This window comes from Theobroma cacao, chromosome 3 (assembly GCF_053813885.1).
Source record: "Theobroma cacao isolate CCN51 chromosome 3, ASM5381388v1, whole genome shotgun sequence".
NCBI lineage: Eukaryota > Viridiplantae > Streptophyta > Magnoliopsida > Malvales > Malvaceae > Theobroma > Theobroma cacao.
Window position 1 is genome coordinate 44,002,684 of NC_142641.1, and position 552,375 is coordinate 44,555,058.

The 552,375-nt window shown below is 35.1% G+C and overlaps 81 protein-coding genes, 1 long non-coding RNA gene, 2 other non-coding genes and 8 pseudogenes across 126 annotated transcripts in view; 39 read left to right on the forward strand and 53 right to left on the reverse strand.

Moving 5' to 3' along the window:
• The first annotated feature begins 3,526 nt into the window (after nt 1-3,526).
• Nucleotides 3,527-9,413, forward strand: KNAT7 (homeobox knotted-like protein). Its single transcript, XM_007040027.3, has 5 exons — nt 3,527-4,438; nt 4,628-4,748; nt 8,203-8,393; nt 8,615-8,746; nt 9,021-9,413. The coding sequence occupies exons 1-5, from the start codon at nt 4,124-4,126 to the stop codon at nt 9,159-9,161; spliced, it is 900 nt and encodes a 299-aa protein (XP_007040089.3). The 5' UTR covers nt 3,527-4,123; the 3' UTR covers nt 9,162-9,413.
• Nucleotides 9,414-11,643: 2,230 nt separating this feature from the next.
• On the forward strand, nt 11,644-18,039 carry LOC18606428 (phospholipase D gamma 1-like). Its single transcript, XM_007040029.3, has 10 exons — nt 11,644-13,293; nt 14,144-14,257; nt 14,493-14,687; nt 15,118-15,366; nt 15,491-15,559; nt 15,654-15,801; nt 16,124-16,272; nt 16,485-16,661; nt 16,759-16,956; nt 17,497-18,039. Exons 1-10 carry the CDS (start codon nt 12,328-12,330, stop codon nt 17,788-17,790), a joined length of 2,559 nt encoding a protein of 852 aa, XP_007040091.3. The 5' UTR covers nt 11,644-12,327; the 3' UTR covers nt 17,791-18,039.
• A 2,648-nt stretch (nt 18,040-20,687) lies between these two features.
• On the forward strand, nt 20,688-22,467 carry NRS/ER (nucleotide-rhamnose synthase/epimerase-reductase). Its single transcript, XM_018118451.2, has 2 exons — nt 20,688-21,220; nt 21,704-22,467. Exons 1-2 carry the CDS (start codon nt 20,771-20,773, stop codon nt 22,154-22,156), a joined length of 903 nt encoding a protein of 300 aa, XP_017973940.2. The 5' UTR covers nt 20,688-20,770; the 3' UTR covers nt 22,157-22,467.
• A 1,888-nt stretch (nt 22,468-24,355) lies between these two features.
• Nucleotides 24,356-25,587, reverse strand: LOC18606430 (bifunctional dTDP-4-dehydrorhamnose 3,5-epimerase/dTDP-4-dehydrorhamnose reductase pseudogene; annotated as a pseudogene).
• A 4,910-nt stretch (nt 25,588-30,497) lies between these two features.
• Nucleotides 30,498-33,259, reverse strand: LOC18606432 (eukaryotic translation initiation factor 2 subunit alpha homolog). The gene is made up of 7 exons (XM_007040033.3): nt 32,763-33,259; nt 32,029-32,085; nt 31,863-31,949; nt 31,641-31,787; nt 31,450-31,554; nt 31,065-31,163; nt 30,498-30,880 (listed from the first exon to the last, which is right to left on the reverse strand). The coding sequence occupies exons 1-7, from the start codon at nt 33,132-33,134 to the stop codon at nt 30,725-30,727; spliced, it is 1,023 nt and encodes a 340-aa protein (XP_007040095.3). The 5' UTR covers nt 33,135-33,259; the 3' UTR covers nt 30,498-30,724.
• Nucleotides 33,260-34,993: 1,734 nt separating this feature from the next.
• Nucleotides 34,994-37,785, reverse strand: LOC18606433 (subtilisin-like protease SBT4.3). The gene is made up of 7 exons (XM_018117221.2): nt 37,645-37,785; nt 37,450-37,549; nt 36,786-37,299; nt 36,374-36,696; nt 36,152-36,263; nt 35,847-36,060; nt 34,994-35,749 (listed from the first exon to the last, which is right to left on the reverse strand). The coding sequence occupies exons 1-7, from the start codon at nt 37,781-37,783 to the stop codon at nt 35,115-35,117; spliced, it is 2,037 nt and encodes a 678-aa protein (XP_017972710.2). The 5' UTR covers nt 37,784-37,785; the 3' UTR covers nt 34,994-35,114.
• A 2,512-nt stretch (nt 37,786-40,297) lies between these two features.
• Nucleotides 40,298-44,183, reverse strand: LOC18606434 (cucumisin-like). The gene is made up of 10 exons (XM_007040035.3): nt 44,056-44,183; nt 43,862-43,950; nt 43,488-43,582; nt 43,188-43,328; nt 43,003-43,102; nt 42,253-42,766; nt 41,846-42,168; nt 41,606-41,717; nt 41,289-41,502; nt 40,298-41,194 (listed from the first exon to the last, which is right to left on the reverse strand). Exons 1-10 carry the CDS (start codon nt 44,146-44,148, stop codon nt 40,554-40,556), a joined length of 2,322 nt encoding a protein of 773 aa, XP_007040097.3. The 5' UTR covers nt 44,149-44,183; the 3' UTR covers nt 40,298-40,553.
• A 3,556-nt stretch (nt 44,184-47,739) lies between these two features.
• Nucleotides 47,740-49,276, reverse strand: LOC18606436 (transcription factor TCP19 pseudogene; annotated as a pseudogene).
• A 3,611-nt stretch (nt 49,277-52,887) lies between these two features.
• On the reverse strand, nt 52,888-57,548 carry HMGS (hydroxymethylglutaryl-CoA synthase / HMG-CoA synthase / 3-hydroxy-3-methylglutaryl coenzyme A synthase). Its single transcript, XM_007040039.3, has 12 exons — nt 57,317-57,548; nt 56,282-56,388; nt 55,991-56,123; nt 55,583-55,726; nt 55,029-55,187; nt 54,729-54,802; nt 54,565-54,640; nt 54,407-54,462; nt 54,232-54,319; nt 53,924-54,064; nt 53,686-53,835; nt 52,888-53,359 (listed from the first exon to the last, which is right to left on the reverse strand). The coding sequence occupies exons 1-12, from the start codon at nt 57,377-57,379 to the stop codon at nt 53,153-53,155; spliced, it is 1,398 nt and encodes a 465-aa protein (XP_007040101.2). The 5' UTR covers nt 57,380-57,548; the 3' UTR covers nt 52,888-53,152.
• Nucleotides 57,549-66,064: 8,516 nt separating this feature from the next.
• On the reverse strand, nt 66,065-69,910 carry LOC18606439 (uncharacterized). 2 transcript variants are annotated; one of them, XM_018117753.2, is made up of 2 exons: nt 66,535-69,910; nt 66,294-66,457 (listed from the first exon to the last, which is right to left on the reverse strand). In XM_018117753.2, the coding sequence occupies exons 1-2, from the start codon at nt 68,147-68,149 to the stop codon at nt 66,438-66,440; spliced, it is 1,635 nt and encodes a 544-aa protein (XP_017973242.2). In that variant the 5' UTR covers nt 68,150-69,910; the 3' UTR covers nt 66,294-66,437. The 2 variants fall into 2 exon arrangements, with proteins under 2 accessions (XP_017973241.2, XP_017973242.2); XM_018117752.2 differs by having other exon boundaries at nt 66,065-69,910.
• On the reverse strand, nt 69,866-69,946 carry TRNAL-AAG (transfer RNA leucine (anticodon AAG)). The gene has a single exon. It is a non-coding gene; the product is annotated as a tRNA-Leu (tRNA).
• A 316-nt stretch (nt 69,947-70,262) lies between these two features.
• Nucleotides 70,263-72,829, forward strand: LOC18606440 (uncharacterized). Of its 2 annotated transcripts, XR_016025242.1 has the most exons (4): nt 70,263-70,403; nt 72,024-72,140; nt 72,262-72,391; nt 72,484-72,829. It is a non-coding gene; the product is annotated as an uncharacterized LOC18606440 (long non-coding RNA). The 2 variants fall into 2 exon arrangements; XR_016025241.1 differs by having other exon boundaries at nt 72,024-72,391.
• Nucleotides 72,830-72,900: 71 nt separating this feature from the next.
• Nucleotides 72,901-76,866, reverse strand: LOC18606441 (Glucose-methanol-choline (GMC) oxidoreductase family protein). Its single transcript, XM_007040044.3, has 7 exons — nt 76,525-76,866; nt 76,353-76,449; nt 75,058-75,397; nt 74,540-74,841; nt 74,061-74,452; nt 73,323-73,888; nt 72,901-73,114 (listed from the first exon to the last, which is right to left on the reverse strand). The coding sequence occupies exons 2-7, from the start codon at nt 76,432-76,434 to the stop codon at nt 73,072-73,074; spliced, it is 1,725 nt and encodes a 574-aa protein (XP_007040106.1). The 5' UTR covers nt 76,435-76,449; nt 76,525-76,866; the 3' UTR covers nt 72,901-73,071.
• A 1,510-nt stretch (nt 76,867-78,376) lies between these two features.
• On the reverse strand, nt 78,377-85,860 carry LOC18606442 (SPX domain-containing membrane protein At4g22990). The gene is made up of 11 exons (XM_007040046.3): nt 85,363-85,860; nt 83,830-83,892; nt 83,223-83,343; nt 82,196-82,507; nt 81,900-82,004; nt 81,334-81,788; nt 80,680-80,981; nt 80,283-80,464; nt 79,388-79,578; nt 79,133-79,266; nt 78,377-78,840 (listed from the first exon to the last, which is right to left on the reverse strand). The coding sequence occupies exons 2-11, from the start codon at nt 83,880-83,882 to the stop codon at nt 78,602-78,604; spliced, it is 2,094 nt and encodes a 697-aa protein (XP_007040108.1). The 5' UTR covers nt 83,883-83,892; nt 85,363-85,860; the 3' UTR covers nt 78,377-78,601.
• Nucleotides 85,861-93,353: 7,493 nt separating this feature from the next.
• On the reverse strand, nt 93,354-108,749 carry NRPD1A (nuclear RNA polymerase D1A). 2 transcript variants are annotated; one of them, XM_088805072.1, is made up of 19 exons: nt 108,432-108,749; nt 106,431-106,559; nt 105,798-105,918; nt 105,574-105,698; nt 105,164-105,217; nt 104,865-105,089; nt 103,931-104,086; nt 103,748-103,843; nt 101,707-103,659; nt 100,607-100,776; nt 100,444-100,510; nt 100,240-100,358; nt 98,862-99,007; nt 97,918-98,177; nt 97,639-97,812; nt 97,403-97,540; nt 96,330-96,595; nt 94,834-94,945; nt 93,354-94,245 (listed from the first exon to the last, which is right to left on the reverse strand). In XM_088805072.1, exons 2-19 carry the CDS (start codon nt 106,524-106,526, stop codon nt 94,075-94,077), a joined length of 4,449 nt encoding a protein of 1,482 aa, XP_088661198.1. In that variant the 5' UTR covers nt 106,527-106,559; nt 108,432-108,749; the 3' UTR covers nt 93,354-94,074. The 2 variants fall into 2 exon arrangements, with proteins under 2 accessions (XP_088661198.1, XP_007040111.3); XM_007040049.3 differs by having other exon boundaries at nt 98,862-99,013.
• Nucleotides 108,750-113,142: 4,393 nt separating this feature from the next.
• Nucleotides 113,143-116,946, forward strand: PEPKR1 (phosphoenolpyruvate carboxylase-related kinase 1). The gene is made up of 5 exons (XM_007040051.3): nt 113,143-113,301; nt 113,801-114,706; nt 114,807-115,103; nt 115,664-116,080; nt 116,269-116,946. Exons 2-5 carry the CDS (start codon nt 114,118-114,120, stop codon nt 116,532-116,534), a joined length of 1,569 nt encoding a protein of 522 aa, XP_007040113.2. The 5' UTR covers nt 113,143-113,301; nt 113,801-114,117; the 3' UTR covers nt 116,535-116,946.
• A 597-nt stretch (nt 116,947-117,543) lies between these two features.
• On the reverse strand, nt 117,544-122,494 carry LOC18606445 (Pleckstrin homology (PH) domain superfamily protein). Of its 3 annotated transcripts, XM_018118465.2 has the most exons (10): nt 122,287-122,494; nt 121,367-121,518; nt 121,030-121,117; nt 120,240-120,504; nt 119,949-120,104; nt 119,673-119,726; nt 119,335-119,432; nt 119,105-119,230; nt 118,854-118,943; nt 117,544-117,953 (listed from the first exon to the last, which is right to left on the reverse strand). In XM_018118465.2, the coding sequence occupies exons 1-10, from the start codon at nt 122,344-122,346 to the stop codon at nt 117,837-117,839; spliced, it is 1,206 nt and encodes a 401-aa protein (XP_017973954.1). In that variant the 5' UTR covers nt 122,347-122,494; the 3' UTR covers nt 117,544-117,836. The 3 variants fall into 3 exon arrangements, with proteins under 3 accessions (XP_017973954.1, XP_007040114.3, XP_088661116.1); XM_007040052.3 differs by having other exon boundaries at nt 119,949-120,504; nt 122,287-122,493; XM_088804990.1 differs by having other exon boundaries at nt 119,949-120,504; nt 121,367-121,579; nt 122,287-122,471.
• A 749-nt stretch (nt 122,495-123,243) lies between these two features.
• On the reverse strand, nt 123,244-126,581 carry LOC18606446 (UDP-N-acetylglucosamine (UAA) transporter family). The gene is made up of 7 exons (XM_018118475.2): nt 125,987-126,581; nt 125,498-125,526; nt 125,175-125,376; nt 124,715-124,957; nt 124,506-124,607; nt 123,715-123,822; nt 123,244-123,603 (listed from the first exon to the last, which is right to left on the reverse strand). The coding sequence occupies exons 1-7, from the start codon at nt 126,110-126,112 to the stop codon at nt 123,355-123,357; spliced, it is 1,059 nt and encodes a 352-aa protein (XP_017973964.2). The 5' UTR covers nt 126,113-126,581; the 3' UTR covers nt 123,244-123,354.
• Nucleotides 126,582-130,379: 3,798 nt separating this feature from the next.
• LOC18606447 (GAR2-like protein) lies at nt 130,380-134,084 on the reverse strand. The gene is made up of 3 exons (XM_018116717.2): nt 132,924-134,084; nt 131,319-131,436; nt 130,380-131,217 (listed from the first exon to the last, which is right to left on the reverse strand). Exons 1-3 carry the CDS (start codon nt 133,692-133,694, stop codon nt 130,646-130,648), a joined length of 1,461 nt encoding a protein of 486 aa, XP_017972206.2. The 5' UTR covers nt 133,695-134,084; the 3' UTR covers nt 130,380-130,645.
• A 5,893-nt stretch (nt 134,085-139,977) lies between these two features.
• LOC18606449 (dehydration-responsive element-binding protein 1E-like) lies at nt 139,978-141,139 on the reverse strand. Its single transcript, XM_007040059.3, has one exon. It carries the CDS (start codon nt 140,852-140,854, stop codon nt 140,129-140,131), a length of 726 nt encoding a protein of 241 aa, XP_007040121.2. The 5' UTR covers nt 140,855-141,139; the 3' UTR covers nt 139,978-140,128.
• A 7,129-nt stretch (nt 141,140-148,268) lies between these two features.
• Nucleotides 148,269-149,616, reverse strand: LOC18606450 (Integrase-type DNA-binding superfamily protein). Its single transcript, XM_007040060.3, has one exon. The coding sequence runs from the start codon at nt 149,377-149,379 to the stop codon at nt 148,684-148,686; it is 696 nt and encodes a 231-aa protein (XP_007040122.3). The 5' UTR covers nt 149,380-149,616; the 3' UTR covers nt 148,269-148,683.
• A 3,016-nt stretch (nt 149,617-152,632) lies between these two features.
• On the forward strand, nt 152,633-155,268 carry LOC18606451 (sugar carrier protein C-like). Its single transcript, XM_018116916.2, has 4 exons — nt 152,633-152,885; nt 152,984-153,309; nt 153,891-154,520; nt 154,646-155,268. Exons 1-4 carry the CDS (start codon nt 152,753-152,755, stop codon nt 155,108-155,110), a joined length of 1,554 nt encoding a protein of 517 aa, XP_017972405.1. The 5' UTR covers nt 152,633-152,752; the 3' UTR covers nt 155,111-155,268.
• Nucleotides 155,269-159,478: 4,210 nt separating this feature from the next.
• On the forward strand, nt 159,479-162,988 carry LOC18606452 (sugar carrier protein C-like). Its single transcript, XM_088804692.1, has 4 exons — nt 159,479-159,681; nt 159,822-160,147; nt 161,269-161,898; nt 162,003-162,988. Exons 1-4 carry the CDS (start codon nt 159,549-159,551, stop codon nt 162,462-162,464), a joined length of 1,551 nt encoding a protein of 516 aa, XP_088660818.1. The 5' UTR covers nt 159,479-159,548; the 3' UTR covers nt 162,465-162,988.
• Nucleotides 162,989-165,739: 2,751 nt separating this feature from the next.
• Nucleotides 165,740-168,146, forward strand: LOC18606454 (MATE efflux family protein). The gene has a single exon (XM_007040064.3). It carries the CDS (start codon nt 166,224-166,226, stop codon nt 167,757-167,759), a length of 1,536 nt encoding a protein of 511 aa, XP_007040126.2. The 5' UTR covers nt 165,740-166,223; the 3' UTR covers nt 167,760-168,146.
• A 7,100-nt stretch (nt 168,147-175,246) lies between these two features.
• On the forward strand, nt 175,247-178,857 carry LOC18606456 (rRNA biogenesis RRP36-like protein). The gene is made up of 9 exons (XM_018118493.2): nt 175,247-175,523; nt 175,614-175,744; nt 175,832-175,898; nt 176,842-176,894; nt 177,581-177,635; nt 177,728-177,802; nt 177,934-178,051; nt 178,323-178,369; nt 178,459-178,857. The coding sequence occupies exons 1-9, from the start codon at nt 175,401-175,403 to the stop codon at nt 178,567-178,569; spliced, it is 780 nt and encodes a 259-aa protein (XP_017973982.1). The 5' UTR covers nt 175,247-175,400; the 3' UTR covers nt 178,570-178,857.
• Nucleotides 178,858-180,374: 1,517 nt separating this feature from the next.
• On the forward strand, nt 180,375-185,284 carry LOC18606457 (putative transcriptional regulator SLK2). Its single transcript, XM_007040067.3, has 9 exons — nt 180,375-181,334; nt 181,554-181,685; nt 181,970-182,018; nt 182,167-182,381; nt 182,463-182,531; nt 182,693-182,787; nt 183,651-183,744; nt 183,835-183,904; nt 184,284-185,284. Exons 1-9 carry the CDS (start codon nt 180,444-180,446, stop codon nt 185,096-185,098), a joined length of 2,430 nt encoding a protein of 809 aa, XP_007040129.3. The 5' UTR covers nt 180,375-180,443; the 3' UTR covers nt 185,099-185,284.
• A 903-nt stretch (nt 185,285-186,187) lies between these two features.
• Nucleotides 186,188-189,442, reverse strand: LOC18606458 (F-box protein PP2-A12-like). Of its 2 annotated transcripts, XM_088804377.1 has the most exons (4): nt 188,751-189,442; nt 188,013-188,131; nt 187,859-187,913; nt 186,188-186,784 (listed from the first exon to the last, which is right to left on the reverse strand). In XM_088804377.1, the coding sequence occupies exons 1-4, from the start codon at nt 189,072-189,074 to the stop codon at nt 186,743-186,745; spliced, it is 540 nt and encodes a 179-aa protein (XP_088660503.1). In that variant the 5' UTR covers nt 189,075-189,442; the 3' UTR covers nt 186,188-186,742. The 2 variants fall into 2 exon arrangements, with proteins under 2 accessions (XP_088660503.1, XP_017973812.2); XM_018118323.2 differs by lacking the exon at nt 187,859-187,913 and having other exon boundaries at nt 188,751-189,431.
• Nucleotides 189,443-196,804: 7,362 nt separating this feature from the next.
• On the reverse strand, nt 196,805-200,246 carry LOC18606459 (GRAS family transcription factor). The gene has a single exon (XM_018116643.2). It carries the CDS (start codon nt 199,193-199,195, stop codon nt 197,180-197,182), a length of 2,016 nt encoding a protein of 671 aa, XP_017972132.2. The 5' UTR covers nt 199,196-200,246; the 3' UTR covers nt 196,805-197,179.
• A 1,369-nt stretch (nt 200,247-201,615) lies between these two features.
• On the reverse strand, nt 201,616-206,131 carry SAY1 (Ubiquitin-like superfamily protein). The gene is made up of 11 exons (XM_007040071.3): nt 205,908-206,131; nt 204,842-204,903; nt 204,236-204,752; nt 204,044-204,127; nt 203,850-203,965; nt 203,521-203,731; nt 203,166-203,363; nt 202,907-203,071; nt 202,263-202,406; nt 202,123-202,179; nt 201,616-201,989 (listed from the first exon to the last, which is right to left on the reverse strand). Exons 1-11 carry the CDS (start codon nt 205,989-205,991, stop codon nt 201,882-201,884), a joined length of 1,746 nt encoding a protein of 581 aa, XP_007040133.2. The 5' UTR covers nt 205,992-206,131; the 3' UTR covers nt 201,616-201,881.
• Nucleotides 206,132-214,850: 8,719 nt separating this feature from the next.
• CYP87A2 (cytochrome P450, family 87, subfamily A, polypeptide 2) lies at nt 214,851-217,522 on the forward strand. Of its 2 annotated transcripts, XM_088804193.1 has the most exons (10): nt 214,851-214,982; nt 215,067-215,304; nt 215,422-215,743; nt 215,843-215,992; nt 216,224-216,475; nt 216,570-216,659; nt 216,748-216,826; nt 216,929-217,035; nt 217,152-217,279; nt 217,384-217,522. In XM_088804193.1, the coding sequence occupies exons 2-10, from the start codon at nt 215,111-215,113 to the stop codon at nt 217,505-217,507; spliced, it is 1,446 nt and encodes a 481-aa protein (XP_088660319.1). In that variant the 5' UTR covers nt 214,851-214,982; nt 215,067-215,110; the 3' UTR covers nt 217,508-217,522. The 2 variants fall into 2 exon arrangements, with proteins under 2 accessions (XP_088660319.1, XP_017972363.2); XM_018116874.2 differs by having other exon boundaries at nt 214,915-215,304.
• Nucleotides 217,523-217,583: 61 nt separating this feature from the next.
• HAP2 (hapless 2) lies at nt 217,584-225,316 on the reverse strand. Its single transcript, XM_018116873.2, has 18 exons — nt 225,120-225,316; nt 224,873-225,016; nt 224,631-224,719; nt 224,469-224,508; nt 224,020-224,077; nt 223,857-223,917; nt 223,266-223,344; nt 222,744-222,878; nt 221,822-222,016; nt 221,318-221,398; nt 221,131-221,231; nt 220,104-220,221; nt 219,700-219,732; nt 219,527-219,620; nt 219,322-219,410; nt 218,686-218,801; nt 218,480-218,580; nt 217,584-218,401 (listed from the first exon to the last, which is right to left on the reverse strand). The coding sequence occupies exons 1-18, from the start codon at nt 225,300-225,302 to the stop codon at nt 217,983-217,985; spliced, it is 2,136 nt and encodes a 711-aa protein (XP_017972362.1). The 5' UTR covers nt 225,303-225,316; the 3' UTR covers nt 217,584-217,982.
• Nucleotides 225,317-226,639: 1,323 nt separating this feature from the next.
• Nucleotides 226,640-233,176, forward strand: LOC18606463 (PAS domain-containing protein tyrosine kinase family protein). 5 transcript variants are annotated; one of them, XM_018116805.2, is made up of 15 exons: nt 226,645-227,052; nt 228,853-229,240; nt 229,351-229,452; nt 229,547-229,651; nt 230,027-230,573; nt 230,954-230,994; nt 231,088-231,156; nt 231,243-231,343; nt 231,640-231,718; nt 231,807-231,905; nt 231,995-232,063; nt 232,225-232,274; nt 232,364-232,445; nt 232,553-232,647; nt 232,733-233,176. In XM_018116805.2, the coding sequence occupies exons 1-15, from the start codon at nt 226,763-226,765 to the stop codon at nt 232,833-232,835; spliced, it is 2,220 nt and encodes a 739-aa protein (XP_017972294.2). In that variant the 5' UTR covers nt 226,645-226,762; the 3' UTR covers nt 232,836-233,176. The 5 variants fall into 5 exon arrangements, 4 of the variants coding, with proteins under 4 accessions (XP_088661103.1, XP_017972294.2, XP_017972296.2 ...); XM_018116807.2 differs by having other exon boundaries at nt 226,911-227,052; nt 228,823-229,240; XM_018116806.2 differs by having other exon boundaries at nt 226,925-227,052; nt 228,815-229,240.
• Nucleotides 233,177-235,904: 2,728 nt separating this feature from the next.
• IQD22 (IQ-domain 22) lies at nt 235,905-240,419 on the forward strand. Its single transcript, XM_007040077.3, has 4 exons — nt 235,905-236,630; nt 238,418-238,618; nt 239,238-239,315; nt 239,441-240,419. The coding sequence occupies exons 1-4, from the start codon at nt 236,115-236,117 to the stop codon at nt 240,170-240,172; spliced, it is 1,527 nt and encodes a 508-aa protein (XP_007040139.3). The 5' UTR covers nt 235,905-236,114; the 3' UTR covers nt 240,173-240,419.
• A 1,102-nt stretch (nt 240,420-241,521) lies between these two features.
• LOC18606465 (RHOMBOID-like protein 2) lies at nt 241,522-245,287 on the reverse strand. The gene is made up of 5 exons (XM_007040078.3): nt 244,709-245,287; nt 243,108-243,271; nt 242,583-242,746; nt 242,026-242,276; nt 241,522-241,827 (listed from the first exon to the last, which is right to left on the reverse strand). Exons 1-5 carry the CDS (start codon nt 245,005-245,007, stop codon nt 241,716-241,718), a joined length of 990 nt encoding a protein of 329 aa, XP_007040140.3. The 5' UTR covers nt 245,008-245,287; the 3' UTR covers nt 241,522-241,715.
• A 3,814-nt stretch (nt 245,288-249,101) lies between these two features.
• Nucleotides 249,102-251,857, reverse strand: RFC2 (replication factor C 2). Of its 2 annotated transcripts, XM_018116771.2 has the most exons (8): nt 251,596-251,857; nt 251,021-251,127; nt 250,822-250,923; nt 250,387-250,582; nt 249,840-249,968; nt 249,564-249,758; nt 249,356-249,470; nt 249,102-249,274 (listed from the first exon to the last, which is right to left on the reverse strand). In XM_018116771.2, the coding sequence occupies exons 1-7, from the start codon at nt 251,752-251,754 to the stop codon at nt 249,360-249,362; spliced, it is 999 nt and encodes a 332-aa protein (XP_017972260.1). In that variant the 5' UTR covers nt 251,755-251,857; the 3' UTR covers nt 249,102-249,274; nt 249,356-249,359. The 2 variants fall into 2 exon arrangements, with proteins under 2 accessions (XP_017972260.1, XP_007040143.1); XM_007040081.3 differs by having other exon boundaries at nt 249,102-249,470.
• A 3,618-nt stretch (nt 251,858-255,475) lies between these two features.
• LOC18606467 (Zinc finger, C3HC4 type (RING finger) family protein) lies at nt 255,476-259,255 on the forward strand. Of its 4 annotated transcripts, none has more exons than XM_088804701.1 (5): nt 255,476-256,277; nt 256,878-256,997; nt 257,095-257,227; nt 258,248-258,415; nt 258,610-259,255. In XM_088804701.1, the coding sequence occupies exons 1-5, from the start codon at nt 255,721-255,723 to the stop codon at nt 258,775-258,777; spliced, it is 1,146 nt and encodes a 381-aa protein (XP_088660827.1). In that variant the 5' UTR covers nt 255,476-255,720; the 3' UTR covers nt 258,778-259,255. The 4 variants fall into 4 exon arrangements, with proteins under 4 accessions (XP_088660827.1, XP_088660826.1, XP_007040145.1 ...); XM_088804700.1 differs by having other exon boundaries at nt 255,478-256,277; nt 256,875-256,997; XM_007040083.3 differs by having other exon boundaries at nt 255,478-256,277; nt 258,251-258,415.
• Nucleotides 259,256-259,724: 469 nt separating this feature from the next.
• On the forward strand, nt 259,725-272,971 carry LOC18606468 (DNA topoisomerase 4 subunit B (DUF810)). Of its 2 annotated transcripts, none has more exons than XR_016025487.1 (26): nt 259,725-260,216; nt 260,404-260,468; nt 260,927-261,194; nt 261,409-261,475; nt 261,620-261,770; nt 262,281-262,448; nt 262,907-263,005; nt 263,137-263,346; nt 263,470-263,571; nt 263,849-264,079; nt 264,350-264,430; nt 264,978-265,061; nt 265,141-265,323; nt 265,414-265,572; nt 266,520-266,612; nt 267,246-267,317; nt 267,641-267,758; nt 268,199-268,371; nt 269,317-269,401; nt 269,898-270,035; nt 270,500-270,606; nt 270,792-270,869; nt 270,955-271,050; nt 271,410-271,455; nt 271,579-271,674; nt 271,757-271,800. XR_016025487.1 is itself a non-coding variant. In XM_007040084.3 (26 exons), the coding sequence occupies exons 1-26, from the start codon at nt 260,039-260,041 to the stop codon at nt 272,668-272,670; spliced, it is 3,456 nt and encodes a 1,151-aa protein (XP_007040146.3). In that variant the 5' UTR covers nt 259,733-260,038; the 3' UTR covers nt 272,671-272,971. The 2 variants fall into 2 exon arrangements, 1 of the variants encoding a protein (XP_007040146.3); XM_007040084.3 differs by lacking the exon at nt 271,410-271,455 and adding an exon at nt 272,501-272,971 and having other exon boundaries at nt 259,733-260,216; nt 271,757-271,940.
• A 4,626-nt stretch (nt 272,972-277,597) lies between these two features.
• LOC18606470 (uncharacterized) lies at nt 277,598-278,710 on the reverse strand. Its single transcript, XM_088804246.1, has 2 exons — nt 278,191-278,710; nt 277,598-278,071 (listed from the first exon to the last, which is right to left on the reverse strand). The coding sequence occupies exons 1-2, from the start codon at nt 278,381-278,383 to the stop codon at nt 277,713-277,715; spliced, it is 552 nt and encodes a 183-aa protein (XP_088660372.1). The 5' UTR covers nt 278,384-278,710; the 3' UTR covers nt 277,598-277,712.
• Nucleotides 278,711-286,453: 7,743 nt separating this feature from the next.
• AT-HSFB2B (winged-helix DNA-binding transcription factor family protein) lies at nt 286,454-288,716 on the reverse strand. Its single transcript, XM_018117636.2, has 3 exons — nt 288,463-288,716; nt 287,705-288,045; nt 286,454-287,600 (listed from the first exon to the last, which is right to left on the reverse strand). The coding sequence occupies exons 2-3, from the start codon at nt 287,960-287,962 to the stop codon at nt 286,914-286,916; spliced, it is 945 nt and encodes a 314-aa protein (XP_017973125.2). The 5' UTR covers nt 287,963-288,045; nt 288,463-288,716; the 3' UTR covers nt 286,454-286,913.
• A 1,632-nt stretch (nt 288,717-290,348) lies between these two features.
• On the reverse strand, nt 290,349-292,241 carry LOC18606472 (protein phosphatase inhibitor 2-like). Its single transcript, XM_007040091.3, has 4 exons — nt 292,000-292,241; nt 291,042-291,154; nt 290,776-290,943; nt 290,349-290,600 (listed from the first exon to the last, which is right to left on the reverse strand). Exons 1-4 carry the CDS (start codon nt 292,011-292,013, stop codon nt 290,371-290,373), a joined length of 525 nt encoding a protein of 174 aa, XP_007040153.3. The 5' UTR covers nt 292,014-292,241; the 3' UTR covers nt 290,349-290,370.
• Nucleotides 292,242-292,950: 709 nt separating this feature from the next.
• EMB1586 (P-loop containing nucleoside triphosphate hydrolases superfamily protein) lies at nt 292,951-295,617 on the forward strand. The gene is made up of 2 exons (XM_018117635.2): nt 292,951-293,107; nt 293,607-295,617. Exon 2 carries the CDS (start codon nt 293,719-293,721, stop codon nt 295,399-295,401), a length of 1,683 nt encoding a protein of 560 aa, XP_017973124.2. The 5' UTR covers nt 292,951-293,107; nt 293,607-293,718; the 3' UTR covers nt 295,402-295,617.
• Nucleotides 295,618-295,818: 201 nt separating this feature from the next.
• Nucleotides 295,819-297,675, reverse strand: LOC18606474 (CASP-like protein 4A4). 2 transcript variants are annotated; one of them, XM_018117637.2, is made up of 3 exons: nt 296,968-297,675; nt 296,316-296,370; nt 295,819-296,215 (listed from the first exon to the last, which is right to left on the reverse strand). In XM_018117637.2, the coding sequence occupies exons 1-3, from the start codon at nt 297,279-297,281 to the stop codon at nt 296,030-296,032; spliced, it is 555 nt and encodes a 184-aa protein (XP_017973126.2). In that variant the 5' UTR covers nt 297,282-297,675; the 3' UTR covers nt 295,819-296,029. The 2 variants fall into 2 exon arrangements, with proteins under 2 accessions (XP_017973126.2, XP_007040155.3); XM_007040093.3 differs by having other exon boundaries at nt 296,316-296,451; nt 296,968-297,630.
• A 130-nt stretch (nt 297,676-297,805) lies between these two features.
• Nucleotides 297,806-301,133, reverse strand: LOC18606475 (bifunctional UDP-glucose 4-epimerase and UDP-xylose 4-epimerase 1). 2 transcript variants are annotated; one of them, XM_007040095.3, is made up of 9 exons: nt 300,640-301,133; nt 300,417-300,466; nt 300,032-300,167; nt 299,453-299,554; nt 299,082-299,309; nt 298,781-298,862; nt 298,600-298,682; nt 298,399-298,490; nt 297,806-298,093 (listed from the first exon to the last, which is right to left on the reverse strand). In XM_007040095.3, the coding sequence occupies exons 1-9, from the start codon at nt 300,832-300,834 to the stop codon at nt 298,039-298,041; spliced, it is 1,023 nt and encodes a 340-aa protein (XP_007040157.1). In that variant the 5' UTR covers nt 300,835-301,133; the 3' UTR covers nt 297,806-298,038. The 2 variants fall into 2 exon arrangements, with proteins under 2 accessions (XP_007040157.1, XP_007040156.1); XM_007040094.3 differs by having other exon boundaries at nt 297,806-298,071; nt 300,640-301,114.
• Nucleotides 301,134-301,951: 818 nt separating this feature from the next.
• LOC18606476 (transcription factor MYB3R-2-like) lies at nt 301,952-305,839 on the reverse strand. 3 transcript variants are annotated; one of them, XM_007040096.3, is made up of 8 exons: nt 305,656-305,839; nt 304,922-305,068; nt 304,734-304,788; nt 304,348-304,405; nt 303,977-304,071; nt 303,785-303,888; nt 303,283-303,411; nt 301,952-303,094 (listed from the first exon to the last, which is right to left on the reverse strand). In XM_007040096.3, the coding sequence occupies exons 2-8, from the start codon at nt 305,047-305,049 to the stop codon at nt 302,173-302,175; spliced, it is 1,491 nt and encodes a 496-aa protein (XP_007040158.1). In that variant the 5' UTR covers nt 305,050-305,068; nt 305,656-305,839; the 3' UTR covers nt 301,952-302,172. The 3 variants fall into 3 exon arrangements, with proteins under 3 accessions (XP_007040158.1, XP_017972418.1, XP_017972419.1); XM_018116929.2 differs by having other exon boundaries at nt 304,734-304,791; XM_018116930.2 differs by having other exon boundaries at nt 304,734-304,791; nt 304,922-305,128.
• A 935-nt stretch (nt 305,840-306,774) lies between these two features.
• LOC18606477 (thaumatin-like protein pseudogene) lies at nt 306,775-307,731 on the forward strand (annotated as a pseudogene).
• Nucleotides 307,732-307,935: 204 nt separating this feature from the next.
• On the reverse strand, nt 307,936-309,079 carry LOC18606478 (uncharacterized; annotated as a pseudogene).
• Nucleotides 309,080-312,742: 3,663 nt separating this feature from the next.
• On the forward strand, nt 312,743-313,817 carry LOC18606479 (thaumatin-like protein pseudogene; annotated as a pseudogene).
• Nucleotides 313,818-317,367: 3,550 nt separating this feature from the next.
• Nucleotides 317,368-319,137, forward strand: LOC18507184 (thaumatin-like protein). Its single transcript, XM_088804914.1, has 2 exons — nt 317,368-317,848; nt 318,923-319,137. Exons 1-2 carry the CDS (start codon nt 317,368-317,370, stop codon nt 319,135-319,137), a joined length of 696 nt encoding a protein of 231 aa, XP_088661040.1.
• A 3,142-nt stretch (nt 319,138-322,279) lies between these two features.
• LOC108661451 (thaumatin-like protein) lies at nt 322,280-323,183 on the forward strand. The gene is given in 2 exon segments (XM_018118608.2): nt 322,280-322,385; nt 322,388-323,183. Coding segments are annotated over 2 exon segments (609 nt in total). The 5' UTR covers nt 322,280-322,360; the 3' UTR covers nt 322,972-323,183.
• Nucleotides 323,184-325,911: 2,728 nt separating this feature from the next.
• LOC18606480 (thaumatin-like protein pseudogene) lies at nt 325,912-326,821 on the forward strand (annotated as a pseudogene).
• A 1,281-nt stretch (nt 326,822-328,102) lies between these two features.
• On the forward strand, nt 328,103-329,037 carry LOC18606481 (thaumatin-like protein pseudogene; annotated as a pseudogene). Its single transcript, XR_016025205.1, has one exon. The product of XR_016025205.1 is annotated as a thaumatin-like protein pseudogene (transcript).
• Nucleotides 329,038-331,689: 2,652 nt separating this feature from the next.
• On the forward strand, nt 331,690-332,634 carry LOC18606482 (protein P21-like). Its single transcript, XM_007040103.3, has one exon. The coding sequence runs from the start codon at nt 331,730-331,732 to the stop codon at nt 332,450-332,452; it is 723 nt and encodes a 240-aa protein (XP_007040165.3). The 5' UTR covers nt 331,690-331,729; the 3' UTR covers nt 332,453-332,634.
• Nucleotides 332,635-334,620: 1,986 nt separating this feature from the next.
• Nucleotides 334,621-336,580, forward strand: LOC18606483 (Calcium-dependent lipid-binding (CaLB domain) family protein). The gene is made up of 5 exons (XM_007040104.3): nt 334,621-334,883; nt 335,272-335,337; nt 335,552-335,678; nt 335,950-336,067; nt 336,344-336,580. The coding sequence occupies exons 1-5, from the start codon at nt 334,817-334,819 to the stop codon at nt 336,410-336,412; spliced, it is 447 nt and encodes a 148-aa protein (XP_007040166.2). The 5' UTR covers nt 334,621-334,816; the 3' UTR covers nt 336,413-336,580.
• A 357-nt stretch (nt 336,581-336,937) lies between these two features.
• On the reverse strand, nt 336,938-344,163 carry LOC18606484 (uncharacterized). 2 transcript variants are annotated; one of them, XM_007040105.3, is made up of 10 exons: nt 343,952-344,163; nt 343,012-343,155; nt 342,835-342,936; nt 342,300-342,428; nt 341,745-341,846; nt 341,226-341,354; nt 340,570-340,665; nt 340,156-340,302; nt 339,503-339,566; nt 336,938-339,372 (listed from the first exon to the last, which is right to left on the reverse strand). In XM_007040105.3, exons 1-10 carry the CDS (start codon nt 344,033-344,035, stop codon nt 337,283-337,285), a joined length of 3,087 nt encoding a protein of 1,028 aa, XP_007040167.3. In that variant the 5' UTR covers nt 344,036-344,163; the 3' UTR covers nt 336,938-337,282. The 2 variants fall into 2 exon arrangements, with proteins under 2 accessions (XP_007040167.3, XP_088660620.1); XM_088804494.1 differs by lacking the exons at nt 342,300-342,428; nt 342,835-342,936; nt 343,012-343,155; nt 343,952-344,163 and adding an exon at nt 341,927-342,263.
• Nucleotides 344,164-344,895: 732 nt separating this feature from the next.
• Nucleotides 344,896-348,708, forward strand: LOC18606485 (transcription initiation factor IIE subunit beta-like). The gene is made up of 5 exons (XM_007040106.3): nt 344,896-344,998; nt 345,608-345,918; nt 346,936-347,067; nt 347,207-347,323; nt 348,040-348,708. Exons 2-5 carry the CDS (start codon nt 345,655-345,657, stop codon nt 348,379-348,381), a joined length of 855 nt encoding a protein of 284 aa, XP_007040168.3. The 5' UTR covers nt 344,896-344,998; nt 345,608-345,654; the 3' UTR covers nt 348,382-348,708.
• Nucleotides 348,709-353,932: 5,224 nt separating this feature from the next.
• Nucleotides 353,933-359,514, reverse strand: LOC18606487 (DEA(D/H)-box RNA helicase family protein). 2 transcript variants are annotated; one of them, XM_007040108.3, is made up of 10 exons: nt 358,302-359,498; nt 358,072-358,178; nt 357,444-357,499; nt 357,135-357,359; nt 356,808-357,014; nt 356,630-356,716; nt 356,309-356,404; nt 356,022-356,237; nt 354,438-354,620; nt 353,933-354,268 (listed from the first exon to the last, which is right to left on the reverse strand). In XM_007040108.3, exons 1-10 carry the CDS (start codon nt 359,405-359,407, stop codon nt 354,038-354,040), a joined length of 2,514 nt encoding a protein of 837 aa, XP_007040170.3. In that variant the 5' UTR covers nt 359,408-359,498; the 3' UTR covers nt 353,933-354,037. The 2 variants fall into 2 exon arrangements, 1 of the variants encoding a protein (XP_007040170.3); XR_016025530.1 differs by lacking the exon at nt 353,933-354,268 and adding an exon at nt 354,927-355,189 and having other exon boundaries at nt 354,484-354,620; nt 358,302-359,514.
• A 247-nt stretch (nt 359,515-359,761) lies between these two features.
• TET10 (tetraspanin10) lies at nt 359,762-363,588 on the reverse strand. Its single transcript, XM_007040112.3, has 12 exons — nt 362,936-363,588; nt 362,413-362,525; nt 362,287-362,341; nt 362,134-362,189; nt 361,502-361,549; nt 361,129-361,177; nt 360,967-361,050; nt 360,825-360,892; nt 360,567-360,692; nt 360,396-360,471; nt 360,157-360,255; nt 359,762-360,073 (listed from the first exon to the last, which is right to left on the reverse strand). Exons 1-11 carry the CDS (start codon nt 362,987-362,989, stop codon nt 360,190-360,192), a joined length of 795 nt encoding a protein of 264 aa, XP_007040174.2. The 5' UTR covers nt 362,990-363,588; the 3' UTR covers nt 359,762-360,073; nt 360,157-360,189.
• Nucleotides 363,589-364,083: 495 nt separating this feature from the next.
• LOC18606489 (Nucleic acid-binding, OB-fold-like protein) lies at nt 364,084-369,647 on the reverse strand. Of its 2 annotated transcripts, XM_007040113.3 has the most exons (14): nt 369,275-369,647; nt 368,400-369,138; nt 368,079-368,172; nt 367,898-368,000; nt 367,707-367,796; nt 367,322-367,621; nt 367,136-367,243; nt 366,825-366,896; nt 366,471-366,557; nt 366,146-366,217; nt 365,953-366,042; nt 365,733-365,840; nt 365,043-365,111; nt 364,084-364,529 (listed from the first exon to the last, which is right to left on the reverse strand). In XM_007040113.3, the coding sequence occupies exons 1-14, from the start codon at nt 369,509-369,511 to the stop codon at nt 364,455-364,457; spliced, it is 2,244 nt and encodes a 747-aa protein (XP_007040175.3). In that variant the 5' UTR covers nt 369,512-369,647; the 3' UTR covers nt 364,084-364,454. The 2 variants fall into 2 exon arrangements, with proteins under 2 accessions (XP_007040175.3, XP_017973776.2); XM_018118287.2 differs by lacking the exon at nt 365,043-365,111.
• A 575-nt stretch (nt 369,648-370,222) lies between these two features.
• On the reverse strand, nt 370,223-372,225 carry LOC18606490 (LIM domain-containing protein WLIM2b-like). The gene is made up of 5 exons (XM_007040116.3): nt 371,766-372,225; nt 371,472-371,568; nt 371,333-371,361; nt 371,138-371,227; nt 370,223-370,899 (listed from the first exon to the last, which is right to left on the reverse strand). The coding sequence occupies exons 1-5, from the start codon at nt 371,898-371,900 to the stop codon at nt 370,591-370,593; spliced, it is 660 nt and encodes a 219-aa protein (XP_007040178.3). The 5' UTR covers nt 371,901-372,225; the 3' UTR covers nt 370,223-370,590.
• Nucleotides 372,226-372,808: 583 nt separating this feature from the next.
• LOC18606491 (remorin 1.4-like) lies at nt 372,809-375,542 on the reverse strand. The gene is made up of 5 exons (XM_088804968.1): nt 375,159-375,542; nt 374,003-374,044; nt 373,827-373,914; nt 373,378-373,459; nt 372,809-373,241 (listed from the first exon to the last, which is right to left on the reverse strand). The coding sequence occupies exons 1-5, from the start codon at nt 375,286-375,288 to the stop codon at nt 373,041-373,043; spliced, it is 543 nt and encodes a 180-aa protein (XP_088661094.1). The 5' UTR covers nt 375,289-375,542; the 3' UTR covers nt 372,809-373,040.
• Nucleotides 375,543-383,895: 8,353 nt separating this feature from the next.
• Nucleotides 383,896-384,669, reverse strand: LOC18606493 (nuclear transcription factor Y subunit C-4-like). Its single transcript, XM_007040119.3, has one exon. It carries the CDS (start codon nt 384,499-384,501, stop codon nt 384,133-384,135), a length of 369 nt encoding a protein of 122 aa, XP_007040181.3. The 5' UTR covers nt 384,502-384,669; the 3' UTR covers nt 383,896-384,132.
• A 2,170-nt stretch (nt 384,670-386,839) lies between these two features.
• LOC18606494 (F-box protein At2g26160-like) lies at nt 386,840-387,997 on the forward strand. The gene has a single exon (XM_088804636.1). The coding sequence runs from the start codon at nt 386,840-386,842 to the stop codon at nt 387,995-387,997; it is 1,158 nt and encodes a 385-aa protein (XP_088660762.1).
• Nucleotides 387,998-396,250: 8,253 nt separating this feature from the next.
• LOC18606495 (uncharacterized) lies at nt 396,251-401,504 on the forward strand. The gene is made up of 9 exons (XM_018118335.2): nt 396,251-396,645; nt 396,948-397,148; nt 397,234-397,356; nt 397,504-397,541; nt 397,643-397,751; nt 397,932-400,172; nt 400,392-400,547; nt 400,913-401,004; nt 401,132-401,504. The coding sequence occupies exons 1-9, from the start codon at nt 396,568-396,570 to the stop codon at nt 401,367-401,369; spliced, it is 3,276 nt and encodes a 1,091-aa protein (XP_017973824.2). The 5' UTR covers nt 396,251-396,567; the 3' UTR covers nt 401,370-401,504.
• Nucleotides 401,505-402,716: 1,212 nt separating this feature from the next.
• Nucleotides 402,717-403,894, reverse strand: LOC18606496 (protein LURP-one-related 11-like). The gene is made up of 3 exons (XM_007040122.3): nt 403,569-403,894; nt 403,225-403,461; nt 402,717-403,119 (listed from the first exon to the last, which is right to left on the reverse strand). The coding sequence occupies exons 1-3, from the start codon at nt 403,827-403,829 to the stop codon at nt 402,985-402,987; spliced, it is 633 nt and encodes a 210-aa protein (XP_007040184.2). The 5' UTR covers nt 403,830-403,894; the 3' UTR covers nt 402,717-402,984.
• Nucleotides 403,895-407,312: 3,418 nt separating this feature from the next.
• LOC18606497 (LURP-one-like protein (DUF567)) lies at nt 407,313-408,318 on the reverse strand. Its single transcript, XM_007040123.3, has 3 exons — nt 408,026-408,318; nt 407,708-407,926; nt 407,313-407,591 (listed from the first exon to the last, which is right to left on the reverse strand). The coding sequence occupies exons 1-3, from the start codon at nt 408,257-408,259 to the stop codon at nt 407,457-407,459; spliced, it is 588 nt and encodes a 195-aa protein (XP_007040185.3). The 5' UTR covers nt 408,260-408,318; the 3' UTR covers nt 407,313-407,456.
• Nucleotides 408,319-411,407: 3,089 nt separating this feature from the next.
• LOC18606498 (heavy metal-associated isoprenylated plant protein 39-like) lies at nt 411,408-412,210 on the reverse strand. Its single transcript, XM_018117272.2, has 3 exons — nt 412,088-412,210; nt 411,928-412,006; nt 411,408-411,824 (listed from the first exon to the last, which is right to left on the reverse strand). The coding sequence occupies exons 1-3, from the start codon at nt 412,094-412,096 to the stop codon at nt 411,643-411,645; spliced, it is 270 nt and encodes an 89-aa protein (XP_017972761.2). The 5' UTR covers nt 412,097-412,210; the 3' UTR covers nt 411,408-411,642.
• Nucleotides 412,211-413,319: 1,109 nt separating this feature from the next.
• Nucleotides 413,320-416,845, forward strand: LOC18606499 (uncharacterized). 2 transcript variants are annotated; one of them, XM_088804245.1, is made up of 6 exons: nt 413,320-413,895; nt 414,126-414,619; nt 415,024-415,216; nt 415,294-415,358; nt 415,443-415,653; nt 415,925-416,845. In XM_088804245.1, the coding sequence occupies exons 1-6, from the start codon at nt 413,746-413,748 to the stop codon at nt 416,288-416,290; spliced, it is 1,479 nt and encodes a 492-aa protein (XP_088660371.1). In that variant the 5' UTR covers nt 413,320-413,745; the 3' UTR covers nt 416,291-416,845. The 2 variants fall into 2 exon arrangements, with proteins under 2 accessions (XP_088660371.1, XP_007040187.3); XM_007040125.3 differs by having other exon boundaries at nt 413,323-413,895; nt 414,054-414,619.
• A 5,202-nt stretch (nt 416,846-422,047) lies between these two features.
• Nucleotides 422,048-426,950, forward strand: LOC18606500 (putative LRR receptor-like serine/threonine-protein kinase At1g63430). Its single transcript, XM_007040128.3, has 13 exons — nt 422,048-422,588; nt 422,804-422,942; nt 423,060-423,131; nt 423,238-423,381; nt 423,473-423,622; nt 424,185-424,301; nt 424,386-424,450; nt 424,752-425,003; nt 425,096-425,301; nt 425,434-425,566; nt 425,661-425,818; nt 426,107-426,322; nt 426,439-426,950. Exons 1-13 carry the CDS (start codon nt 422,504-422,506, stop codon nt 426,682-426,684), a joined length of 1,983 nt encoding a protein of 660 aa, XP_007040190.3. The 5' UTR covers nt 422,048-422,503; the 3' UTR covers nt 426,685-426,950.
• A 758-nt stretch (nt 426,951-427,708) lies between these two features.
• LOC18606501 (RNA-binding NOB1-like protein) lies at nt 427,709-430,383 on the reverse strand. The gene is made up of 5 exons (XM_007040129.3): nt 430,013-430,383; nt 428,735-429,788; nt 428,383-428,551; nt 428,088-428,207; nt 427,709-427,941 (listed from the first exon to the last, which is right to left on the reverse strand). Exons 1-5 carry the CDS (start codon nt 430,350-430,352, stop codon nt 427,789-427,791), a joined length of 1,836 nt encoding a protein of 611 aa, XP_007040191.3. The 5' UTR covers nt 430,353-430,383; the 3' UTR covers nt 427,709-427,788.
• A 1,751-nt stretch (nt 430,384-432,134) lies between these two features.
• LOC18606502 (actin-depolymerizing factor 1) lies at nt 432,135-433,608 on the reverse strand. The gene is made up of 3 exons (XM_007040132.3): nt 433,467-433,608; nt 432,704-432,969; nt 432,135-432,621 (listed from the first exon to the last, which is right to left on the reverse strand). The coding sequence occupies exons 1-3, from the start codon at nt 433,467-433,469 to the stop codon at nt 432,471-432,473; spliced, it is 420 nt and encodes a 139-aa protein (XP_007040194.1). The 5' UTR covers nt 433,470-433,608; the 3' UTR covers nt 432,135-432,470.
• A 1,672-nt stretch (nt 433,609-435,280) lies between these two features.
• Nucleotides 435,281-438,209, forward strand: LOC18606503 (tubulin beta-9 chain). The gene is made up of 3 exons (XM_007040133.3): nt 435,281-435,771; nt 435,845-436,114; nt 437,316-438,209. Exons 1-3 carry the CDS (start codon nt 435,378-435,380, stop codon nt 437,987-437,989), a joined length of 1,338 nt encoding a protein of 445 aa, XP_007040195.1. The 5' UTR covers nt 435,281-435,377; the 3' UTR covers nt 437,990-438,209.
• Nucleotides 438,210-438,826: 617 nt separating this feature from the next.
• Nucleotides 438,827-442,006, reverse strand: SR (serine racemase). 3 transcript variants are annotated; one of them, XM_007040135.3, is made up of 8 exons: nt 441,031-442,006; nt 440,755-440,804; nt 440,460-440,651; nt 440,253-440,339; nt 439,918-440,148; nt 439,737-439,810; nt 439,426-439,612; nt 438,827-439,173 (listed from the first exon to the last, which is right to left on the reverse strand). In XM_007040135.3, the coding sequence occupies exons 3-8, from the start codon at nt 440,621-440,623 to the stop codon at nt 438,927-438,929; spliced, it is 990 nt and encodes a 329-aa protein (XP_007040197.3). In that variant the 5' UTR covers nt 440,624-440,651; nt 440,755-440,804; nt 441,031-442,006; the 3' UTR covers nt 438,827-438,926. The 3 variants fall into 3 exon arrangements, with proteins under 3 accessions (XP_007040197.3, XP_088660587.1, XP_088660588.1); XM_088804461.1 differs by having other exon boundaries at nt 441,018-442,006; XM_088804462.1 differs by lacking the exon at nt 441,031-442,006 and having other exon boundaries at nt 440,755-440,999.
• A 411-nt stretch (nt 442,007-442,417) lies between these two features.
• LOC18606505 (putative CoA ligase CCL9) lies at nt 442,418-445,080 on the reverse strand. The gene is made up of 4 exons (XM_018117688.2): nt 444,771-445,080; nt 443,281-444,325; nt 443,020-443,123; nt 442,418-442,897 (listed from the first exon to the last, which is right to left on the reverse strand). Exons 1-4 carry the CDS (start codon nt 444,969-444,971, stop codon nt 442,679-442,681), a joined length of 1,569 nt encoding a protein of 522 aa, XP_017973177.2. The 5' UTR covers nt 444,972-445,080; the 3' UTR covers nt 442,418-442,678.
• Nucleotides 445,081-451,958: 6,878 nt separating this feature from the next.
• Nucleotides 451,959-458,928, forward strand: HMA5 (heavy metal atpase 5). Of its 2 annotated transcripts, XM_018118468.2 has the most exons (7): nt 451,959-451,974; nt 452,962-453,286; nt 454,787-456,187; nt 456,313-456,567; nt 457,385-457,507; nt 457,671-458,150; nt 458,233-458,928. In XM_018118468.2, exons 2-7 carry the CDS (start codon nt 452,996-452,998, stop codon nt 458,647-458,649), a joined length of 2,967 nt encoding a protein of 988 aa, XP_017973957.2. In that variant the 5' UTR covers nt 451,959-451,974; nt 452,962-452,995; the 3' UTR covers nt 458,650-458,928. The 2 variants fall into 2 exon arrangements, with proteins under 2 accessions (XP_017973957.2, XP_007040200.3); XM_007040138.3 differs by lacking the exon at nt 451,959-451,974 and having other exon boundaries at nt 452,449-453,286.
• A 737-nt stretch (nt 458,929-459,665) lies between these two features.
• LOC18606507 (C2 calcium/lipid-binding plant phosphoribosyltransferase family protein) lies at nt 459,666-464,418 on the reverse strand. Its single transcript, XM_018118511.2, has 2 exons — nt 464,207-464,418; nt 459,666-462,934 (listed from the first exon to the last, which is right to left on the reverse strand). The coding sequence occupies exon 2, from the start codon at nt 462,862-462,864 to the stop codon at nt 459,841-459,843; it is 3,024 nt and encodes a 1,007-aa protein (XP_017974000.2). The 5' UTR covers nt 462,865-462,934; nt 464,207-464,418; the 3' UTR covers nt 459,666-459,840.
• Nucleotides 464,419-467,020: 2,602 nt separating this feature from the next.
• Nucleotides 467,021-470,428, forward strand: LOC18606508 (glutathione S-transferase T1-like). The gene is made up of 7 exons (XM_007040140.3): nt 467,021-467,272; nt 467,399-467,472; nt 467,644-467,704; nt 467,803-467,856; nt 468,340-468,419; nt 468,884-469,089; nt 469,967-470,428. Exons 1-7 carry the CDS (start codon nt 467,208-467,210, stop codon nt 470,180-470,182), a joined length of 756 nt encoding a protein of 251 aa, XP_007040202.2. The 5' UTR covers nt 467,021-467,207; the 3' UTR covers nt 470,183-470,428.
• A 959-nt stretch (nt 470,429-471,387) lies between these two features.
• Nucleotides 471,388-473,183, forward strand: LOC18606509 (Exostosin family protein). Its single transcript, XM_007040141.3, has one exon. It carries the CDS (start codon nt 471,463-471,465, stop codon nt 473,092-473,094), a length of 1,632 nt encoding a protein of 543 aa, XP_007040203.3. The 5' UTR covers nt 471,388-471,462; the 3' UTR covers nt 473,095-473,183.
• Nucleotides 473,184-474,278: 1,095 nt separating this feature from the next.
• LOC18606510 (putative phospholipid hydroperoxide glutathione peroxidase) lies at nt 474,279-476,412 on the forward strand. The gene is made up of 6 exons (XM_007040142.3): nt 474,279-474,620; nt 474,787-474,863; nt 475,076-475,137; nt 475,358-475,476; nt 475,946-476,113; nt 476,202-476,412. The coding sequence occupies exons 1-6, from the start codon at nt 474,366-474,368 to the stop codon at nt 476,226-476,228; spliced, it is 708 nt and encodes a 235-aa protein (XP_007040204.3). The 5' UTR covers nt 474,279-474,365; the 3' UTR covers nt 476,229-476,412.
• A 152-nt stretch (nt 476,413-476,564) lies between these two features.
• On the forward strand, nt 476,565-478,984 carry LOC18606511 (putative glutathione peroxidase 8). The gene is made up of 6 exons (XM_007040143.3): nt 476,565-476,815; nt 477,356-477,432; nt 477,611-477,672; nt 477,908-478,026; nt 478,347-478,514; nt 478,629-478,984. The coding sequence occupies exons 1-6, from the start codon at nt 476,762-476,764 to the stop codon at nt 478,665-478,667; spliced, it is 519 nt and encodes a 172-aa protein (XP_007040205.2). The 5' UTR covers nt 476,565-476,761; the 3' UTR covers nt 478,668-478,984.
• A 169-nt stretch (nt 478,985-479,153) lies between these two features.
• LOC18606512 (AT hook motif DNA-binding family protein) lies at nt 479,154-483,951 on the reverse strand. The gene is made up of 5 exons (XM_007040144.3): nt 482,778-483,951; nt 482,325-482,392; nt 481,310-481,441; nt 480,235-480,393; nt 479,154-479,756 (listed from the first exon to the last, which is right to left on the reverse strand). Exons 1-5 carry the CDS (start codon nt 483,214-483,216, stop codon nt 479,529-479,531), a joined length of 1,026 nt encoding a protein of 341 aa, XP_007040206.3. The 5' UTR covers nt 483,217-483,951; the 3' UTR covers nt 479,154-479,528.
• Nucleotides 483,952-484,925: 974 nt separating this feature from the next.
• LOC18606513 (Polynucleotidyl transferase, ribonuclease H-like superfamily protein) lies at nt 484,926-489,212 on the reverse strand. 7 transcript variants are annotated; one of them, XM_007040147.3, is made up of 7 exons: nt 488,973-489,212; nt 488,621-488,777; nt 488,328-488,385; nt 487,413-487,481; nt 487,239-487,334; nt 486,864-487,001; nt 484,926-485,247 (listed from the first exon to the last, which is right to left on the reverse strand). In XM_007040147.3, exons 2-7 carry the CDS (start codon nt 488,767-488,769, stop codon nt 485,197-485,199), a joined length of 561 nt encoding a protein of 186 aa, XP_007040209.1. In that variant the 5' UTR covers nt 488,770-488,777; nt 488,973-489,212; the 3' UTR covers nt 484,926-485,196. The 7 variants fall into 7 exon arrangements, with proteins under 7 accessions (XP_007040209.1, XP_007040210.1, XP_007040211.1 ...); XM_007040148.3 differs by having other exon boundaries at nt 488,981-489,209; XM_007040149.3 differs by having other exon boundaries at nt 486,864-486,953; nt 488,981-489,148.
• A 1,334-nt stretch (nt 489,213-490,546) lies between these two features.
• Nucleotides 490,547-504,580, reverse strand: LOC18606515 (transcription factor jumonji (jmjC) domain-containing protein). 2 transcript variants are annotated; one of them, XM_007040155.3, is made up of 34 exons: nt 504,429-504,580; nt 502,928-504,283; nt 502,279-502,336; nt 501,813-501,935; nt 501,350-501,407; nt 501,099-501,235; nt 500,729-500,887; nt 500,534-500,620; nt 499,810-499,995; nt 498,943-499,095; nt 498,652-498,837; nt 498,508-498,573; nt 498,264-498,359; nt 497,809-497,895; nt 497,575-497,691; nt 497,284-497,491; nt 497,134-497,198; nt 496,971-497,029; nt 496,712-496,843; nt 496,455-496,614; nt 496,040-496,375; nt 495,597-495,779; nt 495,400-495,461; nt 494,881-494,959; nt 494,209-494,358; nt 493,983-494,116; nt 493,664-493,772; nt 493,512-493,585; nt 492,822-492,966; nt 492,508-492,669; nt 491,772-491,867; nt 491,592-491,687; nt 491,313-491,515; nt 490,547-490,986 (listed from the first exon to the last, which is right to left on the reverse strand). In XM_007040155.3, the coding sequence occupies exons 2-34, from the start codon at nt 504,250-504,252 to the stop codon at nt 490,725-490,727; spliced, it is 5,553 nt and encodes a 1,850-aa protein (XP_007040217.3). In that variant the 5' UTR covers nt 504,253-504,283; nt 504,429-504,580; the 3' UTR covers nt 490,547-490,724. The 2 variants fall into 2 exon arrangements, with proteins under 2 accessions (XP_007040217.3, XP_088660610.1); XM_088804484.1 differs by having other exon boundaries at nt 491,313-491,539.
• Nucleotides 504,581-508,876: 4,296 nt separating this feature from the next.
• BSK7 (kinase with tetratricopeptide repeat domain-containing protein) lies at nt 508,877-515,374 on the forward strand. The gene is made up of 12 exons (XM_007040158.3): nt 508,877-509,113; nt 509,204-509,289; nt 509,575-509,903; nt 509,993-510,213; nt 510,611-510,746; nt 511,004-511,137; nt 511,219-511,324; nt 511,929-512,014; nt 512,598-512,786; nt 513,174-513,326; nt 514,105-514,218; nt 514,585-515,374. Exons 3-12 carry the CDS (start codon nt 509,822-509,824, stop codon nt 514,828-514,830), a joined length of 1,467 nt encoding a protein of 488 aa, XP_007040220.3. The 5' UTR covers nt 508,877-509,113; nt 509,204-509,289; nt 509,575-509,821; the 3' UTR covers nt 514,831-515,374.
• A 372-nt stretch (nt 515,375-515,746) lies between these two features.
• On the reverse strand, nt 515,747-518,107 carry LOC18606517 (tubulin beta-7 chain). Its single transcript, XM_007040162.3, has 3 exons — nt 517,574-518,107; nt 517,096-517,365; nt 515,747-516,646 (listed from the first exon to the last, which is right to left on the reverse strand). Exons 1-3 carry the CDS (start codon nt 517,965-517,967, stop codon nt 515,976-515,978), a joined length of 1,335 nt encoding a protein of 444 aa, XP_007040224.1. The 5' UTR covers nt 517,968-518,107; the 3' UTR covers nt 515,747-515,975.
• A 1,927-nt stretch (nt 518,108-520,034) lies between these two features.
• GSH1 (glutamate-cysteine ligase) lies at nt 520,035-526,451 on the reverse strand. 2 transcript variants are annotated; one of them, XM_007040164.3, is made up of 16 exons: nt 526,159-526,446; nt 525,211-525,555; nt 523,990-524,140; nt 523,676-523,783; nt 523,220-523,312; nt 522,942-523,025; nt 522,794-522,862; nt 522,645-522,715; nt 522,494-522,562; nt 522,230-522,323; nt 521,967-522,056; nt 521,794-521,874; nt 521,197-521,289; nt 520,812-520,892; nt 520,633-520,702; nt 520,035-520,398 (listed from the first exon to the last, which is right to left on the reverse strand). In XM_007040164.3, exons 2-16 carry the CDS (start codon nt 525,543-525,545, stop codon nt 520,310-520,312), a joined length of 1,578 nt encoding a protein of 525 aa, XP_007040226.3. In that variant the 5' UTR covers nt 525,546-525,555; nt 526,159-526,446; the 3' UTR covers nt 520,035-520,309. The 2 variants fall into 2 exon arrangements, 1 of the variants encoding a protein (XP_007040226.3); XR_016025321.1 differs by lacking the exon at nt 520,035-520,398 and having other exon boundaries at nt 520,648-520,702; nt 520,812-520,895; nt 526,159-526,451.
• Nucleotides 526,452-528,752: 2,301 nt separating this feature from the next.
• Nucleotides 528,753-530,765, reverse strand: LOC18606519 (5-amino-6-(5-phospho-D-ribitylamino)uracil phosphatase, chloroplastic pseudogene; annotated as a pseudogene). Its single transcript, XR_016025026.1, has 2 exons — nt 530,607-530,765; nt 528,753-530,269 (listed from the first exon to the last, which is right to left on the reverse strand). The product of XR_016025026.1 is annotated as a 5-amino-6-(5-phospho-D-ribitylamino)uracil phosphatase, chloroplastic pseudogene (transcript).
• Nucleotides 530,766-531,114: 349 nt separating this feature from the next.
• MS1 (RING/FYVE/PHD zinc finger superfamily protein) lies at nt 531,115-533,672 on the reverse strand. Its single transcript, XM_007040166.3, has 3 exons — nt 533,366-533,672; nt 532,591-532,876; nt 531,115-532,501 (listed from the first exon to the last, which is right to left on the reverse strand). Exons 1-3 carry the CDS (start codon nt 533,670-533,672, stop codon nt 531,115-531,117), a joined length of 1,980 nt encoding a protein of 659 aa, XP_007040228.3.
• A 772-nt stretch (nt 533,673-534,444) lies between these two features.
• LOC18606521 (RNase P Rpr2/Rpp21 subunit domain protein) lies at nt 534,445-536,648 on the forward strand. The gene is made up of 2 exons (XM_007040167.3): nt 534,445-534,857; nt 535,815-536,648. The coding sequence occupies exons 1-2, from the start codon at nt 534,577-534,579 to the stop codon at nt 536,401-536,403; spliced, it is 870 nt and encodes a 289-aa protein (XP_007040229.2). The 5' UTR covers nt 534,445-534,576; the 3' UTR covers nt 536,404-536,648.
• A 941-nt stretch (nt 536,649-537,589) lies between these two features.
• Nucleotides 537,590-542,544, forward strand: LOC18606522 (ASI1-immunoprecipitated protein 3). Its single transcript, XM_018118208.2, has 8 exons — nt 537,590-538,229; nt 538,954-539,016; nt 539,112-539,873; nt 540,025-540,159; nt 540,252-540,335; nt 540,805-540,864; nt 540,967-541,053; nt 541,963-542,544. Exons 1-8 carry the CDS (start codon nt 537,882-537,884, stop codon nt 542,203-542,205), a joined length of 1,782 nt encoding a protein of 593 aa, XP_017973697.2. The 5' UTR covers nt 537,590-537,881; the 3' UTR covers nt 542,206-542,544.
• Nucleotides 542,545-544,089: 1,545 nt separating this feature from the next.
• Nucleotides 544,090-548,323, forward strand: LOC108661066 (uncharacterized). 6 transcript variants are annotated; one of them, XM_018116675.2, is made up of 3 exons: nt 544,090-544,249; nt 545,451-547,359; nt 547,885-548,323. In XM_018116675.2, the coding sequence occupies exons 2-3, from the start codon at nt 545,467-545,469 to the stop codon at nt 548,206-548,208; spliced, it is 2,217 nt and encodes a 738-aa protein (XP_017972164.2). In that variant the 5' UTR covers nt 544,090-544,249; nt 545,451-545,466; the 3' UTR covers nt 548,209-548,323. The 6 variants fall into 6 exon arrangements, with proteins under 6 accessions (XP_017972164.2, XP_017972166.2, XP_017972167.2 ...); XM_018116677.2 differs by having other exon boundaries at nt 544,116-544,254; XM_018116678.2 differs by lacking the exon at nt 544,090-544,249 and adding an exon at nt 544,418-544,528.
• A 1,241-nt stretch (nt 548,324-549,564) lies between these two features.
• TRNAD-GUC (transfer RNA aspartic acid (anticodon GUC)) lies at nt 549,565-549,636 on the reverse strand. The gene has a single exon. It is a non-coding gene; the product is annotated as a tRNA-Asp (tRNA).
• Nucleotides 549,637-549,885: 249 nt separating this feature from the next.
• LOC18606523 (Mitochondrial substrate carrier family protein) overlaps nt 549,886-552,375 on the reverse strand; it is a 4,866-nt gene continuing 2,376 nt past the window's right edge. The window contains 7 exon segments of the mRNA XM_018118427.2: nt 549,886-550,316; nt 550,318-550,510; nt 550,782-550,867; nt 551,300-551,383; nt 551,516-551,593; nt 551,878-551,977; nt 552,172-552,296. Of these exon segments, the coding sequence (XP_017973916.2) occupies nt 550,230-550,316; nt 550,318-550,510; nt 550,782-550,867; nt 551,300-551,383; nt 551,516-551,593; nt 551,878-551,977; nt 552,172-552,296 (753 nt within the window). The 3' untranslated portion in view covers nt 549,886-550,229.

The window sequence follows — 552,375 nt, forward strand, 5'->3', positions numbered from 1 at the left end:
AGGTGAAAATAACATTTTGTTTGATTTGAACTAAGTATGTGAGTGTTCGTGTCATTATTCATATTATTTTCTCTCTTAGTTTTTTTTTATAAAGAAAATGGTCAAAGAAAGTTATTTCTTATTAAAGAAGATGAAAATATTGGAAAAGGAAACAAGTACCAAACAAGTGCTTATTTGGTCTGATTTTTTTTTAATTGATCCACATCTTAAAAGTAAAAGTTATACCAAATAAGAATTTGAAAAAGCTCTTAAAAAAATAATTTTTTTAAAAAATAAAATTTTGAAAAAAATAGTTTAAAAAAAAACTCTAGAGGGGAGATTTCTCTCTTTCTTCTTTAAAAAAAAAAACACGCTTCTTTTTTAAGAGAATTTTTCTTTTTGTTTCAAAAATATCCTCATCTATTAAAAGTAATGTTAACATTATTTGTTTTCATTTTTATATGATTTATTATTAATTATAAATTTTATGTTATATAAAAATACTTTTTATACTTTTTATAAATAAAAAAATAAAATTAACTTTTTCCATTATGAACAAAGGAATTTATGATTAATAGAAAATTATTTATTAAATATCCTTTATGGTAATTTTAAGCCAAATTAGAACTTATATAAATTATTTAGTCAAATAACTTATTTATAAAAAATAACTTATAAAACTAAATTTACCAAATAGATTTAACTTAATTTTAAATTTATTATTTTTCATAAGAGCTTCATAATAAGTTTTAAACAAAAAAAAATTAGACCAAACAGGCTCCAAATCTCTTTGTTTTTTTTTTTCCTTCATGAAATGTGGATTGGGTTATTTTTCTTAATGAGTAATAAAGTATTTTTCCATTAGTTTTTAAAGGGGAGTAATTAAATAAAAGATAGTATGTAACTTTTAAATAAAATGATTTTCACAAAAAAAATCCTTTTCAAATATCAATATTATATTTTTTAACTTAATTAGGAGAAAAATACTCTCTTTGTCTCATTTTATTTATCATTTACTGACTTTTTTGATCAAATGAATTTAATTTTGGTTATTATTTTTTAAAAATATTATATAAAATTAAAATCTAAAAAATATATTAAAATTTTTGAATTTTTAAAAGTTTTATGATTTTATTAAAAAAAAATTAAAATTGAGCTTGTTTGATAAAAAAAGTCAATAAAAATAAGCAAAATGAAATGAAAGGATAAATAAGTATGCAATCTTCTGATTATACAAACTAGATATAAAAACAAAATATATATAAATATATATGTTTATATGTTAATTGTCCATATACCAATAATATAGCATAAAACTTAAATAAGCTCTTAAAATATAAAAAAAAATCAAATAAACTCTTATTCTTTTATTACATTCAATCAAATTTTTATATTTTTATTTTGAGTAAAATAAGCCTTTATAACTAATGATTGACTAATTATCATTAATCAAAATATCACTTATCGTTTTTTATCCATATGGTACTAACATGATGTTGATGTAGAGAATGAAAAATGTCATATGATTATATTATCATATCAAATTAGTATGCCACATCATTGTTACTTATTTTATTTGAAAGTTCAAATTATTATTAATTATAATATATCAGTATGTCATATCATTTTTAATTATGATATTTTAACATGTCAAATCAATACTATATAATAGAAAATGACAAACGATATTTTGACAAAATTAATAATTAATTATGAGAATTTATTTTGCTCAAAATAAAAGTATAAAGACTTAATTAGTTAAAAATAAAAATATAACGACTTAATTGAACGTAATGAAAGTATAAAAATTTATTTGAACTTTTTAAAATAGTTTAGGGATTTTTTTGGATATTATACCTAATAATATCAAGTTAATTTTTGATCATATATATATATATGTGTGTGTGTATATAATGCTATTATATATTTCTACTTAAATTCAACAAGATTTTAAAAAAATAAATTTAAAAAAAATTATTGTTAGTGTATAGAATAATTTTGAATATAAATATGAAATAAAAGATTAGACTTGAAGTATTTCTCATGTGATCAACGGTTATTATTATCCCATCAGAGGTCATTGTCCAACCCGTTCTGGTGGTCTGTCAACTTGTATTCTAATAATAAAGGAGCATGTTACATGATTGTATAATTGTACATTTAATATACAAACAAAAATAAAAACTTTAGAAAAATGATAATAGGGAAAGATAATCAAAGAGGCCTAAAAAACTGAAAAGCATGTACCAGCCAAAAGGGGGCGGAACGCTGACAGCTGACAGCTCAACCATAAGCCGACTTTCTTAAATAACAAAATATTGGAGTTAATTAAAAAGTTGGTATTAAAGGAAAAAACCCTTTATTTTTATTTGCTCTTCTCTTCTTCACTTTTCTCCTTTTAGTGGATGGTTTTATATGATTAATCTGTCCTTTTCAAATTATGTCTTAATTATATGCATTTCCTTCCTTTAAAAAAAAAAAATTCTTTTACAAGGGTATTTTTCAATACTAAGAATGCAGTTTTATTAAAATTAAAAAGTTTTAATATTATATCAAATAATAAGATTAAAGTTAAGATATTTAAAAAATAACAAATACTTTTTAAAATAAATAAATACAATTTGAATCATACTTTTTAAGGTTTTTTTATTTATGAATTTTTTTATAAAAAATAAATGGTGGCAGTAGTTATTGTTTGAAGTTAAAGAAATGAAGTAAATATTTCACAACATACTTTATTGGGATGTTGAACTAATGAAATGAAATTAGCTGTAAATATATATATTTTCTTTTTTTTTCTGTAAAAAAAAATTAAAAGTGAAATTACAGTTGCTGGGATGTAGACTTGTTACCCTAAAACTATACGTGTAACAGTGATGACAGAAAATAGGAAATGAAGAGGACCTTTTTGCTAAAAGTCAGCAGACCTTTATACAGCGACCACCAAAATTGTCCTTACTTGGTAATGAAGTGTGCTCCATACTTTAATTAATTTTAACTTTTTCTTTAATTATATACAATCAAGGTTAAATAAGAAAAAAAAAATACCCACCAAAGTTATAGGGAAAAAGTTTTCAAGTTAGTATTTAAAAATTAAATTAGTTCTCAAATTTGAAGATATAAAGGAGATCATTAAGTATATGATAGTGTCACGGTCTATATTTTTAAACTAAAAGATATTTTTATTAAGTGGAAGAAAATAATTTTATTATAAGTTTAAAGCTCATCATATTTTTTATTAATTTTAGATCTGTGACATTAATATGTGATAAAAGTTGAGGGTAGATTTTGTAATTCATGTAAAATTCAGATAATACGTACAAAAGAAGAGAATTAACACAGGGAATCAAATTTCTATTCTGAAAATTCAAGGTTGATTAAATATTACTTAATGCACCAGACCCCAATCAAACCCACTTGCTTATTTGCTTAAGGCACCATATATATCTTAAAATAAAAGTAAAAAAATAAAAAGAAATCCAAAAATAGTTTTGAATTATATAAAAAAAGGGAGAAAAAACAAAAAGCAATCAAATTGTCAGGCCATGGAAGCAGCTTTATCTATGGTTTTTCCCTTTGCTTTATCTGACCTATCTTCCAAACACTCTTTCATAGTAATGATTCCATAGCTTAGCTCTCCCTCTCCTTCCCCCCCTTCCCCTCCTATCTTTTTCTCAAAGACTTGAAAACAAAAGAAAACTTTGGAAAGTCCCTTCCCTCCCCCCCTTTCATGCTTTTGCTTCTTCAACTTTCTCTGTGTATGTAAAAACCCTGCAGACATAGCAGAGGGTGGTGCAGAAAGTCTTGTGTCTCAGATCCCGATAATACTGCATCTCTCCTCACACCATTAACGAGAAACAAACTGTATTCGTGTTTCTCTCTCTTTCCCCCCATTGAAAACACTCCAGCGTATAATAATATAACCTCACCTTAGTTCACTCTCAGGCACAAGGGTCTTTCTTTGTGGTCCTTTACTGCTTCTTCATTTCTTTATACACAGTATATCGAAACCTTTCTTTTTTTCTTTACAAAATAGTGAGATACCCTTTCTTTTTACCCTTCACACCTTATTACACTTTCCCTTTAGCGCTTTATCTATATACAACACAAACACACTTGCTCTACTCTTTAGTGGTTTCGAGAAATGCAAGAACCCGGGTTAGGCATGATGAGTAGTGGTGGGAGTGGTGCAATTGGAGGCTTAAGCAGCGGTGAAGTGTCTGTTTCCGGTGACCAGAATCGTCAGCTCAGGGCTGAGATAGCTGCTCATCCGCTTTATGAGCAGCTTTTAGCAGCTCATGTTTCTTGTCTCCGGGTTGCTACACCGATTGATCAGTTGCCTCTAATCGATGCGCAGTTGGCACAGTCTCATAATCTTCTTAGGTCTTATGCTTCACAGCATCACCAACATGGCCACTCCCTTTCCCCCCATGAGAGACAGGAGCTTGATAACTTCTTGGTCAGTTTTCAATTTATTTTTTCAAAGATTAATTTTCCCTTCCTAGACCCTAGTCTTTTGAAGACTTTTCTTCGTTTTGGTTTTGTGGTTTGAGATTTTCTTGTTCTGTCTGTTGTTTTTTTGGAGGGTTTAACATGGGAAAGTGTTTTTGTTGTTTATGGTGTTTTTCTTTTTACTTGTTTGCTGCAGGCACAATATTTGATAGTGCTGTGTACTTTCAAAGAACAGCTTCAACAACATGTCAGAGTCCATGCCGTTGAAGCTGTCATGGCTTGCCGTGAAATCGAAAATAACTTACAAGCTCTCACTGGTTTGTCCCCTCTCTTTCTCTCTCTCTCCCTCTCCCGTTATTATTGTCAAATAATTCATCAAATAATCATCATTAGTTGGTTAATTAATGATGAAAAATCAAAGAAGAAATTAATTAAATTAAAACTTGCTCTTTTTTCAACTATTTGTTTTGTTTGCTAGGAATGAATAAATACTATATGTAAAATATTGATAAAACCATCCTTATTCTAATGACAAGTGCATATATAGAATTATATAGTAAATAATAATATCACCATCATTAGCTGGTTTTGGATAGAATCATACCTTTCTTTATTTGGTTGTTTGAGTAATGTTTTCTTTCTTTCTCTTCTTGTTTTGGTGTCTTGATTCAATCGGTTGGTAGATAGGCAGGAGGGATAAGGATTGATATTTGGGTTTCTTGCAAGCAGAAGAGTCCGTATCAAGAAGTGGGTGCTGTAGGACCTACCAATTAAAAATCCTAGCATATATATAGGTTATGGTTAGGGTGGCTAAGGGGGTAGTTAGTTGGGTGGAAGAGGGCACCCTCACCGCCCCCTACCTCCAACTTTACCACCATAGCCAACAATTTATAATAAGGTTGCATTGGGATATTTGGATTCTAAGGTTGCTTTTATTCCCATCATAATTTGATTTTCATCGATTTAAGTTTTTCTTAATACAAATGCATGAATCTTGTTGAATGATTGCCCCCACACATGATTGTGTTAGGTATTGGAGGTTTAGATTCGTGGATGGAACCAATCATAAGAATTCATTATCAAATGATTTAATAAGATAACAATTTTCACGCACTTTTTACATTTTATCTCTTTTTTCTTTTGAATTATGAAGCTAATCAAAGTCTAGCGTCTAGACATGAAGCTAGCTAGCTTATATGCTTGTGTGGTTAAAATTGACAAGAAAGAGGGAGAATAATGAAAGCAACATTATCCAGTGCGTTATGTGGCTAATTACGCTTGATTCAATGGGAATAAAATTGGGTCTTTCATTTGCTTACTATATTCTATCAGAGACGTACAAAAAGTGGACAGTTCTATATGGCTGCTTTTAGGGTTTGGGCAACTTTAAATACATCATTAAGACGGTTTTTGGCATCTAATAGCCATGGCTTGCATTGTTTTAGACCTTTCTGACACAATTGGCGTCTAAAGCGCTAAGCAGTTTGTTTTCCTGCGTTCTGTGCCTGCATGCTTCTGCTTGGAAGCTGTACAATTTTAATGAAACGTGATAACATCTCATCTTAGATATGATCAGCTGGTCTACGGGGAAAGGCTGTGAAACCTGAGACAGTCGTTTCTAAATTATCAGTTCTTGACGCCAGGCTACCCTAGTCTAAGCTATCACTGTCTATATCAGAATATTGGAGTCTTAGCTACTCCATACAGACAACCTAATACTGAGGAAATTTAAACACCATGCAACTCAGATATGATGTTGTGTATATTCAGCGTTTAAAACAAAAAAGTCCCAATAAAATAAAGTACTGTTTTCCATACACTAATCTTTTAAGTATATTAATTATTGTTGTAAGTGAAGGTAAGCAGCATTCTAATAATAAAATGCAAACATTAATGTTTTGATAGTCAAATTAGGCGTATAAGATTGCAAAGAGGATTGCAAGTTTCAAATTTGAGCAAGGTGAATGAGTTGAGAGGGACGGAGGATTGAGAAAAGGGGTGGCTTGGAAAGCTAATGGTCCAAAATAAAAGATTTAAATAACTACTTTTTGCACTTGTAGATGCTTGGTGGAGATGTTTTCTGGGTTTTCTTTTCTTGAAAGAGATACTAAATAATGTTCATTTTCTTTCTGGAATCTGCTTTTGTTTGGTAGTCTGCGGCTGTGTCATGAATGTTTTAATTATGCATACATAATTAATTTGAACCACCTGCCATGCCGGTCAAAGTACACAAAAATATAACATGGTTGTCCCTTCAATGTGGTTAGGCTATAATTTTCCGAACTAAGCTCCAGCTAGAAATGCATTAATCTGACTTGTTAGTTGTAACCACTTCACATACCAAGCCTAATTAGATATATTAAAAATGTTGGCATTATTTAAAGTATAACAAAATTAAACAAAAAGGAAAACATGAAAATTGTTTGTGCTCCTTCAAATTCCAGGCCAAAAGTGAAAATTTCAGATAACTATCATAAAATATTTTTGATTCCATAAATGCGATGGTTGCATAACATTTGTGGAATGTGGTTAAAAGAGCAAAGGCTCTCAGTCATGGTGGTCCTGAGTGTTTGGATCATGACATGTTGTATGAACTCAATAAAGTGTAAATTTTATCATATGTCAAGGTCATCTGCTTATAGAGAGAGGGACATCATCTTATGGGATCTATGTACCTTGTTATGCTTAGTAGGAACAGACTAATCTTTTCCTGCCTCGTTAAGAATTGTGGGACAAATTGTCCCCTCAAAATTTATGCATGCTTATCCTTAGTTTAATGCATACCAACATTTATAAGAGACTGAAAGTTAACAAGATGCAAAGTAGTTCCTTCTTTTTTAACCTTTATATAAAAGAGGTAGTGACTTTGAATTTATATCCTACAATTTAGTTATAAGAAATAAAAAAAAAAAAGAATCTTATTAGCAAAATACAAATTGGCTTAGTTGCTGTCCAACTCCAAACCAAAAGACTTGCCTGAGAGAAATTTTGGGTTAGGTTAAATGTATTCATAAGGAAATATAATCAGTTTAATAAAGCAAAAAATAATTATAAGTAGTAAATTCACTTAAGGTTTAGTTAGTGGTTATTGAATGGTGGAAAAAAACTTGTCATAACTTTAGATAAATACTCATTTATGAAAACATTAAAGTTTGTTAGAATTACCTTGAATCTTATTATACCCATGATATATATCAAAGTATTGGTTTTGGTTTGAAATTTGTATTTTTTGTCTACTAGTTTTCTTTTATTAAAATTTCATTAAATTTTATCTAAAGAACTTTCACTTATGTTTTACTCTCAGAAATTTAGAGTAATATTTGTGTGTGGAATAAATGAATTCTAGAAAATAGTTTAGAATCTACTTCTATTTTCACAAAATTAAAGCATTAACAAACTGTGAAGGTATCAAATTCTGTGGCATATAAATTGTAGTGCTCTAATACAGGCCCAACAAAAGTGGCTTTTAATTTGAATTTGCATTGGGCCTCCATGATAGGATAGCTTAGCCCAACAAATACCGAGGGATCAGCTTAGTCCAACAATGATTTCAACTTCTAAGTGCAAAACATGTTTCGGAACACAACATAACCTTTGTCTGTTAACCTAGCGTTGATAGTTGAAACACAAAACCTGACACTGAATTCTCAAACTAGTTAATAAATAAATCTTAATTTAAGCAAAAACCATTACACCCTTTGGTCTAAGAAACTATGATGATTGCTTAGTGAGTTTTTCTTGACTGTATTTCCTTTCCATTTTTTTTTTCAGGAGTAAGCTTGGGTGAAGGCACAGGTGCAACAATGTCAGATGACGAGGACGAGCTGCAGATGGACTTCTCTTTGGATCAATCTGGCGCGGATGGGCATGACTTAATGGGTTTTGGTCCCCTACTTCCTACAGAATCTGAAAGGTCTTTGATGGAGAGGGTTCGTCAGGAGCTGAAGATTGAACTAAAACAGGTGATTGTTTTAAATCATTGTTGCAACAGACTTCATATTGTAGATTTTTTCTATTAGTTTCATTTGAAAATATTAAACAAGTCTCTGCAATACAAAGTTTTCCATGAGAAGTTTTCCTCCTTTTGAGATCAAGATCCTAAGCAGAGTTACTGATTTAAGTATTTATAGGTTTGATCATCACGGCAAATAAAAGGTAACACGATTCTGTTATGTCCGTACAGGGTTTCAAATCAAGAATTGAAGATGTGAGGGAGGAAATTTTGCGAAAAAGAAGGGCTGGAAAATTACCAGGTGACACAACTACGGTGCTGAAGAACTGGTGGCAGCAACACTCAAAGTGGCCATACCCAACTGTAAGCAACTAACTTCACCTTTCAATATTATTGAAAATTTTTGTATGATTGCCACCAACACGAGTTACTTAACTTATTTGGGGGTTCATTTTTGCCAATACCATGCCTTTATTCATTTCATTTAAAGGGAGGACAGCTCCGGGATGATACAACAACATGACTGATCACTAGAGCTGTTTCCACAGAATGCATATCCAGTCAGAATTTTCTGAGTTGCAAATTAGCCATACCACTTCAAATAATCGGTAACGATAATTTCATATGATAATTACAGGAAGATGACAAGGCCAAACTTGTGGAGGAGACAGGGCTGCAGCTAAAGCAAATCAACAACTGGTTCATCAACCAAAGGAAGCGCAACTGGCATAGCAACTCTCAATCTGTGACCTCCTTAAAGTCCAAGCGGAAAAGGTAGACAATGAAATTCCATGAGGAATGGAGAAGAAAGGAAGTTTCAACATGTTGATGAATGATGATGTCGGTATAGCTATTGTGTGACCTCTTGGGGTAAATAGCTCTGGGCTAACATTTTGTGAAGGTACTGAAAGAATCTGGGAAGTTAGATGCTTTCCAAAACTAGGTACAGGTTGTAATAGATTGATTTTATATGGCTTACATGTAAGTGTGTAGATTCAAGTTTCTAACAAAGTAAACATACTTCCTGTCAGATCTCCTCTTCCTTTGAGATGTCTCTAATTTCATATATTCATATTGAAAGTTTACTAGTTGAGATGCGAGTCATTGCTACAATTCCAAACTAGAAACAGAGACAATGCATGAACAACGCCCAAAACTGAGTTTCCTTTCGAAAATGAGAATGATTTGCATTAGTTTAATTGTCAGTGATACGTTTATGCTAAGTTAACTCATAAATTCGATAAGAAATCTAAGTTGGAAGGTCCAATATTCATATCAGAAAGATCACTCTCAGAGTTTCATCCATCAAAATTTTTAGTGTGAAGCCTACCAACTCAAAATCAGTAACTCGACTTTGGGCGAGCTTAGAAATAATTTCGGAAAAAGGAAGGTGGAGAGTCAAGAGTGATACAGGGTGACGAAGAGATGGATTTGTTCAGGTTTGCATGGGAAAATGCATGAGAGAGGAGGGAACTCACTTGCCAATTTGGATTGGTCAACGTTGGACACAGCCAAGCCTTGCTCTCACTCGCCCATGTCCAAATTGGGCCATAACAGGCTGATCTCATAGTCTCCTCTTCCTCCAACTTGTCTCTTTCTTGAAGCTAAAACAATAAAGATCTAATAACAAAATATGATTTTGGTTTTTTTATTTAAATATTCATCTCTTTGTAATCAAAATATCAATTATGATTTAAAAAAAATAAAAAGAACCAAACAAGTATTAAGGTTTTTTTTTTTTTAATAATGAGGGGAAGGAGGACTCGAAGCATGTATTTTATATAGAGATTATGTATCAATTAATAAGTTAAATGTTTGAGTATAGAACAAATAAATATTAAGGTTGTGAGAGATTTGATAAAAGTTCAGGACAGACAATTTGGATTTCAAAATGAGTGATTGAAATCGAGATTTTTCTCAAGAATTCAGTAACGTATGTAAGGAGAAAATTCAATGCTTCAGTTTTCAATTTATGGCGGCAGGGAAAAATCAAAACAGAACAATAAGGAAAGAAAAAGAGGGGGCAACCGGGGAAGATAGGATAAAAAATCAAGCCCCTCCCCCAAATTTTCCTTCTCTGGCAGGGTTTAAACTGAAACTCGATATACGAAACTCCAACTCGGATTTAATAAGAAGCATTAAGTGGTGTTGAAAGGAGACCTTTCTTTTGAACTAGAATGGAGTTTTCATTGGTATCTCAATCGATGTCGTTAGCTCTGATTAATGCTTCCTAGGGTTGGCCCATGCTTTTTGCACTAAGACCCCGAGCTTCTAAATGGGGCTTACGTCGTCGCTGCACAGTGTAGCCACTGCTTTGGGCTCAACATCATTGACCCGTAAATTGATTGTGATCGACCCCCTTTGGAAAAATGCACTCCAAGCCAGGCAGTAGACAGGATATAGGCAGATCACATGAACCTTCTGTTTGAAACACTTTCCGTTGGATTCTTCCGACTTCTGCCATGAAATGGAAAATTGCTTTTTGGAGACAGAATTGAGAATTTCGTTTGATTGTGAACCTTGAACTCGATCATTACGTGTTAACTAATTAGGATGATAACGTTCTAGAAATTTATAATTGAATCTTAAATGCTATACAACTTTTAGTATTTGGAGGGCTTTGATTTCGCTCTCCAATTGAATGGGACAGAAGAGAAATCTCTGTCAATCTAAAACTATCTGCAAATGGATGAGGTTAGGCAGATGTCTTCTCTATCTTGTGTTATGTACATTGAACACAGTCATTATGAGATAAGTTAAAATGATTATGAGATTTAATTAAAATAACCAATAGTTTTGAAGACCAAGAGATCAAATCTTAATGGTGTATAAGAGAAAATGGGACTGTCAATTTATCAACTTATTGTTAAAACATTTTGACATGTTCTTATGCTTTGATTCTTCAGTCATGACTTTGGTTCTGTCGCTGACCAACGCGGTTCTACTTCATTGTAATAAATGCATTAATAATTAGGTGGCGGCCTCGGGTCATCTTTTCCATTTATAGACAATCCGTACAATTAATAAGTAAAGGCTGCTGACGACTCACATGAAAAGTGAAAAGTTTAGATGGGCTTTCCTTGACCTCTTTAGGAGAAACAGGGGGAGTTGACAATGCTGTCGCCCCTTGTCTTGGCTGCTGATGTTCAAGGTAGATGAAAGGCCGGCTTTCCCTTGACGAAGTAAACCATCCTTGCAATGGGAACCAAAAAACTACTAGTTTAATAATGGCAGTATATACCAAAGACCAGACACGAAAGGAAATTTCTGAGCAGGACCCCAGACCTAATATTTGTCTCGTCGAGTTTCTTCTTTGGCTTTGTCCTGTACCCTGCTTCACAAGCATTGGAATCTCCATCTTTGTAGTCTCAAAACGTTTTTTGCCTGCTGAATGTACCATTTCAAGAAATATAATGGGTCCCCTTTTGACTATTTTTTTATTGGGTTGTTGTGAATTTTCTTCTTCTTCATCTTTTTCTTTCAACTCATTCAACTATGCCGTTCAATTTCTGGATTGTTTATTATATGTTCGTGTTTATCAATTCCATTAACTACTATTTCACAGCATATCTTTTTCTTTCTGTCCTCGCACTTTCTTTTACAGATTCAACTCTTGTTTTTCTCTTTCATATGCATACCCTCATACCTCCCTGAAGACCCAGTTTTTCTCTCTTACCTACATTTGTTCAATCCAGAAAACCTTCCCCCGGGTACAATCTGTTTCTATTTTAACAGATAGCCTGGATTTATTCGAGTGCCAGTTTTGTTTCTGGTAACAGCCTCTACTTATTTCAGTGTCTAAAAGAATTGGATATTGATCAGATTCTGATCTTGGATTATATTCTTCATTGTTCCACGGGAAATTTTCAAGCTCCAATTTTTCCCTTGACAGTGATTCAGTTTAGTGCCACAACCAAAATAATCCAGTCTTGTTTTATTTTCTAATGGCTAGTACACTTTTTCATGAAACGTTGTCCTTCGGAAGCTCAAGCCATGGTCAGGGCCAACAAGTTCTGCCATTTAAGACAACGGATGGGTCCTTGAAGGTTTTGCTGTTACATGGCAATTTAGATATTTGGGTCAAGGAGGCTAAAAACCTTCCTAACATGGATATATTCCACAAGAAGTTAGGTGACGTGTTCGGGAAGTTCAATTTGAAAGTTAGTAGCAAAATTGAAGGCCATATGCCTCATAAGATTACCAGTGATCCTTATGTTACAGTTTCTGCTGCTGGTGCTGTAATTGGGAGGACTTTTGTTATTAGTAATACCGAGAACCCGGTTTGGATGCAGCATTTTAACGTTCCTGTTGCACATTATGCTCCAGAAGTCCATTTTGTTGTCAAAGACAGTGATGTAGTGGGGTCACAGATCATGGGAGCTGTGGGCATCCCCGTTGAGAAGTTATGCTCAGGCACAAAAGTTGAGGGAACTTTCCCTATCCTCAATGCAAGTGGGAAGCCTTGTAAGCCTGGAGCTGTATTGACTTTATCAATTCAGTACACCCCAACTGAGAAAGTGGCGCTTTACCATAGGGGATTAGGTTCAGGTCCTGACCATCATGGGGTCCCTGGTACATACTTTCCTCTTAGGAAAGGTGGGAAAGTTACTCTGTATCAAGATGCTCATGTCCATGATGGTTTCCTTCCCAATTTGAAGGTTGATGGTAATGTTCAATATGAGCATGGGAACTGCTGGCAGGACATCTGTAATGCTATAAGTCAGGCCCGCCGTCTGATATACATTGCAGGATGGTCTGTTTATCACAATGTCAGACTTGTACGTGAAACTGATAAGGCTACGAATTCCACATTAGGGGATCTTCTCAAAACTAAGTCACAGGAAGGTGTGAGGGTGCTGCTCCTTGTGTGGGATGATCCTACTTCTAGGAGCATTTTAGGATACAAAACGGTGAGCAACTGAACAAACTTCTTTTCTTTTATTTTATGTTGTTTTCTTGTTCCAATTTCCATAGGGTACATAATAATTCAAACTTAAAACTTCCTGCCATTTTCTATTTCCTGGTTCTGTGTTTTTAACTCATTAATGTGGATGGGGTTTTCCTTTCTTCCTGCCCTGCTCAACCTCCCCCCCTCCCCTGAGAAATACCTTTCTCTTTCATATCCTCACTGTAAGATATCTTATATGCATAAGTGATGTTTAAAGACTAAAAGTTTCATAAAGGAGTGAGAAAATGTTGGAGAGCCAACAACAATGTGGTTGCGGGTTTGATCTTTGCCCTTTCTCCATAATGGGACAAAAATAGTATGCACCACTTGTATGTCTTGGGAGCCCGATAGTGTAGTATGGTATGGTCTGATGAGTTTTCAAGTACAGCTGATAAATCTTGAACCATGTACTGTCATGTAGTTGCACAGGAATCAAGATACTAACTGTTACGCAGTCATCATCATGGAACAGAGCATTATTCAACATCAAAATATATGCTTTGTTAGAAATTGTCTTAACTTTATCTGTAATAGCATTCTCTTCTTCCGGGTATGGCCGTATGCAGTAGGAAGGTGTGATATGATTGATGTGGCTGAGCATAACCTGCTTGATCTACCTTGATAAGGCTTGGTAGGCTAGACTACCAGTTTTTCTATCTTATTCCTTTTAGAATCTTTTCTTTGAGTAATTAAATGGAGTGTTAATACTATATGTCATTTAAGTATCATTTCAATAGTTTTTTCCTACTTAAAGTAGCAATTAGTTCCGTTTCTGCTTGAACTAGACACTGACCGGCTTCTACCCTATGCAGGAAGGAATCATGCACACAAATGATGAAGAGACTCGCCGTTTTTTCAAGCACTCTTCAGTGCAAGTGTTACTTTGCCCTCGATCTGCTGGAAGAGGAAGCTGGGTAAAGAAGCAGGTTGGTTTTAACCAGTTACTAGAAATATGTCTATGGTTCACATGCTGTTGGTTCTAGAGGATTAGTAAAAACACCTCGTCGAATAATGTCATTAGTATTTTGATCAAAGAAAAATTTGCACCTGTCATTGACATTTTCATGAGGGAAACTGTTATTTAGGTACTATATATATACACACACACATTTGCAATGCTCTGAATCAGGACTTTGTTCTCAATTGAACTTTGCTTACCAGGAAACAGGAACAATCTATACTCATCATCAGAAAACTGTGATTGTTGATGCTGATGCCGGTAACAACAAAAGAAAGGTCACAGCATTCGTTGGAGGTCTTGATTTATGCAATGGTCGATATGATACTCCAAACCATCCACTTTTCAGAACTCTACAAACAGTGCACAAAGATGACTATCGCAACCCTAACTTCACGGTACCCATTTATGCACTTTTCTTCACTTCTTCCAGTTGTTTGATTTTCTTTTGGGATTTTTCTAGGTCACTGTAGAAAATATTTGATAGGAAAGCATTTGTGTCCCATATGATTTCTCTGACAGTAACCAAAAAGCACTGCTTGATGCAACATCAGTTGCACAGTGACTATGTAATCCATAAATGAACAAATTCAACAACATAATACCAATCCTTTATGAATCATTTACTAGTTTGATATGAAGTGGAGTTCTTTAAAAGGAAATTACCAGTTCTGGTGATGAGAAATCATCTTCCCCACGAGGTAAATTTTCCACTAACACATAGAGATGGAGACCTAGAATAAACCAATTTTATACTCTGTTGTTATTATCTTGAGAGTTTTACTTTTTGTTGTGTCTTTAATATTGCTAGTGTTTCGTCCTATTTAGGAAAATGATGCTGGTTGTCCAAGACAACCATGGCATGATTTGCATTGTCGAATCGATGGTCCAGCTGCTTATGACATTCTCACCAATTTTGAGGAGCGTTGGTTGAAGGCTTCCAAACCCCACGGGCTTCAAAAATTGAAGACTTCAGTTGATGATGCTTTACTGAAGATTGAAAGGATTCCTGAAATTGCTGGGATAACGGAAATTCCATACTTGAGGGAAGATGATCCAGAAACTTGGCATGTTCAGGTACTTTGGATGCTAGTGAGCTCCTGGTGTTGAGTTTTCGTTACTACTTTTCTTGTTTCCTATTTTTGTTGTATCCTAATATGTTCTTTTTTTCCCTTTTCCACTGATTTCCCTACGATGAAAGGTTTTCCGTTCAATAGATTCCAATTCTGTGAAAGGTTTTCCAGATGACCCGAAAGATGCTACAAGAATGGTGAGAGAAACATATGGATTTTAGCTGTTCTTATTAACTATTCTAGAATGATTAAATGAAGTCTAACCAACTTGTATGCTTATACTTTGTCTAGAACTTGGTGTGTGGGAAGAATGTTCTCATAGACATGAGCATACACACTGCATATGTCAATGCAATCCGTGCTGCTCAACGCTTCATCTACATCGAGAATCAGTACTTTCTTGGATCATCATTTAATTGGGATTCCCACAAAGATTTAGGTAAGGAACTTAACCTTTAAAATAAGGAGTAAAGGAATGAAGATAAAATAGTTGTCTTTCGACTGAATGATCAAACTTGAAGTTTTGATATTTCTCTCCTCGATGAGATGTTCATGAGAGAATGGAGACAGTATTCCAAATTATTCATCTTGTCGCATTTTTGCTCATGATCTCTTTCTAGAGGAAGCATTGAAAATTGAAAACTTGCATCACCTAACAGATGGACTGAGATCCTGCATTTCTCCTGTTCACAATGAATTTTTTTGTACAGGGACAGACTTGAATGTATACATATGGTTTTAAGCATGCTTTTTGCTTGCAGGTGCGAACAATTTAATACCAATGGAAATTGCTCTTAAAATTGCCAACAAAATCAGATCAAATGAGAGGTTTTCTGCATATATTCTCATCCCGATGTGGCCAGAAGGGGTTACAACAAGCACTCCTATCCAAAGGATTCTCTTTTGGCAGGTAGGCTCCATATTCCAATAACAATTAGAAAAAAGAACTTCTAATGTCAAGCATGAATTGTTTTCATGGCTAGATGTCATTGGGTGTAGTAATATTGATTTCAAATCTGCAGAATGCTTCCATGCTGATTGTGTGTTGCATTTAAAACTTTTTTTAAGAGTTTCTGCTGAATGTAAAACTTCTTCACTCAGTATAGTAGTTGATTTCTGCAGCATAAAACAATGCAAATGATGTATGACATAGTTTACAAGGCATTGGTAGAAGTTGGACTTGAGAATAAATATGAGCCTCAAGATTTCTTAAATTTCTTTTGCCTTGGCAACCGAGAGGCCATAAATGGAGGAGACTCTTTGGATCCCAGAAGTTCCTTTGCATCAAATTCTCCCCAGGTACATCTCTTTCCTACCTAGATAGACCTTTAAGATTTCTCTTTAATATTTAACCCAGCTCATCCATAAGAAAATCTACCATATGTTGGTAACACAGGCGCTTGCTCAGAAGAACCGGCGCTTTATGATTTACATCCATTCTAAAGGTATGATAGTGGATGATGAGTATGTCATAATAGGATCTGCTAATATCAACCAGCGCTCGATGGAAGGCACTAGAGACACCGAAATAGCAATGGGTGCTTATCAGCCTCACCATGCCGGCTCTACCAAACCATACAACTCACACGGGCAGGTAAGCTTGAGAAGATACACTTAATTTAAGTGCATTTATTCTTGTTGCAAGATTGACAGTCTATGCCAAATATATCTTAACATTTCTATACAAGTTTCACAATCACACATGCACCCATTTTGCAATTAGGTTTTTTAAGCTTGTAAGTCACAGTACCATAGATTGAAATTTCAATGGCAGCCTTGTCCATTTGAACGAAATACACGTGTGCACATGCTCACAAACACCCACAAAGGCTTCAGATTTAAACTTGAAAGCACTCATTTGTTGAGGTCACGTTTTCCCATGGAAGTTCACATGAGTAAACATCAGATCTTGTGTCCTGTATTACTTTTAATCTTTGGCTTAGTTTCCTGCTACTTTTTATGTCTGTGAGGCCTAGGCCCTGATCATGCACAAACCCCATGGCTCTTAGAGTATAGTCTTCCTTCACATACCAGCTTTTAATTAACTCTAGGTTCTCAAATGCTGCTCATAACTATGCTCCATGTTTGCTAATTTAGGCCAAAACTTAATAGCTTTCACTTAAAATGAGCGCAGGTTTACGGATATAGGATGTCACTATGGGCAGAGCATATCGGAGCTCTTGAGCAAAGTTTTAAGCAACCAGAGAGTCTGGAATGTGTAAGACGTGTCAGGTCTTTGGGTGAGCAGAACTGGAGACAATACGTAGCTGATGAGGTGACGGAAATGAAGGGCCACCTTCTGAAGTATCCGGTGGAAGTTGATCGGATGGGCAAAGTGAAGGCTCTTCCTGGCTGTGAAACATTCCCGGATGTGGGTGGAAAAATTTTGGGTTCATTTACAGCCATTCAAGAAAATCTCACAATCTAAAGCAACTCATAAACAAAGACTGTTTTTGTCTACCACACTGTTTGCCCAGTATATAGTTAGGGATTTTTTTGTGCATAGGAATATAATTTGATGTTGTCTGTAGATTAAGGCGTTGGATGGTCAGTTGTAATGTCTTTGGAGACAAGTTGTTTTAAGGTCTCCTTTGTTCCTTGTAAGACAATTACTTGCCAGTATGTTCCCAAAAGGATGTTAAGGTGACTTATGTCGTTATGCATTGGCCTTGATTAATCCTCCCTTGTTTCCATATTGGCGTTTCTAAATTATAGTTTGAAGGGCTTCTCCTTGAAAAGTCAAACACAAGGAGAGGATCCGTTGCCTAAGCCCAAGGAGATGAAACCAATTTGTGGCTATTAGATATCATCAAGGTAAGTTGCTTTTAGACATAAATCAGGAATGATGGGAATGGGTTAGAAAAAATAAATTTTGCCTTAAAAACAAGATTCAGAAAAGTAATCAAAATTTGAATAAAAGTAGTGTATTTTAAAATGTACTAGTATTGACTTAAAGAAATAACAACAAAACAGTGTCTAATTTAAGCTAAGGTTAGGATTGGCCAAAACCATCAAAAAACGATTGATGCTTTTGAATAGAACAATTAATAACCTACAAATTTTAAGGTCAGGCGGCCAAGGTTAGCATCCTTTGGAAAGCGGGTCCCAACTGAACCTGTGCGTTTCCCTTTCATGAATAAAGTGCGTGATCTCCCTCGAACCGCCCATTCTTTTGGACAATGAGACTCCTTCTCTCCTAGTCCAATCCAAGTCAAGAAAGACAAGGTGGTATTCCAGTACCATGCACCTGCAACTAAGCTCATACACCCCCCAAAGATCCTAAGCATGGACTATCCACACTAATACAGAGAATATTATTTTAATTAATAAAAAATTTTTAATGTGCTGATTGTGCATAATCTTTATACATTATCAAATCATTCAATTTTGACACTTCATTAATAAAGTATTATTTTTTTAAAAAATAATATTAAAATTTGGCGTTGTTTTAAAATTTTATTAATTTTTTATTTTTCTAAAATTAAAATTTGATGATCTAATTACGTATAAAAATTATACACCATAAATATATTAATATTAATATTTAATCCTTTAATTAATCATCCTCCAAAATTGACTACTAGTTGAAATGATGAATAATTCACATATTTTTATGTATTGTTTATTGCATGATCTTGTTGTGAACACCTTAAATTGAATATTAAACTATGAGGAAGAAACAAAGCTATTTCTCTAATTTTCAAATCCCCAAAGATGCTTAGCATTCATAAGAACTATAAGGTAGTGTTTGGTATGAAGGAAATGAGAGCACATTTTTTGTAATGTGTCCAATTAAATTACATTACAGTATTTGTTTTGCAACAGACAACTGTAATGTAAGATTACAATGCAATCACATTACAACCCAAATATGTAATGTGATTATAGTATAAAATCAATGCAATCACATTACATTGCACTCTACAATATTGTTAAAAATACTTTTACCCTTCAACTTTATTACCTTGTTAAAAATATTTTGTAACGGTATAATTAAAATAAAAAATATTAAAATAAAATATATAATATAAAAAATAAAATAAAATATAAGAAATTAAAATTTATATAATATAGATAAAAGAAATTAAAATAAAATATATAATATACAAAATTATATTAAAAAATAAAAAATAAAAGATTATAATAACAAATAAAAATAACATATATGACATTAAAAATATATTTAAGAAATTATATTATGTAAAAATTAATAATAAAAAATACAAGTATATTAAACTTATATTTTAATAAATAGGGGTAATTTTAAAAATTAACATTATATTCCCAGCAAAGTTATTGTAAACCAAACGCTACAATGTTATTTTTTTTACATTTTAATCATTATTTTGCTTGTATATCAAACACTGTAATATTATTTTTCCTGCAATCACATTGCTTGCAATTACATTACCTGTAATCACATTACATTGTAAAATACTAAACACCACTTAAGTGCAAACAAATTAAGGTTTAGCTCTGCTTTTGTTATTTGAAGGACATAAACTTTTTTCCAAAAGAATTTTTTTTTTTTTTAAAAAGGAGAAGATGAAGAACATATGCTAGTTAAAAAGCTTTCAGGAAAAATGGCATATATTTTCCCACCAATTGAAAATAAATTTAAAATAAATTAATTAAATATATTTTTTCTTTCTCACAACGATAATCAGTTTGCTCTTTATTCCAAACCCTTAATTCAGAGCATATCTATATCAAATTATAAGTAGCTGTCAAATCTTTTTCCTGACAATAACATTAGGGCTACTTTATTGCAATTGTAAGGATATTCTATCATGCAAAATAGTATTTTTTTTATTTTAAAATATATACTTATTGCAGTTTATAAATTAAAGACAAAATAACTTAAATTTAGTTTTAAAATATAAAAAATTATTATTGTGTTCGTTTTCAAAAACATTTAACGTCAATGACTACATTGATATAAAAGAACTATAAGTAATATTAAGAATTACAAAAAAATCTCATTTATATTATTAATTAATACTTATTTTTTAATAAAATTTCATTATCAATTTATTGTTAATCATGAAAAGGATTAAAGGAGGTTTTTTACGATGCAAATGAAAAGGAAATTTTATTTTTCCTTTGAAAGAAAAACAAATTTGAAAGCGAATTTCAAGCCCATGAATTAATCATGAGCCTAACCTCTCACAACCATCTCCTTTTCCCCACCGACCCGTCGGTCTCCAAAACCCAAATCTGAACAAATACTAAATTGCAATAAAAATAATATTAAATAAAAAAATCAAAGAAAAAAAATAAAAAAATAATGACCTCATTATTTGTATATATATCTACGAGGCACTCACTCTCTCAAATCCAACCCTCCGTTCTGCATTTTGCATTTCTCTTTCAAAAACCCCAAAATTTAAGATAAACAACAAATAAAAATGGGGTTTCCGGCAAATGGCTCATCTGAGAAACCATTGAAGTTTCTGATCTATGGTCGAACCGGTTGGATCGGCGGTTTATTAGGCAAACTATGCGAATCCAAGGGAATCGACTACCAGTACGGCTCAGGCCGGCTCGAGAACCGGCTGTCGCTCGAGTCCGACATAGCCTCCGTGAAACCAACCCACGTCTTCAATGCCGCTGGAGTCACCGGGCGTCCAAACGTCGACTGGTGCGAATCCCATAAGGTCGAGACCATCAGAACCAATGTGGTTGGGACTCTTACCCTTGCTGACGTGTGCAGGGACAAAGGCCTTGTCTTGATTAATTATGCTACGGGTTGCATCTTTGAGTATGATGCAGGTCATCCGATCGAATCGGGTGTCGGGTTTAAGGAAGAGGATACTCCAAATTTCACGGGTTCCTTCTATTCTAAGACTAAGGCTATGGTAAGCAAGCAACAAGAAAAAAGTTTCAATTTTTACATTTAAATTTGTGCATTATATCATTAGATCTGGTTGTTTGTTTGTTTGATCTGTCTTGGGTTTTTAATGTTGGAGAAATTTTCCTCGTATTTGCTAATGTTAAGGTTGATCAGATCTTGTGATGTTAAGCAAATGTTGTTCGGTTGTTTATGTTAGATAGATTTTTAAATTGGGTTGTTCTAAAATATTTATTGAAATTTTTTTTTTTCTGCAAAAATGTTTTCATTTTTCGTAGTTTTTTTTAAGAATAATTTTTAATGCATCTGTTGGCATTGATGACACTTGGGTTTAGCTGGAAAGTATAGGATTCATTAAGGATTATTAATTGGAAATGTAGTAAATGAAGTGGTCCTGAATCTGCTTTGCCTTTTTCCTATTGTAGTTTAGTTCATGTAGATCTGAACTCTGCTGTTGTTCTAATTATGGATCTTTGCTGATAATTGAAAGGTGGAGGAGCTGCTCAAGAATTATGAGAATGTTTGTACGTTGCGTGTTAGGATGCCTATTTCATCGGATCTAGCCAATCCTCGAAATTTCATCACCAAAATTACTAGATATGATAAGGTGGTCAACATACCTAACTCAATGACTATCCTGGACGAACTTCTTCCCATTTCCATTGAGATGGCTAAGAGGAACCTTACTGGAATCTGGAACTTTACAAACCCAGGAGTGGTCAGTCACAATGAGATTTTAGAAATGTACCGTGACTACATTGACTCCAACTTCTCATGGAAGAACTTTACTCTTGAAGAGCAGGCTAAGGTAATCATTGCCCCAAGGAGCAATAACGAACTCGATACCAACAAATTGAAGAATGAATTCCCAGAACTCCTGTCCATTAAGGAGTCTCTTGTTAAGTATGTATTTGAGCCAAATAAGAAGACTCTTGGAGCTTGACCCTAGTTAAGTTGAAGCAGATTTCCCTGAGGTCTTGTCTGTTAGGGAGTGCCTCATAAACTTTGTCTTCAAGGTGAATCAAGGGACTAGTGGAGCTTGAAAATTTTAGGTTTTGAATTCTTTGATTTTCCTTTTTCTATTTATTGAATTTGGTTCATGTGGGTCGATGTGATTTCTCTGCAATAGGCACCTCTTCCCAGATGACACGAAGAATTGCTGGTATTTGTATTTGAATCTTGTATTCATATCCACGTTTGAATAAATCAGTTGAAAATGATTTATCTAGTTATAAATTACACTTTTTGAGTTTATTGGTGTTGCCTCTTGCCTGCCTTGATCAAACTTTGGCTCATGCTAACTTGCTAGTTTATTTTATTTTCTCATTTGCTAAAATACAACACTTCAATAGTAGAAAATTTTCTCTTAGAGATACTTTTTGACTTTTATGTTGATATTATTGAAATGGGCCTTGAAGGATACAAATTTTAGTATAAACTACAGCCACTTAGAGAATATTTGAATTGTAGAGTATTGATTATAGAATGCTGCTACCATTTTCTCATAAATATCTTGATTATAGAATATTTGAATTGTATTATGAGCTATTGCAGTGCTGCAATATGTAGTGAGCTTAAAAGGGTTTGCATTGTTTTATATTTCAGGATCTCGAATCAGTAGTTACCATCTCAGGATCAAGACCTGGATGGTCATATGAATCTGAACTATATAAGCAAGTGACTTAATTGGTTAGGACAGTCTTATGCAATCAAGGCCACAAGGCCACAAGGGCCAACAACTCCCCGGGGAAAGAAAATCTACTTGGGATTGCGTTGTGGGTATGACCCCTGCAATTTCAATTTGTCGAGAGCTGAAGAGGCAAAGAAAGATTGAGGTGTCGGTTGGCAGGTGTAAGTTTAAGGATGAAGGGTCTTGTTTAAACAAGGAAACGGGAAATGTGGTCTGAGCCGAAGATAACTTTTTAGTGCCTTGTGGCTAGAATTACCTTGGTCTTGGTGAGTAGAGCAACAACCGCGTGCTGGAGCCCGGAAGTATCAACTCAGGCAGTGGTGTGAAGCTGGAGGAATTTGGGTTTGGCCTGGGCTGCTCGGTGGACCTAGTAATGGATTCGAGCATAAGCAGAGTTAAGGCTCTTTGATTTGGATCAAATCAAACTCTTCTAACCTTTTAAATCAATCCGAACAATTTTATTTATGTTTATTTTTTAAAAATTTATATTTAATGTACTGATAATTTAGAATTTTTATATACTACGAAATCATCATAAAATGTCACTTTATTTTAGATGATTATTTCCCTCTCACTCTCTCACCTATCTCCTCTTCTTGTTCCTCTATTTTTTACTCTTTTGGACCCAATCTCTTATACCAAAAGTTTAATGTTTCCACAAGGATTTGTTTTAACAAAAGTTGCAAGTTTGCAGTCGTTATATTGTAATTAAAGACAAACCTTTAGGGCCATATCTGTGTTTTAGGGAGAGCTAAGGTGGATGAAATGTTTTATGCAATGCTGTGTTAATTTTCAACGCCATATCTGTGAATAGAAATTATACACAATATAAACTCATTTTTTAAATAAATTTTTACATAATCTTTTAATATTTTAAAATAAAATAAAAAACTAGTTTTTGACAATATTATATTTGAAGATTATTATTATTATTATTATTATTATTATTGTACAAATACAAACTTCAAAGCCCAATTAAAAAAAAATACTCTTTTTTCTTTTTTATCAATATTTTTAAAAATATTTTATAATTTATGAAAATAAACTACAAATTTACTTGGGATAAAAGAAATATATATAGATCATATAATACATCAAACATGAAAGATAAACCTTTTAAGCTCTTAAAATCTTTCTTAAAAACACATATCATCAATAAATGATGTTTATTTTTCAGAAAAGGCAAAAAACTGTTAGAAAGAAGATGTAAAACAACATCAACAATTGGAGACTCGAAAAATAGTGGGCATATTCTTCACTCATTGACTTGATTACATTACATAATGACTAAAACCTCTTTATATAGAGCTTTAGATACATCCAAACACACAAACATAACAATCCTTTATTCTCAAACTAAACGCAATTAAAGATCTTAAATACCATTTTTAAACATAGACTAAAAGATTAAAAATAATAGGAAATAGATTAATAATTTTACAAAGTTACCTGTCAAGCCAAATTAATCTTCTTCTTATTTGGCTCAAAAACATACTTTATAGCAGACTCTTTAATGGGTAATATTTTAGGAAACTCTTGCTTCAGCTTTGTTGAATCAAGTTCATTGTTGCATCTTGGAGCAGCAAGAACTTTCGCTTGCTCCTCAAGAGTGAAATTCTTCCATGTAAAATTGGAATCGATATAATCCCGATATATCTCTAAAATTTCATTGTGAGAGAGCACGTCAGGGTTGGTAAAATTCCAAACTCCGGTGAAGTTTCTCTTCGCCATCTCAATAGAAATTGGAAGGAGTTCATCTAAAACTGTCATTGAGTTCAGAATATTAATTACTCGTTCGAAATTTATGATTTTCTTGATAAAGTTACGATGATGGGATAAATCAGACAAAAGATGTATTTTAACACGTAAAATGCAGACATTCTCGTAATTCTTGATCAAGTCTTCCACCTTCCAATTAACAAAGAAAACCGAACATTAGAATATTGTTACAACATAGTAAACTGCATGAATGCATGTTTTAATGAATAAAATGCACCCACGCATGCCGTATATCTTACTAGTTACAGTAAGTTTTAATAAACCTATTTCCATTTGCTTTCACCACCACCTCACAATATAATCTAACCCTGGTCTTGAGCTAGCGTTAGAAATATATAGGCTCATACCAATGATTTAAAATTAAGGATCCAATCAGCCCAACATTTTGGTTTAAGTTTTTTTGGGCAAAACTGACGGAGGGCCAATGTAGTTTGTTTTTACCATGCCTTTGGTCTTTTAAAAAAAAGGAGCCGTTATAATTGGAAGCGTCGTTTTCGGTGAAGCCGATCCCCGACCCAAGAGGATGATCAGAATCATAATCAAAGATGCAGCCACTGGAGTAGAATATCAGCTATGTTCAAGGCCCCGATCGCATTGCTTCGGATGGTCTCGATCTTATTGAACTCGCACCAGTCTACGTTTGGCCGTCCCGTGGCGCCAGCTGCGTTGAACACGTGGCTCGGCTGGACAGCTACTATATCCGCTCGCAGCGATTCACGGTCCTCGAGCCGACCGGAGCCGTAGGCAAAGGGGATGCCCTGGGCTTCGCAGATTCGGCCTAATAAGCCGCCGATACAACCCGTACGGCCGTATATGAGGAATCTGAGCCCAAGGGGCTTGGCATTGCCATCGGCTCGAAACTCCATTTTTGCTATTTCGTGTGTTTTTGGAAGAGTAACTGCCTTTCAAACGTGCTGAAATGAGTCGAGGTTGACAAGCAAAAATGGCAACTACCAAGCGGCCTTTATACAAGCTTGTTCGAGGGAAAATGGACAAACAATATTTGGGCTGGCTTTTAATTTCCTGCAAAAGGACCAGCAATGAGTATTTTACATAAGTTTTTGATGAAAAATCATTACAGAGAGTAAAACAAACAGCCATACATGAGGTATAAGTACAAATGTCCTCAGGCAACAGACCCTTTCCCAACAGTCAATTAAAACGATTAAATGCAATAAAAAATTTTCTTTAATTGATTTAATCGATTATATATAAAAATTTAATTGAATTGACCCAAATTTACACTTAGTCGTTTAATCCATTTTAATTGATTAAATTATTTTTAATAGATTTAATCAAATTTTTTTAACTTTTAATTTTTTAAAAAATCTATTTAATAGTTCATTTTAAAAATTATTGGTATTATATCTTTATGGCTAATATAACTTTATTTTGGGAATATTTTTTGAACATTTACTAATAACTAGTAAAAAATAATAATACTCTCTTTGCTTCAAACTAAATATTCATATTCGGATATATAAAAATTAAGAAAAATAATTTGGCATTAGAGTTTATATTTTATGAAAAAAAATTATAACATTGGTAAACTAGTATAATTTTTTATGTCAAAAAGTTAAAAAAATATTAAAAGTAAATGTGAAAATATGGAAAAAGTTTGAAAGAAGTTATTAATATAATTTAAATTCAAACTTTTGTATATCTATATAATATCATAACTTAAAGTCAAATTAGTAACCCTAAACCCTAATATCACAACTTAAAGTCATATTTGGATCTATATTTTTTCTTTCTTTAGTAGGTACGTTAAATAAGTGTTTATCGATATTATCTAACAATTAAACGTTGACCTAAGTTAGGTAATTGTTCAGTAATGATTGAGGTATTAATACGTTAAATAAGTGTTTATTGATATTATCTAACAATAAAACGCTGACTTAAGTTAGGTAATTAACAATTATTAAGTTAGGTCATTATTAAAGTGGTGTTTGGTATCAGGAATGTGCAGTTGTTAAGGGTTCATGTTTCTAATCCAAAACACATGTTTCATAGAATGCTTATGTTCATATACTTATGACTTATCTCATTTCTTATTTATGTGGGATTCGTAACATTGTACCTCACTCAATTGTGCAACGCTTTGTACTAGTTTTTTTTCCATAGAGGAGAGAGATTTTTACACTAGTCTAGATTTACCTCGACATTTGTATTTCTCATGGGAGGCTTACATTAGTAAAGATCCGAGTTTAATCTAATAACACTTATTACGGACTCAGATTTTCAATTCAAAAAACATGTTTGATAAGTGGTGAAATCTTTATATTTATATATCCAAGGCTCACTCCATCTCTTTTTTATATAAAATCTGTAACATTCTACCCCACTCAATTTTACAATACTCTCGTATTGGCTTTTTAACTGTAAAAGAGAGAGACTCTTACATTACTCTAGGTCTACTTCGACTCTTGTATCTTTCATGAAAGGTCCACATCAATGAAAATCCAGATCTATTCTGATACTACTTGTCATAGACTCATGTTTCCAGCTCAAAAAACATGTTTGATAAGTGGTAGAGGGCCTATATTTATATACTCAAAACCCATCTCATCTCTTATTGATATGTAATTTATGAAACGCTCTCATTACATTAGCTCTTTATTCATAGAGGAGAGGGACTCTTACATTAGTTTGGACCTATTTTGACTCTTATATCTCTCATGGGAGTCCCACATCATTGAAGATTTAAATCTATTATAATACCACTTGTAATGGATCCACATTTCTAACCTAAAATACATACCTAATAAGTGGAGGAAGACCTATGTTTATAAACCTAAGATCAACTCTATCTATTACTGATGTGATATCTGTGACATACTCACAATTCTTGTAATGCGTTTGATTAAATTATATTGTACTATTTGTTTTGAAACAAACCAATGTAATATAAGATTGCAATACAATTACATTATGAACTAATGCAATAAAAAGAAGGTTGTGAAGAATGCTAATACTATTTTCTTATAAATATCTTGATTGTAGAATATTTGAATTGTGTTATGAGCTATTGCAGCGCCACTCGATGTAGTGAGCTTAACAAGGTTTGCGTTATATTATATTTCAGGATTTCTAATCTGTGATTACCATCTCAGGATCGAGACCCGGATGGTCATATGAATCTTGAATCTTAATTATATAAGCAAGTGACTAAATTGGTTAGGAGAAAGTCTCATGCAATCAAAGCCACAAGGGCCAACAACTTCCTGGGGAAAGAAAATCTACTTGGGGATTGCGTTTTGGGTATGACCCTTGCAATTTCAATTTGTCGAGAGCTGAAGAAACAAAGAAAGATTGAGGTGTCCGTTGGCAGGTAGAAGTTTAAGGAAGGGTCTTGTTCTAACATGGAAACTGGAAATATGGTCTGAGCCGAAGAGATCTTTTTAGGGCCCTGTGGCTAGAATTACCGTGGTGCGTAAAGCAGCAAACGTGTGCTGCAGCGCAGAAGTACCAGTGGTGTCAAGCTGGAGGAATTTTGGGTTTGGACTGGGCTGCTTGGTGGACATAATAATGGATTCGAGACTCCTTGATTTGGACCAAATCATTTATTTATGTTTGTTCTTTACATTTTTTTTTTTGAATTTACATTTAATATATTGACGATGTAAACTTTTATACTACAAAATCATCCTAAAAGTGCCATAAGAACTTAAAAATAAATATTATTAATTTTCTTCAAATTTAATTGCATAAAAAAATAAAATTAAGTTTATTTCTCTGTCACTCACACATCCTATCTCCTTTTCTTCTTACTTTATTTTTTACTCTTTTGGACCCAATCTCTTGTACGACAAGTTAATGTTTCCACTAGGATTTGTTTTGGACCCAATCCCTAGTTATATGGTAACTAGAGCCAAACCCTAAGGACCATATCTGTGTTTTAGGGAAGGCTAAGATGGATGGAATGTTTTATGCAATGCTGTGTTTTCAACACGTCATATCTGTGTATGGAAATTATACACGATATAAACTCATTTTTTTAATAAATTTTTACATAACCTTTTAATATTTTAAAATAAAATGAAAAAATTAGTTTTCAACAATATAATATTTGGAGATTATTATTATTATTTTTACAAATATAAACTTCAAAACCCAATAAAAAAATACTTTTTTTTCTTTTTTTTATTATTTTTAAAAATATTTTATAATTTACGAAAATAAATTACAAACTTACTTAGGATAAAAGAAATATATAGATCACATAATACATCAAACATGAAAGATAAACATTTCAAGCTCTCAAAATCTTTCCTAAAACAGATATCATCAATAAATGATGTTAATTTTTTAGAAAAGGCAAAGAACTGTGAGAAAGAAGATGTAAAACAACATCAACAATTGGAGACTTAAAAAGTAGTGGGCATATTCTTCACTGAACGACTTGATTACATTACATAATGACTAAAACCTCTTTATATAGAGCTTTAGATACATCCAAACACACAAACATAACAATCCTTTATTCTCAAACTAAACGCAATTAAAGATCTTAAACACCATCGTTAAACATAGACTAAAAAATTAAAAATATTAGGAAATAGATTAATAATTTTACAAAGTTACCTGTCAAGCCAAATTAATCTTCTTCTTATTTGGCTCGAAAACATACTTTATAGCAGACTCTTTAATGGGTAATATTTTAGGAAACTCCTGCTTCAGTTTTGTTGAATCAAGTTCATTGTTGCATCTAGGAGCAGCAAGGACATTCGCTTGTTCCTCAGGAGTGAAATTCTTCCATGTAAAATTGGGATCGATATAATTCCGACACATCTCTAAAACTTCATTGTGAGAGAGCACTCTGGGGTTGGTAAAATTTCACCATCTCAATGGAAATTGGAAAGCGTTCATCCAAGACCATCATCGAGTTCGGACTGTTAACTACTTTTTCATAACTTGTGATTTTTTTGATAAAATTATGATGATGGGATAAATCAGACGACAGAGGCATTCTAGCACGTAAAATGCAAACATTCTCGTAATTCTTGATCAAATATTCCACCTTCAATTCACAATAAAAAAATGAATATTAGAATATTGTTATAACTTTGAAAAACTGCATGAATGATGTTTTAATGAATGATATGCATCCATGCATGTTGTATCCCTTGCTAGTTAAGTCTATAATTATAATTTTATATATAAATAATGACGATGATCTTATAAATATCATCTTAACAAATGTCAATAAAGTATTTTTAATATTTTCCTAAAAATAATGATGATCCTTCTAAATTCAAGGTTAATGAGACTCAATAAAATTATTTTTAGTAAGTCATTTTTGCTGCCTAAAAGTAATTGTCAAGATCAAAAGCATTAATCTTTTTTATTGTAAAAAAAGAAACTTGAAGTTTGGTTTTACGGTTTTTGGGCACAACTACAAAGGAGGGCCAATGTAGTTTGTTTTTACCATGCCTTTGGTCTTTTAAAAAAAGGAACCGCTATAATTGGAAGCATCGTTTTCGGTGAAGCCGATCCCCGACCCAAGAGGATGGTCAGAATCATAGTCAAACATGCAGCCTGTGGAGTAGAAAATCAAATGCAAGCCCTGTTCCCAGCACAGGTCAGCTATGTTCAAGGCCCCGATCACATTGCTTCGGATGGTCTCGATCTTCTTGAAGTCGCACCAGTCAAACATTCATGTAGTTTTCTTTCCAACAAAATTGCTTGCAAATGGTTTGTACAAGTCACCTATAATATTGGATTCTCCCATCACAGCATTAATAGCATGAATTGAATGCAATCTCATAGAAATCATAGAACCAACCCAAGAAACACAGACAGGGAGGGAAAGAACTCAACAAGACCACCTTCGAGATTTTTGAATACTTGACTCAATAGGTCATCCATCTGTATACCGCATTAAACTTGGCTAAAGATATTGTAAATTTGCAAAACAACTCAACAAGACAACACTTTCAAGAGGTTTTGAACTGCCCGGAAAATAGTGGACCAAAAAAGGAGAAAAAAAAATAAGTTCTGGTAAAAAAATCAGCAACCATCATGTTCATGTAAGCAGCAACCTCATTCCATTATTCCATGACTTGCGTTCTCAACATCAACTTCTCCCATGCCTGTGTCTTCCTCTTCTTCACTATCTTCATCACCACTGACCTCTTCATTATCATTACGCAACTTAGCCATGTGCTCAGCAAGCAATTTATCATCTCGTTCACTCACCTAAATCAGTGCCAATGAGAAATTTCAGGAGAAAGATTAACCTTTTCAAATTAAGCAACCAATTGATATAACAAGAATAAAAATCCATGCTGAGAATCTCCATTGCAAGGACATTAAGACTGAACAAAAGGCCAACTGGACAATTAAAACAGAGAACAATTGAATCTGAAATAAGGACACTCACTGCTCTAGGATGCTCTTTGACTGCAAGTTTACCCTTGTGATGCTCTATTGCTTCAGTGCAAGCTGCAATTGCTTTATTGAGAATAGCTATACCTTGCTCCTGAACAAGGCAACAAAGAATAAAATAATTTAGAAGACAAATTGTTAAACAGACATGCAATGACAATACCAACAGATGATGTCAACAAGTCAGTGCAAATGATGACTAGGATAAGGCAAAGAATCTTTAGATGTGGATCAGCATAATTAACAGAAGAAAATTTCATAAAGGATTAGTATGCTCATGCAAATGCTTTCAGCACAAAAAGCTGTGAATGAGAACTTCAAAGGCATGTTAGAGGGAACAAATTCATTGCAGATGGATTAAAAAGAGACATTAAGCTAACCTTGTCAAGAGTTTGAGTGGTAAGAACATAAAGTGGAGGAGCAACAAGCTTGATTTTAACAGGACAATCATCATTCCCGGCAGCCACAGCTTCGCGCATGGCCTCCTGCAAATTTCAAAATCGACCATCTGAGAACCCACAATCAAACCACAGAGAGAGAGAGAGAGAGAGAGAGTTTGTGCAAATAAGACCTTAATGTGAAGAACACCATCAAACTGGAAACATTTCATTTCAATATCAGCTCGAATCTTCAGAGGTTGTGGTGTCATTCTTCTCCTAATATTTTTTATCAAAGCATCTTTGACTTCCTCAGTCACAGCAGGGACCACCTCAGTCACCTAAAGGGAAAAATAGTTAGATACCTAAACCAGATGAAGAAATAAGTTGCATGCATCTCACAAATTGAAATTTACCTCCTGTCCATCTGGGCCAGGTTTTTTTACTTCACAGGTGAGGGTGTTCAAGACAGAATCAGGATCAGTCACAATAATTTTGAAAGCCTGCAAACGAAAAAATTAAGACCATTTTAACAATATGTGGAAATAAAATGACACTTCAAAAAAGCGCATAACTTCCTACCTCAAAAGCATGACCATATTTCCGGTATAAAGGCCAGCCAATTTTAATGTACAAATCCTGCCACAAATGCATAGTATAAGTCCGATGCACTCTGATGATTAAAAAACCGCTTCTAACACTATCTATCCCTATATAATTTGATTAAGCATACAAAATTCTCATTTCTCCCCATTGCATTCTATCTCACAAGCATAGTAATCTTATCATAATCCCTGAACTCCTCACTGTTTGTATTTAAAAAGTAACAGATATTCAACAAAAAGCATAAGCCAACCTATCAAATTCTCCATATTTTCCATGCAACTTAGCAAAATCTAACCTGAAAGTCACCCACAAATAACCATATTGTATACTAAAATTACATCAAGGAAATAATTCAGTTCGCTTTTTTTTTTTAATTGGATTAATGTTATAAAAACACACACATTCTCCTCATAAACACTAATTCCTGAACAATTAGAAAGTATCCCCTTATTCTCACTTAACTAAACACCCCCCGAACCACATTTCCCAACCAAAAACCCATAAAACAGTGATCAAAATCCCCTCAATCAACCCAAATGAAAAGGCCAACTTTACTTCCAAATCACTACCACTAAACTCTAAATATTACTCATATCCAAATGAAGAAAACTAAAAGTCCCTTGAACCAAATATAGCAATAAAAAATTTCCCTCATTTTTAAAAATAAAAATAATAGTAACAATAGAGAAATAAAAAATAACCAGAATTACCTCCAAATCGATATCCAAGGTCTCGGCGACATGTCGCATAATAGAGTGAACAAGCTTACTCTTATTATACCTTTCCTCACAAGCCTGGATATCTTCTTCGCTAACCCTCCTCTTACTCAAATCGATGTAACCCTTTTCCTTATCGACACGGAGGACCATCACGGGCTCCGTCCGGCCTACCTTAATTAAACTGCTGACGCTACGAATGCGACGGCGGGAGAGCTCGGAGAACAAGATCATGCCTTCGATGTTGTTGTATTCTAGGAGCGAAACATACGCACCCATGTCGGCGATGTTCTTCACTTGTATCATCACCGCCATGTCCACCTCTGGGTACTTCGCTTCGTACATACGACATTCAAGGTTCGGCATCTTCGTCTAATCTTTTTTTTTTTTTGCTTTATTCTTAGGCTTTGATTTTTCCTTCGATTTTGATTTTGTGGATTTTGCATTTGAGGGTTAGGGTTTTAAGAAGAGTTTTTAGGACCGGTTAGAGACTGAAGAGATTCCATTTTTCATTTTTATATCAAAAAACGACGTCGGATGAAGGTCTCATGAAAAAGTAAATTTTTTTTGAACTTAAAAACTATTATAACACTCTTATAAAAAAAAAATTTCAAAATTAAACTATTTTTTTATAAATAAGTTATTTGACAAAATAACTTATGTAAACTTTAATTTTGATTAAATTATTATAAAAAGTATTTAATAAATTAAGAAAAAAATTGAATTAAACAAAAAAAAGATGAATGTGAATAAAAATATAATTTCTCTTATAATATTATAAATTGTTGAAAGATAAAAAAATCAATATAAAAAATATTTATTGTTATTTTTTAAAAAACATTCTTGTTACCAAAGGAATTAAAGTTTATTTCAATTTTCTTGTGATGCAGCATATTGTTATATTTAAAAGAAAAAGTTCAATAATGTTGAATTACCTACAAATATTGATTTTTCAATAGTCATCTAATTTATCTCTTGACTTATTTGACTACTTATTTCAATCATAATCAACAAATATTATATACACCAGAAAGAAGTTAAGAACAAATTAACATCACATAATTATCATATCAAACAATAAAGAGAATTTTCAAAACCAAAAAAAGAATGATAGAAAATAAAATAAAAAACAAAAGTAAAAATAATACTTAAATACAGTTTTGAATTTTAAATTTTATTTTTTCTTAATTTTTATAAGAATAAAAAAAAACCTTAGAAGGATGATTTGCAGAAAGAGAGATCGATAGGGAGAGAAGGAGGAGCTATTTTTTAAGAAATGATATTTTTGAAAAAAAATAACTCTATTAATAAGTTAGTGTGTTTTTTTAAAAAAACTCTTATTTGGAGTTTTATTTAAGTTTTTTTTTTTAATTTTGTTCTTTTAAAAAAAAGTTACTTAGTTTTGTTTTAAGAGCTTTTTACAAAATACTGTTTGCCCTAACTTTTGTTTGTAAAAAATAGATAAGTTAAGAATAAGTTAGGCCAAACAGGCACTAAAAAGTTTATAAGACTAGTAAGAGACTGAAGAGATTCCATCATAAACTAAAAATACGTTAGGTCAAATAGGTACTAAGAAGTCCATGAGACTGGTAAGAGACTGAAGAGATTCCATTGTTCCTTATTAGGTTAAGCTAAGAATAAATTAAGCTAAACAAGCACTAAGAAGTCTACGAGACTGGTAAGAAACTGAAGAAATTCTATTTTTCCTTATTAGGTCAAAAGACGTCGGGTCATGCTCCATAAAAATATTGCCCACCAAGGGGCTCGAACTCACGTCCACAAAGTTAAGAGCCGACTGAGCTAGACGGGCTTGACATTCGTGGCTCGAAATATACCTTGAAGACCAAATAATGCAGTCTGTCAAAAGTGGAATTTCTAATGAAGCTTAACCATCATAAATAAACCTGGCAGTAAAAATATGAAGTAGGTAATACAAATATCAGTTATTATTAAATCAAATGTTTGTATGCAAACATTTTAAGGATAAATCAAAGAGAGAATAATGCAATCTGTCAAAGGGAAATTTTACTGTTAAATCAAAAATTTGAAACAAACATTTTAATAATTAGCTAAAGAGAGAATAATCTTATCTGACAAGGAGAAATTCTATTCTAGTCCAGTAATATTACTTCAACGAGTTATGGCCACAATAAATATTCACAATATTTTCTTGCCTAGTTCAAGAATCTTGTGTTGCTAATTGGATAAAGAAAACTGTGATTGTTAATTGTAACCATTCATAGTGAATTTGTAGCTCTTTTATTACAAACTTTTATTTAGGGCAAAAACTACCAAATTGACATGCCCTTCTTCACAAATGCACTTAAACCTCTCAAATATGTTTTCTTAGTTACGTCCAAGGATTCCATTCTTGTGATACATGGAAGGACGTCGGAATGTTGGTTTCCGCTGGGACTTGGAGTCGTAAGGAGAATAGGGAGTGGGGAGAACATTGTAGACCACAACTGGACTTCTCGCCATATATTTGTAATCCGAAGATACCCATACTATGGAACCAGATGTAATCGGTTGCTGTGAAATCTTCGGACCGGTGACCCTCACGGTGAAAGACTTCTTCTCTCCCACAGTTGAGAATGACAGAAATTGGGGCTCTACGCTAATGGTGAAGCCGCTTTGGGTGGTCATCCAGACAGTGTAGTTTGAGTTTGGTGGGCCAACATTGGTTACTGTCCTGGTAAAGACACCATAAATTGGCTGGCCATCGAGCACAGCTAATGAGAACGAAGGATAGTTGAGATCCCAAGCTGGTCCAGGCGTGGTGCTGGTGCATACACTGCTGTTGTCACCTGTGATAAGTCTTATGGTTGTGGTGTTGTAACCTTGCTTGCAGAGGAAGTTAATGTAATCTGTCTCATTTGCATCATAGACAAGTCCGGGACTTAGTGCCCGTGTTGGGTTGATCTGGCCGGAACCGTAAGCAAATTCTAGATCCTCATGCTTCTTTGGGTCTACAAGAGTGGCTGTAAATGATAACGTAGGCAGAGTATGCGTTACTTTGCACTTACATAAGGACCATCACCGAGAAAATAGACTTGATATGTCTTTAGTTTTAATTACCTGTGGTCATGAGGGCTGATTTGATGGCAGCAGGGGACCAGTCAGGGTGGGCAGCCTTGACATAGGCAGCAGCACCACTAGCATGAGGACAAGACATGGATGTACCAGAGATTATGTTATAGTCTACGCTCCGGGGGTCTTCCCAGTCAACGGAAGGTGGTGCAACAGGAGACCAAGCAGCGATGATGTCCACACCAGGGGCTGTGAGATCAGGCTGCACAGTAACCAGTCAAGATTTCACCAGTTGTCCTGAAAAAGAAAAAGAGAAATTAACAGGTAAAAGAATGTTGAAAACTAAAAAGCACCTTGAGAATGTCTGGAGTGATAGGGTTGGGTCCCCTGGAAGAGAATGATACAACATAAGGTGCCATGTAGTCTGTCCATGTCTCTCCAAGCAGAATAGTTGCGGTCGGATTCCTGAATGGTAATTTTGTTTTCGTTAAAACTATAAGCATAATATCCTGCTTTACATGCAAGTATTGTAAAGGATTAAATTAAAAAAAGAATAGGTAAGAAGATTTGTTTACTCTGTTGTTTTAATGTAGTCCAAAACTTTTTCACCATCTGATGCGCTTATCTGTGTTGCTGGCAATGGATAATTGAAAGCAAAATCGGTTATTTCATCATCGGCCATTATGGTGCCCACGCCGCCTGCTTGAAGAACGCCAGTACCGTCCCAAAGAGTTTCACAAAAGACAATCTTGCCTTCCACTTTGTATGAATTCATGAAACCCGTGATACAATATCTTGAAATATCTGGGCTGGCGCCCGCAGAGTAGTTGGCGGCGTGTCCTCCCCAAATCAAGGGAAACGATTTTCCATGAAGTTCAAAGCTGTTAATGGAAAGTCCCTTCAAGGATGAAGTACAAAATTAAAGTTAGCCTTGATTAGTAGGAGGAAAAGGAGCAAAGCACTTAAAGTGGCTGCAATTCTACTCACAGTGAAAACTTGTCCATTGCCAAGTACTGCTTTGGCAACAAATTTTCTGTCGATGGTGCTCGCAGCAACAGTTAACGTCCAAGGCGCATAATTGGAAACTGAATACGGCCATGGTCCAGAATTACCGGCAGAATTTGATGTCAATATACCATTTTTCATGGCATGGAAAGCACCAATGGCAATAGGGTCTTCATCGTAAGCCAGTGGCCAGTCAGCACCAAGAGACACTGATATTACATCAACACCATCTGCTATGGCATCGTCAAATGCTGCAAGGATATCTGCAGTTGCACAACCAAAGGACCAGCAAACCTTGTACATGGCAATCCTTGCACCAGGAACTCCACCTCTTGCAGTTCCATTAGCTAGCCCATAGTAGCTTGCTCCAGGCACCTTGTCACCTGCTGCAGTTGAGGAAGTATGGGTCCCATGTCCCTCAGAGTCTCTTGGAGACTTGAAGTCAGTTTCATCGTACCAGTTCTCACTATTGTAGTAACGGCCTCCAATGATCTTGCTGAGTTACCAAATTCATTTCATTAGTTGCCCGAATTGAAAAACTAATGCTCTTTATATGTTACAATTTTTATAATATCCATGGACTATATATAACTTTTTTAATCTCTTGATGATAGAACGGATTAACAAGGGGAGAAAGAGAGCTCACTTGTTGCAGGTGAAGTTGGCCCCTTGACATACTCCTTTCCATTTGGAGGGTGGAGCAGCAAGTTCTTGGCTATTGAAGCTCTCATGTTCAGGCCAAATTCCTAAACACAAAAAAATAATTTACAAGGTTCAATTTACTGACTTGACTTGATCTTTGTTAAAACCATAGCAGTTTGTGTGTGATTCATTAATTTGCCTGTATCAAGAAGCCCAATGACAACATCTCCTTCAGGCTTTGCTCCAACGGCGTCTTGGGTAAAACCAATGAAGTCCCATGACCTTGTTGTATGAAGCTTTAGTATGTGATTTGGGATCACTCTAACTACTCCGTCCATCTCTGCATGGCATTTATTGATTGTTTTTTTAGTACAGACCATGGAAATGAAATTTTATTCTTAGTTATTCACTTTACTTATTTGATGATCTCATCACCTGAGAACCTTCGAACTTCTTCATCTGTTAATTTAGCTGCAAATCCATTGAAGCTCCCGTAGCTATAAATAAGCGATTTCTTGGCTGATGAAGCGCTGCAGTTGAAGAAAATCAAACGTTATATATAGTACTATATTTTTTAAAAAAATTGTTTACCCTGTTTTATTATTTCTGACGCTATGGTTATTGAGCATTGGTGGTCTGTTCTCTAGTCATACATTGCATTAATTTTCCTGTCATTTTCAAGGTTTTATAGTATTTGATGTATCCTCATCAGAATAAGCATTTACTAATTAGAATTTTTTTTTAGGTGGAAAATGACAATGTGTTAAGATATATCTACTCGGATAATGCTTTAAACGTAAATTCTACTCCTTTTAATAGCTTTAGGAGTCATTGTGGAATAGGAGTAAGAACCTCCCGAGAACACCCTTCAGCATGGAATGATGGGTAGTTGCAGCTGAGAATTCTCCCTTGGGGCGGTCTCCCATGTACACAATGTGAACCTATACACATAAAAACAAAAATAGAAAAGGGGGAAAAGGCCCTTTTTTAGTGAAAACTTATGCAAAACCATTTCCAATGCACAAGAACACACTGGCTAACTTAAAGCAAACAATGTCACCTTCCTCTCATTGGCATCGGCTGCTGCATGACAATTTATCAAACAAAACGCTGCAAACAGCATCGAGTACAGACGCGAAATCATCAACCCTTTCTTCGCCATTGATGTTAAAAGAAAAACCCTCAAGCTAGTTAACTTGATGTAAAAAGTTTCAAAGAAGCAAGGTATTTATAGGATAGATTTTGATGATTGTTATGTTGGTATATGGCTTCTTCTGTGCTTTACTGGCACCAGGCTAGCCTTCTTCTGCTTCTGACTTTTGCTGTTGTCTCCAAGTTTCTTTACATTTTACAAGAAAAAAATTTTATAACTTGACTGAAAAGTGATAATGAATTTGCAAACAATTAACTGGAAATTCAAATGTTGTTTTGGTCGTCGATGTCTCCAAAAACATAGACGTTGCTGTCTCTCATAAGGTTACAAGAAGGTCCATCTAATTCTAGTTTATCTATATTAAGTTGTCTTCTCATCTGCTTCCTTTTCATGTTGGTCATTCCGTAGATATTCTTTGTTGGTTCCGTGAATATCAAGAAAACTACTGTATGCTTCAATCTGGCTCTTGGAAGCTGATAATCTTAGGATCAAAAATGGCGATTCATTCAAAAGCTTGACCGTCAAAAGGATCTATGATAGGTAACAAAGCAACAGATGTACTAAAGTTGTCATATTTTTTGCCTATTACAAAGCTTATTAGATAGTTTTAAATTCTGATGTATTAAGCAAGTACATTGATATTAATAAGTGTTCTTAACTGCATTAGTTTCAGAGCTTACTCGCGGAAAAAAAATTTATTACAAAAGTTTATATAGAAAATTTAGTCATGTGAAACTCATTGAGGGATATTCAATATTTCTACATCGTGTTTATACTTCCAAAGATTGAAATATTTGGACACTTTAATTTGGCTGGCCATTGGTTTTGATATATTTTAATCGTTAGTAAAGAAAAATGCTAAAAAGAAATGAGTCCTTACTAATTCATTTCTGATGACATACACACACAAAAAAAATTCAGGTTTAATTTAGCAATTAATTGTTCTATTTCTATCTTGGCCTCTTCTAAATGAACATAATTTGTTTTAGAATGAAGAAAGAAAGAAGTATGCATGATACATGCAATATCCATTTGAGCCACCCTCTTTGGTGTTCTTCCTAAGCAGGATGCATGGTCTGCCTGCTCCTCCCCAACTTTCCTTCTAATTGTTCGAAGCTAAGTTCATGAGTACAAGTTAAAAAAAAAAAAAGGGCTTGGTATGTGGCATCTCATGTCTGTATTAGCACACAATCACATAACTAGGAAATGCTTAGGGTGGTAATCCAAGATTGATCGGTAAATCGTTTGCAACAAAATAAAAGTGTTCAAGTACAATATAAATAAATTTAATTATTTTTTTTAATTTATAAATATGTTGATTCACAATTTTCAAATATGATATATCTTATACTAATTTTACTGATAATATTTAAGATAATAGTCGAACGAAATTACTGACTAAGCTTTCCTTGTTTTGAAATCGTTGGGACCTCCTCAACTTTCATTCTCACAAAGAAAGAATATATCATGAACCATCTTAAAATCTGCAATTCGCTTAAACTGCCTTAATGCATTAGGGCAGGGAGAAGGTCTGGCGAGGAAAATGGCACGGCAAAAATGGAGGAAAATTCACTAATTTAATGACTGTTAATGTCCGCCGCCATTGAGAATGGAAGAAAAAGATATCTAGCAACATGTTCTTACTAATTAGATTGATCAGAGGTTCTGTCTTTTCCTTTTTGGGATGACTTTGCGACGAATTATAATGGAGACAGTTCAAATTTTATTGCAAACAAAATCAACTTAGAGTAGTAGTTAATACAACCCTAAGCAAGCAAAAGCTTTCTCACTTCTTGAGAATGAGAGAGGCGGAAAAAAGGAGCAAATCCCGACAGCAATACTAGTTCTTTCTCGCTGTCTTATTTCAATCGTTTATAAACGGTCAATACTCAATGCCAAAGTCAAATGCGCAAAGGCAACCTTGGATGCCAGTTGCCGGTAATGAGAAATGGTTATCAGTTACGTCGAAGGACTCCATACTTTTCATACATGGATGGACCTTGGAATGTTGGTTTCTCCTGAAACTTTGAGTTCTGTGGAGGGAAGTAAGTATAACCAGGTAGAACATTGTACACCACAACTGGGCTCCTCACTTCATATTGGTGATCCCCATCTGTCCATATGATCGCACCCGACATGATCTTCTGCTGTGAAATCGTTCCACCGGTGACGGTCACGGTGTACGATTTCTTCTCTCCCACTGTTGAGAATGACAGAACTTGTGGCTCCACACTAATGGAGAAATTGGAAGGAGAGTACATCCGGACGGTGTAGGTTGAGTTTGCTGAGCCGACATTAGTAACTGTCCGGGTGAAGACACCGCTAATTGGCTCGCCATCTTCCACAGCTAGAGAGAATGAAGGGTAGTTAAGATCCCAAGCTCTTCCAATCACAGTGCTGGTACATACACTGCTGTTGTCACCGGTAATGAGTCTTATAGTTGTGGTGTTGTAACCTTGCTTGCAGAGGAAGTTAATGTAATCTGTCTCATTTGCATCATAGACGAGTCCAGGTTCAATTGCATGTGCTGGGTTGATCTGGCCTGACCCATAAGCGAATTCAAGGTCTTCATGCTTGGTCGAATCCATGACAGTTGCTACATAGGCAAGATGTGAATAGTTTTCCATCATTTGTGTCACTTACAAGCAAAGAGACAACACCAAAAAAATACAGATTTAAGATTTGCTTACCTGTGGTCATAAGGGCAGATTTGACGGCAGCAGGGGACCAATCAGGGTGGGCAGCCTTAACATAGGCAGCAGCACCACTAGCATGAGGGCAAGACATGGATGTACCAGAGATTATGTTATAGTTGACACTCCTGGGATCTTCGTAGGCAACGGAAGGTGGTGCAACAGGGGACCAAGCAGCGATAATGTCCACTCCAGGGGCAGTGAGATCAGGCTGTAAGTTATGCATTCAAGATTAGAAGAGTTCTAATTAAGCAAAAAATAACAGGTAACAAGCATGTTGTAAATTTAAAAAACGCCACATAGCCCGTAAGTACCTTGAGAATGTCTGGATTCATGGGGTTGGGTCCTCTGGAAGAGAATGATACAACATAAGGAGCCATTACATCTGACCATGTCTCTCCAAACAGAATAGTTGCTACTGGATACCTGAAAGGGTATCCAGAAATCACATAAATTGACCCTTATATCCGTTACAACAGTGAACAAAGATCTCCTACCACACAATAAATCACATAAATTGACCCATTAAAAAATTATTGTGGAGATATGCTTACTCTGCTGATCTGATGTAATCCAGAATTTGTTCACCATCTTTTGTGCTTATCACAGTTGCTGGCAATGGGAAACTGAAAGCAAAATCTTTTAATCTATCAGAAGCCATAATGGTGCCCACTCCGCTTGCTTCGAGAATGCCAGTACCGTCCCAGAGAAGTTCACAAAAAACAATATTGCCGTACACTCTATATGAATTCAAGTAACCATTGATACAATACTTTGAAAGATCTGGGTTGGAGCCAGCAGAGTAGTTGGCGGCATCTCCTCCCCAAATCAATGGATATGACTTCCCATGGAGATCAAAGCTGTTAATGGAAGGTCCCTTGAAGGATAAAATAAACAATGTCAGCATAGATTGATCTCAAGCAAAGCTACAGGGTACTTAATGAAGCTATAAAGTACTCACAGCGTAACTCATTCCATTGCCAAGCTCCACTCTGGTGACAAATTTTCTGTCAATGGTGCTTGCAGCAACAGTCAATGTCCAAGGCGCGAAGTTGACAACTGAATATGGCCATGGCCCGGAATTGCCAGCGGAATTTGAGGTCAATATGCCATTTTTCATGGCATGGAAAGCACCAATAGCAATAGGGTCTTCATCGTAAGCCAGTGCAAAGATAAAACCAAGGGACACGGATATGATATCAACACCATCAGCTATGGCGTCGTCAAATGCTGCAAGGATATCCGCAGTTGCACAACCAAAGGACCAGCAAACCTTGTACATGGCAATCCTTGCACCAGGAACTCCACCTCTTGCAATTCCATTAGCTAACCCGTAGTAGCTTGCATCGGCCACTCTGTTGCCAGCTGCAGTCGAGGAAGTATGGGTTCCATGTCCCTCAGAATCTCTAGGAGACTTGAAGTCAGTGTCAGAGTACCATTCCTCACTATTGTAGTATCGGGCTCCAACGATCTTACTGTGATGCCAAATTCTTAATGTTAGTTGCTTTGATTGAAGAGAATTATAGAAAGATCAACGCAATCAAGGATTCATTTGTATCAGTGACTGCTGCAGTTTTCAAAGTTGGCTATAAATTAAGTTTAAAATTTCTGGCAATATGTTTTTGTTTGTCTAATTTTTCTGTAATTTCTGTTCAAATTCATGGCAATTCAACGCATTACTACAAGTATTATGGGGAGAAAGAGAGCTCACTTGTTGCAGGTGAAATTTGCACCTTGGCAAATTCCTTTCCATTTAGAGGGTGGAGCGCCAAGTTCTTGGTTTGTGAAGCTTTCATGTTCCGGCCATATTCCTATAACCCAAGAACCCCAAAGAAATCAGCTTGATATGTGACAAAGCCATAGCAGTCTACATATAGATTCAATTTAGTTATTTACCTGTGTCAAGAAGCCCAATGACAACATCTCCTTCAATCCTGGCTCCTAGACTGCTTTGGCTGAAACCAAGGAAGTCCCATGACCTTGTAGTGTGAAGTTGTAGTATATGATTTGGAATCACTCTAACTACTCCATCCATCTCTGCATCCCATTCAAATTTTTATTTAGTAAACGGACCGTGACGATCATGAAATTTTGATTCTAATTTTATCAAATTTTACTTGTTTGTACCCCCACCCTCCATGGATGGGTAGCCAATCAAAAAGAGAAAAAAAAAATTTACTTGTTTGATCATCTCACCTGAGAACGTTTTAACTTCTTCTTCAGTTAGTTTTGCTGCAAATGCATTGAAGTTCCCATAACTATAGACTAATGATTCTTTGGCTGATGAAGAGCTGTGATTGAAGAAATCGAAATGTTAACCAAAAAGAAATGCTTTCCTGTTTCTTAGTGTTTGACACTGATATCATGCTTAATGAGCATTGTTTTTTCGTGTAGCTGATCAGTAGACTGCTCGTTATATTAGACAGTGAACTTATACTACTGACACTATTTCCTTGACATATCTATTTTTGCTCAGCATTTCTTTGACATATTCCTTTATATGTGTAATTAATTAACCAGGAAATTGAAGACTGTTGACTATTTTAATAGCTTCAAAAATCAGCAAAAACCTTCCAAGGACGCTGGTCAGCATGGAATAATGCACTCTTTTAGCAGAAAGGTCTCCCTTTAGCCTGTCTCCCATGTACACAACGTGAATCTATATACACATGAAAAACAGAATACGCATTGAGTGAAAACCTACCCCAAAAAAGAGCAGTTAGAATACACAAAAACAAAATGGCTTAGAAGCAAAAACTTTTACTTTTCTCTCGCTGGCATTGGCTGCATGGGAATTCAACAGGAATGCTGCAAACAGCAGCGAGCAAAGGAGCGGAATCAGCCCTTTCTTCGCCATCGATACTAAACTTCAGTGTAAAAACACTAGCTTAATTAACCTGATGAGACAGGTTTAATCATCTCCCAAAGGTATTTATAGGGGCTAGTTGTGATTAATTGATTTGTCTGCACAGGACTTCTTGTTTGTGAGCTTAACTGGCAGCAGGCCAAAGTCTGTTGCTTCTGATGAGCTTAACCGGCAGCAGGCCAAAGTCTGTTGCTTCTGATTTTATCAAGATTGTCGCCTATGTACATTATTATAGTAACAAAATTACATCCATTGTAATGCACAGAAACTCATGTACTAGTAAAATATGGGTAGTCAAGTTTTGTTTTAGTCGTCAATGTCTCCAAAGAATTTAGATTAGTTTGAGCTTTATCTTAAAAAAAAAGAGGGTTACTGTTCCTAATAATATTACAAAAATGTTCATCCGATTATTTTTGACTTGATCGTTAAGTTTAAAAGAAAAACATCAATCGTCCTCGTTTTCAGTTTGGTATCTCCGAATGTGTTCTTTGTGGACTCCGGGGGTGTCGAGCAATAAGGTAGTAAAAGATTTTCTAGAGGAAGTGTTGAGACTATAAACGATGTGTTATGTGGAATCCTTGCCTCTTCGAGGATGGATAATCAAAGGCTCTCAATTTCTATTGAATGGATATTTATTTGAGAAATTCTGTCCTACATTACCACCTAATAAAACAAACCCTTTGATAAAAACAATAGTAGCTATTCTCCTCTTTTATTCAAGGATAAAATGATTAAAGAAATATAATTTTCATTTTCTTCTTCTCAAAATTCTACCCTTTGATACAGAATAGAGAATTCGCCTTTCTAATTTTTTTTCTTCATTATTGTTTTACCCTTTACTATCTTTCTTATCGCAATTTAACTTTTTCTTTCTCCCTTATCTCAAGCCATTACTAGCGAAAAAATCCAAGGTTGAGCGCACCAACAAGCACTAGGAAATGCGAAAGAAATGCGCATCTGTGCGGCTTCCACTCAAAACCTTGCAAGCCTATCCACCTCCTCTTGGTCCCATGCTTTAGGCCTATTTGGCCCACTTCAAAATACTACTAAAATTCCCTCCCTATGATAGACAACACTTGACCCATTTTTTCTTTTGATAAGACCCACATGACTTTAATCCTGTTATAAGTCCTTTTTCATGGTTTGTACATTGCTCCTTTATCTACATGTTACAATTCAAGCTCATATTTTTGAAATTAAAAAAAAAAACCCATAATGATATTCATAAAAAAAACAAGTTTTATTTTTTTCTTTAATTTTTTTGTCTCCCTTGGGATTACGACATTTAAAAATAGTATTTTTTTTCGTTTCCTCGAATGACTTAATTTTGGTCTCCTGTTGGATTATGACATTTTAAAATTAGTAATACAAAATAATAGTGGCTCAACAGTTCAAGTGAGCCAGACAGCCCAACCATTTTGGGGTCCATCGCGATGTAGATCGGCCCCATAAATGCCAACTGTGGGCCCACTTTGGGTCCCAAATGTGTCCTAACTAAGAAAAAAAATTTTAAAATATATATATATAGATATAGATAAAAGGTGTGAAGTATTTTCTCCCTATAAGTTGAATCTCGTAGGGAATGGACCCGACATGTTCAAGGGCTGAAGGCCCGCTGTTTTAATGGTACGTATGTAAGTTTGATGGCTTTCATTGCAACTCGAAGCCGTTGATTTCAACATTTAATTTGCCAGTAGTTAAAACTTAAAAGCAATTGAAACATCGTTTTATTTGAATTGCGAAGGTTATGAAGAGGAAAGGGAAAGGGAAAGGATAATCTAATGTTTATGTTACATATATTCAGCATTCAGCAAAAGGTGAATCATATATCATCCATTATTTCTTAAATAAATGTAAACTGGCTCCAAAAAGAAAAAGTGTAAAAGCTTTCTTAAAAGGCCCAGAGCACAAAGAAACATAAAACTTTCTATTATGTAGTGAAGTCTATATATTTTGATGAACTCAGGCTCTAGCTTACAATTGTCAAATGGAAGCGCAACCATTTTGTCTTTGATGAAACTGGCCAACTAGGCTTTCATTTTGGTCAAGGTGAGCCCACCAAAAGCCGAAAGAGCCAACAACTGACGGCCAGGATTTATGGGCACATTGTTGATCTCCTGTTTTTTTATTTTTATGGAGGTGGACCGCTATGTCCCCAGATAACAAAAAGGGGGCTACATTGGACCAATGCTAACCGTCCATGATAGAGACGATGGGTCCATCCGAAAAGCAGCTACGTGAAACAGGGTGAGCCTCCTGCCTGGCCCACCCTTTTGGTGGCCCTTTTTATTTTTATGATCAAAACCAAACCCACCCCCAAAGGAAGTGAAGGGAAATTGAACCACCCAATTTTTGGAGTGCAATTTGGACCCCACAAATATCAAGGAAGGGAGGCGGAGAAGAAAGAACCCCCCGGCCCCATGGTCCTTGGAGCATGCGCATCAATTCCACAGCTAACACGTAGGCCCACCCAACTCTTTGCACGCGTGTCATTCTGAGAGCCCTACTCTCCTTTTCAGCGCGTGATTTTGCTTTCCTTCTGAACCTCTAATGAAGAAAAAGGCGTGAATATTGAGAAGAATTTTAATAGTAATTTTATACTATAATTTTCTAATTATTTAATCAATATAAAATAATTATGTAAGAATCAAAATATATAAGTCTAGATTTTATAATAATAACTATTAATAAATTACATAATTTAGATGTAATTTACTAATTATATATGTAATTTACTAAAAGATATATATATTCTCAGATTGAGAGGTGATGGTGAAGGGCGTGCAGAGATCTGCGTGGTTATCGGGTGTGGGACCTTGAGATATGAAGGCGGACCCACCACCAGTAGCAGAACAACTCCGCCTACAAACCGGACGGAGATTGGCCCGAGTCCCGACCCTTACTTGCACGTGTAAAGCTTGAGTCACGTGTGTGTGGTCAACAATTTAGTAGTAAAGTAAATACAAGTACATTTCAATTTGACTACAACACTAGTAATGTGCAGTAGTACTAGCAAATAATCCAATAACTCGAACCATGACAGAGTTCTGATGCTCGGAATCAAAAATGCACCGTTTGGTTCTATATTCTTAATCTTAGGAAAATATCCAAACACCCTACTTGTTCAGTAAGAATTCCCATGCTCAAAATACAAAGGAAATTGTAATACTACATCCAAAAGTAGATCAAAGTTTCTGCTGTTCAGAGCATTTGCATAAGTAACTTTGAAAGTGAAGGACAAATCTTTCCACCCAAATCATGGAACATTTGAGGCTTTGAATTTCGATAAGACGAAAGCTTATCTAAGTATTTTTGGTGCATGTTTGAAAGCAGATGCCAGACGGTGGTTGAGCTTGAAATTTGCCATTTGCTTTTCTCATCGTTATAATTAGTTAGTAGTAACAGCTTTTGTGTTTGACAATGGATATGAGATATTTTTAGTGTCCAACATTTAAAATTGTGAACAAGCATAGTTAGTGTTAAGAAATTTGATATGGTTATCAATGTCCATATATCATTTTTAGATAAGATTTTTGTTGGGACAAAGCCGAGATCAAACATGGGGAGCGTGAACAAATGCTGTTCATGAGCAACTGTATGCTTTGCATTTTGCAACTTTGCAAGATGAACAAATTCTGGTAAAACACTAACTATCAATATGAAACACAGATGACAAATAAGCACAAACTCTAAAGCTATACTCTTTTCTTTCTTTTGTTTTTTCATTATTCTTATTTCAATGGATTAATTTTAACGTTTCAACTCCAAAATTTTACTGCTTAGAAGCTTGCATCTGCTGATGATGATTCCCTGACCGCCCCATGAATTGCAACTCTTGTTTATCATAGATCTCCAATGAAAAATCCCTAAGCAGCTGAGGCTTACCCCCAGTGCTCCCGCTACCACTACCACCCGAACTGACGCTTGGCGCCATGGTTGACTTCTTTGACACCGTCGCCCCCACTGCTGTACTGCTTGTATTCACAGCCAAAGTTGACAAACCGTTGCCCACAACTGCTTGAACTTGATTTGTCGTCGCAACGAATGAAGATATGGGCCTTGCAGCCACGTTAAAAACCGGTGTCAAAGAGGGTGATAGAGTCCATATCTGTGGCGACGGCTGCTGATTAGTAAGCCCATTACCAGCAGCCGTTGCAGCGGGCTGCGGGATCATCCAAAACGCATTTGCTGGTACCATCATTCCAGTATTTCCAACAGCCCATACTGGCACCACCCCCTGCGGAGTAACTGGTGCCAGCCCTGAGGCTTGCGTGACTAACTGTTGCTGATTTTGCGAAACTGCAAATGGAATTCCGTCGCTTATATCGCAAAACTCGCTGTTCGCCGGGCGCTTTCGTTTCTTTGTGGCACCGTCATCTATTTGGTTATTATTATTACTGTTGTTGTTGTTGGAAGTGTTCGCACTGGACGTAGTGGGAATCTTGAGGGTACCGCCGACGGATACAGCGATGGCAGGGACGGTGCCGGTACCGGTAGCTTCGATGATGGCTTGTTCAGCATGTTCGAGGAGCCACCTGACGGTTTCTCCATCTGATTTATGGCCTAGTTCACGAGTCAGCTGGAAGATCCTGGCGGCGCAAGTGGCGGGTATTCGGATTCTTCGACCGCGGCCTTCGACTTTCGTGTGACGGTCCTTGGTGGAGGAGCGTTTAGCGGTGGTTACAGGCATGGGCATAGCAGGGATTTGCATTGGCATCTGCTGAATCTGCATGGCAACTGGGACCACCCCAACAGGCGGCGAAGGATGGGTCTTACGGTCCGGGTCGGTTTCTGTCGGCTCTTCTTTTAATGGCATCACCGGAAACGCTGAGTTTTCACAATTTTTATCGTTGTTTTTGTTGTTCGCAGCGGTGGCTGTGGCGGTGTTAGGTTCTCCAGCACTCGTGCTAAGATCAGACGTGCCTCCGTCGTCGTCAGGATCCATTTCCCGGAACTGGGTTGTGCTACTTTTTTGCCAGGGAATCAAGGGAAAATTTTCTTCGTTTTCGTTTCTATCTGGAAATGGAGAAGATGTCAGAACCCGGAGGATTATAAAGCGATAGACATGGAAATGTCACAAGGGGAGAAATTTCAACAAAAATGAGTAGTAGCAATAGGGTAATTAAAAAAAGGGGAAACTGACAAAACAAAACCATTAGAATCACTTGTTGTTTGCCCCCCCTCATCTGGGTTTCAGGGAAGAAACCAACGGTAGTGATTGCAATCATGGGGTGGAGTGGTAGTGAAGTGACACGTGTTGGGTCCCTCTTGGGGACCTTGGTGATCATCAGCTGTCCCTATCAGGGTGGGACAGGTGGTCTCCACTCTTGACCAATAGAATGGCTGAGTGGCGTCAGAAAGGTCTGAAAAGGCTTTGTCTTTGTGGATTGTTAAATTGATTTCATTGGTTGACGCCACCTATCTAAGGTGGTCCATGCACTACTAGAAAAGATAAAAATCCCCGCCCCTTCCCCTCCCCCCCGCCCAACCAGGCACCACAAAGAATAAATAAATAAATAAAATATATTGTTTTTTAACTTTTGATAATAATTATATGTAAATTTATTCATGTTTAAAATATACATTATGTTCCAAATATGTAAATAATATTAATATCTAAACGTAAAATATTTAAAATACTACTCTTTTGTCTCTACTATTTTTTTTCTCTTAAATCGACCAATGGTGTTTTTTACACCAATCAACCATTCCACGATTATATTTGACCATGAAATATCATATCTGACAATCAAGATTTAGCATTTGGAGGTAAAGGCAATGTCTATAAAACAATCATACTAAATTCAATGTTTGACAAAAATATAAAGTAATTTAAATATAAAAAGTTTAAATAAAAATTACAGAAATAATTCAAATTACAGAAATATAAAAAGTAATTTAAAGACAATGTCTATAAAATAATCATACTAAATGAACAATGTTTGATAAAAAAATAAAGTAACTTAGATAGAAAAAGTTCACATGAAAATTACAAAAATAATACGAACTATGTGTTAAGTACAAAATAAAGATATTTTTTAACCATTATTGCATGTTAAGATTGGATATCTTTAATTAAGTTCGACAGTCTTTTATAATTGAAGACATCTATTATTAAATTAATATCAAAACCTTGAATGTTTTCCTTTTTAATAAGAATAATCAATAAATTTTTTTAAAAAATATGACATTCTATTACAAGTCTTGTTATTAACAAGCTTAATAGCAAAAATTCACGTTTTGATGTTGTCGCCTTTTATCAATAAAAAATAAAACTTTTGCTATTTTCATATTTTTTAACACTTAACATAGCTAAGAAAGTGTAAATATATTTTTCAAAACCTAATTATAAACAATGTCACATTTGAATAGATCCAATTTATAACTTATATGCATTTTATTATACTCAGTAAAGTCATTAGGATAATATTTATTTACAAAGTCATAAATACTTTCAACATTAAATGATTCGAAACAAAATTATAAAATTTCAAAAAAATAAAAATAAATTATAAAAATTTTAAAATTATCGGAGTGCAAGGGCCCCATTAGCCCCCTTCCCCTCTGCCTTTGTCAATGCTCCCTTAAGGAGCACGATGGGAAGCACTGATTGCGCTCTTCCTTGAGGAACACCATATCAGCACTCCTTAGATCTGGCGTTTCTCTGTCAAATTCGACTATGAAATTGTCGATCGGGAGAGAATTATTTTAATAAAATAAAAAAAATTTAAAAATAAAAAATTATAATTTATAAAGTGATGATTTTTAAAATTAATGAAACATAAAATTATTTTAATTATAGTATCACATCATCAAATTAATAGAAATATTGATGATTGACTAATTGTCTAGCATTTTTTGAGATGAACTATTAATTTGGAATACTAATAAATTCGTATGTAATTATAACTAAAAATTAAAAAGTCAATATATTTTACTCAAAAAATAAGATTAACTTCAACATTTTATCATTGAATTTGAACATATTTCGTTTGGGTGAAGTTTTGCAAGGTAAATGCTTTTTCTTTCTTTCTTTTTTAAAAATTTTAAGATAGGATATTGTAAGTAATAATTCGTTAAGCTAGGATATTGGTTTGAACTTTAAATCCAAGAGATGATCTAAATCTTTACGTTACTTTCGTTTATTTGAGGGAAAAAAGTTGCAAACCTAAACTCGTTAATGTGAATTTGAGCAAATGATACATTTATTTATTATTTAATTAAATGACCGAACATAAATACTAACATTTTAATTAGAGGATTTGTGTCATTTTTTTTTCTTTCCTACTTTTCGAAAATTGTTCTCATTTTAACTGGCTTAATGTGACTAAACCAAGGAAAAGAAACATGTTGCAAGATCGTTCGGTTGCATTAAAATGGAGTGGCCGTTAAGATTGGGAAAAGAGGCAATGATAGGGGGATAAGGGCTAGGGGAATATCATGGGCCATGGTCCGTATTGGTAGCGCAGTAGCACGGCTGGGGCTTGGTTGGGATTGGGATGGACCATTTGTATAGGGTAGAACCCAAGATCCCATGTGCCTTTTGCTTCCACGTATCACCGCAAATATTTGTCCAAATTTATTGCGCATTGCCCTGCTTACCTTCCAGAAACTCTTTTGTCGGAGATTTTTAGTTGTTATTGATACGTGCAACACACTTGTTTTTTTTTTTTTAAGTAATACTTATATAATATAATTTTAATATTTTAAAAACAGAAAGTTAATTATTAATAAATAAAAAATAATTATAAGTGAAAGACAATTATATATAAAAAGAAAAAAAGTTATAAAATACAAATAATTGTTTATAATTAATCTAGAATGTATCAGTACTACAAATTACCATTAGTTTTAAGGATATGCAAACCGATTTGATAAATTGATTTAGCATATTTTGAACTTGATGACCCTTCACAACTTCAAAATCGATAAATCATAATTATGAAGGCAAAAATCAAAACATACAAATGCAATATTTATTAAAATAAATGAAAGATTAAAAAAAAAAAAAAGAAAGACCATATCATTGTGTAAATGGCCTGAAAAATATCTCACTTCCTCTTAATTGTCACATTAAAAAAAATATATAAGCATTAATATCATTCCTAAACGTATTAAATAAAAACTCTTGCTTGCTAAACCTTTTAAGGCAACATTATATTAAAACAAAAGATGCCGATATGTATAGTTGTACGAGATTTGGTTACTCATGAACTCTAACCTTACATTTATTTAATGAAATTTAAGAGTTATATAAATGGTAATTTAAAATTTTAATCAAAATTAATATATATTTTCATCAATCAAAAAGCTTTTTCAACATCTGTAATTATATATATATATTATTAAATTAACATAAGCAAGGATTAGTAATCCAATTAAATGCTACTACTAGCGGTTTTTCCTAATTTCGAAACTTTAAAGAGATTAGAATTTTAACTTGTAAGTTGACATTCCAAGTAGTGGTTTGCCATTCACCCCCGATTAATAGTATTGAGATGCTCTGTATTAGCCTCTTGAATGGTGCAACTCGAATCCTCTTATTAAAGAAAGGAGTACAACATGTATTTATAGGTTTGGATGGCTTCCGTAGCATTCCTGCTTGGTTCATCGTTAGGGAAAAGATTAGGTTACCCAGGAAAGGATAGCCTTTAGTTTTGTTCAATGCATCAACAAACTTCAAACGATACCCTACAAGTTGGATGGCAGCGTGCAGGAGCAGCAATGAAATTTGCAGAAACAAAAATATATTGTATAATTAATCATCAATAAATTGCCAACTACTTTTGTTTTTAACACAAGTAACTGGCTCTGGAATAAACTTATTACAAAGAAGGGGAGAAAAAAGAAATTAAGCTTAAAATACGAAAAAAGGATTTGCTGCTGAATGAACTATTTTGTTTTAAACATACACATGGGACCCAGTTCTTGGCACTGGCAACACACCTAAGACGACAGCCACCTTCCTGGCATTAGGGATGATAAATCTGTTCCTTCAGTGACCATTGGAAAGAGAACCATTCTCACAGGCAGTAAAGTCCCCATCCTTCTTTGCATAGAATCTCCGGTACATGGAATCAACTTCCGTGAGGTAGTATGTTCCGGGAGACAAAAGGCTACAGTCCTTGCTTGTCACAAAGTCCTTGGCTCCATACCTGTGCTCCATGAGCTTCATAGTCTCAACAAACTTCTCAGGTGGAAACTGCAAGGAAACACCCTTATTACCATCTTTTCAATGACATTTAATAAAAGAATAAAGAAAATTATCCTCACTTGTGTTTATGCTACTCAACAAAAAGGAAAAAGAAATCAATGTGCTCAAGTTGAATTACACATGGGTTGGGTGCGCTATCAACTGATCATGGTGAATCACATCAATCAAAATCCAATATTCAGAGGCATTCAGGCAGTAGAATGACCATTGAGTTTTGCATTGTTGTATGCCTATTGTTATATAGATTTCTAGAAGTATATGATATCTAACAAACTGTACTTTTGTCCTGCCTAGAATGAAAGTGCAAGAATTACCTCATGCCTTGACTTCAATTTTCCAGCAACATTCATCACTGTTGCAATGTTCGATAGGCTAAAGGGATGTTGACCTTCATTGAGTCGCAATGAAAACATTGTTGCTGTCAGACCACTCCCATACGAGAATAATATCACCCGCTTTCCAGCCTGCACGTTATTAAATCCATCAGATGTAAGTGCAAGCAGTGCAGAACAGCAGGCTTTCATAATTCAAAAAATGATAAAAAAAAATTACCAATTCACTATGTTTGTTGTGAATAAGGGATACAAATGCAGCATAAAGAGACGCGGTGTACATGTTGCCAACTTGCTTTGGTATCAAAGTGGTTGGTTGGACCTTGGCATCATAGAGGGGCTTTGAAACTTGTTGGGATGCCTGCAAATGCATGAAAATAAGTGGCATCAGCAAGTAGCATGAAACAAATAAATGAATTTCTACCAGCTATCCCTCAAGCAATTCAGCAATATCAAATCTCAGGACTGTCTCCAGTTGTTCCAAAATTTTTCAGACATGGTAAATAAGATACTAAGTTCAAAATAGACCTTCTCAAGATCCCTGCTTTGGTAGCTTTCATCACCAGTCAAAGTTGAGAATGGTCCCAACTTTTCTTTAGCAATGTCATCAACAGAACTACAAAATAATATAAACCAAGTAAATAATCAAAAGAGATGAATCAATCAGTAGAATCTCTGAGGTCATCATAGAAAAAACAAAAACCTGGCATTCCTCAGGAAGTCGTTGAACAACAAACGAGAAAAGCTTTTCTGCACAAGCTGCAGTAGTTCAAAGGGAAAATGTTTAGATAAATTTCAAAATTCCAATAATGAATTGAACGAAATTTTATTGATTTATCAATAACTGCTAACGTTAGCTACCTTGTTATATGGAGAATGGAATACAAAATACTCAGCATCAGAAAGGGAAAATTGTTTGCCCACTAGTTTCTCATACCTGGCATTAGCAGAGCATAAATGGTCACTAAATTCTATAATTGTAAAGAAAAAAGGGAAATGCTTTAAGTACTTCTATAAAGACTTACTTGTGACAGAAATATTTATAGCAAGAATCAAGAGCCATGAGATAGCATGTCTGAGAAAGTTTCCCATCAACAACCTATAGATGCATGTCAATAGATAAAATCATTAACCAAACAGGAATTCAAAATGAAGAAAATAGCATTATAGGTAATTGATATGTCAATTAAATGATTGCTACAAACAGTCATTTATGAAATCTATTCTTAGAACGTCATTATACTTTATTCCATGGACAACCAGGACGTAAATAATATTTTTTCCATAAATGTAGCAAAACTTCAGAGGCAATGGAGATGCGGTACCGGATATTCACTAGCAAGGTTGGGCTTATAAAAGTCATAGACATGAGACATATGACTCCCCCTTAATTTGCTTTCAAAAGCAATAGGAGCATCAGGCCCTACTAGCATAGCAATTGCAGCCGCTCCTCCAGTAGGCCGGGCAGGTCCTTCTGCATAGACCTGAAGAACAAAAGCACTCAGTAAGAAAACCATACAACACTAGAGCTTATATAAACCTCAGAATATGTCTCTATCGTTTTGTTTTTAGTTAAATGCATGACTATGGCCAACCCAGAGATATAGTGAACACAAATGACTTGAAATCTAAACATGTTACTGATATAAATGTACAATCACAGGAGAAAAATCATGTATGTTTTGCTCCCTGAAGTATGCGAGGATCATATGAACAAAGAAGTATGAAATTGCAGCCCCTTTAGTCCAAAACTAAAACCATGTTCAGAGTGATATTTCAAAAATATATAATTTTATTCAAGACAGGAGTGGGAAAAGGAAAGTGAAAGTTAGCAGCCACTGATCATTATTATAAAGTACAGTTTAGGAAATGATCATACCGCACTGTCAGTACAAACAACAAGACCATATCGTCCATCCCATGAACTACTTTCCACCCAATTGACACAGTTGAGTAAAGCTGCAGTCCCTCCATAGCATGCATTAGTTGAGTCGACCCCTTCAATGTCAGTGTTTCCACATTTCTGTTTGATTTACATGACAAAAGAGCATTGTTTGAAAATTGCACCAGAGTTTACATCAATGCAATTAAGGAAATCAGAATTTTCAAGATATTCAATCTTGATATCAACCGGGGGTTTCCCGAAGAAAAAGAAGCAGATCACAACTAGCTGATAGTGAAAATCACAAATAAATTCTAGCAGTTATTGCAACTGCTACTTTGAGCAACAGGTTCAAGTTTTCAAATAAATTCTAGGTAAGAAGATCGTGATCACTGGGAAGAGTACCTCAAAGATTTGCATCAGGAAGGTCTTAATGGATTTGCTCTTATCTATCACAGTCTCACTGCCAACTTCAAGACGGCCAATTTGTTTAGGGTCAATCTTATACTTTTCAAGGAGTGAAGTAACAACTGTCAAACTGCAAATCAAAGGTACCGAGTTAGGAAAGAGGAAATAAAGTGTTCATTTCATCCATACTATGCATAATTTTTCCTTGTATATACACATTGTAAAACATTACCAAGTTATAGTAAATAGAATATGAGAAGAGTGACTATAAAATGCAGGATTCACAACCTCATTGAGATAACATCTTCCACCTCCGTACAGAAGGCCATGCAATCTTGACCAAGTCCAATGGTGTATTTTCCTTTGCTTGCGCCATCATGAGCCTCCAATGCTTCCTGTTTCATAAGACAACGAAAGGGATATTTTTAAAATGCGATGCTAATGTAATTGGCTCGGCTGGATTCATAAGATCCATATTACATAAAATTATTAAATTCCAACAAGAAATTAATACACTGGAACATGATTAGTGATTTTCTTTTTAAAGGAACAACCACAAATAGATTGTTCATGTTATTAAAATATTAATTCGGAAAATAAAAGGTTTTCAACAAAGAAAAAAACAAAGATTATTATTCCCAAAAATATTTTTAAATAAATAATATGAATAAATCAAAAGATTAATAAATAACATATGGCCATCATTCTACAATCATTACAAAAAGTACCACCAAAACACCTAAAACAAGTTTCCGAAATCGAATAATCATGCAAATATAATTTTTGCGAAGAAAAAAAGAAGATGAAAAAAGAAAAGAAAGGAGAGTCAAGTGAAATCCAAGAAAATCCTAATTAACACTTATTTGTGACCCAGGTAAATGCAAAGCTAGTAAATATTCACATCAAACAGTGAGGTAGCAGACATGACACTTTAACTGTATGTAGATTTCGCCAAAATATCAAGATTTAGATGACCCCATCGACTCATGTTGTTCAAAGAACCACACCCAAGAAAATTATCATTAAAAGAAAAACTCTGAAATAAACTTTGAAAAAAGAAAATTAAAAATCATAAAAAAAAAAGCAAGAGGGAAACAAAGAGAAAATTGGAAGCAATTAGAGTTTCTCTTCATCAGTCAATCTTGCTTCAGCATAAGCGAAAATATACAAACATTTCAGAAGCTCAATTTAATCTCCATAAATAACCAAAGAATCCACCTTTTTCCCATCATTGCTCTCTTGTCTCAACCACCCAACCAAAACCCAGAAACCCAAAAAACCAAAAAATCAAAAGAAAATGGAAAAAAGAAGAGATTATGTCACCTGTCGAACACAGGTAGGAGGGAAGTAGATATCCATAGCAAGGATTCCCACATTCTTTGCCATTTCTCGCTCCAACTATCAAACAAAGATCAGCTACAACAACAACAGCAAAAAAAGACAACCCTTTTTTATCGAAACAAAACAGAAGCTTTTCTTTTTTTCCTCTCTTCTTCTTTCTCTCTTTCTGAAGAGTAAATATTCGATCCCTGAAACTCGCAAGAGAAACGTTGGTGAGAGTCACATGTGGGTGTTCGTCAGTATTTATAGGCAAATGCAGACTTTGTGAGTTCGTGTACCATTGCATAGTTGGAAACCTTTGGTTTCCCTTTTGCCCTCTCTTTTTCAGTTATTTACAATATTTGCCGCATGCTAGGGCGGGGAATGGTATCTGTTTTCTACTTTCTACTTTTATTTTTTGTTTTGCCAGCATTCGGTGGTCCTTTTTGTCTCCTGCCTTTTTCTCTTTAAATCTCTTAAGAAAAAAGAGTTTTTTTTTTTTAAAAGGTTAAATTTATTTATTGATGTTTATTCTTATTATTCTTTGAAGCTTATACTTATTGACTTGCCTAAACGTGTAAGTTTAAATCTAAGTGTCCTTTTCACTGTTTTATTTTCTATTAAACAAATTTTATCATAATCTCATTTCTTATGGAAAAAGTTGAAATTCAAAAGTCCTCACTTGAATTTAGACATTTTCTTTGTTTTTTTATTTTAAAAAAAAATGGGATATGAATCTAAATCCTTAAATTAAGATACATACACTTCTATTGCACCAAATGTTTTAAGTAGTGTCTCTAGACATGTTAAAGACTGAACAGAAAACCTAGATTTTTCTTGTCAAAAGTTGTGTTCATTTAACATTTTTGGGCCAAAATTTTAAAATTTTACATAATGTTTTGTTGAGATTTTATTTTAATAAATATTTTGAACAGTAAAGGTCAATTTTTTTTTTAAAAAAAAGTTCAAGGCAATACTTACATTTCATATGATGGAACTTTAAAATTCGATAAAAAAACATATCTAAATATAAATAAATTATTTATATAAATAGTAAGACATTTACGATCTTGAGTTATATCTTAGATCATAATCATAACTAAGATACTAACGATCTTAAGTTATATCTTAGATCATAATTATAATCATCGTATCTTAAGTTACATCTTAAATTATAACCGGTTCTGACATAAGATTTTTTAAACTCTTTTAATAGTAGGTTAAATGACCTAAAATATATTTATAATATTTCTCAACATATAATTAGGGATAGATAATTCCTATTAGAAAGTTTTACCTTATTGTCAAAGAAAAAAGGGGAACTTAATACTTTGGTAAAATGAATCTAATTATGAGATTTATAGCATATATGATCAAAGATTTAGATGGTAAGTAATCCCTCAAATCATTGCACAGATAACTTTTCATTTCCCCTTCCAAATAAATTAAATAAGTAGCAACATATTACCATTTAAGTGAATATTTCAGAGTCAGACATTACAAAGACAAACAAATTCTGCAAATATCTATTATGATGGTGAGATCCTGCGACATGGACATACACCCAACTCCTTAATGCTTTACCCATTGGATTCTCCGCGAACTTCCTGTTTTTCCCCACATTTCTGATTTCTCCAATCTGCTCCATCGAATCAATGCTCCTTCCATTGATGTAATGTAAATGCGTGACACACATGACTTATAAAATTAAAAAAAAAAAGAATATTTTTTATCATTAATATTTATATTGATTAATCATATGATGAGTTTCTACATCATCTTGTCAAGTTTGATATGCTACAAAATTGTTTTCTTAAGATAAGGAGCCGTTTTTGCTTCAATAACCTACACATATAGACACAGCAACGATTGCATAATTGTGCAACTTGAAGTTATAAAATCTGATGGGTAACAGTTATGACATTCAAATAGTTTGGAATTATCATTTACAATAAACATTAATGCGATTGAGAAATTGCTGTTCATTATAAGCAGACATATCTTTTTTATCTTTTACAACTATTTTCCAAACTATATCATATTTTATTTTTGATCAACATGAGTTTAATTTAAAGGGCAACTTCCAGTCACTTGAAAGGGAGCTGATGTAAACTCAATTGCAATTGTAATGAAAGTTATAATACGAATTCAAATCAAATTTATTTTTAATAAGTCCTAAAAGCAAAAACCCATTCAAATTGTTGTTTATAAATATATATATAATTAATTAATTTGTAAAATTAAAAACCAATCCAAACTGGTTGAATTAGCATACCAATTACCTAACTGAAGAGAAAAGAATACGTTTCTGTGGGCATCCAAAATTGACTGCATTTAATATTAATATAATTTAAAAAACAAGAAGCAAGATAATTAGTCAAAACTCGAAAGGAATGAGTATGAAACCCAAACTCAGTTGGTAATTGCTGACAGTTATCTGCATTCTAGTTAGGACCTAGGAGCAAACCCATGCTTGTCCACTGTTGTTGTGGTCATGATGGAATTTGGCTGAAATCAATTTTTTTTCCTTTTTTATCTATTTTATATGTAATAAAGTGGGACCAAGCCGGGTGGTTGGAGCTTCGGGTCCAGCATGTCAGCATGTGAATGTGCTTCACACTGCACGTGGACTGCTCGCTGCTGGATTGCCGTTTCATGATGGTAGAGTGGATACGGCATGTTCTTTGGTTTTTTCCTTTCTTTTTTTTTTGTCCTTTCTTCTTTTTCATTTTAATATTTTTTTAATTAATAAGATGATTGTACACTGTGAATCTCTATATTTACTTAAAGTAACAGTTTTATCTTATCCGTTTTATCGTGTGACGGCAACATTTATTATATATTTACAGCTATAATTTTTCATTTTGTCTTTTGGCATGCCAGAATTTATGGGATTTGCATCGTAGACCGGGGTTCCTACGTAACCATTGAAGTTAGAACATCCAATTCAATATTTGCAAATATCTCAATGTAACTTTCTCTATGTTTTCATAGATCTATAAATCTCATAGAAAGTAACCATTTCAAGATTCTAAATTTTTCTTTTTAGTACATAGGAATAAGTGTAATGAGGAGAAAATAAGTGTAAATATTTTTCTTTTTAATACATAGATAATGCCCTTAGCAAACAAATTAATTCTTTGTTATTTTGGATTTGGGGAGCTTGATGCTTTCGCCATGGATACCATTTTTCAACCATGTGTAGGTAAATGGGAACCTTATATTCCACAAACGATAAATTTTTCCGGCTATATAAGCATACCAATGTTGATATCGGGTATATTTGACTGCCATTGAAGCAATATTCTGTCCAACTTGGCAGGAGAAAATAAAAATTATACTTTAAACGAAAGAAAGAAAGGAAGACTCTTTCCTTTTAGTAACTTGCAATGACAAATTAAACAGAAGTGATGACTTTGACGAAAAAACAAGGCGGCTGACTTGGTTGGTAAAATACGGAGAGTCTAAAAGTCCAAACTTGCAAGCATAAAACAAATATCATACAAATTAAGTCTAGCAAATGTGTGGAAAATATCAAACTATATGATGCTTCAAATGAGTTCTTCTCTTTTTTCTTTTTTTTTTTTTGTTGCTTGGGGGGTTTAATTTTATGGGTTATTCTTGTTTTTGTTACTTTCCTCTTGAATCTTTCTTATTCTTTGTTGAAATATTATTGATGGTACTTAGTACTTTAACCTTGAATACTTGACCGGCCTAATTTTTATTGTTCCCATGGGTTTCCTGTTTACTAGATTTTTCGAGTCTTTTGACAATTTATGGGTTTATTGATAATAGATAAATGACCAAACAGTCCAAATAGAACTCTTGAAAATTTAATGTGCTCAACCAAGTGAGCCTAATCTTAGGTAGATTAGCAGTAGCAAACAATTTTTTTATTTGTTTTATGTATTGTGATTTTTTAATGGGAAGAAAATGATGCCGGTCCTGGACTTTTTGGCCTTTCAAACAAACATAATGCACCGATCATGAACTTGGAAAGAAGGATTTTTAATGATGGAAATGTAGGTGACTTTGACTTGAGATTAGTGTGTGAATATGTGATTTTATATAATGCCTCAAAGGTAAACGATGGAGACAGCAGACTTTGATGCGCCCTTTCTTCTTTTGTGGCTCAGAATTAATTAGTGCAGCGTTCGCTCCCCGTATAATAGAAACGACTGTAGCTTCACTTTAAAGGTATGAAAATATCATGAAATTTCAAAGGTAGCGAAAAGTTATTCTTTTTATTTCTTTGAAAAAAATTAAAAAAAAATCTTACAAGTCATGGTCCAAGGCTAGTTGCAAACAAGGCTACAAGTTTTAATCGTTTGCCACATGCTAAACTTATCACAAGTAAGAGACAGCAAGCGGAGCAGGAAACTGGCTTATCCATAAAAGTCAACAATTATAAGTGAAGACAAAGGCTGGTGCCAAATTCATTGATTAGTGGCTATCTACCTCCAATAACGGGCAATCCAATGTACATTAATAAATGTTGATGATAATAACATTATTTTCACTTCCCCCCTCCTTTAATCTCTATGAATGAAGCACTACTAATTCCTATTAACACTAAATTTAGCAAATAAATGAATAATTATCATAGGCATTTTAACTTAGTTAACAGCCTCTTAATTACATTTTTTTTTCAAGTATCACTCCTTTTTCAATTAATAAATTATTATTATTATTATATACTATTAAAATAAAAATACATAATAGAATCAGGACAAAAGAAACGCTAAACGTACCAAAGATTTTTCAAATCCAACACATAAAATTTAGTACTGGACAAAAGACTTTGGTGCGATTTTCCATGCCAGATCCTCTTAATTAATCTAATATTATTTTGGGTGAAGGGAGGATCTTATATTCAACAGCTGTTTCTTTTTTTTGTTGTTTAATATATAAATCCTCAACTAACCTCATCACCCTTCACGTGATCATTTTTTGAAAATTGTATTTAGTCAGTTAAGCAGCCAATGATTTCCCAGACATGCCATGAACGATTGATAACAAATTAGGATTACTCCATAAACCAAGATGTCGAATATAATTAATTATTTATGTCGAATATAGTTTCGATTATTAATAAAATATCAATCTTTAATAAACGAGTATGGAAAATTGTCAAAAACATATGGACCCAATAATTAATTGCTTTTGTACGTATTAATTATTTTATCCTATAAGAAGCATAGTCAAAGTCAAAACTTTCATAAAAATAATTTAATATTTTAAAATATTTTAAAATTATTTAAAAAATTTTAAATAAAATTTTATTTTTTATTTCATTTAATTAAATTTTTATTATTAATTAAAATATTATTTATTATTTTATATCGTATGATACTGATATAATATATTAAGAAGTGATGTAATAAATTGATATAGTACAATGACGTTGACTATATGATATTTTTCACATTACACATAAGAACCACATGAATATAAATATGTTAAGTAATATTTTAATTAATGATAATTAATTAATTATAAGTTATAAAAATTTATTTAGTCTAAAATAATAATATAAAAATTTAATTAAACTTTAAAAAAAATTATTTAATTTTTTTGAATAAATCAAAAGATTTTTCAGGATATTATGCTTATAAAAAATTTGACTTCTTGACCAATTGTTTTCTTTTTTCTTTTTAACATATTAAACCATTTGTTTTAGTAAACTAGTATGTAGGCAAACATTTTAATAAAACACTAGAGTGTAGCCCATGCTATGCGTTTGGCATAATTTTTTTATATCTGAATAAGATATGAACTTGTTTATCAAATTTGAACTTATTTGATTTTTCATAGTGCTATCATATATAGGCAATACTATTACTAACAGGTCTATATAATGCATTGTTAGGATTTTTTTTGTTATTTCTTGCATTGTAATAAAAAAATTTATGAAAAAGATAAAATTATAAATATAATCAATAAAAAATTAAATATTAAAAAAATAATAACAAAAAGTAAAAAAGAGAGAAAAGTTACAAAAAATTGAATCTCAATTTTGTCTAAATTAAAAATTAAATTAATAAAACTGCACATTATTTTTTCTATTTTTTTCCTCCCACGTCTGCCTCTCAACCCAGACTTACCTTTCTCTGATATACGTACAGATCTCCCTCTCTTTCTTTTACCCTTTTCTTTACCCATTCGTTTTTTATCAAATTTGATTTTTTCACCCAATTTTTTTTCCTTATTCTACTTTTTCTTTTCACTTTATCCCTATTCTTTTCTAACCTCTACACCTCAACAACCAAACCCCTCTGACCCCAACCCATCACATGCCAGCCCCCAATCTAACCCCCAACTCCCTCCTGAAGACTCGTTGACCAATGCAATCTTGAATTCTTGCAAATATATACCCATGGAAGAATGCTTTCCCAATTGTACAACGCATCCAATAATTGTATGTATAATTAGTTATACCAAAAAAAGGATTTTCTTCCCAAAGAAATAAGCAAATCAATTACTTGTTTTTTCCATAGTTGAAATGTAATTGAAAGATTATTAGTACGTTTTAGACACCGCAAGCATTGAAATTTATAAAATCAGACAAAACTAATTGTACAAATAAGCTGACCATTCGTGGATTGGAAAATTTAATTCCTTTTTGGCTATGCCTGCCTTATCTAATATTTGACTTTTTCACTTCCTAGGTTATACGGTTGCACTGGCAGTTTTGACACTTCTTATGGTCTTTTCAAAACCAAACCTTTTGAGTAGAAACAAAATGGAAAATTTGGGTAATTTTAGTGAAAAATGAATTAAGTACATGAATTGTATGCAATCTTATCAAAGCTATGTAATGTTTGGTATGAGATGCGCATGTTAGGGTTGATCATGCATTAAATATAAATAGAATTGCAACAGAAGAAAATGAACAACCAAACGCACCTTACCTTATTAAAACTCTCTCTTGTCGAATTGAGCACTAAAACAAGAACAAAGATATAACTATATGATCATGTCATATTACTTAAATAACAAAGGACGCTGGATCTTTTGTTAAATCACCATAATAGCCTCGAAAGACTCAACCACCTCAGTTTGGTTGTTGCAAATCAAAATTATCTAAGAATTTCTTATGCAACCTCTAACAGTGATCCACACTAATGAATCTGAACATTCTTTCCCAATGATTGAGAGTGTTATACCGTAGCAATGTGTTTGCAAATATAAGTTTCATAAACTCAAATTCTCACATAAACAGCCTTAGGGCTGAACACACAAGCACAAAGTGAGAGAAAACATTTTTCTCTTCACAAAGGATGCGGTTAAGGTAAGAGTGTTTGTAAGTGTGTAGGTGTCTACAACAAGATACTTATACTTTGGATTAATTTAAACTCTAATTAAGTTAATTACATAATTTTTATATAATTACTAATTAACCCAATAACTTAATTACATAATTTTTATATAATTACTAATTAACCCAATAACTTAATTAAATTATTTAATTAAGTCCTTAAAAAGTTTTTAACTTTTAATTTGATTAAGTTTGACTTAATCCCTTCTTCCATTTTATTTTTAGTATTCATTTTGAATATGTGACCCATTATACTTCCAATATGTTAACAATGAACTTAAGATATAATCTTTAAGTTAAACTTAGGATTAGATAAATTCAAACTATTTTGAATTTATCATTAATCAAATCAACTATTTAAATTTCATAAACCAAGAGTAAGATCTAGCAATCTATCATGATCACTCAAATGTTAGAAAATCCAAAATGATTTGACTCAATCTCTCAATAATACATCAACCAATAACAATTTAAGAATTATGCTTTGATGCATGAAAATCTTATAATTGTAACACTTTACAATTCTTTTGCAAGGTATATTAATTTTTTAGACTTCATCTAATAAGCTTATATACAATAACTTATTGATGAAAGAAAACCTTAGATCACTCGTTATAAGTAATCTTGTTGCATGGTTAAGGACATAAATATTGAGCAATCCGATTGACTGTAGGGCTTATATCTAATAATATATTTTTTATAATATCTCTAAATAAATTAAATTACAGTAAATTAACAAAAAGCATGATGGACGTAGTTGGTATGAAATGGGCTTCCATGATGTCACCAGCCTTGTGAATGCAAGGGCGAGTTCAGATACAATTGGTCATAAGATCCAATGCCCACTAGAAATGCTTGACCTTGGATAGGCATTAAAATTCTTAACCTGCTGATGGGCCGTTACGTTTCGGTAGCCTCAGAAATGGAAATCTGTCGCTAGCCCACTTGGTGCTGTGCTTCGGCCATTAATCAATTCGTCCGAATTGTTTTGCTAGATGTTAGTACTTACAAGTTGTTCTGATTTTTTTTCTGTGCTTTTGTCCACCTACTAGTGGCTCTCGTTCGATTGTGAACTTAAACATTATATCTATAATTTATGTGAAACTAAACCACCTTATAAATTGTAATCCTGGCATTAAAGAGCAATGACTAACGAGAAAGTTCACAACATTCGAGAAATGGGATATTTGTAGTTTAGACTGGGTCATGGAATTAATTGGGGTAGAGAATTTAAAAATATCTAAGATTGACAGGGATTATTTCCTGTCAATTTCGTCAGATTCATTAACTGATTGATAACTGACATACTGATGTCTGCTTGCCTTCTCTACTTTTCTTTTCTATTTTGTTTTTGTTTCTTTCTTTGGAGGCGTGCAGCTGAACAGTCTGAACAAAGCACTGTAGCTGTTGAAGTACACAAGTTCAAGAGAGTAAACAGAAACGGGGAAAGATATGACTGCACAGTATTCTTTAGTGTCAGCTGTAAACGTTAGAACTGATAGTTGTAGTAGATACTAATTGATATTCATATTCTGAAAGAATGAAAGAATAAATTTGGCCTAAATTTCAATTGTTTTTTGATTAAGAGCCTTGTATCTCCATTTTTCTTTCTCCAAAAAATCAGCATCCAGGAACCGGGAAACAAATGCCCAAAGCCTATATATGTCTTCAAAATTTGTAAGGAATCCAAGTGCAGCTGTGACTACAGATATTCCAGAATGAAATTTATCTCTCTTCTTGCTTGAGACTGGTTCTTCAGCTTCACTTGTTCTTGTCTCCAATTGCTTCTCCTTCTCTTCTTCATGCTTATCCGAGAACCAAATGTGCTGCAAAAATCCAATGCTTAAAGAAATATTGTTTCTATCAGCCAGCTTTTGTACCAATACAGGATCAATCTTCTCACCTTTCCAATCGAATACATTAAATGCCACGGCGGGTCCTCGATCAAACATTATTTTGGGTCCATAAATTTTGACCGCAGGAATTCCATTTTCTGAATGTGGATGTTGAAGGCTCATCAGTGCATTCACCAACCAGTTGATCAGGTTCCTTGTCCTGCTGCTGATTAGTATCAGGCCTAATGAATCTGCATGATCCAAGCTTCTACATTCGATTTTCGGGTTTTTACTCTGACGTGTATTGTTGATTATTGAGCTAGCTGATTCAAAGGATGTTTCGATTACTTCTTCAATTTCTGAAAATGATACAGTCTTTTGTTTTCTATTGATTCCTTCAGTTTTGTGCAAGTCCAGAGTAGTTTCATCTCTCCGCTGTTGAATAGATATCGGGCCTGAGAATGAACCTTGAGCAGGAAATTCTTTCGACTTCTTTCTGGTTTCAATGCTAGAAATGGCTGAACTTTCAGGGATTCGAGTTGGCTCTGACCCTGGGACAAGATTCACTATTCCTATACTTGTAGCAGTTGTTGAATCCTTCAAAACTGAAGCACTGGATTTCCTGATAAACAAGCAACAGAATCCCGATGGATTTTCTCCAAAAACCTTAAAAAATGAGCAAATCAGAAAGTCAGGATTAAAAAGAGATAGCCCCAAGGTCTCCATGTCCTTAGCTCCCAATGCAGATGCATCAAGCAAAACATGCCACCCATTCTCCTGAGCCAGGCTCATCCACAGATATGAATATCTTGACCCTGTAACCCTTGATTGAAGTGGGAAGACAAAAAGCCCTTTCTTCTTGTGCTTGCTTTTATTGGCTATCTTCTTTCTCAATTTCTCTGATTGGATGCTTAGATTAGGCCATGAGAAATTAGCCGACATGACATTTGCTCCTCTCTTCTTGGAGCTTTCAATCATCACTTCCACAGCCTCACTCTGGTAGTCATAAACCGTGAGAAGATTTTGATAAGACTGAAATGGATAAGACTCTGCCAGAAGCTTGGAAGCAGAGGATTGATTGGCACTGAGAACCATGGTATAATCAGCTTCTGAGATATTCATGAAAGCCATGATCCTTTTTCTGATATTGGATTCAAATTCCGACTCTTCACCACCATATAGTATCTGAGAATTCAAGTTTACTGACTTGTAGGAGACATCAAAAAATGGAGCTTCTAAAGTTACTGAACGCACTGGCGGCGGCGGCGGCGGCGGCGGAGAAGATGACGAGGACGCAGCAGGAGATCCTGGACATTGACTTTCAAGCTGAGAATAAGAGAAAAGGCCATGGCCAATGTAGTCAAGACAGACATGCTTGGAGAGGGAAAGATGGTAGTATTCTTGAGCTCGAATTTTATCGGCCTGATCCGTTTGGGAATATTGAGGGTACACTTTGATGAAATACGAAAATGATTCCTCAGACGAAGGAAGAGACTCATGATTGGTGAATTGGAAATTTGGGCAGAGAGAAGAAGCTGTGCAAACCTCAAACTCATACCGTGATGCAGCAGCACTGCGTGGAATCTGTGAAGTTGCAGCACGAGACTCAGGGAGGCCAGGAAAGGGATTTAGACAGCAACCATAGCAGGCTTGTGAGGCCTCTCTTAAGCAAGGTGAATGCATTCTTTCCTATATGTTCATGTTTTAATATTCAAGTTTGTCATTGAGATCACCTGGCTATTAAGCTCCTATTATATTTCATAGAGCACAAATGTATAAAGTCTTGTGTTATTATGAGCTTTGAACAGGATTGTCCAAATGGGAATCTCATCAGCAAGTCGGCATACTCAATTGACCCCGTCTTCCATGAATTACAATGTTGACCAAAAATGTGAACAAAAGACATCTAACATGTGTTGCTAATTAATACACAATTCTTTTGGTTAAAACCATATTATTGTAAAGCTCAATATGAAGTACCCTTCATAGATAAATAAACATCCAAGATAATTGAATAAGAGAAGTGAATTATGAAGACTAAACAGACAAATTTTGTAAAAATCTTGTAAGCTTCACCCTTACATGTAATTGATCGATAGTAAAACTCACGGAATGACTGGTTTTCGTGGAAATTTCTTTCTATAAACAAATGAATGACCAAAAACAAGTCAAGAAAAGTTAAAAGGAAGGAAAGTCATAAAGTCATATCATCCATAAAATTGTGTAATTGATGACAAAATCCTGAGCAAGCCAAACTTCTCCATCACACTTTCCAAATCAGAACGTCATTTGCTCCTTTTGGAATCACAATGACCTTGTAACGGGCTAAGGTTGGCGCTAAGTACATCAAGTTTCTTAGTCATGCAGATGCGAGTGAGGAAACCTACAAGCAGAAAAGGGCAAGGGAAAATTTGGAAGTGGCCGGCTTCTTCATGCGTCGTCGTCATTAGTTCTATATATAACTGCTTATTTCTCTTTACTTTGTCGATCTATCGTAACTCACACTCTTACTTTTGCCTGAGTGACATGTTTTTTCCTCCAAAGTGTTGCCCAAAGGCATGATTGACAAGTCAAGTTCTACTGCAGAAGTTTGGCCCCAGCAGGTTCGGGATCACAGGCAATTTTCAATCTTTGAACCAAAGAAAGACTCTTCACCTAAGTCATTTGTTTTTGTTTTTTGTATCTATATTTTGGGAGTATACGCGAAACATCTCTGAGGTTTCCAAGAGAATTCGACGATTTAGATTTTGGATTGGGTGTTCAAAATATAGTGAAAAATGCTGCGGCAGGATTGTCATGTAAAGACAGGACCTTAAGCACAAAATAATAACTATGTGAAGATTATAATGGATAATGGAAAGCTAATCATGATCTGCCCCACAAGATTAACTACATAATTAGCATGTGTGATTACTTTACACATTTGTAAGGAATGAATACTGCACTTTCAAATTTATCAGCAATTACGCGTTTGAAGAAAAGGTACAGTTTAGAAATTTATATCCGGACTCCCTTTCTTCATCTTCTTCGTATTTTCCTCTTTAATCTTCTTGAAGGTTGGAAAGTAGAGCAACACATTAAAGATTGAAAGGGACGAAATTAATATATATATATATATATATATTGCGTATTGGTTTGGGTGATTGCATAATTTATCTCTCCTGACAAGTCATGAAAGGGACTGAACCGGCAGGGGCAGATTCCTGCTATTGCAGTTTCTGGAATCACTTCTTTTGACAATTAGAACAATGAAGACTTATTCACATCCCTCAATATTTCCTGTTCATGCGGTATCCTAGAAACATCCTAGAGTTTTCAAGTCAAAACCAGGACAGAGAGTTGTAAAAGCATTAAAAATATGTTCTGTATGCAGGACAGGACAGTAAGTTGTAAAAGTTATGTTGAGAGTGGGATTTGAACCCACGCCCTTTCGGACCAGAACCTTAATCTGGCGCCTTAGACCAACTCGGCCATCTCAACTTGTTTGCAAAGCATCTTGCTTTTTATTTGTGCGAACTGGGATGTTCTCTTTTCTTTTTGGGTGAGGGGAATGTTAAATGCAGTAGTGCGGCTAAGCCTTTGGAATTCTCCCATAAATTTCCACCATCATAAGGAAAGATTCAGCGCCAGATTCAAATAATGTGCCTAGAATTCACAAATTCATACTCCATTTTTCAAACTAGAAATTAAACTCTTTGGTACAGTTACGTCGTTGGTGCAGGCCCCGATATAATAAATGTGAAGCCGTTCCCAAGTCTCTTCTAACAAGATCTAATCCCTGTCCCCAAGGCCATGTCCTTGCTCCCATGCAATTGCAAATAGCACTGTCAGGTGATGGTCTCTCCCAAGTCCTACCTTACCAGAATCAAGGATGATATGAGCCATAATGCTGTTTTATTAGTTATGCACATCAGTTTCTCTTGCCATCCAAAAACAGGTAATGCCCAATCACTGCATATAATTATGTTTTCTGTACCCTATGCGTTCAAGAGGATTCTTTCATTTATATTATACAAACGATTCTTCCTTTGAGCAAAGCATGCCCTTAACCCCTTTCCAGTACTCTTTTTAGATCTAGAGTTGAGGTAACGAAGAAATTGGCATAGTTTACTTCTTTTCTTTCTACTTTTGTAAAAAGAAAATCTTCTGAATGTTTAGAACAATTACTTCCTAGCTAGTTTCTCCGCGTGGCATCTAGATAGGGACCAGAGAATACTACCCCTAAAGGTTCTGGCCTCTAGGCCAAGCCTGCACATCCTTTGCAACTCAATGAATGTGGTGGAGGTCGAATTTACCCTGTGACGGTTTGACCAGTATGTTATTGTATTCGTTTGCTAGAAATGCTTAATTTTTTTCCTCGTTCATCCTCGTAATTTGGTCTTAATTAGTTACACATGCATAAATTAGAAGTTCAGAAAGTAAAGCTATCCATCTATGCTGGCTAAAATGGTGAAGGATGACTTTTCATACATCTGCAACAATACTATAAGCACAAAAAGAATCAGCTCTCATTTATCCCGTACGTAGTCATGCATTATCATGTTCGGCTATATTTGATACAGTACTAGTTTCTTTACTTGACGACCCATTAGGACAAGTAGCTTCGATTTTCTTAAAATGTCAATAACCTTACAAAACTTGTCAGATCAATGTCTGATTGTTTTCAGTAAAGCTATCTCGTTTTGGGTCAGCTTGGTTGCTAATTCTTATCAGTCTAAATCAGTGGAGTGCAAAATGTAAGACAATTAGAAAATCATTACCATACCAAATTCTATGAAGAATTGAAGATAATCATACTAGTCTCCCCCCTAGAGATGTTTTAGTACTCCTTTGAAGCACATGTTGAAAATCACACAAAAACAGTGGTCACATCCCTGAATGGAGTTTGCAAAGCATGACGTGAGCTTTTGGCTCGAAGAACATATGAACTGATATGGAGATTTATTTCCATATTACTGAAAAAAAGAAGATTATAATGTGTCATGCTGAAGAATATAATGCAAATTTACACTCCTTCAGACAAGGGATTCTAGCTACCCAGAACAAAACCATAATAAAAAATGAAAACGTGAAGGCGATGAACACAAAATATCTGATCATACCTTTTGAATGAGCCATAAACCTAGGGCTTTGGGAGATTTATTAAGTCGAATCAGTTACAGGGCAACTCTCCTTTGGCAAGTTATTGTTGAATAGAAGAATTAGATCTTGATTTATTTTCGATGAACATAACCTGCCAAAAGAGAGAAGCCCTACAACTAGATCACTTAGTGATCATTTTCATTGTCTTGTGGCACAAAAAAGTTTAAACTGCATGCCTCGCTCTGGTTTTGGCTGAACGGTGCAGCAGGAGATTTATAGGCTCTTCGTTAAGAGCTCAACCAATGGGATTTGTTGTTTAAGACATGGCATATGCCTAGGATATCCTTTGGTGCCTGCTTTCTACGCATCTCATGCAGGGCGCCTTTTATTTGAAATGCCTCTTACAGATGTTTGACAGATTCTATACTTAGCATGATTTAGACCTATGAATGTTTTCGATATTTCTTTCTCTCAGCTGTGTCCATGTCCATGTATATATGGGGGTGAAAGGGAGGGAGAGAAAAAGAAGAGTACTCAAGAGTAGATGCCTGCTTTTCCCTATAGTAGGTGGCACCAAAGGCTCAGCCTAGAGGTATATCCTTTGTAATATTCTTTTCTGGTTTAATTTGCTTTAAGATTTTTTGTGGAAATCCAAAATATATAACGATTGGTAGACCATGTAATCTTTTTTGTCCAATGAGAATATTTCGCAGGAGAAAGTCAAATTATCTGCAATTTTCCTTTGTCTTCCACATGCCTGATTTTGTGAAGCAACTCCAATCTTTCTCATTTTTCGTCTCTCTCTCTCTCTCTCTCTCTTTCTCCCTCTATATATTTCACAAGGTAAAAAATATATAACATATATTTATCTAAAAAATCTTGGGTTCCCAAGTCAAAATCATCGTCTCTTTACTAGGATTATTTCTCTGAAACAGGCCAACAGCTGGTAGCGACTAAATATTCTCTGCAATCTTGGACAGGAAGAATATCATTCGAATTCCTATTTATTTATTGTTTTAGGGGTGACAGGTGAGAGGTGTTGTTGCCTACTAAGACTATAAAATCGCAGGTAAAACCAGAGAATTAGTCAAAGCGTGACAGACGGAGCAGCGAAACAGTTAAAAATTCAGAATGGATGTGATGAGCAACGTGCCTGCTTGAACAAAGGCGCGTGGGGTCTGGACCTGGGATTAATATTTCATGAGCTTAATTTTCTCTTTTGGAAACTTTGAAGCTATAGTACGTAGTATTAAGTTTCTTATTGCATTTTCTTTTTCCATATCTGTTCTCTTTCTCTTCTACATCTTGGTATGGTATCAGTAGACCAAATTATGAGGTGGGAAACAAAAACATAACAATAATATTTCTCGTAGTCAACCATTTATAAATGCAAATATTGACCAATCGTTGCATATAACCCCCACATTTTGGAACACTTCACGCTGGCGTAATAAGAAGTCATCAGGAACATCATTTCTTAATCAAAAGAAGGAAAAATCAAGCCATCATCCATCACGTGGTTCTTAATTAGCTAGTCTCTCACTCAATATCTTGACACCCATGTACCTGCACCACATTAAATTCAAATGTCAACCGACATTATCCATGCCATAACTAATTCTGGCATGCAATTGAACAAGTAGTGCTGATCCAATTCAGAGAGTTTTAAATGCCTTAAAAGTTTGAAATGCATGAAGTATCTCATATCTTATATATATATATATATATAAATTGGATGTTAGGAAGATGGAGAAGTGGATAGCTAGTGAATTACCTTCCAAGCATCATGACAGTGGCCTGAGGATTAGTACCAGGCGAGTAGTTAAACGTGGATCCGTCGATAACCCTTAGAGCATCCACACCGAGAACCTTATAGTCAAGATCAACAACCCTACCAACTTGGCAGCCTCCATGATAGTGCCATATAGTCATCACGGTGTCCTTGCAATATACTTCCAGTGGCATCGAGGGATTGTAGTGTTTAGGCAACAAATTCAATGGGGCACTTGCTGTCATATTAAGAAGTATTGGCCAAGACATATAGTCAAATCTGAACTTAGAGAAAGGCTTTGATTCAACAATTTTCTGTATTGTTTGAATTCCTTGGACACATCTTTGCAGATCTTGAGGATCCTTGAAGTAATTGAAGGTAACGGATGGATTATCGTTTAGATTACGGGTTCGAAGCTCCAAATGCCCTGTTGAAATTGGACCCATAATTTTTTCTAGGATAAATCCACCTCTAAAAGCTGGCTTGTCTTGATTACTCGAGTATTCAACAGCTTTGGCTATGGCTTCTGGGGACCTTGGTTTCGGTGGCACCGTTGATAGCTGACCAATCTGCATCGTCAACAAAATAAATGCACCACCAAATTTCAATAAAAAGACAGAAAAATGCAAGTTACTCCTCTGGCAGGCCCAGGCTAGATTAGAGGCTTGGAGTAGTTTCGTTTGGGCAAGCGTTTATGCTTTAGGGGCCCAATAAAGCAAGGCATAAAAGGAAGTATTATACCTTAGGGGAGAACATCCTGTAATCTCGTGAAGAAGCAGCACCACCAGCAAAGTTTTCTCCACTAGCGGCTTCAATGTAGGATCCAAAATGGGTAATGCCAACGACTTGGATAAGTGAAACCTCAACTGGTAGAGGAGAAGGGACAAAAACGGCGTTCATGGGGTTATCAGACATGCCCTGGCCAACCAGGGGTTGGTCTAGCACCACAGTGATGTTGTGGGCCTTGAGGTGGGCTGTTGGCCCCACTCCGCTCAGCATTAAAAGCTGTGGGCTTCCCAGTGCTCCTGCAGATACAATGATCTCGTTTTTGGACCCTTTCTTCAGATAGGCTTTGTGCTTGGCCCCTGATGCATCTCTGAATATCACTCCATGGGCCTTTGGCCTTCTATTCCCTGTTATTGAAATGGGTGGTTGTTATTTACATATGAGTTACTACCTGCTAAAGTTCAGAATTTGAGCTAAGTTATTAGTTAATGCACCTTTGATTGCAAACAAGATTTTGTGAACGGAAGCATGCAAAAGGACAGTGAGCCCACTGGGGGTAGCATACTCCAACAAATCAGCAGCTGTGTGTCGATTCCCTTGCTGATCAAATATGGTTCCACCAACTTTGGTCCCAAAAATATGGTCATAAGTGAACCCATTGAAAGGCAGCACCCCAGCTTCTATTAGACCATCCCTCACGGCTGACTGCCATTGTCCCATCGGTGGCTCAAATGCCACTAATTTCTCGACCCACTGGTACGATTCATTCACTAACCGTCCATCCCAACCCGCTTGCCTAGTAGTAATTAACAATAACAACAAAAGAAGTCATTTTCAATCAAATTTAAATCCCTGAATTTTCACATGCCAAATTTGTCACGGGACGGTACATAGTCTTGGGTCAGTTGGACTTGGCCCGTAATTAATATATGCATGATTTTATTGACTTCAGCCATTGTCAACGAAAAAAACCTATAGGAAAGTTTCAGCAGTTTCTCTATGATTGGTATACCTGACGTATTCAGTGCCAGCGCGTGTATAAAACCCTGCATTCAGACAACTTCCGCCTCCCAAGACGCGAGCGCGAGCATTAATCACGCCGTCTTCGGAGATGAACCGTTGCGAAGGGGACGACGGGGAAACGTCGGAGAGGGCAGCACCGAAGCTGGCCATGTTGGAGATGTTGGGATTACCATAGGGGGAGCCACCTCGTTCAAGGAGCAAGACGGATGCATTTTGAGATAACGTGGCAGCCAAAGGGCATCCGGCCGTGCCACCACCGACAATAATGTAGTCGTAATATGATAAGGATGGAGCTGACGTTGCATTGTGCATGAAGGAGTAGTTCGGAGCTGTTGGGATAGCGACACACTGATAGATAAGTCTCACGTTTATGCATAAAAATCATAGTATTTGTAAAAATACTATACTTCTTAGTGTTAACCCATTGTAAAAAAACCCATGTTTCTTTCACTTAAAAGAGCATTAATTTAAGAAGAAAATGGGATGAGAAAAAGACATGTGAAAATAGATGTGTCTAATATTAATTTTATAAAATTATGGACCAACTGGGCAGGCGTTGTAATTGTATAGAAGATTGAGCAGATTACTAGTAGTAACAATCATTGAGTGGATTCCAGCGAAGAAGATTACGTATTTAGTCTTGAAATTAAAGCCCAACCGTGGAGGCGGCATTAATTTGGCCTAAGTTTCAGTAACAATAAATGAAAGGGGTCCATGATGCAAGCCTAAGACAAATACCTCTATGTTTGTTGTCAGAATAATATATACTTATAATTTGGTTATTAGTATGTCTAGTTCTAGCTGCTAGGAATAGCCTATGGAGCTTCATTAATGGCACAATCAGGAAGTGTTTGCTCGAATATGATTTGAGGATTTGGCGGCCAAAACTGAGCTTTGCATCTATTCTCTACACTGGAAAAAGTTGACTGCTAATTAATTGGATCCATCTGGTCCATTACTGGTTAAAAAAGCATTAGATTAGGCATGTAATCGTGATTAATTAGCATTACTATTAGCTTGTATTAGAATACATAGCCTTCTTAATTATGATTAGGACTTGTTTTTACTCTGAAGTCGAAGAACAATAGCTGCAAACCAGAAAGGAGATCAAACACAGAGTCTAGGCCAATCTGATTTCATGTAAAAGGGCCTCAAACCCATATACGAAATTTCTTCACTTCCTACAATTCGTTGCTCAAGAAACAGTACTACTATATTACTCAAATACGTATTGGTAATAGTTTGAAAAGAAGGTAAAAGAAATAAGAAAATTGAAGTAAGTACCTTTTTCAGAGGCAGAAAAGCCATGGAAGAAGAGAATTCCGGCCAAGGCAGCGCCCACAAGTTTCCACCACCCAAGACTCATCGTCCCAAATGAGAGCTGAAAGACAAAAGACTTTGTTGAAAATGATGAGGTTGCTCTACGTATACCAATGAAAAACAACCTGTGTCTTGCCTCTTATATATAAAAACTTTAAGGCCAGCAACAATCTCTACGGGGAGATAGGTTGTGGGAACAAAGATTCTTGCTTGGTTTTATCGGTCACACAAGCCAAACAAACATAGTTGAACATCCAATCTTGTAGGGAACAGCTTCACAAAAGTTCAAGAAATGCACAGAATGTGATTCCCAGGACCTGATCCAGGAAGCAAAATTTGTAGGACAGATAAAGTGAACTAGTTCTACTTGTTTTTGGTCCGGAAAAAGAGAGAGCTATATTAAGAAATGAAACTCGGGATACCCATTCAAGTGGGCTGATATATATTAATGTAATAATACTTCCATCTACCAGAATTCCTTGGCTTGCTATATACATGCACTATGGAAGTGGCACAGACAGAGAAGTGGGGAGAGGTGGCAGTTGGGTGTGGTTTAATGCACCGAATGGCTAACAGCTGCAAATATGAAATACCCAATGTTTTAGGCGAAGAAAAGTAGTTACTTAAGTAACAAACAATAATGGCACGCATTTTTTTACTTGTATATCTTGTTTTCATTTTGTTTCTGATATATAGTTGAGATTCCAAAAAAGAATATTTAACTAAAAGCCTCTTCAGGTAAGATGTAATAATGGTTGAGATAACACCTCTCTCTCTCTCTCTCTCTCTCTCTCTATATATATATATATATATATTGGTTTTTGTTATTAAATTGATGGTAGATGAGATTTGGATCCAAAATTCATAATCTGAATAATGCCTTTGGTATTTTGCTTGATACCTCGGCGTCGTCGCTTCTTTAAAGACCATTGAATTTGTAGTCTAACTAACAACAACTACAATTTGATCATTTACATGTACCTAATTAAATCCAAGCTAGTACTTTAATAGCTAATAACTATATTGTACAGTGAACACTTATGTATATGCTAATTTCTTATTAATTCATTTTTTGGCTTTATTTGGGGGTACAAAAAGGAATTTTATGACTTGGGTTTAAGATTTTCCTTTTTCTTTCAAATTTTATCTTACTTCTCACCGCTTGAATTAAGTCCAAATAATATTTTCTTTTAAAATAAAAGAAATCAGCAGCTGGGCACACGTAATTGATTGCTGCAGCTCTTATCCATGTGAAGTCTGTAAAGTTCAAATTTCTTCGTAAATACTATAAAAAAATGAAAATAAATTTGATTTATGGATATATCAAGAGAAAAAGAGATGATCTAGAAGGATTCTACAGTGAATGCTAAATTTGTTGGCCATTAAATAGAGGAGTATCTGATATGACCACGTATTGAAAAGCACTTGGCAAATAAATATCATTCAAAGGCTTCCACTCAAGGGTTTTTGTGAAGATGAAAATAATTGCTTAATAATGATGTGATAGAGGAAAGGTAATAATTAAATCCAACAAACTGCGTAGGCACTAAATGCCCACCAAGCCAAATTTCAAAGTTAGTCTTCTGTTTTGCCGGGCCCCAAACAAAACCCTCCACAATTTCAGGATTAATTAAGTAGCTTATTTTGGCAGCTGTCATTTTAAGCTTTTGGTTGGTGCAATCCATAGTCCATACATACAGCTAGTATTGATTGTTGCTCGACTCGCAAATGCCAATTTCAAAACATTTTAATTAGTGTGGCACATTTTTAAGCTGCAGATGGCTAAGAGGCTTCGTTCATATAAACAAGCAAGATCTTTAGAACAAATCCAATTCATCCTCTGGCCTCTTTTTTTCTTTCTTCAATTTTGATGAAGAGATCGTCAATTTCATAAGCCAACTCATTCCAGATTTTACATAATCTGGTTGATCTGATCTGATGGCAGGAAAATTATATTCCAACGAGATGAAATATGAGGGAAGTAATAATGATCGGAGTAACAACTTAGCAGCTTTAATTTTGAGCCCTCAATAGGAGGGAGCTAGAATTTTGTTAACTTACAATTATAGAGGATAATCAATGCCTAAGTTTCTTCCAATACACAGCTTTGACATGAAAAATACATATAATAAAAAATTAATTGAACAGGAAAAAAGAAAAGTAAGGATTGAATTGGGAAGGGAATAATGAATTTTTTTTTTTTTTTGAATCGATCAATACAAAGAGTTGTAGGTGAAGCATGTCGCAACAATAGAGGAGAGGCATATTATTAGGGAAGGAAGTAGAGTGATATTCAAAAGCTTACTCTCACCCAAGTACCCAGCCAGTGTTATGGTAGCATCTGCGATCACTCGAGCAATGGTCCCAGCTTCTGTTGAAAGCAGGCCTCCGTTGTAGGTTCCGCGGGAAAGCCTAGATGACATTACCCGAGAAAGCAGTGACAAGTTGACACCTGGAAGGCAAGAACAATTGAAGAAGAAAACCCAGATCAATAAAGAGATTCAGCGTCACTCTGTTATGGTGCTATGGTGAAAAGGAAACCAAGGCTTTCCTTCTCAGAATGAAAGAAAGGTGAAAACTAAACAAGATGCACAATCGTTCATAGAAGGTGGAAAGGAAACCAAGTCTATCCGTCACTCACTTCCATGAGTAGAAGTGCAGGCACACCCAACCTTTGTGCACCATACCTATCTCAGAATATTAACTATTATTCCCATGAGAAAACCAAGTTAAAAGGTCTCTACCTTCAAGTACTTCGGCAAATACAAACGTGATGAGCCCTGAGCAGACATACTGTGGCACAGTGTATGGTAATATAACATGGAAGCTTAGCAGTATGCCTACGCAAACCATAATTTCAGATGCCAACAAAATTTGCCTGCAATGAAACATTGAAAATGGATGCCTCAGACAAATAATTCCAGAGCTCAAGATCAACAAATACTAAGTTATGCAAAATAAATTAAAAGTTGAAAGTGTGCAGGCTCTTAAGAGATGACCTGTCTTCAAACATGTTGCTAATGTAGCTCCCAACAACAATGTTTACTGGAAGAACTGTTAAGCCAAGACAAGCAAGAAAGATGGCAACTGTGCCTGTTGACCAGCTGAAGTAGTATGTGGTGATGACACTAGATTCTGAAAGTAAAATTTCCATAGCATACTTGAGCATGAAATATATCAACAACTGAACCTGATGATATTAGAAGAATTTTTGTCAGCAAACACTTGGATATTAATAGTACGTAAGCTTCACACGGTTGTTTTATAAAAATTTATTCTTAAAATTGCTCAACATCTAAGCTCATTTTCGTGGCCTAAATAAATACACAAATCAAACAAGTAGATAATCAGCAATGATGCTTGTTAACCAACGACAGTCCAATGGTTGCATATCCTTTAACAAGATATATATAAACATAAATATCTTGCACATATTAATGTATTCAATATAATCAATATAGATTATCAGTTTAAAAGATGCAACTGACAGATACCCTTCTGCATTTTTCTTACTTCAAATAAATTTATAAATTTGGTTCTGAAATAATGTACCATGTCACTGGAAAATTGTCAGCATTGGCTCAATATAAGTTATGAAAGTTGTTCTTCTGCCTTAACATGATATAATTGATTTGTGTGTCAGAAACATCCATGGAGATGAAATTCATTTTAAATTCTCAAGACAAACTGGCAGTGAAGTTAAGTAGACAAGTATTTTTTTTTTTAAACCCCAAAATTGTCACTTCCAGACATCTCTTTCTCTTTCCTAACTCAAGATACTAAAATTCTGTTTTATCCATGACCAGTAATTTCATGTTTCAGATGACTTCAGATGCACAATTGACCAATCTATTAACTTTCGAAGCTCAAGCCATCTTTGGATTAATCATATACCTTTACTGAGGGTGTAAGTAGTCTATAAGCTGATGCAATTGATGTAGCTGGTTGACGAGATTCTTCAGAAGCTTCTTCACTTCCATCACCTTCTTGGTCTTCATCATCTTCTTGCTTGTCTTCAGAAGTAATGAGCAATGGTTGTTTCAGACCTTTCTCAAGTGCATCGTTTTCTGCTGGTTCTGTCATGCAAATCAATTATTCAAATGCATTGCTTAAGATGTTAATTTATGATATAAAATAATCACCATGGGCAGAAGTAAAAAAGATAGGGGTTCAAATAAATTTTTGAGTATATAAAAATAAACATACTGCAAAAAACCCTGATCATTGACAAAGACATAATTGCATGCATAAAATTATCGAGCCAAAAGATCATTGATAGAAGTCAACTCACCAGAATTAGATGCATGAGGTGAAGGCCTCTCTTCAACATCATGAGACGGTTCTTTAAATGAGATCCACAACCATATTAGATATACAAGCCAAGCTGCAGCCATGACCCATCCAGGCAAAGTGTCTTGATTGAAAGTAAGCTTGTAAATCTTGAAATTGGTCTGAAGTATGCCGGCAAGAGCGGGACCACAAGCCATTCCCAAAGCACTGGCACTAACAAAACCAGCCGATGCCTGCATGCGGATCTTTAATGGAACACAATCACTGATATACCGACGGTTAACAGCTCTTGCAGAACCCAATCTGCAATAAAAAAATTGTCCAGCTACATGATGAAATAGAAAAGATACTATATTTCTCCTAGATTCATCAACTGATAACATTTGTTGGTTAAAATTCATTTTGGGACCTCAACTCATATTAATCTCTAATCGTACTCTTTACATATATCTGAATAAGCTTCAAGTTCGATGTTCAAATATTAAATAGCATCCAAGAAGAAAAAGGTGTGTTGATTAAGAGTTTCACTATATTGCAGTCTACATTGATAAAATGAGCTTCAAATTGATGCCTAAACAATGATTTTGCTACATCAGTCACTACAGGGCTATCAGTTCTAATGTGAGGGAAAGAAGATAAGAGGAAGATTACTTACCCACAAAAAAGACGGCCCAATAGAAGAACCACTAATGAGTTCATGTCATAGGCCAGCGCATACATGGTATTTCCCACAAAAAGGACAATGCTGCTAAATACGAGAGGTCTGAAGTAGGATCTATTAGACCATGCACTAAAATACACTGAAGAAAACACCTGTGCAACAGCCATTGCCCCAATAACAACACCACAAACTGTTGCAGCAGCTCCAAGGCTCATGGAATAGTCATCTGCTGTGGGGACGATAATATATGTATTGACCATATAAAGGAATGTGTTTGCTAAGTTTAAGAGGAGTGACATAAAATGGTATCTCTCTTCATCAATGTGTTCCTCAGTAGGAGCAGGTAGCTCTTCTTGCATAATGAGAGCATGTTGTGCCAGAAAGTTCAGGAAGTTAGTTGAGTAAGATAACCTATCCACAGCTGCTTTTATCAAATCAACTACAGGATCCTGCAGATGACCCCAGTAAATAACATAGCATAGCCATAGCCTTATTATCATAACACATATTGGAGAAGAAGTAGGATGAATAATTAGTACAATAATATATATGAAAAAAACCTGGAGAGGAAGAGCAGGTGGATCATAAATTGATAAGTAGCTTCCTTGACGGTCCTGAAGTTCATGAAGATTGCGAGATACTGCCCCAACAACAGCCCCTAAACCCTGCAAATTACATAACAGAGGGTAAGCTTCCTGGGTAGCAACCAACATTACTTTTGCATACCCTATCATACATGTTTACAATCTCGTCCAAAATGAGCAAGAGCTCAATAGCAAAACCCTGTCTACAAGCCTTATTAAAGATAGAAATGGCTAAGAGGAAAAGCAAAGCCTGTCCGACTCTGACACATTACCACATGCTTGAACACCTGCTGCAGCTGAGAGTAAGGATGATTAGCACGAGTTTTGACATAGTAATCGGTGAATCTATAGCCAAAGCGTTTATCAAACTTTTTCAATATCTTTCGCAAACCAATAGCATTCATTTCCACAAAATAAAGAAGCTTCAAAAGATCTTGTCCCACTGCTCTATATGCCTCTCTTAGTTCAGCTATTTGGGAAAATTCTGGCTGCTCCTCAAGAGCATCATGCTGTTCTCTAAGTTTTGTCAACCTGCTTGCAAGTAGTCCTTGTTGCTCCAACAGAAAAAGGACAATCTTCTCAATCTGAAATATGTTACCCGACAAAAGTATGTGAGACACATCACATTTGGGAAAACCATTTTTCATGATGCTATCTCATGGTAGTAAGCCATGCAAGAAGTTCCCACTATACTGGCATGTTGACTGAGAGAGTGCAAAAGGTGCAAATATAAACAAGTTTGCAAATACACAAAATGCACTCAACCAACAGGTTCATTGACATGGTAAAATGTTCTAATATTCTCTGAGACAATCAAAACTTTATGACCAATTGATATAATTTCTCTCAACACACAGTATTGTGCTTCCTGGGGGTCACGACTCATCTCATTTCTCATAAAAAGCATTTTAAAACACTTTTTAGCAGTTAACAGAAGCACTAAAATTTGATTCAACAAACTAGCAGCAAAAGACAGAGATAGTATGAATATTAAATTACAGAAATCTCCCCATGAACAAATTTACATTCTTTTCTTACTCCAATACTGTCAAAACCGACACTTTTCCCCTTAACGTGCCATGAATGGTGAAAAGCAATGCATATGGAAAGGAGCAACACTAAATAAAAATCTGAATCTATGAAAAATAAGGGGAAAGAAAATAGATTTCCAAAGTACAATATTATCATATAAGTATGTTTATAACAGTCTTTCCATAATAACCCTATAATTCACACTTTTGGTCTCAGGATTCAATGAAAAACAGAAGCAAATACTTTTAGGTGCATTTTCCACAATACCTGATTATCCAGCATTCTTGAGAAGTCCTTGAGAACATGTCGGCGATCTAGGGTACCCACTTCAATTTGATGAGCATACTGTTTCACTCTCTTTTTCATTAATTTGTAGTTTATGTAATATCTGTAAAAGATCAAATTAAAATATTTGCACAGTGACAACATTCAACTTTTGCCAACATATAAAACAACCTCTCTCACACATCTCTATTGTCTGATTTGCATCAGGGAGAAAAACTGTATGAGATTAATCTTGAATGAAGAAACAAATTGTTATATCATATATATAGAAACATGTATATTCTTAATGATCAAATAAGATTGCTAATGGCAAACAAGTACCACATAGTATCAGATAGGGTAACAATTAGTTTTAATATATATATATATTAAAATGCATCTAGCAGCTGTTTGCACAATCAAAATGCATATGGTGTAAATAGGGCAAACCTATCTATTTCTTTTTATTTATTTTTTGAGAAAAAAAATAAAACAGGGTAGAACTATCAAAACACACAATGCATAGAAAACAATGCCCTGAAACATTCAAGGAATTTCCAAGATGCCAATTTAAGCAATATATACAAGAATAATAATATATGAAAGATACCCTTGCCATTCTTGAATCTGTCTTTCCTTCAACTTCTTCCCAAAAGCAACCATCTCTCACTACCTATAAATGTAGAATAATATTAGAGCATAACAAAAAGCCGAAAGAAAAATTATACCACATTTGCATTCTTTGATAAATAAAACAGAAAACATGCAAAAAAGTGTAAGAGTTATCACGGAACTAGCAGCCTGTCTGGAAATGGCTTTGAAAATTTTTCCCCTAAAGGCAGACTTAACACTAAAACTTCAAAATCTTTCAAGCATTTTCATAGTGCGTAATTAATTTTTTTCAATGTGGACATGCCAAGTTGAGTGAAATATGTATCAACCATGAAACAAACATCAACTAAATTTACTAAAATCCATAAATTATAATCATCCTCTGAAGTTAGATAGTTCAAGGGTTCAAACTGCTGGATTTTCATTCTCAGCAAGCGGTATGAAATTGAAAAATCAAATAAAGAGTACAAATAACGCATCTTCTCTACTAAATTTAAGTAGACCCATCTACTTCTGATATTGAGAGGTTAGCTAGACTATACACCAGGACAATTATTCACAATGTACAGTCTACTCAAGTACGGTAACATGGACATGACCAGCACAACTGCTGCAGATATTGCACTCATTAAAAGTCCATTCAAACTAAAGTAAGTTCACAGCAAAAAGAATGCATTAATCCAAGGGCCTTAGCATACCTGTAAAAAAAAAACAAATAAAGAAAGAAATATGCTTTTTTTTTTTTTTTGCATTTCAAATCCCACATTGCATCCATTGCCCCAAAAGAAAAATGAAAATCATACATAATATGGACCACAACTTTTCAACACAATTCAAAGCAATATAGATCACTGGTATAGTATTAAATCAAATCTAAATACGTCATTGCCTTGTCAGATTAGACGAAGACCAGGGGCAGTTTAGCTGCCGATTCATGAAAATCAGTTATTCCATTTAACTCAAACTTTTCAAAGTTACTGTATCAAAATATATCTTCGCTTCTACGGTTGATCCCTGAACTATCACTGTATCACACGCACTGAAAAGCCACCCAAAATTGACCTAGTCAAAGAATTTTTGAGGTAGTTATGGATGAAAAAACAAATGCTAAGTCTAAAATTCAACGCAACTTTCTGATTACTGAGTTAAAAACGAGCTTTCTTTATTGAAAGTGTGACAGTCTATCTGCAATAATTAACTAAGTAACACTTCTAATGATGCATACTTATGAGGATTCAAAAGAAATAAAAAAAAAAAATCAAAAGCAACGCTCTTTCATAAAACGGTGAATTATGCAGCTGGCAAATTCTAGAGATTTCTAACGAAGCTCTGCTTGTCTGTTTGGTCACCAAGAAAACTAGACAAAAACAAAATTGGAAACTCGAAAATCGAAAATCACTAGCTAACAAAATGAGAAAACAGAACTGAACGAAGCCTAATCAATTATACTTCATTTATCTTGTCTTCGTTGCTTCTCAGCAACCAAACAGAGTAAAAAACCGAAGAAATGATAAGAAAGAAATGCATTCACCTGATGAAACAACCGAAAAAAAATGCTCTCTCTTATCGTTGACACGAACTTAGATGACCATCAACGAACCATAGGAAAAAAAAATAGAACAAGCGAGATTTCGCGTAGCAAGGCAATCTTGCTTTCAATGCTCTGAAGAATATGATGAAAATATACCTTTGAATGGATCGAGAACGAGGAGGGGGAAAAAGAAAAACAGAGGGGATTTTCCTTTTGGTTTATTATTATTACAGAGAAAAGCGGATCTGTCACTTATCGGCTAACGCAATCTTTTAAACGTCTGAGCTGGAATGTTGGTGAATGATTTTGGGCAATTAAAGGAAGAACGAAAATCGAAACGTGGCAGGAAGTGATTTTTTTTTTTTTTTTAAAGTTTGTTTTGATTATTGTTGGTTGAAAAATCTTAGCTTGGAATCATTATTCATCCAATTACGAGAGAGAGAGAGAGAGACTGCTTTATATGGATTCAGTTTAGTGTTTCTTTTTTTTTTTTTCTCTCTCGTAGAGCCAGAAGAAAGAGGTCTCGCGGCTCAAATACCAGCAACTGTTTTGGTTGTTTTCTAATATTTTTTATATAGAAAAAGAAACACTAATCTTATTTTTTAATAATAAATTATTAAATAAAATGAATATAATATTAAAATTTTAATAATTAATTAATTACTATTAATTATTAAATACCACGTAATGTTGAAAGTGATCCACTAACATGTTATAAATTATTTATTATTTTATATTATATAATATTAAAATTGCTTGCTAATATGTCACAGGAGATAATAATAATAATAATAATAATAATAATAATAATAATAGTAAGATTATGTAATATTTTTATTAATTATATTAATATAAAAATAATAAATAATATTTTTAATTAATAATTAATTAATTTTTAATTATAAAAATATATTTCATTTAAAATAAAATCTAAAAAATTAATTAAAATATAATAAAAATAATTTTAAATAATTTAAACAACTTTTACAAGATTATGTTATATTTCTTTCTTTTTATTACTGAAACAACTTCTTAACTTCCAGTTTCTCTTAAGTTCCCAAAATTTTAGTTACTTGTAAATTTGTAATATTTTCATTCTTTCTTATCCATGTAGCAGCAATAACTTGGCATTTTTCATAAAATAATTTAAATTAAAGTTTTTAAATGGAAAACTTTTTTTCTAAATAATGAGCAATGAAAAAAATAATCCCCTCTATATTTTTTTTCTCCTCCCTGTTGCATGTATATGAAAAAGGTTCTTTAATTCTTAATTAAAAGAATAAACAATGTAAGGAAAATTAGTTGCGTAAAATCTATTTGTTCGAGTCAATTGACCACTGCATAAATCAAATTGGTCTGTATACTTATTTGGAAAAAATCTACCTTAATCACAGGGCAGGTACATAATATGATACGACATGTACCATAACATGCAGTTTTCTGACTTTTTTTGTTAAATCATTGAAATTTCGATAGCGTGACTTATATCTCCTAGTATTTTATTCCAAAAATTACGCGAGGAGTTGAAATTAATGAACTATCTTGCTCAAAGTTTTTCAAAGTCTGTAATGGTAATTTGAGGAATAAAAAGTGTCATACATTTTTCACATTTAATATATTCAAACCAAATATAATTAAGCTTGTAAGAATTAAATTTGGCTCAGTCATGCTCATCTTCATTAGTATTACTCCCTAACCTATGGAAATTATTAAATCAAGATAATCATGATCCATAAAATGAAAGGAATTATTGCCAATATTTGTCAAGATAAAGATGACAATACTGATGGACTTACTTGACGTGTTTAAAATGTTAACTCGTACGGCGTGCGTCAGAAGTTTCAATGTTTCGCAACTAAAATATTTTTTATATTTGTATTTTATTTATTTAAGGGCGGATAAAGGTTTGTAACTTTCAAATTTTACCCGAAATATATTCTAAAAATAGAAGGACAAAAAAACGCGCGCAATTATTGCTTAGGAACTTATTCTTCTTAATAATCATTTGGTTTATAAACGAGGAAAAACTTCTCGAAGCGGCGAAAGAACAAGAGAGTTGTTGTTGATCGTTTTTCTCTCATCAAATTGGTAATAATTGATTATAATTTTTTTTACGCTATATATACAAATTTGATTTAGTCTCAATAATGTAATAAACAAATTAATGGGATTGTATATTAGTTCTAACCAATTACATAAACAATATGTTTATTTGTTATATTATTAGAAAATTTTTATGTTAAATTCAAAATTATATATAAAAATGAATATATCTTTTCATTCTTTCAATATATATAAAAAAAAAACTACAATTCAGAAATATCTCATGCATATAATATAATAATCTCTCAACTCTACAAATTTTTTTAAAATTATGTATTGTTTGGTTATCTTTTGTTTTTGAAAGCAAAAGGTAACAGACGTGTTTAGATATAAGAGTAAATATACTTTTTAATTATATTTAAAACTAAAAAATTAGTCTCTGTGATGATAAAATGTAAAAGTTTTTATGTGGACAAATTATATATATTTTTAAATTATATGAAACAATTATATTTGAATATTGTAGTCACCTGTCACATTGTAATCAGAGATGATTATTAATGTATGCCCATATTTATACTAATACGAGGATAAAGTTTTTCTACGTATATTACTTATTGTTATCATAAAAAAATAAAAAATGGATGAAAATTTTACTTATTTGATCCCTTCTCTTTAGATTTTTATACAATTTTAATGGGGTCAATATAAGAAAATTACAAAAACAAAAGTACTCCTTGTATCTAAACGTAATATTTTCCAAAATTGACCCTACTCAACTCAACATAGCATGCCCTTGTTTAGTCTAATTTTATTTTAGTTTATTTAGTTATTTCCTTTGTTTATTAATTTCTCCTATAAATGAAATACAAGATAAATATATATAAGTTATTTAATTATAATTAAATTGTTTACTGATAATTATAAAATCATAAAACTATATATAATTTCAAACTTAGAAATAATAAAATGTTCAAAAAATGCATGACAGCTTTAGTCATTCTACTATAGTGTCTCTATCTCATTAAGTAATGTGCCGCAGTTTTAAGTAACTTTGTTTTATCAAACTTTTCAAATTTTAACCTTTTTTATTTTATATTTACTATCAATGAAAATTTAAAATACTTTTTAAAAATGGGTTGATTCATGTTTCTATATTTCAAAAATTAAGTTACTGAATATATTACATCGAAATAAAAATATTATTAAAAAACATAAAATAGTACACATAACATGCAAGTAGAGGCAAAGTAAAACGATAGAATCACATTATCACGTCACCTAGGCCATTATTACCCCTTTTTCTTCCTTTTTTTTTTTTTTTCTTTTTCCTTTCAATGCATGCAAGGCATGCAGGGATGCTTTTTTGGACGGATTCCATTCAAATTTTTAAGAAAAAACAAAATCCATTTAGAGGGGCATTTGCATTTCCATAACACTGAAAAAAAAAACAACAATAAAACATCAAAGTAACTAACTATTTATGGAAGAATCCAAAATGATTGGAAAATGTATTATTTTGAAAACAAGAATGATCAATCTTTGATCCTATATATAAAATTAAGCAAATACATATATATATATTATAATTTTAAGGCATGAAAATATTTGAATTCGATTTATCATTTTAAAAAAGTATAATTCAAAAATATTATTTTACCTTTGGTTCCCTCGTGTCCAAATTTAATTGAATTAATTTATTAATCTACACAATTCTCTTCTTGTCTGCTCATATGGAAGGCAAAAAGATGACTTTAAGTTACCGACTTTTTCCTTCCGTACTAATAGTAAAATCCACTCAGTTGTCTTCTTGGACCTCTTGGTAACTAAGTCATCAAACATGGAAATGATTAATAATAAAATCCACTAATAGACAACCACTCCAAAATTACAATAACATAACTTCTTCATGTGATACTATTTACTATATGTTTTTTTTTTTAAGTACTATTTACTATATTCTTAACTTTTACTCCCCTCTATATATATATATATATATTTAAGGGGGTAATTGGTAAATATACATATATATATATATATATATATATATTTGAATGGTTTAAGGGGAAAAGTGCAAATATATTTAAAAAGAGACTGATAAAATTATAGCTATGCTACCTCATATGGAGATTTAAGTAATTTAGCCACATAAAAACGTCAATCTGCCTTAGTTTTTTTTACTACTATATAACTGTCAATTTAATATACACGTATCATGTGTGACCATGACTGTATATATTGTTATGATTTGACATGGCACCATACGTACGAAATGTTGTCGACATTAACTAATTAGAGCAAGGCCCAAAACGTACGAAAACAGTATCAAAATTGAATAGGAAAGGAATATCGGAAAAGAATGTGATGCAGATGTAAAACATGACAACAATATTTATTTGCCCCTCGACCAACAAAAAAAATATTTAATAGCCCAAAAGTATAAAAAAACAATAGCCACTGTTTTTGTTTTTGCATGCTAAAAGTCTTTGGATTCACCCCTTTTTGCCACGTGACAATTTGCCTTTACAGCCAGGTAATTTGCTAATGATGATTGCTAATTGCCTGTCACTGCGAAAGAGATCAATTAACGTCGACTATTAGAATGGTTTTTTTTTTTTTTTTACTTTATTGATCTAGCTATGTTTGTAGCATCCAATTGAAAATGGTACAAGGTAGTTTTACTCAAAAAGTAAACAAATTTCAATGTAGGCAGTCACTATAATCTTCTTAGAAATTTTTGATTATATATTTTTGTTTGCTCATCATTTTGACTAAAACTAAAAAAAGAAACTATATCTATGAAATAAGTTTTAGATATATAAATATGAATTTTTTTTACCTAATAAATATATATATTTTTAATTCAAAAAATGAATCTTAACATTACACTCTCTCAATAATAATAATAATAAATCCCAAGACATAATTGAAAACACCATAATAAGATTGAATGATTAATTATTTTGAAGCAAATCTAATGTCGTCAAACTGAATAGAAACATAAACAATTTTAGAACAGTCGCAAAAGATTGGAATTGTTTATTAATTTAACAAATTTGGAATATGGTGCGTCCTTATCACGATCAAAGCATCAATTCCCTTAAAAACATTTTATTATTCTTAATTAAAATGGTTTAAAGAGTTAATACTGCCGAATGTTCTTCTCATAGTCTCATTGGACTCCATGTTTCTCCTTAATTACAAAATGGTCTGGTTTTGTAACGTGCCGTCTAAAGCAATATTACTAAACAGAGCATTTTTATTCTTTAATTTGATACTGTTTTTATAATTAGTAAAATAATAGATTTAAATGTAATTCAAAGAGCTGCATGGACCCATTACGTCCTAACTTGATCATAAATTAATGATTTTTTTCCTATTATAAACTATTAAGTGCTATGTAAATGGTGTGTTAGCTTGCCTAATTTGATCTGATTTTGGTTTAAAATTAAGATATGAAATATCAACACAGAAATGCTGCAAATACCCCTTTCGCGTGCTTCACGGGGGGATCAACAAAATCTCCCTTTCGCCGAATGATCAGTGTGGCCACGAAATGGAAGTATGGTGCATAAAATATTTATATTAATCTTGTTTAGTCCTATTAATAAGAAGACTTTAAAAACTCCACGAGTACATTATTAAATTAAACAGCACGATTAATTACTAATAAATAGCTCTGGTAAGACAATCTGCAATTTGGGTTAGATTGGCCCACAACTGAATCTATTGTGTGCAAATTTTATGACAGACATATGGGCCCAGAAAATGACGGAACATTAAAGTTGAAGTTAGGTTCAGGTATGGCCTGCTGGCTACTGGGGCCTCCAAGCCCCTTAGAAACAAGGTTGCTTATACTGGCTTCTTCTCCTGCATTGCTATGAATTACTTATAAATATTGCTACTTCCACTTCTTTTTTTTTAATATGGAAATGTTATTTCTTCCAATTATTCTGGTAGGTATTAGTAGATACCATTGAAATGGAGAAGGAAAAAAGAAAAAAAATTCACAACCTTACCTGTCAAACAAAAGCAAGAGAGATTAAAAAAAAATAATAATAAATGATTATTAAAATATACATTTGTGTGAACCCCAACAGATGTCACTTTCGAAATTAAACCACTTGTTGTGACCCTTAATTAAGCTCGTTTTGCTAATCATGTTCTTATTGTGGAAAGCTGCATAATAGAAAATGAGTGATCAAAGCTCAACGTCCAGTATAGAGTTCGACTCAAAAAAATAAAAAAGAACAGCGTGAGATTTAAGTTACATTTATTTAATTAAAAATTATTTTCTTTATTTTTGGTTTGGCATAATAATAATGAAAAATTAAGTTAAGTAAAAAATGGGAGAGTGAACTGGAAAACAAGTTGTTTAAGAATGTATTATGCTAATTATCGAATAAAAAATTGGTATGAAATTTAATGTAAAAGGTTTCATGTGAAATAATCTTCCCTGTGTAGTCTACATCATATGATTACGGGACTCAATAATTAATACTTAAGCTGGGTGCCCCTGTACGAGAACATGCTAATGTCTGTCCCTTGAGCGGCTTATACGGTAAGCTGACCTTTATTTTAGTAGCGCTATTTATAGAAAAAGAAGAAGACACGGAACGAAGATCGAAACACAGTTGGAAACAGCGACAGAACTGAAAACATTTTTATTGAGACTCGAGGCCGCAGCCACCAGATAAAAAGTCACGTGTTCTGGGTCTAATTAGGTGGCCTCATATGACTTCAAATTAGTTGGTGTCTTACTCATTCTAGGAGTTTTGCTGGTTCTTCTTGATTTTCAATTAATTCAACGATGCAATCATCACATTCAATCTCGATGGCTAGATCAACTCCATTCCGCTCACATTTTGCTCGTTCATTACTAAATATTAAGTACTGCCAAATTGCCAATAAAATATTACCAGTGCAACCACGAAATATAATACTGATCTTGATCGTCCACGTGTAACCACTTTTGCACGAGATCCACTGGCTTGTCATCGCAGCAAATCAAACAGTCGGACGAACATGAAGACAAAACTTTCAAAACAATGACAGCCTTAATACTAATTAATGGCCACATTTTATTGGTATGTCATGTTGTATTTTGGGGTTTCCAAGCTGACAAAACTACAGAACCCAGATCTATCCACCGACCCAATAATGATACCCTTCATTGTGTATTGTTTTTTTTTTTTTTCCCTCACCAGTCGTAGTCGTATTATCTTAGCCACAGATCAGAAAGCCACAAGATAATGTAAGAACCTTTTTTTTAGAATTATATATGCGTGTGGTTGTGAAGTCATATTTGTGTTGACTGTGGAGTGGGGCTTGGCTGCTGCATTCAGCATTTTTGGACCGGACTCCATTATGTGCAAGATGTCCATCTTTACATTATGCGGTAAAGAGTGAAATTGGGGTGGTAGATTCAGTGAAAAGGAGTCGCGAGAGGTTCATTTGTTCCCTGGACAGTTTGACCGACAACATGCGTTGATAGGGACCTACTTTGACATTCTCGGCAGTACACGTCTTGCGGGACCTGGTGACTGGACCCCACTACTGAACAAAGAGAAGTGGCAATTGGGTGGACGTGGCTGGACCCTTTCCACCAAAAGAAGATGGTGATGATGATGATAAGTTCATGCCCATGAGTCGGGGACATGTGGATCCACATTTTGCCATGGGGTTTCAATTTCTTGAAGCAACCATACATTATTGAAAGAATATTAAATTTTCAAAAAGCTCCCTAGTGCTTTTAGGCGTTGCTGCTTACTAGTTAATAGTTATTACCCCAAAAATGAAATTATTTTTGAGCCACAGCATGATGTCAATCTGGGCCAAAGTTGAAAAAGTCTTTGTAGCTGACCATTCTGGGCTTACCATATGATAAACAGAACCATCACATGATTTCATACAACTCAGAGTAAGCCATTCAAGCTCGAAATAGAAAAACTAAAATGACATTAGATAAATGACACATATGGGACTCTGATTATGTGAATCCTTATTGCCAGTCGTCTCCGATATGCTAGAAGTCAGAATGGAATAAATAGCTATAACGATCACACCATCTAGGCTGAAGAAAATAATGAGATTAGCCGAACATTTAGCTTACAATCACATGTATTTATGGAATACAAATCAAATGGGGTTGCCCTTTGCGAGCTTTTCGTTGCTGCTTCCACTAGATCTTTTCTGCCTAATGTTATTGAAGGCAAACAAGTTCCAGTAGAAGTAGCAAAAAGAAGCTGAGGAAAGCAGCGACCCTATTCTAATAGGGAGAAAATATACACTATAACCAAAAAGGTTTAAGAGAATGAGTTACTATCCTACCTTAACCCTCTTCTTGTGCACAATATTCTCTGTAGAAATGTACAGCTTTAGGAAGGTATGAAAGCTCCAAAAACTTATCATAACCCGCTGAGATGCTATGCTATTTTTGTTAGGAAAGTTAGCTATCAACCTTGACTGGAATTGCCTAGAGCCTAGGATCCAGATTTAATCCTTCAACAAAAAACTGGTTTTGGGTCATATACGGACTTGAGTCAGAATCACTGCAGATCAAACTGTCCTGTCTAGAAAGGTGTATGCTATTCTCTAATCCTAATGGCAATCATTCTATGGCCCTGGATCTTGCTATATGTACATGCACAAGGGCTTTGTAGAGTTGATTTACAAACTACCAGATTGTAGCCATTTTGATTTGTAGGATTTTGCCCTATGGGGGGCAATGATCTCAAGAGCACCAAGAACACACTTGTGATATGAGAAATCTACAATTGTCCCATCTGTTCTTACCAATGAGAAGCAGCGTGCATTTGCATGTTCGGGGTGATATCCTACCTGCAAAGGATAGGGAAACAATGCATCAAATAACCTTTGTATAAAACTTTCATGAGAACATTTTCATAAGCCATTTAATTAGTAATAATTTGGCTAAACTTCAGAAATTTATAGTAGAGTTGTATCTTTCTAGTACAAATAACTCAATAATGAACAGTCGAGTTAGGATTTAAAACAAGGAATTTACTGAAGAATAGCTGCATGCTAAATTTTTATTGCAAATAGGTATAAAAATGTTAGGATGAAGGTTTGCCGAGCCGAAAGAGAATGCCTTCCAGTACCTGGGGTTCTTATATCCCTAGCTAAAAGAACCGTTAATAATTTTTAGAATTATGATGGAGTGAAGGGAAATGGAAGAAAAGAAAAAGAAATGAGCAAAATTTGTGTCCTTGAATAGCTTCTAAAACATAAGATGACCTCTCTCACTAAGCAAGCATATATATATATATAATGTTAAACACAGCGTAAGGCAAACTATAAAAAATAATTGCTGTTAAAATTATAACATTAGGAGTCCTCTTGAAAATAAGATTAAATACCATCTCATTTTTTTTTTCTTTCTTTTTCTACTTTTCCAGTATCATGTACCTTTATTTCCTGAGCTCCAGAACCGATTTTCTCATCTCTTCGAGGATGAAAGTACAATGCCATCATCAAAGTATTCCAGTCAGCTTCACTTAACCGGTGATCAATAGGATACCTACATTCAGCACAAGTATGAGCTCAGAGAACCTAAATCACTTTAACATTCAGAACAGGAGACATGTCTACAATAATGAATACATCATTTTATCAGATTAATGATGAGAAGCAAAGCACTAATAATTTGAAATCAGGAAATAACATAAGCTATTCTTAGGCATACATGGCAGAGCAACGTGCCTAAAGTCCATAGTTTATATTATATATGGCAAACAGTCTGATGAATATTCTATAAAATCTGCATGAAAATACATCTGATCAAGTCTGCCTCTAAAAAGCTGAATTCATTACCAAACAATATGAACAAACTAACCCAAGTCCATAAGATTTTACCAATTAGTAACCAAATTGCAGACATCAATACACTCAATTATAGATAAGGGATGTCATTTCCTCTAACCACCCAATACAGCAAAACCCTACAGGACTCGATAAGATTAGATGTATCCATGAGCTGGGCGGGGCATTAACAGGCCGAAATTTTAAGAGACAAGTCTAGGCCCAACCCAGCCTGCCCCTTACATAAATTTTATTATTAGAATATTAAAAATTATTATAATTTTAAAATTTTAAATATATTTTAGGATTAACTAACATATTATTTATTAATATAATAATACTCTCAGCCAGGGTCAAGTCTAAAAATCTATGCCCAAGCCTGGACCAATTAGGGCCAGGCGTACGGGTTGGGTGGGCAGCTTGGCCCTTGGACAACTCAGAATAAGATTAAGGGCAGGCTACTTTCTGAACTTCAGGAGGTCACTTAATCACAGCACTAAAATAAAAAACAGCTAAAGGCTTTTGAAGAGATGGGCTTGTAATAAACTTAAGTTTAAAGATCAAAGAAGGGTCAGCTTGTTTTGTCTGCCATTGTATCCTAAATGGCAAATTTAAGAATATAAAACCAATGCCAATTCCAAAGGCTCTTGAATAAGAGGAGAGATAGAGAGAGCTGTCAATATCAGAAGCAAAGGCTATTCTCCCTTCTTGGCCCTTGCTGTTCCTTGCTTTCCCTCTTTCAATCTAATTGCATTAGCTGGTAGAAAGAAAATGAAAAGGTTGGATCTATTTGTTATGCTTCTCTCTCCTCAATGATAGACAAATGCCATAACAAAGTTTTATGGTGTAGAAACAAAAAAAAACCAGAACAAGGAATCAGTTTAGTCTTATGTTGATAAGAATTTGAATATAAAAGAGTTGACACATAGCATTAAATTTGTGCATGATATTAGGAATTTAGGGCATAGATATATCAAAACCTATTTTAATATAACATCTCTGAAATGAATTACTACCACAAACAGAGCAGGGAAACATTCAATGGAGGAAAGCCTTAATCACCATACACAGAGATGGTAAACAACAATTCGAGGAAAGCTTACTTGTGCAAAATATTCCTTAAAGCACGCGAAAGCCTCTGAATGTCATCCAATGTTAGAAGTTCTCTCCAGATTGATCTTCTTTTTGTTTCAATCTTCTTGAGTTCTTCGGAGGCAGAATCACCAAGTGCATCTATTAGCAGAGAACCATATTTCTCAGACTTAAAGTTAAGAGCTTTAGGTACTTCAAACTCTACATCCTGCTTCTGAGAACTAATAGAACTTCCTAGCAGCTTATACACATCAACTGGTTCTGCAAGCCTTTGATCCTGGAAAATAATAACGGGATAGATATAATAAACTGTTAACAGCCAAAAATGTCAGCCACAAAGGGAAAATGCTTCTTCCTTACTTTCTTTTTTTTCTCTTTTAAGCAAGAAATCAAAGAACCAGTAAACTACTAAGCAAGTTGGATCTAGACCTTAAGTATATAATAACTGTGAATAAAATGTAAAATTTGATTAACATGATGCACAACCAAACTGACATGCAATTCCATCTCAACTGAGCTCACAGAAATAGTATAACTCATTTTTATACTGTAAACAGATTGTGGACAAGTAAGATCTTGATTATAAGCATCAAAATACACTCCACAGACATGGTCCGGGGCGCTTGAGATACTCACAAAATTTAACTGTCTGACTCAAAATCCTTACAAGTGTTTCTGTGAATGTGAAGAAACATTTTCTATTGAGACGCATACTCTTCTATCTACATTTCACTCAAGTTTCTTTATTGCAGATGTGCTCACTCTCAAAGATTAATTAGCATTCTGAAGAGACAACCTATTGCCACATCCTATTCAGCATAAAGTAATAAGCCTAAGTGTTTACACTACAAAAATGCATCATTCGTAGAAGAACTTTGACGGTATTTTAGGTCTGACTCCATTTTTTCGCCTCTCTTCTTTTGAACCCAAGAAAGGGGGGTTTCAGAAACTCTGTATATTCAAAACCTTAAATTTCCACTCATTAAAATGCACCTATAGTACAAACCTAATCCACAAGGCTACAACTTCACCATAACAACAATTGCAAAACCAGTTTTATCAGCAGGACCTACATGATATATACCTTCACAGAATATATTATATCAAACTGTCCACCAGTCCCAATGTGAGGAATCCTTCCCCATGCTAATGCATCAATTGTCCCCTGAAGATCATCCGAAGCTCCTGTCTTAGCAGCTTTGACAAAGGAAGCACTAGGATTCTGCCACAAATTGTGGAAAGCTAAGTTGACTGTAGATATGACATTACATAATATTTTATATTATAAGCATCAAATTATAAAGAAAGACAGGAACTAACTGAAAAGCATGCTTGCATAAAAGGCGATGAGACATATGCATGTTCTCGTTGTTGTCTCAAGCCTTTTGAATTTAAGCCAACAAACTCCCCCGTCGCTGATAGACAGTTGGCAACAACAAGCAAATGTTCATTTAGTATAGTCTTGCCGGTATCTGATATTGCACTCTTCAAATTCTGCATTCAGAATGGCAAGAGGCAAGATAAATATATATATAGTTACCCCTATAAAATCTGTAAGTAGGAAAAAAGGGGGAATAAATTACAACAATGATAGCACACATTAAGAAAAAATTTCCATCCAGCATCTATTCCATATGCCAAGCACAACTGATTAATGTTATCTGGATGACTGCGCGTCCAATCGATCATATCCATTATCTGGAGGCAATCATTCATAAGCACACCCCAGAGCTTTGTTATACCAAAATCGCCTGATACAAATACCCTCAAGTAAAGTTCACCACAAGAACTTCTATGTGGTTTTGAGACTTTGAGCCGATCTTTCCATAAAATATCCACCTTCTTGATCTCCGGGAATCCTAACCAAAATGTCATCACAGGGGCAAAGGAAAATGAATATCTTGTAATCAACTTTACTTGAAACATGAATAACCATTAAACCTTTTTAGTTGTCAATTTTGATTCCTGAGTAACAGCAAGGTTTGACAAGAAAATATAAAATTTAGAGGGAAAAAGTGCCATCAATGAAAAAGTTATTGTTTTCTTTGGTATTAGAAGCATGGCACTTCTTTTAGGCTATTTTGATCTTTGTTTGTGGCTTTACAATTTGTCATCCACATTTGTATAGACCCTATTAAAGATTCAGTTTTTCCTACCAGAAATTTGGTAATAGTATGACACAAGTTTAAATATCAGAACTTCAAGAATAAACAGGGATAAACAAACTAGAGCGTCTATGGCAATGGATAAATGGGAAAATACCCACTGAGGGAAGGCAAAAGATCCAATAATTTCAAAAGCAATCAGTAATTAAAATAATCTAATGGCAAAACTCACACAGCAAATCTAGATACCAGCTACAATTATATATGGTCAATATTGATGGCTAGATTGTTCGAAAACTGCAATGCTAAAACCCAACTACCTTCAAATGCTCTCTTAAGAGAATTTTAACCAATAACAAAGGTTTAAGCCATTTTGCCAAACATCAGCCCTCAAATGAACGAAACTCCTAAAGAAAACAGACAATTAGAAGTACAAACCTTTTATTACTGCTTCAAGTAGGTAAGGTATCACCATGTCTCGAATCACATCCAATTCCATATGAGAACTTTTGGAGTATTCAACAATCGTAACAGTGATACAAAATGTATCATCTTCATTTGGCATGTCAATATGAGAACAAGCCCTGCCACTAAACCAAACAAGTCAAGAAGCAGAATAAAGCTCTGAGAAATAAATCAATAATGTTAGCAGACAGGTTGCAGTAAACATCGACTCAACTGCCTAGAGAGATTTATGGTGCAATCGAGTATAGCAATCTATTCTACCCTTCAGAGTTGAGAAATGTTTGAACAACTACCGTCTGGCAAGATATATATTGATATGTTGAAGCCCTCAAATGAAATACCTATATTAAATTACGCTGATTATAATTTTGCTCATGCATCCAACTATTCAACTTTGAGAAAGGGTAAGGATTGAGGTGCACCACAAAAATATCAAAGCATGAATTTAGGTTATGCCAGGAAAACAGAAAATTGATGTTATCTTTCTGCTTTGGAAGTTAGTCAAAAAGTACAATAAAAAGATCATTATCTTAATATTGACCTAGAAAAAGCATATGTTTGGTTACTTCAAAATTTCTTACAAAGGATATTAAACAAAAATATAAGATGATTAAGGATATATGAAAGATCAGTCATAAGCATGGGAACTGTTTATGGAATTACTACTAACATCCAATTGCAAGAGATCTTGCTCTATTCCTATATATTCTTGACCTACTTAGGCCTATAAGGAAGTAAAATGCAGCAACGGTAAGCATTTGGTAAAATTCCGATTGAGAGATGGTGAAAAAGTATTGCAATAGATAAAATGCCCACGAAGGGCACAACATTTATGACATTACTTCTGAAAGTCATTTCCAACAATTTTATGTAAATCATAATTTTAACAAATTTGCTAGATTATGTATTTCATATTTTTATTACTTCATTTATTTTATAACTACGATTTGCAATTTGTATTTTAGTATTCTTTTTGGCATATTTTTCTTTAATTAAATTTAATTCCCAACAATCAGTTTCGTTGTTTCTTCGTCAACCCTATGCAACTTCCCCTGCATACACATTCTCACTTTTAAGGAAAATTTCCACTCATGGCCAAGTTGTTTCTTTGATGGAACAGATATAGATCATCATTGACCTAGTGTTTTAAAAGATTAAGTACATTTCGATCTTTACTAGATAAATGATAATTAGTGCTTTGAACTAAACATTCAGCAAATAACACTTTAGATAAGTACTGCTAGGAAGAAAGTGAAGGTCAGTGGAGGTTATGCAGATTTCACATATTAAAAGTGTCGGTGTATAATTCTTTATTACAACAACTAGACATGCTAAAAAAGGACAAACTTACTTGCTTGTAATTTGCATGTCAGGCAAACTGATTTTCCACATTGTTTTCGCAGTGGTGCAGTGCATGTGAAGAGAATCAATAATAGACTGCACTTTAAGCTGCCTCCTTTTCATAGTATCCTGGAAAGTACAACATTTTATGGTGGAAACTGGAAAGTGGGAGTTTTATCAATATGGAAAATATGCCATTAACAAATTGCATTACCTTGCACACATGAAAGTGGCAAACCCAAGGAGAGAAGTGGTTTTCCCTATACATCTGTGGAGAGAAGCTAGTACCACAAAACACATTAATAAATCTCAAATAAAAAAGCATTACAATTAATTCGAAAAATAACGCATAAAACAAGAAAGGAATATAAACTCACATTATTGAGACAGTAGTTACAATATCTGAAAAGGTCAATCTCTCCAGATGATTCTTGACCTCTAAGGCTGCATACTCCGAACCATGCCTCTTCCTTCCAAGTTTATTAGATAAAAATAATGTCATGGTTTGGTCAGCATTGCTTCTTTTAGAACCACATTCAAGGACCCTCTGATCAATTCAATCAGATTAATTTGTTAGTATTCTTCCATTTATATGTCAACCAATTACAATTGAAATTCACACCACACACACATAAAATGGAACACTACATCACCCTCCCATCTTACCCTCAAAAGAAGAAGAAGAAGAACTGTCAATCAAGCATCAACTATGTAAAGTAATTTTTGGTAGACTGAATTGTGGTGGTGCATGAAACATACTTGGTCTCAATAGTGTCAAGTTGTTCCATGGTCCTTTGCAACTTTATTTAGGTAGGTTTCAACATAGTAATTTATAGTCTTAGTTTTTGCTTAGATGAACAAGTCACCCATTTCGACATCAGGTTGGAGGGGAAAGAAAATTTCGTTTAAGAAAATCTTAGGGTGAAAAAAAAAAAAAAACTATTGCTTACAGGTATTAAGAGAAGCCATTCCCCCTGAGTGGTTCTAAACCACTCAACAAGATGCCGATTTTTTTTATTACTAGTATGAGAGCCAATTACATATAAAGTTCAGATGGTAACCTCCTAACCCGTTTAGTGGTAAATATTAAGGTTTGAATGCAGTTGATCAGTTGAATGGTTTAATAAACAATCATACCCTAGCACCAAGGCACAAAATAAAAGCTTGTATAACAAATAATATTTACTACTTATAAAGTACAATACTAGCGTGTGCTAGAATTATGGTCCAGAGTAAAATACAGCAAAGTCCTTTCTAGTATTTAATTTCCACATTGACAAGTGCACAAAAACTTGAAAAGATAAACTGCATTCAGACCTTAATGCAAAATTTATAAACTATGTTCAGCCCTAAAGTCAAAATTGCAAAAGTTCATCATGCATCAGTTACAAGCTCCTTTCAAAAAGAAGTATAATAAGTTTTCTAGTTCTTTACAATACCGTTCAGAAGGGTGGGAAGAAAGAGAGAGAGAGAGCACCTTCAGATTCAGCAACGGTGAAGTTTCAAGTAGACTAACTGGTTGATCCAAAGCACTATATGCAGCCTCAGAAATGGCACAAGCAGATAATGAACCAACAGGTTGGCCACCTATTCCTTCAGGAATAGTACTGCTCTCACTGATTAATTCGTGAGCACAACTAGTTGGACTAGATGCATCCTTATCAATATCATAGCAGAACTGAACGACCAGATCTCCACATGAATTCCTCACAGTTCCATCATATGCCGTGTATAGATCACGCATGAAGAACATAAGCCTTCGAGACAGCGTCCCAGGCAGGTCAGCATTGTCACTGAAAGAACTGTCTCGACTAGTAACTGAATGAACAAAAGATTCTAATGGATTCAGACCTGTCATAAAAGAACTTTCAACGACAGCATAGGGGATATAATTCTTAGCAGATTCAGCAGTATCATCAACCTTCTGCGTTAAGCCATGAGACTTTTGATTATTCCATGCAGCACATGAGAGCTGATGAGGAAATCTGAATGATAAGGGAACAAGTGAATGTTGCAATCCAAGACACAAGCTATGCTGTACTAACTTCAGCAAGTTACCCTTGCTCCCTGCTTTGAACATGGTCAGTAGTGAATTATCTTTGTTTGCATATTTGTAGAGTAAATTCTGAATATCTCGAAAAACTTGCTTAAAAGAATCAACAGAAGCTTGGCTTAGTGCCGCTGATCTTTGCTTCTCATAGCACATCTGTTCAACATCCAAAGCCATAAAACTATCAACTTCTTCATCATGTCCAACAAGGAAATCATGATTAGAGTCAACCATTAACTGTTTAAAGTTACATGTCTGCTCTATTTCTTGCAGACCACAAAAGATTTCATCCATCATGTTCTTTTGTGAATTTGAGTCAGAAGATAGGTATAGGTCCAAGAGTGAAACACTCAAACCCCTCATTGACAACCACTCACAAAGAACTTCCTGAGCAGCATACAAAAAGTCAAGGACTTTTCCTTGATAATGTTTAATAAGACTTTGAAAAAGGTTGCCATCAGCATCTCGTAGCCAAGTAGACCCTTCAGATGAAGATATAAGCTCCCCATTACGGATAACAACATCATTTGGAGTAAAATCATAATCAAACTCCAGAGGGAAGAGCATGCTGAGTAACTGCTTTCCAGTCCAAACAGAACTCCTCAGTAAAGGAGCTTTGACAATTGCTGGAAACGGTGAATGATTGGGACAGAACATTTCCAGTTGTTGCATTTGGAATAGGTTCAAGAGAACCCCATCCTCCTTGACCAAATAAGCAGCAGTTAAACTATCATGACTGAGTGACAGCAGATTTCGACCACTTTGGCCATTAATTAGCTGCCTGTTCAAAGAAACAAGTTCAATAAGCTCAACTCTTGCTTTGATGGACTGAGGAACATAGCCATGAAGGCAATCACCATCAAAATCTCCACGAAAAGGGGAACAAATAAGTGGGTTTATAGAAACAACTGAACTGACAGGCAGGACTTTAACAGAAAGAGCAATGAGAGAGTGCTGATGTATAGAAGGAGGTCTGTTTATAAGAATAATATCCCCATTGTTGAGGGGCCTAAAGATAGTGTCCCCCACTTGGAGCTTTTCGTTATGGCGAATTCTAACTAATCTACCTTCTCTCCGAACGTGAATCTCACCCTTCTCAAGAAGACGCAAATCACAACAAGCTTTCAATCTTTCCTCGTTCCAGTTGTTCAGTTGCTCAGCAATTTGCAACCTCTCCGCAACATGACATGGTATACCAATTTCAGACAGTTTAAGATTTGGATTCCCAGTGAGAACCATGCGGAAGCAGTGGTCATTTCGCTTCCCAAGAATAACATCTTTCATATATCTTAAACCAGACATGTTGGAAGCAGAATCTTTATTCCTTTTCTGGGCAAGGACAAGTGCAGATTCTTCATTTGATGGCTTCTCCAGGTGCAGCTGCACATTGAATGTAACCACATAAATAGAGCATAAGATCCCGTGAAAATTGACCCAAATAAAAATGAAAGGAGGCAGTGTAACTTGCCTTAGAAATTTTTAGGCATTCCAATACATGGGAACTCAATTCATTAGCTATCCCTCTGAAATCAGCCAGTTTCTTGTAAACCCTGGTTCTTTGATCCTAGCCATAACCAGAAAGATCAGTACAACTGAAAAGAAAACAAATATAACGCATATAATCAAATCAACCATCCAAATCAACACTTACAAAAATCAGTCGCTGCCCATTAGAAGATGCATGCATGATTTCTGTCACTCGATGACTATTTGGTGTCACGGGAAAACAATTGAGGAAAATAGAGTCCATACTTAAAACAAACTTTTTAATGAACTCTGGATCAACATCCTTCAATAAGTAACGAACCTGAAAACCATTAAGCATTATGTAATCATCAATTTGGTGAAGAAAAGGATGGTCTACTTTTGAAAAGGGGAAGGGGCAGGCAACAGCAGGGCTAGATTTTGTTCCATATTTTCAAAATATATTTAGGAAGTGATAATGCTTTCCAAAACCACAGATCCTATTCAAGTAATATTATAACAAGGAGGATATATTCACACATGTATCTAAGAGCATTTTTCCTTGTCAATTAAGCTCATTCAGAGCCTTATCTATTATAATATCACAAAGGTTCTTTTGGAAAGGAAAATCCCACCAAAATTTAAGAGAGTCTCAAATCACTAATAGTTTTTAGTTAAAATGATATTTTGGTATGACAAGTTTCCACAAGTACTTGGTATTTGCGAACCAGCATGCTTGCATTTAACAGAAACAACCGACTCCATCTCCTCCACCTCCCTTAAACTACCACCAGATATTACAATCAACAACATGTTTTTTCTTACTAGTAAAATATATAACAAACAAAGCATATAAAAGTTCTATATTTTCTTTTTCTTTTTTTTTACTTTTTTTGGAGGAAATAAAAGATCAATGTTGGTAAATATTAATAGAAACACCAAAAATTAGACAATGAAACAAGCGCCATAAAATCACTAGAAGATAGGTATAAACAAATATATTTACTTACTGTGTCAATGTGTAGTTGATTGCAATTCCAAAAATAAATCATACAAGGTTATATTTTGGAGACAATGAATAAATATAATACAAACAAGTGAATTAAAACCGAACATGCTACCTGGGAATGTGATAGGACTCTTCTATTTGGTCTGATTAAACTTTCTTCTTGTTGTTCATCTTTTGGGATAAAATCCCAGTAATCCGAAGGTAATGCTTGCTTTCCTCTCTTTCGGACCTTCATTGAAGATTTTTCACTTACCTCCACTATAATTGCACTTTTTCTAAAAAGATCTTTTGAGGATATCTTGAAATTCATTGGTGGATACCAATCTATTGAATTCCCCTGTTTGCCAGAAATCATTAGGACCAAAGGGAGAAGAAAAAGGATGTAGAATACAAGAAGCCAGTCAAACTTACAACACAATATTTACACCCCTTTCGTTGATTTACTTTGGATACTGAATTAGCTCCCTGGTACATGCATGACAAAGAAACACGTCACCATTGTGTACAGTAGGACATTTATTTTGCTCAAACAGAAAGCAGACCAGCATGTAGGCACACTATCAGAAATCAGACCTTAGAGGGTAGTCTCACTTCTAAAATCAGAACAGATCAAAACAGGAAACTGTCATAATTTGGAGATAGCCTTTGCCAAGAGGCATACCGGCTTCATTTTGGATCTTAAATTCTTCAAACATTAACTTAAGTTCTATTTTATCTTTTTCCCTTTCTTCTGGACAACGAAAAGAAATAGTAATAATATGTTATAATGGGAAGAAATGGAAGAAGTGATAATCTTCAGTTTAAGGAGGGAGGTACCTGACCTTTATCCTTAGATCTTTCCGGACCGATTTACATCCTGGGCAAATCTTATTTAATATCTGTACAACTTCTGATAGAAAATATGGATGGAGTATTGCATATGGAAAGTTGATAACCCCAAAATGACCTATAAAGATGAATGGAAACTAATCAGTGAGTTTTTCATAGCTATACTAAGGAACAAAAACTAAGCAGATGCAGAATTTCATTTAAATTGGCCATCCACCTTCACAATGTTTCATATCTGCGGCGCCACAGGTGGTGCAATGATTAGAAAAATTTGGGAACCCCAACTTAGGATCAGACACCTCGCTGGGTGCAGCAATTTCCATGACAGACATCTTCTCCTGTTACAGTACCAGGACAGAAACGTAACTGCTCAAATTGCTACACAAATGGAAATACTGGTAATGATTAAAGTAAGGGCTACATGATTGTTTTGTTGCCATGTCCCAAACAGTTTGCAGCATAAAATTCAGAAAAATGGTATACAATAACTGGAAGCAATAATTACTCTTAAAAACAGCAAAAGAAAGAATCAGTGACTAGCACGTAGAAAACAATGGAAGGTGGTGGGAAAAATAAATTAACAATGAGTAGCCTCATAGAAAGAATTTCCTAAACTAAAATGGTAGCAACAAACAAAATTAAAGGATCTAGATAGAGATAGGGAGAGTCATACCCAATAAGAACAAAAATACAATTAAATTATTATTACATTAATCAGCCTTGACTTCTTTGTAGTTTTTCATAAATCAGGTCTGGACTGAGTGATCCTAATCACTAAACTCATTGATGTATTATCTAATTACAACATGCAGGTAAACAAATAGTTAAGACATTATTAAAGTATACTTACATTATCTCTGTCGTTCGAGACATTAAATCTTATTCCAGTCACAAAGGCAGCTGGCAGTTGTTCCGCTTCATACAAGTCATTTTCCATGGAGGTCATTGACTTTTGACTTCTGGTGAACAATCAAACAACCTATATGGAATGCCCCAAGCATTAAATTAAAGACAAATATAAAATTATAAAGATACAGCTAAGACGATTAAACGTTGTAGCATAACAACTAGATTTTGAGAAAATGGTAACTATTTCAAAGAAACGATAAAGGTATTACAACAAAGACCAAAATGCCTTGATGTAAACAGTGAAGAGCTAAGTGCACAGCAGCACCCATAGTGAAATAAATAACTACAAACCAATTATGGAAGTCTGAAAGCACACTGAAAGAGAGAAGGTATTTCAGAGAGAGAAACGGATTGTCAAAATCTGTTATATACATCTCAAACCAGTTGCCCATCAGAAAATGATAATGAAGAAAAATCTACAAAAACCTGTGAGAATAGGGAGATACAGAAAGTTCAGATAGATATCAACTAAATATTGAGTGTCAATTTGGTTCAGAATTAAATATTCTTGTACTTCTCCCAAAAGAACCTTAATTATGTATCAGTACATTGGTTCCTAATGTAAAGAACTTTAGTGATAAAGACAGCAGTTATATAGTTTTCTTTTCCACCTTTTCAGGCAAGGAATTCAATCTAGAAGAATGGAAGCCCATCCTTTAGTAGGCATGTTTCAATGGAAATATAGCATTCATTTACTGTAAAAAAAATTACAGAAACTGGTTCTCCTATTATGCCAATCAAAAGTAACATAATCAAGTCAAAACTGGGGAAAGAAAAATTAAGATCATAGAATATTAAATTCATTCCTGAAAACATAAAAGATAGAAATTATGTCCAGAGCAATAACCAGAAAAAAAGAAAAAGAATAAATACTTCTGAAATCAGCAAAAATAAACAAAATTAGCTTTATTAAACTAACTCATGATGCCAGTCTTCAACAATTATAGAAATCTGTGTAGGGAAAAACTTTACTAAAACACAATAGTAACACGAGATAAGCAACCAACTTTTCCAAGTAAGACAAGAACACGCGCCAAGCTGCCAAGTATGCATATAAAAGCTAAATTTCCTATTCTAGTCTTGTTTACTTAACCAATATGGCCAACAAACACAACGTATTAAACTGATATTTTGGAATAAACATAGAACCAAGTTTCAAACTGCCATTACAGCCGTTATAACCCGGAAACATTTAAATAAGTCCACTTAATTATCGATCAAATTTCAACACAAGCATCTTACTCACAAATCAATTGATCATAGAAAAACACATGATCTACTCCCATCATCGCTTTAAAACCCCAATGCAATAAATGAGAACATAAAAGATAACAAACCATTAAAAATCAAACAGATAAATAATCCCAAGGTCTTAATTAGGTCAATCAACATCAATTGCCAGCAGAATGAGAACAGCACCATTGACAAGAGGTAATACATGAAGTTGTGAAAAACAGATAAAAAAGAAGCAAGACATGTATCACCATTGTCACTCCTGAATCAGTCATTCCAAAGAAAAACAGATTCCCCTGCTTTAATTAGCTCAGAAATTTATCTAACTGCGACTAATATAATGATCAAGTTCATCAATCATCAGTAAACATGATAGTTGTACGCACATTGTTCAAAGCTTCATGTTTTAAAACTTAATACTTTATAATAACCAACAAAAGGAAAAAGCTTTAACCGAAACCACCATGCACAACAAGAAAACCTCCTAATTAACTAAAAAACACCAGAAACCATGGTGTCCAGTGGCAAACAAACAAGATCACTAGTACAATCAGCCAAAAGAACAAAAACCCACATTGAAGAAAGACACAGAAAAGCAAAAGAACAAAACATTGATCACCAATCCAAACAAATAAACATGCAGCATTCAAACCACCCAGAATCCAAAAATACAATGAGAAAACATAAAACAGATAGAAAGTTTACTCACTTTTCTTGATAAAACGGCAATGTACTTTTTTTACTGAAAGAACGCTCTCTCAGTCTCTCTATGACTAAATGAAAAGGCAGAGAGAGACAGAGAGGGACAGAGGGACAGAGTAAAAGTGAGGATGGATTAAAAGTGCAGGATAATTGAGACTCTCACAGTGAAACCTGGCTGAAGAGAATAGAGGGCAAAAGTGCAAATAAAAGAAGAACCAGGCGCAAAACAACATGGAAATCGGGCTTTTTGTAAAAAGAGAAAAAAGGAAAAAAAGAGATAAAGACGCCGCCGGTTTGTAGTCTCAACTCAACTACCCCAAGGACAAAAATCACACCCAGTTCAAGAAGTAGAAGACCAAGGGCAATGCCGAGGGGTTTAAAAACAAATACAATTTTCTTTTCCTTCCTGTCGGACAAAACATTAAAACTACCCCCACACTCCTCTTTATTTACGACACTGGTATTGGCCTTTTTTATATTTTGATCTGGGACAGTTTATTCCCTTCTGTATTATTTGGCAAAACAGTTAAATAAGTCCCTAAATTATATTAAAAAATTTAAATATATTTTTATATTTTTATTATATTTAATTAAATTTTTATATTTTTACTTTGAATCAAATAAATTCTTATGATTAAATAAAATATTATTTATCATACTATATCACATTGCACGAATAATGTGATATGATAAATTGATTATGTGATATTTTTTACTTTTCACATTAATATTATATTAGTGTTATATAAAATGATAAGTAGTATTTTGATTAATAGTAATTAATTAATTATTAATTATAAAAGTTTATTTAATTAAAAATAAAAATATAAAAATTTGATTGAATATAATTAAAAAAAAGAACTTGTTTTAATTTATTTAAATAGTTTCAAAGCTTTTTTTAACACTATGCCGTATTATTTTCTAAGTTTTCACTTTTCACGGTGCAATAATTAAGTAAAAAAAAATTATGTACATAAATTGTGTTATTATCATTATCTTATTATACATATACATATATATATATATATATATGGAAATGTTATAATTTCGTTCAACTGTTGCTTTATTTTGTTGAAATCATGAAAATTCAAATGACCAATAACATTAATATTTTACAGAAAAATGAAATATCTGAGCTTCATCAATCTTTTTCGAGAAAATTGGGTATTAATTAAAGTCGTTGCCTTTACTTAATAAAGTATTAAAATTTTTTTAAAAATTTTTAAAATTTTTTTTTCTCTTTAACAAGGCAAAGTCTTAAATTCTAATACCCATTTTTTAATATAGAAATAAATTATTAAGTAATCGTAGAAAAATAGAGATTCGAAGGAATTTGTTGGTAGTATATAATCTAAATGTAATTATCTTACTTAAGAACAAGAATATTACTACGTGTGAATTGGATGAAATCAGGAAAGTAAAATAAATTTTACAGCTGCCATAATCCAAGTGTCAGATTTTTGGGGAGTGAAAATAAATGGGGAATTTGGGGGGGCCGGGGGGTGGGCTCCCTAGGGGACGTAGTGGGGTCTTTCAAAGGAGGAAAAGATAGCTTCACGTGGCAGAAAACGTTAAAAATAACACTACCTGGAAAGATGGGCAACGTGGCAGACATGCGGTGGAGAAAAGGGAAAAGGCACGGAAAATTTTGTATCGCTGAAAGGACGCACTTTTTTCTTTACCACTATGCAAACTTTTTGTTAGAGGTTTCCATATTTTGCTTATCGGAAATCTCTTTCAATAATTGCTGTACCTTTTTATTTTGTCATATCAGTATCAAAAAAGGTTTTTTATGGATCATTCTATTTTATGTGTTTAAAAATTTTAATTTAATATTAAATTAATTTAAATTAATAAATATTATCACATCATTTATTAAGAAAATTATTTCAAATTTTGTATTTACTTTGCTTGTAAATCAAAATTTTACTTGGTTTTAACTTTAATATTAACAAAAAATATAGAATGAAGATGCATTTTGCAATTATTCAATCTATCATTTACCTTCCAATAGTTGAGATGGTTTTTTACTTTGTAGTATAAATCTAACTCTATTAAGACTATAAATTTATATTTATTTATCTCAATAAATTTTTGTTGTATTCTATATCAGTTTCATATATTAATTTTGATAAATGTAATAATTTACATATATATGTATGTACGTGTATTTTTTTGTTTTTAATGTTGAAGCACATGCGAGCATTTCTTTTATTAGAAAATGAAAAAAGCTTAACAAGCATGACGATTTAATGTAATTTTACAATATTTTTAATTCTATATCTATTTTTTTTTTATCAAAAACTAAAGTAAATTTTATATTTTGTTCATAGTACTGAGATTAATATGTAACTTTGTTACATTCTTTTATTTTTGCCTTAAATATCAAAAGAGCACAAATTTGAGAACGGTGGCTCTATGTAGGAGATTAGAGGCAAAGGGAAAGGGGCTAATAGATCCGTCCCCAAAAGGTTTTAATTTTTTTAAAATTTTATATCTATTTAAAAAAAAAGAATTTTATTCCTTTAAATATTATTTTTTTTAATATAATCATTTTATAAATATTTACTTTCATCCCAAACATGAAATCTTAACTTCATCATCGTAAGAGATATTTGTGTCTTAAAAAAAAAAAAGACAAATGAAGAAGATGCGCCGATTTGTAACCAAATGGTTAAAAAGTTAAAAAATTGAAAAGGTCTTTTTTTTTAAAAAAAGAGTTTTTTTGGTCTCATCCTTATTGATAATAAAAGCTTATTAGATGTCTAGTCAATGTTCATTGTCTTTGAACTTTAACTTTGGGAATGAAAAAAGAGACTATGGCTAATTGCTCAACAACAATCACTGAACACCTAACTTCTACAATATTCTAAAAATAATTGTCAAAGTGCATTGGGGGAGCCTTGTCATTGTCTTAATTTTAATAACCAACAGTACAAGCACAATAGTAATAACAGGAGGAACAGGAGCCCATATTAAGAGTTGGTTAGAGGTCATGGGAATGGGGAATTAGACCAAGTAATTTGTTAAAATGGGCCAAATTCAGAAAGTCATTACCTGTACTTACGCCCAATAGAATCGAACCAAAGCTTCAAATTTCCGCTGGGGGTGAAAACAAACTCTGCAAAAAGCTGCTCAAAAAGGCCAGATTTCATTTTAACTAACAGTAAAGTGGTTTGGCTTGCCCACCCCGCCCCCCCGAGACGACAAAGACGAGGAAAAACAAAAGGAAAGGTGTCATAAAACTTGCCGAGCAGAGTGAGGAAATTTTGGGCAGCGGGTTTAGCACATTGAAAGATACATTTCGGCTTTCAGGCCAAGAAGCAGGGAACTGCAAGAAATATGTTGGAGTTGTGGGCTTGTTAGGTGGACAAAGACCTTTGCCAGTCATGTGTTTGGCCAATCCTTTTTCGTTTTTTTCTCCTGTGAACTGAACATGCAGAGTACATCTCGTGGATTAAACGTAGTAGACATGAAAAAGACTTTGTCCTCGGATATTGTTTCTTTTACCTTTGCCACCTTCTGTTGGAACATTATTTGAACAACCACTCTTGTCCAAAATAAATCCCACAAGAACAGAAAAACTCACCCCCCCCTCCCCTCTACCTCTAACTAAAAACATGCCCCGACAGAGTATTGTTTTAGCCTCTAATTCTTAGTACTAAAATAGCCCCACTACTTTTGAGGATATTGCTTTGTTTTTTCCTTTTTTATGAAGAGATTTATACTTTTGTAAGTTTAAAAATAATTACTTATAATTTTACACATCAGGATCTCAATTGTTAACAAAATACATGATAATTGTTGGATCTGAATCATCTATAAACGTGTTTACACGTTTAAGCATCATAATTATTTAAATAATATATTTGATACTAACATCATGATTAAAATTACACAATGATTTTATTTTTTTTTTAAAAGTTATTTAACACGGTGTGTCTTTCTTTATAAAAAATAGTTATTAAATTATAAAAAAATAAAATAAAATAAAGAGAAAAAATCTAAGCAATTGTGTCAGTGGGTTGGCTGGTTGCAATAGCACATAAGTATAACATTTTTAAAAGGCCAAAAAAAATACACGGAATTCCCGTACTTGTATTTGTATACAGCTACTCAGAGCACGAATCACAGCTGGGAAATTTTGCCTCCTTTTTCTCCTACCAAAGCTTGAAATCCTTTCTTTCCTTGTAGGGGGACCTCAACTTAATAAAGAACTTCTGACTCTCTCGACTTCTCTTTCTGCACATTGCACAGTTTTTGTACTCCTCAAGGACCATTTATATCAACCCACGTGGCAGAGCAGTCATTGGGACCCACATCATCAGCTCCACAGATTATCTGCGCCATCGGTTTTCTGGGTCCCGCGATCTAATGAGGACTGTCATATACCGTTATACGTCCTATTCTACTAAAATAATACACAAATACCAAAAGGAAGGATCTAAAATAACATAGAGGAGTTTCCTTGGATTAAAAAAAATAGGGTAATGCTGTCTCCACTTGCTGGTTGGTGTGAGAGTTAATCATCATTGCACATGTTCGTGTGGAGGGTAATTTGGTAAATGAAACCATCAAGTTTGCTGGGACCCACATCCCAACTAGATGTAATGGGACACGTGGCAAACTCAAGTGGTGATTGTGCACCTTTATATCCTGCACATTATTGGGCAATGTTTAATATCCATACAAAACAAAGCATAAAAAAGATAAATAATAATGCCATGAACATTGAAACAGGTTCCTTAGGTTGCCGGTCACATTGGAAGATGTTCTTTTGAACCAGAGAGAAACCAAGGACTGAGTTTTGGACCCTGGAAAAAACTGAAGACTTTCCCACAAAACATATGTACTCGTTCAACGCATTTGCTAAGCTGGTCAGTCTCTTCTCTCTTTCTGGGATTGAAAAATGTGTGTTCTTTTTATGCATTTTAGTTTTGTTTAGTTGAAAAACTTTCAACTTTATGTCTTTTTCTTATGTAAATTTTGCTGGGATTTCGTGTTTTTGGTAGTTCGTGATTCTGTTTTGCTATGGGGTTGTACGGTTGTTTTGTAAAGTATGTGGTTTTCTTTAGTTTTGTTATGTTATGAATAATTATGGGTTCTGTTGGGGTCTTTAACGTTTTTGGGTTTTAGAGTTATGGTTGAGGTTTGCTTTGGGAGGTTTACTTTTCTATGCTAAGTTTAAATTTAGTTATGGATCTGCAAAGAGCATTTGAAGAGTGGTTTGTGATTGAATTCTCTGTATTTGGCAACTAAGTAAGAGGAATATTAATAAACTATAGAAAAAAGTTGATAAGAAATAAAAAAGGAAAACCAGAACCTTGGGGTTTAAGCAGGTTGTCTGAGATTTAGCAATTCATGCTTTTGCTGTAGGTGATCATTGTGGAAGATCAAAGCCTTCTGCGACTCTGCTGTGGGAATTGTTCAGTTTATGAAGGGGGTCAACAAGGCTATCTCTGATAAGAGTTTAACTGTATATCATGAGAAGCTCATGTTAGAAGTTGATTCTTTGTATGGGTTTGGTAAATGTGTTGTTTCACATAATTGATCTCATGTCTAACCTAAGAATCCAGCCAACTCATGGATTAGATTGCGAAGCTGAGAAGAAAAGATGGTAGTTCTATATCATTTGATGTTGCTAGTGAGGTCTTGATGGGTGTTTTTCTATAATTATAGTTGCCCTCATTGGCATGGAAATTGTCACTAGCAATAACATTAGCCTTCCTTCAATCCAATTCTGCAACTGTTACAAGGTTGCGAGCCTTGCTAAGACAATTATGGACACAACTCAAATATCAAATTTGCGAGATCAGTATGTTCTTGGAGGGCAATTAGGATGGGGGCAATTTGGTGTGATTAGGGCATGCTCAGACAAGTTAACTGGTGAGGTTTTGGCTTGCAAGTCCATTGCTAAAGATAGGTTGGTCACACCAGATGATTTCTGCAGCATCAAGCTTGAGATTGAAATAATGACTAGGTTATCTGGGCACCCAAATGTTGTGGATCTCAAGGCAGTTTATGAAGATGAGGACTTTGTGCACTTGGTGATGGAGTTATGTGCAGGAGGGGAACTTTTCCACCGGCTTGAGAAATATGGGAGTTTTTCTGAGTTTGAGGCTCGTGTTCTTTTTAAGCATTTGATGGAAGTGGTCAAGTACTGTCATGATAATGGCATTGTTCATAGAGATCTCAAACCAGAAAATATTCTCTTAGCAACTAAATCCTCGTCATCTCCAATTAAACTGGCAGATTTTGGTCTTGCAACCTATATAAAACAGGGTGAGGTCTCTATTGTTCCTTTTATTTCATTTAGTGCATCTCGAAGACAACATTTGGTCTGCGTATTTTTAATGAAAGAATTTTGGTTTCATGTCAACAGGGCAAAGTTTGCATGGTACTGTTGGTAGCCCATTTTATATAGCGCCAGAGGTTTTGGCAGGGGGTTATAATCAAGCTGCTGATGTATGGAGTGCAGGAGTTATTTTGTATATTCTTCTAAGTGGGATGCCTCCTTTTGGGGGGAAGACTAAATCAAAGATATTTGATGCTGTTAGGGCTGCCGAACTAAGATTCCCTACTGATCCTTGGGATCACATCTCTGTATCTGCGAGGGATTTAATCACTAGAATGCTTTGTGTAGACCCTTCTAAGAGGCTCACTGCAGCAAAGGTTCTAGGTAAGTTGATGTATAAATTTTTGTCTGTGCTGAGTGCACATAATTGCATTGCAAGTTAATAAGAGGCTATGAAACTAGTAATATGATTTTTCAGGTAAACCAGTTGGTGGTATGCTTGTTTCCTGAAATTAAAAAGGTACAAAATTATCTTAATAATTGAAAAGCTATTTAACAAATTAGTTCATAGTACTGCCATGTTTTAATCAAGAAAAAGAATGCTGTTCACACTTTAGACCATTAGGCTATCTCTTGAAAGTTGAAAGCACTTCAGATGCATGGTTCAGAAGCTACTTTTGTCATCAAATATTCAATTTGGAGGTTCATCAAACAAATATGACAATATGGTTTGATCAATAAAGAAATTAAGGATGTTGTTAGGATTTAGTTAATGCAACGCGAGAGTCCACGGAGCTTTTTCCTCTTGTCACAGTCCTAAGAAGCAGGAAAGTTGCATGCTATACTTTTCAAATTTTAGCATGGTTTCAAAACTAGGCTTTTAGCCCTTCAGAAAGAGTTTGTTCCAATTTATAGCTTCTAATAGAAGCCACTGCGTTTCACAGCTCACCCCTGGGTGGAGGATTGCAGAGAAGTAGCTGAAGAAGCATTGAAACACGACAACCTTGATTGCAGAGAGCTCGAAGTAGGAGGAGGTTCTTTCGCCATGCCAGTCGTAGGCAGAAATCAGGATTATAGCTTTAGTGATGGATCACCTGTATCTGCCAATGGCCAACTGGGAACACCTGCATTCACCTGCAAATCATCCTTTTCTTCTTTCTTAGTTGAAAATGCAAGTCCTTGCTCTGAATCTGTGGGTTTTTCATTTAGCAGCTGCTGTCAATCAAGTGCAGCAGAATTTTCATCCACAATTCCATCAATGCCAAGCTTTACATTCTTCAGTCCAACTGCTGCTGTTGAACCACTAAAAATTTCTTTGGAAGCTAAAGCTGAGACATCAAAGATGGGAAAAGAATATGGAGGTATTTGTTTTCATTTTATTCTTGGCTAGAGGCTGCTATTTTCCTTTTTTTTCTTGAAAACTGAACAAGGAAAAATGGCTTATGGAACTTGATACTGGTGGCTACTTCTCATAATTAATTGGAGAATGCCAAAAATGGATTAATGGGGAATTGTAACATTATGCTGACTTCTTTCTTTCACTCTGCAGAATCAAACTTAGTAAAGCTATTTATGTTGCCGGATACTTCAGTTGCAGTGAAACACAAGACAGGAGAAGTGGAACAAAAGACAGAAATTCGCCGGGGAGGATCCAATGGATCTCGCCTTGCAGGCATTCATAGCAAAAGGAATCACACTATTGGTCTTGGTGAGTTTGATCACTTTGACCTTGTGGTGACTGAGTCAGTAATCCGTTGGGCATCCTGCACTCATATTCCTACCGCGCCATCACTTAGATTATCCCTCGTATGCTAGAAGTGTTCATACAAGGTTTGAGCAAAAGGGGAACAACTATATACACTGATATTGACTGGAACAGAAATAGAAAACGTGACACAGCTGGGAACATAGATGCAGATGTGAGATATGTATATCAAATCTGAGGAGCTGAGCTCTGGCAAAAAGGGATCTGTTGGCTTAATTTCATGTTGGTGTTTGAGTGATGATGCTTTTCTGAATTTGAAGATTGAAATTGGCATTATGTTCAGAGTCAGGCGATGTAATAGGGTACAACTTCTTATTCATCCTCTAACAAGCCGCCCTGTAACTTGGGAGAAACATTTTTGATCCCTTATTGTTTGTAAATTGTAATTTCCGATGAAAATACTTGGAAAAATGCTGCTTTCCACTATCAATACATTTTGAGATAACAATTTTCACTTAGAAATTTTTAGCATCTTTTCTGGTAAAAAGAAAAACATAGATATGATTGCATTTCCCGGCAGTCGAACCCGGGTCTATTGCTTGGAAGGCAATTATCCTAACCGTTGGACTACAAACACCGAGTGCCATATCTTTTACCTAGGTTTCAGCTTCTGACTTGGTACTTAGAAGGAAACATGAGAACCCACGGCCCGCGGCTTGCATTATTAAATCGAAAAAGGTTTATTCACTCATGAATTCCAATCTGAGGCCAATAGCAGAGATTCTTCATCGTTGGGTCATGGAAAGAAATGGTTTAATAAAATAACGTGCAGCTGATGGTGATTGCAATCTGTTCAACCCTTAGGAAGACCAAGGGCAACCCAAACCAACAGGAAATGAAACTAAAATACAAATTTACTAGTTTTCTTGGCTCCCTTCTTAACTCTTAAGCACTAGCATTTACATCACTGTACGAACAAGTTAGACAGAGGCAGTAGGCATGATGAACACATGTAGAGGAAAATTCTGCAGACAAGTGACTTCCAAAAAATAATCTTGGAACAAAATTCGTTTCAGTAGTGAGCCATCAGCACCTGGCTTGAAAAGGGCATCCAAAAGATTTAATAGGAATCACAGAAACAGTTCCTCAGAATTTTTCAGCAGAAGATAATAACTGTAATCTCTGTTTATGGTACAACTCCTGTGGGCATACAATAATCTCATCAAGTCTGATTATGAAAATAGGCCCCCTTGCTTTTGGAGCCGCCAGAGCAAGTTGGGCTAGTCCCTAAAATTGCCGACCCTGGCATAATGTGAAGGAATAATATCCAGGAAAATTGCACTCATTCAGGATTACATTATATTTGCTAGGGCTCAAGATGAAGGAATAAAATGATGTCACCTATAGATACTTTACGATGCAGGCGCATATTCTTGAATTGCTGTAGCCAGTTTGTTTCGGTCCTCCTCTGATTTTGTTCTAATTAAGAAGGTACGTGCCACAACTTTATCATTATTGCCACCATCATCCTACAAAATTCAAGAGAAGTCACTGTTTATAAAAATTAACAACATAAAACATAATACAAACATGGTCAAATGCTGCAAGAAAAATTTTGAAGCTAATCCTGGTATGTCAGACAGGTTTATGCCAAAAAGACTGTCATACCTGGATAAGTATATCTTTTTTTCAAAGATTCTAACTACCAATATATTTTTCATCAATTCCACATCCAAATTCCAAATCAGTAAGGGTTTACTACACGATTGCAGCCTGCCAAGCTCTTTATACACATTTATTACTAATCTCAACCTTCTGAGCCACTTACAAGGGTCATTCCCACATATGATCCCACCAAATTGGGTCCTGCAGTATAAATTGGAAATGGTGTTGTTCTCTAGCAATTTTCTAAAAGTGGTTGTTCTCAAGATTTGAACTTGTATCTCACGCTTGTGAGCTGAGGAGTAAGCATTGCACCACGCAATTGGTCCTAATGTTACTTTCAACAGTTTATGGTAGAAATACATGTCAATTTCCTATATCAAACCCTTTCCTCTGGAGGCCCTAAATAAAAAGTATATGTAAATGTTGAGTTCTAATATTATACTTGTATTTCAAATGAATGACTTCATATATGATAATCCACAAGAACTGAGGATAAAGTGGATAATGACATCTTTGACTTGTTCAAAAACCAAAGCACCACTGTTGTAGTTCAATAGACAAATCTAAAGCAACAACCTCAACTTGTGAGTGCTCTAATAGGAGATAACATAAGAAATTCCATCTGCTGCTTTGGCCAGAAGCTAAGCTATTGCTAAGTAATATTTGTGATCAGAAAATAAAAATAACGTGATAGAGTTTGATACTTGATCAGAACAGCATAAAATACCAATAATACCCAAATATTTGGCTTCCAAATATATTACCGAAGTATGAAATATTGCAACAAGGGAATTCTTTTGTGCACTTGTCTTGATCCCTGGATATAGCAAAGCATTAAGTAACACCTTTCCCACCTGCAAGCAGAAGATGGTTATAGAAGTTAAAGCTAGTTAAAAAAAAGGGACTTTTTGTGAGGGCAGTTGTAAAAGTGAACTATCTCATATCTGCTAACTAAACAACAGCTGATGCATGAATCATATTTCTAGAACCAATACATGCACATGAGGAAACATACGTCATTCCGAACGACAATTGTTGGTTTGGAATCTGCTGAACCCTTGCTAATACCCTCTTTGCACTTAATGGAAAGCTGCCCTGTGCCTTTATCTTTCCATGAATCTTTCTCTGCTGGATCAGTTGACTGGTATAACAAAAGGGAGGGAAAGAGGTTACACAAGAGAAGGTCAGATCAAACACCATGTCACAAGTCAAGAGTCGGCAGATCTATAATTTCTGAGGATATACCTTGACATAAAGCTTGCATTTGACTTCATGAACAACGACAATACCCTTCTCCTCTGACTTCTTCACCGATGGGCTGCTAGGCTGAGGTAACTCATTTTCTGACAATCCAAAATGACACATTACTATGCAAGTAATGAGAAAAATGAAAAGAAAACTAAAAAGTTGAGAGAGAAAAGAGAGAGAGAGTTAACCTATCTACTTAAAACCAACAAACAGAAATAACCTAGAGATGAAAAGCAAAAAGTTGCAGGATAAGGTTGACTTTAATGAAGTAATGGTTTAAAACAAAAAGAATATATAGTAAATAAGGATTAAAGGGTAAAGTTTCATTTTCCCACCATCATCTGCGTCATCTGATGCATTGTTGTTCACAGCAACTGAGCTTTGACTTCCTGGAAAGACCAACATAGGATGCAGAATTGGAATCAATCTGACAAAACTAACATGAATAGCATCCAAATTCTTGACTTCAATCGAGGTTGCCACTTAAAACCTTTGTCCTTTTTAAAAGGCATGGGCAAATTGTCTTAATATTTTCAAGCAAATAATGTCCAATGACACAATTAAAATCCTTAGTAAGAATATTTGTCATAGAAAGTCAATTCAACACCTACCAAACAAGACAGGAGTCTGACTATTGGAGAATACTCCAGAGCTCCTTGGAGCTGTAAAGCTCGTGGTCATGCCAGATGAGGTAAAGATAGTTGCTGGACTGGCTGAAGTAGAACTTGTGGCTGTACTGCCAAATGTAAAGCTTGAATTCGAACCACCTGCCGTCAAGCTCGTAGTCATACCAGCTGGAGTGAAGCTTGTAGTTGAACTAGCTGAGGTGAAGCTTGCACTTGTATACACGGGAGAAAATATTTTATTCATATCAGCTGGTGTAGGACTTGTAGTCGTAGTACCTGGAGCAAAGCTCACGGTCGTAGTGCCTGGAGAAAAGCTCATGGTTGTAGTGCCTAGAGAAAAGCTCGGGGTTGTAGTGCCTAGACTAAAGCCTGTAGTTGTGCTGCTTGGAGTGAATCCAGTTTTTACTTGAAAAAATTTATTCTCAGTATTCTTAGTTTCAGGCACCACTTTACTTCCACTTTTTTGAGATTCAGGAACAGACAAGCTGTCACTATTTACAGCATATGCTTTGAGCCAGTCGACAACATCACTGAACTTCTCCTGCAAAAGAGGAATCGGGAATACCATTCAAGTCAGCAAACAAAAACAATTACATCTTGCATTTAAGTGCTCTAGTGAATTTAAACATTATTACAAGTCCTAGTTACTCAAACGAGGGTTATTTGCAATATATGCCAAGTTAACCCATCTATTCATGGTTAAATGATGGGTAGGAGAATTTCAAAATATGCATATATAGTCCGTTAATAAACGTCCTAGAAGAATGATATATTTTTAAATACCTCTGATTCTTTTTCATATAAAAGGTACAAGGCATGAGCAAGTATTGCCCAATAGCAAACTACTGATATATATGCCACGCATGAGAACTAGCATTAATTTGACTCTTATCGAGAAATAACATGAAGAAACTGCTTTAAATTCTTCTGCAAGGGGTTAACAAAATCAATGAATTACTGAAAGCATGTTATATAAGATAAAGAAAAGTAGCATGAAGCCACAAAATAAAATCAAATAAAACATTTTAATTTTCCTCAAGTGAATGGAAAAATCATCAGAAATTACCATAATGTTTGAAGCATGTGTTAGGTAGTCCTGAACACCATCTTCCCAAAGCTCATCAGGGTGATTCTTCAGTTGTGATTGCACCCAACTGTTAAAATAGAATATTGTTATGGAGAAATAAGTACAAATTTATAAGGTCCAAGAACAACAGAAGCAAGAAATTTAACTTTTCTAAGGACTGGTAAGATATTAATACAGAAAGCTCAAAAGAATATTAAGTACATCAGACATGCTCTATAAGTAGCACAAGAACACCATCACTTAGTCATTACCAAACATGAAAAGCGGAAGTAAGTTGTTCAAACATCACACAATAAAATAGATAGAGAGATAGGACCTTGCAAATTGGGTGTTGAGAGCTTTCACATGTTGCCGGGACAACTCAGCTCGCTGTGGGTCTAGTGGTGGTGTTGCAGTTGACTGCTGTTGAGATGGTTCTGCCCTTTGAGCATCAAAAAGAGATCCTGCCATTATTCTTTTATTCCGAAACTGCACCATTTTTGATAAATAAACACTAAGCCTCGACAACGTCACTGATGCATCAAACCATCTAATGATAACAACTAACTATTTAGTATTTGCACAAAATAGCCATAACCACTCCCCCCACTCCCCCATCTTTCAAACAATGCATGCTTTGACAAGTAAACTTCTAGTTAAATCATTCTTATTTTCAGCCACTGCATTGAAATTGGCTTTTCCCTTTTTATTCCATTATTCTATACCTGAGACTAATTTGCTCCAGTCGATTGTTTGGTTGATTTTCTCTGCTTTGCTAAACATTATTTCTAAAATACCCGCTAACTAGCATAATCAAAATCCCAGCTTAAACAATACATAGACAATGACGGCTAAGTTCAACTGCTTCAGCTTCTATCAACTTCAAGTTCATTCTTGAAAATTGAATAAACCCACATCCAAATAAAAAGAAAAAAAGAGAAAGAGAACTTTCAATCAACCTAAAATACCAGCCAGCTAAGAAAAACTAAAAATCATGCAGAAGATTCAAATTTTAACATTTTTTGCCTTTAGTTTATAGCTCATTTACTTCCTGATATATAATGAAACTTTACAATTCAATTTAATACACAAAATCCAATAAAAGAAATGCCCGCTTTCTTCATTTTAGCATTGAGAATAATAAAATAAAACCAAGAACATCAAATTAGGGTTATACTATCAATTCAAGGTAGGAACAATGAAGCAAAATTTTTTAAAAAACTTAAATAGAAATATGTAAAATTTAAGAAAACTCACAGCAGAATCGTTGGTATCGGCGACCGAGCCCGATAAAGCAAACCGTTTCGCTCCTTTCATGGCGGTTCAATGAAGATTTAAAAAAAAAAAAGGAAAAACAGGGGAGCGGGGGTTTAGGGTTCAAAAAAAAAGTTTATGGCTTTTTTTTCAGGCTACTGAAGAGAGATGGGGCCTTCTTTTTTTTATTTTTTATTTTTTGGAGTGAAGATGGGGACTTTTTTTTATTTGGGACTAATTATGATAAAATTTTAAAACCGGAATGGGTAGATTGTGGGCGTCCGATCAGGTGGGGAACCAGACATTTAATTGGGACTGTCGGATTGGTTTCCGAGGTCTCGTGGGCCACGTGCTTGTTTAATTGTCTCACAGCGCCCACCACCATGGGCTTGGCCCTTTAATAATGTGAGATACACGTGGTCACCATTTGCATACATATAAACAAGACGACACGTCATCTCCCTTTTATACGGTGAAAGCAACTGCCGCTGAACACTTGTATCAAAATCTCGACCCTCCATTGTATGTTAGGGACATCAGTTCTATACGTACTTTAGAATATGACCTCAGGCAGTGTTATTCCATTTTTATATCTATAATGTTTAGACTACTTGCAGTCCAATTTTTAACGGATTATTATTTTTTAATCTAAAGAAGAAAATGTATACACTTTTACCATTAAAGTAAATACACTTGCTTACGTTTTACCATTGAGGTAAATACGGTACATACACTTGTTGCTGAACAAAACATACGGACTAATTTAACTTTAAATAAAATTCAAGGAAAATAATCAACATTTTTGTTGTTGATCCATAACGCTATTTTAGTGAAAAATAGGCCGTTTATCAATTCAATTGGTTATAGCATCAAAGAGAGTAGAGGCTACAGCCTACAGCACTAGCTATTTACCCGTACTTTCTTTTATTTGTTACTGCTCATCACCCATAACGCAGTGGGTTCAGTAAGGAAACCAAAAATATTAAATGAATATGAAAACATTTGACATAGACAGGAAAAGGGGGCAATCTTGATCTAGGGGCTAGAGCCTTGAATAATTTCACATTATTTTCAGACTAGGGGCTTTGTCTCTTCATCTTCTTCAAATTCTACACTTTCAGCTTCTTGGGAAGAGGTTTTTGGATGCATGGCATTTACATTTGAGATTGGGATCCTAGGTACTGGTTTACTATCCGGCAACATCTTCAATATGATTCCCATGGCTATGAGCAACAGCCCCGACCCGTGCTGTTCAGTTAATGGTTTTGTAAATATCATGTATGACAGCAACAAAGTGACAGCCTTTCTAGCAGTTGTTATCTGCAAGCCGGTGCCAAAGAAGAAAACTAATAGTTAGATGAAATCATGATACAGTTGAGAATGGATCTTTTAGAAAACCAAATATCCCGGAGAAATTATAAGTATATTTACCATGGCAGTGGTAGCAGCACCGAAAATAGCAATGAGGGATAAAACAGACACTTGACCGATGAATGTGGCCATGGCTTCAAACACCAACACCCCATACACATAAGGATGCTGCAATTCATTGACATTACCCAAAAAGCGATATCAATAACAAGAAGAAATTACGGTATTAATCAAAATGTTGAAAATGAATGTACAAAGAAAAGAGGAATAACAATCTAGGTGCTCTTCACTGTTAGAAATTATTTTTGATTAAGATCACACCAACGGAGCAAGAGACGAGATGCAAGTAGGAAATATCAGTGGGCTTTACATGCCTTTGTGCGTGTGTGATTGGTTTGGGGTTATGCGCCAGGTCCACCAAAACAAAACTGATGAACCTCTGTTGGTCCCAGGAGTATGTCATTTTGTAATTGAGAATATCTTATAACATAAGAGTTAATCATTTTCCCAGAAAATCTACTAAATGTCAGCTACTCCCCATGTCCAATCTAAAGAATGACAGCAACTCTGCATAAGTCTGACTTGGAGAATTGTATTCAACACTAACTAGAATGGTCAACTACCAAATCATTGATTTCTCCCAGGAAAATTAATTTTGATAGAACTAGTGGGCACGTTGTACATGACTTCACCGCAGTACTTTCTTGTTTAAGTCACAAAGAAAACGTTATTTTATGCACCCATGGCCCCTGGCAGGGGAGGAGGGTGTGGAAGAAAGAATTAAATCAATAAAATAAAGAAAGGGGCAGTGACCCAGGGGGAGGGGGTGCAGGGAGGGCATTGCTCTTTACCTGAGAACAAGAATTCCAGGCAGTAACGAGCTCTCCTGTTAGAATCATTGGCACAAGTAAGAAAGGAATCCCGACTACTGTTGAGCAGAACAACATCTCCATCTGTAGTAGAAAATTAACAAATATAAATAGACATAAAAGTGTCAGTACTTTATTTCTGATTGTTCTCGTTTCAAGCAGAAATGAGAAAAAAAACTTTTATGGCTAACCTGTGTTGTTTCCGGATTCATGGCGAAAATTGCTTCTTGGAAATTACCCAAAAAGGCGTCCATGATTAAAGCACCTGAAATCATTATAATACCAATGATGCTAAAATTGGGAGATGTCTGGGCATCTGCTAAGGTGAAAAGGATGAGACCAACAACAAGAAGCAGAGCAGAGATGTATTCATGAAATGGGTATTTCCTTCTCAGGCCAGGGATGAAGGCACCCATAATCATAACTGGCAGTACCTAAAGTCTCAGAACAATAGAAGTTTCGTATGTTAGAATTAAAAAAGAGAAAAAGAATCTTGAATTACATTGCCGAATGCTACAATTGCTTGAGAAAGGAGATATAGGCATTCTTTGAACTCTGATAAACTGATTAGGTGCAAGAAAATTTTACCCTTATTTAGCTAAAGAAAGGATGGCAACAAGCAATTTTTACACGAATTCTTTGACTCGTTACCTTTGTAGATTTGAACATAATTTGAGCAGGGTAGTTCAGGTAAGCCAATGAACCCTTGGTTAAACCATGAGAACCCATGAGAACAGCAGATAGTTTCACATATGTTTGCCATGGATTGACCATTTGCTTTATGGTAAAGCCTTGAAGCCGTATCAATATCAGGTAAACAAATCCTTGTACAAAAGTAAAATACCATCCATAGCTGAAAACATTTGCAAGATTTAAGTCAAGAAAAATCCAAGTATACTGGGAAAGCCAGGCATATTTAAAAGATATACATAAAAACAATTAAAAAAAAGAGGAGAAATTTATGATGAATTTACCTGAACTGAAGCCTATTATACACATATTCCTACAACCAAGCAAAAGAACACATCAATTATCAGGTTGAAATGGGAATTTAAAATCCAATAAAACAGTGCAAGTAGCATTCATTGAATCATTTCACCATAGAAATCAACTGGTCAAAGCCATGAAATGGCAAATGCAGAGAACCTACTCGAGACCAACGTTTCAACTAATTTTTGCCAACTTTTAACAACCAAACAAGACAAAAATATAATACTAATAGAATTTCCTAACTCTCTTCCTACCATAATTTCTTAGCAACCAAACACAGAGAAACCCAGAAAAAGAAAAAGAAAAAAGATCCGGCATGCATAACTGGGAATTCGTCACATGCAGAGTCAAGAAACCATTGCAAATTAAATGACCAGTGCAAAACAGCAAGGTAGTGAAAATTTTCAAAAGGAACTGCTCATTAGACACCCCAAAAAGGGTCAAATAAAAGTTAAAAACTTAAAAGAACAAACCTCACAAACGCCATTAACAAGGTAACCAAAGAAGAATCCGGATGAACAAATAAGAAACCGTTGCCATTTCGGTCTATCTGTAAGAGAAATCCCAAACAAGGACCTTGCTTGATCCTCGCTTTTCATCTCCTTTCAACAAGTTCTGATCGTTTAATTTACTGAGCACCAAATCTCAGCCCAAATAAATAAATTCAACCCCTGAACAAAGAACCAGAACAGAGCCCAGAAAACAGATGAAAAGAGGACATTCAAATAACGTTTTCTTGTTTATTTTATTACCCTGAACGCTAAAAAAGGTTGGATTTTTATTATTACAAGAAGAAGGAAAGTATCAAAAGAAGATTTTAAAAAGACTTATCCTCGCCTCTACTCTCTCCCTCACTAAAAATAATATTAGCATCAAATTTAGGGGAGAGAGAGACTCTTGTGAAGTGCGAGGCTTTTGTGATTCTTTCTCCCTCTGGGAAAACTGTGGCAACTGACTTAGAAGACTTTAAAAGAGGCTAGCTAAGGAGTAAGGAGGATACATTGAGGGGAGAGGAATAAAATATTTGGGTAGGAAGAGCGAGACGGAGCGAGTCAAGTTCAAGCTCCCTGGTCGCAGCACGGGGAAGTTTCTCTTCAAACTCTCGGAAAATTGTTTTTTTTCTCGAGAAAATGGGAATCAAAGATACTTATCATGTATACGAGACTTTTGACTTTTTGAGGAGCTTCTCCTTTATCCAAATCACATGTACTCTTGAATCTTATCAACAACAATTAGGAAATTAATCCATTTATTTTTTTTAATTTTTATTATCTTATTATTATCAACTTCATATAAATCTAAAAGCATCTTTCTTATTTAGAAGCATTTGAAATTTATATGGAGTTGACAATAATAGAATAATAAAAGTATTTTATTAATTTAATTTTATACTTTATTAAATACTATTTAGGTATTTTATTTTTAATTAAGATGGTGTCCGTAGCTACGTTAGGAAAAATATCACATAAAATATTGATTATGTTATAGTAAATTTCAATTTTGTACCTTTAAAGAGTTCGTAGGGAAAGCAATATTGTATTAGTTAATTATATGAATATTCGGTTTTTACTGATAGAGAAAAAAATAAATTGGTATTAATTTAAAATAATTATTTGTTTTGGTTTCAATTTTCGAAACCTTGCACCTACATATATGATTATAAAGCAGTAAAATATTAAAAAATGAGATAATATATAACATGTATTATTGATAGATTAAGATAAACAGTTGTACAATATAAGGTAACCGTATAATATAAATATCATATAAATATAAGATGGTTATTAATTTCTAATAATATATCTTTTATATATAAAATGAATGGTTAAAGGTTGTCAAATTTAGTTGATTTATTTGTTTAATGATGCTATGTGTTATGTATATTAAGAAATGAACAAACCTTCTTAACTTTTTTATTTTACTCAATGAATTGGATGAATATTTATTGAAATTAAAATATTTACATATAAAATAAATGTTTAAATACTATGAATTCAGGTTCGTGCAGAATAAGAGGGTATAAATAGAAAATAATATTAAATTACAATTGATAAATATTAAATGAATCTATATTCTAAATATTAAAAATTAAAAATTATTATTTTCAAGTATTTTTTTTACTAAAATAAAAAAAAACCTTCAAATTTAAAAAAACAACGCAACTTTGACATAAGGTGTAAAAAAAACCCTTTAAATGTCAAAAACAATGTAGTTTTGACATAAGTGTAAAAAAAGTTAATTTAATTAAGAATAACAAATGTCAATCAATTGACCCAATCAATTATCTTACTTTATATAATAAATTGGATGGATATTTATTTAAATATAAAAGAGATATATATATATACTATAGATTCAAATTAATGTAAAATAAGAAAATATTAATAAAAATAATATTAAATTATAATTGATAAATATTAAATAAATCTATTTTTTAAGCATTAAAAGTTAGAAATTATTGTTTTTAAGTTGTAAACAAAAAACAAAAAAAACCCTTCAAATGTCAAATATAAATTATTTTTGACATAAGGTGTAAAAAAATTAATTCAATAGAAAATAAAAAGTCAAAAAAATAAAATAAAAATTCTAATTGAATGACACTAGTCATTCAATTGAAAACTCAATTGAAACAAATTAAAAGAAATTGAAACATCTTACTTTTATATATATTATAGATATCTAAAAAATTGTTCTTCTTCATTTGTTTTATATAATTAAACATATTTTTTTTCTTCACAAGTTGTCGGTTGTAAAAAAAATTATTATTTAACTTTTAAATTCGTTGAGTTATGTTTGGGAATTAGGATCATGCTTAGTTCACTAATACTTTACAAGAATAAACTAACATATTTTATTTCTCTCAAATTTCCTTTTTTTATTGATAAATTTGATATGTATGTCATAGGTTGATTTGATTTTGAATTTCAAATTTTTTTTATTTTGTTTAATAAATTATTAAAAATGATATATTTGTAATGAACAAATTTTATGAGCGTTTATTTTTTATAAATAATGAAAAAAAGAAAAAACAATTTAATTATAATAAAAAGACATGAATGTAACAATTATAAATATTTAATTTTTAACAAAAACGGAAATAATCGGACTATCAGATTCCTCCACGCATTCATTTCTCCGACTAAATATACAAAGACCTATGAACGGTGCTACGCTGGTGAGGTGAATTTATCGCAAGCAGAAAAGAACGCGAGATATCAGAAACTGTGCTAAGCTCAGCTCATGAATTGGCTGCTTAGTAGGGCCAGCATTGGTGTCCATTTCCTTTTCTAGCCACGTGTCGTGGCGGCTAAAGTTAGGGCCAGCATCTGGCAGTGGGATCCACAAATTCTATTTCCATTATCCACCTCTGAATTTTTATTCACACCAAGCGAAGTAGCTGTGGCCTGTGGACAATGGAACAAAGAATGGGGACTTGGAGATAGCAATTCCATATTCTCAAAAAGAAAAAAAAAAAAAAAATTGAGGAACTCCTAGAACGTCTTCGCAGGGTTTCTAGTAATTGTGACGTGAATTGCCCGTTATTACTATTACCAAGAACGAAGAAGCATATGCGTATACGTGCTGACAGGGACGGGGAGTCAGCAAATTTCTTTCCCAATATCCAAGACTGGCCCCTCAAAATTAGCATAATTGTTGTAATACCTAAGTTTTACACATTTTTAATGCTTTGAACCCCACACAAAACTCTTACAATTTACCTACAAGCTACAAAATTCAACTACTACATACTATTTATGTTCATTTCAAGCAATTAATTAGTAGTATTAGACTTCAAATGTCACATTATTTCCTCTTGCTAAAAGATAATCAAAACAAGATTCAAAATCTTGGTGCGAGGGTCCAAAATTTCATTATAACCGTCTATAATCAAATTACTTCTTTGTGTAATTAAAATTTCCGAAAAATTTATATGTTAATCAAAAGAAAATAAAACCCCAAAGAAATAGAGTTTTACTATGGCTACCACTAGATTTTGAAGTAGGGTAAACTTAATACGTACATTGTTTTCTCGCCGGCCACCGCTTGGTGGGTGGTGCGTAATGAGCGGAAGCAGTGTGATAAATGCCTGTGTAACCGGGTAAAAAAGTAGTAAATTTTTACTAGCCACTAACAGAAAGTAACAAAGAACAGTGACAGTATTGTTCAGTAACAAAAAAGAGTTGTAAGCTAAAATCTCAAGTGTCAAAATGGGTTGCCAGCGAACCAAGTCAAAAGGCCCAAATGCTTTTGGAGGTGGGTTGATGTGGGTAAACATTATTTAGGCTTTTCGAAGCCTTTTTGCTAAACTCTTCCAGCCCAATTAACACTTGTTTTGTTTCTGGGCTCCTTACTTGGACCATTTATCATGCAAACACAATTCACATACGTGCCATCAAAATATGGAAGGGAGAGAAAGGGAGATGTTTACATCTCAACACTCGCACAATCCACTAAATCAAGGAATGATTGGAAATGCACCTTGTGCAGAAGAGAATTCAACCTGAACCAGAAAATGGATTGTTCTTAGGAGTCTCAGCTCTGTCTGCTTGCTTGTGACAGTAGTGGGCTTGATAGGGTCGATTCAAGGGCTTATTAGTGCAAAATATGGATAACTGATCACTCTAATCACTTCAAGACTGTAGAGGAGAACTACACATATTATGTCTGCTGGAAAATTAAGGTTTATTGCTTGGTTTTCCAAAAAAAAAAAAAGGTTGAATCTACCGATTGCAGAAAGCTATATTAAGTTTTTGTTAGAGAAAACAAAGTATGAGAAATAATTGCCTGCACAGTGCAGAGTGCAGAAGAAACTGCATTTTTCTCCTTTTTAGTCATTGGCTAATGTATAAATATTTATATCTCGCATGTCAATGCTAAAGCAAGCGTCCCCTTTATGCTCGAAAAAGAAGTACGGCTATAGAGAAGAAGAGAAGAACCAGTTCGTGTTCCCAAAAATTTCAGAATATTTTTTCACAATCTTTTCTCCTGAGAAAAGAGAAAAAGGGAGAATAATAATAATAATAGAAAAAATCAATGCACCTCTAGTTGCCTTCTTCCAGGTGGCTTTAGTCATTCAAGTCAATTCCTGTCCTTGCAGTGACGAAAACCACCTTGAATGAGTGAACAAAATGTCAAAAGAGATCAGTCAATAACTCATCCACCAGCAAACTGAAAATCTCAAGCTCTACCTCTGATCCCACCTTTTCCTTTTCCACATAAAAGTTTCTCCAATTTTCATTTCTCTCCATTTCTTTCACATAGGCTTTTCTACCATCCTGCACCTCCCATCCGAGAAGCAATTCTTGAGGATTCCCATTAACCCAATCTTCAGCCACCTTGAGTAAGTCTAGCACAAACTCTTCAAGCCCCATCTTAGCATGCTTTTCGGCAATGTTATCTTCAACCATTCTCTCCCTAAAGAAATCTAACAATAGATTATCAGCCTTAAACTTTGAACTGTCTGATGGGATTTTCGCTTTCAATAGCATAAGTAGTTTCCCATTTCCTTCTTTATCTTTTTCTTGCTTAACTTCATCAGATATGTTGCCATTGTTGTCGACAGACACTGAGCAGGGTTCCTTGGGGGATTCAAGTGATTCATCTTCAAGCTCTGAAAATGCAATTCGTTTCTCCAAGTCCACAGGCGCCAGCTGAGCCAGGTTCTCAAACCCTATAATCCTTTGCATGAGCTTTTGTTTGGTTCCTGTTGTTCACCGCAAATTCTTGTTAGTCGAAGGTATGCCTAAGAAAGAGAGGGAGAGAGAGAGGGAGAGAGTGAGATCAGGGATAGTGGGAGAGAGGGACCTTCCACACGTGCGAGTTGGTCTTTGAAAGGAGAGCCATTGTCTTCTTCATCATCAAATGGGCAATCTAGTACAGAGACTGGACTAAATTGTTCTTTTCCGTCCTCGTTTCGCCAATCCTGTTCTTGTGCCAATTCGTTGAATCATCAATTAACTCATCAAAGTATGTCGATGGAGGGTTAGTTATAATTGTCAGGAGAAGAAAAAATAATTTTTTTTGAAAAAAGGAGAAGACAAATATCGTATTATGAAATTTGTATTTGGAATTGTTCACAAAAGTAAATAAAGTATATACATAAATTAAACTGATCATAACTTAATTTTCATTAACTAATAATATTACAATATAATGTTAATTAAATATTATAATATAATTACTAACAATATTATAATATAAATTTAATTAAATAATTTATAAATTTTCATTTGATTACTAATTTTTCTTCAAAACGAGGAGCCACGACGAGAGTGAAAACCCATGAATAAAACAATTACTAGTATAAAATATGTTTACTACTAAGTAGTACATAAATAAACCTTAAAAAAAAACTAGTAGATTAATTACTCTGTTTTCCTTACCTTTTAGAAATTACTATATCTTTCTTTGACCAACAATTAAAAGAACAAAAACCCAAGTCATACTAAGGATGATAAAACGTTTTATCTAATCACAAAATCTTTGATCCAATCAAATAGTGGCTCGTGTCAAAGCTTATTGGCATGTTCAAGAAATCTTCTACTTCAAGAGGGAGACACGAATCAAAGGCCTTGGACAAAGAGGCTAGTAACATTTATTAAAAGATAAGTTGATTAGGCCAAAGTCAACTCACTACTTGACAACAACTTGACATCTGCCCTACTGCCCATTAAATTAATTTTTCAAATCTTAGTAAAATCAATTAAAAAAATACATAGCAGAATGAAGGCTATAAGCGGCAAACATTTAACATATCCCCCTAACCCAACAGAAAAAGGAACAATATTATTAATATTGGTAGCTATATTTATACTCTTAAATGAAAATAATATTCAAATGTCAATCCACCATATGGAATCCCATTTGTACTTGTTTATAATTTTGTAATGAGCTGCCAAATTTGCTTCTCTAACCGACAAGGAGGAAAACCGACCTAATTCCAAAACTACCCATACTAATCTCACTTAAAGGCACCAACTAACATCTTTATTTCCAATATAAATTTTGTAAGGATAAAAGAAAAAGGAATGATATGGTACATCAGGCGTACTATGAAACTAGATTCTCTTTCGAGTTTCTCCGCCGTTGATCCCGCAAGAAGCCCGCTTGTAGCGGGATCGTAGGCCTCGAAGAGCTCGACGGGAATCTAATTCCATCTCTCCGAGATGTACCCAATCCTTTCCCGAGAAATACCCCACGCGTGAGAATTCCGTGCGATCCCACGGCCAGCTGTTCTCTTCCCCGAGCCCACCCCCAAGAAATTGGAAAGTCTTCCTCACCAAATTTATTCCCCAAAAAAGCAACAAAAAAAAAGGTAATAATAAGACAACAGCCAATCAGGGAACGCCACCAACAGACAGGGAAAATATTAATGCTAATACGCGAAACATTGAATTAATCTCTCTTTACCTTCGTGTAGTTGATGGAATCCTCACCTACTGTTACGCCTGTTACATTGCTGACCCTTTTAATCTCAGGTAAATTTGTTTTACCATCAACAACGTCGTTCTCGCTCAAACTCTCGGAGTTACGGTTCGAAGACAGTAAAATGTCCGCAGTGAATTCACTTTCGGGCCAGCTGTTTCTGTTACTGCTTGTGCTTGTAGAGACCCTACTGGTAGTGATAATGCTAGAAAAGGTGTCGGTGGTGTTCACGTTGGCAATATTATTCTGATCAGCCGGTTGATTTTTCTCTTCAAGAAATTCACGAAATAATCTCCAGCGTCTGATCTCACCATCTTCCTTTTCAGCTTTTCTCCAAAACCTTCTTTTGAAGAGCTTCCTTGAAAAACTCCTTGGTAAAAGTCCTTTCCTCGAACTGTTGCTTTGTAACGACGGTGAAGATGACTTGAAGGAAGCAAAAGGCAGTAGCTTGACGGCGTTAAGAACGGCCTCCGAAGCTCTTTGAAGAGTTGAAATATTGGTGGAAGCTGGCTTCGAACAACTTCTTTTGAGATGTCGTTTCGCAATGCTTGAGCAATCTTTCGTTTTCTTCAAGTCCGCCTCGAGAAGAAACCTGATGGTGGTGCAACACTGGCGACGTGGAAACGATTTGAAACCACTAGAAGAGCACGAACTCAGATCGTCTCTGAGGTAGTCTTTGAGCATCAATGGTTTTTTCTCGATCAAAAGCGTTTTCCTAAGCTTGAAATGATCAGTGGGAATATTGATCATAGCCATATTTATGAAAAGGAAAGATAATGACTGGGATTAAAAAAAAATTCAGGGTCTTAAACAAAAAGGGTTTGTTAGTTGTTATACAGCTGTAAGCAATGGTGTATGATGATGAAAACTTGAAGGAGAGAAGGGAGCATTTAAAATAGACTCTGAATGATCAGTACATAAAGGCTTTAGCAGAAAGACTAGCAGCTTTTAGTACAACAAAGAAACACCGAAGAGGAAGAAATGCAGAGAGAGAGAATGTAAAAATGGACAGAGGGATTAATAGGGGAAGAAAGTGAGGTATAAGTTCTTAAGGTGGTGAAGATCTCTAGGGTGAAGACTTAAAAAGGTGAGAGAGAGAGAGAGAGAGAGAGAGAGAGAGGGAGAGAGTTTGGAGAGAAGCTTGAATGCTTGTTCAATTCTTCTTCTTCTTGTTTCAGTTTTTGAATCTTAAGTTTTAATTATTTAATGGGTTTTTTGAATTGGTGAATTGAATGCATGTAAAACTCTGTTTATTGTTTTATATTACAGTGAACGCCTGAAGGGAAGTGTTGGGGTTTTTTGGACTGGTGTGAGACCAGTAGTTGACCTTTGACAAATCTGAAAATGATGTGCTATCTTCCATGCATGCAGCGAGACTACAGGAGGGGAGGAGGAGCTGCCCCTTTCTTCACGCGCTTAGCCACGTGTGCCTGTCTTTAACTTCTTTCCAAACAAATCTTACAATATTATTAAGCATGCAATTTGATTCTCTGTTCTTTAATTACAACAGAGCTACTGTCAAGATTTAGTTTTGAAAAAGAAAAAAACAATTGTTAATTTTTGAAAATTTTTGAAACCTAGATCTCTTTGCTCAATCACGGCTCTATAGAACCTGTTCTAACTGTGGTTCAAGTGCAACTCTTTGTTTTGCTTATTGGAAAGAAAAAATTATTGTAGAGAGGAATATTTTTGTATATAAATCATAATTACCTCTAATTAAAGGATCAACCGCTCTATCCACCTTCCCCGGGCCTTTATAGCTAGGCACCTTTAATGATAAAAGTTCCCATGCCATCATATTGGTGTATGAACTTAAAAATAAGGCTGGGGGCATTTCAGTAGTACTACATGATAGTCAATTGCTGTAATTTTGGGTCTATTGACGAAAACTTCCTCTGTTCCTTGGGAGTAGCCCAAGATTCAATGCGACTTATAAAGATGCTAATCCTGATTTATGAGCCATTATGTTGCAATTAGGCTATATTATTAACTACTAATTGGTTGATTCCAAGCATGATTAGCAGGCACAATTATTTCCCTTTTTGTTTTTCTATCTGTGTCAGATATGGGTTCCTTCCCTAGTAGGGGAATTTCATTCCCTAAACTTTCAGTCTTTTCCACAGAGTGTGATGAAATTCCAATAATGTTGGAAATAATTGGAAAATAAGGAGGAAAAATGTTCGATTAAAACTGTTTTAGCGCACGCGTGGTCAGTGATGAATGATTATGATTCTCCAACCTGCAAACTAAAGAGGAAACAACATAAGTAGGCTACAAATTTTGAAGTCCCTGTGCTTCGAGTCCAAAATGAAAGCAGAAAAAATTAAAATGGTTCAGTGAACAAGACGACTGATCGCATGATGGGTGGTGTCATGGGAGTTTGGGACCACAGGGGTACGTGCCCAACTGTAAACGACCAACATTTTGAAATCTGCATGAGCTTCCAATCTGCTTATTTTCATAAATTGAGTCAATATCATGTCTGACTTGCTTGTACGTACTTTAAAATTGTTTTGCCTTGGCGAAGGCCTATTTTTTTTCTAGTCTATATATGTTGGACTTTTAATTTTATTGAATCCACGATATTTTTGAAGTTGAAAGAATTTGATTTCTAATTCTTGAATTTTGAAAGCATCATGGGCCAAGATTGGCAATCGGGGTACCAGGCGACTGGCAAATCACATAGAAAAGAAAAGTGATAGAGATATCTAAGATGGACCACCCTCAAGATCATATACCCGACGACCTAAAAGGATGGATCAAAGCAGCACATGTGCGGCCCTGATGCAAACTTAATTGCTCCCCTTTTTTGATCGATACAGACTAATGCCACACCTGAGCTGCAAAAAGAGCAGGGTCCCAGAGTACAAATCTTAAAGATGCTGTGGTTTTTATTAGATAACAGTGGAAAACATTGCAATCCTTTTAACCGAAAGGACTACCCTGAATTAGTATTAGCTCTCGACAGTGGGTCATTGTAGTAACTAGCCCTAGTACTGAATGAGCAAAGGCATTGATTTCTCACTTCCACGTCACAAAACCAGTTAACCGAATAAATGTTGATTTGTGTATCCCCCTTAATTTTTTGTTTCAAATATTGGTCTCGAGTGTGGACTTAATTTTACAGATTCGACCACTAATAAAGAGAATCCAACGTGCAACCACCATTTTTCATTTGCAGTGACATTGACTCAACTGAGATTGTTGGTATAAACACGCTTCATCTTTCTTTTTGGAAAGGTATCAGCACGCTTCATTTGATATATGATATTGTTTTGTAGTCAACGGATGCTGATTTTTGTGTGAATTTTTTAAAAGACTTTAGGATTCTATAAGATCCATGTTTATATATTTAAAGATTCATATCATCTCTTATTGATATGAGTTTTATGATATATATTCTATTAAATTGAATAACATTTCATTTTACGAGCTCTTATCTATAGGGGAGATTTAGGTTTGTTTTGATATTGTTTATCACTGGTTTAGATCTTGATCTTTATTTATGAAAAGGGATCTAAAACCCTTAGACTCGTTTTTAATTCAAAAAACATGTTTACATAGAGTTAGTTAAGTTTTGTTGAGGCCCAAAAAACGAAAAGGAATAAAGTTCAAATTTTGCTTTTCAAAAGAAAAAATAAAACTTTTTAAAATTAATATGTTGACTACAAATAAAAAAAATTTATAATAGATAATAATTTTATATAATATGTAAATCAAATGGAATAAGGAAAAAAACTTATCATAATAGTTTAAGAAAAATTGTGTTCGATGGTATTTCTTGAATTCCAATTCATCAATTGTTGATTATATATGAAAAGGTTAATAATGACTTTCTTAATATAAACAACTAAATTATCAGTAAGAAACTCATTATTTATTTTATTTTGATGTATTGTTTTTATAATTTTCATTACTAGAAAGATTCTCTCTATATTTGCTATAAAAACTAGAAAAGTCAAAACAAAGCAAATTAATCTATCAATTAGGATTAATAAAAAAATATACATTGATAAAATTTTAAACAACAGCTAATATGACAACATTATAATTTATATTTAAAAATTATATAATAATTTTTTAAATTTTAAAAATTAAAATAATAAAAAATAAAATTCACATAATAAAAAAAATGACAAATAGAAGATAGAACCTACATAAAAAAAAAAAGAAGAAAGATATAATTGATGGTTTGTAGAAATTTTTAAAAAAATCTATTAAAATTATAAACATATAAATAAATAGAAAAAAATAAATATATATATATAATAAATAAATAATTATTTATATTAATTACTAAATAAAAATCATTTTAAAAAATATTATATATATATATAGAGAGAATTTTAAAATTTTTAAAAGGGTCATGACCCCATATTCATGCTATGTTCGGTCCCTACATGCTTATAAATGAAGAAAGGCTCATCACTGACCATACTGATGTAAGATTCGCCACTACATATCATGATTAGTGGAAGGTAAGGGAATAGTTTAAACTGAAACTGCTTTTCGGTCATTTCCATACCCCTTCCACTGTGGTCAGCACTTCATTTACGCGCACTCTCCTAAAGGCCATGGTTAATGCGCTATGCATCTACATCGTCTTACGCGCGTATTTACGCAAACGAAGATGACACGTGCATGTACAAAACGTAAAAATGCGGCAGCCCTTGCTTTCGCAGCTTGCTAGCCATAGCAGCCAGTGGGGTCATTCACAACTTGCTAGCTTCCCGTTGTACTAAAAGTTTTTGAATAAATAGTTTATTCGGTCACTTAAGTTTTTTTTTTAAAAACATTTTTATCATCATATACGTGACTTATCCAAAATATTTGACTTATACATATCATTCCACTGTTTCATATCATTAAAACTAAAGAAATTTATGAAGCTGGTGGAATTCATCAAATATGGTTTCTTTTTTTTCTTTTGAAGATCATCAAATGTGAATTTTCTTTTTTGAAGAAAATGAAATAAGAATTATAAACAACTAAACTGCTAATGGTTAACGTATACACTAGTACTGCAAAGAAAACTGTTGAGTCTCTAATCAAGGGTGTTATTTATTGAATATTAAAATCAGTTCCAGAGTTTGTATTGCATAGAAAACTGTTAAGTCTCTAATTAAGGATGTTGTTTACTGAATATTAAAATCAGTTTTAGAGCCACTCAATAAAATTAAAAGAATTTTTTTAATTACAAGAAAAAAGATTCGAATCATGTTCTTAATAAAAATTATGCACTAATCAATAAATTAAATATTCAAATGTTAATAAAATTAAACGATTATAAACAAATTTCGTTTCTTTCTCACTTAATCTTAGTCATTTGCATTAAGCCTGTATTCATTCTCAAAAACTTTAAGTTACTAAATTATTATCAGTTCTCAAAGAGTGTTAATGAAATCGGTTTTCATGAGAGTTAATAGCAGTAAACAAGAAGATATTTTCATTTCTTTCTCACTTGAAGTTCACTCCCCTGCTAATAAATTGACACTGAATTTTCAAGGGATCATCAATAACATTAGAGCATTTGCCATCAGCATCACCATGAACAAGAACGCCGGGAATATTTTCGTTTGGTTGCTTATTTTGGTGGTCTATGAAGCCTCCTTGTGTGCGGCAAAATGCAAGAAACCCGAAGAGCTTCCATTGCATGAAATCTACATAACCAATTCCATGCCCCATGAGGCACCCGTTAGATGCTTTCGGTATGATTTAACAGACAATTACCTTGGAAACAAGTGGCTGAAACCTCGTGAAGAAACCAAGTTCCAATTCAGATACGAATTATTGCCTGAAACGACGTACTACTGCACAACAACTAATGGGTCATTTGCAGCGTACAGGCAGAGCTACGACTGTGCCCAAAACAAGGTCAATCTTTGTGAATGGCGAGTTCATGAAACCTATGCTGAGCTGTACTCACTAATTCAACAGCGATGGGTTCATTTTGACTACGAACCGGTAAAGAATCCAACATGTTACAAGGATCTCTGTCTACGTTTTCCACGAGGATATCCTTCCCATAAAGCTCCCTGTCACAAAGAAAGCTCTAAGGCTAGCGTGCCTGAGCAGAACGCCCTGTATGATCTTAGCCCGAAATAACGGTTTTGATTCAACTTTGATTGTTACTCCATTTCCATATTAAAACACATCCTTTGCCTCTAACAGGGCATTTTAGCTTACACAGTTACAATTATTAGCTTTCCATTGGTTGACTTTATGCTGTCAAGTACGGCACTACGGCATTTTTCTCCCAGAGTAGGTCAATCTGTTAGTGCCTTTTTAATAAACACACAATTTGTGAACGTAACAGTAGTTTAAAAGTTGTATTTTGGTTTCAGTATTTGATAGTACTAGGCCGAAGTTTACAGTACTCTATTACTGTTAAAACCTTTTGCTCTGGAAGCTAAATTAATATTCTAACTTCATAAAGAGTTTTCAAAAAAGCCATTTTCCACTTAATTTTTTATACCCAAACCCGATAAGATTAGTAACATTTACTTATAATTGAACTCATTCTTATAGATTGATGATAGATTTGGAATATACAATTCTTAGCTAATTGACCTAGAACGTGAAGATAGACATAAAAAGGGCGGTGTCGTTTCAAATCTTGAAATGTTTGTGTCCAACATCTCTTGCAATTGAATGGTTAGGACTTTTGTTTTTGGCCATTGAATGGTCAAGACTTAAGAATCAGAAAGTGGAAGTAATAGGAGTGATGCCATTTACAGTCTCACGCGCTTTCACTTTCTATTGTAATGCCAGTGTCGGATGAAAAGGTCTATCCCTAGGCTACCTACCGAGAAGTTACAAGCAAGAAAGGCCCACAAAGAAGAGGAAGCCAGTTCCACGGTGTTTTCCTTAGATTCTGATGGGAAAGAAAGGCGTTGGAATTTGATGATTTCAACCTATATATGCTTGTATTCTTTGAATTCAGTGAATTAAATATTAATTTGTATTCACAAAAAGTAGAAAAAAATGGAAACCTCTACAATTTGTGCTCGTCTCAAGTAAAAACAGAGGAGAAAATACATTGAAACAAAAAAACTTCAGGAAGTCGTATATATCACAGGCGCTTGACTTCAAATTCAACATTCTTTCTACAATACTCCTCTGTATTTAGAACCTTATCAAACATCACACGCTACGAAAACATTGCGCTATGTACACTGAATCCCAAGAAATCAAATGGAGTAACTCCACAAAGACACATCAATATCACTATCAGAATCATCCCAATTCCTAGGTGGAGAAAGTAGAAGGCCTTCAGCCATGCTGACGAGCAACTTTGGCATGTCGAACATAGCTTCTTCGTCTAGGAAGTGAACTTTCTCTGACACTATTTTACTGTTCCCTAAGTTACCCGTGCTGCTGGAAACGTCACCATCAGAAGCCTTGACGCTTTCCTGCTTCGCATCGCTGCTCGAAAGTACATCCAATTCTTGAGGCCTAAATGCTTCAGCTGCCTCAGCTGCTGCTCTCCTGATATCGACTGCATCATTTGAAGCTGGCACAGGCAACCTCCAAGCAGAGTCAGCGAAATTAAGGCAGGCAGCCTTGCCTCTGAATGCTAATGCAGCTACATCATGTGCCCGTGCAGCCATTTCTGGGGTGGGATAAGTACCAAGCCAAATGCGAGTCTTTTTATTAGGCTCCCGCAATTCACATACCCACTTGTCTTTGTTCCTTCTTCGAACCCCTCTAAAAATCGGATGACGTGTCTCCTTGAATATTCTCCGCCCTGCACGTTTCTTAGGCCTGCTCGTTGCAAGTACAAGTACTTCTTCATCAGAGTGAACAGCCCGGCGAACAGTGCCCGCTTCAGACGATGACGACGGCTCCACTCTATCAGCTGGCATAGAGTAAGACCTGCAGGAGAAAAGATCAGAGAATTGGCTTGAAATATCCATTGGAAATGAGTAGCCAAAGTTTCCCAACTGTGCTTCTGGAATTCTTGGTTTTACTTTAGTTGCAACTTTGGGGAGGGTACGGTCAAGTTCTGTGAAGAGAATTGCGGCTGGCCGACTTTGGTAACTTGTTGGTTAAGGATTTTAAGCAGCAAAGAGAGCAGAGAAGTTCTTTTAACTGTTTTGAGATTCTGGGTTCGGTTGGAAGTTGAATCTTTTTGGAAGTAGTTTGCATAGACTTAAGAGAAAAGCTGTCGACTTGGAATGGATCTTGGAATTTTAAGAAGCAAAGGGAGTGTGGGAAGGATATATATAGGTTTTTTAGGAGGCAAGGAGTGGGGCAGAGGTGACTGCGATTTGCACACGGACGCGCATATGATAGAGTGCCAGCTGGAAGGTCCAATGTTCCCACATATGGTAAAGCCAGTATATCACAGACACAGAAGAAAAAGTCTAATCCAAAACCCAGGTTCCATCCTCCAGGTGTCCTGGTTTTGGCTCATGTACCTTTTGTTTCCAGCTAAGCTTACATTTTACGAACTCAGTAAGCAAGGTGTTTCTCACGTGTTTGATGGGAAGTGAAAATTGACACGTTTATTTTTGCTTTTCTAGCTTGTTAGTGAGAGGAAAGTATGAGAGAGAAATTAGTCTTAAAAAGAAAATGATGTTGGTTAAGGAATATGGTTTTCTCTTGTTATCTGGAAGAAAGGGTTTCTCAGCTCTGTCATCAATGCTTCCCTCTGTCAACTGCAAATTACTCTTATGCTCCTAACTTTGATTTTCTATATATCCAAATACTAGTACAATATTTAAGCTTTTAGAAGAAATATTTCTTGAACACTTATTGAGATTCTAAGTTTTTACAATATTTTATACATATTAATTTAGGAAGAAATGAATTCACAGTTTTAGAAAAAATTAATTAGTCTTCATTTCGTTTCTGCCTAGATAATTTCCCTTGTTTACTTTAAAAAGAAAATTTAAAGTATTCAATTGCCATTCATATTATGGTTGTTGACAAAACTAGTAAAAAAATTAACCTCATTTTAGTAACGTCATTGCAAAATGCTTTTTCTTATTTTAAAGGAGTAGTTTATTTGAATTAAGCCATAATTTTCTTTAATCTGCCTTCTCTTCCACGTTGATCACGTGACTTTCCGGTAGAATCATGGGCTTCATACCTTACCTTACCTACGAATGTCACGCATTGGGCTTTCCAGCCCCAATTCCCTAAACAATATGTGTCCACCAAGATGGTTCAGTGAGTGAGCTGAGCGCCACTCTCTCTTCCTCACCTGAGGATCAGATCCATGATTGCTTCTATTTTGTATACGTAGTTGGGACCCATTTTGGGTTTAATATCTGTGGAAAGGAATTTTAGACCCACAATTAATTAGCATCGAAAAATATTTGTGTCGTTAAAAAAGAGTGTATTATCTTAACATTTTCGTAAGAGAAATTAAAGAGAAAAAAAAGGAGTCACGTCAAAGTCGTTGGATGTCCACAAACCATAATCTGTAAAGGGTGAAATGATAGCCAACCAAGAGATGCACTGATGTTATTCCTTGTTGTTATTATGTTAAACAGGGCCCGGTAGTCCACATCAAGAGATGCAAAAAAAGTTTGATCAACAAATATCTGTCCGACACAGCCAACCACCGAAACGCTGGAAGGAAAGGGAGGACGAGGTCGAAGGGATGATCCCAATCTTGTGACGTAGTTGATGAGATGATAATCTTCAGAGATAATTTGAGCATTTAAAATAAAATTAAGTCGTGGTTAACAGCTAATTAAAACCTTTTAGAACAAATGTTTCTTACTGCCTGGGTTTTGATAAGAAGGGTTCGTGGGCCTTGCAGAGAGGTGGCAAATTTAAGCATAACTCAGGAACATGACTGGAACCCAACCCTGAAAATTATTGAGGCCATTCATAATGGGATTACAGTTTTCATGGCATGAATTTGACACAAGTACAATAACATGAATATGACTAGCGATTTGAAAGCATGGATTGCATTCAATGTTCGGTCCTGTCTCTCATTTAAATATATAAAAGGGAAAGTTAGGCTCGGCCTGTCTTATAAAATATTTTAGAATTGGGCTCCCAATGCGCAAAAGTTATCCTCAGCTTTCCATGCCCAAGCCCAAAGTCGAGGAAACAACTTACATCTCGTAAACCAATTTTGCTTGTTTTATTTGAGGAAGTTGGACTCCCATTTAGGCACTGTATTGGTTATTCTTACTGCTATATATAGTAATTAATTGATTGCAGATTTAGTTTATACATAAATACATACATACATACAAATACCACCTTCTAACTACTTGCAAGATATATGGATCATGCTTTTTCCAAGTATAATATTGAAATATCAATAAAAACGATGGTGAAAAGGTTCATGTTTTGCAATTCAGCGGAAAACTGAGATCCATGAACATTTAAAAAAAAAAAAAAATCAAGTACATGGAAACAATGTTCACATTAAAACGAAAGATGGGTTGATTTTTGAAGAAATGTACTCGCTGGTTTATGCTTAGCAAATTGGTTTCGTTCTTCAGCTCAGCATCCCCTGATCAGGTACTTCAAATACGTACGTAGTAGAAAGAAATCATGGTAATTGAAAGGACTCATTTGTCTGCTCTTTTCTTTTATCTAAATATAATTTTCGCAGGCAATTATATCCATTAATGTTCGCAGATGAGCGTAGGCAAAATTAGTCAATTGTCGTGGAAAATGGTCGAGTCCTTTGCGACAAAGAATCGCATGCAAGAGTCTGCGTGAACGCTAGCTTCAAAATTTTGTAGGACAAACTTTGGACAAGATCATGCTCATGGATTTTTCTAAGAGAATAAATTATGTTAAAGAATAAATGACTATATATTCATGTAAGATAAATGCTATATATAGATAGACATAGCTAGACTTTCCATAAAAAAAAGAACAGACATAGCTAGACTTAGAGCTTGACCTTGATGGTCCATCCACCATTGAAAGTGGACAGCCTGCTGCAAAGGTTGATGTTCGAGCCTCATTTTCCTGTAAAAGTCTTCAACAGGGTCTTAACCCCTTTTTAAACAATTGCCAACTATAATGTACGATTCAGGCATGCATTCATGATGCATATTAAGTTCCAAGGGTTTGCACAGAGATCATGCAGTGTTCAATAAAGATAGAAATTCATATTTTAATATCCTTGTCCCAGACAACACAGTGTACTGTAGGAATCAATCAATTAAAGTTAAGAATCAACTCAAAGAAATGATCACAGATAATTAATGCCAAAATATATATATATATATATATATATATATATTTTTACACACACATAATAAAAGATAAGAAAAAGAAAGAAAAATCATAATAACTAACAAACCAAAAGGACATAATGATTGGGATCATCTGGGAGACACATCTTTTCTGGGCCACTAAACGTGAGTTTTAGGCCATCCTATATGCATTGCAAGGGGGGGCCGTGAGAGCTAGAGAGAGGTATTTCTTTACATAAAGAAAAAATAAAGAGGGATTTCTTTATATAAAGAGAAAAGACTAACATGAAAGAGAAACAACATTGTGTCAGCCACATTGGATGCTTGTTCCCTCTTCATGGATCCATGTTTTGAGTACTAAACTTATCCAAGTTAAATGCACCTTTGTATACACTAACTAGTTGTACATATTTATGTTAATCAATTATTCGACTATTTTAAAGATAATATTTTTTATTCTATCATGTTTTATTTTTTTAATTATCTCATTCTACATTCAGAATTATACTGTCGATGAACTTTATATAAAGATGATTGGCTTATATAATTAAAAATTAAGAAGCAAGATGTGAAAGCAAAACGATGATAGTTGAGATTATAGTTAAAATTAGTATTATTTTCATAATGCAGGTAGTGGAGTTACCACCTTGAAACTTGCTTAAAATGGAATATTGCTTTTGTGATAATAAAGTGCAATTATTTCTCCATCACAAAAAGAAAAGAGTTTGATTTATTTAATTTTCAGGTAAAAAGGAAGTCAAGAAATGCAGCTTTCTAAACCTTAAAAACTGTGCTAATTAAAGGGTTTAAAGCATCTTTGTTACCATTGAAGTAATTTCTAAGATATAATTAATTCTTATAATGTTTGTAACCCTGCTTAATTAAAACAGTACAGATTAATTCAACAAACAGGCTTCGAAAGGGGAGAAAAACAGAAAAGAAGGAAAATACCTTCAGAAATTCTACCTTAATTTTGATAAACCTTTCCAGCAATAATACCTGGAATTCTGATAGTACTGCTAGGAGAAACTCATGAAACAGAAGGGAATAGAGGTTATGACAAAATAGAGAGGTCGGCAGTTGCTCCGTATACCTTTATCAGCTGTATGCAATGCTTATTACACAATGAACATCATTCATTTTTGTTTTCATTGGGCTTCTGTTTTTCCCATTGGCCTGTGAAAGGTTTATTTCAGACGTCAGTTTCATTCGTGATGATTCTAATATTGCACTCACAAAAAATATGTGAAGATCAAAATCTTGTTGAACAGAGAGGGATAGAGATAGAGAGAAAGACCCGTTACCAACCGGGGGATCTGAAAGTGAAGGGAGAGGAAAAAGCAAACAAAGGTGGCTATGTCGGCCATTTATAGTCAAACTCTTTTCGTTCATTCAAAGGACAAGAAAAAAAAAATTCGGCTACGAAATTTTTGGCCGTAGACGATACCCCACAAATGTACTCCTTTTTCCTTTTGATTTTATTACTAGATTTAATGGTACCAACAATAAACTAGCGCTAGTTTTCAATATTGAAGGCAGTTCCTGTGTTGAGTTGTGGGTTGAAATTCTTGGCCGACTTGATACCACGCTTTGGGCATTTCCTCCTTCGGAATTATTCATTGACAAGTCCCGAAACAGATAAGAAATCATATCTGATAGGAGCAAAGGACGAGCAGTTTTCTTGCAAAGAGTTGAGTATAGAGATAATACCCAAATGGGGTTGTAACTGGTAAGCACTAAAACATAATAAAATTGCTTGGTAGCTTCACAAATTGCATTTTGACATTGTTGTGAGTGCTCTCACATACCACTAAAGGCCCCACTAGATATATCATTAGATGTTTGTCTCCTCAAAGAGGAGAAAAAGTCATGTAGGTCCTAATAGATGTATGAAGTTAGAGTATGTGGTACAACAGGAAGTGATTTTGAAATAGTTTTTATTTTTTTAAATAAAAATTAAATAAAATTAAAACGCGTGCACATACATATACATTTTGTATAAAAATGACAACAGGACGATTTAATTATGATCACCGTCATTATACATATTTTCCCTTGTATTAATTATTTTTTCAGAAGTTTCATCACAGCTTCTTTCCTTATATTTTAAATATATTTTACTAAATTATTTAAATAATTTTTTACAAAAATACCAAATCACATAATTGTTAACCGAAATACATATAGAATTATAAAGATAAACATTTTGTTTAAGATAATCAAGTTGGACGATCTAAACCCACCATCATCTCACCGTTGGCCCTAATCACCTTGCTTATGTTATTTTATTTTTTAAAAAAATCAACCCAATTAGGGTGAAGTGAAACCAGACCATTTGATTGGACTCATTTTGCCATTTTTTACACACTATCTTTTGATAAGTGAGCCTCGCTTCTATATGTTCAATTAATAATGCCTTGTCTCTTTAATCCTTTATGTTTTCCGTGTGATCATACTAGAATTAATGTACCAAATCTTATTAGAACTTTTGCAATAATGTTTTTACACAATTAAGGAAGTAGTATTAATTAGATGAGCGGCCTCTTGGGAAATTCTCATTTTGCATCCCCATTCCATAACTTATGAGCACCATGCCCATTGGCCTTCACTGCACTAAGGCCTTGTTTAACTTTTGACTTTAATTAGGAAATTAAAATGGTTATGAATAGGTAATGGTCTCTATGAAAAAAATTTACTCTAATTTCTATTTTAATTAAGGAAAATGTTTTTTTTTATGCATTCATACATATAAGGTTGGACAAGAAACAAATTAACTCGCTATAAAGTTATAGTGAGACTTGAGATCTTTGGACCTTCGTCTTAGGGTTTTTGCCTTTCTGCTTAGACAAATGATGATCCTGTTCTAAACACAATTATTAAAAGCTTAGCACATTATGGATCAAGTAATTCTATAGAAAATTCAAGGAACAAACTTTATGAATCAAAGGGAGAATTGGGATCCCTAACCCATCGAAAATTCCAAATTGAAAAACTTTGATGAAACATCTAGTGGTAAGAGGCTTGGCTTCCTTTATTGTTTTTAGCTTCTCTCCAACTTTTTATATCTTATTCAAATTTTAAAATCAGAAATACATATAAACATAAGTCACTCGAATCCGTTTTAGTGGTTGAAATAGGTGACTGAAAGTTTTAATAAAGGTCTTCAATCAGAATCATAGTGTTCCCTCTTATATTAAAAAATTATTAATATGTACGAAAATAAATTATAATATACTCGAAGTTTGTGACTTTACAATCGACACCGTTCTCTCAAAACCCCTGGCTTGGGTTCAAGTCAAACAACTCGGCAGACACAATCCATTGCCATCTTTAATCTCAATTATGGTTTATATGGTTATTATGAAGGACATATCTAGAGAACTGTTCATGGTTCATAGTAAGGGCCCCCCGACAAATAAACAGTGCAACTGTTTAATCAAGGAGACATCTTAGCTCTATTCTGATTACTCAAATCCAATGCTTCACTTTCAATCTTTCATCAAATGGATATTGACATTTACACAGGACAATATAGGACCCGCCCGTCTTAACGTTTTGACTCATAATTTCTCGAATTCCAAAAAGCCACAAAATTTCTGCATCGTTACCTAGTGACTAACATGATTAAAGAAACATCATCTGCTTCTTGTCAACTTTGCTTAAAATGAGAGGGAAATGTTTGATTTTTTAGCATGGAAGCATGGGTTTCCATAAGTTATAGCTAGCATGCGTATAATCAAGTAGTATTTATCAAGTATTTAAGTATATGAAACCTTCCCCGCCCCTCCCCCCCCTTTTTAATTAGGCTGGTGGGTATACAGAAATGATAATCTTTTTTTCTTTCTCTTAATAGAAAGGGGTTTGATCTAGTGCGTTTTTTTCTTTCTGAAAGTTAAGAGACTGATTAATAGAAAGGGATTTGATCTAGTGTTAGTTTAAAAATTTCATGTATATGTTAAATAGAGAGTTCCACTCTCATATTTAATTGAGGAAATGATCACCAAAAATGGGCTTCTAACGCATAATCAAGAATTGACGTTAATTTCCTGGATAAAGTAGTTTAAAACAGTTGTCTGAAAGAAGGAAGAAGAAGGAAAGAAAAGAAAAACAATATATAAAAGAAAAAAGGGCAGAGGAACAAACAGGAAGCTGAGAGAACATCTCAAAGAAGTAGTGTTACAAACAAGCCAATATTACATCATTTCTATCTATATACCACAGCAGCACTCGTAAGCAAAGCAATATTGGAACCCTAATCAGAGGCTTAAATCCAAAAATTTAATTACGTGTTGGAAATCTCTGTATCATATTCATGAAAATCCTGGTTTTTGTTTTCCCATATATTGTCTTTATTTAACATTATGTGAAAATTCTTTCCAAGGCAGACAATAATGCACAGAAAGATGCATTAAATGCCGCCTAGGCCTACTTCTTTTTCTTTCCTTTTCTGTTTCTTTCTTCATTTTCAAACTCGCTTCCTTCTTTTCTAGCCCACATTTAGTGACAATGATCGCAAGACCAAAAATAGGATCTCCTAGCAGCATTATTAGAAAAATCGATATGAATTAATAGCTCCACAAGCTTTCTCCATCGGAGTTCTCCGGCGAGTCATCGGATGGCGTCGAGCTTATTCTCGGCGGTGACACAAGAAGTCCCTCCGCCATGTCCACCAGCAAATTTGGCAGGTTCAGAAGGGCATCCTCGTCCACGTATTCTTGTGTCGTCATTTCTTCATTTTTGGCCTGATGACCTGCTCCTAGATTAATCTCACTTGTTGTTTCAGCCTTTTTTAGTAAAGCAGCTGCTGCAGCTGCTTTACGTATATCCGCGGACGATGTGGAAGCAGGAAGCGGATACGAAGCAACAGAGCCAGGGAAGTTAACAACAGCCTCGCCGCCTTTTAGGGCTAGGGCAGCCACATCATAGGCAGCCGCAGCCATTTCTGGCGTTGGGTACGTACCGAGCCATATACGCGTAGTTTTGCGTGGTTCACGGATTTCGGACACCCATTTGCCGCTCCGGCACCGGATTCCACGATACATTGGGTGTTTCCCGGAGGAGCTTGAGGCCATATTGGATTTGGGAGCAGTGGGAGGCAATTTGTCACACGTGGGAGATGGGCTATCGCACGTGTGAGTATTTGTTGGGAGGGGGTGTGGGACTTGGATGTTTGGGTCTTGTAAGGATGATGATGGTACGGGCGAGTGAGAGTAAGGTTGGTCTAATTGAGGCACGTTGGTGGGATTATTAGGGTCAGCCATATATAACCCAAGGCAGGGGAAGGATAAAGACTTTTATAGAAAGAAAGGTTAATCTATGGTATTGGTGGTGGGTATTTAATGGAATGCCGAATTGTTTAAGTGTATAGTGTCTCTGTTAGTACTCTAAAAAAGGCGAAAACGTGGGGATTTCGGGGGTCAGATCGTGGCTCCCAGTTGTGTTTCAATGACCTTTCTAGGGTTTTGGTCTTTCAGAGTATGAAGTGGAAAACGATAGTTTGAAGGGGGCGGATGCTGTTGTTTTTTCCTTTGATGAAAACTTTGGGGGTTTAATATCCACACGCCTTGGTACTCAGCAACAGAGCTATTACTTAGCTGTTCTCTATACATTCGGATAGTGCCCCATCAACTCTTCAAAAATCTCCCTCCCTTGGCTGCTGCACACGCTCACAGTACACACGCAAAAATTTTTTAGTGGATTTTTAGCCTTGCCTAGCTAAGCTTAATTTGTTTCTATGCGTATGAGTTTTACATATCAGATATTGAGAAAAAGAGTAGTGGGACGCAGTAGGGCACACTCCATTGGTTATATTACTAGGTTGAAGCTCAAAAGTTCTTGGATTAATGTAGAGTTTATGAATTGATGAGTGATTGATATAATTGGTTGCTCATATACACGCATGTTGTGCAAAGCTAGCTAGCTATAGCTGTGCGGCAAAGCCATGTTTGAACTACCTTGTCAATTAAATCTTATGTCCAGTGTGGTACTTAAGGTAATTAATTCTATTGATAATCAGAAAAATTTTAGTAATTATTTACAATTTAAATGCTCAAACAACAATGCAGTCATAGGTTTTAAATAGATAGTATGACAAATAAGAAGTCCTGATCCAAGTTTTACCTATCTTTCTAGGGTCATGTTGAAATAGTTTTTTAATTAATTACTTACTTCAGTTGTCAAAGACTTGGAGGATAGAAAGAAAATATTTTGACAGGGTTCTTGACGCGCCAACAAAACCAATAGTTCCTCTAATCAAATTAATTAATCAATTGACTAGACTGGTGACAAGTAAATTTTCCTGCTTCTATTGATTAATCTGTTTACCTAATATTTGGAACATCTGATCATCTGCAGAATTTCCAGCTCGATCTCATGATGAATTAGGTTAAATATGGCCAAAATCAAGTTACATTAATTCCTAAGACCAGGTATAAAAAAACAAAGTTGTTCGATAAGTGCCTAAGAATTCTGCGGCATATAATTGTCAAATTGAAGCGTGTGATGACAAAAATCTATTTCTGTATCAGACGAAATGAATGCCCACCACTACATGGTCCCATTTCATGTTTGAATCTTACCCCAAAAAGCGATAGATGGAAATTCCAAACAAAAATTAAACCCATATATTTGTCTGGTCAGGTGGCTCCTATATGTGAATTCCCTCGGATGAGATTTGGCCAGCAAGGTCTGGTCTGGTTCCATGCATGTCTAGGAGAAAGCGAGCCCACAATGTGTCTTTGTTCTCGCACAAGGTTTTGCTGTTTAATTTTGAGTTCCACTTTTTTTTTTTACTGTTCATTTTCATGGAATCCTTGCTATATCCTTTTCATGTACTATATATCTACACATAATTATTGGAAGATATATATTAGATATAGGATCTTTTCACTTTTTCAAAAAAATAACTTTGGATTTGAGGTTTTTATGAACCATTCGGATGAACCTATGAAACCCCTTTTTGTTGTTTGACCTCAAAAAACATATGTACTTAATAAATTGGGACAAAAAAATGTGAAAGACAAGATTGCAGTGCAGGCGTAAAGGATGTGCTTACTGAAACTATTGTTTGTAAGAAAACGACGAATTTTTTTCTTTTCGAAAAAAAAATTAAAACGAAAAGAGAGAAAATATAAGGTACAGTTTTCTAATGTTAAAAAAAAAAAAAAAATCTTTCTTGCAGAGAAAAAGGACTTTGAGGTTGTTCCTGATGTCGCCTGACCACTAATCACAGTGCTTGAGTGACAGCAACTTGTCTGAACTTCAGAACAACGAGCCCTCTTTCCATCAGCCAATAAACGAACACTTTTATGATATGTAGTAATTCCAGGCTAGTTTTTCCAATCATCATACGAATTCCATACCCTTTAAAGGATAACATAAGCATAAGCAGGAGTCATTACGCATTATATATAATGTAACCCACCATATTAATTAAGCAAATTATCTCCTCTACATAAGACAGAAATTGCCAAAGAACAAACAGGATCCTACAAATTAAATTCTTAACTCCATTCTTTGCACTCTGTTGTAACTGACATTTTTGATACTCTTCTTTTGGTCCAGAAAATTTTTTTTAAAAGGTAGAAATAAAAAATTTTAAAAAATGTATTTTGATGTAAAAGTGAATAATATTTGGAAGTACATAAAATATGTAATTTTTATAACTTTATATATGAGTTTATTTTTTAGTAGCTTTTGAAAAGAAAAAAGAAAAAAATTAAGTAGCACAAGTCTTTAATGAAATGCACCCTAAATTATTTTTTGGTTACTTGTCAAAATCTAGCTGAAGCAATATTAAGGTCAAGTTTCTCCTCCCCCCAACAATCTTTCTTGATCAGTTATCAGTAGACACAGCTGATTTCTACTGAAACATGAAAAACATCGGTTCAATAAACCAACTCAAAAGTCAAACTTCTGTTGACAAAATAAATCATAAGATCAAAAAAGTAGGGCACATCAATGTACGAAAATCTGAAGCCCATGCTGTGTTCCAATCTGCTCAAAATTTATTCACATGCAGCTTCAAAATATCAACCCCCTTACAGAAAAGGTGACTGTGACGGATAGACTTAGTCAAGGGTTGAATCTATAAGAATTTGTAAAATACAAGAATTTTCTTTTTGTCAATTTCACCTTCATTCAACCATAATAGGAGACTTGAAACTGAAGTGTGAGCCTTGGCCTTGACATTGTCGGTCGTTAGTCCCCTGGAATTATATATCATTTTCTAAGTAAGTACTTAACCCACTCTCTTTGAATGTTAAAAATAGATGCTTTTATTACAACAACAGTGTCCTATATATCCCATTTTACGTATCATATAATATCCACACTTAATCAAATGCTAATCTCAGAATTTCATTTTTTAAAATTTTTTAAAAAAAAATTAAAGCAACAATCTGCCCATCGTTTGGCTAAAAAAGTGTGAATAAATAAACTGTTGAGATATTTTCAACGATTCTTTGGAAGAGATTTGTTATCCAAATCCGGAGTGAGTATAGGACGTCCTTTCGCACACATATTGAAGCCGCTTCTCATCCTCACTTCTTTATTATCTCTTCTTCATTTCATTCTTTCTGCGTTTCTCTGGAGTTGCCTCCTTTTGCTAACCGACTCTTTAGTTCATTTGCGACGATGGCTGGTGGAGGGATGCCTTCAGCCGGTTCCGTGAAAAATTATCCTGGAAATTTCACTTCCAAGGTCTTATCTACTTGCATTATCGCCGCTACAGGTGGTTTGATCTTTGGTTATGATCTTGGTATTTCAGGTAAATGTTATTCCTTTAAAACGATCTTTTGTCAGGGTTTTTATTTATCCTTTTCCATCTTCAAACCATTTATGTTTATGTTATTGCTTGGATTGTAGGTGGAGTTACATCCATGGACCCTTTTTTGGAAAAATTCTTTCCGGAAGTTTACAAGAAGGAAATATCGACTAAACCTTCGGATGATCAATACTGCAAGTTTGACAGCCAAGTACTAACGCTGTTTACATCTTCACTGTATTTGGCTGCTCTTTTTTCGGCCACGGTAGCAGCCAAGATAACCCGAGCGTGTGGAAGGAAGATGACGATGATGTTCGGAGGTTTACTTTTCGCCGGCGGTGCCGTTCTCAATGGCTTTGCTGAAAACATTGCCATGCTTATTGTTGGTCGGATGTTGCTCGGGTTCGGCATTGGATTTGCTAATCAGGCACCTACCATAGCCAATTTTTTTTCTTCTTTATTCCATTTCTTTACATCTTGATTTCTTTAGATATATTCATGTTGTTGTTCATTCATTCTTTTTTTTTTCTAATTTAATTACCATCACATGATATTATAACAATGCATGTCATATAGAACTAAAGTTAATTATTTGTTCACTTTTAGAGGCTTAAATTATTATTTTGGAAAGATTTTCATTACATTAAATTTAAGTTTTTAACTTGGTCAATACTAAAAGATCTTTCTCGATTAATAAAGTCATAGAATGCATTATTCTTGTACTAGTAAGAATATCCTTACTCATTTTTTTTAAATAATGATATCAATATCAGATTTTGGCAAAAGGGTTTTCTTTTTAATCAAGGTTTTGTACGCATATATTTGAGACTTTTTTTGTTTGCTCAAACAAAATCCATTTTGAGATTAGAAATTAATTTTGTTTGATTAGATTGGTATGATGAATCAATGTGAAGATATTTAACGATAGTCAAGATCACAACATAACTTTCATGCAGATATTGTAATGCAAACATTCAATAACGATGGTTTTGATTTTATTTTATGCAGTCCGTCCCGATATATTTGTCTGAAATTGCCCCCTTTAAATATCGAGGCGCGATGAACATCATGTTCCAAATGTCAATTACCATAGGTATATTTGTCGCCAACTTGTTGAACTACTTCTCTGCTAAGATTAAAGCTGGCTGGGGTTGGCGCTTGAGCTTGGGTGGAGCTGTTGTCCCTGGTTTGATCATTTTTTTCAGTTCCTTTTTCCTCTCTGACACACCAAACTCTTTGCTTGAACGCGACAAATTTGACGAGGCTAGAGTTCTGCTAAAAGAAATCCGTGGTGTTGACAATGTTGATGAGGAGTTCAATGATTTGTGCGCAGCTAGTGAGGCGTCCAAGTTGGTGAAAAGCCCTTGGAGAGATATTTCCAAAAGGAAGTACAGGCCTCAACTCAGCTTTGCTGTCTTAATTCCTTTCTGTCAGCAATTCACTGGCATGAATGTGTTTGTGTTCTACGCTCCTGTTCTGTTCAAGAGCATGGGATTTGGTAACAACGCGTCCCTCATGTCCTCAGTGATCACTAGCATTATTAATGCTTTGGCAACAGTTGTTTCGATCATCTGTGTTGATAAGTTTGGAAGGAGGACGCTTTTCCTCGAGGGTGGTCTTCAAATGTTATTATGTCAGGTAAATGAATGATTCTTTTTCATCTTCTGATCCTTTTTCTTCTGGATTAATTTTCACTGATCCCTCAAAAATACAAAGATACGACTCCTTATCCTTTCCAAATCTCCTTTTATATGTATGTGTAGATTGTTATGACCGGTTTAATTGCTTACAAGTTTGGTACGAGTGGAAACCCTGGTGAACTGCCCATGTGGTTCTCAATTTTGGTGGTAGCATTCATGTGCATTTACATTGCCGCCTATGCCTGGTCATGGGGTCCTCTAGGTTGGCTAGTGCCTAGTGAAATATTCCCACTTGAAGTCCGTTCCGCTGCTCAATGTATCACTGTCTCCGTCAACATGTTTTGCACCTTCGTCTTAGCGCAAATCTTCACCGCCATGCTTTGCCAATTGAAATTCGGCTTCTTCATCTTCTTTGCCTGTTGTGTCGTGGCGATGAGCATCTTCATCTATATGTTCCTGCCTGAGACAAAGGGAGTCCCCATTGAAGAAATGACCATTGTCTGGAAAAAGCACCCTTATTGGAGAAAGTTTCTCCCTACCGATGAAGATCAAGATTGTGAGATGGCAAAGAAGGGACGATCTCTCTAAAGCTTGGTTGTGGAGTACACTGGATGCTTTTCTTTGCCTTCTTTTTTAACTTTATTAGTTTCGTTCTTGGTTTTGCGTAAATTTTTTTAATTTTGCGATTTTCTCTAGTCATTGTTTTTGTTAGAACAAAACTTAAGTAAGTTTCTTTATGTCAAATTTGTGAGATATTTTCATCTAACATAATTAAATAAAAATTAAATTTAAAAATAAAAACGAATAAATTATTAAAATTGTATAAGATGATAAAAAATATGTATAAAAATTTTAATGAATCATTATTTTATATGTAAGGTTTATATTTGATACATATTATAACTCTATATGTACTCTATTACTTAACTGAGTTAAAATTTTCAGTGTTCGTTAACAATATTCCTGACAAAGTTCATTGGAGGTGGTTGTGAGATCTTTCAGCAAGTTGGCAGAGTGATTGATGCTCTTATCATGAAGAAGAGGGAAGAAATTTGGCTTTGTTAGGTTTGAATATCTGTCTGAAGTGAGAAGAGCAAATGAGAGATTGAAGGTTAATCGTAGATTGGGAGTAAATTTAGTCAGGAATGGTGGGAGAGATTTTTTTTTTTTAATTTTTAAGAGGAAGCAAGTTTGAACAAAATAGGGAGCTTTAAAACCATTAAAAAGGTTACTTTCAGCCACATCAGAAGAGAAATGAACTCAATAGCAGACGGTCTGGCCAAAGCTGGAGTCTTGAGGGATGCTAATTTCAGTGCCCACTTTGTTCTTCACCAAAGGGATGGAAATTTCGAACCTCCTGAGGATCTTTTATAAACGGTTATGAGGTTGACTGTCATGTAGAGCAGACCTTTTGATGGGTTGTTTGTGGGGTTATTGTGCTGGTTTATTTCTCCTTTCTGTTCTGTTGGCACATCAAGTACGTTTGATGTTTGCCAGTCCTCACCAGGAGGACCCTCTTTTAGCTTAAGCCCTAAGTGGCTCTGCAGTACAAAGTCTCTTTTATGAGACAATGCTCAATATAACTTTGCCTTTCAAAAAAAAAACAAAATAGGGAGCTAAAGAATACAAGATTTGAAAGGAGAAGTGATCAGATTAAAAACCAAGGAGAGAAGAAGGCATCATCACAGACTAGAAAAATGTCATATGTTCAGGCTTTAAAGGTGAAAAAGGAAAGCAAAGCAGACTGAAATCGACGTTGAACAACATTTGAACAAAGACAAAGCAGTAGAGAGGTTACCTCTTTTTTTTGTTAAGCCAAGCATTTCATTGATAAGAAAAAAAATGGTAAATAAGGATGCAATACTGTGTTGCTCCTTACAGCCTGTTACAAGACTCCAGTCATACAAATCGCCTAGTTTGCAGAGCACACTCTATTACACATGATCAGCTATTAGCTTACAAATCACCTAGCATACAAAGCACATGCTGGTGGAATCTGAAACAGATCGCCTGTTGCCAGCATTGCAGCTCACCTAATTACATAAAAAACACAATGCTATCTGGTACTCAAAACACAAAGAAAGTAGAACAGATTTTATTTTCTGATCTCCCCTGCAATTTTTTTTTTGAAAGTCAATATTTCATTTCTTTAAAAGAGAAGATGCAGAGAGTACAAGTTATAGCCGGAAGTGCCAGGCCAAAGAAAGATCAGCCTGGACTCCTAGCACATATCAGTGGCTGACAAAAAAATGTCAGTGAACCGTACCCTGTTCCTATATACATTCAAACGCAGTGGACCATCCCATAATCTTTACATTACAGTTGCATTGAAAATTGACAGCCATTGCATGCATCAGAACCCAGAACGAAGAAGAAACAGAACCTGCAGGGTTGTTTCCTTTTCTTGCTTAGCCTTGCGACATTCTGTACTTGTACCCAATCAATCCTTGCCATCCATCATTCGAATGGTGTACATGTCATCCATATTTCATCCAAATCTGGTCGGTTTCCAACGTAACGGTATTCCATTTAATCCCCCTGCAATCTGTCATCAAGCAGAAAATAAATCACAGCATCCACAACAATTCACTCAGTAGAATCCATGCAACAAATAAATCCTCCCGGTATACCCCTTGCTTTGCTAGAGTGTCTGCGCATGTGTTGGCCTGTCGGTAAACATTCCAGAAAAGAATAGATCCGATGCTATAGCCACTACTAACTACCAAGTCGAACCCAAGGAGCTTTTGGAGATGATTTTTATGGATGGCTACTCCGACTTACAGGCAAGGAAATTAGCACCCAAAAAAATCCCTAATCACATTCAATGATGATAAGATGCTTAAGGAATTGAAAGAAAAAGCTTGGCGGTGGCTAAACAACTAGTTCATTAAGGTGGAACTTGGAAGGGTGGTCCAAGAGCTTTACAAGAAATCAATGCTACAGCATACTTGAGGTTCAGGTGGTTCTTGTACATTCTTGGAGCTTCAAAACTTGCAACAGCATAATTAATTTATAGGGGACTTGATTTTTTTTTTCGTCTGAAGAAAGATTTCATTAAAGGAGTAGCCAAAGGTTGGCCTCCAACAAAGTCTAGAAAAGCCTACTCGCAAATTTTAGGTCTATGCACAACACATCATGAGCATAATCCTCAAAATTGCATGGGTGAACAGTACTGAGCAAAATTACACAACCCATCCCAGTAATCAGTACACCATTACGGTCCTCTCTCAGCGCAGGGGACTTGATTCTTGTTGAGCCAAGTACACTGAATTCTAAGAACCTCTATCATGGTCATGGAGTTATAATTATTGTCATGGAGAGGAACCAACGGGTTGAGGAGGTATTGGAACTAAAGGTTGCAGATATAATCCATATTATTAATTGATAGCAATGCTTGAATCGTGAGTGGGGAGAGAGAGAATTTGGAAAATTCTTCAAGTATTTCACTCAACTGTACAAGTAATTACAAGGCCCTATTTATACTCTGTTATAGGGCTTAGTGAGAGAAAGTAATATGAATTAACTAGAGATAGAATGTCCTAAGAAATTAAAAAAAAAATCTGTTATTGGGCGGTAAGAATACCACTAATTACTATTTACAGCTGTTACTAATCTATTGACTTATCAAGTCAAGTGATAAACACGTGACTCTAAACCATAAGCATTCCACGCCTTTGCCACGTGATCTCCGTGTTCAAGCTGTAGAGCTCTTACGCTCATGCTGATGTTTCTCTAACTTGTGCTGAATGTTTTATTGGATTCCATGCCGATGTTCATGCTGCTTCCGTTTCGATGAGGGGAATGGTCAGTCTTTTGATTAGAAGAGATTTCCAATGTAATCTATGGTGTTCTTAGATCTGTTATTTTCTAGTTTGCATAGTTAGCGGAGAGAGAGAGAGAGGAGAGAGAAGTTGATTGAAACAGTGGTTTTAAAAAAAGAAAAGAGAAAGATATTCTTTGGAGTTTCTCAAACAAAAATTCTATTTAGCTTAACTTCTACCCTTAAGAAGACACTTAATCTACTTTGTATATTGTTTTTCATATATTAATAAAACACTAGCTTAGTGAAAAAAAAAACATATTGCCACCTAATTAATAAGAAATTTTAAAAATTTGAAAGTCCTGTAAACTTAAATTACAACAATTTTCTATCATTGCCTCTACTTTTAGACCTTTTCCCTACCCTCACACTCTATTTGAAATTAATCTGCAATTTGATGCGTCAACACCACATGTATCCACTGCCAATTTCACAAATTATTGGTTAGAAAATATATATAGATGACCTTTGGGCAAAGAGGGTTTGAACTTTTTCTTACTATTATCCCTTTTGCTCAAACTATGGGATTGGAAGAAGTTTATTGTGTTTGCAAATTTTTTTAAAGGAAAATATATATGAAAACTTGACTCAGCTTATGATTGGATGTAATATCAAAATTAGACTCCAAACCAAACTCTAATTCTTTTTTTTTTTTGAAAAGTGGAGTTTATTAGCCTTTAACCGGTATACCATTGATAGTCTCGAACTGGACTCTCATTGGTATGAAAAGAAAACCGGCTTGGCAAGAAAAGCCAAAACAAAATGTCCATTACTGCTTGCATAAACCAGCAGTATGCTCTCATCAATCAGTAACTTCACAAATAGACTCGATTTTGCTTAAGATCAAAAACAAACAGCAGGAAACAAAGAGCTATAAAACAAAGACATGATTTCAAAAAATCAATCTCAACCAAACTCTAATTCTAATTCGCAAGTTTCAAAAATTTATTTTTCTTTTAGTATCACAAATATCTACCCATCCCTTGTGATTATATAAAACTGTTTGGATATTTTACGTGTTTTTAAAGAGAGAATCTAAACAGTATCCGAATTTCCTATTAATTATTGGACTAAGCCTTGCGTATAGGGCAAAGGCTCTACTTCTCCTCTCTCTCTCTCTCTCACTCCTTTGTTACTTAAATTCTCTCTTCCGTTTACCTACGTTTGCTTTTCCTGATCTCCTTTGCTAAGCTACTGCTTTTGACGATGGCTGGAGGAGTTATCGCTCCAGCGGGTTCCGGGAAACAGTATCCTGGCAGTTTTACTTCCAAGGTCTTTTTCACGTGCGTTATCGCTGCTTCGGGTGGTTTGATCTTTGGTTATGATCTTGGTATTTCAGGTAAATGTTATTCGACTAAACTTTAACTATCGATTTCTCAAGTTTTTTATTTTCTTCTTCTCTTTTAAGACCTTTTTCTTCCTCTATTGCTTTTGGAATTCTAATTAACGAGAGGGTTTCCTTGGATTGGTTCTCTGTAGGTGGAGTTACATCCATGAATCCTTTCTTGGAAAAGTTTTTTCCGGATGTTTACAATAAGGAAATATCCATTAAACCTTCGGATGATCAATACTGCAAGTTTGACAGTCAAAAACTAACGTTCTTTACATCCTCGCTGTATTTGGCTGCTCTTTTATCGTCTTTAGTCGCATCGACGGTAACGCGATTGTTTGGGAGGAAGATGACGATGATGACTGGAGGTTTACTTTTCACCATTGGTGCCCTTCTCAATGGCTTTGCTCAAAACATTGAAATGCTTTATATTGGTCGGATTCTACTTGGTTTTGGTGTTGGAGCTGCTAATCAGGTACCTACCATAATTTTCTTAATTACTTCAAATTAATTTTCTTGAGGATATATTCATGGTGTTCTCTTTATTTTGTTTTATTTTTTAAAACTATCATCATATGATATTAGAACAATGCATATTTAATAATTAAGTCATACATCAAGTCGACAAATTTATATAATTTGTTTAATTTTTAATACTTAAATTTTTTTTTGAGATTTACGTAAAACATAATTGAAATATATTAGAATGTACAAACTGGAATCTTTCTAAGATAATGATATCAATATACAAATTTCTCAGTCAGCTGTGCCCTGATGCTAAGGGATGTCTTTTCCCTTTTTATACAATGAAATTTCTCTCTTTCAAAAAAAAAAAATCAATATACCAATTTGGCGGGTACGAAATACTTTATCCACGCCATGGAAATTGCTCTCTTTATTATGTGACACATTGAGGCAATAAGCTGCAAAATCAAGGTGTGGTCCAACACACCCTTAGGGAGACAAAGGAGGAGGCTGATCCGTTTGCAAAGAAAGGAGTTCAAAGGCCACGTGACATGTTGTTGGTGGTTGACCAAGGTGTGGCTACCGAGGGTGAGGAAGGGTAGGGTGGGAATGAGAATCCTTCTTGCTTTCTGATCTGTACAGGATGCAGTTTATATAGTTGTTATGTGGCTGAGATTCTGATGCAAGTGAATGTGTGTGTCTCGGCCTGTGAGCTTGATTGTTTCTGGGTTGTTATTCTTTTTCTTGGTAATCTTTCTGCATTTCCCAGCATAGGGAGAATGGTGCTCCCTCTGTGTTGGTCTGGAACGGGTCTATTTTTTGAAAGACCCCTTATTGCTAAACTGCAACTTTGTAAGGTTCCTTGAGCATTACTATATTTCCAGCTTTTCAAAATAAATATATATACAATTTTCGGAAAATAATTTTCTTTTTTTTTTTTAACTAGGGTTTTGTTTGCTTATAGTTGACATTAGAAAATAAATTTGTTGGATATATTAGTATAAAAGAAAATTTTTTATAATTTAATAAATCAATGCTAAACATTTAATCACGGCCAAGTTGCCTATATAAATTTTATGCATATATTGTAATACAAACGGATAATTTTTTATATTATTTTATTTTTTGCAGTCGGTTCCAATCTATTTGTCCGAGATGGCTCCCTTTAGATATCGAGGTGCTCTGAACATTATGTTCCAAATAACGATTACATTCGGCATATTTGTTGCCAACTTGTTGAACTACTTCTTCGCTAAGATTGAAGGCGGGTGGGGTTGGCGCTTGAGCTTGGGAGGAGCTGTTGTCCCTGGCTTGATCATTTTTCTTGGTTCTTTCTGCCTCTCTGACACACCAAACTCTTTGATTGAACGTGGCGAATTGGATGAGGCTAGAGTTCTGCTCAAGAAAATCCGTGGCATTGACAATGTGGATGAGGAGCTCAATGACTTGGTTGAAGCTAGTGAGGCATCCAGGTTGGTTAAACACCCTTGGAGAGATATTTTCAGACGGAAGTACAGGCCGCAGCTCACCTTTTCTATATTCATCCCTTCCTTTCAACAATTAACTGGCGTGAATGTGTTTGTGTTCTATGCTCCTGTTCTGTTCAAGAGCATGGGATTTGGGGACAACGCATCCCTCATGTCCTCAATGATCACTGGCCTTTGCATCTGTATAGCAGCCGTTATTTCGAGTTTTACTGCTGATAAGTTTGGAAGGAGGACACTTTTCCTTCAGGGTGGGATTCAAATGTTTATTTGTCAGGTATGAATTTTCTTATTTGTTAATTTTCTTTCCTGTACAAAGAATATACAAAACTGTACTGTATTTACTTGTTTCATCATTGGTTTATTTATTTGTATGTGAAGGCTGTTATGACCGTTGCAATTGCTGCCAAATTTGGTACGAGTGGAAACCCTGGTGATCTGCCCATGTGGTATTCAATTCTCGTGGTGTTAGCTATGTGCATTTACATTGCTGGCTTTGGCTGGTCATGGGGTCCCCTGGGCTGGCTGGTGCCCAGTGAAATCTTCCCGCTTGAAATCCGTTCCGCTGCTCAAAGTATCAACGTCTCCGTCAACATGATCTTCACCTTCGCCGTAGCGCAAGCCTTCACCGCCATGCTTTGCCATTTGAAATTCGGCCTCTTCATCTTCTTTGCCTGTTGTGTTGTGGTGATGAGCGTCTTCATCTACAAGCTCTTTCCTGAGACCAAGGGAGTCCCCATTGAAGAAATGACCATTATTTGGAAAAACCACCCTTACTGGAGAAAGTTTGTCAATGATGAAGATCCAAACTATGAGATGGCAAAGAGGGGAGGATCTGTGTAAAGTTTGGTCGGGTAGGTTTGCTCTTTTCCTTTTTGTTTTGCTTTGTTTATATGCTATAATGTTGTGGTGTGATGTTTGACTCATAAACAAAAGTTCAGGCTTTCGTGTTCGATAATTTAACCAAAAAAAAAAACAAAACAAAGAGGCAAAGAGCAACATTACAGCATATATAGTATAACTCTTTTCTCAGACCCTACTTCAACTCAGTTTTGCACCTTGCGGCAGCCCGATCAGTGACAAGAACCAGTAGCCATTCCCCTGAATGAAATTCTAGTGTTCAAGTAACAACCAGAAAGAAAAAGTATCTTACTATTCAGCAGATAACCTCAACAAAAAGTGAGTCATCGTAGAGGCCGTCCATAGAACACAGAGCACACCAAGTGGTGTTACGTACTTGAATATTTAGTTTAAGCGTTTGACTTTTAGACTATAGTGTAGTTTATTAAAATTACTGAGCTTTTCCTTTAGTCGTTGTTTGTTGGTTTGGATTTGATATCAATGACATGAGCAGGAATTTGAGTTGATATTCATGGTGAATTCCTGTTTGTTTAGTACTCCATAGTTATCTCTTTTGAAACTATGGGCAAATTGAGGCTCAGCTTCGTAATGGTTTGGGCTGGTTAGGGGTCCATAGTTCATACACTCTAAAACCCAACTTAAATTTGGGTTAGTCTATGGGCCAACATAATCTCTCTAACTAACTAGAGTGACCCATTGGTCATACTCTTGGCCTATTTTTCATTCCATTTCCTGTTACAAATAAATCCCTACCCAATCAACCCTCTTTATATAAATCCACAAACAGAAAAATCAAGTCCAACTATTAATGAAGTGACCCAATTTAAGCAACTTTCTTCTAGCCGGTACTTAAAAATCAATCTTAATAATAATTAATCCAGCCAAATTGACTTGACTTAATCACCTAACTTATGCCTTAACAAAGACAAACAGACTCTAATGCTGCCGGTCGTTACACGTTAATACCTTTCCTCTATCATCGCAGCAAAATTTTCATCATATTGCTGACTGCTACAAAGTTTTTTGGTGCTTGGCATAAGATACAATAAATGTCAAATTTTAACATTCTAATGATCAAATGCCACATCAGTTAGATACTACTACCAGTCTTATGATCTTTCTTTGCACATTCACACCCTGTTGCTATAGTGGGAATTAAATGTACTTGTCCTAAAATTTTTTGAATGAATTTGAGCTATGTTGAATATCTCAATTTCTCAAGTATTTGAATCAAGTAAAACTGACACGTTGCGTTCATTGTATTTTTCAAATCATTGAACCTTCTTTCTCAAACATAAAAATGGAATAGTTTTCCTCTTGTCAAGCCATGAATCCTCCGGTGCGTAATCTAGGGTATATATGTATGCCAAGGAAAATTTATTGTTAAAAACTATTCCAAATGCATGCGCAAGTATAAAACAAGCATACATTTTCAAGAAAATACGAAGCGCAGGTTTCACATTTTCTAGCTACATACTCGCATTTAACATGAGAAAAGAATACTCCTACAAGTAAGTCGGGTGGAGTTAAGGTACATGATGACGGTCACCACTCTTCAAATTTTTTATTTTTAATTTTTTTTATTATAATATATATAAAATTTGAAATATATAAATTCATGATTTTATATATTTATTCTTTTAACCACTCTTCATGTAAAATCTTAAATCTACCGATACTTGCAACTTGCCACTGTTTCAACTATATCAGTCTAAAAGTGAGCTTTAGTATTAGAACTCAACAATATTTCATAATAATGGGGTTTAGGTTAAGCTTGTTATTGAAACCAAAAGTACTATTGTAAACTCCATCGAGATTCATTGTGTCGGTAAGATGCCTATTCTTTGACAACTTATTATCTTAGTGCTAGTGGATGGTTAGTTAATTGAAAGGACTCAAATTGCTTATTAAGAAACAACATTGTGAATTTCAAAAAAAAAAAAAAAACAACATTGTGACATCATTATGCACGTGACATCCTTATGCGATCTAAGGAAGAGGGTGGAGCCAACACAAAAGACAAGCACTGAAACAGGATATAACCATAGAAAAATAATTAATTGACTTTTCCAGGCCTCGATTTGAAGAAAATTTGTACATAAGGTAGGACCTTTCAAACAGGGATTAAACTGGTGACTTCTCGAGCATGAATGCCCTCTGTCACATAGAACAAAAATTGCTGCACTGTTTGATTTGCAGTTTGGTTGTACTTTAGTCTCTGTGACTCCTTTCTTAAATCCCAACTTTCAATTTTTGCTGTCTCCATGGACGATTAAAGAGGAAGATGCTGCCCCCCAAAGACGAAGACAACGATGACGATCAAGACAAAGAAGAGACGTGTACGAAGGTTGCCCATCGGCAAACCTCGCGCGCGTGCCACCGTCCAAGTGCTATGGGTGCTACGGTGCATCTGATTGCTGGGACCAGCCATGGGGCTTTTTGGTTTAAAAGTCTCGTGCCATTGCGACATTGCATCGTCGACATCCAGCCGGCCCCCTGCTTCAAGACAAAATCTGAGGGCTAAAGTGGTTAACCCTACCCTCATGTTGATATCCTTTTAAATTAAATTCATTGCTTTTGTGTGTCGATTTATATATATATTTTTAAAAGGTTAAAAATAACATAAAGTGTGTAGATTTATATTTTATGTGATTTAATTCAAAATCAAGCACCATATATACTTTTATATTATTCTTACGTACCATAATAATTTTTTTATTATCATTGCGTATTACATAGATAATGTAAATATTCAATGTGAATATTATTTTATTCATTTTTATATAAATTTACATTTTTTTATGAAAATAAATATTACCCTTTAAATTTAACATCTTTATCTCAACATTGTTTTACTTTTACCAATTGATTGAGTTCTATTACATGAGATAAATGTTTAATCCAACTATAAAACTTGATTGAATTTTAGAACTATGGTAAAAGGAACTTTTTTCTAAATTAAAAGAAAAGGATTTACTCATTTTTAAAGCAACCAATCCACAACTAGAATAAAATTGAGAAAGTTTAGATTGCTGCCTAAGCAACAAAACAGTAGAGGTTGAACAACAAATAAGTCAAGGCAACCGTCCAAATATTTATTTTGTCCCCTCAACCAAAAACGTTCTCGGGAACCTTTAAAAGAGAGAGCATAACCAATCAATTAAGAGTTGAGGGTTAAACGCTTTGTCCCCTTAATTAAAGAAATTAAAGGGTTAAATATATGTTTATGTACCCACAATTAAAGAAAGGAATTAAAGGCTTAAAGTTCAAAAGCTCTCCTAATAAATACTTGACACCTGTGAAGCCGTTTGAGCAGCGAAGCAGCAAGTTTTTGTTAAGAGATTGATTTGTCTTTTGCAGGCCCCAAAGGCATCTAATCGGTCATAAAAGGACGCTAGAAGTGTTTCTAAATGGAACTTCAGTTGGAATCTGGAAGCTCAATCTGTCAACTCTTTTCCCTCTTCTCTCTTTAAAAGGCCGTCCTGAGTGGTCTATTTCGCTTTGTGCCCCAACAGAATAAAACCCCCCTTAAAGCCCCACAAACTCTTTAAATCTTAGCAGCCACTCCCCCATTCAGCTATCTCTCATTCAAACTACACCCAAACGCCTCCCTGGTTACCCTATCTGTCTCTTTTTTCTTTCCGTTCAGAAAAGTCCAGAAACTTGTGCTGCTTCCCCTCCTCTTGCAAACAGAGTTTGGACCACAAAAATCTTACTTCAATCAAAGTACAGGAAACAGACATGTTAACTCCTTTGAACCCCAAGAACCCAACAGCACAAAAAGGAGACCACGATTCAGAAAAGACCTGCCTGTCTCTTGTAGTTAAAGAAGCAAAATGCATAGCCAGTATAGCTTTTCCCATGGTGCTAACAGGGATTTTGCTCTATTCCCGCTCCATGATTTCCATGTTATTTCTTGGTCGTCTAGGGGAGCTCGCTTTAGCAGGTGGTTCGCTTGCTATTGGGTTTGCTAACATTACTGGGTACTCAGTTCTCTCTGGCCTTGCCATGGGAATGGAACCCATCTGTGGGCAAGCTTTTGGTGCCAAAAGATACAAACTTCTTGGCCTCACCATGCAAAGAATGATACTTCTGCTTCTCTTGACTTCAATCTTCATAGCTTCTTTGTGGTTCAACATGAAAAATATCCTTCTCTTTTGCGGCCAGGATGAAAATATTGCCAATGAAGCTCAATCCTACATTCTTTATTCTCTTCCAGACCTTCTAGCACAATCCATTTTGCATCCTTTGCGTACATATTTGAGGACTCAGTCCATAACTCTGCCCCTGACATACTGTTCTGCTTTGGCTATTCTTCTCCACATTCCCGTTAACTACCTTCTTGTTTCTGTGCTCAATCTTGGAATCAAAGGCGTTGCTTTAGGCTCCATTTGGACGAACTTCAATCTCGTAGGTTCGTTGATCGTTTACGTTAAAATCTCCGGGGTGTACAAGAAAACATGGGGTGGAATTTCCTCAGAGTGCTTAAAAGGCTGGAAATATTTATTGAATTTATCCATTCCAAGCTGCATTTCGGTTTGCCTGGAATGGTGGTGGTACGAAATCATGATTTTGCTATGTGGGTTGTTGTTAAATCCACAAGCAACCGTCGCTTCAATGGGCATTTTGATTCAAACCACATCTTTGATATACATTTTCCCATCTTCCTTGAGTTTCGGTGTGTCAACTAGAGTTGGAAATGAACTTGGAGCTAACAATCCAAACAAAGCAAAACTGGCTGCAATCGTTGGCCTCTCCTCGAGCTCCGTCATAGGACTTTCAGCATTGGCTTTCGCTATACTGGTAAGAAAAAAATGGGCTACCATGTTCACCGAAGACCCAGAAATCATTGCCTTAACATCAATGGTTTTGCCTATACTTGGGCTCTGTGAGCTTGGAAACTGCCCACAAACAACAGGCTGTGGAGTTTTACGAGGAACTGCTAGACCGAAATCGGGAGCAAACATCAACCTGGGGTGTTTCTACCTGGTAGGCATGCCAATTGCAGTGTGGTTGAGTTTCTTAGCCGGGTTTGACTTCAAAGGTCTTTGGCTTGGTCTTCTAGCCGCCCAAGCCTCGTGTGTGGTTACCATGTTGTTCGTTGTGGCTTGTACCGATTGGGACCTTCAAGCCCGGAGGGCACAGGAACTGACAAGAGCCGTCACTGTGGATGATGATGACCAAACGAATCGTGATGGAGCTTTGAAAGTTGATTCTGATTCAAAAGAATCTTCAGGATTATTATACGACGCACACCCAAACAACTTACCCGTCTGATTTGGAGCACATGGGGTTGATATTTCTAACCAATATTTTTTTCCTTGTGAATTTGATCAGAACATTACTATAATTTTATTTAGGTCCAATTCATGTAAAGTATAAAGGGGGAATGGAATTGAAATTTAGGGAGAAAAATCGGCACAGACTTTGTTTTATGCATTGTTTTCTTGTTTCAGAATAGTAAAGAAAAACAGAACATAGATTTTGTCGGTAAAACTTAGGAAGTACAGAGTTTCTCGTTCGAGGCAATGTTTGTTGTGCCGTTTTGTCTGGGAGCGCTTCGCGTTGCGCGTAACAATCCCCTCTAATCTGCTAATCGACATTGTAATTGGGCGCGTACAACTCCACGATGGAAAAATGGCACGTGTGTAATTTTGTTTTTAACATTCTTGTCGCTTGTCGGTTGGTTGGATTCTAACGTGCCCGACTGGTCACCATTTGCAACTTGCCGACTCCGTGAATGACTTCTCCCCTTCAAACGCGCTAAACAGGGGTTATTTGAACCAAGTCACTTCATCTCATAAATTGATTTACTAAATAGTAGATAATGAAAGGTTAGAAGCTTAGAGTTAAACGTGGTTGCCTCTGATTGGCGAAATAATTAAATTAATCTAATTATATTCTAAACTAAAATCAACTTAGTATCATGCTAATCGATCGGATCGTCAAATTTTCTTCTTCCGACCTTTTCCTAGACTTCAAGCCAGAACTTGGTTTTCTCAATATTTTACGGATAAGCTCTGTAAAGATTGGGCAGTTTCCATTTTGTCAACTAGAGTTCGAACCTGAATGCATGGACATAAGTAGAGTCCACTCATTTGCCTCCTAATTGGATTTGTCGATAAAAAGAAAAGTAAAGTCTGGTTATGTTCTAGCACTTTGACCGTAGCTAATGCAGATTGTCATCTAAAGCTATTGCATCCAAAACATTTTTTCTTGTCGACCGAGTTTAAATTTACCAGGTCAAAATAGCTAATATCAGCTAGCTAAGACGTTTAATTTAAGAACCTTCTTTAGAATGTGAACTTAGTACTTTTGATCTTTAATTAGACAAAAGAAAATGTCGGTTTATTTTCCAAAGGTACATACCATGTGTAACGAGATTACTAGATGATGTTTGACATTTTTACATATATTGTCTTGCCTGACCAAGAAACATTTTTCCCCTCTTTTCACTGGTCCAGATCGGGGACCGCTCCGACCAATCCTATGTTATCTTCTTTGTCTCTATCCTCTCTCAGGAAAAAAAGAAATTGAAGTAACTAACTTGAATTATGGGATATTGTAACGGTTGCAAACCTGCATTTGGCTTCTAGAGCAGTCTCATCCCCAAAAACTAACATTACATAATGCTTCTAGGCATGGCATGGGTTGGGTCAACCCTTTCAACTTCTAGCACAACTTGCATATAGTTTACTTTATTCAATCAAACTCTTCAACTTGTAATATTTTTAAAACTCCCTTTTTTATTTTTTTCTTTTTCTTTTCAATAAAATCCAACGCCTCCTGAATACCGGCAATCTAAATAGAAAACTCCCATTTTACAAAATACTTGGTCTATTTTTTGGATACTTTTGACCCAACATCAAACGCGAAACATTAAGAAAACTAAGCATTTTGATTATATTTAAAAAAGCTCTTATATCATTAATTATATGTCAAATGGCAATTGTTTCCGGTTCAAATGATCAAGATACTTGATTATGAGAAAGAATTTGCATAAATATTTCATATATTATTCAGTAATGGGGATTATTCTGCACGCTAAGTGCTAACCCATCCATCGATTTGGTGTCATCCACCATGTCTTAAAAATGCATATCGTAGATTTATAACCTTAATTTTTTCAAGTAGTCCTCAAAGGGAAGCCGATTCACAACCACCTCCATCTCACTTAATTGGCTAGCTTTTCCATTCAATTTTTTGCAAAGTCAATTCAATTTTTTTAATTAAAAGTTAAATTAGTTTGGGGATCATGATTCCTTCCAAAAGCAAAATATATTATAGTTTTTATAAATTGATCAGCTGCCTTTTGACATTTGTAAAAACACCCAAATCTGCTCCGTTACCTTATTCCTAAATAGAAGTATAAAAGTAAGAACTACATGTATATGCAAGGTTGACTGGGTTTGTCATGTTAATTAATTTGTTTCATTTTCAGCATAATTTTTTATAATATAATTAGCCGTCTAAGACTCTAAACTCAAATAGCCATTTTCATGTCGGGGCAATTACTTTAATATTTTATTTATAAAAGGATTTCTGATCAAATATAAAAATTAAAAGTAAAACATTTTTTAATCGAAATTGGAAATTATCTTTTTGACCAACTTTATCTAAATTGTTGTCTCTCTAGATACAAGACATGTAGATAATGTATACTAAGCGAACGAGTTAGTGGTCATATAAAAAACGTTAGTATTTATTCTAATTTAGAAAATTATAATTTTAGTGACTAAAATAATAAAAAAGGGTATACTATTAATTATTCTTTTTTGAAATGAAATAAAGTATTAAAAAATGGAAAAGTGAAAAAAATTTTGCAACCGAAAAAAAGCCTGCCAGTCGGCCGCAGAGCAATGGCTGCCCCAGTAGTTGTTGAAGACTTATCTTAATGAAAAGACAAGATGGTGCCGGCTCACCAACCTTTTCTCTGTCTTGCATTAAGCCCTAATTAAAAGATTAATCATTGTATTGATAATAAGAATTATCTAATTAAAATATAAGGGAAAACTCCAAAATCTTTCTATCAATGTGAATCGTATGGGATTAGCTAATTAGAAAAATGTCATAACATGTTGTTTTTCGAAGCTTAATTTCTAATTTGTAACAATTCATTGAAAATGCCATTAAAGAAACTTTTTTGCTTCCTAATTCTACAATTTAGAGCTTGACTAAAGATATTTAATACTTATTGGAAAATATAAGTTGAGAACAGAGTCCCATCAAAATTAGAACCATGATGATCATTAAGGAAAAAAGGATTCTTCACCAAAGACAAACTTTTAAAAGAATATATATATTGAGTTGATGTCACTAATCACATTGCTTCTTCTATATACATAACATGTTAAGATGCATAAAAAGAACTTAATTAATTAAATAAATTATTCCATGTTATAGCTAGGTTGAGATTCTATCAAAATCATTGCCACGATGAATAAATAAACAAAAATGATAGTTCACCAAAAGATAATGTTAAACAACAAATTAGGATACTTTGTTTCACCTCATGATTTAGAGAAATAGGTATTGAGAGTATGATCCTAATTGTGTTAATTAATAAAAGAAAACGACACTTTAAAATGATAATGTTAAAAGGAAAGTTGAAATGTATAATCAAATGAAAAAAAAAATTTCTATTAGTGTACATATATAAACGTTTTGTTTAAAAAGATCAAAAGGTCGGTTGGCGGTCGGTTAAGCATAATCTTTCCACTAATCCTTAGATTAGCTTGACATGTTTGTCTTTTATAGAATAATAATCTAAGTTATGATGCTTCAAACCCCCCCACAATATTTTTCTTGCACAAATATAAAATTTAAAGATAAGGATAATGCAAAATTTGGTTGGTCATGCATGCATGAAGATAGCCCTTCGATGTCAGGCATGAATCATGGACAACGCTTCGGCCGTCCCATGCACATATTTTACAAATTAAGTATACGACTATCTCCAAAGTTAAACTAATTAATCAACAACGATAATCTAGTCATATTAGAATATTATCTTTTTATGTTAATAATTTTATTATTATTTTAATTAATTTGATCAGACATTTTCTGCAAAAGACAATTAAAACTTATTGATTGAAACAACAAAGAGCCAAAGAAATTGGTAGTGGTCTCAAACGTAAATTATTTTAATTAATTTGATCTGACCTTTCGCTTATTAATTAAAATCATTTCATTTTTTTATTCTACTTTTTATCGTAATGCATCAAAATGAGCACAAAATCTTCAGGGCCAAAATAAAGAACCTTCAAATGACCCTAGAATATAATAATAATGCTATAGAATAGAGTCCTTGGCCTCCCTTAATCCATTTATTTATTAATTGATATTTATAGCATGTACAAAGAATTTTAATTAATCCTTTTACTAATTTAGATTGATTTAACTGTTGTCACTCATTTTTAATAAGTTCAACGTTTAATATTCAAATTTCTACAATCTCTCTTAACTTTTTCCATTTACCAGAAAAAAACTATTTTTTTATACGAGTTTGTTTCATGGATTGATTCCTTATACATTAGTAAACCTCGGGTTACCCTCATTTTCCTCTATATGCCTTTGCATTTACATAATTAATTTAGTAAATTACATTTCTCATATTTCAATTAAAGGGTATTTAAGAATTAAAAAACCATAATATTTTAAAAAAAACTTTTGAACTATTTAAAAAAAATTAAATAAAATTTTTTTTTAATTATGTTAAATCAAATTTTTATATTTTTATTTTAAATTTAATAAGTCTTTATAATTAATGATTGACTAATTATCATTAGTTAAAATAATATTTATAATTTTTTATATTTATATAGTGCTAACATAACATTGATATGAGAAATAAAATATTATATAGTCATGTAATCATGTCATATCAATATTTCATATCACATGACATAAAAAATATAAGTAGCATTTTGACTAATGATAATAATAAATCGTTAAATATAAAAATTTATTTAATTCAAAATAAAATTATAAAAACTTGATTGAATATTAAAATGTGAAAATCTAATATATTCTAACTTACCCTACCAAATTTCTAGTAATCCATTTAGCAATTCTAAATCGATAACGTATATAAATTTACCCTAACATTTTTGTTAATGCAAAGAATTAATGTAGGTATAATTTTATGTGGCGAAATTAATATAAAGTGTAGACTAGCGGTGCACGTAGAAAATTGGGTTGACAATGAACAAGAATAAATTCGCTGCATGTGCATGTGCGTGGCTAAACGGGGGCTGGATACCAGCAATTCAAAGATTCGAATCTAATGCCAAAAATTTTTCTACCTTACAAATTCAACTCCTTTGAATCGAGCACTTTCATGAATTAAATTAAAAGGTCTCATGAAAAATTACTTAATCATATAATATTTCTTTTATTTGTTTAATTAATATAAGAGAGGTATCGCATTCTTTTCCATCTAAATTATTTTCAATATAAAGGTATGAATTATTAATCATGCATGTAGAATTATGAGAGATTTTAGAAGCGTAAGCATTGAATTACATGAAAAGATTGCAAACTTCTAATATTTGAATCAAATTAAAACATACTAAAAGTCATGCATGCATTATTCTACCCTTGTTTGAACCTGTACTGGGAGAAAAAAGTGTGGGACGCATGCACAAGCTTGGCTGGAAAGTACGATTGTTGTTTGACTTTCATATATAGTATGTAGTGGCTTTGTTATGTCATTTTTCTGTAGTACATTAGAGTAATGTTGAAGAATGAAAATGGAGTTATATGTTGATTCTTATTGAAAGAATTAAGAATAGTAATCATTAATTAAACAACATTAATGAGTGTTCATCAAGATAATAATGTTGATCTCTTTATTGCTTCTGTCGTTGCCCATGGCTATTGGTATTATTTCCTAATTGAGCGGGCAACAATATGTAAATCTTTTTGTACTGGACCTCTTTTTTGCAGAGGGTTGTATCTGTCCAGCATCCAGTAAATCTGGTTAATGTTGATTTTCTGGGAATAGACGGACAGTTTGTATTTGAGTTTTGTGGTCCCTTTTTTGAGTCTGCCACTGCCTTGCTCACTTCTTTTGAAAATTTTATAATATATATTTTGTCTTTCAAAAAAACAAAAAGATTATAATGTTGATAATTACATAGAAAGTGATATATTCTTTCCTCCTAATTTATATCTAATCAACCTTTCAAGGATCATGCCCAAACGTGAAATATGGCAGACATTAAAATGTGTATTCATGCACTCTATCCGATTAGACTTATAAGATTCCCATGTGAAGTACCCAAAAAATAAAAAAAATAAAAAACATGTTGAAATTGAATTAGAACAATAAAAATTTCTTCATATCTTCCTATTTCCTGGCCTTGACAATGAAAGTATGTCTAATAAGTTCCAAAACATGCTTGACTTGCGGGGATTCTGATGTGCCTTTTTATGTTTTTAATAACGATGTCACTATAGCTTATGTGATATTAAATATATAAAATTGAGGGGTAAAAATAATGATAAAAGCAGTTTTAATGGCATTAATTTGGAGTATTAGCTGTCACAAATTATGAGGTTTGGATTAGAAAAAGGGATTTTATTCCGGTGATATTTCTTCAAGACTTGAATGAAAACTCCTTTCAATATTACGTCGTAATTGGAAATATAGTTGTAATTTGCAGGGGATCAATGATCATATTATATTATGCCAAGGAGATCGATGTCGGGCCTATAAGCTCATATCATAATGTTCCGAGTCCAGGTTTAAGACTAAAACCCATTTGTTAAAATGTTAGATGGGCCTCAGTTTGGAACCTGCAGCCATGGCTGCGGATATGGAGACAAAGAAGCATGAATTACGAGTGGCTAACCAACTCAAAGCACCCTCGCGGTGGTCGCCATGTACATTTACATTGCTGGCTTTGGCTGCTCAAAGAATCAACGTCTCCGTCAACATGATCTTCACTGTCGCCGTATCACAAGTCTTCAATGCTTTGCCATTTGAATTTCAGCTCCTCATGTTCGGATGAGTGTCTCAGAGAAGTAGATTGAAATGGACTGTATTAAAAAGATCAAAATCATCTTTATTAAATGTTTGTGTTACAATATTATGCATGAAATTTATGTACGCATTAGGTATTTAACATTGATTTATTAAATTATAAAAAATAAAATTATGAATTGGAAATCCAAAATTTGAAAAAAAAGGGCTAAAAGAAATCAAATGAATATTTATCTCCCTTAGTAGTCTAAACCATCGATCATCTACACAAAAAGGAAAGGAAAAACTCTGAAGCCCTTTCCTCGATTAAGAAACCCAAATCAATTGAAACCTTAATGCAAAACCCATTATCGATCTAGGAATGTCTCTCTCTCTGTTTTAGATCGTTCAGGTGAGGCACGACTTTTGAGTTCCAATTTCCATGACACTCAACTCAACTCGTGAAGCAGAAACAAAAAAAGAGAAGAATTTTGTTGCTTTCGTGTCCTCACTTGATTCCGGGATTTCGCAAATTTGGGATTTTTGCCTGCGTTTCAGACGAACAAAGAGAATTTTTTTTCGTTTGATTTGCTTTGCTTGTGTTTTTTGCACGCTTGCCACGTGGTTATTATTGCCCCATTGTCTTACCACGTGGGCAATGAAATCCTAATTGTGGGCCTTAGTGGACCAACATGGTATGGTATGGGCCGGATCTAGGCATGCCCATGAAAAGCTTAACCGGTGGGCCTTGTTTAGGCCGGTGTGGTACCGGTAAGTGGTTTTCCCCTCAGCCTAGAGCGAGTTTGCTCTGCCCTGTGGCTAAACCCTTTGTTAGATCAATTTCTTTCAGTTCCGTCTCATAAAATCTTGTTTCCTTTGTTTCGCCCCTACTTAGCTCCCTACGTCACTCATGCATCTATTGGATTAGCCTTCTTTCACTCAGTTTTAGAAAAATGAAGAAACCCATTAACTCAATTGCCACTTCAAGCAAAACCTACTTTGAGGAACGCGGAGAAGAAGAAGAGATTGAATCTTCGGAAGAAGAGGAATCTGATGATTACATTGATTCTGATGAAGTGGGTATTTCTTATGGAGCTATTCTTTTTTCTTTTGCCGATTCTCAATTGAATATTGATCGTGTTTTTCGTTTTCTGGGAGGGTTGTAGGAGGTAGAGATAGAGCAGGAATTAGCAGAAGTTACATTTGAAGAGCTGCAAAAAGCACGTGCCGATGGTACTGAGTCAGTTTCTCGAAAACACCATTCAGAGAACAAGCATCGCCGCGCTAACAAGAATAGGTATATCTTTTTCTATTGTGACAGAAGTTTTGAATTTTTTTTGTTTTAGTTTTTTATATATATTTTTGTTTTGATTTGAGTTTATAGGCCAGTGGAGCTTAGTAGCAAGAAACCAATGAGGTCATTTAGACAGGCTATTCAAGCACCCAAAAAGGTAACTCGTGTTTCTTTGAAATTTGGTTTTGTTTTTAATGGTTTAACGTATTGGTTGCTGAACATACAGTAGTGCTTGTTTTTGGATGGGGTTGGGGGATGCGTGGAACAGGTTTTATGGACTGCTTCTGAGTTGAACGGGGTAGCCATATGGGACTGTAGGGTGGTTTTTTGTAAAGGAAGAATATTTGGATGGTTTTTGCAGTGTCTAGGTTGATCAGATGATTTGTACAGGGTTATAGGTCGACATCTACACTTTTGTTTTCTTAAAGGGTTACTTTGTAACCCATTTTAATGAAATGCTTATGGTTTATCAAAAAAAAGTGTTTTTTTTTTTGGAAAAGTGAAGTAGTGTAATTGTTGTTTTGCTTGCTCAAAATTAATGTTCATTTGGTATCCTACTTTTGCTTTAATGGAATTATGTGCCTGTTGGTGAGCTGTAGAAGACTTTAATTGTTTCTTGGCTGTCTAATCTTGTAATTATCTTTCAAATTTTAAGTATGTTAATAGTAAACTATTGAAGTTGCTCCTCTGATTTATGGGCATGGATTTTTTTGAATTTCGAGTTTTTATCTTTTTTCTTGACGTTGTTTATGGTGGCTTGTAAGTAGTAAACATGATCCCACCCTGAAGTTCTATTTCATACCCATAAATAATAATTGTTTTTATTTTATTTTTCCTTTTTGGAGAAAATTTTATGCAAATTTGGTGCCATTTAGTAAATATCACATGTGTATAGCTTATATCATTTTAGTTACTATGTCCTCACTAAATGTTCTTTGGCCAATTTATGTGTGCAAGATCACAGTTATTGTGGCATTGAATCTGATGGAAAATCACAATAATTGAAATCTTTCTTTTTGAAAGAGCACCACTTGCTAGTTTTGTTTCAATTACTAATGTAATGAAAAATAAATTAAATCTGTGTGCTTGTTTATGTTCAGGTGGTACGTGACCCTCGTTTTGAATCTTTATGTGGTAAACTTGATGCTGAGGGGTGTGTCTCCTCTTCTCTCTAAATCATTTAATTAGTTGCTTTTTTGTCATGTGTTCCTTTAGTGTGTAGTTCTCTACAATTGGTATTTTTGCAACTTTTATTTTCCTACATAATTTAGTTGAAGTCTAATGTATCCATGAACAAACAAGTTGGATGGCAAGTTTTCATGTATTGGTAGTTCTGACTGTTTTGTTTAAAGACAACGTTCTGATTGGTTAGTTGAGCTTCATTTATTGGTGCAAATGTTTTCAACCTCATTGATCAGAAAGGGAAAAAAGAAAGGTAGATGCTATTGAAATTTGATTTATTGAAGAATGCAAGAAAATCTTGAGAAAGCCAGCAAGAGGAATCTGGTTATCTTTTACAAGTCAATGGACCTCTGCTTTGATAAATTTCTTTATGTTAGTTATCGACATACCATAATTTCATCGTGAGTAGCCTAGTTTACCATGACACACTCTGTCTCATCTGAGGCCACGTATTTTCTTCGTACTTCTAAAATGATGGGCCTGCATGTTATTTGTCAACCTCTTGATGGAGATAGCATTCCATGGGTCAGGTCTTGTCAAAGTTGAGGGTCTTGACTTCTTTCTTTTGGGGATTATGTCTGTTTCAGGTTATTGCTTTAGTAATCGCTGTACGAGATTTCTATAACTTGTTGGTGGCAATTACTCTTTGTTTTGCAGGTTCAGAAAGAGATATAATTTTCTGTTTGAGAACAACCTACCGGCTGAAAGAGAGGTACTATTCTCTAATCATTGAATATTGATGTTTTCTCTTTTTTGGGTTTGTACTTTGTCATTTTTCAACAATGTATTTCGTGGTCATGGCAGGAGGCGCAGAAACGACTTAAAAAGGCCAAAGACCCAAAAGTCATTGGTGAACTGAAGAACAGTATTTCTTGGATCGTAAGTGTGTTTTCTATTAAAAAGAAAATAGTATACTCTCCATCTTGTTTTAATCCATGGTCTGCTATTGGGCTCTCTGGATATATTGAAGCACCTTCCTATCAACTTTTTGACATCTGATCACATATCAGGACAAGCAAATAAAGTTTGAGTCAGCAAAGCATACTGATGCAAAGATTCTGGCTGAGCACAAGAAGAAAGAAAGAGAAGCAGCAAAGCTCGGGAAGCGCCCCTTCTATCTTAAGAAATGTAATGTCATTAATCTCTCTGTCTCACTTGCTCTAGCTTTCTTCTTTTTTGTGTCATCATGTTTAATGCCTCTGGAATCTGACAAGGACCTTAACAAGCAACTGGAGAAGTATTTTTGCCTACAAAGACAGAAACTTGCTCATGTTGAGATCCTTTGACTTTTGAGTGGACACTAAAACTGTTATTATGTCGATTTTGTATTTAAGTGTAGCTGCCAATGTTCATGTTGGCTCATTTTAATGGATGCTAACTTGGTTCATTTCTTTTGCAGCTGAAATTCGGAAGCAAAGGCTTATTGAGAAGTATAAAAAACTCAAGGTGTGTATTTGACTTCTCATGTAATTCAAAAAATTTCCTTATGACATTGAATAACTCTCAATTAATGACTAAATTGATGATATTATCAGGCATCCGGCAAACTTGAATCGTTCATTGAGAAAAGGCGAAGGAAGAATGCTGCTAAGGATCACAGATTCATGCCCTATCGTCGGCCCAATAATAGTGAGCAACAAGGTTAACGATCCCACAAGGTTTTGGTGGCTTGAGAGCTGTATATACATGTTCTTCCATCTCGCATGTTAAGGCATGCATGCCCTCTGTGTGTGTTGCTTCAAATGAGATCTAAGTTTTAAGCGGCACTGAGTTAAGATAGGCAACGTTTTCGTTCTCACTATTAGAGATTTGTTTTAGGCAACGGATATGATTGAATTATTAGCTATTTGTATCTGGTCATGTATTCTTAGACAAAAACAGCAGTTTGGGGCAAGGTTTTTTTTTTCTTTAGCAATTTTCCAACATTTTATCAATTTTGTAGTTTCTTTCTGATTATGAGATAGTAAAAATACTATAATATCAGTATAGACCACACTTTTCCTTTATTGGTCTTTCCTTTTATATCCGTTGGAGGCTTTTGGAGTAACTAAAAATAGTTTACACAAAAGAAAACATGAAAGAAGACTGGTCAAACTGTCGAAGCAAAGTTCGAGGGCAGTCCTGAGATAGCAATTAACTAAAAAAGTTAGAATGGGATATGTAAAGGCAGACTGAGACAAGGAAAAGTCGAAGTTACACCATGCAAGCACAACAGTAGTACGTGGCTGTTCCTCGTTTGACATATGTCCCAAGATTCTCACTGCCCATCCAGTCATCTCCTTTAAGCAAACCGACGTCAACCGGTTGTTCTCCCTCTCAGTCGGTGCATCTTCAGCTTTCTTCCCGCTCACTGCATAAAACCAACTCTCACCTCTGCATATTCTGAAAACGTTTCAAAAGTTTTAGCTTACCCCCACCCTCCACCTCTCCCCTCCCTCCCCCAACAAATAAAAAAAAAATCATCCCTGAAAAAATAGGTTAGGACTTTACTTTTTTGGGTTTCTTATGTCTGGCATTGGTTTGAATCGTTTGTTGAAAAAGAACCCACATTTCCTTTGCTTTGTGTAGACAAAAATGATGAAACAGTTGCAGCAAAGTAAGGTTTTCTAATTTTTTATTTTGCCTCGAATATAGCAACTTTCGAAGCAGAGAAAGAAAAGATGTTCATATTTTCTTGTTTATAAGAATAGAGGGGTATTTACTTATAAGGATGAAAGATGATTTATTTAGTTGGGGCTATAACAGTAGTAACATTTGTTTTTTGCCTGAATTTCGATGAAGAGAACTGTTTCAGCTTTATTGTGAGTCACATTTTCTCTTCGTTCTTCTTTTGGGGTAAATAAAGGAAAAAAAATTTTAGACTAATTTAATGCTCTGTTGATCCTTTGCTAGCTGAGACTACTTAACATAAGTTTATGTTTTAAGCCTGTTTTACATGCACCTTGCTTTTTTCCTTTGACCATTTTTTTGTGTTGGCGTTGTCAGTGAATGCTTGTTATGATGTTATAAGATGCTTACAGAAATTGTTGAGTTAAATGTCGGGCATGAGTATTTTTTCTTATATATAGCCAAAGCATGTGAATATTTTCTTAGTGTTTCAGTTATATTTTCAATGTTCAAATTCTATCTCTGCAGCTGTTCCATTCCAACGTCATCATGGGCAAATTTTGAAATAAAAGCAATTTGATGCTTGTCTTTCAAAGGAAAAAAAAGAAGAAGAAGAAAGAAAGAAAGCAAAATAGACGCAAAATCTTGCAAATAAATCCAAAACTACAGGGAATCTCATTTTGGTTGGTTTTTCTTTTCTGTTTCAATCTCTTGTTTATACATTTTGCATACGTGTATGTTGCATGCATTACTCTTTCTTTCATAGGATGCTAGGAGCCTAGGAATAACCGTGTACTTATATGGTTGCTGGTTTGGCTTTTGTTTGAAGGTTCTGATGGCATCAAGAATCAAGGGTGAATTCTACTGAGCCTTTATTCCTTGTCTTTGTCTCAAAGGCCAATAGTTGATAGGCATGGCTCTAGATGCCTTCTTGGATTCCAACAACTCTAGGGCAATGCCCTGGGTGTCTAGAGGCTTGGTGCAGTCCTCAGGTTCTAGTAACTTGTTGCAGAAGGATGAACAGTGCCAGAATGTGGTGGCATCTCTCTTAGGTAGAGCCTCCAGAAACTTGCCTAGTACTAATGCTGGAATCTCAGATTTCAATCTGGATAAGTGCTGCACTGTGGTAAATAGTGCAACTAATTTGACTTGTGCCTTTCGGGAAAGTGAGGGCATCTCGTCTGTTTCAGAACATCCTCAATTGCAGAGAACTTCCCCTACTAATATTGATTCTCATGTCGATATCCCCAAATTGCCTGTGCTGTCATCACATGACTTGAGCAGTTCACGAACCTCAGTTGTGGATGCGTTGTCTAGAGGGCAACATATGTCTTATATGAATGGCTCACAAGTAGGTAAAAGGAAACAGCAGCCGGGAATTCTTAATGCTAATTCCAGTAATGCATCACAAAAGCCTGAAGACTCATTTCCTCATGACATAAAACAGGAACTTCATAATTCATGCCTTAAGAAGCCTAGACTAGATCTCAATCAAGATGTAATACTGCAAGAGCATATTATGAAACAGCCACTGGAGAGTCGGGATTCTGTGCAATTGCAAGGCCAAATGGGAGTGCTGAAGGCATTTCTTCAGCAGAATAAGTCGCTGAATGAACACAAAGAGAAAAACTTGCAATCAATTTCCCAGTTTAAGGGAGTTGACTTGAAACAGCAGGGACAGCAACAGATGAGGCACCATTTACAACAGCCAGGCATATGTCAAGGACCATTTGTGAATCCTTTTGATGTTGTTTGTTCTCGTCGGTTGATGCAGTATGTATATCATTTGAGGCATCGACCACCAGTGAGTTAGCTATAATATTTTGTTTTTCTTCAATTTATTTATTTATACCCCTGTTTTATATGTTTTGCATTGTCGCTATTAATGTTGGCTATACGGATGCGTGCCCTATTTTTGGCTTAATATTTAGACTCTACTTGGTTTTTTAACATATTTTAATTCAGTTTTAAGGTGTCTTAAATTTTCCTTTTTCTTTTTCTTTTGTTTTTTAATCCTTTGTAGGAAAATGGTATTGAGTATTGGAGGAAGTTTGTGGAGGAATATTATGCTCCTAATGCTAAAAAGAGGTGGTGTTTGTCTTTGTATGATAATGTTAGACACCATTCCTCTGGTGTTTTTCCTCAGGCAGCAATGGTTAGTTTTCTTACTGCCATCACATTTAATTTAATACCAGTAAAAGATAAATCGTTGTTCATTTCTTAATTTTTATTCTATTCAGTTCATGAATCAATTCTAATGTAAGTGTTGGCTTTAGATGGCTTCAATCATGAATATGTGTCTTCATGTTCATGCATGCTTTGATTTTTTTAGTAAGCCATGACATTAGATGGTTGCATTTGAATGTATTCAACCCTTAACGTCTCTCTTTCTTTTTGTATCGCTTTCATCTATTCACAAGTTGGTGCTGTTTTCCCTAGGCTCAATGGCACTGCAACCTATGTGGTTCAATATCAGGAAGGGGTTTTGGTAAGCAAAACATCTGCTCATATATGGTATTAGCTCGATATTTTGGCGCAAGCATGTTCTTGCATGTGTTGACTTGCTGGCTTCAGTTTCTGATTATCTGAAGTTGTTGGTGGCAAGTAATTGGTTCCTACCCTTTTCTGCTTGGCAGAGGCGACTTCTGAAGTGCTCCCTAGGCTTTACAAAGTATCATTTGAAAGTGGGGTGATCGATGAAATCTTGTTTCTTGATCTGCCATGTGAACGTAAATTGCCTTCGGGATTGATGATGTTGGAATATGAAAAGGCAGTTCAAGAGAGTGTCTATGACCAAGTTCGTGTTGTTCGTGAGGGCAAACTTCGAATAATTTTTACTTATGATTTGAAGGTATTGAAGCTCATGCATGTGAAGTTCATAGATTGACAGTTCATGTTGAACTCAAGTTGTTGCATTCCTATTGTTTCTCAGATATTGTCATGGGAGTTTTGTGCAAGGCATCATGAAGAACTTCTGCACCGCAGTTTTATTGTTGCTCAGGTAATTTACTTTCTTTATCCATGCAAAATGTAATTTACAAGCAGTCATTCATTTCCATTTTAGGATTCTTCTTTGACAAGGAAATCCTATGCCTTAGCAGCTTAGTATTCAGCTGAACATTATTAGGGCCTAAATACCTGCCATGCATGTTCTGTTAACAGGTACATGGATTGGTTCATGCTGCACAAAAATATCAAAGCACAATTAATGGATCTAATAAGTTTTCACCACGTTATCTCCAAGAAGATTGCAATAGGTAAAACAGCATTTCTCATTGAAATTTTATTCTTTAAAATATGAAAATAGTATTTGTACGGATGATTTCCATGGTCAGGTGCCAGATAAATTCTTTAACATACACAAGTAACACAATTTTCGAAGTTCTGTTAACAGAAAGGTTTAGTAATTCTGGATCAAGAGGTTATTATTCATTGAAAGAAGATTATTTAGGTGGCAAGTAATTTCTCTGTTTATTTTGGTTTTTGTTTTCTTGCTACCTTTCCTGGGAATTACGGATGATCTAGGTATTAAGTTGGCCGGCTAATTGATATGCATAAATGATGGCTTTTAATTGTTGATGTCACATATGCCATGTTAAAAGGTCCCTGCAGCGCCTATAGAGATCATGCAAAGCTAGTTGGAGCATTTTCCAAGTCTTCGATTTGTCTTCAGAGTATCTATATGGAACGGTTTTTATAGCAACATTTAAATAACAATTACCCGCTTGACTCATGTAAGCCGCAAGTGTAAGAATACTATGATCTACAATTTTAGTCAGGGGGGTGTCCAGACCAAACTGCATGCAGAGATTGATGGATAGAATACTCTGTCTGCTGCCACATTCTGTGCCTCACTTAACTTGTCTAGACTGTGAAAAGGAATTGGTAGTGTCATCTGATGAGAGGATCAGCTTAGTGGTGGTTCTGAAGTTCCTGCATGTGTCCAGCTTAGTGTGAACATAATAGAAAAGCAGACCATGGTAGCAAAATCCTGTTCTACTCTGTAAAATTTATTTTCTACTTTGGTTATACTGTTCCTAGGTATTACATTTGGTGCTTTGTATATATGACAAACATGTTTACCGATGAGTCTGGTTTCTGATCATTACCCATATAACAGGTTTCTGACAACTGGAGGTCAGCTTGTGAGTAATTTGGATTTAGAGCTCATTGATGACTTAGGGTTTTCCAAAAGATATATTCGATGCTTACAGGTAAATATAGATAATTCTTTACTCTCTCAAAACTGAAAGGCCGATAGTTCCAATAATTGACAGATATTGAAAATCATAATAATCTTACAGATAGCTGTGGTCGTTGAAAGTATGAAAGACTTGATGACTTTCAGCAAGGACAATAACATTGGACCAGTTGGTAAGAAATATCATGCATGTTTCAGTTGATGGTACGGATATTTTAAAGCCAACTTGTCATTACTGGTATTTGATCTGTCTTTTAAGTGTTTTTTTTTTTCAAAAAATGAAAGAATACCTTCATGAATATAAGCAGCTATGATGTTATTTGGGATTAGTTGAATTTATATATGTAACTTTTAATGTAAAACTTCTATCATAAGCAATTTGAGAGAGGATGGTAAACCTTTGCCCCCTTTTTTATTGAATGTGACGGTTATTAGATGTTGTATGTTGTCCGATTCCTGTTTAAAATTACCCATTGAACTTTGATACTCTTCTTGAAGCAGTGATTTATTGGTTATTGATGAAGCTAATGCTGATATCTATCTTCGTTGCAGAGGGCTTGAAGAAATATCCTCAACCAACCACTTTTATCAAGCCTCTGAGAGGTGAGGGAAAAGAAAAGTTACCACTAAAGAGTGTTCAAAGTCTGCCTACTGACTGCAATAAGTTGTTGGGCATATCTCCTCATTTTAACAACAACAACAACAACAATGGAAGCCCAAAAATAACCCGCAACCCAAATTTGATTAATTCGGAGGAGGAATCACCCAGTCGATTGTCAAGACTGACCACACTGACCTCCAATGCAAGCAAATGGAAAGAGGCACATTCTCGTAAATGCAACAGGTCTAAGGAGGGTGCATCTACCAAGCCATTCCAGGGTCGTAAAATATCAAGTTTGGGACTGAGTCAGGACATACCAGTTAATGACTTGTCAAGTTATAATTTTTCTGAATGCAGCAAGAATAATCAAGAGTGTATGATCCAAAAATGGCTACAGAAGATGATCAGTAACAGCAGAGCAGAGAATGAGGGTGATAAGGAAAAAGTAAACCAAGAGATAGGTTGGACCACTCCCATTGGCTTGCAGGCCGAAGCCAAAAGAACAGATAAGCTTGTCAACGGGTTAGATTTTGACAACATGGCCAAAGCAGCTGCCTCAAGAAAGTCATCTAGCACTGGTGGGAACATGCACAAGTTCGCAGTCTCAGCTGCTTGCAATGGGGACTCTTCCAGTGCTTCTGGAAATGATAGCTTCGTTAAAAGAGAACCAGATTTGCTTGAAATGGTGCGGATTATGGGTCATGATTATTACAAAAATGGAAATCCCGCAGGTGATCATCACCTGGGTCAGGGCTGGAAAGTTTAACTAACTGGTTATATGCCTGTTAATCTGAAAATTTTTGGACAGGAGTTTTCGTGCCCCCCTTTTTTTCTTGCAAAGTGCTTGATATGAATGTAATAAGCAAACTTGAGAAAGTTTTAGGGGTTGCAATGGCTTCGGATGGTCAGTGTGTTACCTTTCTTTTCTGAAAAATTGAAAATTTATGGTTTAGATCTGTTTTTACAACCCAGTGAAATTCTGACATTGTTATAGAAAATGACGCCTGATAATTCATGTCTTACTTCCCTGTACTTTGTACCATTGCTGGATTTGTGACAATAAGGCGAATTCAAGGAATGTTACATAATACTCCAGGGATATGGAGGATATTTTCAAGTTAGGTAAATACCAGCAGGTGATCAAACTGCAGATTAAAAAAATGGAGGAAAAAAACGACTCTGAGTTTTAACAGCAATTCAGGTTAGTGTACCATTACAGGACAAATCCTACATTCATTAAAATCCTTCGTGTATTCAACTTTCGGTGATATTAAGAAGAAAGCCTACCAGTACCAGAAATAATTAGAGCTATGACAATTTTGCACGTAGATTGCTAAAAGATGGAAGCAATGAAGTTGTCGAGGATGGACTACTACTCATCAATGGCGCACATGGACAAGATGGAAAACACCCAAGAAAATGCCAAGCCCAGAGAAATAGACAGAATGATTGAAGAGACTAAATCAGAAAGGAAGCTCCAAACCAAATCATGAGAAACTGAGAATGACTGGTATGTTAATTATCATTGATAGTTAGAGTCTCCCCTTTTCCAGTTTCATTGGCTATTGCTTTTGTAGCAGAGTTCTTCAACGGCAATCTTCTTGCCAAATGACTGAAGAATGTTTTCTCTATTATTTCTCTTGGGATAGAATACGAGCAAACCCATAGTCCCTACCCTACACTATCTCACAAGATTTCAAGTCCTTCTCTAATGACACGTGAGTCTACTTTTTAGTGAATGTAGGTTTACAATAGATTGCTGTTTTCGATGCCTATAAACTATGCTTACAAGTGTTAGCAAATGATAATAAAACTCTTAAAACTTGAAGAGACGTACTCATTATCAAAAGGATGAGACAGAAAAGGGCATAGTAGATAAACAAACAGAAACATAATTTATAGACAAAATTGACTCCCAAGTCTCTAACCCTCAAAAAACCAGCTACAACTTAATTACACTCTCCTTTGAATAGGTGTACCTCTCTACAAAATAGAAACTTGTAATTACATAGGTTAAGCGCACTTTAAAAATCCTTTGTGCTTTAACCTTTCCCTAAATTTACTGGGGTATATGACCACAGAGTCTAAACAGAGACCACCCTTTGTATGCGTGCAATCAATTTGCATCATAGATAACTTAATCTTCATTGATGAATTAGAGTTGTCGACATTGAAGTCTCCCACATGGTAGTGAAACCATTCCCCTGGATCACTCAAAGTACATTGAGATGTGGCATGCTGACCATCCGAAGTCCATAGCTGAAACCTTACTGGTTTTATATCCCAACCATGGACATTCTCAGAGTTGCGGATTTGGCGACCAAACCTTCTAGAGGCACGCCCCAACTGCAGTCTGAAGAAAACGCTGTAGGTCCCTGCTGGAAAGGGAAATTCCACCTCCCCATCAACTTCAAACCACCAGATTTGCTGAAGATATGCAATGGAACCGAACCTAAATCACAAAGAAAAGTGAATGGAAATTAATTTCCAGCATTCCATTTCAACACATGGTGTGACCATCTTTTTGATCAACCAAACAGCATTTCAGACAACATCAATTGCATCAGTCATCCACACTTTCCACTAAGTTAACAATGAAGAAGAAGTATGAGACATCACTTATAAAATTACTGGGGATGAGGAACAGCTTTATACTTGGACTAATAGCCTGCCATTGAACAATGAAACAGAAGTTTTCAGAACATGAATTTTTTTACTTTAGCTTGTACACCTTGAAACTCAACATTGTTTCAAAACGCCTCTTCAACAGCATAGATAAAAAAGAAATCATGCTCATGTGCACCAACAGAAACATGTAGATATGTAAATGTATTTGCAAACTGCTAAGAATTGCCTGGACTATGAGAAGCAGAAACAACACTGACAAACTAAGCTGTTTTCCATTAAGTGGAGTCAGCTACATGAACCATATCGGGCCACCGTGATACACATAGGTTTCCACCCAATTATATGAACCATATCGGGCCACTGTGATACACATAGATTTCCACCCAATTATATGAACCATATCAGACCACTGTTTTCTATTAAATGAAGCCCATTTTTAGTAGTTTCCATCCAATTATGTAAGACACATAGGTTTTGAAAAACAAGAGGTTGAAACTCACGAAAGACGTAACCCATCTCTAATTGGTTGAATAAGATATCCTTAAGTTTATGTATATAATAACACTAATGCTTAAGTGTTTGTCCCCACAACTTAATGTAAAGATTTGAATATCAAACACAGCTGCTTTGACCATGAACGACTCAAACCATGGGAATGGGAAACCATCGACAAAGTCAAAAAAGGTGAGCATCCCGGAATTGTTTTCCATAAAGAGGCAAGTTATTAGAAAGAAAAAAACTTGCAGGGACCCTAGGAGACCAAATCCCATTTAGACAATTTCCAATACCTCTGCCATAGCATAGCATCATCATCATCATCATCATCATCATACATTAAAAATGGAGCTCTCCAGAATACATCAAAATTTAAAAATAAAAATATTAAAAAAAAACATACTTTGGATATATTCGGCAAGATAAGGCCCGAACACTCTTGATTTTGATCAGCCAATCTAAAAAATTAATGATAAGAAACTAAAAAAAATGCTGCCATTCTCCTCAAAATTGAATAGGTACAGACAAAAAATAGGAAAGCTTTCTTTGTATCTCACCTAGATTCCTCAGTAGGAATATGATTCCAATATCTTCGATCATCAATCCCGGTTATACGTAGCCCCCTGGAAGAGATTAACAAACAAACACCACCTGTGCTCTTATCCAGCCATACTTTCTGCAAAGAGAATCCAAATACTAAAGCCATCAATAAGACAGGCAAACCGTGGATTTTAAGCAACCAAAACAATAAAGCATTAATTAGTATTCCCTGTTTAATAACAGAAACAATTAACCAAGCCTGATATTTAAATCTTGTCATTTATGATTTTATGATTGTTTCATTTCTAAAAGGAAGAATATCTTGGGTTAAATTAATAACACAATAAGCTTTGCTCTATCCAAATGATTGATTTTTTTTTTCGCTTTACCCCCACAAATTTTGTTATATTTATATGATCATAGTTCACATTATAAATCAAAAAAACAATTAACGAGGAGCACCAAATCATGAAAAATTTTAAACACTACTTGGTCATCTGGTAGAAACTAAATTCAGAAAGAACAAAAGAAAACAGACTTAAAATTGCAACCTCAAATCCGTGAAGAGAATTATCTGATTCATAGCTGAGTGAATGCCATAAAACAGAGGAAAAAGTAAAGCAGGGAAATTTCGAGTCTTTATGAAAAGAGCCATCTCGCCAAATAAAAAAACCTTCAAAAACCCAGAATTTAAAATCGCAGTCTTTCCCAGCATCCAAACAAAACACAGCCAAAAACAGAACCAAAAACCATACCTTGGTGCCATCGTCGAAAGTATTAGCTCTACAAAGTCTTGTATAGATGTCTCTTTTACCCAACTTTTCAGGCACAAAGCCGAGAATTTTATCAACAAGGATTTGGTAATTGGGTGGCAATTTCGATTCCCAAACAACATCAGCCCAAGAAGCACCTCTAAATGCTCTGTTCAACTTTGCCAATTTACATATCTCTGGAGGATCCAAATACCCAATAATTGATGCTACACAGCTCTCTGGTAAGTCCCCCAAACTGACTGATGACGAAGAAGCAGATGCTAAACCATCTTGGTTTATGAACAAAGCAGAGAAATTGGCACCCATCAAGATACAAAGGAAAAAAACAGAGAACTGGAAAGTTCTATGGCAGAGAATTCATAAAAGAGGGGGGGAGAGAGAGAGGTGGCAAAGGGAAATGGTGTGGTACTATCAAACACGGACGCGTACTCGTTTTTGAGGGTTGTTTCTGTTTTTGTTTTGTCTGTTTGTTTGCTGAGAAAAAGAAGAAGAAAAAAGAAAGAAAGAGGACGGTGACAGGGAGGCCTTCGATTTGTATGGTATAGTTGGATTTTGATTTGACGATAATAGATTTGTAATAAAATAAAAAAGTTTCAGTATGTCAGTTTGGTCGTCTAACCATGGTTTTCTTCGTTACCAACTCTGGAAATACTTGGTGGTGCTGTAATCCGTGCAGATTGTGAATAAGCATTTCCTTCTCAAATCAATTCTTCGTGCACTAAATATAATGGGGTGTAGCTTAAATTTTGGTTTAAAGAGTTGGTTCGGCCAGACCCCAAGGTTTTATTATGGGCAGTGTTTGACCTCATGGTTTCGTTTATTACTTACTTTTTTTTCATTCAACAAAAAGTATATATTAATTTAGAAATTTTTAGTTAATATCTTTTTCATATATTATATTTGTTATATAATTTTTGGACTGAAAGTAAAATTTAATAACTCCAAAAATTGTATTTACAATATTATATTTTTAATAGTAACAATACAATAGGTATGCAATGTTAAAGAAATGCCATTATTTTTTTTTTTTTTTAGGATTGGGAGAGTTTTGTTTCTTCAACCTAGAAAAGTGCCATATTCATGCTTAGGCCATAGTTAGTGAAACTTTGCTTAATGTTTCAACTGTCTAAATTAAAAGCATTTCGGATAAATGATAAGAATATGGTGAAAATGGGTAAAAAATGGAAGGAAAGGATCAGAAGGGAAGAGATGGCCCTAGGAGTAATTGGAGAGCCAAATAGGACCACATAGTAGACATCTGGTATTCACTATACCCATTCTTACCCTTTGAAAAATATCTTAATTTTGGCCTACCTTTCCTTTTCAAGTTTCTTCTGAAAAATCGTTTTTAGTGGATAGAGAAATTACATATCTAATTAATAAAACCCAAATTTCTGTTTAGATTTAATGAGAAAAAATCAAGTCCTAACACATTAATTTTGGCCAACAACTTTTAGAATTATATTTATTATATTATTATAGATATTTTTAGTACTTGTTTGAGCTAGTTTTTTTTAGCTTTAAAACTATTATAAAAAATAATAACTTTTAAAATTAAGCTAAATTTATTTGGTAGAATAAATTATATAAGTTGTAATTTTGGTTAAAACTACCATTAAAGATATTCATACCATCTTCAATCACTTAATAAATTAAAGCAGAACAAATCTATTTCGAGTTTATATATGATTTCAAATATTAAAATCAAAAAAATTCATAAAAAACGTAACAATTTTCAAATTTATATAATAGTAATGGTATTAAATTTTTATTAATCTAGCAAGCAATTGGACATATTTCGACTCCTAAAGAAAGAAGAGAAAGGAAAAAACGATGTATTTGACATTAAAATATTTTTTAGTGAAAAAAAAGAGAAAATTTTTAAATAGCGTTTGAACGCAATTTTGAATTTTACGTCTTGTTTTCTCTTAATTTTTGTATAAACCAAAAAATTTAGATTTTACTATTCTGTTATTGGGTTTTTCTGTTTATTTTTTTTTAGAATTTTTTGTAGAGAGAGGTGGAAGAAAAGGAGATCGTGATTTACGTTTGAGAAAAAGTAATTTGTCAAGGAGAGGAGAGAGAGATTGATTGAGAGATGGGTATTTCTCTAATGTATTTTTAGAGAAAGACAAGAAAAAATTCCTTTTTGTTGAACCTGACTTTTGCTTTTAAGAAGAAAGATAAATACATCTTAAAGACTTTTTCCGTATTCTATAGATGGAATTTCGAATAAGTTACATATGCATTGTCTATTTGTCTTAGTTAGGTGTAAATATCAAACTCTACCCTTCAAGAAAATAAATGTAATTTGATTAATAAATAGTACCAATTGCATAATCATTTTTTCTTTTCAACAAGTAATCTAGGGTTGCTTATGAGGTCTCATCTATGTTTTTTTTTTTGTAATACGTATTAGGGGTGAGTAAAGATGGTTCGAAATGATGACCTGATCAAATTGAATGAAATTTTGATAAAATGGTTCGAATCAATTGGTCTATTCGGTCTATTAGTTCAAAAATTTCGATTCTATTGATTAAGTTGGTTGGTTCTTGATTTTAAAATTTTTAAATCGAATTGATTAAAAAATCGAACTTAATATTATATATATAATATTTATATGTTAATTTTAAGGATGTTGATATTGTTAATGTTAAATGTTATAATTTATAAATGTTTAATTAGTTTTTTCATTTATGTGGTTTGTATTAATTTGTTTATGTCCAAATTTTTTGTATATTTCATAATTATAGATTAAATTTATAAATTTTAATATTATAATTTGTAAAATATGAAAATGATAAAATTTTTATTCTTTTGATCAGTAATTGAATCAATTCAATTTTTTATTGGTTTAATCATTTCTTTAAATTTGACTGATTTAGTCGATTTTTCAAAAAATTTAATCCATTTAATCCTCAATTATGATACATTGAACCAATTAATTGCTCACCCTTAATACCTATAATTTTTTCTCTTATGCTCTTTTCTTTGGTAATATCGACTCTTTTTTTTTCTCTTTGTGACCATTCCTCATTAAACAAATTAAAAAGTAACCACGTGACATGAGTGGGTTTGACAAACGATTATAAATTTAATCTCTTTATACTAAGATCAATGCCATGTAATTAAAATACATTCTCAACATCTCACCTTTAGCATTATTGAAAGGAAAAACAAAGTTTAGGGTAGCATTCAAACGAAACAAGTGGATTTTTGAGTTCAAATTAATAGGAAAAATTCATGGACCAATCAAAACGCGTCTTATCTGTTGAAAAAGTACAGCCACGTCAAACGTGTGTCTGAGTCAGCATAAGACGTGTCCACCACATAAAAATGGAACATGGCCACCTCGGAAACACGTGTCAAAAGGGTCTCGAATTGGACAAGGGAGGAGGAGAGTAAGGCCAAATATATGCAGCTTCAAAATTAGTTGGCTGATTATGAGTTGTCAAGTTGCAGGATAAGAGAAAATATTAGTTAATGCAATAATGTTTGGATGAAAGGACTCCATATCTTTGGATAATACAATTTGCTTATAATTTTGATTATCTTTAATCGTCCAAGGATTTTGCACCACACGTTTTAATTAATTAGAATCTTGTGCTTAGAGCTTATGTAGAACACCATAAAAGGGCACAGTGCCAAAGTAAGCTAGCACCCATCGTGAAAAACAAGCATGTTTTTCACATCCCACTTTCAAGTTGGGTCATGTTTAAAGTTTAAAAATCGTATTTTAAATTGGTTTGAATAGAATTAAACTCATAGTATAAACGAATAATTCGACTCATGAATTTCGTTTTATTTTTTTTCTTAAAAGAAAAAAAAAAACACCAAGCCTAGCCAGACAAGAGTTCCCTAGTGCCTGCTACCAGCTTTTTATCTTTACTCCTGACGTTATCAGACACATTATAAAAGATTAAAGGTTGATAATTACTAGTATGAATTTAGCTTTTATTATATTATCCTTTGTAAGCAACTTGGAATGATATTAAAAGATATGATGTATGTTTAATTGTTTGGTACGTTCTCGCTTGGTGACTTACGAAAGAAAAGGCTTTGGGCCCATAAGATTTGATCCCAAAATTTCAGACCAACCTTCGCTTGGTTCTTGTATTCAATGGAGGTTGGTGGAGATAATTAATTAGCAAGTTGCTTCAGAAGTATACTTGTACATACGCCCTATCAATTGAATAACTATTATCATAATAACGCATGTATAAAGAAAGTAATGAATAATAAGGTTAGAATCTCCATTTTGATGGTGGTAGTAAATCAGTAAGGTCAAAGCATTCATCTTAGGAATTAGAAGATCATAACATTTCCGTTGACCATTTGGTACTTGAAACTTTGTTGACCAATCCTTGGTTTCTTCTTGTCAGTGTGGTCTACACAATTATTTCAACGTCAGGGGAAGTGGGGCTTTTGGGTTTGGTAGTGAGGTTAAATCCTTTCCTTACCATTTGAAACTATCATTCAGAGAAGAAGCTCATATAGTGAAGACTGGTTGATAGAAGTATCGATCCTTGCCAACAGGATGATCTTGATACTTGATAGTAACGAAGATGTGTAAATAGAAAATACCCTGAGAGATTTCAGTTTCCAAATGTCCTTTTCGTGGTAAGTAACTTACTGTTAGATGAACGTTGCCATGGTACTTAATGTTATTGTCAGAGAAAACTACAAAACCAGGAAGCAGCTGTTAGTGCTAGTGGACCTTGTTTTTTCAATGTACTGTTGAACACTGCTTTGGAGTGCTATCTAAATCTGCGGCTCAGGCGGATGATTAGGGACAGTGATGCAGAGGCAGCAATTTTTCTAAGCAGAGATTTAGACGTGACCTTTCTGGCTGCAGTTTCAGATTCGCTTTGATATTTTATTTATCAGTTACAGTACTTAACAGTGGTTGATGTAATAATTCCTTTGCAAATATTTTAACGTCAATTGGTGATGAAAGAGATGATCAGAGTTTTTATTGGATGCTGGTTCTTTTGCCAGCCTAGAAATCTTCTAGTCTCATCACTTGGACTAATTAATCCCAGGAAGATGGTGCGACAATCAGATGCAAAAAATGTCAACAACAATGTTGGATTTTTCCTGTGGAAACAACTCAGACTTTCACTTCTGATGATAATAATGCAACAGCAGCATCAGCTGATAGGACCCAGCCAGGGGCGGAGCGTCCCTTTGTAACGAGGGGCCATGGTTCCCTTAAGATTTTTGAAATTTTTTATATATTATATATTTTTTAATAATTTTTTAAAATAAATTTTTATTAAATAATTAATAAAATTAAAAATAATAAAATGATATTACAAGTTCTATTTAATTTTACTCAAATTTTTATTTTTTTTTAATTTTTTAAATTTCTTCACCCATCTTTCTCTCTCTTTTTTTCTATTTTTGTATTGTGAAATTATAAAAAAAATAAATTTTTATTTAATTTTTTTATTTATATTATTATTATTTATTTTTAATTTTATTCTATTTGCTTATATGTTTTAAATTTCTATAGATTTTTTTTTTTAAATTTCTACGAATCATCGATCATATTTTTTTGTTTTTGTTATATAGGTTATATTTCTACTTGTCATGATTTTTTTTATTATTTGAATTTTATTTTTAATGATTTTAATTTTTAAAAATTAAAAAATTATTGTATATATAATTCTCAAATATAAATTCTAATGTTGTATTATTGGTTATTGTTTAAAATTTTACTAATATATTATTTTTTATTAATCCTAATTATATAAAAAAATTATCCTGAATATATGTTTTTAATGTGCTTCACACTTTATATTTAATTGAAAGAAAATTATATTGAGTATAAGAAAAAATTATTAATTATATATATCATATTTAATTATTTATATTTTATGCATTATAGTTTAATATTTAGTATTATAAACTTAAATATAATAAAATAAGAATATTGGATGTTAGCTACAGTAATTTTGTAGTCATTTATATTGAGAAATATAATACTTTAAAACAAAATAGATGATAAGTTTTTTACAAATGATTTAATTATTTATATTAAAAAAATATTATTATCGTCGAATAAAACTTTTCTAAAACATTATTATAATTTTTTTTATTTTTTTATTAACATGTTATATAAAATTATTATCTGTCATAAATCTTTTGATTATTAATAATAAATTTTAATATATTAATTTTAAAATTTTTTAATTTTTATTCTTCTTAACTTTTGACCCTCCAATAAAAATTGACTAACTCCACCTTTGGACCCAGCTCAATCACAGTAGTACTGGAAACTGTAAAACTCAATTATCTTCACAAGCAATATTGAAATATCCCAGGAAAATGGTAAAGAATAGGTGAAAAGAAAAGATGAGAAAATATCTCGACCGCTGAAAAAGCACTTGTTCCGCATTGTCTGCCGTTGCTTTTGATGAAGGCAGCACCTGTACCTCCCATCCTGTTGAGGATGACAACTCCGATGGTGCTGAGAAAGAAGACAATGGCTGATATAATTTATAGGGTTCATGAATGTGAAATTTGATGCTGACATTAGCGGCAAATCGCACGGCCATGTAGGCCATAGCCAGCTAGTTGTTGTTTGTATCTTTTTGGTGTACTGAAGTGAGTCCATTAATGGGGTAGGAATTTATTCTGGCAAAAATCTGTTGTTCGCGTTAGATACGTCAACAGGCTTATATATATATGCACAGTTGGTTGCCAGTAGATTTTGAGTTAAAATATTTGTTTGATTCAAAATTTATTTGCTTCTTTTGGTATGTACGTTGATGAGATATTCTTCTATATATCTAGCTTTAAAAAAAAAAAGGAAAGCCTTGAAGAGTTGCAACCGTACAGGGTTAAATTAGCAAAATGAATTATGCAACTTACTTGATTTGAACTTGATCAAATGTATCAGCAAATAAAATGATGCTTAAACGTAATAAAATCAGATTACTACGTAACTGTATTGAGAGTTATTTGAGTCGTTTTACACCTCTAACTATGACATGAACAGCACTACAATTGAATCAAATGATAAGATGGACACTTGCACATGGTCCGAGGATTGCAGAAAGGTGCAAAGGCAGTAAGGGAAGGATGATAAGACAAGGGCATGAAAAGACAACACTTGCACTGAAAATTTTAGTGGACCAAATTGTAAAAATATCTTCTTAATTAATCAATTTGGCAGATATCAGCACTTCCATGTGTATCTTGAAAACAAAATATTATATTAAAAGAGTTGTCGAATACTGATAAAAGCAAACGCCTTCAATCGTCGAAAAATTTTGGTTTTGAGGAGTTGACAACGCTGATGTAAAAATGTATCAAGACTGAATCATTTGATAAAGACATTAGCGGCAGGACGATCACTGTTTAGGCTATGGTTCACAACTTTGTTTTAGCATTTTGAATCTTCACTGTATCCCTGCGAGTTGCAGCTCCGGAAGATAGTGTTTGGAACAATGTCAACCTTTTCAACAAATGGGATTTCATGTTGTCGTCCCAAACCGAAAGCCAGGTCCATTTCATCTTGTTGCAGTCCACTCTAAAACCTGATCAGCTTTCACGATGGGGTTGGGCTTACAGTGTCACTTGTAAGGCTCATCCTCTAGGGCATGTATTCTATAAGGAATCTTCTCTTTAAAGAAGAAATTTGGCTATCAAGTAGATTAATATTTTTGGCCACAGATTGAATGATTTTAATAACTCCTAGGATGGTATGATTGGCTGGGTTATTTTCCTGCAAGTTCATCCTCCCATATTCTCGATCACCAGCTTCCTTCTCATGCACAATAATAAGAAAAATAGATGTGCTATATGTGGAAAAGGGAAACATGGACCGGAGGAGTTGTCCTGATGATTTTGCTGAGCTTTATTACGAAATATGACATCTCACTATGTTCAACATACAAATACATAATCACATATCACTTGAACTATAGAAGTAGTATGTGATTTTAAATGTGGGTATGACATGAAATGAAACTGCTCTGGTTTTCCAGATTCCATCAACTCTATATCAAGTAGCAATGTAGAAGGAGGAATGAACACAAATCAACGAAATCCTTTTATATATGACGATGAATTTCAAACTACATTGTTCATAATTCTGATAAATCTTCAACAAGTGAAATGACTGCTATAAAGAATTTCATAATACATAAAGAATCAAAGAATAAACACCAAATTAATTGACTCCAATACTACTGACTGATATCTAAAGAACTGACTCGGTATGAAGCTACTGTATTCATTAAAATGGTTCTGGCACTAGACTGACCAATCTTTATCTGCAACAAAGAATGAAAGAATAATAATGACAGATTTCTCTACCTACAAAGAATTCTGTGTCCCTTTCTGTATGCAAGAATGGAATCAAATGAGATGGTATGTATGAAGAAAAAGTAAATCTGCAACAATCAACTTGGCTGAGAAAACGAGGATGAGCTGCCTGCAACATCAACCGGTGTCCAAGCTGAGACTGAATAAAGTGGCTGATCTAACCAACTTAGAGTAAGCGCCGCACCATCCTGCCCTTGCTTCTTGACACTGTAGTTCTCACAAGAGTACATCTTCAACAGCATTTGGCTCTGAAGCAGTTCCCTCTCACTAACCCCCATGCATCTGAACCCTCCTTGCTCCATCAACTTCCTCCACTTCTCAAAACTCTCATGCCTTTCAAACCTGTCGCTTCCTTCGCAAGCAATTATATTCCTGATTTCCCGTGCAAACATTTCCTCTATTTTGATCCTAATCGGGCTCTCCAAGGGAAGGCTAGAATCCATTGAGTCAAATATGGCAGAGTAGTATCTCAATGAATTGGTAACTCTTGCATCTAAGCTGAGGACATTATGCTCAGCTTCTTGCTCTGCCACGATGACTACTGCAGGATTTGTGCTACGAAGAAGTCCCAAAAAGTCCCTGAGTGCTCCTCCATTTCCATCATAAAGTGTCTTGTGCAGTTGAAACACACAATTCACAGCTACACTCTCTTTCTCCTTTACGTGAAGCATCCACAACCTCACATCTTCTAACCTGTCCACAACTGGATGGAACTCGAAAGGCAAATTCAATGCCTCAGCAAATCCTGCAAGCCTGTCTCCTGTTTCATTCAGTTCTTGCTTGGACTCACCAATTCCAGTAACTCTAACATGGCTTGGAGGATTAGTCCTTGAAGCTAAACTCTGGAACAAACTAGGCCACTGTAGCCCTTGCTTGATGTCGAAATCTATGATGTGAACCCTGTCTTTGCCCTCGAAGGCTCTCAACAGTATCTCATTGGATGTGAAATGAACAAATTTTGGAATTGGGCTTACCTGATTCAAGAGCCTCAATGCAGTACCATTGTCATCATCCACCCGATCAAGCTCTCGAGGAGTTGTGATATGAAAAATATGAGGCCAAAGCCTTGTGACTCGAAGAGCCAAAGCTTCAGTATAGTAAGCAGTTAAACGGCTTATAGCACTTCCTCTTGGAGAAGCAAGATCCCCCAACTTTGCTATAAAATGGTTGATGGCAGCAATGTTCTTTGATCCAATTGCTTCAACACAAGCTGTCAGTAAGTGGACAAGCTCAAAACCCTGATGCTCCCCATGGTTGTTCTCCTCCGCATTAGCCCCCAAACGAGCACCGTCGTGCTGGTAAGGATTCCCAGAACCATTACCCACTTCTTGTTCCGTGGCTTGCTCATTTAACCGAAGTCCCAAGCTATGACTCTCTGAAGAAGTGCTCGATCCTGAAGTTTCGTTTGCCGGCCTGTGGATTGTCTCAACATCCTTTTCCCCGACGTCAGTGATCTCAGTTATTACTGATTCGATCCAAGGATTGTTAGACAATGGCAAAGGCGGAGAAATCACTTCACTAGGAACAAAACACACCCTTTCTTCATCCCCTGAACAAGTCAGAGAGAAAGGAACTTGAGGGGCATTCTGTCCTGTGAAACTTGGTTGAAACCAAAAATTTCCTGCACCTAGCTGGCCTAAACTCAAATTATCACCACCTCCTTCATGAATATCACCAGAATCCTCATTATCACTGCTACCCTTTTTCCTTTTTGCCCTGTTAATGACTGACTCATCAACTAAACCCTGCTCAGCAAGCCTCTTCAAACTTTTACCTTTCTCCCAAAACTCATCCTTGATCTCTCTCCTTCCTTCAAATGGATTTTGTGCAGTAGTAGTCAATGGCGGCAGCCGGATATTCTGCTTGAGAGAACAACCGGTGGTCTTGGATTCAATTGGTTTCTCCACAGAAAGTCCAACAGGCCTAATAGGCTGTGACCTTGAAGTGTCCTTACGAGAGAAACTACATGGCAAGTCCAATCTCTGTGTGCTCATTGAAGTCTGGAAATGGCAAGCTTGAAACTGTGCAGATGCTTCACTCCTCAATCTATGCCTTGGTGACAGCAATGTAGAACTAGAACACCCAGCCAACATTTCTCTACAACCTTCCTATTTTCTTTCTTTTGTTTCTTTTTCAGTTCAATTTCAATTCACCCACCCCCAGTTCTTTTTCGCTATTTCTTTCCCTATCTCTCTTTGTTTCTATAAGTTTTGAAAGTATGCAACGTATTATTTTTTTTTTTTTATGTATAAAATCCTATGTGTTCATATGAAACTTTGCATGTATACTTGGAAAAACCAAACCTAGAGAGATAGACAAATTCTAAGTGAGTGTGTGAATTTTCAAGAAACCAAAAGAAATAAAATAAAAAGGAATCCGATGAAAAATACAGAAACAAATCAAATAGTATTGAAATCAAACCTTTTTTTTTTTCAAAGTGTTCCTATATGAACAATATGTGTGTATGCAATGAAGAATTGACAGAATATGCAAAACAAATGAATTAAAAAAAAATTAACCCACCCCAGAAAGAATCAAAGAATTGTTAAGAACTAAACTAAAATTAACATCTACCAGAAAACAATCATCGGATTCCCAAACATTCACAAACAACTCATTCCAAAAGGCTATAATCAACGGTGTAATAAACATCAATATTGAAGACAAAAACACATATTTTCTCAAACCTGTACTTCAAATCCTGAAAAACTTTGAGAGCCTCAGATTTTGAGGTTTGCAACGACTCCATGGTAGCTGAAACTGAACCCAGACTCAGAAATCCCGGCTTTGGAAACCAACTAAACATGCATGAAAACAAACTGAAAAACGATCAACCAACAATGAAAATCTCTCAATGCTCACTACCCAAAAAAACCATAAACCAGAAAAGGGTGTTGTTTTTATATACTTCTATATAATACTAGTAAAGCGAAAGCTTTTACTATTTTCCTTGGTTCATGTTCTTCCTTTAACTCTTTCTACTACTGCTACTACTATAGTATACTACTCTACACTTGACTAACTACCACTTTCACCTTCACGTCTCTATCATTGCTTTCCTTTCTTTTTTCCTTTTTCTTCTTTTGGTTCCTGGGATTCATTTGAAAAGAAAAAATTACGATGGCAAAGGTTGAAAAGGGGTAGTTCGAGAAGACTAAGGAAGTTTCGTTTTTCTATAGCCGTTGGATTTTGAGATCTGACGATGGAGAACAATAGCCTTAATGACCGTTGGAGTGTTGTCGGTAAAATATGACCGTTAGAGGAGAGGGAGTTGGTGTACGGAACTCCGTGAATTTTTGGGGGAACACTCCTTTTTTACTAAATTTTATTTTTTTTAAAGAAAAAAAAAAAACTCTTTTGGAGAGAGTGCTGGTGTTCACGTGGTGTGCACGTGCTTGTCTCCTGATACCCGTTCACTTGACCGTTGGGTCACAGCACAATTATTTTTCCTTCCCCTCCCCTTTTTCAACTTTTTGTTTTGTCCTCTTACGAAACATTAGCAGCCTCTAACCTCCTTAACCTGTCAATATTAATATAATTGAAAACACGTGGCGCACGTTCAGGCTCAGCTGCCATAAGAGGGTTTGATCCTAGTTTACTCTATTAAGTTAAATTTGACAGCCTTTTGTTGGTCAAGGTTGGTGGGTTTTGTCTACCAATAACATTCTGCCACGCTGGACTGAGGTAGGGACATTCTGGTCAATTTGCTAAGGTGGGTGAGGCTGACAAAGGTCGGGGGACTTGGTACTTTTATTTTTACGTTTGTTTGCTGAAGACCCACAAATACCTGAATGATCCGGGAAAGTAAGACAGGTAAGAAGAAAAACTGGAAAAGTAAACGTGAATCACAGCACAGCCAGGTAAATCACCCAGTAGAGAGAAGGAAAAACGAAAAGGAATAAGGGAAAAGGTGAAAAACCGATTTACAACGAAAGGTAAAAAAATGATAATACATGCCTAGACAAAAGTAAATTCTGCACCCACATGGTAGTTAAGTTTTATTTGAACTAGAAAAGAATTATTTTTTGTTGCTAAGGAATGATACTCTAGGGGCATTGTCCTTATATCAAGGCTGCAACAAAATTTCTTGGACTCTAAAGAAAAAGGAAGGCATCCAGTTTCCACAATGGGTTTTCACTTTTCAGGCCTGAGTAATGAAGACATTCTAGTACTAATTTGCTAGGTCTATGGCACCTGAAGGAGGAGAAAAAATGCAATATCCAGGAATTATTTCTTCGCAATTTATTATCTAACATAACAGATTGGGTTATTCATTTATACTAGTGTAAAACTGTTGAGGAATGATAACTGAACAATAAGGCATTTTTCCAGGTCAGGCAGGTTAATAAGTTTCTGACGTAATGAGGGGTGATTTCCACCCTATAGCTGTGGAAAGAGGGGAGGATGGGGAGCAATTTAGTTCTCACATCCAAAGCACAGCTCAGAACAATTTTGTCCAACTAGCAGAGAAGCGATAAAAAGCAGAAACACCAACACATGATTTAATCTGGTGTTCATGAGAAGTAATCTTACCTTTTTAATATAGTAAATTACTACATATATACAAAACATGCCCTTTCAATCAATTGAACACCACCAACGAAAGCAAATGCTGACCATGGTCAGTCAGATTAATTGTATCCTCTCCTGAAATTTCATGTATTTCAACCGAACAGAAAACCTTAAGAACTTCCAAACTTCATGCATTTCTTCATTTTTCGATGAACTAAAAATTTTCAGAGTAATTTTCTACAACATCCGTGTAGGAGTTAAATGCTATTAGATCAACTCCAGAAATAGGGCTTCTTGTTTGCTTGTTAAGCCAAGTTCATTAAATGTCAAACTGCTCTCTCCATCACCGAAAGCCCGCCTTGGGTATGGCCTCACCTGTAAAAATGATAAAATCAACATGGCACATATTCCTTGCAGGAAGGCTAGTGAATATTTTTCTCAAATAGTGAAAAATAAATCACGTATCTATATGGGACTTGGCAAAAAGCTTAGGGATGAAAAATTTTACCAATCTATAAGTGCCTGGCTTGACTCCTCTACCAATATCAATGAAGTCATACAGAGACTGCAAAGCAAACCCAAATCAGGTCGAGTATTAAGCATGCACAAGGAAAAGCAACGGAAGTAAACACTTCTTAACAAATTTACCTGCAGCCTGTCAGATTTGACAAAACGACGGCCCCTGCGACTGCCGTCTGGCATTCGCACTAGAAGGGTTACAGCATTTTCCTCATCTGCTGCTGGCTCCTGAGGCAGAGAAGCTTCTTTTGCAGCTAATTGTCTCTCACATTCCTGCAAGTAAGAAATGATGCAATCCAGAACCAATAAAACTAGTTATCTAGAGTGAGTGAAATTGAAATTCTACTCACAAAGCTTAAATGAAGTAGTCGAGCATGATTTTATGCTGATAACATAGAAAAGCAAAAAAACATATAAATAATTCTCTTTCTAGTGGAGAGAAACCTAAATTGTCTGAAAGATAAAATGAAATTTGTATCATCTCCAGTAACATGTCCACGGAATGAACTGATGACAACGACAACAATAGTTGTTCGAGATTTACACAAGTTTGTTTTGCTTCCAGTAGAAATTTACTGGTAAAATTTAATCAACACATATAAACTTAAATGCAAACATCTAAATAATAAATTACTCTTGACTTATGGTGAGGATCTCATCCTTATCTCAGAAAATCAAGATAAAAGATAAAATAAATCATTTTCCTCAATAAATGGATTGACCCTGTTGCCAGCTAAGTTTACCAATGATTGAACAATAACTAATAAAAATACCTGTTCCTCCTCCATTTTCCTGTGAAACTCTTCCTCTCTTCGTTGTTCTTCTTCAAGAGCAGCTTTTCTAGCTGCTTCCTCCTCTAAAAGGCGAGCTTCAGCTTCTTGAATTGCCTTCAACTCTTTTTCTCTATCAGCTTGCAACGATGCATTATACTCATCATCCTGAATGCATGTAAGCAGGCAATTGTTATACCATTACTTGTGGCAGAAAATTTGAAACCTATGTGTTTCAGTCAGAGCACAAAAAAAAACTAACTTGCTGTTCCCGTATCAAGCGTTGAGCTGCCAACGAGGGTGATGGAGGACGAGGGGTACGCCAGGGATAGGAGCCCTCAGGTCGCATGAACTGATGAGGTGCATATGCATAACGGTATCCACTTTCAGGGATTCCACCAAACATTGCAGCCTCAAGCATGACTGCCTCATCATGCTCCTCAGAAGAGATGCCTCCCCACTACAATTTATTGGAGAGCACAAACCAAAATTTATTTTAGTAAAGAGCATAGGCAAGGGGCATTAGTTAGAACAGAAAGTCCTGAGTAAATATATTTAATAGAATATAAATTTCAGTTTCTTATTGAGCATCAGCAGATACTATGCAAGGATTAAACCTCATCAGAAGGGAAGGCGTTCCCATTGTTTGGTGGGTGATTGCCTATGCCTTCCTGTCCAGGACTTGATGGTGGGCTAGCCTCAACAACTCCAACTTCTTTTGCAGAGTCCCCCAGGCCAGATGACGACTGTCTGGACCCGTGCCTAACTAGAGGCTGTTCCTCCACATCATCAGCTTCATCTTGTATGGATGAGCTTCCTTCACCCAACCTACATTGACTCAACTCAGTACAGCCATAAAATGAAGAAAAAACACAAATCTTACAGGTTCATAATCAGAACACAATAACACACTGCTTAACGCTTGACCAGTGACAACATGATGTACCTCCCATTTGAGGCTGCCATGTTCTCCGGATGAACCTCAGCTGCTTTAGAAGCTTCCACATCAGATGCTCCAACAGGCCAACCCTGTTCACGCAATGCCTTCTCTTGCTCCGCTGTCTGAATTTGTTCATGTTAAATACAATGAAGAGATGATAATAGGAAAAGATAAACTGAACAAACTAGAGCACAACAAACCCTCAAGGACAACGAAACAGCTTTTGCAAGTTCAGCATCCTCTAAATGAGACTGGTTACGCAGAGGACCAGGATCACTTAACTCCTGCATAAGCATGAAAAGTCGATCTGTAAGGCAAACATTTACACCAACTACAAGAAGGCAGTTCACCAAAACAGAATAACACTGGAAGCACCTGTTTATAAAACTTACCTCAACATCCCGTTTGGAAGCCTCAATGGCAGCTTGAATCATTTCTTCTTCAATGTCATTGCCATAGTCAGGCAAATTATCAAAGGTAGGAGCACTGGGTGTAACATGTTGGTCATAAGAGTTATCGTTCTCCGGTCTTGGCAGCACAGTTGAACCCTCATCCATTTCATTAATTATAGCAATCTCATCGGTATTCGGGCCATGTGCTTGTGCAGTTTCAGAGATATCCTCAATGACAGGAGCATCACCAGAATGACCAGATGGCTCATTGCTATCCTTAACCTCTATCGGTACACCTCTCACCTCTCTTGGATGTGTAATCATTGGTTCACGAATTGTAAAATCAGAAGTACCATCTAGGAGACTTCTTTGAAAGTTTGGATCAAGATGTGAGAACGGACTTATTGGTCTAGATGCTGAGAGAGATGGTAGGACTGGCCTATTCGGTACAACATCACTTGGATCATCTATATCCATGGCATCATCTACAGGAACTACAGGTGATGTTTGCTGCATGCTGAAAACAGGAAAAAAAAGTTAGAAAATAAATAAAGCTATATACAGAAAATTACTAATCATGAAAAAATAATTGCACAGTTCACAGACGTGTTTCTATCTCCTTCGCTGAAATGTGCATTTACAGCTGCATTGAGGTCACCACCATGCTCCTGATTGCACGCAAAACAATTAACAAAGAAGTGAGATATGTACATATCTAACTTCATTTTAAGAATGGATGCAAAGAATCCGAAACAACTCAAAGAAAATGCAACCCAACAAGAAGTTAAGTTGGTCATTATAACTGATAAGTGGCATTTTCCAACAATCTCATCATCAAGCAATTGTCTGCAGATAAACGTACAAAAAAACCTTAGCAAACGACAAAAATTAAGTGATGCCTAAGAACCTCAGCATCTGCTAGTTTGAATTAAAACTCAATTCAACCATCACTAGAAATGAGGGGTGGGGTCACTCAGGAGTCCAAATGAAAACAGAGCACGAACCAAAGATACACACTAGCAGCAAGACCTTTAAATCACAAACCAAATTCAAGAGCACCCCTCCGTGTTAATTGCCCCATGTTTCTGTGTGCCTTTATAAGACCTTCATGACTAATTAATGGAAGTTCACAAAAACTTAGGCATCATCACTAATTAACATTGTATACATTCTTCAGAACCCAAGAAAAGAACATAACTTCAAATCCGAAACATTCTTAACCTCATCTTTTCCTTCATTTTCTCCCCTTTTCAGTGCCTAGTCAACAATCCAATTTCTCTTCTTTTTTTTTTTTTAAAAAAATCCAGTTCATTTTACTAATATAAGTTACATATACATATAACAACTAATTGAAAAGGAAAAAAAAAAAGAACTTCTCAGACAGTTTATTCAAACCTAAGAATAACCCCTTGATTTAAAGACATTGACTAAAACCCTAATCGAATTGCAATCAATAAAAGTTCAATTATCTTCAACAAAAGAATCATACGATTATCAGCAAACTAAATCAACAATGCAAAGCAAGAGAAACCCTATTTTTTAACAAATTAAGCAATCAGCCGATCATTTATTAACCTATAATCAGAAACCAATTCAATAATCACGCCAAAAAAACGCAAATAAAAATAAAAAATTAAACTCAGTTTCAATTAAAAAAAAAAAACTTATTGACCTCAAGCTTCTCCATGGCAACCGCTTCGGGTGCCCCAGTGATGCTCATGAAAGTCTCGATTGCTTCTTGATTAGGTCTCGCCATTGCAGAAATTAGGGTTCTCTTTTTTTCTTAATTTTTTGCAGCTTATAAATTGAGGAGTTCTTTTTAATGTAGAGAGAACAAAAAGAAAAGGAAAGAAGAGAGATAATCGTTGTGGAAATTTTGTTTGGGGGAAGGGCTTTTTAAATAAGGACTTGTTTGGAGAAGAAGTTAATAATCAATTTTTCGTTTTTTTTTTTTTGAACTTTTTGAGGGGAGGAGTTTCTCCAATCTTCTACGCTTCTTGAAGCAGAAATGAATCGATTTTAAGACTTTTAGGTAAAGCTTTAACTTACTGAATAAGTAGCTCAAAGGCAGTGGCTATAACGCCAAAAGAAAAAGAAAAGTAAATTTGCAGATTTAGCCATGTTTGGTAACAAATTATTGGGTTTGTTATTTTCCCATTTGGGGAGGGGGACTTTACTAGTTGCAAATTCATGTGGGTCGTGAATGCATGTCATAAATTTGTCACTGATTATTATAATCTAATGTTAGATTTAATGTTAATTACTCTTCAAAATTTTGTTAATACATTCAATGCATTAATTTATTTAAATAAAGCATGACGGTTTTACAAATATAATCATTAAAATTGATGTATTTATTATTTATATATATAAGTATAATGTATTGTGTGTTCTATGAATGTCTTTTTTTTTTTTACTCAACAAATAATGCACCTTGTCTTGATCACGGTCATCATTAAGATACCATGCCAAAAAGATTTTAAGAAGTCTTTTTTTTTTTTGGGTATTTGTATTGGCCATGATCCAATGATTAAAGGATAAGTTAGGAATCTTCGAATTTTTTAGTTTTTTTTTTTAATTCTAAATTTCAATATTTCTAATTTTTTTTTCGTCGTCGATTTAATAATGTAAAGTATGATTAATTATAAAACAAAATTACTTTAAAGTTAAGGAAAACTTCAAATTTAACCTTGTTATGACATGAAACGAATCCAATTGAAAATTTTAATGTGATTTTTTTAAAAATATATAAATTGGAAAACTTTTCATATATATTTTTGTTATAATTTTTTACAATTAATTTGCGAAGATTTACATCGATGAAAATTCTTTATAATTGAGGTTAATTAAAAAGAGAAAGTAGAGCTGAGATAATAATTAGACTTGATAATTTTAAACACAACATGTTAATATAACATGAAAAAATATGTAGTTAAACAGGTTTTGGTTTAACATTAACGTATTTAGTATTTAATCGTGTCTGACACGTTTAAAATATAAAAACTTTATTATCTTAACGTGTTAGACACAAGTATACATGTCAAAATTGGCCAAGCCCATTTGATCAATCAATTTTTATTGAATATGAGTTGGGTTGAGCCTGAAAATTTAAGTCCATATTAAAATCAAGCCTAGATGGGCTAGCCCACCAAAATAGTGGGTTGAGGTGGGCTAGCCCTATGGACCAAAAAATTAATAATTTTATATATTTAACTATATAAAATTAATAATTTAATTACCAATAATATTACTTATTTTATATATTTAAATGTGTTTAATCTTTACTTATCAAATTAATAATTTTAATTTATGAATTAAATTATAAAATAATCTTATTAATAGAAAATTTATTAAGTAAAATTATAAAATTGATTTTTTTTACAAAAAAAAAAATGGACTGGCCCAACTCAACCCATGGGTTAGCAAGGGATGGGATGGGTTTAAATGTATAAACATATTTAATCGTATTATTGTATTTAAACGTGACACGTTTATCAACTTACTAAAAATTAATAATCAAAAATTATTTTAATCTTACTTAAATAATTTTAAACAATTATTTTAATAATTTTTTAAAATTTTATAAAGATAATAATGTAATTATGTCATACTCAAATCTTAATTTTGCACTTTTGTTTTGTTATATTTGATGTTATTATTATTTTGTTTTGTTATAATATTATATTTAATTATAAATATTTTTATTTAATAGTGTTAAATGTATTAATTGTGTCGTGTCATATATTAACATGTTTAACAAATGTGTTAATCATGTTATGTCATATTACACGGTTATTAAACGTATACGTATACATGTTTTAAATTGAAGACATGGATATTATTCGTGTTGTGTTCATATTTAATTTTAATATATTTCGTGTCTAATCGTATCTGATACGTTTAAAATACAAAAACCCAAATTATCAAGTCTAATAATAATTCCCATAGAAACGGTTCATTCCAAGCCCAAAAGAATACAAACAATGGCCCAGAGGGCTGGAACTTATGTTTTAAAGGTTGGGCTCAGAAAAACTAAATAGCTAAGTTCGGGCCTAAAATTTTAGCCCAGTTTTCTCTAGCACATAGCAATCAGAATAAGTAATTTATTTAAATTATTTAATAAGGTATAAATAATTATTTGTTAGTTTACTATTATTGGTAAGAACAATGTCTAACTTGTAGCCATTTTTAGTAGGATCTTGTTATCAGTGCTGGCCTTGATATGGTACCAAGTGCCAACCTTGTCATAATTAGTAAGTCTGGGGAAGTCAACTGTTTGAGAATGGTTTGGTTGATAAGGAGCAGAAGGCCCAGAAGCCTACTAATTTACCCAACAATTCTATATTGGAATCTTCTTTTTTTGTAGTAAATTGTTTTTCTTGATTTAGATCTCCTCGGTTTTAGCTTGACTTGCATTCACAAGAACCCAATATATATATATATATATATATATGTGTGTCAATATTGGGTAAGTTCTTTAATACCAACATCAATAGTTAAATAAAAGAAACCCTCAAAATAGAATGTCTAGAGAATATTTTGATGGTTTATTTCGATTATTATTAATATATTAAAATAATTATTGAAATTTCTGGTATCGATTTGTTTATGATATGCGTGAGTTATCAGTAATATATATCAAAGATATATCATAATTGATAATTAATTATGTATAAAGATCAATTCAACAATGATCACAACATATACTTTTATCTTCGAAAAGTGTACACAATAAAAACAAAAGAGATACAGCTCGAAGGCCTATGGTTACAGCAACCTGGACTTATGCTGATCCTGGAACTGGTGTTGGCCCAGGCCAGTTTGGTCCAATAGTTCAAGTGACAGCAGTTATAGGGTTCGGAAGGGTCATGTGTCTTTACAGTGTAACAGAAGCCAAGAATTGAAGAATATTGTTTTGCTGATCACACCAACATTAGAACATGGAATTGGATTGTTCTTCAAGGCTCCATAATTGAAAAAGCAACCATGGTCATGTTTCCCAGGCCAGGAATTTTGGGTTTCTCACACGTCACCAATGACTAGTCTACACCTTGCTTTGCTCAATGGCTTTCATTTCTTTATTCAGAAAACTATACTTATATACATTAATTAATTCTACTGCATACTAGCAGTTAATTATTGCAAGTTACATGAGCTAACATCTATATAATTTTCGTCTCATGTATATATATGAACGTGGCAAGCCTATAATCTTCTCATGAATTATTGATAAATAATTCAAATTTTCTTTTTTGGGTAAGCTTAGATTAAAGAGATATTAGTTGAAGGTCAAACCTTGTAAGTCAAGGCAACCGGACAGGGAGCAAAGCTTCTCTTTGCTTTGTTTAATTGTTTTATTTAAATTTGATGGTAGCTTTTTGACCAGAGAACTAATTAACTTCGAATAAAACATCACAATTATCAAGTGTAGCTTGGTCACACTATGCTAAAACCAGGTGCTTAAACAATGATTAACTAGATTCACCAGATTAATTAGATAATATTATCCCCACCGCAAATTCCCGGCAAGTGAGAGTCTCTTTTAATTAAATTACTTGTTAATTTGCTACTGCCTTTTTTTTTTTTTTTATAATGAATCATTTCGAAGAGGCTTGGGGCTAATTAAATCAGTTCAGAATGATATTAATAGTTTAATTATGTTGATTGTGATTATATATATGTTAATCACTTTAGGGTATCTCATCCTAGGGCTCCATAGAGTTTGAAACCTTTATTTTTCCCTTAAATTATATTTGAAGCCATGCTTTCTGCCGTAATCCGCACTTTACTTAAGCTTAAAAATTTCTTGCTCGGTTGAAAATAAGCTTGATTAATTCTCTTTAGATGTTAGTTTAACATGTTGAAGAAAAATTAGATTACAAGGCATACTTAACCTAATTCCGTATCCAGCAATGGCCGCAATGCATGTACTAAGACACCCACTTGTTGGTAATATATATTCTAGCTAGAATTACATGATAAATAATAGTAAATAATATATATCCATATTGATTTGGGCATTCAAAGATATCGAAATATTAATATAATTAAGTTTGGATAACAAGTAATCAAGTGAAGCAAGTAATAAATTTATTACTCAAATTCGTCCCAAACTCGAATATTACAATTGTTTCTTCATAACAGAATAAGAAGTACTAACAGATGCTTTCATCTTGTTCCTGTGTCAACGATTTTCAGTTCAAAATCATAATGTTTCCCAGCACGTTACTTAGAAAATTGAAAGTTTTAATATAATCCTATATATAAATAGTGGGTCTTTTTTTTTTGTCCTAGCCAATGCCTGTTGGAATTTAGTACCATAACTCGGAGAGAGCAAATGAGACAAGTTGACGAGTACTTTTCTTTTGTTTTGTAATGAAACATACATTGAATCATAAGTCAGAACATGAAAGAAAGCTTCCTTCTTTCGATTTTCCTTGTGGGGGGTTTTGGTTTATCTTTCTTTTTCCAGGTGCCTTCACCCCTTCTAGAGCTTAACGTTTTGCATGAGGTTTGAGTCTCTCCAAAAACTCGACGGTGCGATAAGTAAATATATATATAAAATTATGAGGTATAATCTTTTTTGATAAGAATATTTTAAAAATAATTAAAAAAATAAATTTAATTATTTTTAATTATATTTAGTCATAATTTGATAAAAATATTATTGAAACTATTTCAAATAAATTAAATCATTTATCACGATTTTTTTCTATTTGTTCTTTTGATTTCTTTCTCTCACCATTCCACTTTATCTAATTTTATCGATTTCTCTATTCGGCATTCGTCTACTATGCTCTCAATTTCTCTCTCGTATTTTGAAATTTCTCTTTCTTACGCTTTCAAGACACCCAACGATGATTTTGATGTGCTTGGATGGATGACTATTTAAAAAATTTGATTTTTAGGCATTTTGGATAAAACTAAAATAGTAAAAATGATCACAGATATTTGAAATAGCTTTTAATTGTATCAATTCGGGACTTAAATACCAATAAATTCGAAATTTTGAAATTTATAAATCTAAGTTTTTGAAGGATTTTTTTTTTATTTTTAGTCGAAATAGGTGTTTTAGATAAGAAATTTATGTTTTGATTTATGAAAACATATTAGAAACACTTTAATAGGTGACAAATTATCAAAAAAATAAATAAAGAGAGTTGAGAAGATTTGAAGTTTTGGTTCGTAAGTAACAACAACATTTTTGGTATTAAAGTGTAATAAAATGTTTTTGAATGTAACGTGCAACAACAATATTTTTTCAACATGACGTGTAACAACAATATTTTTTTTTCAATATGACGTGTAATAATCTAATCATTGCGTGTCACATATTTTTGTACATGACGTGTAACAACTTAACCATGGCGTGTCACATTTTTTTTACATGCGCGTAACAACCTAACCATGACGTGTCACATGTTTATTACATGATGTGTAACAACCTAACCTTGACGTCACATGTTTTTATACATGACGTGTAACAACCTAACTATGATGTGTCACATATTTTTGTAAATGGCATGTAACAATCTAATCATGGCGTGTCACATATTTTTGTACATGACGTGTAACAACTTAATCATGACGCGTCACGTATTTTTATACGTGGTATGTAACAACCTAATCATGACGTGCCACAAGTTTTTGTATATCATGTGTAATAACCTAATCATGACGCGCTACATATTTTTATATATGAAGTGCAATAATCTAACCATAACGTGTCATATGTTTTTATATATGACGTGTAATATATTTTTATATATGACGTGTAACAACCTAACCATAACGTGTCATATTTTTTTATACATGACGTGTAATAATCTAACCATAACCTATAACATGTTTTTGTATATGACGTATAATATCATAACACGTAATTTTATTAAAAGTAATTTTATTCAATTTAATTAAAAATAATTAAAATTATAAAAAATATTATTTTTTAAAATATCTTATCTATAAAGATTATTTTTAAAAATACCTTTTATATATATATATCATCAGCTCCATGTGGTCCTACTCCTACCTACAAATTAATTTGGATAAGTGGCAAATAAAATTACCAGGAAGGGTTTTGTCATTTGAATGGAATTAATAACACTACAGACTACAGTTGCTGTCCCTCGATATGCTTCATGCCCGAAGCAAAGAGGAAAAAAGAAAAGATTTTAATAATACATACCCCGTGCGCAAAGGGACAGACAAGAAGAACAATTTTCTCCCCAATTCTCTCCCTCCTTGGGTAACTCAAAAGAAAAAAAAAAACCACCTGCACCAATTGCCAACCTTTGAAACTTCCATTACCATCACTCCAACATGTACCAATTCCTTCATCTCTGAATGCATAACGGGTGAACTTATTTATTTTTATAAATAGATAGAGAGACATGCACCATGGATCCTATAGATAGATATATTCATCTTGTGGAGACACCCAGCTGGATTCAGAGGGCATATATCATCACCGTCCTCGAACAAATGTTGCGCCAACCGGTAAGATCAACAACTAATCAAGAATTTTTGAAGTCAACTAGATCAATAATCATAGCCGTCCAATCATAAACCAGAAAAAATAAAAGAAGAAAGAAAGTGAAGAGGATCCTGTTTATTTGCAAATCCATCGCATGCAGGTTCCTACCAACAAGATTTTGTGGCACTGTACATTCAAGACAGGTAGGTCCCCTCTGAGGCTCTACTCTCCCTACCAGCAATTGAGAATTTCCCCCACATTATTAATTATTAGCATCATTACTAGTATTAAACACCTGACTTAAGCGACTAGAGAACAGATAATTTGACTTGACAGCACTCCTTTTTTCTGCACTAATATTTTATACTAACAAATTGATTAAGCTTTTTTCTGTTTATAATTTATGAATTCTAACATCAGATCTAAGAGCTGTCATTTTGTGCACCTCCCTTTCCCTTTTTCTCCTTATAGCAGACCCTTTCCAAGCTCATTCTCAGCAGTTACGCAATCTTTGTCATCCTCATTCAGCAATTTTTGAACTTTTCTGCATAAAAAGAGACCCTTTTACAAGAAAAATAATCACCGCAAAAGGAAAAAGCTTTCGAAGGTGTCTCGATATATAAGGAAAGTACAGAGGATTGGAAGAGGATACCCAAGCATTCATTTGCCCAAATGGGGTGTAAACTAAAGCCGTTCCACGTCGTATTCATAAATGTGTAATTTCGTGACAGCTATATATGGAAAACACTTATCTAAGAACATGATTTAGTCCATAAAGTGTTGATTAAAGAAGTGAATGGTATCCATTCAAGGACTAGTTCATAACACCGCCTCCACGTGCAGGAGTACTGGCACTAGCAGTGGACTTCACAGCTTTAAACCGCTAATGTTCAGTGACTTGACTCCACCCTCCAATCCCCAATTAATGACAAGAGATGTCTTATGGATAAATCCTAATTAAGTGACATGTCAAAAGCGGAAACTAAACTAGTAGTTGGATCACTTATTTTTTAACCAGGCAAAACTGGTTTAAGTAAATTAGCATACAATATTTTAATAGAAAAAGCTCATAAGCAGACAAACTTGAGGACACCATGTTTCCAAGATTCATCTGAATTCCATTGTCTGAGGCCTATACACGGAGTTTTGTCCGGTATCATTGTGACAAATGTTGTGATAAATGCATAATCTAATCGCGTAATGCATATAATGGAGGATCAAAAACTCACAGTAACCTACCGGCTACCTACAGATGTAGTTGTTATTTGTAGTTGTTTGCATGGGGTTCAGTCCGTGGCTCAATGGCCTGGTGGGCCGGTGCTCTATGTATTGAAAACTGGTTAACCTGAATAGTAGTCTTATTAGCTTTAACTAGTCTTAAAATTTTATTGCCAAGCAATGATCAAAAGAGTAAACATAACAGTAGTTGCATGCATATCCAGAGACATTTTATTCGAAATCTTAGTGATGTATGCATTAAGATTGGACCTTTGACATTGGGATTTAAGAATTTATGAGTTTTAGATTTACAGCTAAAGAAGATCTAGGAGCGGATCTGATTCGAGAAGAGAAGAATTGAAAACTAGAAGTTGTTATGCGGCAGTATACTTGTGTTGGGCACTAGCACACAGATATGGGAAAATTTAGCATAGATTTTTAGATAATTTCAAGATGTTGGTAAGAAGCCATTAGATTTATGTATTTAATGATGTAATGTAGATTGGCTTAAGATACTTAAGTTTGGTCAGACATGATCCTTTGAACTTCCATCGATCCTCTCAAATCTACAGTTGCCCTTCTGTTCCTCCAATATCTCCTTAAAAAAGGCTAAAATTCAGCCTCGTGCTTCTTCAGTTTCCATGTTATAGGTTCTTTCACCCTTAATTTGGAAAAAAAATTGCATCCAGCATTCCAGCCACTAGATGAAGAGAGAGAAAGATATAGGAAGCATCGTGTTAGCTTCTAGTCATGCTAGGCTCTCAACTGGTGAAGCGTTGACCAAATGATGACAAGGGAAAGCTCTTTAAGACAGAGTAACTCTAAATTAGTTCTATTATATCTCCAACGACTTATTTACAGCCCTTTGGTTCGGAAAAAACAAAAGTGATCAGGAAACTATAATTAATTCTCCTGAACAGTTGTAAGCATTGCCTTCCTATTTAAGTAGAGCTTCTCAAGGTTGATGAGAATCGTGAGATACATGCCAGCACTTTCTTCTCCTACCTGTCTGCTCTCCCCACGGTTCCTACTCGAAACTCTTTCCCATTTCTGGTAATATTAACCTTTCCATTCCCTTTTCTTTATAAACCATAAATACATATATCAGCATCATAAATCTTCTCCTGATCAATCCAGGATATCTTCTGTTAGCTTGCATTCATATACTTTTAGAGCATAAGATGCTGGCATTGTTCATTGGAGCTTTGCTTGTTATATGCATCACGCATTGGTTTTACAACTGGAGAAACCCAAGATGCAATGGCAAACTCCCACCAGGTTCAATGGGCTTCCCACTTCTCGGCGAGACTCTTCAGTTCTTCGGCCCCAGCACTACTTCCGATATCCATCCCTTTGTCAAAGAGAGGATGAAAAGGTGAAATTAATGGCCATGAATTGCATTTACTACTAAACTAGGCGTGCAACCAATCAGTTTCCTCATGATAATCTTCTTTTTCTCTCCTTCCATTCTAACTACCATATTTACTTGCAGGCATGGGCCAATATTCAAGACTAGCTTAGTGGGGCGATCGGTAATCGTATCAACCGACCCGGATCTCAATCATTTCGTCTTCCTGCAAGAAGGGCAACTGTTTCAGAGCTGGTATCCCGATACATTTACAGAGATCTTTGGACGTCAGAATGTGGGTTCCTTACATGGCTTCATGTACAAGTACCTGAAGAACATGGTGCTTAATCTCTTTGGTCCCGAAAGCCTTAAGAAGATGCTCCCAGAAGTTGAGCGGACAGCTTGCAGAAGGTTGCAACGCTGGTCAAGCCAAGAAACTGTTGAGTTAAAAGAAGCAACTGCTAGTGTAATTTCACACACCCAATATTCATGGTTCATCTTTCAACTGAGAATTCTTGCTAAGTTCCTGGTCAGTAGACTTAATGAAAACTTCGTGTTTTTGCAGATGATATTTGATCTGACAGCCAAAAAGCTGATAAGTTATGACCAAGACAATTCCTCGGAAAATCTGAGGGAGAATTTTGTTGCATTCATACAAGGATTAATCTCCTTCCCTTTGGATATTCCTGGAACAGCTTATCACAAATGTTTACAGGTACAACAATGTTTTCTATTTACCAATTTATACTAGCATTTTCCCATTCTTGAGCTTAATTAATAGCAAGGTAATTAAGAATCAGTGTATGTAACTTAACACCAATTTAAAGTACACGTTCGAATGGAAATTCTTTTATCCATGCAGCTAAGTGGGCTCCCCTGAATTTAGAAACATATGCCTCCATGGGTCCATCTTCCTGTGTCATGACTCTTCAAAGTTTTTATTCAGGGGAGGAGAAATGCTATGAAAATGCTGAAGAACTTGCTAAACGAAAGGCGGGCAATGCCCGGGAAGAACCGAAGTGACTTTTTCGATTATGTCCTTGAAGAACTTCAGAAAGAGGGAACCATCCTCTCAGAGGCAATCGCTCTGGATTTGATGTTCGTGCTACTATTTGCCAGCTTTGAAACAACTTCCCTGGCTCTAACTTTAGCCGTTAAATTCCTTTCTGACGACCCTTCAGTGCTGAAAAAGTTAACGGTGTGTGAAATGATTTCAACTAAAAATTCCGTATCTGCCAAAATCCTCATTGTTTCCCTAAACAAACACACACTTAAGTATTTCCACTTTACAGGAAGAGCATGAGACAATTCTACGGAACCGGGAAGATCCCGACTCTGGACTTACATGGAAAGAATACAAATCAATGACTTATACATTCCAGGTGAGAAAGTTATGCTCTATACTTCTAATGACATTTATCATTCGCATTAGGCGTTTTGTTTCCATATACTGACAAGTTCAACTTGCAGTTCATCAATGAAACCGTTAGGCTGGCAAATATAGTTCCAGGAATCTTCAGAAAAGCACTAAGGGAAATCCAATTCAAAGGTATGCATTAAAAATGTCTGACCCCTTTTCCCATTGTTATAAAAAAGTTTTAGTCATTCAATTAATATAAAAAGTAACACATAAAATTTGGAATGAATGCAGGATATACCATTCCAGCCGGTTGGGCAGTAATGGTTTGTCCCCCAGCTGTGCACCTGAATGCAGCAAAATACCAAGATCCCCATGCCTTCAATCCATCAAGATGGGAGGTGGGTGACTACAGGAAGCTCTACCCTCATTCACCTGCAAGATTGCTTCTAAGACAAATCCACATATAAAATTTTACTTTGAAGCTCTAAAAGATTCTTCTACTTCTTAACTGCAGGGAGTAGAAACGAATGGAGCCTCTAAGAATTTCATGGCATTTGGTGGTGGCATGAGATTTTGTGTCGGAACAGACTTCACTAAAGTGCAGATGGCTGTGTTTCTCCATTGCCTGGTTACAAAGTACAGGTAAGAGCATGTTGCTACAAACTACAATATGTTCTATATCTGCCCAGCACACTTGGTGATAGAAAGCAAGGAATAGAAACTCATCTAAATTTTGAACTTTTCAGGTGGCAACCAATCAAAGGAGGAAATATACTCCGAACTCCTGGTTTACAATTTCCAGACGGCTTTCACATTCAGCTCATGGAGAAAACTAGACTAATGTCAAGCCATGTCAGTCTACATGGCTAAGAAAGCGAAACACCTAATGTTCCAACTTGGCATCTTACCAGTCAGCATCGCTTTTTTTGGACTGCAGAAGAGGATATAGCAGTTATAAATATCTTGATATTGTAAAAAAATTTAGAAAATAGAGAAGCCATTATAACAGTTACTTCTCTATGTCTCCAACCAAGACTAAATCATAGTTTTACCAATGCTCATATACAAAGTTTTGTAATCTCATCATATACTTGAGAAAAATGACAAAAAAAAAAAAAAATTAAAACAAAACATGACATATGGGTCTTACTTGTAATATTGTAAATGTTTTCAGGCTTTTACTTTTTTTTTTTGTTCTTTTTTTTTTAAATACTAGCTTTATTCTTATAATTGGAGTTCTCAGGTGGCACCATTTCCTCAAATTAAAAAGCATGAAGAAAATTTTTTTGCCGTACAACTTCTCCAACAGCCCATATCTGAACTCAAACTTTTGTCTTGCCGTCCATTATTTCAATTTCAATGGTCTTTCTATAGTCTCTATTGCCCTTCTGTGCTTGTGGTGCCCAACATCATCATTTTTCCTCCTGTCCAAGTGGCCTTGCTGTTTGATACTAGAACTTTTGACACGTCTATGTTTGTGCTTGTCCTTGTGAACATGATGCAGATAATAATAAAAATCAGTGTCCCCTTCTGAATGGTTGTGCCTGTGCTCCTGGTGAATGCTGATTCTTTTATATCGAGAATCATGTTTGTGTTGCCTGGCTTTATTATGTTTATTAGCATGAACATGGGAGTGGCCAATGCCAATACTGTGCCTGTGGCTATCTCTGATTCTCTGATCGTCAAACCCAAAGTGATCTTCCCACCAGTCATAAAGAGGATCAAAGATTCCTTTCTGATGTAAAAGCCATAGCAACACAAGCACTGCATTCAAAACACAATGAAATATGACTTTATTCTTGCATTCTCCCTAGCATGTCATGATAAGAAAGAAGGTTTTACCAGTCGGAAATATAGCCAAAAGTAAACCAAACAATACTATCCAACTCATACAGATATACTGTATGTGACAGCTGAAGTCAAAAAAAGCAGAGCATTTTCTTCTGCACAATGAAAGGAAACAAGTATAGTCAATGCAACAGCAGCTTACGTAATTAATGGTTCAAAAAAACAGAACTGGAAACATAAAATGTCATTTCCAAATGCACCTGCAAGTTTCTCCAGTGATGAAGTCAACCAAAATTTCCCAAATATTTTTCCAAATTCTTTCAATAGACTCAAAGAAACCATTTATGCCAGTCTTTGGTGGTTGAAAAGGAGTAATCTGGAACAAATTCACAGTTTTAAGTATTTGCTAACCATATACATCAAGAGCAATAAGTGACATATTGATCTCATACTTCTAAACTACATTGCAATCAGATTACATCTTCTAAAGTGGTAGATATCACACTCTTAAAAGTTGACACATATAGCTTTCTAACGAAGTTCAAATAGACAGAAAAACAATGCCAATTCTCTTTTGTTTAGAACCCTTATATTCATTGCCCCTTGATATACTTTAGAAAAGGAAGAAAATGTCTAAAAGATATGTAACTATTTTCAACAAATGCAACACCTAGAGTGTCCCTTATAATGCTTCAACTACTTGCATTATTCTTGACTTTTGTTTTCATTATCAAATCACACTACAAGAGAAGAAATGCACATATACCACATTGCTTTTTTATAGAATTCCATGTAGAAAATTCAGAATCCGCTCAGAACAAACATTTTTTGGCAAAGACTTCTATCTCAAGGCAGTGACCACATGTAAGCAGTTCATAAACTTAAAACTATCGTACCTGTGATCCATTGTCAAGAACAGTAGCTGTAGTGCTAAACTGGCATTCTGCTCTGTCAACTTCATTAAATTCGGAGTCCTTCAGTATAGCTGCATTAAATTTCAAGCAAAATCGCGTTGAGTGAAATGTGTTAATTTCAGTGATCTTAACATTTGGGAAGGTAAAAAGAATGCAAGATGCTTTAAAGACCTCCAGGTAGTCTTACCAGTGCAAACATATTTTGCTGCTTGATCAGTTGCTGGATAAAGTTTAAAAGATCGAGCAGAAATTTCTTTTGGCTTCAAAATGAAGAATTGTTCCTGCAGCAATCTCACCATTGATGACCTTATTTCATTATGAAAACCAATACACATCATATGTAAAAAATTGAGAAAATACCTCCATAAGGGCAACACCTTTTGAGCAGTCAAACTGCATAAGGAAAAAATTCATCACATCTGAAAGTAGAGCAACTTGTTGCAATAAAGTTTCTTAAAAAAACAGCTAAACAATTTTAACATATTTGTTCCATCAAACTTTTTCTTCCACTTTTAAGTTAGTTTTATATACTGTTTCCTTCTTACTTCATGTACAGAGTTAAAAATTGTTTTTTTTTTTTAAAAGGAGTTAAAAATTGTTACCAATCATTCTAGAAAGTACTAGATTTTAAACAACTTAAGATGCTCATATACATTAGAGAAAACATCCTACTGCATATCTACTTATCTACTTACCAATCATTCCTCAGGGAAGGAACATTTAAGCTTTAGGAAAGAATATGACTAAAACAGGGATCTGAGTACCGTTAAGCTATATGATGCTTCTACTTCACCAGTATTCCTAGCAGTAATTGTGGCAACTCCAAACTGAGTGAGGGCTTCAAATGTTGGAACCGTGACACTGATGATTTTGCCAGGACTTCTGTAAAAAAAAGGAAGTCTATGTCATATTGACCTCAATATATAAAAGACATGGCATTAAGATGAGGGACTGCTGAGGTATGAAACAAATGACATCAATTAGCATAAATAATCCTCAAATACATCTTGGTGACCAGTACAAGAAAGAAATAATTACCTAGAAGCACTTAAAAAGACGAAAAATCTGTATATTGAGTGTATGAATAAATGCTAGCACATAGCATCACAATCTTTAATACTTTGTCCTAGATGGTAAGAATAAACCAGTGCTACACTTCACGATTAATGAAGGAATTTGTTCTACTATGATACATCTATGTAAGTTCAAGAAGTTTTTTGAACCAAAAATCCTACCAACCTAAGAAAGTAAAAAAAAAAAAAAAATACATACACACACAAACACCACATTCTCAGCTCTTGTATACACTAGGAAATTGAGGAGAAATTACTACACCAGTGACAAGCTAATATTTGTGGTAAACACAATATTCAAATGACTTCTGTATGTTCCACATAAGGTCATTACTTCAGCCGTATATAAGTGTAATTTCTTAAAAGAAGAGGACAAAAAAAAAAATAGAAGTGCAACAGTTCTCTGCAAGTGGACTATTTACTAGGCCCATGTTTCGCACCATAATGAAAGAATAAAGCAGCAGTCAATGATCTAAAAGGCAATCTAAGGTTTCACTTCATCTCAAATCTTAGAAATGAACCTTACAAGTATTTCATATGTCCACATTGCAACAAAGAAATCAACTAAGAAAACAAAATATTCTAAACTTCATATAATCAAGTTAAATAATGCAAATCCGTGCTCCTGATGAATTATTCACCAATTATAATAAGACTGCCTTCAAGTCATCTAAATCTGTAATCTGCATAAATATCAATGATAGCAGGATTGGCTTACCTTTGAAAAACATAATCAATGTCATCAGCCCTTAGTTCTACCAGGAGGTTTGTGTTAAGAACTTCCGTCACTCCAATAGAGAATGAATGAGACCCTGCATTCTGCAGCTAAACAGAAACCATAAGTTAGATGACTTAAATTGTGGACAAACTTGCACGGAAGGAATCTACAACTGTGAAAGCTTAACTGGATGCTCATTTATCCTTTCAAATCTCCCCTGCACACCATATAATGGAAGTTGCCTTCTATTAATTCGGTTTTGGTCAGCCTGTCAGCAATAAGGCAGAGTCTTCTTAGTTCACAATGACAACAACTGGGAAATTAAGCAATTTAATCAAAGTTAACCAACAACAATACTGAATGTTTCATCAATTACAAAATGTAAAAAGTGCTTCCCAAAAAAAACAACATACATAAGTAATGAATGTTCAATTAACTTTTCAAGTTTTTCGTAAATAATTAAACTCAAATCACCAAAAGTTACTTCATATATGTAGTACGCATAACCAGATAATTTCATAGTTTGAAACAAGGGAAAAGAAACTAACTTTTGCAATATCAAAAGAAACTAACAAAATTTACTATTGGTAATAGAAGTCAACTGCAAAACAGCAGAAGAGTCATAATTTTAAACCTTACACCAAACTAGTGAGAAAAGTTAGAAAAATCACTGGTTAGTTCATATACTAACTTCCCAGAAATTCCACAACTGATTATGCAAGCAACTCCAAAATGGTGATAAGCAGAAGTTAGGCTGACCATTGAAAGCCTCATAATTGACACCTATTTTGTTGCATTCAACACCATCTAAGGTAAATCTCACTCTCTCAAGCAGCAACCACATAGAAAAATTCTTTCCCAAATCGTTTGGCTGACCTGGACCACCCTGTCAATTCAGGAAGAAAAACAGTTGTGGCAATATAAAATAACTGAACAAGCACCAAAAACGCAATAAAAAAATGAAGATAAGATGCCTCTGTAAGCAATTAGCTAAAAGCTTCTGAAAGAACATAGCCAAAAAGGCATTTCCATGCATATTATAGCCAATTTCCCATCTTCAATATGACTTGTAAATAAGACACAGAAGAACACCACTAGCTGCTAGTTGGAGTAGATACTCAACATGGACTCATTACAAGAAAACAGTTATTACAAGCATGTATAAAAATATGATTAATAGTAGATCTTGAAAAAAAAAAATCTAGTACCTTCTACTAAAAAAAAGCATATCGATAAGAAAATAAAACTGAGAAAACCAAGCAATGCCTATACTAGGTTCTGAATTTTGATTCAAGCTCTATCATCAATCTGAGAACTTATGGAAATTTGTATGTTTTAAAACATAATATACTGTTCAATGTTCATATATTTGTAAAAATTTCAGAGACAATCACTATTTGGGCCATAATTAAGCTGTAAACAACATACGATCCTTACATTGTAAGAGCACATAAAAAAACAAACCAAACGACCTGATAATATGAATTCATTGAATTCTTGCCAAGGAAAATCCATCTTAGTGTAATGGATAAGATGACCACAATAAATCTATTAGCAGGTTTATAACTTGCTCCTTCACAAGAGTCATAGCAATATCTGCAAAGCCAGCTTACCTGCCTTGGAATGACAAGGTAGAAGTCCTCAAATGTAGGAATATTTGAATATCCAACAAAATCTCCAATGAGATTAACCCTTAGAAAATTGTCATTGGATGTTGCTGTTCTGTTTTCAGGACCTACAACAACTTCCTGCAAACATAAATAATTTTTCTGAAAGGTAAATTTTTTTTGCTATAATTTCACATCCCTTTTCTTCAATTTAACTAAGATATTGAAGCAAATAAAATTCAAACTAATAATGCACCACACTCGTTTCATATTCTAACAGCAACATGCGACACTACCAACAAATATACAACCAACACACTTATCCAAAAAAAAAAAAAAAAAGATATACAACCAACCCAAAAATGCACTTATTTAGTACTCTCACTATCCTTTAAATATGTTTAAACCAGATCCAGAAAAATACAGAAATTACCAAAAAAAAGTTTGTATAATTACAGGGAAAAAAAGGCATACCACATCCTTTAAATCAAGGTATCTAACTAGAAAAAGATATGGTGCACAACATACCGAAACTTTAGATCCTGTCTTCATCTCAATTCTAACGCTGAATCCAATTGACCGCTGTCCAATACCAAAAACATGGAACCTAAGTGGATAAACAATTATTACTAGATATAACATATGCTCCAATACTTACAAAAATTAAGCTGTAAAAGATGGAAAGTCAGCAGTTGCTTATTTAATTAAGCTTTGGGACATTGTAGCAAAAAGAGTGCTGCCTTGCCATCATCATCCAGGACTTTAACATCCCATATTCTCACTAATCTAAGTAGAAATCCTTTTCAGTTATCTTTCTCTATTTTCATTTTATCTAGAATTATTTTTATAAAATTTTACTGCAAGGAAATCATAAAAAAAAAAATCAAATTTGAAAACGTTTAATTAAACTTTGAACTATCAATCACTCATTTCCCACCATACATCTACAAAAACACAGCATCCATAAACCTATTTTAAATCCACAAACCTCGAACAAAATGTGTGTCTTCTCAGAATATGTCATTGAACAAAAAGGGTTGGCCCAGCAAAACAGTAACAACACAAAAAAACAAGAGAAGAAACCAAAAGAGGGATGTAGAGGTAAGTGAAAGGCCATACCAATCACCCGGAAAACGGAGACAGTGTGCTGTATTGGCTTTTCCTTTCAGTAATTTGTCAACTATGCAGAAGTAAAACATAAATTTGAGAATAATCCAATGCCACAAAACCCTGCATCCAAAAGAAAATCTTGACAATGATGAAAAAAGCAGAAAGCACTTACAGATGTTTCCACAAGATGATGGTACACGCCTTTGAGACCCACAAGCACAGCAGATAGGCTTCAGCAGGAATGGCAGAAGACGGAAAACAAATAAAACTAAGGTTCATTAAAAGAATAATTCAAATAACTAGTCAAAGAGGAATGACAAAGTAAAATTTCACACTATAATTCATTAGATATGTGACAAAACCAAGCAAGAGAAATCTAGAACCACCATGGCAAGAAACAAAGGTAAGTATCTAGGCAGTATGTTAAAACGACATGAAACAGTTAGCAGAAAATAAAATAATAATCAGAAAATAAGGAAGGGCTTCAAGGTTGATGTATAATTTTCTAACGGTAAAATAAATGATATATATTATTTATAAATAAAATTTGATAATTAAGACTTTTTCTTTTAAAGTGACAATTCAGATAACAAATGAGATCAAACAAGTTGAGAATGCAACCTGAGAATGCTCAATGATGTGACCATCCTCATCGCGCAGCCTACGAGGCCAACACTAGGAACCGGTCAATCTCTTTATTTATTATTGAATACTTCATACTTATAGTTTTTCAAGAAAAACCCTAACACAACTGAAAATTAGAACGAAATTGATAGTACTTGCCTCTCACATATCTTGACAACATTAGCACCAGCATCTGGCTCGCATTTGCGTGTCTTAACATAGAATTCTTGAGGTTTAAAAGGAACATCCTGGAAGAAAAAATCGTTAAATAAAAAATAATAATTTTGAAAAACAGAGATAATTTCTCGACGATCTCCCCATTTTCTTTTCTTTCCATTTCCCTCCAAAAATTCAAAATGGAAAAGGTGAAAAATTGTTTTTTTTTTCATTAAAGATCATACTCGAATATACGTCAACTCGTAGAGTGCGTAGGCAGCGGATTTGTTGATCGTTATCACCGGTGGAATCCGTAACGTCTGCATCTTGTTCGTCGAATTCTCCTCCACCTCCACTATTTCCGCCACCATTGACGCCTCACCGCCACTCTTCAAAAAAAAAAAAAAAAAAGAAAGAAAGAAGGAAAAAGTAAGTAAACAGAAAATTAAGAGAAACTTACTTCGCAATCAGTAAATTAAGAAGAGTGCTTACTGAACCGCTGGGAACGGCCATGTTGATGACGATCTTGGTGGTGCAATTCAGTTTGTCGTTGGAGTCCGTACTCTTCTCGCATTTTTCGAGCTTCGACTTCGAGAGGATCTGGACTGAAACGACTTCGTATTGCAGGCAGAGAAAACTGAAAATGCAGAAGAGAAATCGCTTTGATCTTCCCATTTTCAGGAATAATCTTTTTTTTCCCGTTGAGATTTGGAGAATCCAAAATGCGGGTACGGAGGGATTTAGAGGGAGTTTTAAAACTGCCATTAACCGACTTTAAGTGTTGCGTTCAAACGACGCCGCTAAATTCAGCCCGATTTGTTTTGTGGGCCTAACGTTAAATCTTTTGATCCGATCATGTGGGCCTTGGATTTAAGGCCTTCGGGACTTATTCAGGTCCAATCTTCCCAAACTTCTCAAGTATTGGATTTGTCAATTTGATCAAATTTGTGTACATATGGATGCATATGTAAGTTGTACTATTTATTTTGGTCACAATATATATCTTATATTTATAATTTCTATACATAGTTATGAAAAATTTTACATGAATTTTTTTAAAAAAATCGTCACATTAAATATGATAGTTGACATTTATTTTATTGATATTTAATGTATTATGTAAAAATATTACTTTCAAGAGTACTAATTCTTATATATATATATATATATATATATATATATATATATGTGGTTTTGGATTATTCAAATAGATAATTACTCCTTTATAGGGTCGGTTTGTGGTCCTTATTGCCAAACCTCGGATCGGGACCGTATACAGTACACACCTAGCTCGTGGAATCTTATATCATTACTAATTTAAGATTTGTGCCTAAGAGTGTGTGTACAGTGAAATTTCTGCACCAAAATCTCAAACAAAAAGTGTGAAATGATATAATCAGAAACATTAGTGCAAGTACACTTGGCATAATTATGCCCCTTTATAAAATGGAAACGTCAACAACTTTCATGCCCTGTTGAATCCCGCGGATACTCCATCCCACGTTCAACGAAGCCATCATGTAATTCGGACCATCGGTTTCGCACCTGTAGTCCACACGTTTCAACATCATCGCCTCCCAACTGATTGATCAGGCTTGTATAAAAAAGAACAACAGAAATCTCATTTACTACCGACCGTAACTGATTATATCTCTACAATTTGACTAAATCCACGTCAGCAAGATGTAAAATAATTGGAAATGGTTTTGAGTACAAGCAACCTAACCCCACTTGCTTCCTTTCAAACCCATGGCGGCAGGGGTAAGACATGTAACTAAGCCCACAAATTCGGGGCATTTTCGTCATGTTTTTTCAGACAAAATGCTTAATAGTTTCCTTAACCAATAGCAAACTCCTTTCTAAAAATATCAAATCCCTTTCCTCATTCGCCTTTGAGTTCCCCAACGTTACACATGTCCGCACTTGATAGCGTCCCCTACCTGGCCAGGACACGTGGCGGACAACCTTTGACCCCACGATTCCTACACATAAATATTAAATAAGTTAATATTTTATTGCCGAAGACAAATACGATAAGCGACCACTTTGGTAATAAACTAGTACTAATTAACAAAAGCTAACAAAGCATCAGCAGACTTGCATCCAACTCCGGCGAGTCACCGGTCAGTGATTCAATGGCGGGAGACGACTCTGAAGCGAGCCTCTACAGAGTCTTAGTGGATCGGTGCTTGGGTTTGGAAGCGAGTCATGCTAAGTTGAGGGAAGAGTTTGGCGAGCTTGTGCAGCAAGATAAAAGAAAAACAGAGGTGGTGGGGACGTCAGATTCAGGCGATGCCACGCCATATTCCTGTTTCGTAACGTTTCCGGGGTTCTTCTCGACGGGAAGTCCTTTTAAGAACGTGTTGGAGTCCATTGGACATGCTGTTCATGTCTGCTCAGCTTCTTCGGAAAAGATTACATTTTGGTATAGCAAAAACATATATACTTGTTTTTCTTAATTATAGTTTTTTGATGTTTTTATTGACTATTTGAGTAGTGCCATGTTTTTCCTCTTTTGGAAAAAGATTGAGTTTTGTTTGTGGTGATTAGTAGTTGCCTTGATGTACAGTTGAACATATGCAGAAAGTTCAAAGGTCAATGATAGTTGGTAGACTTTAAAAGTTTTTTGTTTCATTTTGATGACTACTATTGGTTTTAAAGTAGTAAACATTATCTTTTTAAGTACAAAGTTGGAAGTTAAAGTTTAAGGTACTAGGTTAACTTTTATGTAAAAGTATAAATCATGTTTGAAATGGAAGTAGTCTCTCAGGACTTTGGGTGAAGTTTATAAGAATGCGAATGTAAAGAAAAATGAAGCATTAGATTAGGTTCTTTTAAAAGTTAAGCTTCTTTTGGATTCTTTATTTGTATTCTTATTGTAATGGCATAGTTCTAAATTATTGTTAAGATGCTTGATAGAAGTTCACATCCAAACTCTGGTTTTCTCTTTCTTTTCTTTTCTTTTATTTTTTCCTTTGCACTCTTCTATTTTGGACGAAGTTCAAGTACCCCTGTTTAGTCCATCTTCAAAATGAATGGCTCTGGTTTATGTTCAGGTAGCAGGAAATTAATTGGCATCAATCAATTTTAAGAATTAATTTCTACAACTGCAAGTGAAAGATTCCCAAACTAGTTATCAGAACCACACGCATATCAAAATTGTCATTAGAATTGTGAGAATTTCTATGATTGATAGTCCGAAGAGCCCCACACTCGTAATGAACACACTTTTGAACTAGAACATTACACTACATATGTTTCCTCTTAGCCTGGTCTTTTAAACGGTTGGTTAATTAACAAGGCTAGATGTGCATCATTTGTATGAAGGATAGAGTTGTTTAGATCATTAATAAGCAGGCAGTACCATTTCGTGTTTGCACATACATGTGTCTATATCTGATAGGTTGAGAGCTAATAATGGTGGAGGAGCTTGCTGTATGTCATACAATGATAATTAGTTATTCATTCCCCAGAAGTAGGAAAGAGAAAGCTTAGAAGTCAATTGAAAATATCCCCAAAAAAAGCTCACGATATTAGCATTTGAATAATTATGAAGTTAGATAGCTGCATAGAGTAAGATGATTCCAATTTACACAACATTTGAAAGTGCAATCCTTCTATCTTAGAAACGAAAGTTTAGAAGAAGTTTGGAATCTTTCCAAGGAAGGTTTTGTGAAAAATAAATAACAAAATGTTTTCTAAGATGTTTTATAGTGCAATTGATTTGTGTTCTTCTCTGCTTTGATAGATATGTGTATCCAACTTAAAACTCATTAGATAGCACTTTGGTCGTGAGGAATGTTGAAATGAAAAGTGTCTTCAATTTATATTAAGTGTAATTGGAAGGACTGTAATTGATACTTATATTTGTTGCTTGTCTCACAAGATATATTACAAAAGTTACAAAAACAGGTTCAGTATGCTTAATTCCTGGTAATAAATTAAAATTACATTGTAGCAATAGAAGCAAAGACCCAAGGTCTTCAACTCATTTGAGATCATTTAGGCATGCTCAGTTTCAGAGAAAGTGAATCTTCGAGTTTGCTCGTAATATTGGTATCTGTATCTTTGGCATTAAGTAACTGTTACTGTACTATACTCAAGTAGTTTGCCCTAAAGATAGAAGTTTTTTTTTTTTTTTTTGCTTGTTTACTGAATCATTCATTGAATCACACATCACTTTCAAGTTGTGCAGCTGACAAAGAAAAGGGTTCTGTTACCACAGGAATCGCTCAGCTGAAAATCTTTTTGGATGGAGGTCCAATGAAGTCCTTGGACAAAGAGATACAGAGCTTCTTATAGCTGAAGAATACAATACACCCTTAAAAAAAATTATGGAGAAATTGAGCTCTGGGAAATCATGGTCAGGTCAGTTCCCTTTGAAGAGGAGGTCAGGTGAAATGTTTATGGCGTTGGTGAGCAAAAGCCCATTATATGAGGATGGTCAGCTCACTGGTATTATCACAGTCTCAAGTGATGCAGCCATTTTTAATGGTATAAATTCAGAGAGTCTGGGAAAATACCAGGATCATGGTAGACTAAGGAGAATAAAGATGAAAAGGATCCAGTGGCATCCACCACGGCCACAGATTGCACCATCTGTTTCTAATCTGGTGCTTATGTATAGCATTGCTACATCTTTGTCCCATTTTCTCTCTTTTCTTTCCTGATTCTATTTTCATTTACTGAAAAGCTTGACATTTTGCACTGTTGAAACACCCAGGCCTCAAGGTTTCTACTCAATAAACAGGCTGGTACTAATTCAAGGGACAAAGAGGATGCTGTGACAAGTACTGAAGACAAGTTAGAGACACCTAATACAGCAGTAAGGCTTTGTTCTGTCAGATTGCATCTCAGCTGGTTCTGTGTATGAGCAGATATCTAACTTATTCTTTTTGCTTTTCTTTGTATTATAAAAGGAAGGTAAATTTTACACAAATTCACATGAAGAGAGCAACCCAGCTGAAGGAACAAGCTGTCGAAAGGATGAAAATGCATTCAATTTTGCTCAACCTTCCAAAATTGTATTGACATTCTTTCACCTTAATTTGTTATGAGCTTTTCCAACTGAGTGTTCGAATGAAAATTTAGGGACGTCATAGTTGTTTTGCCATTTTCTTGCATATAATTAATTGATGTCAGTTCATCTAGGCAATTGTTTAAAAGTTCAAGAATCAGAATTCTTTAGGGAATTTACCCTGTTTCCAATTGTTTGTGCTTGTTTTTATTGTAATTTGAATTGTTTCTGAACTTATTAAAGAGCAGTAGAGTAGACATTTTTGTGTTCTATCCTACTGAAGATTGCATTCATTTTATGCTAATGCAATTGTACCTCACTGTCTATATCTTCTGCCTTTTGTTGACATTTTTTCTTAATTTTGTTGTGGGGATGACTGTAGGCAGCAAAGGTCTTGGCGAAACTGCACGTCAGGGAAACTAGCAACCACAGCAACAAATATGATGAAAGTCTTCAGCAGAATGGCACAACTAGTAGATTGGCAAGGAATGATGTGACAGATGTACCTAATTCTTTTGGAGATTCAAATGCATCAGCTCCGAACCACTTCAATCCTTTATCTGCAGCTGAAAATGCTATTTCAAGTGTACATAAGCACACAAGTCCAGCATCTGTTGAAGAGAAAAATGTTTTAGCCTCTTCAAGAGAGTGCAATGGACAATTTTGCTTAACCAGAATAGGAGATTCTACTGCAGGATTAGCATGCCAAGGAAATGGCAATGAGTTGGAGCTAGAGTTTCCAAATATGGATGCTTCAGAGATGGAAGATGAAGTACAAAAGCATACAGACGGTAAAAACTTCTCAAGTTTAGGGGAGAGCATAGGCAGCCAAGGGAGTTCATCAAGCAAAGGGGATAATGAGTCAAACTCTATTGTTGATTGTGAGATTCAATGGGAAGACCTACATTTGGGGGAGGAGGTTGGACAAGGTAAACTTCTTAGCTATAACATGCATAAAATCCCTGCATGCTGGTGCACATCAGTAGAAAAAAGAGTTTGATCAGCACAGAACTGGATTCTTGCATGATTTAAGAGAACTGCCTATGGTCTATGTTTTAAACAAATTTCGGGATATGTGTCTTAGTAACAATTCCATGAAACCAAACATTTTAAAATGAAGTTCAGTATTTTTTTTTGTTACAGATCCATTTTAAGTGCTTTTTCCAAGAAGTGTTGGTCATTAAATAAACTCTGTAATTGTTTATTGGTTGCGATCAATTTGTTGCCTTCTTTAATATAAGAGGAGTGATAGCACACATGTTAAACTTTTTTTAATATACCAAATCATTTTGTTTGCTTTTGCCTTCAGGCTCATATGCAATTGTTTATCGTGGAATTTGGAATGGATCGGTAAGTTCTTTCACTTCCTAGTTTTGCAATTTCTTATTCCAAATAAGCATGTAAAAGTATTTAATAGCCTGGCAAAATTTTTGCTCCCTGAAGGATGTTGCCGTTAAGGTGTATTTTGTGGGTGAATACAAAGAGTCAACGTTATTAGACTACAAAAAAGAGGTACTTTGAATTCTCTTCAAGTTTCAATGAATCAATATCATGTGGGAAATGAAGCTGATCCTTAGATTCTTTTGCTTACGCTTCAGATTGATATAATGAGGAAACTGAGACATCCAAATGTACTGTTGTTCATGGGAGCAGTGTACTCACAAGAACGACTTGCGATTGTCACAGAGTACTTGCCTAGGTAATGGAGGTGTTATTTTGTCTAAGGGGTACTCAACCAATGATCCTGTGTTAATTATTCCATCTCCAGATGGTCTTTCAGTGTCCTATTATGCTCTTTCCTACCATTTCTTATGCAAGGAATGCTGTGTGTGGATGCGGGTGTGTTTAAACTTACACACAGCATTGGTTCTATGCAATACTCATTCGAATGGTTGATACCTGTGTGCATTTCAGGGATCAGCTTCTTGAAAGGTCCTATGCATGCTGCTCCTCATGATGAATGTACCACTCATACTTATTTTGTTCTGTAATCAGGGGAAGCCTTTTCAAAATACTTCACAAGAATAATCAGGCATTGGACCTTAGAAGGCGTATGAAGATGGCCCTTGATGTTGTGCGTGTTCTCTCTATCTTTCCCCTCACTCCAGGTTCTCTGCTTATTAGCTGTGAAATAAAACCTCACGTTTGTCTTTTTTCTGAAGGCTAGAGGCATGAATTATTTGCATCATAGGAATCCGCCAATAGTGCATAGGGATCTGAAATCTTCCAACCTCCTTGTTGACAGAAACTGGAATGTCAAGGTAACACATATACTGGTTTATTCCTTCAAATAGTTCAAGCAGGTTTGAGCATTTGCAGACTGCTTATTACAGTTCATTTAATGTCTTAGGTAGCAGACTTTGGCCTGTCAAGGTGGAAAAATGCAACTTTCTTAACCACAAAGTCTGGAAGAGGAACAGTAATGATCCCTTCTTCTTTAATAGATCTTGTAGCAGCAAAGTGACAAGAGAAATATCCTTCAGTGCATTTTTTGAATTTGTTTGCATCAATGTTTGTGTATAACAACTTCTTATCATACAACATGTTGCTCTACTTCTTTATATTTTTTTCTAATTGCAGCCCCAATGGATGGCCCCTGAAGTCCTCAGGAATGAACCTTCAAATGAAAAGTAATTGCTTGAAACCGTTTCTTTTTTCTAGCTGGTTCTTTATTTTCTTCTAGAGGGACATCAAATAATACTGACATCAATCTAAACAGGTCTGATGTATTCAGTTTCGGAGTTCTCTTATGGGAACTAGTGACTGTCTCCATTCCGTGGAACAATTTGAACTCTTTACAGGTCTTTTACCTCTTAACACTACAACAGCTTTCTGTGTTTTCTTTAGCACAAAACTGCATAAGCTCTTTGATATCTTAATCTCTACTCTTACTAAAACCACAATGTAGGTTGTTGGAGTTGTAGGCTTCATGGATAGACGATTAGAGCTACCAGAAGGCCTTGATCCTCAGGTAGCATCTATTATCCGTGACTGCTGGCGAAGGTATGTCAATCTTGCACTACTTCCAAACATGGAAACTTAAAAGCTAATAAAAAAACTAACCATTTTGTTGTGTTCAAACAAGCAGTGATCCAGAAAATCGACCATCTTTTGAAGACATAATCAATAGAATGACAGGCATTTTCCCAAAATCTACCACAGGATTGGCTCGAAGGAGCTCAGAGTCTTGAATCTGCAATGGGAGGGAGTTAGCACTATTGTTAACTCTCACTTAGTGGGTAGTCATAGATATACTTAGGCTATAGGAGAAATCAAACTAGTCAACTGTACAAATAACTTAGTACTAGATAGCTTGTCCTACCTTTCATTTTTTCCCCCATTTTGTTTCTTTATTTTCCTTTCAGAAAATAAGGGAAGGGGGATGAAGTGATAGATTTTGGAGTATCATTTTTCTTTAAAAAGAGAAAGAAAAAGCAAAGCTACAACAATGGAAACATGTTTCTTTACAGAAATCTGTTGATCCTAATGTATAATATATTCCAAATTGTTGTGCATGGCAAAGAAAAATAGTCTTCTTATTATTGAAGTCTTTTCTCATTGCAAGTGAGAGGATTCTTTTCCATCTTCTTTCCCCTATGAAATTAAATTTAATGAGAATAACTTTTTTTTATGAACAAAATAAACTAAATAAAATTGGCAAAGGATGCAAGCCCAAGACAGCACAACAAAACCATAAAGGCTTATCACTTGAGAAAATAACAACTTCCCATGTTCTAGCAGCTATTTTTGGCTAATCTACAACCACAGACTAAAATATTCTTGATTAAGTTGATCAAGATATCCTCTACAACATCTGCTTTCAAAAGACTCAGATTCATAGCTAGACATGGCAGCTGAAAGAGCAGAAGAGAAGCTTCCAGTTACTCAAATTCTGTTCCCTTGATTTAGTAAGGGCTACAGCCCAACGTGGACAAGCATCCAAGCTTACCCTCCCATTGCAATTCAGCAGGTTCAGGCCCAAACATGAATCCATATTTTCATTCCATCAAATGAAAAGAACAAATGCTGGTATCATTATTTTCTGTTGACCTGAAAACGAGAGAAATCGCCGTTCTTGTCTAGTACCTGTTATTATATAAGAAACTTGTACCAGGATAATTTCAAAATGAAGTTGGAAGCCAAGTTGATGGATGTCGGCATGAGGCCACGATATCTTTTCTCTGGATTCTGTTTGTTGGTTATCACAGGGAAAGTCCAAGATTTCTACTTTCTCTGTTCCCTTCTCATCCGTCCGATTTTTAGACTCCAAAACAACGACCCTACCTAACCCTCTGTCACTTTTTGACCATGTCTGTCATTTATTCTTCTAATCCTATGGGTTCACTAACCATTGTACAAGTGGGAGACCAATGGGAGATCCTAGTTGCTATACGTTAAGCAGGAGGGTAGGGTGACCTAAAATTTCTCCGCCTGTTCTCTTTCTCAGTGAACTCTCAGAAAATAAGACCGTCTGAGATTCTATTTCCAAGAAAATTTGGCCCGTGAACTCTCAGAAAAACATTCATCCTTGGAAACCCCAACAATGGGTCTAGACTCTAGAGTTTACAGACATAGATATTTATAACCCAGGGCAGCCACTTACTTCAAACGGTCACGTAGGTACTATTAGTAGTACCTATCACATACACATCCCATGAAGTTGAGGAGGAGGGCATTTGCAAACTCTGGTTAAACTAAAACTTCACATGAAAAAAAGAGATAAAACGAAACTTTTAGTGATACTGGTTTGTGATGGAAGTATATGAGTACATTACTTGGCTAAAAAATATAAAAATCCTTCCTCTGTGTATTTCCCTTCACCCTGATAAGACAACAACATTCAAAAGAGTGAAAAAGAACAAAAAAGGACAAGGCTTTTAGCTTCTTTGAACGTACAATTCTTACTCTAGTCTTTTCTTGATCAGACCTGCAAGGACATTAATTATTATTAATACTTATTATTCTTTTTATCATCATCTATAAGACCGGGCTCTGACGTCCGAGCTCACCCGTAGACAGCAAAGCTACACTGCACACATCTACCCTCCTATATATATATATAGAATAGAAAAGCACAGGCTTGAACAAAATCTAATCGTATCCACTTGATTAACCCATCAGGTGGGATTACGAGACACTATAATTACCAACATCTTCTCATTTTCTTTCCACCTTGTGATTTGATCAATCAGAGGTGGTGACCCACTTGTTATTGTTTCACGATCGATTCAGTTGATCATGCTGTGGTGGGTGGAAATGTTGGGAAGAAACGTTTTAGCTTGCTCTCTTCAGTCTCTTCGACTCCAAACAGACCATTCAGCTCTACTTTCTGTTAATCGTTGGTTTCTTTCGAGTTTCGATCGAAGGAAACTTTCCGTTGTCCTGTTTTACTATAACTTTTTGCTGGTTGGGCTGATTTGCCATGGGCCTGGCATGTTGATAATTGATAATCATTATTTAGACCTTACTCAAATACATGAGCAATGTTTGAATATAGTATAATTTCTGATTTGGTGGTATTCACACTCAATCACCATATGAAGAATTCGATTATCGTCTTCACTCACATGCCTGGTAATTAACGTATTGGTTAGGATGGGAATTACTAAATTGTTAACTTTGACTAGTCTTCGTATATTATTATGGCATAATATTAATTTTAATATATCACTAATTGTCATTTTAATATATTATTTTATATTTACGTAATGTTAATATCATATTATTATAAAAAATAAAAATATTATATAATTATATTATCCTATTACATCAATATATGATATGATATAAAATTATAAGTGACATTTTGACTATTAATATTATTATTATTATTCATAAAAATTTATTTATTTAAAATAAAAATATAAAATTTTAATTAAATATAATAAAAATAAAAATTTATTCAAAATTTTTTAAATACATCAAAAACCTACCTTTCAAAAAAATAAATAAATAACTTTTTAAATATTATACATATTATTATTAACATGGTTCATAAGAATTTAACATTGAAATTGCTTAATTATTTCTGTGAACCGGCAGTGGAGTGTGTGAATTCACGCGCCATCTGGGAAAACGCATAACGTTATTAAGTTTATTGTTTAACCATTTCCTCTCACATCACGTCCCAGTATATGGTTTTTTTTTTTTGTTTATTTTCTTGTAATACTATTTTATGATAGAGTTAGTAAATAGAAATAGTAATAAAATAAACATACTCCGTACCGTATAATTTCCGCATTTATATACAAACCATTTTCTTTCTCCCTCCCTTCTCGCTCCTACTGTGAACAAACTTACAGACATCTCCTCTTCCCCACTTGCTTTCGCTCTTTCGTCTCTCGTCTTTCTGCAAATGTATTCCATGAAACCTCACAAACCCATTACTTTTTTCTTCTTTCAACTTCTCCACCATTAAACCAGACCAAGTTAAAGAAGACAAGGAGAGAATAAAGATAAAGAAACACAGAATGGGCAAGGCTTCAAAGTGGTTCCGCAGCATCCTCGGCCTAAAAAAAACCGACTCCCTCCACCAGCTTTCTTCTTCTTCTTCTTCCAAGCCACCGCAACAACAACAACCACCTCATAAAGACAAACGCCGTTGGAGTTTCGTCAAGTCCTTCCGCGAAAAAGACTCCATTATCTCCACTACCAAACACACGGCCGCCGCAAACAGCAGCAGTACCAGTATTGCGAAGTCGTCGCCTTACGGACGTCAGCAGCAACAGAAAGAATATGTTTCCGTCGGCGCGAACGGCGAGTGTGAAGCAGTGGATCCTAACAAGCACGCGATCGCTGTCGCTGCCGCTACCGCCGCTGTTGCCGAAGCGGCTGTCGCGGCTGCTCAAGCTGCCGCGGCGGTGGTTAGGCTCACTAGTAGTAGCGGAAGGAGCGCGCGTGACCCGGCATCTCACGTTAGCAGCAGCTGCGGCGCACGCGAGGAGTTCGCTGCGGTTAAGATACAGTCTGCATTTCGTGGTTATCTGGTTAGTTTTTATTTTTAAAATTTGTTCATTTTTATCGTTTCTGACTATCGATTCTGGTGAAAGCTTTTTCCGGGATTAACAAATAACAACCTGTTGAATGCGCGACACGTGTCCTTCGTGCTCATCTGAGACACCCGATTCTTCCGATTCCGAGGCGTTGAACTCGTTGAACCTTAATTTTGTTCTTCTAAGAATACATTTTCCATGCGAACGAAAACGTTTTTGTAATTATTTATTTTATTTATAAGGAAGAAGAGAGCACGAAAATATACAGGAATCAAAGCTAAGAACTGTTTTGTTCCCATTACTGAATTTAGTTATCTTCGAGATTCGTGTCATTACAAGAACGATGTCGTTTTCCACTTCGTCCTCCCCTCCAGCAGGTGGAAGCAAAGAAGCTACCGACCAAGCTTCCCATTTTCTTACATCCGAGCTGTTTTCTCTTATGTCGTTTATCTTCAAAAACCTCAATAAGTACATCCCCAAAAGAACCTTTCCATTTTAAAGGTACTATGTAAAATAGACATGTCGTTACCTTGCACCGTGGTGCACATTGCGCACCCCTCCCCAATAAAAGCCCTTTTGGACCTTTGCAAGCTTTTGCTTTAGAAATTTCCTCTTCTGTTTCCGTAGCCATGGCGTTTTCAAACATTTAATGGGGCAGAATATAGTTTCTGAGGTTGAGTCATTTGGTTCTATTTCTGGGGTTACTTAGGTAATCTTTCATTTTATATTAAATAGTACTGGCAGTAACTATAGTAATTTAAAGTGGATTATCTAATTTTGGGTGTTAATTAATGTGGGTTGGTTAGTATTGATGATATTTTGGTTGGCTTAGGTTGTGGATTATTATTGCTGTCTAATTATTGAAAGCTTAAAAGGATCTACCCAACAACTCTTTTGCCATGCTCAATAATTATGGAATAATTTATTAGAATACCAAATTAAGAATCAACCCAATTGTCAGCATTTTCTGATCAGAAAGCTTTGAATGCAATGGAACCTTTTTGAGAAATGGATGACCTGGGTCCAAGTATACCTTGGGTTGAATCTTCTGGGTAATGGAAATTTTTGGTTTTCCGGAAAGGTGGGTCCAAACCAGTGGAAACTTTGTCGTGGGTAATATCTCTGTTTCCTTAAGTGCATTTGTATGACTTTTTGGAGATGATATAAAAGGTTTGGTGTTAGTTGGGTACTTCATAGTGGGAACATGATTACACAAAACCCTTTATCTATGGTCAGAGCCTCGTGGGGATTGCTTTTACCGGAGGGGTGGGGCGGCTAGTGGGAAGTCCTTTTCCCCTTTCATATTATGTCAGAATTTTAAATTTCTGGAAAAAAAAAATACCACTACTACCATGAGTCTATGACTATCTATCATCTTCATGGCCCCTGCTACCTTTAAATTTTCAATGTCACTTGTTTTCTGCATTTGCCTTTGGCGCCAGATTTAAACATTTCCCTTACATATCAAAAGTAATTCAATAAATGGTTCAATGTGGTCCTGTTTCCTTGTCTTTTGAACCTTGGTTGTTAGGTCTTTGTGATTGCCCTTTATTCCTGAGCAGATGGTTCTTTGCCTTTTCAGTTGCTTTTTAGTTGTTCTGCTCTTCACCTGTTTCTGTGTTGTGCACAAAGCCATTAACGTAAAGCGCTTTACTTGATAGAAAATGGAGGATTTAACCCAATAGTTTGATATGCTAATAATAATGTAATTATAATGATCCTAAGATGTTTTGTCATATACTAGCTTGATTATATTATACCTTTCTTATGTGCTTTTGAAGGCGAGGAGGGCGCTGCGTGCACTAAAAGGTTTAGTGAGGCTTCAGGCATTGGTTAGAGGTCATATAGAGAGGAAGAGAACTGCAGAATGGGTAAGAAGGATGCAAGCATTGTTGCGAGCACAAGCACGTGCTCGTGCCGGGCGGGCCCAAATTTCCGAGTCTTCACAATCAAGCAGCAAATCTTCTCACTTCCATCATCCTGTAAGTCAGACTTGTTCTTCCCTCCTGTATTTTTTTGAAATTTCTCATGGTAATTTATTTGCCCCAAGTACACCTGCTTTATGGATTGTGGGCTCCTTTCCTTTACACCTCTTGACAACCAGGGCATGTATGAATTTAATATTTATGGTTATTAAATGAATTCAATTTTGTAGAAATTATGATCAGTAGTTGTCATGCCCAATTATACACAGTATATTATAAATTTAAATTAAAAGATATGGAGGGCATTAAAACAAATTGGTAGCAATATTATTATCCAAATTAAGGTACCTATGAGTTGTTGGCCCAAAGACAGTGCTTGCATTTACATCTTTAATCCAACATTTTGTCTGAATATAATAGAAATTAACTCATTTTCTGAGGCATATTGCCTACCACTAATTATGTACTGCAGATATTTATGTTTATCTTTAAATGGTACGATTGCTGAAAGGCGATTTGGTGGGCATATTATCTTGAATTCCTCTCATTACTTTATGAATTGACAAGGGTTGGTTGGATTTATTGCATGGTCACATTTTTCTTTGTATATTAGACTGATATCAGCTTGTCTGTTTTGTAATTGTCGGTGATCATGAAATCTCTTTTTTATACGCAGGGTCCACCAACCCCTGAAAAATTTGAACATGCTATTCGATCTAAGAGTACAAAACATGAACAATCATCAATGCTGAAGGTATGGCCTTTGCGCGTGTTTGAACCTTAAATAGAAATAGGAAGAAAAAAAAGAAAGAAACTTTATGGTAGTACCATTTAGCATTGAATATACATGCTTAACTAACCTATTTCCAACAATTTCAGAGAAGTGGGTCAAAGTCGAGAGGAAGGACTCTTGATAATCATGAGAAAATACCTCTAGGATGGAATCGGTTAGACCGTCGGATTGATGAACAATCATGGGACCAACGAGTGCATTCAACAAGAGTTGGTCCTATGGATGATGATAAGGACGACAAGATCCTTGAGGTTGATACTGGGAAACCCCAGTTCAGCTCTAAAAGGAGAAACCTGTTTCATTCTACACACCTTGCTCTCAACTCTGATCTCTATAGTTGTAGTTTCACAAATTCCAGAGACTCGCACCAAACAGCTCCTAGTCCTTCATCCGGTGAAGTTCAGTCTATAAGTCCATTGAAGTGCTCCCACGAGGTCGAGGAAAGCGCTTTCTGCACTGCTGATAACAGTCCACAATTCTATTCGGCATCATCTAAAGGTGGTAGTTCTAGGGGGAGAAGCCCCTTCACTCCTGCTAAGAGTGATGGCTCCAGAAGCTTTCTAAGCGGCTACTCAGACCACCCAAATTACATGGCTTACACTGAATCTTCAAGGGCTAAGGTGAGGTCTCTCAGTGCTCCGAAACAGAGGCCCCAGTATGAGAGATCTAGTTCAACAAAAAGGTATTCCATACATGGTTTTGCTGAACTGAAATCAAACACTCAGAGGTCTTCGTTGCATGCAAACTTCGCCAGCAAAGCTTACCCAGGATCAGGTCGTCTGGACAGGCTAGGAATGCCTCTTGGGTATAGATACTAAAAACAGTGGTTTCAAGTAATGTCCCAACTATTTTTGGTGTTAGTATTTATCTAATCCTGCTAACTCATGTCCTTCAAATGTTTTTACCTCTTGCTCTAGGAACATTTAGCTCTTTACGTTTAGGTTTAATCATGATGAAGAATCTGACCTTAGCTTTATAACTCTTGTAGCCATCTTTATGTTTTAGGTGCATGTGACTTCCAAAGAATATGTGCTCAAATAGTGTGTCACGGGAAGTTAAACATAATCATAATTGTCTTTTTATCCTTTTTATCTCCCTTTAAGTAAAAGTGATTAAAGTGATTCATTACTGCTTGCTACTCTCTATGCCAGCTTTGCATGCTGACAAAACCCAAAAGGTCCCAAGTCGTGGAAAATTACTCACATGTGAACTAGATCTTGCAAAACCTGTGACATCTTTTCCCATTTCCATCATTCCTTGAGCGACCTTTATAATATTGAACTTTTGGAGTTACTAAGTGATTTAGACTAAATAATGGTTTAGTGACTTGCCCCAATCAAATAAATAATGATACAAAGCAGTGGAACACTGAACTCTGGTTTGTAGTCGTTTTTGTGGCTTTGGCCTTTCCATTTGGCAATGTGTAAACGAAAACAATCAATGGAATTTATGAAGCAGACGGTACTTGAAGATGCCCCACTCAAGATTACATAGACATAAGGTCTTTGTACTGGAAGATTTTGGGTAGATGATGTCGGTGGGTGTACTAAGCTGACCCAAAATCCCAGTCGGGTTTACGGAAATACGGCATCGTATGCAGAAAGTCAAAAACAAGCAGTACATCTCGCATTGAAATGTCTCCATTGGAGAGCAGGCAGCGGATGTCCTATGGCTGAGTGCCAAAGGCCATTGCATTCCTGTCGGTGCCATGTGGCCATGTTCTGATCAGAGCAGTGGGGTTGCTCAAGGGGCACCAATTGTTGGTACAATGCCTCTAGTTCTTTGGAAGATCAAAGATACTTGAAGATTTGCACAACAGGTATTGTTTGTTACAGCATCCGTCAGCTGCAATTGTCGTGTAGTTTGGTTGTCACAGTTAAGGTCTTGCTTTTCCCATTTTGCCAAGTGATGTTATTTGGTTTTTCCATGGTTACTTGAGGAAAGAAAAGGGTTTCTGAATTACACTTGGAACTAAACTGTCATTTAAAGGTGTGCAAGTAGGCAAACAGAGCAGAGCTCTGGGACTGGCTGCGGCAGGGACAAAAACGGAAAAAGCAACTTTGGCTGCAACTACAGGAAAAGAAAAAAGAGAGAAATCCTTTTATCTGTAGGTAAATTTGCATACAATCAGAATGTATATCTATATATATATATATATATATATATATATCAACCAAATATATAACAATGGATTCTCTGATGTCCAAAGATATATAATCTCAGAAGTCAAAAACTATGCATATACATAAGCAATACCAACTCGAAGAAATTAACAAATGAATAAAATATAAAAAAGGGGAATCAGGAAAGAATCGGTGAGCGAGATCAAGTCTAGGTATGGTAGTATTCGTAATGTTTGCATTAGTTTCCACAGCGCCATTTTGATGTAGGCACACAGCTCAGGTAATGGCACCAGCTGCAATGGTCGTTTCCGTTCTCTCCTCTAAACAGCATTACCAACCCAACTGTGAAACTGCATCATTCAAAAAGAAAACAGTTGATTAATCTTTCTTCTCACTAGGATAAAATCACTGGTGTAAGCTATAAACCCTGGGTAAGCATTGAACACAAGTAACTAGAAGAATCATCTATGGCAATTTTAGTTTCAATAAGGAAACCAAATGAATATTCATTTCCTAGATGTCAGGCAAAACCTGGGGTTTCAACTTACCCAACAATGAGTAAAACCACAGCAATCACCCAGAAAACATATTGGTATGCCTTGTGCTTAGATTTTACACGAGCACCGGCAGGAAGGTGCTGACGTTCCACCCACCCAAATTGGGGACGGAGCAGCAAAACAAACCCAAGGAGAAAGCCAGCAAAGAAACCTCCAATATGTGCAAAGTTGTCAACATGAGGAAGAATCCCTACTGCCAAGTTAATGGCAATGATGATTACAAGTGTGATGAGAGCTGCAGCCTACAATACAAAAGAATTTAATCTCCTAAATTACTTGTCAAGCAATAGGTAAAAGCTCTAGAATAAATACTTAAATGATACAACCAAGGCAAACATTTAAATAGCAACAAAACCACATTCACCCATTACCACCCATTCTCCTCCCATTTTTTTTCCCTTTTGATAGCATTTGCTGATCCTTAGATCATGGGGGCCAAGATCTACTTATCTTAAGCTCCAAACATCAAGGCAACTATTTCCAAATTGCATATAGCATATAAAAGCTTTCCTTCCTAAGTAGATAGAAACAAAGGGCAAGTAACATACCTTATTTGTATAGATAGTCCAGTTAGTCAAAAGCTCTGATAACATTGCTCCAAGAAGGCCAAATAAAGCACCAGAGGCACCAACAGAAATATTACGCTGAATGAAAAGAGAAGATAGTATGCTCCCACCAAATCCAGACAATAGATAGATAAGCCCAACTCGCACTGTCAGGGGAAAGAAAACATATCAGCTATAACACCACAATGAAAGAAACAAATTTACAAAATCACCCTCTAGGAAGATATCCAAAGAATAAAATTTACAAAATTAAGTTGACCATAATACTGTTGGAATAAACAAATTCATCTACCAAGTAATGCAATCAATGGATCATCTACAAGACACACACACACACACACACATATATATATATGTATTTCATTTTGTTGATCGATCAAGACTGAACCAACACATACACTTTGAAATGTTACATATTGTAAAAACATATTATATGATGCAAAAATTTTCCTGAGAGAAAATTTGGAATAATCAATCAAACATTAAAAAAAAGGACAGATCACATACCGAATCCAAATTGCTGTTCAAGGCGAATTCCAATAAAGACCAAGCTCAACATGTTTGCAAGCAGATGAATAACACCTGCATGCAACCAGATGCAAGTGATAAGCCTCCATCCTTGATCACCATGCACTACCTTGTTCCACTCTAATGCTCCCAATTTTTCCAATCTGAAGAATGGGGAGGAGTATTAGCAAATTACCAGAGCTACAACTATCACCAATGTCACAGCCTAATAAAAAAAAGGTTGCTAGAGATAGAAAAAGAAGAGAACAGGACAGATACCATTGAGATATAGCACGTTCATGTTTACAATTACTCTCTCTTCAATCCAGTGAAAAACTGAAAATTATGTACATACATATATTTAATGCAAATAGCCTAAACCAAAGTTTTGATTTTGCATTAGACCAATCAAAAACAAAAGCAAAACTGCTCTCTATTATTTAATTAAGACCCATGTCTTTTCCTACTTCAACTTCAATAAAACCATGCATCCCTAAATGACTGAGCAACTAACTGCATTACCCAGTCAATAACTCCCACACCGGCATTCTAGTAATATTTGATAAAGTGAAACATTCCCTTCAGTATGTCAAATTGTTCAGAAATTATGACAAGTAAAATAAACAGGTATTAACTTCTTGATCCTGGAATAATATGCGACCTCAATACCCTTCTGTTCATTTACTACATTATGGCAAGCAGCAAGAGGAATTCACTAGTTGACAAAAGAGCAAGAAGTCAAATCAAAATCCAGAACCCCTAAGGTATTAACAGAAAAACCACCCACGTTCGATTGCTATTAAGCAAGAAGAGGTTCCTAATCATAAAATTGTCCCCACTACACATCAGCTAGACAAAACAAACCATGACATACTAGAAGTCAAGTAATGGACTTTTGTTAACAATCCCATATTGAGAATTATGAATACTATTAAAATTAACGAGCAATAACAGACCTTATAAGTTTAAACAGAACCAACCAAATCACAAAAATTTCCAGTTTCCAGTATGTATTATTATCCATCATCTCATAGTCAGAATCAAATAAATCACAGATTGATAAATCCTCTTGCATAATCAGAGGAGGATCCTATGAGAGGATCAACTGGACTGAAGTTGAATCATCAAAGAATATCTTCCTACATAAACAACTTTTAAAAGACATTGACAAATAGTCCAAAAAGTTTCAGGAACATGCAATTCAGAATCTATGACTAATCCCAAAAACTGACAAGCACTCTTCTTTTTGTCCTTGTTCATTTGTTATTCATGATTATTAATCAATCGGTTCTGGGACTTGGCTGTATACTATTGTCTCTTTAGAATTGGTGTTTTAGAATTTGAAAGACACAAAAGTAGCCTCAAGTTCAATTCCAGTCCAACTCCCTATTTCACTGCAGCAATACATTAGCTACCATATCACAAGTCCTTAAAATTAGAAATAAACTAATAGAAACACAAAACTAATGCATAAAAACACAAAATTTCAGAAACCAAAAATCCCAGACTCAAGCAAAACCAAACCAAAGACTCCAGAATGTTGGTTTAAAACCAACAAAAAAGAAAAACGTCAAATTTAGAGATGCGTCGATGTGACTTACGTATTAGAAGAAGGACCAAAGAGAGGGTTTTCTTTCAAAGGTTGAAAAGAAAGCCTGCCAAGAAACTTAGCCACACAGCTCCCTTCGATTCCCAGATTGTTCTTAGGACAGTTATTGATATACATCACCACAACAAAAACAGCAACATTAGCCACCACAAACATCGGAACAAGCCACGAAGTCCATTGCTTTTCAGCACTTTCCATATAGTATGGACCTGTAGAAGCTGATTGGTAATAGTTATTTGCCCTGTTCTTCCCATTACTTCCTCCTCCTCTCTCCAGATCCCCACTGGCCATTCTCCCTCAGAAAAAAGAAAATCCTTACTTTCCACCGCTTAATGGATACAAATTCGAGATCTTTTTTTTCCGGGTCTTTTTTCTTTTTGAAAAGAAATTGAGATCCAATTGAACTTTAGATATATATGTGAAAAGAGCGGCTTGCAAGAAAAAATCAATGACTAGGAATGGACAAAAACAAAGAGAGAGAGATAGTTGGGTTTTGTTCTGTCTCTGGAGCTTTCCTTTGTTTCCTCTTCTTCTTGTTGTTATGCTCGCAGATTTAACCGTTGAAGTTAAAATATAGCACAGAGTTTTTTTTTATATTCACAATTGGTTTTAGAACGTCCCTTTCTCTCTCCCCATCGGTTACTTCTCGGTGGATTGTCAGGAAGGCGGTGCGGTTGGATAGAATCACCACTTGTTCTATGCAATAAAAGAAAATTAAATAAAATAATAGTTTACTTCAAATTACTTATTTGCCCTTTTCTTTTGATTTGTTGGGTACAATTTTCTTTTACTTCTTGGGTACTATTCAATCCCAAAGATGAGAGTACGGGTTTTAATTTTCTTTTTGTTGCTGATAAGATTGTGATTAATTATACTCATAATAATTCGACAAAAGGAGGTTGGGAGAAAGAGGAATTGTGAGAGGAACTGATGATATGAAAAGCAGTGAAAACTTGGGGTTCTCTCTTCTTTTGATCCTTTTAATTGGAGTATTTGGATAACATTAGTGAACCCCAAATTCTATAAAGTGATGCACTTTTCCCTTCTTTTCACCTTTTCATGCAAGACCCGAACGTTATGGAATGTGAATCTCCACTTTGTAATTATATCTTTCCCTTTGTATTTCTTGTCAATGGAATGATTAAAATGTATTTCTCTAAAGTGTTAGATTGTGTAGTAAACAAATCCAGTTGGAAAAAAAGTTTAATCACGTTCAAGTCAAGCTTGCATCATTTTTCTATCTGGTCATTTTCGAATCGGTTCATCATGTTGTATTTGGAGTTTGTTGATTGAGTTTTAGTTTCATTAGCTCACCTGTTTTACTACCCCCACCCCCCTTTTCCATTTTTAGATTATATTAACTCGCTTTTAGGTTGGCAAAATTATGTTAATTAATGACTAATCTCAAAGTTAAACCCTGAATAAATAAATAAATAAAATGTCATTATTGGTGATATTTCTTGAATCGTGATTATATAAATGTATATTTATTTTGAAGCAACTTCATTATTGGCATCAAATTATTTTAATTATATAGAAGTGGAATTTTTTTCGTTGGAATGATATCATCGTAATGCATTGTGGAGTTGTGGTCTGGACAGGCAAAGGTTTTTTTTGGATGAGATGACATTTGTGGTCGGCCCCCTTTCTTGTCATTAGAGAAACAAAATGAAGCTTGGCTTAGGTGAAACACAACCTTGTCTCGGTTCCATAATTATATTATCTATCCTGCCAGAGACATGACTCCTTCTCCAAATAGAAAAACCTTTGACAATTCACAACTGGCATCATCTTCCAACGCAGTTTCTTTTAAGCAACAAATGTTGATCAACTTCTGAATGACTTGCTTGTCTTCTTAAACCTTACTCATTTTAAGGATGTAGACGGCCCTCCATCCACCCATTTTGTAGTTGTCTTTCTTCTATGGGTTGAAGTACAAAGTCAACCAATTAAGATAATAAACAACATTTTTTTTTTGTCTAATGCGTCAAGCATTCCGGCTGAGCATATGTAACGACAAACAAAATAACAAAATCTCTTGATTTTATATTGGAAAATTATCATAAGCAACTTCAAGTAGAGATTGATGTGAAAGGTAGACCATTTTCAAGATACAGACTGCTCAATTTGCGTCTTTAAGAGGACAGCCTTTAGTATGGTCCTTGTAGCTCAAGCCTTCCTGATGAATGGCTCATCTCACACACGAAAATGTCAATAAAACCTTTAATGAAATAGGTTTAAGGGTAGCAATTGGAGGCTTTTTTAACCATACAAGTTGCTTAAATAGTTTCCATAGGTTTTGAAAGGATTACAGAAGGGTAGCTCAGTCCTTTTGAAGAAGAAAAACAAGTGAATGGCAGGTGAGGTGAGGGAAATTAGTATAAAGAGTAAAGACGCGTATGGATGATTCGAGTGGGAAAGGCCAAGGAGGGGAAAAAATGTGACGATGAGATTACGCGGAGGGTGGAGTTGTTTGTAAGAAGCGCGTGTCTGCGTGCAAAAAACACTGGAAATGTGAGTGCGAATATGCGAAAAAAGAAAATTTTAAGAGAGTGTGAGGCGTGAGTCGGCAGTTTTGGTTGGTGAGTTGTGGGCTGAATTGATCGCTTTGAAGCTACTCTTGGCTCTTGGTGCCTCTGCCAAATGGCCTTTTCTCACTTTCTTTTCAGTCCCTCTCATCCACCAAATATACACCTCAAGCCTCATCAAGGTTTAGATTATAGTCTATTGTGGGTGACCGCAACAGTTTTAGAATGATTTCCAATTTTAAAGCATTACAAACCTAAAATGCATTTGTTTTGGGGAAATCTTAAAAACTCTCAAGCACAGCTTTATTCAACAATAATCCCATTACCGTCTTGGAAATTTTGTTTGTTTTGTTTCAGTTCCACATCAATAAAACAACGAATTTTGCCTGTTCTATGTGTAGAAATAACATCGAGGTGGATTGATAACAAGTGGCATTAAATTCAAGTAATTTGGAACTAAGTCTCTATCTACCGGATAAAACAATTTCTTAAAGCATTTGGAAAATCAAGTCCCTATCCGACCAAACAAAAGTATTTCGTAATTATTTATATTGAATTGTCACCTGTATTTAATGATATGATCGAATCAAGATCCCTACATCACGGCACCTTGTTGAAGGTCCCTTTTATCATGTTTCCATTTTAATGAGAATATGGAGCACCTTCAATGAAAGTCACATTGAAGATAATAAATGCACACGTAATATTCTATGAATAGAACTGTTTTCCTCCTAAAACGTGCAGTGTAAATCCTTATCAGTTCATAATTTATCAAGTCGGTAGCTTCAAATATATCACGATGTTATGTTCTCAAAAAATGAAAAAGTGGGAATGGAAATTTCTACTTTAAACTTCAAAGGGAGAAAGAGTTACTGATTAAAACAACGGCTTAAGCAAATACCAATTTTTTACCTATAGACGTGAAGCTATAGCCTATATGGGCCAGAAAGAATTCTTCAACATAAGTAGCAACTAGCAACTACTAACAACCAGTGGAACTATCGTGTGCCATGGACCCACTCTCCTCTCTTCTACCCATATACTTAAGTAAAATTAAATTATTTCCTAATCAAATTGGAGTAAGATTTGAATAATAAAATTATGATCCATAACAAGTTCAGATAAGATTTAAATTGTTATTATAAGATACCTAAGACTTCTTGAATCTAATTATAAATAATAATTTTTTAATATTTAATTTTAATTTTATACATTTTTTTATAAATTATTTGTAAATAATAAAATAATTATAAAAATTCATTAATTATTCTAAATATGATTTTAAATTTTAATTTTTTTTGAATTAATTTTCATTAATAATATACATAAAAAATTTTTAATTTATTTTTATTTTGAATTCGAATTCAAATTCTGATTTTTTAAAAATATTAATAATCAGATTCAAATATTAGGTGTTAATTTTTTATTGAGTATAGATAAAATATGATTAATTAAATTTTAATGAAATTCGAATTCGATACCTCAAAATTTAGGAATTCGGTTCCTCAAAATTAAAGCATACTCTACCCAGCTACCATTCCTACCCTGGTCCACGTTCTACAATCCCTCAAACTTCCTCAGGCCCACACCCCACTTGCCCATCATCAGATTGTTCAGCTAATTCATGGGCTTAGGCCGAACCACCGACGCCATGCCAACCTACTCCAAGTTATTGACACTAAATAAGCCGTTCTTCTCAGTACTCTGTATAAGCTATGAACGACAGAACAATCAGCATTGGTATACTATAAATTGAACCCAAAAGCAACTTGATTTTGTTATGAAACTAGTGAACCAAACTAGTGTACCATCATTTCTGAAGACAAATGTTAAGTATGAGGATAGTGGCATCTAAAGTAAAACAATCAAAAGATTCACCAACTTCATTCATTACCTTGAAATACAGGAGCCATGGTGGAGAAGTCAAATTGGATGGTGATAAGCTCCGGAATTGGACCACAAGTTCCCATATAAAAGCAACAACTTCAGCACTCCATGAACAATCAGAACAAATGGTCTTTGTAAGAAACCTAATGTTAAAGCAACATCACAATATATTAAAGGTTCTTGCCATCAGGACCCCAGATCTAGCAGGTTCTAATTTTACTAACCAACTTATGCCGCTTTAGCAGTTTCACGAACTAGAGAAAACTTCGCCAGCAGGCCACACAACTGAAGATATGAACCAACTCCATCACAGATTCTCATATGTGCAAACCCTGTTTCCTACAACTCAGCAAGAAACGAGAATAAATATTGCAACAAAACTAGACTTTCTGCTAAGATGAAATAAATACAGGCCTAGCAAGATAAATGAACCTTCATAAATTCCAATTTCAAGTACTCAGCCATATCATAATTTTTTATAATTCTGAAAAGTGTTGTGATTATATCAGTAGGAGAATAGCCCAAATCATATAGTTGCTTCAGGCCCAAACACGCATCATCAAATCTCCCTTCAAGTACATAGCGGACCATGTTCTTCACATGCAATGGATGAGGCTGGTCACAAACCTGAAAAGAAACCGACATTTTATGGCATTTCCAAAGTCAAATAACATGCCAAAATGTTAGGAGTCCTTTCTGAGTTATAACCTTGAAAACATTTTCTTGGTTGACAAAACGGAATCCACTGAATGTAGCCTGCAAGTTGTTCAATGCCTGCCTCATATCACCATCAGCAGTGAAAATGATGGCTTCAAGACCTTCTGGAACATACGGAACCTTCATTGATTGCAAAATTAGGTCAATTATGCATTGGCATCAACTTAAAGAACAAACAATGACGATAAGCTTTCCAATATTTCAGAACAATGAACCTTTAAGTCATTCACCAGAAAATTTAAATAATCGTTTCAGAGTAAGTAGATAGGACTTTCCATCTCTTTCCCATTTTTGGCTAACAAATGGAACCATCTGTTACTATATTTTCTGTAATAAAGCAATTAAACAAAGAAGCCACTCCCTCAAAAGGAAAAATGGTGAAATTCGCAACAACAGAAGTGTTAGCATTTGATAGAGGCTCGTAAATAAGAATGAAACAAGTAGAAAAAAAAGTACCCTAAACAGAAGTTCACACATTCTGCCAATATATGCAGGTAAGATGCAGGATTGCGAAAAGTATTGTGGGAAAACTTTGTACCTTTTCTGCATCTACCACCACCATGAGACGGCCTAGAATCTCTTGATCAGATAACCTTGAAAACCGGACTAGGGCACATCTGCTCTGAATAGGCTCAATGATTTTAGACGATGTATTGCAAGCAAGAGCAAAACGAGTAGAGTTTGAATATATTTCCATTGTCCTCCTCAAGGCTTGTTGTGCACCAGATGTCATGCTAACCATTATAAAATATATACCCATCATATACTCAATCCAAAACAAAGGAAAAAAAAATAGTTAATTCAACTGTAAGTTATAGCAGTACATATAAACTCAAAATCAGAAGATGCCCCCAATGTAAATACATGAAAGTTGAATGATTATACAAATCTTAGCAGATAAAAGCAAAGTATCAGAAGAAACAAGCTTGATGATTAACATCAAGACTCACGGAACATTGTTATCAGTTCTTACCTGTCAGCTTCATCCAGGATAACTATCTTGTGCCGCCCAGGAGGTAAAGTTACTTTCTTTTGAGCAAACATCTTAATTTTGTTCCTGACAACATCTATACCCCTATACAAGAAAAAGGAAAGTGATAAGGGAATATGAGAACATACAATTCAAAAGTTAAAGAAATTAAAATGCCATGGAAGCCCAAACGTTCACCTACCTGTCATCAGATGCATTAAGCTCCAAAACAGCCTCCTTATAGTTTGTCCCCAAAAGCTCATGTGCAAGAGCCAGAATACTAGTTGTTTTACCAGTTCCAGGAGGACCCTGAAAAATGTCATGCAGAATATTCATGCAATGAAGAATTCTTGTTCATTTCTTAGAGCTTTTTTATTTGCTTTTGTCATTAACTCATTAAACACATTAAACCCTTGAATAAACAACAATCTAGAAAACATGTTTTCACTACACTAGAACTCACCTACAACTAAGGCAAAAGACCATCCTACTTATTTTATTGTCCTTGCAACAAAATTAGGTTTTTCACTCCGAATTGATAAAATGTCTCGAAAACAAAATTCTTAAAATCCTCCTTTCGTAAATATTTCATCTAACAGTAAATATCACCACATTTTCCAACGCTTAATCAAAATCCACCAGTTATTCTAGCAAAATCTTCATTATGATAACTTGGGGATTTTACTACATTAACCGAATCGGATAATTCCCGTAGTTATAAACCATTTTAGGTGGCTATTAAGCAATTCAATCGTAATTAGAGGTTGCAAAACGTACGGATAAAATGAGATTGGGCATGTTGCCATCGTGAGCGATGACTTGGAGTCGAGACACGGCGTCTTCGTTGCCGACGATATCCGAGACTTTGTTTGGCCGGTATTTTTCCACCCACGGCACGTCGTAACCGCCGCTGCTGGATGATGAGGAGGACGCCATTTTTGTGTTGAGTCACTGAAAGCTTTGCTAAGTGCCTGGTATTTACTATGAAGAAAACCCCTTGCACCAAGGGCCCAGACACGCCTCTGCTTCAATTTGGAGGGAAATAGAACAAAATCCACAGCCCCTTCCCCGCTCTTTACTTCTTTTCCTTGGAGGGTCTGTAAATTTGTAAAATTGAAGCAATGGCCCTTGTCTTTTATTATTGTTGTAAATGCCCCCCAAAAGGAGGAGTTTACATTCCAGGTGTCAGAAATAGGAAATATAACACCTACAGTTGTAATTTGTGCTTCTACTATATTCATCTAAAAATAATTGTAATATGATTTTAATCAGACTACCAAAAGTTTTCATATGTTTTGATTAACCCAACCGAATTTGTAATTGAATTAGTTTAATCATTTTTCTCTCAAAAGTCATTCCATGTTGAAATCAATTTTAAATTTTAACTAAATTATGTAAATTTACCATCATAGTTTGCATTTAATCAAACAAATACCATGTTTGGTAGATTTAATAATTTGTATTTTTTGTATTTAAACTATATTGTGTAAACATAAAATATTAATAGTTATATGAGTCAACACAAACATAACATAATTAAAATCTAAAACACATATACATATATATTTAATAATCATATAATATGGCACGATACAATTAATATGTTTATTAAACATATCAAGTTAAATTTTATATGACACAACATCATTAAAAACATGATTAAATGATTAATAAAATTTAATTTTTAACACATTCAATATAGTTAATACACTATTAAATTAAATTATGTATAATTAAAATATAATTTTATTATTCAATTTTAAAATCAATAATTATAATAGCAAGATAATAATATCATCAAATATAATAAAATTTAACATAAATAACATTGGTAAATGTGTTCACTTTACCACTTATATGACAACACAATAACCATGTTTGAAACGTTTAAAACTTTGACTCATTTAAAATACAAAACATGAAAAAAATTAAACTTAAATTCATTTAATTTTATATCTTTATATCATATCTAAAATTATCAAGTCTTGCTTTACGGCTCTAATGATCCACTTCTATGGAGATTAAGGGTATCCTCTCTTTGGATGTAAGATTGGCACTTACTTGCTGCAAAAAACATTTGTTTCTAAACTTCTCTCTTCATTTTTTTTTTTAATACTTGGTATGCCATTTCTCTTTCTCATCTTTATAATCACCCTTCTTCTCTCGAAGAAGTAGAAAAACTTGTTGATTTAATATATCATTGGCTTATAAGTTTTATTCTATTATTTACTTTGAATTGTCTTAACAATATTATTGGATTCACCTATAACCAATCATCTAATTTTCAAAAAGGTTATTTACATTGAAACAATTATCTTTTAGGGTTTTAAGATATCTTAACCCTAATCGATATACATGGATCTACAGTGAAAATGAGTGGTGTTGACACCACTCATTCATTGAAGTGCAAAAAAAATTTATTTGGTATATTATTTAGTTAATTTTTTATATATTTAATTATATCAATGAATTTATTAATTTTTTTGTAATTTTATTAAGAGTGGAGTCAAAGATTACAAATCAAAGTAACTTATATACTAATATTTAAATACTATAAAAAAATAAATTTTTTATTAAAAAGTTAAAATATAAATTATTCTCCCTTTCCAAAAAAATTACTTTCTATAATTAAACCTAAATTACTCTTCCTCTCTCAAAATATTACCTTCTATAATTTAATTTTCTTTTTCTTATTATTAGTTATGTTATAACATTATTTAAAAATTTTATGAGTCTAACTTTAACGACATAAATTACCAGTCTTAGTTTATTGAGAAAACCGACAAAGATTTTATAATTAAAGTGGTACATCGAACATTTATATAGCTTGGATACCATATTGAACATTGGCCCTATCTTTGAGGCACCCTTTGTGTAATTACCGCATAACTTTGTAAGTGAGGTAGCAACTTTAGTTTCTGTATTATTCTTTACCCCTCTCTTTATCATGCTTCTGAAAAGGGCAAAAAAGTGAACAAGTTTGTATTAAGGTAGCCTAGTCAATCCCTACCTGTAGAAAATTCTCCCAGCTAAAGGAAGAAAATTAAGTCAATCAATCAAATAATTGTTTATGTTTGAAACTCATAGCGTTGAATTCAAAAAATTGATTAATTTAATCTCCTATTCATTTTGAACTCTCAAGTATTTATCTTATTAGTTTATACATAATCTATTTATTTAAAGAGCAGAGTTCGAATCCCCCTCTTTCAATTATAAAAAAAAAAAAAATCTCTTATCCATTGAGCATTGTACTAGTAATTTTATTAATTTTAATTTTCAACATTACCATAAAATAGGGAACGATGGACGAATTTCAATTAAATTAGATTAAAGTGATAAATTTAAAATATGAAACTATAAATATATCCACTAAGTAATTTGAATTACTCTGTAGTATGATGTTAAGGATCAATAATTATACACCTCAATGTAAAATGCAAATGTTTAAGCCAATCTCACAAATAATTATAAAATAATATATCCACATGTTATGAATCAAAATGTTAGTACATTATAATATTTCTCGACTGTATACGAGATTTGTTGAAGATATAATTAAGATTCAAGGCCAAATCGCGACAATGGATAAGTTAGTGGCAAATATTAATCACAACTCATAACTTAGTACAAGAATTATATATATATATATATATATATATTTTGTAAGGTAGTTCAAGAATCTGAATTGTTTCTATAGTCAATTACCAGGAAAAGCTTTCACATTGATACTAACCTTAAAAGAAAATAAAAATAAGATGTTGTTTTAAGTAATTACTAAGTATATTGTTTAAAATTACTTATGATAAATCAAATGCTTTGGTAAGAATTAGGAGGGATAGGATATTTGTTAATTTTGATATATTTTAAATTTGAATTTAATTATTAATATTTGTAAAAAATATAAATTCAAGATAAAAAATTTTAAATTAATATATATTATTAATAAAAATTAAATTAATAACTTAAATTATTTTATAAAAAACATATTAAAGTTTGAAATTATATTTAGAATAATTAATATTTTTTATCAAGTATTACATTATGATTTTTTATAAAAAATATAAAAATAAAAATTTTAATATTAATTTATAATCGAATTCGGATAGTCTAACATATGATCGTTAAGGAATAGTAATTTTGCAATTAAAATCTTACTCAAATCCCATTATAAAATATTTAATTTTATTTAATTCAATCGGATAGTAGAAGATACCTATTATAATTATAATATGCAAATTAATATAACCATCTTTGGAGGATAAAAATTGACATGTAAGTTTATTACGCTATTTTTTTAGTAAAACAAAAATGGGAAAAAGCGGGTTCACATGGTTCCCGGCATCCCATTATTATTATTAATTATTATTATTAATGAAAATGAAACAAAACTTTGGTTGCATTATAATTATTTCAACTGGGAATACAAGGGTGGCGCGTTATTTGATTGATGATTAGTCCATATTAGTAGTAAAATCTTAAATTGCCTGTCAAATTACGAATACGTTTGCAAGAGGAGAAAAGAACAATGAATGTATAATTAATTGGCCTAAATAGGTGCGAGTGACGACATTAATTACTACTAACAAGTATGGTAATGTAATGACTGCACCAAACATTGCCTGACAACAAAACTCGAAAAGATAATAATAATAATAATAATAAAAAAGACAAGACTCCCGTCGGCTTGTTTTCATCAGCATCATCAATTCATCATCGTCATCTATCCATCTCCAACATTCCACAGAACCCTAACTATCAAAATTCCCTCAAAATTTAAATAAAATGAAAATCCGTTACTCCTTTTTTTCCATGACATAAAAATTAAAAGGCCCTTTGAAATCCACTTTTTTTTTTTTAAATTTATATTAGAATCATTCTAGGATTTCGTGAGAATTCCCAAAGATGGCTTCGACAACTCCAACGAACCGATCCTCCTCCGATGACATCATCGACACGACGCCGTTTCTCTCATCATCAAGCAGCGTGTCACGGGACGAGTCCACCACGCGTCGATCGGTGCGTCGCCAGAGCCTTCGTGAAGCGGCTCGGTTCCTCCGCCGAGCTAGCAGCCGAAGAATGATGCGCGAGCCGTCTATGCTGGTTCGAGAAACCGCCGCCGAGCAGCTAGAGGAGCGCCAGAGCGATTGGGCGTATTCGAAGCCCGTGGTGATCCTCGATATTATCTGGAATTTCGCGTTCGTGGCGGTGGCTGTTGGGGTTTTGGTTTGGAGTAGGGACGAGAGGCCCAATATGCCGTTGAGGCTGTGGATAATTGGGTACGCTTTGCAGTGTTTGTTGCATATGGTTTGCGTTTGTGTGGAGTATAGGCGGCGGCGGAGGCGGCAGAGCGTGGAGTACAGGCCATTTAACGCCGGGGAGGAAGGGGTTCTGAGTCCTGGATCGAGGGCGGATTCAGAGCAGTACGTGACATTGGCCCAGTTGGAAGAGGATGGTGGAAGGTATATTTTTTATTGATAAGAGTTTATTGGTATTTGATGATTTTGAGAAGTTAATGATAGCTTTTGATTACTTTTGAGATGTTGCTTCTTATTGGTTATTGGTGGTTGAGATGGAAGATATTATTTCTGTAGTGATAAGTGAGATGATAGTTTTTCCTTTTTTGGGTTGTGGGGATATGGAGAGGAAATGGGACAGTTTGTTTCATAAGTCACTTTGGAAATTGGAATAGATAAGCTCTAATTACAGAAAATGTAACTTAGTACATGTTTTCTTATGATGTCTAGGTTGCAATTAGGTACTTCATAGAGATTGCCAGATTGGGAATTCTCAGTTATCTGTTCAATGTTACTTGGTTCAGTTGTACAAATGCATCATTTACCTTCAAGTTGTATTGTGCTATGACTTATGAGAATCTGCCCTATGCATTTGACATTAGTTAAGTTAGCTTTTGGAAAATTTTAATTATGATCTTTGGCATATATGTCTGTTTTATAATGTATCTTGGATATAGTAAACCTTACATATTATAGCTTAAGTTGTATATGATACTGCAGTCTCTCATTTAGTGGCTAACCATTTTAAATTGATGTTTTCAGTAGTGTTGCAAAGCACCTGGAATCTGCAAATACGATGTTTTCATTCATCTGGTGGATCATTGGATTCTACTGGGTATCTGTAGGTGGCCAAGCATTGGCACGTGGCTCCCCTCAGCTGTATTGGTTAGTTCTTCTGACGTTTTTCCTGCTGCTTTTTTGGTGTTCAAAGATTTGGCCTTGTAACTGGATCCTAACTCTTTCAATGCAAATTTCTCTGCAGGCTCTGTATAATTTTTCTTGGATTTGATGTGTTCTTTGTTGTCTTCTGTGTTGCACTGGCATGCATCATCGGCATTGCTGTTTGTTGCTGTCTTCCATGTATTATTGCAATCCTATATGCTGTGGCAGATCAGGTAACTCTCACTTCCTGCTGCATGTAAGATTATCATGATTGTGTATGCCTCATTGATTTGTTTGTGTAATTGGTGCTTGATTTTGTGCTTGAATATCTAATTTCGTAATGAGATGGTTAATGTAGGTAAATATGGTCTGTAAATATTGAAGCTGACATGAGAATCACCTAGTTAGTATGGGGAAGGCCTCCTTTTGTTTTTGTAGTTGATGTAATCACATCTAAGTTCATATCTTTGCGATGAAATGGCTGGCAAACATGTCTTGAAAAGTTGGCTGCTCTATGAATGGAAAAATTTCTGGTATGCTAGAAGTAACATGAGTGCCAAAGCATGGTGCTTTTCTGAAATTTAATTTTCTTTGAACATTTTGAGCATTTAAGATTGTTCTGTGTTTAGATGATGTTGGAATCAATGTCGTTGACTTTCGCATTCTGGTGCAGTTTCTTACTTTATTTTTTGAGGGGAGTAAATTTTTTTATCGCTATAGGATTTCTTGGGTTTTTGACATGTACATTCTGGCTTAAGTGTTCATAGGAGTCTATGCTATGATTGCATGTTTCTTTATATAGAAAATAGCAAACCTTTAGACCAAGCTCCATTCCTGCTTTTCTGTTCAGAAAGGTTTTGTCATCTTTCAAGTCATTTTGGTCATAGAGCATGTTTAACATCTCCAGTATCTAATGTTCTATATGGCTGGCAGAACATGTGATTGGAGTGAAGTTGATAGAGGTTTGTTGTCAGAAAGTCGATACAGTGTAATAGTGGACTTTGGCGTGATACACATTTTGAATGTTTAATTTTACTTGATGACCATGCTTTAAGCACTTTTAAAGAAAGACTGGTTTCTGCATTTGACTGGAAAGATTTAAGCACTCTCAAGTTAAAATTTACAATTTCTACAATTTTATGGCTCTTGGCAATTAAGATGGATTTACTTGGAATGTTTTTTCTTTTTGATGTTTCTATTTTGTCTGTTTTGATATACTTTTCTTTTTACTTACACCATACAACCTTTTGAAGCAGGAAGGAGCATCCAAGGAAGACATTGATCAGTTGTCAAAATTCAGATTTCGAAAAACTTGCAATGATGAGAAGATTGCTGGTGATGCTGAAGGACCTGTTGGGGGAATAATGACTGAATGTAGTACTGATTCCCCCATGGAACATGTGCTTTCACAGGATGATGCAGTAAGTTGATCTCTTTGTTTTTAGTTTTTTATGCGTTTATTACCTCTCTCCTACCTCTTATGAAATTATGATTTGCCTATTTGGAAATGATATGATGTGAAGCTAGGCTTGTTTCTTTTTTCCTTTTTTTTTTTTTTTGTGATAATTCCTTTTGTCATGAGCCAACTGATATTTGTTCTTGAGTTAATTTGTAGGAATGTTGCATCTGCCTTTCTCCTTATGATGACGGAGTTGAGCTAAGGGAACTTCCTTGTGGTCACCATTTTCACTGTGCATGTGTAGATAAGTGGCTGTACATCAATGCTACCTGTCCTCTCTGCAAGTATAACATTTTAAAGAGTAGTAGCCATGAGGAAGTGTAGAAGAATGGAAATAATTATTTGTGGTGACATCTGCGGCCTCTGCATATTATTTTAGCTGAGAGAATTATGATGCAGAGCATCAGCATGTCATGTAGACTTGATACAGGCAATTCTGTTGTTGTTCTTGTGGTTATAGTTGTAGATGTTTTCATCATAGTGCTGGTGACAGTCATGATGTGCTTGTTTTAGCTCTGGCCTTCATGGAGTTATTGTGTATATTAATGTTTACCGGGGCATCTAAAGCACTAACTGAGTTGAAGAACTCGTTTGCTTCTGAGTTGAAGAACTCGTTTGCTTCTGTACTCTTTGCTTTATCTTTTGCTAGGAACATGTCGGCGTCTATGGTCTACCCTTGTTTAAGGTTTTCATTCTGTATTCTGAATTTCATTTGTAAAGTGTTTTAGGTGAAACCATCTTGAACAAGTGCAAGAGGTGTTATTTACCAAGTGCATAATGTTAAGAAATGCCTCTACCTGAATGCTGTCCACTATATCTAGAAGTATTTGGCATGGGGGAAAATCAGCTTCCTATCCCTAAATGCATGGGGTGTGAATTTCATGGCTATTGAGATGATTACCTTGCCATTTTCACGTTTCTTCAAATCTGGGTATGTAAAGATCCGTCGTTTTCTGTGCAGTCAGGACTGTTTGTAGTGTATCCTGGCGACACCGACATGAACATGTTTCTTCAATGACACGTCTTCAGAAGTAACCCCATGGATCCTCGGAATTTATAAGTGAGAAAGACTTAAGTCTTCGACATCCACTTTTTTGTGAAAGTTAAAAAGTCTATCAAAATTTTCATTTCCTTTCTATTTTAGGGAGCGCAGGTCTTCTTTTCTTTTTAGTTTATTTAATAACTCAAACATACGATTAATAAGCCGGAGACTCCAACGGATATAAATAAAAAGGTAGGTCGGTTGAAAATGAAATAACCAAAATACATATGGCGGAAGTAGAAATAAGCAAAATATGGGAGACAAAAGGCTGGAAAAGATAAAATCTCCGCCGTCTATATTGTCCTTTTGGAGTCGGCTTTTCGCGCTCCGCGAAATAGACATTTTCTTGTGTAATGAAACCATAGTTTTTGATTCCACTCTCTAAAGTGGAAAGGAAAAAGAAAAAAAAAAAATTCCCTCAGTCCAAACGCCTTCTATACCTCTGCTTTCTTTTTAGCACCTGAAAATTCAAAATTAAGTCCATAACACATGAACTTGTATTTGTGATTTGTTTTAGTTGTGTCTGTAAAGCCGGACGTGGAGATGGAACAGGACTCTCTGTTGCAATGTTATCGTCGCGATCGCCGGAAGCTCTTGGAGTTCTTGTTTTCTTCCGGGTTGATCAAGGAAATTCGGACACCGTCTGGCTCCACTCCTTCTCTCTCCGACGCCGACTTCGACACCATCAGTGCCGATTACATCCTTCACTGCATTAAATCCGGTATGTCTCCCTTTACGTCACGTTTATTTATCGAGAAAATGGAGTCAGAAAGAAAAATGAAGAAGGAATTCAGCTGGAAAAGTAATTTGAAATTTTGTAGAATTATTTTTGTTAATATCCGTCACGTTTCTTATGTTTCTTTTTTCTCTGAGAGTAAAGGAGTGTTTGGATACTGAAATATTTTCAGGTGGCATCGTTGATGTTTCTGAAGCCACTAAAAAGTACTATGCGGAATCTACTCATCCAATAATGGTACTGAACCACTTTATGTCCTGCAAAAATTTAGTAGTATTTTAAGTCTTTTACTAATGCTACGCCTTTGAATGAATTTGTATATACTTTTTATTTCCTTTGTTAGTTGCCGAATAATATGAGATTAGGTTTTCGAAAAGTATAACTATTATTAGGAATGAGGAGTTCTTAAAGCTAAATCTTATCTGTAGTTTTCTTTAATCATGGAACAAGAGGGAGACAAAAAGTAGAGTTATAATTTTGAAGTTCTATGTTTCATTGTGTAACTTGTGCCATTAGAGTGTAGAGAATACTGAGTTTGGTCTTTGATGCAGGGTATCATGCACTGGACAAAAAATAAGCTACAAATTATTGAGGATATATCTGTCCTTGTGTTTCTGAAACATTAATCTTGAATGACTTAAACTTTGTTTTACTATTATTACTATTTTTTTATTTCCTTGGTTCTTAAATTGCAGATCCATTCTAAATTAGGGGATTCGTATTTTCTTACTTCTGATCCAGATTTGGCTGGATCTCCTCCTCGACGAGTGCCTCCAACTATTGTCAGCAGAACTACTAATCATGCTTCATCTTCATCTAGTCAGCTGGATTCTTCCAAGTTTAAGAATGTTGAAATGTCTGGGGATGACTATGGTTTGAAACACAAAGCAGAAACAGCAGTAGCAAGGGCACCTTTAGAGACTTCCGGAATTCCTTCTCTTGGGTTACCCCCCTTGAAAACAGGTATTGATTGGATAAACTTGTATTTCTTTGGCGCTTAACGATTTAATTTGAGACTTTTAAAACAATTGTGACAAGGTTGTCTAAGTTTTTATTTCCTATCATGTATTTACTTATACTCACGATGTGGTAGAGATGCTTAGAGGCTATATTTTATACTTGAGTCCTGGCCTTTCTTGTTTGAATAAACTGATACATAGCTTCAGGAATTTTGAAGGATTGTCTGATGATGATTTGCGGGAATCAGCCTACGAGTTATTGCTTGCATCTATGCTTTTCTCTGGGTACTGTCTTTCTTTCTCTGTCTGTGTGCGTGAATGTGAGTTAGTTTAGTAAATTCAATGCAATCCAATGATATATATCCTAACATTTCTGCCTCTTGATTTGATGTCTGCTTACTGTCTCTATCTCTTGTTTGTTGTTATCAGGGTCGAAGTTTGTCCAGTTGAGGATAGAAAGAAGGATAAGAGTTCTAAATTTTTGTCTAGACTAAAGAGTAAAAGGGAAAAACCCCATTTGCAACCTCAGTTGTCAGAGAGACATTCAGAACTTATTGATACTATCCGTGCACAGATGCAGGCAAGCTATAAATCTTTTCTTTTCTGGTGTAGCTTTGATATCTTATGGATATAGGTGTGGGAGTTTGAGAAAATACAGTAAAGTTTCTAAGTTATTGTTAGTATCCATGTTCAATGGACTATCCAATCTTGCAAAAACTTTCTTTATCTGGTATATGTAATGTTGACTGTGGGTGTTAAGACTTGATCTTTGTCTGTTTATAATCATGGGTCAATTACATTAGTAATTATGAAGTTCTTGCTGGTAAAAACATGTGAATTTCTAACTCTTGAACTTTTGTTATCATCCATTGAAGTAATTGTCATCTGGACTAAATAAATGTACCTTAGATATTGAATAAGGAAAAATATGAGGATTCTTATTTCTGTTCAGATATTTTATTTGACAATTATTAGTAGCTTTTATTAGTCAATTATGAATTAACCATGCTATTTTGTCTCAACTGTTAATCATTTTATCTTTCTTGCATTGCTAATTAAATCTTACAAGTAAATATTGCTCCTTTACTAGATTTCAGAAGCAATGGATGGATGCATTCGGCGAAATATGGTACATCTGGCTGCAAGAAGAACATGTGGGCAAATTGATCTTCCTCAGATCTCGTTAGAGCTCCTTATTGGCATTTTCAGATCTGATTTTCTTAATGAAAAGTCTTATATCCAATGGAAGAGTAGACAGGTAATTGTCAGCTTTATGTACTGTTTTGTACCAGTCTTTTCCCAATAGAAACTAAATATGGTTGTAGTTGGAGCTAAGAACATGAGTCAATGCTACTTAACTAATGTATTTGGAAAGCTAAACATATTAAGGCAACAATAGCAGTGCTGGCTTATGGATGTGCTTTTTGGATCACTTCGCTGAAATCGTGGTGCATTGGGCAACGTTGGTGATATCAAAAAGTATTCCAATAAAAAGCGATTAAGCCTAAAGTACTTTCTTAGTGAAGCATTAGGGCTATTATATGGTATATTTGAGTTATATCTACCAAAATTATGCTGCAAAATGTGAAATAGGTATGTTTGTGTTCATTTATGTTGAGCCTAAATGTTGTCTAGTTATTAAAATCTACAAAGAGTGAAAAATGGAAGAGTTTCTTCAATCATAGGACTGACTGTGCTGTTTTATTATTGTTTTAGGTGAATATGTTAGAAGAACTTCTATACTTCTCTGCTAAACTTCCAGAAACTGAACATTTAACCATTAAAAGTTGTCTTGCAAAGATTAGAGATACAAAGGTATGTTCTCTTTGTGGGTTTTTGATATTCATGGACAATTATTTTGATGTATCAGTGAAGTAGCCTCAATTGTCATTATCACTTACTTATCATTTTAAAATGAGGACGTTCTTGTTCATTGGATGCTCTAGGAATGGGATGTTGCAATGTCTCCTTCTCAACGAGTCGAGGTTATATCATTTATTAGACAGGTGGCATCAAAAGTTTCCTCTCAGCAGGGGCTGTTTGGTCTCCAAAATGAAACCTATTACTGGCATGCTGCTTATCATTTGAACATTAGACTTTATGAGAAATTACTTTATGTCATGTTCGACATTCTTGATGAAGGCCAACTCATAGAGGTACCAACTTAGACCCTTTAGTTGCATTGTTGGCTTGATTTTTCGTTTGCACAGCTTTGGTGATGTCTTCAAGTATTCGTGCTTTTTATGATGCTTAGTTTGTTACTTTTAAAATTATGCTAGGAAGCTGATGCAATTCAGTCACTTATCAAACTGACATGGTCCACTTTAGGCATCACTCAGAAAATGCATAATGCTTTATATGGGTGGGTCCTTGTTCAACAGGTATGTCTTATGTCATTGTAATGTTTCTGTTTTTTGTTGCATAACTACATTCTTCAGTCATCATATTGTGAAGGGAATAATTTGTATTTTTTTTTGTTTTCTTGTGCAAAAGATGAAATTTCAAATTTCCTTTTTTTGGTTGTGTCTGGACCATATGAATTATATGCATTTCACTTGTGGCTTTAATTATGAACTTATTTATGCTTGGCAATCATATTAAAATATCTTTTGGTATGAGCTTTTGACCATTCGCATAATGCTACTTTTGCTATTGAAGTTTGCTGGCACAGATGAAGGCACTCTGTTGGAGCATGCTGTTTTCCCCTTGCAGAGAGTTGTATCTGCTGAAGAAGATGACTGGAATGAAGGGCAATATATGGATGGTATAATATGTTTGAAGAAATGCAATGGCAGTGAAACAAACCTAAATCTGGTGCAGGCTATTTTCCTGTCCATAGGCACTTGGTGTGATAGTAGACTACAAGACTATCATCTATATTTCAGTGAGGTAAGTTTCTAGTTTAGCTTGGTTGGGTTACACTTTATTTTTCTGCCATATGAATTGGCTAATAAATTGCATGTAATCTTTTCTTGGTTCTATTTGCCAACACTCCATTTTGTTAAATAATTATACATTTATTTTATGTGTTTTTTTTTGTTGTCTGATTATGTGTGAAAATTCCAGGTACATGCCTGGGGGTTCTTTCAATATCATCTTTTAAAATGAGCTCATAATTTCAGAGGTTTTCCCCCCTAAACTTTGAACATTTTTTCCCAGAAACCTGTTAACTTCAGAAGGGTGATGGCTTTGGCGTCAGCGATAGGAATGCTCACTTCTGTCAATGGTGCTGAGATTAAGGTTAAGTCTGCCATGATGTCACTCTATCATATGCATATTTGGTTGTTTAACAAACCATGTTATTTAATAACCCAATAAGTTTTTAAAAGTTTGGACCAGTAAAAAACTGAAGCTCAGATTGACATAAATTTAAAGTTTGAGCTAAACTCAAGTTCAATATGAGCTTATTACCAATGGTTTGAGCTTTGCTAAATAAATTTCTAAGTTTGAGTACAGCCTCACTTGGTTCATTATGCAATAAGTCAACAAACTAATGATACTATTTTCTTGTTACTGAGGCCATATTGGTTTGGAGGATCAAATTGGTGATGTCTTGACTTGTTTCCGTGACAGTTTTCATCCTGTTTCATTTTAGTGTCGCCCCCTTCCCTTGTAAGTGGGCAATTTTAACCAGACTCATGTCATGAACCTGTGTTTTTCTTATGGCTGAGCACTTTTCAGTTGGATGATTTGGTGTGCACTTTCTACACTTATTAGCAAGTGAAAGTCTCATCCCATTTTGGTGACAGACCTTACGTATATCTAATGACAATTTTCCTCCATGCAGTTAACTATGAATGGATCAAAGAGTTCTTCTGGTGAAAAAATTAAGAATTATGTGGAGAGATCTGTTGAAGCTGCAATTGGACAGGTGAGTCTCTTTTATAATCCAATGTCATATTGTTTTTTTTCCCATTCTTTATTGATAGTTAATTGAATTATGTTGTTAGGTGGCAAAATCCATTCTTGAATCTAAAGTTGAAAAGACACATCCTTTGGCTCTACTAGCAAACCAACTAAGACTGGTTGCTGAGAGGGAGATGAATATATTTTTCCCAGTGTTTCGCCATTGGTCTCCTGAATCTATAACGATCTCAATGCAGCGATTGCACCAGTTTTATGGGCAAAGACTGGTTTGTTTCATTGAAATTAACCGAATCTCTTTGTAGTTGTCAACTAGTAAGTTGTATCTTTATTGGGAAATTATTCTTGTCGATGTGTAGATTCCATTCCTAAAGGGAGTTTCATCTCTATCTGAAGAGGCTAGATCAGTACTTCCTGCTGCTTTTATGCTGGATCAGAAACTTGGCCAGCTTTATACTTCTGCTTTTGAGGAACAGACAGCGCACCACTCTGTCAGGCCATATTTGGACCATTATCAGGTTGTTTTGCATTTTTTGATACCGTATTGCCTATCAAGTTTTAACTGTTTTGAATCATGTTTGTTGTCCTATATGTCTGCATTGTCATTTAACTTGTATGTGTTTTTGCAGTTCTTCTTGTCTTTTACTTCCTGCAATATCCCATTTTTTTTTCGGCCATTTTTTTTTGTTCATGATTTGTAGATTACAAGCTTTTGTTTTTCTTTCTAATGGAGAAGCAATCATTTTTCTCTAAGGAATTAAATGCTTCCTAAACTCAGGATTCTGATATTTTGAACATTCTACATTTTCTGAGTGGCCGTGGATCTTAATTTAAGGATGATCCATATTATGTCATAAGCAAGCTTTATAGGTCTTTTTTTAGGAATGACAGGACCAGTGAAATAGATGGGGGGGGGGATCAGAGATTATGTACAATAGCTGGGCATGTTTTTGCTTATTGGTATTGGTTCACTTGCTGTTTCGAACTTCTGGTGATCAAAGAAGTTTTTGATTCAGGGCTTTAATGGTCTTGGATGTGATTTTCTTTGTTAATTTAACATTGTTTAGGCCAATGTAAGTAATGGCATGGGTAATGGTATTGTTCAGGCAGGAACAAGTTCCACATGGAAATGTTTAGGAGCCAAACATTTCAGAAAAAAAAGTGCTTTTCCTATACATGTTTTTGCTTATCGGTAGTGGTTCACTTGCTGTTCTGAACTTTTGGTGATCAAAGAAGTTTTTGATTCAGGGCTTTAATGGTCTTGGATGTGATCTTCTTTGTTAATTTAACATTGTTTTGGTCAATGTAAGTAATGGCATGGGTAATGGTATTGTTCTGGCTGGAAAAAGTTCCACATGGAATAGGAGCCAAACATTTCAGAAAAAAAGTGCTTTTCTTATAAGGCTTTAGCTAATGACGTGATGCCTAGCTGGAGAATTAAATTTTAATTTTCCTTGTGTTGCAGATTGAAAAAGTCTCGGGGCCAATAATTCTTGATTGGGTGATTGGTCAGCATGCTCATATATTGGAATGGACTGGAAGAGTATTGGATCTTGAGGTTGGTTCCATACTGAGTAGGATGATGTTTTTAAATTATTCTTTTGCTGGATGGTAGGATGGTATCAATTTATATTGAGACTGTATAATCTTGTACCTGTTCTGGGTTAGGAATTGTGAAGAGAAAGATGAGAAAATGAAACATTTGATGGACTAAAGGACTTGTTTTTTCCTTAGTCTCTAACTCTTGTTTGCTGTGTCTTTGATATTGTTGTATTGTTTTTTCTTTCCTGTTTTCTTTGTCAGCAGTGGGCTTTTTCATGCACGCACACACATGCACACGCACAAAATGTCATCTATTTTCTATTTCCCTTTCACTGTGCTTCCTTTCTTACTCCCACCAAAAGTTGTGGTGTGGTCGCATATATTTTGGTTCTTTTCTCATGGGCTTCTTTCATCAATGAGTGATTGATCAAGATGACAAAACTGACCTACCTATTTGAGCAGAGCTAGGGAAATTGTAAGGAAGATTTTTTTTTGATGTTTGATTGGATTTGATGATGTTCAATGAAAACATGTTTTAACATCCTGTCTTAGTCCCATTAATAGACAGTCATCATGAGTTGATTCAAATTAAAATAGCTGGAAGCCTGGAACAACATTTGAACTACTTCTGGTCTTTTGGCATGTGCAGGACTGGGAGCCCTTGTCATTTCATCAAAGGCAGGCAGCATCCATAATTGAAGTTTTTAGGATACTAGAGGAGGTATGCCATTTCTGGTTAGATATGCGGCAACTCTCGTGTGATTTATGTACATGGGAATTTCCGTCTCTATAAGTTGCTCTTTGTTGGCTCATACCCTTGCCTCGGGAATCTTCACTCTTACTAACTTATACAAGTATTAAATCGAAAACATAAAACAACTTCCACTTGGGAAGATACTAATAACTGTGTAGTTGTTCCTTTTTATGTATTTGCATTCTGTTATTTTATATTTAAATGGTAATAGTTGGATCATATTTGCTTAGTTACATTTTTGGTTGTGGTCTCTTTTGTTGCTTCTCTCTCATAACTGTGTTAACTTTCAGACTGTGGATCAACTTTTCGGGATGAATCTCCCTCTGGATATCACACATTTACAAGCCCTTCTATCTATAGTATTTCACAGCTTGGATGGTTATTTGTCAAGAGTGCTCAACCAGTTAGGTATTGTTTATATTTTGCTTCTTACTTTTGCTCATTTCATCGTGCTTGGAAAAGTTGGGCATTGTTAATGCAATTATCTTGTTGATGGTGATTACTATTTGTTATTAGCTAAAAGCAGGACCTCTCTATTCCCAAAGGTGTAGTTACATTCTCTTTGAAATCCTTGATATTTCTTTTAAGGTGTAGCTAATTCTTTTGTTCTAATTAACTGGCTAGTGGTAGCTATGTAGGCAGATTGTTCATTATTTACTTATGTTTTGTTTTTAATATCATGGAGTTCTTCCGTATGCCCTTTCAAGATTATTGTTTAAGCAATTAATGAAGAACCTTAATGTTTTTGCTTTTTCTGTATTCTGTAAGTTCATTCAAGTCAATATGCTCATGTTTGCCTTATTTTATGTAGAGAGAACATATTGATGATAATACCTTTAATATTGCAGTTGAGAAGAATCATCTCTATCCATCAGCCCCTCCTTTGACTCGTTACACTGAGACAGTTATTCCAATAATTAAGAAAAGGTTGAATGAGTACACAGTTTTAGATGACAATGTGCTTGATAGATTGAATGAATTGACAATACCTAAACTCTGTATCCGGCTGAACACCCTTCAGGTAAGTATAACCATCGTTAAAACCTTTAATAGTTGGATCTTATAATGCATTTTGATACAAACAAACAAAGTAAGGGTGTCATCTCCTTGTTGGAGAAATTATCCTTAGGGATTATGGAATTTATATGTTTCAGGTTTTTAAGAACATAAAAAATTTAACACATCAAGATAAAAGTTGAAATTCTATTTCTTCCACCAAAAATTTACGTAGTCTGAGCTAAACCTGCATTGAGTTCAGGTCAAGAAATTACAAGCTGAATGCTAAGAACTGCCATTTCAATTTATCTAGTATGAGCTAACCCTGCATTGAGATAGGTCAAGAAATTTCAGGCTGAATGGAATCCAATATCCACCATTTCATCATCAGGTTATCTGGGTACCTGGTTTTCACGTTAGGCTAGAGATCGATTTGACCAATGCATAATGTACCCAACTTGCTTTCCTGTCTTCAAAGAATTTTTGTATTCGATGTAACTTGTTTTCAGTTGTATTTACTCTTATACCTATCGGGTGTTGATCTAGTCCTGGTGATATTCTAACATTTTTGGATGACTCAATTTTTTTTCTTATTTTTTTTGTCTGAAACATTCGTTTTTGTTTGTAAACCTCCAGATTAGCCAGTTGCATAATTTTCTTCTGCCAAATTGGTTACACAATTTAAAAGATTTGGTTTAGAATTGGTTCAAATTTGGACTATGCAATACTTAAAGGCTGGTTTATAACTAGATTGACAGTTTGAGAATTCCAAAATGGGCCTTTAACTGTGTTATTGCTTGAGATAATTATTTTTAATCTCTCCTCAATGTTTATCTGTATTGCTAGCTTTTATTTTCGATAATAGTTTGTATTTTTTTAATGATATATCTATAGCCTTGGTATCACAATTTAAACTTCTCGGTACATTGTCAAAACTTATGCCTGCATCTTTTTTCTTGTTTCCATGCAGTATATTCAGAAACAGGTTGGCCTACTTGAAGATGGCATTCGAAACTCTTGGGCGCTTGTGAGGCCATCTCTTAATCAAGGACGGGGTAAGTCTATATTTATAGATCTTGTTTAGTTTATTTTTCCTTTAATTTCCTCTAGTAACATCTATGAGCTGTAGAAGCTATAGTACAAACAATAAGAAGTATTTACTAGGTGAAGTTGGGTGTAGATATGTCAAAAGATCTTTGAGAACCACACCATTATGGATATGGTTTAAAGAATTTATAGCACTAGTTTTGGCTATTTAGATGAATGATCAATTATACGAGATGATGGACTATAGAACTAGTTTGAAATAGCATTAACAGCAGTTGTCATATTCAGCACGAACTTTCCTATTGAAGGGAAAAGAAACTTTGCAATTGAGATTTGCAAGGACATTCTAGGCGATTGTTGCGTAATGATGATATGAAGAACTTTAAAGGATTTTTTATTTCTTTTATTCCCTCCTTTTTCCACTTTTTGGTGGTTGTATCCAGTGATAATTGAAGTAGTGAAGTTGATTGGTATAACTTTGATAGTCTTCTTTGTTTCATCCAGCTAAAGAAGAGCCTGTGGAGATTTTGGAGAGTGATTCACTATCACATCATGAAGCAGTAGATGAACTCTTTGTAACCACCTTTAACATCATAAGGGATACTGCTAAAGATACTGGCAGAAAGATTTGTGACTTGATTGGTGAGCCAGTTGAATTTTCTTTTAAGGGCTGTAAATATGAGTTTAAGTATTCTATTTATGTTCTAATCTAATGATTTTTTTATCTTTGTCTAAAACTTAATTCTTAGTTTGACAGAGATCAAACTTAGCTTTGAAGTCTATTTATTTTGCAGGAACCTTCAACTATAAAAGATCTGTTAACTGAAACCAATTAGCTCTTATTGTATAATGATTGTCATTAAAAAAACATTTATATTTATTTTCAGTTTTTTTCTTTTTGGAAAATACATCTTTGTTGAACCATGGCATTGGTGCTGCGGGTAACACACTCTTTTAGCATACTAAATCTATTATTGCTACAAAGAACCTTATCAACTATATAGCGTCCAAAAGATGTCTATTCATCCTTTTCTTCTTTGCTTTGGCATGTAAGCTACTGAGATAATTTTATGCATAATAATATTATTATTAATCTCAACTACTAGGAACAAGAGTTGTGTTTTGGGACCTTAGAGACGCGTTCCTGTTCCATTTATATCGTGACAATGTTGAAAGTGCTCGCTTGGAAAATTTCCTTACCGACTTTGACACGGTGAGACTCTAAAGTAGATGGCTTCCCTCTTTCTCTCTCTCTCTCTCTCTCTCTCTCTTGCTGAGCACCTATGTGTGTTGGTATGTGTGTTTACAATTTCTTTTTTACGGCACTTCCATTAGTTTTTAATTTTTCATTACCCCTGTTGAGATATATTGTGTTAATATTGGCTAACTTGAATGCAGGTGCTGGACAATGTATGTGGTTTGATTGATGATTCTGTCAGAGATCTTGTGGTTTTAAGCGTATATCAGGCTTCATTGGTATGCCCTTGTGTGTTCGCCTTCTTCTTTGACCTGTTAGGGCCCTTGTTTGATGGTATTAATTTTGTTTACTTTGATGATTCAGGAAGGCTTTGTTTGGGTATTGCTTGATGGAGGCCCTTGCCGTGCCTTTTCTGATTCAGATAGCATCCTTATGGAAGAAGACCTTATGATGCTAAAGGTTTGTGTCTTTTTGTTGTAAAGCTGCAAGACACCACCCCACCATCTTCCCACCTGAAGTAAAGAAAATGAAAGGATCTCTTCTGAATGATATTTAATAATTGTTTTCCTGAATAAGGAAAAAAATGACTAAAGCCATTATTCAAATGGTCTCCTCACATTTTATGGTATGGTAAAACAAGAGGCAGTGGCTATGATTTTACTTGCTTACTGAACTAGAATTATGTTTTGGCTGGAAATGTTGAGTAAAGGTGATCTTTCTAGCTATGTCAGTTAACAGGTTCCTGCAAAAAGATAGGTGCTGATTGTATTTGTACTTAACCTTTCACTGAAAGTTGGTAACCATGTGCTCTTTTGAAGCCAATGGTCAGAAGACTTGTGTGACCATCTGCATATGCAGTTGATGGTCAGTAACATCCATAGTTAATAGCCAACAAACTTTTCCACCAAACTCGCTGCATGTATTCAGGATGTTATCGTCTTTATGATATGTTTTGCTAGCTGATAGATCTGTGTTGATTTGCTCTAGGAATTCTTCATTGCTGATGGAGAAGGCCTTCCCCGCTCATTAGTTGAACAGGAAGCAAAATTTGCTGAACGCATTCTTCAAATGTTTTCTCTTCAGGTTTTCTAGCTCATACTTGAGGGTCTCTCATCTATAAGTGAATCATTATTAGTATAGCAGCTTAATCATTGCTTTTTGGCAGACCGAAACTGTTATTCAAATGCTGATGACTGCAAGTGAGATCATTTCAATGGGACTAGATTCAAACAAACATGACCATTTGCATTTGGGAGATGCTCACACTTTAGTACGAGTGTTATGCCACAAGAAAGATAGGGAGGCATCAAAGTTCTTAAAAGTGCAATATCAGCTACCAATGTCTTCAGGTGATATTTGCTATGCAATGTGGTTGCAAAAAGTATCAGTGCTTGTCTTTTACATGCTAAATGATTATTTGATCCAATTTGGTTGTTCGAACAAATATACGAACAATTTATTTCAGAAATATAAATGAATTAAAAGAGAAGGCTATGCAAGAAACAGAGTGATGTGTATCATTTAAGATTGCATACTTTATCAGGCTACTTTTATTAATTGATGTTAAGTCAAAGCAGTCCATTGTATGATCCCAGCGTTTCTTGCTTGGGCTTATTTTCATCAGGAAGTAATCTGAAATATCACAGGTTTGGTTTTAGGGGAAGGGAGGAATTTTTCTTTTCTTTTCTTTTCTTTTCTTTACTTTGGTCAAGAAATGAGGTCTAAATATCTGCTCAGTTGATGTTTAGAAATTTAAGCAGTGTATGATTATCATCATACTTTAGACGGAAACCTTACCCAAGGGTATCTTGAAATAATTTACATTCTGAGAGTCGGAATTGCTGATTATTTCATGGATATCATTGGAAGTTTCAGCTACTGAAATTTCAACTGTTCAACTTTTGACTAGATTATGATGATGCTCCATCAAGGGATTCAACCTCGAGATCACCTCTTATATCAGATGTTCTTAAGCGAAGCACCTCGATTCACTGGACCAAGAAAGGCCAAAGTGGTTTAAAGTCGATGAAGAAGAAACTTCAAGGCGCAACAAACGAAATCCGAAATGTGGCAAGGTAATGTAGCTGCAGGCTGGTGTTTTTATAAATGCTTTCATTAGTCTTCCTCAAATTTCAGGAGAGCATTTTATAGCAGTTTCCTTGTGCTTGGTAACGGGTTAGTCCTCAAAATCCAAATTTTTTTGTGGTTCGATGCAAGTAAAAGGTAACAGTAGTTAGGCCACATGTATACAACTTGCCTGAGAAAGTAATGCGGTCAGTACAATTTCATGTAAATCTACCCGGACAAATTCAGAACACTAAGAGGCCTCTGATAACTAGGTATCAAGTTTTGTTTTAATAGTGATTAAATTGGAAACAAATGTTCATTTCCTGGTTTTTTTTTTTAATATTTTACCCCCCTTCTTGATAAACGGCACAGATCAGTGCAGTTGACTTTCAGATTAAGCAATTGTTGGAAGGGAGTGAGAATCTTAAGTTTGTGTTTTGAAATAGTTAAGCAGTTTACCTGACGATGTCATAGCTTGACTTGAATCCATCTCAATTACCCTCTACTCTTAAAAGTGGACAAAGAATTTCATCTTAGGTTATCATTTGGCTTTCATTTGTTACACAGAAACTTAAGAAAATATGGCACCTTTTTTTGGGTGCATATATCAGTGACATGATGCCCACTGAATGGAAATTATCTGCTCGGCATTTCACTTTTAGTTTCTTCCGAAAAGAACAGATGATTAACATGTTATACTTCGTATTTCTTTGGAATTTAATACGTGGCCTTTCTAACAAGACGATGGTTATCGTATTCATGTAGCTTGCCGTACCACTAGTATTTTCAGCATTAATGTCACTTTCCTACAAACAAATTATAAAGCGGATGTTGTTGGTTCTAGTGAAGAAGAATGAAAATGAAAGAAAAAGAAAGTTTGAAAACGAGAAAGCTGCATGAAACAAGATTAAAGAACGCCTCTTAAAAAAACTACTATAAACATTAAGCAACTATGGGCGGAGTGATCAACGATCAACTCTCTTCCGGCCAGTTGATTCTGTGGGCGTAATTGCTCCGAGGCGACACCTCCTGACGTGAGTTCGCTGGGCAACCATAACTGTCCAACTTGAGCTTAAGGTTAACAATACCATTACCCTTTGTACCATCTTTAGACCGTAGCCTGTAGCTCAGATACCGGACTGAGCCCACCGGCGGCGCCCCAATATCATCAGCGCCGATCCAACACCATCCCAGTTGAGCTTGGCGGCCAAGGAGCCATGTGGTGTGTAGTTGGAGATGTATACGAGAGCATCTATTGGCAAAGAAGTTGGCCTCTATCGGTACAAGAAACTTGTCATCTAATGTGAGAACATCACCTTTGTAATCAGCCCGTGGGTTGTTGCCGTTGAACTTGGAGATGGAGATGGAGATGATGGGTCTTAAACGTCGGGACAAGAGAGCGAAAGAAGGTTTCTTCAGATTCTCTGCTGACAAGAACGTGATCTCCGCTACGAACTGTGGGTAATTGTTAGCCATGGACGTTTCAGAGTTAACAGATTTAGCTTAGAGAAGTCGAGAGAGGTACACAAATGAGTGAATTAGACTAACCGCTACGATATGATCCAAGGTTGAGCAAACACCTTAAGAAGAGTCCACGAACGCAAATCATATAGGAAAAACTCAAAGATTAGTCATAGCAAAGGGCTTAATGACACATTCACAACTGAATTGTCAATGCTGAGAAAAAACTTTTACGACCTTTTTTCTCTTCTTTGTGGTCATTGTTGGCAAACCAAAGAATGCCAAAACGTGGATATGGAAATGGTTTGGTTAATGTCAAAAGGGGTTGTCATATTCTTTTTTGCAAGCCTAGAAACACTGGCTTTAATTTCGTAGATGGAGATGGCCAGCCAAGTTAATTTCATTGACACAATATAGTATACCTCTGATGTTTCGAACCAATGCAACTATCAACTTCACACCGAAACCACAAAAAACTTTCTTTAAAGATTTCTAGAGTCATATCAATGTTGACTCTACAAGCCATATTATATATGATTGCTTGTTCGTATATGTTAAAATTCATGGATGAGAAGATAAAATAAAATAACAATATTGAGTTAATTGTTTTTCTTTTATCTGTTAATGCATTATTAAAATCTTTTTTCATTTCATTTTAGGTTGTCTTATTCATATATATTAGTAAGATTTACCTCTTTCCATAAGCTTAATTGCATAGATAATAGATGATGTGAAGTATCAAAACGAACAAGGTAGATGATGTGAAGTGAGTTATAACTATTTTACATTCATAAAAAATAAGAGAAATAATAAACGACATCAAATATATTTTGAATTATTTTATTAAAAATAAAATTTTAGCACACTAGTGATCGAATTCATTATAAAATTTTTTTTATTTTTAAAAAGATAAAAACTCATTAAGATTTGTTTTGAACAATCTAATTATATATCTATCTTTGTTTTGAATTTGAGTTTGATACTAGTTTAGATTACAATTAAGCATTGAGGAATTTTGCGTATCAAAGGGACCAATTATAATATTGTTGAATATTGGGTGCCGTTATACAAGGGAAAGACAGAGAGAGAAAGTGGGCTAGGTTTATATGAATTATATACAATATGGAAAAAGTATATATTTTGCACACTATTATAGTACAATGTATATATTTAAATATAAACTTGGGTAGACTGTAATAATAATTAATGTTTACATATTTTCAAAAAATGCGACATGGACAAGAATATATTTATTTTTTAGCTGGACTAGGCTTGGATTGATTATCAAAGCTTGATTTGAAAAGCCCATCATACCCAAATCCTTCCAAGCACATATATATATAGTATTATATAATAATTTTAATGTCAACATCCTTCACCAAACAATTCTTGCCTCTTTACATACGTATTGTCTATCTAATCATAACTTTAACTTAATTGTGATTAACCCATGTCTCCACATCGATTGTCACTCAACAGAATGTTTATACTTTAAAAATTAGCTTCAATTAGTTACTGGTTAAGATTCAATTATATATTGACATTACGTTTAAGTGATCTTCACTTTCCTCCCTCTCTCTCTCTTAAGGTTTCCTTTTGGTAATTTGCCACCACTCACTGTTGACTTTTATAGTCACCCCTGTTTACCTCCACTTTTAGTGAAGATATATATTATATAGTCACTCTTGTTCATCACAGAATCTTGATCGGATACCAATCATTTAATTTTGAAACAAACCATAAAGGAACATAAACCCTTTTCCCTTTTTTAACAAAGGAGAGAATGGGTAAATGACACCATTCACCATTTTCATTTGAGTGGAAGTTGTGTTGTCCAAAAGGGATGCAAGTGTCGGAAAGGGAAGGAAAAGTTTTTGGTTTCTTCCTCCTTGTTCCTGAATTGGAGTGCCGGAGAAAGTTCCTCCCAACGGTCGCAATCAATTTTGGGTTCATTTGCTAATAATTTTTCAACAATTGCATGGTCCACGACGAATCCCCTTTTTCAAATAATACAAACGAACTGATATATCTCAGTATACAGCACTGCAATTGTATCTTGTTGTTCATTTAGGGTATAGATTGACATGCAACTTCGTGAATCCTTCTTCAGAAGTGGATAAGATTTTACAGGATCTGATGATGCCCCATTCCCGACGGTTTGACGTATATTGTTGGAAATTAATCCGTACGTTTTTAATGGATATTGGAGCATTCATTGGGGGGTATACATGGACCCTTTAATGTGGCACTGGATGAATGGATACGTGGAGAGAAATTGGTATAGCTTAGCTAGACGAAAATGGTCCCCTTCCAGCTAAAGATTCCTAGTTTATTAGTTTTCTGTACATTTTCTCCATTGCTATTTGTTGTACTTAATTTTCTCCATTGCTATTTGTTGTACCTAAAATTCGAATCAAGCAAGCAATCACTTGCCCTAACAGCAATCCCCTTTTCTTATTAGTTAGAAACTTGTATACACGGAATTGCTAGTAATGTGAAATGTGGAAAATACTCTATGCATTATTCCTAGTGCAAAAGGAAAACACACTTTCCCAATATTGATGACAAGGTGGGTGATGATTCATGACTCACAAATCGTTTTTTAAGTAGTAGTCACTTCACTGTCTTTAAAAAGAAAAATGAACCATTTCAAAGATTTAATAGAGAAAAGCTCAAATCCCCCTCTCCCCTCCCTACTCTCTTTCCTTCAGTAGGATAGCATGTTGCTTTTGTTCTTCCATTAATGTCATGTGCTTTTTATATGTGGTATGAATAATGGAATGAACTTTTAGCATGAGGCAATACCTTTTTCTAAATCCAATTAGATTTTAGATTCAATTTTTTATGTAAAAAGAAAAATAGAGAATTAAATATATATACTTTCATATAAAGGTGTTCAGGGTACCAATTGTTGGTTTGGAAAAAAGGTTTAGACCTAGCATCTCTTCGATTATAGAACCAAAACATTCTAAAATATTTACATTTCTCAATTCAGCTTAGAGGTATTTACATTAATTTCTTACACTTCAGTTCATAAACGACATTAGAGTTCAGACCTTAAAGATTGTGTTAAAAATTAACTCAATATTAAGTTTAAAGATAAAATTAGGGAATAAAATTATTCAATTTTTTTTTATATTTTGATAACTTTATTATTTAATAATATCGTATCGAATGCAATAACTATAACACTATATATTGATAGAAAAAGTAAAACATTTAATTTAAATTTTTTATCTAATTAATATATTTATTCATTCCCATTGGCCAATTACTTGAAACAAATTCAAGTAATTATCACATTTGTAATTTCATGAAAAGAAATTTTATATTTGGATGGAGATGGTAAAAACTTTTGAGGAACAAACCCCAGTCATCGATCATGTCAACTAGGTCTACTCTCAGGAAAAAGAACAGAACCCCACCTTAATTTGTAATTGCAATCAACACAAATATAAAATCATACAACAAACAATGATTGCACACTTTAAAAGGGTCAGAGCATATTTTGTTTTCATAGTTGAAGATAAAACAGTTAAATTGCTTCTATCCACAATTATATAACATTCAAAATCCATACAGTACACTCGATCTCATTGTACACCCCCTATAATCATGTCCCGCCGCTCCATCCGATTGGGCCCATCACCCCCACCTGCCCCACAACGCCCGCACTTGTCACAGTCTCTGCCTCTTTCCAACGAGCACCCATCGCCCCCACACCTGGCATAACCCTCACCGGTATACCTATCACAGTCTGACACGTGTTGTCTGAAAGCTGGGCATGAGTGGCAGCCGGGACTGCTGGACCTTCCAACTTCACAGCTACATTGACAATCCCCTGAGTCCTCGTGCCGTCTCCAGCTCGCAGCCGGTAGCTGAGTTGCCTGACTGAACCCACCGGTGGGAGACCTATGTCGGCTGCGGGAATCTGGCACCAACCCAGTTGAGCCTGGCCAGCAATGAGTCTTTTGGTGAATAAGTGGAGATTTATACAGGAATATCTATTGGTAAAGAAGGTGTCATCTATGGGAACATGAAACTTGTCACCCCAAGTAGGGTTCACTTCACCTTGATCATCGACCCTCGTTTGATACATGTGGTGCCCATTATCACGGTTGAATGGGGTTGGCGGGAAGGTGGTGATGGTGACGAAGGGGCGGAGACGGTGGAAGAAGAGAGAAGAAGAGGTGTTCTTCAGCCCTTGTGCTGAAACCACTGTCATCTCTAAAGTGAACTGTTGATGACTAGTGTTATCTAACATGTTGGATTTTGTTTTGAAGGGATGGAGAAAGGAAATGAGAAAGATGAATCTGGTTTGGGGTTTGGATTTATAGCAGCATGGAATACAACAAGGATATTTCGAACGAAGGCAAATGGAAATTTAGAGGAGGGAGGGGGGTGCTTGGGGAAGTTGAAGAGGGGTTACTGAGAGTGCAGCTTCGTGGTAGAATAAGTGAGAGTGACATGGAAAACCGGGGGTGAGAAATTTAAACGCTGGATGTTTCTTTGATGTTATGGGCATAATTTGATCAGACAAGTCAACCCTGAGTCTTGGGTAATTACTTCGTTTAGGGAAGAGGAACGAGTCATGGGCAAGAGCTTTAGCTTTTCAAACAAAACTCTCTATCTCTCCTGTTATATTCATATGTGGGCTTCGGGAGTAAGTTCCACTTCCACATGACAGGAGTAGCATTAACAATTTGTTCGAGTCTTTGTAGTATTTTATTCATGTATCACAATTTTTTTATTATTTTTTTCTATATATAAACATTAATTACAACGATATAATTGATCTTTATACTATATTAAAAATAACTATTCTCAAAATTTTAAATTAAAATATAAATTTTTACATACAATTTAATACATGTACTTATTTAATATAGTCAACGAATTACAATTCATTACTTCAATAAAAATCATATTACAATTTAAGCCTTAATAAGATAGAGGTGGAATTTTAAAAAAACAATTAGGTAAATTACGAATACATATATATATCATCTTCAATTTTATTATATTTTTTCCTCATTTTAAGATGAAACAAAAATACAAAATATTGATACTCGAAAACTTAATTTAATAATAATACTAGTATAAATTTTGCTTCTTTCTTTTTAAAAAAAATTAAAAAAATAATTTGGTGGAAGCTAATAGAAACTTGTCATTATTCATCCCATTAATTACTAGAATGAATATTGGATGTTTTGGTGGAAGAATATCGATCGGAGGCGCTGATGGTGGAGCACCGCTCGTTGAGATGTCATGCGTGGGTTAGCCGTAGAAATTATGTACGCATCAACGTTGAGGACAGCTATCTTGATGCTAAGATTTTGTCTTCTTTCCATTTTCCTGCTTAATTATGCATAAATCTCTAAAAATATATAGTTTCATTGCATATGATTGAAGAGAAAATTAAGCTGCAAAATTAAATATTATTAATTGTTAAACCGTAAACAATACAATACAAAATTTTAATCTTTATAGTTTGTCCAATTATTGATCTTAATTTGTTTTCTTTCTTCCCTTCTAGAATTGTGACGTGCTTCGCTGTCGCTTACTCCGATGTATACTGCGAGGCCATGAACGGCATTAATTCCATATGTATTAATTTCCATTCATAGCAGCGGGTGCTTTTCTACCAGCTGCCACGTCAGTTCCTGACATCTCTGACAATTGGACCCCCCAAGGTCCCACGTAATATTTTGAAAGTATAAATATAGAAAAATTTTATGCACCGAAACATTTAACTCTTTAATTGATGTATAATTTTTTATTTAAAAAAAGTAAAATTTGAATTCTCCATCTTTTAATTAATAAAAAATATAAGAGTTTTATTGGCAAGAGAAATAGAGAATCAAAAGAGGGGAAGATGTAAGAGACAAATTAATTTCCTTTTATTTTTGTTGTTTACATTTAGATTACCTCCTTTTAAGGGAGGTTAGGGTAACCAGCTATACTTTGATAAAAGAAAAAATAATGAAGAGATAATAATGGATTAATATTGTTCTTTTCTTTATCTTACATTTCTAGTTTTCTATCTCCCATGACATTTTTGGTTCTCATTTTCTTTTTCTTTTTTTTTGAAATTTTCTCATTTTCTTTTTCAACGTTTTGTTGAGGTTTAAAACCTAAAAAAGCACAAATAGTATATATGTTTATTCAATTAAATTCCTCACATTTTATTGCATTAAAAAGAATTTTTAAATATTTATTTTGAATTAAACGGGTCTTCAACTCAAATAAAAAAAATAAACCGTGGTTAGATTCAATGTATTTTCTACCCACGAGGGCCCATGGTATATATATGATGTGGATTGATAAAAAGACCATATGAGAAAATTACAGTACGTAATTGACAATCACACAAAATTATAGAAAAAAACATATTTTGATTCTTTAAGTTTTTCTTTTTCCTTTAATTAGAGTGGTTTTTTAAAAATCCTTTCATGTTTCTTCATATCCCTAAAAACCAAAAAATGTAAGATTTATGTCTTCGTTTTTTTTTTAAGTTTGGAAAAAAAATGATTTTTTGAATATCATTACGATTAAAGGAAGAGGAGAAGGAGATAGATAAAAAATAATTTTATTTTGTGATTTCGACGATGGTTGACAATCGCCAACTTATGATTTTGGATAGGATAAATAATCTTTTAAATTTTGACTATAATTTTATAGTCAATATTAATTAAAGTGAAATTATAGTCAAAACTTAAAAAGACTTAAATATTTTACTTTTTTGAATATTCTAATTTCACACTAGTTAGGTCATATGTCACGTAGGTAAAAAAAGCGATTGACATTGAATCTAATAACAATTATATTTTTATTAAACTAAAAAAATTATTTGATTCAAAATAAAAATATAAAAATTTATTTAAATATAATAAAAATTAAAAACCTTAATTAAATAAATAAAAATAATACAAAAACCTTTTTTAAGGGTTATGCCTTCCATCGAGTAAAGTCTAAAGGTCAACATCGAAAAGTGGATAAGCCTAAATTGGGTTTCCTAACAAATAATTGCAAAATTAATCAGAAGCACTGATACTTCACCTAAACAAATTATTTGGCTGGTATGGTGCTGTTATCATGCTTTAGCAAGCATGATTCAATAATAACCTTGATTTGAAAAAAAAGAAAACGAAAGAAAAACTCAAACTCTTTGTTATACTTTTCCCATCTAATATTCATCATAGTTTAATTTTAAACGAAACAAAATACAAAAAAATATTATTTTATCCAACAATTGGACATAATTAAATTAATTACAAAATAGTATAATTATAATTTTTTTTTATTATAGAGACGAAAACAGTCTCATTATATATGAAATTTCTTTTTCAAATTCAATGATCTCTCCCATCTGGAAATTTGATCACAAGAGCTCCGAAACCCTAGTGAAAGGGGAAATGTTAATTAAATGCGTAAACGCAATCTGATCTTTTTCTACTCACGCAAATATGAATGCATGGATTTTCCGTCTGACAACAAGTAAACGTGGCAGATAAACCTTGTTTCCGGTCCGTGACTCCACATCCACGCAACTTCAACTTCAACTTCCAGCATTTTCCAACTCCAAGGCAGTCAATATACGGCGCAGTTTTAAGTCTTTTCCCTACTTTGAGCCTGCTACGTTTCCTATATTCAATTATTTTTTCCTTTTTTTATAAATTTCCAAATTTAACTACAGCACCAACTTTCTCTGCACTTTTATTCATTTGTTGGCTGAAATGAATAAATTGTCAGCTGGATGATGATGGTGGTGAGTGGTGAGTGGCGAGTGGCGAGTGGCGAGTGTATGTACAGGGTCGCTGCTCAAGCATTAGAGGAAGAAGAGGAAATTAACAATATATTGTCCCAGTTTTACTAAGTCAAAGCAGACAAAGCAGTCAGGAAGTTCTACTCAATTTCCTTTTCAGATTCGGAAATGATGTCCTTTGCATGTGGGTTTTTCCACACTTTTACAGCAAGTTGTCTTTTCCTCTACTCTTGATAATTCGAATTGACTACAATTTGTTAAGAGTACAAAATTAAAATATTCATCAATATTCAATTACTAGACCTCTGGATCCTACCTATGGCTGTGAACTTTCCCATTGTTATGTAGAAGTGGAGAGAAGATCATAGGAATGGGGAAGCAATTAAGGACGAATGGAAGATGGCAAGAGTTTCCTCCTCCATTTAACAATTTGGAAGAAAAAAGGTTGAAAAATATTTATCCAACTTATTAAACTTAGTTCTTCACAATGGTAAGATGAATGCATTTTTTCTTTTAATGAGACGTTACATTCAATTATTGGATGCATTGAATGTAAATATATATCAAAGAAGAAATGGAAGAGAGAGAGAGGCAGAAAATCAATATAATCCAAAAAGACAAGAAATGAAGAAACAAATGCATGTGCAGTGAATTTGATATTGATTGTTTTTCAATTTTCAGTGTTTGTGTTAGTTTTTGGTACAGAAACATAAATGAAATATTATATGTTATATCCAACGATTACCTATAATTAATTCTATCCAATGTAAGATTAAATATTTTCAAAAAAAAAATTATTTGAACATAAATTCTAACAGAAAAATAAGTGCATCTTACATCACGGGTTAGGTTTCTTACTGGCGCCTGTTTGTAAAAAAACACAAAAATATGCCACGTGTCAGCTTTGAGGGAAAGACTTCAATAATATGAAAATTGTAAGTGCGAGTATTATACAAAATTGGGGTTTTTTTTTTTCTTTCTCAATTTGATTTTTTTGAGAGATTTTGATAATTAGGATGAAGTTTGTAATTGTGAGTGAGTGATTTTGTAATTATGGAGATTAGGATGATGATGGATGGAAGAGATTAACAAGAAAATTTTTGATAAACTGACTTTAATGGAGTGTAGGAGTGCATATGATATTTGGGTCTTTTTTTTTTTTTTTGGTTTTCTAGAAATGATAATAGCTTGATTGCTTGGGAAGGAAAAAGAAAAAAGTAAATAGAAAAGAAAATTATGATCGCCCCTTTTTTGGTTTAGACTTTTTTTTTATATATATATATTTTTTATACGTGACGTGTTAGTCCGACGAAATATTATATGTCACATATCTTAATAATTGATCAAAATATGATAAAATCATTATAGGAGTCAAGATTTTTACGCGATTAAACAAAAATGTATAAGATACGTTTTAAATGAAAGCAATTTGAGAATATTTATATCTAAATCGAACAAAAATAAAAAAAAAATTATCTTAAGATGAGACATTTCATAAAGATTGGATCTTGATCCAAGCAATTAGATTAAATTTTAATAAATCCAATCACCCCGAAAATTTATTTGAAATTTTCTTTTCAAGTGATAAATTAAAAAAAAAAATTTCCTTTCTTTTCTAACGAATAACAGGTAATATTGGATCATTGGAAATGGTCGTCAGTAGCATAAATTATCCGCTTGACTGACTTGGGAAAACCTTTAGGGCGATCGGATGTGAATGCCCTGGACACTCTTTGCTTTACTTTTATGACACCAGCATTTTCTATACGCAACTGGATTTTATTCAAGGACCGTTTCCACTCTTCAATATCGTCCTCAAAGTTTATTCATTGGTTTTTATTGGAGGAAAGCACAATATATATACATATTTATATAATTATAATTGAGCGAAAATATTTAATTACTCTTCTAGAAAAGATTAATGAACGATTATAAATTCTGGAAATTTCAACACCAAAGACTAAAGGATGAAAAAAGTGTCACGCATCATTGTCACCCGGTGCGGCGCAATACTAAAATATGAATTATATAATTATATATATACAGTAAAGAGGTTCAACAAAAAGACATTAAAATTCTCCTATGAGGACAAAAAAAAAAAAAGGTATTTCGAAGCCTACTTTTGCCGATTTCAAATTTTTTAACAAGAGTAAAGTGTGGCTACTAATCACAAAGTTAATTTTGTTGTGATTTTAAAGTTGCAAATTGTTTGAATATTTGAAATTGAGATGATAACAAGTTAGTGGCCAATTAATTAATGTATATACTCAAAGGAAAAAAAAATACAAAAGTGACCAATAAAGTAATAGAAAAACCTTACATAAAATAGTCTTTTCTTTTCTGTAGACTAAAAGACTTAAAGCTATTTATGATCGTGGGTAGGCACGACTAAGTTTCATGAAATTGTATTACACTTCGCTGTAAAGTCAAGAGAAATGTTTTAAATTGAATGCACAGATTGTTACGGATTACGGCCAGATACCATTAAAAAAGGGCCAAAAAGAAAGAGCAGAAACCAGAATTTCATGGAAATGCCTAACTCCATGCCAACTTTTTAATGTGTATTTTGTCAAAAATGTCGGCTGAAAATATGTCGATGCAGCAGGCACCAGACAACTCAAAAACAGGATTTTTCCAGAGGAAACAGTCAAAGCAGAAGAAGCAGTGGGATATCTTGGCATGATCAACTGCTAGGTAGCTAGTTGACATATCAAAGTTTCCACAAACGTGACTCACACAATGAACTCCATTACTGCACAGCAGAGCCTAAAGCAGATAGTTGGATTTGAACTTTAAAGGGTAGAATATATGGTTTGGTGGGAGCTGCAGGAAAGGGTAGCCACAAACGTTTTAAGGCTTTATTGTACTTTTATGAACAGCTTGGACCCTTTGGAAATTTTAAGCCTTGTGCACCCCACTGGTAGTTCATCAGCCCTTTTCTCTCTTTCTTTTTGTTTTTTGTTGAAGTAAAGTTGCGGGCTAATACAGTTTCGAGGTTACCTTTGTCCTCTCAGTTCCAACAATTCCCACTTTTATAGAGATATGCTGTTTGATTATAGCAAAGACCAAGACCTTAATGTCAGGTGGGGAATCTGTTTCTGGTTTTATTTTCTTCTTTTCCTTAGATCAATCATTAATTAATAAAAAATTTTGTTGTTTTCGATTTGAATAAGGAAATATCATAGTATTTAACACATAGAATATTAGTATAAAATGAAACCTGAAGGCCAGAACTCTTTCAGCAACTTCCTGGAACAGTTCAGTATCCTGCCCCAGCTAACTATTTGGGCTCTGGAAATGAAACACCAGATTTGGGCCTCACCTTAGATCAACCAGATTTAAGACTGCCCTTAGTGGGCTCATTATAAGCAGACTGGATGACTAGGTGTTCTTTTTGGGCCTAGAGAATCTGCTTGGAAAAAAATCATGTAATCTAACTTTTGGTGGTTGGAAGAGTCAAATTTTCATGTCCATTATTTATTTTATTGATAAATTAGCTCCTTTGTTATATCATACTTAACAAGTGACTCCTTTTTATTCCATACATCTTATATTAAGATTCAAAGTTTGCATGAAGATTAATGTTTTTTAGGCTCTCTAAAATTGTGGAATCTGGGCAAATTTAGCAACGCTGATGTCCAATAGGACTGCTGCGTTGCGTTGCGGTCAAGAATCACTTTAGCATTCATGGAAGAGTATATAATAGTAATTTAGTAGAAGAGAAGAACATAGTAGTGGTCAAGAAGGCTCTTTGAGACTTTGCCTCTCGCTCTCCAGTCCTGTATCAGAAAGAAGAGAAAGTTGCACAATGCGCTCTTGACTTTGACTAGCTGGCAACATCCGGAGGATGATAATTTTTTGTCAGGCGCCGTGAGCGTATTTTTCCAAAATATAGATAAGATAAAACACTGTTAGAATGTTTTAGTTAGATACATTCTGAAGTCAACAACAGTAGTTAATCTTCTTCATCTGCTTCGTGTACAACTAAACTGCACCTACCCATGAGGCACGTGTTAGTTGCATTACCATCGATGGAGCAACAGCCGTTCTAAAGGTAGGAAGCTCATTTTCACAAAGCTCCTTTTAGAAATCCCCCACGTTTAACTTGCCAAAACCTATATATCGATAGAGAGAGAACGAAAAGAACTTTCAAAAGCAACATGCAACCATAGCTACTTAACAATACAATTATTATGACCAAAAAAAAAAAACAATACAATTATTAAAAGAAAATTCCATGGCGAATAACACATTTCAAATCTCATGTGAATTCCATAATCATGGTACTTGGTGTAAATAATACTACACTTAAAAGGTCAAAAAGCAATATATAGCAAGATTTTCCGAATCTGGTTGGTACATTTTTTGTATGATTAAATGACACCTCATGATCTTCTTAAGCTTAATTAAGGCGTCGATTTATCCCCACACACAAAGAATACCACAGGCTACAAGCTTATCTGGTTCTTGCGTAAATGATAAAATTTTCTGATTACCAGCACAAATATGTATTGTTTATTCATTGCATTCGGAATTTGAAAACAACAATCTAATATATATATACATATATATCTCCGCCGGAGGAATGCAATAAGAAATTTTATTTAGATTTGTTCATCAATATTGTACAAAGATTTCCATGTTTTAAATGGATAAATAATTGACCATCGCTAAAATATTCTAACTTTCCATCAACCTCTGGTTAATCTTCAGGAACAGCCAACTGAATTGGGAAACCCATCTTGGGTGGCCCTTCGTTTTGACTTTCGGCATTTAAATCACGCTCAATGTCAAGGCGGTGTCGTTTGATCTTTAATGTTCCGTGTGCTTTTACAACATCGCTCTCCTTTGACTCCCCACCGAGGGGGCTTCAAATTCCAGAAGCAACCAGAAGAAGTGCTTCCCCACGCCACGCGTCGGTTTACCAACACGTGATTCCTCGCAACACGCTCCCGTGGGACCACGCTCCTCCTCCTCCTCATTACCATCCTCTCTTTAAAAATCAAATACAATAAATAATCTCTTTTAATCATTTCCCAAGCTCCAGCCACGCAGTGTCCTGATCATCAGTCTTCCCATCCAACGGCTCTGCCTTAACCTCGGACCCAGGCTCAATATCCTGCTGCTGCACTTGGTTATTATTCTGCTCCTCATCGTCTTCCTCCCTCCTCAAGCGCTTCACCCCAATGGAAACTCCGAACAACTTCGGCGTCACATCGTCCGCCTCCTCTTCCATCGCCATCGCCCCCTTCGAACCACCATCCTCTGCCGTTCCGGCGGAATTCCTCGCCGGCAGAAGATCCAAAGCCTTTCCTTCCGCCAAATTTGAAGGATTCTCCAACTGACCGGAGGCATAATTCGTCATCAAAGTTAATATATTATTACACAATCCCTTCAACTGAGTCAACTCATGGTTCAGCTGCATGTTTTCTTTTCTAAGCCTCTCGTTCTCCTCTAAAAGCTCCGGCGTTGTCGTGCAGCTCGTGGTCCGATGTACAACGGCAACGACGGGAGGCGAGTTCGACGAAATAACCTGCTCATCGGAATTCGATGGGGAGACCTTACAAGGAACCGCCGCAACGGTCACTGTCGCGGAAGCAGCAGCCGCAGCAGGAGTTATTTTCCGACGCTGTATGTCTCGGAGAAGTCCTTTTTCGCCTCTTCGAAAACAATCGTTCGCGAACTCCCATCGATCCGGCACCACCTTTCTAAATCCCTAGCAGCATACGAACAAATAATTAATTTTTCTAATCAACTAATTATAATTAAAAACTTAATTAAACTGATTATGAAACTATTATCTTCATTTTTAACACTTACATAAGTGTTGAGTTGGCGGACGAAGCTAGAGAAGTTGTTATGTTTGAAGTACTTAGGGAGCAAATCACGGGCGAATTCAGCGGGGCGCCAAACGATAAAAGTCGATCCATCGTCGTTCCATGAAATCAAGTCATCAACGGAGGGATCATCGACGAGTTGATAGGTTTTCGTAAGGAACGGAGTCGGTAAAGATCGTTGCGAGTCACTGGCGGCACTGGTGGGGGATTCGCAGGGTTGGTCGGCCGGCAATGGTGCCATGGGGTTCGGCGCTAGATCCGAACCCTACAAAACCGGAACTCTCCAGAGAGAGAGATTCCTTTGGCGTGTCTTTAGCTCTTTAACTGGTGATTAATGTAAACTCTAATTAGATCAAACTTAAATAAAAAATTACCCAAATAAAAAAATCAGCACATAATAATGCTCCGTTTGGTTGCCAAGAAAGTGCGAGAAAAGAAAATATAAATGAAAAAATAGAATATCTAAATATTTCTAGCTGAAAATATCTAATTTAGTCAGCCAAATTCAACTACAAAACTTATTTATATAGGTTATTCAGATTCACGGAAACGGAAACAGTTTCAAAAGGATTACAGTTTCCTGCTCCAGTGATCTTTTTGACCTAACTGACGAACAAATGTGACAACATTAATTCGTTTCTTTCATCAAACATAGAGAATATATATTAAAAACGCAAAGATTAAATCTAACAGAGAGACTAAGAGGGTATAGGAGTATTAAAATAAATATTCGCTACCTACCTGAGAGAAGGCGAAAATTTTCTCACCAACCAAACAGGAAACAAGAAACCTGGCTCATGCAATCAGATACCGATTCATCAAATGTTCCAACGCCATAACAGAGTGAAAGACGGCACGTTGAGGGAGAGTAAGGAGGGAGAGAACGAGAGAGGGAGGAGAAGTTAGGCTTTGTTGTTTCTAGAAAGTTCTGGGTGGAGTAAATGATAAGGGGAAGAAAGAGAAATCGTGGGTTCGAGAAGGAAAGCAAAATAAAAGATAAAAAAAAACAATTGAAAGAAAAGATAGAGAAAAGGGGAAAGTACGTGGGACCCACGCGCACACTCGGGAACAAAAGAAGGCGCCAGAGGGTTGTATGATGTGTTACGGTCTTTTCCAGAAACTTCTCTCTCCTTCTTTCATTTTGATAAGGATAATTCTTTGGTAATAAATTCCAGAAGGCGGTAAATATTTTCGAATTTTTACGGGTTTTTTTTACAGGGCGATCGTAAGTGGTCTTTCTACGTGTCGGAATGGGTGTCCGCTGCTGAAGATAAGGGATTTTGGGTGGAATAATGAGACGTTGGGACATGATTGGATCACCCGGGTGTGGAGACAGAAAGGGGTCAGTGGTTGAGCCACGTGGAGGATGCGAATAATCATTGTTGGATTGTATATGGAAAGATATCCTTGCAAGAACTGTCAATTAGGAATTTACCATACAAATTTGATAGTATGTGACAAACCGTCATTGTTTAAAGTGAATAGGTTACTAAGGACTTTTGGATAAGACTAAATCGGGTTAAAATAAGGAAGTATGGTAATCATTTAGTTCATCAAATTTACGAGTTCGACTTCCCTTTATTAATTATTGATTTATGATCTTTAATATACTTATTAATTACGTATATGTATTGATTATATTTGATAAATAAAAATCGTGATTGATGGTGTATATTAGATGCACTGTCATAAACTAATTTAATTTCCTTTTAACTCTAAAGGGAAGATAAAATTAGTCCACAAATACCAAAAACTATTAAAGAGTAGTATATAATATTTACTTTTTCATACATTTGGATGGACAAAGTGACTCCTATATTTCGATTGAAAAGATAACAATTGTTATGCTAATTAAACTTAAATTGGTTTTAGTCTTACTTTAATTTACAATATGAACCATATTTTAAGTTTGTGATGAAATCTTTGAGTAGAAAATTATGGTCAGTTTTCACTGTGCTAAAACTAAATTAATTCTGAAGATTCCGCCAACATCTGGGTAAAACAGTCCTTGACATGTTCATTTTATTGCTGTCAGCTGTGTTCTCTTTGAAAAATAGATATGTGCTATTTTATGTCGGTTCTTTGGTACTATATACACCACCTAGTGTTAGGTTGCCGTGTTAAAGGAGACAGCCGCGTAGCTGTTTTGTGTTGTTATTTCCCTTTCTTGGATTACAGCAATGATTCACTTACGTAGGGCATGCACGTTGAGCTTTTCCCAGCTCATTGAGCAATCTTCTGAAGCTAAATTTTGACTAGTAATCCAATAACCTTGTTTGTTTGATTTGGAGTGAACTACATGATTACTTGGGACCATAGGCGTATGCATCGTTTACCTCAAAGTCAAGCCTTGGAGATTTGCTTAAAGATCAGATACAATCAATCAGAAAAAATGATGGTTCAGATTTTACACAACTCTAGCTTTCTAGTTAATATATTCAAAGTCAATGGTTCATTTCAACAAGGATTCATTGGGAGTGGATTCCTGTTTCTATTTGCTGGTCCAGTCAAAATTGTATAGAAATTTTAACAAATTAATGATTAAGATATCATTAACAAAATCTTTCAACAAATGGCTAACCATGATTGCTAGGTTTTGATGAGGCTTTCAAGATAAGCAAATGTGGTTGTTGAGGGAAACTCAGATCATCAATATTCCTCAATGTCAATTATTCGCAGAATTTCATCACTATCCTCTATATGTATTTCTCTTGCTTTGATGCTAAGACTCGAACACGAACCAGAGTTATGTATTCCTTTATTGTGCTCATCATTGAGAAAGCAGAGCTCTTGTTGCAGTTCTTTCACTTTCTTGAACTCGTCATAATGTGCTCTCCTGCTCTCCGTAAAGCTCGCATCATCTCTTTGCTTTGCAAAACCTGAAATTAAGCAAGTTTCAATACTGTTACAAATATTACAAGCAAATCATGCCAGATTAACCAAAAACTAAGTATGAAACAAGGGGAGAAAGGGGTTACAATGAAGAGATTAGATAATTTATGTTTTAATTCATGTCTTTTTAACAATGTAGTTGCTTATAGATAATTCCAGCACCTTGATCTTTCTCCCCTGTTTCACCCTCTTCACCAGACGATGCCCATCCCCCAAAAGGACTAAAGTGCTTTTGACTCAGAGCAACTTTACTTAGAGCATTCCTTAGGGCTTCAGCATGTGCAGCATAGTCAATGGTTTTAGCAGTACCTGGTGTAGCAGAAGGAAAACCTACAAAAACCAAATAGTATAATGTCTGAACTAATCAAGATATCTTTCAAATCCCACCAAGCAGAAAGCTGCAAATTGAGAACAAAAGATCACCTTACCATCTTCTTCAATCATTGGATGATATGGTGTTTTAGGTTCATCGATTTTTTTCCTTACTACTTTATTTGCTTCAATTTCACTGAGATTAGCTTCATTCCATCTTACACGCCCCCTAACCCAAAATGGAGATGATATCAGTAAATGCAGTTTTATTTTTCAAATAGGCAAAAGAGACCTCATTTGAATTCTCCTAGTTAACCAGTACCTCATTTTATTCTCAAAGGTTATGGAAACAAGTAGAGAAGATAATTGATTTTGTCTGATACTTTTGAGTCAAAAACCTATCCCCAGGGATACACTAGCTACCAAAGAAGGCAATATGAAACTTAGCTTATAACGTCAGTAACAGCCATTTCAAGAAGCAATCCAGTTCAGAATCTGTTTTTTTTTTTTACTTCTACCAACCATTCCCAAGTTCTTATCAGTCTCTAGCTGTTTTTCTTGCCCTTATTCTTCTGTTTCTTTCTTCTTCAAATTTGAATTCCCTTGACAATGTTTTAACTACTCCTCCTCTAAGTCAAATTATGTACTTTTATTCAATAATGAAGCCAAAATTACCAATAATGTAACTTTCATACCAAGTTTAGCAGACAGCAGTAATGTCTCGGTAGCCCCTATATCAGGAATTCATAATTAATGTGTAATTGAATGTGATTGGCCCAAAGACTTCCCATTCTTTTCCAACATCATACACCATCAAAACCCCATGTTTTGGCCAAACCATGTTTAAGTTTTTTATACCTTGATGCTCGTTTAAATCAACATAAATTTGATATTTCTCATGTTTCTATAATAACAGCCAGTTTCATCATAGAAACACCATAGAAAAGCCAAAAAAAAAAATACCAAAACATGCAATACGAAAACGCTTTTAAACAGATTGAGCCGACAAAAACAGAGAAAACTGATATATATAAATTAAAATCTGAATGGCAGAACAGAGGCATAAAAAATTACTTCCATCTTTTCATGCTGGAAATGGCTGCTTTTGATTCTGACAGAGCAAGCGGATAACCCAAGAAGGATTCACTTAAAAAGAAGATTAATTAGAGAGGCAAACTCTTGAATGCCATCATTCAGAATATATCTAAACTTGCATCGAGCTTGATCGTAACACTAGGGAAAGAAATATGAACGAACTGTCTTGATCAAGATTAAGAAAGGAAGAGAAAAAAGAAGTGCGGAATGGGTATGACAAAGAAAAGACAGGGATCGAATGTGAACCCACAACTGGTGAAAAGAACCAGGTACTTGAAATTAACTTTGGTTTCTTTTCATTGCTTTAGCATCTTTGTTTGTTCCATTTTCTCAGGGTCCCCACGTTCTCTATTATCAAACTCAGTGAAATTATATCACTTTTTTGTTCTTGCAAGAAGAAGCAGAGAGTGATAGACACAGAGGTCGTGTTAGGCAACTGCTACGTTTCCTCCTCTTTTTTTAGTTGGAACAAGAGACAACTCTGGAATGTTCGGGGGGAGAGGACACAGAGGATGCCGGCGTTTCGGACATCGAACGATGTGTAATAAAAATTGTAAGAATCTACGATATGTTAATGTAGGTGAAACAGATGAGGAATTTATTTAAAAAAATTTCTTAGATGAATGAATATATTACTTTTTATATAATTTAAATTTTTATTAATATAACTACATTTGATATATAGATTACCTGCTAATTTCAATTTTGTAATTAATTTTATTATTTTACGAAATTTAATGAGATATCGTTGTATATCATGATACGATGACTTTATGTTAAGATCATATGCTGCGATCTGAGTTAAGACAAATCCGGTTCAGCTGGTGTTTCATTTTTCTTCGTCGTAACTGGGGCGAGGTGTGCATGGACTGTTAGCTCTCTTGATGTTGAGCCCAAATTTGGTCCAACCCAAAAACTTCTATCTTTGCCGTGGGCCCGTGGGTTGTCAGCTTACGTCTGTAAACGCATCGTTTCTTTATGTTTGCTCTCAAACCAATCCGAAACGTGGCGTAATTGAGCTCCGAGTTTACTCTCACGCAGAGAGCCAGAGAGGCCGCCGGACGCAATTCTAGCTCTAAGTCTTAAGGTAAGTCGCATGGTTTTTTGTTTCTCAATTTTTTCTTGAAAAGGAAATTCTTCAGTCCATTTCTTTATTGCACTTTTCTTGGTATCCAAACACTCAAATGTTGTTTCTCGTTAGTTTGGCTCTAGTTGAACCTTCTCAGTGAGTTACGGTTCCACTATCTGGCGCTGACATTGCTGTCAAACCGTTTGATAAAATGCTTCAATCAACAGTGGAATGACTTTTATTTATCATTCAAATTGAGTTTCGTTCCTTTACTTTTAAACAAAATTCAAATTCCAATCCATTTGAGAATTCTCTAACATGTTTTCGCTTGCTTGTTATTAAGGAATAAGAGTTCACACTTCAACAGATAGACAAATGCTAACCAGCAAGACCTTTTTTTTTTTCTTCTATTACCTGCTAGACAGTGTTTGCTGTAGCATGTTTAGAAGCTAGGATGTGTACTTCATATTTCCGTCGATATAGCTCTGACCCTTTTATTCTTGCACTGAAACTGCAGCTTGGGCTTCTGTTTCCAAACTTCGGGAATCCTTGAGCGTCCGATGGTACTGACTTGAGCTATTGCAAAAACAGGGATTCTTTAGTTGCTGGTCAATAACAGTCAAGCAAAGATGCCAGCATTAGCCTCGACAAGGTTGCTTCTATTTTTTGGAGAATCTTTACCCTTCCATAGGTTCCCTAGTGTGTCTAGGAAAGTTTGGTGCCAGCTTAGTGTACGTTTCGTGAGTCAGGTTAATCATAATAACGGGCCTCTCACTCTTGCCAGCCTTGGTTTCAAGAGTGAGTTTGGAGAAACAAACAAGAATAAAGGAAATAAAATCGAGAGGCTCAGTGTTTCTAATGAAGCACCCAAAAGTAAGGTGAGGGTGATTGGAAGCAACAGCATAAAAGGAGTTAAGGTGGTTGGGGTGAAAAAATCGCTAGAAATTGAGTCAGCGCCTTTTGCTGCACAGTCATTTCCGGAGCTTGGCCTCCCACCTTTGTTGCTAGAGAGTTTAGAGACTGCAGGCTACACGGTTCCAACTGATGTTCAGTCTGGAGCAGTTCCAACAGTTCTCAAGGGTCATGATGTTGTGATTCAATCTTACACGGGCTCAGGAAAAACCTTAGCGTATCTCCTTCCCATACTGTCTGAAGTAGGCCCTCTGAAAAAGAAATCTCCTAATGGCAATGGTGAATCCGGGAAGAAAAGAGAGATTGAAGCAGTTATTGTGGCTCCCTCTAGAGAACTGGGGATGCAAATTGTTAGGGAGTTTGAAAAGCTTCTAGGTCCTGCAGACAAGAGAGTTGTTCAGCAACTTGTAGGAGGTGCAAACCGATCAAGACAGGAAGAAGCTTTAAAGAAAAACAAGCCAGCTATTGTTGTCGGCACCCCTGGCCGAATTGCTGAGATTAGTGCGGCTGGGAAGCTTCACACTCATGGCTGTCGCTTCTTGGTTTTAGATGAAGTTGATGAACTCCTTTCATTTAATTTCCGGGAGGATATGCACCGGATATTGGAACATGTGGGTAGGAGATCAGGTGCTGACCCCCGTGGCTCACTTGCTAAGTGGGCTGAGCGTCAGACCATTATGGTGTCTGCTACAGTTCCATATTCAGTTATAAGGGCAGCTAGGAGCTGGGGGCGTGACCCACTTCTTGTTCAAGCCAAAAAAGTCATGCCACTTGAATCTGTTTCTCCCTCTGGACCTGTTAATCTCCTAAGGCCTACATCCAGTTCAGACTCAAGTTCAAATATGCAGACTCAAGCTGCATCACAAAGCCTACCACCTGCTTTGAAACACTACCATTGTGTCACAAAATTACAACACAAGGTTGACACATTGAGAAGATGTGTTCATGCACTTGATTCCAAGTCAGTGATAGCTTTCATGAACCATGCAAAGCAGCTAAAGGATGCTGTCTTCAAGCTAGAGGCTCGTGGGATGAAAGCTGCAGAGCTGCATGGTGACCTTGGAAAGCTTGTGAGGTCAACAACATTGAAAAAATTTAAGCATGGGGAAGTGAGAGTTCTGGTGACAAATGAACTTTCAGCAAGGGGTTTGGATGTGGCAGAATGTGACCTTGTGGTTAATCTGGACTTACCTACTGACTCTATCCACTATGCACACCGAGCTGGTCGAACTGGTCGGCTTGGCAGGAAAGGTACTGTGGTAACCATCTGTGAGGAGCCAGAAGTGTTTGTTGTGAAGAAGCTCCAGAAGCAGCTTGGGGTCCCCATTCCAGCTTGTGAGTTTACAGAAGGTAAACTTCATGTCATTGAAGAAGAGAAACCTTTGGGGGCTGCAAGGTGATACATGATCGTTTTTTCCAGTATCATATTTGGAAATCAAAAATCAACCCAGACCTTTCTCCTGCTTCTGTTTACATCGCTTGTAGTATACCAGAAGTTTGTATTGTGGTCTAGTGAACTTTATGCCTTTTTATTTTAAACTTTTGGGGTGGGGGGAAGGCTATGCATATATCATCTTTTTCATTTCATGATGAATTTGAAGTACCGACTTTACCAACTCCCTGTGTTTAGTTCAGTTGTACACTTACTATTTCGACTATTTCTGTACAGAGTGCATTCAGTAACTGATCTGTACTATTTAATGAAGGATGAATGCAAAAACATGGATTGACAATAGCAGCAAGAAACACGATGCGTTTACCAGAAAAAGTGAAATTAGATCCCTTTTACAGTGGCAAACAGTCTAGCTTTCCTCATGTTATATTTTGACATCTGAGTTTTGCTAACATAGACTAAACTTTCAGTCACATTACAAGCCCCCAGATTACATCTCAAACTGGATGTCTGACGGATATTGTACATACGGCAGTATGCCGTTTTAATTTATTAATACTGTGTATTGAAACAGTTATTTGTGGATGCAAGCACGACAACAGTAATATACACCAGCCAGCAAGCAAAATCAGTATTTACCAGACGGTTCTCTTGCAAAGCTTGTAGCCGGAGAAGAGAGCACAAATTGCTATAACTAGAAAAGTTGCAAAGGACATGCTAGTTGATGTGATGGTTCCCTTCCTAACTGGTGTGCTTTTCTCAACCTGTCGAATGATTGGTATGGCCACTGAAGAAGATGAGATGAGGAGGTAACCCACCAACTGTTACAGGCTACCCATGAATTAGCTATCACACAGACAACAGCTAGTATCTAAAATAAGATAGAGAGACAGAGAGTGTTGTACTGGGGAGTGCACTTGCCTGGTCGAGGACAAAGCTAAGGTAGTCCGAGGTCTTATCTGAGATCAGAATGCCTCTGTGAGCAATGTCACAAATACCTTTAAACAGTTGGAAAGCTGCGTATAGGAAAGCTAAAATGGCTACAATGAAGCAGTATCTACACGAAGACAATAAAATAATCTTGTTTAAATACAGACTGAACTGATAATTGCATTTTGAAATATTGGGTTGAGAATAAAAAATCAAAAGTCCTTAAGATCTATGCTATCCGAGAACATGCATGCATCAGTATTAACCTGAACATTTTTCAGTTTTGTTACTTTAGAGACCAATGCTGTGCTAAGCATTTCAATAAAAGCCATTCCAGGACAAAGATTTAAAGAGGTATGATGAAGAGGCTAGTTGGACCCCAACTTGGATTTCGGAAGTTGGACCTCCAATTTTGCAGACCTTTCGGATTTTAAGTTATTTGGGGGATGAGGCTTTGGAGGGCAGAGTCAACGTTCCAGGCAGTTCCTCCTTTTAAGATTGAGATTGCTGTTAGAAAAAGGTAATCTCTTAGCTTAGGTGATCCGTGGATTTCTTTGTTTCTCAATCGTTTTTATCTCCCTCTCTATAGGCTTTTCTTTGTAATCTCGTCATAAAATCAAAACAAATTCATAGTTATGCTTACATCAATTCTGGGTACTCAGTGAAGCTAGGAGATCGTTGGTCTTTCTTCTTTGTTGATGGGGCAGCCAGTGAGAGAGCCGAGATAAAAGAGAAGAGAAGCAGCAAGAACCGAAGGAAGAGAGTTGTATGATCTATGGAAGGTCTTGAGCTCCACCTTGAAGAAGTCACCGAGAAAGAGAACGGTGAAGGGGTTGGAAATGGATGCTGAGTCTGAGAATTGGCTGCTGCCACAGGCGAAACACCAGCCATGATTCTACAAGCAATCGCCAAAACATGTTCCCTTCCTTCTTTCACTGGTTCATTTACCTGATCCATTCTTTAGTTGAAGCTTCCTCAAGCCAGCTTCTTCTAATTAATATTGGGGCCCCTTCAAGTCTGATTCTTTTGTTTCTTTGAGTTGGCTTTTTGTGAAAACGAGATCCTTCAAAATGCAGTTGATAATTGGAGTTTCTAGGGAAGGTTCCTGTCTAGGTATGGTCGGTAGTTTGTTTGACAAAATAACAAGAAAATTTCAGAGCTGACGTTTATTCCTTGTATGAGCTTGAAGTTCACTAGGATGAAGCCGAGAAACTAAGCTGAGCATGCTGATTTCAGAGTGCCTAGTGGGCTTGTCAAGCTTTAATCTTGTTATAAAGATAAGATTGTAGACCTACGACTGCCCAAATTTTCAAAAGAAGACGATGGCAACTGAAAGGGATTTGCATAGTCAACTCTTTATAGTCAATTTAAAACCCTTTTATGTAACCCCAGAAATGATAAATATATCACACACGAATACAAGCATAAAGAAAGGCGTTACCCATGTAACCTATTGGAGTTCTACAAGATCCTTTTAACACTTGTTCAAATCTTTGTATGATTCATCAGACAAATGTTTCCTCAAATGACATGTTGAAAGAGCAGGTTTATTGCTCACTGTAAGTCTGTAACGTGAGCAAATTAAACAAGTAACCAAGTTTTATACATTCCAATTCCAGGAGAAACGTTTCAACTGGGAAGAAATAGTATGACTTGGAAAACCTAAGGCTTAGACTGAAAACCCCATGGATTGTTGCTAGCCCAGTTCCATTGGTCACGGCACATTTCCGCGACCCCATATTTTGCCCTGCAAAAGACCAAAATTTTGACTGCAAAAAGACCAATATAACTGAAAACAACAAAAGCAAAATAAATAATTAAATATGATATGAATTATGTCCAATGGTTCATAAAAATTGTTTTTGTTAATGATCAATTGATTATTGATAGATGGATTGTTATTTGCTAGCAAACCTGCAACAAATATATTGAGCAAAAGAACCTGATACATATATACACAAAGTATATATAAAAGAGGATTTGCCTTATGCTTTTTTTTTTTTTTTTTTGCTTTTTATCTATCTTATACTGTAATGAATAAAATTCGAAAAAGAGATGGGAACTCTAAACATACTTCCAACCAAGTTCTTTTTGAGCTTTCTCAGTAGAAGCATAAACAGCTGTAGCATCTCCTGGTCTTCTTGGGCATAGTTTAATAGGGATTTTCTGCAATATTTTCAGCAGCAGCAATTTACAAATAGGGTGAAGAGAGAGAGAGAGAGAAAAAAAGGGGGGGGGGGGGGGGGGCGGGGACAGAGAGAGAGAGAACATTCACCTTTCCAGAAGCCTTCTCAAAAGCAGCAACCATTTCAAGCACAGATGTACCACAGCCAGTTCCAAGGTTATAGGCAATGCAACCTAGAAGAAAAGTTTTATAAAAACCATAAATTTACCAATTCATACCACTAAATATATGAAAGCAAGTACATTAAGATGTAAAGATATAAATTGTTTACCTATATTCTGTGTAGTAAAAAGCTTCCTAAGTGCAGCAATATGACCATCTGCTAAGTCCATAACATGAATGTAGTCTCGAATCTGTCAACAAATGAGCAATCTCATTAGGAAAGAAAATCAATCTAATCATTACTAATAACTTTATTTTGTATGTCTATATATGAAGGAAAAATATATCCTTGATGTCCAGAAGGCACATGAGATGAATTACAATGTTGACTCCACCATACAAAAAAGGACTTCTGAACCTACACAAATTCTGCCTTATTCAAGAAGGAATATTAGCTTTTATAAACATACCGCACTGCCATCTTTAGTTGGATAATCATGACCATATACATTAAGTTCAGGCAATCTGCCAACAGCCACTTGCTGTATGTAAGGCATGAGATTGTTTGGAATGCCCTTCGGATCTTCACCAATTTTACCACTTTCATGAGCACCAACAGGATTGAAGTACCGCAGTAAAATAATACTCCAATCTGGCTCTGCCTTCTGAATATCTCGTGCAATTTCTTCAAGGAAAAGCTGGTGAAAGTTAGGGAAAAGTTTTTAGTCTAAACACAAGTTTAGCAAATTACAAATCTAGAGGTTTTATCCAGCTTAACACAAGGATTGTACAATTATTACAAAGTAAGAAAGGACACATTTTAGGACATACTGCTATTTACCTTTGTGCGACCATAAGGATTCATAGCCTTTAACTCAAAATCCTCAACACATGGAATTTTTTCAGGTTGGCCATAGACAGTTGCAGAGGATGAGAATACCATCTATTTTCCCAAAGAAAGAAAAAGTATAATCTTCTGTTAGCAGTGGCTGAAGGATATGGACAACTTAAAACTATAGTGGAATTGAGAGTGGAACAAGAGAAACTACTATCATTTCTTGGCATAAAAATAGTGTAACCTATACAGAATTTAAACATAACTAAAGTTTTAACCCTCTGCTACATAATGATATAACAAAATATTCAAGAACCTCTACAAAGAAATATAAAATTTTTTACTGGATTATTAGGCTTCCACATAGTTATAATTGAAAAAGTGCTAGTCATAGAGATAAAAATGGCCTTGTCAAAGAATAAAAAATTGAGAACTTTTGAAACATCAATAAGCAGCTCAGTGGATACTTCTTGGAATTATAGTAATTTATCATCTGCTTTGTAGCAGTTGCATGGGCAACTATTAAATACTATGCCAACAAGAACTCACACAGAGAAAAATAAAGATTTCAAGAACTTCTCGTACCTTTTTACAATCATATTTGGCCATGATCTCGTACAGATTGATGGTTCCAATCAAATTATTGTCGAAATAACGACTGGGATTAGCAACACTCTCTCCAACAGCCTTAAGGCCAGCAAAATGGATGACAGCATCAAAACTATGGCATTTTTTGGATATAGAAGAAGTCAATTCCACAACTTCAGTCAAATAATATTCATTTTAAATCATTTCTAAAAGTTAAAAGGAAAATTGCAGAGCAAAACAAATATTAAGATACGAGATTCAACTTTCAAAGTTCCATTTGCCCAGATACTAAAATTTAGGAAAAATGCAAACAGTACAATGACATATTCAAACCGCAAATAATCAAAACCAGAAAAAAATTATATATGTCAAGTTAACATACTGTGTCTTAGAGAAAAGCTTCTCCAAGTCCTCCCTATTCCTCAGATCACCCTGCAACCAAACCAAACCAAAACCTCGATCATGCTCAAAGCAATATATAAAACATTGAACAGGTATCTTGAAACCAAGAAAAACCCAAATATATGATCATAATACAAAGAAACAAACATACAGTAAAGATTCAAAGATTTCATTTTTGGAGCGAGAAGTGAAGAATTTCATACCAAATTGAAGTCAAGCTTCTTAGAGAGCTCAGGACCCACCAATTCCTTAACCCTATGAACAGCTTCGATAACAGAATTATCAAGATTGTCAATAATCGACACTCTAAAACCTCCATTGAGAAGCTGCACCACTGTGTGGGTGCCAATGAACCCAGCTCCACCAGTAACAAGAATGGTTTTTTCTAAAGAACCCATTTGTGAACAGATGAAAAAGAATATAAAGAAAGGTTTTCTTTTTGAATATAGAACTCAGAGAAAGGCAGGGAGAGGGAGTAGGAGACTGGGTTTTCAAAGATTTTCTTTTTGATGACAAGAAAATAAAAAGCAAACAGTTTTGGAAGTATTTACGTTCGGCAGGAGACGTATTTGAGAAAATCAAGGAAACTATCTTTTTGAAAGCATAAAAGATGGATAAGAATGCACAGAAAAGGCAATGACTGTGAAAGGGTTTTAGATATATAGAATGAGAGAGAGACAAGTGAACAGCTATTCGGTTGTTATTGTCTTGGCTCTTTCGCGCGCTCGTGATAGTTTCAGCACAAGGAAAGTTACCATCCAAGGCACATATTACTATATTGAAGTACTAAAGTTGGGAAATAAATTTGATCAACAACAAGAATGGTAAATCATCCCCTTATTTTCTTGAGAAAATACTTTTGGCAAAACTTATACAATTCTTTGGCCAGCAAAAAAAAAAAAATGGACAAATTTCATCACTAATTCTGAATGTTAATTTAATTTTAGATATTTATGAATCATCCTTAACAAGCCTCATCTTTATCTTAGGATTTTTATGTAACAAACCCACAGGGATTTTGGCAATACTGCTACTGCACTACTATTTTATCGCGCAACATATTTGCAGGGAAAACTTGAAGGGAAGAATTTGGCCCACTCACGTGATTGGCATGATCTTTCTTGCGTAATTTGGATGAGCAACTTGACTAGTTTGTTAGACGCGGGACCCAAGGAGTTAGAAACAGTTGGGTGCGGCCAGAGTGGGCGATACGGTCAAGTTGGTAAATTCAGGTAAGGCTTTTATTTACAATCAAAAGCAAAGATGCTCATCACGTTCATGGGGAAGAAATGTGGTTCCATGAAGCTGGGCCTATGTACTACCGAAAGGAAAAGGCCTTGCGCTTCATGGGGCACTGGCTTCATTATTTGGTGTCTTTCCACGCTGCCGTTTGTCACATAAAAGGACAGGGTATCATCCGACATGCAATACTTGAACACGCCAATCATTCAGTCCGTTGATCCCCCTAAAACAGTACTTGTCAAAGTAAAAGTAAAAGCAGCGAATAAAGAGAGATTTGATTTCCAAAAAGCTTCAAACCTTCTTATTCAAATTGGGATACAACAATTCGTATAGAATTTCAAAACACTCCGCTGATAGTAAAAAGGATGGGAAAATACAAATGTATATCAGTTATGGCTCACCGTAAGCTAAACACATGTAAACCATGTCCCCTTTTCATAGGTCACTATACAACGGTGGAAAATTCAGATCAAGACAAACCTGCTATGCATTCATCAGTAAGTACCATTTACTTCTTCCCAATGAAAACATGTGAAAGTCCTTGCAGGTGAGCAGGCGGCATCAGAGAAGTTATCATTCCAAGCCTTTTTGTAACTTCTCTTCCTTATGATAGAAGGGTTTTTGAAAGTCATTGCAGATATCCTCAATATAGATTCTGGACTACCACTGTTGAGAGAGCGACTTCCCACGAGTTTAGGTGGAGCAGAATAGCAAAATGAACTTTTTATGTGCATATCTTGATTGTCCACAATGGGAATTATGGCACTAGTTGAATCCTTCGGCTGAGATGGCTCATTATGCAACAAGCAGCCACTTGCATATGCTGTATGCATTCTCTGATTGGTGCTTTCCTTGTCGACCTGTCCATTATCTTCACCAAACTTAAAAGTTAGGGAACTTAATGGAGAACCAACTGATGTTGAAGGAAGAAGAGCCTGAGTATCCTCAGAAGCTACTCTGCATGAGGCTGATTGAGGTTCATGTATCTTAGCGTGTTTAGCATTGCCTCTTACAGATCTGATTAGTGAATCTTCTGTAGTACTATTAACTTTGTCATCAAAGTGCACTCTCTTAAGTGGAGTTATCTGCTCATTTGGCACTCCAGCAGACCAACACTTTTCGAACTTCCCAGAGTCTGCTTCTGGTTTGGTTTCTGTTTGATTAGCAATTCCAAGAACCAAATCTAAATAACATCTGTCAACACTATAATCTACATCAATATTCGGATAGACAGAGACTGTTTCATCAAGACCTTGTCTCTCTTCTTTGACCTTTAAGCATTTTGGTGTAGTTTCCTGATCGCTAAAATCAGAAGATCCATCATTGCAGATGTCCACTGCATAACGATGAGGAGAGTAGAAACCCAACTTCTTCTTTAAGGTACAGTTCCAGTGATTTTTTATTGCATTATCAGTCCTGCAAATCACCAAAAAGACATGAGCACAGCATATTGCAAGAAATAAGCAAAATGCATCGTCCAATTTTATACAAATGAATATTTGAGATACATATGGCCTTAACTGTAAGCATATGTAGCTATCACTTTCATAACATTGTGCTACAAACAATTTTGCTTTAGCGATTAAATTTTAATCAGTGCATACCTTCCAGGTAGAAGCTTTGCTAATGTGGTCCACTTGTTCCCATATATTTGGTGATAATAAGCAAGAATGGCCTCCTCTTCTTCTGTCCATGAATCTTTTCTTATGGTTGGGTCCAAATGATTGTACCACCTGAAAAAGGTAAACTATTTGTTGGATAAATCTTATTCATAGTATGACATAATGCGTAGGATCCTTGTTAACCAAAAATAGCTCAATAAAAATATGTAGGCCAATTATAAATCCTAGCCATTTATCCATTAAAAGTGTCAAACTGTAAACAGATCAGGGCTTTTCCTCGTTTCTCCTTCCTATCATAGAAGATAGGAATGTAAAAAACGCCTAATAACAATAAAGGAAGACCCAATTGGAATAAATAAGTTCACGTGATGAAAATTTCCTTTGCAATAACTTTGCAATGGCTAAATGTCAGAGGATATAACATACCATTGCTAAATGGATAAAACTTTAATAATCTTTTCATTGAAGAATTTAATGCACCAACCTTTCTCGGCATTGCTTGCCTATGCGGCCTCTTAAGAACTTTGCAATGACAGACCATTTCCTACAACCATACTTTTCAACTAACTTAGTAATACAATCATCCTCCTGAAAGTCAAAAAAACAATGGCCCACAATCATGTATCAATGATATTCGAAAGACAAAGCATATGCAAACATGGTTTTTCATTTCTACCTCCTTTGTCCAAGGTCCTTTAAAAATTCCAGGATTCAGGACCTTCTGCCAGCGATGCAAGCACTGGATATCTGTTCTTCCAGGGAGAAATTCAGCTGTACACAATAAACATTAACTAGATTTTAGAATTGCAATGCAAAAAGTTTGCATTTAACTTCTTTTTAATTACTGCAGAACAGCAGAGAGATATTCATGTATAAATAGCTTGTCAAACAAGAAGCTGTTAAGAAATATTTTTAGCCTGTCAAAACTAGGACTTATAAAGAATCCTCCAACCAACCAAAAACAATAAGGGGTTTCACAATTCATATGAGTATCTATAAAATCAAAAGCACAGAAACTAAAACAGTAGGTGAAATTTTCACACCTACCTATTTTCTTCCAATTCCTTGCTTTGCATTTTTTCACAGCTTCAGTCAAAAGATTATCCTGTCCAACCATTATCATGTACTTACAAATGACAGGAGACAATAAACATCAACAGTACAAAATCTGCCTTAAAAGAAAGAAGTAATGCCTCAAACCAACCAAACAGATGAGTGTGTTCATCCTGATAATTTTATTCTCTAATGTTAGTTGACTTTCTTGGTTTTGAAAATAAAATGTTCAGCTAAACAAGCCAATTTTAGGTCTTCGATTGAGTTCAAAGTTTTGAAAAGCCATAGCAAGTTCTATCATTCTAGCTAAGTCATTAGGCATGTAATTATAAAACACCCAGCTATAACCAAATATCAGTCTCTACTCTCCAGTGACTAACCTCTTCTTCGGACCACCCTCCTTTCCTCGAATATCTGGTTGGACCAGTGACCATTCTACTACATCAAAAAAAGCACAGATCAAAATGCAAGTTTTTCCAAACTGGCTAATAATGCTTTACAAAGGCAATTTCATGGGACATTTCCAATTTCTAATTTACATTGAGAAATTGTAGTCATAGAAACATACCCTTGAAGAGAAGCTGATCTCATAGCAGTATCACAACTGCTGTCAGGAAATGAAGAACGTGAAGCAGATATATCTTCTTCTGCTAAATCTTCATAGTACTCATCTTTTTCCTTCTTCACTTCCACCATGATCTTCTCAATTACTCAGCTGCCATCCACAATCACAAAACTAAGCTTACCTCTGAACTTTCTACAAATTCCACAAGCCCTAAACGTAAAGAAAAATTAAAGCTCCATTTGATTTGATTTTAATCAATATCCTCTTCACTTTTCTGCATTTAGTTTTGGCAACAAAAATGTGCTCCTCAGGCAAAACATAAAAAGCCCAATATTTAATAGTCATCAGGGCACATGAGAACTCATAACAGAAGATTTACCCTAAAATCCACATCAAAAAAAATTATGAGCTAGCTATTTTTTCCCCAAGAAAACAGAGTAAAAGAAAAGATGATAAGTTATCTATAAGCATGGTTGACATGAACAAAGAATAACAAGCCATCTTCATACATTAAAAAACTTAAAAAAACCCATATTTCAGTTCCGTGATTCCTTTCTCAGAAAAATTTCCCACGACTTGCTACAGTTTCCTAGCCAGCCAAACAGAGCACCCAGAACTCTATATAACAACATCACAATCAAACTAAAGGAATCCAAAGTTACCTTAAAGCAAGAAAAAAACAGAGAAACCTCAAACAGAAAGAAACTTCTAGGGTTTTCGAGAACTGAAAACTTTACCTGAAACTTTGCCTCTGATAATTTCAACCGCCAAAAGAACCCAAAAAAGGAAAAAAGCTACGATTGTTCGAGCCTAAAGAAGAACGTTTTGGGGATTATGGAACGGAAAATATAAAGATCACTGAAGAAATTTTGCTCTCTCTTTCCGTTTCCTCTGTCTTCTCCTTTTCGGGGAGATTGATGGAAATGAAAGTGAAGTAGCGGGAAACTGGAATGTGTATTTAAGTGCTACCCGTAACGGATTTACAATTGCTGTCGTGTCTTCTTTGAGAAGCCAAGTGGGAGAGAAGCTTACGTTGCAAGTTTGACGAGTAAACGGTTCATTAAACGATGTTTTCGTTTCTTTCAACGTTTATAAACAGAAACCGTTTGTTGTGCTTTTCCAAGAATGCCCTCACCGCTTTGTGTTACTTAAATTGGGCCGAAACTGAGAAGCCCTCACCTGAAGTCCATTCACTGAGCCCATTTTAAGCTGCGATTGTTAAATTTTATGGGCCAGTTTGCACTTCACATTCTGAAGCCGCAGGCAGGCTTAAGCCCAATATTCATTATTAGTGGGTTTAATGGGCTGCTGTTATTATCGAAAACATCATGTTACTATATTTTTAAAGTAAATTGCGCTTTAATCCAACCTTTTCTGTTTATCTTCTAATATTGGATCAATAATTTTAATGCATGACTTACTTTTCATCAGGAAGCTTAAAACCTCTTGGAGACTCAATCCACCTGAATCAATGGGAAGCTCCAGCTTGTGCATGAAGGCTTGGAGATATTATGGTGTTTATATATCATGGACCGAGCTACTGATTGGTAACCCAAGTATAAATTCTAACACTATGTTTATTAATAATGCAGGGAGACTCTTTTGATGAATCCAAATTCAGATTCTTTCTTCTCTTTTCTGTTTATCTGTTCATTGGCTGAGTTTATGAGAATGACAGAAGATTGTGTAACAAGCCCTCTTGTTAAGTAAATTTAGACATCTCTTTTCTGTTAAGTTACTTGAAAATTGAGACCTCCCCTGAACTAGAGGTAGAAGAACACTGTTCCAGAAAATCCAAATTCGGAAAGTTCTCCATTTCTTTATTGGTAAGTTAAGAGAACTACATTTAGATTTGTGCAAAAACTCTATAAATTCGATTTTTTTTGTCATAAGTACCACACAATTTAGATCAGAGAGTCAAATCTTAAGCCTATATCTTTCGCATTCCGACGATGATGAGCTTCAAAAATATTTCAATATATTCCTTTGTTTGTGCTGCCCTCTACATCACATTAGCCCATGCAGCCACTTTCAATATCCGAAACAACTGCCCCTACACGGTTTGGGCTGCAGCAGCGCCTGGAGGCGGCAGGCAGCTTGACCATGGCCAAGTTTGGGACCTCGACGTAAGCTCTGGAACAGGAGGCGCCCGCATCTGGGCTCGAACCAATTGCCAATTTGATGAAGCAGGGCAAGGTAAATGCCAGACAGGTGACTGTGGGGGACTCCTTCAATGCCAAGGCTATGGTTTACCTCCTAATACCCTGGCTGAATACGCACTAAACCAATTCAGTGGCATGGATTTCTTTGATATCTCTCTTGTTGATGGATTCAATGTTCCCATGGAATTTAGTCCAACTTCCAGTGGGTGCACAAGAGGGATCAAATGCAGTTCAGAAATTGTAGGGCAGTGCCCGACTGAACTTCAGGCCCCTGGTGGGTGCAATAATCCTTGTACTGTGTTCAAAACTGATCAATATTGCTGCAATTCTGGGAGCTGTGGTCCTACAAATTTCTCTAGTTTTTTCAAGGAAAGGTGCCCTGATGCGTACAGTTACCCTAAGGATGATGAAACAAGCACTTTCACATGTCCTGCTGGGACTGACTATAAGGTAGTGTTCTGTCCTTGAAATTAATACTAACTATTATTTAAGTCATAATGTTCTTTTACTTAAAATTTCACGACTGCTATGTACCAATAAGAGGGCAGCGAGCTCTAAACACTGTTACAGACTTGTTAATCAATTTTTTTTTTGGTTTAGACATGATTGTATGTGGCCGGATTTATAAGAAGATTTTTCTTGTATCCATAATCCATTTGATCAGCGATTCTTGCTTATACGTGTCAAAAAAATGCTACTCTCGAAAGGATTATGACATTTGTTTTTTTGAAAGCAAGATTTTAAGGACTTCAGTTAGTAACCCATCTGCAGGGATCATTAGGTTTCTCATATATGGGAAATCGAAGGTGACCTGACTGGCTGCTTTTTTTTTTCTGAAAGTTGTTGTTTATTTCAGAGCAGAGGAAACCAAAGGTTCACCTCTGGGGGAAGTACAAGCATGATTAAGGTCTGTTATTCACCTATTTGGGATAACAGTCCTTAATCCTCACAGCACCAGGACTGGCTGCTTTTGATGAATAAAGTTTCGAACATAACTCTATAACAAACAAAATGGACTGTTTCCAATACTATTTAAGGTGAAAGATGAACAGGATGTTCATAAGATCTTCCATTTACTCTCCACAGCTTCGAATATTTCTTCCAAACACATTCTAGCACTCATCCGACCTCCATAAATTGATATGAGATCATCTACGTAGTCAGCATCAATTTTCCCGTGAGCCATTGCACCAACCACAAAAACAAGGTTCTCGTTGTCACTAATACCACCAACGTAGTCCTTTAGGCGAACCAATTGGTTTGAGCTATAAGAAAGACCTATTTTACGCGAGTTGGCTGGAAGGTGTTGAGTCACAGGATTCTGAACCAAGCGTAAAAGCTTCCCATGTTTATTCGCAGCTTTGACACTCAACTTTTGCAATAACTCAGCCATCATATTCCTAAAACGTCGTGGTGTCCTTGGTATGTGAGTATTTGGTTCAACTTTAATCAAGACCCCTTCGTCAGTCTTCACATATATAGCTTGTATCCTACCCGACTTGCAGAGTCGGCTATCTATAATTCTACTTAGCACCTCATGAATGATGTCAGGTCTGTATTTATAAGGATTCTTATTCTTTTTCCGCAAGAAGGCCGCATGTTCATTGGAGTTTAAAATCGGGTATCTCCTTCCAACCTTAGCACAAACCAATGAGGCTTGCTCGAGAACAAAGGTTACTCCGGATTTTCTGTCTGGTTCTGAATGTGCCAAGGGAATACCAGGGAGCTCAAATGCTGTGACCTCAGATATCGTTTCGTTCCTCACCAACTGATTTCTTCCCTTATTCACCAACTCTAATGTCTTGTCCTTTGCTTCAACTGCGTTAATCCCTTTACCTGTTGCCTCCAATTCAGGTCTTTGTCTTGAACAGAGCTTTAAAATTGCCCTGTCCGACTTTTTCTTTTCAACCCTTCCGGAGACCCTTTGCAGATGGGGAAAGAACCCATAGAGAGGTCGCCGAGAAAATCTCAAATGGCCAGGAAGAAGCCGTTTAACCATTGCTCTTTTTTCACAACAAAATTCACCGGGTAGAGCAGCGGGACACAGTGGAGGTCAGGATAGTCGTGCACATTAATGTAGTAAAAACTAATCTATTTATAATCTAATTCTAACTAGTCAATAATTGTGATCTGATTAGGGAACTAATCAACCAATAGTATTGTATTCTAATTGTATCCGAATTGTATCGTTAAATTATTAAATTTGTATAATTATTTTAACAAAATTAATTATTAGTAGACTTATATAAATAATCCCCTCCATTCATTTTAAAGGTATTTATATTTGGTAATTTGACACTAAAAAAATGTATGGTTTGAAGTTGACACTTTTGATTTAATTTTGGCCCAAGAGAAAAGAGAAAAACTTTAAAAATGTCTATGAAGGTTATTTTTTGGAACAATAAGACAAGGTTCAGGGAAGAAGGAAATCTTAATACAACTTAGTTAAAGGCATAACAATCATTAGATCATCACGTTTGATTTGTTAGCGCAACAGAGAATAAATTTGAATTGTAATGTTCTCTTTTGTTACAAAAGATATCGTGAAATATACTAATGACAACAATTAATTTTGGTTTGTTTTATAAATTATTATTTTACACATTAATGATGTCACAGCGAGATTAAAGAGTCCATATGTATTTATTTATCAATTAATTAATTTATTCATTTTTATAAACATATTTAATTAGAATACTTATCAACTCTTTATATTTAGTGGTGGAGTATAATGTATATAGAATATTTTTTTTTTTTGTTGTTTTATAGCCTAATGAAAAAGCTTTCTTTGGTATCTAGACATAATGTGTAGCCTATACCCATTCAAACTCGTGAATCTTGACAATTTGGTGGCATTTGGTATTTTGTATGGAATATGATTATTAGAAATGTAATTATTAAGTATGTGATTATTGAGAAGATAACATTGTAGCGTTTATTATAATATAAAAAATTGATGATTGTAAAAAATGTGATTGTTGAAAAGATTATATTACAGTATTAATTTGAAATAACTTTATTAAGAATGTAATATAAATTTACAAAATTATCTTTATATATAAAAATATAAAGTTGAATAAACTTATATTCTTTTTAAGTTTTCAATTTTATCTTTTAAAATAATAAATAATAACATGAAAATAACATAATATTTGAATACTAATTATTTGAATATTAAAATATGTAAAGTTATTAAATTTTTATTTTTAAAATTAATATATATAAATATTAAAAATAATTATTTTTTATAATAATGCCTAGAATTATTACAAGAATAATAAAAAACATTTTTTTAAAGAGATTTCTAATTTTTTTTGTCTTTGAAATTTGGATAATGATTGATGAATTTGAGTGAAATTTATGCAAAATAAGAGTTTTAATAAACAAAAATAATATTTTTAAGAGTTTAATTGGATATAATAATATAAAAATAAAAATTAAATTTTAAAAATCTGATAAGTGTTTGTCTTGTTTAAAATTTTAGCCAATTTCCACAAAGAAAACATATTTTTCCTTTTCTTTTTCTCTTTCCCTTCCCTTTGTTCTTTCTTGTTGGGTTCTAGCCTAACTTGTGAAAGAATAGTTTTGCTGCAGAGGGGTTCCTTCGTTTTTATGTCCTGCTAACCTCTGCAATTGTTGGGGGTTGTAAATGATTTTTGTTGGGGTTTGCAGGATGATCTAGTCCCTGCAGATGTCATTTTTGTGTTTTGCAGGATTGTTTTCTTGACTGAAGGAAATTGAATTTCTTTTGCAGATTGTTATTGATTTTTGGTAATAATATAAAATGCTTTCAGCTCTTAAAAAAAAAAGAAAAGAAAAGGAGACTCGGGCCAAGGTTAGGATAATTTGGAAAAAAAAAGGATTCAAAGGAAAAGTTAAATTGTGCCCCTGATTAATGGGAATTACATTCCCTTTGGTTATTGTAAGCACGTTGTAATGAAAAGACATTCTTTTCAGTTTTTCTTACATCAAATATTGGAATATCTTTACATTCAATTAAATTGAAGGAGAAGTGTCCCGCATGCATACCAAACGACCCTCTGGGGATTCTCAATGTGAATCAAACAATTATTCAATGAAGGGAACTTTCTTTTTATTAGCAAAAAATTGAGAGTTGAAATTAACTCTAAAGTTCGAATCTTTCTTTATTTTTCTTTGTATTTTTCCGCATACACATATTTTAATTAAATTCTCAACAAGTTATAAAGAATGAAATTTTAAACTTGGAGACAAATTTTTTTATTTATGGGTATTAACTTCAAGACTAATTGAGATTAAAATTACAATGTTTTTTATTATTATTTTAATGATAAACCTTCTCTCTCTCTCTATATTGACTCGAAGTCAGGTCTACAAACTAAGACAAGAATGGGGACATGGGAATTTAACACATGGACCGTCCCCCGGCGAATGGAAATAATCAGTGAGAACAAAAGAATTTTCCAGCTCACGACAATGCATGTCATTGTCAGCCGAAAGAATTTTCCACAAGCGTTTAATTTACGTTTACAGCTATGTGTCCTGAACAACCAACTTGACTGCAAATCATAAGAACGAAATTATATTAACATTAACAAAAAATTGCCATAAGGTTTAATGTTAACATTTAATAATAGGATTTTACTCTTTACATCTCATCCAATTTTTTTTTTCCTTTGTGTTCTTTCTTTTAAAGTTTAAAAGCAAAATTTCCAAATTGAAATAATGAAACGTTAAATTCTAATCGTAGAGATGTCCACGATAATTAAGTAAATCAAGATAATAAAACTGAAAAAAAAAGTCAAAAATTATTTCTTTCACTTTTTTATTTAGTTATGTTTTGGATGATTATGCGAATTTTCCATAGTAATCTTTATCTAGTACCAAGAAAAACAGTATCTTCTTCCAGAAGAAATTTGAATTTCTACATTTAAGTCTTCATATATCAGCACTAGTTTCAAACTATATAATATAATAAAACTTTAAAAGACAATATTGCAAGAGACTTTCTTACAATTGTTAAGTCTTTCTCCTCTGGTTGGAGTAGGACGAAAATGCTAGGTTAGAGAGGTAAAAATTGTATTCTAATAATATTCTTGGTTTAATAATTCGTTATATGTACGTGGATGGGAATTGGAGATGCTTACTATGACTGCGTTTCGGTTTTCTTCTCTGCTTTAATTATTCCAAAAAAACAAAACAGAAAATTTTGAAAAAGTTAAAAGTATTATACGTGTCTCAACTGAAGAGGGCTTACATTTTCTTCTAAATATATATAATTTATTAATTGCTTATAATTTCCTTCAATACTATTAAGGTGTGAATGCATGTATGAGCACAGGTGTACAATGAATATATATATATATAGTAGTCTTTAGTTTTTAGTGCTCTTTTGCCGGTCAATTCTTCCTTGGAAGAAAATTCTACCAAGTCCTCTTAAGAAAATTCAGTGGGATAGAGATTGCTATCATATAGACTCCAAAATATCTTAAATGCTGGCTTCAATATTTTCCTTCGTTGCTAAGTGTAATGAAACTTTTTCGTTTTGTAATGCGAACAATTTGAAGGTATGTAGGTAGGTTCTTAAGTGGAATGAAGCATTAAAGTATATTTACCCTTCTTGCAACTAGTTGTTCAGTTGGCAGGTGGCTACCTTCGTTTACAATAAAGGCCATAGCTAGCTAGTGGATTCTGCTCTTGACTTGTCTCAAGTCGGCAAAGAAGTCAAGTGATGATATCATCTAAAGATATTCCAAGCCTCGACACTGACGTCATCCAAAACAATTTTCCACAAACACTAGATTCATTCCATGGAAAGTTTTTTTTTCCACAAGCATGATTTACAGTTCAATGCTGTAGATCCTGACGAACCAACAAGGGGTCTAGTCACTACTCTCGCTTCTCGATAAACCCACTTCTTTCTCCCCAACTCCATATCCATACAAGATTATCAAAATTCCAGCACTTCTACCGTCCTCCAAAATGAAGTTCAAAACCGTTTCTATATTTTCCTTCTCTTTTATTGCTCTCTACTTCACTGTGGCCACTGCTGCCATTATTAACATTCGAAACAACTGTCCCTACACGGTCTGGGCTGCAGCCGTGCCCGGTGGTGGCAGGCAGCTGGACAGAGGTGGAGTCTGGGACCTAAACGTGAACCCTGGCACCACAGGAGCTCGTGTCTGGGCTCGAACCAAGTGCCAATTCGATGGTGTCGGGCGTGGCAGATGCGAAACCGGTGACTGTGGGGGGCTCCTCCAGTGCCAGGCCTATGGTGCACCCCCCAACACCCTGGTTGAATACGCAATAAACCAGTTCAATAGCTTGGATTTCTTCGATATCTCTTTAGTTGATGGATTTAATGTTCCTGTGGACTTTAGTCCAGCTTCTGGGGGGTGCACCCGGAGTATTAGATGCACGGCAGATATCATAGGGCAGTGCCCTCATCAATTGAAAGCTCCGGGTGGGTGCAATAACCCTTGCACCGTTTTCAAGACTGATCAGTATTGTTGCGTGTCTGGGAACTGTGGTCCTACGGATTTTTCCAGGTTCTTCAAGACAAGGTGCCCCGACGCTTACAGTTACCCTAAAGATGATCAAACAAGCATGTTTACTTGCCCTGGTGGGACTAACTACAGGGTTGTGTTCTGCCCTTGAAATGTATTTGCCTTGTGCTTTATGTACTTGCCGTAATTAACGGGACAGAGCCAATTAATAAAAGGCTAAAGTCAATATAGTACAAAGTTTATCTTTAGGAACTACATGATGTCAAAGTAAAAATTGCAAAAATCTCAACCAAATTGCCCAACGAAAGGTCATGTTTCCAAACATTAATTGCATGTAAAAGGGAGATATCACCTTTTAGATATTTTGCTTTGTCATGAATGTTATGTCCAATAAGAAATAATCTTTATTTCGCAAAGACTTTTCTTCGCTCTATCTTGTCCGTTCTTTTATAGAGAAAAAGGAAAGTGTCGTATTGCACAACAAAGATAACAACTGGCGGGAGTAAAACGACATACCTGCAAGGCTGATTCCTAATTTCGACGTCGCATGGTAAGGATCAAAGACGAGTCTACGATTTTGAAAGCAAGGCAAGAAGATGGTTAAGAGTACTCTGTTCCCGTTAATTCTCATTCTAGAATTCCGCCTTGTCACAGTGCATTGTTTTCAATGTTACTGTTTTTTTTATAATTATTATTATTTTGTCATTTTGTTGGGAACCTGACTAGGTCCAACCCCTCCTCCATTTGGCATTGGCCTTCACGTGGAAGGCTTGGCTTTGCTTTTTTAGTGGCTATGATTGTGCCACCTAAGCAAGGTCAATGGCTATATAAGATTCTTAACAAACAGGGTGGCCAAATTTGTTTTTTGTTTTGAAAAGCAACAAGGTAGCCAAATTTTGCAACGTTTATTAGTGCAAGGTGGTGAAAGATTTGGAGGGTATTTCTAGGTGATTAGGAAATTACGTATTAATTATGGAGAATTAGTATGTTTAGTCTCTTGTCGTGGTGAGATCTTGCAATGTAATTTTTAGAGGTATATTTTGATATTTTTTTAAAATATTATATAGTTGATTTTTATAGTAAATTTTGCTATCAATTTGTTTTATGTTTTTTTATTACACTGAAAAATTTTATATTTGATATTTTTTATTTTTCATTGATGTTTATTAATATATTTTTATTTTTTATGTCCTGTTAACCTCTGCGATTGTTGGTGGTTGTAAATGATTTTTGTTGGGGTTTGCAGGATGATCTAGTCCCTGCAGATGTCATTTTTGTGTTTTACAGGATTGTTTTCTTGACTGAAGGAAATTGAATTTCTTTTGCAGATTGTTATTGATTTTTGGTAATAATATAAAATGCTTTCAGCTCTTAAAAAAAAAAAAGAAAAGGAGACTCGGGCCAAAGTTAGGATAATTTGGAAAAAAAAATTCAAAGGAAAAGTTAAATTGTGTCTGTGATTAATGGAAATTACATTCCCTTTGGTCATTGTAAGCACATTGTAATAAAAAAACATTCTTTTGAATTTTTCTTACATCAAATATTGGAATGTCTTTACATCCAATTAAATCGAAGGAGAAGTGTCCCACATGCATACCAAACGACCCTTTGGGGATTCCCAATGTGAATCAAATAATTATTCAAGGAAGGGAATTTTCTTTTTATTAGCAAAAAATTGAGAGTTGAAATTAACTCTAGAGTTCGAATCTTCTTTATTTTTCTTTGTATTTTTCCGCATACACATATTCTAATTAAATTCTCAATAAGTTATAAAGAATGAAATAATTAAGCTTGGAGACAAATTTTTTTACTTATGGGTATTAATTTCTCAACTAATTGAGATTAAAATTACAATACCTAAATGTTTTTTATTATTATGTTAATGATAAACCTTCTCTCCCTCTCTCTACATTGACTTGAAGTCATGACTACTTCCAGTTAGACTCCTAAAGTTACGTTTGGTTGACGGAATAAAAAAAAATAGAATAAAATAATTATTATGTTGGAATAGAATGAGGTGGGAATAAAATAGAATAGTTATTACTTAATTTAGTACGACAAAGAGAATAAGATAGAAATAATTATAATAACTTATTGTAGTTTTTGGTTGGTAATAATAATTTTGGAATAAGAAATGAATAAAAAATAAAAAGACAAAAACATCATTTATTATTTATATGACTATTTATTTTTATTAGATTTTTTAAATATTAATAATCTAGAATTTAGTTAAAACATTAATAAATAATAATTTAAATATTAATATTTAATTTATTTTAAATATTATTATGATTAATTTTTATTTTATTTTTAAAATATTAATAATTGATAATTTAAATATTAATATTTTTATTTATAATTTAATTATTTATATTTTAAAAAATCATTATTTTATTTAATTAAAATATTATTATGATCAATTATTTTATTTTATTCTTAAATATTAATAATTGATTATTTATTTCAAATATTAGTAATAGATCATTTAAACATTAATATTTTATTTATAATTTAATCATTAATATTTTATTTAATTTAAATATTATTATTGTTTTATTTTTTAAATATTAATAATTGGTAATTTATTTAAAATATTAATAATTGATGATTTAATTATTAATATTTTATATAATTTAAATGATATTATGCTTATTTATTTTTAATTTATTTTCTTAAATAGAAATAATTTATAATTTATTTTATTAATAATTGATAATTTAAATATCAATATTTTATTTATAATTTAATATTAATATTTTTAAATATTAATATTTTATTAAAAATTAGAATCAAGGGAGAAGAGGAGCAGGGAGAAAAAAATAATATTTTATATAAATAAAATTATAATTTTTTAAATTTGTAAGGGGTATTTTTATTTTTATTATTTTTTGAGTTCATTCCTTAATTAAGGAACAGTCAATATCACGAGAGAGGGTGGTATTAATTATTTTTTAATTTTGAATAATTTTAAAGACTAAATTATTTTTCAACCAAATAGAGAAATCAAAATTTTTTGAAAATAAAGAGGGAATGACCAACCAACATGCTATAAGTTGTAGATATTCGACAAAACAAAGACCAGAATGGGACATGGGAATTTAATACATGGGCCGTACCCCGGCGAACGGAAATAATCAGTGAGAACAAAACAATTTTCCAGCCCACGACAATGCATGTCATTGTCAGCCAAAAGAATTTTCCACAAGCGTTTAATTTACGTTTACAGCTATGGGTCCTGAACCACCAACTTGACTGCAAATCATAAGAACGAAATTATATTAACATTAACAATAAATTGCCACAAGGTTTAATGTTAACAGTTAATAATAAGATTTTGTGACTTTAAAAAATTTCTATTTTCTTTTTCTTAATTTAACAATAAATTCCTTTTGTTTTTAAATAAATTTTATACCAATTCCATTACACATTTTTCTTTTAAAAAAATCATGATACATAAGGTAATTACCAACATCCATTTATTTATTTTCCTTGACATATTCCTCATACTTTTATCCATTTGTATATGTATTTTGGTTGTATATTATAAGCAGTAGCATACTCATACTTTGCCATTAATGTTTATAACAAGATAGAACTTTTAATGAAACTCTGCTGTTAAGGTTAATGTAATTTTTTGCTTTGTTATAATGCAACGTGGCGACAATTTGTTGGTCGGGAAGAGAAAGGGCAGAGGATTTCCATTCCCATCGAAGAGCCACTACACTCGACTCTTCGCATCTATATAAATCCACCTCTTCCTTAGGAACTCGATGCAAATTAAGTGCTTCGCCCGTTCGCAAAAATGAACTTGAAAACCCTCTCTCTGTTTGCCTTCTCTTTGGTTGCTCGCTACTTCACGGTGGCAAATGCTGCTACTATTAACATCCGAAGCAACTGCCCCTTCACGGTCTGGGCAGCAGCCGTGCCCGGTGGTGGCATGCAGCTGGACAGCGGTGGAGTCTGGGACATAACCGCGAACCCCGGCACCACAGGAACTCGTGTCTGGGCTCGAACCAATTGCCAATTTGATGGAGCCGGGCGTGGCAGCTGCCAAACAGGAGACTGTGGGGGGCTCCTCGAGTGCCAAGCCTATGGTGCGCCCCCCAACACCCTGGCTGAATACGCACTAAACCAGTTCAATAACTTGGATTTCTTCGATATTTCTTTAGTTGATGGATTTAATGTTCCTATGGACTTTAGTCCAACTTCTGGGGGGTGCACCAGGGGTATTACATGCAAGGCAGATATCATAGGGCAGTGCCCTGATCCATTGAAAGCCCCGGGTGCAAGGGCGGAGCTAGTCAATTTTCATTGGGAGGCCAAAGGTTAAGAAAAATAAAAATTAAAAATTTTAAAATTAATATATTAAATTTAATCATTAATAATTAAAAAATTTAAAATGAATAATAATTTTATATAATATGTAAATAAAAAAATTAAAAAAAAACTTATAATAGCATTTTAAAAAAGTTTTATTCGACGATGGTAATATCTTTTTAAATATAAACAATTAAATTATTTATAAAAAACTTATTATCCATTTTATTTTGAAGTCTTGTCTTTATTGATATAAACGACTAAAAAATTAATCTAGTCAACATCTAATATTTTTATTTTATTATATTTAAGTTTATAATACTAAATATTAAACTATAACGTATAAAATATAAATAGTTAAATATGATATACATAATTAATAATTTTTTTTATACTCAAGATAATTTCCTTTCAACTAAATATAAAACGTAAAGCACATTAAAAACATATACTCAAGATAATTTTTTCTTATATAATTAGGATTAATAAAAAATAATATATTAGTGTAATTTTAAACAACAACCAGTAATGCAACACTTGAACTTATATTTGAGAATTACATATACAATAATTAATTTTTTAATTTTTAAAAATTAAAATTATTAAAAATAAAATCCACATAATAGAAAAAAATCATGACAAGTAGGAGATATAACTTATATAATAAAAAAAATGATTGATGATTCGTAGAAATTTAAAACAAAAAATATATAAAAACTTAAAATATATGAGCAAATAGAATATAATTGAAAAAACTAAATAAATATAAATAATAATAGTAATACAAATTAAAAAAATTAAATAAAAACTTTACCTCTTTATAATTTCACAATATAAGAACAGAAAAGAAAAAAAAATGGGTGGAGAGACTTAAAAAATTAAAAAAATTTTAAAAATTTGAGTAAAATTAAATAGAGTTTGTAAAATTATTTTATTATTTTTTATTTATATTAATTATTTAATAAAAATTATTTTAAAAAATATTAAAAAATATATAATATATAAAAAATTTTAAAAATTTTAGGGGGGCCATTCCAAAGGGACGCTCCGCCCCTGCCCGGGTGGGTGTAATAATCCTTGTACCGTTTTCAAGACTGATCAATATTGTTGCAATTCTGGGAACTGTAGTCCTACAGATTACTCCAAGTTCTTCAAGGATAGGTGCCCTGATGCTTACAGTTACCCTAAGGATGATCAAACAAGCACATTTACTTGCCCTGGTGGGACTAATTACAGGGTTGTGTTCTGCCCTTGAAGTATATTTGCTTATGAAGTTATATAGTATTGCTCATATATAATAGAGTGCAATAAGCTTCACAGTCAAGTGCATGGATTTACCTTGTGCTATGTGAAGTTGTAATAGAACTTAGGATGATTTATGAAATGAGCGTTATATATCTTAAATTTTTATAATGATGGGAGTTCTTTATATCATTTTCTCAAGTTGTTCGTGAAAATAACAATATGTTTAAATTTGTTGGCATATGAACTTCACACCAAGCTTATTATGTCAAATCAGTAATTTAATCAAAATAAATTATTATATCGAAAAAGGTTAATTCAAGTCAACATTCTTTATGATAACCAAGTGGTCAAGATTATTTCAATAATATGATATTCAGAATTTTTAAAAAGCATTTTTAAATTTTGTTTCTAAATCTTAATCTCTTTTGTGAATAGTTTAAAGATGCACTCTTTATATCGACGTGATATATTCAAGATATTCAGAATTTACTCTTTACATCTCATCCAATATTTTTTTTTCCTTCATATTCTTTCTTTTAAAGTTTAAAAGCAAAATTTTCAAATTAAAATAATGAAACATTAAATTCTAATAGTAGAAATCTCCACGATAATTAAGTAAATCAAGATAATAAAACTGAAAAAGAAGAAGCCAAAAAGTATTTCTTTCTCTTTTTTATTTAGTTATGTTTTGGATGATTATGCGAATTTTCCATAGTAATCTTTTTCTAGTACCAAGAAAAACAGTATCTTCTTCCAGAAGAAATTTGAATTTCTAAATTTAAGTCTTCATATATCAGCACTAGTTTCAAACTATTTGATGTGATAAGACTTTAAAAGACAATATTGCAAGAGACTTTCTTACAATTGTTACGTCTTTCTCCTCTGGTTGGAGTAGGCCGAAAATGCTCGGTTAGAGAGGTAAAAATTGTATTCTAACAATATTCTTGGTTTAATAATTCGTTATATGTACGTGGATGGGAATTGGAGATGTTTACTATGACTGTGTTTCGGTTTTCTTCTCTGTTTTAATTATTGCAAAAAAAAAAAAAAGAGAAAATTTTGAAAAAGTTAAGGTATTATACGTGTCTCAACAGAAGGGGGCGGCTTACATTTTCTTCTAAATATATATTATTTATTAATTGCTTCTAATTTGCTTTAATACTATTAAGGTGTGAATGCATGTATGAGCACAGGTGTACAATGAATATATATATATATATATATATAGATATATAGTAGTCTTTAGTTTTTAGTGCTCTTTTGCCGACAGTAGTCTTTAGTTTTTAGTGCTCTTTTGCCGACCTTGGAAGAAAATTCTATCAAGTCCTCTTAAGAAACTTCAGTGGGATAGAGCTTGCTATCACATAGACTCCAAAATATCTTAAATGCTGGCTTCAATATTTTCCTTCATTTCTAAGTGTAATGAAACTTTTTCATTTTTTAATGTGAACAATTGAAGGTACGTAGGTAGGTTCTTAATTGGAATGAAGCATTAAAGTATATTTACCCTTCTTGCAACTAGTTGTTCAGTTGGCAAGTGGCTACATTCATTTACAATAAAGGCCATAGCTAGCCAGTGGTGGACTCTGCTCTTGACTTGTCTTCAGTGGGCAAAGAATTCAAGTGATGATAGCATCCAAAGGTATCCCAAGCCACGACACTGATGTCATCCAAAACAATTTTCCGCGTACACTAGGGTCACGTTTGGTTGGAGGAATAGCTAAGTCATTCCTCCTTTATTTCTTACAAAATTTTATCCTCTTATTTTGTTTGCATACGGGGAAAGAATAGTCATTCCAAAAAAAATAATTATTCTTTAAAATTAGGTAAAAACTTGAAATAATTAATACCATCTTTTTTCATGGTATTAACTATTTCACAATCATAGAAATAAAATTCAAATATTTTGGACTAAAATATCTTTATTTGTTTTTAAATTACAAACTTAAACTTATAAAATTAATATTTTTAATTAAAATTAAAAATTTATTAATATTTTCATATTTTAATAATAATATATTTAAATTATAAATAAAAAATTATTATTTTAAAACATGAATTTTTAAATTATTAAGTGAAATTTAGATCGAAAAATGAAAAATGCAAATAGAGAAAAATAAATCTTATTATAATAAAAAGGTTAAGTTATTAATTATATATTATAAAATATTTTAAATTTAAAAATTAATTAAAAGTATTAATATTTTAATCATAATAATATTTTAATTATAAATTAAATTACCAATTATTAATATTTTAAATCAATTATAAATTATTAATATTTAAAAAATAAAATAAAAACAAATAATCATAATAACATTTAAATTATAGATAAAATAGTAGTATTTTATAATATTAATTATTAAATTATAAATAAAATATTAATACTTAAATAATCAATTATTAATATTTAAAAGATAAAATTAAATAAAAATAAATAATGATAATAAAATTTAAATTATAAATAAAATATTAATATTTAAATGATAAATTATTAATATTATAAATAAAATATAAATTATTAATATTTAAAAAATAAATTGAAATAAAAATAAATAATCACAATAACATTTAATATTAATGATTAAAGTATAAACAAAATATTAATATTTAAACTATCAATTTTTAATATTTTAAAATAAATTATACATTATTAATGTTTAAAAATAAAATAATTTAAAAATAAATAATCATAATAACATTTAAATTATGCATAAAATATTATTATTGGTTAATATTAATTATTAGATTATAAATAAAATATTAATATTTAAAAATAAGATAAAATAAAATAATCATATATATAATAAAATATTTTTTTATTTTTTATTTATTTCTTATTTCAAAGTTATTATTACCAACCAAACACTGTAATAAATCATAATAATTATTCTTGCTCTACGTAATACATATTCTATTCTATTATCACGTAATAATTATTTTATTTTATTTTTATTTATTCTATGATCACGTGCTATAGATTTTTTTCATGAAAAGTCCTGACCAACTGTAGCTAGTTTTTTTTCCACAAGCATGATTTGGAGTTCAATGCTGTAGGTCCTGACGCACCAACCAGGTACTCTCGCTTCTATATAAACCCACTTCTTTCTCCCAACTCTATATCCATACAAGATTATCAAAATTCCAACACTTCTACCGTCCTCCAAAATGAAGTTCAAAAACCGTTTCTATATTTTCCTTCTCTTTCATTGCTCTCTACTTCACTGTGGCCAATGGTGCCACTATTAACATTCGAAACAACTGTCCCTACACGGTCTGGGCTGCAGCCGTGCCAGGTGGTGGTAGGCGGCTGGACAGAGGTGGAGTCTGGAACCTAAACGTGAACCCTGGCACCACAGGAGCTCGTGTCTGGGCTCGAACCAAGTGCCAATTCGATGGTGCCGGGCATGGCAGATGCGAAACCGGTGACTGTGGGGGGCTCCTCCAGTGCCAAGCCTATGGTGCACCCCCCAACACCCTGGCTGAATACGCACTAAACCAGTTCAATAACAAGGATTTCTTCGATATCTCTTTAGTCGATGGATTTAATGTTCCTATGGACTTTAGTCCAACTTCTGGGGGGTGCACCCGGGGTATTAGATGCACGGCAGATATCATAGGGCAGTGCCCTAATCAATTGAAAGCTCCGGGCGGGTGCAATAACCCTTGCACCGTTTTCAGGACTGATCAATATTGTTGCAATTCTGGGAACTGTAGGCCTACGGATTTTTCCAGGTTCTTCAAAACAAGGTGCCCCGACGCTTACAGTTACCCTAAAGATGATCAAACAAGCACGTTTACTTGCCCTGGTGGGACTAACTACAGGGTTGTGTTCTGCCCTTGAAATCTATTTGCCTTGTGCTTTATGGAGTTATATAGTATTAGCAGCACTGCTGCTGACAATAAAGTGCAAGAAGCTTTCACAGCCGCGTGCATGGAATGACGTGCTAGAGTGAAGTTGTACACAAACTTCAGATATGGAGTTTATGAAATTAATAAAGTTTTTATAAGCGTTATGTACTTCATTGCAGAAGTACAACTCTTTTAGCTTACAAATTCTTAATCACGAGTGAATGGATAAATCAATGTCTGTCTTGGGTAACTTCTAGTTTCTCTACCATATCATTGAGATTAATCCACATACTTTGTTGACTTGGTCTTTTGACCTCACAACAAACTAACTAATTAATTGTTTGATACATGCATTTAATAGTTAATTCCACTACATCATTTTCTCAAGATTCTATATGGTCAATTTATACAAGAGTAAAACTGACAAAATGTTGATACAGAATTAAGGCTGCATTTAAAGGGACAGAGCAAATTAATAAAAAGTTAAAGTCAACATAGTACAAAGTTTCTCTTTAGGAACTACTAGTCAATAATCATGATGTCAATGTTAAAAGATTGCGTAAATCTCAACCAAATTGCCTAACGAAAGGTCATGTTTCCACACATTAATTGTATGTAAAAGGGAGATATTGCCCTTTAGATATTTTGTTTTGTCATGAATGTTATGTCCAATATAAGAAATCATCTTTATTTCTCAAAGATTTTTCTTCGCTCTATCTTGTTAATTCTTTTATAGACAAAAAAGAAAAGTGCTGTATTGCACAACATAGATAACAACTTGTGCGAGTAAGATGCCATCCCTGCAAGGCTGATTACTATGAATCTCATACCAATTTTGTTATGTCAAATCAATAATTAAATCAAAGTAAATAATTATATCAGAAAAAGTTAATTCAAGTCAAAATTCTTTATGATAACTGAGTAGTTAAAATTATTTCGGTAATATGATATGAGGGTTTATAGTAATTCACTCAAAAGTATTTTTAAATTTTATTTTTAGCTCTTAATCTACATGATATATCCAGAATTTTGCTCTTTAAATCTCATCCAATAATTTTTTTTCCATTGTATTCTTTCTTTTATAGTTTAAATGCAAAATTTCCAAATTAAAACGATATTGAAAGATTAAGTTCTAATTGTAGAAATGTCCACTATAATTAAGCAAATCAAGATAATAAAACTGAAAAGGACAAGCAAAAAAAGTCTCTCTTTCTCTTTTTGATTAAGTTATGTTTTGAATGATTACGTGACTTTCCCATAGTATTCTTTTCTTTAGTACCAAGCAAAACTGAATCTTCTTTCGGAAGAAATTTGAATTTCTAAATTTAAGTCTCAGCACTAGTTTCAAACTATATAATATAATAAAACTTTAAAAGACAATATTGCAAGAGACTTTCTTACAATTGTTAAGTCTTTCTCCTCTGGTTGGAGTAGGGCGAAAATGCCAGGTTAGAGAGGCAAAAATTGTATTATAATAATATTCTTGGTTTAATAATTCGATAGACGTACGTGGATAGGAATTGGAGATGTTTACTATGACTGCGTTTCGGTTTTCTTCTCTGCTATTGCAAAAAAAAAAAGAGAAAATTTTGAAAAAGTTAAAGTATTATACGTGTCTCAACTGAAGAGGGCTTACATTTTCTTCTAAATAATATAATTTATTAATTGCTTATAATTTCCTTTAATACTATTAAGGTGTGAATGCATGTATGAGCACAGGTGTACAATGAATATATATATATAGTAGTCTTTAGTTTTTAGTGCTCTTTTGCCTGTCAATTCTTCCTTGGAAGAAAATTCTACCAAGTCCTCTTAAGAAACTTCAGTGGGATAGAGATTGGTAATCACATAGACTCCAAAATATCTTAAATGTTGGCTTCAATATTTTCCTTCATTTCTAAGTGTAATGAAACTTTTTCATTTTGTAATGTGAACAATTTGAAGTTACGTAGGTAGGTTCTTAAGTGGAATGAAGCGTTAAAGTACATTTACCCTTCTTGCAACTAGCTGTTCAGCTGGCAAGTGGCTACCTTCGTTTACGATAAAGGCCATAGCTAGGTACTGGGCTCTGCTCTTGACTTGTCTCAAGTTGGCAAAGAAGTCAAGTGATGATATCATCTAAAGATATTCCAAGCCTCGACACTGACGTCATTCAAAACAATTTTCCACAAACATTATAGTAGCGTTTGGTAGGAAAAAAATGTAAGTATATTTTTTATAATATGTTTAATTAAATTATATTATAATATTTATTTTATAATAAATAATTATAATATAAAATTATAATGTAATCACATTACAATAAAAGAATATAATGTAATTACAGTTATAACCAATACAATCACATTACATTATATTCTGTAATGTTCTTAAAAATACTTTTACCTTTCAATTTTATTACTTTATTAAAAATATTTTGTAACGTTATAATTAAAATAAAAAATATTAAAATAAAATATATAATATAAAAATTAAAAAATAAAATAAAATAAAATATAAAAAATTAAAATTTATATAATATAAGTAAAAGAAATTAAAATAAAATATATAATATAAATAAAATATTAAAAATAAAAAAATAAAATTATAATAAAAATAAAAATAAAATATATGACATTAAAAATATATTTAAAAAATGATATTATATAAAAATTAACAATAAAAATTATAAATATATTAAACTTACATTTTAATAAATAGAGATAATTTTAAAAATTAACATTATATTTTCAACAAAATAGTTGTAAACCAAATACTATAATATTATCTTTTTTATATTTTAATCATTATTTTACTTATATATCAAATATTATAATATTATTTTTTTTATAATCACATTATTTATAATTACATTATCTGTAATCACGTTATATTATAAAATATCAAACATTTTCTATATTCTTTTTCCATTTGAAGTCGTGACGCACTGTAGCCAGTTTTTTTATTTCCACAAGCATGATTCATAGTTCAATGCTGTAGATCCTGACGCACCAACCAGGGGTCTAGTCACTACTCTCGCTTCTCGATAAAACCACTTCTTTCTCCCCAACTCCATAGCTATACAAGATTATCAAAATTCCAACACTTCTACCGTCCTCCAAAATGAAGTTCAAAACCGTTACTATATTTTCCTTCTCTTTTATTGCTCTCTACTTCACTGTGGCCAATGCTGCCACTATTAACATTCGAAACAACTGTCCCTACACGGTCTGGGCTGCAGCGGTGCCCGGTGGTGGCAGGCAGCTGGACAGAGGTGGACCCTGGGACCTAAACGTGAACCCTGGCACCAGAGGTCGTGTCTGGGCTGGAACCAAGTGCCAATTCGATGGTGTGGGGCGTGGAAGATGCGAAACCGGTGACTGTGGGGGGCTCCTCCAGTGCCAAGCCTATGGTGCACCCCCCCAACACCCTGGTTGAATACACACTAAGCCAGTTCAATAGCTTGGATTTCTTCGATATCTCTTTAGTTGATGGATTTAATGTTCCTATGGACTTTAGTCCAACTTCTGGGGGGTGCAGCCGGGGTATTCGATGTACGGCAGATATCATAGGCCAGTGCCCTCATCAATTGAAAGCTCGGGGTGGGTGCAATGACCCTTGCACCGTTTTCAAGACTGATCAATATTGTTGCAATAACTGTGGTCCTACGGATTTTTCCAGGTTCTTCAAGACAAGGTGCCCCGACGCTTAGTTACCCTACAGATGATCAAACAAGCACGTTTACTTGCCCTGGTGGGACTAACTACAGGGTTGTGTTCTGCCCTTGAAATGTATTTGCCTTGTGCTTTATGTACTTGCCGTAATTAACGGGACAGAGCCAATTAATAAAAGGTTAAAGTCAATATAGTACAAAGTTTATCTTTAGGAACTACATGATGTCAAAGCTAAAGATTGCAAAAATCTCAACCAAATTGCCCAACGAAAGGTCATGTTTCCAAACATTAATTGCATGTAAAAGGAAGATATAACCTTTTAGATATTTTGCTTCGTCATGAATGTTATGTCCAATAAGAAATAATCTTTATTTCGCAAAGACTTTTCTTCGCTCTATCTTGTCCGTTCTTTTATAGATAAAAAGGAAAGTGTCGTATTGCACAACAAAGATAACAACTGGCGGGAGTAAAACGACATACCTGCAAGGCTGATTCCTAATTTTGACGTCGCATGGTAACGATCAAAGACGAGTCTACGATTTTGAAAGCAAGGCAAGAAGATGGTTAAGAGTACTCTGTTCCCGTTCATTCTCATTCTAGAATTCCGCCTTGTCACAGTGCATTGTTTTCAATGTTACTGTTTTTTTTTATAATTATTATTATTATTTTGTCATTTTGTTGGGAACCTGACTAGGTCCAGCCCCTCCTTCATTTGGCATTGGCCTTCAGGTGGAAGGCTTGGCTTTGCTTTTTGATTGGCTATGATTGTGCCACCTAAGCAAGATCAACGGCTAAGATTCTTGACAAACAGGCTAGCCAAATTTGTTTTTCTTTTTTTTTTTGTTTTGAAAAGCAACAAGGTAGCCAAATTTTGCAAAGTTCTTTAGTGCAAGGTGGTGAAAAAATTGGAGGGTATTTGTAGGTGATTAGGAAATTACGTATTAGTTATGGAGAATTAGTATGTTTAGTCTCTTTTTGTGGTGAGATCTTGCAATGTAATTTTTAGAGGTATATTTTGATATTTTTCTAAAATATTAAATAGTTGATTTTTATAGTAAATTTTGCTATCAATTTGTTTTATGTTTTTTTATTACACTGAAAAATTTTTACGTATATTTGATATTTTTTATTTTTTATTGATGTTTATTAATATCTTTTTATTTATATTTTCATGAAGAAAAAATCTGGCAATTCAATTTATATATTTATTTCATCTTAAATTCGAAATCTGCCTTTGTTTTTATTATTCATTTTTTCTCATCACTAAACTCGTTATTCATAGAGGGGTTCCATATGGACTGCCTAACAATCTAGAAATCCAATTCTCGACTTGACTTTGAGTACTCTAGCCAAATCCTAACATCATCATCATCTCCCAAAGTTTCCACAAAATTCTATCACGCAATTACACGTGTAAATCATCAACAGCGATGCCGCGGCAACCTCCACCTCTATATAAATCTCCGCCCTTTCCACTACGAAGCACCGCAAACCCATCAAACATAATATTAGGAGATAGCCAATTCGCTTTCACCAAAATGAGTTCCTTCAAAACCCTTCCAACCCTTTCTTTCCTCTTTGTGACCCTCTTCAGCTTAGCCCACGCAGCCACATTTGATATCAGAAACAACTGCCCTTACACTGTCTGGGCTGCTGCAGTGCCCGGTGGTGGCAGACCAATGAACCGTGGTGAAACATGGCAAATCAGTGCAGCCCCCGGAACCACACAAGCCCGCATTTGGGCTAGAACCAACTGCCAATTTGATGCTTCCGGGAGAGGCAAGTGTCAGACCGGTGACTGTGGCGGGGTCCTGGAATGCAAGGGCTACGGTTCACCCCCTAACACACTAGCTGAATATGCAATAGGCCAATTCGCTAACCAGGACTTTATTGATATCTCTAACATTGATGGTTTCAACGTTCCTATGGAGTTCAGCTCAAACTCTCCAGGGTGCACAAGAGTTATCAAGTGTACAGCAGACATTGTCGGGCAGTGCCCGAATGAGTTGAAGGTTCCTGGAGGATGTAATGGGCCTTGTCCAGTGTTCAAGACAGAGGAGCACTGCTGCAATTCAGGTAACTGTGGCCCCACAAACTTCTCTAAGTTTTTCAAGGACAGGTGCCCAGACGCTTACAGTTACCCCAAGGATGATCCCACAAGCCTGTTTACTTGCCCCACCGGGACTAACTACAAAGTTATATTCTGCCCCTGAAGAGTTCGAACGGTTTTAAGTCGCCTAGACAAATTAGGTTATACCATACCTATATATAGCAACATATGGAATAAAAGCATATGAAGGTTATTTGAGCACATCTCTCTCATGATGTGCAAATGTTCTGACTTGTAATAAGTGTTCTATCCTATATGAAAATTTGGGACTTCTATAAGTTCCGATTTATAATAATTTTTCGTGAATACTATACTTATATAAATTAGTAGTACTAATGTTTGCTCAATTTTATATATGACTTAATACTTAAGTAAGTTTAAGATGCCCATTTTTTCCCACTCATGCTATGGGTGAATTACAAATTAATTAACTTCAAAAAATCCTTACAGATAAAATTAAGAACTTCATTTTGAAAAAAGAAGTATAAAAAAAATTCATTTTTATAATTTAAAGAATCGAAATTCGAGCTTGAAAGCTTCCGCGAGTTTATTTGCGAAAGAGAGGCGTGGCTGAACCCAGTCTCTAGACAATTCTTCGAAGCAGGGAAAAAGCCCAAGAGACCGAGAGAGGTCGGCCCTTCCGTTCAACTATCATCTTTCTTTCCATGTGTGGTTCCGTTTCTTGACTTTTCGTTTCTCCATTGCTGATTTCAGGTCTGTTAAATGATTGACATGATCTTTTATGTCATAGGTTCAACCAACCATTGAAAATTCAAAGCAATACAGAATCAGATCAGTTTTACCAAATATCAAGCTTTTCTCCCCTCTTTGCTCTGTTTTTTATCAATCTTTTCAGCTTTTCTTCACCATCGCCCGTGCAGCTAGGGGCGGAGCGTCCTTCACGCTCCCAAAATTTTTTAAAATTTTTATATATTACATATATTTTTAATGAACTCAAAAATTTTTTTTATTGAATTATTAATACAATATGTTATATATATATTTTTAATAAACCTCTAAAATAATTTTTATTAAATTATTAATATAAATAAAAAAATAAATAATTCTATAAATCTATTTAATTTTACCCTAACTTTAAAATTTTTCCTTTTTAAGTTTTTTAAGGCCTCTTTCCATCTCTTTCTTTTATTCTTTTTCTTCTTTTTTATCTTTTTATTGTGAAATTATAAAAAAATAAAGTTTTTTTATTTTTTATTTATATTATTATTACTATTATTTATATTTATTTATTTTTTTTAATTTTATTCTATTTGATCATATGTTTTAAGTTTTTATAAATTTTCATTTTTAAATTTCTATGAATTATCAACTATATTTTTTTCTTTTTTGTTATATAATTTTATCTTCTACTTGTCATGTTTTTTTTATTATTATATGTTCTCAATTATTTTAATTTTTAAAAATTAAAAAATTATTATATAATTCTTCAATATGTATTATAGCATTATATTATTATTTTTTATTTAAAGTTAACATTACATTATTGATTATTATTTAAACTTTTATTAATATATTTTTTTAATTAATCTTAATTATATAAGATATTTTTTATATGTTTTATATTTTATATTTCGTTAAAAAATTATCTTTGAGTATTTAATCTTTAAACAATATTAATTATATAAAAAATTATTAATTTTATATATTATATTTAATTATTTATATTATATGTATTATTTTTCATCTTTGACACTCCTATAGTTCCGCCTCTACCTCTGCATGCAGCTAGTTTTGAAATAATAAACAATTGCTCCTACGCAGTCTGGGCCGCAGCCGTGCCCGGCGGAGAAGAGAGAACTTCATCATGGCCAGATATGGATCAGCCACCAACACGGACCCTAATTTCGATGATCAAGGCCGCATATGGGCTCGAACCAATTGCAAAGCCGATGCCCCGTGGGACTCTCAAATGTGAAACCGGAAACTGTAAAGAAGGCCCATACTGCAACTACTATATGGGGAATTCCCATCCACCTTACCTGAATATCACTTCAACTTGACCCAGAGCCTGGATTTCATGGATATTTCTGTGGTTTGTCGGATTCCACGTTCCCATGCAATATAATATAACCCCACGTCGAGTAATTGCTCCGGCCAAGAGCGTGGCTGATGTCAATAGCCTCTGCCCCAAGAGCTAAGGCATCCTGGAAGGTGCTATATTATCCTTGTTACACTTTCAAGAACAAGCAGTTTTGCCGCGATGGCGGCTAGCGGTTGTGGACCTACAGCTTACTCGAAGATGTTCAAGGACGCCTGCCCCGTTGCCTTTACTTATGTTCCGGATGATGCTACCGGCACCTTCACTTGCCCTACTGGCGCTGATTATAGGGTTTGTTTTGTCCTTATTGATATCTGTATTCTCTTCTTTCTTTTGATTGGATCATCACAGACATATATTTCCATTTTAAGAAAGAATTGTGAGTATCGTCTTCTCCTCTGTTTCCAAACCTTAGGATGGACAATGGAATCATGTTCCTATATTGTTAAGCCTATGCTTCAGAAATTGGATTTTTTTTCTTTTTGGAATAAGAAACTGGATAAATTGGCTTGTTTAAATATACAGTTAGGCAGCTGGCTTTAAACTCATAAGTCTAGCCCGTTTCAGTTAGGTCTGATATGATATTTAAGCCACAGCCCAACTAACTAGGCCTAGTTCATAAATTGCCTTTTTATGCATTTTAATTAAAAAATAAAATCCAAGCCCTCTCATGAAATGATTCACGCGTGAGTATTTAGCAGCTAGCATGGATAGATCGAGATTCCAGTGTAGTATAGAGAATGACTCCCATTTTCTAAAGTTAAAACATTGGCCTTATCTTCATTAAGATTTTTAAGTAATCAAGTAGCCGCCTCGACCTTTATTAAAACAATGTCCCACTTGCCATTATTTACGTCAAGGAACATGCCGCCCTTGTTGTATATAAACCTCCCTGCCTAATGAACAAATCCCCACGCAAAGGCCAACCATGAGCTGCTTAACCAATTTCCAGTTCTCCTCCATCCTCTTCACCATCCTTTTCATCTCCACCCATGCAGCGCTTTTCGAAATCCGCAACGAGTGCTCCTACACTGTCTGGGCTGCAGCCTCTCCTGGTGGTGGGCGTCGCCTAGACCCTTGGCAAAGTTGGACCATCAACGTGCCTGCTGGTACGGCCATGGCTCGTATCTGGGGTCGAACCAACTGCAATTTTGATGGCAGTGGTAGGGGTCAGTGCAAAACTGGTGACTGCGGCGGACTCCTAGAGTGCCGAGGTTGGGGTGCTCCTCCAAACACCCTGGCCGAATATGCCCTTAACCAATTTGGCAACATGGATTTCTATGATATTTCCCTAGTTGATGGATTTAATATCCCCATGGTGTTTGGTCCAACAAGCGGTGGTTGTCACAACATTTGGTGCACTGCAGACATTAACGGGCAGTGCCCCAATGAACTAAGGGCTCCGGGTGGGTGTAATAACCCATGCACAGTGTTTAAGACTAATGAATTTTGTTGCACGCAAGGGTACGGGACCTGCGGGCCGACCGATTTCTCAAGGTTCTTCAAGAGTAGGTGTCCTGATTCTTACAGTTATCCGCAGGATGATCCATCAAGCACGTTTACTTGCGCTGGTGGTGCCAATTACAGGGTTGTATTTTGCCCGAGAGGCTCTCCTCATCTGGAGATGGTTGGAAGCAAGAGCCAAGAGTGAGGATCTTGGACAGCTGGATTGCGCTGCCTCCGTGCTTGGGTATATGAATAAAAGTTTTTGTCTTGACAAATGATAATGAATGTGTCGTGTTTGTACTTGCCTTGTTCCTTATGTGTTTTGTTTTGGTACACTAGATGTATTTGAAACTTTCTAAGCTATAAAATATTTCATGACATTTGAAAGCTGCGAGGAATCTGATGATTAGATGCCAAACTTTGGCAAATTTTCTTGGTCTTTGGTCTTTCGGATAAGGACCTAACCAAACTTTGAGCACATGCTATAAAGCTTTACAACTTTAGACATCCACATTCGTCTTATTTATTCATTTATCTTTTTCTTTTCTGGGTGCAAACTGTAAAGTTTTCCAAAATATAACACTTTGAATCAACACAGGAGATCGGTTTAGAGGAAAGCTTATTTCCATCTCGCTAATGAAGGCAAACTGCTTCATGTATATATTCCACAGCAGTATCATGATTCATGTATAATTAGTCCTAATACAAGTAATAATTAAGAACATGATGTACCCATAGTCTTCACATTATAGCTAATTATCTATAGTTTTGGGCTTACTTGGCTTACAGTATAAGTTTTTTTTGTCATAACTAAACATAATTTAAAATTTTCCTCTCATAGAAAGAAGAGAACTTATTGATGGTCAAGACATTATGTTAGATACAATTAGTAACTTAGTGGTGAAGATTAACACAACGATTAATACATAGACTTCAATTTCAATAGGGCGCTCAACTCTTAGATCCACGAATTAGATAGTGCTTATAAAGCTAACTTTTTCTGGTACGTCCTTTCGGAACTTTCCCTGTCCAAATCTTGCCAACTGGCTGGCATTAAATTTTTTTTTTTGACGCTTTGATGATAAAGAAAATGACAGCCATTCACTGTATGAATTATGATGATACTGATAAACTAACAATTACCAAGTATATTGTTCCTTTTAGCCCAAACCTATACTCGATTATTATATACTCATAGTTATATGATAGCCCAAAGCTATCTTAGCTTGGAGACAAAGTCTGGACTCTAGAGCACATGGAATATCAACACTCATCACTAACAAACCCATTATTTCATCCACGTTATGAAGAGGATGGCCAACAGCCGCCCCCAACGAATCAGAAGATTGGCAATTGGATATGTTTAAAACAAGCCAAATATTCGCCTCAACTTCGTAAGGAGCCTTCATTTTTCCTTGTGGCCGGTCCCAACTCACGAGTTGACCGGGTTCGAGTTATATGATATGTTCCATTGTTGTCTTCAGTATACCTCATTCCATATATATATATATATATGGTTTCAATTCAATTAAAATTTACTTTCTTACTAACTAATTACATATTAGTCTTTCATTAAAATTTCATATGATCAAAATGTTGTCACCGCACTAACACAGAGTAGTAGGCGGTGCACCAATCCAATCATATCTGCTACGGCAATATCTCCTGAAAGGCAAATTAATGCACATTGTGTGTTAGAAATGTATGTGCATTAATACTTGATCAAAATATATATTAATTCAATTAATATGTTCATGATACTAGTTCGATCTTTTAGTATTTTAATTTAGAGGTATTTTTATATTTATTAGTAATTTTTTTAGATTAATATTATATATATGTCAAATATTGACTGTTATATTATTTTTTTTTAAAAAAATTAAATTTTATTTATTAAGCAAGATGTATGATCATACGTCGATTGATTCGAGATGTATGATATGTATTTGATTATTTATAATTAATATATTTTATTTTTTTATTCCTTGCTCACACTTATACGTAATTTGTTAAATTTTTTTTTACCTTGTATCTTAGTATATATACATATATATATATTCTAATTTTTAAAATTATAAAAAATTTTGTGTTGAAGAAATTCAAAAGAAAGCCTCTCTCCTATTAATCAATGAGCCAAAAAAGAAAAGAAAAACCCTATTAAACAAAAAAGATACTATTATTACTGCTAAATGTATTTGCTTGTTAAAAGCCATCGGGGATAGGACATCAGCATGCCAGGTGGACATACCACAATCCGATCGTGCGTTTTCAACGCTTGTTGACCCCTAATTTACCGGCTTGAAAATAGGGGTAATTGTCCGATTTGCTTTTGTCGAACCCAAAACCGCAGATTTTACTTTTTAACTGCAGATGTATGAATAAAGACTGATAGTTTGTTGGGACATGTTTTGATTTGTTTTTTCTTAGTTTCCTGGTGAGACGTAACAAGTACTTAGTATATTCAGAAAGAGATCCAAGAAACAGGGCAAACAATAAAATTCTCCTGTGTCTCTTGTTCTTGGGATCTTTTCCTTTCATCATTCTTTCTCGGTCTCTCTCCGCTCCAAACATGCCTCAGGGAACGCTTGAAGTTGTCCTTGTTAGCGCCAAGGGTCTTGAAAACACAGATTTTCTCTGTGAGTTTCTTTTGATCTGAATCTTAAACTCTTGGTATTACTAGAATTTGCTTATGGTCTTGTTCAATTTCAATCTTTTATGTCTAGATCTGGGGACTTTGGAATAGTTCTTTTGGGTGTTTCTGCTATGATCATGACAAGCCCCGGGTCAGATCATTTGTTTACATTTTGTCCATTTAACGACATGCAGAAAGAGACATTCTCTAATGATGGTCAATTATGTTAATTTGGTTGATCATTCCCCCATCTTCGTTGAATTACCTGAAGGGATGGTTTAGATCAGTTTAATTTTCATGCTTAAGAGGGTTTATCGTGGTTGAAAGTATTTGGCCTAATGTCCTGGTTCTATTGCTTATGTTTTTGAGAATTGGAAATTGGAAATGAGCAGGTAACATGGATCCCTATGTGCTCCTCACTTGCCGTACCCAGGAGCAGAAAAGTAGCGTTGCATCAGGTTGGGGCTTAGATCAATCTAAGTTCTTTACCATTATTTATCATCAAATTTTGTCATCAAAATTTTGGGGCTTAGATCAATCATTAAAACCCTTTGTTCTTGTATTGTAGATTAAACTTTTGTTCCCATTGTTCCTCTTTATCATCAAATATTGTTCTTTTGTACTAGATGACTGGGAACTAATATATATATATATATATATATACTTTTGCAGGAAAAGGGTCTGATCCGGAGTGGGATGAAACTTTTGTGTTCAACATCTCCGAAGGTGTTTCAGAACTCAAATTGAAAATAATGGACAGTGATTGTGGTTCTCAGGATGATTTCGTGGGAGAAGCAACGTGAGTTTTACTAATTTTTCAGATGATTTTTGACAATTATTAGCAAAACTCAAAAGCCATGTAAAACTTGCACCGTAACCTGTTTACACAGATTTCACAATGTACATAGTAAATTGCTTTAGAGGAAGAGGACAAGATCCAAACTTTGTGAAGATCTTGCTTGAACCTTGAGCAATAAAATATAGTTCGACATTTTACATCCTATTTAATTTAAGTTCATGAGTCAGTGAACTAAAGTTTTAAATTAAACTTGTTTTTATGATATTTGCAGCATTCCTCTGGAGCCTGTATTTATGGAAGGAAACCTCCCCCCAGCTGCATATAATGTTGTCAAGGATGAAGAATATCATGGGGAGATTAGACTTGGTCTGACTTTCACCCCAGAGGAGGTATTCTTTTTTTCTTTTGTTTTCTTGTCTTTAATTACATCTCCATTTGACTACTAGAAGCCATACTTACAGCATTGAGCTCCAACATTGATTTATAATCAACTGCATACCAGAAGGCAAATGAGTCTCGAGCTATAGATCATTCTGCTCTTAACGAAGCACAAATTTGAATGAAATATTCAGCTTTGTAAAGGGCTCGTTTCCATTTTCCTTCCGGTCTGATTTGAAATGGTTGAATATTCTCGTCTAACCAAAATTTCCATTGCTTCATCACAGAGACACACTAGGGATTTTCAAGTTGAGGAGTCTTTTGGAGGGTGGAAGCAGTCTTCATACAGGGACTAGGCCAGCCACTTGGGTCTTCCCATCTTAATCGCTGTTTCAAAGAACTCATTCTGAAGTTTGATTCTGAACTTTTTTCTGGTTGAATGTTTTTATTTTATGCTGCTATGATCGAGTTCGATTAATTGTGACAGTACTGGACAATTAATTGTGAAAAGTTTGCATTACCAATCCTCGTTAATAAGCTTTTTCTTTCTATAGCTACTTTGTTATGAGGAGATTTAGCATTTGGTTTTTCCATTTCAACAAGAGATATGATTGCACTAGAGCATTTGATTAAGACGACGTATTATGATTAAAGAACTTTTATTTCCCAACGTGAAGGTTAAGCTTTGAATTTTCATGCCATTAAAACTTAACTACAAATCACTCAAACATCAGGGCAGATTAATTGCCTTGCTTCATCGGCTTACTTGTTTTCCAAGGGGAGAAAATCTTTTCTTTTGATTAATAGTTGTACCGTAAAGGTAGTAATCATGTAAAAGGCATTATGGTAACTTCCAAATTCTAATGATCATCCGACAAAAATGACGTAACGTGAACAGTCTGTCATTTATCCAAGAACACAGTAGTATTACATTACATGATATTTGATAACCCCAAAACTCCGCCATAAATAGCGGCTTTTTGCTCCATCCATAGCCAAAATGACGGAGGGACACACTACAAGCTCACAAGGATACTTCAAGGTGAAGGCCGAATATCTTCTTACGTTAACAGCTAACATACTTTACACCCCATTAGAAAAAGCTTTTTTTTTTTAAATGAAAAGGTGCATGCCAAGAAGTCAAAAACCATAAAGGTGTCAGTTCAAATAGAATTTGTAACCGGAACTTGTCTTGGATGCCTGGCATGCTTCGCAAACCCTTAAGTCTAGGGCTTTACCTTGCCTGGTAATTCCTTATTCCCCTTACTGTAAGGTCGTTGAGCATCAACTCTACTGTGACTAGGTAAGCTTACATTACCAGGGGGAAGGAATGAAGGATTCACAGGGCACTGTTGCTGCATAACAAGTTGTGCCGTGGCACCTAAGTGTGGTGAAATATCACTTTGAGAAATGCTGGGCAAGCCATAATCAGGCAATGCAAAGTTGCCATCTATCTGGGAGCCAGAGCTGCCAAACTGTTGGTGGAAGTTACTCTGAAAGGCAAAACTATCCTCAGCAGGACTAGAACCTGTAACAGTCTTGAATGCAAACTCAAAACGTGAATCAGACCAAGAGTTCCCAAATGGAATTGCAGAGTGCAGGCCTGGCTTCTCAATATTCATTTCGGTAGGAGCAGTTAGGTTTAGATGAGGCGCTTTGCTCTTGTTTGGCGACTCTACTTGAAACACAGTGGTTCTGTATGTAAAGTCAGGATGTTGAAGTGCTGGTCTTGGTCCAGTCTCAAGTTCTTGAGATGCTTTATCTATTGGATTCTCTGAAGTCAAATCCACATTTCGAATGGCTTTGCTATTACAAGACTTTCTAGCTGCAATTTTGAGAACTCGTTCATTGGACAGTGAATTTGCCTCCAGCTCAGGTGCACGCCCAGCAAGTTGTTTCAAAGACCGATGAGGAAAACTGCAATCCTTCTTGGACCTGATTGAGTTAAACAAAGCCTTTCTACACCTGCTATGTTCAATTCTAGTTTCAGCTAGATTAACCTGTTGCTGTATATTAGCAATGGGTGTCGAAACAAGCCCTTCATTGATAGCATCTTCTAATGGTATTGCTCCTGTAAGAGTCTTGATTGCAAATTCAAGGCATGGGTCGGAACAAAAAAATGGTTGTAGTTCTAACTTGCTGTCACTGCCTTTCTGAGTTCCCAACATTTGTGGTCGCGCTCCAAGAATTGCTCTACCTTCATGAGGCCTTATGCTACTGATCTCTTGATTGACTGCTGCAGCAGAAGCTTGATATGGGAGATCAGCGTTAGGGCCAACATTTGGCCGCCGAGTTGCTTTATCCACCAAAAGACATGGTGATTTCGGTTCATTTTTTCCAGATCTTGTAGTCGCATTCTGAACAGCTACTTTGATGGATCCTCCACTGGCCACCAGCTCAGGTTCAAGCCCAGCAAGTCGTTTTGATGACCGACAAGGCAAGTCAAGCTCTTTCATCTTTTTCAACTTACTTGAGTTCCTAGTTTCTATGTTTCTGCTCTTGTTTCCCATCCTTGTTTTACCTAGATTCTTCTCTTGCAGGACATTAGAAGCAGCAGTTGAAACAAGCTCTTTATTTGAAGCAGCCTGAAGTGGTATTGCACCTGTAAGAGTCTTGATCGCAAATTCTAGGCATGGGTCAGAACAAACAAAAGGCTGTACTTCTGACTTAGTGTCACTAGTCTTCTCAGTCTCCAACATTTGTGGTTGCTTTCCAAGAACAACTTTGTCTTCAATGGGCTTTATGGTCTTCTTCACTGACCCCCAATGTGATTTAACTGTCGGATCAGTAGAGGCTTGCTTTGCTACCTCTGCACTGGAGCCAATATTGTGCTGCTCAGTTGTTTCATCCTCCAAAACACATTGACCATTGGCTTCATTTTGGCAAGGCTTTACAAGTTCCAGGCCACAAGCTGCCAGATCAGGTTCATGATGAGCAAGTCGTTTTGAAAACCTACGAGGCAAATCAAGCTCTTTCTTATTCTTGGACTTGCCGGAGTCCTTAGAGTTTATATTGCTCTTCTTCTCTGTTCCCCTTTCAAGCAGGTTCTTCACTTGCAGGACATTTGCTGCAGCAGTTGAAACAACCATGTTATCAGCTGAGACTGTTTTGCCCTGATTTCTCTTGGAAGCTTTTGGAGCTACTGAGCAGTTCCAATTTGATTTATCTGCAGTAGCAATGACTTCCACGTATGATTGGCTTTGAGGTACGGAAGTTGTAGCAAGCCTAGTTTCAGTATAATCCTTCTCACTCTGTCCTTTCTCAAAGGTCTCAGCTTCTAGGTGAGATAAAATACTCCTATCAGACGTCTCCCTAGCTGCAACAACAAGTTTTGCATCAGAAGCAATAAATTCCATGCATGATTGGTCTGTAAACAACCTCCCTGATTCAAATTCTCAACTTGGCTTCTCATGACTTGAAGGGTTTATAGATTTTCCACCCCTCACCTGTAAAGAGCTGCCTCCTGGTGACAGGATGCTTCACTTTCTGCCTTTTAGCCGCCGGCAGTTGCTAAAATAGACAGAAAGCAAGGAAAAAAACACTCAGCTAATTCAAATTTCCATCCAGCATATTTCCCCAAAAAAAAGGGCAATTATGAAGCAAATCCCAACTGAAATATTGGTTGAAATATAGTCTACAACTTCCAAATAATTCCATGGTAGATGAGGCATCAGACTTGAATTGCAGCTCTTAAGATCTAAGAAGGATGAACCTTGACAATGAATCAGGTTGCAGGTGCATAATCCTTAAACACAAAATTTTTTCTCCGAATATCCCCATATGTTATCAATAACCTAAAGGCAACCTTTACATGAGCTTACTTTGTCTCTGATCTCTTCCATTTTCAATATGAACTTTCTCGTCTCATCAAACTTGTCTTATCCTTTCCTGCTCATAATCTTATAATCCAAACATGACCTTACCTCTACTCTACATATAATTTTAAAGCAAACTATGTCATTTTAGTTTTGATACAGCATGCATCATTGTAATTATGTAATAAATCAAGCAGGTAAAAAATAAAGCAAGTAAAAATGATAATGCAAGTAGGATAGCAATAGACATCACACCTATTTGCAAAAGCTAAGTGCAAACTTACTGATTTTTCAGTATGAATTAAATTTTGATCATCACTGTGCTTCTTCTTCGGTAAAAAAGCATATCTACCGATCTCTCCAGTTTCTAGATAGCGAAGAATATCCTTTTTGGAGCGAAAAACATATCCACTAGCTGGATCAGTGTAATACTGTAGAATTCATAATTGTTACTGATCAACATTCATAAATAGTATGTATGTCAGAAGAACTATATGTTTATAACACCATAAATAAGCAGCAGTTAGTTCTTTATGCTGTCAAGGCAAAGCTTGAAGTAATATGAGTGCAAGAATTGGCACATACTTTTTTGGTACATCTCATGAAAGTTGAGGGCAGGAAAAACTCACATGTGTCCATGTATGAGTATCTAAAAGGGAGGCTAAGGGGATAGCAAGAGTTGTAAAGTAAGACCATACCGGATCTCTTCTGACTCCATTTGCATGCCTTTTAATCTTGACTTCCTTAATCCATCCTGCTGGTAAATCATCTACTGTTGATTTCTTAGTTACAACCTAGATTGACAAGAAGCAAAACGGCATATCTAATTCAGTAGCTGAAACAATGGACTAATTTCTGTATATCATAATATATACTCTAAATAAAGTACAACTTTTTTGTATTCTAATTCTGAGATGTCACATATCTGTTTTGGAACTCATTTGGGATCTACATACTGAACAGCTAAAAACAATGACCTATACAAGTATATCCCAGAAGTATTTTATGTTCAAATTTTATTTCAGCAACAAATCTCTCAAATTTTCAAAGGCATCAATGATTCTCTTCCTTATTGATACTGATCATTCTTCCTAAGAGAAGTTGTCCCATGAAAATTGGCGTGGATAGCTTAATTATAAATAAGTTTAATGGATAACACAGCAATATTTTTCTTGCACAACCCCCCCCCCCCCCCCCCCCCCCCAACTTTGGTAAGGAGAGAGATAAAGGTTTAAATTAGTAGTTTTCAGGATGCAATATAAAATTTGGATATCTATTGGTTGGACTTAGAAGAAAAGTCGGAGAAGAGATGAGCATGACGAAATGGTAGCAGAAGGATTTTTTGAGAACCAACTTTGCTTGTAGAGCGCAAGGCTCTTTTCTTTGGCTTGGATTTGGTACTTTTCTGCTCTCCTTTGTCAAGAAATCGGAACACCTCTGGCCTGGAATGGAATCTCAATCCAGTTGATGGATCAACATATATCTGCAACAAAATAACAGTTCAACAAAAATTAAAATTGTAATACAAAATGAAGAAATGATTTAATCTTCATCGGGTTAGTAATGCTTAGTCCGTGCAACATTAAGTAAATTAAAGATGTAGAAAGAATTAAAGTAATAATCCCGTTAATTGTTCCGTGTCAGTATAAAAGATCTAATTCACATGTCAATGGGACATAGGACAAGCCATTCATGCTTATTGAAGTGGTAGCCATTGATGTGTAGCAGCATAACAGGAACACCCAGCAGAACCAGCAAAGAGTAGTAATGGAAAAAGAAAATGCCAATTATACAGTATTACAAATCCCATGTGGTACTAGAAGATAGAAAAGCACTATAATTCCTTTGCATAAAAGAAAAACAAATTTCATACCTTGTAGGATTTTCCAAATTTTGCACCACTCTTATAGGTTTTCAACTCCGTGAACCAATTCTTAGGTAACCATTCAGGATGTTCATGTGCTTTTACCACAATCTGTGAGATGATTGAATAATTAAAAGAATAAAAATGGAAGGGAAAAAAAAACAGTAAATTAATAGATGCTCTAAACTCACATTCATTTGATTATTTGCTGAAGATATTTTAATTAAACACAGTGATAAGACTGCAATTGTATCTTTCATACCCCAACTTCAGTAAGGAGAGAGGTAAAGATTAAAATAGTTTTTTCAGGATGCAAAATAGATTTTGGACAATGTAATAGTATCTTGGACTTAGAAAAAACAGTTGGAGAAGAAATGAACTTTTTTTGAAATGTTACCATAATTTATTGTATAGCACATTATGGTTTCTTAATAAGCACTAAATCTCTCTCTCTCTCTCACTCTCTCTTATTGCAAACAAACAAATAGACACATAGAAACAACAAAACATTCCTAAACAAGGTAGAAAAACAAAATGACAAGAAAGGATATTTTGAGAACCAACTTCGCTTGTTGAGTGTGAGACTCTTTTTTTTTGTTTAGGTTTGCTACTTTTCTGCTCTACATGGTTAAGAAACCGGAACACCTGGAGCTTGGAATAGAATCTAGATCCTGTCGATGGATCAATATATATCTGCAACAAGAAATCAGTTCAATAAAAAAATAAAATTGAAATATTACAAAAGGAAAAAAAGAAGGAGCTTATAGCTACTCAGGTTAGTAAACCTGTAGTCTGTGCAACATAAAGAAAACTAAAGATAAAAAAGGAATTTTGGATAATTAGTTCCATTATTATATGTGTCTGTAAGGAGGATATAATTCACATGTTGAAGAGACATGGGACAAGCCATTCATGCTCATTAAAGTGGTAGCCATTCATGTGCAGCAGCGTGACCGAAATATCCAGCAGAATAAGCAAAGGGTGGCAATGGACAAAGTATCCGCCAATATAAAGTATGAGAAATCCAATGTCAATGTGGTAACTGGAAGGTAGAAAAGCACCATTTTTCCTATGCATAAAATAAAAACAAATTTCATACCTTGTAGTGTTTTCCAATTCTCACACCACTCTTACGGGTTTTCAATTCCATGAACCAATTCTTGGGTAACCATTCGGGACGTTCATTTGCATTTACTGCACTCTGCATGACGCTAGAATAAGAGAGTAAAACAAAAAGGAAAAAAACGCAGTTAATTAATAGGTTATCTAAACTCACATCCATGCTACCATTTGCTGGGGGCATTTGAGTTTGTCTTAGAGTTGGCTGCAGGTCATCACATTTAGTGCTTCCTGTTTTAGTATAGCGAATAAGATCATCCTTTGTAAAGAACTTTTGACCAGTTGCCAGGTTCACGTAATGCTACAAAAAGGAAGCAATAATGATAACAGCAAAACCAAGTTAGCAGATTTGAGGTATATAGACAGCTTCTTTCTAAATATTACAGTTTGTTAAGTCTTATATTCCTTTTTCTCTTTCTCTCTATTGTATTATTTGATTTAAGCAGTGGCATACATCTATAATTTTCATTGCTCTATTATTTTGTCAAAAAATACAAGAAAAAAGGGGAGAAATTTTGACACCGTATCATCAGCTATTAAAGCCTTAACCTAAAGAATCAATGTTTCAGTGCCACGAGTCACCAACATTGTGTTCTCTTTTTTTTTTTTTTTCATATTTTCTCGTGAAAAACGACAAAGAAATCATTCCAGTGCCTAAGAAAATTCCTCATAGAGTACAAAATCCACCCGTCATTACACAAATTTACTACCGACAATTCAATGAATTCCCATTTTCATGTAATAAATCACTTAAATGCTTAATCAACAGAATCAAACCCCAATCCTTTCACCCGTTCGCCTCCAAAATCATATTGATCAACATGCAACCCTCGTTTCTTCCACTAACCCCCGAATTCAACATGCAAAAATCAAGATATGTCATTTGACTACATTTCTTTCACATGCAACTAAAAACAACGGATCATCAACTAATAAAAGCTCCATAATCTTAACCTTAAACTCCATCAGCTATCTCCCCTACTTCACCAAAAATTCTCCCAAGCAGCTTATTTTTTAGACTAAAACGTTAAATTAGAGAAAAAAAAGCCCTAAATCGAAATAAATACAAATACCAGTTCAGTAATAATTAAGCTAACCGTGATTCTGCGGCCGGTTTTTTGGACTTTGAACTGTAGAGTCCAGCCAGCTGGAAGCCAGTCCGGTGAAGTTTTCGCCGTCATTATTACTTTTTCCGGCGATCAATTATTTCTCCGTCTTTCTTTTTTCTTTCTTTTTGAGGATTAGTAATTTATAGAGGTTTGTTTGGTGGCTTTGGACGTCGAGTCTGTCTGAGACAGGAACTAAAGAAGTGAAGTGAAATGTCAACGAACAAAAGAAGACTGAAGAAACTACCGCCACGTGTGACCCAAAAACAACACGTGGGCTATTGTAAATTCTTTTCGGAGTTAAAATGTTAAAGCAAGTTGAGAAAGATTTATTTAAGGTGATTTGACCGTCAGTGGAGGTTGAGTTGGCAGATTCACTCACAGTTCTATCTCAAAACTAAAATAGGAATTTAAAAAAATTGTGTAATTATTTTTATGAATTATAAATAATTACCACTTAAAAATTTCCTTTTTTCTTTGAGTGAATTTGTTTATCAGAATTTCAACTCAGATTCACTTACCCTTATAAACTTGCAGTCAATTAAAATACTGTAGAAGGAATATTTATTTGTCTTTTTCTTTTTAAATTGATTAATTAAATACCAATATGAATTATCTAAGGTTTTAGTAATTTTTATCTTATGATTGCATATTTTGAAAACCCCCTCAAAAAAAATAAATATATTTTTACCTTAATCAAATTTGAAATAAATAATAAGATCACTAGTTTGAATTTTTAATATTTAAATGGCAATAATATCGGATTTAATTAGTTAAAGAAATTACTATAGTAAACGCTAACGTAAGAAGGGTTATTTTTTGGCCAAAAATGAAAAACAAAAGGGTTATTTTGGAGAAAGCAGCTGAAGTCTACGCGGTGAAGGGCTTTGCGCCGTTATGCCCTTAAGTTTTTGCTTATTTACGTACGAGGACCAGACGACTTTTTCTTTATTTTTTTTATAACAAAAAACCGACAATAAACAACGGGAAATTGAAGCCGAAGAGCGAGAGAAGAGAAAGCTTTACCGAACCCGAAAGGTTTTCTCTCTTTCCCATTTTACGATCTTCGATTCGTTGAATATTTGTTCTTGATGAAGTGATTCTTTCAATATCAGTAACAGAAAAAGCTTATAAATCTTGATTTGGATTTGTCGAAGTCAGGGTTTTTATGGGTGCCCATGTCGGTGTTTTGATTATAATATAAAATTAAAGGTTGGGTTACTAGTTTTTGATTGGAATTTGATATGGGTTTGGAAAGATTCAGTCATTGAAGTGTTTTAACAAGACATTAGATTGGATTAACTGGGTCATGATTAAAAGAAGCATCAAACCTCAAAAGCTGGGAAAAAAAATGTAAAGCGACATTATCAAAGATGGATTAGAGTTTAACCAGATATTGGATTAGAATTTGGAATTCAATCTTTGTTCTTTTATTGTGAAATAAATCCTTTTTTTATTGGGTTAAAGATGGAGTTTTGAATCATGGTACCTTTGGAACATGAAAGATTGGAATTTCGTTGAATTTTTGATCATGTAGCAGGTAGATTTCTCTGTTTCCTTATTAGGTTGAAGTTGTTGAGTAAGCATTTGGGTAGTTATCTGATAAGCTAAATGGGTTATAAGCTTTTGTTTTTTCCATTTTTAAAGTCTCCAGCTTTTGAGAAGTTCTTAAGGTTAAAGAAGATCTTTCAGTGATGGCATTGCAAGAGAAGTTAGATAGATTTAATAAGCAGCAGGAGAAGTGCCAGACGATGCTCTCTAACATCGCAGCAAAATCAGCATCTTCTAGGGCCCCAACTCCTAAACCTACACCTGTGGCTGCCTCACCTTTTCCCAGTGGAAGGAGTCCTGCTCCTGTCAAATTCTCAAATGATACCGAGAGGCTTCAGCACATTAACAGCATTCGAAAAGCTCCTGTTGGAGCTCAGATGAAGCGTGTTATCGACATTCTGTTTCAGGTTCTTTATAACCCCTTTTTAGTTGAACTTTTATCTTTATACACTTGATGCAAGTAATTAGAGCATTCTACCTTGTTAACATTTGTAAATGATCTTTTATTGTTACAAGTATCCTTGTTAAAGTCATCGTTTGCTGGCTACTAGGATGAATGAGATTCTCTTATCAAGCAATATTGCTTTTATTGAGAAACTGATGGCAATGTGTATACAAATATGAGATAAAGTAGAAATCCTCTTGTTGGTTATGTGCCTATTTTAGTTTTTTAAAGCTTCTTACATCTGAGAAGGTAATGGTGCTGATTCTCATGTGCCTTCTGCTGCTATTTTCTACTGGTATTCTCATTCCGTCAAGGTTTAAAGAGTTTAGCCTGCGTTTCTCATGGTTGGTGATGCAAGCAAATTTAAAGTTTTAGCAACTTTTTAGTGTAGTGGATGCAGATAGTTATTATGAGGAGCATTGTTGTGGGAGCAGTGGGCTTTCTGTACAGCGTGATGCTTTTTTTTTTTTTTTTCAGGTTAATATAAGCGAAATGCCATAATAGTTGGGTTGGGGGGGCAGAAAAATGAGATTTATGCAAGTGATTTTTGGGATAGCAACAAGGAGATCCCTCCACAAGCAGTTTGAATTGTTGTACACTCTTGCTGCCTTTTTGAGTTGAAAATGGGAGGTGTTCTTTGCTATATTGGAAATATTATTTCTAACTTCTGGTCAGGGAAGCTCAGGTGTCGGATTCTGCAATATCATGGATTTCCCAAGTAGTTATATTGACAGTTTGACTTTGTTATAGTGTTTTGATTTTACGTCAGAGAATGGTTGGAAACTTGAGTTTGTATATGGTGTTCGCTTTGTGAAATCTTGAAAAAATGCTATTTGCTGTTGGTATGGACTTTCTATGTGTATCTTTGTTTCTGCTGACACTAATTTGGGACTTTATTGGACTGACAATGGTGCATCATAAGGAGTTGTAAATTTTTAACTATGTGAAAGCTTATAAAAATATGTATTCATGGTTGCAGACAAGACAAGCATTCACACCAGAGCAGATAAATGAAGCATGTTATGTTGATGTGAATGGCAACAAAGATGTCTTTGAGGGCTTGAGGAAAAACCCAAAAGTGAACTATGATGGGAAGCGCTTCTCTTACAAGGTGACGTTACTTGGTTGCTGCTGTGATCTTTTGATAGACTTACTTTTTTGGTTTAATGATCTATATCATAATAGGCATTGTTCCTATTGTTCGGTCTCCTTTATAAAGGATTGCAATTTTGTATATGTTATCCTTACAGTCCAAGCATGATGTAAAAAACAAGAATGAACTTCTTGTCTTGATTCGGAAATATATAGAAGGGATAGCTGTTATTGATCTCAAGGATGCATACCCAAATGTAATGGAGGACTTGCAGGTATAGTTGAGTTACAAAATTTTCTCTCTCTCTCTCTATTTACTTCTATGTACATACATAGGTTTCCATAACAGGATTTGAGTTTCGCTTTCATTTACATAATTTTATTGAAGTGGGAGATCTGAGTCAGTTATTGGAGTTGATATTTCCCTTCTCTAGACCTTTTGGTTTTGAGGAAACTGATTGGTTGGGATTGGAGCTCTTATGCACATAACATAGAATCGAAAGGCTTTAAGCCTTATAGTATTGATAAGAAGGATAATTATGAATCAAATGCATTGCAAACTTATAATTCAACTCTCTATTGATAAGTTATATTGAGAAAGTTCTGTATGAAACTACATGTAGATACTTTGGTGGATTATCAGTTGCTAATTTTCTTGTAGGAAAGGGACATTGATTTCATAGTTGGTTTTAGGAAATTGTCCCAGCTGTTGTTTGTTAATTATTGGTCATAAAATATTCTGATGGCTTTCTTTTCAATTGTTCTCATTTGACCTATATGTTGTTTTGTCTTATAAGAAAAAGCCTTGTACTCACAAATCTACTTGTTATGAACTTTTTTCCTAAAACATTTTAATTAGACATGATGCGCTTTTTAGTTCTCCTAATAAATATTACTAATACATTATAATGGGCCCAAAATTCATTTAAAAAGTATTGGTAAGTTTAGTAGTTTCTGTTGGAATAGCCGCTTATAGTTGTTCTTTTCCTAGGCTCTGAAAGCTGCGGGTCAGATTTGGCTCCTATCAAATTTTGACTCTCAGGAGGACATTGCCTTCCCGAATGATCCCAGGGTACCTATTAAGGTGGATGATGACCTTAAAGAGTTATTTCGGTCTATTGAATTGCCCCGAGACATGCTTGACATTGAGAAAGATCTCCAGAAGAATGGAATGAAACCTGCCACCAACACAGCAAAAAGGAGGGCTGCTGCACAAGTGCAGGGCATTTCCTCCAAGCCTAAGCCCAGGCAGAAAAACAAGGAGTTTTCCAAGAAGACAAAGCTAACAAATTCACATCTTCCAGAACTTTTCCAGACTCTCAAAAATTCTTGAAGCCAGAGACAGATTTACAATGGGTTTGGTGGAGCAGCTGTTGAATTTCCTGGGGTCTGTTCTTTTGAACAAGTATTACAAGGGTCGTGTCCATCATTTATGGTTAAACTAGTATAATTAGTCCTAATTATCTGTGGTATATGACTCCATGTCTCCAACAATTCAGAGAAGTGGATCACTTCGGAAATCCTTCTAAATTGAGATGAGGGCTGTTCACGTTAGAGCAAACTAGCAATTTTTGTTTTTTGTAACTAGCAACACAATTGATCCAATGTTTACCTTCTTGTAATATTAATAATAGAAACCACGTTCTCATTGTTTGATTGATGTGCGGAGGCTTTGATACTTTGAAGTTGAAAATTTTAGTATTCTTAACTTGTCTGTAGAATGGAAAGCTTACTGGTTTCAATTACCATATATAAGGGCAAGTAGATATAGATTGGGAACATGCATTATATTGTCAAATACCAATTTCTTCTCTATGCTTATCGACAGAGAAAAGGTGTTCAGGAACTTAAACTATGAAAGCAGAAGGGTGATCCATTGTGCCTAGGAAAAAACTATTGGTACACAAACATGCCAAAACATAGAACGAAGAGCATCCCAATCCCCAGGGACCCAAATTTCGAATGTTGACTTTTGACAAGGTTATTGGCACCCAAATTTCTGAATATAATCAGAAACATATACATTCACGTATGGTAATTCCAAAAGAAGGAAGTGTTTCTAAGTTTCCTTTTTAACTTTTTTTTTATGGAGCCATATCTGAATCTTCTATATATAACCAATCCTTACACCTGAAAGTAGTTTGGTAGTGTTTATATTCAGAAGGAAAAATGGAGGTTCACCACACCAGCTTTGCAAAGATGCTGCTTGTCAGGTCAACTTTTCAGCAGGTTCGCACAGTTAAAAGTTCTGCCAAATTTTGGGAAGTGAAATCTATAGTAAGGTTGTGGACCTGCGGTTAAAAATTTAGTTTCGGGTAAAGTCTGGGGTTCTGCGCTCCCCTCATCAGACAGAAGAAATACTTTGAGTTACTTTTCATAATTCCAAAAGCTGAGATCATGTATCAAAATGAAAAGCTCCTCTATCCCATAGCTGCATTTCTTGTTCACTTAGATACAGCATCCCGGCCTCTTGTTTTGTCCCTTTTCAACTAGTGACGATTCATCTTTGGGCCTTTGACTAAGTTAAAAAGTTAAAAACCCCCAACATCTGAAAAAAAACAGCTAGCATGATAGTTATGTTTCAAGAAAAACTTAATGTTTCAGTTTGGAAGGCTGGTTTTCTTGTCCCAGTCAAAAAAATGCAATGCACATGTAGCTTGTGACAGGACCAGGGTTCCAGGTAAATGATACGTCTCTTGTACAAAATTCTTGCATGAAAGCAACTTGTTTTGGACAATTCAATCTGTTAAGTTCTATTTCTTGTACATTTGAAATTCCTCCTGATTTGAAATTCATAGATTTTGAGGTCCCATTGACTGATAATTTTCATCTGTCAGCTTGTAGTTTTGGCTTGACTGCTTTGCTTGCCAGCCCGACTCTTCTATCTAATAGAGAATAAACAACTTTACCATATTGGTAGCAATTGCATGTCCGATAAGAAAAAACTTCCATGTTCCCATTTTTTCTAATCATGGAAGTAACATCAAGGAAAGCCACCAAAATGTGGGTTTGACCCTTAGAGCAATAAACAATGAAGATGCGTAAATTAGGAAATAAATTAATGTTTCCATTCGTCATGTTTCTAGTGTTTTTTTTTTCTTTTGAACTGCACAAGAGCCAAAATTGCCCCACCATTCACACTGCAGACACTAAAATAATATATCCAAAACCAGAGTTAGCAGAATAAATGCCAAAGCAATTCAGCAGTTCTTCTTAAAAAATATTAGTACTTTCAGTCGGTGGACGTTACGAATTTAATAGGCCATCTGTTGAATTCAATTTTAATCCATAGTATATATACAACAATTATTGACTTTTTCTTCTTCACCATGTTCTGACCTTGCAAAGACTTTCTTGCCTGTAATTCTTAACTTGTAACAGAGCAACTTCCTGGGAAATGAAAATCCAGATATTTACATGACTTAAACATCTCTGAGAATCAAGAAAATACAATTGCAGTTTCTGCCAAAAGAATGATCTTTTGCACTCTTTTTCTCAAACTGTATATATATTATACATATCTGTCTAGAAAAGAAAAAAGAAAAAAAAGAACAAAGAACTGCACGATATGCTGCCAAAATTTTGTATAACTTATAATACATATTCAAGATCTGCAAAGAGAGACTAATCAGTTGTGAAGGGGGTTTGGTCCCCCTGGAACTGTTCGATAAGAAACTCCATAAATTGGTTGACTCTTTTCTGCTCTGGATGCCTCAGGAGATTTTGCAGGGAAATGCCACAGAGGGCTTGTGGAGAATTCTGCCCTGGTTGTTTGCTCAGCTTCACTGCTTAAGCTTCTGTGTATGTAGCGGCTACTTGAGAGGTGGCTGGTGGCTAGTATGATCATAAACACCAGAAATGAGAATTTGGGGTTCCAAATCCTCATGATTGTAATGATGAGAAAAGGGCAGAAAAGATGATGAGAAGAACTGCAGAAGTTTATGGAATTGAGTTTGTTCACTTCAAGGGGCAGGTATGAAGTCTATTAATATGAGATGAAGGCATCAAGCAGCCTGTGTTGAAGATATAGCCAAAACTAGCTATTAATTCTGCTGTAATGGCGGAAATACCCTTCATGCTTTGGCTAAATCTGCCATCATGTCACTAATTATTCCCAGCAAAAACTACAGTAGAAAATCAGTAGTAGTAGTAGTAGTAGTAGTTTTGATTTGTTTCTTCACTTGCATTGATGAATACATATGCTCTGCATCCTGAATTCTGACATCTACATTGCCCTCAAAAACATTCACAACATCAATTCAGACTGTTTTTATAAAAGATTGAACTTAATAAGAGTAGATCTCATTACATTCTATGCAAAACCTATCAACAGCAGGTTCCAACTTATCATGCTTATATCCACAGCTAATCTGCGTTACTTTTCTAATGGTTGGAAACCTATGATGCAAGTTCCTATAGCAGGAATGGTGCTCTTCGGATGGTTTGGTGAAAAGGAAATCACAGGCTAATATGGTCCTTTTGCAGTCTGGGTGGAGTGCTAACTTGAAAAACCGTTTCGAAGGGGGGGATGTTGTGGGCGTTGACTTTACACTTAATATAGATCACTCTCAAGGCCAATTGGGGTTCTGATAATTTTTGCTAAACATTAATTATTGATGGATCTCTCATTAAGGTGAGTTCATCGACACGTGCTGGAAGATCGCGTTGGACAAATGGCAGGCACCATTGCTGTGCCCGATGGTTTTCTTCATCACATGCAATTGCTTCCAAGCTATTGGTACTAATTTTCAATATTTCAATATGGAGCTAGGAAGAACGGGCAGGAATCAAATAATTAGGATGGTCCAGAGGAGGCTTTCTGATCTTGTCTAAGACAGACAGGAGGGGAGTTCTATGAAGGCACATTCCTGTTGTGGGCTCCATTTTCTAAGCATTTGGGAATTGCCCCAATGATGAGTAGCAGCAGGTTGATTTAAGCAGAAAGAGATAAAGAGATATGAAAGTTGAGGATGAAACCAAAAGGTTTGGTTCCAATTAGTTGGTAGGAGATCAAAGCTGGTGGACAGTCCTTAGTAGGAAATAATTGGGATTCATGTGGAACATTGTTGGTTTTATGACATTACCCTCTCTCTTTTTTCTTTTTTGTTTTGGCGTCTAGGGGAATATAAAGTGATAGCACAAAGTCTTGGTGCCACATCAGCTGACAAGATGTTATTGCTCAAGAGGAGACCATTTTCCTGGAAAGAGAAAGGGAAAATATTATGAGGATTAGAGGAAGTGCATGATTTTAGGTGATATTTAGGTGGTGAGATAGAATGATTGTGATTTTGAAGATTGCTACTTCTTTTCTTTTCTTTAATGGCGTGTTTGAATTGAACGAACTATGAATTCCATGCAAGCACGATGTTAATTTTTTTTCTTCAGGATTTCTTCAAGACATAATGAAAACCGCAACAACCCATTGGAATTTAACAGTTCACTGCTTGGATAACAAGGAGTGAAAAACCCTTTCCAAGTGGTTTTATATTGCATCAACTCTTTAATTTCCGTTTCAAGGCATGATCCGAACAACTAACACAGGCTATGCTTGGGTGTTCTCCAGCTCTAGGGGGATACCCACTACCTTAGAGGCCTCTCCCATAGGCTGGTTTTCATAACAGGGAATTCGATGGAACATTCGTCGATGCTCCCATTTTTAGGTCCTAATGGGGCCTAAAATTAATTATGCATTAAATAGGTGGACCAAAGCATACTTGATTATGATGGAGCCATGCCTGTAAGTTCTTTATGCACATACTGTCTCTAGTCACCTGGTTAGGTAGTTTTTTGTCCCGGGATGTAGTCATCAGCCATAAACAAAAGGATAGGAATAACCTGAACCAGATTGTAGATTTGTGCCTGAGGCATCAGCCTGATCCGAAAAAGAACATATGCACAAACAAGCAATTTCCTAAAGTAAACATCGCCTAACTTCTACCTTACAAAGATAACATGCAGAGTTAACCGGAGGGAGAAAGTAGGGTTCACACTGTTTGCCAAGTCCTAAAGTCTGTCTAGCTATGTGGAAGGACCAGTTAGCAGTTGCCCAACTTGACATTTCCTGAAAGGACATCATTACCTTATGTATTATCTTCTTGTCTATGTGAATCCAAAGTCATGACATTTATTGTTTTTCTTTTCTATTACAACATCAGATTGTATATATATTCGTTAGAGAACATAGTCTGAAAGCATAATGTAGTCTGAGGTAGCTCGGAAGTCAAGGCTTTGATCATTGTAAATTGGTTGAACATATTGTTTTCACCGTCAACTTCCAAGAATATGAAAATATTGGTTTGTGGACTGCTAGACACAATAATTGGTCCAGATGTGTACATAAAGAATAGAGTGGCAAATTAGCAATAGGCCTTCCTATTTATTTTGATATAGAATGTGTCCACATTTCAGATTGTGAGCAAGTAATCACACTAGAAAACTCAAAGATTTCAGGACACATCAAGGGAAATTCCCCCAAGAACATGCACTAACATGGGAAACTGGGAAGCATGCAGTTAACATGAAGAAAATTGATTGTAGAGTGAACATGGACGCCAGACCAGAGCACAACGGAAAAAATAGAAGTGGCAAGACCAGAGTATGAAGGGTCTTAATAACATAATCAGTCAAAGGCATTTATTTCAAAACCGTATCCATCAGCTTCATGGACCCTTGCTCATTTATGGTCAAAGCTATCCTGAGTGTTTGAATATTTTACCACAAACCATATTTCTTTATTCAATTGTGTAACTAATAATAATGATTGACATCAGCCCCCCGTTCGCTTTGCAATAATTTATTCATTTCCGCAGCTCATTATAGACTTGATAAAGTGAACCATTTATGTAATATTAAAAATAATTAAATTTCAATGAAAACACAGTTGAAACTTAGAAGTTTGAATTTTTCAGTGAGGGCAATTGCATCCATTGGATATCCGTCTCTGGAAATATTCATCCTCAACAACTTGCATAAAACTACTTTAATCACTGCTATTTTCGGATTCGGATTCCGGGTATATCTTTCAAACCCATTTTTATGGCTGTCTTCCTGAAGAGAGGAGGAGGTCTTTGTAGACCAATTGACATAGAAAACTGGTTGGCCAGCTCAACAAGTGTCGTTTTATCCCTGCCTATTTCTCTGATTGAGTTATAATAACCAAGCCAAGCATGATATGCTGCTTCTTTGATACTACCATCAATCTTTGCCATTGCAAACTCCAGCTGCAAGAGGATTCAAAGCATTAGAAACATTTGACACAACACACACCCCATGTTCGAAATGCAGTTTGAGATATCAATGCAAAATGTTCTGAATATGGCATCAACCTCTTACAAAGATCCCTTCGATAGAAGCATGAAGAGTAATACTTTTATTAGTTTAGGTGCAGACCTGTTGTTTGACATCCGGATCCATATGTGGTAACGAGAGTTTCTCGAGAGGCAAGTCCTTAATTTCATCCAAGAAATACTCTTCCCAGGGTGCAATCAACAAGATACCTTCTCCACCCTTGCCTTCCCGTCCTGTTCTTCCTAGGCGGTGTATATATTGTTCTCGGTCAGGAGGAATACCCACCTGGTAGTAGTAATATAACGTCATATACATTATTTTATCAAAAACAAAAAAAATGGAAGGGTCTACACAAAATAAGATATGTATTTCACAACCAGAATGTTTCTTCACTTTAAACCAGACGCAAGAGTTCTTGCCATTTCCAAGAATTATATGGAACATTTAGTCATGGTCCGGCAATATTATACTTGAAAGTTAAAGTATTTGTATTTGTGCTTGCATGTATTTCAAAAATTTTAACTGCTTAATTAAACCAATCATATGCTTGAGGTTCAGTTTCTATGCAGAATATTATCTCAAAAAGAGTACCTGAATAACCAAAGTGCCTGAATTGTAGATTTATATGGTGAATTATCAAGTCTGATGTTGCTGCATTACTACACTATTGCAGGGTTAGGCAGCTATGTGGACCTCTCTCTCTCTCTCTCTCTCTCTCTCTCTCTCTCAAGATTCAGATGAGAGAGAGTAGCCGGTCCTACAAGAGGCAATTTGAAAGCTGGATCCGAATTTGGTTAAAAACCCAGAAGCAACATCATAAATGCATCACAAGATTCTTTCTCTCTCTTGCCATACTGTAAAAATACCAATGACCAAGAAATTAGGGTCCAATGAAAGTATTTACTCTCTTAATCTGTAATCTTCATGGATATAGATCAGCAATCTTGAACTTGTTAACTTTAACAGTACTGATGGAGAGTGACAGACAGGTAAAATTGCCGTTGAATTAGTTTTTGTATGTTATCAGCAATATATAAAGTAATAATATAATCATTAAAACAATAGTTCTGGTATATACTAGTAGCAAATTGTCCCTGTAAGGTGTTAATTTGATGTTTATTTAAAAAAATAAACAAAGTTATCATTTGAGCTTGGACTGAAAGTGGTCACTTAGAATAATAAGGTTTAAGCCAAGCTTGAGCTGCCTAGCTTACACTAAAACATTATTTTAACCATAGAATCTAAGCAGAGGAATACTCTCTCTCTCTCTCTCCCACAGCCTTTGTGGTCCAAAAAACAAAGATAGAAAGGCGGGTAATAAAGATTAATGGATGTGGGGTTGTGAGTCTTGTGACCTTTCCTAAAGGTCATACCCACCTGGTAGTAGTAATATAATGTCATATATATTATTTTATCAAAAACAAAAAAATGGAACAGTCTACACAAACAAAATAAGATATGTATTTCACAACCAGAATGTTTCTTCACTTTAAACCAGTTGCAAGAGTTTTGACATTTCCAAGAATTATATGGAAAATTTAGTCATGGTCCAATGAAATTATACTCGAAAGGTAAAGTATTTGTATTTGTGCTTGCATATGTATTTCAAAAATTTTAACTGCTTAATTAAACCAATCATATGCTTGAGGTTCAGTTTCAAGCAGAATATTATCTCAAAAAGAGTACCTGAATAACCAAAGTGACATCAGGATAATCCATTCCTCGTGCCGATACATCAGATGTAACAAGAATTAGTCTCCCAGATTCCCTGAATTCATCAGAGATACGAGTTCTATAAAGTTGAGGTTTTCGGGAATGGATCTCCCTAACATTCATGTTCATTTCTCGGAGAAGCAAATACACGAGTGATGTTACCATCCCGGTTGTACAAAAAACAATGACCTGAGTGCTAGAACAGTTAGGACTCAACAAATTTGTGCAACTACCAAAATCCAGAGGCTATAACATTTTACCTTGTAATCCGGTGCTTGAGATATATGCTTCTTCAAAAGATGGTGAACTATCTGAAAGTGCAATTCATGTGGTGCAACAAGAAGAGATTGCTTAACCTGAACTCATCAAGGAAAATTCTGCATATATCATTGCAGCTGCCAATATGTTTGATACAATTATAACATCTATTTTAATTAATTTCAACGAAGGACTTCAGAAAAAAGTCAATTGATCAATCAAAGTTAAGTACCAAAATTATCTAAATTCCATTGTTTAGAAAGAATCATTAGCCTAATTGTATTTCCCTGATAGTAAATGTGTGCAATTATTGCCATTTATACCTTATCATGAGTTTCGACACAGCCCAGACCCACTGTATCAATGAAGGCATGTTCCCTTTTCAAAACAAGCTGAGATATTCGACGAACCTGCATAATCAAGCACATTTTAGATCTGAGTGATTCATACAAGGAAATCTGCCTTGTACACAACAAATATAAGGAAGATGAACAATCTAACCTCTTTTGGAATTGTTGCAGAAAACAGCAAGGACTGCCTCTGACGGGGTAAACAATCAACAATTTTCTCAACATCTTTCCGAAACCCAAGGTCTAATAAGTGGTCAGCTTCATCTAGTATAAGCATTTTCAGTCCCATCAAACGCACAGACAAGGTAGACTTGTTCTCAACATGATCCAGCAACCTCCCAGGCGTTGCAACAATTATCTGCAGAAAGTTTCGACCGAGCTAATTAGAAAAGGTTTATCTTCTAGCATTAAGATGTAGAAGACTCTAGAAACATTATACAATGCTAAAAGAACTACCAGGTGTAAAACATACGCTAACCTGGCATGGGTCTGATTCGAGGCGTTTCTGATCAACTTTGAAACGTGTTCCTCCAACTAGAGTCTGGACACCTATGCCATCATGGTACTTCAGCAGAGCATTTGCTTCAGCAGCTAGCTGACTTGCAAGTTCTCTTGTGGGGCAAAGAATGAGAACATATATTGGAGGCGCTCGCTGAATAGTATTACTACTAGCAGCCTTCAAAACTGTTTCAATTGCTGGAAGCTGTTTGACTTTAACAGAAGAAATTGGAAGAAAGAACAGAGAATCTACAAGTTCGTTAATAACAACTCAGGAATGGTAGTGTACCAAAAAAGCTGCAGTTTTTCCTGTGCCAGTTTTAGCTTTGACCAAAGCATCTTTGCCTGCTCCACATTAGAATGAGGATTGTCATTTGGAATGCTTGACTTGCATCGAGCAAATCAGAACATCATGTTTATAAGAATATAATATGAATTACAAGAGAGTTAAAGAAAGCATTTAACCATAACCATTGGGAAAGCACTACCATGCAGAAGACTTTTATACATAAAAGGACCATGTGACACTCAGCAACATCTCATGCAAGCATAGAACAGTCTGCCCAGGCATATAAGTGATGGTGATAATTTGTTGTTTCCTATCTTCAAATTCCTATGGTTCGTATGCCTTCACCAAATCACCTTACTATAAGACCTAATCTTGTATCGTCTACCCATCTAGTGACCCTGATACCTCAAGTCACTTGTTGAGCTTCCAAAACGTGATATGTTCTTGAAAATGTAAGATTCTACATCAATTTACCCATTATGCATTAAAGGCAACCAAGGTGCAAACCATGAACAAGTTACTATCAAAACAAATGTAAAATTGAAAACCAGTGCAAACTTCTACAAGGCTCATGGATCCACAAAAATGATGACACAATCACACAATGGCCAAATAAGCAATAACACACCCTCAAGACAAACAGAAAGAGTTGCCTCCTGTACTCGAGTCATCTTAAAATATCCAGCTGCAGAGAGTGCCTTGACTGTCAATGGGGATATACCACACTCATCAAATCTGTAGAAACAAAAACCCACAGATTCATCAATTTTCTCATCACCAAAACAAACAATACATACATCTATAATTCGAATTCTCTCACTAGAAGAAAAGAAATACCAACCAAACATCTTGGCTTACCTTTTTTGACTATAAATAGTTTCTCCCTCCCCCTTCTTCTCATCATTTTCTGCCAACTTCTTCTTATCCAACTCCTTCCTAAGCAACTCCACTTGCTCCGAAAAGTCAATGTCCTTCTCAAGTTCCTTTAGTGGCACTCTCTTTGTTATCTTCACATCATACTTCCCCAACGATGCACTACTCCCCAACTTCCTAACATCCCTCCCACCCCCCACTCCTTCCACTTCATCATCTATATCTGAATCCCATTCATCATCACTCGATGAACTCTCATTCCTCCTAAACCTCCTCCTCTCCAAACCATTACCACTCTTTCTAAACTTCCTAAAATTCCTTGGACTCTCATTCTCGCGGTTCCCACCAAGCCCACCCTGATCAACACGCTTCATCGAATTATCATTCGAAACAAAATCAGATTCACGTTGACTAGCAGAACTCTCATTCTTCTTAAACCTCCTCTGCTCTATATTACGCCCCGAATGCTTCAAAGAATCATCCTTTGAATCCAAGTCTAACGGAATCCTGCCAAAAGAACTCTCATTTACCCTAAATTTCCCTTTACTCTGAACTGAATAACTCCTACTCTTACCAAAATGATTACTATTAACGACATTGAATTTTGCATTTTGCATACGTTTATCAGATATCAGTTTCTTCACGTCAAGCGGTGAATAGATTGACCCTGACCGTTGATTTCTTGTTGTTTCAATGATTCGTGGCCGTTCCTGTTCCTCTGATTTCAATGGACCGTCGTTTTCGTTCCACAAATCCACCGCCCCTTCTTTCATGAACCGATCAGCTAGGGCTTTGATGTGGTCGTTGGGGCTCATGGGGTTATATTTTGTTGTATTTGAACTCGAGTCGGGCTTCCCGGCTAGTTTGGCCCGGACTTGGGACCGGATTCTAGCCTGGTAAAGTTGCTTCTCTTGGTCGAGGAGTCTTCTCTCTTTCTCCTTGGCTTTTTTCTCATGAAGGCGCTTCCATTGCCACTTATTTAGGCCGCCGGGGAAGGTCCGGGGACCACCACCCATGGGTCGAGTCAAAATACGGGATCGGAGGAGATCCGAGAGGGTTTTAGAGCGCTGGAGGAGGACCGTTGAGAACATTGTGGGGTTTAGGGTTTAAGGAGAAGTGGGAAACTTACCGGGTTGCTTAAGATGGTGTTTTTAAGTTTGCCGACGCACGACGACGTCGTGTTGTCTCCTGTTACATAACTTCAACCCGTAGAGGTAAATTTCAAACGAATAAGCCATCCATCAGCACCAGCTATTTCTACTATTTTCCAGGTAAAACTACGTCGTTTATACGCATGCACCTTTTACAGGAGAGCAATCCAAGGATGAAAGATCCTTCACTGCATTTTAACTTGTTATAAATAATTAGAAATTCAAGCATCTGATCTGCTTAAAGTTTTATTAATCAGTTAATGTTAGAAATCTCTCAAAAAAGTTTAAGATGGATTTTAATTGGAGTGTAAAATAGGCTGCTTATGCACGAATTAAGCATTGTTGAGTTCGGGTCTGGGCTTTTAAACATCTGGTAAAGGTGGCCCAACAAACCACTTTAAATCCCAACAAATTGGGTTCAATCCGGAATCATTAAATTAATTGTGAAACCTGATAAATTACCAGTAGTTTTTTTACCCCTTGCATGAAATTTTACCATTGTGTCAGAACAAACATTTTCACATGATTCAACCTTAGGCTTGTATATAAGCCTAAGCTGTAAACCTCCAACCCCATCAAATCAGGCTTCTTCATTCCTCCATCAACCTTCAATGAGGTAATAATAACAAGAGAAATCAGTTGAATAACAAAGTGAAGAATCCTAAAGGGCGGTAGTTGATTTCAATAACCAAAGAAAGGAACTGATCAGGGTCAAACCCTTTTCAAACTTTAGACTGGCTCTGAGCAGCGTTTCGTCTTGCACAGCATCCCACAAAGTATATAATCGACTGGCATTGTGAAACATAGTATAAGAGTTAGCCTCGACACGATAAGTGATGAAACGAAATTTTGAGACTGAAATCCATGGAAGGTTTAAGCAGGATAAAAGACTATGACGGTGGTCAGAAATTGGTAAACAGAATCTTACCAAGACAACAAATAGTGCCAAATTAAAGATTGCAACAACTCTCCACTCAGTTTTCATGTATTGTGCAACTCCAGCCCTGAAAAGGTGATTGGAGGAAAGCAAACGGCAGTCAGAAATTTATACCGTAAAGGAAATGGAAGTTAAGGAGCACGGGAAAACCAAAATGCTTACTTGCAAGAGTCACAATTGTAGCACTTCACAGCCCGAGAATTTTTGTAAAGCTTGCAGTCATTATTGGAACTAATTGGATGAAAGCTCAAGTCGTAGTGTGAAGCATTGACAACAGGATAACCACATCTGTGAATCAAGTTGAATGTCAAGAAAAGTTATTCATAACATGAATAAATGAAGCTGTATACACCATGATTAAATATAGGTGCAGCTGCAAAGAGCCAACCCAACCAAAAATCAAAAAGAAAAGACACCTACTCGGATGGAGGTCGGCAGCAACCAGCTTCAATAGGCGTCAGTTTTGCCATTTTATACTGCTTAAGAGTCTGAAAATCAGAGTTGAACAACATTACTATAGATGTCAGAGAAACAAATAGCACTCACGAGTTAAAAGGTAGACCTTGTACTGCTTTGCTAGGTTGTTGCAGTCCTGTGATTTCACAAGACAACTCTTCAAGCGTTTCCAATTATCGGTATTGTTCAGCTGACAAAATCAAAGACAAATGCTAATCTTGGCTAAACAAAGTGGGGAACTACATTGCCAACAAATTGAAAGCCTCACCTGCTTTAGAAACCATGAACTATAGTCTTTAAGTTGATACTCCTTGTATCTGATAAGAAAAGAAGACAACAGAGACTAGGGTCATACACAGATCTCACTAAATTGAATTATGCACATTTATTTGAGACAAGTAGTGCAAAGACCACCCACTGGATAAGTAAAACAGATTGGGCACTACTGCATTTTTGTATGAAGATGAAGTAAACCTCGGCACCAAGTGCACGGAGAGAGAGGTGGCTGATTGTTTTTCAGTTTTCTTGAGGTACAAATCACATAAAGACTGGAAGGAAATACTACAAAGTGGTACTACCACCCAAAAGAGAAAAGAGAGGCAATGAGAAATTTTTCCATTTAAGTTTACATGTTTCCTTACCTCAAGCCAGATACATTGTGACCAGATCCATTATTTGTTATAATGAACCTACAAGAAAAGGCATACAATCAATTTGTTTAACTTGAAAGCTCTAATAAAAGTGAGGACACAAAGGGCCTATAATGATACACACAAAGAAAGCATGAGAATGTCTTATTAAAACATATAGTGATAAGGTAGCCTTGGAAACTGAAAAGCTATAGAACAGATTGAGACAAAAAAATATAGCGGAAACAGCAGCAACCTAATATGTCCATTTTTCACTTTCATGTGTTGCTCTAGAAGAACGACGTTAAGATAATAGAATCACATAAGTTATACAAGACACAAGTACCTATTTCACCAGGAACACCATCTCATAAAACAGAGTCATCCAGTACATCTCCCTACAGACCATACTTTTAGCCGGTTTCATCTAGAATTCCCATTTAGTTAATAGCACACCAACTTCCATCTAATAGCTACCCTATAAAATATCCTAAGAAAATTTTTGTTTAAATCACAGATAGAAAACTCAATTGCACCCTAAACTAGAAATGCCACAAAGATTAAAAGCTCAGCAATCCCACCACTCCCCTTGCCGGTCTTGACTGAATCTGAAAAAGAAGTAAAACTCAGTTAAAAATACTTACGCCAACACCGTGAATACCAGGATCGCCACCAGAATGATGCATAACATAATCAAATACTCCAACCCAATGAGTCAAGGGTAGTCCAAACAAAGAAATTAAAAAAGAACAGAATCAGTAAAAAATCTTGATAACTCAAAATTATGCAAAGGATACAATCCACAATAGTATGGTGTTCTTCTTCACTGCTCCCAAGAACCCGATTATGGATCTAAATTCAAAGAAAAGAATGGAATTGTGACTTTCTATACCAAATTAGGAGTTAGAGTGATAAAAACTTACATTATAAAAATGAAGGCACCGAGGCCTAAGACTGGGAGCGTAAGGGATTTTCTACACCCATCATGATGAGTGCTCATCCATACCCCAAAAATTACAACAGCTATAGCTAAAAGCTGCACGACGAAAAGTATACAAAACAAGCATATGTTAACTTAAACGAGCTAAAATTTGTTCAATTTTTTTCCATTCACTTCTACTAGAACTTGATTGCAGCAGAACCATTGAAATGAGCAGCAGGTTATGGTAGAACTAGTTTGAAAAACAGTATTTTCTGCAAGTTTTTACAATGAAATAGCCAACCAGGTCAATGTTCAAGAAAATTCAAGAGAAAGCACCTAAGCAAATTTTAGTATAAAATAACACCATCAATAGAAAACCAACAAATGGGACAAACCCAACAGTAAAAGGAAAAATCTTCATTCTAATAATGACCACAAATAATGCTGGCACTGTGACCCATAAAAAAAAAAAACCCATTTGAAATACCACAGTAACATAAAAAGAGCCTTAAAGAAGAGCATACCATTGTAAGAAAGTTGATCCATCTGATCACAAAATTGCTTGTTCCCATACCCATTCTCACTTTCCTTTTTTATCTGTATATAAACTCCACAAACAGAAGCAAAGAAAAACCAAAAAAGAAAGAAAGCACTGGTGAAGATGGGTTTCCAAGACTTCTGAGTTTGAAGAATGTTTTTTGGACATATATATATATATAAAGAAAAAGAATAGAACTTTAGAAGTTTCTTGGAGAACTCTGATATTAAAGTGGCACTTGCATTGCAAGGAAAGAGAGAGAGGCAAGGCAAGTAGAATGAGCTGGTCGGGTTGGGCACAGATGAAATGCTGAGGGCTGCAAGGGATAGGGAGGGGTAGTTTGGTTAATGGACATGCACATGGCTCATGTTTTTCCAGATAACAGAAAGGAAGGATCGTTTCCCTTAGATCATCAGGATTTTAGGACAATATCCAACAACAAAGTATCTTTAAAGCCTTTTACCAGTCAGATATTACAACGTTGACGGTTTTAACTTTTTCCTAAACGTAGATTCTTGCGTGGGACAAGGGTCCACGTATGACTTGTGTCTTTTTGTCAGGTCAATTTTGGTATTTTACAACCACTCCAAAATTCTGAGCAGTTTTCTAATTTACACTAATTATCTTTTATTTTCAATCATTTTCACCATTCTGTACTTGACCCCCCCCCCCCCCCCCCCCCCCCTTCTCTCGGCTGCGGTATATCCTGGGCCTGTTTTAATCTTATTCTTGAGTATGTATTAAGAAACTCAGCTTAGTAATAGCATGCAATTCTATTACAAATTTGATTATGGGATTTTGCCATCATAACGGATAGGAAACAGCAAGGGAGGGGGGGCAGAGACGTGGGTCAAGTGTACTGCCTATGCTTTCAATTCATTTTAAGCTGAAACGTAGATTCAAAGGGAAAACTTGCCCATGCTGACTTCATTGCCAGTAGGACAATCCAGCAATGTCTTGAAAGCTTCGTTACTTGCATTTATCTCATTTCAGAACTAATGGATCTCTCTCACTAGCGTGAAGACAGAACCTACTGGAAAACTTTATTGCAAAAATGTTCTATGAACAAAATCTGAAGAAACTACCCTAAATCAATTCTAAACCAAGCTAAAATATAAAGATAAAAAAACAAGAAAAGAAAAGGCATAAAACTATATTGAATAAATAGGGGTGGCTGTTTACAGTGCTATTCTATCAGACATTAATTCGATGTTTATGTAATATGAACCTGGTATAAAAAGATAAGCTTTCGAACAGAAGATACATTGCTTATGTTTTCCATTGCAGAACGACAGAATGTGCTGATAGTGATACTTGCCATTATAGGGGGGTTAACAAGAAAATCCAAACAATCCACCACCGCCCCAATCCCCGCACTTTCTGTTCACTCTCTTATCCTCCAGCCGAAAGTGCCTATTGGGGACAAAGTTGGAGTTCCAGAAAAGGTGGAATGGGATACCAATAGGCTGAATAAGAAGACAGTGGTAAACCAGAAAGCAAGAACCCTATACCACTCTATTTGTGCACGACAGAATTGTAGATTTCATCTCTTCTTTATCCAATGATGCTAGAACAATGATCTGCCAAAAAAGAAGATTTATCATCCATATCTCCAAATTTTTTTTTTTTTTTTTGCAGCATTCAAGACATAATAGTAAGGTTGCACTTATTCAAAAGAACAACAAAAGCAAGAAGGTTGTATTTAGATAGGAAACAAAAAGACTTTTCACAACAGAGGGTCCTCAAAAGTCTATGCACATTCATGTTCGCGTTTTGTGAAAATTTTTTACTTATCCTTGTGTCATTGCCTTGTAAAAAATACCAGTGTGACAGATCTACAATCATTGAGTTCAAACATCAAACTTTACCAGTGTTGTGAAAATAGACCTAACAATGCAAAAGGTGCAAAATCTTTTGAGGTTGAAGAGAGTCAAAATGAAATAAAACCAAACAACAAAACTGTGGTTCAAAACTTTAAATGTGATGGTATATATTTCTTAAGGGGATGAAGTTTTCAATTGGTAAGATTGAAATCCCCCAATTGAGGGTTATGCTGGATACTTGCCAAAGTACTAGATCATGGAAAATTTTACCTCTTGTACTTTGTTTCCAGATCGAGCAAGTAACTTATATTGATTCTCAAACATGGATGCCATATAAACCTGCACCAAGTGGAAGCAGATAATTCCGTAATGGAGTCTGAAAAAAGAAACTGACCAATTCCTTGAATACCTTGTAAGAAAGGTTTCAAATATCAAGTGCATGAATCCATTCATCCCTATTATCAATCCAATCTCAACAGATTCCAGGGTTTGAACCAATGGTGGCTTCAATTATGAAGTTGGCAATGAAGCCTAGAATTGAAAGATAGCACAATTGTTGGCACCTAAAAGATGACACACTCATGCAGGACAGATGATGCTGATTACAGGATTGGGTTATTTAGGAATTAATTTTGTATTTTTTATGGGTTCAATTGTAATCTATGTAAATTTAGGGAATTTTATATTATTTATATTATAGTCTTGATTCTTTACCAAGTGCATTGGGGTAGGGAATACTCTATAAATACCTACATAATTTTTCAGCTTCAGTTAGCTTATGATGATGACCGAGTTATTATTCAGAATAGTCTCCATCTCTCTCTTTCTTTCTCCTTCCCCTCTTACCCTCTAATTTCGCACTCCATCCATTTTCTCATACCAGTTCTACATTACACAGCTTCTCTACAGAGATCACAAACATTAACCTACTATATAGTTGATATGTTAAAGCTATCATACCTGGAATGTTGGAGCTAAACCAGGGCTCAAGAAAAATCGGCCTTTTGAAACTGATTGAACCCCTTCAATCTGTTGCAATTCTTTGATAAGTGACTCTACATCAGGCCACTGTCAATATTTAATACCATTGTATGAGGATTAGCCATGCAATACCTAATACTAGGACAAAAAGGATAACATAGAAGATAAGAAGCATCTATAACAGGGCATAAACGAAAACCTCAGAGTCCGCTTCTGCTGCTTGTAATCTTCCATCTAAGTTATCACGATCACCAACCACAGAATCCAAGGCCTCAATCAGTGGATCTGGCTGTCATGGGAAAAGAGAACAAAGAGAATCACCATATAATCAAAAATTCAGAAATTGCCTAAAAAAACTGAGGAAATTTGAAAATTGAAAGAACTAGTATTACCGTTATCTCCTTCAATGATAAAAATACACGCTCCAGTGTGAAATCCAATTGGTGAACTTTTGCCTCAACAATCTGAAATCATGAAGATAATCCGAAAATTCAAGTGAAGGAATAGAAAGAGTAGGTAGATAGAAGCAGGGCCTAAAAGCAAAGGGCTTCACGGAGTTCAGGCACAGACAAAGCATTAGATGAAATAACACACACAAATGTCGTGAAGGTCAACAGCTTTTAATCTTGTTAGGTCTTACTTCTTTGTCATTCATTCTTACTGAAAAGAAAAAGAGATTCTATTTGCTATGTTTTAATCTGCAGTAAACTCAAATACCTGACCAATTTTGAAATAAGATGCAGGATCCAAGGTGGCATCCCACGATACTTCGGTCTGGTGAATCAGAGCAGGCACGCCTTCAACCTATATTAGTAAGATTAAATCACAATTTGAGTGGAAAAAATACATTAAAGGATCTATAGTCTTAAAGACATGGGTGTTATGGCTTCATGCTAAGAAGCGTAAGTTCATAAGAAAAATAAAAACAAGGCAAGTAGCAAAAATCCACATGACACTGTTGCCAGACTATAATTGCTTCGAGTAGTTTCAATTTCTTAAAAGGCGTCTAACCTAGTAGTTGCTAAGATATTGCAACAAGGCTGAGAAACTTGTTGCTGAAAGATCATTTACCTCCACAAATATACCAAAATAAGTGATTTTCTTGATGCAGCATTTAACAACATCGCCTACACGAAGCTTGGCCTGCAAAAAGAAACGGCATAAGAACTTGAAATTTTTAATTTTTGTCAAATGAAGCACAGGATGTTTTTCTTTTGAAAATGTTTGCTCAAATTCTCATTTTTTCAAAAGACAAATTTAAACATTAATTCTGAAATAGTTATTATTGCTGCAAAGTGCAACAACATTTCAAGTATACAAAAAGGGAGCACAACATTGAAGATGAGACTAAGGAAATATTGAAACACAATGTAGCAACTAACCATAACATTTCTCTTTTTCTCTACTAACTCTTCCTTTGCTTTTGGCCTCAGAGAAACTATAAGTTTTCTGAACTTTCTGTCAGCCATTAGCACATTTACTTTGACTCTCTGCAAGTATTAACCATATCAATATACAAAATGGAAATAGAGAAGATGATTTAGAAAGGAAAATCAATTTCTTCAAACCTGACCAACAAATGAGGACAAGAATTTAAGCTTCTCTTGATCATAAATCTTCAAAAGATCTTCCAAATTCATATCAGGTGACAATTTTCCCTCAAATTGTTGGTTATTTTCCATATCTGAGTTTGATACCAGAGAAGAGTTCTTGCTCATTATATCAGAACTTCCAATAACTCCCAAATTCTGTTTATAAGCAGCCAGGTCTAAGCCCTTCTGTCTCAACCATGACTCAAAAGCTAAGAACTTCCATTTAGCTGCCAAGTTGCGGTATGGCAAAAATCCAATCAAAGAACCAAAAGATACCTGTAAAATTGATGCTTCAAAGTCAAAAGTCACAAATAAGAACATGATTGCAAATAAACATGATAAAAGGAAAAGATTAACTCACAACAAAACCTCTCGTGCTAGAGCTTATTAACTCCACTTCTGCCCTTTCTCCTGTCTTAAGCAGATGTTCTACCCTCGTCCAATCACTATCCTACAATAGCATGAGATACCAAGAATGATCAGACATTCCTAAAGTCATGCTTTAAAAATGTCCAGTAACGGCTTAAGGGCAAAAAGGACTAGTAAGCTGACCTCCTGAGGTGATACAGAAGGGAGATCACCATAATCTTCAGGATTGATGGGAACAGTTTGTGCTCTACTGGAGTTTGATGTTTCTTTCACAGATTGATCTAATCTATAAGAAAGCAATCTGTTAATCGCAACTCGGTCAACTGAAGAAGAAATGTCTTAATTTTAAGAAAGAATTTGCCACCTTTTTGGCTTCCCTTGAAGTGCAGCTTCGATAGAGGGACCAGTGCTGGATTCCTCAGTAGATACCCTATTACTTAGCTCAACTGGCTGCATTCCTTGAAAAACCCAGAAAAACATAAATTTTAATACTCCAGATTGAAGGGTTTCTAAACTTCTTAGATAACGTACAAGGTGGAAACTTGTAAGGTTTTTAAGAGAGAGAGAGAGAGGTGGGGGTTGTTAAAATTGGCCTTAGTTGTGATAAGCCCACCACAGCAACACTAGACAAAATGAAGCAAAAATTAAACTAAAAGGAACTTCATGCTATAACATGGTACATTACCACTTATGGAGTCATCCTTTCTCTCAGGTTTCTTAGGGATTGAGCTATGCCCCGCTTCTAATGATTCTTGAGAAGTATTCTCTGTTGCGTTAGCCAGCATGTTAGCTTCTATCTCCGCTTCCAACCTTTGCCCTTCAATTTCTAAATCTTCAAATAGCTCTTGCATTTCGCGAATGTTTGTATGGATACTCTGTTCAGACTTTTCTAATATTGTAAAATCACCAATTCTATCCTCCACTTCTTTCTCTTTCTCCAGCCCAACACTACCTTCAGAGTCTTGTTTCTTATCAAGGCTTGTATCAACACTCATCGGTTCTGGCTTTCTCAACAATGTCATTTCACTAAAGTGGTCCTTCGCCTTTTCATTCCTCATTTTCAGTGACAAATTTGGTTTTATCCTAAACCTGGGTAGGTCTTCTACATCATCTTCATTGATCAAAGTTGGCTTTCTCAAGATAACGTTTGGAACCCTGCCCTTTTTTGCACTATCCACGGTCTTCCCATCTGACAGAGTTGGTCTCTTTATCTCAGATACAGCTGGATTACCATCAGCTTTAAACTTGATTCCCTTCTTCGGAACAGGACGAACTAAATTTAAGCTATCAGAAGATGAGGTGGGCGATTTCTTTTCAACATCAAAAGGAACCTCCTCTACTTCAACTATTTTACCCTTGTTCTTATGAAATGCTTTCTCAATTTCAATATAAGATGCTTCGGGGTTTGCTTTTCGACCCATTATCTGAAAAACCAAATGGAATAAGATTAACAGAAGTTGTAAAGATGCAAATTCTTTTAACTATTAGAAAATGAGTGTTTAAAAAAACACAAAATTTCGCTAAATTGAGCATAAAAATATAAAGTTAGCAAAAGGGGACCTTGGCAAGGGTGAGTTTGGGGTCTTCACCAAGCAAGCGGCCAAACTTGAGCTCCATTTGGTCCCATTTGTCAAACTTTGGCTCTTCTTTCGCCGCAAAAATCCTGAAAGAAACCCTTTTCGCCCCTCTTTTCGGTCCTGCTCTTGACGGTGATGCAGAAGGAAACAGCAAAAACTTGTTGACAGAGAAGGACGAAGCAGCGGCGGTGGTAGCGGAGGCGCAAGCAAGACCGTTCATTCCTAATGCGAAATTAAAAGCAAACTCATCAGACAGCGTTGAGTAGCATTGAGGAATTGTAGAATTTTGTACTCAGATTGAAAATTGCGCTTTGGTGCTGGACTGCTGGTGGGTATAAAACGGCTACCTGGGACTGGGGAGTGAAGAAGCAGAACATTATCTATCCCTCCGGTAACGCCCACGTGGAACTTTAGTTTGACATCCGCTAATATTTCGCCACGTGGAATCATTCTGCTAGAGTTTTCTCTTCTATTTTTTCTTTTTTAATGAAAAGAAATTGTTCGTGGTTCGTGACATGTGTGGAGGGAGGCCATGAGACTCCAATTTATCATTCTTGTGGCCTGAATCCAATGGGGCAATAGGCCGCCATTGGGCTTAAACCAAGGACTCTCTGTTCTTTTCCTTAATCATTCTTCATGATTAAATTATTTAAATATTTTAAATAAATTTTTATTTTTTTATGTTCAATTCAAAATTCTATATCTTCATTTTAAATTAGATAGATCTTTTTATGATTAATTATTTATTAATTATTATTAATTACAATGATAATTTATTACGTAAACATCACTTTACATAAAAATGACAAATAGCATTGATAAAAGAATAAAATCTTATTTGAAAATTTTAAAACAATTCAAAAAAAAATTTAAATGTTTTACAGAAAATGTTTTCTCAAAATAAGAGATTTGAAACAAACATTTCAAGCAATGGAAAAACTGAATTCATCTCATTTCAAACGCAATGCAATACAACGGTGAAAGTCTGAAATCTGAAAGGATTGCCCATCCACGCAAAACCAGCCCTAGGACCCCCTCAGAGTTTAACATTTGCCCGCATACAAGGTATGCTGCCGCTGCGTGAAAGGAACCAAAAACAACTTTTGGTTTTTCCTTTCACGAGATTTCCAATCAATTGGAATGGAAGATGGACCAGCACCCTGGATTTGCTTGCAAGTCGGAGAACAGGGAGACCTTGGGCCACAGGAACTTCTTCATGAGACTAGAGCGAAAACAGAACAAGGCCAACACCCAATTCGGATAAAGCCCAATGCCCCTGAAGGTTCAGTGAGTGTTCTACTATTGGTCTTGTGCAGCAGCTTCAGCAGGGTTTTCTTCTGCTTCTGGTTTTGGCTCATCTCCTGGCTTTGATTCTGATTCAGATTCGGCTTCAGAATTTTGTTCCGATGAAGCTCCTGCTGAATTTTTCTTCAAGGAAGCTGTCTTCGTAAGATGACTGTAGCTGCCCTTCTCCTTGAACAACTGAGCAAAGTGGTGCTTGCAGTAGAGAATACCATCCAATGCAGCATAGGATGATGGGTTGAGGAAGCAACCCCCATGACAACACCTAAAGCAGGATTTATGGTAGTTTTCGCCCTCCACAGTCACCTGTTATTATTTTTGCTCAACATAATCAGTTTCTTCATCCTCAACTTTGTCAGATTATTAACATACACACTCTATAACTGATTCTTTCAATCAATGAAAGGCTAGCATGTTCAAGCTTTCAGGAGAAGAAATAAGAATAAAGGTTACCTAGAGCCTTTCCTTTTTATTTTTCGAGGGGTAAATAAGATTATCTAGACTCAAAATGAGGAATAGAAAGAGCAAGAATCTAATAGCAGACCTTCTCTAATGGGTATGCGGTTTTGTTACAGACTCCGCATCTATCTTGTGTGCCAGAGAAGAAGGATGCCAGTCTGCTAGGAGCCCTTGCCTGCCAGTAGAATGAAATGAACATTAAATTATATCAAAATAACCCTGGCATCTACGGGGCAAATAAAATCAACTTTAAAGCAATGGTGGGAAAGAATTTGTGTACCAGGCCATTTGGCTTATCGGATTTCCCAGCTGAAAAACCACCAAAGAAGCAAAACCTGTTAGCCAAAATGAAAAATGGACAAAACTAATGATGCTCGATCAGGTGGAGAGAACTGGCTTGGAAAGGAAAGGGATCTCACATTGGAATTTCTTTGTGTAACTGCCGGTCTCCTTGAAGAGTTGCTCAAAATGAGGCTTGCAATATAGGACTCCTTCCATTGAGCAATAGCTGCTCATCTGTAAAACAAATTGCAACAAGACATTGATTCATCAATCTCCAATGCCTTATAATTCAAAGAAAAGCAAACACCCTTCACCCAGATATTTATGGTTAACCTTTTTATTCATCTGATTTCAGTTCCATCAAGCTTTTACTGTCATATTAAAAATTCTATGAAATTTTAAAATTCTTGCAAAGGGCTTATCATACATACCACCAGAAGTCCATTGCAGTGACTGCATTTGAAGCAGGTCTTATGATAAGAAACTCCATCAGCTGATAATAAATCGATAAAATGAACAGTCTTATCACAAGCCTTGCATTTCTCAGTTGTCCCACTGAATGCCATTTTCCTCGTGTTATAAGTCCAACAGCGAAAATAAAAGTTGGTCCAGAGAAGATGGTTCAGTGAAAGACAAAAACGAGTTTCTGATCTCTATCTCAGAAGGTATTGAGATAGAAAACCAACTCAGAAATTTGCCTATTGCCTTCCACACCTTTGTTTCGCGAATGTTAAAAGGCAGAGTAAGGGTCAAAAATGTAATGGGCAAAACAAGTGGAGGATATGAATCAACGCTTATTAAGGGTACGCAATGAAAGGTCCATCCCCAACTCTTTGGCATGTACAAAACTCCGTGCTCTAACTTCTAAGAATAGGGTCATGTTCCATGGAAGGAAAGAGATGCAAGGTTTTTGCTGACCATGTTTTTCAAGGATGATCCAGATATGAAAGATTAGTTTACAACCTGAGCACAGATGATCCTCGCTTTACAATTTACACTTATTATATCTAAATAAAGATTGTATACCATGAATTATAGCGCCAGTCAAGGTGCCAGGGGTGAGATTTTCCAGTAGTTGTTTGCCTCTTGAATGAGTGGAGGGAAAAATATAATTGTAGATTAAGAAGGTTAACTGTATCATTAAATGAAAATTAAGAGAACAATTTTGTAACTGCTTTTCATGGAGCAAATAAGTAAGCAAGCAAAGTTCAAACAGAACTTGGGAGCTGAAGTTCCTTTCCATACATGAAAGTACAGTAGAGTTTTTTTTTTTTTTTTTTAAAGTTACAATCATTTTATTGACTGAACATGCTATCCATTACAGAGGAAGACAGAGCAGCTTTACTGGGTCAGTCTTAAGCTCTGTTAACAGCCTGGCTTACAAAAATTGGCCAGATGCATCAACATATCACCATACAGCAGAGTTTTAGGGAGAACAAATGACAAGATATAGAAAGCCTGGGGAGAAAAGGAATTGGAAAATCTCATGGTAGAACATAAGTACAAGCCATAAATTTCTACAAATTACAACTAGATTTATGAAGATAGAAGTAATGTATCTCACATATCTACACACAGATACATTGACGTACACTGATATTAAAAGGTCCCAGGCACAAACCAACAGGAGGAGAGGAAAAGAACAAAATAAATGCCAGAAAAAAAGCAAAAACAATTCTCTCTCTTTTGAATATCAATCAAGGACGTTAACTGCTGAAACATCCGAGAAATTTCTTCGGTGTATATCCAGTTGCACGAAATTTCGCTGCTGTCTCCTCTATCTTGAGAAAATCTTCCCCACGCTTGGCTTCTATCATTGCTCTTTTTTCTTCTGCTTCCCTATGGATTTCAGCCACTCTGTTTTTCATTTTCTCAGCATACTCAGCCTTCTTCTTTTCCAGTTGTTCCTATCAAAACAAGACCTACGTCAAACACAGTACCCACAATCTCTAAAACTTGTTCTAATCCAAGCTAGTTGTGCTTAATTAGGAGTTCAATGCCCTGTAATTCTTAAACTAGGGACTGATCTGGTAGAGATGTTACCTCAATCTTCTTTAGCTGTGCTTCTACACCAGCTTTCTTGGTATTTTCCCATGAACCAATAGCAGATATCTTCTTATGTGCCCTGATTTGACATTTGCATCATCTTAAGTTGCTTAAATCAAGTTCAAGGGTTCATAACAGAAAAGGGTTTTTAAGCATTATGAAACCAAAGAACAGATACTTCACTCCAGCTAATAGAAGTACAGAAAATACTTTCTTCTCCTTGTAAAGAGAATAATGTGAATTGGCCATGGCTAAGAACTTATATTGCATAAATCATAACTTACTGAGATTCTTTTTCCGCCTTATATACCTAAGCTAGGATGATATGTTTGGATTAGAGTTACCCAGATTGTTTTAGTAATCTTTTTTTCTATTCCCTTTCAATATCTTGCAGAATGGCAGAACTGAAAACAAGGTGCTGTATAAGTTCACAGATGGCCCCTTACTTGTTCTCTACTTTTGCCTTTTCATTTTCCTCCCATGCTTTAAGTAAAGCTAGTCTTTTTTCTGTTTCAACCCGTGCAAGCACAGAATCTGAAATAATGATCAGATAAGTCAATTATTTTCCAAATAAATGTACCATTTCCAAGGACAAATGCTTTCAAATAAATGAGGCATAAACCTCTATTGTTTGGACTTTTCTCTGTAGCTACTGCTGCAGCTTCTGCCATTTTCAACATGTAAAGAGGTCAGATAATGTTATATCATAGGGCAGCCTGTACATCATTTAAACTGAATGGCCGAAAGTTTCACATTCCAATCTGACTTGTTAGATCAATCAACATTTCAATGAACATTATGGATTCTGTATCTTGGAAATGAAATATATTATTAGCTACAAGCAATTTGCCAGAACATGCAACCCATGGAACGTTATGACCCAGTTCGTCTGGCATCAAATTAGCATGCTTTGGCAGATGCAGTCCCTGGGCACAGAAAGAAAGAACTCAACAGAGAAATAGTTTGATTAAATTAAGAGTAAAATTAAAAAGCTCGGTTGTGATATCCAAGGATCTTGCAAAAGTAGGTTCGAATATCCTATTATCATAGAGAAAGTTCCCCTATACATGCAAGTAACTGAATAAGCAAAAACAAAGGTCAAGAAGGCCAAAGGGCAGCATTCCCTTCATCAGAGCAAATCTATTGAGCCAATGGGGTATGTATGTAGTATGACTAAAAGATTCTTCTATTTTGTGTTAAGTATTAAGGAGTAAGAACACAAAAAGGAAGTTTTAATGGCAGAAGGCCCACAGAAGAACTGAACAAAAGCATCCTACCTTGAATATTAGTCTGCATAAGATCAAGGGCTTGATCTGTTTCCCAATTCTAATTTTCCTTTAAACGAAAACTAACGGCAATAACTATGATCTTTTGAACCCAGCTTTCCATAAAGGTAAAGGCAGATTCAAAAGTAGAAATATGAAAACCAAAACGAATCTTTAGGACACCCTTTTCCTTTTCAGAACAATTTTTGACTGCATACAGACAGCCTAATTCTTGTAAGATATTCAATATATGCACAATTACAGTTTCAGTAAATTTAGAATTAAGGTGGAAAATGAAGCCCTAAAATTAAACAAAGCACTACAGTTTACAAACAAGAACAACCCAAGAAATTCTCAGGTTGCCATGATCCTGAAGACATGTCAAAATAGAGAAATTCCTTAATGCAAAATCACACAAGAAAAGCAAATTTCAATGAGATGAAGTTGATAAAAGCATTACACAGAATCATATGAGTTGTTTAAGAAAATCCTAGACTCTGAGAGAAAGCATACTTTCAGGAACTGGGATCAGGCTCTTCTCTTCAGCTACATCAGTCTTTGCTGCTGCATCCTTCTCTTCCTTAACAGGCTGCTGCTCCTTGGGTTCAGAGGCTTCCATTTTGTTGGCTTCCTCCTCTCCCATTACGTATTCCTTTAACTTAGCCACAGGTACACCACCAAAATGAACACCAAAAAAAATCAATTCCTCTCCCAAAAATTCTGGTAGATTCTACACAGATTTAAGCAACTGCAAAGTACCTGCAGAGAGAAACAGAGATAGAGAAAGAGAAACTCTTAGGAAATGTCAGCTGGAAACTATTGGGTGGTTGAGGTAGGTTATAGGTGCAAATAGAAGTTGGGTCCTGACAAAAAAGGTGATTGGTTTTGCAATTTCTTTTCTTTTTAAATTCTATAGGTGGCTTTCTTAAAGTAAAGATATCATCACTTGACAGTTTAGAAGGGAAACACTTGTTAGCTTTTGTGTTATCACTTGCGGAAACAACAAGCAAGGTATAAATGAACAAACAGAGTCAAACAGAGCGTTATTATATTCCTCAAGAGTGCCTTGTTCAATCTCTTTTGATTTCAATTAATTTGTTGTTTTCTCAACTATGGATGTGAAGTTTGATTGGAAATGGAAATGGAAATGCGATTATGTTAATTTTGAGTGAAACCTCAAACCTGAGACTAATCTTAAACCATTAACTATAAATGGTAATTGGTAGGTTGATTCTGAAATCGTACTAATGCACTTAAAAGACCAAAGCACGGTGCCTTCAAACTTCCTATGAATGTTCCTTCAAAATGTAGGTAAGAAACTAGAGCTGCTGAAAAAGGACGGTTCTTATGCCAACTATACAAGAATGTCCCAACAGAGTTTTGGGACAGCTAGGTTGATGGCGAATCGACATGATATAACCAACAGTTAAAATCTAAAATGACAGTGTTTCTCCACTTCATTTGACTAAGTAAAATACATCTCGTGGTCCAATCTGACAAAATACTTTAAAAAATCCTGGAATTTGGTTAGTAGAGGTTCATGCGATGTTCAGAAAACAAACTTCACAGCCCGTGAAGAGGAACTATTTGCAAAATATATATATATATATATAAATAGGAGGAGGAAAACAGTATTCAAATATTGACAAACAATAAGCTTACAAGAATCCCATAATCGATGATGAACGGACATGATTGCTCTTATAATATTTCTGTCGGATCATATGATAATGGTTTTTAACTACGTACTAGGGAGAAAAAACAGAAAGGAAAGACCTTTCTTGCTACCCCTGCACTGCCTATATACGTTGCTTCTATTGAATTTAGTGGACAGTTGCTTTTAACCCAACTTGTAACAACTGCCGCCCAACCATCAAAATGTTGTAAATTTGTAAAATGAATGCATGAACTTTCTGGATGTCGATTTGCTTCCATTTGTCTGGTGACAGCCGACCGGCCGTCGACTTCCTGTCTGTCGGATGGATTGTTAGACCAAGGATGCAAGTTTCCATATCTGAATCCATCACCGTCGGGAAAAGAAAAATCTATCGCACAATATACAGCCCCAACTCCAATTTTTCCAATCTTAAACCAATTTTTTACCTGAAGTCTGTCAGTTACATTTATGAGCATTAAGTCATTAACTCAAAATAATTGGAAGTGCGAATTGTCAAGTGGAGCTGTCACGTTTTTAATGCCCTACTTGACTACAATTATGATGCAGTAATCCTTGGTGTCAAATGTAATGAGGAAAAGAGTTACGAGAGTCATTGAAATTAGACTATTCAATTATTCATAGGTGGATGCTTACCCATATCTACATTTCATAATTTCCTGCAATAAAAATCTATAGATGTGTGGATAGAATATGATTATATGAAGCTAATTAGCTCCAGTAATTCACCTACTCCTCTTAAGGAGTGATAGCTTATTAATATCAAAACAAATTAACCCAGATGTCTTCTCAGGCTTGATTAAGATGTTTTTGTGTAGCTCGAACTGAGATTGATCCTCATTCTTTCCCTTAAGTCGGTGACTTTCCTCACTATATTGAAACATCGAATCCAAGATGGTTTTCCTCCCATCTTTTTTGGGTTGACCGTGAGATATGTCGACAATCCATAGAATCCAGATTCCTATGTGCATGTCTGCCAGTTAAAGCATTAGGAGGTAGGATTAGAAGCAGAAAGACCATGGTTTCCATGTCTTGGCATTCTTGCAAGAATCATTACTGTCCAGTATGTGTCTCCCAAGAAGAAGCCCACCGTAAAGCTGAAACCATTGTTTAATTACTACAACCCATGATTAATTAAATACTAATTACAGTTAATTAATCCAAGCTAACCTCTATGTCCGACAGTTAAAGCATTAGTGGGTAGGATTAGAAGCAGAAAGATCATGGTTTCCATGACCTGGCATTCTTGCAAGAATCATTACCGTCCAGTACGTGTCTCCCAAGAAGAAGCCCACCGTAAAGCTGAACCCATTGTTTAATTACTAAAACCCATAATTAATTAAATCCTAATTACAGTTAATTAATCCAATCTAACCTCTACGTTATCCGATTGCTTCCCTTGAACTTGGTCAACCTGGCCTTTAAAAAAAAGGTTATAGCTCTTTTAGTGTTCTGACACCAAAAGTGTTTGTCAGATTAATTACAGCTTTATCTTTTCGAGGTTAATTAAAGTAGTTTATTATTAACTAATCTTCTTTTCACTGTTCAACAGTAATTAAATTATATTATCCCAAACAAATTAAATTAACCGACCATGGAATGCTTCTGACCTATGGACGGATCCTGATCATTCTGTTCACATTTCACTAATTTCACCATTGACTTTATTGAACTAAGTGTACCCTAATGACACTTGTCTTGCATCGAATAAAGCATTAGATTCAATGTTTGAATGGGTTGGGGCATCCTGACATACACGTTCGAACAAAATTCACAATTTTAAATTTAATTTAAGGAAAAATGTAAACCGGATGATTATTACTACATACAATTAGTATTGGTTAATGTGTTCTTTTTTTAATTTTGGTGAAAATAGTATATTGAAAGTAATTTTTTAAAATAATAATTTTAATTAGTGTCTATATCTGTTTAATCATATTCTTAAATTGATTGTAGTTTCCTTTTATGTACAACACAAGAGGAATTTGTTGAATGTCTTCATAATTTGCCATATTATTATATACTAGGATGGTGCCTGTAGCTACACTACGAAAAAGATCACAAAAAATATAGATTATGTTGGAGTGGACTTCAGTTTGATACCTTCAACAAAATTTTTAGGAAGAGTTATATTGTATTAATCAACTATATGAACGTATGATTTTTATTGGTAAAGGAAAAGATAAATTGGTACTAATTGAATATAGTTTTTTGTTTTGGTTTCAATTACTAAAAGTTGTTCCTAAATATATGATTTTAAAACAATACTTAACCAAAAAAGATAATAATCTTGTTAAACATTTAGTAAATTTTTTTTCATTAAAAATATATTTTTCAAATAAAATGAATAACATTTGGGATTTAGAGGTTTTCATTTTTGTTAGATGATGTATATCAACCTTTTAGATGTAGGACTTGTACTTAACTAAATTTTAATGGAATATAAACTATTACACAACCGTTAGATATGTCTTACTATAGTGACAGTTTACTCTTCTTTTTGCCATATACATTTGTTTTTATTTTTTTGGTTTCTGTTGTTGTGCTATATTGTATTATTGAACTGCTTGAATGTATAGTTTTTATTGGTAGCGGAAAAAATAAACTAATATTAATTGAAGATACTTATTTATTCTGGTTTCAATTACCGAAAACTTGCACTTACATATACGGTTATAAAACAGTACTTATCAAAAGAATATAATAATCCTATCAAGGATTGTTAGATGTATAATAAAATATTAAAAAATGAGAGAATATATAACCTATACTATTGGCAGATTAAGATAAATAGTTATAGAATATAAGGTAATAGTATAATGTAAAGATCTTATCAATATAAAATAATTACTAATTTCTTGTAATATTTATCTTTTATATATAAAATTAATGGCTAAAAGTTGTCAAATTCAATTGATTTGTTTATTTAATAATGACTGTGTGTTATGTATATTGAGAAATTAATATAAAATAGTTATTAATTTATAGTAGCATTTGTCTTTTATATATAAAATAAATAGTTAAAAGTTGTCAAATTCAATTGATTTGTATATTCAATGATGACTGTGTGTTATGTATATTAAGAAATGAGTAGATTTTTTTGATTTTTTTATTTTATTCAATGAATTGGATGGATATTTATTAGATATATAAAAGAGATATCTAAATACTATGAATTTAGGTTCATACAGAATAAAAAGATATAATCAAAAAATAATATTAAATTACAATTGATAAATATTAAATGAATCTACTCTCTAAATATTAAAAGTTATAAATTATTATTTTTAAGTATTTTTTTCTGAAATAAATAAAAGTAAAAAAAAAACCCTTCAATGTCAAAAACAACATAATTTTGATATAAGGTATATAAAAAAATTTAATTCAATTGAGAATGACAAGTGTCAATCAATTGACTCAAAAAATATATGTCTAAATACCATGAATTTAGGTTCATACAGAATAAAAAGATATTGACAGAAAATAATATTAAAATTTAATTGATAAATATTAAATGAATCTATCATTTAAATATTAAAAGTTAAAAATTATTGTTTTTAAATATTTTTGCTGAAATAAATAAAAGTTAAAAAAAACCATTCAATGTAAAAAATAATATAATTTAAATATAAAGAATATAAAAAAATTAATTCAATTGATAATGACAGATGTCAATCAATTATCTTACGTTTATATATATTATAGATATAGGTTTGGTGTTACTGTCGTGATTGAAAAAATGTGATATTTGACATGGGGAGTTAAATTGTCTAATAAAGATATGATATTAAAAACTATAAAAAAAATGAGTCTTCAATATTATTTAAGTAAACTACTATTAATATGTATAAAAAAATACATTATTGTAGAATTTAATTTTCAAAATTCATAAAACACAAAAAATTTATGTTTTTTAAAAAATTGAAATTACTTCAAATTAGAAAACCAAATAGTTATGTTTTCTTTATATTTTCATTTCGAATTAAAAATATATCTATATATCAAAATATGATAATATTATATATTTGAAATAAAAGAAAAGAAACGATAGTTCTATTCACCAAAAATTAATTAAAAAATAATTTTGTCAAATTTCAAAATAAGGATAGATATTTAGTAATTTCGTTTCCAGACCATAGTTTGCAAAACCGCAATCACACTTTCAAAGAGCTCTTGCAATTATTAAAAAAAAAAAACGTTTTTTGTATTCAAATTATAATATATTTGGCATTACGTTATTAAAAATTAAGTTTTAAAAATCAAACACAATTCCAAACTAACTCATAAAAGCCATAAAAATTGACTAATTATACCGTAATACATGAGTTATTGCATATGAAGTGCATGAATATTCATATGAATGCGCTCCAAACTTAATTTTTTCTATTTGTCATTGCAAATATCTAATATCAAAGTATTCTATAATCGAATCTTATGTAAAAGAAAAAGAAAAGAATAAAACAGTCTTGTGTTATGAACCTCCGAGTATGGGCGGACCCAGCATTGTCGTATTTCAAAAAATTTATATAAATATATTACTTAATTAAATATATTATGTGATTATTTGATTTTTATATTTAACTTTATATAATTTATGGATACTTATACTTAATTTTGATCAATAAATAAAAACTTATCAAATTGTTAATGGTTGACACCACTTGTAAAAATTTTTGGATCCGCCCTGCCCTTGAGATATGCATGTTTTGTACTAAAATTGACTGATGAGTTGAGACAAGCGGGTATTTTTGGCTTTCTCTCTTTATTTAGGGGTAAAAACTGATATCAACTGCATCATACTTTTAATTTAGAGGAAATTGTGATAAATAATTCTCTTCATAAGCCCAATTCAAAAATATCTTTCATTATAATTTTAATTATTTTCAGTCAATTTTTTATATGACTTGACAATAATGCCCTTTAAACAATTTTAGACAATTAAAACGATTTCGGTTTTCTCTATCCAGCCATCCAGATAAAAAGTTCAAAATTAAATCTCGATTTCTCTCTCTTGTCAAATACTGTTTTTCTCGCCATCAAACTCTTTCTTGCAATCTTAAAGAGCAGAAATGACATTAAGATATGTGTTTTAAGTTATTGGGTTTATTAGTTTATTCATAAAATCTCAAAGTTGAGAGGTTGAAATTAATTAGACATAGTTGTAAATTAGAAAACTGTATGACTTTGGCAACTTAAACTTGATTGCGAGTAAGCAAATCAATTAGTTATTAGGTATTGCATTATTGGTTTTTAGATATTATGTTACTGGCTTTTAGATATTACGAGACTCATTTTTAAGTATTGCGTGACTTAATCATTAGGTCTCTAATTTTCAAATATTGTGTGACTGATTTTAGGCATTTTGTGATTAAGTTTTAGGTATTACGTAACTGATTTTTAGGTAATACTTAAAAACTAATCACATAATACCTATCAACCAGTCACGCAATACCTAAAAATTAGTAATGCAATGCCTAAAAGGTAGTCACACAATGCTCAAAAACCAATTACGCAGTGCCTAAAAACTATAAAAATTATTGAATTTCATTTAATAAAATCAATAATTTCAAACAAAACATCATATTCCATTTAACAACATAATCAATGAATATACCTACTTGACGAAGAACGCTCAAAATGCTCAAAAGTTTTTTTTTGTGTTAAAAATCACTTTAAAATACTTAAAATGTTTAAAAATTTTTCTTTTTGATAAAGAATACTACAGAAATAAGTAATTTAACAAGGAAAGCTCAAAGGATATTAGTCAGTTTGAAGCGCAGACCTAAACATATGAGTCGATTTTATTAAAGATAATTTTATTCAAAATTAATTTATTTTGATTAAAAATAATTAAAATTATAAAAATAAATATTTTTAAAAATAACTTTATGTGTAAGGGTATTTTTGAAAATAACTTTATGTGTAAGGGTATTTTTGAAAATAACCTTTTAGTTTAACAGTTGTCTCGTTGTCTCAACACATGCTCTCTCTCTCTTTATTTCCTAGCTTTATACACCAAAGCTGCTTACAGTCAAAAACTTTTTGAAAACCATTGCACCTTGGAAGCCTCTCAGAACCAGAAAAAAAAAAGTAGCTTGTTTAGACAAAAACATGGGTCCAACGCCCATGGTATTAACACCCCCGTCCCTTCTCCCATAAATATATATGTTTCGGATCTTACCGTATTTGCCGTGTGTTAAAAATTATATTACACTTTGCATTCACCCAAGTTTCTTTTGTCACCTTATTTTCAGGCGACTGCATACTACTCGGGAATAATTCAAATGGATGTGTTTATTCCCGAAGAGTATGTTATACGGAGACGAATTGAGAAAAGAGCAGCTGCCATTGCTGGAAAGAGGCCGAACAAGGTGCCGGAGGCAACCAAGAGAACCGACAAGGAGAAAAAGTCCCTGCCACCACCATTTCGACTAGACAGCAACGACTTCTTGGTCTCTGGTGGGATTGGTGAAAACCTAGATTTCGGTTGCTTTTCAGCCTAATTTTGATTGCCAAAACATCATAAACGTATAGTATAAAGTTGTTTGTTATGAGTTTAACTAGAATTTATGTCCTTTTTCTTTTGTGTACGTTACATAGCAATATATGCAGATACCATTTTTGTTCCTTCTGCTTCATTCCTCTTCCGAATGCTCGACACTGAGGCTAAAACATGTTGAAAAGAAGCAGCGCCATCTTTGAGCTGGATGTCTACTTTAATTAAGAACGTACATTAATTAGCAACTAGGGAATAAGATTTCAGTTGGTTTAGTTAAGTTCAGAAAGTATAAATCCAGTATGAAGTTAATGATAAAGGAATATCGTAGAATGCAATATACAAGCAGTATACAGTCCTTGTTTAATTATAGGTTCTGAATATGCCGAGGGATGCTACGAAACTACAGTCTCTGTTTCTCATTGATTACTGCCGCGGCTCGATCGGTTGCTTGAGTTGGGCCTATTCGTTGAGTCTATACATTTCTCGGGTTGAATAAAGAGGAGTCCCATGGTACAGGTTTAGGCTTACCTATGCTCAAAAGGTATCCATAGGCCTTAGGCCTCAGGCCCTGATCTAACTTCAAGCCTTCAACAGTTCAACCCATTTAGTCGATTTTAAAATCTCTCACAATACCACGATTTTGGACATGCGAAAAAATGCTTAAGAAAATGCCGCTACATGAAATAATGCATCTAACGATGGCGACTATTACGTACCGGCTACTCCCATATTCGTATTATTTTGTGTGTTAAAATATGATAAAAAATTCAAAATTGAACATTTTGAAGACTTTTTTATTAACAAATAATTGGTCTCCTCTCTTAAGTCATGCACTGCGTAGGTAAAGAGAGAGGGAAAAGGAAAGGAAAAATATTCCTACTATCAATACTATAACATATACGTGCAAGTAGTTTTTTGAAAAATACAAGAGGAGAGGGAGTGAGATTTTAGTCATTTGACCGAGAAGATATATTATCATATAAATGTTTAGCTAGGAGGTACCCATCTCTTGAAAAGATGAGAAGTGCAAGTTCGATGTTCAAATTCATTAACTTTGGATTCTGCCATTAATAATTTTTAAAAATTATACAAAAGAAAAGAACGAGAAAATGTTATGACAACAATTAGAATTGTATTCTCGTTTTATTTGGTGCAACAAATCTGTATAGTGCTATATAAGCTCTTCCCCGTCCACCATGAATATGGTTTGTAAGCTCTAATCACAGCAATTTGGATTTACTTGGGGACTTGTTAATGACAAATTTGTGTACGCAATGGAAGAGAGAGAGAGAGAGAGAGAGAGAGAGAGAGGCCTATGATGATGATGTGAAGGTATCCATTTCCAGAGGAGTAGCGTCCACAGTGTCTCCAGAGTCTTCAGATACCAAGTTCACGAGAAAATCAAATATATCAGTAGCCACAACAGCTGACGTAACATCCTCTTTGTTGAGCGTTCTCCTCTTGCCTTGCATTGTGACCATCCAAGATCTTTGCGTTAGCTCCTTGATGAACAGCTCGCAAGCCTTGGAGAAAACGATGGGAGCCTCCCCGGATATCATCTTCACGTCGTCGCCAGACTTTTTCATGATCTTCTTGATCCTTGCCAAGGGCAAGGAATGAGGCCCGGTTCTTCCGGATATTCCACCAGAGAGTATGCCCGAATAAGTCCCTGCTTGCCTCATATTTGCGTCGTTTTTTCTCGGATTCCTTGCTTTTCAATAACACGATCGTCAAGTAATTAATGCAAGTTTGAGAAAGAGATCAGTTGAAAAGCGAATGAGATATTAATGGTGAAGCTTTGCTTAATTATATAGAAGGAAGAATTATGTGAAGGAGAGAAGGGTACTGGAGGCCGGCCACCTAGCCTCCTTCGGCCGGCAAAATCAAACGAAATTAGTAATTTAATTGTGGCAGCTGATCATAAATGGCATTGAAAACCCTATAAGGCTATATTACCCTAATTTTTCAAGGAATCAAAGAATTTTTTTTGAACGTTTTCCATTATCATTTGTATAATTTTTTTTGGCAAACTGTTCAACTTTTTCATAATTATTTCAGCATCCGAATCCACCATCACCATGTTGACGTGATAGTATTCAACTTTTCTTTTCTTTATTGGCCACTATCAACATTTTTAATTGAGGGCTGTGAACGTCGTAGGCTTAACGGTCAAGGAGCCTAGGGCAATCGCATTCGCATGTATTGTATTGGGTGTTAGGATGCTGTTTTCAACGATCCGTAAGGACAAATTGCTGCTTTTGGTGTGACAGATACCAATAGATTTATAATATAACAAATCTTGATCTTGTTATTGGAAGTATTTGCCTTAATGCGTAAAGTGTTGGCTGAGATTTGGTCTAATATTCATCTAAGCGCAAATAGTTCGGATTGGGTCCATAGCTTCAACTAAATAATTATAAACTTAGCAAGATCATTGCTAATCTGTTCCTAAAATACATGTTCTTCAAGTGAACCTTTCAATTCATGTATTAGGCAGGCTTCTTATTCATGGGGGCGCATGATTTGATCTGCCCATTTAAGCCAACTGTGGAAATTTTTCAGATTAATCAGTGTAACAACCCTAATGAAATGAAATCTTTGCATTAATTTTTGAATACTCCAACATCTATACATAGTCCTTTTAATTGCCCTCTTTGTTCACCAAACATTACCTAAAATCGAAGTTTTAATACTGCTCTATGTTTCTGTTCTTGTTAATTTGAAGAGTGATTTGTTTTCCGTTGTTGTTGGACGAGAAATATGGCCTCATCTCAACACGGAGCCCAGCAAGCTGTGGCACACGTACGCACCACCAGCATTCCAGTGCTTCACATGCACTCCTGGTTTCCATGATTTTGGAGGGACTGCAATCTCATAAGTCTGACCTACTCCCAGACTACAAATATGAATGCGAATTAATGAAAATACCACTTGTTGCACAAAAGAAATAAATTATAAATAACAACAACGAAATAAAATTAACTTTTAGATAATCCAACATCTATATATATATATATATATATAATTCTTTCAACCGCCCTTGGTAATCACCAAAAGAACTGCTCTGTCTTGTGTTACTCTGCTTTCTATTTTCTCCACTTGTAATTGTAAGAGATGGATAATTGGTCGGGTCTTCAACGTGATCTCTTGGTGCAAGCGTTCCGTTGAGTTTGCACTGGTCTCTCTGCGAGCATTAGTCACAGGAGGTTGCTGCTTTGATGGCTGAAAATCCCTTTTATCCGCAGCTAATCGCCATGAGGTATTCAAAGCCGCACCAAACGCCACGAAATCCTCCCAACACACCAACCGCTTGGCAATCAGTACGAAGAGGTTGTTTGCACGGATCGACCAATCGACAGGCTTGAGAACTTTGAATTTGAGGAACAGGCAAGACAACAAACCAGGAGGACTTCAGGGGATTTTTGTTATACAAAACGGGATTCGCCATTTGCTTAAACAAAGATAAGGATTTTTGTTCGATGTGTCAATGTATACGAGAAAGCTTGGTGGCATGCACCTTGGTAGGTAACTGCTAGAGGATTAATAGTAGTAATATTTAAAGTATTATGAATTTATTTCTAAAGTAAAAATTTAAAAGAAAAACAGAAACACCATTACTAAATTTATAAGTAATATTACACCTTATTAGCTTATTGTTTTGCTTCTTCATCTCGGTTCCCACATCCCGAGTCTAGTAGATTATAATCTCATTAAATTGAAATCCATTAATAAATTTTGAAAAGAGAAAAACCATTTGGACCCTAACCATAGGAAGTGTACCACAATTTTTTTCTTAAAAGAAGGACAACAAAAGATGATAGCATGCCTATATTTACTAATTTTGATTCAAGGCACTCGAGAATATTACGCATGGAAAATGTACACTCTCTTTGCAAAGACAAATGTAAACATAGTAGGCCTATATATATTGTCCTTGGTCATGCTTATGAATTACTATAATGTTGTATTATCGTTTCTTATCTTCTTCAAATCGTTTTTTATTTTCCAATAGCTTTGATGATGGCGGATTGGTCAGAGCTTCCAGGCGACCTCTTGGTGTTGATTGCCAAAAAGCTGGTCTCCGTCGAGGAGTTTTTGGCCTTTGGTGTTGTTTGTACCTCATGGAGATCGGCAGCGGATAAGAGCAACTTCGAACCGTCGCAGCAACAGCCTCCTTGGTTAATGCTTTCGAAGAGGAAACACAAGCGATTTCGTGAGTTCTTTAGCCTCACCACCCACAAGATCTATAAGTTCTCGATACCAGATGACATTGGTAAGAAGTGCTTGGCTTCTCAAGGCTGGCTGTTTGCAATAGGGAAAACATTCGACATTAATTTAATTCATCCTCTATCTGGCGCTCGAGTACCATTGCCACAGATGCACACTTTGAAAGGTTTGAATTATTTATTTGATTCTCCTGCTTCATTGTGTTTTCATTTTATATACAAAGCGATTTTATCTACTAATAATAATCCAAATGAGTTGAGGGTTGCAATTATTTATGGAGGTAGCCTCAACAGAGTGGCAGTTTGCAAAGTTGGGGACGAAACCTGGAAAACAGTTGAAGCTTATCCTTCTTGTGCATGTAATGATTTAGTCTATTACGAAGGCAGATTTTATGGTATTGATATCCTGGCAAGAGTTTGGGTCTTTGACCATGAAGTTTTGAATGCTCAAGTGATTTCAATTGTCCCAAGAGAGTTTCTACCAAATTACGGTGATACGAGAGAACCATGGCAGTACTTTGAGCGGTTTTACATGGTGGAATCAGCAGGGTCATTGTTGGTTGTTTCACGAGAAGGGAAAGCTTGTGGTCATGATTATGGGCATGGCACCATGGCGTTCCGAGTGTTTGAAGTGGACGTGGAGAAGGGAATGTGGAAATGGGTGAATAGTTTAGGGAACAGAGCGTTGTTCTTAGGCCGTAATTCATCCTTCTCTATCCAAGTTACAAGCAGATCTGGTTGTAAAGCTGACTGCATATACTTCACTGATGATTGTTTTTCATCCTACTCGGGCTCTCAAAAAGCAGATGGAAAAGACCAGGGGATCTACAACATGAGAGATGGGAGCTTTGAGCAACATTTTACTGGTGAATCCTATGATTCTGATAATCCACCTATATGGATTGAACCTACTTTTGAACCTAAAATATATACTATGATGTCTAGTAAATAAGACAATATAGTATTAATTTTCAAAAGTATTAATTTAAGTATAATCAACAACCCATTTCCAAAAAAGTCTAATCTTTTGCCCCTAGCAAAGTTATCGAGTTCATGAACAGGAACTAAATCCTCTGCCCTTATCCCCATGCCTTGGTCTCCTGCCCTGAGGCTGACCACCTCAAACAAACGCTTTGTTATCACTTATCAGCAGTGGAGAAAGATTAGTACCTTCTTGTTTCTCCAGTTTTTCCTACCATCTTCATTCTTTGTTTCTTTAAAGAGACAGTGGGAGTGTAGATATTGCTTGAGTCTGGATCAGTAGGAACTGGAAGTACTTATGATCAAGTACTAAGTCAACCAAAGATCTGCAATATATTCATCAACACCCTTGGGGGGTTGGGGAGAGGGGGGGGATACTAATAAGTTCGTTCTTGTTCTTGTTTTGCGTTTTAGAGTTTTCTGGAATCGATTTTTGTTTCCGGTAGAACAAAATAAATCACGAAAACCAGGGGCATTAGTGCACCGTAAGAAGAAGTAATCCAAGAGAAAATTACTGCCAGGGCTCGAGGCCTCTGGTTCTTGGGTTGGGCTGTTGAAGGTATTTGCACCTCTTTTCTCTTTTATGTTTTCTTATCCTTGGTGGAAGCTCAAACTGAAGGTCCTAACATCAAGAAATGTGGATAGGCTCAAATGTTATAAGCCCAAAAGTTTTTGATTAAGTTCAAGGAATGAGACAGCCTAACTTCTTGGACTACTAGACTACAGCCCATACCGGAATACATAGACTACAGGACTAGTTATAGTGTATTACTGCTCCAAAATAAAGTGTCCCAATGGTTTAAGTAAGCTTGCATGTGAGTTAAATATATAAATTTCCATGTTTTTCTTTTTCAATTCGTCGCCCCCACCCTTTCCTCCATCATTCAACAGCTTTTGGCACTTGCAAACCACATCTCTGCACCTATTCTCACCTCTACTTGCTTCTGCCTTGTGATGATGCAAATGGGGCAAAACAAATCTTATGGAGGTATGTTTTAATTAAAAAAATAAAGAAAAATAAAAAGATCTTTGGGTCCCTTTGGGCTAGGCCTACAAAATCGACCACCTTCACGTGAGCACCTTCTGTTGTCTCTCATGTGTGCACTCATGTTCATCATCATTTCACCCCTTCTCCCTTCTCCACCTTTAGCCTTTCTCATCTTTTATTTTTTCTTCTTCAATTTTATGACACTTTCAGCTTTATTTTTTTGCAATACTATCATGCTGAAAGAAAAAGCTAAAGTAGAAAATATCCAAAAGAAAAAGAACATATATTCACGTGAATACAAGAAACAACTATGTATACGAGGTAAGCCTAGCCTTTGCCGATTCTTGAGTAATTCCTCCATGTATTCATCAACTTAATTTGCAACACTAAGAGTTCGTTGAATCAATAAAAATTAAGTCATGAATTAAACAACCAATTGCTCCTTTGCTAGTCCTATACTCTCTTCCCCCATTGTCTCAATTGTCAGGTTGTTCCAAAAAAAACAGAGCCCCAAAGAAAAAAAAGATATAGATGTAGCCAGCTATGGGCATCCTTTATTCATGAAAGAAATTAACAAAAGAAAAAGAGTTTCATAAACTGCTATGGGTCACATGACAAAAGGGACAAAGTACACTGTGTGATCTCTTTGGCAAATCATATGCCTTACAGTTCTAGCTTAGTTTGGAAGTTTCATCATTCACTTTTTATCCAAAACCAGCATTGGCTTTGGATCTTTTATGTTTTCCCATCTTTTTGATTTGATTGATATGTTTTCCTCAACTTCCATTAGTGTAGATTATTGAAACCGAAAGGAAAAGGTTGTAATGTCCCTAACTTTCTTGTGAGATACCATTGATGATAGCTTAATTATACATAAGCCTAAAAAGTCTGATGACGCCCTATAGCTCGTTCCAATTTCATGGACATTGCAACTTACATGTGATTCATGGTAAAAGCTAATTATGTAATGATGAAACAAGTTGATTAAGGGTCCCTCTCGAAACCAAGTTAGAAAGGTGGGAGGAGGCTGTCTGGCTGACTAATAATCCTCTCATCCAATGCAATTTAAGAGAAACTATTTATCACCAACTCAACAGGAATTAGTGTCTATATGATTCCCACCTTTACTTTCTTTGAAGATGGGGAGGCCTGTCTCTAACCCCTTTTCTTTTCATTACCACCAAATTCTCCCTTTAATTTTTTTTCTTTTTGTTGACAAGACGAGGAAGTTACATAATGCTCCAATTAGTAATTTTTTTTCCCCCATAATTTTCAGATTAGAGCTTTTCCCTAACGTCCTCTTGCTTGCAACTAGAAATGAATGTTAAAGAAGATCTAAACGATGGTAAAGATGGCTTTGACTACATTCATTAATCATTTACACAATGGAAGGGCTCTCTCTCTCATGAAAAGAAAATCTTTTGTTTTAATAAATTTCAGATATTTAATTTCTCCTCTGCAGATCTGCTAAAGCAATGAAATTTTACCAAATATGGTTCAGCATCCTTCGCTATTAATATTGATTTTCTCATACAAGATCATAGCTACATCTGATATGCATGTGATATGCTTCTTTTTATATGGGTACAATGGTAGACAATGTAGAGTTGTAGATGTTGCTAAAATGAAACATCACATTACCCAAAAATAAATGCTAGATCAATGACATTATTGTACCAGTTGTAATTGTGGTAGATAAATAAGAACAACCCGAGGTGCATATAGATTATATTCTATCCATTAACGATGTAGGGGAATTGGACTGATGCTAGAAGCAGTACAGTGGCCCTTTCTTCCACTGAAGGGCATGGACCATAGAAATAACTGTTCCTGTGGCTAGCTTGTGAGCTTTGCTGCGACGTAATTATCCAGTTGGGCCACTGATCATTCAATCACTCAACAACACTTGATTTTGTTTGTCTGAGCACAGAAAACTCGCATGGTCCTGGCACGTGATCTTAGCCTCAGTGGCTTGCACCCAGGCAAAACGAGGAAACAGGGCAAGGGATAGTGGTGCTTACATTAAATCTCAATTTCAAAACGCACCACACTGCTTTGGTTTTGCTTCTCAATCTGAAAATTTTCAAGTCTGGAACTAGTATAAATTTTGGTCACGCTTTCATCAAACACCACCAATATGCTAATGGAGCGAACAGAAGAAGAACTGTAGGTAAGACCCAATCAGAAGAAAAACAGGTAACTGGCATCCCACCTGCTGAGGTGAACCGCAGACCCCACATTATGAAGGGGGAGGGAGGCAGGCAGTTAGGTTGGTAGTGGTTGTGAACTCTTGTGACTCTACAAAGACATCAGCCATATTGCCTTATGCCATTCGTTGTAAAAAAAAAAAAGAAAAAAGATTCTACGTATGGTAGACAGTGATATTGGTAGCTAGAGAGAGTCTGGTGAGTGGCTATTTGAACAGTTACGCATGCTTTTTGACTCATGGTGGACTCTTTATTTGAAGGAGGCTTCGGCTTTGGTACTGTGGTCCGGTCTGTGGGTAAACCTCAAGTCTCACGCCCAACACATGACCAGCTTTAAAGCCAAGCAAAGCAAAGAAACTATACAAAGCAACCTAATAAGTCATATGTTTGGTTTTCTCAGCTAATAAGCTTCACCTCTATCACTCCCCACGTACCACCTTACACCATACATGTAGTTAATTCTCCACCTAAACTTGTCCCTTCCTTTTTTCCCTCTTCCGCCCTCCTTTTTGTATTTTGAACTTAAAGCTCGCATCGAAAGAAGTTTATTGCTATGAACAAATCAAATAAACCCATTTCTTTAGAATACGTGTGTGTATTTAATAACATCAGTTCCCTCTTTCCTGCCATGGAGGTAAAGTCGTCGGTGCTTTCTCTTTCAAGCCATCCCCAGAGGTACAAGGAAAATAATAATAACAATAATGAAAAAGACCAAACACATATAGCCAAGAAGAGAACCCCAACAAAGGCCAACAACTCTTAAAAAACACTAGGGCATTTCTACTTTGATTAAAATTTCTGACATTACACATTTATGTTTCAATTTATTGACAAAGTTGGTAGATACATATTTTACTTGTGAATTAAACAACAATAAATAAATATTGCACTACTTTCCAATTTGATGAAAAAGAAAAAAAAAAAAAAAGGTCCTTAAATTTATTTTCCATCATAAAAAAAAATGTACCCGCAGAAGGTTATAAAAGAGTGCCCTCTTAAATAGCACCATTCCCATGCTCCCACCTAACATATAATCAACCAAACGGCAGGTGACTTATATATAAGCTGCCTGACTGCATATAAAATTTGTACTACTCCAATGACTTGAATGGATATACACTTGGCCCATTATATAATGCAATATTAAAAACTCTAATTCTTTTTTTTTAATGTGTTTTTAAGTTTTAACTAATTCGATTGGATTCCAAAACTAACATAAACTTTGTAGAGAACATCATAATAATTGTCATTAATTAAATTCCACATAGTGCGTGGTAGAGTTAGGTGCTTTGGATAATAGAAACCTACATTTGATGGATGCTCCCTAGTGGGTTTTCTATTTGTTTTGGCCATGGATTGTAGTTTTATATTTGAGATAAGGATTTTTCCGTTTCAGAGTTGCTTGTCTTCTTCACTATAATAGATGGTATACAACTCTGTTTATGTTATTATAATCTTATGATTAATCAAGTAATTAATTGTGTTTATGTCTGATTAGTGCAAAAGAAATCCCGGGGGGACCCATTGCTTAATTAACAACTGTCTCACTAAGTGCATGTTTGACTTAGCTTTTTTTCAGCTTATTTATCTTTTAAAAGTAAAAGTCAGATCAAACATGATTTTTTGATAAGCTCTTAAAAAAAATCAGTTTTTTTTTAAAACAAATTTTTTAAAAAAAAAACGTAAAAAAAAAGCTCCAAAGAGAAGTTTTTTCTTCTCTTCTTTCAAAAATACAAGAAAATTTTTATTTTTGTTTCAAAAATATCCTTATTTGTTAAAAATAATTACAATATTACCATCTCAAAAAAAAATACCTTCTATGATAATTTTAACAAAAATTATAACTTATAAAAAGAAATTTACCAAACAATTTTAGCTTAATTTTAAAAGCTATTATTTTTTATAAAAGCTTCATAATAACTTTTAAGTTAGAAAAAAATCGGGCCAAACAGGCTCTAAATAATGAGGTATTAATTAGATGAATAAATGCTAAATGTAGTAATAAGCAGTCAAGTCTATATACCCAAGATGAAGTACTTCTTCCTACATTTGACATTGAAACTAAACTAAACCTTAATCTCAAGCTAATCAATAAATTTTCCATTGCAATTTGCCATGGCACTTGGCAATCAAAAAAACAAGAGTGCTTTTACAAAGGTACTCATCAGGGACCCCAGCAATGAAAAGAGTCTGAAATCTACATTTGCGAAGGGAAGCTAATGTATGTACAGCTCAATGGCCTACCAATCTTATATGGATTCATAACCATTCAAATTTGATCTAAGTGATTCTATGTTTATAGTATTTTTCTTATATTTTTTAGATTAAATTTCTTTTTTCCTTTTTTGTAATTTTAAATGTTTAAAAGAAATAAAAAGAAGTGGTAGATTGATGTATACTACAGAAGACATTAATTTAAGCTTACGTAAATTGGTAGAAAAATTTTTTACGAAGCTAAAGCAGAATTTTTTGGTTAAAATGTCATTTTCTAGTGATTAGTATATAATTGAAAAAATTATAATAATATTTATTATTATATTATTATTATTATTTTAAAGTATTTACTTAGTCAGAGTAGACCGTTGGCGTTTGCTTCCCCTTTTATCTTGGATTCGAAGTCGTCCGTCGGCACCACCACCATGCACTAGGAAAGCTAGAATCCAAATTACCAAAATACCCTCTAATTTTTCCTGAATTGCGTATCGTATCCTCGCACCACAAAACTTTACGGCCACACCATATGTTATTAAGTGACGGAATTTACAATTATGACATAAATGCCAACAAACGTTGATGAAAATGTAATACCTAAAATTATTTTTGTATGACCCCATCCACGTCATTTCAATGCGATATTAAAAATATTTTTGAGATCCATGTTTCACATTGATTTCAACATTTCTTCAAGTAGACTTCAAAGAAAAGGATATTGAGAATGCAAATACTATATTTTTATTGTATTTATTGCATTTTGTGGAATGTGAGAGGGCTAAGGGTAGGGTAAAGCAAACAATTATTTTGGTTAGTTAGAGTTTAGATAGTTAATAATTGAATTCATATTTAAAAATAATCGAGATCGAATCAAATTTCACAAATAATCGAATTAATTCAGTTAGTTTGATTCGGTTTTTAAAAATCGAACTTAAAATTTTTTTATTTGTATATATTTATTTTATATTATATTTTTTATAAATTAATATTACAAAAATATTAAAAATGATGATAAATAATTAAAATATACAATATGGATACTCATACAAACAATAAATAATTAAAAAATATGGATAAAAATGACAACAAATAATTTGTGATTTATTCCCCATGCGAAAACCCTATTATATTCTTATTCAAGTTCGGTTAATTCGATTAGAAAAATTCCTAATTGAAATTGAATCAAATTAATTCTAATAATCGAACTACCCAAAAAACTGAACTAGCCGAACTCATTTCGATTTGGTTTGATTTTTCGATTGGGTTTGTATTTGCACATCCTTAACTAAGGGCCCTAGATCTTTAACTTTGGAAATGAATTAAATTATTGATTCAAAAAGAAGGGAATTCCCTAAAAAAAAAAACGAAAAAGGGAATTATTGAATAAAGAAATTATCTCCCAAAAATTGAAGCTCCTATGGGGCCTTAGAACACAAAAATGAAAAGAGTTCACTGAATTGAAAATGACACAACCTACATCACTCTGAAATCACCAATATAATTCAAAATATTGAAAATCAAATTTTCATTTCAATCTCAAATTAACATTATATTCCACGATTTCCCTTTTTGTGAAAATACTTTAATAATTGTTTTTCACTATTGAGTTTAAAAATATCAATAGATACCTTATAATTGAGTACTCTATATTATTTGACCTAGTTAAATAAGATTAAGGTACCCTATATCGGACTCGAGTATGACTTTAATAGTAAAACTATTACTTATAAAGGGTTTTGGTAACGATCTTAAGATATCCACTATTTAAACTTAATTATAAATAATAAATTTTAATATTCAAAATTTATTTTATATATTATTTTTTATTTGCAAATTTCATAAAATTAATACAATTCTCAGGAAAATTTATTAATATTTTTAAATATGATTTTAAATTTTAATTAATTTACTTAGTTATAAACTAATTTAAATTTAGTAATTTAATTTTCATAACTAATATACATAAAATTTATTTTAAATTTATTTCAATTGCATATTCAATAAGTACGTGTATTTAACAAATAATATCTAAAATATTCAAATAACAATTTAAAAATTTAATCGAGTATTTATATAATTCAATTATCTTGTCAAATAATAAGATTCAAATTAGTATATCTCAACAAAAATGATATTGTACCTATTGATATTTCTATTTAAATTTAGAGATTTTTAAATGTAAAAAGAAAAGAAAAAGAGTGATAAGATTGGCACATTAATTATCTCCCTTGGTGATGTAACAAGGTGGCATGGCATATCCATTAAAGAAAAGTAAGTATATTGTAAAAAAAAAACAAAATAATTTTGTCATTTTTTGGATATCCTCAATATTACTTCATTTTCATCGCTCAGATTGCCGTATATTTGTTTTTTAACCTTATTCCAACTTTTTTTTGGCCATACGGCCTCAGCAATTAATATTTTTTATTTTTTTCTTACAAAGTTTGAAAGCGCATGAAATAATGTACAACTTCGCATTCCACGTCGTCGTTTAACGTGCAAAATACTATATTTTTAAATTCTTAGAAAATGTGTTTTTTACCCATTTTACCCTCAACCGAAGCAAGAACATTTGTCAAAAATATACCGGGAAGGGGTATTTATGTGAAATGAATGAGCTTTCCTTACTGTTCTCTTGACGCAAAACAAACGAACAAACACTTGCTTTCACCTAATACATGATTATATTAATTAAGCTTTGATTAAATTAATTAATGATAAAGAAGCTTCTCCCTCAATTTTTTTGAATTATTTTTTTTCATTTTTTTAAAAAAAATGTGCAGTCTCTTTCAACCGGAGCTTGTTACAAATACAGCACAGAGAGGAGAAAGAGAAGAAAGAGAAAGAGCTCTTCTTTTAGATCTGCTCTCTTTCACTGCTTGCTTGTTTCTGAGTTCTTGACTCGTTCTCTGACTCAGTTCCACTCGCATTGAACAAGCTCGCCTTCTGTTTACTGTTTTAGGCCAAATTTTACGTCTAGACTGTAGCAATAGGCTTTGTTTTTCCCGCCCGTAGTTTGCATTTTGATTGAATTTCGGGCATTGGATCCAGCGATCGAATAAATGGCGGGTTTCCTGCTTCAGTTGCCGGAGCTTCGGTGAGAGTCCGGGATTTCCGGCGAGTTTTGCGGTGGAGATGTTTAAGTCGGCGAGATGGAGGAGCGAGAAGAACAGGATCAAATCTGTCTTCAAGTTGCAGTTCCATGCAACTCAAGTAAGTACTCTTATTCTTTCAAATTCTTCTTTATTTTCCAGAAATTCATATTAATTGAATATCTTCTTGCAGTTTTATTTACTATCCTTCTTTATTAGCGTCATTGCTCAGAAAATGCAGCTCCACTAGAAAAAAAGTTTGACTTGGTTGTTTTTTGAAGCTGCTTGAGCTGTTTTGCTTGGTTAAAATGATACTTCTTCTTTCAAATGTTTTTAATTATTAATTAATTACTTTTATTTTTTGTAATGTGATTGAATAATTTGAGAAACGGAGAAATAATAATTATTTTCGGTGTAATTTAGGTGACACAGTTAAATGTGCAAGCATTGATGATATCAGTGGTTCCTGGCGATGGGGGAAAACCGACAACAAAATTAGACAAGGCGACGGTTCAAGACGGTAACTGTCGATGGGAAAATCCAGTTTACGAGACCGTTAAATTTGTTCGAGAGCCAAAAACTGGGAAGATCAATGAGAAAATCTATCACTTTATCTTGTCAACAGTAAGATATCTTTTTTGATGAATTTATATTTTTGATGTGTTGGGTTTTCTTATTGTGATGTAAATATTTTGTATGTTTGTTGTAGGGATTGGGAAAAGGCGGCTTGGTAGGGGAAGCTTCAGTTAATTTTGCTGTTTATGCTGAGGCAATTAAAACTTCCACCGTTTCTCTTCCATTAAAGAATTCAAACTCTAAAGCAATTTTGCATGTTAGTATGCATCCATTCTCTCTCTATCTGTTTGTCTCTCATATTTATATGTTTCACAGATTACTTCTGTTAAGCTCTGTGAAACCTCTGCTCGTAAGAATGTTGATTGATGTGTATAATTGAATTCAAACTGTTGGTTTTGAACAGGTCTCGATACAGAGGCTGCAGGAAAATGCTGATCAAAGGTAAAAAGTTATTGCTTTTTTTTATTAAATTCTTATAGTTATTGGAGGTTGTTTCTGGAGTCTTTGATTTTGAGCTTGACATTTTTTTATGGTTTTTGCAGAGAGGTGGCAGAAATTGAAGATGCAAGTATTAAATCACAAGATAGGAGCTTGAAGGCCCAGTTGAGCAATGGTGATGCAGATGAAAGCACTAAGAATGATCCCGTTGAAGTAAGGTTCCTATCCCATTCAGTGAAACCGTTCACATTGGGTTTTCTTATTGCTGTTGTTGTTCAGACCATTTTTCTTCTCCTTTTACTTTTTCTCTCTTAGTGTGTGCTTACTGTAGAAGTTCATTGAAAATGGATTTGCATGTTTTACTTATATATTTGTTTATCATTTCTTTCATAGGATGCGCCTTTCAGCAAAACCACCCACAATGTTGAGTTGCGTGGGAACCATAGAGGATCTAATGGATCTGACATTACCATTTCAAGTTCTGATAGCTCTGGACTTAATACGCCACGAGAACTTGGAATGAGGAATGACAACAACAATCAGGACCCTCCCACTTATCTGTCATCTATGAATCACACCTCAGTTACTCCTAAACCAACACCAATTGCCTCAACAACAATCTATGAGGAATGGTCGGCAGGTTCTGATCATGGAATGAGTACTGATGACTCTAACAGTTCTCAGGACACCTTTCCGCGAGAAAACTCCCAACATGCTTCAGATAATGAGATTGAAAAGCTCAAGAATGAGCTTATTGCTTTGTCCAGGCATGTGGATGTGTCAGATTTGGAATTGCAGACTCTCAGAAAGCAAATTGTAAAGGAGAGCAAAAGGGGGCAGGATCTCTCACGAGAAGTTGTTACTTTGAAAGAAGAGAGAGATGAACTCAAATTAGAGTGTGAGAAACTGAAGGCCTTTCAGAAGCGAATGGATGATGGAAAAACAGAAAGCAGGGTGCAGTTTGAGAGTGGGGACCCCTGGGTTCTTGTTGAAGAAATCAGACAAGAGCTGAATTACGAGAAGCACCTGAATTCCAATCTTCGGTTACAACTGCAGAAGACACAGGAATCAAATGCTGAGTTAATCCTTGCTGTACAAGACCTAGAAGAAATGTTGGATGCAAAGAATATGGAGATATCCAACCCTCCCAATAAATCAGGATCCTATGACAATGCTGAAGTATTTAGAGGAACCATCGGAAGAAGTGACACAGATGAGGATGAAGAGCAAAGGGCGTTGGAACAGCTTGTTAAAGAACACAGAGACACCAAGGAAACCTCTGTCCTGGAACAAAAGATCATGGACCTCTATAGTGAGATAGAGATCTACAGGAGAGACAAAGATGAGCTTGAGGCGCAAATGGAGCAGCTAGCACTTGACTATGAGATACTGAAGCAGGAAAATCACGACATCTCATACAAATTAGAACAAAGCCAGCTGCAAGAACAATTAAAGTTGCAGTATGAGTGCCCGTCTTCTTTTGCTAACATAAATGAACTTGAGACCCAAATTGAGTGCTTGGAAAGCGAACTCAACAAGAAGTCAAAAGAATTCTCTGACTCTCTAGCCACCATAAATGAACTAGAAACCCACATCAAAAGCTTGGAGGAAGATTTAGAGAAACAGGCACAACTATTTGAAATGGATCTAGAATCTATCACACGAGCCAAAGTTGAGCAGGAGCAAAGAGCTATCCAAGCCGAGGAAGCCTTGCGAACGACAAGATTGAAGAATGCCAATACAGCTGAAAGGCTACAGGAGGAATTCAAAAGGCTCTCCATGCAGATGGCCTCGACATTTGATGCAAATGAGAAGGTGGCTACAAAAGCTCTGACTGAAGCTAGTGACCTACGCTTGCTGAAAAATCAGCTGGAAGAACTGCTCAAGAAAGCTAAGGAAGAGCTCCAATCAGTTAGGGAGGATTATGAGGCAAAACTCTGTAACCTTTCCAATCAAGTGAATTTAAAATCAAATCAGATAGAACAGATGTTGAAGCAAATTGATGATAAATCTAAGCAGCTTGAACATCAAAAGAAGCATGAGGAAGAAGCTAGTGGGGCATTTTCCCAGGAAATGTGCAGCCTAAAAGCTGAGATTGACAAGCTGACAACAGAAAATAAATTCCTCTGTGAACAAGCAGAGCAGGCAGAAAACTTGAGACTTGAGTTGGAGCGCACACAAGCATTTGCCAAAGAAACTGACGTGCAGATGCAAAGAGGAAATTTAGAAAGAAATGAGCTGGCAAATACAATTGCTTTGCTGAAAAAGGAAGCAGCTAAGTCACTGGAGGAATTGCAAAGAATGAGTCATCTGAAGGATGAGAAAGAAGCAGCAGTTGAATCCTTACAATCAGAGCTGGACAACGTCAAAACTCTGTGCAATAAATTGAAACATTCTCTATTTGAGGATGAAGTAGAGAAAGAAAAACTCAGAAAGCAAGTAGTTCAATTAAAGGGTGACCTTAAGAAGAAGGAAGAAGCATTTACTGGCATGGAAAAGAAGCTGAAGGAGAGCAACGGAAGAGCAGCAGGTTCTGATGGAACAAGAACAACATTAAGAAACAATAAACCCTCCATGGTTCCTCGTGGTCCTAAAGAGGTTGCAAGCCTGAGGGAGAAAATAAAGTTGCTTGAGGTAAATGTTACACATCCAAGTACTATAAAAAATAAAATTCCTAGTGGAGACTGTTTGTTGCAAATGGTTTACAACATTGCTTTTCTAGTGTGTATCATAATATTCCTCTGACCTTACTGCGATCATTTTTTTCCCTTATAGTTTGCTTCTTCCTTACTATTCTGGTGGAGATTATGAAAAGGAAAATTTGTATTCATAATTTTTTTTTTCTCATGGCAGGGACAAATAAAGTTAAAGGAAACTGCGTTAGAAACATCCACAAATGTCTTTCTGGAAAAGGAAAGGGATCTTCAGAAGAAAATTAATGAGTTAGAATTCAGAGTAGAAGAACTCAATGAGCAAAGCACCACTCTCTGCCAGTACCAATTCAAACAGGTTAGAAACAATATACCATGATTCAAATTGAAAAAAAATAGCACTTTAAGGTAAACTCTGTAATATTAATGAACAATACTTTGAAGCGTCATTACTGAAGTTACTCATTAGCAGTTTCAACATGCTTCCCCAGCATCAAGACTAATGATCTTGTTATAATATGAATTTATGGCAGCACTTTTTGACCCTAACCATTGTTTCATTATGGCTAGAACGGCCCAATTTGGAGTCTTTTCATACCTAGCAACAGGCTAATTTTACTTCAAGTTGCTTTTTGGTTTCACTGTCAACAGCGTCCCTTCATTGTATGCAAGTGTATCTCTTATTTTTGACTTGTATTTTGTTTTACATGTATAAAAATGCAGGTATTTAAAGATGCTAAGGAGGTGGGGGTTACATCAGATGGGAAAGCATGCATATCCAAGCAAAATGGAAATACTGAGCCTTCTGTGAAAAGGTATGACTTAAAGAAAATTGAACTCTAGCTTCTGAGTCAGTTTTTCTACCTTTGCTACTTTTCTTCCCGGTAATAATGAAAATTGTTGAAGTAAGTAAAACTACTTTAATCGTTTTCTTAACTGCAGCAATGACAATTTGTCAACGAAAGAACAGAAACCCTCTATTGTCAATAAGGACTGTAACCAGGATGAATTGATAGCTGAACTGTCATCGTTGAAGGAAAGAAACCAATCAATGGAAAATGAATTGAAGGATATGCAAGAGCGATACTCCGAGATAAGCCTCAAATTTGCAGAGGTGGAAGGTGAACGACAACAGCTTGTGATGACCGTGCGGAACCTCAAGAATGCCAAGAAGAGCTAAGCAAGTGTCGAATTTCTCCCTATACAAAAAAAATACAATGTATAGTCGAAGTAGTAGCTGGGTGTGCCCACACGGAAATTGTAGGTGTGACAGTTCCTTTTCTAGAGTGAATAAATTAAATTGTACAAAAAAAAATATATTAATACGCATTCACATAGTGGCTTTCCAAAATGTAGGTAAGTCTATTTTATTCATGTTTTGATTCTTGTCCTCCCATAATTTCCTTTTTGTTGTTCCCATCTCTTTCAAAAGATTGTCATGGTGACATTTTCCATTAATATAATTATTTCATTTTTTTGCTAAAAATTACACTCACAAATTAATGAGTTCTTGTTACTCTTTGCTAGCAGAATTAAGATTTTCTTGTCTTTCTGTATCTTTCATTACCCAGGACTTGTACGTTAAATCTGTAAACAAGTCTGCCAGATCGTGAATTGTTACCGTTGTCGCCCAAATTGTTGTGCCCCGGACCCTTTTTTTTTTTTTTTTGTCTGGATATTGTGCCAACAATTCAAATTAGGATTAGAGGTATGAATTTTGGATTAAAAATGTGAATTTGTAATAAACGGTATTAAAGTTTATCAAAATCTCTATTAATATGAAAAGATGTAAAATCTTGATATACTTGAATTAAGGGAGTCATTTTTTTGTAATAAGCAAAAGAATTAATATAACAAGGATATTACGTAATAGAGTAGAGTAAAAATATTACGGATAGTATAATAAAAATATTGTATAATTGGATGAGATGAAATATTATGAATTTTATATAAAAGAGATGATATATGTTGGGGAATATAAATAAAGGTTTTTTTTTCACTTGGTAAATATTTATTTTTTATTTAAAATATATTTTTTAAATTGAAAATATGTGATGATAATATTTATACATTTTTTAATGATTATTAGTGCTTCAGGTTCGGGAGAACTTTGAGATTTCCGAGAAAGATCCTGGTTCGGTGATCAGTTTTGGCTTGGGTGGGCACCTGTCTTTTGTAAATCACAAGTTTTCCAAAAACGGGTACGTCAGTTTCGGTAGGCTGTTGGGTTTCGGCGTGTCCGAGCAGGGAAATTTCGCAGGTCAGACGAAGAAAATCACATACACGTGTCAATAAAAATGTGGGGTCGCCCTTCGGGCTAGGCCAGCAGCCTTGGCAAGTTCATATTGTCAGTTTCTAATTGATGGATGCCATTTTTTTTGTAATCCTGTCTGTAAAAGGGTGAACAATAAGCTTAATTTGATTGATCTGACCAATGCCGTAGGATTAAAATTTATTATACTAGACCTAAATTTTTTACATACTCCAAAAAATATTCATTTTACATGCTAAGAACAACAACCATAAATTCAACAAGGAAGCTAAAGAACACTTTATATACACATGTGAAAATGAAGCAAAGAAGCTAGCCGGTCACTATCTTTCAAGCTTACTCTATGTTGCAACCATGGCCTCGGGGAAAACTATGGAGGTCTTTCCTCCGTATACAACTCTTGTACTCTACATTGGGGAGTGAAGTCAAGTCAGGCAGGCAGAAATGGGTCTTACATTGGGTGGAGAACTGCTGAAAATTCCCTCCGAATCGTTTCTGAAGAAAAGAACTTTCAAAAGCTGATTCACAGTCTATGATGAATAAGTCCATAAACAGTTACCAAAGCCATGATAAGGGAATGATCTACATGCTGCTCAACTTCCAAGGTTAATACATCCTCCCCTAATAGAACCCCAGAAGATGACTGCTTCCTCTTTGCCTACACAAAGATCACAATCAGAACCAGCAAACTTTCAGTCATGAAAGAAATTAATAAGAACAGAAGAGTATTAGCTCCTGCTAAATCTAGGCCAAGAGTACTCACCTCGGCTGCTAGTTTTCCGTTTCCTTGTGTTATTTTAAAAGCTGATTTACCGGCCATGCCTGTTATTGTGTAGCAGCTTGCTTGGCCATTATCACAACAGATAATGATGACTTGACAGGATAGATTTCCTTTAAGAATATTTCTGAAGTTCTTTCTCACTTCAAACTGCAGCTTCTCAGAATTCAGATTCAAATCATTGCTTCTATCGCCCACCCATCTTTTGAAAAACCATTGATTCTGCAAAAGGTATTAATTGTAATAAGTAATCAGACAGGAAGAACATCAATTTCATAGTTGCATATGTTTCAGGCTCCAATTAACCATAAGTTTCAACTTTTAAATACCTTTCTTAGTATCGTGAAGAGAACTTTGCCTTGAAGATCCATGAGGCAAACTTCATCGCTGGATTTTTTATCATAATTATCAACTCGATAAACAATCTCACCGTTTTCATTATAGACAGTGCATCCATTTCCTTGCATCACAAGGGATTTCATCCATACGGTGAAAGTTTCTCTCCTTGAAGTGACATATGAAGAAGAAGAGGAAGAGGAAGGAACAGCTGCAGCAGCGGCTGCAGCTGCAAGAGGATGAACCTTGATCATCTGAGAAATGAGATATTTGGGTTTGTTCCCCCACGTCAAAAAAGTGCTGGTGCTTTTAAACGACTCAAGAGACTTAGTCAATGTAGCTGATCCATATTATGGGAAAAAGTACATGAATGTCAAGCCCGAAAAATGAGAAAAAGTAACCAAATAATTGAATAAGGGAGTTCACATCTCGCAGGTTCAATGGTCGAATGAAGTTACCACGTTTATGGTATGCATCTCCGTTTTTGCACTGTGCATGTATTAGGAAATTAGCTTGTACTAGCTAATGAGATTCCCCTTCCCTTGTTTAAACTGTTTTTGACTTCCTCTAGAACTGCTAGATAAAGTACCAAAACAAGCATAACAAGAAACAAAATCCTCCTCACCAGCCTTTGATTAATTAATTCTCCACCCACGATTGGTCTCTATCACCTGATGAAAACGTTGAATTCCACTCAACATGACAATGCGCATGTTGTTACTAGTACTACTATCATCTTTTTCTTCCAAACCCAAATGCATTGAGGGAATGAGCATGACGTGGGTGCTTTTTGCAGCAATGACTAAATTCAACCGAAAGGGAGCCCTTCTTGTTTGACGACTTTACTAAATATACAGTGGGCCAACAATTGGATTATATCATTCGGTTTTTGATCATCATATGCCATTTTGCCAGCAAAAAATTGCAGGCTACTTGTCAAGGAATCTGATACTGAAAATTAAAAAATATAGATATTTCATACTTACGGAACAAGTATTTCCATGGAGAAAAAAGAAAAAACTATATATTTATGTCACCTTAGTTAGTAGCTTTGTTTTTAATTAGATATGGCAATAGATTTTTTTTTTGAAAAGCAGAAATAGGATCCTTTCGTAAAAAAAAAAAAGTAAAATTATTACCATCTGATACATTATAATAGATATCTTGATATCCGATACCTTATATTATTTTATTCGATTAAGTAAAAATAGAATATCTTATAAGTAAGTTTTGATAATAAAAAATTACTATTAGATCTAGGTAGAGTTCTTATAGTAATCTTAAAGGCGAACTTAATTATAAATAATAATTTTAATATTAAATTTGATTTTTTTATATTACTTTTACTTATAATTTATTTATAATTAATGTAATATTTATTAAAATTTATAATTAATTTTTTAAATATATTTATTATTTTAATTTTATATTATATAAAATTTGATTTAAATTTATTTTTATTTCAAGTTTGAGTTTTTTCACAAATATTAATAATTGAGTTTGGATATTACATATTAATGTTTAATCGAGCAGAATATGAATAATTAAACTTTAATTAGATCTAAGATTGAATATCTTAAAATTAACGGGTACCTTATTTACTCCCATTTCTAGATTTAATAAGAGAAGAAGAACTATCTTGTTTAAATGCTTTTCAATGTTTAACATTTAACGATATAATTGAGCTCAAATTCCAAAGCAGGAATATATTAACTTTTTAATGAAAAGAATGTGATTCTCGAGCTACCCTTCTGTTTGGCCATTCACATTTATGCATGTGTGTCGCGGGAAAGGGTAGAGATGGAAACTTCTGTCATATTTTTTCTTTCAAAATTTCTTAATTGGGTTAATTAATACGGGCAATGGGTTGATTAGGGCAAATTTGGGAAATTTAAATGATTATTTAGAATAAGATTTATTTAATTCTTGAGATCTGCTAAATTTTTATTAATAAAAGCTGTACGGAGGTAAACATGAAGGAATTAAAAAAACAAATTAAGGTAAAAAAAAATATAAATCAGCATGATATTATTTGATTGACTAATTAACCCAATTAGGGTAAGGTGGGGACCAGGTCAGATGAAATCCTAGATGGCGTCTTGGTTCTATTCTCTTGTATTATTATTATTTTTCAATTGTTTAAATTTTAATTAATTTAGCATTTATATATTATATTATATATGTTTCATCATGTACAAGAAGAATATACAACTATTCTCGTATTTATTAAATTTTTTTATTTTTCAACATGTTTAATTTGAATATTCCATATATTGGGCATGACCACGCTAAAACAATTAAAGCACAAGTAATTTAATATTAAAATAATATAATTTAATATAAGATTAGCCTTAATTAAGTGATCAATAATGTATTATGCGTACCTAAATAGTTTATTGTGGGTACATTGAATGGTTGCTACATATATCAAATCACAAATATCAAACTAAATAAGGTTAGAATGGATCAAGTTAATTAATTTACAGCAAAATTAACCAAAAGCTAGCTAAATGAACAGTATTAATAAAAAAAAAAAGTTGATAGTTATGAATACATATGAATATTCATTGTATTTCATAACATCCAATGTATCTCCTCATATCCAATGTACATATTTATATTGATATATCCATATTTTTTTTATTTTATTCAATATATATACATTCTTATATATTAAGTTCATCATTTCTATTTATGTAAATTCATTTTTCCATTATCTATGTGTACTTATAAGTAAAGGCATTGTGGTTGATAGTAGATATATTGAAACAAGAAATGAAATAAATTTTTTTTTTATATTTTTATTACTTCTTCTTAATATATTTTTTTTAAATTTATGTTTCACACCATTGACTAAATTTTTAATTATAATAATTTACGGTATGTTAAATTGGGAGTTCCAATATAACGTGTGAAGTATGAAAGACACGAGGGGCCAGCGTCCAGCCGCATGTGATCGATATTATGCACAGAAAACAGCACACCGGCAAGCGAACTAATTGCAGCTTTTTGGGGCACTGCCATGGCTTGGTGAGCTTGCGGTTGTGGACTAGCACAGTACACTCTATATCTACACATTTTCGTTTGATTTAATTAATAAAACAGTAGTTCAAAATTCCTTGGATCACTGACAAAAATACAATGAGGATGTACACGGCTATGGAAAATGAGTTAAGTTTCACATCAAAGGCAGGTTAGTCAGAGAGATTGTGCTGATCACGTCTTATTGATCTCTTGAATCTCATTGCAGGGTTATTTTTTTTTTATTGCATCAACCATATGCATTATTTTCCACTTGATTTGGGATATATTCTTCGAGATCAGTAGAGATAACATTATATCTTGTTCTATATATATATATATATATATTTATATCCAAACTTATTCTACCTGAAGGTTCATATATAGTTCCAATTTTAGGAGTCCCTATTTTAGTAATTACCTGGCAGGGTAAGTGCTAGACATGAAAAGATAAATTCTTAGAGCCTTCTAAAAATTGATTGAGTATTTCAAACTAGTAATAAACAATGTCTCGAAAAAAATCATCACGTGTGTATGGAGTTTTTAACAAAATATTCGTATTTTAACTGATTTCCATTATAAAATCTAATTTATCATTTCTCTTCTTTTCCTACCTTTTTCCTCCTATACATTCGTTGATCTATCAATTACAATAACAAACCTAGGTTATTGGTTTTCCATCGTAAGGAAATACCAGACTTCAAATGGATAAAATCTGAAACAAAACAAAGAAATGAGACTATATATATATATACACAAACTTGTATATAGCTGGAGTAAGCCTACATTGTATACGTGTACACATGCTTCACTTGCTTAATTAGTTGCTTTCTCGAAAATTTATGCCTGGAATCATCGATCTACAATCTCCTGTTTATCAACCCATAAACGGTCACAAGAGCAACGATTAGGGAATGATCAATATAGGGTTCTACCTCCAAAGTTAATACATCATCTCCTAACACCACCCCGGAAGATAATTGCTTCTGCTTCACCTGCAATATTAACCATGGTGAAAGATTGTCAGTGACGACGACATTACCATGGGATAACTTATCTTTTCTATATAATGACTTAATCATAGAAATTTAAAGTCTTGGTGTTTAATTACCTCTGCTACAATATCTCCAGCTATGTTTACTATCTTAAATCCTTGTTTGTTGCGACCTAAGCTAACTATCCAGTACTTGTTCAAGCCCATAGTAACTTGATAAGCTAAATCTCTCCGGAGAATCCTCCAGTATTTCTTAACTTGAAAGTATGGCTTTTCCTTCTCTGTGCCAGTAAAGTTCCCTCTATGGCCATTCCAACATCCAAAAAGCTGAAGTTTCTGGAAAAACAGTCAAAGGTGAGAAATCAAGAGTCTTTCCAGATAATCAAGAATATAGATGTTTATTCTTTATAAGATGTTTAGTTGCATCTATAGTACCTTTTTTAGTATGGTGAAGAGAACTTTGCCTCGCAGGTCCATGAGATGAACTTCACTGCTACCCTTGCTGTCATAGTTTTCAACACGATAGACAATCTCCCCTTCTGAATCAAAGACGGTGCAACCATTGGTGTGACATACAAGAGATTTCATCCATATAGTGAACGTTTCTCTTCCTGCAGAACCCATACTGCAGGGATCCGAAACGGATGCTTGGGGATGAACCTTAGCCATTTTGAAAGGTAGTTAAGAAAGTTGGGGTTTGAAGATGATCAGAAAGGCCGGCAAGAAGTTATATCTATGCTCCTATCCTTAGGAACCGAGTTGTAACTTAAATGATTAAAGAAAACAATGCAATGTCACAGTCATGGAGTCCCATAAAATAATCGAAAACTAAAAAAAAAGAGTAAAATAACATTTAAAAAAAAGAAAAAAAAACATTTTAAGCTTCTCAGTTAACTTTCAGTGATCTTTTGTGTACCTAAGCCTCCTAAAAACGCATATTTGTTTATTATTAAACAATGCCATCATGTGGTGGCTCAGAAAGAGGATATTAGTTCATCTAGAGAATATTTCGGCAGAGGAAATTCAATGCACGTTTAAAGCATGCTCTCTGAACAGAACAGGGTTTTTTAACTCAGCAAAGATCAACCCTTTTGAGCCTATCTTCCTAGTAGTTCTAATTTTTTTTTCAAAGTGTATTATTAAGCATTTGGATTTGTTGATGTCATGAAGAAAATGGACCTGAAATATAGTATTTGTTTCAGTTCCTATCTTTGATCAGATCCTTATCGGTTCAATGATTTAATTATTTTATATGCTTTTTCATATACTTCTCTGCTGCTACTACATACATCAACCAAACTCCAAGATTATCTTCAAGGAAAATAAGATAAACAATCAACTATTCTACTACAAATTTTCTACGAAACTTAATCCCAAGCTGCTGACATATTGTTCTGGAATTAGTACTCATCATGATGGGTTGAGTTACTTTGGTTTTAATTAGCCATTACCATTGACCATTGTAATAGAGACTGCCTTAGCCAACTAGAACTAGTATAAGTTCAGGTACATTGGGGACTGCTTCAGGAATCCGATTCCCGATCTTTTAATTAAGTTTTTAATTACGTGGATTAAAGGGACGAAGAATGAGATAAATGAAGAAACAGTTAAAAAACAATAAATATTCGATATTAATAGTAGCAGCAAGCAATTTAATATACAGCGTCTGCGTCCGATCTTTAGACGAGCAGGCTGCCACACTGACATCACATCCCACGTGGAAAGAAGCATTTTACACGTGGATGAACCACCTACTACTTAACATATCTGCCACCGCATATTTTGCCTTCAATTACTGGATTAGACCTTCTAGCCATAAAATTACTAACAGAAATTTATTAGCAAACAAAAGCAATAATATCACTGACTTTTTGGGAAAACAAAAGCATTCTTGCGTTATCCCTGAATGGAGATGGAAATCATTTAAAGCCATTGACTTTTTTTTTTTTTAATTCTATGGATTTTTTTGAAAAGAAAAACAAAAAATCACTTCAACTTGAGTTGATCCCACGTTTTTTTTTTTTTGAAGATTTAACATATACAGGTGAACCCATGAAGTAACTATAGATTAATTAATTAAGTCAACCCAACATAATTAAAGTAAAGTATGACTTTGATTATTAAATCTAAGGGATTAGCTATACGATAAATTTAATAATTTGTATTCTCCACTATAAACGGAAGGCATTCCATTATTATATGTTTTAATTTTATTTTAAATTATCACTTTTCTTGAAAATTATAGTTTAAAATTGCATATTCCGTATGTATATTTGACTTGTGGTTGTTTATATAAAGCTTTTGCAATGTCAGCTCAATTTTGGAACAGTAAGGTTTGGGCCTCGTCATCCCTGCTGAAATAGCGAAAGCATGAAGCAGCTAAACCACAACAAATGGGCCACACTCGACCCACCCTACTTAACCGGAACTCTTCTCCAATTGGGCTTCAGCCCTTAACCATTAACATCACCATTCCAGCACCTTTAACCACAGTGACTGCATTTCAAAATGTTTTGGAAAGCCTTGAAACTTTAAATTTACCATTTTATCTTCTGGAATAAATAGTTAAATATTAAAAAAGTAATATTTAACTATGTGTCAATGATGACATACACATCATTGCTTAGTATTTCCCCCATTAAAAATTGGGTTTTGTGAGTTGCGACAGACTTTATGTCTACGATGACAAACACATCACCCTAGATGAAATTTATTGATCTTTACACTTCATACCACTATAAGGTGGCAGATCATTACGTGTACTTTTTACCCTGACCAGTAAATGCCTTTGCCTTTCTTATTTGCTCGACCTTTTTAGCTCCAAAGAATGTAATCTCTCCAAAGTTTGTGTCAATGCTTTGAAGGTCCGCATTCAAATATAATTACTTAGTGGAATGCATAGCAATCTAATGGATTCCAGGCAGATATCACCATTTTTGAACCGTCTATTTTTATCAGGTGCTGCCATATAATATTTGTCTGGAGCTGAACTTTTGCAGCATGGTTGACCGTGGAAGTATGTTGGTTTATGATGATGATTACACTCAATTTTATGTTATGATTGACTGTTTTTTATCATCAAGTTGTATGCTTTTGGACAATCATTTTAAGTGTAATCTGATGTCTGTTGATGCTGCCGTATACCAGTTTTCTGCCCATTCTTAGTGTCATTTCCCCACGCCTTGGGCTCTAAATATGGAGGAACAGAACACACGAACACGGGCTTTTAGATTAATTAACGTTGAGCATTGTCTTGATTCTTGCTTATTATATGTTGTCCAACTAATCTAATTTAAAATCAAAGAGAGAGATGGGTTTCATTCAATATGTATGTTTTCATCAGCAAGCACGGCAAGGAAGAAAACTAGCTAGCTCAAAACATATCTACTAAATGTTGTATTCAAGGGGAGAGAATGCCTTCTGCATTCACCATTCGTTTTGGCTTTTGCCATGCATTTCTCTGCAACGTAAGGACAAAGATTTGATCTCTTGCGTGGTCCATTTTGATAAAAAACTAACTAATTCCAAATATTCATGGAATGAGCTGCAAATCCTAGTAAACTTGTGATAATCAAATCCGATCTATCTTATTGCTTTGATACAGAATAAGAAATGTTCCTTCAGTTGAGACATTCAAATGTGACAGTCACAAAATTCCTCTGGTTTCACATTTACTTCCACGTAAAGATGGTTGGACTGGTAGGGGGATGGTCAGTGAGAGTTGGTCGCCCTGCCGTCGAGTGGCAGTAAATGTAAACATTTGTACATTGGCTGCAATCAACCACCATGAATTTCCTTTCCAACAGGGTATTCTTTTCTGGCAGTTGAACAGAACTTCTGATGAAATTATACATCAAATTTAACTTTGAATTGCATTTGATTACTCAAAAGTAAAACAGTAAAATAGTACTAACAGATGATTGTTGATGGAATATGCTGGCATGTTTAGTCACAGCCAAGCTAAAAGGATGTACAAACAACACACTCTTCGATTTCTATAGATAATACAGAAAAGGGTAAGGACTAGCCGTCTAGGGGCAAGTAAATCTTTGTCAGTTCATTTCATCGTCCTTTTCATCTTTTTTCTCATCTTTCTTCTCTTCCTTAGCTGGTCCCACTGTAACAATCTCTACTTTCCCTATTTTCTTTAGTTTTTTGGCTATTGCAACCGTGTCCATCTCTCCAATGATAGTCAGCTTTTGCTCCTTCAAGTCCGCCGCAATTGAATCAACGCCTGTTCAACAACGTTTGTCATATTGCAATACTCTCATTCAGAAATTTACATGTTTCAGGAATAAAATTAGAACCCAAAAAGAAAGAAAACTTTTGCTGATTACCGTAAATGTTGGCAACAGTCTCTAGGGCTTTCTTCTTTGTCTTTTCATCATTCATGGTCATTATCTTCAAGACTACCTTCTGCAATGCAAGATTAAAGGTCATGTCCTAGAAACAGTATATTTGTGATAAGGAAAGGACGAGAAATAAAAAAAAAAATGCCTGAGCCATCTGAGGATGTTGATCAGGATATGCAGGGAGTAGAGGCAACAGAACTAAGTGGCAGCTAGATCAGCATTGAATATCAGAACTCAATACAAAAGGCCTCAAGGAAGGATGTTGCACATTTATATGTATAGGGCTCTGACAAACTGGCAGTGGCTTAGATCAGCAAGTAATGTAGTCAATGATGTCGCCCACTCTGACAACCTTTTTCAGGCTTTTCTATGGATCCTACTCTGCAAGTAATGACCAATGAGTTAAATATTCCCAATCTGAGTTTACAAGCAACAACTTTCCTTTTAAATTTATTATAGTTATTGCATATTTACACCATAATTGGTATCAAACTAATAATTGGAAATGATTCTTGTTAATTTATTTGGCTCCAGATTCCTGAAACCATTTTCTTATGTACACTTCATTCTTCATTTTCTGAACCAATTCTCTCTGCTGGTAACCTTATTTGTAGTCCAACCGACATCAATCGGAGACATTATTGGAAGATTACCCCTCAAAACACTCAACCCCAAACAAATTATTCAGAGGAACAAGATTGCAACCACTAATGATAACAAGTGTTTTGCTGTCTTTTGCTGACTCTTGGGAGAGTCACAGACCAAATAATAGACTAATATAATACATAAAAGCTCAAGCAGTTTTTTCACTGAACCAGAAGTTGGAGAAGAACCAAGGAATATTCATCGGATTAATTTGAGTGCAAAGGGGTTATTGGTAGCAATTTTCATTTAAGAACATGTACGTGCCTGACTTATCAGACTGCAATATCTCTGATGTGGACCCTGCAGACTTTTCCATTCTTGACCTCGCTTCTTACACTAGAAAAGCTGGGCCACCTTTCTGTCCTTCAATTGACAACAATCTTTCAGCCAACTTAGGCGCATCAGTCGGTGAAGACCAAACTTATGGCAACCATATGCACTATGTCTTGAAGATGCCTGGCTAGCTCATTTGCAAAGACAGTAATACTAGTAAATAGTTGTTGAGAAAAGCGCCACCTTTACTGGTAAATGCCATTTAGATACAAGTAGAGGAGGCTTCTTTAGTCAAAATTAACTTCAAAGGTTATGATGGGTAAGTTTAAACATATAAGATCCTATGACTTTCTCCAAATGGAAAATCATCAGCTCTTTCTTAATGCTTCAGAAGGTAAATTTTTTAAAAAGCATTTAGAGTAATTTTCTGCTAACAGTAAGCTAGGCAAAAGTCATTAGAGATGCTTGTATTTTTGCACACAGGAATTCCCATGGTCCCAACACTCCACTTGCTTTCTGCCGTCTGGTATTGTCCACTGAGAACCAATTATGATGATTGCAATGGTAAATCTGCCAGTCCTAGAAAATACCAAGGCTTTTTTAACGGAGAGATCTTGGATGCTGGTCTCAGACTCTCAGTTATCTCATGTTCAACTCTTTTGGCCATTAGCTAACCACATGTATCCCACCAAAATACCATCCTTCACCGCTTAAGAAATGTTTCTCTTTGCCAAAATTTTGTACTAAAACGTTTATTGGTGAGGAAGCAAGCTTTATCAACCGGCAAACCGAAGCTGCATCAGTTTTTTGGTGACAGTTTGGTGAAACAAGAAGAGAGTAAGCGGAAGGACTCTGACGTAAAAGCTGCAATCCAGTAAAGAATTCATGTTGCACGGATCTGGACTGGCTAGACATGTCTTGGAGATGCCTTTCTGGCGGCCTCCATTGAAAAGAAAACCTGCAACAACTGCAGCTCTTCTCTTTTTAACTGTTCTCCTCGTGGCTGCCTTTACATCTTCCTCATGGATTGACACTGTAAGTACTGAAATTCCCACAAGTACTTAAGGTGTCGTACTATTTTCTTTCTAGTAACTGGATTGGAAAACCCATTTTTCAGAATCTTCTTGGTAGTTTGTGCAATTTTTAATTCATGTTTAGTTGAGCTGCTCTTTTTTTATTTTTATTTTTTGCAGTCTAGTTTTTTAACTGAGAATTTAAGAAATAAGACTATAATAATATCAGAAAAGCCGAAAATTCCGATACAGAAAATTGAAATCCCACTCGGGTGCACCAGCAGCAAAAACCAGACACAAACCTGTCCTACGAATTACCCCAAGACATTCCAAACAGAAGACCTTGACCCTTCATCCAACCATGTTTGCCCTGATTACTTTAGATGGATCCACGAAGATTTACGTCCCTGGAAAACCTCAGGAATCACCAGGGACATGGTGGAAAGAGCTAACAGAACAGCAACATTTCGCCTGGTAATCATTGGGGGCAAAGCGTACGTTGAAAACTACAGAAAAGCCATTCAGACAAGAGATGTTTTCACCATCTGGGGCGTTCTGCAACTCCTCAGGAAGTACCCCGGAAGGCTACCGGACCTGGAAATCATGTTTGACACTGAAGATAAGCCGGTAGTCAGATCAAGGGACTACCGTGGACCGAATGCGACGGGCCCACCACCATTGTTTCGGTACTGTGGAGATAAAGAAACGCTGGATATAGTGTTTCCTGATTGGTCCTTCTGGGGTTGGTAATGCCTTCTTTCACAATCCTCTCTGTCCCTTTTTGTTGTTCATTTCACGCTGTTTTCTGTTTGAAATTATTGTCGCTACATGCATGGTAGAAAGCAGAGCTCACACAAGTCTGCTCGAGATGTAGCCAAATGTGGTATTAAAGGCAGGCCTTACAAGTTTGGTAGTATATTAACAAATGGGTCCCCTGTTTCAAAAACTAAGTGACGTACCATTGGTAGGCCTCTGATAAGACTCGGTACAATTTGGAATGTTTCGGAAGTTAGAACTCTTAACTGATTGATACTGCTTTACTCTTTTAATTTTTGAGCTATTATAATTCTATAAATTGAAAATTTCAAGTTAACAGGTTGGTATCCATTCGTCTTTATTTACAAAAAGGGTTTGTGCTTTTTCATTTTAGGGCTGAGATAAATATAAAACCATGGCACAGCATATTGAAAGATGTTAGACAAGGAAATAATCAGACCAAATGGATAGACAGGGAACCATACGCCTATTGGAAGGGAAACCCATTCGTGGATGGGAAAAGGCAGGACCTTCTTAAGTGCAATGTCTCCGATCAACAAGACTGGAATGCCCGCCTATTTATCCAGGTAGAATTAGTGTAATTTTAAGCATAAGCTCTTGATTTATTCAAAAGAAATATCAAATTAATAGGCATAGTTTGCAGGATTGGATCCTTGAAGGCCAGCAAGGTTTTAAACAATCGAACGTGGCAGATCAATGCACATATAGGTATAATTCTGGTGTCAGAACAACAATACTGGTGTTAACTTGTCAATTAAGGTTACCAATTTGGGAAATTCATGGTTTTTGCAGGTACAAGATCTACATTGAAGGGTATGCATGGTCTGTTAGCGAGAAATATATTCTGGCCTGTGATTCTGTTACACTGATTGTACAGCCTCAGTACTATGATTTTTTCATGAGAAGCATGCAGCCTGTGGAGCATTACTGGCCTATAAGGGACGATGACAAGTGCAGGTCCCTTAAGTTTGCTGTGGATTGGGGCAATAATCACAAAAAGAAGGTAGCCATATCTAGGCTAAATTACTCATAGTCTATATTGTTTAGATTGAAAATGTAACTTAACAACAGAAAACTCAAAAACTAGAGGTAATTAAAACTTAATTATCTGAATAAAGCAGTTCAAATTTGAACTCTCAAGTACTTAAAGAGGCTATAATATCATGTGAAAGAACTATTTTGATCTTTAAAGTTTGAACTGGTAGATGAATACCAACCATTGGAATCTTTGCAATACCTTTCTGAAAATTGATATACATTCATGGATTTGGCAGGCACAGGAAATCGGAAAAGCGGCCAGTAGCTTCATGGAAGAGCAGCTGAAAATGGACTACATTTATGATTATATGTATCATCTGTTAAACGAGTATGCTAAGTTGTTAAAATTTGAGCCAAGAATACCTGAAGGAGCCGTGGAGTTGTGCTCAGAGGTCATGGCCTGTCATGCAGAAGGAATTGAAGGGCGGAAGAAGAAGTTCATGATGGAATCCTTGGTGAAAGGTCCTTCTGTTTCAAGTCCATGCACCCTGCCTCCTTATGAACCTCAAGCTCTTGCAGCATTTGTGAGGAGAAAAATCAATTCAATAATGCAAGTGAAGAAGTGGGAGAAAGGTTATTGGGACAGCCTCAACAAGCAATAGTGGAGTGGATGCCTAATCCTTTTGTTATATATAATCTAAGACAAAGTCTATCTAGGTTTATGCCCAATTTTAAGAAATATATGGGTCAAATAGAGAGTACATACAGTTTTTTTTTTTTTAATTGGCACCTCCAAATAAACCATTAGTGATTAGTAAGGGAAAAAAAAAAGGGAAAAAGCATTGTACTATCAGAACAATGTTAAAGTGAAGAAAAATGAAGCTGGGTCAGGTGAACTTGTTGGGTGTGGGTCGACTGAAGTTTGAGGCTGAGAGGGAGACCTATCCGTCTACAATGGGTTCCATTCTAGGGCAGGAAAGCGGTCCACTTGCAAAGTCGATATAACCAACCATTACTGGAAGGTATTGGACAAAAGGCAGTGGCTAGTGGCCAGAAGAACAAGAACCGAGGACCACAAGTCCACAACCGTGACATGAGAAGGCTCCAATTCCAAGCCACAACTATTTACTCTCTTTGAACAACTTTTTGAACCCAACTTCAATTATTTTCAGCATAGAGATTGAATTTAATTTTGAAATTCCCACCTATTGCCTTAATGATTCCATATTCGAAATTCTTCAACACCTCTGCTTCTGTGATCAGTGAACTTCAGCAGAAAGAAAAGCAGGATTTTAATCTTATTTTTGAGTTCTTAATTTTCTTACCCATCAAACTCGAGTTTTTTAGGATGAATTAGTTACCATACTTTTCTGGCAATCGGCATGAACGTGAAGTTTTGGTGTTGGAATCTGGGTAAAAGCCCAATTTGCCTTGAAACCCTGGATTGGCTTCATGGAAGAGCAACTGAAGCAACAACACAACAGCCGAAGATGCTTTTCGATTTTGATATTGGGCTTTGCCTTTAGGCCTTTTACCAAAATGAGCACCGAAACAACGGTCACATGCGAACATAAACTCAAAGGCCGTCATCAAAAGGGCTTTGGGACCACTACCAGGAATAAGACGTGGATACTTCATCACTGCATTGTCCCAAAGGCGTTAACGCGTCATGAATCACAGGGATTTCTGAGGGTCAGGACATTGAATTTGGTCTGTTATCTGTCAGAATCGACAAAATAATGAAACATAAAACCCCCCAAGTGAATGCGCAATGATCCCCCCTCCACCCCGGGGCCATTGCTGGGTTGCTGTCACGGGCAAGCCCAGGATTCCTACAGAGTACAGACAGATAAATGTCCTTGTTTCACAATGAACATCAAACACAGACCTCTTGAATGACTCCAAACGATCAAACCAAACCAAACCAAACCAAGCAATGGGACTCGAGAATTTCTGTTGTAAATGCTGAAAAAATGAGCTCCCCACACCCCACCCCACACCCCCCCCCAAAAAAAAAAAAAAAAGAAACGCATTAATCTTTGTGGTCCATAATCTATAGCTTTAGCCCAGTTTTTTTCTATGTTTCAAAATACATACAGTACACTACTTTTAGCAAATGGTGTGACTGAATATATACTTGGTCTTGTCCTTGTATGGAAATGAAAAGCAGATTTAAATTTTGACGAGATAAGACAAGCTGCGGCGGTTCAGAGCCTTGTCTGCCCACATTAATGCTAGAATTGACATAAGCTGCCAACTCTCAAATTTAAATACTAAAAAGTGTTATCCATATCATGACCAGTTGCGTAGCCCATTTTTTTGTGTTCTTATAGAAATTTGCTCCGAATTATTTGGACGGAAAAATCTTTTCCAACGGAGAATTTAAGTGTTAAAATCTATACTAAGATTTGACCACAACTCTTCTCAGTCACTGACTCACGTTTCATATCGGTTGAGTCGCTAGGCATCCCCTCGAAGCCTAGCTTGAAAATAAGCCCTCTCAACATTTATTGACTGACCCTCACCAAACCAACACCACCCTCCCTCTCCCCCCCGAAAAACTGCCGGGTGCCATAGGCCTTGGCTCGGGTTCGAGCCAGACCTACATGCCTCACAAAGGGGGTCAAGGTCATTTAACATGGTATGGGGGTATCATTAGAAAAAGTAAGCAACTTTAGGTTAGGCTAAAGCTCTTTTGTTAGTTGTAGTGTTAGATGTTAATTTCTTTGCTAACACTCGATTGTGTCGGTGGACAAATCGCCACTAATCGCAGTCCTTGTCGTGAACAAATCTTGATACATAGATAGATTTGTATGTCGTAGCGTAAGGTGGTTCCAAGAACCAATCATAACACAAACTTGAGCTGGGGACTATGAAAAAACATATAAAAAATAAATAAATAAATTCGAAAGCTTTGCCCGCTCTTTTACTATTCGCAATTTCAACACAATTTAGAAACTGTAACATCAAATTGGTTTAAAGGGGCCGTATGCAAAATATTATTTTAAGATTCAAACTGATGGAAACCTACAAGCAAATTTTACTAGTACATTAGACCTACCAAAATTTACCAAGAAAAAAGAACCCCACCAAATCTTGAAGGGGTCTTGGCTTTTAAGCGTTTAACCAAACTTTGAAACTTCTTGCTCTTGAATCCACTTAGCTCCTGAAGTAGACAGCTTATCTAATCCCACAGTGTCAAACCAGTAAATAAATCACTAATTCTTTTTATAATTAAAAAGAAAAGAAAATTTAAATTTTATCTTTTAAATAAGAGATATACATCAACTAATGAATCAAAAATTGGAATATAATTTTTAACTGCCATGTGAGAGAAGATTCAATGAAAATGGAAGTGCTTTGGTTCCTTCAATGCGATTTCCTTGCTCTTAAAAACAAAGGGTGTCAAGTAGGATTTGGGATTATATTATAAATTGACTAATAGACCAAAAGTCCATGATTAGGTGTTGGTATGGGCGCATAAACGTTTCAAAACTGAAATGATTCTTTGATTTGCTTTTACCCAATGTAAAATTCTAAGTAAAGGATGTGTAGTACACCAGGCTTGATGGTGTATGTCCTTTGTTTGCATTAACTTGAGCCTGAATCATTTTCAGAATACAGAAAAGAAAAAGCACTTGAGAAGAGGTGCTGGGGGGCAGAAAACCTAACAAAGAGGTCTTAAGAAACATGGAGGGTCGATTTTCTTTTCTTTCTTTTCTGTCCACCTTTAACATTATTTATGCTGAAAGAAATCAGTAAATGAAAAAACTTGCCGTCTAAGCACATGGAGGCTTTGAGAGAGGAACAGGGGGACCCCAAGTTCCATTCGATAAAGCACAACATAAAAACCTGTTTCAGCTTCTAAAATCCAAGGTCCACAAAATTTGTCTTGTGCTTCACCTTTTTTGTAAAATTAAACACTCAAGCCCCTGTAAAATCTGTCACAACTACATTGGCTAAAGGAAGGGGGGAAATTTTCATGTATTTCTTTTGACTTTAGTACCCAAAGGCTTTAACACTTGCCCAATCTCAAATGGGATTGAGGACAGCATATCACTAAAAATCGAAAATCATGAGGCTCGCCCTTTTCACCTTCCCTTTAAAACTACTCAACCCATAGAGTGTTTTTGCTTGGAAGCATTGTCCGTGACCACCCTTCAAGCTTAAACAATCTTCATGTCTTGTGTCACCCCTTTTGGACATACAAAAAAGGATTCACCATGTCATGCCAAACCAGAGAAGGCAGGCCCCCCCTCCTCCCCCTTTAAAAAAATCCTCAACTTAATAATTTTTAATGGTCCACACACATCACAACTTGCCACTTTAATCATGTGTATTTATTTAATCACATTTATGCTCAATCCATGACCATGAGACCATTCCAATTCCATACATTACACTATATCATATTTACTCATTTGTTCATGCAAATCTTTTTCCGGTTGTGGGTGTTTTTGGGTCCTTTCTTTTCATTCTCACTTTGAAGATAAAATTAAGATGGGAGTGGTTGTGTGTCCATGTCTTTGAATATTGTTCCATATAAGACCACATTGCTTGTCTATTGAATCTCATGGGTGACAACTGTAAAACCCTGTGACATATTTGGCTTTTGAGGCTTTAACAAAAGAGGCGCCTTTTAGCTCAGCTAAACAACAAAAGAAGGATTTAAAGCGAATGCTAATGTGAAGGTTTAGTCAAAATATAGGGTAATAAAAAACCTTAACTGCCTTTCTTTTATTATCTTTTAAGAAATTAAACAATTGTATTAAAATAGACAATATTTATTGTGCCTAACATGTGAATTCCCTTTTATAAATTGTGCCCATTTAGCATATTTGTTAACAATTGACATATCTAACATAAATTTTGCCCTTGTCACATATTTAATTTATGATTTAGAGATAAAGATTTCTCTCCTGCTTTAGAATGATTTTTTTGGTCCAAATTTCAAGGATATTTTAGTCTTTTTATTGAAAAGGTAGACCGTAGTGTTTTGGAGTTTCAATCGAGTCAAACCTGATGGATGTGTTAGATCACTGAATCACAGATCTCAGCTGCCCTTGATTCTTTACACGTTTTGAAGATCTCGTGATAATTAGGTGGGTACCATATTCGTGAGATGATAATCAGAAGACGCTCTGATTCTAATGTTGGCATTGAGAACGACGCACATGATCGCTGGCGAAATTTTCGGAGGGGCCCTCAGGTTTTTGCTTAAGCAGCACCACTAATCAATATGGCTTCCGATGGATTGAATAAAATTATGGAGCCTAGTTTTTGGGGATAATTTTTTATTTTTATTAAAAAACACTTTTTGAAAAGAAAAAAAATTGAAACATAGATACAAATAAAATAAGATTAGGTACTGGATTTGAGTTTACTTTTCTTGCTAAAAAGGGGGAATTAAAGACTTTGACCTTATAGGGATTGGGCATTTTAACTTCTCAAAGTAAATTATTTGACTAATTTGTCAATCCTAGAGATTAGCCCTAAGACAATTAAAGTCCATTATTAATGTTGTTATTGTTAAACTATTTCAAATTATTAAAGATAATTTTCAATATTTTCAAGGAGAAAATGAGAGAAAAAGACAAGTTATTTAAATATCATTTGTCTTTGGTATATATCTTTAATTGTACAACTCAAATAATGAATAAAAACTTTTAAATTATAGAAAAAAAGTCATAAATTAAAAAAAAACAATAATTATAAAGAATTTGTGAATATAACATTAAATTAAGCAACTGGCATTGTCAAAAATTATATAACTATACCATATTATTAGCGTTTAATATTTTTTATTTATCACCATTAAATAATCACTTCTTTATTTCTCAAACTATGGAAATTAAAAAATAAAAAAGTATATAATATTGTTTAAAATATTGTCACTGTGCATCCGTTATCAGCACGTTCGGAACCTGGCTGCGAGCAATTATCCATTTGTAATTATATTAACGCGTTAGCAGTTTTTTTATTAATTTTCAATTCGGCACGAGAATTTTTATACTACCAAGGTACATCATGGATCATACAATCCTTGAATCCAACGGCTAACGATACGCCCATGATTTGTCATAACCTGTAATAATCCTCTGCCGTGGATCCAAGAAGTGTCAACGGTCATTTGGGTTGGTTGCCTATGGTTTTAAACTGCTCCAGCTCACACATTAGCAAACCCTTCCCGAGTTTTAAGTTCATTATCTCACGAGATTTATGCACTCTAATCAATTTGGCTTCTCTCAATGCAATCATTAGCAGTAATCCACTAGCAAGCAACAAGGTTACCTGAAACTGACTATAAAAGAACCCCAGAAAATGAATTAATTTACAAAACTGCCATTCTGCATGAAATTTATTCAATTGAACTGAGGAAAACTGCATATTTAATTATCTCCATTTTCTTTCTTTCTGTTTTTTTTTTTTTCTGCTAAACCAAAAAGGAAAAGAAGCTCTCTTTGAATCCAAGTTTTCCCTCACATCTTTTCTGTCTTTTTTTACTCAAGGCTTTCACATTTTTCTACTCCTTTCTTTTCTCTACTTTTTCAAGTGATTTACTTTCATGGGTAGTTGCCAAATCTTGGATTTAAACCCAGTAGTTTTGTATTAGCATCTTTATCTCTTCATTGTTTTTGTTTCGGTTTGTTTCATTTTATACTTTCTGTTAACAAAGCAAACTCCATTATAGCAGATTAGCGTACCGAAACTTTGAACTTCTGCCTTAGTTTTAGTTTCTTGATAAACCCCACATTTGCAACTCAGTTGGTTTCTTTCTCTTTTTTTTTGGGTTCTACTATCTCTTCTTCATTTTTGGGTAGATGAATTCTACTTGTGGCTGATAAAAGGGCGTAAAATATTAGGGAGAAAGAAAAATGAAATCATACATTTATTTCTTGCTTCTGTTTCTTGCCTCTGGAGTTGCTTTTGTGACTTGTGCTCCTTTTCCTACTAATGAAGGTAATGAGGTTTTCTTTTCGTCTTTGATTTTTTGTTTTTGCAGATCTTGATTGGTTTCTGGGAAAATGTGGGTAGAGATGAGGACTTTAAACTGTTAATCTTGTGCTACATGGTGTTTTAGTTCAGTTCTTTTAGATTTATAGTCTTGATTTTACTGATACTGATAATTCTAGTATCAATATTTTTCACTGAGTGGGAACTCTGGGTTTGTATAGTTTGGGCTCTTACAACATTCAAGGAAGCTATATATGAAGACCCACATCTGGTTTTGTCAAACTGGAATGCTTTAGATGCTGATCCGTGTGAGTGGTCTGGGATTACTTGTAATCAGGAGAGACAACATGTTATAAAGATGTAAGCATGATCCAACAGCTTTCTGAAGTTCTTTGATCAGTTTTCATTCCATTAAATGGTAGATATCTGCACAATTGATGCATTTTCAGAGTAGTCATGTCTTACTGTGTGTTTCAGAAACATATCCAGTTCATCTTTAAAGGGATTTCTTGCACCGGAAATGGGCCAAATTACCTACTTGCAAGAACTGTATGTTTCTTATTCTTATTTGTTCAAGATGATGCTATTGGTTCAACTTTTATCCTTCTAAGAAAGGAATGGTTGACTCATACTTTCATGTGATGTTGTTTTATAGAACTTTACGCGAGAACAATCTGATAGGGATAATACCTAAAGAACTGGGGATGTTGAAATTCCTCAAAGTCTTGGATTTGGGGATGAATCAACTGACGGGTCCTATTCCTCCAGAGCTTGGGAATTTATCCAGTGTGATGAAGATGTAACCCAAACTTCATCTGTCCTGTTTTAAGGAATTGAACTTTTTTGTTTGGTTATTTATATCCTTATTTTGCTTTCTTTTCTTATCACAGAAACCTTCAGTCAAATGGGTTGACGGGTAGCCTGCCTGCTGAGCTTGGCAATTTGAAGTATCTTCAAGAACTTCGCCTTGATAGAAATAAACTTCATGGAAGTGTTCCTGCTGATAGCAATTCAGCGTTTACAGCTAAGATGCATGGAATGTAAGTAGAATATTGTCGCAATAAAATTATGTTCTATTAAGCTCTGGAGAACAAATCTATTTGATAAACTGCTCATTAGAAAATATGCCCTGTATACCTTTTGAATGAACATTTTCTAGTTTCTACACATACAATGCTGGTAGAAAACAGTATCATATTTGTCAGTTTTTAATTCATCTCTTAGCAAATTTAGTTTAAATGCTGTCTCAGAAATGTTGATAATGATTGAAACGGGATGGTGAACAAACAAGCTGGTAGCATTTGCGACCGAGACTAGTATCATAAGCTTATGCTTTTTCTTTGTCTGCATAATGTAGGACATGCTATGTGCCATCTAGAGTTTTAATGTTGGATTATGACAAACTGTTAACAATACCTACTTGCAGAGGATAAATATCCTTTTCTAACCCATAAAGCTAGTATTTTAGTAGGGAGTAAAATATCTTGGTGTGTGATCCTAGAAGTTGAAAATTTTGCAGGCTTCTTCTCTAGATATTTAGCCACTGAAGTTAAATCATGTTAGTATTTTAAAGTTGATCTCTAATAGTTCGTTTCACTTTAGGTATGCCTCAGGTTCAAACTTAACTGGACTTTGTCGTTCATCTCAGTTAAAAGTTGTAGATGTCTCCTACAATTTTTTGGTTGGAGGCATACCTAAGTGTTTGGAATACCTTCCAAGGTAAACTTTCTTTGCCTGTGACATAGATCCATGCCGGCTTCTTTTTATCCAGTTGGCCCATGTTTTCCCATATTATTAATGCAGCACAAGCTTTCAAGGGAATTGCCTCCAGGACAAAGATGCAAAACAGCGTCCCACTACACAATGTGGTATGTATTACATAATCTTCCCTTTGGCTGTGATGTGGATGAATTTTTGAACAAAAATGTATGTTCTTGTCTAAGTCTAACTGACTAATCTGATGACATCTTGAAGTGCACATGCTTCATTTGGTTCTAGTTAAATTATTTGATCAAAATTTAAGCACTTGCTCTTCCATAGTTGAATTTAATATGTTTGGAGTTGCATGTGTATGTATTTTCTTACTACACTTACCAATGCTAGCTGATTGTCTTATGAGCATTAAAATAATTCAATATTGAGTTGGCAGTGACAATATTCCTTTTTTAGGTGGTGCTATGCTTTCCAGAAGTCACCAAGCACCCAGCCCTAAGCATCGGCCCGCTGAAGACGTTGCAAAGCATCAAAAAGCGTCGAAACCTGCCTGGCTTTTGGCTCTTGAAATAGTGACAGGAACCATGGTGGGATCTCTCTTTCTGGTCGCCCTCCTTACTGCTTTCCAAAGATGCAATAGCAAGTCTGCTATCATAATCCCTTGGAAGAAATCAGGGAGTGAGAAGGAACATGTAACAGTATACGTAGGTTAGTTTGCTGCATATGGCATTAGCTACTAGTCCTCAAATTACTTGTGTATTCTTCAAAGCAATATTGGTTTACATGGTGATTTTGTGCAGATTCTGAGTTGTTGAAAGATGTGACTAAATTTAGCAGACAAGAGCTTGAAGTAGCTTGTGAAGATTTCAGCAACATTATTGGTTCCTCTCCAGACAGTTTGGTCTACAAAGGCACCATGAAGGGTGGACCCGAAATTGCTGTGATATCCCTCTGCATTAAAGAGGAGCACTGGACTGGCTATCTTGAGCTCTATTTCCAGAGAGAGGTACTTGTTAAATGCTGTAACAGTTTGATCAAAAGATCAATTTTGTTGAAAGATGTGAAGCAGCTTCAAAATGTAAGAATTAACAAACTTGGAGTGATCTGGTTCTAAGTTTTCTGTTAAATTGCTACTCAGGTGGCAGATTTGGCAAGATTGAATCATGAGAATGTAGGGATATTACTAGGTTACTGTAGAGAGAGCACTCCATACACAAGGATGCTTGTTTTTGAATATGCATCAAATGGAACGCTTTATGAGCATTTGCATTGTAAGCATACTCTCTCTCTCTGTCTCTCTCGCTCTCACATACGAAGATAACATTGTTTATCAGCTTTTACCTGACTAAGTCAATTTTAATGCAGATGGAGAGGGATCCCAATTATCTTGGACAAGGCGTATGAGAATTATTCAAGGCATTGCTCGAGGACTCAAGTATCTTCACACAGAACCTGAGCCCCCATTCACTATATCTGAGTTAAACTCTAGTGCTGTGTATCTTACAGAGGATTTTTCCCCCAAGGTATCTCCTCACCTCATGCCCTTGCATGTATGAGCTTCTAATATTTTCTTCATGATCAGGGGATACTTGAGTTAGGGTCACTTTTACCTTATCTAAAACAAAAGTATATTGCTCTATGGTAAAATTAAAGAAGGCTATTCTTGTGCCAAAATTACTTTGTGATGAATAATAGGGTCACTCTTGGTATCTTGACAATTCAATCATGAACTCGAGAAATTTTGGCTGGCTGGTTGCTGTTGTGAAATTTAGCTGAGATCCTTCTGATTAAGAAATTATCTTGTGATGCAGTTGGTTGATTTTGAAAGTTGGAAGACTATTCTTGCTAGATCCGAAAAGAACTCTGGCTCTATTGGCAGCAATGGCGCCATTTGTCTACTTCCTAATTCCGTGGAGAAACGTCATCTGGATATTCAGGGCAATATTCATGCTTTTGGTGTACTTCTACTGGAGATAATTAGTGGGAGGCCTCCATTCTGCAAGGACAGAGGGTGCTTGATAGATTGGGTAAGGAACCCCTCTGAACACCACATTTGTTAACCAGATTTCATGTTGGACTTTTGTAGACAAACATGCTTAGCTTAATATGCCCCAGAAAACTTAAGTAGTACCATGCACTGCAGGCCAAGGATTATCTTGCATTACCAGAAGTTATGTCTTACATTGTAGACCCAGCGCTAAAACAGTTCAGATATGATGACCTCAAAGTTATATGCGAAGTGATAAGCCTATGCATTCATCCAGACTTTTCGAATCGGCCAGCCATGCAGGAAATAAGCCTCATGTTGGAGAGCGGAATTGACACATCTGTCTCCGTTGAGCTCAAGTCATCTTCTTTGGCATGGGCTGAACTTGCCCTTTCATCATGATTGAGTTGAAGCTAACACACTGTACATCAATTACATACAGTTTTTACCCTTTTACCTATATCCAATCTTTTTGATCTTTGTAAATGGCTGCATGTCAAAAAGAAACGTTTGGCTTCATTTATGCTGAAGCCTTTTTTCCATTTGTATACCATTTGATGTTCAGAAAAATTTCTGAAATCTCCAAGTAGCCAATTTAGCTATTTTGCAGTGAGTCTTGTACCATCTGTTTAACTATATATGTATACTATGTTAGTGTTGTCTCTACATCCACAATGAAATTGTTGGTTGTCTTTTGTTATACATGTTAAATGCATGCTTGTAATTTTGTTGAGAACATTACATCACCTAAAAATGATGATCAAGACCTGGCCTGTGTCAAGTTGTCAATCTTCTTCATCTTTTTCTGCCTAAAGTAATAGAACAAAGTAGTTTGAGACATTTTCTGTTGAATGGAATAGAAAGGAATCTGTTAGTTGTCGTTTACGATATAATCAAATATAAGATTCTAGCCAGGCAAAGTGCGCTCGGCGGTGAGCTGGACAGGACAAAGGGTTGAAGGATTTGCCTACCAAACTTAACGTTCTCTTCATTGCAGATCAACTCTGTTTGGTAAAAATGATTAAAATGGTGGAAAAGTTTTATTTTAATTTAATGGTCAAAACATCAGGTACGTGGCTTCAGAACACTCATAAACAAAGGGGTTTTGATAATAATTTCTGTGAAATATCTGTGCATGTAATTCACTGATTGAATTCCAAAAGATTTATGTACGGAAGATGAAATAACTTGCTTTATTGGCCACCCTTGCCCTGCTATTTGCCAACACGATAATAAATAGAGCACCCTGCTATGCAACGACACCCAAAGGAAACAGTGGTTTTTCTTCAATTGCTTGTGCAACACATAATTTCAAAGGTAGTTGAATGAAATCTCTCCAAAATTGAGCTCATCTCAAGGCAAAAAACATACATAGCACGCTAGTAGATAATCCATTACATTTGACTTACTATGAATACGGGCAAAGGAACTGTAAATATCGAAAAATTCATTTCTTTTATCTGGTTCTCAAGTCAAAAAATAAATTACAAAAGGAATCCTGTGAACTTACTTATGCTTAGAACGGGAGTAGTGATTGTCATTTGGATTCCTCTTTCCACTAAATACTGCTAATGCTTTTCTTACGGGAGGCTGGAGAGGTGCCCTTTTATCAGTATGGTGAGTGAAAGTGTCCACACCCATGAAAAGATCATCATCCCCCTATATAAAATAAAACACATGCTCAGCTCTAATTAGCTGAATAAATTTCATTTTTGACATGAAAAAGAAGGAAACAAACTTGGACGTAACAGATGAAGCAAATCTATAGGTGCAGAAATAAAAATTGAAAATCAGACGAGACAAACCTGTTTATTTACTTTCTTCTTTGTTTTAGGGTAAAGGAATTTTTGGGGAAGTTGATCTTCACGTAAAATGAGGTTTTTGGTTATGGCATCTCTTCCACCTTGGGGTAAAGGCAGTGAAAACTGCACACAGCAAATGAAGGCATTCATGAAATATTTTCTCAAAATCATATCATATTGCCAACCCAGAAAACACATGTAGGGTATGCCAGACGGCACCACGAACACAAGAAATCAAGAGAAGAAAACTCAATAAATGACTGATATCTTTTGCAGTTGCTTGTGTAGATGATCTTACCTTTGTACCGCGAAGAGAAATTCTTGGGCGATGGGATGCTAAAACAATTCCATTCTCACCAACAGTAACAGCTACCTTACGTAAAGTTCCTCCATTTCCACACTTGGGACAGAAAATCCTTCCAATTTCAGCAGTCACATTATAGCAGGCATGGCACTTCAATATCCACCTACAGTCATATAGATTTAATGAAGATAAGCAGAAATGCATCAAAATACTTACTTTTGACATGTCACAAAACAACAAGGTTTTCAGATAAAAAGGCTTTAATGAATTCATATGATAATTGAAATTTGAATAAGTAACTAACGACCACCATTCACCAGTACTGATATATGCCTTATTTATATACCTGTGTAGCTGCCGAATCTGCATTCCGCCAGGTGCTAGTAACCGTAAACCCATCTGCAGAATAACATTTTGCATAGCAAAGTCACCAGTTACACAAGCTACACTGGACTCAGATAGGGATCTCAACATCCAGCTCTGCTCGCTGCTAACATCATCTGTATATGATGCATCAACGGTTTCATTGGTCTGACTTGACATTTCCAACTGGTCTAATTCTTCATTGACAAGATCCATCTTATTTCCTTCAACAGAAAGATTCACATTGGCCTCCACTGTGATCTCCACTTCTTCTGCTTCTTGAAGAGCCTCCAGTGAGTCTTCTTCCAGCCTCATTTGTTTTAGGATTGAAGAAAGATCTTCATCACCCTTCTTTTCTTCTGCTCTCTCAGTCTCCTCCAAAATCCCGTTTCCAGAATGAGCATCTTCAACATTGTTCTTATCCATGCTTTTTTCCATATCTTCCTGACAATCTTTCTCCACTAATGCCTCATAATATTCCCGCCTAGCTTTCCTCCTAAGATATCTCCTATGAGTACTTCGACTTACAGCAGGTTGCCAATTATCACCATTATCATCAATCTGTCCCTGAGATGCATCAATTCCATCAGCCACCATCTTCTTCCCTTCAATTTTCACCTCTTTCTTCTGGGGTAAATATCTCCTAGGTCTCCTAAAACCGTGTTCAACATCCTCTTGATTCTCAGAATGCGTTTCACTCTTTATTTCCACAGAGCCATCTTCAGAACCATTATCCGAAGGGAGAGTATTCATATTTAAGTCTTTCAAGGGAAGGATTCTCGAGTTAGAATTTGTTCCACCTTCAGCTTCACGTTCGAGTGCTTCCCACTCATCCAAATTAGGAACATTGGAGCCCCATCCAGGCAAGTCCCTTTCAGGTAGCCTCTTTACATTAACAACATGAACTGGGGGAGGAGCATCTCTAATATGATTGGTTCCATGAATTTGAGCCTCCAACGTATATGTCAGGGCAATCAGTTTGAGATCAACGTCCGAAAGAGTCTGCAAGTCACCAGTTGCCCTCGCAAATTTGATAACTAACAGGTCAAATAAAACATTCAATTAATAATGATGTTAGAATTGATGTTACATTGTAATAATTTGCTTATTTTTAATCAATTACGAATTTTCTTTCACCTTATAACAACATTCTAAGACGCAAAAAACAGATAGTAAAGAAAATAACAACCAAAGGAGCCTTAATACATAAAATTTATACATATGCCAAAAAAGAATAGAAATTGAAGTTCAAATTTATTACCTTTATTGAGGGCATCGGAAGAGGGCTCCATGGAATCAATGGAGAAAGGGATAAAGGCGAGGCGGTGACGGGAAACAGGGTCGCGAATTTCAGCGAGGACTTCAGGGACGGTAACGAACCTGTCGGCGGAGTTGTTGAGCTTTTCTCCACCTTCGATGACGGCGTTGGCGTCAACTACGGCCACCGCTATTCCCTTCGTGGATTTGCAGCTTTCGACAAAGAGTTGGCTTGTCGCCGCCGTTTGTTTTTGCGTTTGAGGCTTTGGTGGTTGGCTCTTCAGTACGTTGCTCCAACATGGTGCCGGGTTCGGGTTAGGGGCCGGTGCTCCGGAATCCTCCATGGTTAGGCAGAGAGAGAGAGAGAGAGAGACAGCTAGTGCGAAGCTCAGAGTCTTAAACCCTAGAAAACGGTAGGATGGGATCTGAACGGTGTCGTTTAACAACTGAAAATAAATAAAATGTAACCTATATGGTACGTTTGGTTGGCGGAATAGACAGGAATGGAATAGAATAGTTATTATGTGGGAATAGAATGAGGTGGGAATAGAATAGAATAGTTATTACTTAATTTGGTATGACAAAGGGAATAGAACAGGAATAATTATTATGACTTATTGTAGTGTTTGGTTGGTAACAATAATTTTGGAATAAGAAAGGAATAGAAAATAAAAAGACAAAAACACCCTTTATTATTTATGTGACATTTTATTTTTATTAGATTTTTTAAATATTAATAATCTAGAATTTAATTAAAATATTAATAATAAATCATTTAAATATTAACATTTATTTAATTTAAATATTATTATGATTAATTTTTATTCTATTTTATTTTTAAAATATTCATAATTGATAATTTATTTAAAATATTAATAATTGATCATTTCAATATTAATATTTATTTATTTTTTAAAATATTAATATTTTATTTAATTTAAATATTATGATGATCAATTATTTTATTTTATTTTATTTTTGAAAATTAATAATTGATTATTTATTTAAAATATTAATAATAGATAATTTAAATATTAATATTTTATTTAATTTAAATTTTATTATGATTAATTTTTTATTTTATTTTTTAAATATTAATAATTGGTAATTTATTTAAATATTAATAATTGATGATTTAATTATTAATATTGTTTATCTAATTTAAATGATATTATGTTTATTTATTTTTAATTTATTTTGTTTTTAAATAGGAATAATTTATAATTTATTTTATTAATAATTGATAATTTAAATATTAATATTTTATTTATAATTTAATATTAATATTTTATTAAAAATTGGAATCAAGTGAGAGAAAGAGGAGAGAGAGAAAAATAATATTTTATACTAATAAAGTTGTAAATTTTCAAACTTGTAAGGGGTATTTTTGTCTTTATTAATTTTTAAATTTATTCCTCAACTATGGAATAGCTAATACCATGGGGGAGGGTGGTATTAGCTATTCCTTGATTTTAAAGGATTTTGAAGAATAGCCATTCCATAGGAATGGCTATTCCTTGAATCATTTTCCAACCAAACAAAGGAATAAAAATTCCTTGGGAATAAAGGGGGAATGGCTTAGCCATTCCCCCAACCAAACATGCTAATAGGGATTTTGTAAAAGACTTGTCAAATAAAATATATAGCACTGAACTAATTTATACTACTACACTTACACTATTACGTAATTTAGTATTTTTCTTATAGTATTATCGAGCAAGTTATAAATTATTTAATCAATAACCAAATAAATGGTTTAATTAATTGAAAATAAAATAAATCTTGCACTTCTTTTTTCAATTTTGTCGTTTCCACATTCCTTTTTTAACTTGAAGATAATTTTTTTTATCTCCACTTTAACATCATCTCTTGTAATTACAGCATGTGAAATTAATTGAATTTAGAAGGTTGAAACAAGGGAAAAGAGAAAAAAAATTAATAATAATATTAGACTATTTTTTTCCAAAAATAATACTAGTCTAAGTAAAAGTAGTAATTAATTGATTTATAATTCACTAAAAAAAATAAAGAGTGAGAACATACAAGATGAGCAAATTAGCAAAAAGAAAGAAGGATTGATTCATCCTTCTTTTAAAAAAAAAAATTACACAAAATTACCCCAAGTTAAAAGCAAGGAGTAGAGAGAGACATATTAAAAAAAACAAAGGGATATAAAAATGGTGATCCCTTCTCATAATTTAACCAACCTTTCAACAACATCACTTAACAAATGGAAAAAACCAACCAAATTCTTCTCAAACTGAAGATGGGGTGAGTCATGGCAATCCCCCTTTTTTTCTTGGCAGCCAAACTATTTCAGTTTAGAGGAAAATGGTAGCAGTAGTTTGTATCTATGTTCAACCGGTTCTGAAACTAACATTAGATTGATGATTATGGCCCCCCAAAGCATGCTTTTAAGAAGGTTGAAGAAGCGAGGAGATGAGCTGAATGATTCCATCTGTTTAGAGGGCTCGCCCTTTGACAATGTCAAAGCTCATTTCACTGGGATCAGTCGCTTGCAACTCAACTTGAACACCATCCAGCTCTCTTCTGAACCTATCCTTGGAGCTGGCATACAGCATTTTGCTCCTCACTCTCGATGTGTCCGGAGACCTATAGCCATATTCGTTATTCTTAATATATCCAGAAAAAAAAGGTTTGCTGAAAGAGAAGCACTTGTTAGTAGTTATAGTACCATGCAATGAAGAAAATTTTGCTCTTCTGGCAATTTTCGTCAGTAGTGAAATCGAAGTCATAGACGGCATAACGGCACTCATTAGCAGGCAAACTGGCACTTAAATCGTCATAGCTGTCGCTTGGTCCACCTAGCTTCTCTACCACAACCTGTTGAATCTTTTCTTCGATTTTGAAGACAATGAACCTGTAGCTTCTCTTTGCCTTTAGCTCCAAGAACTTGCGCTTGCATTCATCGTTCACAGCCATTCCCGATGCTGAATTCGCCTGCCCATATGCAAGAGATGTAAGAAACAGCACCAAAAATGTAACATGACAAATTATTAAGTACTCTATCCAAAATGAATAAGTTTCTTCTTTCGTGACCCAAAGTACATAGCTCATGGTATTGAAACATAGGTCCAGTACTGTTAAGTTCTGTTGGCCCTTGGAGAGGCCTCAACCCTAGATCCATATACATTTTATTTCATGCAATGAGATATGTTATGTCATGTTATGTCTATCTCTTACCACCAACTATAATCTCCATGTATTGTTTGTCAAGAAACAGAAGCTTTTTGTTGCAACAAGAAAATGATTATGAACTTGTTTGAATTCATGATGTCTGATTAAACAATAGTGGTTGGAGAAACTAATCATAAAAATTTTAATTCTAATTAATCAGAAACAAAATAAGAGTACCATCCTTAATTCCTTATGATTGTCTTTGCGAAATCTGATTCATAAAAAAGAAAGGGAGAGGGAGAGAGGGATACAGAACATACCATTTTGCCACCAATGAGAGAGGGGCCTTTTGTGAGAGATGTGAAGCAGTGAAAGGGAGAGGGAGCAAGAGGCTGTAATGATGGTTTTGGAGAGTAAAAAGAGAAAATAGATCCTTGTTTTTAGGGGTTGTGAGAGGTAGGTTTTAAGGGAGGAGAGAATTTGGAGGACTTGGCTATGATTATGTCCACAAATGACGTCCCCATGCTTCTGTTCTGTCAAACTTGTGGTATATCCAATTTGTTTTAGAAACCCATTTATGGTCCAGATGAGAAGTTGTTACAACTATTTTCCTTTTGAGTCAAATCCAAATTTGGAAAGGTTTGAATGCATTGGCCATAGGAGAAAGAAGATTTCAATCTCATCTCATGGCATGGGGACTTTTTCTCTCTCTTGCAAATGTTTTTCCAGATTCAAACATGTGCTTTGGCTTGCTATTTTTGGCTGCAAAAGGAGTTTGAGCATTAAAAAGCCTCGGAACAAGGCACTTGGTACGTTGCTGAAGAGTGACAACAATGCCAGACATGACGGGGCAAATTTTGGTGATTTGATGGCCTAACTAAGACTATGGTAACAAAGTTTTCGCAAAACTATTCTTTATCAGATAATTCCAAGACCATTTCTTCAACTGCTAAATTCCAGGGCAAATTCTTGTACAAGTAGTGGAGAATGGACATGTCCCAGATCAATATATTTAATGTCCTACACATTCTGGAGGGTCATCCCCTCAAATTTATATAAGTATTCAATACATATTTAGTAAAATATAAGGGCAAAAATAGCTATCCAGTGCAGACTATCAAATCATTTTTTGTAAGAGTCCATATATTCATTTATAAGAGCATCTTGGAGGCCATCGTTGGCAGATTGAGTGTCAAGCAACCTGATGCAACATTTGAAGAAATTTTGACTAGGTAAGCAAAATGATTGAAGTTTTTGGATTCACCCCAGAAGATGAGCCCTCCCCATGAAGCAAAGAGGAGGATATGTAGTTTGCTTTGTATCCAAGGCTTCTCAGGAATTAGGATCACCATTGCTCACATGATTAAAAACCCTTGGAATTTCTCTTCCGGCTGTCGATGTTTATCAGCTTTGATAACCCCTTTCGATCCCACACTGTCAAAGGTCTAACCTTTGTCAGCAGAGGATCACAATTTCACAGAGTAAAATGCAAGTTTCCAAACAAAAAAGTGATGGTTTCCACTCTCCACTCTCCTCAAAACCTTGTAGCTTCAGTTGCACAATACCCACCCTAGCATGTGCCCTCTCATTCATACTGGCAAGACCCAAAGCTCAACTGACATAAAAAAAGTTGGCACGATTCTGAGCTTTTGATACTTGGCTCAAATTTAGTAGAATCATATTTTAATTATAAATTATTTTAATACATATTAACTTTGGGGATTTTATGTTTTATAAGGTTAAGATAACCAATTTTAAATATTTAAATACCAATTTCTATGATATTTTCTGCTCTTATATAGCTCTATGTGCATTTTTCTGTTCAGAGTAATTTACTAACTCTATGTGGGCCTGTGGGCCCATTTATTCTCTCTCTCATTCCTTGAGATGCATATAATAATGTAACGTAAAGAATCTGGTAAGGCCAGCAGCAACACTCATCCTCTGACTGTCCAATGAAAGAAAGCACGTTATCAACTCCTAACAGTTACTCATCAGCACTGAACCAAAACCCAATTTCAAAAATTCAAGTTCCCACTCAAACAAAACGTCCGTCACTAACTGACTGTTAAACAGTCTGCCGCCAACTAACGGAAACCGTTAAGTCCTCTATAAAATCTCTCTCAACCCCATTTCCCCCCATCAAAAAAGTTCACTCAGTTCCGGTTCTTCTGTATTCTTAGGTATATTTTTTGCTTTCCTCTCCAAGTTTCCGTCACTTTCTCGAGAAAATGAGAGAAATCCTCCATGTCCAAGGTGGCCAATGCGGCAACCAGATAGGTGCCAAGTTCTGGGAAGTCGTCTGCACCGAACACGGCATCGACTCAACGGGTAGATACCACGGCGACTCGGAGCTCCAGCTGGAGCGCATCAACGTCTACTACAATGAAGCCAGTTGCGGCCGATTTGTTCCCCGCGCCATCTTAATGGATCTCGAACCCGGTACCATGGATAGCGTAAGATCTGGTCCGTACGGACAGATTTTCCGACCCGACAACTTCGTTTTCGGACAGTCCGGAGCCGGAAACAACTGGGCTAAAGGACATTACACGGAAGGGGCCGAACTTATCGACTCGGTTCTCGACGTCGTCAGAAAGGAAGCCGAGAATTGTGACTGCTTACAAGGTAATTTTTGCATTTTTTATTCTGTTTAGTTATCACTTTATTTTATTTTAAAATTGGGGTCGTTTGGTTACAGGGTTTCAGGTATGCCATTCCTTGGGAGGAGGGACGGGTTCAGGAATGGGAACGTTGTTGATATCCAAGATAAGGGAAGAGTATCCGGATCGAATGATGCTTACATTTTCGGTATTCCCATCTCCTAAGGTTTCAGATACTGTTGTTGAGCCTTACAACGCGACACTCTCTGTTCATCAGCTGGTGGAAAATGCGGATGAGTGTATGGTTCTTGATAATGAAGCTCTCTATGATATCTGCTTCCGTACCCTCAAGCTCACCACTCCAAGTTGTAAGTATTTTTTGGTTTTCTTGCAGTTGAAGTTTGTGTTCATTTGCTGTTGTGCTAACTGTTGACTTTTTTAAGTTTGTTTGGTTGGGGAGAAATGAGATTGGAACAAATTGGATTTTACAATTATTTTGTTATAAGGTATTTAGTTTAGTAGTATTGTTTTAGTAACATTTTAGGTATTAGCGTGACATAATCATGTCTTTTTTTATTATTAATCAGATTAGAAGGCATGGGTAGTTGTTTGTGAGTGCGTTTGGTATTTGGGTAGTTGATAATTAAGTCTTGTTTGATGAATCCAACTTTGTCCTTCTAGAATTAGTATTCTATTTACAATCTATTTTCTAGTTGAAGCCAGGAACAAGCTACTTCTCGTCATGGGGTGACAATCATTACCTCTCCATATGGAACTTGTTGCGTTAGTTTGTGTCTGAATTGTCAATGTCAAGATGAGATCCATAACCTTCTCATCAGACTCCACTTTGGGAGGGTTAAACTTAAAACCTGTGAGGTCATACTCATGAATCTTAAATTCTCTTCTCTGTCTCTGAATACTAATTGCACAAATACAGTTGGGATTCACATGGGTCTCATTTTCTAGACCATTTTATCTAAGGAAGAGATTAGAGTGACATGTATTGGTTTTGCCATTTCGGGAATGTCTAGGTAAGGTTTAGTAATTTAATATTGAGTCTGGTACTTATAAGTTAAATTTTATAATAGTAGGATTATATGGTTCATCAATCAGCCTATGCTTAGTTTATGATAAGTTTGTAATCGATACTACCATTTTAGTGAGCCTCTGGGTTAGTACCGTCTTCATTGATGTAAGAGTTATCCATTTGCACGAATACAAGGGCGATTTCACATGGGTCTCGCTTTCATAGACTTTGGCCATATAGTTTAGACAGATTAGGTCGGACTGGCTGTAGTATGCTTAAAAAAAACCGTCAGCTATAGTATAATCATTCTCTTTATCAAATGGGGCTTTCTATTTGTCGATCTTGAGTAGTTTAATAGCAGTATGGTGCATGGTAATGGCCAAAATCTGTTTTAGTATTTGACATGCGTGTCTAAAGCAGAGCAATTAGTTTTTAAATATTTAAAGAAAAAAGGAAAAGGAAAAAGATTTTGGGTTATCAATTAGTCAAAACTCATTTCCTACTTTCTGTATGGAAACTAACTTGCAATATTTGATGTTCAGTTGGAGATCTCAACCATCTAATTTCTGCCACTATGAGTGGTGTTACATGCTGCCTTCGCTTCCCTGGTCAGCTAAACTCAGACCTCCGCAAGCTTGCCGTAAACCTCATCCCATTCCCTCGGCTACATTTCTTCATGGTTGGATTTGCACCTCTCACATCTCGTGGTTCCCAGCAGTACAGAGCCCTCACAGTCCCTGAACTTACTCAGCAAATGTGGGATGCAAAGAACATGATGTGTGCTGCTGATCCTCGACATGGTCGATACCTGACAGCATCAGCTGTGTTCCGTGGCAAGATGAGCACAAAAGAGGTGGATGAGCAGATGATCAATGTGCAAAACAAGAACTCATCATACTTCGTTGAATGGATTCCAAACAATGTAAAGTCCACTGTTTGTGACATCCCTCCTAACGGCTTGAAGATGGCTTCCACATTTATTGGGAACTCTACCTCGATCCAAGAGATGTTCAGGAGGGTCAGTGAGCAATTCACCGCCATGTTCCGCAGGAAGGCTTTCCTGCATTGGTACACTGGAGAGGGAATGGATGAGATGGAGTTCACAGAAGCTGAGAGCAACATGAATGATTTGGTCTCAGAGTACCAGCAATACCAGGATGCAACTGCAGATGACGAGTATGAGGACGAGGAGGAAGAATACGAGGAAGAGACTTAAAAGAGAATGGAATTGGACTATGCTTGCCCCTTGTTCTTGTAGCCTGTAGGACATTTGGATGTTTTTGTTGTGCTTTGGAATATTTTTGTGCATGTGGAGTCTGTTGATGCAATGTCGCATTGCCTGTTTATGGTGTTTGTTATCACTTGCTTTGTTAATTTTCTCTTCGACTTTTTCCCTGCCTCCATAATTTAGTGATTGACAAGAGTGCTTTGTTGTATTGCTGCTTTCTTTTTTATCAGTAATTTCAACAGCCTGTTTCTCGCTCAAATTCAACTTACAAAAATTGAAGGCAAATGTTAAGCGAACCCACTTTTAGAATATTGTCAACTTGCAGCTATTGGTTTATAACATCGTTAATTGATTATAAACATGGCGGCAGTGGGTAGACCTTGGAGGCAGCACACATCTAATAATAAGCCATTGCAGTTAAAGAAGATAGAACAAATACGTAAATTCCAATCAGACATCACAAGTTTCAAGCATAGGTTATAATATTGCCAATATTCACATTCGAACTTCACTTGGACCATGGTTTGACCATAAGTCTCAAATCTTTAAGGCATAGGCTCTTTTCTAGCTTTTGCTGGGTCTAGTGTTCATAAACTGATCGAATGCAGGTAGAAAACATGATTATGGCCCTTGAGGGTTGAGGCTCTGGGTAATACATATCTTAAAACTAGCAATTCCCCATGTTTTTTCCATGCTTTAAAAGCACAGAGAGAGTCTCAAGTCCTATGATTCGCAATGTCTTCAAAAAACGTTTTGCATAGAATAGTTAAGCAATGTTCTTTATAGCCAAGCAGAGAGTAAGCAGAACAACAACACAAAAGGAAATTCTTCAAGGGATTAATTGGATTTTATATCAGCATTAAGAGACCGAGCTCAATTTGAAGGGAAAGAAAATGTTTATGTTGGAGCAGTAACCAATTAACTTTCATTTTCTAAATGAACTCCACAGCTTTTCAAGATCTACATTACCTCCAGAAAGTATAATTCCTATTTGGTTGCAATCCTTCCAGGCAGGGTTGTTCCTGAAACCATCGGATAAGACAGCAGCAAGGCCTATGGCTCCACTTGGTTCAACTGCAACTTTAAGAATCTCATAGCAGAGTCTCATTGCTTCTATTATCTCCGTATCATCCACAGTTATAATGTCGTCAACAAAATCTCGTACAATGGGCCTAATCAATCAGAAGGCATAGAATGAGGAACTTAAAGCAAGAGACAAACTGAAAGTTATAGACAAACAAGTAAATATAGTTCCTAAAAGCTAACAAGCAGTGATTGTGCTGACAGTGTGCCATATATAAGCAAACATGAGGAAAGAATGGATACACAAGTAACTATGTAGTGCAGTAATTGAGAAAAGAAAACATCTACAAACTAGGATACAATCTTAACACAACAATAAGACACCATGGAATGGCCTTTACCAGGTGAGTTCACCAAGGAAAGCTCTCAGCCCATCAGCTACCGTATTTGTTTCAGGTAAGGTTACAATTCTACCAGCTGCTTTTGATTGAGCTGCATCATTAGCTCCCTTTGGTTCAGCAGCCAAAACTCGAATGGCAGGATTGATGGACTTGGCAGCCAATGCCACCCCTGATATCAAGCCGCCTCCTGCAAATTTTCAATATTTATTTCTGTTTGACAAAAAAAGGGACCAAAACGTTGAAAATTGACAAAAGATGATGATGCAGGACAAAAAACCATTAAATTGACAAGAGAAAGTAGCAACACAAACCACTTATGGGAACTATTATAGTGTCTATCTCAGGGGCTTGCTCCAAAAGCTCAAGGGATATGGTACCCTGCCCACTGAAAAAGCAGTCCAAGTCAGCTAATTCACTGATATTACATCAAATTATAACATTCAAAGCTTAGAAACACAGGAGAAAAATATATAGAAATGTTAAGTATACTACCTTATAATTCGCCCATCATTATACGGATGTATGAGTACAGCCCCAGTTTCTTGCAACACTTTGGTTGCAGTTTTCTCCCTTGAAGGCACTGTTGCCTCACTCCATATAACCTGACCACCATAACGCACAACATTCTGAACTTTGCATTGTGGAGCATTTTTTGGTATAACTATATGTGCAGGGATCCCGCGTAACTTTGCAGCCAATGCCAATGCTGCAGCATGGTTACCACTAATTTTGGGGAATGCAATTAGGTATGTTCCAATAAAATTTATAAGGGGAAAGAAACAATTCAAGATTATTGATGAAGGGGTACAGATGGGCTTAAAGTACACCTGCTATGTGTTACAACCCCTTTAGCTGCCTGATGGTCATCAAGTGAAAATACAGCATTGCAAGCACCTCTGAATTTGAATGCTCCCCTGTAAAGCAACATAAAGGAGAGTCTTAATTAGGATAGACAAATACTCGAGTATTTGCAAACATCAGCAAGAATAAATCAAGTAACAATGATTACCATTTACCATTAATTAGTTTCTCACCCCTTTTGGAAACATTCACACTTAAAGAATAACCTCCTTCCAGAAATAGCATCTAGAGACTCCGAGGTCATGACTGGAGTTTTGTGTATGAATGAATTGATGCGTGCTTGTGCTTCTCTGATGGAGGAGAGATCAGCAGCATACTTCCCTTTGTTCACTTCCATCTTTATGCAACCGAATTAAATACTTCAACTGCAAATTGGATGGAACACAAACAGTTCAAACAATTTCAAAAACTATTTCTAACTTTCATAACAAAAGCATTTTAGCATCTACAACCACGAAAGACACGTACCTGTCTGTATAACTGTAGTCTAGCTGAGCACCGCCCAACTAACAACTTGACTGTAATCATAGAATAGCCATCGTCAACCAATCAAACCAAGCTATATTAAGTAATAGGATTCAAATTAGATTAGGTCAGTGAAAAATGACCATCTGGGTATGAAAAAATGGCTCATGTTACTTGGATTCCGTCACTGTTAAATGGGTCTAGTGTGCTTCCAAAGGAAAGCTGAAGAATGAATCGATAAGCATAAAGAAGAGAAGATGAAGAACCTTAACGACTTACAGAATACTTATAACTTTCAGAACGATATTTTTGACTACTGTGTTTCCCACTTCTTCTGCCTCAGAGGTTGTATACCGGTGAGTTTGTGAGCAAATGCTGAAACAGAAGAGTCAACGAGAAATGGAATCTACCACCCTACGACGCCGCTTTTGTTGAGATTTGGTTCTAGATATTGATTCACTTCCAAAATCCCTGCAAAGGGTTTATTCCCTGTTACTTTGTCAACTAGATCAGCTTCAAACAATTTATTCCATTTTCACTATACCCTCTTTTATTTGGTAAACCCCCGTCTGGGAGTATGGCAAGGTCTAAGCCCATGTTGGTTTTTGCCCTCCTAACGGAATAAAGAAAGAAGATATTAACAACCAAGTACTGACAACGTAAGAATCTTAACAAAACCAATGTACAAAGTATATGTAAATAGCCAACTCCGTTGGTACATTGTTTAACCAACATTGACGCTGAGACAAGGTGAAAGAGCCCACAACTCAAGCCTCGTTGAGCTTTTTAACTTGAGGTTTAACCTCCTCTAAAACCCCCAATAATTGAAAGGAAATTGAAAAACCATACATAAAAATAGGAACTATCTAGAGATAGTTCCAAACTGAAGTTAGGAGTGGATGAAAGTGACTCAAGGGTACCATGGCACTGGGAAAACACAGGCTAATGATGTCTTCAACTTTGCTGTTCTCGAATCTCGGCCCATTGTAACGCAGCCCTACCTCTTGATTCACTCAGGTTCAATATTCTCAAGTCAGACTCCCACGGGTGAGCATTGAAATACTACTCCCCTTTAATGGCTGCTACATCTAACTTTGACAGAGCAAACAGACTGCTCAATCCACGGAACAAGGCATGACCCAAGTGTTGCACAGCAGCCCAGACCACACTACTAAAATCAAGCATGTCAATGGCAGCACATGTAAGTTCCCCTCCAAGTAAATGGTTTCTTCCACCTGTTTTTTTATCATCACTTTTCCTCTATTGACTCTGACCAAAATGTTGTGGTAAATCAACTAGATAAAACACTTGCAGTCTTGCACCCATAGACACAGATTTTAACATGTTGATGATGGAGTTAATTTAAAATAGGATGTAAACATATAGAGACATAACCAACTCAATTCTTAATATGTGTACTCCAAGCATTGCTGTATGTCTCGAGATTGATTCAGGTACTAAAAGATTTCAAAAAGAGAAAAAAGACATGCATCAGTTCTTTGTTAGTTGATTTGTACTGTCAACTACCGCTTTGATGTCCTCTTGCCGAAATGGGAACGTCTCTCCATGATTTATATGGTTACATAAAGCTTTCCAGGGAAAGAAAAATTATTGCAGGAACTACATATATAGTATTTCAGTTGAAGTAAGTGGAGGTAATTGTAGGTGATGATGAAACCACAGGGGTGTTCCATTAAAGAAAAAAGGAATATATCAAAGTATTTGTTTAACTGTGGACATCTAAATAATTTGAGATCAGAATTACATGTCATCTGTCTGTTCTAATAATCAACTTTAACTCCAATAAGAAAAGGAAAAAGAAAACTACAGCCACTTAACTCTGTAACTACGTAACCTCGCCCTTGCCCAACAGGCAAAGCTCCAAAGAAGTTCGAAGCAAACGATAAATGTAGGGAGCATTGCTGAATTAAGCTCCGAATTTGGGAACTTTGGCAGCAGACATTTGAGACAAAAAATGCTCTGCTACAATCCGCCGTTGGATTTTCCCAGTAGCAGTTTTTGGCAAGGAACCAGTGATGAAAACCTTCTTGGGGACTTTGAAACTTGCAAGGTTCTTCTTGCAATATTGCGAAATTTCAGCCTCCTCCAAGTTTACTCCTTCCCTTGGGATCACTGCACAATTTATCTACATTTGAAAGAAACAGAGAGAAATGTTAGACATTAAGACAAACAGCTAATAATTCAATATCACAACCATAAATGTTTTTCTACACAGCGTTTTGGCACACGAGAGAGATGATTTCTTACCTCTTCGCCATATTTCTCATCTGGGACACCAAAGGCAACTGCTTGTGCAACATTAGGATGAGACAATAGCACTGCATCCACTTCAATTGGTGATATTTTCTCACCTGAACATTATCAGACCAAACATCACATTAACATTCTGACATACATTTGTTAAGACGATATTTTAAGGACTATGCACGCATTTAATGTAACAATCGATTCTAAATATAGAAACGTTTATGTAATGCATGATTAGAATGGTCAGCACAAAATGCATACCTCCACGATTGATGAGCTCCTTGATCCGACCCACGAGATGCAAGTATCCATCGGAATCGAAAAACCCGATATCCCCAGTGTGGAACCAACCAAATAGAAAAGCTGATTTATTAGCCTCAGGATTGTTCTTATAACCCTTTGTCACATTCAATCCCCTAATGCAAACCTCCCCATTAGCATTAGGTGGCTGAATTTCCCCTTGTTCATTCAAAATAGCCATTTCTTGCCCAACCGGCTTCCCAACAGAGCCGGCCTTGTGCGGGCCACATTCGGGTAACGGGTTTGAAGCCATGAGATGAGATGCCTCCGTCATGGCGTAAGCCTCTAGCACTGGTGCGTCAAATGCCGCCTCTAGCCGAGCCAATACACTAGGCGCCAACGATGCGCTGCAGCTCCTAATAAACCTCAGATTGGGGTAAGCCGGCTCGGGCTTGCTCTCGTGGCGATCCAATATGATCTGGTGTATCGTGGGGACAGCAGTGTACCACGTGGCATTATACTTAATCACGTCCGTCCAAAATGTAGAAGCCGAGAATCTCCCAGCGGCTGGGAGAGCCACGGCGGCTCCGGAAATGAGTGAACTCAGTAAGCCAGCTAACAAGCCATGCACGTGGAATAACGGGAGGACAATGACGGTCGAGTCAGACTCAGTGAGTTTATAAACCGATTTAATGTTCAAAGTAGAGGTGGCTAGATTGAGCTGAGTCAGAGGGACACCCTTGGGGCGGCTGGTGGTCCCGGAAGTGTGGAGAAAAAGTGAGACGTCAGCAGGGTCGTTAACTAGTTGGTGGACTGAGTCAAGATGTGAATCGGGGTTCGAGGAGAGAGCTACTTTAGAATTTTCGTCCTGGAGAGTGGCGGACACGTGGGGGATGTTGAGCTTGGAAGCGGCAGCTTGAGCCGACTTGATGCCTTGGGCTGGGACTAACAAAAGTTTGGATTGTGAGTCAGAAAGGTAGAACTCGAATTCTTCCGTGGTGTAAGCCGAGTTTAACGGCGCCGCAGTCGCTCGACAGCGAATTACAGCCAAGAACATTATCACAAACTGTAAAAAAACAGAAAAAATAAAATAAAAGAATTGTTATTTATTTAATAACAATTAAACAAGACAGCTCCTAGGCGATGTTTGGCAGCTTTGTAAATTGTGACGGAAGCAAACAAGAAAAAACTCATCACCCCAAAATAAAAAACATATCAAATTTTAATTTTTCTAACCTAATGCTCATAGACAATGACATTTTATAAATTTCGACGAAAAAAAAGTTCAACATAAAGACGGAGACATTTTGTTAACTTTTACAAGTTCCTAAAATCTATGGAGAAAAAGCCTTGGCTTTTTGTTTGGCTACAGAGGAATGGGAGGGAAATTGAAGGAAAATTATGTTTTTACTTTATTTTTGATAATTTCTTCTCTCTATTTTCTCATCAAAATAAATAGAAGCTAATGTTTTAGACAAGATTTGATTGATGAAACGTAAAAAAATACAAACCTCGACGGTGTTCGGGAAAGAAAGAGCGACGACATCGCCGGGCTTGATGCCGGAGGCGATGAGGAGAGAGGCGGCGTGATCGATGAGTTGTTGCAATTGAGCATGTGTCAAATCGAATTTACCGGAAACGGATAAAGCTCTCCTGCTCGGGAACTCCGTCGCAGCCTTCTTCATTAACCCTGTCAAAGTTACACTCTCCATTTTCTCAACAACCGAATGAACAAAATGAAATCAAAAGAATTTTTTTTTTTTTGTATCAAAATTCGTGGAAAAGATGAAATATTTGTCCAGGGTTTGAGAGGAAGGGGTTGGGCAGAGAGAGTTATAAAGGGTTTTGGAGTCATGGACAGAGGAGGGGATGTTTCGGTGGAGGTTTCGAGCAGGGGAGGTCGAAAGTCCCACGTGGCAACTGTTGACGGTCAGTTTGCGTGTGCTCCGCCTCGACAGTTGCGCCCACAGCCCACTTTCTTGTTGGTGCAACTAATTTTCGTCATACGTGGCTCGATTCCTGCGGCCGATTGGTCTACGTAAAGGATGGGGCCCGCAGTGAAGAAGAGGAACCCATGTTTCGTAAGGACTTTGGGAAGTTGGAAACCACCAGGGGAAGAAAAAATCTTTCACATGAAGGTGAAACGCAAACAAAAATTAAATTCTTTGATGGCTGGCAGGTGGCTTGAATCATAAAGAGAAAAAAAAAAGGGAAAATAAATTCCGCGTGGTGGTTTTACCTTGACAAAATATTGGGCACACTCAGGACAAACAAAGAACGTGACCCCATGATATATGATCATGTACATGCACTTTGTTTATCCTTTTATCTTCTTGATTTATTAAATGTATATCAATTTGTGAATATATTTTGTATTTTGATTCCTTTTTGCAAAAGAAAAATGGGGTTAGGAGTGTTAATTAATATGAATTAGTTTAGTGTTAGAGAGTGTATGGTATTCTATGACAAATTCTTAATGAATGTCTTAAAAAATTACCTTTGTAAGATCCTCGTGATATAATATAAACTCTTACTTCTCTTAATGTTCTCTTAAGATTAATAAACTATGAGTCCACTTGTATTAGCTCTCGAGTAAAGTGGCAAACATCAAATGTTTTTAATTTTATTTTTTGTTAAACTATTCACAATCACACAATTATAAAAATATAAATTAAAAAAAAAACTAAAGAAGTCTTTTCTTTGAAGTACTTAATTTATGATTCAAAATTTTTTATACGATTTAATATTAATCATGTTTTTGTAAAGAGGATGAAAGGGAAATGAGAAAAACAAGTTTTATTACATGGCTCAAGAATAACGATAAAAATATAAAATATTAAATGTTATCAGCATATATGATGGAATATAGAGGTCTATGCTTCTTCCTAAATTTGTCACAACTTGAGGTAAAGTGATGGAACATGTTAAGATTGTGAATAGCTAGAATGCAAGATGTCTCATTCTAAGCAAATCAAAGGCTCCTGAAACTATAACTATGTATATGCGTGAGCCACATGACTTTGTTCTTTGAATAAAGCAACTTGCTTTTCAAATGAACAATACAATTAGCTAGGGCATGGTTAAAGATATATGATTAGATTCGTGCCAAGAAATGTCGAGGCAAAGTTGGATCCGTGTGTGATAGTAATAGCCTACTTGTATACATTACTTTTCTTCCACATCCAAGCATTGTCATTTGTTGGTTTCTTCTGTATATGGTAATCTATTTCTTCCTTTTCATTAATGCATTATTATTCTTGGGGTTGTTTTATCAACATATGGCTTATGGCCTATGGGAGATGCCTAGAGGCATTTTAATGTCCTTTTCCATGATGGGATGGCTTTAACCTAAAGACTAAAGATGACATAATATCTTTGGTAAGAAAGCATAATGGAACTGCTTTGATCTCCTCTTCCAATTAAATTAATCACTTAAACTAACTAATAATTGCACCGTTCTTTTCTTTTCTTGTTTGTTGTCTTTCGAACGAGGAAGAACTTTCAATTGATCAAATTTGAATGCCCAATATTCACTTTGATAAGGTATTCAATTCACAATAGGTTTCTAATTAAGTTCTTTTTATAGAATTATATTATGCTATAAATAGTTCTTTTGGCCATTATTATAGACATGGAACTGGCTGTTAACCCCTATAGATTGGTTTTAGGAAGGCCATGAGCATTAGGTCAACAGACTTGAAAGTTTTTTCCGTCATGATCATTCATGTTTCCTTGTATCGCTGATTCATGTGATGTAGAAATGGGAATTGCTCACCTACTTGTCTAATTGGGTTTATCCAGCCCAAATTTATCAACCGAAACTTGTTTCACTTAAGCTACTTGTGGTCTTTGTATATATTTACATTTCTGAGCGAGCGGAAAAATTAAAATAAGAAAACAACATACTGAACAAAATTGACCATGTCATAGCAACATAACTCTTTCCTTTCTACTAGAAAACATATCATAACCAGCTACGTTATACTCGAAATGTAAAATTTTATCCAAAACCCCTTATCTAGTAGAAAGCAATGTAAGTAGAAGCAGATTAGAAATATTAGTAATATATATTTTATTTTATATTTCAAGCACTAGAGACGGAGGTGCACCGCAAATCGATATATATCTCCTTTTCACGATAAGATCATGCAAGGGAGGTTTGTCTTTGTTACATTAGAGCCAGAGTCAGAGCATCCTGGAAATTTTTCTTGGTTTGGTTTGGTTTTATTCTTTTGTTTTGCTTCAAGCATAAACAAACAATTAGTGAGACAATTTAAGCAGATGCACGTTTGTCGTAATAAAAAATTAAGTAGATATCAAAGCTTCCAGTAATTAAGCCTGTTTTTTGTTTTTTTACTTTTTTTTTTCCCTTCTATGGGGTCTTCCTCAAGTCTTATTATACTAATATCCTACTGCTTCAGAGGGGACATAAAGGAAAATCCCATTGGGAATAGCCATTAGCCAATGCTGAAACAACAACACGGCATTTTGCTGGCTACCGGCTGGAACTGATCAGTACCAAGGGCGAACTCCACGCGGTTAAATGGTTAAATGTGTGTAGGATTCGGGGAACCTCCTTGTCTCGTCAAATTAGGCTTTTAACGTAAGCGCTTACGCAGCCAGAGGTTTAGCTCAATGCAAATTGGCGACTGGGGCAGGTAAAGATAAGCCAGCTATATATACGAAGGTTTTTCAGCATTAGGCTTTTGTTGCCAATTTGACTTTGGCCACTGGCTGCTTCAGTTGCCTTTGGGATAGGACTAGGACAGAAACTTATCCTGATCTCCTGGATACCGTGTGGACTTCTCATAGACCACCAACTTTTGTTGGTCTATCACTTTTTTTGTTCTCTTTGAACGCATATACTATATAAAATAGCCCCCAAAGTAGCGATATCATCAATTTTGCTGTCATTTGTCCTGATTCCTGGAAACCATATCCTTCCTGTTTTCTCCTATGGGTGACCCATGATGCAGACCAGATATTGAACTAGGGTTGGACCCGATAATCAACTTGGAAACATAATCAAGTTAGAGTTCTCGATTTAATGGTCATTGAAGATGTGTGGGTGTTAAATTCCTAAAGCATCAACCACATAAAAAAAGAGACGTGATTTACTAATTTCATTTCACTTTCTATATGATAGTTTGCTAGAATCACCTTTAGTTAATTAGCTTTGATCCATGATCTCATCTACTAAACCTTTCCATGAAAATCCTCGTTCTCTTGGGGATGCTTCTGGACTCATGATCTGATTAGCAAATTGAACCTCGAGCCCAAAATTGTTGAGACTTTGGGCTAGCTTATCCAACCCATTAAAGTTAATTTTGCAATAAAAATGGACCAAGACCCAAAAGCCGTACTCAAGTGGGCCAGCCCAGGTTTGGACCGAAGCTTAAAACCGTGGTTAAGTCAACGAAATTGGATTCAAGTAGTCAAAAATGGCCAATGGAAATGGTCAAAGAGTTGCCATGCCCAAAAGGTACAGATGTATGCATTGCGTCTCATGAAAGTAATGATGTTTGTGAGAGGGACTAAAGACCCAATGTACCCAGCTAGCTTGCAATTATATGGATAAGTGTGATTGTCAAGCGGGACCCCTTCACCATTCAAGTTGAACTTACTTATGGGCCTTGAATTGATCAACACAAAGCCTTGTCATAGACTAGTGTGGCCATTTTCATTCGGGATTTTGATTGTGATCGAACCATTCTTTTATTAAGACTTGCCGGCCAAGGCCCGGATGCCACGAAAGAAAGACGGGCCTTGAGATAATCAACATCCACCTTGTCTGGCTCGTCTTGTTTATTTATCACATTAATAGAACAACTAACTTTGATAGGATAAGGATGCCAATCCAAGCCCCCAATTCCATCAAACAAAGGAATAATAGGTGTCAAGTGGGTCCACGTTTTGATTCTAAAAAACCTTTCCTATTGGCCAATGATATAACAAGCGTTCTTGTTAAGCAAACTCTTTCATACCCTCTTTGGCCCATCAAAAAAAAAAAGAGGGTACCGACAGTCTGTCAAATTGGACTTTTATGGATTTACAGTTAAAATATTGATTGGCATTTTGTCAAGATAGTGGGCTTTGAATCAGAGCCCAAACTAACTACCTTGCAAGTGAATTGCCCACCTTTTCCCTATAAAGATAAAACAGCTTATCTCATTGAATAAATAGGCAGCGATATTATGTTTCAGTAATTCCATAATTAGCAAATTAACTATACATCCGACTTTGACTAATGTCCCAATTAATTCTCTCCTAATAGTCGGTAAAATTTTAAAATTTTTCTTCACGAGTTGTCTTAATTTAACAAAGTCATAGAAATTTAAAATTCACCGTAATCATAACAAATAAAATACACAAGTAATTATCTTGCTTATATAACTAATGCAATCAGCTCAAATATTGTTTTATTTGAGGAATTTTATACTATATGATTAAATAGTATTAGGATCGGTACTTGGTAAAAGGTCCCATGTGATTAAGATGAATTATGGAATAAAATAAACTTGGTCAGCGCATTCTTATCGCTGCAAATTTGTCAAATTTTGTGTTGTACTTTATTCATCTTAATAAAAAAAATCAATCAAATGAATGTGGACATACACATGCACTTCATTCATTTTCTCAAATTTTATAAGTTTCTTTTTGTAATATTGTTGGATACGACTAGCTAAATTGGCACACCATGGCAAGAGATGGGGAGATGGAAGGCTGTTTATAACGTAATTAAGAATTTATGTATCCAATTCACTCCAATGGAAACCTACTCGTAAAGATTGGTTTATGCTGTTCTTTGGAGTTCCAAGTTTTGCAGTTTGTGAAGCATTGTTCACCATATTCTTTAAACAAAAAAACACTAATCAAAAGCTAATTAAGCTATTTTTCAAAAAAAAAAAAAGAAGCTAATTAAGCTAAGTCGTCTTGTTATTTTGATGGAAAATCTAACCAATAAATACGTTCATACTCTTTAATTTCTTCATTTTTGGGGTCTTGTTGGCAGAGGCGGAGGCCCCCCCCCAAAATTTTTAAAATTTTTTAAAATTATATAAAATTTTTAATATATTCTCTTAATGATCTTTTTAATAATTTTTTATTTAATAATTAATATAAATAAAAAGTAACAAAAAATATTTCACATGTCTCACTTAACTTAATTTTTTATTTATATTGTTTATACTATTTACTCATATGTTCTAAGTTTTTATGGATTTGTTTCGCTACATTTCTAGGAACTATCAGCCGTATTCTTTTTCTTTATTTTTTTTTTATTATGTCATATGTGAGTTACATCTTCTACTTCACATGTTCGTATTTTTCTGTTATGTAGATTTTATTTTTTATGACTTTAATATTTAAAAATTAATAAATTATTATGTAATTCTCAAATATAAGTTATAATATTATACTGTTGCTTAAAATTTTATCAATGTATCATTTGTTAATTAATCCTGATTATGTTAGAAGAAATTATCTTGAGTATATATTTTTTATATGCTTTACGTTTTATATTTAGTTGAAAGGAAATTATCTTAAATATATAATCTTTAAACAATCTTTAATTATATAAGAAGAAATCATTAATTTTGTATATTGTATTTAACTATTTATATTTAATATTATAAATTTATATAAAAATAAAATAAAAATATTGAATGTTGAATGTATTAATTTTTTTTTTCAAGTTTGATTAAAATATGAATAGGTTGAAAATAATTAACAAATTTTTTAAATAAAAATGATTTTCTTACACTTAAGCCATCAACCCTCAATGCTTCAATTTATGAACAAAAGTAATGTGAATCAAAATATCTAACATTCAATCTTAAAAAAATAATTTTTTAAAATATATAATTTTTAATTGATGAATTTGAATTTAGAAAATATAATTGAGCACAACTTTATTAAAAAATTATTATAAATTTTTATTTTTTTAATTCACATGTTATATAAAAATATTTTTTTGATTATTGATTAAGTTTGATATTGTGTGTCTAGGCATCATTGATTTCATTGCAGCCATGCCACCTTATTTTTCAATGGAGCGCTCACTCAGATGGCATTTGCAATGACGTTCTGCATTGTTTATAAATGCATCATAATCTCATCTTTCCGACTCATCCATGGATACTATACTCATATACCATGCAAACTCGTCTGAGATTTTTGTTCTTAATATAATTCATGTCTCCAAGTTCTTTTCTCTTCTGACACGACATGATTTGAGTGGAAACGTAATGAAACACAGACAGAAAGGGCCCCCCGCTCCAAGATCCGAGATCGTCCAAACGTCCCCACAGATTTCTGGTTTTTCCAGTCCAAACACAGGGAAGGAATCTTGTGCTGGAGATTCCATTTCTTTGGGACAACAAAACCGAGATTCTATGATTCCAAGACAATTTTATATTCAAGGACAATGGGAAAACAAACTACAGAACAGAACTGGAAATCAAGGTTAGCTACGTTTCAAAGTAAGACCCGTTGTTGAATTAACTATATTATATTGTTTTGAAAGTTTTGGTGGGCGTGATGGCCGTGTCTATTTTATAAAAAGGTCCAAAGTTTAACAACATTTCCAGCAGCATTGTTTATTCATATAATTTTGTGTTTTTAGCGGTTCAAGCAACTATATATATATGGGTATTTCTTAGCAGAAAGAAAGCTCTGATTAGGTGCGCATCTGAAATCTCCTGCCGTATCTTACAAGTAAAGTCTTTCTCTTTCTTCTCTCACCATACTGTAGAAAATTCTAAACATAACCCAATGAGTTCTTTTTCCATTTCAGGTTTATATTATCTCTTACGAACTTTTTATGGCAGTTTTGCTGGCCTTGCATCTTGCCTGCATAAGTAGCGAGCTCTTAATCCAACGCATATTCCATATAGATAATTTCTTGTTGATTGTGTATTCCTCTTCTTTAACAAGACATTTTCTTTATCTTTTTCTTTTTGTTCGGTCTCCCCTGGAAAGGAGGAGGAAAAGAAACCCAACTACGCTACAACCCAAAGGGAATTGTTTCTTTTATATTTATGACTAAACCCTTCGACTAGCCTTTAATTATAAGGTTCCAAAACACCATTAAAAAACAACTTTGATTTGAATTCTTGATGCTATATAACTAAAACTAGGGATACATGGAATCTAAAGATTAACAAGAACTCATACGAGGAAAGGAAAATGGTAGAGACATGGTCGTCATTCTTTCCCATAGCCCATTCTCGAAATGTGATGGAACATATTCGCAGAATACATGGAAAGCTGACCTTGTTAATGGGGGCACCATGTCAACAACCCATTTAAAATTCCGTTAAATACGTATCTCTTGGTCCCTCCAGTACAGCTCCACCCCTATAAACACCTTTGCTCTGTTTTTTCCCCCTGAAATATAATAAATTACCAATACTTGAGAGCTGTAGCACAAATTGGCCTCTCTATCTCTCTCTCTCCCCTCTCCCTTTAATTATTTGGTCAAACGGATGAGCAAATCCGCACTATCGGATCCTCAATGATTGCATCTTTTACCTATCTTTTGGATCCAATAACGCATTACACCACCCCTAACAAAAACAGTTCCCCCCACCATTCGAATTTGTTTTTTTTGTTGGTTATGTAGGAGTGTTACTTTACATCATAATTCATAAACAAACACCGAGGCAAAAACTTTCAACTGATAAACCGACAAAACCCTGTTAGTTTCTTTTACAGTAAAAGGAGGAAGGGCTTGAACATGGCGGCGAAGTTGTTGGCATTGGCATGCATACGAAACGATAGTTATGGGGACTTGTCGCCAAGGCCTCACTATCCTTCGATGCCAAAGTACCCGAAAGGGGTTTCCGCACAAGAAACTAGCTTGGAGGGGTCCGAGGCCAAGGCAATGTTTTCAGTTATCGGAATGACATGTTCAGCCTGCGCTGGATCCGTCGAAAAGGCTGTCAAGAGGCTTCCAGGAATCCGGGAAGCTGTTGTTGATGTTTTGAACAACAGGGCGCAAGTTATGTTCTACCCAAGTTTCGTAAACGTAAGTTGAGTTATAATCTCCGTCTTTTGTTTTTTCTTTATATTGTCTGTTTCCTTCTTTTGTCAGTTATTCAATCAAAATTTGTTTAGGGTACTTTGTTTCTCCATTGATGGAGGGATGCAAGAATTTGATGCTTGATTTGCCCATTTCTTCAAAATTTTAAGCATTTTAAGGAATTTCATTGCTGCAATAACTCAAAAATGGCTCTGAAATCTGTTATCTGAGAAATAGATGAATTAAAAGTGAATCTAATAGGTCAAAATTGCAACTTTCCAATAGACACATGTTCTATTAGGATGCAGAAGAGACAGATTTTAAATGAAAAATGAAACAAAGAATGGGATCCTTTGCAGCTACGTCAATTGTTCTTTTGCTTACAAACAGAAAACAAGATTTGGTTTTCTGTTCCTTTTCCTATTACTTGTCCAACTTTTTCTTTATCTGTTTCCTTGGTTTTCGTATTTTCTTTACCTTGGTTTTTTGTTGCTTTGCTTTTCCGTGCTGAGGATGAAGAGATACGTCAAGTTCACATGAAAATGAACTTGATTTGGACCTCCATAAATGTTCACCTATACAAATGCAGGTAGTTGCATCTGTGTTTGCCAATGGGGCCAGCATGGCTGAGCCTGGACCATTAGACCCGAGCTTATGGGTTAAGTAAGAAAACCCCATGTGTCCTCTACTATGGGCCTGAAATTGTATGTCAGGCTCAGTTCTCATCTTGTCATGGAAAAGATTGAAGAGCATATGCATAACTATGGCTGTGTTACTTCTATGAAGCAAATCTTTGCATGTGGATTTGTTTAGGCATTTCTCTTCGGAGAGATAACTTTTAGTGAAGTTCACACAAACACCACTCTGAATCTGTATATTTAAAATGATTAGGTTATAATTCTATCTTGATTTACAAGCCATTTCTTTCCTGATCATATTCTACTAATCATAATTATAAATCTTAAGATTCTGGGAAAACTAGTGCTGTTGAATTATTAAGCTTTCTTGTAGGCTAATTTGATCAAATTATGCAATAAATGATTTACACAAACTTAAACTAATTTGTTGGAATTAATACAAGATTATTGAGTCCATTTAGTTAGTTGAACTGAGAACAATTAGCTCTCTACATATTTGATTTAAACTGAAAGATTAGGAGGGAAAAAAATGAAAGAAAGAGTAGTTCTCAATGTATAGACTATGGAGTACTACTATGTCAAGAATTTTGCTTTCCTTGTTTACTATTTGGTGGTGATTTCCATATGATTGAAAGGCTATGACTGAAGTTTTGCTGCAGCTTTTGCAATTATCAACTTGGTCATTGTTACTGATGCAAAAGATTTTACTTGATGATAATGCGTGAATAAATTAGAGCCTGAAATGTATTCAATTGTTGCTGCAAACACAGCCTGGACCTGATTCTGTTTTGTTTCCTTATACTTCCTATCTGTTGCTTTTTGCGTTCTTTATGCTTAGCAAGCTTTTGAAACTTTAAACATTCTATAGGAGGAGACCATTCGTGAGGCCATTGAAGATGTTGGATTTCAAGCTTCATTGATTAAAGATGAGACAAATGAGAAATCCATTCAAGTATGCCGGATACATATTAACGGAATGACTTGCACTTCTTGCTCCTCCACTGTTGAACAGGCTTTGCAGGCAATTCGTGGTGTGCAAAAGGCCCAGGTAGCTTTAGCAACTGAAGAAGCAGAAATTCATTATGATCCAAAAGCTGTGAGCCACAATCAGCTTATGAAAGCAATAGAAGATGCTGGATTTGAAGCCATACTTGTTAGTACAGGGGAAGACATAAGCAAGATTGATCTTCAAGTTGATGGCGTAAAGACTGGTAATTCAATGAGAATGCTTGAAAATTCCCTTCAAGCCCTTCCAGGGGTTCAAGCTGTAGATGTATCAACCGAGATCAAAAAGATTTCTGTCTCATACAAACCAGATATAACAGGACCAAGAAACTTTATCAGAGTGATTGAGTCAACCGGGAGTAGCAGGCGTTTCAAGGCAACTATATTTCCTGAAGGAGAAGGAGGTGGAAGGGAGACTCACAAAAAAGAGGAAATTAAGCAGTACTTTAGATCTTTCCTCTGGAGCTTGATTTTCACTATTCCTGTTTTTCTAACCTCCATGGTTTTTATGTATATCCCTGGGATTAAGCATGGATTGGATACCAAAGTAGTCAATATGCTAACCGTTGGTGAGATTATGAGGTGGGTGCTATCAACTCCAGTGCAATTCATAATAGGGCGTCGATTCTATACTGGTTCCTACAAAGCATTGCGCCATGGTTCTGCCAACATGGATGTTTTAATAGCCTTGGGAACAAATGCAGCCTACTTTTACTCAGTCTACACAGTGTTAAGAGCTGCTACCTCTCCAGATTTTGAGGGTACAGATTTTTTTGAGACAAGTGCAATGCTTGTTTCATTTATCCTACTTGGAAAGTATCTGGAGGTTCTAGCCAAGGGAAAGACATCTGAGGCCATAGCTAAGCTTATGAACCTTGCACCTGAGACAGCAATATTGTTGACTTTGGATGGGGAAGGAAATGTGATAAGTGACGAAGAAATCGATAGTCGATTGATACAAAAGAACGACGTTATAAAAATTATTCCTGGTGCAAAAGTAGCTTCAGATGGTTTTGTTTTGTGGGGGCAAAGCCACATAAATGAAAGTATGGTAACAGGAGAGGCACGACCAGTAGCAAAGAGGAAGGGAGATACGGTTATTGGAGGCACAGTTAATGAGAATGGAGTACTACATATTAAGGCAACAAAGGTTGGTTCAGAAAGTGCACTTGCACAGATTGTTCGGCTTGTTGAGTCTGCTCAGATGGCCAAAGCTCCCGTACAGAAGTTTGCTGACCGCATTTCAAAATATTTTGTGCCTCTGGTAATAGAATATAAAATTGCTTCATGTCCTCTTGGGCTTGTTTCACAAAGTTGTTTTGCTTAGATTGTCATTTGTTTCACTTGTTCAAGACTTTGTTAGCAGCAACTCACTGTTGTCTTTTGCAGGTGATCATTCTTTCATTTTCAACATGGCTTGCCTGGTTTTTAGCTGGAAAGTTTCATGGGTACCCAGAATCATGGATACCATCTTCAATGGATAGATTTGAGCTTGCACTTCAGTTTGGAATCTCTGTCATGGTCATAGCCTGTCCATGTGCTCTGGGCCTTGCAACCCCAACAGCTGTTATGGTTGGTACCGGAGTTGGTGCATCTCAAGGCGTACTAATTAAAGGGGGTCAAGCTTTGGAAAGTGCACATAAGGTTAGCATATGCCTTTCATCTTGAAATTTGCTAGTTTCTGTAAGTTGAGCTACTTTATTGTTGCTCTTGTTAAAATCTGTTATTTGCTGTTTCTATCTGGAAATCTTATCATGCTACAGAAGCTTTTCTATTAAAATAGAAAAGAATAGTCTAGGTACCATTCTAATCAAAACAGTTGTAGATTCAGAATGTTTCTTTCTTCAGAATGTTAAAGGAAAAAAGAAGATCTGAACTCCTCATTGTTTGAAGTTTTTTTTTTTGAGAGATAAAAGAGATTTTATTTATATCATAGGATACAAAATCCATCAAAATATGAACAACTTTCCATATCAAAGAAACTGTGCTAGGCCATTGAGGTTTGGGGAAAAGTAATAAAGCCCCTGCAATAGCTAAGATTTTAGCGGTATTAGAATCAGTAACACCCATACATTTAGAGAATAAGCCTTTGATAATTCCCTTCTCATCTCTAAGAGCTCGACCGATCCCAGCTAGTCTCTGTTTCCCTTTGACAGAACCATCAACGTTGAAGTTGAAGAAGCCATGGTATGGAGTAGACCGCTCAATAGAAACAAGCCTTCTTGTACCCAATGAATTCCATTTGCAAATTACGATGTCTGGTCTATTCCTAGATAAAACAGAATCCATTAGAGTTGGAGAATGTTTTGCTATATTTTGTCTAATGGGGATATATGGTAATTTTAAGTCTTCAATAATCTACTTAAGTACCCTGAGGTATTCAATATTGCTTCTTACTTAGATAAACAGGTGGCCTTTTGTTTTTCCTATTTTGATTTTTATATTTCTATCAATATTGTAGGTAAATTGCATTGTATTTGACAAGACCGGAACTCTCACAGTTGGAAAGCCAGTGCTTGTTAACACAAGACTCTTGAAAAATATGGTGCTACGTGAATTCTACGAGCTTCTTGCTGCAACTGAGGTATGCTTTTCTTCGCTGAATTCTGACAGGTTGAGAGAAGTTCTTTGTATAGAATAATCATTAATGCAATCAGTCCTCAAACCTACTTGAATGGATCTTACAAACTTCAAATAGATTGACTCAAACATTCCCTTGTTATAAATGCTGGTAATGAATTGGTCAGGTAAACAGTGAGCATCCACTAGCCAAGGCCATCGTTGAGTATGCCAAGAAGTTCAGAGAAGATGAAGAGAACCCCGCTTGGCCAGAAGCACGAGACTTTGTCTCTGTAACGGGTCATGGAGTGAAAGCCTTTGTCAGGAACAGGGAAATAATTGTGGGAAACAAGAGCTTGATGTTGGACCACAACATTGCTATTCCAGCTGATGCTCAAGATATGCTAACAGAAACTGAAGGGATGGCACAAACTGGCATATTTGTATCAATAGATGGGGAAGTGACTGGAGTTCTAGCCATATCTGATCCAGTGAAGCCAGGTGCTCAGGAAGTTATTTCCATTCTCAAGTCTATGAATGTAAGAAGCATCATGGTGACAGGTGACAATATGGGAACTGCAAGTTCCATTGCCAGGCAAATTGGAATTGAAACGGTTGTTGCAGAAGCAAAACCTGAACAGAAAGCAGAGAAAGTAAAAGACTTACAGGTAAATATATGAGCATTGGTGTTTCGTAATAAAGTTGGTGGCATCTTTATGTAAACATTTTATTCATTTTTCTTAATCACAGGCAGCAGGTTATGCTGTGGCAATGGTAGGAGATGGCATTAATGACTCACCAGCACTTGTAGCAGCAGATGTTGGAATGGCAATTGGTGCTGGCACAGACATTGCAATAGAGGCAGCTGACATAGTTCTGATGAAGAGCAACTTAGAGGATGTGATCACTGCCATACACCTTTCCCAGAAAACCTTTTCTCGTATCCGTCTGAACTACATCTGGGCTTTGGGGTACAATATTCTTGGCATTCCAGTAGCTGCTGGGGCTCTCTTTCCATCAACTGGGTTTCGTTTGCCTCCATGGATTGCTGGAGCTGCAATGGCAGCCTCTTCGGTTAGTGTTGTTTGCTGCTCCCTCTTGTTAAAGAATTACAAGAGACCCAAGAAGCTGGAAAACCTTGAGATACGTGGAATAAAGATCGAGTGATGGATGATAAAAGGTTCTTGATGCAGTTGTGTATATATATGTTTAGGGGGAATGAATAAAGCTGGTAGGTCAGTCAATGGATGAATGCAATATATAAATAGAGTGACTTTGGTTGGCTGGCAAATTTTGTACATACACCAGTGGTGCTGTTATGATTTTTAGATATTTTGTATAGCTATGTATGAAGGGAAGTTGGAAAAGGCAGTGTTGAAATCTCTTATTATGCATGAATTCCATCCGGTTTGTCTTGATAATGAATCCATCTCTGTATTTTTAGCATTCTATTGTTTTCATCAACTATCTATCCTTTTTCCTTTTATACCCTTTGATCAAATCAATCCCTCTCATTATCATATAACAAAGCTAGCAGAATGTTGATAAGAGAAAGTTATATTTTCTTTTTCACTTGCGTACAAGCTTCATACACAGAGATGTGTTACAGGACTAAACCAGTGGGAGAAATTACAGTGCTAAATCATATTAAGGATCTCTAAGATTGCAAGAAAAGAAATTTAAATTATGTATATTATATATATATATATAAAAGATTAATCCTATTTATAATTTAACTCTTAACTATTGTAGTATAATTCTTATTAAAAACAGTAATTTAACTAGATAATAATATTTATATAATAAGATAATTTGTATAATATCTCAACACAAATTTCGAGCAAATCAGAAGCTTATCACAACATTTCTATATGTGATAGAGACTTAAGTTGCCTAGAATTGAGCTTTAAATTTCACCACGTGGTTGAGGTAATCCAGGTAATAGGCAATTAAATATTTTTACCATATGTCGTGGGGAATCTTTTTGAATGGGGAGGCTTAAACATTTCTGTAGAAAAATGTTTTAAGAGGATGAAGTCCTTTAAGCCACTCCTTTTCTTTCGTTTTCCTCTTCCCCGCAAACAGTGCAGCTCTGGTGAAGCTGATTGTTGAGCGTAGCAATCAGATGGTTGCAGATTCTTGGACTACACTAACTTAGTCATATTATCCATTGGAAAGCTTGATTATTGTAACTACTCTTCACTTTATTCTAGTTCTGATTCAGCATATAGAGCAGATACAAATTATTTTATGGTCCAAATCTCGGTAAAACTATTGCTGATAATAAGCATGATGGACCAGGGAAAACTGAGGACTTGGAGATTCCGATGGTCTTGCCAGAAACATCCTGTGTCTGACCTACAACATGCCATCTGTCCTGGCAGGCAGCCGGCGGAAGAAGTTAATTGGCACTGGTGGCAACCTGTATCGAAATCTTGGGTGTCTCATCACATAGAACCCTGTCAAGGCTGCTATCACTTGAAATGGTGTCACAAACAACACTATGGCAGCTACAAGGCAGAATGTGATAAAGATGGCAGTAGCACGTGGGTCTCGCCAGCTTAGTAGTGCTTGAAACCGCTCCCCCTGAGTTGCAACATCACCAATCACAGTCTGAATTCTACCAGCCACACTCCTCAACCGATCGTACCTCATTCTAACCAGCTCCGGGCTCTTGCTTGTGGGAAACGTATCAAATTCCTCATCAAGCTCATCAGGGTGCACTGCCTCAGCTTGTGAAATCTTTGTGTTCATGTGAGGAGGATACCTTGGCCGATGGCGGAAGTTCCACACCCCTATTAGAAACATGTAGAGGAAAACTGTAGGCAAGATCAGTTCTGGGAGGCAAGCAAGCATTAGAAATAGCACATGAACCAGAACTGTTGTGATAGGATTCTTCCACATGCAGATATCCCCAAACCATTTCCCAACAGCAAACAATCCTGAGAAAACTGTCATTAGCCGGAAGAAATTTGCTTTGCTTTTACGCATGCTCCAAAGATGTGAGTCCACATCAGACATATACTCAACTACCTCCTTCCGAAGTGAAGGCTCTGCCCGACCTAAACGTGCTGCCACTATATTGACTGCTTGATGGCGTAACATATCTAGCTGCATCACACTGAAGGGCCTTACATAGTGCATTTTGGGTAGTAGTGGTCGTGAATATTGGCAAAGCATGTTTACAAAAGATGTACATGTGAATCGTATTGCCAAATGCAATTCCCCCATCTTCTTAACTCCAGTTGGATGAAGAACCAGCAAGGGATAAGAATGTGTGTAAACACGACCTGCTTCCAAAGTAGAGATGCGAATCCTAACCTTCCCAATCTTCAGGTCCTTGTTTCCATTTGAACCCTTCTCCCCAAGCTGGCTGTTGTCAAATACACCAACTGTGAGAACGGTAGCTGGATCAAAAACTTCCCAAGTGTACTGCTCATTATACTTTGGAGACAGATTGTCAACAAGGGTGCGAGTGCGGATCCATTTGTGACCATACTTCGCTACACAGTAGGTATCTGATGTTCCCCTCCCATCTCGTGTTTTCATAGGATGGAGACCCACTGCATTTAAGATGCCAAGTTCCAAGACCCCAATTGGTGGCCTCCACAATTGCTTTGCTGTAGGGCGCAGATCACTGCTGTAGTGAGTAGACTCATCAAGCACATGATATCCTCCATCTAAACAAACACGAAGATGGATTCGGCTAGAAAACTTCTCTTTCTTCAGCTGATCTACATCCACAGCAACTGGCTTTTCAAGGTTGAACCAACGAGAATGAATGATTCGATCATCAGCACGCTTTTCTATGGAGTTCAATGGTATAATGGCCCTCCCAATTATCTCATCTTTGCCAGGAGCCACACGATCCTCAACTGAAAGAACTAGATGATCTTCAAAGGGTTCAGCAGCAACAAACAGAAGATCCTCATTCCAGATGGCATTCAGAGTCCGAGCCTGACATGGCTTTGTTTTCAGAACCTGGTTGCCTATTTGTGCCTTAACATACACATCAGGGAAACGGTTCTTCTCCGTTGGCACCAGATCTTGTGCCTCAACAACATTAACACGCACATACCACAGTCGTGGTGAATGATAAACTTTTGAACGTAGCACTGTAAATGTAGCCGGTGTGCTATCAACAGGTGTAGCTGCATCAGAGTGCCACGCATCAGAAAAAGCCTCATCTGCTTGAGTTCCAATCCAGACAGCAAGCATCAGCTCACCCTTTATCTTCTCTCCCTTCTTATCCTTAAGCCGGTACCACTCTGGAGCCAGAGGACTATCTGGTGGGACGCGTAATGGAACCTCACTGATGTCAAACCTTATAATTCCAACAAAGTCATCTTTGACCAGATCCTTGTCCTTAATCACAACTTCTAATACAGAAGCTTGCATACGATCCCTTGAAAATGCAAATACCTGGTTCCACTCAGGATTTTGCTTCTTCTCAAAGTGCTTTGTTATGCCTTTGTAGTTCCCAACCTTTACCTCCACAAATGGATCAATACTCCCAGTAACATCCATTGCAGGAAGTTCACGAGCTTTAACAACCCTTACATAGAGAAAATGCATCCGCTCAACAAGATCATATGTACTCGCAGTCTTATCTCCATGGATAACACGCCCCCCGACAACTCTTCCCCCACCAAGAAAGGGACTGGTTTCTTTAAGTGCAAAATCAACAGGTTGTGCAGATGCTGCAGAGTACATGCGAACTAGCTTTGGAGGAGGTGGTTCTGGTTTCATCTCATCAGCAATATACTTCGGTACATGATGATGATGATGAACGGCTGGATCAGAAGAATGATGCTGATCATGTTGGTGTAGATTTGGGTTGGGAAGATGATGAAAGGTGTGTCTTGATTCAACTTTGTCTTTCATGGCCGGGCTTTGAACTGTTTGGGCATGCATATGAGTTACGTGGGGCTCGTGACTAGGCAAAGATTCAACAGCGGGTGCTGGGATTGAGGACTTTATGGATGGATCATCCGTAATATAAACTTTTAAGCCGAGCTCTCCTCTCACACGTGAAAATATCCCACGCTTTTCCAGAGGGTAGTGCAAGACAACAGCATCAGAGTAAGGAACGAATGAAGTTCCAGTGAGACAAACCTTCCCGAGAAACGATCTGGTGTTAGAACCTTTGATATTATTGTAGACATACGCATCAAGAGAGAGATAATGGAGATTGGAAGGATCAGAGATGTTGAAGTAAAAGCTCTCATTCCAAACAGGGTTGAGATCCTTTTCTTTGATAGTGGTACGGAACTTCTGACCATCAAAGTAGAGCTCCACAAAGGAACTGGCTGAACCTTGCCCATCTTTAGGCAAAAGATTGTGGGCACTGACCACATCAACCCCTAGCTTAAGGTTGCTCATCTGATGTTTAAGAGAGTGAGCTTGTTGAACGAAATGTGAAAGTGCTGAAAAGAAAGATAGCTATAGGTACCTGCAGTAGGAATAGGAAGTTACTATCGATTGGCAATGAACATCTATAACAGAAAAGAAAAAAAAATTGCATTGCAGGGAAGAAACAAATTACATGAAAAACTCATTGAATGTACTATTGAATGAGACATATAGATTGTGATAGAACTACACAGATTATTAATCTACCTTAGGCAACGGTCGTACATTTACCGTTAACTTTTCACTTTTCAGGGTAATGCAGGCAATGTTCACACAAGGAGAACATGCAATAGCAAAAGGAAATTGAACACAACAAGCAACGCACCCTGATGACAGTGCTTATCATCGAACAGGCAAGAAAACCAATCAAGTACAGTGAAGCAAGGAGGAAAACTGATTCACAAATAGTATGAAACAGGACACATCCAAATGAAATGCCCACAAATTAAATACTTCCCTCTAAAGATGAATTTTCAGCTTAGAGAAAAGATTTTCCTATCTTCCTCCATGTTGATTTTTTTATTACTAATAAAATATTAACACAGAGCTGACCAAAAAATCAAGGTTTAAATTATTAAATTTGACTTAGAAAAAGCAAATCCATTGTGTATAAATTAAAATTGAGAAAGAGAAACAAGTTGGTACTTTTTATAAAAGTATATGAGCAAAGCTACGACGTAAAAAGAAGATCTAAAACATGATTTATAAAAAAAATGGTGCTACTACTTTGCACATGACTCTGCCACTCTTTAAGCTAAAGATCCTTATACCACGCTTAAAACACATGAGCTTTGCTCAGAATATACGCAATTTAACCATAGGATCTCAAAACTGTCTTCATCTCTCAAGAACAAAAGAAAAGAAAAGAGTAAAGCAAGAAAATAACAAAAAGAAAAGCTTCGACTGTCTTTAATCTCCAAACAAATAATTAAATATCTCCGCACACACTGAAAACAAAACAATGTACTAGTTCTCAATTTCCTCGGTTTTCTTGGGTACCAAACAGAGGTTAAATGGAAATCTATTTAATATAAACAATAAATTTACCGTTAAAAGTGCTCAAAAAGCCTACAAAACTGAACAATGAAAAGAAGGCATCAGTTAAACTTTACTCAACGGAAGGATATATTATTTTTCTTCCCCGTTAAAAAGAAACAAAAAAATCGAACTTTCTTGATAAAAATCCACAATGTACTTCGAAAGTAAGATAATCAGAGCTAAAAAGCGTAAAGCTAGACTCAGCTGTTTCAAGCTGGTCATTGAAATGCTATTACCAGAAAAAAAAAAAAAACAAAAAAACGATGAAATTCACCTTCTCTGAAATGTGAGCTGAAACGTCTTCAAACTGGAACCATTTTCTTCAAAGAAATGGTAAGCTCCCCTTCATAAAAATAGTTTGCATTTGCAATGCATTAAAGTTTCTGAGACAGTAAAAGAAAAGCAAAAGAGTTATTGCAGATTAAGCCTAAGCACGATAATCGAGGGGAGTGATACAGAAAGAAAACAACAATGCAGCCATTTGATTGCAGGAAAAAGGCCAATGGCAAAAAGAGAAAATTTATATTCGTTCCAAGTAGTGATGGCAAAACAGGGTCGTTTTCGGTTCTGATTCGTCGTTTTGACTCCTACGTATCGGATTTTAAGATTTTTCAAATGAGCGAGGAGGGTTCTTAAGCTGTGGACCACCTTATTGTGATTATCATGAGGTGTGATCTCGGTGCCCATATCTTTTATCTGGTGGTGGTAATAAAACGATACCTTTACCGATGTCTGTACGAAATTGGACAAGTTACTTGGACCGCTTGGATTCTATGCTGTAATTTTTTCTAACGGCGGCTGGTGCCTACTTCCTAAAAACTTTTGCTAATCAATTGACATTTGAGTAAAACAGTAGTTCCTATAATTTTTAAAAAATATTTGCATTTCAACCTCAAGCTTTACTGTTCAATTCTCATACATCCCTACTGCAAGTCGGGAGTTATCACCTATAGGAAGGAACATGGAAAAATGAAAATGGATTTCCCTCCTTCGCTTGGCCTTTCCAAGCCATCAATTGGCGAAGTGGTCAACCGCTCTGATTCTACCGTGCCACGTAAAGCCTGTCGACGTCATTAATGCGGCCATGTGGCGGTTTCAATGCTGGAGCTCGCAGGCCTCGTGCGTGTTTCTCACTTTCACGAAAATAAATGAAGATCAGAAACTTAATCTGGTGGCCTCGTGATTACCGAACACCCAAGATCACCATCCTAGTATCATCATCGGCGACGATCGTTACACGTGGGGGTCTATGTCGATAGTATGATTGTGATTTTATGAACAGCATGGGTTTTTGGTTTCCAGTCACATGGGCCAACTCGTGCAGCCTTGCACCTCGCTCCGATATCGGGGCAGTGTTTGTGTACAGATTGCATGATTGGCATGCAGAGTTTCTGGAAGATAAGCCAAAGACTACAAGACAGGAGCGTAAGACAAACGGTGTCGTCTGGGTTCCCTCTTCTCTTTCACTTGTACTTTTCATGTTTCACGTGTATTTACTATTTAGTATTTACTATGGTAGTACTAATTGTTAAATCTTTTAGATTTCTACCATGTACTATGGCCTACAAAACTTTGTGGTCTATAAGATTGAATGCCAAGTTGAGTTGTTTTCTATGTTATATTCTTATTTTTGGACAATAATTAAAAAAATGAGTAAGAATTATATAATACAAAAATATGAATTACGATATTTTTCTTTGTTCTCTTTAGTTTGATAATAAATTAAAATTATTTTTAAAGTTTAAAATTACATATATGAGGTACTTTTGATGAAGATTTATTTTTAGTATCAAATATGTAATTAATTAATTAATTTAATATTTTTATATATAAAAATCTATTGAAATAGAAAATATACAACATATTTAACTTTTTTTTATAATGTCTGAACCTTAGTTGCTCATCAAAATGATGATATGAAGGTAAATATATCATAATGTAAACTAAATTAGTTAAAAGTTTCATCACATTATTCCCTATAAAAGAGACAATTAATTTTGCAGTGCCAATTAATAACTAGTTTCGATATTTCTCTTATTCTTTTGAGATTGTTAGACACAATTTTCAGTAACTCATATAGGTGAATTTGACATATATCATTAAAATCTATAAAAATGAAAAGTTAACAATTTGTAAACTATGAAAGCTTGAATGAGGGTTGCATTATTTTTAGTGGAAGTATTAATGTTTTTAAAATTTTTTGAATTTTTTTTTTAAATTTAAATAAAATTTTGTCGACATAATGCTTAAAATAAGTTTTTATTCTTTTATTATATTTAATCAAGTCTTATATTTTTATTTTGAATCGAATAAGCTTTTATAACTAATAATTGATTAATTATTATTAATCAAAATATTATTTATCATTTTATATACACATGACACTAATATGATACTAATATAAAAAGTAAAAAATATTACATAGTCATATTATTGTATCTCGTCATCATCAATTACAATATGTCAATATATTACATCATTTTCAATTAAGACATGTTAGTATATCATATTAGTTTCACTTTGTATAGAATGATAAATGGTAATTTGATTAAGTCAATTATTAGTCATAAAAGTTTATTTGATTTAAAATAAAATATAAAGACTTATTTAATTAAAAATAAAAATTTAAGAGTTTAATTAGTTTAAAATAAAAATTTAAGAGTTTATTTAGTTTAAAATAAAAATTTAAGAGTTTATTTAGTTTAAAATGAAAATATAAGGGTTTAATGTAATAAAAAAATAAAAAATTTATTAAATTTTTTTAATTTATGATTTTTTAGTTATTATATTTTTGCAATATTACAATAAAGAATATAAACAAAATTAAAACAATAATCCAAGTGTTAATTAGATAATGAATACTCAAGTCAAGCGTTTTTTTTTTTTGACCAAGTCAAGCGTTTAATTATAAACTTCAAATATTCACTCATTATATATATATTTTTAAAGTAATTCAGTCATTATATTAGAAACAAAAGTATGGATTAATAAGTAAACTTAACTTGTTCATTCAAAATGAGGAAAAAGTAAATTTAAACTTGAATAAATGTCATTTTCTTTGTAGTAAAAGATTTCAATAAATGCTTTTGTCAAGAGAGAGAATCAAGAAAAAAAAAATTGAATTAGACCAGAAAGGGTTGCTCCGATTATCCTTATCTGTACTCTGCGGTCAATTGGCAGGTGAAGAAACGAGATAGTGAGGAAACAAACTAAACAAAGGCAGAAGAGAACAGGTATCATATCAACGGAGAAGGAACTGAAAAAATTAAGGAAAAATGAAGCTCAAAGTATATGCTGAGCGGATGTCGCAGCCATCTCGTGCTGTCATCATCTTCTGCAAGTAATTCTTTAACTCTTGTATTTCATAATTTCTTGCTTCCTTCACGCGGCTGTAGCGACGATCATCTGGGTCTTCCTCTTTTAATTTTGCTTTATTTCCTCTTTCTTTTTTTCTTTTTAATTTTAGGGTAAATGGTATAGACTATGAGGAGATCAAAGTAGACATCTCAAAGCGTCAGCATTTAACTCCTGAATTCGCAGGTACTTTGTATAATTCAAATTATACACAAATTGGTTATTACTCGAAATTATCAATTAGTGTTTTGTATAAGTGAATAAGCAGGCACAGTTGACGGGAATTATAAATTGTTTCCACAGTAAGTACTAAGTTTTTGCAACACGTTCATATATATTCCAATGATGTTGTTGCAGATATAAATCCTATGAAAAAGGTGCCAGCCATTGTTGATGGAAGATTTAAGTTGTTTGAGAGGTACTTATAGAAGACTTCTCTTACCCCTGTTTTTTTTTTTTTGCCCTTTTCCCCTTATTTCAAGGTTAGATATATATTAACTAATTTATTTGTTGCAGCCATGCCATTCTTATCTACCTTGCTTGTGCATTTCCTGGAGTTGCGGATCATTGGTAAGTCCAGTTGCTGTCTCTTATGGCAAATTTTTTTTTTTTTTAATTATGTGCTATGTTACATGATGTCTTGGGGAACTTAGGATGGACATGGGTAGTGTGTATTGATCTTGTTTTCCAGAAAGAGTGTCCAGCAAAAGCATGGAATGAAAGTCTTCTTTCATTCTTTGCTTATTGCTTGGAGTTCCTTGCCCACCTTCTAGATGTATGTAGAGTGCTACATCAGTTTTGTCACATAGATATTGAACAACTTCAATGGTATGTCCACGACTCTGTGTCCTGTGATGTTAAAATTAGAAGGATTTTATGACACAACCAAGTCATGTGCTGAAAAAAAAAAAAAAAAACCAAGTCATGTGCTGATGTCTATGTACTATATAGGTCACTGTTTTACAGAATGTTATCACTATATTTTGGCACTTCTCACATTTAGTTTGAATCTGTTGCCCATTTATTAATCAGTTTTCCTGTCCATGTTTCAAGGTATCCTGCTGATCTTTTCAAGAGAAGTAAGATTCACTCAGTGTTGGACTGGCATCACTCAAACTTACGTCACGGTGCAGGTGTATAATCAACCCTGAAAAGATTCAAACCATATAAGTTTTCTTCTTTCTTCATAGTGATTGATCATTGATGATATGAGATAATATCTGTTGTATCTGCATTCATTGATGCCTTTTTTTTTATGACTGTTTCTACCTTTTTGGATCAATACTATTACACAGTCTTATTAAATGACAATTATGTACTTTGAGGTAGGCATTTTAAGCATCAGATCTGTGCACTTGTATCCCTTAATCAGCATTGGACTATCAGAGATGCTAGGATTACTTCCATTCTTTACTTTTGGCATCCTTCCCGTCACTACATATACATGCTTGTGTTTAAACACAAACAAATTCACTTTTGGTTATCCATGTCACTTTGCTACCTCCTATTGTTACACATGATTGTCTTTGTGGTTATAGATTTCAATGTTCCCTTGGTTTGGTGGCTATGCTTTAGAACTTGATGCTTCTCTTTTCAGTCACATATGTTCTGAATACTACACTAGCACCAGCTCTTGGCCTTCCGTTGAATCCACGAGCAGCTGCTGAAGCTGAGAAACTTCTGACCTCTTCTCTGTCAAAGATAGAGTCCATTTGGCTCAAGGGTAGTGGACGTTTCCTGCTGGGTGGGAACCAACCAACCATAGCAGATCTTAGCCTTGTTTGTGAATTAATGCAACTTGAGGTATATTTGTTATCACTTGATGTTTTTGTCCACATTTGAATTCTTTTTTTTGTCATTACTTCTCTGGTGGAACATAATATTCTATCATAGAGAATCAGCTGTGCTCCCCATAGATGACCTCTTTTCTTGAAGGCAGGAATCCACAGCCACCCATAATCATATCAACAGCAAGAGCAACAAAGCCTTTCACAGTACTGTTACACTGATCTCCCCTCTGTGCACTGTTTAGGACCATATTTCTATAAGCTCAATAAAAATTGAGGTCGTTTTTGTAGTTATTATTTATTCGTCTTTTGGTCTGCCTCTCCTCCTATTGACATGCACAACCACTCATGCAGAGAAAAACACAAGCTGGCATGGCATCTCTCACCTAGTTCACTTGAGTCATAGTTCTTTATTGGGGAGCATCAATGTTAGGTTTCTAATCTGGAAAGGAAAAATATACACAAATCTGCAGGTCTTACATCAACATTCATGAATTTTCTGCTTATTAACTATGCATAAATGGAAAATGTGCCTAGTTTATTTTTTTGGGCTTTCACTCATACTTTTTCATGTACTATTTGCAGTGGAATAGATTGCCATGTTAATCTGTTTCTTTTGAACATAGCTGAAACCTAGGCCAGAGATTTATCTCTGTTTTGCTCTTAAGGTGCCCATAATTAACTTGCACTGCTCACCGTGATATACACAACTCCACTTTATGTTATTTGGTGACAATTCTAAGTGGAAAAAGGTTATGTATATATGTTATGACTATGATTGGTTATTTCAGAATCTTTATTCCTTCTTGGCTCGGTAATCTATATATGTGCCAAGAGAATGGAATTATATGGAAAGACGTCGAGATTTCGATAATAAAATTTCTTGGATGTAGGTTTTGGAGGAGAAGGATCGCTCTAGGTTACTGGGCCCACACAAGAAAGTTCAGCAGTGGATCGAGAATACAAGAAATGCTACGAGACCTCACTTTGATGAAGTGCATAAGGTAATCTTCAAAGTCAAAGAAAAACTACAAAATCAGCGATTAAAGGGAGCATCAAATGATGGAACGGAATCTAGCATGAAAAAGCCGTTACTCTCTAAAATGTGATGAGCGAAAACTGCATTACTTGTTTTTATCACAAGATCTTGTGGGGTTGAGTTTCTTTATAAAATAGAGGCTACAGTCATTGTATAATAAGCAACTATTAGCTTATAAATCATATACGTGTGCAACATAATGGTTTATGTTGCAAGTTCGTAATTAGATTTTTTGTCAACTGTAGTAACACTGTAACAGGTTCTCTCCCTTACTCTTGGATCATGGTGGTAGACCTTAAAATTTCATTCATCTAAAGCTCCTCTTGTTTGATCAGAAATAGCTGACATGGAAGACACCCAAAATCCATAGCTAAATAAATGAAACTGAAGAAAAAACGGCGTATATAATAACTCAAGATTTTGGTATCCTTATATTGTTTTAATCGTTCTAGTACATCTTTGAAGTTTACAGCTAAAATTTCTATAATTTCTTATTCACTTCCTTTGTCCCCCTCACAGAATAATCTAGGACATTTCTCTTTGTGGAAACATGCAAATAATTATTTAGGTATACTCGTTAAAGCAAAGCATGGAAACAATCCTTTCATGGGTGAATCCTGTATATGGACGCTCCCAATGTAACAGTCATGCCTGGCATGTAAGGCTAGTGAGTTTCTCCACCTAAAGGGAATATACTCTTCAGTTTCTTCTCACCATAATAATGACAATATATGAATGAATATACTCTTTTATATATATTCTGTTCCAATTGTATAGCTTAATGCCATCACTTTGACCTTCTAATTATTATATGCTTTTTACTAAACTGAGTAGCAAACTTGTCATTGTGATAAATGTCAATGCTCTTGTTTAAGTCTCAACAATAGTATAGTACCCTTGCATTCCAATTGTCTCGGGAGGACATATGAACGAAGGAGCCAAGATGCCTGCAGAGCAACTGCATTTTCAACCATTAAAGAGGCAATAGAAATCCCAGCGGTCGCCTATTATTAAAAAATATTTGAACCAAAACCAGAACATCCAAATTACAGCTATTTGAGTTGGAAATATTTAAACCAACAGCTCAGCTGCATCAGCATTCAGGGCTGTCATGTTCATGCCATTGACCTATCATGGAGCGAATGTTTTACAACTATTTTATTAATTGGTCAACTACTGAATGTAGTAACTAATAATAATTATTGAGTGCAGGAAAAACGTGCACTCAAATTTGGAGCCAATAATACGTGCAACCATGTCCAGAGGCAACTCTCTTTAGGAGAAGATGCAGCTTTCTCCCACTAGAAAAACCAGAAACAAAAGCACTGAACAGATAGAAACTCCACCGATATGGCAATCTCTATGTCCAAAAAGAAGTCCAAAGCATCAAAAAAAGTCGAAACAAAGCAATATGATTTTGCTGATACGATTTTGTTTAAAATTCTCTACCGTATCCCTGCTGCAATCCTCCTGTTAATTCTCATCTTCCTTTGGTCTTCTTCCACCACTATCATCTCTGGGAAATTTGTTCATGTATGCATTTCGTCGCGGAAGCTCAATAATCTGTACTGTCTCTCTGCAGGTACCCAACCCAACTTTGAAATCCCAATTCCAGCTCATAACAATAGTTTAATTAGTCCAAACATAAGTGCCAGTATCCGGGAGGTAGTCAACATCGCCCGGGATGACCCAGATTCAATCGTCAGCAACAGGGTTCACAATAATGACAGTGGTGGAGAAGTTGCTATTGCTGTGAAGGCTGTTGAAGCGCAGCTACAAGTTCAAAGATCATGGATATCGAATAAGAATCATGCGGAATCGTGTGATGGGAGGGGGATTTATGTGTATGATCTGCCATCAAAGTTCAATAAGGACTTGGTAGGTCAATGTGGAGATATGATTCCATGGACAAATTTTTGTAAGTATTTCAATAACGAGGCAATGGGGGAGCCTATTACAAAGCTTGGAAAAGGATGGTATCACACTCATCAGTACTCCCTGGAGCTGATATTTCACACAAGGGTTTTGAAGCATCCTTGCAGGGTTTATAATGAAAATGACGCAAAGCTGTTCTATGTACCATTTTATGCTGGCTTAGATATCCTGAGGTGGCATTTCAAAAATGTCTCAAATGATGTTAAAGATACCTTGGCGCTGGAACTTGTGAAGTGGCTCGAGAACAAAAAGTCATGGCTTCAGCACTCTGGTAAGGATCATGTATTTGTTTTGGGAAAGATTTCTTGGGATTTCAGGAGAAAAAGTGACGCTTCATGGGGGACTAGATTGCTCGAGCTTGATCCAATGCAGAACTCAGTGAAGCTGTTGATCGAACGCCAGCCCTGGCACATCAATGACATTGGAATTCCACATCCTACCTATTTTCATCCCCATTCGGATGATGATATCATCACTTGGCAGCTGAAGATCATCCGATCAAATCGCAAGAGCCTAGTCAGTTTTGCTGGGGCGGCAAGGCCAGATTCACCAGAAAACATAAGGTCAATACTGATCAATCAGTGCAACTCAGATGAGAGGAAGTGCAGGTTTCTGAATTGTAGTTCAGGAGGATGTGATCAGCCTGAATCTGTTATCGAGCTCTTTATGGAGTCTGAATTTTGCTTACAACCCCCTGGAGATAGCCCAACAAGAAAATCCTTATTTGATTCGCTTGTCTCAGGTTGCATTCCGGTACTCTTTGATCCATTCACAGCTTACTACCAATATCCATGGCATTTACCAGAGGATCATAGCAGATATTCAGTGTTCATAGACCAAGAAGAGGTGAGACAGATGAAGGTAAATGTGGTAGAAAGGCTCACGAAGGTTCCTGTAAGGGAAAGAGACGATGTGAGGAGGTACATTGTTTATGAACTATTGCCTGGTTTGGTATACGGAGACTCAAATTCTCAGCTTGAAAAGTTTCAAGACGCATTTTCCATGACAATGAACAACTTGCTTGAGCGGGTGAATAGAATAGAATGAGTTCTAAAACTGGGTTTTATTACTTCATATTGTTTTTTTTTTCTCTTTCTTTTTTGTCCTTAAACATGAACAAAGTTCAAGTTCTAACTTCTAACCCAATTTATAAATGGCAATAACTAGTTCAAGAACTACTTCTTGAGCAATCGGTATTCCTCCAATCGTCAGCTTCATCAAATGTTCACAACTTCTCTTCACATACTGGTGTACCCAAGCCTTGGTCAAGTTGTTTCAGTTTTCAAATCCAATTGAATAATCCTCCACAACCTCCTGGTATCAAATCAAATTAATTGAAATGCAAAAAAGAAAAGAAAATAAAATAAAATTATTTTTAAGTTCAATTATGTTTCATTAACGTTCATTGTTTTTGTCAGCATGTCATAGGTACAATATGAATGCAGTTCAAGATGAAGATCCAAATTGCTTAGAAAAATCCATGTGATTTGTGAACAGTGATTTCGTCCACACGCACTTCCATCCAGGCCCGGCTCTAGGGTAAGGCAAGCAAAGCCTTAGCTTTGGACCCCAAATTTTAATAAATATCTATTTATTATCTCATATTTAATAAATATTCATTTTCTCTCACTTTTCATATTTTTTTTAATTGTCAACTATTTATATTATTTATTATAAAATATATATATATATTAAATAATTAATAAAACGACATATTTTTTAATTTTCTAATTATATACTTAATAAATTTTAATTTTTATCACTTTTTAATGTTCACAATAATATTAATTATCAATTATTTTCCATATTCTAAATCAATTAATAATAATATATATTTAATAATATTCAATTATTTTAATAAAATAAAATTTAATTTTATTAATTAAGAAAAAAAACCCTTATTTCCTTACTTTAAAAAAATATCTCAATTAAATATTTAACTTTTCGCAAAGTTATTGAGCCGCCCCTGCTTCCATCGACGATATTCTCTGGAAACTACGACAGCTGCCCAACCCAAATTGAATTAGCTTCCGAAGCACTAATTGGCAATCCGAAAACGTTCACACGCCCAAAACAAAAGAGCCCATGACGTATTCTCTGATGCAAAAGATCCTGACCCTACAATTCAGCGTTAGCAGATGGCCCCGACTCAGCAGACGTGTAGACATATAAAAAGTCCACGTGTAAAAAGCATATTCACTATCCTAGAAATGCTATGCTAGCTCAACACGCAGGCTTGACCCAGCTGTTAGCCTACTTTCACAATCCCATAAATTACGCTCCAAGGTTTTCCTTTTTTAGTTGTAATAATATATTCGATGCTCTGTTCTCCGACGTATCTCTTTCGACGAAATCTTAGTGCAGCTGCTGTTTCTGCTTCTCTGCTTTTGTCTAAGCGTTTATCACCGAGCTCCAAGCAAACCCTTTTGAGTTTTCCTCAGATTTCGCCAGTTTCTTTGGTTTCACCGTCAATCGAAACAGGGTTTTCAAGGTCTTTCTTGGGTTCTTTGAGATTTGATCATATTATGGCTGGCCAATCTTCCAAGGGGTCAATCCATGACTTCACTGTTAAGGTTGGTTTGGATATATTTGACTTCAAATATATGCCCCATGGATAAAAGTTATTTTGACTTCGAATTTAGTTTGTCTTTGATTTATTTCTTTATGGGTTCTTTTCTTTTTCTTTTTTCCCTCTGATGATATGAACATTTACTATTTTTTGTGTTGTGGTGATTATAGGATGCAAGAGGAAATGATGTTGATCTAAGCATTTACAAGGGCAAGGTCCTCTTGATTGTCAATGTTGCATCACAATGGTACCTTCAAACTCTCAGTTTTGGGATTATAACCCAAAAGACTTTTTTCAAGTTTTAATTGTTCTTAAATCTTTTTTTTTTCTTTAATAAGGATATATTGGATTCTATTTCTGACGATGAACTGATGATGCTAGACTTTGGCCTTTTTCCTTCTTTTTTTAACTGAACTTCTAGACATATTTTTGTAATTTGCTGGTTAAATGTTGATGCAGTGGCTTGACAAATTCCAACTACACTGAGCTGAGTCAATTGTATGAGAAATATAAAGATCAAGGTTTGTTTTAGCTTCTTTCCAGCTTCATGTTTACAATTAATAGATTACATATCTACCATCTTTTACCAGAATGCTGAGAACCGAACAGGCCATTCCAGTTTTCAGTTTCTTCCGTGAACAGACAATGCTTGAAACATTCCAGGAATTGTTATTTGATTAATTCATTTATTCTTTTCTCCTAACTCTTTATACCATATCACTTGTTTCTGTCCTGGGGTAGGTTTGGAGATTCTGGCATTCCCATGTAACCAGTTTGGAGGTCAGGAACCAGGGAACAACGAGCAGATCTTAGAGTTTGCTTGCACTCGCTTTAAAGCTGAATATCCCATATTTGATAAGGTATGCTGTTTGAAAATATAATGAAAGCGCTGATTGTACTGGAAAGATTATCTGAAACCAAAGATGGCTTAGGAAAGTCTCACCCCAGCTTATGCTGCGCAAGACAAAATTTAGTCTTAAAAATCAAAGCTATATAAACAGACTCCAGAATTGAACTCAGAATAGGTCAAATATTCATACTCTCTCCTATTGTGGAGTCATCTGAAACCTGAACCATTATTACTGGCATAGCCAATCTTTTTAGTTTGTCTGCAAAATTCCTTGTTCAGTTTGCCTCGCTGATAATATGGTGTGTGCAAGCCTTTGTGAATGCTTCAATGAAATAAGTGAAGTTAATAATGCTTTCAACTTGTAGGATGTACTAATATATCAGATCTTCCTCTCCTCTTAGTGTGATCTTAGGCATTGTACTTTTTGTTGCAGTTGGGAGTATTTTAGATCTGACTTCATTCTCATGCTCTTCATACAGGTTGATGTGAATGGCGAGAAGACTGCTCCCATATACAAATTCCTGAAGTCAAGCAAAGGTGGACTCTTTGGGGACAGCATCAAGTGGAATTTTTCCAAGTTCCTGGTCGATAAAGAGGGCAATGTCGTTGATCGTTATGCTCCCACAACTTCCCCTCTTAGCATTGAGGTAAAAGCCAATTTCATATATTCTGTCACTAAATTTGAAACATTGAGCAAAGTAATAACTCCTGATTGATGCTGTTTCAATTTTGCAGAAGGATATAAAGAAACTGCTGGCTTGATGCTGGAAGTTGCTTCATCAGCTCAGCTCATGGTGAATAAACTAGATAATTTTATGAATAAAAGATAGTATTACAAGGACGTTTCTGTGTTTTTGTTTGTCCTTCTACAAAGATGGGTTAGACTGTACAAGAATTTAGAAGCTGTACCCCTAATTTACTTATGGATAATAACATATTTCGTCCAGATCATATGTTACATATTTTTGCTATTACTAGCAACAAAATGCTAGAATCTCATGCCCGTTAAGGGGGCAATCCCGTCCAATTTTACATTTTTGTTTGTTAACGCTGCCTGACTTTTAGAACTGGTTTGGGTTTACGCCATTGAGGATTGAGCAACCAAAGGAAACAATTGGGCTTTACCATCAAGCCGTTAAAATGGGCTTATATCAAAGAATTAAAACTTGTACACGTGTAAGCAGATTAAAGCTTCACAGGATCACAGGACAAAACAGCATGCTTTATGATTCTCTCACTTCACTTCCTCTTCAAAAGCCCTTTCCATTTCCTCTCGGACAAGACAAGGTTACCCGATGGCAAGCCAAAGCACAAAGAACCCAGAGTCCATCTATGCTTATACTGTTAAGGTTGGTTTGTTCTTGTTCTTTAGTTCTTTTATGTACGCTTTTAAGCTCTTTTATTAAGTTTTCAGCCCATTTACCCTTCCAGTGATTCTTTCCTTGTTATGCAATTCCACGAAAGAGAAGCACAGAAATGAAGGAAAAGAGAAAGTTAGCTACCTTTGTTTGTTCTTTAAACTGATCATCTTATATATATATATATATATATATATATATATATATATATCTCTAATTGGTAAATTTTGATGGTTGCTTGACACCTTCCATGTCTTCGGTTCTAAAATTCTAACTTAGATAGATAGAGCTGTCTTCGTGGATTACCTTTTGTTAAGGTTCTTTAGTTACTATTTGAAGGACACTAGAAAGAGAGACACATGAGCTAGATTGAAAGACAATTAACTGTGAAGCATGCTGTTTCTGTCTCTGGCTCATGTTCATTTCCAGAAAAGGATTAAGAAAAGAATATTATGTGTATATTTTTTTTTCAATTTTGCATATTCAGGAAAAGAAGAAATATGTATATGATCCTTTTCCTTCCGCTGACAGGATGCTAAGGGAAATGTTGTGGACCTCAGCGCTTACAAAGGAAAAGTGCTATTGATTGTTAATGTTGCTTCCAAATGGTATCTGCGTTCTGATTCTGTGATCAATACTGGACGTCTCTTCTTTGCAACTGAGCCAACTGATAATGGTTTATAGCCATCAGTTTCTCAGTCCTTTGCTCCCTATCATCCTTGTTATTTCTTTCTTTCACCAATTAGGATTTATATTTCTGATTCTCTGTTTGGTTATTTGTGGCAGTGGAATGACAAACCCAAACTACACAGAACTGAACCAATTATATGAGAAGTATAAAGATCAAGGTTTGCATTTTGAACCTTTGAGTTTGCCCCATGCCTGAACTGTTTAATACACTAATAATAATTTAAAACAATAGCCTGTTCTGTTCCCTTATGTGGGCATGTATTTCTTGAACTTCTACTATTTTTTTGACGTGGGTTGGACTGTGGAGTATAGGGATGAATGAATCCCCCTTCAAAGATTATATTGACATTGCATGGCTTGCACAGACTCAATTTGGATTTGTTTCTGTAAAAGGCTTGGAGATACTGGCTTTCCCATGCAATCAATTTGGTGAGGAGGAACCAGGATCAAATGATCAGATTGCTGTGTTTGTTTGCACCCGCTTTAGATCAGAATTTCCCATCTTTGACAAGGTAGATTGAGAAACCAAAGTCATGCTGCACTTTCTGTACTGTTGAAGCTTAGTTAAACTTGAGTATTTTTGCTGGTGACCATATCCTACAGCTCTTAGATTTAGCAGGTCTAAACTTTACATTTTTAACTGAGGATTTTTAGACATAGTTGATGATCAGGTAACTAGCCTGATTGGCATACTTTAAGTACAAAACATGTAACATGCTTGCAACATACATATTTAATTGATTCAATCTTTTTTAAGGACTCTGCCCATGAACCATATGGATCTATGTGCAAAACTTTATTGAACCATATCTCCTTGCTGTTCTTGTATTAGATTGAAGTAAATGGTGATAATGCTTCTCCACTGTACAAGTACTTAAAGTTAGGCAAATGGGGAATTTTTGGAGACGATATCCAATGGAACTTTGCCAAGTTCCTGGTCAGCAAGGATGGCCAAGTTGTTCATCGTTATTACCCCACCACTTCTCCACTTAGTCTTGAGGTGAAACTACTTTTGCCATTCTCATGCTTAAAGTTCCTTTTTGGCATTTCATATCGAGGTACCCTTCTTATACGAAGTGAGTTAAATCTTTAGCTTCATATGGTGTTATTGCAGTATGACATAAAGAAACTATTGGGGCTTGGCCAAGAATGATTAGTGAGAAAGAGGAGGAAGATGAAGATGAAGCTGTCACACTAGTGCTGAGAGATATAAGAGTTGCAGAATGCCATGTGAGAAAACTTTGGTTAAACGGGGACCCAAAACTCAATGTATGGTTGTATTATTTATCAGATGTAAGAGTTGCCTTTATCTACGTTCTTTTTATGTGAAACTAGTTGATAGTGACCTCTATGGTGGTTGCTTTGTTAATTATTTGCAATTTGGCTTTCGGCGCAGCTCTCTGCTGTGGTTGTGTATAGATTCAATATGTTAATTCAACATTTGAACTGGTTGTCACTGAAACAATGAAATTCCCCACCAAGGGAAGCATCAGTCACTATTTACTCGCCGAAACTTTTGAGCTTAACATGACGTTGGGAATGGATTTACTCCATAATACTGCGCTTAAAATATGGCATTTGGTATATTACCAGGTCCAACTCTATTGATCTCATGCAACATTGTCCTCAATCCTATACATATCCTAAACCCCATGGTGTTCCCACCTGGGAAGTGGTATGAACCACAATGCCAGAGACTTTAGCTTAAATTTGTAGAAAATCAATTACAACACAATCCAATGGCCAAAAATATGGCAATCATCGTTTGCTTGAAATACTAGTTAACCTTAAAATGGGCATCTCTTCCAGCTACATATTAACGTTCCTTCAGCTCAAACTACAGAATTTTTCAACCAGTTTACTAGTGATACTAGGGAAACTCAGTGACTTTGTTACAATCTAAGTTAGCACATACCCATTGCCCCTGTTGGGCGAATTGGGAGGATTTTAAATTTTCATACTTCTCAAAGATTCAGTACATGTACAACAACACATATGTACAAAAATACCCTGATCATCCTCGCGTCAAGTCAATATCTGTGTGAGGGTTTCTCGGATCAACATGCCGTGAACCAGGCCAAACACTCATAGAAGGGTGACTGAAATTTTGAGTTGAAGGTGCACCAGTTTGTGTAGCTGATTTATTGCTGAGCTGGGGCATGGAATCCTTACAGCCTTTTGGGCTGGCGAGTTGTTTGTTCTTGGTTTTAGATCCCCCATAGACAAAACTGCATACCACCAGCTGCGGCAAGTGTATAATGCATTAGAAAACTCAGATGAATAAAATTCATGCCGCATCCTCCACCAGTGACCCACTGCAACATAAAACAGTATTCCCAACAGATTTCGGTACCCCTATTCAAACTCACTCATCCCAACCAGCACTCACTAAAAACATCACTAGGATATAGATGTTCCCTTCTTACACGCATGCAAATAAGAACCTCTTCAGACTCACCTAATTTTACCAATCACTCAACCACGCACATCTCCTCCAGTATGCACACCACCGGACAAAACAAGCTAGAATATCTTAATAACACTAGTGCTACATGCACTCTGCATGCCATATCACTGTGCCCAAAATCTTCCCTCTGGTACTATTTTTTAAAATGAAAAGTCAACAATAGCAATAAGACTTGTGTGCTACTAAGCTCAACATCATATGTAAGCAACAAACTACAATCATAAGTAAAACTTATGAGGAATAAAAAAAATACCTGAACCAGGCTTGATGCAATCAAGGTTGCAACCCCACCACCTATGACATGACCATCAGGTGTAGAAAGAGAAGCACTTATGCCACCAGTTCGACTGCGGGGTCCACCATCCTCAGCAAGCAAGTAAGAACCCGACAAGCATAATATCTCAAAACGGCCCTAAGAAAAGCTAAAACAGATCAAATAAGTTTCCTCCAAGCTGCACAAATATCATTGAAGGTTCAAAAGGATAAATGTATAAAATGGAAAGGCCAATTGTGTTCCAAAAACTTGCACTATGATCTAAACTTATGGAAATTAAAAACTTGTTCCTTTTTGTCAAAGACTAAATAGACCCAAGAAAGATGCTATGGCTAATCAACTAAGGAGACATCATAAGCTAAAATGCAGGCCATTGAAAACTCACTAGGGCCTTTGTTTGCAGATAAGTAGCACCTTATCTATGAAGTGTGAAAGACTTTGAAGTGTAATTCATGTCTCTCTCCACCTCTCTCATGTAGAGACATATGCACAACCCCCAACTTTGACTCACTTTGCTCATAGAGCATTTGACTTTGTTTGCAAAGCTAAGCCAACCTCGAAGCAAAAGCTATTTCCATTTCTTTGAGCCCCAGGCCCAGGTGAATGTTGAATTTCGAAATCAAGCCCAAATTCATCCCGGCAGTTATGTTTTTGGAGCTTGACCACCATCCTATGTTTTCACAAGTAGTACTAACTAAGCAGAGAACCACTACACACTATGAACTCACGTTTAGAGGTACTATAAGCCTATAAGCATACGAATACATTACAAAACATAGTGATGAGCATAAAGTCCATGTACAATCATATGAGGTGCACAAACAAACAAAAAAAACAAAATAATACATAATTCAGGCTACTATGATTTTGAAAAATGTATTTAAACAGGATGGCAAGAAACACATGGAATTTGTGTGCCACATTTCAAACTGCAATTCTAAGAATTCGAATTAAGAAGCTACTAAAGATGTTCTGGCATTCAAAAGGTCATGGCATACAAAATTTTACCATTTTTTTTAAAGGTAAAAACAAAAGGAGCATTGAGTGCCACAACCTCATATGTCACAGTAGGAGTAGAAGAAGCAGGCTGACGTAGGGTTACTGAGGAAACTGTACCACTGCCTGATAAGATACAGACAGCCCTTGGACGTTGTTGTGAAAAGGACAACATTTTTGCAACAATGTCCTGAAAAAGAAGATAAAAATTACACATTCCCAAGTCAAGATTGAGTTCTACATGCCTAGGAAATTGCAGATGGTATTTGCAACTAAATCATATAAGTTAACACAATAACATTAATCTAAACCATATATGAGGGCTTATGTACATAGTACACAAATTCGTAGGGGCTCATGTTTGCTTGAAGTGGGGACAACAACTCACACTCACAGTTCAGAAATGGAAAAAGAGTGATGCCACTGTGTGAAAGTTATCATTATGCAAAAATCAGTGCCCTTTTGAACAAGTTGAACAATGCTGCCTGTAAGGTTTCCTTACCTCTAAATGATTTAGTCATTAAAAGCTGGTCCAGAAGAGAGATCAAAAAACGAGGTTCCCTTATTAGGAACAGCATCACAAGAATGGACAGTAACACAGTGGACTAATGTGAAAATGCATGAATTGTGTAGTCGCCTTCATCTATACTTTTCAAATTCATATCACCTGAACAACACATTCATTGAATATGGGCATGCTTGTAATCTCCATACAACTGCATGAGCTGTTAACTCCAATCAGTATTTAAGTGTATTATCCTAAAGGTTAGTCAAGCATATTGCCATCTATCTCAGCCTTCTTAGTCTCAAAATTCACATGGAGGAGATCAAAACTCCATCTGCATCGAAGTCACAAGAATTACAGGCTTCAACTAAATCCTAGAAAGCAAACATTATAGGCTCAGCAATGCATGTTTTGTAGAAAAGACCTTTGTGTTCAAAACATCTATCCCAGTAGCTATATTATAATTAAAGATATATTCTTATTAACATATTCAACTGCAAACCAAGTAAATTCAAGATCACTCATATTGTTTATTAAATGTGAAACAAACTAGAAAGATGTAGTGTACTTCTCCGATTCCAACGGTGACAACATGAGGTGCAAAGGCCAGTCCTGCTGAACTGTTCATCCATTCACCTATATCAGAAACAACTGAACGTTTAAGACAAATCCAGAAACCAAGTAGCATATTTCGCACCACAGGTGGTTATAAAAGCATTCTATTCTACGTAACATTAAATTCCAAAAAATTCTAGCCTATCCTCATGATTCTTACAACGTAAGTATGAGCAGAGGCAGCCAACAGAAATAGGGTAAAATACATGCAAGTAAGGATGTAATTAGCTGTTACTGCACAAATAACATGATTGGCGACATCAAAGATGCATTGCAGCCTAAAACTATCAGATCACTGAGCACAATAATAATCAAAGCTTAAAGAGGCACAGAACTATTTCCTACCAAAAGATCTTAGCTGTAATCCAATTGAAACGTCAAAATCCAAAAAAAAAAAAAATCCAACCTAGAGTGGCTAATTGCTGCTTCCGCCCAGTCCCAGGAGGACGGCCTCTGCATCTTTTTTGGCCAGAAGCATCTGATCCTGATGAAGGCTTAGGCTTGGCAGGCATAGGCAAAAGTCCCAATGAAACCTGCCCATCAGGAGCATATTTTCGGGGCCTCCCTCTCTTCTTCTTTACCGGCTCGCCCGGTGGCATCCCAGAGGACACACCCATGTTAATGCCATGAGGAAAGCTGACATTTTTAGGCTCTCCTGTAAATGTTGATCCAACATTTGACTGAACCTGAACCTGAGGGTTAGATAAGGGCCTGAACCCCGGTTGGGAATTAAATGCTGCTATACCAGTGTGTGTTAGTGAGCCAGAACTAGACCCACCAACCGCTCTATGAATATAATAAGGAGCTGACCCGCCTGATAATGCCATAGCTTCTCTCCCATCCATGCATTTACTATTGAGGAATTAATCACAATTTAAGCAGAGAAAATAAATAGACTCTGTTTTTGGCACCTAAAAGTTGTTTCTTTAAAGCCTTTTAACCCCAAATAATAAACTGCTTCAAAATCGTAACGAAGAAGAAGCACAAAAAAGGAAGCTCTAAGAAAAGGGTTTTACCAGGGTTTTTCAATAAGTAGAGAAAATACACTAACAACAACAGAATTTGAGACCTCTGCTTCAAAGAAACCCCTTTGTAACCCTAAATCTTCCACAGCAAAGAGAATGATGTTCAAAGACAGGGTTTTTCAGGGGTTCCTTTTCAAATGATTATAATTTAAGAACCCCAAGACGCTTCAATCGAAACCCAGATAAACAAGAGCAACAACAAGAGTTAGAGGTTAAATCTTTTCACTCTAAAAGAACCCATCACTAAAAGTTAGCTCTTGAGCAACAAAAAGAATGCTGAACAGCAAGAGCCCAAAGACCCAGACAGAGTAGAAACTTTTAAGAAGTTCTTGCACTCAGAGCCCCGAACGCATCAAGAAAAACAAAACCCTAGATTTTGAAAACCTAGGGTTTTGAGCAGAGAAATGCAAGAACAAGGAAAAGAACGAAAAGAGAAGAAAGAAAAAAGAAAGAGTGACAGAAAGAAAGAAAGAAAGAAAAGACAAAGACGAAAAATGATTTGAAAAATGAAGAGCTTTTGAATTAAAGGTGTATGAGGTAGAAGACCTTTCTTTTCCCTTTTTTTTTTAATTTTTAAATAAAATTGTTTCTTGGGGTTCTTTAGTAAAGAGTCAAGTCGGGGGTGTTAGTATTCTGACTAAAGACTTTAGAAAGGGCTGAGTGATGGTATTGGGAGGGACAGTGCGTGGCCCACAAAAAGTACCCCAAAACTCCCTTACAGTGTGCATGTCCTTATCAGATTGCCATTTCTTAGGGCAGTGAGCCCTTTAATTTTTTAGCCCTTCTCTTTGCATCAAAGAAGAGTACTGGTAGCTGTATTTACTTTGTTTTGTTTTGTTTTCTTTCTATCCTTCAATTGAGTGTCTATCTGGTGATGGCTGCTTTTTCTGGTTTTGGTTTTTCCATTCGGTACTACTAACACAGTAACGCTACCCTGATGAAAACTGAGCCAAGGAGTGAGATAGAGATGGTCAAGGATCCAAACAACAAAGCTTCTAACAGGGGGAGAATGCCCATATATTTTTATTTTATATAATATTATTATGAGGGTGTGATGTTACCAAGGAACCATTTTGCTTCACAACAAGGAAAATGACGGTGGCCTTGGTTTCTTTCAATGGGTTGGCGGTATTCGGTCCAGAAGAGAAAGCGCCCTCAACGATGTCGTTTTAGATTTGACATCTTATTGGGAAGCTGCCAATTGCCAAGTAGGGGTATAAACATGTAAGTCCACTTTCAGATAAGCTGTAACTTTGGACACCATGGCTGGGCTACTGCCTTCCCCAGTGGTATTTCTCAATAACTTTGGGTGTACCCACTTTTTTACACGACAAACGGTATAAAAAGTGCTGCTTCCAAGCTTCAAGATATAGACTCTAGCACCCAAGACGAGGATCTGTCCACTGTCAGCTCTCGCGTTTAGCATATTGCCCACGAATATAACACGGTTAGTGGAATTTAAGTCAAGTGAACACTGAGCAAGTTGAGATTGTTAGTCCAAATTTAACAAAAATCATGCATCCAAAGGCTCAAAAAAATTGTATAGCTGCCTAATTAATAACTTGCAGTCATACGCAAGATTAAGATATTTGGAGTACAATTACTGACAGAAACATTTAATTTTGCTATGCCAGAGCTGTTATGTCAGAGCGTTGGCAATCAAATGTTTTTTTTTTTTCAGAACATGAAGGTGAACCAGCATAAGGCAAACTGCCAAACTCCAGCAGCACTTTTTACTCACAAAGCTAGGATGCATGATAGAAACAGATGACATAACGTACACACCCATTTGATAAGGTCTCATCCAGCTGTTTCCAACTTTACGTTCTTCTTCCCATAATCCAGGTACGTCTGCCGAGTGCCAATTACCAGAAAAATGAAGATCTATACATTTTACGTTAAAAGCAAGTTTGAACACTGACTAAAATCAAAAGTTCGAATAATTTGGTTCAGCATCTCAAACATTATCGATTGCGTTTATCACTCCAAAAGTTGAGGAAAATTTCCTAATAGAGGATTGCTAATAACACGTTTGGTTTGTAAAATAGACAAGAATTGAATAAAATAATTATTATGTGAAAATAAAATAAAATAAGAATAGAATATAACAATTTTTACATAATTTGATATGATAAATAAAATTTAAAAAAAATAATTATTATAATTTATTACCATATTTGCTTAAGAACAATAATTTTGAAATAAGAAAAAAATAAAAAATAAAATGATAAAAATACATTTTATTATATATATGATTATGTTATTTTATTTTTTAAGTATTAATATTTTATTTATAATCTAATCATCAATATTATAAAATACTAATATTTTATATATAATTTAAATATTATTATGATTATTGATTTTTAAATTATTTTATTTTTAAATATTAATAATTTATAATTTATTTAAAATATTAAAAATTGATAGCTTAAATATTAATATTTTATTTATACTTTAATCATTAATATTAAATATAATAATATTTAATTTATAATTTAAATGTTATTATGATTATTTATTTTTATTTAATTTTATCTTTTAAATATTAATATTTTATATTTTTAAATATTAATAATTGATTATTTAAGTATTAATATTTTATTTATAATTTAATCATTACTATTATAAAATACTACTATCTTATTTATAATTTAAATGTTATTATGATTATTTGTTTTTATTTTATTTTTAAATATTAATAATTTATAATTTATTTAAAATATTAATAATTGGTAATTTAATTTATGATTTAAATGTTATTATAATTAAAATATTAATACTTTTAATTAATTTTTAAATTCAAAATATTTTATAATATATAATTAATAACTTAACCTTTTTATTATAATAAGATTTATTTTTTCTCTATTTGCATTTTTCATTTTTTAATTTATATTTTCACTTAATAATTTAAAAATTAATATTTTAAAATATTATTATTTTATTTATAATGTAAATATATTATAATTAAAATATAAAAATATTAATATTTTTTTATTTTTTAATTTAAAATATTAATTTTATAAGTTTAAGTTTGTAATTTTTGAAAATAAAGGAGGAGATTTTAATGTAAAATGTTTGGACTTTATTCCCATGGTGTGGAATAACTAATACCATATGAGAATGTGGTATTAGCTATTTCAAGCTTTTGTCAAACTTTGAGCAATGACTATTCCTTTTCCGAAAGCAAACCAAAGGAGGGGATAAATTTTTGTAAGGAATAGAGGATTCCCCTAACCAAACATGACGTAAAAACTTTAACATGCCTAAAAAGGTCCTCCTTCGTCATGTAAAACATTTTTGTCATGTGGGATTGTAATATAATTCCCTCAATTGCCAATCAACAGTATTCCTTATTTATGATTTGAATGAACTCAATGGCTTTAAACTAACAATTCTAAAGTTAAAACACGTATAAACAAGAAACTTATCAAATTTGCATAGGATCGAAACCAAGAAGATACCTGAAGAATCTGAACAGCAGCAAACTTATCAACTATAGTTTTCGATAGTATTGGGTGCAAGCTCAAAGGCTTTAGCAGCAAATCCGCGTTCTGTTGAAAGGACAAACTATGAGATTCCTTACTGCTTGTCATATATTGCTGCAGCAATGACACTTTTATCTTAGGCATTGGCATAGAAATGAGTTTATGCTATGCATCCAGGATTAACAACAATATATTTAGATGCATGAAAATGAAAGAGCACGAATCTTATTTAACAATTAATTAAACCCCAGTGCATGTATTTCAGGTCTACAAATCTACCCACGTAAGAAAGATTGCGAATTACGCAGCTTAACATTCTGAAGTTTCTATGAGATAGCCACGAGCACCTACCTTTGATGTAAAGCACTCATTCCAAAACGTGTACTTAACTCCATCAAGCTTTCCTGTTTTAGACAGGTCATCGATGAATAGCTTCACTTGTACAGCCTAATCAAAATCAAAAACAAAACAAGATTTAGGGAGCAAATTAGAGATTATGTGACTGAACATAAGATAAATACGCACGTCAGGAGCACGTTGTTGTCTGTCAAATGGGTAGCCAACAATGAAGCCCACCAAAGAAAGTTCAGAGATCTGCATACAGGCCGGAGCAAAGATGATCAAGTGTTGTGACAGAAGATAGCTCAAAGTTCAATAACAATCAGCATTATCCCTGGCCTCAGATGTATGCATAACTCAGCTCATACCAGATGTTCCGTTAATACATCCGTGATATATTTTGCAAACAGAAAGCAAGCTAAGTTCTGTTCCAGTTGTCCAATGAAACAAATAAACAACATTAGCTACAACACAATCGTGATAGCATGTGACCACAGGTTGATTTGAAAAGATTTGTGACCCAAAGGTGCATTATTATTATGATGTTTAGGTCCTTCTAAGGAAGAGACATCATGGGACTCCTTGACTGGGAAAAAAAGGAGCATCCAAAGCAAAGGATTAACAAATGCAAGAGCACGACTCCCTTAAAAGATTCCACACAACAATATATCAGCATAGAAGCAGTCACAAAGTCGACAAAAGTTACAGGTACGGACAACTTCCTCAAACACAAATCAAGCAAAAGAAGAAAAGGACTTTGTTGAACTTACATCATCCCAGCAAAACTCACACTAGAGCCCACATCTGCAACCCCAACTTCACAAAAAGATAGGAGGAGAAAGATAAACAAAGAGACATACTCCCACGTAATACCATAATCCAGGAAAACAAAAACTAGGTTCCCTCTCCTGTCCACCTCCTCCACCCTAAACGTCCGGCCCTGCTAATTCACTGACAACAAAATCTTGGGGCATTACATTTACATGTATTATCTCATTATCCTTAACTAGTACCATGAGACTTGTTCTTCCTTGTAAAAACTCATTTGTAATTTAAATTTTAATTCCAAGTAATGAAGAAAGAAAACTGAACCAAACTCACCAGGCTTTGAAAATCACTAGCCATCAGATCAATATTTGTTTTCTTCCGAATCAGAACACTGCATAGATGTATAAAAAAGACAACCATTAATCGGCTTTCTAATGGTTCTATATTAACAAGCATCACCAAACTAAACCACTTCAACATTTTTGAGATGTTTGATGATACCGAGACTACGAATGATGAATTCTATAATGACACCCTCAAAGCTTGTTTCAACATTGAGACCAAATAGTTGAAAAATACTTGAAATCAGCAGCATATAAAAGAAAAAAAAAAAAACCACCCCGTACCTTAAAGGTGTGGCAATTTTATTATCGAGGTCTGAGACAGCTAGTCCAACATACTTATCACCGACATCTAAACCAAGCAACCGTCCTCGTTCCAATGCTTTTGCTTTGAGCAAATCTTGGAAAAAGTTTAAACACTTTACATACTGCATCTGTCTATCTATAAAATCATAAAATCAACATTAAGGTTAGATTTTATCACATTAAAAGACAAGACTAAACGAAAAAGAATTCCAATAAACATTTCCTCAAACACCTTAAGAGCAGTAACAAAGCTAGTGGCCTAGTCATTCAAAACTGAGGGCAACCCAACTAGCCAAAATAGAACGGGGAAAAGGGAAGGAAGCAGACTGACCAACTTACAGAAATAATAAAAAAAAAATAGCGTCTTTGTAATTTGGGACCGCAGCTGGAGGAGACACGCAAGCAAAAACACTACGCTTTCCTTTTCAGGTAACGCCTCACTGCTCTTACGAAATAACTGACCTTTACCTACATTAAGCGTACGGCAGCTTCGGCAGCTGAAACGCAACGTTTTTTAGGTGATTGAGTTCGCGCTCAGAATTTAATAGATTAATTAATAATTAGGGTAAATTACCCTACTTCTTACTTCTTAGATTCTGCTTTAAAAAAAAAAAAGCCTTAGATTCTGCTTATAATTCCACGCAGCCTATTAGTATTTGATTTTAATAGAGTCCACACAATCTATTCGTATTTGATCTTTAATAGAGTCTATTTGATTTGATTTTTTTAATTTAAAAGTTATTATACAATTTTTAAGAAAATAATAATTTTTAAAATTAAATTAAAATTGTTTCCTAAATTTACTTTTATAATTTTTTTAATAAACAAATTATTTAGTAAAATAATTTTTATATGTTTTAATTTTTATTAAAATTATCAAATAGATAAAGAAAAAAAAGTTATTTTTTGAGAGCATAATGTTAAAATTATTTTTACACCCGAACATTTGTCTCATTAGTTGATGCATAATCTTCTAATTAAAAAACAGGATTTGAATCCCCTGTTTTTCAATTATAAAAAAAATATTAAGATTATTTTTAATAAATAAAAATATTTAAAAAAATTTAAAAAGTTGACAATTTTTTAAAAAAAATCTCATTTCATGAGCTTTTTCTATTTCTTTTAAATTGCATTTTTTAAAAAAAATAAAAAACATCTATGGTCCCTATTTGACTCAACTTTAAAAATATAGATTATTTTTTAAAAAAATAAAAAATAAAAAAGCTTTGGTGAGGATTTTATCTCAAAGCGATGAGATATGCGCTAAAGTGGAAGATGTGATGAAGGTACAAGAAAAGATCGAGATTGAGTTGTGGAATGCGACCAGACAGATTGGTCCTTTGAGAGAGAGGATTCAGGAGAAGACTCTGTTGGAAGAGTTAGAACTGGAGCTGAAGAGCAAAGAAATTTGCATTAACGAGCTGAAACAGAAATGGGCCGATGTTGGGGCGTCCTATGCTTATCTGATAGCTGAGAAGGAGAAGATGGCTCAGGAGGCTGAGGAGTCGAGGAGAGTCTTGGCAGATGTTTATCTGCGCCGGGATGAGGCCGAGGCTGAGATTGAAATGGCCAAGGATGGGTTGTTCAGCTGCCTAGGCTGATTCTTCTCAAGCGTAAATAAAGTACCGCATTGCTCTAAATTAGACAAAAATAGGAACTGCTCTGAAACACCCGCTTCAATCTCGGGTTCATTTGATAAGTATTTATAATCTTAATCACCATTTCCCCCGTAGATTGTCTTCACTTTCTTTCCGCAAGGCATACTAGCTAGCCTTCAAAACATACAACCTCTCTTTCTTCGATACGATTACATAATACCTCCTCTGATATAATTAAGTACCAACTGGCACTTGGTTATAGCTAATGAAATTAATAAACCTGATTTTTTATGTCAGGGAGGTCACATTTGAAACCAAATTATAAAGCAACCAATGCTATTAGAACCAAGAAACCAGGACAAGGTGAAAATTGCCGATCATTGATTATTGGGCTGGCAAAAATTACAGGGCTTAAGCCACAAGAATCAATTGAATCAATGAAATGATCGCTAACCGCTAAAATTGAGTTGCTACGTGCTAACCGTCTATCGTTGGGATGGTGATTGTCTATGGAAAAATGAAGAAAGACTATCAAGCTCAGCACGTTTTTTAGCTACTCTTCTAAAAGGCTTCCGATTTCGCCACCACAAACGATCTATCCCATTGGAACGACCAAAATTACTATCCCTATTTGCAATTGCAAGCATTTTTTGAGTGAGACTACGCTCGGATTTCTTCAGCCCCATTCTTGGTTTCGTATGTCGAGGAGAGGGGGTTTTTGGCTCCACAGATTTGGCATATGTTAATCTGTCAAATCATGAAAGAAAATGCAATCATGTAGAAAACTTGAGACATGATAGAGAAATATTTGAAATGATAATTCCATTCTAAAACAATGGCTAGGTCCTCTACATTTTGCACTGCTCCATCAGTAGAAGGTCGATAAAGAAATTATGCTTATTCCTGAATACAAAAACTATTCCTACGTCAAAAATTTACTGGGGTGCTAATAAGAACTAGTGCTATAGATACAATTACAGAAATAGATTTTGTATGTATTAAGTATAACATAAATACCTTCTCAAGCAATCCATAAATGAAGAATAATGCAACAATAAATTCCATTAACATACCTCTCCTGATCTGATGGGCGTAAAGTGGACACCAGGTTTTCAGTCCCAGGCACACATGCTGCACAGATATAAACCTTTGGTGGGGAAAGTAATTTAACACATTTGATGTGGTACCACTCACCACATTGACCACAAGCAATCATTGATCTCTCATCATAGGGCTTTCGACAAATGCAATAAAGCATACTTCGAGCCCTTAATAACTGCATTAAGAAAACAATACAAAACTATCAAAAAAGTTGCTGACATATTCAGTTGTAGAAAGATGTGATTTGTTACCTCAAGTTCCCTCTTTAAGCAAACTGGCAAACTTTCCCCCTCTGCAATAAGTTCATAAATTCCATCTAAGCCAAGTGCCCCAGAATCTGCTGCAACCTGTACAGAAAACAGATATGCTAAATTGTGGGCCATGGCTAATTTAGAGTAGCACACACATGCAAACAGAGAAAGGACACCAACCTTCTTGGCACGATCTGCCCACTGCAATCCAATGTCCTTCAATGCTGAAAGTTTCAGTCTGAAGTAATCTTCAGGTAAAATGTTCATTGCCTCTCCCTATCAAAAAACCATCTTTAGATGAATCACACACAAATGCAAATGCCTTCATGATGTCAATGACATATACATCCAGAAACACTGCTAAACAATTAGAGAGACAATGTCCTTGGTTGAGAAGAAAATAGGATGGAAACAATACAAAGTCATGTGATATTTCTCTCCCTTCTAACAATCCACACAATGTCAACCTAGATAATTTGCTTAATAGTTTTAAAACGCAAATTAACCTACTGCAAATCTATTTGAAAAGTGAAACATTAATAGATAACCAACATGGATTTAGATAAGACACAATCAATATTTTAAACTGCAGGGCTTCAATCTTCAAGAGCATGAAAGAATCTGAAACAGGCAGAAATGGAGACTAACAGTTTATATTTGATACCAGCCCGAACCTTTTGACTATGGATTGTTTCTTTTTTTGAAAGTTTATAACTATGGTTTGTTGTTGCCATGTCCATTTCATATCTTAAGTACTCAAGCAAAAAAGTTAAGAGGCAGAATTATGTCAATCTCAGAGGGGAACTTGATTAACAGTATCTCATCTCATTTGAATGAGCTAGAAAAGTTCATACGAATAATTCTATATTAAAACTTAAAATGGTTTAAAAGCCAAGCATATTTCAGTAGTACATACCTCTTTCAGGTGCCGTTGAATCTGTTGGATTGAAGGCTTCTCTAAACCCTTCTCTAAAGCATCTAACAATCTAGAAACTCGGACTCTCCATGAGTATCTTGCTAATGCCCGCTCAAGATCACAATAACTTTGATGATCATATACACCTGCCACTCCAATAGCCTGTCCCAGTAAACCAAATTAACTCAGAGGGATCATTTCAATTTTTAATGCTTGGTAACAGCATTTCATGTCCAAAAATAGTCTATATGCTGCCTTACTAATATATATGAAGAATGATAAAACCAGATGACAACAGGGAGAGAAGAGAGAACCTTCAAAGCAGTAGTGAGTTTTTTGCCGACAACACTGAGATGTTTATCATAGTAAGACATTTCAAAATCCACTATCTGTGTCAAGCACGTTCTGCAAGCACAACCTTGGTCCACAATTTGTTGTAATTTATCTCTCTCTTCAATCCTGCAACATTTATCCAACAAGACTAAGTATTTGAATTCAAAAATTGGAAATTTAAAAAACCCACAAAAGTTATAAATAAAACTAACAACAAATAAAAGATATTTCATATTCTTCAATTGTAGATATTTCATATCCTGCAAAAATTATAGGACAAGGACTTCCAGTTTATGCAAAACATTCAAGGCAAATACCAATTGGCAATCAGTTTCAATTGAAAGTGAAACAATTAGATATTATTACATATGGACTTTTTTTCCAAAACCCCAAATAGAAACAGAGAACCCTCGATTGCACATGGAAGAAGAATTCCTTGCAATGGTTTTTGCTTAGCTTCATAAAAGATTTCCATGTTCTTCCAGCATCTCTATAAGTTGTCCTAAAAAATTTTGTTTCAATAGACAAAGCCCACTATCATAATTGAAAATTTTGAATTTTTACAGGGACGAAAAAGCAAAACTCTAGTAGATTAAAACATAATTTTGAAGATTAATCACACATTTTATACTGGACACTAGAAAATAGCATTTAAATTATCACTTGTATACCTTACACAAAAGTTTTCATCAATAGATACAAGTTCAGATAGAAGCTTCAAGTCCGAATATTTGCCATTATGCCTCTGTGCCAAGCAAGGGAAGCTGTTAATAGATTTACAAGCTTCTACTAAAAGACAATTCAAACAAATTAAAATGCATACCAAGATGCCACCTCCTTTGTTAGGTATTGATCCACCCATGAGAAGCTGACAATAAGAGCATACATACACTTCAGCATGATTTCTGTATCCTACGCACTGCAAATGGTAGCTGTTCATGGAAAAGATACCAAGAGGATGAGATGAGCAGGGCATACCAATTACAACTGATATTAAAAATTTGGGGAGGCTAGAGAGTGAGCATACAAAATAAGGAGAATATGGAACTATAGACATAACAACACAGCAAACTCTATATAACTTAAAAGTGAGAAACAAATGAACAAGTGGGAAAACTTTTAACACCAAACAAATACCTTACCAGTCCTTGCATGTTGAACATGTTAAAAACTCCAAATCTTCAGAACCATTTGCACAGCACATACAAAGACATACTCCTTCACAACTCTCTGACTTTTCATATACGTACAAAGATCTATCGAGGGACTCTTTGATCTGGAGAATATTGGCAAAAATTCTTTAAGGCACCTAAAAAGAAATGATTTCTTCAAATTTCTGAAACACAAAAATGATTATATCACCAAAACCTTCTGTAAGGCACCAAGCAGTGTGTTCTCATCTCCAGCAAAGTTTGCTACAGCATCCATGCAGCGTTGCTTCCACTTCTCAACCTTTTCAACTTCAGACAAGACCATATCTAGCTCTGCACATGTAAAAAATGAAGCTTTCCCATGCTCCTGCATGTGAAGTTTGTAAGAAATCAAATCATCACTTCTAAGCTTAAATAATATAAATTACATACCAACTTTTTAGGGGATGTTAACCACAATAAGCATCAGCATTTAAGCCAAATTTCCAGTTCAAAGAAGACATTCCAAATTCTCAAATACATAACAAGTAAAGCAAGGTTTTTAAACAATTTATTACTCTCACAAGACTAGGAAACAACAGGAAAGAGAAAAGATGATTTCATTGTAAAATGCCATTCCTTTCATAATCATAATGTGAAAAGAGTATAAAAGACAAACATGCGATTAAATTTATTCCGGAAAAAGTTACATGCAGTAGTTTTTTCATTTTAAACTTTCCTAGAAAAACTTTACTAAATAAGATTAGCAGCAAGATTTGAGTATTACATGAAGAACCACAATATGAGACAGAGCAAATATTAACAAAAGACTCGAGAAAAACAGTAAAGTGTGAAATGTAATATCAATAATTCCAGCCCAAACTTTACCCAGCACACATCCATGGCATACCTTGAGCTGCATTATTTGAGACCAAGACCGCTCCGCCAACTCTAAACCAAAAAACTGATGCACTTGTTCTTGCCACAACCTACATTTACAGTTAAAACACATAATCAAGAATTAACATAAATTGCATCTCTATTATCAAGATGAAAGCCATACAAGATGCCACAGCAACGAACACACACGTACACATGCATATGTACAGATTATCACAATTCACCACCTTCAAACCCAAAGCAAAGGCAAAGAAACAAAAACCTTATCACAAAAACAAGAAGAATATGTCTTTAAGGCTACACTTAAGCAGTAGTGTAAACTGAGGACGTTACATGCATTTGGGGTAAATTTAGAAACAAGTTTAAAAATAAAAGCCCAGATATGTTATATACCAAAATACAGAAACAATTTATCATAGCATTGAGAAGTTATAAATAAACAAAAACTGATAAAAAAAAAAGATAATCCAAAAGATAAATTATAGTTTCAAAGATTGAATAGACAGTTGTTGAACATTCGAAATCCCACCTATGTTTGCAGGTAGCATCTGTAAGTTGTGCAACCATCATTGGGAAGGAGATGCTAATACCCTGCATAGGAGACATATGAATAAACTCTAAACAGAAGTTTAAATGCCAGGATTAATCAAATAAATATCCCAAGTGTGTATGTGGAAGCTTTAAATTCCTACAAGCACAGAGACGAAATGCAAGGATAAAAAATACCTGATATTCAGTGAGCATTTCTTCAGCATCAGTCAACTTGCATGCTTTACACTTTGAGGGTGCAGAAATCACCTCAGAGACATTCTTAAGCCATTTCGCTCCAAAAATTAATGAGCTCAACAGATTACCTGAAGAACACGTGATAGACAGTTGGCCTGCAATGTCCATCACACTTGCAACATGCTGTGAAACAGAAAGAAGACCCACCATTAGAGAGGCCAATAAAGAAGAAACAAAGCAATTAAGAAGATTTCCAAGTTAAAAAAGAAAATGAAGATGGACAATTATTGGGAGGGGAGCAGAGAGGAGAAAACATCAAATAATCAGAACAAAGCAAAACAAGGTCTAATTCGGTTTTTATGCAACATTCATCAGCATCATTAACCCCCACCCCCCAAAATAAAAGAAGAATCAACATTGAGACAAATCTTAAAAATTGTTACCTCATAAGAAGGAATCAAATAGCAGAAAGAAAGGACTTGATTGCACCATCGCAGAGTAGAACAAGCATTTTGAAGCTTTGGAATCTCGGGAAAATCCACACGAAGAGATAAACCAGCTTTTGTGACAGATTCAAGTAAGGTAAGAAGACTTTCTATTTTTGAAATAAGACCATTGCTCCTACCATCACCAATGTCAGTCACACCGTATAGGCACTCCACATCTTGCAGTACAGAAAAGGCCTCACGCTGCCATTCCATGCAATTTTTTAGAACTGTTTCAAGCACACTTCGTTCCTCCAACATTATCTTAAGAAACCTCGACTGAGAAACCAACTCCTGAAAAATGTAAAACACAATTCTCAAATTTGTTTCAACAAATTCAGCAGACAAACCAAATGAAGGAGACAATATGAACCTTCAGATCCCCAAGCTTCTGCAAAGAACAAGACGCAGATAACCCAGAAAAATCAGATCCTAAAAATGGCTTGGCATTGTTTAACCAGGACTTTGCCGCTGATATTGCATCTTTGACATCACCTAAAGAAGGCGTAATAGCAACTATGTCCTCCGATGTCCTAAAAGATCAAATTCAGTATTGATTATACTCAAGAAAGGGAACAAGATATAGAAGAACTCAGCGAGGCAAGAAATAATAGTAAATGGTCATCAAACCTTATAAGATCCTCAAATTCAGACATCTCTGCCTTGCATGCAAGTAAATTCTTTGCTTTTTCTTCCCACTGCAGAGCACCAGCCAGTTCTCTAGACAAACCAAGAAATAACTCCTCTCTCTCAATCTGCAATCTGAAATAGAAAAAAGAAGAAATAAAAAAAAAAAAACTGAATGAGACTTTTACAAGTGCAAAAAGTGTAAAAAGGAAAACATCCAGTGCTATCAGTTATAAGAGACATGAAGGAGAGAAAGCATTACACAACAGCCTCTGCCAACAGTTGCTGAAGAAGGTCCAAAGCCATTTTTGTATCACATGCCTGATACAATTGTAAATATTAGTAAATTGAAAACATTAGATATGATAATGCATGCGTTCTTACATGCTAACAAATAAAAGTTGAAAGTGAAAAAATAACATTACCTTCAATGCCTTTTCCCTGCAACAAGCTTTCTTCAACTCAATCTTCACAAGCGGCAACTCGTAGACTGTTCAGAAGAAAAGATAAATCAATAACAAAAATCACTCCAAAAAATCACCAAAATATCAATTATGTATAGATATCACAAGAACCTTGAATCTTCAAAGATGCTCCATCTTCTAAAATGCAATTTAACTCTTCAATAACATTTTGTTGATCCTCACGCTGATGGACATTCTTCATAACATTATCATAACGTGCAATCCACAAAGAAGCATCAATCTGGTATTGCTTCAGAAGTCTCAACTCTGGTATGTTAACAGTGAAACTCTCCATTTCTTGAAGAAGCACTTCAACATCCTGCATAAGTCAGAAGTTCAAAGTTCAAGTTCTTAGATATTCAGGCATATTTGAAAGTGGAAAAAAGGGAGTCAAGCAATTACCTTTAGAGTAACAGAGCCATCCAATACTGATCTACACCGGGTCTGACATGATTCAGCCTGGCTTAATAAATCAAAAAGAATTTCCATTTCCTGAACTTGGACATGAAGCTCCAATATCTATCCAAATAATAATCAAATATTATATTGAATACAAAGAAAATTGCAATCAGAATACCAGGTTCTTCTCTTTTTTCAAGGTGACAGCTCTTTCACAAGATAAAGAAATTCAATCACCTCTGATTTTAACTTGTAAAGAATGTCAATGTCAATTGCTGCAGGACGTTTATCTGAGATCAATTTTCTTGCGCTCTCTATCCAGACCTAAAGGACCTCAACGATGAAAGTGGATCAGGAATGAAAACAGATATTACATAGCCATATATGTTCCATGTCATATTGATGAAAGGTATAACCAAGCCATAAAAGTAAAAAGTTGGATGAAGAATCTTAATCCATAATCCACAATGAAATGATGAACTCATTTTCGTTCTGATATATTCATGGTGCTCAAAATAATCTTGAGATATCAAGATATCAAAGAATATATATAAAATAATAAGAACCACTTATACCTTATATCGGAACACTAAATATATTTAATGACAGGTATGAATGTGTAAAAATGTCACCCAGAGTAATGTTCCCTCCATAGGTAACAACAATGAAGTATGAATATTTAAAAGATATACCTTTGACAAAGAGATTTTTTGTGATAACATCTCACTTTCTTTCACATGGATCGGTGAGCTGCAAGCTCTTGAATACAATAACTCCAACTCATTGATCTGGAATTTAAACGTTGAAAATGTTAGTCCAGATAATAAGAGAGGAGAAGCATCAGTCCAGACTAAACAATAAGTTCTTCTAATAATCACAAAGGTTAAATTTAAGTTAAGTGATTGGAATAAGATGTAAAAGCATGTCTAGAGGTACCGTAGAGCATTTTGATAGAGCAGCATCAATATTCTGAACCAACAAACTGGCCTCTTCAGCGCAATCCTGCACAACATAAACAGCTATAAGAGTTCACATCCACAGACAAAAAGGCAAATAACAATAATCACTACGGTAATGTACCTTCAACTTGAGATACCCCAGCTCATTACAAGGCACAGGATCAACAGTTAGCAATTTGTTAACCAATTTAAGTGGCACTTTCTCTAAACCACCTCCAGGAGACCAGTTTTCAATTTTAGAAAGGCAGTCTCTTATTCCTTGTGCCCATTTCTGAGCTTCAGTTAGATTCTTTACTACATTCCGAACCTATATTACATTAGAGGGAAAAGTAATTACTTCAGCTATCAGTATCATAATGTGCAGAAATGGAAGAGCAATACAAGAATGAAACAGATTAGGCTCATAGCTTACTGAATCCATCTCTGAACCAGCCCAGAGAAACTGTTCAGCTTCCTTCAACAGATTAGTATATGCATCACCTGAAAAAGGACTCTGTAAAATCCTATGCGAGTGCAAAAGCCATTGTTCTGAAAGTTGAGCATGAGTAATATGGGCACCCTTCACCTACATGTGTTATATTAGCTCAGTAATGTACCTTCAAAAAGATGAAATGCATCCCACCACAAACTGAAAATCACTAGATTGTGAAGTATTTTTTATGTCTAGAGATTGTACGCTTGTTAATGAAGTGCATTAAAGAACAAACAACTTCAGCAAGAACTAGAGTAATTATCTAGCTAGAAAATTTTCAAGTCAGTGACAATGAGAAATAACTCATCCAAAGAAAAATACAGGCCATACAACTCCGACTACCAGAAAGGTGAGAGCGGTTTTATCTTCAGATAGGATACTATGGCATTACAAGGATTAAAGCAGAACGCCTAAATAAGTTTCACAAATCAGAGTCCAGGTAGATTCAAAATCTGAATTTGAAGAGCCTTCACTTGAATCTCTAGCAATAACAGTAACTCAAGAACATGATAATCCAAGGGATACCACAAGCTACACCCACTACCCAAACCAGGGTCTGTCAAGATGCATTTCACAAGAAACTAATCTTCAGTGACCGCTCTTTGACTACTATTTCTCCCCTCAAGCAATGTAATTCAAATCAACACACAGCTATCAAATCATTGATTATACTCAAATTAAGCTACTACGCCTTCATATTACTTTATACTTTAACAGAAGGGCAAAGAACATATAGTATCACCAAAACTCATCACTAATGAAACTGGAACAATCTTGAATAAATATCCAAAAGAAAATTAATTAAACCTTCTTTTTTGAAACATTCAATTCATTGGAAAATGAGATATTCTTCTTTTGTAAACTATCACTTGGTGGTATCTCCTCAGAAGCATGTTTATCCACTATAAGCATCAAATCAGCCAATTCTGCCAGAGTATGCCGATAGAGAAGACGAAGTTTCCCGGATTTGCACTCACAAAGGTGTTCCCAGTGCTGCATGATAGACAAATGCAGTCAGCAAAATCATATTGAAATAATAAAAGTTTCAATGCTAAAGAAGGACTACAACATAAGATGATCCCCAAGCACATTCGTTACTGAACTCTTTAATCAAGTCCATTTTACAAAAGTAGCCTCACAAGGAAGCACTAGCATTAGTGAATAGAAAACCAACACGATGCTTTGTATATTGAAAACCCAACCATATATCTACAAAATCTATGGGCTTTAATATCCATAAAGTCTCCAATCATCTAGCATCCGGGGAAAATAACCTCAATAATATTGGCAAATATGATGGAAAAGACAAAAAAGCTATGCACCCTGAAACTCTTTTGAAAGTATAGATAGTGAAGTTTGCAGATCATCCTCCAAGGCCAACCAATAAAAGTTCAAAATATCAATATTGTTTCAAGAACTTAAATGTATCTGCAGAGATTAGCAAAGATGATGGAAACAGATTGAAATATAGTTTAAGTAATTAGTTCAATAATTAATAAGATAAGAAACTATCAGTACCAACTTAAGTTACCTCCACGCACACAAAAGCAGATGGCCTGCAGCGGCAAACAACAGCAGAAAGATATAAATACTGCTTACATATGATGCACATTGGATCCTACAAAAGCCACCAGGAGATATCATCATGATCACATATTATCTTGTTATACATGCATTTAAAGAAAAAAGCCAAAATCAGAGTTCTTTCTCCATCCATAAGTATTACCTCTTCAGTACCCACAAATTCAGGAGATTTCCGAGGAGACATGAGAGATGATCTTATTATGCCACTTTTCCATAGCCTCTCCCTCCATGTCCTTTCTTTAGTATATAATCTGAGCAATTCTTTTCTCAAATAAGCTGATGCTTTGCTATCCCAACCACTCTGCTCAAAAACAACAATGCAGTAAATAATTAGGAACTATTTGGGCTCTGACTCAACATTGACATGGGTTCAGTTTAACACCATCACTAGTTTCATTAGCCTCACATTCGTCTTGGTTTTCGTTATCACAAATAACTATAAGATCATTAAACTATTTTCTTTAATGACACTTATACTTGAAACAATGAACAGCAGATAAGGGAACTTATACCTTGGCCACCACACAAAGAAGCTCCTCGTGAGATAACACAGCAGCTTTATGATATAGTTGATACAGCTCCGCTCCAGACCCACCATGTGGTAACCAATCAGCAGGAGCAAAATTTACAGCCTCTGCACAATTTAAACCTGAAAAGGCGAAGCAAGGTTCACCACAAATGATTCTTTATAAGTTTAAGTACACACTATATCCTACCTTTAAATTGAGAAATCACTAACTTCAAAAAGTCTATGACAGCTTACCCAAGTTGAATCCTCCATGATAAGATCTAGGGAATGTAATGACAAAATTTCCTGGCTCCTGGGAGAAGGCAAGCATGAAACTATTCTATAAAAAGTATCTAGGGCAACGGACAATATTGAATCAACGTGCACCAAAACAAAAATAACAATAATTACAATAATTTAAAAGCAAGACATTAAACATCCACCTCAGAGTTCACATGGAAGGCAAAAATAAATCATATATACATGAACCAAGTACAAATGCACCAAAAATAACTTCCAACGTAAATTTCAGAGAATCATGCAATAAAAACAGCATATATGCACAGGATTGCATGCACTTAACATCTAATTACCCCAGCATAGTGTGTTCTAAAACCTCAATCACTACTAAAAAAATCAATAAACTTGAGCAAACATAAGACTCGAGCATTTTTCTTTACACAATTATAAAATAAATTAGAAATAATAAAAGGAAAACCTGTAGCACACTATAGACTGGAACACCATTTTCTCGCAAGACAGATGGATTCAACATGGTAACAAGCTGAAAGAGCAAGTCAGGCTGTGCATCAAATAGATCAGGAAGACAATTCCGCATCACCTACAAAAATTGGACAATGTCAGCTGCTTACATGCTTCAGACAACAAGAGACCTTTACTCAAATTCATGAAAATGCCAGTAAGAAACCCACGAATGCATCAGCTAGGCTACTAACAAAAGGACCACACATCCACCAAAAAGAAAAGCAAAATGAGTGAAATCAAATAGCAAAAGGAACTGTATTTGTCAGGAAACAATTGGTAGAAGTTTAAATATCGCTATTGTATCAAATACGGAAATAACAAAAACAAAACAGAAGAGCACGGTAACAGGAAAAGAAAGAAATTTTAAAGGACTTGCATGGCAACGTGCAATATATTGAATTAAATTTATAAAAGACTACCTTCTCAAAAGCGCTAGCTTCACTACCAGGGACACTGTACCAACATTTGGGCTCTCCCCTGCAAATACAGAAGAAGGACCATCAAACTTTGCATAAAATCAATTAAATTTGACGCATGTATTTTGTAAAGCATGAAAGTGGTACAGATCAATCAAGACCATCAGAAAAATAAGAAAACAGAGAAGAATTCTAATTTGAAAAGAGACATTTTTATTCTACCATGTCCTCTTTCAGTGACATTATGTTAGTAATACGAAGGTGAATGAAACAAGTGCCACCAAAATCCTCTATATATACTTGAGACAATGATTACTCTCCTCAGTAATTTATTCGTTGCTTCTAAAATAACCAAAATGGAGAATTTCTAGATGAAAAGCATGATAAGTTGTCAACGGACCAGACAGTATAGATGCACGGAGTGCACCTGAACACAGATAGACACGCATGCCCCACCTCTACCGCAGATACAACCTGAACCATCTTCCGAATATTAAAATTTACCCTAGTTACCTCCATTAAATTTTAGCTAACTTTTTGACTGGCTAAATATATGCCCAAGTAATAGGCAAAAGCCTAGACAAATTTTATAATATAACTGCACAAATCACTACAAACAAAAGAAGTGCACACAACATTAGAGGAGACATACCAGTGCAGGTAATTCATTGAGTAAAAACAATGATCTTCAAAATGCCAGCAGAAAGCTGAGAATAGCATCCCAACATACAGCCAGGGAACCATGACACCAGTTATATTATGATGAACAGCCCGCAGCATTGAACCTTTCAACTTGGGCAAGTTATTGAGATTCCATGGGCTCCTACAGTATTCATCCCATGCCTTAAGATCAACAGAGTCCGACCTTTGGTCATTCAGACGTGGAAAACCACTCCCATAAACAGAAGTATCCAGATCACTGCCATATAAAACTTCAACCTCGCCCGCTGATCCCTCTACGATCTCCCAAAACTTTTTCTCTATCTGTACCCTTGAAGCAGACCCTGATCCAAACCATTTCTTCTTGGCTCGATCAGCCAAACGCCTAAAAGCTTCCAACGTAAACCGTTTGCCAGGCACAAAACCAAAACTATCCTTATCAGAATTCAAGCATTCAAAGCAATACCAGTTACCTGATGGGACCTGCTTCAATGGCGGTGATAGACAATATATATGCCACCCCTTGTTACATCTATCACATAATAGCATCACTTCCCCATGCAACCCACTTCTGCATTGTTCACATATCTGGTCAAGCTCTTCCTCCTCCTCTACCTTACAGACTTTAACTTTCTCATGGTCACTATTCTTCCGTCTCCTCTTGGAGCTAGAAATTTTAACCTTATTTTCATTCTTTGGATCCTCATGAATCCTTCTCTTGCAACTCCTTGCCCTCTCCCGGTTCAACCGTTTATAATAACCCTCATAATCATACAAATGCTCTCTATATAACTGACACAACACGTGCTTAGCACACTCCGAAATCTTCTTCCCTGACCTCACAAACCTAAAAACCTCCCCCCACTTCTTGTCCTTTACAACCTTATCATAACCCCCATACCTCCTCACTGCATTAAACAATTTACACAAATCCAACTCCTCTCCTTCAAAAACCACCCTCTTTTTCAACTTCTTACCGCAATGCCCTTCCAAGAACCTATTATACTCCAACTCAAAAGTCTTGGAATCGCAAGAAGCAGGCCGAGCCTGCAACTGATGAATCGCTTGTGTTTTCGTAGGAAAAGTAAAAGAATCCACATTCAATGCAAATGGAGGGTTCCAATTTTTAGGTGGAACAATCTTACAAATCCCATAGGGCTCAGCCTCTGGCCTGATCTTATAAATATACTCTAATGGGTCCCTAAATTCCTCCTCACTAGGGTAAAACACAGGCCCCGACAGTATATTCAATGACCCATTCGATGAAACACTCAAGTTTTGCCCAGTTTCAACTGCCCTAGGTCTCCCCTTCCCCATCACCACCACCACTCCAACATGTACATTCAATCTATACAAAACACCATGCACATATAAAAATGAATAACACAACTCTTTTTCACAAACTATAATTAACGGTAAACAGTTCTTAGCTTCCAATCCAAGTAATAAAGAAATTTTAAAAAATATAAGATTTTCTAGGGTTTTAAGCGTACCTTTAGCGGAGATTGTGAGGTTCTCTTTGTCAGTGACAGAGAAAAGAAAAGGAGTAAGTTTCGTGGGAGATTTGGTTCCAAAGGAAAATGAAAGTTTGTTAATTATAAACGGAAAAGGAATGTGATTTTACTTAAAGAGGATCTAACCTTTCTTAAATTTACGAAAAAGGGTAAATTCACTTCCTGGACTTTTTTATCGGAGACGACGGATCTTTCGTCGTTATTGTGTTTCGTATTTTGGAGAAAATATCCACGCGCTGTTGGGAATGCACGCGTGAGGTGATCGAGCGGAGAACGGTTTAGGTGTGACAGGAACGGACGGATTTAGTTGCGTGTCAAAAATTGGTTATCGCAAGTGGCGCTGGTAGCTTCCATGTTACCGTTCGTGTGCACGCGTCAGGGATATTTATAGCTCGTACATCCAATGGAGAAATTGGTAGCCGCTGACGCCAGATGAGCGGTTGTGATCATTCTACAGTTCTTGATCAGAGAATAAATTTTCTGTTATGAAAGTCTATAAAAAATAAAAGAAATTTATTTGTCAGATACTTGGATTGATTTTTTTTGGGTCAAAGATATTTAATGGTTTACCTTTGTTTCTTTCTTTTATTGGGCTTGGGTTCAGCCTATATACAATGAATCAGGCCAACTAATACATATCTCGTTCAGTATCCAACCTACCTTAATTTTTGCTTCTTTTTTTTTCTTTTTGGGTTGGGTACTTCTTTTCCTATTTTTTCCTATCTTTTTCTAAAATTAATATTCTTTATTGCACTAATAATCTTACAATAATTATATTTTATAATACATAAAAAAGAACGATCACCAAGTAAAAAATAAAAAAAATAACTTTACAATTAATAATAAAATCATTTAAAAACTAGCAATAATTTTAATTTTTACTAAATTAAAAATTCATTGTTCTATGACATGTTCCCGTAAAAGTCAAAATCACATATATTATGATTTTATAATTGAATTGGTTAACAGATTTGTTTATAAAGTCTACAAATTTGAAAAAAAAAAACCATATTTGTGTATGCATTTTCTTAAAAACAAACCTATCATATATAATTTTGAAAATCATTTTCTCTCATTAATAAAATTTTTCCAGTAATTATAAGGAATTAATTACTCTTAGTTAATCTAAAATTATTGTTATATAAATGTAACGATCCAAATACAATCACCGAGCCTAAACCTTAAGCTTAAGTTAATCACTTTCATTTTCTCTCGTTAATAAAACTTTCCCAGTAATTATAAAGAATTAATTACTCTTAGTTAATCTAAAATTATTATTATATAAATGTAACAAACTAAGTCCAAACATCATGCTTCCTTAAATTTAAGTTAATCCTCACAAAATCAAAATATCAACAACGCGATGTGGGCCAATTATAATAAACCAAGTTCAAAAATCATTAATTCAGTAACTTTTTAGACCCAAATTACATGAATTTTCAAATTTTAATGTTAAATTATTAGTAGTGATTAACTCAAATTCTTAGATATGTCTTAAAAATCACTTTAACAATTGATGTGAGATAAAGTATTACAATAAAATTTTTAAATTATTATTATCAATAGTAAAAATGAGACCGTAAAAAAAATAAAAAAACTAATAAACTTTTTAAAAGTTGCATTGTATTCAAAATTTTTTGTCACTTTGTGCATCAAATTAAGACTCCACTTCCCTAAAAAGCATAAAATAAAAATTGAAATTTTTAAACAATAATTCATGTCCATTTTTTTTTCCCCAAAGGTGGACCATTTCAATTCCGAGTCAATCATTTCACTTTCCTTACTATCGAAGTTTACAGTATCAAATCATCCAACAAAGCTTTGAGCTCACGTGAGGATTGCGACTTGTGATCATGTGAATGTCAAAATGCAATGGCATGAATACTCTTATGTTATTAAGCAAATATTAAACAATGGAACAAGTATTACATCACAGACACTTAAATCAAACAATATAACATATAATAAAACAAGATTTGAAAAATGACATAGATAACTGAGCTATATTTATTAGGCTTATTTAAGATTAAGATATGCTAATTAACACATTAATTTAATTACAACCTAGCAAATACTATTATTATGCATGTTGAATTTAGTGACGAATTGAAAATGGTGATGGAGTGGTAGTTACCACTTTTCGATTTTTAATTATTATTTCGAATTAAATCATTGACTAAATTTATGATCTTATATGATTACATTAATAAACACTGTTACTATGCATGTTAAATTTAGGAACAGAACGAAAGTGGCAACAAGCAGGCGACTATTACTTTTTAGTTTTTAATTATTATTTTGAATTAAATCATTGAATATTATATGATTATTTTATAATATTTTGTATGTAAAATTGTAAATCCATTACTATTTGAATTCATGTAAGAGAATATTTATGTAATTTGTTGGTAAAAAACATTGAAAATTTTATATTTGGGTAAACACTAAGAGCGGAGAACATGTTCGGTAGCACCTTGACATGATACAATTCACGTCTCTTTCAAGAATTTAATGTTTATAACTGCAATCAAGCAATGTTAGATATAGATATCAAAGATCAGGGGTCGACCCTTTTTTCATCTGTCCATAGAATCATCCAGCAATTGTATATTGTACGTGTGGCTCTTTTGTACTATATATCTAAAGTCAGAATAAAGGAAAATGGGTTCGAGTTGTAAAGCGTTCGTGTGGCCCAACATTTAGACAAAACATTGCACTCCAATTTGGCATTCCTTTTTTTTTTTTTGTTGGAGTTAAATATAATTATATATGAGATAAAGTTAGCTCAACAAAATTAAGTAATTAAACTGTATTTTTTGAAAATTAACCAAGTTGACCTTGCTTAAACTTAATCATAGATGTTCCGAAATTCCAACACCAATACATAGCCTTGAGAATGTTTTTACTTTGTTAATGTTGCCAGTGCGATAGTTCCTCATGCATTAATTTAAAAATAATGTTTTCATGTAAACATAAGATAAGTGACCACATATATTTCTTTGGTGGTGAATAATAAAGTTTTAAGTTTTTTATTCTAATTAAAAAAAAAATTAAACCTTTAGTTACATATTTGAGGTGGGATTTGAGTAAAACATTTTTTGAAGTTTTAATTAAAAATGGATTATAAAATGTTAGTAGAAGCTAGCTGGATGGAATGGACGAAAGCAGCTTAACCTTTTTTTTGTCTGAGACAATGACCTATAAGCATGACTGTAATGGGGGGGGGGTTGGTTCTGAGGATTTCAAGTATGATTGTGTATCCATTTGCTCAACACGCTTTATTTCACCTTTCATTGTCACTTCTTTAACAATAATAACCATCATCAAGTTCAGCGGTGCTTTTCAACTGTTTAGGACGCGCCTACTAAAACTAAACACCTCCCATCAGTAAATAACAATAATCACACACACAAAAAAATTATAATATAATTATAATTTAATGATAATTATATATATACCAAATAAATAAAAAAACATCTTTGTAACTTATTTATTAATTTCTACATTTTTACTTTCTTAATAATAATACACTAATAATCAAAATGATGAGTGGTTGCAGTATATATTTGTATGATCTAAAAAATAAAATATGTAATAATAACGTAAGAGTAAAAGAATTAGATAAGTTTGGAGATATCGTTGTTACTATCAACTTAGACCATTGAGTTACTAACTTTATCCAAATTAAATTATTTTCTGCTTTAATATGATTTAGACCACCTAGCGAAGCAGCTTGACAATCAATTTTGAATTTACGCGTCCAATTATATTTATATAAGCCGGTTTCACCATATTAAATCCAGTTTGACCACAATGCTATTGATTACAAATTAATCTTGGAATTTCTTTTTGATACTTTAATAATAATAATAATAATAATATACATAGTATAAAAAATATAATTAGGAAATGAGTTACCTAATCAATCTTATCTGATCTGATACTACTGAAAGAACAAGAAAAAATATACCCACGAAGCCAATGGAAATTTATTACTGTCTCTTTCGTCATTTTAAAAATTACATGAACTTTATGTTTCTCAAAACAGAAGGGTCCACCAAGGTTCTATTAATTACATTATCTTGTCACCATGGCTCTATCTATTTTTCAACTATAAAATAAAAATACTACTAAATGCCATATTTTTAGTAATCTGAACAATGGTTTTTATTTTTCTTTTCAATAGGAAAAATTAAGAAAGAAAATAAAGACAAATTGATATTTTGGTTTTCATTTCTCCCGAAGGAGACAACGGGTGGGCAATTGACTATGGGCTTATAGGGACTTAGGTATGGAAAAATTAGTAAAAAAGAAGAGGTCATGTCGGTGGAAAAATAAATAAAATGAAAAGATAAAAATATAAATAATAAATAAATTTCCGGTTATTTTTTTAAAAAAATGAATAAATATTTATATATCCATGTTTTCCATTCCGAATCTTCAACGCTCTCTCAAAAATTCTCCTTCGCAAAGCCCACAGAGAGAGAGAGAGAGAGCTCAACACTGAAAGAACTCAAAGCGATCCCAGATTCAAAGACAGCTTTTGTTACTTCATAAAATGAGAAAAATCGTAAAAGAAACAAATACTCACACACAGAAAGAAACAAATCCGTTTTAACTTTTTTTGCTTTTGAAAGAATCGAGAGTCTCTTCGGCTGATTCAGGTTCTTCTTAAATTTTACCTTCTTATTTTGTTGTTCTTTGTTATATGCTTTAGCTTTGACTTGATTAGTGGAATTGTTTCGAAGTTACAGAGAAGTTGAAGTTTTACGAAGCTAAGCTTTTCATTGGCTACAGGGTAAGTGAGTTGACTCAGCGGAGGAACTCGCTGCTGGTAAAGGTACTTTTACCATTCCGTTTCTCCTTTTTCTTTTTGTTGCTTGGTTGCTGAGAAAGTTACGCCGGAAAAAAGTGTTTCGAAAATAGTGTTGAATTAAATGAAAACGATTCTCTTGTTTGGTGTTATTTTAGTTGAAATGAAACGGAAAATTAAGCTGAGTAAAAACGACATAGTTTTAATTGGGATTAAGTTTCTAGGTTTTAGTTTTTTTACTGGAAGAATAGAATTGAATGTGACATATGAGATTCGAATTCTTAGCTTTAGCTTCTTTCTCTTTTGGTACAGGTAATTTCAAAAATGGAATATTTGAACACAAGTTGATTGTTGCAGGTCAATTGGGGTTTTGCTTTAGACAGCATTTTTAAAAAAATAAAAGGATAGTTGGTTAAGATGGGTGAAATTCAGTGAAAATTACTTGGATGACACTTGTTTGTGAAGCTGTGTGTACACATTGAAACCATACAAAAAGTTTGGAAATTTTGGACCCTCAATCGATTTGTTAGTGTTTGAGGAGAACCATTGAGGTATTGGGATGGGCTGTGGGTGTTCGAAACTGTCTGCTTGTTGTTGGAGTTCAGATCAGAATGGATCAATTCCTGAAGCTGATAACGTTGGTAAGCGTCTGTAGTGGCCTATTGGGTTTTGGTTATTGATTACGTTAATAGAGGCTGGTTTTTTAATATTTAATTATGCCGTTTTGTAGAAAATGAGGACAAGGGTGAAGTTGATGATTTGCCTGCATTCCGTGAATACTCAATTGAAACACTCAGGATGGCTACATCTGGATTTGCTGTGGAGAATATAGTTTCAGAACATGGTGAGAAGGCTCCTAATGTAGTTTACAAGGGCAAGTTGGAAAATCAAAGGCGGATTGCTGTTAAACGATTTAATAGGTCTGCATGGCCTGATGCCCGGCAATTCTTGGTAAGAAAGTGTTGAACATGTAGTTTGTTCTTTTCAAGTTTTCATTTTAGTCATCCCTTGGTTGCTCATCTGTGAACATCACAAGAGCAGAGGAAAAGGAGAAAAAAGGGGAGAAGTCTCTCCATTTGCAGTAGACATTGAAGTTATGAAGTTAAATTGTTTGAGAATTGTTGTCTTTGCAGAGGGATTTTTCTCTTTCAGTTCACGTGCTGATGTGTTGTATGCATGTTTTATTTATCAAACGACTTTTATTTGCAACCTTATACTTGGTCAAACTAGAGTGTGTCTCTTCCTGCTGTCATTAAATCTATTGTGTAAAATTGCTGTTAACATAGTAAAATCCTAGGTTTGCATTATAAAACTTCTAGATTTTAACTTTAGCTATCTATGACTTTAGGAAGAAGCAAGAGCTGTCGGTCAGCTTCGGAACCACAGATTGGCAAATTTACTTGGTTGTTGCTGCGAAGGTGAAGAGAGGTTACTTGTTACAGAATTTATGCCTAATGACACATTGGCAAAGCACCTATTCCATTGTAAGTTCATATTTGGTTCCCTTGCATCAGCTTTAGCTTTTAGTTTATATATAAGTTTTCTCATCTCCATTTTAAAAGCTGCTCGATATGGTTGAAATGAATCTAAAACCTGTCAATATCAGTTGAAATATGGTTCTTTCTTTTTTCAACATGTTAGTTTCTATAAACTAAATAGAGATCATTCTTTATAGCTGATCATTGTAAATAGAGATGTTATTTTCAGACTTACATTTATAGTTGAACTTATGGGTTTTCAGGGGAAGCGCAACCTATGAAATGGGCAATGCGACTAAGGGTTGCTTTGCATCTTGCACAAGCTCTAGAATACTGCACCAGCAAAGGACGTGCCCTGTACCATGATCTAAATGCTTATAGAATTGTTTTCGATGATGTAAGTATGTTATTTTAATTTTTTTTTCCTTCAATAGTTAGAAATTAGTATTATTTTTTTAGTTATGCATGTTTATTTCAGGAGGGAAACCCTAGACTTTCATGCTTTGGTCTGATGAAGAACAGTAGAGATGGAAAAAGTTACAGCACAAACCTCGCTTTTACTCCTCCTGAGTATTTGAGAACAGGTGCTCATCCTCTTGAACAAGCCATAAGCTTATTTTCTTGGCTACCAATCTTTATTTACTAGCAACATATTTGGATTTTTGATCAGTGTATTTATAGACTTGGCTGTTAAATACCCATGAAGTAAAACCAGTTATGATTTTGTTAATCAAGTTGTTAAGTAGGATTTCTACCTGTGACCTTTTCTTTGAATTTGAATTTTTCTTCATTATTGTGTAGTCTACGATCACTTTATGCAACATGTGATGTGTTTGTGGCCTATATATCGAGAATTACCATTTTCCTTTGTTCACTGCTAGTAATTTTCGTTTAGGGCTTTATATGTTGATTGATGTGACAAAGGTAGCTGTTGAAAATGAGATACTGTATAATACCAATTTGTGATAGAAATCTGCTCAGAAATACTATTTATATGGGACTGCAAAATGTTTATAAATGAAGATGTGGTAACATCTGTTAATGCTGTTCATTCTCACCTTTAAGTTGTGTGGCTCTATGAACTTTGTTAGAATGCAATATATATGTCCAGTCTTATGGTACTAATATATACACTTTTTTTTTGGATTGTTTAGTATTCTAAATTATTCTTGTGTTTTCCTTCTGCAGGAAGAGTAACACCAGAAAGTGTAATGTATAGTTTTGGCACCCTTCTGCTTGATCTTCTCAGTGGAAAACATATTCCTCCAAGTCACGTAAGTATACTAGAGCACATTATGATGCAACAGACTTCTTGCAGAATATTTGTTTTCTTATATTCTTTCTAGGGAGTTGTCATTGGTCCAACATGAAGAGAGGTATTATGTCTTTTATTCTGCATCTGTTTGAAAGATGATGTGTGATTTAGGACTGTGCTTGTCAATTTTAGGATTGTTAGTTGATACTTTTAAGGGTTTCCATTCAGAGATTGATAGTATGGGCAACAGAGAACTAAAATTTGAAAAATGGTTCTGTTGAGAACTTTCTTAAAGTAATACTACATCAAAAGTTTTTTTTCTGGACCCTTGTCAAGATTTAGGCCGGAACCTATAAATGACACCACTTAAGTTGGTTCCTGTCTAGGTCCATATGTTATTGATGGAAGAAAACTTTGTAAGCAGTTTTTTTTTTTTTTTTTTTATGTTATTATGTTTTTGAGAGTTTGTTCTTATGGGAGTGCCTCTTTGTGTCTGCCAAGATGAATTTTATAGTAATTTTGTTGGTTGGTTTTCGATATTAGGATGCTGTAGTTATGCTAACTGCTGTATTCCTAACATTGAGTTGCATTACTTCCTTCAGGCACTGGACCTTATACGTGATAGGAACATTCAGATGCTGACAGATTCTTGTTTGGAAGGGCAATTCTCAAATGACGATGGGACTGAGTTAGTGCGTCTAGCATCACGATGTTTGCAATATGAGCCCCGAGAACGGCCAAATCCGAAGTCATTAGTTACTGCACTAAATCCTCTGCAGAGGGACACTGAGGTTGTTTGTCTTTTATTTCTCATAAATTCGTTTTATTATTTCCAAAATTTACTCTTCTAAAATCATTTTACCATATATGGCAGCCACCGGAAGTCATACTGTGTTCTCAAGCCTTTTGCTTTTGTTAAAAATAGGAATTACAGTTACTTTTGATTTGCTTGTTTGGTCCAGAGAGAGACAAACCCTCATTCTGTTACTTGTATGCCTTTATGTTTTTCATATGCGAGCACGATAAATGCAGCTGGTCATCCTGACATACACTATCAATTCAACCCAAAATAGATGCAGATGCCATTTTATGTGCAGAGTTATTAGGTCCCAGCCGTTCTAAAGTTGAATAATATTTTACCATTAACAAGAAGTTGCTTTTCTCAAATATTTCTGCAGGTTCCTTCTCATGTATTAATGGGTATACTTCATGGTGCTGCTGCTTTACCTCTATCACCACTTGGGGAAGCCTGCTTAAGAATGGATTTGACTGCCATTCATGAGGTCTTAGAGAAGCTTGGATATAAAGATGACGAAGGGGCTGCTACTGAGGTTCGTTTCTTGTCAGAAACATGAATGCTTTTTCATGCATTATTTAGCCTTCAAACTTGGTCTAGTGGTTGTTACTTCTCCTTGAGAGGTATAAGGTCAGGTTTAAAATCCCTTTACCCCCTTCGACTTTTACTTATGTGCTAAAGGTAAGAAATTTGGCCTTCAACTTGTTTCTATAGCTGTCAGAAGTTCTGGTTTTCTTTATCTTAATTTGTGGTTGCTGTGGCAAGGATGTTCACCTTTCTATATCATTTGTAGTGATGCAATTTAAATTCTCAATATAATTATTGTCTTAAAGTTTTTTGCATTATTTGGCTTTGAAATCTTTTGGTCTTTGTCTTTCTGGTTTTGGGGTGGCCAATCCGCAAGAATGCAAGATCTGGTAACAACTCTTTCTTGTGCTGGTAATTAGGTTGAGAGTCATTATTGTTAATGGCAAAGAATTAATGGTTCAAGTTAGCTTGCTACATCCATATGTATATAAATAAGTGCATGTACATCTATAGACATATAAACGCATTAAATGTTGGCCTACTTGTATATACAAATATTTTCAGTTTATTCATACATGATTCAATTTGTTGCACGTCTTTGCTATTGCTTTATCCATTAGAATGCATTGATATAACAAAATTCTGATTAGCTTTTTATATTGTACTAATTTGTTAAGATTGCATCTATATCTCAAATTTTTCTTGTAGAATGACCACTGGTTTTGTGTTGCATATTTCAGCTGTATGGTGAGTGCTTTTCTCACTGCTATTTTTTTGGTTAGCAGCTTTCATTCCAGATGTGGACGAACCAGATGCAGGAAACATTGACGTCAAAGAAAAAGGGTGATGTTGCTTTTAGGCATAAAGATTTTAGAGCTGCCATGGAATGCTATACCCAGGTTAGATAAGTTTTCTGTTCTTCTCTGAATGTGAAAAAGGTTTTACCCACTGCTGTCTCCTTTCTAGTTAAAGTTTTAGGAGGCAGATTGAGATGTTCAGAAGTATGTTGTACGGTACTTTTTATACCCTCTTTTGCTTGTTTATTTATTATGATTCTTACTATCATCCAGACTGCAAAAGTGTGTCTAGGAGTTTTAGTGCCATCAGTGTCCTGAAAATGGTAGAGAGCAGTAAATTTCAGTAAATTGTCAATTTTGGAACTCTTTGTGCCATGGTTGGTGGATCTAAAAGGGTTTAAATGTTTTATAAATTATGACAATCATAGTCAAATTATTAAGCTGACAGTTAGTACATTCATGTCACAGTTCATTGATGTTGGAACCATGGTTTCCCCAACGGTTTATGCTCGGCGTAGTTTGTCTTACCTCATGAGTGACATGCCCCAAGAAGCCTTCAATGATGCATCGCAAGCTCAACTGGTATCTCCTATTTGGCATATTGCATCCTACTTGCAAGCTGCTGCTTTATTTGCTCTAGGAAAGGAGGATGAGGCACAAGCTGCTCTTAGGGATGCTTCCGCTCTTGAAACTAAAAGGAACGCAACTGCTTGAGATCGAAGTTAAAATAAGTCACTCTCACATCAACCTGAAGATGAACATCCATTGGCAAAAATAAGCCTCTCAGTTCTCGGGCAAGAAAGATCACAGCCTTTTAACCTCAAAAGCAAACCACAGGGTATGATGAACAGATATAATGTTGATTTGTCTCTGTGCATGACTGGTTTGGTTCATGGTTCAGCTGAAACATTCTTTTACAAGATATTTGATGTGGGTTGGTTTTGTTCAGTTTGACGGGGGTAGTGGGACAACTCCATATTATCTACCCATGTTTTCACTCTTCCTGACATTTCCCAATACAGTGATCTTGGGGGAATAATTAGGGAACAGATAATATATTTGTAGAGAGGGGTTTAGTTGTTTAAAAATTGCATTTTTAAAGGGTGAATAGATGATGTTGTCATGCTTGTAATTTATGTACAGTACCTACTGATTATGGCTGCTCATCTGGAGATGAAATTGGCTGTTTTTGTATGTTGTTAATTAATTTTTTTTTTTGAAAGATTGGATTACTTTCTGGTGGAGCCCATTTATTTTATATCACATAGAAGAGGAATGATTTTTTCTGTCACTGCCAACAAGTTCTATATTCATCTAAGTAATTATTATTTGTGTAATAAGCTTTATACTTTTCCAACACCCGATTTGACTTTCAGGTTCGTGATTAGAATAAAATGAAATTGGACGGAAAGATTGAAAAGCCTCATGACTTGCTAGCTGATCGAAAGAAATTACCCACCAAGCTCCCACGTCCCATCAGAAGGGAGAATCCTCATCACCAATTTACCTGCACTTACCCCAAAACAGGATGATGGTGCAAATCATGGCTTTTCCCTTCTTCCATTGACTTACAAACATTCTGTCTGGGCAAACAGAAACTGAGAAAAGATACAAAGTTTATACACTCCAATACACGAAGCCAAAATGAACAGTTTATATAATTGAACACTCAAAGATACGCAGGATATACACTCCAAATTTACATATAATTAATCACAATCATAAGCTTAAAAGGGACACCAAATTCCCAACACAATTGAAACATGGCCTCCTTATTAACCATCAAATGACAATCACAAAACAGGGCCATGGCTATAGGTTTGAAAAAAAAAAAAAAAAGAAGAAAAAGGAAAATCCCCTCAATTTTCCATTGCTTCCTCCTCGTACTCTTCACCATCCTGGTCCGCCACAGCGTCTTGATACTGCTGATACTCCGATACCAAATCATTCATGTTACTCTCCGCCTCCGTGAACTCCATCTCGTCCATTCCTTCCCCTGTGTACCAATGCAAAAATGCCTTCCTCCTGAACATGACAGTGAATTGCTCCGAGACACGCCTAAACATCTCCTGAATGGACGTGGAATTCCCCATGAATGTCGACGACATTGTTAACCCAGTTGGCGGAATGTCACAAACGCTCGACTTGACGTTGTTAGGGATCCACTCAACGAAATACGAGGAGTTCTTGTTTTGCACATTGATCATTTGTTCGTCAACTTCCTTGGTGCTCATTTTGCCTCGGAACATAGCTGAGGCAGTCAAGTACCTTCCATGGCGAGGATCAGCAGCGCACATCATGTTTTTGGCATCCCACATTTGTTGAGTGAGTTCAGGGATTGTCAGGGCTCGGTACTGTTGCGAGCCACGGGAGGTCAAGGGTGCAAACCCGACCATGAAGAAATGTAGGCGCGGGAATGGGATTAGATTCACAGCTAGTTTCCGGAGATCAGAGTTGAGTTGGCCAGGGAAGCGTAGGCAGCAGGTTACTCCACTCATGGTGGTTGAAATCAAATGGTTCAAGTCACCAACTGTTCATATTACATTCACTAAAAGTTAAAAAGATAACATTATTGCTTGTTTAAGTTTAGTGAAAAATGTCATGCTCATAGATTGATCGCTTTGCAATTTGATATACAAAGTTATTAAAGTCTTCAAACCTATTGGACCCTACTTTAGCTGGGAGGAAAGATTTCTCTAAAATATGATCATATTACTATTAATTATTTAAATACATGAAAGACCCCATTAATATATATATATATATATATATACTATGAATAAATTTTAATTATGAAATTATTTTTAAATTATGTACTAAGATAAAATTATAATATAATAGCAATAAAGTATACCCACTTATCAATTTGATTTATGTAGTATTTAATTTTATAAATATAATATAAATCACGAATAATACAATAATTATTCGAAATTATAAGCACGTGAGTGAAATAGTAGTAAAGATTTTTCAACTTACAGCTGGGATTCGTGAGCTTGAGAGTTCTGAAGCAGATGTCATAGAGAGCTTCATTGTCAAGGACCATGCATTCATCAGCATTTTCCACTAGCTGGTGAACGGAGAGGGTCGCATTGTAGGGCTCGACCACAGTATCAGAGACTTTAGGTGAGGGAAAGACTGAGAAAGTAAGCATCATCCGATCAGGGTATTCTTCCCTGATCTTTGATATCAGCAGTGTCCCCATTCCTGATCCAGTCCCACCTCCCAGAGAATGGCAAATCTGAAAGCCTGATATGTACTTGCATGTAAGATTCCATTAGGAAACACCAAACAGGGCAAATGCTAAAGGAAAAGTAATGTACTAATGACTCTGAAAAGTGTTAACCCTTAAAAGGCATGGTGAAGCAATTTGAACATCTCTAACATCAAATATCTTTATCAAGAAAATTGGCCTTTATTGCTTGAACGAAGAGTACAGACAGGGGGTGAAGTATACCTTGTAAGCAATCACAATTCTCAGCCTCTTTACGGACAACATCAAGAACGGAATCAATCAACTCAGCTCCTTCTGTATAATGTCCCTTGGCCCAGTTGTTACCAGCTCCATTCTGGCCGAAAACAAAGTTATCAGGTCTAAACAGTTGACCATAAGGACCGGTACGCAAGCTGTCCATAGTCCCTGGCTCAAGGTCCATTAGTACTGCTCTAGGCACGTAGCGTCCGCCGCTGGCTTCGTTGTAGTAAACGTTAACCCTCTCAAGCTGAACACGACAATCACCAACATAGTTCCCTCTGGGATCAATGCCATGTTCATCACACACAACCTCCCAAAATTTCCCACCAATCTGGTTACCACACTGACCAGCTTGAATGTGGAGAATTTCCCTCATTTTTTTGTTTTTGGGATTCAAAAGTGAATTTGGTAATGGGGTTTTCTTGATATTCTAAAAGCTCAGGAACCTGAAAAGAGGAAGAGAGAGCACTGAACAATGAAGCTTGGGAGGAGGGGTGTGGCCTTATGTAGGCAAAGAGCAGATAGGAGGAGATGTGTGAAGATTGTGACACTGATATTTCTTTTTCTTATATGTTGAATAGTGAAAATTATAATTATTGTCAAATAATAAAATAAAATAATTAATTATTAAATAGTATCATCTGTCTTTGTATTGGAAGAGGCCTTGTCAAACTTCAATGAGAGTTTGTGAGCTGGATATTGACGGAGACAACGAGATGCATGTTGGTTGCTCTGGCCATATTCAACCACAGAATGACCAACCCATCCTCCAATGTGATTCCCCATCTGGTATTATAGGATTACTAAAATACAATTACCCATTTCTTTACTTGATTCCTCCTCACACAATCACACCTTCAATTCATTCTGCTTTATTTTCCTATGGATGTTTGACTCAACAGAACTCACAACTTGCATGCTTATTGCGATAACATATGGTTGTGAACCAACCAACATGACCCATACACAAACACATCCATACAATTATTACATATAACTTAATTGGTAATTGCATCTCTTTCTAATTGAAAGTCTCAATTCTCAAGTGCTTAAAAATCTTAATGGTTCCATGTGAAAATATGCTGGAATTTTTGAAGCTATCTGTATATAGTCGGGGCTCAGGAGGATGCTCATTCAAAGGGTATTTTTGGATTTCTCTTTGACTTCTCTGAATTTCAGAAAGTACAACATTATTTACGATTTATAACTCTTATCTAGAAATCACTATTGGTGGTCATTGATTTAATAATTCAACAGAACTTGTATTAATTAACTTGTAATCATGCGTAGACAAACTCTTGTCACAGTGACCAGAAAAAACTTATAATAACAATATTTGAAGAAGGGGAAGCAGTGGCAAGTTGATAAGGTGGTTATGCCCTTGAAATCATTAAAAGATTGCATGTCTGATTTCAGGATCAAATTAGGTGTCTTAAGAATAAGATTGAAAAAAAAGTGAGCAGAAAGGGGGGGGTGGCAAGCTCCAATTATTGGAGAGGGATGAGAGAGTTAGTCTGTCTCTTCTCAAATAAAACTAATTTGTCTGGCCCCTCTTTCCAGCCCCGCACAAAGCAATTGTTGCCTACTTGCTGGAATCCAATGCTCAACCCCACTCCATTATGCATTCATATTAGCAAATGTATTCAAGGCCAAAGACAATGCTCCAAAGCACTTCCATTTTCACAAGACTAGGATAAAGCTATAACTATCCTATTTGTTGGAACAATTAGGTAATGGTTAAACTTTAAAGCAAATTTTGATGGTGTTACCCTACCTGCGCATGAAAAACACTTTACCCGACGCTTTAACCTTATCCATTCCACAACCATGTCCTATCACAAGTAGGAAAAAAACAAAACAAAGGAAAACCCCCGTCTTAATCTGAATCTTATTTATGCTGGTAAAATTAAGTATGTCTATGTTACAGCAAAGCTTTGGTGATTTTTTTTTTTTTTAACAAAGATTGGTATGAGATAGAAGTATGGTAAGAGGTCGTTTTCTAGATACAGAAATTATGTCTAGTTGTTCCCTCCAGAGCAACCACTCAAGCTTTTTGCTCCAGTTAGATACATTATTCCACTTATCTTCACTTCATTTCCCTGCCACATTAGACTGGTTGTCCAGAACTGGGACAGTAGGGTGATGAGATGGTAATACAGATAGAAAGAAATTTGTTGCCGAAGCCAATGGGATGGAAGTGCACCTAATTTCTACCAACAGATAAAAAAAACCCGAAATATGGACCGTTTATCATCATTGCAAGCAACAACTCACCTTTGAAACGACCACCTATCTGGACTGATACAGCGAGCATTGGACATCTTGATGCTCATTTGACACCTCCATGGCTCTGATCCTCATCAATCCCCAAAAGTCCACACATCTTTGTCCACAAGAACGCATGTAATAGTCAACTGTATTTGTCTTGAACACCAACATCAAGTTAAAGCAAACGGACTAATGGATCACCATATGCATTATGATGCAACCTAAGTCGGGGCAAAGTTTCATTAAATCCTTGTAACAAGGATTTTTTACATCATAATTTATTCCTGTAACAGCATGGAAAAGGATTCAATAACGATTACATCCAAAGCCACTTTGCAAATTACACACACAAAAAAAAAAACCCGTTATGAAGTGCCAGGAGAATCTGACTGCTCTTAGTAGGAAAGCTTTGAAGTAGGTGAATTAAGATTCATGAGAATCCATTTCAACTCAGTAGAGCAGTTCCTCAAACACAGGATCAACAGATTGTCCCCACTTCCCGTGATACAACTCCAAAAGCTTCTCGGCAGGTGTTACACCTGCCACAAAATTATTATAAGCCATGACCATCAATTTTCTAAACAACAAAGAACTTAAGCTTTCAAACTTCAGGTTAATCTCAGGGAATAAACTGTTTTAAACACTCCCTGCGTTGGCCTCTCTCATGGAAGACATTTTTCAAATATTTTCTCAGTTGGGTTCACACCTCAGACTTGGCAAACAGAAATAACAGAAAAAAAATGCAAATAATACACAAGCTCTCAACTGGGTACCTGTTCTAACCACGTCTGCCACCGCATTCAAGAACCCTGATTCCTTAAAGCCTCTTCGTTCCAAGCCATCCTACATGATAATAGACTCAGTAAAAGCAATAAAATCTACCATATCAGCAGCAGAAAGAGCAAACCTTAGGTTACAATCTCAAACAGAATAATAATAATGGCTAAAATACCTTTGCCAATGTTAGAACATCTTCTGCTACGTGCTGCAGGAATCCATCCCGAAATGGTGTCTTTAGACCAGTCTTTGGAACCTACTAAACACATCTTTGACCTTAGAATTGCAGTCTTAGCACTGCAGAGGGACAAAGGAAAAGCTGTATGCATGTATCTTAATATCGTAAACTGAACATGATCTTGCATGGGTTGGGGGGAGGGGGGGGGGGGGGGCGCTTAAGCATTAATCAGCATAAAATTTTGCTGATATGACTGACACCAAATACAAGTCTAGCACATCTAAGGACACCAAGTATTCATAAGAAAAAGGGAGTATTACACTTATGTCTTACCCTCCTAAAGCGACATGCAATTTATTTGCCAGGGGAGTGTTTCAATTACCTTATTTCTCAACATTTCTCTTTCTTCAGGAGTCCAATCAGCTATCATGTCTAGAATATTTTGGAGTGAAACCTCATCATATAACAAACCTACCTGAGAAAGAAAGAAACTTAAAATGAGCAACTTTTGCAGAAATTACACAGCTAATAATATAAGTTCCACAAACATGCACACATCTTAGATATGAAGATATGGATCATCAGAAAAATAAAAATGTACAGTGTCAAATTGATATAGGCACAAAATAAGCCCCCTTGAATCAAAATTACATGAAAGGAAACTTACCCTTTTGAGTGCAATTTACATGACTGTAATAGCAATGTTGAAAAAGAGACGCTAGAGAAATCATTATACAGTTTACTAATATATCTAGTACCCAAATGTAAAGGACTATTAAACATGTCAACTAAACAGCTATATCCATATGGGACCAACCAAATCTGAAAGCCCAAATAATGTTCTTCAAGTTTAGCCACCTAGCCAAGGGTATTTTCAATTTTTATAATCTTGTCAACACACTGACTTTCGTTCCACATGTACTTCTATATCCTTCACAACATATGGATTCTGCATAAGCACACCAAAAGTGCCACTTACCCAAAATGCTGGCAGAGCACATAACCTCCTCCAAGGCCCTCCATCAGCACCCCTCATCTCCAAGTATCTCTTTAGTCTAACCTGAATGGAAAGAATAGAATGTAGCTTAATAAGGCAAAATCATAAGGAAAATATAAAGTTTAAGCAAATCACTTTCGAATTAAGCAATAGACCTCTGGAAATATTGTTGTCAAATGATTTTCCCAGTCATTAAGGGTTGGCAGTTCACCTGGAATACAAGGAAGTTTTCCAGCCAAAAAATCCTGCAAAATGAGCAGTGTTATTCTGACAAAATAAAAAAATTTGACATCAATGTTTATCAAGATTATATGGAAAAGAATGTGAGAGCAACATAGAGGCCTGACTGCATGAGTAAAGAAAAAAATAGCTACAGAAGAAGCTTCAAATTACGAGACTGTCAAGGATAGATGGAAACCCTGAATGTCATCCCGGTGCAGTCAATGTACTTCTTTTTCCGATAGACAAAATACATTGGAACATCAAGAGCATATTCAACATACTGCTCAAACCTGCAACAAAAGTAAATTAACGTCATGTTATTTAACTAGATGCAGAGAGGGGTATCTTTTATCTAATTGATGGAACATGCTCATAAAGATAGGATAGGATTCTAAGCAAATTAATTTCAAGTTAGGAAACAGAGCACTACTATGTATCATGCAACACAAATAAAGCTTACCCAAAGGAGTCATCAAAAACAAATGGAAGCATGCCTGTACGGTTCTTATCAGTATCAGTCCAGATTTGACTGTTCATAATTAAAAAAGATCAATAAATTGGTAAAAACAGAAGAAAAAAAAAAAAGACTTTATAGTGAAAGTTTTTGAAACCTTCTCATGCTGAGATAACCATTTGGCTTTCCTTCAGAGAAGGGTGAATTTGCAAACAGAGCTGTTGCTATCTGTTTCATTTGCTGACTAGTTAGAAAACTGGAAAGAAGAGAATTTCAGTAAAAAAAAGAAAGTATTAATGTTCTCACAGGTTGCAGAGCAAGACCAGCACGAAACTTTCTGATCATGTCAGCTTCTGAACTGAAGTCCAGATTAACCTATCATAATTACAAAAGTGTCAAAAGTTAAAAGTATCTGCTTCACAAAGGCTGAATCACAATGTAAAACCCATCTTACCTGAACTGTGCATGTCCTAAACATCATATCAAGTCCAAGTGAACCAACTTTAGGCATGTAATTTCTCATTATTTCATATCTTCCCTGAGCAAAAGTACTATGTCAGACAATAACAGAATGATAGGACGTTAAAACTGCAACAGTGGAAACCAAGTATCACAAAGGTGAAAAAAGAAACGAGGGGGGAAAACACAAATCTCGGACTACATAAATCAGACAATTTATGTTTTCTAATTTTTCATTCAATTTGATAGCCAAAAGAGTAATTGCAGTTATACCTTGGGCATAACAGGTATGTCCTTAATTCCCCATCTGGGCTGGAAGCCAATCCCTAAGAATCCAATTCCCATTTCTTCTGCAACAGCTTTAACCTAGTAAAAGGTAATAGGCATGGTGTACTCTTTAAGTTTATTGGGAAAAGTAAAGAGTGCATGAACAAAGAAATTAAGAAAAGAAATACTTCATTAGAAATTACTTTTAGAAGTGGTTACTTTCTGAAAAGCATCGACATAGCAAAAATATTAGGAGACAGAGAGAGGACTAGAAGTTTTTCAATGTAATTTAAATGACTTGGAAGTTACATGCAGAGTACATATCTTTAGAGGCACAAGTCTTGAGCTTATGAATAGTACCGAATTCTTGATGAATGCTACTTCTGCGTGCACTTTCTTAAGAATGTAGAACTTAGTTAAACAGTTGCATGCATATGCCTTTATTTTTTTTCCTTCACTGACCTGATAAAGGTGTGAATTGACCTCTGCACATGTTTGATGCAAAGTTTCAAGAGGTGCACCGCTGAGCTCAAACTGCCCTCCAGGTTCCAATGATATGCTTTGCTTCCCCTAGCACACAAAAAGGAAGAGTTTCACAGAAATTCCATAGATAGCCAAAATGAAAACAAATATGATGCTAGCTTGTCATACAGAAACAATCTAGAAAAATAAAATAAAAAAAGAACTAGTAGTCTCTACTAAATAGAATTGCTAAGCATTGCCATTAATTTAATAGTAGCATAATGAAGCATCATAAGTAAAGAGAATCAGTTTACCTGTTTGAGTCCTATAATATTGTCACCTTCCATTACTTTATCCCAATCAAATCTCTCCGAAATACCATTAAGCAATTCTGCTATTTGTTCATATTTCATAGGTCGCAAAGTTTTAAACTCAAAACCAAACTTTTCATGTTCTGTACCTATCCTGAGAAAACCAAATAGTTGAATTAGCAAACAAGTACAGATAGAGGATGAGGGACCATGGTGCTAACTAAAAGATTTAAACTAGCACAAAACTCAATATTATAGCATATATCTAAAGAGGAGTAAAAATGTACTGTGACCACAACAGTAATTTCCCATTTTACCCCCCACACATCTCTGCCAGCCTTCTCACTTAGCATTGCCTTTTTTTTCCTTTTTTTTTTTATTTTCTAATGAATGTTAGGCAAAGTCAAAGCCCAACTCCTTTTTCTTTTGTCTTTTTTGTTGCTTCTCATTTATCCTCTTCCTTAACCACTAGGCATTAACCCCCAAATCCAATGGCCCAATCCAACAAATAATCTTATATATTTTGTTATTTTTAATAATTTTTACACATACTATTATTAACTATTCAAAGTACCGTAACATTACAATGTGTTCTATCATTGATATGATAATTGTACGAGTATATAACATTTAGTAAACAAAAGCTCAAAAATTCAATTTTGAGAGTTTATATGTATACTTTTTAAAGTATTGGGAGTATTAATTTTAAATTGTTGATGATTAAATTTATGAATTTGGTTAAATTATATAGGCTTTAAAGAGCTAATGACTATATCAATATCATAGAAGGATTTAATCAAAGATGATATTAATTATTTTGTTTGTATCTTAGAAATAATATTGAAGCCTATAACATAAATACAAAAAGAAAAAGAATTGAAGTTGATAATATTTATTAACTAACTTCAAAGTTCAAAATTCAAAAACAAATAAGAATCTAAATAATTTAATTTTAAATATGTAATATTAAAATGTTAATATTCATTATTTATCTTTTAAATTCAACATTATATTTTAATATATTAACTTTACAATAATATACAGTATACAATTTTTTCCATTAATGAGGTACCACAGCAACACGTGGGTATAAGAGCTTGTAAATTCTAAAATACATGTCAATGATCAAATGCATGGTAAAATGATAACTATTATCTTCAAGTAGAATAAAGAGAAAAAAGAAAGTACTCTAATCCAAACAAAACAAGGAAGGGGAAGTTTTACCTCCATTTTTCCTTAGGCTTACATCCAGATGCAAGGTATGCAACAAGATCCTCTTTCGTCAATGGCTCTGTAGCAATCACAGCATCCTCTGTGGGAGGGCTTGCTGCAACAATCATACTATTCCTTCTCTTTCTTCCAAACCCCACAGTTTCTAAAGGGAAGATCCGTGCTATCTTGGCCTTGTTGCACAACAAGGAAGAAAAACTGACAGATTTTTCCTTCATTATAGGAGCCTCAAGATTGTTCACCACACCAAAAGCCACATTCTGTCCAGTTCTACCCCATGTTATATCACTAGGGATGCAATATGATGATCCTGCCTTGGAAAGTGCCATTGATATGTCCCTTGAAAACAAACAAAGGAAGCCTCTTAGTGACAAGTTATAGAACCACAATTAGCTATTATCAAATATTCACAAGAAAAACCTTATTCACCCAGTAAGCCTAGCTCCAACAACTACCCAGCCCAGTATCCACTAATTATGAACTAATTCAGTATGTGAAACTGCGAATGGCTCTATACAATGTTAGATGAAGAGAAAATCTAGTATTATATAAATCTGTATTGTTATATATATATTACAACTCTAACTAAATATTTTATATAATTATCTTAAGACATGTAATCTTCTTAAAAGCTACATTCATGTTCCATTAGTACCACTGAAATGGAATTTCTCCATTAAAACTCGTCTCCTATAGTACTGACCACCAAAATTTCTCAGTTCAATATTCCATAATAACAAAAACCACATAACAAAATCAAATGCAGCATTTAAAACACAATTCCATATCAAAATTACTGCAAATCGAAGCAAAAAATAAAAAGCAGAAAACAAGGCAACAAATTACATAAACCTTTCCAAGTGAACGTGTAATTAAGTGGTAAGGAAGTCAATATACAAATCCACGCCCAGTTAAAAAACAAATTATGAGGCGTAATATTACCTTTTCCTTTGACAGATTCAAATCAAATTCTAGGGTTTTTTTCTTTTTGGTTTTTGGTTCTTGGTTCTTGGAGCTGAGTTTTACTGATTTCGCAGTGAAATGGAAAAGAGAGGTGCAAATGAAAGAAAGATATTTACACTTTTGAGGTAGAAACGAATAAAAGAAGAAAGAAAGTCCTGTTTTTCATTCTTGGGTTTCAGCCTTCCATGGAAGAGTGAGTGACGGAGGGGGGTGATTAAATATTGGCGCACCTTATTCCTCTTCCGTAGTCCACTTGTCCCTGCTGTTGATGCGTCAGCTCTTCCCCGAATTATTTTTCCTTTTTAATAAATAAGACTTTATAAAATCATTTCGCATAAGTTTCCCCTTTTTTTTCCCTAATATTCCTAAAAGAAATATTGCAATTAACCATTCGAAAATCATTACAAGACAAATATAGAAGGAATTTTTAGACTTATACTCTCGGAATTTATTTCGGTTGATTAAAAGGGTAAATTATTATTTTTTAATATAGTATGTACATATCTCTAAAAAGAAAAATATCATCCTATCACTCATCCATTGCATTAAAATAAAAAGGATTTCTTTCATATATATTTTTTTCATTTATAAGAAATTATGATTTTTTTTTCTCGTATTATTAATTGAAAAAATAATGAGTTTTTTTTTTTAGCAACAAAAGAATGAGCTTGAGGCATAATTCTACTCAGCAGAAGACAAGAAACCTTGAGGTATTGGATGATGCAATGTGCAATTAAAAAGTAAATTTAATTACTTAGGAATCATGAAGTAAAGTAAGAACCAAAATTAAATGATTTAAAAAGTACAAAACCAACGTTGGAAAATATTCGGAAAAGCACATGGAATTTAAAAAACAATCATAGCTGCAATATTTTAAGATAAGTTAGCAGTTTCAAAATTTGCAACTAGGACAATTTTTAAAGGAAAAAAACAAGTGCAAGTGCAGACGTAATCATGCCTTTGATTAATTAAGTGCTCACTTAATTCTTTTAAACGTTTGGTGGAAACTAAAGACATTTGATTACGGAAATTTGCAGTCATCAGATCACGGGGTCAATGGGTGTAAACTGATAACGAGTTTTAATTTTGACCGTAAGTTATAATTACTGTTAAATTATATATTATGAAGATATTCAAATAGTTAAAATTTAAACGAATTTTCTTAAATTTAAAATTTTAAATAAAAATTAAACATGTTTTTTAAAAATTTCATAAACTATTGAGAAAAATTGGAATAAGTTTTAAATTTTTTTATTATGTTTAATTACACCTTTATAGTTTTATTTTAAATCAAATAAATCTTATAATTAATGATTGATTAATTATTATTAATAAAAATATCATTTATTATTTTATGTTATAAGGCGTTGATGTGGTACGCTGATATGTTTTAATAATAAATGATGTGGTATGCTAATATGATATAATAACATATGAATTTGAAATTTTTGCCTTCTCAATGAGTACTACATAGATATGAAATAACAAGTGACATTTTAATGAATGATAATTAGTTAACCGTTAATCATAAGGATTCATTTGACTTAAAATAAAAATATAAAGATTTGATTGAACATAATAAAAAATAAAATTTTATTTAAATTTTTTAGAATTATTGTAGATTTTTTTTGAAATATTATTTTAAAAAATTATTAATGATAATGAATAAAGTTGAAATTCCTAATTGAATGACTTTAATTAAGATGTAATGTACCGTGACTCTTGTCATGAATTTGAATGGGAAGTCTTGAAATTAATCAGCTATAATTAGAAAAACCGTGTGCCAAAGTGGCATGGCATTGAAATAATGAAAAGAATAAAGACGAATTAGTTAGAAATTAAGATTGCCTGCTCCCATGAAAGAAAAGACAGAAACTAGGAAAGATTCAAAGCAGGCAAGGCAATGATAGCGCAGATAATAGAAGATGCTGGAAGAGACAGCAAATTGACTACTGATTTACGAAGAACAAATGATTTAACTCACAGCAAGTATTATTTTGCAGGTGTCAGATGTTATTGCGTGCACGTTACTTGGTCACACGAGAAAACAAATCGGCTACTTCTGATTGTAAAAGATTGTAGCTTCCACTCTTCTGTGGCGGCAAGTACACGCTCACATTCATTGTACGTCGTTAGCAAAGGGGGCCGAGACAGAGACCCATGAGTCGTAGCCCTTTTGGGATCTTCAAACTTGAACTATTCGATGCGGTAATTAAAAGGCATACGCGAACTGGTCAACGCAAATGTTCCGTCAGGAACGTGGTAGGACGTTCTAGCTCTCTGCTCTGCTCTCCAAGTAGATGGCTAGCTGCCACTTTACCACCATTGCACTTGGGTTAGTGTAGGTTAGAGCCTTTGACAACCTGCTCTGATAGTTGGGCTCTAGAATTGCTACTGGTTTGATCCAGAATGAATGATAGGGATTTTTGTTTCAGGATAAAGAAGTAAAGAAATTGCAGATGATTATTTTTGTATACCATCTGCAGTTCTCATGGAGAAATTGGCCAATTTGCAAGTTATTGTTGAATTAAAATAGAAGGAAGCACCAATAGGTATTTGAAGTTCTGAACATATTTGATACAAACTATGCTTCCATGGCAATCTCGTGGTTGTCCAATGCGGACCAACCTTTTTATTTTCTTTTTCTTTTTGTTCCTTCTGTTGCTGTACACATAAATAGAACAATTACCATCAAGAATCGTAAAAAGCATATATTAAATCTGTACAATTTTCGGGGGTTACTAGAAAATGCTGTCATCAACTGCTGTTGAGGTGGATGGGCTATCTTCTTCCTCCTCCGTCTCCATCTCCAACTTTGGCTCTCCAGATCCAAATTCAGCTGACTCCATATCAGCAAGGTTCTTTAGATCAACAACTGAAAGCTCATCTAAACGCCTTACCACCAGGTCAGCAGCCCCAAGCTCGTACACCCGATGCTTGTTTGCAACAGCCACACACTTCATCCGTGCATCATGGGCAGCCTCAACAGTCTGATTGGAGTTCCCAAATACAATGCAGCGCTCAGATATAAATTTTAGAAGCTGTGCAGCATATAGAAACATCTCTGGGTCGGGTTTTCCCCGGTAAACATCCTCTGCTGCCACAATGGCACTGAAGCACCCTTCAATTCCAATTTTTCTAATTGCAGACTCTAGAGTTTCTCTTGGACGAGTAGAGACCAAAGCCATTGGTATTTTGTACTGCATCAAAACATCCACAAACTCAATAGAACCAGCACAAAATCTATAAACCCCACCTTGCAAAGCTTGGTACATGTCTTCCTTCCTTGCAGCCATTCTTTTCACTTCTGCCGGGTCTCTTGACCAGCACAAAATTTCAGAAATTGCTTGCTTGTTCTTCATCCCTTCTATTCTTCTGAGTGTAAAGGCTGGAGGAGGGGATTTGCCTTCTTCTTCAGCGAGAGCCAACCAGGCTTGCTTCTCAAGCTCAGGGTTATCTTTAATTATAACTCCTTCCCATTCAAATATAGCAGCAAACCAACCACAACCCATCCTTTCTTGACGAAACAAGGGGTTATGTAAGGAAGGACGATCAGCTCTATTCTCTGGTGGCCACAATTTAGGTTTTCGATCTTTACCAGTGTCAATTCCGTAGTTCCAATTCCTTTGAGTTCTTTCTTCCTCTCTATACGCATGCACCTCCTTTGTCAGCTCTATTGCACGAGCCTTTACCGATGAATTAACTAACCTATCACCTTTCAATCTTGGCAAAGGATGAGAAAGAACAATTCTTCTACCAATAAATTCTGTTTCTGGGAACTGATAATTACTTGATTTCTGTTTGCAGGAAAAATCCCTAACAGAAATTCTACCACGCAAAGGATGACGCCCAAGAAGAGATGTTGTTGCAATTGTCTCCATCACTGCCATGTTTACCAAAGTGATAGTATGTTCAGCCCCGACTAAAACTCAAACTTGACAAATGCCCCTTATGCCACCAGATCTTTCTTAGTTCTTTGCAGAATGCAACTGGTAATTATTGATCAAGAACCAGAAAAATTCAACTTTCCTCAAATATGCACCCCGCTTCACACATCAACATCCAAAAACGACCAAGCTATTGGGAAAAGCTGCACAAAAGAAGTTCTCAAATGATTCTTTCTCTTTGACCACAAAAGGGTAAAGAATAAAACAGCTTCTCTTCCAATAAAAATTCCAACTTCATTATCAAGCAACTAGTTCTAACATCCCCTTCAAGTCAAACTAGGCATAACCCAGAATCACAAACAAACCAAATTCTCAAATTAAACAGAAAAAACAAGTACAAAAAGCAATACAAATAAAAACCCAAAAAATGAAAATTCAATAGAAAGGCTAAAAAAGATTATATAAATAGAAAACATGCAATGTTTACTATTATTATAGCTATTACAAATTAAAGGAATAAAATGGATTATAAAGAATAACCTGGAAGGAAAGAAGAGCGGACCAATGTGAGAGAAAGAAACAGAAACAGGGAAACTAGAATCATTAATTAAGAATCTGTGAATCTCCCTTTATATTTGTTTCTACAAGAAGAAGTTGGTTTCGTTTTTCTTTTTTCTTTTTTCTTTTTTCTTTTTTGGGCGTGTGCGGTTTAAAATCCTTAAACAGGAGTTGAAAAGAAAGCCGGTAGAAGTGACCGGCTGGAGGTACACCTGTCGGTAATAAAAACTCATTTTTACATAAACTAGGTTTTTTTTTTTCTTTTTTTTTCGATATTAGTACATATTCTTGGGATTTAGCAGTATTTGTTTTGTTTAAAACGTTTAAATTTATAGTAAATATAATAAAAAATTATCTCTGTATATCTTTGTTGTATAGTATTTATAAAGAAAATTACATTGGAGAAGACAATTGAAATGTGGGTCTTTCCACTTCAAAAGCTAGACAATAAGATAGTATAAATGTTCTTAAAACATGTGTAGAGTTACGTTTATGGTAGAGAAGGCAAGAACATAATCTTTTCCTCACATTGTTTGCAGAGGAAAACATGTGGGATTTCTTCATTATTTGGAATTCTAACACACCTGGTATGCTGCCAAACTTCACAGATATCACATGAGATTAACCGTTCACCATCATCCTCTCTGGCTCCACAGGGGCATTCCACAATGCGACTGTTTAGTCCCCACTCACACATCATTACCTCATTCATGATCATTCCTGTTTGATCATCGTTGCTGCCCACAACAACAATTGTCTGACCCATTTCAACGGATCCAAGGACCAAATCTGATCCCTTGGCATTCAAATTCACTATGGTCTCCACAACAAAACTCCTTAGCCTCCAATACACTTGTCTGAAATTCTTCTCCACCTCTAGCTTAAGGTCATTGATTGTAGCAGTTTCTTGTAAAGTGACACATTCACATGGGAGCATTGGTTTCTTTAACCCTTCATCAATCTCTTCATCGTTCTTCAATATAACTGTACAGAAGAGCTTGAATTTCCCATTCAAGCTTGATTTGACTTTCATAGAAAGTTCTTCACTATATTCTTTGGCAAGAAATTTGGTATCAAGGATTATCCTGGCTGCCATTGGTATTGAAGAAAAAATCCCTGTGCTCAGTGTTGGCTTCTGCTCTTTCAAGATATGCTTGAACAAAAAGGAAATGTCCTTCATTAGTTGAGCCTTTGTAATCTTACATCTAGGTTTTACTTTGGAATTGTTTAAAAGGAGGGTTTCCGGGTTTGGAAATACTGTGGAAATATCTTCCAGGCAATATTCTAGTACTTTTGTTACAGGGTTTAAGCAACGACGAACCAAGTAGTTTCCCACTATGTGATTTCCAAGTGACTTGAGAACAAAATCTAGCAATCCTGTGTCACCAATATAAGCTCGTGCAGCATCCCTTACTTCTTGCCTTGAAACCCACCTGAACTCAGCCCTTTTCAGAGCTTCAACAATCACCCGAGTGGCTGCTTCAACTCGCTTGTGAGACCATCTGCAGCTAGTCTCCACCAGGATTGCAGGGTTACAGGAATCAATCGAATTTTCTTTTGGAAGTCGTGACCTCAGCCCTAACATGAAATCAAACAGGTCACCCAGGGTCACCATGGAATGGTCAGCTAATGCTTGATACCTGGAGAAAATGACTGAAATGTCATTGTAGGAAATGCTGAGATGGTGATTTAGCAAGCACAAAGGCATCCCTTGGATTGCTTCTATGGCTTTTTGATAAATTGGCTCATTCACGCCATAGCACCCGCGTCCGAACTTGTATCCCCACCGACCAAACCATGGCTCGCCATATGCTACTCCATGAAGCAACCTCAATTCCATGCCTCTTTTCCTTGAGGTGTCATTCAAACTCACTTTCCTAAGAAATTATGCAACGACAGTTTTCCAAGTTAACTTTTCATGAACTCAGTGGTATACAAAGAAAATGTACAAGAACAAGCTAATTACCTAGCCTGCAGTCCGGTGCACAAACGATCCCAGAAATCCATGATCTGGTAGCCAGCCAAGTCCGAACCCATCTCCACCCCGTTGACACATAGCAAATGCCCAAATCCATTTGAATGAAAGACACCGTGCATTATATGGCCTTGTAATTCCACTAAATTGAACTTACCCTTTTCTGGGTTTGGGTCATCAAGGTTGCTTTCTCCACAACTGAAACATGCAGCTACGGCGTCTTTAGATGGTAGCAAGAAATGGTACTTCTTATTGCAGATCATGTGGTGACCCCAGCCTGTGCCATGATGAAATAACTTACAATGTCGTGCAATTTGTTTATGCTAACATGTAAAAGAATATCATTAAATTCCTTTGCTGAATTACAAATTACTTCAGCTCAATTGTTAAAGTTACAAAAAATCTATCATAATACAATGGAAATAATCTTTTGAAAGAAAGAATGAAAATGAATTAACAATGATCATAATGCATAAGAATTTTTTCTAGTCATTAATAAGTATATTTAATTAATATTTTATTCGACATTATTTATAATCAATTAGATTTTATTTATGAATAACAACAGCTTGATCTTACGTAATTATAACTCTAAATTAATATTATATTCATACATTTTTTATTATTGATTATGTATTATATATTGATTATTATACATTAAGTAATTAATGCAAAAGAAATACTCCTAGCTAGCTCCATCTAGTGGATATATTAGTATAAAGAAAAGAAGAAAGTGAAAAACGAGATGAGAGAATTTAGACTTCACCAACATATTGGCAATGCTTGCAATAAAGGCTGATCGATGCCTCAATCGGTTCTTCAACGACAAACAACAGTGTATGCAAAGGAGGATGGCGGTGGACTTCGAGCTGAAACGACCAGCTCAACATTCCATTGCATAGATTGCTCTCTAGATGCCCATATTCTAGAAGTGCATTCACGTTATCCCTGAATGACCCGTCGAACTCAACAGGACAACCATTCTCACCGAAACTCCTGAACTTGAAAACCCTCTCTCCCCCTCTCCTCCTCTTCCTGCAATAAGCAGCACCCACATCCAAATGTGATGACATATCTTGAAGAAAAATATACGGGACAGTTTCTGAGAAATTCAAGCTTTGAGAAGGTATCCCAACATCCTTAGATATACTGCTGCATGGGGTCACACAGATAATGCCTGGAAATAAATTTGGAGAGGATTCAAAAAACAGATCATCAAAAAGTTATCAAATTAAAGATGAGGGGATGAGCTCACTATCTGCATGAACTGTTTCAAAAATCATAACTCCCCATGCAAATCTATCGCCACTGGCATTTCTCAAGTTAATTAATGGTGCCACGCTTGGATCATTTGGGTATATTAAATTGCTTTGTGTTCCGGCAATTTCTATGGTCAGCTGATCAGAACATGTTGAATTTGTTGATTTTATCTTTTATAAAGGCTTCCACGTAAACGCAATATTTCTCCGCCAACTACCCTTTGGACCTTCTCACAAGATCTTCCTTGCTTCACTAGTTTTATGTTATTACAACATTTAGATTATGTAGTATACTGTAATCGGGTGAAAAACATATTTGTGAAAGTTATATATATTAAGCACTTGAATAAATGATAACTAATAATCATAAAAGTATTAGTTCAATATTTCAATTTATGAAGATAAAAAAAAGGAATATATTGATTCGTAGCACATTATGCAAGTAAATTGATATAAAATATTTAAAAAAAATTACATTAGAAGAAAAATGAAACGACATCGTTTTGTACACGATGAGAGCTTTGTTTTCCTACTTGTACTACGTTTAAAACGACACGTTTTATTGACAGCGGCTTTTTACTAACAGCTAGTTTTCCAACGTGGCGCACTTCTCGTGAGGTTTTAGATTAAAAAAAAAAAAAAGAAGCCGCGAAGGCTTACGGATATCGTTAGACTATTAATCGTTCGACGAAATTCTTCAGAGAAAGGAAGCGGAAACATGGGGAAGAGAGGAGGAGGCGCAAAGAGAGCAGCAAACACGCCATCAAAGTTCCAAAAGACAATCTCACTGAGAGAAGAAGCGAACGGCAGGAAGCAAACCAAAGGCGGATCCACCAACGTTAAAGCTATATTGAAAAACGAGCACTTGCAAAACCTAGCGGTGTGGGCGAGTTGCGAAGCTTCAATCCCTTCTTTGGCTTCCTTTTTTGGGCACCAATTGGCCGCTGATGGGGAGGCCTCATCAATCCCCCCTGACTCTTCTTTCTTTTCTTGCCAGAGGTTCCTATTTCTTTCTTTTCCTTTTAGTTTCAAAGAGTCAAATTTGTTTGTATTTTCTGGCACTGAACTCTACATGTGCTTCAGAAATTTTAGAATCCAACTTCTAGAGGTAAATAAAATTTGTTTAAGATGCTCCGGATTGCATTTTCCTTGAATCAGCTTCAACTTCAATAACAGAATGCAATTGACTGTAACCACTAGATAGACCTTAGCTTTTGCTCTTTAGACCTTGGTATGTACACAGTACACTATCGCGGTCAGATGCATCTGCTACATGAAATTGACAACTAACTGGAAAAGGTTCTTTGTTGGATTCCCCAGTTCAAGTTTGTAAATTGTTTGATGCAGGGTTTGCTAGTTGTAAGTCATATTGAAGGAGGTTCATGGTGCACCAGTTTGAACTGAGATGTAACTGGTTTTGATTGAGTGAATCTGCTCCATGCAAGGGGAAAAAAGGGTTCCCTGTCATCCAAAATATTAAGAACTATTGCCTTGCTTTCTTGTTTACTTATCGATACTAGGCATAGGTGTCTATTTTAAATGTCTGTTCAAGATTAAACTTTATACATAATGCTTCATTGTCAATCAGTTTGACATAATCTGCAATTTATTTTCTTCCATGTTGATCTTCAAGCGAATAAACTAACATGTTGGGTTCCTTATGAGCATTCATTTCAATTGATCAACTGATTGGTGACAACTTTCTTATTTTTAGTCTTATCTAGTATGAGCTAGAGAAATGCTATCTAGATGTTTCTTTTAACCATTTAGATTTGATCAATGCTTACTTTTAAGTAATAAAGATATTAATGTCAGAATTAGATTGCCAGATCTGTTTGTTGACTTTGAGTATCTAGTTTATTGAATTTTGCTTAACCTATTCTCTTTTACTCTACTGTCATGTTGTATGCAGTAGGAAATATGTGCTGCCTCTGATTTTCACTTTAATGTTTGCAGATGTGAGACAATTCTTCAGCCTGGCTTTAATTGCACTGTCCGCATTGAAAAGAATCGAGCAAAAGCAAGGCATAGACGTAAGAAACCTCATATTTTGACTCAGAATAGTGTGGTCTACAACTGCCACTTCTGTTCACATCGGAATCTGAAAAGAGGGACTCCAAAAGGCCACATGAAAGAGATGTACCCTCCTAAGTTGAAAGCATCTTCAATCCCCAAAGTTGTCAAGTCCAGACTTAAGAAGTCTGTTACCAGCTCAGGTAAAGAAACAAACAAAGATGAGCTTAATAAGGTGGATGTAATAAGTTTACCAACAATAGCTGCTGAAGATCCAACCACAGATGGTCCAATGACTCCTTTGTCAAGAGGTAGGACTTTGCTGGATGGGAAGAAGAGAAACAGGAACAAATCTGGGTCTAAAAGACCAGCTGAGTCCGAAAACAATCTCACGACACTAGATGCAGGAAAAACTGTTGGTACTTCAAGTAAAAGGAGGAGGAAATCTTGGATGAGCCTTAGCGAAATTGTTCAGAGCAGTGAGGACAATCATGGCAACGTTCCCAATTCTAGAATCCCATTCTTGTTGTAAGTAGGATGATCTTTATTGTGATTTGTGACAAGTGATCCCCGGGAGATCAATGCTGGAAGGAGACATAATTACGGATAGATTCAAGTTTTGTTCATAGGATAGTGGGTTGTAATATACTCTTTTTTCAAGCAAATTAAAAAGCTCTGTTTTAGTTTAACAAGGAGCATTTTGTTGTTTGAAATGAGTTTCTTTTGCTTGTTCAAAAGGAAGGAAATTTGTTTAAATCATACCTGAACATTGGCAAATGCAGTTGGAATCATCATGTGATTTTGATAGGTAAAATGTTATAACTTCTTAGATGACCATTTTAAGTGCTTATATATTGTTTTTTTTTTTTATCCCAAAATGTTGATTTGATTTTTGAATTTTTTGAATTTATTGACTCTTGTTAGATGTTCTATTAAATTTAATGATTTTAATTTGGCTTTAAATTTTTCAATTAATTTTTTTCAAAAATTTATTTCAATAAAAAAAATGAAAACACAAAAATTTTGATATTATAAAATTAAGTCAAATTTTGTAATTAGTATTTATATTTTCTCAAAATGAAGAATTTAGTTTATGTACAGTAATTTGTAAAAATTGAATTATTGATTTTTTGAAATTAACATTGTCAGTCCAACTATTAATGTTGTTAAAATTTTATATTATTTATGTGACACGATATTTAATTGTACTAATGTGACCTTCATCCAAGAATTGCATAAAGTTTTTAATCAAACTTATTTGGACGAACAAAAAATCCAAATTCAATTATTCCTCCAACTGATGTTATAATCGAATTGGATTCTTTGAGATTACTCTAAATTATGATAAGATAGAAAAAATTAAATGGTAAGTAGAAATAGAAATTAGAATGAAAAATATGATATAGTGATTAGAGATATGATTTACCAGATTTGATTTTAAGAATTACAAATTAAATTTCAAAGTTAACATCATCTTAATAATCATTATATTATTAAATTTAATATCACATCAATACAATTAAATGCTATGTTAACATAAAAAATGAAAAATAATTAAATTATATTAAAAAATAATTAGATTGATATTATTAACTTCAAAAAATATAAAATTTAATTTTTATCAATAATAAATTAAATTAATTATTTTGACAGAGTGCAAGATTAATTATAGAAAATGACCTAAAATTAAATTCTGCCAACGTGTTCGATCTAACAGAGGTTGTCTAATCTAACCAGTAACCATGGCTCCTAATTACTATGGAAGAATCTGGAAAGGAGTGGCATAAGCGTAGCATTACAACGAAAGAAAGCCCGATTTCCAGAAGCCAAAATCCATTTCCTATATAAACGTCAGAAAGAGAGCCATAGTTGGGCGTGGCGGGCTTACAATTGGAGAAACCCAAATTTCAATTTATAGTTTGTCCAATCTCTTCATTTCCAAAACTTCCCACCAATCATCACTTGTAAACCACTTGAAAAACCCGTAACAATCAACAGCCTTGGTCCGAAATGGGGAACCGAAGGTTCGCTCAGGTGTCCACTAGCGACGAGGACGAAGCCCTGTTACCTCCTCGACGGTCTCGGTCCGAAGACAAGAGGCAAGAAAGGAAGAGGAAGAAAATGAAGCTACAAGAGGAGGACGATGAAGAGGTTGAAGAGAGGGAATTAAAGAAGAAGAAGAGGAAGAAGAAGCGAGACGAGTATGAAGAAGAAGAAGAGGAGGAGGTGGAGGAGGAGGAAGAGGGAGTGCAGGAGGATGCGAAGCCCATAGGTGAATCTGTTAGGTTTTCTGGGAAAGGGAGAGGAAGGAGGAGTCATTATGAAGCTTTTGAGTTTGATGGCAATCGATATGATCTCGTGAGTGCAATTTTGCGTTTTAATTTTTTAGGGTTTTCTTCTTTGGGAATCTCGTTTAAGTTTTTGAATTCTGAATTCAGGGCTTTCCTTTCTTAGGATTTGTGGTATTTTTGCTGCATTGTTTGATATGTTTTGTGGGATTTTAGGGTTTTGAATTTTCTCACTTCTGTTTATAAGAATTAATGATCTGACTTGCTCGTTGTTGTTTAATTGTGTGATTGGTTAGTTGATTTCTATGTTTTTAATGAATTTATCAAGTACTTTTGGGTTTTAGTGGCTTTAGTTGCTTGCCTTAGGTTCATTTTTGAATTATGAAGAGTTTGATGGAAAGGGTTTTTGGTTTAATCATTCTTGGTGTAATGAGTTTTACTTCAATCTTTTTTTTTTTTGTTTTGTGATTACCTTCGTAGATAAATGTAATCAATATACCGTTTATGTTTATTTTGTTGCTTTTTTGGTGCATCTGGATGGAGCTCATAGCAGTAGGGTGAGAAAAGAGTGTGATCTTTTTGTATGCTGGCAGAACTAATCTTTTGTGAATTTTAAGAGACTTATCTTGTAGAAGTGCTTTGAGAAAACCTACTGAAGATTCTTCCGGCCCATTTTGGTGGCATTCTGTGTTTTTCTATTTCCACAGTAATTTGGAAACTTGGGTTTAGTTCTTGCTAATTTATACCCTTGCATCTTTGTGTCATTATTTATGTTTACTAGTGCTGGTCTACAGGAGGATCCTGTTCTTTTGGTTCCTGAAGATAAGGAACAGAAGCCTTATGTCGCAATCATCAAGGTAGTTGTGTCACCTGGTACTTCCTTTTTATTTTCTTTGTAGAGACTTTTTAGTCACTTTCCTTTGCAAATAATGGAGCTTTTGTCTATTGATAGGACATTAGTCAGACTAAAGATGGGAGCATTATGGTTACTGGGCAGTGGTTTTATCGCCCTGAAGAGGCTGAGAGAAAAGGTGGCGGAAGCTGGCAATCGCGTGATACACGAGAGCTGTTCTATAGCTTCCACCGGGATGGGGTTCCAGCAGAATCTGTGATGCACAAATGTGTGGTGCACTTTGTTCCCATACACAAGCAACTTCCAAACCGTAAACAGCATCCAGGTTTTATTGTGCAGAAAGTTTATGACACTGTGGAGCGAAAGCTTTGGAAACTAACTGATAAAGATTATGAGGATAATAAACAGCATGAGATTGATCTTCTTGTTCAGAAAACATTATCACGTTTGGGAGATCTCCCTGACATTGAGACAGACGATACTGCCGCTGTTATTGATCAGGAAGATCAGTTGAAGGCAAAAAGAACTCTTAGGAAAAAGAACATGTCACCTCTTGATGTTTCGAGGGATGATGAAGGAACTACCAGGTCTGATCAACATCTCAGAGCTGAAACTCCTGGAAGCTGTACGAGTAATACCACTGAATACTACACAATTTTGTCAAAATTTAAGGTCCTAACTGGAGAAACCCATCGTGATAAGTGGATGGAGAGGCTTCTCCAAGGAGTTCAGTACATGTGTAGTTCTCCTGATAGCATGCATATCGATGACAAAGGAAAAGGTGGTTCGGATAGCGTGGAACGTGAAAAAGGCACTAAGAGTTCTGGAGCTGCAAATGGATCTCTAGAAAAGACTTTAAATGTGTGCAGTGTTTTCTTGCCTATGTTTAGTTTTTATTGCAGGGACATCTTGTTTTTTTCCAGATGTGATGACTAATAAGGATTGAATGGTAATTGATGATTAAAGAGATATTATGATTCAGACAATATTTCTTGTCTTTTTTTATTTGCAGGGTGGCAAGTCTTTTCTGTGGCCAGATGCTGCTGTTCCTGCTGTTACTGCACTTGAGAAGGCCTCACATGATTCTCTTTCTTCTGATTTCCAGAAATATAACCAGAAATTACGCCAGCTTGTGTTCAATCTGAAGGTATAGGGCTCTCTACATATGGACCACTATGCATATCTTTCCTTGCTTGCATTTCTGATGGTATTGATTTTGTTATTTATTTGGTTCTGCAGAACAATCCATTGCTAGCGAGACGTCTATTAAATGGAGAACTGGAACCTTCAACAATACTTAACATGTCACCTAATGAGTTAAAGGTATAGTTTAATTGGTTGTCGATATCTCTTTGTTAACAAATTTTTTTTATAGAAATTGATAACTACTTCATGTAGGTGGAAATGTCTTGAACATGGCTACTGAGTGATGTCAATACCAAGGACATGCTCATACCATGTGTCTGAAAAAAGTTAACACTTCAATGTTTTGTGACTGTTTCTTTTACACCCAATTCTACTTGCAAAATATACCTTAATCCCTTCTCTTATATCTAGAAGAGTGATAAAAATGCAATGACATATACCTGGTAGAAGTTTGGAAAATAGAATTTTCACACACGCACACACACATATGTATATACTTATTTGTGGTTTCATCTATAGTCAATTTTAACTATATAAAGAACTATGGCATGTAATTATTAATCCCTCACTTTATTGTATTTATATGTCTTTAGGACGTTGGTTTATAATGAGTGAAAAAATATAGTGACTAATGATTTCATTGTAGGAGGGTTTAACTGCAGAAGAGACAGCGAAAAAAGAGCCTGATGAATCAGAGCGCATGCAGGTCAGTTCTTTCATCCTGAATTTTGTTTAGGCATAAGATTTACTTACTGTTTGTTACCTGGTTGACATGTGCTTACTGCTTGTTCTACTACTGTGAAAGCAGATGACTGATGCTCGGTGCTCAAGATGCATGGAGTTTAAAGTCGGTCTAAGGGACATTATTCAAGCAGGACATGGAGACCGCTATCAGGTTATCTCAAATTTTTTTCTCCCATTCAATCCCTATAACTATGTTAAGTAGAAGAAGCTGTGATTTCTGTGATGGTACTTAGTTGATTGAGCTAGTATTTCTTTCTTTGTGTTTCTGTCTAGCTAGACATGTACATGCACTAATTATTGAATTTGTTGATGTATAAGACATGTTAATAAGTGAAACTGCAGACATGGGTTTGGATCTCTATGCATAATGTAGTCAACATCTCTCTGGATCATGCATACTTATTTGTAGATTTGTCTGCTTGTGTTTTGAGTTTTAGAATTTTGTACAAACTTTGAGACTGATGACTAAAAGTTTACTGACCTCATTGAGCAAGAGGACGATTGTTTTTTGGGTAGAAATTACTTCTTATAAGAGCATAATGTAGGCACAGGTGTGTATATCAGAATTACAAGATGGTATTGTAATAGTTTCATTGTTGTTTGAATTGGATATAGACATGGGTCTTGCTTCTTTGAATGTCTAATTGAGTTACTATTTATAATTTGACAAGATAGAGCATATAGTGTATAATAACCATAAAAAGGATAATTATATATTAGGGATGGCGAAGGAGATTAAGATACACTGAAGCTTACGAAAGAAAGTTAAAGATGCGTATTATGGATTAACTTTAAGCATGAGTATTATGACTGGAATTTCTAGCAAGTATTTGGTTTGTTGGACTGGCATCATTTTATGCAGACCATGTTGTCTAGATACCTTGAGGTAACTGCATGCAGCTTAGTACTCTATTTACTATGTTCACTATAAAGTCTCTTGCTGTTTAAGAACCTAAATTTCAGGTTTTTTAAACAGTATAATTTTTTTCTTGAATGTACATACAGTTATTCATTTTAGCTTTAAAGATTAACATTCTTTGAACTTCCTTTTGCGATTCAGTTGGAATGTATTGCTTGTGGGAATTCCTGGTATGCTTCTAGAGATGAGGCATCTTCACTTACAATAGAGCCATCAAGTTCTGTCAGAGGTGCTCGCATGGGAGCATCAGCCATGACAAAGCCCGAAATTCCTGAGAAGAAGTTGGTTAGTCCTTGGGAGTCATCAGTCATGACTAAGCTTGAAATTCCTGAGAAGAAGTTGGTTAGTCCCCGGGAGTCTGAATCGACGAAAAAGGTGGAGTAGGAATTTTGCTGGGTATTAGGAGCAAATTTGACCTTGTACAGTTAAATGTTGTGTATGTGACCTAGTGTTATAGTTAAGCAAAGAGCAGGGTTGTTACCATTAGTTAGTCATTACGTTACAGGCATATACATACATCTATATGGAGGTTAGGGAAAGATTGAGATTTCAGCAAGAATTCTGAATTTATTCTCAGAATTCAAGTTGAATTAAGTGTTACTTCTACAATCGATTGAATGTATAGGAGTGGTGGCTGTTCCTTTAGTTTTTCGTTGCGATTGTAACAACATTGAATTTTACCGGAGCCTGGATTTTAAATATCAATTAACCCATTTTCAGTCAGGATTTGCTTTGAACTTGTACCCATTTTCACCAAATTCTTCTTCTGATTTCTCTCATTGAGGGTGGATGACAGTGGATGCTGCTTTTTCTCTATTCAACTTTTTCCAAGAAACGTGGCAAGAGCCTTCTGAAGTAGGCTTAACATTATGGAGTGGGGTTGCGTAGGTTCAATCAAATCTTTGTATGGATAAATATGGCGGCCATGCTCGGTTTTCTGGTGGTTGCCAATAGCGAAATGTTAATGCTACTTTCATAGCAAGAATTTCTTCTTTTCATTTACCTACGAAAAGTTAAAACCCTCTTAGCCTTGCAGCCATGCAACCAACCTTTGCAATCTCCGCCACACCCATCTCAATTGCTTCAACCTTTGCAGGCATAATTTACTGATTTTAAACAGTAAAGTATATAAATATTTTGTCAAAAACAAAAAGAAAAAAACAAAGGAGAAAGAAAATAGGCGATCGAAAGTGGCAAAAACCAAAGAATCAGAGTAAAGAAATGCCCAGCATAAACAGGCAGCAGATTCCCGTGGGTTAGACGTGATTGACCGCCCCACATTTGCTTCCTCCCGCCTAAACTGATCACATGCGCGGCCCCTGAATTTACCATTTTCTCCTTCACCACCGGTCATCCCATTTCCTATAAGAGAGTGCCACTTGCTCTCACGTTTCTTTCTCTCCAGCAACTTTTGAAGCTGAATAATTGTCTCTGTCTTTCGAGAAATAGAGTTAAAGCATCAAATTGGGTCTACCTTACACTAAAACCTTTTAGCATTTTGTCCTTAAATTGTCCAACAAATCATGGTTGATTGCTTTACCACCCCAAAACAAAAATTCCAGCTGAAATTTTCCTTGAAATTTAAGAGACTTGAATGTCTTATCCTACCACATTAATTTCATTTTAGGACGCATTGAAAGATAGGAAGGAAGGGTCTAATCCTTCATCCTCTTGTCCCATTGAAACATAATTAACTTTAATTTTGTCACAACAGATGTGGTTCCAAAATTTATTGTTGAACACCAGGACCATGTTACTGTTTAGCTCTTTATCAAGTCGTTGGAACATAATTATTAGTCTTTAACATATTTGGGAACTATTTGGTGCACACCATGTACTATTAGGGGGTTTATTGTAATTACAGTGGGGGCAGATCCGGACTTATAACATTAGTGTCTTAATTTAAGTGATTATAATTGTTGGAAACGGTTAAATTAATTATAGGAATTCAGTCTTGATAATGTGCAGTTCCCAAAGCTATTAGATAATAGTACTGTGCCAGCGATACAGACACCGACCTCTTTTTAAGCAGGGAACCAATCCTCTTGATTAATGGCTGAAGTGAAAAACCAAAACTAGCCATGATAATGAAGTGAGACCAATATCATTTTTTGGTTGTTGTTGTCTTTTTAAAAAGGTGCCCTCATCAAAACTTACCCTAATCTTTAGCTGAAAAAGGTGTAATTTAGCCAAAAAAAATTAAAGGAGAAAAATAAAATAAAATAATAAAGCTAAAGGGAAAAAATCACACACATATACAGCATAGCCAGCAAGCATATGATGAGTTGGAGCAACATTGCTGTTTTACAAGACATGAACAGAAACTGAGCAGTTCATTGTCCCTCCCTTGGAGCTCATGTGAGAGAAAACAAATACTAACACTTCACTCTCACTCTCACTTTCTTTCTAAACACAATCTACGACACAGGCAAGGCATGCTTTCTCTCTCTCTCTCTTATGTTTCTTTCTCTTTCAAACAACTAATACTTTTTGTGTCTATTGTGCTTTTGTAGTTATTGGACCAGTTCTTGTTGTGTTGTGTTTTTTTTCTGCTTTTACATTGTACTTTTGTTTTGTTGGGTTCTTTTAGAATTGTAAGTACTCTTTAAGGGTCATGTCTGAGTCTTCTTTAAAGAAGGGTTTTTGGTGTTTTCTTCTTTGCTTCTTGTAGATTCATAAGAGACTTTGAGCTCAAGAGTTTTGAAGGGTATGATTGCATCTACTTACAGTTTGTTTGGTTTTTCTTTGAGATCACTTCTGTAAGATCTAGTGGGGTATGCCCATTTTCTCTAGCAATTTGTTTTTTGCCACTTTTTGTTGGCTTAGAGTGCAAGTGAAAATAAAAAAGTTGTTTGTTTTAATAATTGTATATAGCCTTTATCCCTGTCACTTTACTCATTTTTCCTGTGTGTATAGAGATCACGAGATTCCTTGTTGGTTTAAGGGTTTTGGTTTTATGAGATCACTGCCAGGTTTTTTTTCAAGTTTTTCTAACATTAAAGTTTAAAGTCGTTGATGGGGTGCATGCTTTTCCAAATGAAGGTTATTTCTAACGTTAAGATCACTATTCTACTGCTTCAAGATGAGAAGATTTGGAGATTATTTGTTTCATAATTCTTTTTTTTCTTTCTCCCCTCCTCTCTCTTACATGAACATATCAGTTTTGCTTGTATGTGATTCTGAGATTTTGGTTTTGTTGTTGACAATGTATTTGCTTGATCATTAAGATCTTAATTGAAGCCTCATTACTGATTTTTTTCTGTTCTTCTTTTCTTTATTTTTTCTTTTGTATGAGGACACGGACTGTTTTTCTTCAAGTATTTTAGAAACATTGTCTTTTTGGTGGTTTATAGGATATGGTCAAATAAGCACGAGACTATAGCATGGGGCGACTTGGTTTGCAATGAATCAATTTTATATTGATTGTTATTATGCATGATTTATATTTTTCACTACAAATCTGCTACTGTATATATGTAGTCAAGCACATCCCAATTAATGAGGCATATCTTGATCCTACTTGGTAATATTAATTAGGAAATTAATTTTCCCCTGGCTTAGTGAAGATGCTGATTCTCTGTTTAGCTGGTATGTCAAACCTATGTTTATATGACTCGCATTTCTTGCAGGACTGTAAATGTATCAATGGGACTAGAGATGGATTCGGACTTAGAGAAGAACTGCACATTAGGTCTGAGTCCTAACACTGTTCTTCCATCTCCTCGACAATGTCCAAACATTGAAAAGAGATATCCAAAAGGAAAACCAGGTCATAAAGATGATTTATTGAGGGCAAAGGAGGCATTTACTGAAATCAGCTTTCATCGCTACCGCAGTGCTTCTTGTAAGAACATTCAGTCTAGACCTGTTGGGCCAGAAGGTAATGCTGAGCTGAAGCGAGGTTCCATATACCAAAGCTCCAAAGAGGTAAGGAAAATGAAAAAAACAGGTTCTGTCGAGGGAAGGAGAAAAATTGAATTATCGCGTAGTAGTGACAGCTCTTTTTCCTTCAGAATTGTCGATTCCCTTTGTAACTCAGAAGAGGAAAGCTCACAAGAAAGAAATCCAGTGATGTCCGGTGGCTCAAACTTGAAATCAGCATCCATTACCAAACCATGCTTAGAAACATGCTCATCAGATGACTTCATTGAAATCTGTCTAAGTTCAAACAAGAGAGGAAAACAGTCTGTGGAAACTGTAGGGACAGATAGCAAGAGGGACATTAGTTTTGGATGTGAACCTGTTGTCAGTCCTTTAGATGACGGTAATGACCTTGTTGGAAAAGACACAGTTAGCAATCTGCATAAGTCACACTCTCCCAAGGTCGAAGTGCCTCATTCACCCTCTTCATCAGAAAGTGATTGGTTCTCCAAAGCCAGCTCAAGGGCCAGATTTAGCCCAATTAGAAAGATGTTTGATCCATTCATGAAATCAAAGTCTCTGAGAAGTCCTTTGGGTTATGTAGCAGAAGCTGATAATGTCAAAACTATTGGGATGGAAAATATGAGAAGAAATAGGACATTTAGAAAATCTTTGTTACATGACTTCTCGCATTCACCTCAGAATTCAGAATTGGATTCCCAGTTTATCAAGAAAGATAGCATTCAGTCACCAGTGGCAAGCTCACCAGTTCACCTACATGGTTGTCTGAAGGTGGGAGTAAAACAGGGGGTACCATTTTTTGAGTTCTCAATGAATCAACCAGAAGATGTTTTTCTTGCGAAAACATGGAAGGCAGATAATGCTTTCAATTGGGTGTATACCTTTCACTCTATTGGCAATAGAAAGAAGAGCAATGCCAGTATATGGGGGTTGAGTGATAGTAGCAAAGATTCTTCAATTGTTGCGCAGATGCAAGTTTCCTGTTGTTTGTGCTCAGAAATTAAAGATGGTGGGGTTCTTGACAACTCCATGGTTACAGAGTTTGTTTTGTATGATATTGCACATGCAAGACAACATGTTTCTGTCCTAGGATCCTCTGGGTTTGATAAAACCTCTACTTGTTCTAGTCCAGGCTTGGCTGTGGGATGTTATGAATCAGATGATGGCTTTAATTTGGTGAAGCTTAGAGATCACTTAAATCTTGCTTCTGACAGTGATGAATTTGAATTGCCAAGTAGATCAACTCCACGGCTACTTGCTGATTTGCATCCGAACCTTGAAATTGCAGCCATAGTTATTCAAGTACCATTTAAGAAGAGAGAGAGCTTAAAATACAGAAGAGGGGATAAAATAGGTGATGTGAGGCATTTGAACGTACTCAATGTCTCTACGGTTGAGGAAAGTAAAAGCAACATACAAGATAGCAGGAGTCAAGAAAAAGTGAAGGTGGTTATTCCAACTGGAAACCATGGCATACCTAGTTCTGAGACCCAGGGTCCTTCATCACTACTGGATAGGTGGAGGATGGGTGGAGGCTGTGATTGTGGTGGCTGGGACATGGCCTGTCCCCTTGTAGTTTTTGGCAATCCCAGTATAAATTGTTCTGAAGATCAACCACTGGTGGACAGTGAGCGGCCTTTTGAACTGTTTCTTCAGGTAAGGTTTTAGTTCTATGCCAAAGAAAATTTCTCACAAACATAGCTCATGATGAAAATTTCACCATCAGATTATTGGATAAGGATCATGTTAATATCTTTTAAAAGAAATGGCTTAGGATGCTGACTCCATATGAGAGGATTTGATCTTGGAGATTCTGCTCTGTCTGCAGCTTGTGGTCTGGATAGGGCTCTATTTCTATAACTGCTCAGTGTTATGACTTTGTTTGAATGAACTACAAAATATGCATGTATACCCTATGTCTAGGAGTCTTTTAGCAGGGTTCTAGAAAGCTGATGGAAATGATTTCACCCCCTTTTTTCTGTTATATCTTTAAAGTTGAAACACTCATCTATCAAGATGGTTTGATTTGTTGCTCAGATGCTTATGTGAATAAGATATGGAATTTACCTTGACACTTATAATTATAAAGCATTCTGCTTCTCAGAGATACTTTGATTAATGCTCATTTTGTAGATATGATTAAGTTCTCCCTTGACTAACTTAATTTTAATATTTGTGTAGGGTGCCAAAGAGATTACACCAGCATTGACCATGACAGCCATTGAGGGAGGGTATGCAGTTGATTTCCATGCAAAGTTATCCACATTACAAGCATTTTCCATTTGTGTTGCTATATTGCATGGTACAGAAACTTCCGCTGGTGCTGGGGAGGCACAAAGCAAACATTTGTCCCACTGCAATTCACTAAAAGTGCTTATTGAGGAGGAAGTGAAATTCTTAATAGAATCGGTCACGGGGGAGGAGAAGAAAGTCAGCAAGAAGGTGGAAGCAATCCCACCATCTTATGTAATTAACCCTCCGTTCTCTCCAATTGCTCGCGTTTAGACTTGAAACAACTGGCTTGTTGAATTTAAAATGGCCTCCCCGTAGAACCTGTTGTGGTTTTTGGAGTGGCTGTCGCTGAAAGCAAGTGAAGGGGTGGAAATGTTAGCTCTAAAAATGGAGAAGGGTCAAACATTCAGCCATTTCAATCGAGGGTTACTGTACAGGGATATCTATATTCAATGGCACAGATCCACATCTTACTCGGTAAATCTGAAATGCCTGTCTTGAATACTGTCAAATGGGTTTACAGATTGATTGATGTGCGAGTTTCTGCCACAAACTCGCGCAAGCATTTCTTCACTGCACTATTGATTCATTCTTCACTTCTATAAGTAGAATTAGAATAGAAACACCATACTGTCCATATCGTAACTTGATAGCAGGGGGAAAGTAGTCATGTAGCTATTGAGACTTCTGGAGATAGAAATTTTCTCTCATTTTACTTGTATTATATTGAGGCTATGGAGGCTATGAGGGTAGTAGTAAATCGTAGAACATTTTGCCTGAAAGCTCCCTTCTAGTCTTTTACCATGTTTGGAGCCAAAGTAATTTAAAAGAGAAAAGCATTGTTCACAAAAAGTTGTGTATCCTTCATAATAATAACCTACTTTTATGCTTATTTTGTTCTCATATTCCTTCAAGTTGCTCACCAGTTCCTCTAATCTTTTATCCTATCTATCCTTTTATCTTTAACTATTTCCCATTTTCAATAATTCAGTACTTCTGCCAACTGTGAGATATCCACGCTGTGTTCTCAGATTGTTTGTTGACTCGTCTGCCAGATTTAACTGTTGCACTCACAGGACATGTAAAAACTTTGTGGTGACCACTGCGCGGTACTTCTCAGGAGTCAGAACCAACTCTGTCAGTCTGTCTGCAGTGCAGACTTCATCGTGTTGGAATCACCATGACTCATTCCAGTATATTCAAGCACCGAATGAATGGCCCCAAGATTGCTGATGTACCCAGTTCCATTATCATGTTGTAAATGCCAGTGAAGCTGTGCATTCATCAAAGCTCCATAGATTCACTTCAAAGGAAAAATGTTCCCATGCGGAAATGGACTTTTTGTCTTTTTCTCTTATCTCATTGAAAGGGAATGATTGGAGTTATTTAAAGACTGAAGACTAGTGCTGCTGAGAATACATGCATACGTCATGACACTGAAAAATCTTATTGTTTTGAGTCCTTTCCCTCCTGAATACAGTGCAGGATTACAATCTAACGGTTATAATTAGTGCAACCATATTAAATGGCCATGATTCAATGGCACCTATGGGAGGTCATTACAAAAGATCCCAATGTTCGAGAATGGAGGAACGTGGGAACGTGTAAGCCTCAGCAAAATAAATGAGACGCCGTTGCCGGGGATCGAACCCGGGTCACCCGCGTGACAGGCGGGAATACTTACCACTATACTACAACGACTAGATTGGGAGAGTCTCAATTTTTCTTTTATCCAAACAGATTTGTTTGAAACCGAGATAGAGATCAATAAAATCGTATTCAACTCTCTCCTTTGGATTGCTACTGGTATTTAAGCATATTGATCACACAAACAAGATATCATAAAATTAGGGCAACGACTGGCGTAAATCATTGCAACTGCTTTGAGCATTTGTAAACAAAGTTAATATCACCCTCACCTACAACTTTCCATAATAACTCCATTATAAATATGTAACGCCAAAGCAAATAAATTGTTTGATTGATGATTATAAATGATATGTTGCCTCATATTACAAAGATGTGGAACATTAATGATACAAATATTAGCCATCCACCAGCAGTGACGCTCATTACTGTCTCAAAACATGGCAGTAATAACTGGCCTGCTTGCACCAGCCATTCCTGATACATTGTATTTTCCAACATCTTCTATCAGCACAAAGAATCTTAACCTGTATGGCAAGATGACAATCTTTGTCAGTTTATTTTTCAGGCTTTGCCTTAAATCAATTAGTTTTTGCATCACCTCAAAAAGGTCTCTTGTATTAGCCAAAACACTTTTCCACATGCTCTTATGCTTGTGTCATCATCAGCTTGTTAACAATGCCTCCATGATAATTAGGAATGAAAACCGTGCAACCCTGATGCTGATGGTGATGTTCTCGGCATTGGTGTTGATGCTGATGGTAATGGCGATGGTAATTGTGATGGAGAATTATCTTGGTTTTCCATGTGCTGTTTCTGAATTATAAACTGCGGCACCTCCAAAGAGAATAACTGCTTGAAAAACTCATATGATGCAAAGAAGAGTGCCCCTTGAGACACATACATAACCAACCTAGGAATCAATCCCCTGGCCGACATTTTAAGAAACAAAATTATCATCTCATACATGCAGCAACTGGATGCAGGACTCTAGTAGGGTAATTGAAAAATAGCAGTTGGACCAGTCTGTAAAAGCTACACTGAATAAAAAGTAACTAAAATTACAAAGTCAGCTATCAAGCAATCTTGACTCACAAATGAGTATGTGCTTATCCCACATACATATAAATGGAAATCGAATTTTGTTATAAACTGACATAACTTAATAATAGTGAAAATGTATTGACTTAGAGGGTTACCTATAGAGCCCTTTCAAACCTTCTTGTGCCCTTATATCTTGAAGGGCATGATACACACTATTGTATTGGCTCGAAGATCCAGGTATCTGCATGACAACCTTCGCGTAAGAAACACAAATAATCCAGTAAACTATAACGAACACATAAGGAACAGGAATATCTAGTACAATGACATAGCTACAAGCGTTTTGGTAGGATATAAAAATATTAATTGTATAAATTGCCCAAAAGACCAAAACTTAAGCAAATACTTCAGTGTTTCTGAGCACACTATAAGGTTTTGGCCAGAGAAAGATTACATCATATAAAAATCTATGCGCTTTAAATTTATGTCAAAGATTGAAAGTGTCCTCTTCAGTAAAATTTGAGACCCAAATAAATGTTCTTGCAATCATAGAACTATATAATAAAAATTGGAAAAGACAGCCTTTAAGCCTGCACTTAAAGAGTATTTGGCCAAGTTTTGCAAAGAACCAAATGCAGGGGCTATAATGAAACAATACATAGAGATTGTACACCTGTGTCTGTAATCTTGTCTTCACCACATCAAAGGGAGTTGTGAACAAAGCAGCAGTTGAACCAGCTAGCCCACCACAAACTAGCTGCAGAATAAGAAGATCATATCATCACCTCCGATGTAAGTGCAATTTCAGAAGACAGAAACCAAAAATGCTAAGATTGAACTGCCAAAATATCAAGGTTATCTTAAAAAAGAAGGATCCAAGAAGACAAACTGTCTGCAGAGTGTTTGGTTGAGCAGAGGACTGCAATGATGTCAACATGACTTGCTTCAAGCTTTCATATGTGTAGAACTGCACATATAGGCAATGATAGCCTCAGAAATCAAATGTTAAAGGAATTACTGGATATTAAAGAGAAGAGAGGTAGGAAGGGTGGTGGAGGGAAAGAACCAAGAATTGAAAACAAAATTGTACTTTGTGGAGTTATATCTATGTTATGTTAACTTGTTAAGCAAGGTCCTTTTCACTCTCTTGGAACTTCCAACATTCTACTACTTGAAGAGCCATTTTTTAGCTAGCCATGAATGTTACATGGAACAGAACACAATTAACCGAAACATGTAAAGAGACCTAACCTTGATGATTGAGTGTGGAACATTCCTGCAGAGTACAGCCCCCCACCCAGTGTAGAGTGAAGGCAAACCCCCCTTCTTCACAATTCCAACCAAGGCATTCCTGCAGAAATAGATTATGAGTATTATGGAGAGAAGAATATTGAACCACACCAGAAGAAAAATTGATAGCAATCACACAGAATGAGAAGAACTTGTTTAATGAAAATATAATTGAACAGAAAAGAAACATAAACATGTTAAACATATTGATCTTCTGATCTTGACAAAGGTAGTACCAGGAACTTGGAGGTATACCAGCAGTTTTGATAGTGCACACCAACTTGCATCTGCTGCTTTACACGCTCACTAGGGGTAAAAATAAAAGAAGTAGCAATGCTTGCACAACCGCCAGCCATGCAATGAGCTAAAGAATGATACTCCTGCAAAAAAGGAAAAAAAAAAAAGGTGATCTAATGTAGCACTTAGAGAGTTACCCTGTTATATCTCCCCCCCTATTTT

Coding starts and splice junctions, on each gene's coding strand:
- KNAT7 (XM_007040027.3), top strand. CDS start 4,124: ATGCAAGAACCCGGGTTAGGCATGATGAGTAGTGGTGGGAGTGGTGCA. Junction 4,439..4,627: donor AGGAGCTTGATAACTTCTTG/GTCAGTTTTCAA, acceptor TGTTTGCTGCAG/GCACAATATTTGATAGTGCT. Junction 4,749..8,202: donor TAACTTACAAGCTCTCACTG/GTTTGTCCCCTC, acceptor TTTTTTTTTCAG/GAGTAAGCTTGGGTGAAGGC.
- LOC18606428 (XM_007040029.3), top strand. CDS start 12,328: ATGGCTAGTACACTTTTTCATGAAACGTTGTCCTTCGGAAGCTCAAGC. Junction 15,802..16,123: donor GGATTCCCACAAAGATTTAG/GTAAGGAACTTA, acceptor TTTTGCTTGCAG/GTGCGAACAATTTAATACCA. Junction 16,662..16,758: donor TTGCATCAAATTCTCCCCAG/GTACATCTCTTT, acceptor TTGGTAACACAG/GCGCTTGCTCAGAAGAACCG.
- NRS/ER (XM_018118451.2), top strand. CDS start 20,771: ATGGGGTTTCCGGCAAATGGCTCATCTGAGAAACCATTGAAGTTTCTG. Junction 21,221..21,703: donor ATTCTAAGACTAAGGCTATG/GTAAGCAAGCAA, acceptor GATAATTGAAAG/GTGGAGGAGCTGCTCAAGAA.
- LOC18606432 (XM_007040033.3), bottom strand. CDS start 33,134: ATGCCGAACCTTGAATGTCGTATGTACGAAGCGAAGTACCCAGAGGTG. Junction 32,086..32,762: donor CCTTGGATATCGATTTGGAG/GTAATTCTGGTT, acceptor CATTTGTGGCAG/GATTTGTACATTAAAATTGG. Junction 31,950..32,028: donor AATATGGTCATGCTTTTGAG/GTAGGAAGTTAT, acceptor TTTCGTTTGCAG/GCTTTCAAAATTATTGTGAC.
- LOC18606433 (XM_018117221.2), bottom strand. CDS start 37,783: ATGGACGGAGTAGTTAGAGTGATCCCAAATCACATACTAAAGCTTCAT. Junction 37,550..37,644: donor CATTGGGCTTCTTGATACAG/GCAAATTAATGA, acceptor TTTTGTGTTTAG/GAATTTGGCCTGAACATGAG. Junction 36,061..36,151: donor TCACTCCAGACATTCTCAAG/GTGCTTTTTAGT, acceptor GTTACTGTGCAG/CCTGATCTCACAGCCCCTGG.
- LOC18606434 (XM_007040035.3), bottom strand. CDS start 44,148: ATGGCGAAGAAAGGGCTGATTCCGCTCCTTTGCTCGCTGCTGTTTGCA. Junction 43,583..43,861: donor CTGACCAGCGTCCTTGGAAG/GTTTTTGCTGAT, acceptor CTTCAATCACAG/CTCTTCATCAGCCAAAGAAT. Junction 43,329..43,487: donor AGAAGTTAAAACGTTCTCAG/GTGAGATGATCA, acceptor AATGGGATGCAG/AGATGGATGGAGTAGTTAGA.
- HMGS (XM_007040039.3), bottom strand. CDS start 57,379: ATGGCAAAGAATGTGGGAATCCTTGCTATGGATATCTACTTCCCTCCT. Junction 56,389..57,316: donor CTCCTACCTGTGTTCGACAG/GTGACATAATCT, acceptor CTTATGAAACAG/GAAGCATTGGAGGCTCATGA. Junction 55,188..55,582: donor TTGTTTGTACTGACAGTGCG/GTATGATCATTT, acceptor TTTGTTCTTCAG/GTCTATGCAGAAGGACCTGC.
- LOC18606439 (XM_018117752.2), bottom strand. CDS start 68,149: ATGCATTCACCTTGCTTAAGAGAGGCCTCACAAGCCTGCTATGGTTGC.
- LOC18606441 (XM_007040044.3), bottom strand. CDS start 76,434: ATGAGTCTTGGGTGGTGGAAACTTGTGGGCGCTGCCTTGGCCGGAATT. Junction 73,889..74,060: donor ACAGGATGTTCTCCCCTAAG/GTATAATACTTC, acceptor TTGACGATGCAG/ATTGGTCAGCTATCAACGGT. Junction 73,115..73,322: donor ACTGTCATGATGCTTGGAAG/GTAATTCACTAG, acceptor AATGTGGTGCAG/GTACATGGGTGTCAAGATAT.
- LOC18606442 (XM_007040046.3), bottom strand. CDS start 83,882: ATGGTTGCTTTTGGGAAGAAGTTGAAGGAAAGACAGATTCAAGAATGG. Junction 82,005..82,195: donor AGCAGGTGTTCAAGCATGTG/GTAATGTGTCAG, acceptor TGTAATTTGCAG/GGTTTAGGGGCTGTTGTTGG. Junction 80,465..80,679: donor ACCTCATGCATCTAATTCTG/GTGAGTTGACTT, acceptor TTTGCATGACAG/AACCAGCAGAAAACGATGCA.
- NRPD1A (XM_007040049.3), bottom strand. CDS start 106,526: ATGACCTCCATGGAAAATGACTTGTATGAAGCGGAACAACTGCCAGCT. Junction 97,541..97,638: donor TTATGCAAGCATGCTTTTCA/GTTAGTTCCTGT, acceptor AATTTGTGGCAG/AATCCTAGTGCTTCCTTTGT. Junction 94,946..96,329: donor TTAAGGAATATTTTGCACAA/GTAAGCTTTCCT, acceptor TGCTGAATGTAG/GTATCCTATTGATCACCGGT.
- PEPKR1 (XM_007040051.3), top strand. CDS start 114,118: ATGGAAATTGTCACTAGCAATAACATTAGCCTTCCTTCAATCCAATTC. Junction 115,104..115,663: donor CACTGCAGCAAAGGTTCTAG/GTAAGTTGATGT, acceptor TGCGTTTCACAG/CTCACCCCTGGGTGGAGGAT. Junction 116,081..116,268: donor GATGGGAAAAGAATATGGAG/GTATTTGTTTTC, acceptor TTCACTCTGCAG/AATCAAACTTAGTAAAGCTA.
- LOC18606445 (XM_007040052.3), bottom strand. CDS start 122,346: ATGAAAGGAGCGAAACGGTTTGCTTTATCGGGCTCGGTCGCCGATACC. Junction 118,944..119,104: donor CAATTGTCGTTCGGAATGAC/GTATGTTTCCTC, acceptor TTCTGCTTGCAG/GTGGGAAAGGTGTTACTTAA. Junction 117,954..118,853: donor TTGCAATATTTCATACTTCG/GTAATATATTTG, acceptor TGAATTTTGTAG/GATGATGGTGGCAATAATGA.
- LOC18606446 (XM_018118475.2), bottom strand. CDS start 126,112: ATGAAAAGCGAGGATCAAGCAAGGTCCTTGTTTGGGATTTCTCTTACA. Junction 125,527..125,986: donor TTGTTAATGGCGTTTGTGAG/GTTTGTTCTTTT, acceptor GCTTGGTTGTAG/GAATATGTGTATAATAGGCT. Junction 124,958..125,174: donor TTATGTTCAAATCTACAAAG/GTAACGAGTCAA, acceptor CTGAGACTTTAG/GTACTGCCAGTTATGATTAT.
- LOC18606447 (XM_018116717.2), bottom strand. CDS start 133,694: ATGGCTATGATCAATATTCCCACTGATCATTTCAAGCTTAGGAAAACG. Junction 131,437..132,923: donor ATTCCATCAACTACACGAAG/GTAAAGAGAGAT, acceptor GCACAAGAACAG/GATTGGCGAAACGAGGACGG. Junction 131,218..131,318: donor CCAACTCGCACGTGTGGAAG/GTCCCTCTCTCC, acceptor GGTGAACAACAG/GAACCAAACAAAAGCTCATG.
- LOC18606449 (XM_007040059.3), bottom strand. CDS start 140,854: ATGGATATTTCAAGCCAATTCTCTGATCTTTTCTCCTGCAGGTCTTAC.
- LOC18606450 (XM_007040060.3), bottom strand. CDS start 149,379: ATGGCTGACCCTAATAATCCCACCAACGTGCCTCAATTAGACCAACCT.
- LOC18606451 (XM_018116916.2), top strand. CDS start 152,753: ATGGCTGGTGGAGGGATGCCTTCAGCCGGTTCCGTGAAAAATTATCCT. Junction 153,310..153,890: donor GCATTGGATTTGCTAATCAG/GCACCTACCATA, acceptor TATTTTATGCAG/TCCGTCCCGATATATTTGTC. Junction 154,521..154,645: donor TTCAAATGTTATTATGTCAG/GTAAATGAATGA, acceptor ATGTATGTGTAG/ATTGTTATGACCGGTTTAAT.
- LOC18606452 (XM_088804692.1), top strand. CDS start 159,549: ATGGCTGGAGGAGTTATCGCTCCAGCGGGTTCCGGGAAACAGTATCCT. Junction 160,148..161,268: donor GTGTTGGAGCTGCTAATCAG/GTACCTACCATA, acceptor TATTTTTTGCAG/TCGGTTCCAATCTATTTGTC. Junction 161,899..162,002: donor TTCAAATGTTTATTTGTCAG/GTATGAATTTTC, acceptor TTGTATGTGAAG/GCTGTTATGACCGTTGCAAT.
- LOC18606454 (XM_007040064.3), top strand. CDS start 166,224: ATGTTAACTCCTTTGAACCCCAAGAACCCAACAGCACAAAAAGGAGAC.
- LOC18606456 (XM_018118493.2), top strand. CDS start 175,401: ATGAAGAAACCCATTAACTCAATTGCCACTTCAAGCAAAACCTACTTT. Junction 177,803..177,933: donor AGAACAGTATTTCTTGGATC/GTAAGTGTGTTT, acceptor ATCACATATCAG/GACAAGCAAATAAAGTTTGA. Junction 178,052..178,322: donor CCCCTTCTATCTTAAGAAAT/GTAATGTCATTA, acceptor TTTCTTTTGCAG/CTGAAATTCGGAAGCAAAGG.
- LOC18606457 (XM_007040067.3), top strand. CDS start 180,444: ATGGCTCTAGATGCCTTCTTGGATTCCAACAACTCTAGGGCAATGCCC. Junction 181,335..181,553: donor ATTTGAGGCATCGACCACCA/GTGAGTTAGCTA, acceptor AATCCTTTGTAG/GAAAATGGTATTGAGTATTG. Junction 183,905..184,283: donor CAATAACATTGGACCAGTTG/GTAAGAAATATC, acceptor TCTTCGTTGCAG/AGGGCTTGAAGAAATATCCT.
- LOC18606458 (XM_018118323.2), bottom strand. CDS start 189,074: ATGGGTGCCAATTTCTCTGCTTTGTTCATAAACCAAGATGGTTTAGCA. Junction 188,132..188,750: donor CTTTCGACGATGGCACCAAG/GTATGGTTTTTG, acceptor TTCTCTTTGCAG/AAAGTATGGCTGGATAAGAG. Junction 186,785..188,012: donor ATTCCTACTGAGGAATCTAG/GTGAGATACAAA, acceptor TTTGTGATTTAG/GTTCGGTTCCATTGCATATC.
- LOC18606459 (XM_018116643.2), bottom strand. CDS start 199,195: ATGTTGGCTGGGTGTTCTAGTTCTACATTGCTGTCACCAAGGCATAGA.
- SAY1 (XM_007040071.3), bottom strand. CDS start 205,991: ATGGCGAGACCTAATCAAGAAGCAATCGAGACTTTCATGAGCATCACT. Junction 203,364..203,520: donor ACGCCTTCCCTTCTGATGAG/GTTTAATCCTTG, acceptor AATAAATTGTAG/TGGGGAGGCATCTCTTCTGA. Junction 203,072..203,165: donor GCTTGATACGGGAACAGCAA/GTTAGTTTTTTT, acceptor ACATGCATTCAG/GATGATGAGTATAATGCATC.
- CYP87A2 (XM_088804193.1), top strand. CDS start 215,111: ATGCTGGCATTGTTCATTGGAGCTTTGCTTGTTATATGCATCACGCAT. Junction 215,744..215,842: donor TAAAAGAAGCAACTGCTAGT/GTAATTTCACAC, acceptor GTGTTTTTGCAG/ATGATATTTGATCTGACAGC. Junction 216,476..216,569: donor CAGTGCTGAAAAAGTTAACG/GTGTGTGAAATG, acceptor TCCACTTTACAG/GAAGAGCATGAGACAATTCT.
- HAP2 (XM_018116873.2), bottom strand. CDS start 225,302: ATGGGAAGATCAAAGCGATTTCTCTTCTGCATTTTCAGTTTTCTCTGC. Junction 220,222..221,130: donor ATTGATTATGTTTTTCAAAG/GTAAGCCAATCC, acceptor TTTTTTTTACAG/AAGTCCTGGCAAAATCATCA. Junction 219,733..220,103: donor AAGCATCATATAGCTTAACG/GTACTCAGATCC, acceptor TTCCTTATGCAG/TTTGACTGCTCAAAAGGTGT.
- LOC18606463 (XM_018116805.2), top strand. CDS start 226,763: ATGGCGGGAGACGACTCTGAAGCGAGCCTCTACAGAGTCTTAGTGGAT. Junction 229,453..229,546: donor TAGAGACACCTAATACAGCA/GTAAGGCTTTGT, acceptor GTATTATAAAAG/GAAGGTAAATTTTACACAAA. Junction 231,344..231,639: donor GTCACAGAGTACTTGCCTAG/GTAATGGAGGTG, acceptor TTCTGTAATCAG/GGGAAGCCTTTTCAAAATAC.
- IQD22 (XM_007040077.3), top strand. CDS start 236,115: ATGGGCAAGGCTTCAAAGTGGTTCCGCAGCATCCTCGGCCTAAAAAAA. Junction 236,631..238,417: donor CTGCATTTCGTGGTTATCTG/GTTAGTTTTTAT, acceptor GTGCTTTTGAAG/GCGAGGAGGGCGCTGCGTGC. Junction 239,316..239,440: donor AACAATCATCAATGCTGAAG/GTATGGCCTTTG, acceptor CAACAATTTCAG/AGAAGTGGGTCAAAGTCGAG.
- LOC18606465 (XM_007040078.3), bottom strand. CDS start 245,007: ATGGCCAGTGGGGATCTGGAGAGAGGAGGAGGAAGTAATGGGAAGAAC. Junction 242,747..243,107: donor TGAACAGCAATTTGGATTCG/GTATGTGATCTG, acceptor TTCCCCTGACAG/TGCGAGTTGGGCTTATCTAT. Junction 242,277..242,582: donor GGACTATCTATACAAATAAG/GTATGTTACTTG, acceptor TTTGTATTGTAG/GCTGCAGCTCTCATCACACT.
- RFC2 (XM_018116771.2), bottom strand. CDS start 251,754: ATGGCGTCCTCCTCATCATCCAGCAGCGGCGGTTACGACGTGCCGTGG. Junction 249,969..250,386: donor TGGTGGTAGATGCAGAAAAG/GTACAAAGTTTT, acceptor CAATCAATGAAG/GTTCCGTATGTTCCAGAAGG. Junction 249,471..249,563: donor TGAAATTGGAATTTATGAAG/GTTCATTTATCT, acceptor GCTGAGTTGTAG/GAAACAGGGTTTGCACATAT.
- LOC18606467 (XM_088804700.1), top strand. CDS start 255,721: ATGGCTTCGACAACTCCAACGAACCGATCCTCCTCCGATGACATCATC. Junction 256,998..257,094: donor GGCTCCCCTCAGCTGTATTG/GTTAGTTCTTCT, acceptor ATTTCTCTGCAG/GCTCTGTATAATTTTTCTTG. Junction 258,416..258,609: donor TGCTTTCACAGGATGATGCA/GTAAGTTGATCT, acceptor GTTAATTTGTAG/GAATGTTGCATCTGCCTTTC.
- LOC18606468 (XM_007040084.3), top strand. CDS start 260,039: ATGGAACAGGACTCTCTGTTGCAATGTTATCGTCGCGATCGCCGGAAG. Junction 265,062..265,140: donor TTGAAGCTGCAATTGGACAG/GTGAGTCTCTTT, acceptor TTATGTTGTTAG/GTGGCAAAATCCATTCTTGA. Junction 269,402..269,897: donor ATCTCTTAATCAAGGACGGG/GTAAGTCTATAT, acceptor TGTTTCATCCAG/CTAAAGAAGAGCCTGTGGAG.
- LOC18606470 (XM_088804246.1), bottom strand. CDS start 278,383: ATGTTAGATAACACTAGTCATCAACAGTTCACTTTAGAGATGACAGTG. Junction 278,072..278,190: donor AACGAGGGTCGATGATCAAG/GTGAAGTGAACC, acceptor ATTGCTGGCCAG/GCTCAACTGGGTTGGTGCCA.
- AT-HSFB2B (XM_018117636.2), bottom strand. CDS start 287,962: ATGGCACCATTGCCGGCCGACCAACCCTGCGAATCCCCCACCAGTGCC. Junction 287,601..287,704: donor TCCGCCAACTCAACACTTAT/GTAAGTGTTAAA, acceptor GTATGCTGCTAG/GGATTTAGAAAGGTGGTGCC.
- LOC18606472 (XM_007040091.3), bottom strand. Junction 290,944..291,041: donor TCCAATGATTGAAGAAGATG/GTAAGGTGATCT, acceptor TGGTTTTTGTAG/GTTTTCCTTCTGCTACACCA. Junction 290,601..290,775: donor AACAGGGGAGAAAGATCAAG/GTGCTGGAATTA, acceptor GCTTAATTTCAG/GTTTTGCAAAGCAAAGAGAT.
- EMB1586 (XM_018117635.2), top strand. CDS start 293,719: ATGCCAGCATTAGCCTCGACAAGGTTGCTTCTATTTTTTGGAGAATCT.
- LOC18606474 (XM_007040093.3), bottom strand. CDS start 297,281: ATGGATCAGGTAAATGAACCAGTGAAAGAAGGAAGGGAACATGTTTTG. Junction 296,452..296,967: donor ACTGAGTACCCAGAATTGAT/GTAAGCATAACT, acceptor GTCTTCGTGTAG/ATACTGCTTCATTGTAGCCA. Junction 296,216..296,315: donor TTAGCTTTGTCCTCGACCAG/GCAAGTGCACTC, acceptor AGCCTGTAACAG/TTGGTGGGTTACCTCCTCAT.
- LOC18606475 (XM_007040094.3), bottom strand. CDS start 300,834: ATGGGTTCTTTAGAAAAAACCATTCTTGTTACTGGTGGAGCTGGGTTC. Junction 299,310..299,452: donor ATCCTTATGGTCGCACAAAG/GTAAATAGCAGT, acceptor AACTTTCACCAG/CTTTTCCTTGAAGAAATTGC. Junction 298,072..298,398: donor CAAAAAGAACTTGGTTGGAA/GTATGTTTAGAG, acceptor GGTCTTTTGCAG/GGCAAAATATGGGGTCGCGG.
- LOC18606476 (XM_018116929.2), bottom strand. CDS start 305,049: ATGGTGGAAGTGAAGAAGGAAAAAGATGAGTACTATGAAGATTTAGCA. Junction 304,792..304,921: donor AGATCAGCTTCTCTTCAAGG/GTATGTTTCTAT, acceptor TTTTTGATGTAG/TAGAATGGTCACTGGTCCAA. Junction 303,095..303,282: donor GCAAAGCTTCTACCTGGAAG/GTATGCACTGAT, acceptor GGTGATTTGCAG/GACTGATAATGCAATAAAAA.
- LOC18507184 (XM_088804914.1), top strand. CDS start 317,368: ATGAACTTGAAAACCCTCTCTCTGTTTGCCTTCTCTTTGGTTGCTCGC. Junction 317,849..318,922: donor TGATCCATTGAAAGCCCCGG/GTGCAAGGGCGG, acceptor GCCATTCCAAAG/GGACGCTCCGCCCCTGCCCG.
- LOC18606482 (XM_007040103.3), top strand. CDS start 331,730: ATGAGCTGCTTAACCAATTTCCAGTTCTCCTCCATCCTCTTCACCATC.
- LOC18606483 (XM_007040104.3), top strand. CDS start 334,817: ATGCCTCAGGGAACGCTTGAAGTTGTCCTTGTTAGCGCCAAGGGTCTT. Junction 335,338..335,551: donor GAAAAGTAGCGTTGCATCAG/GTTGGGGCTTAG, acceptor ATACTTTTGCAG/GAAAAGGGTCTGATCCGGAG. Junction 336,068..336,343: donor TGACTTTCACCCCAGAGGAG/GTATTCTTTTTT, acceptor GCTTCATCACAG/AGACACACTAGGGATTTTCA.
- LOC18606484 (XM_007040105.3), bottom strand. CDS start 344,035: ATGACGGCGAAAACTTCACCGGACTGGCTTCCAGCTGGCTGGACTCTA. Junction 342,937..343,011: donor CAGCAAATGGTAGCATGGAT/GTGAGTTTAGAT, acceptor AGCGTCATGCAG/AGTGCAGTAAATGCAAATGA. Junction 340,666..341,225: donor CCTTGCGCTCTACAAGCAAA/GTTGGTTCTCAA, acceptor TTGTCAATCTAG/GTTGTAACTAAGAAATCAAC.
- LOC18606485 (XM_007040106.3), top strand. CDS start 345,655: ATGGCATTGCAAGAGAAGTTAGATAGATTTAATAAGCAGCAGGAGAAG. Junction 347,068..347,206: donor GGAAGCGCTTCTCTTACAAG/GTGACGTTACTT, acceptor TTATCCTTACAG/TCCAAGCATGATGTAAAAAA. Junction 347,324..348,039: donor ATGTAATGGAGGACTTGCAG/GTATAGTTGAGT, acceptor TTCTTTTCCTAG/GCTCTGAAAGCTGCGGGTCA.
- LOC18606487 (XM_007040108.3), bottom strand. CDS start 359,407: ATGTTCTCAACGGTCCTCCTCCAGCGCTCTAAAACCCTCTCGGATCTC. Junction 356,717..356,807: donor CTGCAACAATTCCAAAAGAG/GTTAGATTGTTC, acceptor TTGATTATGCAG/GTTCGTCGAATATCTCAGCT. Junction 356,405..356,629: donor GTGTCGAAACTCATGATAAG/GTATAAATGGCA, acceptor TGATGAGTTCAG/GTTAAGCAATCTCTTCTTGT.
- TET10 (XM_007040112.3), bottom strand. CDS start 362,989: ATGGGTATGGGAACAAGCAATTTTGTGATCAGATGGATCAACTTTCTT. Junction 362,342..362,412: donor GGTGCCTTCATTTTTATAAT/GTAAGTTTTTAT, acceptor CTTTGAATTTAG/ATCCATAATCGGGTTCTTGG. Junction 361,550..362,133: donor CTGGTATTCACGGTGTTGGC/GTAAGTATTTTT, acceptor CTTTTCTTGTAG/GTTCATTATAACAAATAATG.
- LOC18606489 (XM_007040113.3), bottom strand. CDS start 369,511: ATGAACGGTCTTGCTTGCGCCTCCGCTACCACCGCCGCTGCTTCGTCC. Junction 369,139..369,274: donor CCAAACTCACCCTTGCCAAG/GTCCCCTTTTGC, acceptor TTGGTTTTTCAG/ATAATGGGTCGAAAAGCAAA. Junction 364,530..365,042: donor CTGGAAACAAAGTACAAGAG/GTAAAATTTTCC, acceptor CTTTTTTGGCAG/ATCATTGTTCTAGCATCATT.
- LOC18606490 (XM_007040116.3), bottom strand. CDS start 371,900: ATGGCATTCAGTGGGACAACTGAGAAATGCAAGGCTTGTGATAAGACT. Junction 371,569..371,765: donor ACTGCAATGGACTTCTGGTG/GTATGTATGATA, acceptor TTTGTTTTACAG/ATGAGCAGCTATTGCTCAAT. Junction 371,362..371,471: donor TTACACAAAGAAATTCCAAT/GTGAGATCCCTT, acceptor GTGGTTTTTCAG/CTGGGAAATCCGATAAGCCA.
- LOC18606491 (XM_088804968.1), bottom strand. CDS start 375,288: ATGGGAGAGGAGGAAGCCAACAAAATGGAAGCCTCTGAACCCAAGGAG. Junction 373,915..374,002: donor GAAAAGTCCAAACAATAGAG/GTTTATGCCTCA, acceptor TCATTATTTCAG/ATTCTGTGCTTGCACGGGTT. Junction 373,242..373,377: donor CACAGCTAAAGAAGATTGAG/GTAACATCTCTA, acceptor TTGTTTTGATAG/GAACAACTGGAAAAGAAGAA.
- LOC18606493 (XM_007040119.3), bottom strand. CDS start 384,501: ATGAGGCAAGCAGGGACTTATTCGGGCATACTCTCTGGTGGAATATCC.
- LOC18606494 (XM_088804636.1), top strand. CDS start 386,840: ATGGCGGATTGGTCAGAGCTTCCAGGCGACCTCTTGGTGTTGATTGCC.
- LOC18606495 (XM_018118335.2), top strand. CDS start 396,568: ATGTTTAAGTCGGCGAGATGGAGGAGCGAGAAGAACAGGATCAAATCT. Junction 397,357..397,503: donor ACTCTAAAGCAATTTTGCAT/GTTAGTATGCAT, acceptor GGTTTTGAACAG/GTCTCGATACAGAGGCTGCA. Junction 401,005..401,131: donor ACTGAGCCTTCTGTGAAAAG/GTATGACTTAAA, acceptor TCTTAACTGCAG/CAATGACAATTTGTCAACGA.
- LOC18606496 (XM_007040122.3), bottom strand. CDS start 403,829: ATGATCAAGGTTCATCCTCTTGCAGCTGCAGCCGCTGCTGCAGCTGTT. Junction 403,462..403,568: donor TCTTCACGATACTAAGAAAG/GTATTTAAAAGT, acceptor TACCTTTTGCAG/AATCAATGGTTTTTCAAAAG. Junction 403,120..403,224: donor ACGGAAAACTAGCAGCCGAG/GTGAGTACTCTT, acceptor ATCTTTGTGTAG/GCAAAGAGGAAGCAGTCATC.
- LOC18606497 (XM_007040123.3), bottom strand. CDS start 408,259: ATGGCTAAGGTTCATCCCCAAGCATCCGTTTCGGATCCCTGCAGTATG. Junction 407,927..408,025: donor TCTTCACCATACTAAAAAAG/GTACTATAGATG, acceptor CTGTTTTTCCAG/AAACTTCAGCTTTTTGGATG. Junction 407,592..407,707: donor CTGGAGATATTGTAGCAGAG/GTAATTAAACAC, acceptor TTAATATTGCAG/GTGAAGCAGAAGCAATTATC.
- LOC18606498 (XM_018117272.2), bottom strand. Junction 411,825..411,927: donor GACTGTTGCCAACATTTACG/GTAATCAGCAAA, acceptor GTTGTTGAACAG/GCGTTGATTCAATTGCGGCG.
- LOC18606499 (XM_007040125.3), top strand. CDS start 413,746: ATGTTGCACGGATCTGGACTGGCTAGACATGTCTTGGAGATGCCTTTC. Junction 415,217..415,293: donor ATGCCCGCCTATTTATCCAG/GTAGAATTAGTG, acceptor CATAGTTTGCAG/GATTGGATCCTTGAAGGCCA. Junction 415,359..415,442: donor GCAGATCAATGCACATATAG/GTATAATTCTGG, acceptor TGGTTTTTGCAG/GTACAAGATCTACATTGAAG.
- LOC18606500 (XM_007040128.3), top strand. CDS start 422,504: ATGAAATCATACATTTATTTCTTGCTTCTGTTTCTTGCCTCTGGAGTT. Junction 422,943..423,059: donor AGACAACATGTTATAAAGAT/GTAAGCATGATC, acceptor TGTGTGTTTCAG/AAACATATCCAGTTCATCTT. Junction 425,567..425,660: donor GCTTTATGAGCATTTGCATT/GTAAGCATACTC, acceptor ATTTTAATGCAG/ATGGAGAGGGATCCCAATTA.
- LOC18606501 (XM_007040129.3), bottom strand. CDS start 430,352: ATGGAGGATTCCGGAGCACCGGCCCCTAACCCGAACCCGGCACCATGT. Junction 428,208..428,382: donor TTTCTCTTCGCGGTACAAAG/GTAAGATCATCT, acceptor TGCTGTGTGCAG/TTTTCACTGCCTTTACCCCA. Junction 427,942..428,087: donor AGAAGAAAGTAAATAAACAG/GTTTGTCTCGTC, acceptor TATTTTATATAG/GGGGATGATGATCTTTTCAT.
- LOC18606502 (XM_007040132.3), bottom strand. Junction 432,622..432,703: donor AAAATTTTCTTCATTGCATG/GTACTATAACTA, acceptor ATATGGCTATAG/GTCTCCGGACACATCGAGAG.
- LOC18606503 (XM_007040133.3), top strand. CDS start 435,378: ATGAGAGAAATCCTCCATGTCCAAGGTGGCCAATGCGGCAACCAGATA. Junction 435,772..435,844: donor GAATTGTGACTGCTTACAAG/GTAATTTTTGCA, acceptor GTTTGGTTACAG/GGTTTCAGGTATGCCATTCC. Junction 436,115..437,315: donor CAAGCTCACCACTCCAAGTT/GTAAGTATTTTT, acceptor TTTGATGTTCAG/TTGGAGATCTCAACCATCTA.
- SR (XM_007040135.3), bottom strand. CDS start 440,623: ATGGAAGTGAACAAAGGGAAGTATGCTGCTGATCTCTCCTCCATCAGA. Junction 440,340..440,459: donor TGTGAATGTTTCCAAAAGGG/GTGAGAAACTAA, acceptor GTTGCTTTACAG/GGGAGCATTCAAATTCAGAG. Junction 439,811..439,917: donor AATGATGGGCGAATTATAAG/GTAGTATACTTA, acceptor CTGCTTTTTCAG/TGGGCAGGGTACCATATCCC.
- LOC18606505 (XM_018117688.2), bottom strand. CDS start 444,971: ATGGAGAGTGTAACTTTGACAGGGTTAATGAAGAAGGCTGCGACGGAG. Junction 444,326..444,770: donor CTTTCCCGAACACCGTCGAG/GTTTGTATTTTT, acceptor GTTTTTTTACAG/TTTGTGATAATGTTCTTGGC. Junction 443,124..443,280: donor GGAGCTCATCAATCGTGGAG/GTATGCATTTTG, acceptor GATAATGTTCAG/GTGAGAAAATATCACCAATT.
- HMA5 (XM_018118468.2), top strand. CDS start 452,996: ATGGCGGCGAAGTTGTTGGCATTGGCATGCATACGAAACGATAGTTAT. Junction 456,568..457,384: donor CTTTGGAAAGTGCACATAAG/GTTAGCATATGC, acceptor TCAATATTGTAG/GTAAATTGCATTGTATTTGA. Junction 457,508..457,670: donor AGCTTCTTGCTGCAACTGAG/GTATGCTTTTCT, acceptor TGAATTGGTCAG/GTAAACAGTGAGCATCCACT.
- LOC18606507 (XM_018118511.2), bottom strand. CDS start 462,864: ATGAGCAACCTTAAGCTAGGGGTTGATGTGGTCAGTGCCCACAATCTT.
- LOC18606508 (XM_007040140.3), top strand. CDS start 467,208: ATGAAGCTCAAAGTATATGCTGAGCGGATGTCGCAGCCATCTCGTGCT. Junction 467,473..467,643: donor TTTAACTCCTGAATTCGCAG/GTACTTTGTATA, acceptor ATGTTGTTGCAG/ATATAAATCCTATGAAAAAG. Junction 467,857..468,339: donor CCTGGAGTTGCGGATCATTG/GTAAGTCCAGTT, acceptor CCATGTTTCAAG/GTATCCTGCTGATCTTTTCA.
- LOC18606509 (XM_007040141.3), top strand. CDS start 471,463: ATGGCAATCTCTATGTCCAAAAAGAAGTCCAAAGCATCAAAAAAAGTC.
- LOC18606510 (XM_007040142.3), top strand. CDS start 474,366: ATGCTCTGTTCTCCGACGTATCTCTTTCGACGAAATCTTAGTGCAGCT. Junction 474,621..474,786: donor TCCATGACTTCACTGTTAAG/GTTGGTTTGGAT, acceptor TGGTGATTATAG/GATGCAAGAGGAAATGATGT. Junction 475,477..475,945: donor AATATCCCATATTTGATAAG/GTATGCTGTTTG, acceptor CTCTTCATACAG/GTTGATGTGAATGGCGAGAA.
- LOC18606511 (XM_007040143.3), top strand. CDS start 476,762: ATGGCAAGCCAAAGCACAAAGAACCCAGAGTCCATCTATGCTTATACT. Junction 477,433..477,610: donor GTTAATGTTGCTTCCAAATG/GTATCTGCGTTC, acceptor TATTTGTGGCAG/TGGAATGACAAACCCAAACT. Junction 477,673..477,907: donor TGAGAAGTATAAAGATCAAG/GTTTGCATTTTG, acceptor TTTCTGTAAAAG/GCTTGGAGATACTGGCTTTC.
- LOC18606512 (XM_007040144.3), bottom strand. CDS start 483,216: ATGGATGGGAGAGAAGCTATGGCATTATCAGGCGGGTCAGCTCCTTAT. Junction 482,393..482,777: donor GCAGCAATTAGCCACTCTAG/GTTGGATTTTTT, acceptor TTTCTGATATAG/GTGAATGGATGAACAGTTCA. Junction 480,394..481,309: donor CTCCTACTGTGACATATGAG/GTTGTGGCACTC, acceptor AGCTTTTCTTAG/GGCCGTTTTGAGATATTATG.
- LOC18606513 (XM_007040147.3), bottom strand. CDS start 488,769: ATGCAGTATGTAAAGTGTTTAAACTTTTTCCAAGATTTGCTCAAAGCA. Junction 487,482..488,327: donor CTAGTGATTTTCAAAGCCTG/GTGAGTTTGGTT, acceptor GCCTGTATGCAG/ATCTCTGAACTTTCTTTGGT. Junction 487,335..487,412: donor GACAACAACGTGCTCCTGAC/GTGCGTATTTAT, acceptor GATTTTGATTAG/GCTGTACAAGTGAAGCTATT.
- LOC18606515 (XM_088804484.1), bottom strand. CDS start 504,252: ATGGGGAAGGGGAGACCTAGGGCAGTTGAAACTGGGCAAAACTTGAGT. Junction 498,360..498,507: donor CTCTATCAAAATGCTCTACG/GTACCTCTAGAC, acceptor TTTAAATTCCAG/ATCAATGAGTTGGAGTTATT. Junction 496,376..496,454: donor AGAAGCTTGGGGATCTGAAG/GTTCATATTGTC, acceptor TACATTTTTCAG/GAGTTGGTTTCTCAGTCGAG.
- BSK7 (XM_007040158.3), top strand. CDS start 509,822: ATGGGCTGTGGGTGTTCGAAACTGTCTGCTTGTTGTTGGAGTTCAGAT. Junction 511,325..511,928: donor TCCTGAGTATTTGAGAACAG/GTGCTCATCCTC, acceptor TTCCTTCTGCAG/GAAGAGTAACACCAGAAAGT. Junction 514,219..514,584: donor CCATGGAATGCTATACCCAG/GTTAGATAAGTT, acceptor TTCATGTCACAG/TTCATTGATGTTGGAACCAT.
- LOC18606517 (XM_007040162.3), bottom strand. CDS start 517,967: ATGAGGGAAATTCTCCACATTCAAGCTGGTCAGTGTGGTAACCAGATT. Junction 517,366..517,573: donor GAATTGTGATTGCTTACAAG/GTATACTTCACC, acceptor AGTACATATCAG/GCTTTCAGATTTGCCATTCT. Junction 516,647..517,095: donor CAAGCTCACGAATCCCAGCT/GTAAGTTGAAAA, acceptor TAATATGAACAG/TTGGTGACTTGAACCATTTG.
- GSH1 (XM_007040164.3), bottom strand. CDS start 525,545: ATGGCACTTTCCAAGGCAGGATCATCATATTGCATCCCTAGTGATATA. Junction 521,290..521,793: donor GTGCTCTGCCAGCATTTTGG/GTAAGTGGCACT, acceptor TTTCTTTCTCAG/GTAGGTTTGTTATATGATGA. Junction 520,703..520,811: donor ATGTTCTAACATTGGCAAAG/GTATTTTAGCCA, acceptor ATTATCATGTAG/GATGGCTTGGAACGAAGAGG.
- MS1 (XM_007040166.3), bottom strand. CDS start 533,672: ATGTCATCACATTTGGATGTGGGTGCTGCTTATTGCAGGAAGAGGAGG. Junction 532,877..533,365: donor CAAGCATTGCCAATATGTTG/GTGAAGTCTAAA, acceptor ATCATGGCACAG/GCTGGGGTCACCACATGATC. Junction 532,502..532,590: donor TGCACCGGACTGCAGGCTAG/GTAATTAGCTTG, acceptor ATAATTTCTTAG/GAAAGTGAGTTTGAATGACA.
- LOC18606521 (XM_007040167.3), top strand. CDS start 534,577: ATGGGGAAGAGAGGAGGAGGCGCAAAGAGAGCAGCAAACACGCCATCA. Junction 534,858..535,814: donor TCTTTCTTTTCTTGCCAGAG/GTTCCTATTTCT, acceptor TAATGTTTGCAG/ATGTGAGACAATTCTTCAGC.
- LOC18606522 (XM_018118208.2), top strand. CDS start 537,882: ATGGGGAACCGAAGGTTCGCTCAGGTGTCCACTAGCGACGAGGACGAA. Junction 540,336..540,804: donor TGTCACCTAATGAGTTAAAG/GTATAGTTTAAT, acceptor ATTTCATTGTAG/GAGGGTTTAACTGCAGAAGA. Junction 540,865..540,966: donor ATGAATCAGAGCGCATGCAG/GTCAGTTCTTTC, acceptor CTGTGAAAGCAG/ATGACTGATGCTCGGTGCTC.
- LOC108661066 (XM_088804160.1), top strand. CDS start 545,431: ATGACTCGCATTTCTTGCAGGACTGTAAATGTATCAATGGGACTAGAG. Junction 547,360..547,884: donor CTTTTGAACTGTTTCTTCAG/GTAAGGTTTTAG, acceptor ATATTTGTGTAG/GGTGCCAAAGAGATTACACC.